Source organism: Folsomia candida, unplaced genomic scaffold (genome assembly GCF_002217175.1).
Source record: "Folsomia candida strain VU population unplaced genomic scaffold, ASM221717v1 Fcan01_Sc008, whole genome shotgun sequence".
Classification (NCBI taxonomy): domain Eukaryota; kingdom Metazoa; phylum Arthropoda; class Collembola; order Entomobryomorpha; family Isotomidae; genus Folsomia; species Folsomia candida.
Genome location: NW_019091200.1, coordinates 1 through 467,113, shown reverse-complemented (window position 1 = coordinate 467,113; position 467,113 = coordinate 1). Strand labels below are relative to the sequence as shown.

Sequence of the window (467,113 nt, the reverse complement as noted above, 5' to 3'; positions counted from 1 at the left end):
GGGTTATTTTTCCATATTTTTATCCTTCTACTAACCTCAACTTTCATCTGAATCAATTCAAATAATATATTTATTTTGATTCATTTTTCACAAATGGCGTTAAGACTTTGCAAAATTAATAAGAACACCAACTTCTTTAATCATGGTCATGCAATTTCTGTAATAAACAAACCTTACTCTTTGAAAAAATCGTCATTCGAGGACGAAGCCGGTGCTGCACTCCACTCGTCGAAGCAGTCCAGTTCGTGGTACAAGTTTTAGCCATGCATGCAGAACATCTTGTGAGTCAGTCGTACCAGAGCTTGCGAAGTGAAAGGACGCCGCTTCACTCCTCTCTCAACTAACTCGTTTGAAAACCTCGTGCTAAAAAATTATGGAGAATTGGCTACAAAAAGTTAGCTAAAGTGAAGTAAAAGTGCAAACTAGGCGAAAAGAAAGAAGAAGAAGAAGAAACCTTTCCCCAATTTATTATTAAGTGAAAGTGAAAATTGGAATTTCTTCTTAACAATCTTCTCTCCCTCCCCTCCTTGATTTCGTACTTATCCGAAAGTGTGAGTTGAGACGACTACGTTGCTTTTTAAAAAAGTTTGAAGAATCGCTAAAAAACTTTTTAAGGAGTTAATAATTGGGATAGGATTGGATTTTTGGGTGAACTCAAGTGGTCGCGTTATCCGTCAATTCACTACTATTCATTCATGTGGGATGGTTACGAGAAGAGTGGAGGAATTGTGCACAAGTAAAAGTTTTTCAAGTTTTTCTCTTGTGTAAAGTTGCTGAGAGTACAGCAAAAGGAAAACCAAGCTGTTCTCCTGGCTTGAATTTTATTCTATTCTATTCACTGTTCCATTATATCCGGGTTGGTTTGGTTGGTAAGTAAAGCGTTATTATTCTCTCCGGTTTTACTCGCATGTAGGTAGAAAAACTTGTAAAATAAAGTTTAAAAAAGAGAATTGACTCGGTTCTTTGAGGGGGAGAAAAAGTAAATTTTTTCTCCACTTAATCTGGTTAAAAGGCTGTTATTATCGAGTTATGTATGCAAATATGACAAAGAGAGGGGACCAATTGGTTCTTATTGTTGGTATGAAATGAAATGAAATTGCAAATTAAAAATTTTGCAAGTTTTATACTTACTTATTTAGTTTTCTTGGAATATAAATTATCAATTACGATTTCTAAGAGTGAATGCACGCAAAATTCACATTTCTTGAAAGACGACACATAATTATAAATTCATAATGTTGACAAATACATGAGCTAAATACCGGCTAAAACTGTAATCTTCTCCTCCTTAAAGAAGGAGCTAAAGGTTAAATCCTACACTAAACAAACAAACAGACAGGACAGGACAGGGCACGTATGTAATTTACGGGGTTGACGCACCTGCAATTTTAAGCTATATTTATTCACCTGAAGTATGATTTTGGGTTGGTTTAGTCTCAATATCCTGTCAAAAATGTGCATATAAAGTTATTTTGTAATCTGGCCGGATAATTTCTATCCTCACTCAAGAAACAGGATGTCATGTCATTTGTACCTTTACTTAAGAAAAAAGAGCTTATCGTATTTGTATAAAATGCGCAAAATGGATAATACTGATTATCGTGTCAAGACGAACCCAAGATAAGACCTGGTAGGGAAGGAAATCTCCTTAAATAAATTTAAATTTGCACTGTCAGTCATCCAAAAAGTCTGTCAAGCCCATTCTTTCATCATTTTTGGGACCGAGAATGAATACATAACTTCTTAAAATATAGTTAAGCCGGTGTCTCTACTCGAGTAATGATGGTAATGAAATGCAAATAAGATGATGAACTGAACACATGATGAACTTGGGTAAAGAATGGAAAATAAATTATGGAATGGAACACGGAAACCGGTTTACTTTACATTTTTCATACGTATTATAACAGTATGAGGCATATTGTTTTGTTGTTTTATGTTCAGTTCAGTTCAGTTCTGCACCTAGGCCCAGTTTTCTGCAATGTTTGTGATCATGCATGAGAACTAAATAACTCTGCAAATTATTCAATTTGAGCAATACCTTGAGAAATTACAAGTCCAGTTTGCAAATAAATTTTCTTTAGTGTTGGACTTTGACTGGACTGGACAAATTAACAACTCGGTTGCAACGCTTTGTTTCACTATGCAAATAAAAATGAGGAACATTTGTTTGATTTATTTCTTGCTTTGACTTGAACGTGGACATGGTAAAGAAGTCAACTTTACACGACTTTGAGTAAGTTGTGGGGTCAAATTATTCCATAAAAAAAGGGTTGAAGGACATTGTTGTACTAAACGTAAAATCAATCTTATTTATTTTTTATTGTATATTGACGAGAAAATTGACACAATTTGATTTTGCTTTTATTACCTGTCCGTCCTATAAAAAAATGCTGAATTATTTACTCGTATAATAATGGGGAAAAAGAGATAATAGGATTCCAACAGATTTTTTTTTCTGATTCTTTAGTTTGGATGTCCTCATCTGTCAAAAAGTCGCAATCTTCTTATCAAAAAAGTAAATATCATTACTCGGCTAATGTATAAAGTAGAAAATCATGTCGTTCATCAATTCGTGTCAATACTGTTAAGAATCATCTGACTTAAAAATCTGTACAAAATTTACGGCTTTAATGTCAATCAAAAATCGCCGTTAATTCGCAATAATAATAAAATTATGACCTACGAGGCTCGAGTCAAAAGCCAGTCTTTTTTTGCTCGTATTCTTCTTAATGAAATTGAGCACCACGATTGAATCCAAGTCGGTCTGGTCCAACTTAATTTCCACTTATCAGGAAACAACTCGTAAAACTCGTCTCAATTATTATACAGTAAAAAAGGTCAACAGTCACCAGTCAGTAACAAAAAAAAGCGCATCTTTATTCGACATACCGATATCTCACTTATGCTACTTAAAAATCCAAGTTCAAGTACCGACAACCGGACCAAATAAACAATCCGGCTCGTCTCGTCTTTTCCATCCATCGTAAAGATTTCTTTAACAGTTTTTAACACTGAATTTCTCCTCAATTTCCATTGTCGGCGAAATAAAAAATCTCTTATCACGTCTCTAAAATGTGTCAAGAGTCAATAAAAACAATGCATGCAAAATAAAATAAAATGAAATAATGGACATTTCATAAACCCGTATTTCACTACGTGTCAAAATTTCACACAATTTCATATACGACACAATGGTGTTCAAGTTTTGAAAAACTTAACACTTTTTCGACTCCTTTGAGCAGAAAAGTAAGTGATATGAAAGGAATAAGTTAGTCGAAAACTAGTCAAACAGCGAATTACTTATTACATACAACTATACCATTTTTCTTGGAGGAGATGCATGAAAAACTGAGAAATGAGTTTCACTCCTCGCGAATATGTACATGTACATAAGTGGAAGATTAAATGAAATTGAATTAAGCAGGGTCATGTCATCGTCGTCGTCTTGTTCTTCTTCATCTTCTCTCTTCTTTGATGCCTGTCTTAACGTCTTTTGAGCAAGCAAAGTATGGTTCATGAGAGGAGGCGAGTTTGGCTTAATCTTCATTTTCCCATGCTGTCCATCATCTTCACGAGGAGAGGAGAAAATGATGCAGAAATAAATTTAAGCAGGATAACATTCTTCTTCTTCTTCTCCCTCGCCATTTATTATTACGTACAATTTGCATTTTGCATGCATCACCGACCTGCAGTTTAAATTGTATGATAAAACATGAGATAATAAAGTGGAAATAAATTTTCCTACAAAAGTATCAGTATTGCATACTTAAATATTCTTTCTGTTAAAGAGCAGATGGTCGAATTTTCTAGCACCACCACTACCACTTTTTTGCAAAGTTTATCAATTATATAACGAGAATTGCACTTGTAGACTACAAGTTGTAGTGATTTGCTTGTCTGTCATAGATCACGAAGAAATGAAATTATTACGTATGGATTGACACGTTAACGGTTTCAGTGACAGTTTGCTAACACCATTGGGCAAGCAGATGAGCAGAAATTAATTTAGTAAAACCTACCACTCATTGTAATACCCAAGTAAAATTCAATTCCATCAAAAAGGCACGCACCCAGCACTCAAGTTTTTTTTATTTCAAATAAATTCATGTCGCTTATCTATCTTCACTTCCATCCACTTCTTCTTTTTTTTCATCCTGATAAGAACCTTGTCACGAGTTTATGTAAAGAATTGAATTTATGCAGGGTCATGAGATTGAGGCTCAGATTTGAGATTGACAATGACAAGAATTTTGTGAATTTGAATTTTGGCCAAACTTGAAACTAAGTGTCATGTCGTCGTCGTTGTCGTATTCTTCTTCCCACAATTTTGTAAAGAATTGGAGATATCTATCTGATCTGTGCGTATGCACAAGTAGCGAGTTGATCTTGATGGATGGATGGATATTGGATTTGATAAAGTGGGCAAGAAATTCTGGACTTAAATTAATTAACTAGCATTCAAGGCAGACCAGAAATGATTATTATCGCGTTATGATTGTCACCAGTGTCCGTGTCATCGTCACTTTGGCAAGTCCTAAGAAAAAGTAGATGGGAGATAAGTGAAAAATGGAGGCAATTAGGGACCCATTTAATTTCAAGTTCGCCAGATAGCTCCATTATGGCGGATACTGAAGTAATTTGTACTAATTTACACAATTTCTTTACCTTCAAAATAAATATATAACTAAATTCACTCGTCATCTATTTAGAAATTGAAAGGATTTTTGACGTTCTTGATGACACAGCAAAAACAGAATTAATTATTGCTTGTAGAGCGTTAAATTCTATATAGAATTTGCAAATATCTATACTTCTTTGACCAATAATATTAGTAATTTAGCTGGATTTTCATCCTGCGTAATATGTACGTAATCTGTAGCGGATTTTAGTGTGTCATAATAAATAAATAGCTGAGCTGGTGGGTTGAATTGAATATGTATGAAAACTGGTCGAGTGTGCTGCACGCATTCACGTTGCGCGTTTGCTGATCTGTTCTTTCTTTCCCTTTGATGATCCCACATTTGCTGAGTGGACTGGACTTTAATGAATGTGTCATCATCAGTCCTTTGATAAGCTGCTGCTTCTTCACGAGTCCTACTTCATGATGGTTGCGATTACATACGTACGTTACGTTATGTGCATATGTATGTATGCATTGGCCGCGGAAGCGTGCGGGGCCAGGGACAATGTCCCCACGGTTATTCGGTGTCCCCATCGTCTGCCCATGTTATATAGACCCCTCCCTCCCCTATCTTATAATGTCAATGTCCCCAGATGTCCCCACGGCTTCCGCGGCCACTGTGTGCAGATATATATGAGCCACTCAGCCAGATTTTGCATAAATATGTATCACAAACCTCAATCATCTATTTCCTCATCATCATCTGCAGTAAAAGAGTCCATAGAGTAACATCTAGACCAAGTGGCCCTTCATTTCATCGTGTCTCATGAAACAGAACTACATAGTAAGTAAATGAACCCACAAACATAACATATGTAAGAACTTGCATAAATACATATGTGTCGACAAGTAAGTAATGGTGTCGTCGTCGTCCTACTACTACCACTTTTACGTAAATGTAATGATTCTGCTGTCCCTGAAAGTTGTCAATTTTACTTTTGCTCACACATTGCAAATGCCCGACTCAAGAAGGGTTAAGCACAACTGAAGTATTTATTAGTCGCAATTCTTCAAACACGTAGGTGTGATGACACTTGGCAAAAATAGCATGCATATTTTCCCATAGTGGGCAGACACGATGAGTGAGACAGTAAAATACGGTATTTGTAGACAATAAAGCAAACAAACTATTACATACGAGTACTTGCGTGGTCATTGGTCTGTTCTTGATGAGACGACCCAGAAGAATGCAGTAATGAGGACGACGTCAAAAAACCAAACTCTCTCGTCGTATACTTACTTAAAATAATAATGATTAACGTATTTAGCACTTTATTTATTTATGTATGTAACGAGTCCCATTTCTGCTCGTGCAATTTACTAAATAATGACACAGTTTAAATATGCATGTAGACTCCTATTTTTATCAAAACCTATTTACTAACTGGTGCCCTTTTCTTTTCTCTCCCTCAATTTCAGAGTAGCCGACAGACGACAAAACGGAATAAACTGATGATGTCAACCTCGTCGTCAACCCAATAATAAAGTTGTCTCGGGGAGAAAAAAGTGCACAAAAGTTCGGCAGGAATATAAGAACAGCAAAAACAATTGAATTGGACGACTAAAAATGGAATATTTATAAAGTCGGGAAAACAATTTGCACACTTTCTCTTCAGGAAATATACAAACAAACAAATATTTTTCTTCTTCGTCAAATTCTCAACTTTCTCTGGAGAAAATTTTTAATATTTCTTCCTTCTCGTCTGGAACAGTTTGTCTCGTCGTGAAAGTTGCACATTCTGATTATTGCGAAGAGAAAGTTATAACTTGACAAAAACCAACAACAACTGGGGACAAGTATTTCTTCTCAGAGAAGTGTGGAGCTACTACTATAGTGAATTTCCTTCCTGAGAAAGTTGGTGAGTTTTCGGATTCACTCCTCCCAAAATTTACAAGAGATTCAGATTTCTCCTCCCTAAAAGCAAGCTAGAAAAGTCTGCTTGGTTGGTGAGTGAGTGAAAGTGAAGTCTCAGCAATTTCGTCTTGCCGGTTGCTGAGCAAAATAAATAAATATCTGTGTAGCTGTACAGATAAGTGTGTGTGGTTTAGGATAGCAGACGAGTTTCGGTGGGTGTAAAGTAAGTATTTGGTGTGGGTGTGGATTGGATTTTGTAACTACACTCTCTCCATATTAGAGCATTAGAGCGAGAATTAAGAACAGACCAGAACGATCCCTGAACCAGGTAATTAATTACTTTCTTCTCTGATTAAATATTGTAATATCATGCCAGATAAGATATCCAATATCCACCACCCACTCTCCAATTTTGAACTAAGGGTTAATTAATTCCCAGATATAATTATAATTATTTATTATATCGCTAATCCCAAGTTAATTGTGACAAAGATTGGGTTACGTGGACATTGGGGAATTTGCAATTTCAATATCCTCCATCCTGCATATTCTTCTCCTCTGCTTGTTTATCTCTTCATTTCATTGTTGATTTTAGTACATTGTTCTTTGAGCTGTTTTGTTTCGCGACGACGATGACGATGACGACAAGTAGTACAAATCCGTGGAGAGTTCTGGCTCAAGTGGACAAACTCTCTCCAAACGTAATGCAAAATACGTGTGCGTCTCTCACGCAGCAGTGTATAAATATCGCCTAAATTTGCATCGTTTTACCAATTCCATGTCCATTTACATTTTACAACGTACCCTCATTCCCCTGAGTGACTGACTGACTGAGTAGGTTGGTTTGGCTTAGCTGTATGTATCTGTAGCTATGAAAGAAAATTAGCAATTTGACTCTGTCGGAATTCGCTCCGGTTTCGGTTTGGCAATTGCCTTGCAATTTCCATTCTATTCCATTTAATGGACGCAGTGCGAGTGGTTGTTCTTTACTTTAGTTTGGCTGTTGGCAGCAGAATCGGTCACAGCGAATAGAGAGGCAACAGTTCATGGCTAAGCGAGAGCAAGTTCAAAAGAAAGTTATCCAGAAGCATATTACGTACTTTACTTTACTTACTCTCTGAAATGCAGGCATGCAATGCCGTCAATACTACCGCACGATACCATGCCAAACATTTATTAGACACATTTATACCCCATTTTAGTTGCGTGTGTGCAATAAAACAAATGGACTAACAACAATTTAGCCAAGTAACTAAAAGTGAGCTAAATTTCATTCAACTTCCTCCACAAGGAAACTCTACACGTATTCAAATGAAATGGAATGTCATGTCGTCTATTGTTCCCTCGTCGTAAGGGTGGTAAATATGTGCAGAAATCTCTTTCTTCTTCCAACTTGGGTTGCTAAAATATTGCAAAATTTAGAATCTCTTCCCGCAGAAATGCATGACGCATAAGAATAATCATTCCTCCACAAAAGCCGCAGGTGTATGTGGTGGTTTTAGTGGGGAAATTTGCAATATGGGCAAAAACCCCTTGTGCAGCTTGAGAAGAAAAGGACACGACACAAATTAAATACCTTTTACACCCGAACCACCTCTTTTCCTACCCGCTGAGTCGAGCATATATTAAACTTAAGTAGATCAGTTTAGCAATCAATGAGGCGGACGAGAGGCATCATCGCATCCAGGCAGAAACGCTCGTCTAGAATTACACGACAACAGAAACATTATCCATTTCACATATTTATTATTCCGGTCCGTCAGTTGTGCTGTACATATTTGGCTGGATTATGTATTCGCGGATGTATCGGTTCATAAATATGACATCACCCGAGCCACATGGTCCAGGCCCAGTTTAAAAGCCACGAGACCTGTAAAATGCGTGTGGCGTGGCGTGTGTTTGACACGATATCCATACAATGTTTTCATTCTTCTTCGCGTAGATATTTCCTCGGTTTACTTTATGTGCGCTGCTGCTTTACTCAAGTTGAATGCATGGATTCAAGAAATTCCCGTGAGAATGGAGTAAAACCGGGTACAAATCCCCGCATAAAATAAAAGTTGTGTGTACATCTATCCGAGAGAATTTAAGACTCGGGACGACGACGCCAAGCCAAGAGCCAAGCGATCCGCATGATGCCAAAGGTTTCAAACCAGCAGCAGGAGCAGTAGTATTAGGCATTGAGAGGTCTGGTCTGTTCTGTTCTGGAGACAGATACAGGGTTGGGTTACGTTGTCGTACAGGCGGGTTGTTTTTAGTTACGATGGGTGGTATGCTATGGTGGTGGGGCTTAAAGGTGAATGTCTCTCGTTTTTGGCAATCCTCCCAAAATCAGGGAAACCAAAGCAGAGGCAAAAGCTTTAAATACAAACAAACAAAAAGTTAAAGTAACAATTCATTCACAATGGGGAGAAAAAAATCATTTACTTTTTTGCCACATGTCCGACTTGGGTTGAGAGTTCATCAATTTTCGTATATTCGTTATTATTTGACATCTTAATAATACGTCTATATCCCGTCATCATATTCTAAATATACATATGTGAATAGGTATTTGTATGTATATTATTTTGCAAAACAATGGAATCAATCGTTCCACTGGTTTAGCATGCTTTTACTTCCGCAGTCTTTCTTGGCTGTGACGCAATAACTATTATTGCCAATTAAATGTTAATGACTTTGCAAAAAATGACGCTGGGTTGTACGTAAAGAAGAGCAATATTTATAAATATGTATGTACATAAGTAGCTAGCTGTTCCCATTTTCTAGTTTGAATTACCCGTTTTTATTACATTTTCCATATCGATAGTCGATACCCGATACAGAAAAACGCTTAAATATTGGTGATTATGGTGTATGTGCAAAGTAAGAAACCGGCCCTGTACGTACGACTCTGCCTTATTTATTAGGCCGGGTCGGTTTCGCTATTTCTCAATTTTACGCCGTTTTTACACCCATACATATCAGAGAAACCCTGACATGCATGCAACAACTCTGGAGAAGTGTGTATTACCGCAGTCTGAATGATGGCATTTTCCTGATAAGACTCTTTAATTCCGTCCGAATCGATGATACCGCTATATTGGTCACCATGTAGCCTCAACAATATGCATGCAACGAGTAATAACAACACAACACACACAAGGCCAAGAAAACTTTGCACGTAAAAAACACTACTTTTCTTAAGAGAGAGAGGAAGTATATAAAATGTCCGTAAAGGGCAGGGAACTGGGGAGAAAATAAGTAAGAGAGAAAGTAGTAAGAGGAAAGAGAAAGCGTTTCACAATCAGGATCTACATCGGAAAAAATTATTTCCTGGCATCGACTCGACTTTAACGTCCAGCTCATTCGCCAACACCATAACGCTCAACCACGCCACAACTTTCCTCCTCTCCCTTTCTGCCACTGTCTTATTCTTACGTAATGGCGGCAATGCAATCAAATGGCGATGCTTTGCACAAGCAGTGCCAAGTCAAAGTGTACGAAAGTCTATGTGTACGGAGGATTGCTGCACTTGTGGAGAAGTTGACTCTTCTTTATTCGTATCAACATCCAGTCTCGTTTCCATCCACCAAGTTGCAACTTGTGTCATGTCACGTTATCTTGATCATGATCACATCATCTCATCACCTCCTTTCTTTCTTCTCTTTGTTTCCCCAGTTTTCCTCGTGGTGCCAAAAATTTGACATGAAAAGAATTTTCTGCCACTATGTACTCTTACAAGTTAGGAATTTATTCTGTGAAATTTCCGAAAATTACAAAAGCCCAAAATTCCAGGCGGTATAGTATTACGTAACTAACATTCTTTCCCATTCTTAACGTTGCATCCTTTTGGCTTGGATTTATACATACAATTTCGGTCGTAACGATATGCATCCTGCTGGCCAGATTTTTACCTTGAATAAACCAGTCGAATTTCCGGGCCTTGGGCAATTTAACCTCTACGTACACCACCCACACCACGGCAAACAGACACTTTTTTGTAACCGGCGAAAGAAGCGAGTTGAATTTTATGATGATACCTCGCTCTTCCAAAGGAATGAGATCGCTGCTCGTCTCCTGGACTCATTTTATTATAAAAGTTGTCGAGCCTTCCAACAGCAGCAGAATACTTAATGGTTCCTCATTCTCCTCGTGCTACTACTGGCACGGTCATAACGAGAAAGTGTTGTTGTTGCTACTGGCATCCTTTTCTCGAAGGAAGATTCTACGAGTAAGTAGTAGTGTGAAGTTTAGTGTGAAATTGTAAAATGCAAATTATGCCCCATTTCTTTCTTATAAACTTCTTAAAACTCTCTATCCATCCAGGAACCTCTTGACTTTTCAGGTCTCCTCCACACCTGAACTCGTCTTGTTAGGTATTCATAAGTACTTCTGGAATATTACCCCCCTGGAATGTGGGTGGAATATGAGTAGCGAGGACCAAAGGTGCCATTCTGTTTATCTATGTATGCCTGCCTACCTTGACTTCTTCTGCACTGTTACACGAGGGGACCTAAACTATTCCAAAAGTTTTATCATTATCGCGCACATTAATCATATCATAATAATATTACCAACAACTTCTTCCGCCCAAACTACTGAAGCCCTTGCCAATAAAAACTTTAAAGCTTTTTCTCCGTAACGATGAGCTACCCACGTAAAAAATAAGTGAAGTGGTGATTTCTCGTAAAATGTGATTGACAAATATGTACATGCATGCATGCATAAGTTCCATCAAAAATCGCCATTTGCACGGCTACCGATAAAGTGGTTATCATATTTATTACCATCCGAAGGACTGATCCTTATAGCAAATCACCGATTTTGAGATTACGTCGATATTACAGCTAACAAGAAGGCATTTCTGTAATACTAACACTTATGGAAAATGGGGTGGAAGGAAATTGTTTGCCTGGGTTTCTTGCTTTCTTTCTTCTCGTCCCTCCTCTGTGTCTGGGTAAGAATGGGTTTCTATTCTGTATGGATTTGTTAAAGAAAAAAAGGAACATGATGTTTCCCAAGTATTTTTTTCGCCTTTTGTGAACCTACACAAGTATAACTTCAACTTGGTCGTGCAATCTTTGTGATAATGTTTTATCTTCATTTTTCCTCTCGGGTATGACTTTTACTCAAGATAAGTTCAAGTTACGTAACACGAACGGAGAGATCAAGCCATGGGAGCAGACACAATTTCATGTATAATGACTAGACTGACGTCTAAATCCTTGTTTAGTGTTGGCAAGAAGTGAAAAGAAGAGGCTTATCGTTTCTGCTCCTCTTTTTCCCCCAAATTTTGCAGGTATTGTGTTCTATTTACATCTTTCTTATGTATTATTGGAGGTTAAGTTGTGAAATCCCGTTTCCGTTCACGTATGTATTACAAAAGAACACTTGTTTTGCAACTTTTCCACTAAAAAGAGATAGAATTTAGCCTAAAAGTTTCCCAATCTCTTCGTGATGTTCATTCATTAAGTTGCAAAAAAAGGTTGCAAATCCAATCTGCATTTTTATTCTGGGTCACAAAATGAGATCTCCTTTAACTGGGGAAAATTTACTTCTTGTTGGAATACTTTGGCCCTGAAATTATTCCTGAATCTGGAATACTTAAAGTTTTTTTGTTACTCATTTCATCTTAAAGTTGATGCACCTTGAAACTAAAATTCTTGCCTTTTATCAGATTTTTTCCCCACTTTTCGTATTGTTAAGAGTTGCATTATTATTTGTCTGTCTGGCTTATGTATTACGCCGGTGGCTAAATGGTTGCCTATCGCATCTCCTCCTCCTCCCTCGCACAAACAATAATGGAGCCTAAGCAGAAGAATTACACACAAAAGCAAAACTTTTCTCAAAGTCTGGTGTTCTTCTCAACTTCTTCTAACTTACTATTCTTCCCGTGAACCCAACCCAACCCAATCGCATCGACTCACTCATTCATGGGTTTGGCATGATGTTTGTATCTCTGCAGAGGCCGGAGTGCAAATAATAAGTTAAGTATTTGTTGGTTGTTGGGCTTTTGGACTGCAAGCAAATAAGTAGACGAAGAAGGAAGAAGAAGAAAGAAGAGAGGGAAAGATTTATGGACGGTTCACTTGTTTCGCTGCAATAGACAGGCAGACAAGGAGGGCAGGGAAATGTCGTAAATTTCCAATTGGAAAGAAGCAAACCTATAAAAACATAAACCGGGCATTTTATTTTACCGAGGACCAGGATGCAACGCGATACCACGATCATTCATCGTATAGATACGTAGATAAATGTATACCGGAAATTGTACGTATGTATGGCAGGTCTTATAACCGGTCAAATCTGCACTAAACCAATTCATGACTGACGAGATCGATGCGAAAATCAAAATAAAAACGTGGATATCGATGGATTTAAAATCAATTCACAAATGCAATCAAATCCGTGTTACATGAGTTCTGGATCATGATTTTATGTGTGTACTTAGCTTGCATGAGGAGGAGGAGGAGTGGATTCTCACCTTGGAGCAACAAATAGCATGGTGAATGTAGCATAATTTAGCGTATTTTCTGCATGCGATAAAATCACGAAGTTTAAATAACATGAATCATCTTCTTCTTCCTCCTTCCTTCGTCTTGGGTGGGTGGGTGGATGTCTGCTGGGTTTTCGCGTTTTACAAGAATTATGTCATGTTTTGTTGAACACAAACACAAAAGTGTTCATATTGGCGACGTCGTATCGGAAAATATGATTCATCTCCTGCCATTCCGTGAAGAAATTATCTACCATCTAATAACCTGTAATAATAAAATAAATAATACTCTTTCTCTGCATTTTACCCCGTCTGGAAGGCAAGGATAAGAAAGAAGTCGTCATCATCTTCATTTCGTTATTATCGCCGTGTCAAGTTCATACTTATCTGGAGGAGTTGGTTTCAGCAGGTGTATCACCAGCACCACGGTCAAATCTTAACTGCAATCCATCCAACCAACGCCACGAATTCGTAACGCTCAAGTGTGTACATCATCGAGTCCAGTGCTATTTATATTAAGCAATATATGTACACATATCCCGGCCAAGGTGGAATAGGCACCAGATACATATACACATTTGTAATAATACAGCTTTCGAGGTAGGTAGGACACGGTACACACCACTCGTTAAATATTTGAAGGAAATAAAACAGTGTAAATATGAACAAGTGATTAGATCCAAACCCCGTCTAAAATTTGGCCCATCCACCCACACACAAAGTCGTATAAAAGACTTTATTCCATATGTATGTACATTATTAAAGTCGTCTCAAATCTCTGATCGTCTCCGTTGTCGCCGTTGTCTTCATCTTTGTCATCCTAGTTAATAATTTTCTAATATTTGACCAGGGTGGGACGCAGACCAACTATTTAACGAGCCTCGTAGTCATAATTGACTTTGTGTAAAAGTTACCGTCATTCATAAGACAGTCGAAGATGATGATGATCATCTTCATTAAAATAATACCTGGAGACGTATATACGAAATTGCAAAATAAAGTGCAATTCCTCTTCGTCATCGCCATCCAGCAGTTGTTCTTCTGTCCCTCTCTTGAAATAATGCTGTCACGATTATGCATCCAATTCCTAATTCGATTATACTTTTTTTACCCTTTAAGATCCTCTGTTCCATGTTTGGTATCAAATTGTAGTCGACATTTGTATCATTATTTCATGCCATAAAATAATGACGGCCAACTTCAAATTCAAATTTGAATTGTTATCATAACAAAACTGATTCGACTTGAAGACAGACAGCGATGTAAAATGCTTACTCATAAATAATCAAGCCAGAAGAAGAGGAATCGTGAATACCTACATTTTTTGTATTCTTCTGTCAATTCTACATGCTCATGTCCGATCCAATCCAATCCAGGTAGACAAAAAGAGGAAGGAAAACTTTTAAAAGTTGTGCAACAAGAAGAAGACGACAGAAAAAGTAATGTAAAAAGCGTGTAAATAAATAAACAATGAACTTGGCAAGGCAAAGGCGCAGATCAAAAAGTCCTATTCTTTCCGACTTGTCTCTTTTAATGAGAAACTTCTTGCTCCTCTGTGTGCAAGTTGGCTTTGTTCGTATGTATGTTTTAGTGCGGTTTTGGCGTGTCTTGAATCCAGAAGATAAAGAAAACCGAGACAAAAACGGGTTGTTCTTCAATGACAAATTATTTATTAAGTATATGTACACACATACAAATATTTATTACATAAAGTCAAATGTGGCTTTGAAGAAATTGGCATCCAACTAAATATTTTGGGAGTTGCCTTTCCTCCCCTGTCTAATTAATTGTTGCTAATAAAGCTCCAATGTCGCCAAACTAACTAGAATTTCATTCATGCCATCCTCCATTCCACCCCAAAGAAAATCCGATCTCTTTTTCTTCATTTAAGGAAATCAGACCCGACACGACACGTAACTCAGGGAGGACCCGTTACATAACTGACCAACTCCTCTTCTCATTTCTGCCTGTCCAGTCAAGTCCGATCCACAAAGTAGGTACATAAGCAAGCAAAAACACAAAATTTGGACAGAAGACGACGACGACAACTAAACTCGCATCATGTTGTTGGCGTAATTGGCTTGTTTTCTGTCACTCTTTCATTTCACATGGTTTCCTCTCCTCAGTTTTATTTCTATCTCGCAGCTTAAACTTGTACAAGAAGAGGCTTTCTTCTTCTTGGCTATTACTTAGCTGGGGGGCAGAGAAGAAGACTTATTTCTCCAGACTTACGAGGACGAGGATGTACTTGTGGGTGGCTAGATTGGATTGAATGTCTCTCATCTCAGTAATACCTGGGTACCTACCAAGAAGTCGGTACTGACTGAGTGAAATATGATGCCTGCTTTCTTTCTCTCTTTGTGCATCATCTTCTACTTATTTATTTATATTTACCTGCCACGAATCCCATCCTTTTAAGGGGGATGAAACAAATAAAACAAAAATAAGAAGACTTTTTTCATACAAAAAGACGAAAAATAGAACCCGTTTTCAAAATAGTTTCCCGAATTTCGCATATTCAATTATGAATATTTATGGTCTTTTACCTGCGGATATGAATTTGTGTACTGTATGAACTCTCATACTAAAATATGTATGTATGCAAAAATCGCGTAGGTGGTGTAGGTACCATGTAAGTAGATGCAGATACATCTTTTCTGCTCGTACCGAGTACCGACCGACCATTTCATCATCTTGGTCTTTTAAATGAAGAAAAATAATAAAGATTTTAATTTAAATGTTACCCTTTGATCTATCCCGGCTCGTTCGCTTTCCTACTTTTTTTTATTACATGGACATGTTTAAATCATTTTTTTGTATATATTCTTGTTCTATTTTCGTTTCGAACTGGACTCGCAGGGAAAAAATGTTCGTTGCATTAATTAAACTTTTTTTTATTTGATCCTTGACATTACGACATTTTTTTTACGTAATGTGAGTGTATGCACATAAAATGTATGTAGTAATATTGGGTACGTACGTATGTATATTCGTAGAAAGTAAAAGTAAGTAAGTAGGTTATTTAACTTATTAGTTTGCCCTGAACTGGACAGGACTGGGTTGGACAACCTTATCACACATTTAGTCTTGATTACTTCCATTTGAACTGGTCATACGACGGCTTAAAATAAAACAGAAAGGTTTTTCCTTCCTCTTCTTTCTCTTCATTAAAAATCTATAAAAGCGAACTTTACTGCCTAATATTTAAATTGGGAAGGTTGTCCGGACCAAGTTTCCAATTATAAAAAGACGTTTCCTTCCCTTCCCTTCCACTCGAGACATGAGTACGTAAATAGTGATCAAAATCAGCCAATTTAATGTGCAATAAATATATTTCCTTGAGGAATCCAGCCGATTTTCACTCTTATCCAGTCCCCCATTAACATTTATGCGCATTCTTCTCGAATGGTAAATATGTAAATATATTTGTAGCGTTGAGTTGCAACCTGCACATTTGAATCTACCTTTTGATGGGGCGGAGGGGGTCGGAATGCTGCTGCTTGGTGCAAGTGCTATTTGATTTGTGGATGAGATAAAGAGAGAAAGAAGAGATGACAATGTGGGAATAAATTGGACCATGAATTTTTAAATTCAATCTCATCCTACAATCTCCACTTTTATGGGTCATTAATCAACTTCACCTATCTCAATATCTCCATCTGAGGACGAGACGAATAGGCTGAGTGACTAACTGATAATGCGTAATGAAAGTTAGGCTAATAATATTCATGCAGTCTAATCTTGACAAAAATCAAATCCCAGATTTAAACATGCGAAGAAATCTTTTAATTTGGGTCAAAGTCAATAAGTCAAAGGTGCCAGATTGGATTTGACTTTTGTGACCGGGCGTAAAGTAGCCTTCGTTTTTTTATCTTAAAAAAAAGATTTTATGGGCACGGGAAACTTTGAAATTCACGACGTATTCACAACGAACGATGACACATTTATCGCAATTTTTATCCTTGTGTCATCCTCTATTTGGAGTGGGTGAATAGTAAGATTTCAAACTTCGATACGGTTCAGGATTGAATTTTTTAAGCTGCCATTTTTGCATTTGAATTTTGAATGTCCATTGTTTAACTTTTTAAGATGGATCTCAGGTCAAAGAGGCACGTCATCGATCGATCACTCGTCTTATCCAGTCTGCTCTCGTATTACACGGCTTCTGCTTCTGATCAATTGGTTCATTGTTCACAATTGTATTGTTGTTGCACCACCACAATCCTTCGTCATTCCATCGTCAACTTGGTACTGTGAGTTAGGAGTTGGCTGGCTGGCTCCAGGTTTTTGAGGAGAAAAATCCATCAAATCATTACTAAAAAATTACTATTATTTGTGGCTGAGTGGATTTGGTTTAAAAATAGCATACCAAAAAAGAGGGAAAAAATATATCTTCATAATTTTATAAATTATAAAAATTTGTAAACTTCGAAATTAGACTTTAAACCGACACATTTTTTTATGACAACTTTTTCTTAAATACATGAATAATCAAATCATTTCGATGGGATGATTTATTTGTAGAAGACTGATTGATTTTGTGACTACAAAAATTCTCTTACTATATCTTTATGCTTTTATAAATTATGAAAATTTGTAAAAATTGAAATTGGACTTTAAACCGTCACATTTTTTTGGGACATCTTTTCCTTCCATGACTGACACCCCTATTTGTCTCGACTTCTCGAATAATAAAGCCAAATAAGTCCAGCCCAACTAAAACTAAATCAACAATCACTCCAATTTAAGAGAACGACGCGTATTAAGATTAGACCCATGCACACATTACACTTATCATCATTATTGTCATTATTGTTATGATACCAACCCGCGTTAGTCATTGCGTGTCATTGTCATCACGCATAAGTAAATTATCCCCCTCATAAATTAAACATGTGGAAAAGAATGGGATGAAATCATCTTGTTTATTTTATTGTCAACTTTACAACTCCTGCAGCAGCTAGTCCAACTTTGCGGTGTAATAAATCAGCAAGCATTTACTTTTCACGGTAGGATTTGGATTATGTGATGATGAAGTCCACGTCTTAAAAGGGTGAATCAACTATTTTAAGATAAGATATCACCATCCTCGTCTCATTGGCTGGCGGATATCGGGTTACGTGTCACACTTAAAATAAACAAAAAAAGACAATGAAAAGCTGTACCTTTTTGTCAACAAAACGTGGCAGCCTTAAATTTCGGTAGTTTTGTTTTTACTTTTTTGTACGTTGAACTCTTGACGGAATATTGTGTTCGGATACCACCTTGACTAATTTGCATATTATTTTTCTCGCGTGTAATTTAATACGATCACACAGTTACAAAAATACTATCCAATCTACCCGTTTATCTGGTCTCTTTCTGCTGCATAATGGGTTTGGCTAGAGATTTCTCTTTCTGGTGGACAAGTTGGTTTACGAGATGACATGACAAAATCAGACTTAAAAATGTCCACCCAACTGCAACTAATGGAAGATCAATGATGCAAAAAGACCAGACCAAATCAAACCAGACCTCAAATAATAAAAATTATGCAAGCACGATCGATTCACTTTTCTGTTTCAGTCAGCGTCATCCGAGATGAAATGATTGATTGGTTTGGCTGCATTTTTATCCCATTACACACTACACGACACCCATTTCAGCCTAATAATTAAGCTTATGCATATGTATCACTGCCAAGTCGCCGTACGAATCTTGCACATACATATTTTATTTCATCAAGTTTGTCCGTATTCATATTTATAATTTGCAAAAAATGCGTTTTTTTTACATATTTCTCTTTCTCTCTCAATCATAATTTTTTAAGCCAATCCTAAGTCTACACCACCCGAGAAACATATCACCATCTCCTCATGAACTATATCTCTCCTCCAATTCTGAACCACCTCCTCCCAAGTTTAGCTCCTCAGAGCAGAGCTTACCCAGTAGATTAATGGACTGTCGACATCCCGATAATACACGTAATTTATCTGCATGTATGTACATATCTATCTTAGCGAAGAGTGAGAGACTTAACCAAGTTAAACCAGTAGAGAAGAAGTAAAAGATTAGATGCCTCGTTGCAGATAGTGTTTAGCAACACACACAATAAATCAACAAGGAGAAGAAGAAGCAGCCAACTATGTAAACCTCATATGTATGTAGGCATAAATATGTATCATTCATAAATAAATTGTGCAGATGCACTCGCTCATAACAGCAGCAGCAGCAAGGACTACTGCATGACATGGACTGCATTTTGAATAGGTACGCAGAGCATATTTGAGAAGAACACGTCATCATCGCCGTATAATCCATTAATCACATATCTCTGCAAATTTATAAAATGTCCTCTCGTCTTTAATAACGTATGCTTCGGTCGGAATGAATGAATGGATAAGTCGCGTCTTATTAAACACAACCATGGAATGGATTGAGAAATCGTGCATACAGATTTCTTGCAATTCAAAATGACGATGTTGACGCGATGTTTATTTTTCTAATTCAATTTGTTTTAAAATTGGACATGAATTTCCGTTTAGCTCTGCCAAGCACTTCAAAATGCAGAGTGCACTTTTCACTTTCATTTTCTCACGGTCTGGTTTAATTCACTATTTTTAAGTGACAACGTGACCAACGAAATTTTTAATTTGTATTGTACAATGATTACCCAACCCTAATTTGTAACAAACTATTTAATAAGTTGAGCACAGAGAAGAAAAAAACAATCTCGGAATCAATTTCATCTCCACGATCCAGATAAATTAATTCTGCACCAAGTGCACAACCAAGTGTGCAAATTACTCCTTCTTCCCCCCTCTTCTCTCTTTATATTCTTGTCTCATTTTAAATTCCATTTCATCCTCCACAGCCTCCATCTTTCTCAAAGTGTTAAATTATTAGAGTACGTTTTTTAATACTGACTGCAGGACAAGAACGCGAGAAATAGAACAGAACAGAAAAGATAATTTGATTCACAACCAAAAACCTCGTCCTCCTCCAGTAGGAAGATAACTGCATGGATTAGATTTGAGATTCAGATCAGGCACATACACACATCTCTCAAAAAGTCTTCTTCTTCCTTTTACTTTTAAATCTCAATTTGGTAAAATATGTAGTAAAATATCTCATCTGCATGGCATCCTTATTAGAGGAAAAGGATTCATCACCATCCATCCCTATCTTTGCCCATTCCGTGTCTTTCGACTGGAAGTATGCTGCATCTGTATCGGAGAAGAATCATCACATTTTTATTATTCAGCTCTCTCTCTTTACGGCTCACTAAGCTCGAAAAAATGCTGCATTTTATTGAATTGAATGAATTCCTTGCCTTCCTTGTGCGTTTCTTTCTATCTGTCATTTCTCCATCTCCTTTGAACTCGCCGTCTTCTCAAGGATGATGACTTTGATGATGATGATGATGATGATTTGGAAAATTTCAGATTTATTATTTATTTAGTAAATACGATCACTCCTAAGCACATAAGATATCTGTTATTCATCAAATATTTATAGATGATACTAAAAAAGGTTACAAAAGGTAGCAAACATTGACAAAAATCTGGCCACAATTAAAAACTTAATTTATTTTTGTATTAATTATCACGAGACATTTGATTACATCGTTTCTGAACTGAACGAAATTATTTGTCTTCCTCATAAAACCCATCAGGACATTATTACCATCTAAAACCAATAATCCACCCCACTAATCCCATCACTGTCATCTTTTCCCATTACATTTTGCATTAAACGTGATCCAACCTCCATCACCCCCATCACTTAATTTACGCTTATTCCGTCCCGTCGAACCCATCAGCTAAATAACTATGTAATAAAGAGCAAAATTGTGCCATGTTAGTTTAGTTTAGCAAAGATGACGAGGTTTATATAGATGAGCTCTCAAGTAATCTGTGTGCATGCATGAAATGTTGTTGGTTGAGCAATAAATCGCATCTCATCTGTATCTCTGTGTCGCTGGCTGTGTACGATAAATAAGTGATGTAGCCACAGATTGGTTCAAGAAGAAGAAGAGTCAGCCATTACATAAATAAACATTGCACATTTAATTATTCACAAACAGATCATCTTGTGTGATTCTTGTGCATATAATCGTAACTCATAATAATAATAATAATAATAACAGAACGTTATATCCTGTACCGTTCAGACTATAGGATTTCACAATTTTCTATTTAAGGATCCACCTCCATCCACAAAATTAATGGATAATAATCTAGTAGCAAGTTACAGATTTATTAAACGACTCACTCTCTGGATATGACAGCACATGACTACACGAAAATGATTTTATGTATGTATGTATGTCACTTGTCTCAAAAACATAATGGGACACACATCACATCAACTTGTTGTCTACACATGAAACGAAAGCAAAATTAATATTTAAATTCATGACAAAACCATGCATCTCTTGATTAATAATATTCCCAAGATCAAATGTGGGTACTAAATATATATATTTACACAATTATTTAGGCTAAGAATACCTTCAAAAATCAGGCACAGCTGCAATACGGGTATCTTTTACAGTGACAACAAAATCACTACCATAAAATGACAGTGTTAAGTTCTGGGTCGGTCCGTAAGTCAATGCAAGTCGCCCCGTAGAGGAGACAAAGAAGGAAGCGGAGCAAACACTGCATGCATGAATGCATGAACTGCTACCCCATACATACATCAACTGATCAACCAACCATCATTACTCATCAATAGTGGTTATCATGATAAGTGATCGTGATAAACACTATTAATTAATTATTTTAGTTTGAGAACTCCACCCACAGCGAGTGGCATATCAATTCGAATGTATTTTTGACGCTGAATCCAACGCCATTAATAGTTTTGACCTCCGAGGCCCCCGTGACCTTCCCGTGACCGTGGCAGCCAAATATGGCTTATTCGTGATGTCGCATATCAATTCGAATGTATTTTTGACGCTGAATCCAACGCCATTAATGGTTTTGACCTCCGAGGCCCCCGTGACCTTCCCGTGACCGTGGCAGCCAAATATGGCTTATCCGTGATGTCGCATATCAATTCGAATGTATTTTTGACGCTGAATCCGAATCCGTCAATAGTTTGACGTTAATTATAGAAGTTGGGGTTTATGGAACTGAACGGGAGCGTGAAGCGCGGGAATATAAATAGTTAGCTATGCAGTTACTCCCACACGACGGGAATTTAAGTAATTAACTATTCAACTACTCCCACAGGGGGAAATCAAATTGTACTGTGACCAGGTTAATTAAAATGCAGTATGACTGGGGCAAACCCTCACTCTGATGTATGTATGTAGTACGACGAAGTCTCCACTGGGAATTATTTAAAGTATAGCATGACGGATTTTTCGCTTTGGGCACACCCCCCACTGGAACTCTAGAACCCGGCCTTGGCCGGGCTATACGCTAGTCTAAAATAAACCAGTCGGATGAAACAAAGCATCCATAGTCGCCATCCACGTTATACACCTTCCTTTTTCCCCTGAAGAAGATGATATTATGTTATTCACTCTTTTCTCGAGCTCCCTTTAAAAGATGAGATTCTTATAATTCCCAGAAATTCGGCATATGGTTGATGCTCTCCTCTCTAGCTGCTGGCGAAGGACTTGAAACTTTTCCAAGTAGTGGTCGTGGTCCTGACTTAACATACCTACATAACCTTCCGTCTTTCGGTCACAGACACACCGGTTCATATAATATCTGCCTCTCTACAAGTCTACATGACGATGCAGTACGGAATAAATACACTTTTATTCTTCTCCTCCATCCATATTAAGAGACAAAGACAATGGAAAATGGAAGGGGCGATGAAACTCAAGGCGTTCCTTTTAAAGGGTCCAATCCAACCAACCACCGAAATAAAGCAGAGTTTTAGAAGAACTTTGTTCCAAAAGCTCAAGGCTAAACATTCACTCTCATCTTTGAAACTGCAGCAGCACGTTAGTTCAGTGCTGCCTTTTTACTTGATATTTCTGCCCGTACGTACACACCTTCCTTATTCCTGCATATCTTCAAGCATGCAACGCATATCTTCGTCTCCTTATGATGTAACAGAAGAGAACGTGACTCGTATTATTCCTCGAGTCGGAGAAGTAGCAGCAGCAGATGCAAGACAGACCATGCCAGGATCATACTCCTTCGAATTTTTTGCTCCTCGGTCTGGATAAGCTTAACATTTTTTCACTTCCTCCATCCCATCGTTCCCTCTCTGCTTGGATTCGAAATTCAAATTAAATCCTTGCAAAAAATTTGGACTCGTTTCTTGGACTTGTTCTCCGTTATCCATAAAATTGAATGAGATCATGCCTCGTAATGAGGAGAGGGAACGTATAATAAAGAAGGAATTAAAATTTAATCAAGAAAATACAGAGTAAAGATTCCTACATTTCTTGATTTATCGATTTGTTTATAAACTGAATTAAAACGCTGCGAATACGTATGTATGAGCTCATAAAAAGGAACGGAATGCAATCTAATAACAATTTGTAGTCGATTTATTAGTCTTCTTCTTCCCTCCGAGTTAAATTTGTTTATATGATAATTTCAGCCCAAAAAAGAAGATTAAAGAGATTGAAAGGATTGCTTGTTATGTGGAAATTGTGTGAATTGCATTTCCATGTCGGTCCTCTGCTTGGCTGGATGCATTATGCATTTTGATTATTTTATGAATTTTTCTCCCATTCACACCATTGATGGGGTTTCGATAGATTTATGGGATTTGTTTTGTGGAGGAGAGAGAGAGATGCATGCATAGTAATAAATAAATGTGGTAATGTGCACTTTCTGTCCTGATCGAATTGAGATTGCATTCAGAGAAAAATAAATAGTAGTAATAATAATAATCATAATCTGAGAGAAGACCGAATCCAATTCGTAACTGTACAAGTTGCCTTCTTTTTAGCAGTAATGTGATTTATATGTATGTATGCATTTGTGTGTGCATGTAAGGCTAGAAAAACTACTTAAATACTAGTCGCATTCATTCGTCATCCATCGTAAATTGGATTTATTTAGTGGAGTCGTATTTAGTTAGATAAGCTGCAAAAATTTGGAGGAAATAATGCAATTATTTATGTATCGCAGACTAAAAAAATGTATATACGTAGGGTGGGATATAGCTCAGCAGATTAGAAATACGTACATTAAGTAGTGCGTGCATATTAGAGCAGGGTGTGGTTGGTTGGTTTGTTTGCTTGCTTAGATTTTTCTTAAATTGTGACTCGATTCAATTTGTTTTTTATTACTACGGCATTTTCCCCAATGAACAAACATTACTCGGGACAAAAAATACTTCTGAACACGTCGCCCATTCCACAAAATCGTACAGATTGAATCGGTCGTCGTAATAATCGTATAACTTGTAACAAGCAATGTGGTCGTAAAGGTTTCAGGTTCTTGATTTTTTAGAGGTTTTGCCTCTTCGTCGTGGTCGTGGTACTTCAATTTTACTTTTACACCTCCGATCGAGAAGTGCAGTCAGTACCTAAAAGTGCAGTTGATGATGTTCGAGGGTGCAAAGTGCATTACGGACGGAGAGAAAATGCCGTTTCCTTTTTATCCTTCTCCTCCTCCTACTTCTTGCCTTGTTGTCGAAAAGTTTGTGTACAGATTTACGGTAAAGTTTATTCAATAATCTGGCCTTCCCTATCACCACCATTTTCCAATTTTGGAAAGAAAACGGAGAAAATTGGATTTACTAAAATCTTATTATCATTTGATTCTTACTTTCCATCCAAAAAATAATCCTTCTTTAGCCGAGTATGAAAAAATCGAGTCAAGTTAAGCAAAAAACAAATAAGATCAGATCAAAAACTGCAGAGATGCAGTAGTAAAAGAGATGCTATATACTGTTATTGTTATCTGGGTAAGGGTGGTGGGAGGGGGACATTAGTCTCTGCTGGCTGGATGATGATGATGAAGATCCGCATATCAAGTTATAAGTTGGCTGGCTTGGTTTGTATGAAACTGAAATCTGTGCAAGTTGATGAAGATCTAAATATCTGAATGAGGCGAGGATTGGTTTTCGATACGAACGAGGAACGAGGGAAGGAAGGAAGGAAGGGACCGGATTTCGTATATTTCATCATGAGTCACACACTCGGAAAGAAGAACTTAGCAATGTGCACCATCGAACCAGAAAAAGGGCCCCCCCCACTCGTTCCCTGGCTGGAAAAAAGGCCAAGAAGAGAGTGTTGTTGCTTTGCTTGTTGTTCGACTGGGGAATGACGAAGGGGAAATTACACCACCATCACAGACCAGCCATTATTCCACTTTACGATATGTATGTGCACTACGAGAACTTCCATTATGTTGAGGCAGTCACATTTATACATTTGTACGTACGTACTAAACTGAAGGGAAGACGAAGAAGGGAATATTGTAGATATTCCCCAATTATTATATTACTCGACTGGATCACGCAGAGAAAATAGAGCGATGATTCCCTATTCACATAGGAGAAAAGCCCATCCATTTCCTCATCAATCCTTCCTTAATTGTAGCGATGCAGCTACAATCCTGCTAATTTTCTCCACTTCCTTGCGACATTTGTGGAACGGAATGAAGATTTATTCCCGTACAAATAGTTAAGGATTTTTTTGAGAGACTTTGCGTCCATTTAGAATTTTTCGACAGGGAACGATATTTACCAAAGTTATGTTAGATCATAAAAAGTTTTGCATCTGCTTCCCATGTCTCGAGAATTTGAATTCGATTTAAAAATTCTCGTGCATATAACTTTTTGAGGCATAATATTTGGATTATATATAATTTTTAGGCCTCTCCTAGGTTATGTTACATCTCCAAGTTAGAAGTTTGCCCAATTTTTGCGTTTATTTTAAGAACATTTAGACCCAAAGGTCAAATGATATTCATAAATATTTGATACAACAAGAACATCGAAGCAATAAAAAACTAAAATTGTATGATTTATAATATAATGCAATCAAGCTAGGTATTCTCGAATTTAGTAATCGATCTAAACTTGCTGAAAATACTCATGTCGACCTGTATTGCAAAAAGTTTCTATGTACGTGTTTACAAGAAGTACATACCTATGTAACTGGTACTACAAAAACGTAGGGAACATTAAGCGTTCACTACCAGCTCGCCTTAATGAAGAGGAGATGGTAGTACAGAAACAAAGAAAATCACGCACGTATGTCGTCCCTGTGCACAAACGCTAATGATAACGAATGGCCGTGGGGGGATGAGATGGAGAAAAAACGGACGAGGTTTAGATAAGATTACGGATTACGTCGTCGTACGTGTAATTAACCATCGCCAACCAACAACCATTGCTGCTGATGCTCCTTTACTGAAAGTCAGAAGCTTGTTAAATTCCCTCCTCCTCCTCCTCCTCCGAAAGGTAATCAAATCACAGTCTCAAGGAAATTTCTTGGTATAAAAGTCAGTCACAAATCTCATTCCTCTCCTCTCTTTTACTACGTACGGACTAATCTCTTCCTCGCAGATGTGCTCCCTGAATGCACAAAATGTTGGAGAAATCAGGAAAAAGATCTCGAATTGCATAATCTTCAAGTATCTATTTATTCATGATGATGATCCATTCTTGTTCGATGTAGTTTTTTTACACGGGGAAAATTGTACATTTTCAAATGACCCAGTAATTACGAAGGACAATAGAGAATACAAAATACGAGATAACTTCTTTTTCTTTTCAAAGAAAATTTCTGAACGAGATGCGATCCCAACTTTTGTACGTATCTGTTCCTAATTTATTTATTTCGTCTCGTCCTTCTCTCTCATTTCATGCATGTGCAAAGTACAAGTGCCTACCGATTCCATGTCATTGTTCTTCCCGTTTCGTGTCGTCGTGTCGCGAATAACAAATTACTTAATTACACTACGTGATGAGCAAAGTTAAAAAGAATTAGGAGAGTAGCATAAAAGTAAAACTTGGCCTAAAATCAATCTTACTTTTAAAGTTTTTCCATTAAATTAAGTAAGATTTCTGTCCCTTTCTCTCTTGTTAATTCCGGTCTGGTGGTTGCGTTGCGGAGCTATCGGCGATGCACTGCTTATCAACGTATTTAGATAGGCACGTTACTTACTTTCTCTCATCTGTCTTGATTGGGTGGTGGTGCTCGTGGTGGTGCATCTGTAATTTACGTAAATTAAACTGGGTCGAGTTTCTGAGGATTTCTTGCCGAGTCTGAATAATCTAAAGGTTTTAAATTATGTACAAACTACTAATTACGAGTTCTTTGTTTGTGGTGATGATTCTTCTTTATCTGGACTGGAGACGACGGGAGGAAAATAATCATGTCGGAATTTCATGTGCTGTGATGTGAATGAGGCCAGATGATCCTAAGCAAACTTAAAGTTTTTTTAGTTTTACTGATTCCACGGCTAGATTATTATTTTACGGAGAGATTGTACACATCGATATGTTTACAAATGTACACAGACTGAGCACGATAAGTAGAATTGAACAGGTGTACACACCACAAATTCCTGGGCTGTTTTTGTGTTTCGAAAATGGGAGAAAATAGGGCATATCATTAGTTTTCTCCTCTGCTATCTCCTCAGTTTTGATGATTCTCTCTCAATAATTATGTTCCACACGCACACGCAAGTACGAAACAACAGCTCCTTGTAAGTAAATAGGATGAGATCGATCACTTCCAGAACAAAATCCAGAAAACAAGAGTATAACAACTGTCGTAATACTTATGTATCGACCCATCCGATAATTTCCACTTGGTAAACTACTACTCACCACTTACATAATATTTTCCCATGTTTAATAAGTACGGAAAAATCTATGGATTGGATTCCACTCGAGAAAACAGGATCAATTTGAAGCACATACTGTATTCTACGCCAAAATATTGACACAGCAATTGCTTTGCTTCTCCACTTTCCCTGGGACTGCTTTCTCTCTGGAAATGGAGAAAATTATTTTCCACGCCATAATTCACATCGCCATCATCGTCACAGTCATCTATCCATTTATTTAAATCTCTCTCTTTCTCAGCTAGTCTGGTGCTGTCATCTCATTTCATTTTACATATCCAATCGCTCTTCATCTTCTTACATGCTGCGTAGCATATGTACTATGTACATATTACATATTACTTTTGCCACTTTGTGCAGGGCCTAAAAGATTTAAGAAGATTTGACATGCTAACGAATCTGATGATCCGAGTTGAAAAATATGGTTTCTCTTCTTCTCTCCAACCAGATTTAAGAAGCGAGTTAACAAGACGTCAATATAAATTGTGTGTGTGCACGAGCAGTGTCGGTCGGTCGGGTCGAGAAGTAAGATAACAAATTTCTTGGGGAGAAGAAGAAGAATTTCTTCAGAAGAACGTTCCTTGTCGGTCTGTCATCTCCTCCGCTCTTCATCTTCATTTCCAATTCGAGGAATAAAATAAATGAGTCGGGTCGATCCCGAGGAGAGAGATTGATCCCTCAGTGACATGGGGGAAATTGGTGTGGCGTTGGTCGTCGTAATTTGGTGGCGTTTGTGTACATACAAGAAAATATGCTCAGCAACTTATTATTGGTTTCTTCGTTTATTTCATAAAATGTGCGTCACGGTTTCCAAAATTATTATTATTATCAGTATCATTATATTTTTCTTTATATTTTACTTTACGCTAGTTCTCACAATTATTACTTTTCTGCTTCATTTCCAAGTCTCTCAACACATCCTGCACCGTGGTTCCTGCCGGTGTTGCTATAATTTCGTACGGTTCCTGCTCAATGCTCGCTTCCGTTTCGCGTTGTTTCTTGATGGCGGCCGGATCGGTTCTTTTGCCGCGATAAAGTTCCAGCTTTTTGCGATCCCCCATCTTCCAAAAGTCCCTGAATTGTTTCCGATACAGGGTGTCGGTTTCTTGGAAGGAGCACGGGTTCACGCAGCGACCCCCTTTGTTCGGCGGTGGTGGCATCCGTTCGGCACGGTGACCCTCTTGCAAAACGTAGTCGTGGCGATAGAGCGACGTCCCCCGTTGGACGGAGATCGTCTCGCACATTTCCTCCTCAAGGAGACGGACCATTTCTTTGCTGCGGAATTTAAAGTCGTGATGATACGTGGATCGGTCATCGAATGGGCCGCAGGGACATTGTTTGGTCTGGGAAAAATGGAAAAAGTGTGAGGAAATATTATGTAAATGAGGTCACTTTAATTGTGGGGTATTACGAATGGTTTGAGCGGATGACCGTATGGCGCTGGGAATCGGGGAAGGCATGTATCCACTTTTGGCGGACATTGAAACGGACCCCAAACTTTTCCGCAGGTATTGCCAGCACTAAACTTGGCGTTTTTGTACTCGGTTTGATTATAGGCTCGGAACGAGATGCGGTTCGTGGTGTCATCTTTTGGACAAGAAAAAATATGTAGGTCGAAATTTGCATGTACTGGTCATTTTTTCCTTTAAAATTGTGAATTACCATTGAAGGGTTGAATGGGTGGCGTGTATCCTTGACAAGGCGCATAGTTCGTAATTTTAGAACAATTCCGTTTCGGAGTAAAGTCAAACTTTTGCGTGGTTTCGTCTCGAAACGGAGCACACGGATCGGTCTGAAGATTATCTTGGTATCGAATCGGGCAAGGTTTGACGTACGGCCAGGGATCGTTATCCTTGAGTTCGACGGGCGTGCGTTGCTCTACTTTCGGATCACAGCAAGTGTACCACATGTTGTTTAGGGTGGGAAATGGGATGGCCCCGGGAGAGGTCATGACCTGCAAATCGGGTAAAATTTAACTAATCATCCGTATCAAGTATTTTCAAACTTACGTCACTCCTTGGAGGATACTTTGGCAGGGGATGTTCCACATAGAAATGTTTGTACGTCGTGCAATCGTCCATCTCCGGACATGGCGGAACCCAGACTGAATCCTGCAACACCCAGTCCGGAATTTGGGGATACTTCACCGTCTTCGGTCCATACTGGTAGCATGTTTCCGACGCTTTGGCAAATAACCCGGTTCCAGAAGTGAGACTATTTCTGGGCAGAATAGGTCGACGATGTGTGTCACATTTGGGTGGAAATTGAGTCAAATGTTCAGTTTCTTCGGAAAGTGGTCTGCAAAAAGGAGTTAAATATGCAAATAATTTAAACAATTTTTAAAAGTTGCACCCACTCTTCCGAAAATTGATCCATCGACCACATCCCATGTTTCGTCACGGCTGCCGTCACCGGACCATTGGGGACACGTTTATTATGCGGAAAATCCAATCTGTACGAAGTTGCTCCTATAAATAACACATGATAATTCACTTCCGGTCAATATGACTCATCACTTAATTTCAGACCTTCCATCGGACAATGGTTCGGAACATAGGGTTCCACCCGCCTCTGAGGTCGCGGTGGGACAGGTTTCTCGTAAAAGAAGCAGCGGTGTGTCGTCATATCGTCCAACGGGGGCAGCTCCTCCTTCGGTTGACAGCAATAGTCAATCTGCGGTGGTTTGATGGAATTTTGGTCACATGGACAGGGCGCTTTGCAGCAGTCATCCTATTCAGACATTATTTTGACCACTGTTTAATTACCAAATTTATCCCTTCTCATACGAACCACATTATTGTGCGAGTACGGGACAGGAAAGTCCCTCTTGTAGTTCGACATCCACCCCTGAGTCGGCTCGATGCAGACGTTGTCATCATCATTTCCATCCGCCTTGCTCGCGTGGTGTTCCTTAAATGGATTTATCTTGCAGTGGGCACGCGGATCTCTTTTTCGAGGGTTGCGTCGACACGGATCCTTCGTCGCGAGGGCGTCCCACCGCTTCCGGAAGAAGGTCGTGTACTTGTCCGTGGTGCATTCTGGCGTGGGGTCGAGTGACTTGTAGGACAACGGCGACTTGTAGCAGGCGCGTTGACGAGAGATCAAATACTGTTCGAAAGGCATGCTGAGAGTGTTTGGGGAACCGTTTTCTGCTCATACTGGACAAAATTTCACAGAAATTTACATACGAAATTTTGATGTTATTAATCTTTTTGCTACCAACGGTAACCCAACTAGTAAATCTCACACCTAAATGTTCCTCCTTGATAAATGGACCCATATTGTCCCGTCACTCAATAAATGTCTATCAAATCCTTGCACTTGTACCACAGTTTTTCTCCATCTTAACTTGTCTGCATAATAATACGTCCTCTGATGGTTCGAACATTTGTTGGTGTCAAACTCATCCTCGCCTCGTTTTAACTCGTACTTGTGCCGACTTGTGTTTTAAATCCGTATCGAATATCACGCTCTCCTCCGTATCGTTCGTGTCTTATTCCTTTTGGTTTAACCATCATGTCGGTTTTGTCACGTTTCACGACAATGTTTCTCAACTTTAAAAGTTTACCTTTCATGGTTTGGTATTCCTCGTTGTATAATCGGCAGCATTTGGCTCGGGTGGGTGTCGCAGTAATAATAAAAGTAAGTGGAAGTCGTGGCGTTGCAGTGATACGGCGTTGGCTTCCTCCTCTCGCGTGGTGGTGGTGTCACTGCCAAATTCTTTCCGATTTTGGTAGTAGAATTTGATAATAACAATGCTTATATAATAAATAATCGTATAAAAATTCAGCCTCGTGTAGATTCCATGTCGTGATATCGATACTGCTGTCGTGTAATGGCTTGCGAATGGCAAAGGAAAATAATGATCATTTTGAGAGAATGGTCATGATAAAGTATTTCCCACTTATGTAAGAAGAATGGAGGATTTTTATATCATCGGCTTGTTCGGAAATTCGTATCGCATATTTATGCAAATGGGAAAATAATGCAAAATACGGTTTTATGGAGGAATTTGACGTTAAAAAGCAAGCTTTTTGTAATAATCTTCGTAATTACGAAAAAGCGTCAATCTGCAAATGTTACCAATCTAAACTACACTTTCCGATTAAGCTGAAGGAATTGATTTACATCTCAATTTCAGTCCAATTTCGACTCGACTTCTTTTAAAAGTCATCATCAGCCGAGGAAATAATAAGTTTTCCTTTATTATCTGCCCTTCATTTCCCATTCTTTCCCGAACATGAAGTGAGAACGATCTTCTTCTTCTTCTCCATCCCGATGAGCTATTTCCAGACTTTATTGTTTTCTCACTCACGAGACAAGACATTAAGTTAACTCACTACTCAAAAAATGAACTTTTTTTTGCTGCATCTCCAGTCTTAAATCCTGCTTAAAAAGAAAGAAACTCACATCCACATCCACGCATGGCATGAAAAGCCAGCTCACTCGCTCGGGAATGAACACACATAGATCTCTCACTCTCTCTTATATTTTTAATGACTTGTATTATTATGGACAAAACTGGAGATATATCGATACAGGCAGACATCAATAATTTTTACAGTCATGCACACACAGTGCGATTTACATATGTAGATACGTATGTGCAGTTAAAGGAAGAAAGAACTTTTTACTCTGCTCAAGGGTCATAAACGCGTTGAGAAATGTCTTCTTCTTTTAAAAATGTCTCTTTTCCCAGTAGATCGGATTCGAGAGTAGGTTCGTACGTAGATATGCATGGGAGGAAGAAATACGTTAAAATTAATGCCATCTCCTCCAAGGGCACGATTCTCCTTATCTTCAGGTATTTTTACGACTGTGAAATGAATGTGTGACTAATTTCCTACATTGTGTACAAAACAGTACTAAAATTTCTTTTGTGAAGTCAGGTACATTTTTGGAAATTGTATGCATGCAATGGTAATAAAATGGGGGAAAGGAATGAATATTTTTGAAACCATCCTCGTAAATATTTTGGTTTTCTACTACTCTGACAAAAAACCTTGTAGTTTCGAATCGTCTATCTCATTACAAAGTTCGAAAGATTTCTTATGCGTATCTCAGCAAATAACTAATTTAAATATAACCAGAATCGCATTACGCGTACGTGTCTGTAACGGTGTAACAAATTAAGAAAAGACGCAAAGACACCGGGAAAAGGGGAGGAGAGGGGAACCGACTAAAATAAATTATTTATACTCTTCACGTTTTAAAAATAACTGTACCCCCCAACCAAAAACTTTCAGAGTTCATTTCCTCTTATTTTTTTTTCGTTTTCATTATCACGGGTGATTTAGCACCTTTATATATTTCCTCTAACGGAGCAATTTAACAGATCGTGAAAAATAAAAAAAGAAGGCTCGCTTTCATTTCTTCTTACATTCCACCCTAAAACTCTTCCTCCTTCCGGAAGTTCCATCTCCTCCGGGATGCAAAACGCACTTTTTCGCTTAACAACTTCCTTAAAACTATGTAAATAATCAGGACATGAATCAATTGCACGCTTCGTTACCTGTGGACTCTAATTTAAACTCGGGGAATGTGACACGGTGATCATGATGACTGATTAAACCCACAGGGAGACAAAGTCTTATACATTCTCCGAAATTAGTTAACTTTACATTGTGTAATTAAAATGAGCCTCATTTCACAGAAATTCGTCTCCCGTCCTCCCCTCAAAATAATATTTATTCTTGAAACACCATATTTTCCAAGTTTTCCTTGTGTTCCCCACCCACGTGACAGTCGTGTCGGTCTTATGTTCCTTCCCTCGACGGAGAATTATGTATTGCCCGTGCAGCAATCCACCGTCTTGTCTCATTTGCTTGCATAACACGAACAAAAAATGTAATACGCACAAATGCACTTACTTTCACGGACCGGAACGGCACACAGCCCCCGAAAAGAAGACGACCAAGACATGCATGACACGCTAAAAGTTTAGATAAACGAATGAGAGCTTTATGAAAATTGCATTGCATTTCTCAATGTCGGGAGAAGAAAACGCTGTTCTTGGTGGATCGTCTTTTCACTTTTCTCATTCGCAACTTGCACTTATTCCTTATTCGACTTTATCAAATCCACGATTTGTGTATGGAACATTGTGTGGCGTGCAATGCGACAGTTTTTTTTGTCCCACTCTTCTTTTTATCTGTAGGTTTCAAGAATCCTTAATTTTTTACAGCCTTCTTTCTGAGAGGAGTTTAGTCATGAATTTTTTGCTGAGTGGATTATTGGATTGGATGAGTTTAGTGGTGGTAATAATTTTAATGGAGTTGTGTTCTTGATTGTATTTCAGATTAGCGGCTGATCTCCGTAAGAAAAAAATGGGATATTGGGAAATCTTACAATAAATAGAGAACTACAAGGTAAAAATTTTGATAAACTTTGACGCCAATAGTTAAGAATTTAGAAAAAAAGATATAATTTTGTAAGTACAGATTTAATTTTTGAAATTTAGAATTTTAAATTTTATGGTGTACAAGAAATATATTTCTGTTCACATTACGTTATTGGAGTCCATGTATTTCGAGTCGTAGAAAAGTGGTCCATTGCCCCACATAAATAAAAGTTGGTCTGTATGACTGGACTTGACTTGATTACATTTTCAATCACTCTTAACTCACTGAACCAAAAATATTTAATGATTCCTCTGCGACTACTAACTCTGTTTTGTTTTGCTTGGTTTAGTTTTACTTGCATCCGTTCGTCTGGTATTTACCCTCTCCTTGCGTCCCCTTTATTGACACAGTAATGGCAAGACAGAATTCCTCTCGAACCATTTAAAGATCCTTTTCTTCAGCTACACATCACATTGGCAAAGTAAAACGAGATCGCTGGTTAGTTAGTGGGAAGGAAAAAATCAAAGAAAAAATCTAGACGACCGGATATTTTCGTGTCGTGTTTTCTATCATGTCAATCAATTAGTTCGTAGTCGAAAGTATTATAAAAGTCGGTGGACAGATCGAAAAAACATTTTTCCAATTTTCTAAATTACCATTCGCAAATCTGTTTTTGGTCTGCATAAAATAATCTATTTTATTTATTTATTACAAAACAGTCATAAATCCATTACCGGCATAATTATTGCACAGATTAAACATTAATCAGAAAAAATATCATAAATTTCCATTGTCAAATCACAACTTCAGTTCATTTTCTCATCATGAAAAGCAAATCATCCCTGTCTTCCTCACCCTGATTAGATTTCCCTCTAATTTTTGCATTTCACTTTCATTCACAAAACTGAATGATGATGTTATCACTTCCAACCCGACGTAAAAGTTATCTCGTTTGTCACTTTAAAAAATAAAATCTGCTCAAGAAAAAAAATTCTGGCTGAATTTTCCACCCTCCTCCTCGTCCTCCGCCTGTTCCGTTCCGTTAACGATTTCACTGATAGGATACACATTACTTGTATTTACGAACCATACTGCATTAAAACCTCGCAAAAAAGGAAGAGTTAAATCAAATAGGAAATGAAAGTGAAGGGTTGAATGATGTTTATTTGTTCTCCAGAGTAATTTCCCATGTTCCTGCCAACAGCACCAAGCAGCAGTGTGTTACATAATATAATACACTAACTAAAACCGTTGTATACAGTGACTGACATTCCCCCAAAAAAAGAAATAATTGCATCCGATCCACTACTAATAGACAGCTCAGCATCAGAAAATGTAAGCAGCAGCCCACCCAAAAACACAATCCACACTCTGTTCCTTCCTTCCTTCCCTCTGTCGGAACATTTTCCCTCATTCTAACCACACGTTGATGATCAACAACAAACAAATCAGTTAATTTCCGAACCCGTACATAAAAGGCTGTCCAATTTTTAGCCAACTTCATTCATCACTCTCTCTCCTCTGGCAGAGAGCTAAGTAAGCAAACAAATAAAAACCAGGGCCAAATGAGGAAGAAAGAAGAAGTTGAGTGAAGCTAACAGCAGAGGACGAGTTGCTGAAATAGAGTAAAAAATGATCCAGAATATCAGTAAATACACTCGTGACACGTGGATTTGGATAAATGATGACATATATTCCGTTATTTACGCTCGCTTAATTTATTACTTCCCGATCATCACTCCTCTCTTCCGGATTTGTTTTAAGAGTTATTTTGTGTAAGGTGTCAGTCATCGTTTAAAATCATCAATTTACTGGATAGCGATATGAATTTATGAAGTGAAAGTCTTCACATTTTTATCATCTAAAAAATTTCCCCCAATTTTAACCCTCCTCTTCTTCTCCGGATGATAGGTGTGGATGGATTGTTGCAGGGTTGGATTGGTTCCTCGTTTCCTCCGTTCGTTGATGTGATGTGGATTCCCGCAGGCCTTTGTTTCCTGTCAGAATCAGGATTAGAAAGTAAATTGGCTATACGGCTGGTGAGGAGGAGGGAGCGAGGCGATGGGAGGGGGTGGTACATACGGATCTCGGAGAGAGAAAGTTGCATTTCTTCCTGCTTGTCCTCCTTCACAAGTTTGGTAGCCAACGCCAAGCCATTCTTGGACTGATTCTGCTTCTACTTTCACCGACCCACCATCAAATTCCTTTCTTTTCTTTCATGCTGTTAAAAACTGAAGGAATTTTATAGTGTGGAAGGAGTGAAACAGTTTTGTGCGAAATGTGGAGAAAGGCAATTTCCGGGGGAGGCGAAGGAAGAAGCAGAAGAGGAATCACATTATTGCCACTCACTCACGTTTACTTTCTCCGAATGAGTGTGGAGAGAAAGAAAGCGAGTAAAAATAAACGGGTCAGGTTTTTCCTATGTGACGTGATGTCCGCCACAGCACAGCACTACACAACAGCAGCCATGTCATTTTCGAATGGCTGTAAAATGCTGATAATTTCCCATTTTATTTGCAACGGGACCTACATAAATTCCCAAATTCTTTTTATGTGCGAGGATCCCCTTTAGTGATTTGTTGCTTTCTTTCTAACCATGCGATTTAATTAGTCCTTCTTGTTACGAAATTAGATGAATCGCATTCCAATCGGGGTGCGTAAACGGTCGTAAATTTTATACGCGTCCATCTCTTAACCGGAAATGATGAAATGAATTTCTGTATTTATTTACAGACGGAGTTGTGCTCCTCTCTAATTTTTTGCACGATTAATTAGTTACAAACTAAATTATAAATAAAGCTGGTGATTATTCTGGCCTCATAAATTTTGCATGTCGTCGTCTCCACGAGTGGTGCCATTCAATTAATTTGCAAACAACAAAGTATGAATAGAGATCGTCACGGAATTGCGAATTTATTGAACTTGAAGGCCGATCCAGTTACTTACTCGTTTGTTTGGCATGCATCTCTCGTCATGTCAGGATTGCATCATCGCAACTTCCACGACCACTCGACAGCACTCTGCGAAGAAGGAGGAGGAGGAGGTGGAGGAGGAGAGCATAATGGTTTAGAGTGTGAGTGTGAATTAGGCCAGGCTAAATTAATTAGAGGCTTTTGCTTCCGTGCTAATTTAACTAACAGCATGCACCCAGCTCTTTAACAACCTTAGTGAACGTGCTCTCCATTTTATTCTAATCGTGTAATCCGTTAAGGTGCGGATTTAACGAATGGCTCGCTTGGTTTCATTCCTCCTCTGAATATTTACTGCGGAATCGGACAAAGTTGCAAAAATTTGCATGGTTTTTTAACACGTTTGGCAATCCATGTATGAAAATTGTATGTCTGTGTTTCAATACAGATGCGTATTTACTGCCAAATCGGACAAATTGCAAAAATTTGCACATTTTTCAATGCGTGTATGAATTTTTTTTATCTCTCTCTTTTAAAACAGATGCATCCATTACAATTTAATTTTTTCGTCTCACAGCATTTTTTTCTCTTTGATTTATTTTCTACACAAAAAACCCAACTTTTTAAACGAACCATCCAATACATCAAAAAGAAGGAAAGGCATGTTTTAATCATGGCAGCATCAGTCCAACTACCAAGTAATTTACAACTCGGAAGAGTGGAACCCGTTCCACATGAGATGCGACTAGTTAGTTACACACCCCGCCCGCTTTCACCCTGCTGATGCTTGTTTGTGGTTCGGTTTTGTGTGGAGAAAGGTGTGAAAAATTTATCTGTTTGGTTCCCTTTCACCCAATTCCCTCGTGTAGTTTCTCGCTTCACTTTCTCCAGGTGTGGTGCTCTGCAACTACCGAGCAGCCAGCCAGTCAACCAACCAATACTTTCCCGACTTTCACCTTGTTTTCCATCCATGCAGTCGCGGAAAAGATGTGGGGACGAGAATCCAATTTCACGTATCGGATCGAATGAATAGGATATAATAATAGTTTCGCTTTCTAAGAACCACCGCGTCTCTCATCATCATCTTGGGAAATGAAATGTCGGTTCCATTCTCCAATTTTAAAATAAGTGTAAAAAATCATCGTGTCCTTATTTTTTTCTTTCCTTCCTGTTTGTCACTTTTCACTGATTCGTGAATACAAATGGAAAGTATGAAAATGTTTGAAATTATAAAATTAAAATAATTACATGCTTGGTTAGTGAAAATAATTTAAAAGCTATCCAGTCAACAAAACCACGAAAACTATTTAGTTTGCAAACTCTGCAAAATTTTTGTGGTGGCATGGCTTTCATCTCGGACATACAGAGCTCATCTATCGTATACATCCCGTATGTTTACTGGGAGGGAAACTTTCTCCATTTGTAAAATAGTGGCGGAGGAAAGTTAGGTTTCCACATGTGTTTCACATTGCGAAGAACTTAAAAATATGTTGGAAAAATGAGTTTAGTAAATTCGCCTAAAATCTTTTGACGTTGGCAGATATATAGAGGAGCATTTTAGATAGTAAAAATCTGTAAACGAATTAAATCATAAATTGTATGTTATCAACGAAAATACTGAATTTCGTAAAAATCTAACGCCCCCGAACTTGCAAATATCTATATTATATTTTACAATTAAGGATTAATAATTATTTCCTATTCGGCATCATTGTTAAGCAAAATATGAAATTAGCGATTTAATTCATTACAAAAATTATAGGGATTTAAGTATTTCGCTAACACATTTTTCTAACCCACGAAATCTGACCTTTGTTAAATTTAGATTTCCAATCCAACCAAAGCCGGTATCAAACCCCAAGTAGTTCAAATCTCATATTTGATCTCATCATCACTCCCGATTTTCGGATTAGTTAATATTACACAGTAAAAAAGATAGCGTATAAAACTGCTACCATTAGAAAGCACACGTTTACAAGTAAAGCGCTTCTTGTTACAATTGGATACTGGGCAAATAAAAATCCGCAAAACCAAGAGGGAAACGAGTATCTACAATTTATTTTAAAATTAAAAATTTATAATTATTTGTAATTCGGCATCCTAGCTAAGCAAGTAAAGTAAGCAAAATTTGAAACTAGTGATTTACTTCGTTAAAAAATTTATAGGGATTTTTCACATTTTTCCAACACATTTTTCACACTGTTATTGAAATTTTTCAATACAATTTTTTTCATTGCACATTTTTCTAACATACTTTCTTGAAGGCTGACGTGTGTTAAATTTCGATTTCCAATCCAACCAAAGGTATCAAACTCCAAGTAGTTAAATCTCATATATTTGGTCCCATCATCACTCCAAACTTTCGTTTTCGTTACTATTTCCTACATTAAAATATGCCCACCATATTTTCCAGTAGCAAAACATCTACATACCACTTTCACTACTTTATTTTACTGACACTTATTCAACCAAGTTGCACTATCATACATACCATATCACATCGTTGTCATTATCATTTCCTCGATCATCACGAAATTGGAAAAGCTCAAAATAAACCATGCCCAACTACATTTTGTTCAATTGCCTTTCCAACTTTATACTTTATTTCTGCCGAAATAAACTACATAATGGTCGGCTGCCTACCACTTGATTCCGGTTCCTTTTACGTCCATGTATGCATGCTCACCTCGCCACCTCCTCCTCGTCTGAATAAATAAGTACAAGTTACGGCATGAAACGATCCATCCATTCAAATTGAACTGAAATATCATATTCTGCCTGCACATACATACATTTATGCACATACTTGGCCACTTTATGTATTTGTGCAGGTCCCGATATAGGATAATAATACTTTATAACTCAATATGTGATGATGCCTCCAATTCCATGTGGCATTTGACATATAGCGAATATTATACACATATTGCCTGCCTTGATGGTTAGTTAGTGTGCAGGGAGAAAGCAGCCACACAAACCAGACCAGCCAGCGAACCACTTACGTCCTGTGCACACAGAGAGGCGAATATCTGTAATAATGGTAATCGCGACTCACTCATTTTACGGGAGAAAACCGCCTCAAAGACGAAAATCCTTTTCTCACGTCAATCTTCTCTCTCTTTACGCCAAACTGAAAAAGGGAGGAACGAGGAATTGTGCATTTCAGCCAAGTTACATGAGAAGAAAGAAATTATATCGAAATGTCACCTGCATAAAAAAAACTTAATTTCATTTCATCCTGGAAACATGTATTGTTGAAATTAAGGTGCATAAAGGCTGTCAGGTACGAAAAAGTAGATTAGTTAGAATTACTTTACTGCATGCCTAACAAATTACGCGTATTAAAGAAATACACCTTTCTCCCCTGTGTTAGCGTATCCTTCCGGTGAAAGTTGCTCATCCACCCACCTGAAAATACATACATGCCCACAGTCAAGTCAACACCCACCACCACCACAAAACCCAAACTTATCGGGAAGAAAGATACCCAGGAAAGAATGAATAGTCGTCGCCACGCTTTCCTTTTTCCTGTCGTCGTCGTCGTACATATGTCGTCCGATGTTCTTGATTAATTCTTTTATTGATTGGATATGAAATTGATCCCTGTTTTCTTTCATCCGCTTCTCCTCTCCTCGTCGAGTTGGAGCTTAAAGATGAAAGTGAAAGGCTTCTAATTCTTCCACACACCATTACGAATTCTGTGTGAGCCAAAACTCGTAAATTTGCTCTATATTATTACATATACCGCGTCTCTCGCTTCCTTTTCCTGCCTCCTCCCCAACTAACTTCCTACCCTCCACGTTCTCTAGATACCTACCATGTGGCCCCTTTCAATTATTAACCCTTTGATAAATTCGGCACGAGTGGGCCGAATACCAAACCAACAGCGAAAGCTACATTTGTAAACAGGTTCTTTCCTCGGAAAAGGAAATTCCCACATGATTTTACCACCTTCTTCTTTGACTCACCACCACCACCACATTCGTACATTTAATCAGTCTTTTTCCCCTCTGATGTGCGGATTGGTAGGGCGGATGTGTCGTCATTCGCGGTGTAGGAAGTAGTCACTGAGGAACCTAATCGTTGAACTCCTCGTGACCTAGTAATGTCTCGTAGAAGAAGAAAAGACCCAATCCTAACACGAAGTGAAAGCGAGACACATTATCGATATAAATTCTTCTTGAGGGAAAACTTTCACCGTAAAATAGTGCCGAAAAATTGGTACAAACACGTGTTTAATCTCTCTCTCTCCAACTTTCTCTCACCGCATCCATTCCATCCATCCATATTTCAATCCCTACATCTGCTTCTCGTCAAAAAATAAAAAGTAAAACCAACTTTTTTTCCTCAACTTCTTCCCCCCACCTTTCAAACACATGAGACAAACGATTGGATGTGTTTAGTGGGAAAAAATGAGCGACAAGTGAATTTGTTGCACAACTCGAGTCAAGAAATTTGTTTATTTTATTTTCACCCAGTAAGCCAAACTAAACCACTTTCACTTCCTCGATCCACATGCATGCACACACTCTGCGGGGATCTTGCTTACATTACAGCGACGCGGAATGTGTTAACGTTAACGGAATTTACTTCAAAACACGAAACACACAAGCTGTCCGGACAGGGATTCAATCACGTACGTAGAAAAAAAACACACGGTAGATGAAGAAAAGTTGCCTTCACGCTCGCTCGCCAAAGTTTTACTTTACATCCGTTTTTCCTATTTATGCATGAATGTCCATCCATCCAGCATATACTTTGTCCTGGGAAATGTTCCACTAATAATATCAAGCGACCAGGCCAGGCCAGACCCGACCATAAGCAGCAGGGAATTGCCACCACCCGCTTTATGACCCATCAACCAACAAACCTTTAACCTGCTGCCTTCATGCTGTTGCTCTCTTTCCGTCCGTGAAATGTGCAACCTTCTGTGTTTCCCTCAATCCAATCCAATCTACACCCCACCAAAACCACAAAGTAAAGAGAGAGAAACAGGAATTATTTAGTCGTGCATGCAGGCATACAAATGATGTCGAAAGGCAGAGAAATAATTTTGCATAGTGATCCCGCCTGCCTGCTTTTTTGGGCCGGGAGACTTTGCTCAGAGAGATCAACAAATGGAGCAATTTATGCCTTGTTGTAAAACGCAGAAATTGGCTTGACTTTGCCTTTTCCGTGGGTTGGTGCTGTGTTGTTAAACAACAGTTGGGTTGGTTTGGGCGTAAAATTCATTTACAAGGAGGTACAGAGAAGGGTCGGACGGGGAGAAAGTCAAGACTGGTCAAGACGCGACGACTGCAGGGAAATAAATGAATTAAACCGCTCCAACTTTTATAGCCCAATAATTGGATGTGTGGTGAATTATTAGGCGAATATTTAATCATCGCACTGCACGGTGGAACATGAAATAAATTTAGAAAATAACAAGGTCGGTTGCATACAGAGTAGTTTCGAGTTATTTTACGCCCCATAATTTATCATCGAGGAGTAAAGTGAAAGTTGGAACAAGTACGAAACACAACCAACAATACATCCATCCATGCAAAACAGATGTGAATTATGACCTGAATTATTAATTCTGCCAGGGAAAAGACCAACTTTGAGGGACGAAAATTGTGTATATTGACTCCAATCAATTCATTATTATTATTACCTTTTTACTTTCACCATAAATTGTTGTGTGGTTGGTTAAGCACTCAAAAATAATGCGGCGCACCGGCAAAAGTTCAGATATGTAAAAGTATAGCAAGCAAAACTCTTGGAAATGTAGCGGCCACGATTTGCATATTATATTTCATTCCATTTCATTACGTCACTTTGCTCCCTTCCCTCCCTCACTTTTTTATATAAATGGTGTAATATTTTGTGGTACTAAAACAACAATAAAATTCAATCCTGTCTACTTGCTGGGTGCATGGAGATGTCAAATTTATGCTGATTTGCGTCGGAATAAAAATGTTTGGGGTGTTTTTTACTCCTTTTCTAGGTAGTAGGGCAGTAGTGCCCGGGTGTGGTGCTTGGTTCGTTCGTGGGTGGGTTGAATAATATTGCCGCAATTTTTCTTCCCTAATGGGAATAAAGAAGCATCTTTTCTAGGTGAGGGTTTCTGCAAATCCAGTTCCACGAGGGGATAAAAAATGTATATTTCTCACGGCACAACTTTCCGCATTTAAAAACCAAAAAGTCAACACGACTCGGATACATACTTCATTCCTAGTACGACTACTTTTCAAAGTTTTTGCAATTTTTGGGACAACCTGCATTTTTCAAAGTCAAAGCAAACCTATAATTGAGGCTACTACACTCTTACTCAACATGTTTTCATCGGTGTATTTCTCATTAAAAATGAAGCACTACAAGATGTAGATTTCCGCTCCAATTTCTACGTCAATCTTAATCTCTGCTGTGTACTTACATAATCTAATACGTAATCCACCTCACTGACCATGATGGCCTTATCTCTTATTACGTATTGCTCTGCCCAACTTTCTCTCTCTCTCTCTCTCTACTTTTTCGTGCTTTCACCTCATCCCAAATTTCCCTCCGTCTTGTTTCTTATTTATCTCTTAATTCCATTTGATGTACAATGAAGGATTTATATTTAATGCGTGTCTCTACTTTATCCTCCGTCCTTCCATTATCATTCCTTGTCTCTTGACAAGGACAGCAGCAGAGTCCGTGTGGTGGTTGGTGGTATAATTCTTACTGGGTCGTCGTGGCCTGGCATGGTTCATAGCGTGTGGAATAGAAGAGCACATTTTAAAACGAAAGACCTTTCTTCACCCTTCCCGTGTCGTCGTCTTAGTAAAACTATGCCTCTAGATTAAACTGGACTGTGTGGAGCAGGGGAAATTTTGTGTGTTCTGCATAAGAATTTGGCACGGAGATAGTTTTGCATGTGTGTCCCACTTGACTCAACCTGGGGCCACCTTTCTCATAAAATGTGAATCTTATTACGTACATATCTCTCTTCCCATTAGGAGACAACTGTGCGGTCGAAAAATAACTAGGACCACCACACGATACGAAGTTAAGAAGAATCCGTGAAATCGTGATCATATTATATTTATGGAGGCTAACAAGCAAGAAACAAATGTGCAAGACAAGGAATGACTTGAGTGGGAGTTATTATTACGACGAACTAACGAGCAAAACATGTTGTCGCCATGATATCGTTTTTTAAAAGGAGGCACCAACAAGAACAACAATTATGATAGTATTATTATGATGACGCCAACCGAAAAAAAGACAATACGACTCATTTATTCGCATGCATGGCTGGATTGGGTGGCAATTTTTGGCTAGGTTTTGACTTGTTGTATATAGAGTCACATTTTCATTTTTTGGTTGGGTGGTTTAATTAAATTTTAATAAAGTTTTTGTCCCATTGAGTGTGATTAAGGTGTGACAGTGTTTCTGAGATTAATATAGAAATTCTTGTCGCATGCGAGTATTTAGATAAAAATGATGTAGTAGACTCTGTTCTGGAAATTAATATGGAGGTTAATCAAGCCAAATTATGTAATATTGATTCAGACAGAGACAGACTTTTCTGATCTGCTGAATGAACGGACTCATTCTTAATTAGGGATAAAGCACCCACACCCAGGCAGCAGACTATAAATTATTTATCGGTCGGTGGATCAGTGTACTATTTATAATTACAAGACCTGCTCAGCAGACAAACAAAAGTACATTATCCTAATTGCATCAAACACATAAAACATTACGTTACATTCATTACAATAATTTTCGTCTCTGAGCGAATCCATCCATAAGTCATGGAATGATTTATGGATTTATATGTATCTCCTCTAAACTAGATTAAATACTTGAATGACCTAACCTTTTCGATATGTTTGTTAACCCTAAATTAAAGGTGCAAGGTATAAATATATGGCTTTAAGGTGAACTAAAAATCATGAAATATTCAGTCCTTCTATATCTGAAGTGCCATTTGGTATAATTAAGAAATAATTAAGTTAATTAAATTAACAATAAATAGAATCAAAATTTTCATTTCAATAAAATTCCGGGATATCTAATAACAAAGAAAGTTAAGGAATTGAAAGTCCTGGAAGTGAAGATACATTATGTTGAAAAGTGTGTCTTATAAATCCGTATCAATTGTTTGTAATATGATTTTGGCAAAATCTGTAACGAATTAAGTCACAAATTTTGTACTTTATTTTGTTAAGCAAAAATGCCAAATTGGTAAAAGTATAAATATTTGATATTTTCTATAAATTAAAGATTCTGGAACTGTTTGTCTCAAAATTGTGTAAACTTTATATGAAAAATTATATTGGCGTTACAAACTTGACAGGAATTTAGAAAACGAATTTCATTTAAAAATTCACTTCAAATTGAAAATGCTACTAGTTGATTATCATTAATTATGAAAATATTAGATTCCATGTCCCATATTTTACATGCAACAGATAACAACGGCTCAACTACCAAACAAAGTATGCATATTTACAAATTAACAATAATTGACTCACAACCTTGAATTAAACGTTTCGCAAAGTATTTACTAGACATAAAATTATTTTTAATTCTATTCCTGTCCAGTCTTGTCGTCGTCAATGTGGACAAGTTACATACATATGGGGTCAATGTCAACTTAAACTCGAGTGATTATTACTTCATTATCTTATTTTTATTTGGCTACGAACCAGGTCAAATGCCAATTAAATTAGTAGTAGTGGAGCCACAGACGCTTACACAACGATTATTTATCTCAATAGTTAAATTAATTTTTAAACTATTAAAAGATTAGATTAGTCGCCTCTATTAAAGAAGTATTTAACCTCCGTTGTTATTTTGTTATGCAGTAAACTGGAACATGATTAATTTGTTACTACTACTTCGTCTGATATATGAATAATCATCCCTCTCATCAGACACCGGTTAAACGAATTTAATGGATAAGTGTGATTTATAGCGAAACGGGAGGCGTCAATCTTTAATTTAATTGCTGAATGTGTCTCGACAGGCGGATAATGGCAAATCTCGACGTCTCTACAGATTAAAAAGGATTTTGAGCTTTAAAATAAACCGTAGTAACGTTAGAAGTAGCTCACCCTGTCATAATTATTTAGACAGAAGTTAGCACTGAAGGTGCAAAATAAGCCGACAAAATAGATCATGACTCTTATACATTCTTGAACCGATGGTGCAATACAAACGGGAAAATATATAAAATGTCGGAATTACTTTCATTTAACTTTAGACCAAATGTGCTGAATAACCGCAAGTATAAAATTTATATATTTTAGCGTCAATGGTACAGAATAATGGAGCAAATAGATTAGAATAGAATTTTCAAATAATTTTGCATTAATGGTGCAGGATAATCGAACAAATAGAACATGATTTTTTTCATTGACATGATTTTTGGGGGGAAATAGATGGCCCACTTGTTACGCATCATTGATTTTTGGGGGGAAACAGATGGCCCAATTGTTACGCATCATTTTTAATAACCAATTGCTCGGTACTAACGGTGCTACTTATTCCAAAATTATAGTCCTATCTCGATCTATTTGCTGAATTAACTTGCACCATTTGCGCTCGGATTGTTCTATATCAATGGTGGGACCAAACAAGTCTATAACGGACAAGGGGATTTTTAATCAGCATCAATTGATGCAAAAAACTCGTCAACGGACGGACGGACGGACGGACGGACAGACAAGAGGAATTCAATAGCTCCCGTGCTATGCAGGGTGAGCTAATAATTAATTAAAGATTGAAAAAGTTAGCGAATCATTATCTGAAATTCAAGATTCCAAATTTTTGCAAAGAAAAACTTTACATACATATGCAAATTTTAATTACAATTTGCAATTTTGATTTAAATTTCGACACGACTGTTTCCCATCCATATTTCATTTTTCAACCAAAATACACAATAAATACAAAGTTTAATGAGCAAATGAAATTACTCAACATCAAGTGAAGCATGAAATGAATGGAATTCAATCCGACGAACCCCTCCCACGCATTTAATGTGCACGCATTTAAGTAAAATATGCACCCCTGTAAAATTACGATGATAAAAAGGTCGGAAAACAGTGCTAAAATAATTGTATTTCTTGTCCTACGCGTTTCCCATGCAAATAATGTCCATTCATCATCAAGTCGTAGCTACATATGTAAATATGAATGTAATGCGATTCTGCAACTGAGGAGCAGAACACGTACCAAATATGACCCCCTTTTAACCTTGATTAACAATTTACTTGTGGGGTACAAGGCATGAATAAAGAATGGCTCAATTAAAACATGGAATCTAGCAGTAAATATTTTGCAAGTTTGGTGAAAATTATTGATTTTTCGCGACAGAACTTCATTCCAAAAGTGGAAATTATTTATTTTAGCTCTATGAAATTAATTTAATTACAATTTAGAAACGGTGTAAGGAAAATAATTATTCAGTTAATTCGGAAGTTTACAAATATTTAAATATTTATGAAACTAGGATTAATTTAATTTCTCAATTTATAAATCCAAGCTAAAATGATAATGGTCTTATCTTATCGCTAAATATAGCTCAGTTATTATTATCGTAAATATGTGATTATTTCTTATCATAACATAATTTAATCACTTATTTGTATAATTTACCACAATTACGTCACACCACACCAACACCAAAAAGGCTCACTTTTCACCTGGTGTCACATTACTAACCTCAAAAAATGCATCTCAAATTTTTATCCAGGACTTATACCATAAGTAAAAGATTACTACATTCATATTTAATCGCACAATTCAATGGCATCATAAAATAAATGATACCATTCTTTTATTACACCCACCCACCCACCTCTAAAAAATGCTCTACATACATACATATTTACACCCATATCTCCAGAATAATACCAAAAAAGACCTTATCTCTCCTCCTTTTTAACACGAGTACCCTCGTGTCAACTGCAATAATAAAGTCTCCCTTATTACGACTTCCTGTCCCATCCCATCACATCATAATCGCCACACGTACATAAGTATTACATTTTAGCGAAAAACGGCATGCTGCCCAACCCTTTAAAAATCTGATTGCAATCCAGCCATTAAAAAAATGAATGTGAAATGCAACTCATGCCCTCAAATGAAATGTATCTCTCTCCGTATTATTTATTTACTGTCATAAAGTAAAGCCAGCCAGCCAGCCAATTCACGATACATGCAGACACGCTTTCATACATACAGCAGCAGAGACATAACAACAACAAGGCAGCTAAAAACATTCATTAAACATGGCACTGACACAACTATAACCAACTTTTTAACCAGAACGAATGCCACACATTTTACAAGTAAAGTTTTAACCAAACATTTTTGCAGTTTGCGATGCAATGCAATCCTCCATCTTCTCGACGGAGAAGTCATTTGACATGACATTTACTCAGTTAGCAGCAGTATTTCGCCTTGCTTTTTAGCTGACAGCATAATAGCCGGCTTTTACTGGCTCGAGGTTCATTTGCATTTTTGAATTTAATAAGTCATACATTTCCACTTCTGCAGCAGTGCAGGCAGTGTACAAATGTACATAAGTGCGTTAATTTACTTGAGTGCAAACTCTGTAAGGACATTGTGTTTTTCGTGTCTGCATTTATTTATTCATCTCTGTTGCACTTGTGTTATTGAAATCTGCATCTGAATCACAGGAGCAGCAGTAGTTGCATGTGTGCAACCAATTCTCGATTTAATTGGCATTGTACAAAAATCAGGACTTTGTTATACATAAAAAAACCTGGCCCAGTAATTGCTCCAGCTCGTCTCTCACCGAAGATTGATTCTGGATTATTTAATTGTGTATTTTTTTGTCCTAAAAAGCATTGGCTGCATGCATAATAAATAAATTTCTTTCTTTCGTCGTGAGGTGAATGAAATTGAATATGATGGCGCACAATGAAATATGACTTCGGCGAAGTGCATTGTTGTTTTTTAATTTCTTAAAACAAAAAAGTTAATTAACAATGAATTGTTAATTTTTCTCTTGTGTCACAAAATATGCAGTGATGAGTGACACGTTGATGTGTTGTTTTGCTAGCTTGGAGCTCCTTCTACTGCTGCTGCCGAGTGAAGCGTGGTGTGGTTTTTTAACATATAATTTTCGCAGTTTTTTAACTACTTAATCATATTTGGTGGTGCCAAGTTGTCGCAAATTAATTTGCATGCGGAGAGAACTTTGTTTAGAAGAAAATTGAATTTGAATATTCTTTAAGAAACGTGCCCAGTTATTTTTTTTCAAATATGGCTTTGACTAAATCCAGCGTCACGAATAATTTGTAAAATCGCATAATTTTTTAATTGTTTAGTACAAAGATGCAAATAACGGGACGCCGTTAAGAAAGTTGGATGGAAACCTAAAAGTGAGCATTTCCATTTTTGGCCTGGTACAAAACGGTACAATGTCAATTAGACAAGTTTAAGTGGTGACGTGATGGAGATAAATTATTCGACAAGATTTACACCACAAGACGAACGAGTGATGAGGTGAAGAAGAATTGAATAATGGAATTGGTTAATAATAAAAGTGTCGAGGTGGACAAATTGATTTAATTGACACGCCGGGCAAAAAAAGGAGTGTGAGGAGTAAGTAAGTACTAATTTATTGAGGAAGCTTTATCAAGATGGGATTATTAGCAACAGATAATTGCTTCTCCTAATATCCACCAGTTCTAGTCGAAACTTGTAACTAAAACTTTTTCGTAATTGGCATCAAAAACTGGCAAAAATTCAGTCAAAATTTTTGTTAAAGAAAAATTCAGTCAAAATTTTTGTTAAAGAAAAATTCTTCAGAAATCCCATTTAATATTTTTGCCACGGTTTTCCAAGTGGTTTGTATAATTTTGATTTGTTACCTGTACCTGTGGCACTGACATTTATTTAAACATTTGGCATCTGCAGCTTAACTTACTTCTTGACATGTGCACTATTTTTTTCGTACATACATTTCTCTTCAATTCACTCGATCTTCTCTAAAAGCTTAAATTTATGTACAAAGATTTAACAACCAGATACGATCGATTCATGGCACAAGTATTTATGCATCTCATACTTTTCATTGTGATGGTTGGTGTGTGTCACAAGTCAAATGCAGAATAATAACGTGCCGTTGTTATTCATTTTTTTTCTACAGAGTGAATCCAATCCATCCATCAATGCAAAAACTGACATCGACATTTCCATGACATGACACTGACTTTTTAAGCAGACAGATTATTTGTTACTTTTTGACTCACTCTCATATTTACACAGCAAAAGCACATTGCTACCACTTGACGGGAACATGAAATAAAACCACTTGTGCATATGTAAAATGCGTTACTTAATAATTTACATATTTTTTTTTTTTGATATGACATCACAGATAAGGAGGCAAAAGAATACTTACAATGAGCTACACAATAACAACAATGCAAATTGTGCGTAAAATGCGTGAGGATCATGACTAAATCTCATTTTGCGTTTGCACGCATGTGAAAAATAACGGAAAATTGCATGCATTGTTGTCAAAAATATGTGGCCGATAAGAGCCAGTGACATCATCATAATCGCTTCAGATCTCAATTTAGATTTATTATCGCAGTCGCAATTTTAGCGTCAAATTACACTCACACTCAACCGTCAAACGTCTCAATTTATTGGATTCTTTTATTTGCAAAGTTGCTCAGTCATTATTGGGATCAGCAAATTTGCATACTTGCAAATGTTTATATTTTTTGTAGACAAGAATGAACAAGAGTAGTCTTGTCTGAAACAAAAGTGCAATTCAATAATTATTTGTTACGCGTTCTTGAGATAAAGTGAAATTTGGGGCAGGAAGACGACAGGGACGCTTAATAAATAATTATTTTGCATAAACTGGATTTGGTCTACTTTCAAGAAAGAAAGAAAGGCTAATCAATAATGGAATTATTGATTAATTAGCTCTAAACGTGGCCAACCTTCAATCAAATCCAATCCAAGCTACATTCATGGTTGACTAATTAATTAAATATGTTAATTACTTAATTATGCAGGAATTTAGTTACACTTTATCTCACTCTATTTTACTTATGGGTTGATTCATTAAAGGCAAAAATCAGACCAAGCTATTCCTACATTCAATGTGTAAAATCTATAAAAAAAATGAAAAATAATGAAAAATAATATATCTAATTAATTCAAACATTTAATTCTTACATAAAATTTTAATTTTTGCGTCGTACAAATCATTCAAAATTGTCATTTTTTATACCTTGCAGAATAAAAAATTGCCTCAAAAACGTCCCACGCGGAAGAATGAGGACGAAAAGTGGGAAATTTAGCAGCCAAGGTGGGCCATATTTCCCGTCAATATGAGGATGCGGCGACCACACCCACCCTTAATCCCTGCGGTGGCGGTGGTGGTTGCCATCATCCCGTGCTGGCTCCTCATCATCGTCACTGCCGCCACCACCACCACGACCGGAAGTGGACATAGCAAGGGACCACTCCGCGATGGTGAGGGCAGCGTAAAGGACGACATCAAAGATTTCAAATTCACACAGCCCTCGTACAATGCCACCGTTCCGGAAAATTCGCTCGGATCCACACTCATCTTACCGTACACGGGGGAACAGATTTTCACGGGTGGAAAGGTTAGTTGGAGATTTTTTTTTAAAATTTATGTAAGAAAAATGTGTCAATTTTTCGAAAAAAAACTTTCAGAATCCTTCATCATCATCTACCGGTCCCCAACTAAAAATGGGCGTGTGGAACCCTACCAAACGACCCGTCCATTACAGCATAACATCCGGCGATACCTATTCCATGTTCCGGTCTGAATCCTTGCAAATTGGAGATTTTAACTTTCTCATTTTACGGGTCCGAAATAATGATCGAATTTTAAATCGGTAATTTTTTAAAACTTTAAAAATTATAGCGCACTCTTCTTAAATTATAACACATTTTTCTCCCACTATGTAAATCCAGTGAATTCAAAGAATGGTACAAACTCGGCGTAAAAGCAGATCTGTTGGATCACCACCACCCCAAACAATATTTCAATAATGCCTCACTCGCCAAAGCTTTCCCACTCGTGGGGTCGTCGTCAGACTTGCTGTTTGAGGAGGAAGGAGAGCATGAGACTGAACCCCCTCCAGACCAAAGTCAACCCCAACCACCCCCAGCCACCAAGATGTTCATCATATCTGAGGAAGTCCTACTACCACCGCCAGACAAAAGCAGCCCTTTCGGAGACGACACTTCGCTCCGAGACCCATTTAGTTTAGTCCAGGATGCAAACAGTGTCGGTGTCAGTGGTGGTAAAAATAAGAAGAATAATAGCAAAGTGTCGAGGAGAACTACTAAACAGAAGAGAGACGATGATGTGAACAGTGACGATATTTTTAGTGGTGGTGGTGGTCGTCGTGGGGGCAGGGGGAGAAAGAGAAACGGAAGTAGCCGGATAGAAAGTGAAACCGACTCTTTCGACACGACCCTTTTTCCCCCCTTGAGACGAACTCTGAGAGACGAAAAACTCAAGAAAACGAGCTTCACTCCGAGTAATGTGACGCGATCCGGTGGGGGCAAGCCTAACCGGGTGCGTGGTGGGAGTGGTGGTGGTGGTGCTGGGAGACGTCGGAATAAAAACCGACCCTCATCATCCCAGGAAATAAATGAGATTAACGTGGATGTCGACATGGTGAAGAGTGTAACTGTTAGAACTACGAGTAACAATGTGCCAAGTTATAATAAACGAGTGACAACGACAATGACCACGACGCCAACGACGACCACAACGACGACCAAACGTCCAAAGATGATGGTGGCGCAGCAACAGGACAAAAATGGCGGAATTATTTTGACCAGTGCGGAAACGACAGTTTTCGTGAGAGTGATTGATGTCGATGACAATCAGGTAGGAGAGAATGGTTCATTATTATGTAATCAGATGAGATCTTCTTTTTTATGATTTATTTTGGTCGTGTTACACTTTCAATGTTATCTTTGATAAATATTTGCAACGTGCGAATATCAAGGTGGCTTATTTTTTTTGCACATTTCTCAATTTTCTATTTTTTCAATGAGTTTTTTTGCAAACCTACCAAAATTGGATTTCTACTGCAAAATCCTGCTACAACTGCCCTCTCCTCTTTAAGAAGTTTTAAGCACTTGAATCCGAAAAAAGTAGAAAAAGTAGCTTAATGCGTTTGGCACATTTCAAAGTGAAATAAGCCAAGCTGAAAATATGTCAATTCTGTTACGAGAATACTAATATTACATAATTTTCGTCTGGCCAACACAAACTTTTGCTTGCACTGCTCTTGAGTTCGGTCCAGTCCAGTTTTTGTGCCAATAAGTAATAACGTAATGGAGCATATTTTTAGGGCAAGAAGAAGAGCTTTACCTTGTTCTCCTTTCGTAAGTATTTATGAGCGGATGTGGACGTCGTGGTCGTGGTTTGTCTGCTGGAGAGAAGAAGAAAGTTCTTCTTCTTTTCTTCTTCCAGGAGAAAGTTGAGTGTCAATATTTACATTTCGTATCCACTCCTCTTCTCCGTAACGGGAGAGGAGGAGACAACAACTTTTCCCTATATTTCACTCTCACCCGACTTTCACCAAGGAGAAGATTATCTTTCTCAGAGAGAGAAAAAACACGGGATGCATGTACATACATATGGCTCATGTTCAGATTTGGTCGCAATTTTACAGAAAATGAGGCTTACAGGTTTTGGACGAGTTGAACGCCAAGTTTATTATTCGTAGAACATTTGGTTATGAAACTAAAATTATAGATATTCCAACTGGAATTTTTTGACACAATCGAATCCACAAAATTCTTTACAAATTGCGTGAATTTTTAAATTATTTAATTTCGTTGATTAAGTTTTGTTAATCAATTCTTTTGTACAGATTTTGTGTCAATTTTACAGAAAGTGTAGCTTAGAAATGTTTGCACGGTTGAACGCCAATTTTATTTTCTTGGAGTAAATGCAATTATAAAAATAAAAGTACAGACAGATGCACGAAAGCCGCTTTATTAGTTGACACAACTCGAGTACATACTACTAACAAATTTCCTGATTTTCTAAATTATTTTATTTCTCGTATTAATTCTTCTTGAAATTAATTTTTTGCCAATATTTATGAACGCCTGTCATCCATTATCTCTTCATGTATGAGGTTAAACGCTTCTATTGTTCGCCACTTTGTTTCTCTGCTGAGTTGACTTTTTCTTTTTGTACTTTCTTTTGTCTACAGTTGTGCAAAAAGTCCATTTTCCACCATCATTTCTTATCTATCTCTCCACCTCCACCACTTTTACTCATACACAAGAATAAACTCGCTGTTTTATTGTTTCCTTCATTTATCCAGTCCAACCCATTCACTTTGCATTGTCATTTTTGCTTCGTCTTCGCCAAAATAATGATAATAATAAATGCATACAAATTTCGCAAATCTTGTTGTGCAAAATGTGTCCCCGTTTATTTATCTCGTTTCGAAATAATGAATGTCAAGAACACAACAAGGTGGAAAATAAATGAGTAATATAAACAAACCTGGCAAAAAGTCCTCCTGCCGTGAGTGACCATGGACAGGAAATAGTTTTCCTTTTCACCAAGTCTACGCAATTTCCTTCACATTGTAAATGTAAATTTATGTTAATAAATTATGTATCTAACAGTCATTTTTTTCTCTTTTTCACAGCCCGTCTTTGAAAGCCAAACGTACGACATCGGGGTCAACGAGGATGCCCCGATTTTATCCAAAGTTGCCAAAATATCCGCCGCAGATGCAGATATTGGGAGAAATTCAGAAATTTATTACAGGTAAAAATAAAATAATAAATCTGTTGTTCAAACATTTCGAGGGAAAGTTAAATATTGGAAAATTATATATTCTCGCGATTTATTTATTTTTATGTAAATTTTGATTTCGGTTTCGAGAATTATGTAAATTTCCGAAACCTTGTGGGTGACCCATTAGTAAAATCTGCGTAAGTCTCTCTCTCTGATTTAATAAGTTGGATGGAATCAACTCACCTTCACTTCCTGCGCTCTTCTCGCATCCACATTTCTCTCTCTGACAATTCCATTATTGCGGAAAGTATGCAAAGTGCAAGGCTAAATCTCTCGAGTACATTTTACCATTTATTCGAATTTCTCTCCGAAAGACTTGACTTTTGGTGGTGGCGACGACTCATCTGCCGCATCTTCCTCCCCCACTCGACGCTGACTCTTTAATCCATTTATTCTTCTTCTCCTTCATATTTCTTAAGGAAGGTTAGCTCTTTAGAGTTGAGTCATAAATCATTTGCATAAGTAAATAACTCACACTACAGGTTCTAGCTGTCGTCACTTTATATTGTATTTCACCTCTCGCACTATCCTCTTCTCACCCTCGACCCTTTTTCGATCCACGTCTTAATTGTTCATCCACCAATCCAAAATCCAACCAACAACAAAGTTCATCATCATTACGACGAAAAGTCTGGTTGATCTACGGTATAAAACGCACGTATAAAATACATAATTAAGTTTTGCAGCTAGTTATCAACAACCCAATCTCTCGCCGTTTAGGTCGTCATCCTTGCTTTATTTTGTTTTGTGCAGAGTTATTATTCAAAATTGAGAAGTTGAGCGAGCGGCCCCATAATTCAAAAGCCTACGTGGACGTGACGATGTTTCACCATTATGCAATTTTACCCCTGATAAATGATGACTTTCTTCGCATACCATTTCATAATTATTACGTAACGCGTGTAATGAAAGGTGGCAGAATTGGGTAAATTATAGGACACCCCTTTAATTTAATTCTGCTAGAGGCACAACCAACGACCACTTATTCTCGGCTGGAAGGCGTCCTCTCATCGCATGAATTAAATTAATGTTCGTCTTCTTCTTCCAAGAATCCATCCAATCTTTCCGCAGCCGTAAAAGCAGGACTTGATTCTTTTTAGTGAACGTCTTCTCTTCATCACGTTCCCACTTCATCCTAAATACGAAACAATCATCAATAAATCTCTGTTGTGAGAGAGAATAATACAGCTCCATCCAAAAAGTTGGAGTTGAGAGTTGAGCACACCACTTTCTCGTTGTGCCAGAGACTTTATGGCTGCAGGTGTGGATTGGATTGTAAATACCATTCAAAGAAACGAGTCTTAAAATCGTTACCCTTTTGGCGTTAGTGGTGGTGGTGAGGGGAATGTTGTTAAGATAAGAGTTCCGGTTTCTCCACTGCTGGATGGATTAGTTTTATGGGGGCAATTGTCTGGCAAATATTTGATTAATATTCATTCATTCATTCATTCATCCACGGCCATGCACCAAGTATAATCCATCTACCTCAAATACACGGGAGAGAGAGAGAGAGCCTACTTGTCACTGGTAGAGTGTGGGTGCCGAAGAAAGTGGAAAAGTTTTGGTCGGAATGAATAATTAAGGGAGAAAAAGAGAAGGTGTTGGGTGGATGATGGTTAGAAAATGGGGGAATCGATCATATAATGAAAATCTAATTTTAATCCTTTGTTCTTTATCGGGGTGATATTATTTACGACTTATGCATTTTTCGTCTTTTTGCTACTGGAAATCTTTGAAAGTTGGTGTGTTAAAGGACACACAACGATCTGAAAATCGGGTGGACTCATAGAATAATATATTTATGATAGCAAATTTAAAACAGTAGAAAAATTCCAGATGCAAATTTATATTCGTAGAATGTTTCTAATTTATGTAAGCAAGTGTTTTTGCAACTCGTCGGCTTCGAAATTATTTAATTAACCACATATTTAGATATCTAAAATAAATGCAGGAAATTTGACCTTCGGTCTGTTTCAAAATTAAAAATTACCAACTTTTCAAATTCGGCATTTTTGCTCAACAAACTATGAAATTTATGATGTATTCCGTTACAAATTTTGTTTACTACTCAAAAGCTTTGCCAATATGATATCGGCTCTAAAAAATTTCATGAGGATTTACAAATCACATTTTTCCAGCATATTTCCCCGCAATGTGACACACTTGTAAAGCTAACTTTCTATTTTACTCACTACTTTATTTACAAATGGAGCCTTTAACAACAAGCAATATGAATAAACTAGACCAATCCTTAGCATAAAAAGGGGTAAATGTCAACCTATAAATGTTCAATTCAATTATTGACGGTTAGTGGCTCTGCTGAATAATGGCTATTGAAAGTGTTACTGCCACACAAAATGACTCGTGTTAGGTTTCATTAGCCATTTTATTTAATTTTATTGACAATTCCACTACAAATTGAACCCAAGATCGAATCATGCACGTACAGAATTTGTTACTGCAAGTGTTTTACAAAGTTCGTGTTCTCGTCGAAATGCAACATAGTAAAATTAATTGAAACTTATTTCTTTGCTCGAACTAGTATATTCTTTTAAATTTGGGTAAAAATCTTGACGAAATTCATGCAAATTTTTGCGAAAAGTTCAAATCAGAAAACTTTATATTTTTTGTCCTTGATTTTCCAGTTTATCCGAGTGGTCCAACTCTTGGAGTATCGATCCCATCACGGGCATCCTGTCTCCTACACGTCCCCTCCTCGGCCGCACCGGAAAGGGCGACCGCGACCGTGAGACAATCCATATCAGGGCGAAAAACAGGTGGAACATGACCCCAACTTCTGGCTCCATCGCCGCCGTGAACATCCACATTCGTCCCGTCAATAGATACGCGCCACAAATCCGTGTTAATCGTCCTCCTCAGGTGAAAAACAATTATTTATGCAGATCCACAATTTCAGGCAAATTCTTCGAGAGAAAAGACTGACAATATTTTTTGCTGCCTCCTCAGGTCGAAGTTCGCCCGTATGGCGTAATTTACGCCGTCGTCTCAATCCGCGACGCCGACGAGGGAGAAAATGGCGTTGTCGATCTCGAAATAAAAGAAGGCGACCCCAACGGAATATTCCGCATTACACCGACATCCTCCCGGAATGAGTTTTACGTCGAAATGTCGCCAATTATTGCAACCAATTTGGGTAAAATTGAACGTCTTCATCAATTCAATTTAACCTTACGAGCAACAGATCGTGGATCACCGGCTAAAAGTTCTGAAAAGGTGAGTAAAAAAAATCTATCCTATTTTTTCTCTTAATTTTTTTCCTTCTCATCTGTCCGGGTGAAAGTAAAATTGGTGGCCCCGTAATAAAAAAAATGTAGCCAACCACTCATTCATCCGTCCATCCACGAACCTGAAATCTACAATTGAACCGTGTTACATCCGGTTTAATGATTATTTCCGGTCCCTAAAGACCTCTCGGTGGATTGGATTGGAAAGGAGAAAAATCATCGATTTTCACCAAAGAGAAAGTAATGTGGGAAAGAAAGTAACAGCTTTTTTTCTCTTGTGCTTTACACACTGAAATCAAATCTTGGTCCAATTTCTGGTCGGTCGCTTGTCGTCACAATCAAAATCTTTGACTTTCCCTTGTCTCTCTCCTCTTTTTTTTAAAGAACGAGAGAAAATCCAAAATTTAAAGGGCTTAACAAACTTTTATACGCTTAAAACTTGAACTTTCATCCCAAAAACTTTACAGAGTCGATGAGACTTAAAAATTAAAACTTTCCCCAACAACTAAAAGTAGAACTCAAAGACGAGAACAATTACGAAAGCCCTTCTTTGTTCATCCTCTACAGTGTCCACCCACCCAAAATAAGGGTCAATCTATCCGATTAGATTCTCTATTCTTAACGGAAGAAATAGCCATTTAATGCTTGGAGAAAGTCGGAAGAGAAAGGTTGACAAGTGACACTTTTTTTGGTGTATGAACCCACCCTTTGAATCTGCCTTCTCCTTTATCCACTTCCGTTCCTCAGAAAAAATGATCTCTTCCCCCACACAATATTTTGTCCACTTGCTTTCTCTTCCTGTCCCATATTTGAAACGTACCTATGTTTGAGTTACAAAGTTCAGATTGGAATTGGTTTGTGCGGGTGGTTTGGTTAGCCGTAAAGTAAGTAGTAAATAAATCCCTGTGTGTGTAGACCGAGGGGAGAAAGCAAGTGAGTAAAGTAAAGCTTTGTTGCTTGCTTGCTTGGTTTGCTTTCGCTCCACGGCGAAACTGTGTGGTTGGGGTTTTGTACGAGCTTAAATCAGAAAAGGAAGTTATTCACTTTGATTTATTTGTGCGAAACCTATTCTTCTTTCTTGTTTCGAAAAGAAGAAGAAATAACCCGCCCGCATACGCCACCACCACCACGACAAAGAAGTGGAGGAGAAAGTAGGGAGAAAAGAAGTGCGATAAGTTCAAAATGTAGCAAACAAAAGTATATACTCCACTTCAACTTCATTCAATTCATTCTTCAAGGTCCACTTTATTTTACTTTCTCCAATGGACCCGACTTTCTCCACCGCTCACACGGGAGAAATATGCTCCACATTATTGTTATAAAACACTTTGTTGTCGGTTGAACTACAAGTCGTTTCGTAATCGGAATGGATGTTGGGTTGGTGTCTCGTCCTGTTACGTAAGAAGAACGGGGAACCTTCTCTTTACTTTCACCCGAAATTCGAAGAGGAAACAATCGCCTTTTTTTAAAGGGTCGATTCCAATTCAAAGAACGGCGTTTTTATTTGAGATTGAAAATTCTTTACCACCTTTTCTGATCTAATGCGTATTGTCATTTTTTGTAGGAACTCCAAGTTCGCGTGGCGGACACGATCTGGTCGGAAAAAGGGGGAGAAAATACGGCCATTTTTGATAAGGATGTGTACGAAGTGGAAATCTCGGAAACAACGAGTCCACCGCATTCCGTTGTTTTCAGGTGGGTCTCATACTCATTGTTGGTCATTTAGATCTGTAATCAATTAGGATGACATATATTTATAACGCCTATTATGCAGACTGAACCGACCAAATTCCGCTGTCGGACTGTCCATCTCGAGTGGAAATGAGGGTGACGATTTCGTCCTTGAAGAGAAAAGCGGGGTCCTTTATACGAATAAGTGGTTGGACGCGGAGACCAAATCGACCTACACGTTGACCATAGATTCACACGACAGGAGGCCTGCATCTCAACAGCAGAGGAGTGGCGACTACTACAGGAGGAGACAATCCGTGGCCAAAATCATTGTCAAAGTTATCGACGGTAAGAATATTTTTCCATATGAAAATCTCCCTTCTGCACAAGGTCAGCCTTATAAATTATGTTAATTAAGTAGTATGACCAAGAACTTACTTTCACGTGTAAAACTTTCTCCACAAAGTTCTCTTTTGATCGCCTGCAGGGAACGACAACTCCCCCGAGTGGGAACCCATGCCAAATAACAGGTCTATTTTTACCGTCATGGAGAATGAGGCTGTCGGGACGAAAGTGACAAGGATTGTGGGTAAGAAACTAATTTCAATTTATTTATAAGTTATAACAGACATTTATTCAGGCAAGAGACACATCCTTTAATTTCATCAATTTATTATGTTGTTGTTGAAGCGTTTAAATGTATTATGTTTAATGTTTAATTGTAGCCAAGGACCGTGACTCGGGAGAAAATGGGTAAGCCCACCACCACCAACTTTTCATTACATTGTACTCCCTCATTTCCGCCTCTTTTCTCAATGAATGCACTGCACTCCTTTCACCGAAATAAATATATTTCTGTGCGTAAGTATGCGTGCATCGTGGTTAAGTGGTTTAAATTATTACAATTTTGAGCGATTTTCCTCTCCTGGACTTTCCCCGGGTTCATTCAACTTGGAGCATAATGAAACTATAAACAATTACGTAACGCACCGAAATCTGGGGAACTTTACCTCACGCCGCGACCATCACTTCACCACCACCACGACGGCCAAAGCTGTATAAAAGCGCAGTTGGGGTTTATTTTATTTTACGGACTCATTAGTGAATAGACGATGATGAACTTTCCCACTTCTTCCATAAGAAGAAGAAGAAGGAGTGCAGTTGAAGGAGAGAAAGGCTGCTCGTCAGAGTCATCACATTTTAAAGTGTCCTTAATTCTCTCACGCTTTCTCTCTGTTTGGTCGGAATAAATGCTCAATTTAAGATTATTGCCCCCTTCAGTGCAATTTACATTAAAGATTCCAAACTGGTACAATAGCTTTCAGAGGGAACAATGTACAGTGTGTGTGCATAGGTTCGTCTCTATCGTGGTGGTTAAAGTGCTTCGGAGAGATTAGGCAATTTAACGATTCAGTGAATGGGCAATTGACCACGACAGAGAAACGAAAGAACTTGATGCACAATGCATACAGGGTAAAAGCAACCATTTTGAAGTAATAATGACGAAATGACGATGAGAACGACGACGCCACGCGGAAAATAATAAGAGCGAAGTCGAGTTTCCGTGCTCTATAAATTATTTGGAGAATGGAATGATTTCTTGATATGGCAAAAATTGTCTCAATTTCCCCCCGCAGACTAACTTTTTGCTCACTTCTTATATAACTTTCTCTCTTTTTCCCTCATTTTCAGCTACGTAACCTACAGCATCGCCAACTTAAAACCGACCCCTTTCACCATTGACCACTTTTCCGGTGATATTCGCACTGGTCGTCTCCTCGACTATGAAATTGACCGGAGAGAGTTCAGTCTAAAGATTCGTGCGTCCGATTGGGGCCAACCGTCCCGTCGTCAGAGTGAGAAAGTAATGACGATAATGTTGAAGGACGTCAACGACAACCGACCACTCTTCACGGTGAAGGAATGCGTCGCCATAATCGACAAGGGGATCAAATTCGAGACTGAAATTGGGAGGGTGGAAGCCATCGATTTCGATCGGGAGGATGTCGTCATGTACAGAATTGTTGGGGGGAATGAGGACGCTTGTTTTGGAATTGATACCACAAGTGGGAAGATTAAGGTGAGATTTTAAACGGTGACCCCACAATTAAAAGGGCGCCATCTTTACACATTTTTTTTCCAGGTGGTCTGTGATCTCCGCGATGTCCGCGTCCCCAAACGTTTCCTTAACGTTACCGCCACCGATGGCGAATACTACTCGGACGTCATGTCGATCAAAGTTGAACTTGGTGGCGAAGGTCGGATGACCCATCTCAAAGTGAATCGAACCACACCTCCGTCCGAAAATGGTTCTTCGTCATCTTCATCATCACCTCGATCCGGGATCAAATTATTCTCCACGGCAAATTCCGTTTTCGAATGTGAGGACACCGGAGTTCGAGAGAGATTCGACCAAATGGCGGCCCTCAGTGAGAAAAATAATCAGTTTGAGGATGGCGAGGAAGGCTTCCCCCCACTCCCGTCGAGATACCGGGACAACGTCCACACCCCGCAGTGGATCGATGTGCCAAAAGAAATCTCGGTAAAAAATATACTATTCTTCTTTTTTCCACAATTTCAAAATTATTGCATATTTTTGGCCAGCCATATTTATTTATTTTGCAAAAAAGGAAGTCGTTAGATTCATTATTGTTTGCCCCACTTTCACGATGGCTATAACTTTTGGGTGATTTGAAAAGTCTGAATTTTCCTCGTAATGGAATACGTAGCTGTTATTTATTTTTGTTATTGTGCGCCACCGGGTGTCCCAAATTTCTCGTCGTAATAATGACCATCGTAATGCGAAGTTTGGAGAGTTTTTACTTCTGCCGTGTGGCCTGGTCTGATCATATAAATCGATCCATTCATTTTATGTGAGGCCAATTCAACTAAATTGATATCCAGGTCCGAACATATTGTTTTGTCCGTCAGAAGTGGAGTTGAGTGGAATTTACGTTCACCTTGGATTTTGTTTGGATTTGGAAGAGAGAAAATGGAACAAATCAAACTTGACTCGTTTTCAGATCAGAGAAAGTGGTTTAGTTTTTGACTCTAGATTTTGCTGATTCATCTCCGTTCTGTAATTCTGGTCTGACTGAATTTCGCTCACAGTTTGACCCACTCGATCTACCACTTCTCATTTTGTCGTCGTCGTCTAGCCGCTTTTCCAGGGAGATGACTACGTAGAAAGGAAGTTGAACTGATGAGGTTTCACCGCCACGCTGAACCAAATCTAGTCCAGATGTGGGAAATGTTCAGCTAAAAGTGAAAGTTGTGGAGAAAGCAGAAATTATTATTATACTTCTCAAAGTGCGGCTTGAATTGTCCAAGTTCTCGAATTAATATTGAATTTCATCTCCTTCTCTGATATGATTTATGGGCAAACTTTGCGAAAATTACAGGCTCAAAATGTGCAATTATTTCGCAATGATTTTTTTCAACAAGTTAATTTCATTTGATTTCATTGGTATTTATTCATGTAGGTTTTCGAAAACACGTCGGTGGGGGTGACCGTGCTAAAATTGCGTGCTCGTGACCTCGACAAGGGTTACAATGGCCTCCTCACGTTCGTCATCTCGTCCGGCGATGAGGCTCACGGTGCTTGGGACATAGTCAACCCGACCGGAAGTCAGGATTCTGACGAGGGAGATCTCGCCCATCTTGTCGTTGCCGCACCGCTGGATCGGGAACAAGTTTCGTCCTACATGCTCAATATTAGTGTCTGGGATCAGGGCAAACCTTCCAAAGTGTCTTCCAAACTACTTTTTGTTAAGGTTTGCAAAAATACTTTTGGAAACCTCTGGAAAATGAAAATTCCATAATTTCGGGAAATTCTTGACACATACTTTCCCCTCTTAGGTCCAAGATTCCAACGACTGCCGACCGACTTTCACCAAGGCGGCGACCAAGTTGAAGATTGGGGAGGGTGGAGCCCTCGTCGGGGAGCAATTAGTCGGTCTCTCCGCGTTCGATGAGGACGAAGAAGGGACGCCCAACTCGTTAATATCGTATCGACTCTTGTCGCCCACGGAGGATTTCGCGATAGACGAAAAATTGGGGACGATACGACTCCTTCGCGAGTTGGATAGAGAAAGACAAGACTTTTACGAGCTTTTGGTGGCCGCGGAGGATCACGGCGTCCCAAAATTGTCCAGCATTGCGGTTGTATCCATACAAGTGGAAGATGTTAATGATTGTGCGCCGCGATTTGAATCTTTTGCGTCCATGTCGTCTCACTCGTCGTCATCAAGGATCGTGTCCGTCCTGGAAGACTGGCCGGTGGGTGGGGTTGTGACGCAGGTAAGTGTTTAAATAACGTATGTAGCAGAATGCAAAATATTCACCAAATAAATGATGCATTGACACAGGTGCTGGCACGAGACGATGATTTGGGGCTGGGGGGTAACGTGAGATACGCCTTGGTCGGTGGGGTCGGTGAGGAGGAGGACTTCGAGCTGGACGAAGTTTCGGGGGTGTTAAGGGTCAAGAGAGAGCTGGACTATGAGACGACCTCCATTTACAACTTGACCATTAGAGCACACGACATGGGGACGCCTTCTCTTTCGTCCGAGACATTTATTGTGGTTGAGGTAAGACCATTTGTTTTGTTTTTCACGTTTCTAGACTTTCTACGATAATTATACATCATAAAATTCAAAAAGCTTTGATCTTTTTACTGAATTTTTCTCACAATCTCCAGATTTTTATCATTTTTAAATCGATATGAAAAAGTTTCCACAATACATTCTCTAATTCTTCCTCAAATCTCATACTCATCAGTCGTCAGAGAAAGTTTAGTCTCTGCAGGTCTATTCACCCTACTTTGAGCTGCATCCTTACGTCACAGGGTTAAAGTTTGCATACTTAAAATCACCAACACACACAATCCATCCATCTCCCACGCTACATTTCCCACGACGAACAAACAATCTAAACCACAACTACAAAGGAAGTTGTCTTCGTTAGTCTCTCTCTCTTGCATCATCCATCCCAACTATCTCACCATCTCTACACCTTCTCCCCATTTCCGGTGCAACAGGATGATGCCAAACTTACACTACAACTCCAAACTTGCGTTTCCCTCTCTCCAACCAAATGCATACATAAATCTTTACAACAAATCTCTGAATAGAAAATCAGCCTACAACTGAAACTGCATAAAACGGGAAATTAAAACAACTTGGTCCCAAATATTTTGTGGAGGGGCTTTCATGTGACCCTTCCCGGCGTCACTCCAAGTAAGCAATTCTGTTTAGGGGTCTCAATCTATGGGGGAAATAGGATCAAAATATGAAGAGATTGGAAGAGTGGAATTGGGGGCTTAAAGTAGCCGAGAAAGTTTACAGTTTTGATTTTGAACTTTGTGGGACAAAGGCGAGACTAAATACCGAGTAAATCCTATTCCTCATGCTTGACGAGTGTAGTACGAGTGAAAGTGAAAGTAGAAGGGGAAGAAACAACAAGTTATGATGAATTGAAATGCAAGGTGCAGCCGGGACTCGCTTTCTTTTCTTTCTTTCCTCCTTCCTCTTTACGTAAAGTTGGGTGGTTTTGGTTAGTAGTTCTTGATTCCACCTGTTTTCCCAAGAGTCAAACTTTTAATTAGCTTAAGTAGCCAAGAAACTTTGAGAGAGGGGAAGGAAGTCAAAGTTTTTCGAGAGCGTGGTTTTCACCGTGGTTTGGTGGATGGATGGAAGTAAAATTTGGTGACTTTTCAAGTTCCGTTAAGTAATTAGGTAATGATGGAATGTACAAGGAAATGTTGGCTAATTAAGAAATAATTAATTAACCCGGATATGCAAAATTCGTAGTGTTTTTCTTTGGTCTGTCTTACACAGAAGAAGTTGAACATTCTCTTACAGGCTTTGTTTGTTAAAAGTTTGATGCATAACAAATTAGGAAAATTGTTGAGAGGTTTTTCATATTTTAAAATTTTTTGTAGTTTTTCAGAGTCGAATTATTAAATATTTTTTGTGTTATGCAAATACTCTGAATGGAAATTAGATACGACATGCATATGGTTGTATGTAGGTTCTTGTCGTTCTCGAGTCTTAATTCTCAATGTTTTTGTTTAGCGTTTTTTACAGGAGTTCATATTAATTTGCAGGGTTTGATTGTTACAAATTAGGGAAATTGTTGACAGACTTTTCAGATAGTTTTTTGTTTAATTTTTAAATTTCAAAGTCGAATTATTATTTTTTGTGTTGTGCAAATATTCCAAAAACATAAAAGATATAACTTTCTTCCGTAGCCGTAGGTTCTTGACGTTCTCGAGTCCGAGTCTTAATTCTCAATGTTTTAGAGTCTTTTACAGAAGTTCATATTAATTTACAGGGTTTGACTGTTACAAATTAGGAAAATTGTTGACAGAGTTTTCATATATATTTTTTTTTAATTTTTAAATTTCAAAGTCGAATGATTATTTATTGTCTTGTGCAAATATTCCGAAAACATAGAAGATATAACTTCTTTCTTCCATAGGTTCTCGACGTTCTCGAGTCCTCCACATCCATATCTTTCTCGGAAGTCGCGAAGGAGACCTCCCTCCCAGAAACTACGCCGGTCGGATCCTTAATCACCCGGGTAGAACTGACTCCTTCCTCCGCCCTGGAACACTCTCTAGTCACCCTCACCCTCGAGGGCCCTTCTCGCTACTTGTTCACGATTGACGAGACCGGCTCTGTCCGAACGGGCCACACCCTCGACTACGAGACACACCCGTCTCACTGGCTCGCCATTCTCGCGAAAAGCGTGTCCAGTGGGAAAACTCTGGCAAAAATGGATCTCTTCGTCAACGTGACGGATACTAATGAATGCGTGCCTTTAACGACTGAACCGGCGTACAGGTAAGGGTTTCAAAGCTCGTAATGAAGGTGTCCCAACGTGTGCTGTCGGATTTTGGCCAAATTAGTGTCCATAAATCACCAATTTAATTAATATGAAATTTGCAAAATACATTATCTGCCAAGTTTGGCGGAGATATTTACATTGGAAGAGGAGAAAACGGGCCCCAAAGTTGAAAAATTTTACACTTTCCAAATTTGTTGTGCGTTTTCTCCTCTTCGGATGCAAATATCTCTGCCAAACGTGACCATTTGGAGATAATGTCTTTTGTAAATGTCATACTAATTAAATTTGCGATCGGTTGAGACTAATTTCATCAAAATCGGAGAGCATACGCTGGGAGACCTCCATAGTTAATACCACTTCCGGGCTAACTTTCTGCCCCCACTTTACACAGAGTATACCTCTCCGAGAACACCCCACCGAGTCACATCTTCCTAAAATTATCCGCCTTCGACTGCGACCCTTCCGGCCGATTGACCTACTCGCTGAAAACATCAACCCCTTATTTCGACATTGACCCGACTTCCGGTGAACTGGAAACGACCGACATGGTTCTTGACCGGGAGAAACAACCCGTCCACATTTTTGACGTTATTGTCACCGATGGTGGCGATCCCCGACTTAATTCAAGCACTCAAATCGTCGTCGTTCTGCGCGACGAGAATGATAATTCGCCCCGATTTTTGCACAAACGTGGCATTCACACCATTCCCGAGTTGACGATTGACCTCCAAGGTGACCAGCCCACGTCGGGTAAGAAAAAAATGCACCCAAGTGACTCCAGTGCCGGGCTGAGCGAGGAGGACGAGGACGAAGACGAAGAAGACGACGAGGACTCGGAAGATGACGACGAAGAGTTGAAATGGTCCGATTGGAATGTGATTGAGGAGCAAGATGGCATGTTTAGTGAGGGGGGCGGTTGGAAAAAAATATTTCAGGTGAGCAAAATTTCCATTTAAATTTGCATTTATCTAGCAAAATTGAAATGCATTTTCAAGATTTGCAATACTTTATAACATTTGTGGTACTAGGACTCCGTTAATAATTTATGATTTTGATAATTTATTTAGATTTTTTCTATCGATATCGCATGTAGTAGATTTTTGCAAATGATGCTTGTTTGCAAAAAAATAAAATTTATTCTAAAAACATTCCTAAAAAAACATCAAAATCCCGCTCTATTTATAAATTATAATGTTAATAATTCCATTTTTCCAATTCCCAGGTCGTCGCCTTCGACAGTGACGAAGGTGTCAACGGTTCCGTCACGTACCGTCTCAAATACCGCGTGAGTACGAGCATAAACCAGGTCGGGGTGGATGGCGCGACCCCGCCGCACCCACAACAAGCGCAACAAGCGGTCCACAAGGAGGACGAGGTGTACTCGATAAATCCCACGACGGGGGAAATCTTCACGTCCGCTCCGCTCATTAAGAGCGACACGATGCTCAAGTTCATCGTGGAAGCGACGGACGGGGGCAACCCGGCACAAAGCACGGAAACCACGCTTATCTTACGAGTCAAGGGGATCAACAGGGTCAAGTCACAACCACCACAAATACTTATACAAGGTAAGCTAATAAATAGCAATTTTTAATAATATGCGTAAATGTGGGAAATTAGTTGGAAATTCGAAGAAAAAGACTTTATTTTCTCGAGCTTTATAGAATTTATGAATAACTTGAAATAGTTTTGAAATTTTGGTTAAATTAAGTTTAGTAAAATTTTGCTAAATATTTTTTTTTTACATTTTTTTTCAAAATGTGAAATGATAACGCCGAAATAAAAATTTTCCAAAATTATTCATTAAAATTATGAAATATAGATTGAACAACTTTGTTTTGAAGCTTTCGGGTGGTATCTAGTTTGCACTAATTTTCTAGAATTTATGAAAAAATTGAATCGTTTTGAAATTTTGGTTAAATTAAGTTTAGTAAATTTTACTAAATACATTTTTTATAAATAAAAATAAATACTAAATATTTTTTGCGCAATGATCAAGTCGAAATAAAATCTTGCAAAATTATTCATTAAAATTAAACAAAAAGATATTTAACAATTTGCATTGCCAAAAAATTTTACCCAAATTAAAAATTTCAGACGAAACGGTCATCCAACTCACCACGAAGGAACGTGCGGGTTACTCGGTCGAAACAATTGATGCCATCGATCCCGAGGGGGAGCAATTATGGTACGAAATCGTATCAGGCGATCCCTCCCAATACTTTATAATGTGGCCGGAATCCCAGAATTTAATCCTGGCCAAGCGAATCCCCAAACCCATGGATTTCAAGCTCAACATCAGCGTCTCGGACGGCGTCAACCCCGTATTTGTCCAGGTATGCAAAAAGTCAATATGTGTATATCATTAATTTCGTCACAAAATCCCGTCGTGTTACACAAGTCGTCGCAAAATCAAACAAATTACTCTCTTTTCATCCTCATCATGATCATTAATTCGCGAATTAATTACTCAACTGCGTAGTATTTAGCACATACAAACGCCCGCCCATCCACCTACCTACGTATTCGTTAACGTGAAATCTTTTCATTACTTAATTAGACTTACCCACGACAAACATGGTGGTCCTTTGAAATTGTAAACTTTGAAGTTTAATTTGCTCACATTTTCCTCCTGCTTCCATGTCATCTCATCTGTCATCATCATCATCATCATCATTTCATCCATGATCGACTTCACGAACTCGCCTACGCAGCTAGAAAATCCGCCACATATAAATAAATACCCAAGGATAGAATTCCATCGCAGTGTTGGTTCCTGTTGCCTCTTCTTCCTCTTTGTTTTTGCACTGTTTTGCACACCCAGTGCCCACGAACCGACCGAGTTCAATGGAACGAAATGAAACCATAATGGTGAAAGTCAAGTGAAGGAGAAAGCGCGGTCGTGTTGTCTGGCTGAGCTGTCTTTCATCTCTTCTTCTATCTCGTCAAGTTTGGTTTTGGGAATCAGATCCGACCCAAAGAATTCAATCCTCTCGACTTTCACTCCACTTTCACACTCATTTCTGTCTTTTCTTCCACGCCACGCCACCTTATCAGGAACATCGTCGTCCTCGTTGTCATCCACAATGCAACGTGTGTACCCGAGACAACGAGACAAATCAAATCATGTCAAAAACTGCATAGTCTCACTTTACCTAGTTTCACGCTGTACTAAACCATACTAACTGCCACTTGACAGGTCAAGGCATCCTGCTGAGTGAGCATTTTCTCTGTCTCCTCTCGGAGTAGAAATACTACTCTTGTTTTATCTATTTTGCATAATTTTCACCCAAAAAGACTGGCTAAATTATTAACCAAAATGTGCTGACTACTCTACTTATAAACTTTGGTGGATTCCCAAAAGATAAATTCTGTAACTACTTAAATGGGTAAAAATTTTATGAAATTTGTATTCCAGCTTTTCGTCAAAGTTGTCGACTCTCCGGGAGAATCTGCCCTCATTTGGTCGCAATCTTCGTACACCGCATCCATCCCAGAACAACAGACTCCCGATACGACCTTATCAGCATCGCCGTCTTCCCTCCTCATCGCCAAGGTGTCCATCAACTCGACCATCTCGCTCACCCCGCCACGCGACAAGCACACCGACTCGGGCACCATCCTCTACGGATTTCACAACGTGCAGGACTCCCGCAGTTTGCAGCTTTTCTCCATCGACACGATCAGTGGGGAGGTCACCGTGCAAAAGGGTGTGGCCGGACTGTTCGACAGAGAGACGATTCCGCAACACATTCTCACCATCAAGGCGAGAAACCCCACAAACACGTACGGATTTGTGAGACTGGTCGTCAACGTGGAGGAGTGGAATGACCACGCCCCCATTTTCTACATGGCGGATGGAAGGTACTCAAGGATGGAGGTGCGAGTCCCGGAAACGGCCGCAGTGGGGACGAGGATTGCTCAGGTAATTAAACAGTTTTCACTAGTTTTAAATCGTTATTTAGTCTTCATATTGCTGGGTTTATGTGCAAACTTCTCTTTAAGTTAACAAGTCAATTTGCATTTATCTAGTCATTTCGGTATATTCGGTTAGAAATATTTGTCCATGCTCAAACTTTGCTCAATTAAACTATATGCCATCCCATTTTCTGGGTTACTCGTCCACTTTGTCACGTGGAGAAAGCGAAATGAAATCAACCCAGTGCCCGATCAAGCTAAAGCTTTCTCCCCTTTCTCATGTGAGCAGATTGACTCAACTTGACATTTATTGCCCTGTTTGACTCACAAATCTCGACCACTCCAACCTCGCGATCTGATCTCACTTTCACTCATTCTCCTTCCCTGCATACATGCATACACAGAGTTCTGCTGTCTGTTATGTACTTTCCCTATCTCGCCACCCACCCCACCCAATTCCGCCTGACCTGGCAGAATCCTGTTGAGTTGACAGAGTGAGCGACACTCATTTCAGCCAGGTCAAATTCAATTCCAGTTTAACGAGATTGTCCAGATTCGTATTACAGGGAAATTCGAGACTCCTTCCTCCTCTTAATGATCGCAAAATGTAAAAATAACTGGACCTCGGTTTGGTTGTCCAAAAATAGACTTCCCAAAAATATTTACTCTTAACCCTCATCAATTCAACACTCCTGCTCATTAGCATAATAATAAGCAACCCTCATTCGTTCGTGGTGAAAGCATATATTTTATTGAAATTTGTACCCAAAACCAAACCACTCGCATCCTTTTTTTTAAAAAAAGAACTCGAAGAGAGAAATCTGTTCCCTAAAATGAATTCAAATTCTATTCATTTCCTTATTTATGTTTCCTTACACGAACGCCGTTCCAATTCCCAAATGAGGATTCGAATAAAATTCAAGAAATTTAAGTACACATGGAATCGCATCTGGCCAAAGCTGCAAGATATGGGGACAGATTTAGATTTATTGCTTTGAATCTCTGCGCAATCCAATCTATCCAATCCAATTCAAGAAAGGAATAAATACTACACGACTGATAAAATAAAGTAAAATGAAGTAGAAACCCATTTCATTTCCTGATTTAAAGAAAACCTACTTTCACTGGAGGGAGGGAAATGCAGTAAAAAAAGACGGGATTTTATTCCGGGGGACCAGCTTATTTTAACCAGGCTTCGAATTTGAATGAGAAGTTCAGTTCACGTATGTGTGCAATATTGGTTTTGGATTTCTGTCCTTGTTTTGATCTTGAGAAAATGGGCTTGAATTGAGTGTGACACGGTTGCCTGGAATAATGTATGTAGGCCAAACCAAACCCAAGTCCCTACGGAAAAGGAAGCCGAGAGAAGTAATGTAAGCTAACGTGCGTGGTTTGGTTGGGTAGTAATGCGAAATCAGCACATGAATAGATCCTCAACTTTGTGTACGACCATGTTTTTGTCCCCAAGTTTGATTTGGTTCAAGTCTTGTGGGAAATTTCGGAGGTGGCAGCATTTCCAATTTTATTTGAATTTCATTATCTATTTTTACCTTGTATTGTGAGATAAATATGTATTTTTAAAAAATCGTGGGTTTATTTATTTACTTCTTTACAATAATATTTACTACATAACAATTTTGTATCCTTATTTTCGCACAGATCGAAGCCTTCGACCTTGACGAAGGTGACTCTGGTCAACTCTCGTACTCGATAACCTTTGGCAACATTGGGAACACTTTCCGCATCGATAAGGACACCGGCTGGCTGACTTTGCAACGTCCCATATCCGGGTCTCGAGCGAATACGGAGTATCTCTTAACCATCCAAGCCCTCGACGGTGGGACGCCCCCGCTTTCTTCGACCACAAGTGTCACAATTATTCCCACTCTGCCAAATGACGACGAAACCCTCGCCCTCGACTGTCGGGGAGATGACGAATCTAATTTTGGCCGCAATTTGGCCCCACTTTCCTCACTTCCTGGAAAATCAGGTGGGAAACAATCAGGCGGACGGGCTCCCAGCAATCAGAGAAAGACCGTGATGAGGGTCCGTGTCAAGGAGAATGCTCCCCCAGGAAGTTATGTGACTACAATTACGGCCTCAAACTCGAACAGTGCCTCCGTCTCGTTTGAATTGGAGGAGAATAAGAGCAACATTTTCTGGATTGATCCATCAACCGGTGTCATCTTGGTTGGAAAGGGGCGTGGATTGCTAGACCGAGAGAGTAAATCGAGTCACGAAATTACCGTCAAAGCTACCAATTTGGTGAGTATTAATCCCTCACTTTTTCCCCTCAGGGGGCAGAAAGGAGGAACACCCACAACTTTCTTGGGACATACAAATTTTTACATTGTGTAATAACAAAGGCTAAAATTAGCGAAAAAGTTAGAGTGATTAATTGCAATCGCGTATGAACAAGTAAATACATACCTGGACTTGGTTATGACTTTATCTACACGTCGCCTTACCTCTACGACCAGGTTTTTGACACCCGACCCGACTTTCCCTCTCCATTCTCTCGAGAAACTAAGTAGAAAGTTGTTTATGACCCGAACAACGACCACATTTAAGTTTTAACTGTGGTTACAAATGGCCAAAGTTTTACCTGACTGGACATTTTGTTTCTCGACTTGTGGATTGGCTTCAAGTCGTGGATAGATTGTAGCATCAAGAAAATTGGGTCGGTGAAAAAGTGATAAAAACTTGAAAATATTAGGTATACGACCCAGACTTTCTACCTGTGTTCCAATAATCTTGCCATGTTTTCCACCCAAGCCATGAAAAAGCTAAACAAACATTCCCCTAAAATGTACAAGTTTTGATATTATTTCGCGAAAAAAAAAGAGTTATTTTTCTGAAATTGAGAACACCAAATGTCCATCCAATTCCGGGCAGACAAACAAATCAAAAGTATTTACTAGACAAACATACAAAGTCATAAATCTGTCTGGGGCCCTCTTCTTATCTGAAGAAGAGGATATACACGGTGCACCATGTACTTTTAGGGGCTCACTCTCACTTACCCAATAAACTATACTGGTTCTCACAAATTTCTATCTCTCTATCAGGCTCCGAAAACCCATAAACTTTCACCCCGTTCGGCCCCGATAACGGAAACACTTCACCCCAACAACTTCTCTCTCTCTCTCGTTTTAAAATTATGGTGTAAAATCCACCCTAAATTTGTTTTCTTGTCAATTTAGCGCGGTGCTACGGCAAGTTGTCGTGTCGTGGTGGATCTTTTAGACGAAAATGATCACGTAAGAAGAAAAACCGAATTGGGAATATATTTATGAGAAAAACCCGGGTGTTTATTATTTGCAATGTTTTATAACAGAGACCTTTATTCACAACGACGCAATATGACGGGCTGATTAGAGAGGACGCCATGCCGGGTACGCTCGTGCGAAAGAAACCTGCACCACTCACTGGAACCACAAGTACGACAGTTTTGGGAAGTGAGAGCAGTGATTTCATCGAAACTGAGAAACGACCCTTGGTCCTCGAATCGTCCGATTTGGACGTTGGCATTAATGCACTCGTCACCTATTCAATCATTGAGGAGGAGGAAATGAGAAAGGTAAAAATATTGTTTTTTTTATGTACGTATTGGTAACTGCACCGCACGTCGCAGGAATCTTGTTCAGTTTTAATATTTTAAATTGTTTAATAAAGTAGTATTGGCGTTATAACATGTCACATATATAAATTTAGAACAAAAACGAAAAAATCTATTTAGGCAAACAGTTTTGATAAGTTATTTTCAATCAAGTTTTGAAAAAAATATATTCAGTTGAATTTTCAATTTTCAAGAATTGTTCAGCCGATTTAAACAAAAATTGTTCAGTCGAATTTTCCACAAATTTTAATTCAATCCCAACTTAACCACCAAATTTATCCACAAACTTGTACAGGTCTTTCACATCGATCCCTCCACCGGTGCTCTCGTCCTCATCACATCGCTCGACTATGAAAAACGTTCCGGATACGTTTTCCACGTAAAAGCGACCGACGGCGGAGGTCTGACTTCTCCCAACGTCGCAACGGTGAACGTCTCCGTGGAAAATGTGAACATGAAACGACCCATCGTGCTGAACTCGCGGGTCGAATTGCTCCTTCCAACCGGTCCGGACGTCTTGGTGGGTCGCGTCGAAGCCCGAGATCCGGACGGCGACGAGTTGGAGTTCAACATTACGCGAGGAAATGACATGGACTGGTTTAAAATTGGGAGAAAATCGGGCGAAATCAGAATTGGCAAGATGGCCCAGTTCCCCGTGACGGGGAGTAAAATTGTTTTGGAGGTAGGGTAAAAAATTTTGTAAAATATATTGCAAAATTTTTTACATTTCTTAAAAAAACTAGATAAATGTTGGCGACGGGAAACACTGGACAAGTTCCACGATGACGATCACACCCAAAAACATCGAGAGGAATCCAACCTTCTACTTTACCAATTCGACCTTTGCCACCACCACGATGGAAAATTCTACCAAAATTATCAACTTAATTAGTCTCGGCGTAGTCGGGGCATTTATGAACGAGCCCTTAAAATTCGAACTGCTCACACCCACCCCATATTTCGGGGTACGACCAACTTCAGGCGTGGTTTATACGACTGGAGAAAAACTGGACAGGGAAGAACAAGCCGAGCATGAATTACTCGTTCAGGTAAACACATTTATATTTTTTTTATCTATTTGCATGTCCACGATTACCTACTTTCATAAAATACAAAAACATTAAACCCCCAATGACAAACACGTCCATCCCACTCGCTTTCTCCACTTACTTTCACCAAGTGTGTAAATTATGCAGATTACATATTCAACTTACTTTCAACAATATGCATCATTAACAAAGTGAAACTAATTAAGGCGAAAATATACAAAAGTTTTACAACCCTTTTTACTCGCTCTATTAAATAAACATGTACTACAAGCATAAAATGTGTGTGTAGCAACTCGCTAAACGAGCTACTACACGTACACAAACTAGCTAACGCATCTCGAGAGAAAGAAGAAGACACGGGAAATATAATGCAGATGAGAATCAGATCACCAAAACTGAACCATCTTCACCACCACCATCCATCCTAAACTTTCTCTCTCCTGGTGAAAGTTGCAACCTTCTGCTTTCCGGATCGATTTCGTGCTTACTTTTTTAAGCTGAGGAGTGGTGGTGGGTGTAATAAAGTTGGAAATGTGGGGTATGTATGGATAGCTACATACAGAGCCGTACCGCGAAATTGTCAGGCCTGGTATGAGCTTAAGTGCCGGGCCCTTTCATAAGTTCAATATTTTCGATACTATGTTATCGCTTTCGCTCCAGAATACTAGGGCATTATGGAACGAAGCAGATAATATTCTACGAGTATTCAGAGCACATTATTTTTCATGGGAAAATGGTGACATTTACTTGCGCTCTTAACTCAGCCATATTTTTGAAAACATCGGCGGGACGGAGAAAAATCAATTACATGAACCTAAGTTGCACAAATATTCGAATATGACATACTTTTCGCTACTTCCCGCTACTTCCCAACGCTTCCCAAACCCTTTGCGATTAAATACTTTTCTATCCATTTTAAAAATTTGAAAAAGTGCCAGACTCATTTGGAATTGGCGAAGATGCAGGTCCCAAAACTCAATTCCTTTTAGTTCTTAGAACACTTATTGTATTATTTCTTGAATTCAGGTACATATTCAAAAACATACAGTATGGTGAAAAGCCAACGGTTTAGCTGAAAATACTTTTAGAATTGTACCAAGCGGTAAGAATAAAAAATAAATAATTGTCAGCATTTGGGCCTGAAGCAGTCAGACTATCAATTCGATGACGCCAGCGGTCTAACTCCGATTTTAACAAAACCACGATAATTATGGAACTTCAGACAAGTACTTAATAGAAAACGTGTTTCAGGATTTTTCATAATGCTCAGTTTAAACGAAATTATAAAGGGATCCGTAAGAGACAATTTCCATTTTGACCGTGACATTTTCTCGCGAGGGAGAAAAATACAGATTCTGGCTTACGAATTCCATCATAAATAATTTCGTTTTAAAATGCGTGGGCATAAACTGGTTTCCTCGGATTTTGACGCGACCACCTTTAAATTACTCACACATTGAAACAACCCGACCCGTAATTTTCGTTTTCCTGAATGTTCGTGTTTTCGGGTGTGACAGAATTTTTCAATACATTTTCAGCTCATTCAGGATTTTTCAAAGTTGTTAAGCTTGAATTTTTAACGCTATTTTAAAAGTGAAAGAACGTAGTTGCTCAAAATTACTTCCATAAATTTACAAAAACTGTCTTTCCAAAAACTTTTAACGTTCAAAATTTGTATACAATTTCGGGATTTTGAAAATATGCTCCAGACCAGAAAATCCGAAAAACTCAAAGTTTTTTAAATGTAGAATTTTTTTGAACTCAATATAATTTTGTGCAAAAATGTTATTTCATTTTTTAAATAGGGTCAAAATTTAAAAAGTTTCATCACTTTGAAAAATCCAAATTTGGCTGAAAATGAAGTCAGCTTATTTCCTTGTGTGGGCAATAGAGGTGAGCTGGATCGTCATTTTTTGAGATCCAATCCGTCCAAATCCATTTCACCCAAAAAATTTCGGATCCAATCCATCCAAATCCATTTGGCCCAAAAAATTTCAGATCCAATCCATCCAAATCCAGTTTGATCGGACCAGGGCATGGATTATCCAAAGAATAATATATATATAAACTCATGGTTAGTGTTCGGGATAAATCTGATTGGACTGTATATGTGTCACAGTGTGTGCCATGCAACAAAAGTATGGGCCATTTAGTGTTAGGATGAGATCGGAGTGTTAAAAAGAACACTTCCTGATATTCTTTATGGTGACGAAATTTATCCAATTCATCCAAATCCATTTGGCCCAAAATTTTTCGGATCCAATCCATCCAAATCCAGTTGGATTGGATCGGGCCATGCATTATCCAAAAAAATGGATATCCAGCTCACCTCTAGTGAGCAATTTAAGATTGGTCCCGTCAAAATCCGAGGAAACCAGTTCATGCCCACGCATTTTAAAACGAAATTATGATAGAATTCGTAAGCCAGAATCTGTATTTTCTCCCTCGCGAGAAAATGTCACGGTCAAAATGGAAATTCTCTCTCACGGATTCCTTTATAATTTCGTTTACTGTATGAAACTTGTCATGTAAACTGTACTGGTAATCATCTTGCTATGTAACTTGAACAGAATGCTAAAATCTGTCGAATTGGTTAGTCATTTCCATGAATCCAAGTTCGTAATATCTGTTGTTTTCGAAAAATTGAAGTTTGATGTAACCGTTTTACTGTTAAATGATGTAAAATTTTCTTGTCGTACTCTATGGGCCGCTTGGCCCGAAAGAGTGGTGAAATAAAGCAATACAATACAAAACTTATAATTTTGTTTAAACTGAGCATTATGAAAAGTCCTGAAACACGTTTTCTATTATTTGTCAAAGGCTCCATACTTGTCGTGGTTTTGTTAAAATCGGAGTGAGACCGCTGGCGCCATCGTATTGTAAGTTAAGGGTCCTAAGTTCATATTTACCTAAGTTTGTCCCTGGGTTAAGTTAAATTTGCCCCTTATCAAGGAACATTTGAGTTGCCAAAAAGCATCTTTGCTTTATTCACGTTGAATTTTTGCAAAGTTCGCATGTTTTCGGTTTCAAGAAATTAGGTAATAATGTAGATAGTAACTCTTTTCATACACAGAATTCCCCACAATCTCACAAAATAAGTATAATGTGTAGCATTGCATATGTCGAAATTGTAACTAAAAATTGGTAGCCATGAAGTGATCCTCTCCGATTTTTACCCTACAAGTCACAAGTTTTAAATTGCTCAAGCTCAGAAATAAGTCGACCCATACTTTTAGGTTTTCTTGAACCTAATTTCTTTTTTAGCTTAATTTCTGAATGAAGTTTCAGCTAAAATCATGATTTAACATTTAATTAAAATTCGAAAGCCAAATATTAGAATTAAAAATTGTAGATACGTTAGCTCTAAATTCATACAAAAGTGGAAGCCAATGAAATTCATACAAAAATAATTGAACATGAACAACAAATAAGATCTAGCAGTTTAGTGTTAGATGTAAGCAAATTTATTTGCGTGGAATATTTTTTTTGTAAAATCTTCAATACTCAAAAAAGTCCATTATATCTAGTGTAAAGGTAGCGACCTGGCCCGGGCCCTTGCAGGCCCCGGGCCTGGTATTTCGTACCACCATATACCACGGTTGGTACGGTACTGGCTACATACTTACAGCTACATAAATGTTCCGCTCCTTCTTCTTCTTCTTCTGCCCATTTCAGGCCAAACTTTCTCCTCCTCTTCTTCTTCTTCCTCATGTCTAATCACTTTTGTTGTATTACTATTACTACTCTAGTTAATTTTGCAACAGCCTGTTCCCTCCTTGGTATCATCAAACCAACAAGTTTGCGTCCTTATTTTCCAGCTAAAGTTGAACACCGTGGCTTGTTTTAGTAATAAATAATTACTTCTTTGTATATACACCATTTAGTTACTCACTCTCAACGAAAAAGTAGTAAAAATTGTACTTTTTTCGGTAACAAAATAAAGTAATAATTTTGTCTTAATTATTATTTCCAGGTCCGTGGCGAAGAAGCGTCCCGAATTTCTCGGTGTTTTGTCAAAGTAAAAATTGGCGACAAGAACGACAACTCCATTCAATTTCTGAACCTGCCATATGTGGCGGTCGTCTCCTTGGAGAGCAAAGGAGGGGACACCGTACTTCAAGTAAGCTTTCCCCTTAATCCTCTCCGGTAATATATAACGGTTTTAGACCAGTCTTTCTTCGTCTCCGCCGCCACCGAAAGAGAAATTGTGGACACTTGCTACACACACACTTTTAGCAGTACCAGCAGTGCGTCTCTCTCTCCCCTCTCAGTTTTGCTGCAAGCACATGTGGAGAAAGTCGTCCCCTATATTCGGGGCGATGATATGGTAGCTGCATTCATAGCCAGGATTGGTTTTGGGTCGTGGATTTCTTCCAAGAAAAAAGCGAATCCTCTGAGCGGATTTAGTTTTGGGTATTTGACAATGTCTTACTCCGTCCCTCGTCCGAGAGGAGTGACCATTTCCTTGATTTATTCTCTGGGGTGGATCCGATTGAATTGGTTGCGTTTAAAAAATGATGGAAAATAAAAAGAGAGGAAGGAACCACTTAAAAGTTTGATTACTTTATTTCTTCCCAAAAAATAATTGTGGTTTCAGTTTTTTTCTTTCCTTTTCCATCCCTCACTCATCAATTAAAAGGATGGATAACATCATTTCCTCCCCCGAAAAAAAAATGCGAGCAACGTATTGTTTAAGACGTTCAAGTGCGGACATTTATCTCCACAGATATTTCTTTCACCAGAGGATAAACTTTGTCCGAATTTTTTCCCTCACTTTCTCTCCACGCCCGCATTTTATTGTCTTTATTGCCTACTTTTCCCAAAGAGCGACGTGTTATTCAAATAAATGGGGGAGTAGCTGTACCGAAATCGTCTAAGTAGCCGTCGTTCTATTTCTTTAAGTAGGGTAGTAAACTAAACGGGATAAAAATCGTTGGCACACGCCACATCACGTATGTATCCAACGGTATGTGGGACTAGGAGAATCTGATCCAGTCGAAATTCTGCTAAGTTGGTGGGTGGGCGGGTGTGTAAGCGATGGTCCATTTTACCCATATTTCATCCAACTCACTCACCTACCTCTCATCGGACACACCATTAAAGATTTTCTTAATATTTTAAAACTTTTTCGGCATGCAAAATCATATCGGGAGGAAGAAAAGCGTCCCTCTTATTGCCTCCTCCTCCTTCTCTTCTTCTCGTTACCAGATCGTGTTTCCGGTCGTTCATAGTGAAAGAATTGGGCACCACCACCACCATCATTTCATACTCATACGTACTTATAATGCTCATCTCCTCGTCAATAAAAAGTTTGTAGGCGCAAACAACCCACTTTTTTCTGGTGGATGGAGGAGAGAAAGGCAGCCAAGTAGTCGATATCTCTCTCCTGCATCCATCCATTTAGTGCAGACCATGCGAAATCCATCAAGTTTCTCTCTCCTCGGATGATACATTGCTCGTGCCCCTCATAATTCAGCTACTCACCCGAATCTACTCCCCACATCCGGTATAGAGAGGAGAGGAACGAGTCCAATTCGGATTTTAGGTCATGATTTCCTCCCTTTGTGGAGGGACGAGATATGAATAAACCATAAGGAGTGAGTGAGTGAGAGAGAGGAAGGAAAGCCACGCAGGGAGAAAAAGAGTGATCGACTACTTTCTCCACTTTCACGAGGAGTTTGCTACTCTTGAAATCTATACGGCTTCAACATAGAATTTGGTCATTTTGATTTTGTTGACTTTGAAATGACGAGGAGTAGAAGAAGAAAAACAACAACTACTTTTTTTCAGGAGATGAGTGATCATATTTCGTAATTGGGAGAGAGAGATAAATCAATTTTGGGTTGGTCAGCTTTTTTACCTAGATGTGAAATTTAAAGAGGAAACAAAAAATCATGCGTAGATCTGGAAACGGTATCTTTTTGTTTGAATTATTTAAAATATTTTATATAAGCTATATTATGTCGTGGAGGTCATACAATAATGTAAAAACCGAAAAAAACCCAAATGAAACAAAAGATGATTTCTTCTTGGTCAAAAAATGTTTTCAAGTTTTTTATGAACTTTTCACATGATTATGTAATCCAGGAATAAATGAAATACGTGACTCAGTCAGTATACGCCTTATTTTTTTCTTAACTGGTAAAAATATGACCGACTTTACTTCTGAGTTCGAATCCATACGCAGTTGGTTGAGGTGATGCCGCTAATAATCCGAGCCGTAGTCAGTCACGAGATCATAAACCGGAAAGGATTAATGACGTGCATTAGTGACATTTCATCTCATTATTCACATCCTTTCTCCACATCTATACATCATTTTTGGCTGAAATGATCCAGCCCTCTCCTCAGTCTCACTAGTTTAAGAAGAAGAGAAGAGAAGAATCCACCCGGGTGGTGGTGTGGTGGCATCATTAAATATTATTCGGTTTTTTTCAGATCCAGTTTTTTTCTATCTATCTCTCCGTGTTCTTATATAACTAAATTGAGACAGATTTATCTAACTTTTTCCTCATTACTTTCCAGGTGAAAGGCTTTGATGCGGATGAAGGTGAAAACGCCGTGATTCGTTACGAACTAGTCCGCTCTCCACACGGAGACATTTACGAATTGGATCGGAACACTGGATTTATTCGATTGCGGAGAAAACCTGATGCTACTGGACAGCATGAACTCATAATCAAGGCGTACGATGGTGGTGAGTAAATAAATTACATAATACATAAGTTTTACCTCCACTAAAATTCATGATAACAACTAAATCAACTTATTGAATTGTTGCGTTATTTTTGTCAAAAGCAATGCAATTTTGTCAAGTCTGGTGTATGTAATTTTACAACACATTTGTGTTTACTTGTTCCTTCCGTGACTTTCTCATCACAGTTTTAGCCTCCGTTGTAGTAAATAGATTGCATGTTCCTTTGTGAGAAAGGGAGGAAAAGCTAGCTAGCTTGCGAGCGAGCATGTAAAACCATTACCATTTGTCTCCTCGTGGTCTTTAGATTGTCAACCAAGTACTGCTCCGTATTTACTACACACAGTCCATACTTCCAGATCGGCCCCTTTATTTTATTACCCGCATGAATTATGTAATGGTGGAACAGGATCGCATCGCACGAAATAACAAGCAACTTCCTCCTCCACTCAACTTACTTATAAACTCGTCATGAACAAATTCCACTAGTTCAATCAATATTAATGCGAGCAAACTTTTTGTGAAAATTATTTATTTATTATGAAAACTTTTCTTTGAAAATTTCTCAAAAAAATAATAATTTCCTAAAAAAAACTGTAATCTATTTATAGGCGTCCCCACCTGCACTTCGGAGACCACGGTGTTAGTAAAAGTCGTAAGTTCTGACCAACCCGTGTTTGAGCAACAATTTTACGAAACATGGATCCCCGAGGATGCCGGTGAGTAATAAAAGTTGACATATTTATGGTTGCATTTGCCTCATTTTCTAATTAATAATATTTTCCCAGCCCTCCAATCCACCGCGATTGCCCTCATGGCACACGCACACAATCCCATCCTCTACTCGATCCATGGTGGCAATGATCACGACGAGTTTGCCATCGACTATCAAACAGGTAACGCTATTTATTCACTATCCTGGTTAAGAATTCATGACTAAAAGACATTTCTTGCCTGGATAATCATCACCATTATTGCCACGTCATTATCATCACTGTAACGTCTGCCACCATTTTATAATAAACCCGGATGGTAAACAAACCCCGCGTTTTATCCTGGCCAAAGAGTAAAAAGAAAGCAAACAAAGTAGGTCTGACGACTTTCTCCCGTGAACTCGGAACGTCGTCGTCTCTGCAAATGTGTGTGTCTCCCTTTGACTCTGATCCAAATGAACAATAGAGGAATTATACCGAACAAGAAGACAAAGAGGACAAAATGATTTACTTCCCATGCGAACGATACGATCCTCCCAAAGATAGCAGACAAATGAAAGTGTGTCTTGTACTTTGTCACCTTTTTCACACTCTTTTTTCTCTACCTACTTAGCCACGCCGTGTGTGTGTGTGTCCGCTTTTAGAAGACCATTTGTCTTGACACGCACAGAGACACACACGGAAAAAAAGAAAGAAAGCGAAACACAACCCCCGACACGAAAGGAGACAATGACTTTCTTTGCTAAAGAGAAAGTCAAACTACATTCGATCATGACATCATAAATACATGAAAGAAATTGTGCCATCTCTTTTGTTTCGGTGCGTATTATTGACTCCATTAATTACTGTCGTCCAAAAAAAAGAGAAATGGATTTTCTTTGTGTTACGAACAAGCTAAATTAATTGACTTTTTTTTAAGTCACCCACCATTGTTTTTATATAAATGTTATTTACACAACGCGTGTGTGGGTGGGTGATACGTTACTTAAATATGCTCCGGATGCGACCTTCTGTCCGTTTTTTTGTAGAAATACATTGTTCCGTAGTCCATTTCCTTTGCGTCGCGTATTTTTCTGGCAGCATTGGGTAATAGGAAACCCCCTGAGATACTGATGGATAGTGCTTTCTCCAAATATACTCTCATTTGAGTCGAAGTGAAACCTAACCTTCTGCGGAGAAAGTCAGTCACTTTCACTCTAACTTTCTTTACGGAGGAGAAGTCCTGCCCATGAATTGCAGTGTCTCGTTGTAAAAAAAATAATAATTTCTTGTCCTATTTATATCCGAACTATAAGAAATTATGTCCATTTATGAATTAAAGGCTCGCCTGTAACCCTTTCATTTTGTGTCTCAATTTTCTCCCTGAGTTAAAAAGAAAGTGAAAGTGTAATGGATTACGGTTCATTCTTTATACGTGTTGGCAGTTGGAGTATGAGACTTCTTTTTTTCTCTTTGAGAAAGTAAGTAGGCTGTCCATACAGCTTTCTCATTCCGAGTAATAACTTCCTTCCGTTGTAACCCCGGAGGAAAAAATTAGGACAGACTTTTACTTACTCACTCACTACTCGACTGACTGGCAGGGAAGGCTGACTACTTTATGAAATTCAATTTACTTTCTCTTCTTTCTCTCTTCAGCCAAGGTTGGAAAGCATTTTTCGTACGGATTCAGTAGCAGAGTTTAAATTGACTAATTATTAATTTTAAACTCGAATCGATAACGGGCACGTGGATGGCTAGACCTGAATTGAAAATGATGATGATTATTTAACCAGATACGGCTTAATTATGCATATGTTGTGGTTCTGGTGGTATCAAAATTACGCGGAAATTTCCTTGTTAAGCTAACTTTATGATAATAAAAATGATGTAAATAACATATTGTAATGTGATCGTCTCCTCTCTTTTCCTCTCTTCTCTCTCTCTCTTTGAATGGCTCGCTGGCTGACCGTCTGTATCGTGTCGTGTCGTAAATCTGTCAATCCATCTCAACTTTTTATTGTTCAGATATTGGACTCAACCGGATCTGTAAGTCGAATTTATCCCTTCAGTGAAAAATTTTAGTAGATTTAGTTCAATCTTGAATTGAAATTTTGTAGTTTTGTTAGAAGATTGTTATTTTATTTTACATTTTTTAAAAATCTATTTTGATTATTATTTTTTTGTTTGTTTTTGTTTCACAATTTCGGATCACTCAAAATTTTGAATTGGCTTTGAGTAGCCTTACTTTGAACCAAGTTTTGCCCATTTTGCTTCACTCTCTGTCGCTTCTTCTCAAGTGGTAAGCACTTAATTTGCTCGCCATATTATGATTCCTCTTGAGTTGAGCCCATCTAATGGACATAATCGCCAGTAGCGTAATTTGCATACATTTGAGCCGTCTACAAACTTCAACACTTTCCTGTTTGTTTGATCATTCTGCAACAAAACAACGCTTAACAAACAAACAAAGTAACAACCTTTTAACCTTTCATCCGACCCATTTTGTAAATAAAGTTTTTGGACGGTCGGTATACTAAATATGTGCTCGTCGTTGCTTTATAAATTGGAGAGGAACTCCTCGTAATCCTCTCCGGAGGACGACTGCATCTATTTATTCACTATATCCGGCTACATAAAATTGCTCTTTTGTTCTCAACTCGTCATCTAATGTTCAACTTAACATTTCAGCCACCTACTAAATTTAATAGCTTCACTTTAAACTGTGCTCTGTACGCGGAACGAGGCAGAATTTTAACCCGTGTTTTAAAACATGCTGCATTGCACCATTTTTCTCACTGGAAAACCCATTATGATCATCTTTGTTTCCTATTTTTTGTGTGGATTTTTTGTGTGAAGAACATTTTGCATATTTCTTTTTTGAATTGTTGAATTGATGCTGGGAGGCATACTTAATTTTGAAATTGCACACTTTATTTTTATGGTTTTTAGAAATCTGATTTTGGTAGATACAAAAAAAAAAATTTTGGATTTGTAGTTTGTTTTCGCCATTATGGAAATTTTTCAATTTGTTGCAATAATACAGTGTTTGTAGATCGGGTAGAAATATGTAGAAAATGAATTGTGATTAATGAAGAATAATGTTTTTTTCTAGGCGTCCTGTTTGTTAATTCGCCCCTGGATTACGAAACTCAACGGACACACCGACTCACCGTCCGTGCCACGGACCTTGTCACCTCGTCCGGATCATCTACCCAAGTTTTGATTCATATCCGAGATTCGAATGATGCTCGTAAGTTTGTCGATAAGACAGAAAAATTGTTTCTCTTTCTTTAAAATACAATAATTCCTGTATTTAAAAAATTGAACTAAATTCATGCCCAGGCCCCATCTTCGACAAATCGATCTACACCATCCGCCTGGTCGAGGGGTACATGCCGCCGCATTCTTTACTCGCCACGCTGCACGCACATGACAACGACACGGGGATAAACTCCCTCCTAACGTACGACCTTGTTCCCGATGATGGTCCCATCCTTCGCATTCCGAACGAGAACTCTTCCCCACAGAAGAAATCATCCTCGTCATCGACACCTACGCGAGGACGTCTCCAGAGGAGAGAGATTGATTCCGAGGACGTCGAGATGGATTTAGAGATGGAGGACGCCACGAGCAATCAGCGATCATCATGGGACGTCACGAAATACTTTATGATTAAGCCCAACGATGGCAAGATTATTCTGAAACAAATGGTGGATTACGAGCGAGCACATGAATACAGGTTTTCCGTCGTGGTGAAAGATTCTGGCATTCCTCCGCTAAGTTCCACGGCGAGAGTGGTGGTGCAAGGTGAGAAAAACATTGTTGTATTTATTTCCACTTCCGGTCAACATTCGTGTCAGCATTTTGATTGCGAAATGTGTCAAATTGCCTCAGAAAAGTCCCATTCATTTCCAACGATTTCTTAAAAAGTCACATGACCCATTTCCTTGAACTTTATCTCGTCGCGTGAGTATTTTCGAGATAACGCAACACCTGGCGCGGTCTTCACATCCGATCCCGTTAGACAAATATTATTTGACGTCGTATGTGTCACTAACTAGTCTCCATGCCAGATTGGATGAAATAGATTGGATTCATCATCTTCACACTTTCCCTCCCGGAAATATATTTTTCGGGGAGAAAGTTGGCGGTTTGTAGATATTTTATTTCGGGTCGTGTAACAGATTACGTCCCAAGGCTTAATCTCTCCCTCTCTTCTCATCGACAACTCTCTCTCTGGGAATTTGTTGTTGTCTCGTTCGTCCTTGTTGTCTTTAACGTATTGATTTCTGGGTGCAGTTGTTACTGGCAGCTTTTGTCGGATATTCTTCTTGCTGTCTTGTTTTTCTTCTATATTTTATGAGATGTGATCTCTCCTCTTCTTCCTTCTCATCAACGCGGTATGACTGACTGCCTGCCTGGTGTAACATTCTTTTGTAGAAAAGTACAACTTTTCCCCCTCCATCGTAAAGTTAAGGACTTCCTTGCTCAGACCAACATCATTTGAAATTTGACACGACACGCACCAAAAGAAATCACCCAATAAATAAGACGAGATACGCAGTGTCGGTATCAGTGATGATGGAATTGTACCCTTATTTCCGGGCAGATTAGAGATTACAGATTGTATTTTGTAGATTAACACGCTTTTTGTCTAGTTGGATTATACATACGACACCTACTTTCACGCCTATTTTCGTATTTATGATGGCATAAATGATAGGATGATACTATTTAATACGTATTTTCTGATAGATACATATTATCGATTCATTAATCACAGGGAAAAAATCTTGTAATATTTATTTATCTGGAGGGGGATAAAGTTTACTTCATTTCGGGAATCTATTTCAGGAAATAATAAACTTTTTATGAAGGAAAGAAGAAACAAATAGAAACCTTGAATTTCTTATTAGTTTCTTGAACTCTACAAGTTTTCGTATTTTTGGGATGTGGCGAATGCTACATTGGTTCTTTGTTGATATTTGTACATCATCATTTATTTTGTTCACTACGCATTTCATTAAAAAGGAAACGTTGCCATTTTACGTACATATATTTGTATCTCGAGATTATTTGCATTATGACGAAAAGCTTGGGTCCTTAGGCAATGTGGGACAAAAGACGAAATGAAATATAGAGTAGCACAGTTTGATCTCCTTTTTTGATTAGTATTTTCGAGACTTTATTTTATTTTATTTATTTACTTTGCCCAGTAAACAGTTCCATTTAGGATGTAATATTTATCCGGAAGATTTCCTCTTTTCTGGAACTTGGAAATTTATTTTTCAACGATGTTTAGAATGACGATGCGTACATAGTTTTATATTTTCTGCGGTTTGTTGACCTATAAATAAAATGCAAGATAATATTTTACCGATACTAACAATAAATTCTTTCATTTTTTTTACAGTTGTCGACATTAACGATAGTGGCGTTGTATTTGAGAAGAACGTTTACTACGCCCGCATCTCGGAATCCGTGCAAAGAGGACATTTTGTCACAAAGATCTCCGCGTATGATCCTGACTCCGTTGATCACATAAAATATTCCATCATTGGTCATTCTCACTATCACATGCCGTTCGACATCAATCCTGACGCGGGTAAGTTGCAAAAACTTATTTTTCTTTCAGCAGCACTCGCAGAAATGTAATTGCACACTTTTTTTTACTTATCATTCCATCAATCATTACGAATCTATTAATACATACTCATCATAACTCATAAAAAGACGTTACTCTCCATCTTTTTTTCTGGTTATTTTCGTCACAAAAGGAAACACAATATGGCGAACAAATCATTTCTTTTTTTGATTAAGAAATAACATCCAGCCAAAAATGTCTCCATTTCAATCCCTCATTTCAGTTTGTCTTTCTCCGTGTACCTTCTCTTATTCATGGCTTTCTACACAAATTCAATATGCATTACAAATTACCTGAAATTCGGTAAAGGTATTCTTCATTTCTAATATTCCCGTCTTCTCAATCTCAATTTCTTATGTACATACATTCATAAATATAGATCAATAAACCGTGGCACAACGAATGTGAGCCAGATTACCAAGTTCCATTTGTAGGAATTCCTTTGGTCCGAGTAGTTTTATTGAATTCAGTCGCAGGTAACATGGACAAATACAGACTTACATTTTTTATATTATTCCCATTTCGTCCCGTAATGCAAAACATGTTTTGTTTGAGTCCTTCTTTTTTCCTTTTGTACATAAATAATATTTTCCTCTCAAAAGAAAACGATACTGCTTACATACACACAAATTTCTGAAAGGCTCGGCCCACGCCGATCCAAATTAAATTACAATGCCCACCATTTTTCTGTCCCCTTTCTTCCATACCATTCAGGGTTAAATTGTGACCAGAGTTTTTCTTGTCCAGTTTATTTCCTTCTTTAACAAGAAACACCTTTCCGGAGAAAGTCTGAACAAATCTGTTTCGTTCCTCATTTGTGGACCGATCTGGAACTACCCAATTGAGCCATGTCATGTAACGACATCATTTCATTTCATTTCATGAAGTGTGCACTCGCCTAGAAAATCTTTCTCTTTTTAACTGAAAGTAAATAAAATAAAGCAAACAAAACGGTATAGCATGGTTTGGCATGTTTGAGTGCACAAAGCTTTTTTTTGTCCTCGCTTTCACCAGTTGAAAAATCAGTTGAAAAGGAGGAAACTCACCGTCCGTCGTTTTTTTTGCGGTGATTGCCTTTTTATTGATTTCTACTTTACTTTTACTCCTACTTTTATCCATACTTAGGTCCATACATACATGGGTTACGTACTTACTTACTCGGTAACAGGGTGTAGTTGATGATGGAGATATTATTGAAGAGAGAGAGAGAAAGAAATCAAGAATCATTACCGACGAGAGCAGGGGAACATGCATGAAAATTTGAGTGGTTTCATGTTCTGTTATTCTCGTGTTTATTTTTGTAATTGGCGAACTTTCATGTTCTTCGTGGATATATTTGTGGTGATGAAAGGGTTTGAGTTATCGTCACTTGGTGGAATTGATATGGCTTCCTCCGACTGATTATGACTGACTGATGGGTGGGTGGTGTTTATTGAATTGAGCGTCGTCTAGACTGCTATGAGGATGATGGAATGGCGACGACGATGGTAGTAAATTGATTACGTTCACATTTCAAGGAGTAAATCCGGACATCATAAAGTTATGATTTATTAGATTTGCAACAAATTTTGGTGGACATTGACTCCATGCCAGATTTTTTTTCTAATTATCATGAGGCAAAATTATGAAACATGATTTTTTGAAAATTTTACACCGAGATACTAATCATTCCATCCATGTTTCCTTATTAATACTCGTTATATGCGGAATATTAATATAGGTTTATTAATTCCCCAACTTTCTCTTAAACGCACCTCGCCCACCAATCTCTCCCTTCCGTTTCGTCAAGTAGATTAGATGGCATTTTGAAACCTTTTAGCATCACGACGACCACCACCAGCACCGCCCTGGGTATGGAATGTCGTGTCATATTTATTGCATGAGTGACGCTTGATAAGTCTCCCACCACCCACCCTGCGATGCGAGGGTGGAGGCAGACAGGGTAAAAAAAGTGACGTTGACGTGTGATGGGTGACTTGACGTTTAGCTCGCATTATTGGATAGCTGCTTTCTCCTCTCGCCTTCTTCGTCTCGCTCTCCTCCATGAAAATATATTTCTTTGAAAGGATACAAAATCCGGTATTATTTATTATTTGATCTGACATTGACTTTTAGGCTCGCACTATGGCTACTTTCCCTCCACGTACCCTACCACCACCACTACCCTTTAGTAACCTTAGACATTGACGAAGACGATGCAGTAGGGAAAATTGTGTAACATTCTTGGTCTTCCCGATACAGAAATAGATTCAATAAAAGGATTGCATTTCAACTTCCAACATCCAAAAGTGCAAGGATAACTGAATTTCGTTAGATAAATTGCTTACCCGAATTCATACGAAGGAGAGAAGAGAACGCACATTTCTCTACTTCTCAAATTAACAGAGTGAAAGTGAAAGTTCCACATGATTTTTTTTCCTCGGTATAAAAATAAACTTTCACTCTCTCCTTTAAGTAAGATTGCACACACCGTCCCATTAAAATATTATGGGCTTCTACCACATATTAAATTTAATACTTTGACTCCCCGTTGAAGGTGAAGTAAGGCTTTTCTTCTTTTTTAAAAAATGAGCCATGTTTTTTTAAAGGGTCGATATTCACATTTTTATTTTCTTATCTACACACACTGTCCCGTCGTGTATCGCCCAAGCCCTCCACGTGCGGGGTACATATATGCAATACGTATTCCCCCAAGGTGGAGGATGGATTGGAGAATATGCGTAAAATTTGCATTTCGCATTATAACCACCAGGACGGAGGAGCCGAGGAAAATTCGATTTTCTTACTCTTACCGGGAATGAATATTAGTAAAGACGACGAGGAAGGATGACGATGACGGGGAGAAAGTGCACGAGATTCATACTCTCTCAACCTCACTTCTCAACACAGGAGAGACGTTTCTATTTTACTTTACCCTGAGCAGTAATATTTTAATATTCATTCCCTCCGCCCGTATGGAACTTTCTGTTCGACACCATGTACGTACAACATTTTGACTTTCACCATCCAACCACTCATCCAATCCACTCAGGCGAAAGTGGAGAAAGAAAAAACGATGGTGGGTTGTCCACGTCCAATTTATCCTTACGTAACAAAAAGAAAATATTCAGTTTAAATAGGTCCAAAAATTTAGTAATTCATATTTTTCCCTCTGGAATTTTCTCACGTAGCCGTTTTTTTATTTTATTCCGGTATAAAATATGGAGTGGGAGGGTGAAAGCAGTACTTTGTTAAGACTTTCTCTGTCCTCCTCTGTTGCAAAAAAGGACATCATTATTATTACAAAGGTGTGATATATGTTGTGACATGAATGGAAAGAAATGCCTCTGGAAAAGGTGGAGTGGGTAATTTATAAAGTGGAGTGGGGAAGACCAGATGGACGGAAATCTGTCTCACAAATTTAATCAACCAACCACCACTGCCATGGCCACCGCCACGACTATCTGCGAATACCGGCTTTTGTCACACACACGAAACCAAGTCCTCCTCCTCGTCCTCGTACTTTCTCTACTCCAAGTGCATTATATTATGTTTCTTCTCGAGAGTCGTCTTCGTTCGTCCTTCCACTTCATTTATTTATTCAAAGGTTTCAAATTAAATTCATTTCTTCAGAGAACGTATGTACATACATATGCTAGATTTGGGGATGTTACGTATCGCAAAAAATTTATGTGCTGGGTAAAAGAAGAAAGATTTATTTTTATCGAGCTTTAAAAAGAGTATGATTACGTATTGATGGAAAATTGTGATGGAATAAGGACCTGTAAAATATTGATACGTTTTTCAAGGAGAAAGTCCACACTTTCTCTTTTATGTGAAGGAAAAAGAGAAAAAAATGTGACTCTCCTATTTTTGCACTTGTCAATCAAAACACATACATAAACATTTTAAACCGTTATTTTTACCTTTTTTATTTATACCGTCATCATTTTCAGGTGTTGTACGCGTCTCTCAGCCAAACTTGTTACTGACAGAGCTTCACTTTGAACTCAACGTGTCCGTGACTGACGGTGTGTTTACCTCCTTCGCCAAATTACACGTAAGTCGTTCCTTTTTTCCATTTTTTTCTAAGTAATGTGTCACCTTCCCTTTGAAAATATTGACGTAAAATACATTTATGTAGCACGTCGCAGTCTGAGGAATTTAAGAGTTTAAAATGCTTTTACCCCCATAATCAGTAAAATTATCATTACATAACAATGCCCGGGTATCGGTGAAAGTGGATGTCACAGGAAAACTAACTCCACTCCAGTCGACTCAATTCCATCTTATTATTCGCCATTTGCTACTAATCTTTGTTGTTGCGTGTCTACGAGAAGCTATAAGTAGAGTCGTGTAAGTAGGCAAATTTAAGTGGAAATAAGATTCTGAGTGACTCAGTCAGTCAGTCAACCATCCATAAATGGAGAAAGCAGCAAAAGCAAACCAGAAAAGCTGTCATTTCCATTCGGATCTTTTCATACAAAAACGTACCCAGCTAGCTCTTAAAAGGATGTCAACCAAGAAATACCCCCCACACCACTCTGAAATCTCTTTTCTTGGTTAAAAGCTTATTTTCTAGGGTGGAAATAACTTTCTCTCCTTGGGTAAAAGGCATTTTCATCCCGATACATCCAATCCACACAGGAATACTGTTCCAAAATCTTCTTTCCTGGATAAATAAATGCTCTCAAAATCTATCCTCTTCTCCTCCTCCTCCTCTTTATAATAAAGTGGAGCAAGTAGAAGAGAAAGCACACCGCACTTGTACTCCCATTTAAGTGAAAGCGCTCACCCAACCATTTTACCAGATATGAAATGAATACTTGCCTTGAATTTGAATCAGCCAGTTCGACGACTCGACCCAACGCATAACAGTGTGTAGACATTTCTTGAATTCAATTCGATTCAAATATCAAATCAATTCAAATGACATCAGAGAAAGCGTAACGAGCTCAGACGAAGTCCCTATCAAAATAAGTCGACCAAAACGACTACACAGAATAAATGTGATCCACTTATTTTCATATTATATTCAAGTAGATTTTCTAGTTCTCTACGCATTTCTTTTTTTTTTGTGTGACTACTTTCACCACGAAATAAATATAAGGAGAAAGTGCGCTTATTTGCTCTTCAAGACTACTTTCTCTAGAGAAGAAATCCATTTTCATCAAAAAACCGATACATCTTAATGAAATTGAAATCATTCTTTTATAAAAATGGGACTTTCTCTTTTCTCTCCGCAGATTGAAATCGAACCCCGAAATCATTTCGCTCCATCCTTCTCCTCACTAATCTATGAGGTCGGATGTCCCGAAAATGCACCGGATGGTCACTTAATCGCCAAGTTGAACGCGGTTGACCCCGATCGCTCCATTTTTGGTCAGGTCAAATACTACATTGCTCAATGCGATGAGCCCGACTTGTTCGAAATTGATGAGGATTCTGGCGAAGTGACGCTTCACGCGGGAAATGGTGACATTTCCCTCGACCGTGAAGTCAAGGGGAGTCACACCCTTGAAATCGTCGCACGTGATGGCGGTGGATGGCTCGGATACACAAAACTTGCAGTGAAAGTCATCGACACGAATGAATGTAAGATTCATATTATTATAATAATATTAATTTATATAACGAAAATGAGGTTATGTCACTTCCGGGCTATGTTATCTATATCCAACTTCCGGCACAACTTTTGCACACCGGGAGGATTGCATAATCCAATTTACTCTGAAAATTTACTCCTCTCTCTCCCACTTCAAAGTGTAAATGATACCCACACAGAAGCACGACTTGCCATGTGACGAACTCTATAATTCTAGCCCCATTTATCGGGTAATTTGGCCTGATTTATGATCCGCTAATGGCCCATTTCATCCCCGCCATGGCTGTAGAGATACCTTTCAAAATCTGTACACACATGTTTGATAATCCAATATAATTCCTATCTGGGCATGTCATCGTCATCAATATATTTTAAGTGGTGCGGTAGGAACACGAGTTGTAGGGGAAAATTAAGTGGTGGCACACGACACCAAAATCGTTATTGTGTGCCAACGAGGACGACAAGCTTGGCGTAAGTTGTAATATGTGCATTTCAGGCTTTTTTGAGATACCCGGGTGCAAAGTAGTTTCCATTTTCACTGCCATCATTATCATTATCAAGGTACCGATTAGCGTCATTAAAGACGTATGCAGTGAGGGTATCACATTACATTCCTGTCGCACTTCATGTGGTAATCTTGATTTATTGCGAAATATGTTAAACCACTGCATGGGCAGATAGCACGAGCGAAATTAATTGCAGTTAAGGCAAATAAAACAAAAAATAGTAAGAAAATAAAAAAAAATGATAAATTCGGGATATTTACCAAATCTGTTGAATTTATTTATTAATTCCCGATTATGATTTTATATTTTTTGGCGTAGACCCACCACAATTTCCCGTTACGGAGTACAGAATAACTCTTCCTGCTGAACGGATACGATCTAAAACGCCAATACTTCAGGTAAATTTTCACCTTCAGTGCAAATTCGTCCTTCAAAATTCAAAATTTCATGTATTTCGTCAGGTCGTGGCGGTCGATGCCGATACCGAATTCGGAATTCGCTACTCCATCGTGGACCTACCCACGACGGCTTTCCGATCAAACTCCAACTCCACAACGACCTCCTCCCCCACGACGAAGAGGGACTCGTCCTACTTTGAAATTAACCCAGATTCTGGCGAAGTCCGGCTTCGAATGAGTGATCAAGACATTTTAAAATTTATGAAGGACAAATCTCGCATCGATTTCCAGTTTTGGGCCGGTGCCACGGACGAGGTACAAATCCAAATTCTCCTCAAAACTACTAAATTTATTGAGTAGCGGCAGCTGCGAACATTTTGTCCGTCCCTCGTCTGTCCGTCGAGCTAAAAAATTGAAGTCATACAGGCAGTCTATGTACTAAAAATATAGAAGCAAGTGTAACGCTACTTCTTTACATGTGTTGCTACAGATTATTTGTTATGAAAGGATGTACGAATAAGAATTTGCAAATTTATTATCATGAGTATATTAGTGTATTTGCACATTTTCAAAAAAACTGCACAGGAGTGCATAATTCAAAAACTGGAACATTCAAATCCTACCAATAAGTTTATTAATAACTCTATTGAATAATTGTGTCATTTCAGTGCTGGTTGGACAAGCGGATGACATATATCGGTCATTCCAACGTAGATCTAAGCCTAATTGATTGTTGTGTATTAGTTTCTATTTTATTTGGGACGGTTATTTAAACGATAATATAGATGGTTACAAAGCTAAGATTAATCTTCGGTCACAGTTTCAGTCATGTTGTATTTTCTTTTTCGACCCAGCCCCAAATGCTGAACGAACTTGAGCGTTCTTACAAGCCTTCTGAAGTACCGAATAAGTAATACCACGTGTTTTGGCAGTTCCTTTTATAGAATCTATTTGGAGTCGGACTTCATTAACTGCTCTAGTTATATCTTCATCTGTATATTCTGTGGAGGGTTGACTCCCTGATCTAAATTTCGAACTGACTCCTGCCTTCTCACAAGCACTCCAAAGTGCACTCATAGGTATATTACATTTTTTGGAAGTTTCCAGTATAGAATCACCTCCTCGGATTAGCTCGACGGCTTCTGCGTCCAGTTCTGCTGGTGTATACTTATCTGAGCCAGGATTATTAGGTTTATATGAGGAGTCTAGACCGATTTTTTTCATATGCGACAAGACAGTCTTCTTGTGTAGTTTGACAATCTTTGCCGAACGACCAGCTGATTTGCCACTTTTCACTAATTCAATGGCTCTGAATTTTTTCCTTCTCAATTTGAGGTCTTCAGGTGATTTCCAGTAGCGATTTTCAGCAGGTTGCGGTTTGAGTTTGGCTGGAAAATAATAGTTTAAATTTGTAAAGCATATTCTTTATTACCATATGTATGTAGATTTAGAGAATTTTTCCGCTCACATTTGTCAACCAAAGCTGCACTTTTATCAATGTAAACGTTTATTTCATTCTGTAGTTGGTCGGTATTGGGAAGTTTGGAGAATAATTTCAGCACTTGATTGATGAGGTCGATCTTTAACGGCACATATCGAGTGGGGTCTGGATGATGTAGCTGCATCTCAAGTGCATACAAATTCCAGTGTTGGATCATCGGACCGTCCCCCCAAGACTTCATATAGGCTACAGTTGGTTGAGGCAGGACATCCGACTGGGAGAGGAGGTGTTCTCTGATAACGTATTCAAAGTTCGCCAGTTTTACCAGACAATATGAAGACTTGAGTGAGGATATAGCGCCCATGAAGATTCTGCAAAAATTCTTCAAGAACTGTGCATGATCCTCGTCACCTGAGCCAATATGGAGTGTCTTTCCATCTGATGGGGTGTAACAGTAGCCCCATTTGTAGACTCTTCTAAAAATAGTCAAGTAAACAATGTGCGAATATTAATAGTATGCAGGCTAACAAACATCAGAAAGTGTAGATTAATAATTTGTACCTTGCTGAGCATCCTATTCTCGGTGCTGAAAGAAATACGCTGTTAAATGTTAAATGGGATAGATTATATGCTGCTTTCAAAGCATCTTGGGTTGTTCTCCCAATCACGACGCATTCGGGAACGAATTCATGGTTTGACAACGGTATCATTAAGATTTGCTCCATATCAACTATATCTGCAAAAAAACATATGCGACTACTTTCTATATTTATTTAGGCAGGAAAGTAGGAAATAATATTTACCTGATGGAGATCCACTCTTGTCCAATACTGTCATTTCTGCATATCCAAGTTGATTTTTGTTCAATTTAAGAGTTGAATATTTAGGGCGTTGTACATCCATAAAGTCTGAAAACATGGATGGGTGTTCATGTATCTCGTGAGGTTTCCCTGGAAAGCAAATTATAAAGATTGATTAGTCGTCGGGAAACCTGATAATTTTATTCGTATATTAAACGAATAAATTATGTTACCTTTATCTAATAAGGCTGCAGCCATATCAAGGCAAGCATTTATCTCTTCTACTAAATGATCCGTCTTTGGAATAGTCGGTAAGAATTGTAAAATAGTGTTGACGAGGTCAATCTTCAATATGACGAATTCAGAAGGATTTGGATGAAAGAGTTGCAGCTCAGATGGAAAAAGATTCCAATGTTCGATCATAGGTCCGTCCCCCCATGACTTCATATAGTCTACAGTTGGTTGAGGCAGGACATCCGACGTCCCCAATAGATGGTACTTGAGTAGTTTTTCGAACCTGGCTAGACATCGAATACAGTCCGACGATTTGATTGAACAAATCGCGTTCATAAATATTCGCGTCCATTTCTTCAGTTGTATTGCAATATATGTAGATTTAGTAAGCATATATAAATGTTGGCTTGCGTTTGGGGCGTATTGATAACCGTATTTAAATGTTCTTCTGTAATTAATTAGAGTGAATAATCCAACAGTTATTCCAATCTGCATACCAAGGCACATAATAATTAGGAAATTTAATATTATGTACCTCGCCGAGCAGCCTTTTCTGCCATTTTTAGTCCTTTCTTTGTAAGAGGTATATCTACTTCGATGTTTCGAAACTTTGAGAAGATCTTTGTTTTTCGTGGTCCCAACGAGGACATTGTCCAACTGCCATTTATAGTCGGTTAGAGGGGTGACGAATATTCTGTGCATACCAGTTGTTCCTATAGAAGATTTGAATTATAAAGAATGCAATATTTCATATACATAAATAATTAATAAATCATAAAATTAGTTACCTTCTCCTTTTTTCAATCTCCTAACCATGATCTTTCCATTCTTATCGTAAAAAAATACAGGTGTGGTGGTTTGGACCGGAGATCAGGAATATCTGATAGTGAAACTATTATTTTTAATTTATCTACATTGTGTATTAAATTTGTTTTATTGAAAAATCACTATTTTGCTTACCTAATAGTGCATAACTTGATGAACTAGGGTGGTAATTTTCGACGAGATCTTCTTTGCCTTTTGGAATATAAATACTACAAGTTTAAATTGCGAAAATATAACCTCAATCACTTTTAATTAGTAAAACTTTCCTTCCGCTTATCGTATATACTATATTCAAACGTTATTATTTGTGTTTCACAAATATGTAAATTTGAAATGATTCAGATGGTAATGGACAAAAAATCTTGACATCGGCCATTCCGAATTAAAATATTTTAGATTTCTTGAATTGCCAGTAATTATTATTGGGCATACTATTTTATTTCAAATGTTTGTAATGGTATTAATTACGAGAAAATTGTTCAAACCTTTATCGGGATTACCATATTCATTTCGATGTTTAGAAAATGATTTCTTCCGATTTGATCCGGCGGTTGAACTTGTCTCCTTCTTCTGCAGCACGCTGTCTACAATTGATCTACATTCTTGACTGCATCTTTTGTATGGATTTAAATATGTTGACTGAACAGCTCCTGTCACTCCCACCGCGGCATGATCATGGATAATATCATCTTTACCTATTAGATTTTATTAATAATATAAAACTAGCCAGGAAAAAAGATATATGAAGATATATGATAAACGTGTAATAAAGGTAATTGAAATTTACTTGGCGTCATGATAGGATTCATTGGAACTCGAGAAGGCCCTTGGTCTCCAACTTTACGTTTGGAAATGACTCTCGTTTTTGGGCGGCTTCGAAGGGTTCCTGTTAATAGAAAACACTAAATTATATCTCTAATGCTTTTGTGGTAAAAGATTGAGATTTATATATTTGATTTGTGTTTAAACGATTATTCTACATAAAAATATAGCCGTATTTGAAAGCGAAGAAGAAGTACTTACTTGCAGTAGACTCTTCAGAGGAGGATGACCTTTCTTCGTCGGATGGACCGAACTCTGATTCTTCGCCAGATGACACGATGACTTTCTTGCGCTTCGGCATGTCTGCTATGCTTACCTTCGTATTACATTGTTAATTGTTGTATATTCGTTTATAACTGAATACGAGTATTTTCGAAAATAACATGCAGGTTTTATAAATCTTTATCTGTATCATAAAAAAAGTGTTGACAGTAAGAAGGCTTACTTCTTGGGCCGTTCTTTTTCCGCAGAATAATAGTTATTTAAACTGGTCTATATTAATTCGCAAGGGAAATAACACGTTTATCACAAATTCTTATTTTAATCATCAACTATTTATTTCTGGAAAATATTTCTGGATTGAGAACCAGTTGATAAACGTTTAGGGAACGTTGTTGCTTCCATGAGTGAGGCGACTGAGAGTGCTTTAGTAGCTGCTCTCCTATGACGATGCCTAGCTCATTCACTCATACAACGCAGTAAAACAAGTATCAACACGTTTTGGGCAAATTTGCGGTCGATTATATGCATGCTTAATTACTTTGAATATTTTTTCGTAAATTTAAGTAAATAGGTGAATTATGAATTTCAAAAAAACTATGATGAATATGTACAAATTTATGGCAGCAGATAGTTTGTTGTTCGATTTATTGAGCAACCCAATTAATAAATGTCTGATTTCTTATCAATGTAATTCTTTTCTAAAGGGTGGTCTCCACTCGTATATCCCTGTCACCGTCGTCCTACTACCAGAAGGGGTTCCCAATCCTGAAATCCAGCCACAAAACGCGACCTTCTTTGTGAAAGAGGATGCCCCCATTGGATCCATCATCACCACTTTTCGAATCTCCAACATCGAGGGGGCCAAGTTTAGAGTGGTTTCCTCCAACGAAGAGTATTTCCAGGTGGATCACAATGGAAATTTGTTGGTCAAAGGGAGACTCGATCAAGATAATGAGGATAAACATACGGTGAGTCGGATCTTGGCAATTTTTACACCAAAATTTATTCACTAATCGTATATACGAATTCCTTATCCAGAATATGTACTTTATACGGCCTTTTTAACACCATTATTTTGCGTGTGTTCCTTAATAATAATAATAATGGAACACTTCTGGCTTTTATTATTGCGTATTAATTATAATTGTAGTTCAGCACACACACACACAGACCCACCAATCCCCGAAAGAGTGTGTTTCTCTCCGATAACAAGTCTCGTTCTTCGTCTGGCAGCGTAAATGAGAGAGAAATTGCGTTAGAGAAAGGGGGAAAGTGTGGACGACAAGGCGCAACCAGTCAGAGAAAGTATTTAATAACTCGGTCATGCAATTATTCGCTAAATTGCTCCCATATTGCCAAGAAGGAAAGCAGCGTTCCACTACACAGCGCGCTGTTTAGTTGAGTGTAATAACTGCGTAAAGTTGGATTCATTGCGTATATGGACACGTGTTGTCCAACTTTCTACAGGGAACTGCTTTCTCCAAAAAGTCTCATGATCCGACGACGCTACATTTTCATGGTCTTTTTCTGGCTAGGCTGTCGAAAATATATGAACTCATTTTTAGAACTATTTTTTTGGTCAGGATTTAAATTCACTCCATGTTAAAAAGTAGGGTGGACAATTTGTCCAAATTAGTAATGTGCAAGTATAAACAAGCAATAAATATTTTTCTTTCACATCAAACAAGCAATTTATACCGTGCCCTTCCAAATGAGCAAACAACTTACTTTTTGGCGTAACATTTCTGCAACAAATTTTACTTTCTCTCTCTTTAAAAACCGCGTCGTCTGTGTATAACGATCCATTTAGAATTAACTTTCTCCATCCCATCAGGTAGAAATTTATGAGCAACAAAGAAAAGCAAAGAGCCCATAAAAATGTATATTTTTTTCCTCTCCGCTAAAATAGCACGGGGAAAAGAAGAAGAAGAGGTTGAGAAGAAAGTAATTCCTTCTCTAGATTTTATTGTGGTTTGGTTTAGTGGTCTGGTCACCATAATAATTTTTCATTCTCGCCCCGTACTCTATTTTATTTCTTCATATATGATGTTTCAGGTCGTTATCTGGGCGGAATCTGGCGATGGGACGAGCGTGGCTACGTCCCAAGTTACCATTCGTGTCTTCCAGGTAAAGCTAAACCTTCCCACCTGACCTGCATTCAGCTAATATTTATTTGGCTTACGTTTACCCCAAATAATCCAACCCGCCCGGAAATTGGTCATGATGGGAAAGGCTTATTTTTTGTATTATTTTTTATTAATAGTCGACCGGACGAAAGAGGCCGCCCGTCTTCCAGTCGCTGGAATATCAGGTGAAAGTGGCGGAAGACTTTCCCGAGGGGTCCCTCATTTTCACGGGTATGCAAATATTTAAGTAAAAACCGAATTTTTCTAGGGTCACATCATTACTAATTAGCCAACCGATTTTGTTTCCAGTCCGTGCCATAGATTCCGACAAGGGCAACAACATCAAGGAAAAGTACAGCCTCGTCCCGTCTAAAAGTGGACAGGAGACGAATCTCTTTTCCGTCAATCAAGAACACGGATGGATAACTTTGGTCAATAAGTTGGATTATGAGGTAAAGTGAGAAAGTGTCAGCTCCTACATAATTAATTATCCAGAAATGTCCCGTGTGTGTCCCATCATTCTTTCTACGAATCAAAAAATACGGCAACACGACAGTTTGATTCGTCTTGTTAGTTTTATCCAAAGTAATTGATTTATCGTTGTTGTGTGATCTACGCACACGAGTCTGAAATCCAAACCGGAGAAGACAAGATCCGACTCCACAATTTCGTCCGATGCATGCTTTCACCATTATGAACGGCACAATCTCAGACTTGGAGAAAGTTTGTAGACACATACACAACCTTGATTACTTACTTTCTCCAGCAGGAAGAGTTAATTAATTGTATTATTTATTTCTCCAGCTAAGGAAGGAGCACGTGCTACATGTCGTGGCAGCCGATGTGGATAAACCTTACCTTCAAACCACGGCCACTGTCACGCTAAGTGTGATCAATGTTCCCGATTGTCCAGTCTCCTTCGATACCACACACTATTTCTCCTCGGGTAAGTTTTTTTCTAAAATAGTGCAAGTAATTTTAGTGAGTCTATTTGTATGATAAGAAATTGCGATAACCTAACTAATTATAAACTGTACAAAAAATTTGGGAAACATCAATCAAATGGTGGCATAATTAAAAAAATATAATCCAACTACACAGTGCGAATGCGTACAAAGAAAAATGTGGCAATTTGTTATTAAATTTTTAAAACTTTTCAAAATTTGGTCACTGACGAATTAAAATAATTGTAAAAATTGTAGGTCAATTATAGTTTTTTTTGTAATTAAGAATAAAATTTTATACCATCACCAGATGGATGGTATTATCATCATCAACGGATAGAATAGCTTAGAAAAGTAAATCAAACTGCTACAGTTTGTCTATTCCGATAAACAAACGAATACGTAACACGGTCGCTTTTAGAAAGTAAATACTACGCATCATAAAATATATCCTAGTTTATTTCCTTGTTATTATTTCATGTGTTTCCACTTTCTCCAACTTTCACTTCCCTCCCTCCTCCTCCTCCTCCGCGGGATGTTGTTATATGCAGGAGGTCCTCCACTACTCCTGCTTCACAACAATAACTTTGCGCACCATCATTATCAGGAGACTCATAAAATCTTGGGCAACTTGAAAGGGTATAAATAGGCCGTGAATAATGTGATTTCTCGGAATGATGTAATATGTAAATTTGTAACATTACATTATATTACAAAACTTTATAATGAATTATACCATCATCCACTACATAACAACAAATAGCATTTTCCTGTCGGGCACACTCAAGAGCTAGATAAATCAAGTGGGAGGGAAACTTGGGCCTTTTTGAGGGAGGGTGCTTTCACTCCCTTTCATGAATCCATGTACATACAATTGCAGCCCATTATTTAGCTCGTGAAAAATGAGAAATTCCTTTTCTGTATCGGTTTATGTGTGGAATTCAATTCTTGCATGTCGTCAGTATCAAGGAAATTATTTATAAGTTATGTCGTTAGATCTTTAGTTTTGATGAAAATTGTGCAATTTCCTATTTTGTACAGATTCAGTGTCGAAAAATGAAAATATTGGTAAAATCATGTTCATTGAAAGAGAATACAAGATACGTTGAAACGAACCAGGCTTTGTTTGAGTCCCCTAATAAAACGCAAAAAGTTACACAGGCAAAACTTATGATGATAATTGTTTTTATAATTGTTGATAAAGTTTTGATAATATTTGTTATGATGATTTTGTTCATATCTTGATTTCAATTCAAAATCTAACCTAATCCCTTGCATAGTGTAGATGAAAGCATTTGAAAAATGAATCAAGTTATAATCCTCATACACCGCTTAAAAAATGGTTATTAATGGGAATATTTTTGTTTAATCTTAGTCCGTGAAGACGTCCCTGAAGGAACGGTGATCGCCACGGTACACGCCATTGATTTGGACAACTCTGCAAGCAATAAGAATGGGCCGGAATCATCCACCCTGTCCTCCTCGTCATCTTCCTCCTCCATAGTTTCCAACTATTTGGCATACTTCATAATTGACGGGAATGACGAAGGACATTTCAAGGTAAACGAAATTATGGTTTAATGAAGGGTGGCGTTTGCCATCGTGACTTCCGTGAAGCTCACTTTCTCAGTGAAAGCTGTTAATAAGTTATGAGTGAAAATATGAATCTGATACCCGGATCAGATCCCAAATCCAATTTACTCTCCTCTAACTTTCACTCTTGATTATTCAAGGTTTTCATACGAAATCTTGGACGGATTTGATTTTCATTAGGCATCCTTTATGAAAACATTATTCCAATTGTTATTTTTATCGCTTATCCAGATAAACGATCGTGGCGAACTTAGCATATGGCGTGGCCTGGATTACGAACAAGTTCAAAAGTACGAGCTACGAATCGTAGCAACTGACGGGTTTTTCACCGACTTTGCAAACGTTACTGTCAACCTGATGGATGTGAACGGTACGCACTCTATTATGCAACTAATCATAATTTTGACAATTAAAATAGGATATAATTTACATATAATTTAATTTCGTATGCACATAATTAACTACAATTCCAGATAACTCTCCCGTCTGCACGTTCCCCGAGTATGACGCCGAACTCTCGGAAAGTGTCGCCATTGGGACGTACGTCGTCACGGTGGAAGCTCATGATCCCGATCTCGGTAAGTTTCTCTTCCGATTTGACTAAGATTATTAATTAATTAATCGATTTTCCAATTAAGTTTAGTACTCGATTGAAATCTGACTAAACCAGTTTGGCAACCATGGCCACGGTTAGGTCGCTATTAGCAACCAACTCAGCAGAATCTAGGCACGCCATAGCACTAAATCTCCTCTCACTCAGCTATCCGGAGAAAGTTATAATTGCAATAATAATGCAAATATTCGTGTACTTTCTCCCCGTAAATATTAACCCCGTAAACATTTCGAGTATGTCACAGAGCATCCTGTTTTGAAAGTGAGGCAGGAGTCGACATCCGCTGCAAACACAGCTCTCTCTCTCTCCATTCCTCCAACTACTTAAGCCATGTTAAGCCCTCATAAGATTTTCATTCCAAAATCCTGGAGAATTTGATTACTTTCCCGTTCCGTTGTGGACACACATAACACGGAAGAGCAGAACACAGCGACAGAAAGAGAAAGTTCTGTTCGTTATTCTGATTCAAATTGGATTGGATTCTGTAGTATTTCTACTTTCTCTGTCTCATTACTTTCTCATGGTTTTGTTCCACTTTACTCGGGATACTTTGTTCTTGTAAAATGAAATGATGAGCCTCGACCGGCCTCCTCCTGTAATTCTACTCTCTCTCCTCCACTCCTCCATTCCTCCAGTTTACTTGCTACTTTAAAACCAGGATAATTAAAGGTCCTCGAAAATGTAATGGGAAACTCGATCCTTTTACATGCACTCTTTTTAATGCAGATTGTCTTGTAAAGTAGGTTTTAAAACGGAGCAGAAAGGACTCTCGTTTATTTTATTTTTCTATCAAAATAAATACGTATACACAAAATATACAAAAAAAATCTCACAAAGTTTCCTAATTATTTTCCCGTCAGTCACTCGCGACACAGAGCAAAACGTTGCACACAGCAAGGTCGGCCGCTTATCAATTAGTGGCAGAAGAGAGTCAAGTGTCTCGAGGATAACAGATGATTTAATAGTCAAGTCACTCGATCCTCTTTAGAAATACGGGCCCTTCTCCGCCTACCGCTTTGTCTCTCAAATTAGAAAATAAACTACTTAATTTTACAAAAGCCTTTGTCATTATTATTTACTGACGGAGAAGGAAAGTGCGCGAGTGAAAGGAGTCAATAATAGATTACTTTGTTCTTGGAGGAACAAAGAATAGAAAATTAAGCTTGATCCATTTTTGATTCATTGTTTCGTTCCATTGAGTAACAAACTCGCCAAGAATTTCGTAATACGTACTCGAAATAAGTGGAATGCAAATAACCAATTTTTTTCCCCAGGTGCTCTCGCCCCACGTTTCTCCCTGGCTGGAGATGGTGCCCAACATTTCGACATCCACCGAGAAACTGGCGCCGTAACGACGCGGATCAGACTGGACCGTGAGACTAAACCATTTTACAATCTTATCGCATACGCAGAAGACAGCGAAAGTGGGGAAGCTTGTCGAGTGGATTTGAAGATAACTGTTGCCGACGAAAATGACTCAGAACCCAGGTCAGTGACATGCTTACTTTCACCTTCATAAATAGAAATGAAAAGGATTATGCAAATTAGTCGGATGAATTGTTACGTAACGTTCGTCCATCAACGTATGCATATAAATATTGTATGCATGCATAATTTTAATCCCCAGATTCTCAGAGGATCTGTACATCGTCACTGTGAAGGAGGATGCTCCAGTCGGGGTAAGATTGCAAAATGTCTGCTTAAAATATGGTAAAGTGGTTTACATATAATAAAATACCCGGGTATTGTACGTGTCCATGCAGGCCTTAATCGGGAAGGTACACGCGGATGATGCAGACGCCGGGATAAATCGACGCGTCCGTTATTCTCTAGTCTCCGTTGTGTCGAGTACCTCTGGGGCCTCGGTGATTGATGACCAATTCTCGTTAGATTCTAATTCAGGGGTGATTTCGCTTCTTAGACCGCTCGACAGGGAACTTGTGCCCGGATATAATCTCACCCTCCAGGTATGCATGTTGTGCTCTTGACTTATTTGTCGTCCTCTTCTCTGCTGTGATCAATCTTTGTCGCTGCTGGGCCACGAAATGTGACGTGATACATTTTCTTAACGACGATTCTGGGGCACTGTTAGAATGATGTCCTTGTTTATGTATTTCTTTATGGAACACTTTACACGGAAAGTGGTGCTATCATCGCATCTAATATTTATGTTTTCCACCAGGCCACCGATGGAGGTATACCGCCGCAATCAAGTGTCGTCGATGTGTCCATTATGGTCGCGGACGTTAATGATAATCCTCCCGAGTTTGCGTTCAACTATTATTCAGCCACGATATCTGAGCTGGCCCCCATTTCCACGGAGGTCGCAAGGATGTAAGTTTAAAATTGGGGAATTTATCCTTTAAAATTTCTTCCGCTGAGATTTTTCAAGTTTAAATCCCCCAAATGACCCCACATCGTGCTAAACTATATAGTTGCATACATTATTCCAGACTCGCCACGTCGAAAGACATCGGAATAAATGCTGACATCACGTACGACATCGTGGGTGGGAATGGCTACTCGCATTTTGGAATTCATCCCAAATCAGGGGTCATATTTGTCTCAGCGGGTCTCGACTATGAGCGAATTCGAGAATATGTGCTCTCCGTAAGAGCGCGAGATGGTGGGTCACCTCCCCTCGCTTCCCAGGCGCTGGTCAATATCTCGCTGATCGACCAAAATGACAATGCCCCGCAATTCAGTGGGGGTGGGGCCGGCTATTCGGTTCAGATTCCTGAGGATGCGCCAATTGCGACGTCTGTGATTCAGGTGCGTACAGATAATTCGGTTGTTTTGCTAGCACGTGTTGAACTAAATGTGTACGTGTACATATAATTTTTTTTACCATGCAGATTCAAGCCGCTGACCTAGACAGCGGGGTAAACTCAAGAATTTCATACCAACTTGGGACCGGGGACAGGATGAAACATTTCAAAATCGACGCGCACAATGGCATCGTTTCAGTAGCGTCGGCACTAGATCGAGAAATGGTAAGAAATTCAAAATCTCATAAAAAGTTTATATTTCTCATAATAATTGAAAACTGGGTGATCGTGGAATTCTTAAATTAATTGAATTCTTGGCGATAAAGTTATCAATCTTCGCGTTGAGGGAAAATTGGAGAAACCTGTTGTTGGTGGTCAGCTTGATGGTCTTGTCATACTTGTCCACCCACCTCTTTTAGCCATCAAACTGTGACGAGATTTAATGAAAAGTCAACTTTCCAATTATGAGAGAGAGGGATTGAGCAGGAGAGGGAGAAAGTAATCCATCTTTTTTAAAGTGACAGCAACGTGGGGTTTGTGCAGGGGCGACATGCGTGGTCACTGGTCACTCAGTCACTTGGATATATATTTCTTGCTCATAGAATCAGAGTAAGGGAAATTGATTGAGCTGTTGAGCTTAGGTTTTTACACCGTCGTTCCCGGTGTGAAAATGTTCATGAAGGAAATCAAACTGAGAATGAGCAATTTTTAACGTGAAACTTGAGAAGTTAAAGAAAAGTTATTGTGAATCGTGATGTAAAATGTTAATTACGGTGAAAGTACAAAAATTTATGACGCAAAAGTTTTAAATGGAATATTGTCCCTTTTCATCCACAGATTTCGCACTATTCTCTCGAAGTGTGGGCCGTTGATGCAGGCACTCCACCCCTTTCATCATCCACCCACGTGGAAATTTACGTGCTCGACTGTAACGACTCGCCCCCATTGATTCGTGTTCCCACGGATGAACTCATCGTACAAGAAGATCGCCCAATTGGCTACACGATTCACAAATTTGTCGTCTCCGACGCTGACGCAGCGCCCAACAGCGAACCATTCTCGTGGGATTTGCGCGACGCGGAGAGACGCTCGTCTTCCACTTCCGGTTCTTCATCCTCGCTTCCCTTCACCGTCTCGGAATCTGGCATGTTAAACGTCGCCGGGAAGCTGAACTCCCAAAGAAAACCTGTTTACCGACTTCTGCTCCGCGTTTTTGACAATGGCGACCCTCCGTTATATTCCGACGCCAATATCACCGTCAAAGTCGTCGACAAGTCTCAGTGGCCCCCAGTCGTGTCCACGCTAACGGTGACTGCCATCACGGCCGACGAAACCTACCCGGCTGGAATTCCTCTGGGAAAAGTGCACGCGTCTGACTTTGATCCATACGATATTCTCCTCTATTCCTTGGTCGACACTCCCTCATCGACACATTTCATGATTGACGCGGCAAATGGGACCCTGAAAAGCTTGACCCCGTTGAAATCTGGAACGTACGAGTTGGGCGTGACGGTGTCGGATGGGAGATGGACAGCGCGAGGAGATGCGTACATTCGGGTGGTGACTTTAGCTAGTTTAATACCCGATATGAAATTAGACGGGGATCATGGAGGCAAGACGGATGGTGAAAATTGGGTAAATAATTGATTTCTTGTTGTTAAACCGGAAGTCGATATAGTTAATTTAATTAATAATTTCTTTCCATTTTAAGAAGTCGACCTCCACCTCGACGACGACATCATTTAAGAAAAAGAGCCGCAAAGACATCAGCGCTTTTGCAGTCGTCCTCACATTAAAAGGGCACAACCCGCAAAGCCTGCTTACCAGGATTTTTGCCTTAATCAACGCCATAAAGGAATCCATGGGCTTGGAGCCGAATGGTGTCTCAATCTACGACGTCGTCATCTTATCCGTACAATCCTCCAAACGGGCAGAAGACTACTCCTCATCACCATCAGCAGCCACTTCCGGCGTCCGGCGGGTCCGACGTGGTGACGACGAAAATGCGAATAATAACACCATGAGTGACGCCATCATTAGTGACACCATCCCATCCGTCGATATACTCCTCTCCGTGCGTAAAAGCACTGATGGATCTTTTGTCAACCCGTCCGAATTAATGAAAAAATTGAAGTTTGCCCTCCCACAAATCGAATCTGTTATGAGTGCAAAAGTCACAAGATTAACGTTCGATGTTTGTAAAGAAAATTCATGCGATCGGGGACAGTAAGTGCATTTTACAATATTTCTGATACACAAAAAATGGCACATTCTCACACCACAAAATATATAAATATTTGCTCAGACGACATAAATATGAATCATAACCTTTTACTTGGAGAAAGTAGAGCAGGAGGACATGTTAAGTAATCAAATCATTTATTCCATTGAGATGAAAGTGGTTTGTTTTGGTTAAATACATATTTCACGGAAATGGAGTGGACGACAAAAGTCGACCCTTTCACATAGTCTTCCTGGTCTCCGGTCATCTATCAGACTTAGCACAGTCGACTCTCTCGCAGTCACCACTTCTTCATTTACACTCCACTCCAATCCAGTAGTCCATACGTACGAAAAAAAACAGAAAAGAAACTACAAAAAGGAATGGTATGTATAAAGACCACAAAAAATTATGTAGTTCAGACAAACGAGGACGAGCAGAGTGAGGTATTATTATCAGCATCGTCGTCACCATCACATGAGGAAAGAAAAAACTTGGCCAAAATTCCTCAGAGAGAGAAAGCAGCAGCATGATGCAGCATTCGGCACGAGAATCATGCCGATCATCATTCCAATTCAAACAGTACATTAAATCATTCCGTCATTCTCTTTTTTTTCTTGGAATTCGATACATACACATAAAAAGTATGACTTTTCCTTCTCTCTCACAAAGACGGAGGATCATCAATTCTTGTCCTTTCCATTTTTTTGCTAGTAAACTACTCCCAATTTTTCATTCAATACTTCTTTCTCTGCCTGGAATTTGTTTCGACTTGCACGAAAACATAAATGTTATTCCAATTCGTGCGAATTTTTCCCCTCGAGATTTTCATATGCATGAAATCAATCAATTTCATATTCCATTCACACAAGTGGGATATGTGTCATGTAGGATTTGTCAATTTTTGCATAACAATATTGAATTTTTTGCAATTTGTTTTGTAAAAAAAACATGACCTCATATTTTTACAGATGCCGCACAGTTGCAACCTTTGAAGGGACACAGTCTCTCATTTCGACCGAAACTTTAAGTCTAATTACACCTAATCACTTGTTGGAGGTCGTCTGCTTCTGTCCGCCGGGTTTTGGAGGTAAATAAATAAGTTTCTGAAACACATAAGTACACTTTTTATATTCAGGAAGAAACTTTGAATAAAATTGGCTCCTCGTGTATGTGCAGGTCCCCGATGTGAGAAAGTAATAAATGCCTGTGCCCATTCGGAATGCATGGCGGGGTACGTTTGCCTCCCCGACTCTTCGCCAAAAGGTTATGCGTGCCTATGTCGCAAGATTTACTGTCCTCCTGGGGGCATGTGTGAGGAAGACGATCACTGCGCCCAACAATCCGTCTCCTTCAGGTAATGTGGTAATAATAATATCACACACACAGACAGACAGACAAAGAAAAGAACGCCGCGAGATCCCGACAGACCAATTAATACGTCTTCCAGACAGACCAGAAGAATTTAAGGAATCATTTCACATTATTCTTGACTCGACTGTGGGGACAAATACTGCAGAACGCTTGCCATTTTATTTTAAATAATTCTAATATGTATGCATGTACTTATTTCAGTGGTCGAAGCTTCTTGGCGTACAACGTGGGTCCCAGTTTGGAGAGAGAGTTGAGTATTTCGATAAAAATCAAAACTCTGTACACGGCCGGAACGATTCTTCACTCGTTCGGACATTTTGATTATGCTCTTCTCGAGGTAAGTTGAGATGTCAAGGTTGAAATGTTATGAGTATCTATTAATTAATTAACGGTTAATGATCACGCATTTTATTATTTTGCTACGTTTTTAAGACCATGGTTTGCGTACTTGTTCTATTACACGTGCTCTCACATTACATGCACAATTAGGTTAAAAGGTTAAAACTATTTCCTCCTGGCTCTATCACATTTCATGATTTATATTCTCAAAACTTCTCTCTCTCTCTAAAGTAAATGTTTGTGTATTATCATATCCTGTCTTTTACGTACGTACCTACCTATGTCATTTGACTAGATAATTTCACATGACATCCCCACAAAATCACACCTCGAGCACTTTCCCCATAATTTGAATCCAGAGGAGTTTGAGTTATTTATGACAATTTATAAGCCACCCACGGTAAGTTATGAAGTAATAAAACTCGTACAAATATAATGTCACATTTTTTAAGCTCATTACAATTTTCTCCGCCTGCCTCGAGCTGTACTTGCTCTAATAAAATATTTCTTCTGTGGAACAAAACGCCCCAAGAAATCGTACCTAGGGAGCAGTCCGATTATATTAAGTGGAGTTTTGCATGTGTAATAAAATTGACCCCATTTAAATACATGCTTTCTATTTATGACATGTCTGTGGTCTGGTCGGGGTGTTGGATTATGAAGAGGCAGTAACGTCGTGTAGGATTATGTTGTGGAGAGAGAAAGCATTATTGCAGTCATAAAGTGGTGGCCCGTTTTGTGGTTTAGAGCCCGTTAATCCCTCTCATGACCTATTATTCATGAGACAATAATAAAATCATCCTTTTCCGGAGGTCGGCCCGGAAATGGTGTGCGATCGCGTACCCTTCCTCAACGGCGACAGGGTTAAAGCAACCCAACAGAGCTGGGATATTATTCATGTACAGTAACTAAAACTATGTATGTAGGCAAATTCAGTCTAGAATTGAGTTGGTGTAGCACTTACCATGATATGGGACAGGATTTGCATAATAATCATAATTTATCGGGATAAGGAAGTGGGGATTTAGCAGAATGACCCAGTCGCACATTTTCATCGTCTAAAACAATGTAAATACACGTGGTCCCATGTAGCACAACCTTTTTGTAATTAATTCAATAATACTGTCGCTCAAAATCTTTAACTTTCACCTTGCTTGCCTGCACATTAGGATAATAAAAATATGCATCGATCATCAACCTACTCAATTTTGCAAGTCTTAACAAATTAAAAAAAAGATTGTTAAATATCACGTCTTATTTTTCTCTAGATTCGCCAAGGCCTTGTCCAATTTTCATGGGATCTCGGCACCGGGAAAGAAGTTCTCACCGTGACATCCATCTCCGTGTCGGTTAGTTATAAAGGATGGCAAAGATTATTTGTATGTATGTATCTCTAACCCGAACAGGACAATCGCTGGCACCGAATAATTCTCCACCTTCGCGACAATCGTGCCGTCCTTTCAGTCGATGAGCGGTCCCGAGCAGGCAGCGCACGATCTCCCGGAGCGGCAAGGTCACTTCATACCGGCGGAATTCTGTACATTGGTGCAAAGATTATAGGGCTTCACGGCTCCACGTTGGAGAGTCTCATCCCAGCGCAAGGTTTCATCGGGTGTATGAAAGACCTGCGGTACGGTTACCTTCACCACCAGACGGGACCAGGGTCCAGCTCAGACCTGCACATTCAGGAAGTGAAACATTACATAACTCCGGGAATCAATCGTATCGACTTGGACGGGATAGATAAGAATTTAGACTTGGAAGATGTTGATGACACCGATCAGGATAACTTTGATCAGGATGTGAACAGCAAGAACAAGAATGATAATGCAGGAGGGATTTCGGGTAGAATGGCTCCGCTACCGTTCCATTCGTCGGACAGTGATCGAATGGGTATGGACATGCACAAGTTCAAAATTAGTTGTGCATCTCACATTATTTGGTTTCATTTTATAATAATTAATGCTCCATTTAGGGTCTCATCTACTCTGGTCTCGCAACGTGTCATTCTCATGTGAAAGAATTCTCCATGTTGTGGAAGCCTGTCGAAGCCAACCCTGTCTGAATGGAGGGTCTTGTTCAGAAGACCGACTTTCCACCCCGACATCCAGCGGAGCAGGCACCGGGTTCAGATGTGATTGTCCTTCAAGATTCCACGGACATAACTGTGAACATGATTTGGATCCTTGTGGATCACAACCGTGCTTAAATGGGGGCACGTGCACTCCAACAGGTAATAATTTGTTAATATGTACGAATTAATACAAAATTCTTGATATCTAAATTATTTATACAGCAACCGAGTCTACTTCTGATCGAGGAAATGGAGCGTCTTTCTCCCCATCGCTCGTGTCCAGCAGTGGTGCTGGTGGTGAATGGTTATCGGAACCACAGTTTTTGTGCCTATGTCCTCCAGGCACGTTTGGATCTCGTTGTGAACGGGGTCGTTGGTGCAAAAATTCGGAAATGGGAGGAACTGATTCCTTATCAACGGCGGACTTGGTGCGGCTTTCCTCCGATTCCGGCGTGGGTGGTGGTGATGACGGAAGAGAAGAAGTTTGCAAACATCACGGTGAATGCGAAGATGGTCCGTCAGGTCCGATTTGTTGGTGTGCAGGTGGATACACGGGGGCCACTTGTCAGCTTGATATTGTAAGACCAAATTCCGTCCCAAATTTTTCGTCCGTCCGAAGTAAATATTCATACTTCTTAATGTTTCCAGAATGAATGTGAACGCGGTGACGCATGCGGACCAGCCTCGACCTGCATAAATTTTGCTGGTGGATTCCGATGCCTCTGTCCCGCAAATGCGACTGGGTTACGATGTAACCGCATCTTAACGGCACCTTCCATTATCGTGTCAGACTATCAAGACCTCATTCTCATCGTTGTCTTTGTCATCGTCACCTCGGTCACTTTTATCGTCGCGTTTATTCTCGTGAGGAGGTGTTGCATTGCGAGAGAAAGAGGGGGTCAGTCAAACGGCATTGCACTCACGGCAACGAGGGGATTAAAAGATAATGGGTAAGTAACTTATCATTTAAGCTTCCTGTTTACGGAACTAACTCCCCGTTTCCTTTTCTCCAGACACACAAAAGATAACCGCGATCGTGACACGAGTAACCGAGAAGCACAACAACTCTTGAGAAATCGTGACTCTAAAATTTCTAATTTGGAAGTCCGTCCCGTTTCTGCAACGTCAGACCTTTTCACGGGCGAATTAGAGCCAGAAAATAACAAACCGGGAACGTTTATCAATAACTTGATGAAAGGGAGTTCTACTTCGGGAGGAGGAATGATGATGACACCCATGAAGGATAAGGGATGCTCCACTTTGACACATTGGGATCCAAATCGGGACGATTATGATAACAAAGTACAAAATTGTAAGAGAAACGGAGCTTTATTTACAAAACATTTTTTAACACTTATCTTATTTAACAATTTTCCTACATTCTCCAGACATGAAGGGTGACCTCAATTGGGCCCCGCGACCCAACGCTACGGGTACCTCGTCCAAACCCGGTTCCCCCGTTTCCGACGGGTACCACTGGGACCATTCCGATCTCACCCAACAACCGCACAACATTTCCCCCACAAACACACTCCCCCCACCCCCCGCAGATATTCCCGATATCCGTATCTCAAATGGTGGTCATCATCGTCACCATCTTCACAAAAATCCTCCCAGTAACAACTTGGATCTCCCGTCTTCCTCTTCCACTCCCGGGGGTCCAGTGACCATTAACTTGGCCGCGTTACCACCCCCGCACGAAACTTCTCTCCCATATTTTGACGACGCCGTGATCGGAACTAGTCTCGATGATGTTACCCCTGAAGAAGAATTGCCTGGAAATCGTTCCCCTCGAAATTGGCAAATCCTTCACCCTGATCAGTATTTACTTCCGCATACACAAAGTGGTGGTGACGATGTTTACGACCCTTCCACCGGGCTTTGTTCTTGCCCACAATTAAGATCCGAGGTGGAACAACACGTCCCTCCACCGGCACCCGTAGCTATTCGAAACCGCTACAAAGACAAAACACCTTCAAAAGGAAATAGCAAAGCTAAACTTTTGAAAGAACAGCAGCAGCAACATGAAGACGATGAAAATTCTTCCTTGTTATTGAACGGGAGTGGAAATAACCCTTCGATAACATCGTCGTCATCTTCGTCGAAATTATCGAGTAAAATTCCACGTAGACAAAATTTAACGGGTCAACAACCTCAACAGAGCCCAAATTCCAATAATTCTTCTTCCAATGCAAAAACTACGGCTACTCATGTAACACAAGTTTGACATGTACAGAAGGAATGTTTAGTTTACGTTATTAAGACATCGGACTGTTAAAATTATTTATAATGTAATCAGTTAAATTTCTCATATTTTGTTAGTCGCGTGACAAGTAAGTTACGATGTCAAAAACCCTGCCATAATTTTTGTGACGATTTTTTTTACCAGAGTTATAAGTAATATAACAATTTTGTGTTCATAATTTCTTGTCGATATGCAATTCCTTCGTGACGAATCCTCAATTTCTTGTCATCGTCACCCCTCTCAAATTGGTGCTATCCTACTAGCTAACTTTATCGTAGCGTGTAAAAATAACCTGCCATTTGAAAACCGGAAATATACCTCTAGCCGAGTAATTAACTTTCAATTTCCGAACTTACGATAGTGGAGAACCCAGATAAAAAAGACTGTTTAAAATATAATGTTAGAAAACCCTTCTACATAGAACATTATTTGTTACAGAAATCTAACCCACATTTCTATAAAAGTGCCTAAAACGGAGAAAAATCATTAAATAAAATGTGTATGCAGGTATTTAAATTGTTTAAAAAAACTTTAAAAATCTCGTAATTATATGTAAATAATCATTCATTCTGTGTGCCCTGAAACAAACAATTATCCCGAATGTACTACATACCTGCGTATGTATAAATAATTAATTAATGTCATAAAACGTACAACTAAAGTAAATTTTGAAAAAAATCTTTTACTTTATTTTGTATTGTCAACTTTAAACAAAATGAGATTAATATTTTCTCTACCTATTTCTACTCAACTTTTTCTCTACTCTGACTATTTATATAAATTGAATTCAAATCAACTTAATGTTGTGTAGCAAGATGATGCAAATATAAAATTACGTAATTACGTAATAATTTATTTACATGTCTAATATAGTTGACTGAGAAGAACTGAATATCTGTCAAAAAAATCTCATTGTATTATTAATTGTAAGAAGTCGTATTGTAAGAGAAGGTTCGAAGTTAAATGAATTCGCATAGCTGCTTTTTGAAACTTATTTACTTATCGGGGAGCAATTTAATTTGTGTATATTAAAAATGTACATAATTTATGTAAATGATCTTTTTATTAATTTACTATTTTACACGCGGATGAAAGTGTTGTCTGTTTTGCTACTCTCTTGTTCTTTGAGTGCAAGCGATATTGTGAAAATAACGAAAAGTGTATAAATTAAAAAGTCGTTTTTTTGCTATATTTGTTATATTTACATTTGTGTGATTTTGATATTACGGAAGTATTTAGGTGTAAAAATAGGCTTGTATAAAAATCGAATTATTTGTTCTTTTATTTTCTGCAAAAAAAACTAGTCGTACAATTTAATAATATTGTCACAGAGAAAGAAAATGAGCTAAAACGAAAGAAATTATTGGTAACGTATTTAAATATGTAATGTATAATCTTAAATCGCATGAATCATCATTATCGTATAATTATAAATCGTGGTATAAATGTTGAATTATTAGTTAAATGACATGAAAAAGTTTACATAATACGTGCAACTCCTCCCGTAAATATATTATGATACAAATATTTATGAATATTATGACAAGTTTTTTTTAGATATTGGTAAATTGATATTCAAAATGGTTGCTGATTTTAAAAAATAAATGAATAAAAAGAACATACGAAATAAAACACTGTTGATTTGATTATTAATTTACTTCAAAATCATAAGCGTGGCATTGAGAGGATGAAATTGAAGCGTGTGTGGTCTAATTTCATTTAAATTTCATCAATCTAACTTTGTACCAACAACAAAAGAACGGTTTATTTCCACTTTATGAATTCTTCCCTTGTCTGAGACATCATAAATCATCTCCCAAATCATGAGACCTTGGGTAATTAACATCAATAAATAAATTCCCCACGTTGCACATAAAGTTGAACTTTGTACCCACACATGATTTTAAAATGCATGTATTTCATATTTTACTTTTAGATGAGACGAGGTTAAAGGAAAAATCAAAATTATTACCAATTGTTGTCTGCTCACAATGTCTAATTTGATGTCATTAGAGCGAAAAAATGCATACATTCATCCGTAGTGGATCCTTGTTTAGTAAATATTTGAGTGAAAACAATGGCACCGAAATTTAAGCCTCATCCTCGTCCGTGTGTAAGTAAGTAACTGCGTATAAGCGTATGCATATGTGCTACTACCCGGTATATAGCATAGGAATCAATGCTGGGACACGTTTCCTCTTCAAAACTAAAACTCGGGTCGGGTTTTCTTTTCTTTCCTCTCCGAACTTCATCTCCTTCTTCCATCCGTGCCTCGATTACTTCCAAAATAAATGTAGCATTAGAAATAAATTCAGTAAAACGATACAATTTATTATCGCGTGGATCTAAATTTCATACATTCTCACTCGTGGTGGGTGTGCGTCCTCTTTAAGCTGTGCAAATTAAGTGGTTGGTGGTGCCAAGAAAGCGAAATCGCATAAAGTAGAGTTTTGCGAATCAGTAAAAGTTCACATAAGAACATAAATACATACGTGCATCAGTAAAGTATTAGCAAATGACATGAATATCGAACTACTTTTTTCTTAAGGATATTTTGCGATGGTGTGATGATCCCGGGTACGTCACGCGTCCATCCCGTACATCCATTCGTACATATGTATATATATTTAGTTGCAGTTTTGCATATGTATGTGAATTTCGCATGGTTTGATTGAACTTTGAGACGAAGAAGGGCGACATGCAGTATTGCAAGTAGTGTGTACATACATAGAATAGTGACAATTTTACTGACATATCATCACAACAACATACTTAATACATTAAGATAACATTGAAAATTATGCACATTTAGTTTTATGCATGAAGACCAATCAAATCCAGGGGTGTAATCGAAATCAATGAAATAGAGAAACATAAAAGTTGACTTTTTGAGACAAGTAGAAGTAGAGCATGTAAAGGGCAAGAACAATGAGCAGGACAAGGAACACTTTGCAACACATTTACATGAGTACGTAACGACGAGCCAGTTAATTTAGTGAGATTTTGCTCAAGTGGTATCAATTGAGATTCATAAATATAACAAATTGTGCTTTTGTTTAAGAGATTTAATAAAGATTCAATTCATGCAGTGTTTCGTGATGTGATGTGATTTCAGTTTTTTTTGGTACTGCATATTTACTCTTGGATTATTTAGTTGATTAGTAAATACGTAAAGGCTTCCCTGATCGGAATACGAAATCTCAAAGTGGAATGCACATGGAATTTAATCCTGTGGAAAGATTTATTCCCAGAACCAGACTAAAAGTGTAACGTGTAGATAACTTCGAATATTTATTGTATAAAAATATCCTGTTAGAAGTTTAGTTTGTAAAATGACTCAAAAAATGGAAGGATTCGACGGAGTTTTAAATCAGGTCGGGACATTTGGGCGATTCCAAGGTTTAGTCCTGTTCTGCATGACGATACAAGTGAGTGAATAATGGTAATAAACTAAACTTATGAGATTAATGAGTATTATCGCTTTAAACATTAGGCTTTCCTCTCATGGCACCACTTGTCGGCCGTATTCCTCGCCGCAGTTCCACCGCATTGGTGCAAAGTAGACGATTTGGATGAATCGGGCTGGACTTTGGAACAAATTCGCAACTTTTCTATACCAAAATCTGCCAGGTACATACATATTTAAAAGATGCAAATATTGCAAAAATTCTATTTGCACATTTTTTCATGCGTCAGAGCTGGATCTCCTTACGCGTGGGAGCCTTGCTCGTACTATGATTTCAACTACACTCAAATTCTGACCGAGTCCGGATCGTCGTTTGAGACTGCTTTCTCCTCAACTTTCACTTCCGGTGATGACGACGGTACGACCCTTCCCGTTAAGGAGTGTGTCACCGAGTGGAACTGGGACAGAAGTGTGTACAACTCGACAGTAGTTTCGCAAGTACATAGATAATTCTACTGCAAAGATTTCCAGTTTTTTCGCATTTTGAATTTTCTAACTTTCTTTCAATTCCTTCAGTTCAATCTCGTCTGCCATCGTCGCCTCCTCGTCGGTACGATTCAAGGCACTTACATGGGTGGCGTGCTTATCGGGTCACTATTCTTTGGCTCACTATCTGACCAGTGAGCCACGCTCAAAGCCAGAAATTAATTTACACTATAATTTCTATGTCCTTTCACCTCCGCAGAATTCTAGGACGACGTCGATCCGCCCTAATTTCTCTGTTTGTCTCGCTCTTTGGCGGATTTGGTTCGGGGCTGGTAACTTCTTATCAATTGTTTCTCCTCTTCCGATTCATCTTAGCAGCCGGGGTGGCCGGAAGTTATCAAAATTGCTACGTTCTAAGTAACTGGATAATTTTATTTGAGGGTAAAAACAGATATATCATTGTTTTTTTGTCTTATCAGTGTTGGAATATGCCAACCCAGCAGCCCGTGCCAGTCTTGGATTGCTCGGCCAATTATCTTTCGCCTTGGGATACATGATGCTAGCTGTTTTGGGGTATTTCTTCAGAAGCTGGGAAGATTTTCAGTTAGTCTCCACCGGGATTGGACTTGCTCTGATTTCATATTACTGGTAATTAAGTTGTAGACCGGAAGTGGTAATCCATAATTTTTAACAATCACATATTTTCCATGAAGGATCCTCCCAGAATCCGCACGTTGGCTGTTGCATCGTGGTGATTATGATGCTGCATACAAAACGCTGTCCTACGTGGCTAAAATTAACCGAAAATTAATCCCCGAGAAGGAAAAACTTATTCAAATCTTTCACCAACATCACAACGGAGAAAATAATCCGTCCGTCTCTACAAACAACGAATCAAAGCTCAACGCTCGCCACGCAAACAAATTGTGTTCCATCCTCCTCGTCAGTGTCGACAATTATTGGAAACTTTTAAAAACACGGGAAATCAGGAAACGTACATTATTAATTTGGTCACTCTTTATAATTGTGGATCTCGTCTATTATGGCGTTGTCTTCGATTCCGCGACGTTAACCAATGATCCGTTTCTTTTAGTTTTTTTGGCGTAAGTGGGGAATATGTATTTCATAAGTTCGGGTATCAATTTTATTTTCTATAAATTTCTCATCTTTTTTTCAGCGGACTGATGGAAGTGCCTGCTTACACATTGGTTATCCCTTGTTTGACCATTTTGGGTAGGAAACCGACGGTCATTGGGACATTTACGCTGACGGCGGTGTGTTCTTTCATCGTAGCGTATACTCCCGCAGGTACAGAAGTCGTTCATTTCCGGTTGATATATTTCCCAAAATTTGCCAAAACAGGAGTAAAACCTGAGCGAATTATTGCAGAATATGAACTTATCAGAGTTGCTGTATCGATGTCGGGGAAGTTGTTTATAACGACATGTTTTGCAGTCCTTTATCTTCTGGGGGCCGAACTTTTTCCGACCTCGACACGAACAACAGGTAACAAAATTGTCAGGTTGGAATGTGCAATGATAACGCTGATTGAAAAAGTTGGCATTCATTTTTATAGGATTAGCTTCTGCCGTAATATTTGGACGGTTGGGATCTATCCTGGCTCCATTTATTGTTGATTTGGTGGTGAGTTTGCAATTCAAATGCATGAAATGTTTCTTCACAAATTAATACAATTTTGTGTGTGTATATTTATAGAAAACTTCATATCGAGACTTGCCCAATATTATATTTGGCTTGGTGTCCGTTGCCGCGGGTCTGCTATCGTTATTACTTCCGGAAACCAAAGATTCAGAAATGTTTGATGAAATTACAGAATTAGAGAAAAATGGGAACAATAATCCTCCTGTCAGTGTTCAAATTAAGCTTAATTCCGGCTTAGACATTGGTTCCGCCGTGGACGAGAAGTCTCGAACTGAAAGTAACGGCGGCTTGTCAGGAACTAGTAATTACGTTATTCATAATTCTCCGTGATTGTCTGTGATATCATTTGTACAAAAAAAGCTTAATGCAACCTAGTGAATAAAAGTGTAAGAAACAATATACACCTTGTAAAATTAACGTAAACTAGCAATGCGATTTTGTGAAGTGTAACCATCCGATTTGGTTGAAATTTTAAAATTATGTGGTCCAAGTCAATACAACCAACGTTTCTTGAGGCAGCTTGTGCGATGGTGGGAATGGTTCAAAATATTTGAAGTCAAAGTTGAATAAAACTACATTTAAAAAACAGCATTCCTCGGTGAGGGTGCGACTAAAAACTTTTAAACAAGAGCATTGAACAAATTTTAAAATTTAATATTGACCAACTACTACCACATCCTGGAAAGAAGAGGAAGAAGCAGAAGAAGAGGACCAAACCAAGAAAACTTCCTCCTCCCACATCCTCCCAACCACTCCCCCATACCACCGAGGGTTTAAATCCCGTTTACGATGACCTTTTCTGTCCGGTTTCGGGCTGCCCAGGACCGTCATCTGCTGGAACAGATGAGTGGATAGAATGTTCTGCATGTCTTTTGTGGTATCACACCTCTTGTCTTTTCTTGCAGGCCATTCCTGAAGGTGACTGGTTCTGCGCAAACTGTCCCCAAATAGATACACAAATAGGCCCCCAAATAAACTCAAACACATCGTCGCCAGCAAATCAATCTTATCTAGGCACACATATTCAACTCACACAGTCAATCACCTTTACAAATCCACGTGCATCACAACCAATTTCTACATTAAGTACACCACTTTCAAATTTTATATCTAGCAAGGAAACATGCACATCCCTTACATTAGAATGGCTAAATAACCACATAGTACCCGGGGGGTAATTGAGAAAGCTATATTACATGACGCTTATAGACGAGACTCCTTAGGCATTTTTAAACCCATTAACGATGCAGAAATGGGTAAATTGATAAAAAATTCATTTTCAAACATTAGGACCAAACGAATTAGGACAGAACTTCATGGCACTTCGAAGTATCATTACGTAGGGATTCAGTTTAAATCAGAACACAGTGCTGACTCGGTTTTTGATTTCCAAACTATCATTTCATCTCTTAGGCAAAATTGTCCTACTCTTAAACAATGTCCAAAGGCCTGTAGGATCCCTGTAGCCCAAGTTCTGAAATCCGCCGTAGATAAATGTATAAGTGAAAACACTCCAGAGGCATGGCATCTTCTTTTGACCTTTCCATATATTACATTGCAATGTGAATCAAAGGCAAATATTAAAAATGGTCAAAGCCTTAATAGCAAAATCCGAAACAACTTATCCATATTTGAATCTTTGGACAAAAATACATATCAGGATTATCTCATTACTCTCTCTTCCAAAAATTCAGCCCATGATAAACCAGGTAACACCATCAAGGACATTGGGCCAAAAGTCATATCTAAAGTATCCGAAGGAAATATTCGTGGTGCAATTCGGCTTTTAACTTCAGATGATATTATCGCCCCAAATTCTTCAGAAACTCTTGAAACACTTGTAGAAAAGCACCCACCACAACCTTTAGATAATTTTACTGTTTTAGATGAGCCTAACATTCCACCTTTTACAACGACAGTAGAACAGGTTATCTCAGCAATATTCTCATTTCCTAGTGGTTCAGCAGGGGGTTTAGATGCATTACGACCACAAATTCTGAAAGATTTAGTTTCACAACATACTGGTGACGTAGGAACTCAATTGTTAGAATCTATGACAAAATTTTGCAATTTTATGTTAGCAGGAAAAGTTCCTTTAGATATTTGTCCTTTCATTTATGGTGCAAGTCTGACGGCCCTTAAAAAGAAATCAGGTGGTATTAGAGCTATTGCAGTAGGTTGCACTTATCGTAGAATAGTTTCAAAAATTTGTGTCAAGGTCATGAATCATGTCTTTCAGGATTATTTTAGTCCAGTCCAAGTAGGTTTCAATGTAAAAAATGGTGCTGAAGCAGGAGCACACGCTGCCCGTAGATTCTTTTCCTTTTTACATAAGTCACCCACAGCCTTTCTTAAAATAGATTTCAAAAATGCTTTTAATATGGTGGATAGAGGGAAATTGGTTTCATCCGTTCACGAACTTGTACCAACCTTGTATCCTTATATTAATCAGTGCTATAGATTCTCATTCAGCCTTGTCTGGGATTCTTCATTAATTGAATCATGTAGAGGTGTTCAACAAGGGGATCCGTTAGGTCCACCACTTTTTTGTTTGATTCTACATCCAGTCGTTTCAAATTTAGGGTCAGAATTTAATATGTGGTACTTGGATGATGGTACATTAGGTGGCGATCCTACTACAGTTTTAGACGATTTCAAACATATTATCTCGTGTGCAAATGAAGTAGGTTTAGAATTAAACTTTGATAAATGTGAGGTTTCAGTTTTAGGTCCTCAAACTAACACGCAACGTATACTAGAATCTTTCCAATCAGTTGCACCAGGTATTTCTTGTATGACCCAGGAAAATGCTGAACTTTTAAGGTGCGTTTATGCTTTCTGATTAATTGTAGCGATCTCTTAGAGAATTGATAACCGACGGGTTTTTTAGTTCCCGTCCTCGTTACATTCGCGTCGCCATAGCGGTCGCTATGCAATTCGCCATGCGGGTTTATGCATTGTTTCCTCCTTCATTTCACGGCACCTTCACGATCACCATGAAAGTTGAACAGAGTTCAACTTTTACACGGATGAAGGAGCAAGGAAATTTTTAGAAACCATTACAATTTTATAAATATTTCCATTTGCGATTTCAAAATTTTACAAAATGACTACAAAAGTGATATCTGCGCCCAAATCTCCACTGGATCTGGAAGAAAAATTAATTCTTCTAGTTCAGCAACGTCCAGCACTGTACGACAAGAAGGATCCTGCATACAAAAATAGAAACACTCGTGCGGTGATGTGGGAGGAAATTGGAAAGCTACTAGGAAAGACAGGTCAGTTTGTTTTACTGCAGAGTCTATATTCTCACTTGTATTAACTCTAAAAAGGCATGAAGGAGCAATGCGTTTCATCCGTGACATTGTTGACCCGGATGAAAGGTAATAGTAGTTTATATTTAATTGAGTAATGAGTTGGTTAAATAATTTTGGTAATGAAACTATCTCTAAACAAACAGTACCGTGTCCAATCTCGTGACTGAAGATGATTCTTCGTTTGTGGATATGCATGGACCGGGGTCGGAGATCCAGATTGAAGTGATTGACGTGGATAAGCTCCCCGAAGATTTTGACCCACTCTCAATTGAAGAGGAGACAGCGACGACTTCTGTACTTGTACCACGGTCACAACCAGCTTTACCATCGAAGGTATTTGAACGAGAAGAATCATTTATATTTAGACAACAATTATAAATAATATCAATTACTCTGATTTAATTCGTAGAAACGAAAATTGGACGCATTTGACAAAGAGATGCTGGATTTGCTCAAATCAAACGATGATGAACACGACAGCTTCGGAAAAATGTTGGCCCCAAAACTGCGGAGAATTGCAGATTTAGACCGGAAAGTATTTCTCAATCTTCAGCGCAAAATCAATGATGCAGTGCTTGATGCAGAAATAGAACTTCTTGCGTAATTATACAGCTTTAAGTCATTAAAATGGTTTTAAATAATTCTGGCTTGTTATTCAAAAGTTGCAGTAAATAAATCCTTTGTTTTTCATGAACGAGATTTTATTTGCAAAAATCATATTAAATTAGGCATTTTAACAGATAAATTATGAAATTCTTGACATTTGCCATGAAACACTACCCTCATTACTGTTAAAATATTCTAAAAATCTGTCCCGTACAAGTACAGCTTCTAGACGCCGGTTATTGCTGCCTTGTTGCCGCAAAGAGATCATTCCCGTGTCCCCAGTGGTAGTCTCCCTCCAATTTCCCGTGGTGTTCCCATCATCTGAATCCGCCGTTATCGTATTCATATCTTGCTTATCAATAAGCAAATTGTGGAGAATTACTGCGGCATGGATTACGAGCCTGGTTAAGTCAAGTGATGCAACTATTGGCGTGTGAAATATCCTCCATCTAGCAGCTAACATCCCGAATGCATTCTCCGACACATTTCTCGCTCGAGAAAGACGGTAATTGTAAATACGACGCTCCAGGGTGAGAAATTTTCCTGGGAATGGCTTCATCATGTAAGGCTTTAAAGCAAAAGCGTCATCAGCTACGATAACATGGGGTTGGAGGTGAGGTCCAACTATTTTTGGCTCTGGTAGCCCCAATTTTCCATTTTCATGCCTCTTTCCTATTTCCGATCGTCCAAATACGCCTCCATCTGACTGCGAACCCGAGGCTCCAATATCCACAGCAGAAAATTTGTATTTATGGTCGACAACAGCCATGAGAACAATGGAGAAGAAGCCTTTATAATTGTGGTAAGTGGACCCCGAAAAATTTGGTGCTTGAATTCTGCAGTGTTTCCCGTCTACAGCACCAACGCAATTTGGAAAATTCCACCGAGTTCGGAAGCCAATCTCATTGGTTATCCATTGATCAGTTGTCGGTGGTGGTAGATGAATGTGGCCGAATATTTTCACTATTGCTTGCAAAACTTCTCGTAGAATCTTCGAAACTGCTGATGGTGATATTCGATAACTGAAGGAGAGAGAGATTTGGGAAGCTCCGGTGGCAAGAAATCTAGTAGATAGAGGTCATTTTCACTCAGCACTTAACTATATTTGATATCAAATTATTACCTTAAAGTTATCCCAAGTTTCTCTTCGACAGAAATAGGTCGGCTATGGGTCATTTTTCCTGTAATTTCCCCAGTAATCAGCATCAAAATCTCATCAAAGTTTTCCATATTCATCCTGTGAAATGTATTAAAAGTTTGATATATTGAGAAACAACTTTGTATATGCATTTTACCGGAAGTAACGGTGATGATAATGAGGGTCTTCACGCAATTCTTTCATTAAAATGATGTCTCCCTGGTCCACTCGATTCCAGAACATAGGCCGGATTGAAGCAGCTCGCACTTTTCGCTTCAATTTTCTTCGAAGTCTCCGGAGAATCAAGATTTTGGTAATCAAACGTCGATCGGGAGCCGGCATAATTGTTTTTGTGAGATTATGAAATGGCTATGATTTTTTACGGGTTTTTACTTTCCCTTCGATGACCGATAGCTAAAACTAGCGTTGAGAGAAACCGATCGTAAAAACTACAGAAAGTGTAAACCCGTTATGAAGGAAGGAACGCTAACGCTATGGCGACGTTATGTAACGAGGACGTTAAGCATAAACCATACAAAATTTTGCAATTTTATGTTAGCAGGAAAAGTTCCTTTAGATATTTGTCCTTTCATTTATGGTGCAAGTCTGACGGCCCTTAAAAAGAAATCAGGTGGTATTAGAGCTATTGCAGTAGGTTGCACTTATCGTAGAATAGTTTCAAAAATTTGTGTCAAGGTCATGAATCATGTCTTTCAGGATTATTTTAGTCCAGTCCAAGTAGGTTTCAATGTAAAAAATGGTGCTGAAGCAGGAGCACACGCTGCCCGTAGATTCTTTTCCTTTTTACATAAGTCACCCACAGCCTTTCTTAAAATAGATTTCAAAAATGCTTTTAATATGGTGGATAGAGGGAAATTGGTTTCATCCGTTCACGAACTTGTACCAACCTTGTATCCTTATATTAATCAGTGCTATAGATTCTCATTCAGCCTTGTCTGGGATTCTTCATTAATTGAATCATGTAGAGGTGTTCAACAAGGGGATCCGTTAGGTCCACCACTTTTTTGTTTGATTCTACATCCAGTCGTTTCAAATTTAGGGTCAGAATTTAATATGTGGTACTTGGATGATGGTACATTAGGTGGCGATCCTACTACAGTTTTAGACGATTTCAAACATATTATCTCGTGTGCAAATGAAGTAGGTTTAGAATTAAACTTTGATAAATGTGAGGTTTCAGTTTTAGGTCCTCAAACTAACACGCAACGTATACTAGAATCTTTCCAATCAGTTGCACCAGGTATTTCTTGTATGACCCAGGAAAATGCTGAACTTTTAGGTGCACCTTTAACATACGAATCCATAGAACACGTTTTCCGCAAGAAGATTAACGCGTTTTCTAATATGGTAGATCGATTGCCCTCTATTCCAAGCCATATTGCGTATTATCTATTGAAGCATTCTTTAGCTATTCCACGTTTAGTTTACCTACTGAGGGCAGCCCCAATTTTTAAATCTCCATATTTACTAGAAGAGTTTGATTCTTTGCTCCATGATGCTTTAGAGCAAATTACAAATTGCCAAATTAATCCTCTATCTCTAGAAGAAATTGCTTTGCCAGTTAAATTAGGTGGTTTAGGAATTAGACAATCGAAAACATTAGCAACTCCATGTTTCCTTTCATCTTCATTTGCCACCACTGACTTGGTTTCTTTAATTTTGCCCTCGTATGTCACTGCTTTGTCCGATTCACTTGTGACCGAGGCAGAGGATTTGTGGAAATCATTTAGTTGTGATGAATTACCTCGCAGTACAATTACTTCTCTTCAATCATCCTGGGAAATTCCAATTTTCAATCACTTTTCTTCACGTATCCTGGAACTATCCACCACCCCAATTAATACCGCTAGGATTTTGGCATCTCGGTCAAAAGAGTCAGGTGCATGGTTGCAAGCTTTACCATCCAGAAATTTAGGCACACTTTTAGACGATAATTCCTTTAGGATTGCAATTGGTTTGAGGTTAGGTTTAAAATTGTGTTTCCCCCATAAATGTGTTTGTGGTACACAAATAGATGAACTAGGATTACATGGCCTTTCATGTAAAAAAAGTGCTGGCAGGCACTCTCGACATACACAATGTAACGACATTATAAAGAGAGCTTTAATTTCTGCAGACATGCCAAGCATTAGGGAACCACTAGGTGGTAGTAGAACAGATGGAAAAAGACCGGATGGTCTTACATTAATACCATATAAACAAGGGCGCTCATTAATATGGGACTTTACATGTACAGACACTTTTGCCCCCTCTTATCTCTCTCACACACTTAGACATGCTGGCACAGCAGCAAAACTAGCCGACAGCAAAAAAGACAAACTTTACTCTGAACTTGAAAAACAATATATTTTTAGCCCGAGTCAGGGCTTATGGAACCATCATGTCCGTCCGTCCGTCCGTCCGTCTGTCCGTCTTACGATAACTCTCGTTAAACTCATCCTATCGACTTGAAATTTGGTACACGTGTAGTATGGGGCAAATGAGGAGTTAAGTTCGAAGATGGGCGAAATCGGTCAAGTGGTTGACCAGTGGGGGTCATATAGGTGGGTGGGGTATTATGCATCAAAATTTCAAAATCGTCATAGAAGGCAGAAATTTGACACTGAGGTTGCTAATGATGTCTAGTGAAAGAGTATGAATTCAAGTTGGAAAAAATTTCATTTTGAAAGACCCGAGGGGGTGATCCATACTGATTTGTCAAAATCGTCATATCGAGTTGAAATTTGGTAGATAGATTGCGTATGGGGTTTAAGGAAGAACATGAAATGAAATTGGTCAAATTTTTTATCTGGAGGGACCCGAGAGGGTGACCCATACAGATTTTTGAAAACCATTTAATTGAGCTGAAATTTGCCATTGCCGTTTCTAATAGCTCCTAATGGAATAATATGAAGTGAAATTAGTGAAATTTTTATGTGGAGCGACCCTAGGGGGTGGCCCCTACCGATTTTTATAAATTGTATTAAAAAGATGAAATTCGGTACGGTGATACTTAATGGTTTCGTATGGAAGTACTGTTGTTAAGTATATCTGTGGTGCCACGTCGACCGCTTTGGATCATCCATAAAAAGGTCTAACACATAGCGCGTCACAAAAAGAAATTCAAACTTTGCCAGAATTTAGAAAATATTAATAGAAAATTATTTTTCCTATAAAATTTTTCGATATCTGACCTCTGTGACCTGTTTTTTAGGGGTGAAACTCATTAATTTGAAATACGTTTGTTTGTCTGCGTGCACAATAAGTGGATAAGGATTTTAATCGAATTTAGCGAGAGATCGGGTTTAATCTGCTGGGAATTGAAAGTTGACATTGTGTAAAATATTTCTGCCATTTTTTTGAAATTTTAACACAACAAACAATGCAGAAAAGTAGGGATTTCGGTGGAACTAGATTTCGGGCTGGCGGAGGAAACAAGGCGATTCGGTTGGGAGCGCGGAGGACTACACTAAATATTATTTTACACCACTTTATTTTTATTTTGACGTACAACTTATACAAATTCGTGTCTGAAATTTAGGAAATTGAATAATTTGTGCGTCAAAATAAAAATAAAGTGGTGTAAAATAATATTTAGTGTAGTCCTAAAAAACAGGTCACAGAGGTCAGATATCGAAAAATTTTATAGGAAAAATAATTTTCTATTAATATTTTCTAAATTCTGATTGATTGATTGATTGATTGATTATGCTTTATTCAAGTGTCTACCAAGTTCACAGTAACAAACCATGCTCTTCCACGAGTGACTGGCAAAGTTTGAATTTCTTTTTGTGACGCGCTATGTGTTAGACCTTTTTATGGATGATCCAAAGCGGTCGACGTGGCACCACAGATATACTTAACAACAGTATATGAAGTTAAAAGCGAACAAAGTGGAACCAGAGTAACCTAGAGGGTGACCCATACCGTTTCGATATTTTAAAAATTCGTAGCTGAAATTCAGGAAATTGGTCATACTTGAATTGGCGAGATGAGAAGAAATAAAATTAAAGTGAAAGTTATTCATTGCGTTTTTTATACAGTTCAAAAAGGCACGCAAAAAGGCAAAAAGGCATGAACAAATAGCAAAAAGACTGACTTTTTGCACACACTGGTCACCCCCACTGGTTTAGAGAACGGACGTAGACGACTAAAAGTTGGCGTGATCCTGCAGGGTAAGATCAGCTTAATAAATGTGAAGTAAATTTTAAAGTTTTTTTTCCAGGAGGACCCAGTGGGGTTTTTGGAATTGGTTAAAGAAGCTGCAATTTTGTAGCGACTATTGCGAATCATTCGCAATCATCAAAAATTTTCTCATAATACCAACTATTAGTAGTTGGTACCGGTCACTTGGCAAACAGTTAGAAGTGGACTCTGTCCCTGTCTCGGGCTATATAAACACTGCACACTGTAGGTTTTGTTCCGGTGGCCGTCGAGACATCAGGAGTATGGGGGACGGAAGGGTTGAAGTTCATCCAAGATGTTGGGAGGAGGATGAAGGATGTCACTGGACCAATGTCAACAACATTTCTCATTCAACGGATCAGTTTGGCAGTTCAACGCGGGAATGCGGCATCAATCATGGGAGCTGTCCCCAGTCAACGAGGATTAGAAGAATTATTTTATATTTTAAATGATAGGTCGTTTTATTTACAAAAATCATGTAAGGGGCCGAATGGTGATCTCGGACGCCTATTCGGATCAAGTAAAGGTTTTCCCAACCCACCAACATCGGGTTTTTCCTCTACTCCCCAAGCCAACTAAGTGTATTTCATAGTTTATCAATGTTTATGTTAATAAAATTATCATTTTTGAAGAAAAAAAAAAAAAAAAAAAATTTCAACCGATTTTGCTCGAACGTATCTTAAATGGTGCGTAATCAGTGCCCGCACAATAAAATCAATAGCTGGCACGATCATTGTATGGCAAAATTGAATTTCCGGCTCATTTTAAAGTTGCGAAGATCCTAAAATTCTTGTAATATTACACTTTCGTCACGAGAAAGATGAAAAGACACTAGATTTCGTAATTGTCTGATTTTTTTGTTTCAACAATTTTTCACTAAATGTAACCGTTCGAGCTGTGGCCGTGGCGGAAGTTTTAGGACCCTGTCTTGAAAGCATACCTTGGCTTCGCCGTAACCATGCGCTTTTCTGTCGTGAGGGTAGCCCTTGGTTACTTTCCTCACCTCAGAAAAAATGTGCGATTCTTACCCAGCGGAGGATCCTTTCAAAGGGAAAAAATCGCCGACTTTTCAACTTCGACCTGAAAATTTTTGACTAATTCACACAAATTGCCGTTGACGTCGAGTTCCCCCACTATTTTGGAATTTTGGAAATGTGATCTTGTCGATCATATACTACTAAATAGTGACATTTGAAATTGTTAAGCAACTTTGTTACAAAATATTGGACACGAAACATATTTTGGTGAGAAATTTATCCCATGGAAAGCTACGTTGAATATTTTTACACGAATCTTTGAAATTGTACTAGAACGTTATTGTTGCATTGGGATGAATATTATTGTACGTTGTATTATGTCAATCTTCCCTGGCTGCCGTTGAACCAAACTCCAGTGAATTTTAGGGTGTGGCGGGGATAGGGACGCCTTGCCTTCTACACCTCAACCTAGAGGGGTCGCCCAAAGAATTATCCGTTGGGAACCATCGGGTCTTTGGGGACGCCCGGTCGCACACATGGAACCTGACATGCATCATTTCTTTCGGTTGCTTAGGGTGCACAATCATCATGATTACTGTATTGGGATTCTGACCTCAAAATGCTTGGAATGTGAAACCTAACATCGTCTGCACTTTTGCTCATTGTAGTGCTCGTACTGTCCCAGGGCCTTTATCTTCACATGTAAACAAACACATCGGGGTGGGGTCCATCCAAAACAATGTGTATATAATTGGTCTCTTGACCGTGGTCAGAAACATTAGTTTAATATTATTGAAAAATTATTTACTACATATTTCTCATGAAGAAATACTGAGAATTAGATTGTTATCGTAATTTGATAACATCGTACCTGCAAAAGACATGGAGTTTTACCGTGTTTTAACGTCGCAGAGTCTTATACGTACAACACATGCAGAAGGCATGTGTTGTACGGGATTGGTAGTTATACGGCGCATGGATGATGTGACGTCAGCAGAGTTCGGCAAAACCTGCTTTCATTATATACCTTTATGGCAACTTTAGAACGAAATCGAATTTCGACATGCGGTTTTCGCCAACCTGTTTCTAATTTTTCAAGCACGGCCGAGTTCGAAGCTGGACATTGTAGATCATATGGTCATGGCGCCACAGTGATGACATAAACGGTCAAACGTGTCTAATTTTTTGTTTCCACAGTTTTAGACGTAGTTTTGGGCGGGGATTTCAAAAATCGCCATCATTTCGACGTGTGACGACCTCAAAGTAATCCTACGTCGAGGCAAACTGAGATTTTTACAAAAATTTAATCTATAGATGAAATATAGCTAAATTAAGTGTCCCCGCGTTGTTACAGGTTTTGTCTACACCATGTCGAAAACTGGCGGGAACACTGGACTATGGTGCTATGCGATTATACATCTAAATTCCACATTTAATTTGAGTTGGAGTTGAATGTGGGAATAATGCAAATATGCGAGTACGTAGACCTGTTGAGAACAAACATGTAAAATATGCGTTATGCATGATTATCCAAAGTGGCTCGATATAAATGAAGGCAAACCTGCTACACTGTCATACCACACATATGGTATTACACCAGCAGCACGGTACGCGATGAAAATAATTAAAAAGTGAATTATGGTTATCTGGGTGGCTTATCAGTCAACTATGATAAGCACCTGCGTCGAAACAATGGATTAATGTTTCATAACTCAACGAATGACGCACAGTTGGAGCACTTTAAAAACAATAGTTTGCACAAGCATTTAATATTGCGTTGAACACCTGCAAATTAGTAATTAAAATTACCTCTGAGGCCCCATTCGAGTCATATAAATAGTAGCTCCGAGGACAATCCTGCATTCATTCAAGTCTTGACTTTACTACAGAAAATGGTTTACCCTGTCACAATGCACACCGTGTTCCAAAATGGAACCACGTCACAATATATTTGGAACGACCGTCCCTTTTTTATCCCAGATCTGAATGCCGTGTTCGTGATGTTTTGTAAGCTGTATAATTTATAACACAATTTCTTTACGAACCAACTGGTCTTATAATAAAAATTAATTAATTAGATGCTTCTGTCAATGCGGCATTATACCAGGGATATGCGGCTTTTGGTATCAACGACCCATTCAACACTCCCCCAGAGTGGAACTCGTTTTTGGATGAGCAAGGTCAGACCCCAGATTTAAATTTCCCATTTGCTTGGAAACGAAGCTACAATTTGCTTGGAACACAATTGTCGGCATTCTACGAAAAAGTAATTCGATCGCACTATTGCCACCAGAAAAATATCACCACCAATTTCATATATTCAAAAAGAGTTTTAGCTCATCTATCCGACTGCTCCACAATAGCAGTATGTAACTCAACCAATTGCTTTTATTACGAAACACAAAGCATAGATTTTACTTTACTAAGGAAATCTGGAATCACAAAGAACATGTCTCAACATGATGCATGGGCCCAAGAAATTCATGGGTATCGTCAGGCCCATTATGGGTCGACCATTTCCACCAGCATCAGCAACATGTATCCTTTTATGCATGTCGACAACTCTACAATCACCTCCCAGATAAACCAATTTTTTACTTTTCCCGGCTCGAATGAAAGTTTCATCAGAGAAAAGGGCTTATTTGCCCCTGAAGGACATCGAGGAAGGACGTATTATAAGCCTCAAAGTCTACATGGACAACGAATTGCTTGAAAAAGTCCAAAAATTGAGACCGGATTTATTTATTTTATTTTCATTAGTAATGAAAAGCAAGTCTATTTTTGAATCAACAGTGGATAAGAGATATACATCTTCACTGTACTACATTCCGTTCGAGTTCTTCCCTAGCCTGACGTTATTCTTCGCAAGATTTTCATCGTTCGAGGACGAAGGTATCTCAACAAGTAGGGGTGCCGATCTGGAGAAACAATGGATGCAACTTGTTACCGACTTGTGGCAAGGAGTCTGTCCCACTGCTGAGTTATATCCGTCATTTCCTTCGTTCTATTTGGTAACTCGTTGTGTAGTTTGTACGATTGAACCAAGTTAATTTTTTTATTTACACTATTGCACAATGGATCATTACCGATAAATGCGGAGAGTAATATTCCAGTGTCTACGTCGAATATACACACGACCACCAGCCAACCAATCGACACCCGCGTTTGTGCTGACAGCGGTAACGCTGAAGAAGCAAGTGGCCCTCAACCTGAATCCACCGATGATGACACCACGGGGATGACACCTGCAGACTCCAGAGATACCCAGAAGAGGTGGTTTTGAGATAGATGGTCAATTACTGAGCAAAACAACCCTAGAATATCCACAACCACCTGCAGCTTTTGGGAAATGTCGTTTGTTTCTATCAGAATTAGTCACTGAAACTAGTGCTCAACAATCTTTCCTTGAATATGAAATGTTGTGCCCATCCAAAAGGCGTTCGAAGCACAAGAACCTTTCTGGATTTTTGACCATCTTTCTAGAAAGTGGCGATATTCCAAAAATTATCGGGACGATTGACCACTCCAACAAAGAACTCGTAGAAGTTGTGGAGACCACTTCTAGCGGAAATCAGGTTACCCGCAAATATTTTGTTGTGGGTGGTGGAGGTACTCAAACGAATCAACAAATTTCCAGAGGAATGTTTGCGGACCAGTATAATTTAGCTATTCCGTCCGCCCAATCGAGAACAATTTTTGTCATTCTAATTTATATTCCTAGTTACATGAAACACATACCAACAGCCAGAAAATTCTGGCTGCCAATCAACAACAATGGAGTTTACGAGCCAAAACCTTTGACAGAAGATCATGAAGGTCTTTCAAAGTATCCCCAGGACTCTTTACTAATTGGTCAGCCATGCAATTTCGACGAATGTGGTATGTTCTTGAAATGGGCAATTGTAGAAAGCCTTGTTGGAGAAGATAACCTTATATACCCTATACCTGATGTCGAAGGAGCAGTTAAGCCATATCAAAGTCTCAGTAGGTGTAGCTCGACGATGCTTTCTATGCAAATGAATGACTTTGTTGTTGCAACGCCAACACCATCAGCCGAGAATAATTGTCCCAGAGATACTCCGGTGTCATTTCAAAGCCCATTCAATTTTCGTGGCCGGGCATTACAATCAACAGCTCAGCAGATTATTATCAACGTGAAATACTTTTTTGACAGGGCGACAGCTAATTCAGAGCTACTCGTGGGATCGCCCTCGAAATTAGCTTCATTAGCCACAAATGTCAAACTCTGGACGGTGTCAAGGGTCGTTGTAGCACACCCCAACAACGTTCAAATACAGACACCTGGAAAGAAACGACCACGAGAAATGAGGACTTTTAAATTGCTGGACCAATTCAAACTAGATATACTAAAAGGCATGATACAGAAACACTTTCAGAATAATCGCGTCGCATTTCTGGAAGAAATTTATAACGAGTTTATGGCGCGGATGAAGGATGACGACGATGTTTTAGAGGTACAAAAAATAGTTTTTTTTAACCAGGAATAAGTTTACATCCAAGTACTATTATTCTAGAGAACATCGTCTGAGCCAATAACGAGATTTAAGTGCTCGTTGTATACGTTTAGAAAGCTGATGCACAAAATTGGGTATAAATTTGGCACAGTTGATCTCCGAGTTGCAATTCTACAAAGAGAAGATATAATTCGATGGCGAGGTCGGTTTCTTAAACGTCTACGAGAAAACGAAAGGGACCCCAACAAAAAAAATTATATACACAGGTGCGTACTAGTTCCGTATATTTATATAAAAATATTGTTTTTGTCGGTTTAGTTCAATATTTCAATATTCAATTTATTAGCATTTGATATGGCCATGAGCCCTCATCAATAGAAATTACAGAGCTAGATATGTAAATGTAAGTAAAGTAAAGTAGTCAGAGGAATAGTGGGAAAACCTGGCTATGGTGTAGAGCCAGGAAAACACTATCACCTCTGGGAATGTGACCCAGAGGTCCATTCGGCTCTGACTACATCACCCAGGCAGGACAAATGAGTGATAGGGATCATAGGCAGATTCCGCGAGGAACTGCTGATATCCAAATGAGGACGGCGTCGTGACGGCGGAAGCAAGGTGAGTGAAGGTTGTTGGGCGGGGCGTCCACGGACCACGAAATACCTTAGCGCCCTCACGGGCACGGGCTACGTGTCCCCTTCACGGTCACACAGTGTGACCAGGGCCGAGCGACACTACCCACTTGCCCCTTCACCCCTCACAGCACAACCGGGCCATGGGACCCCCGTAGGCCCGACTACACTGCCCACCGCCATGCACGACCCCGTCCCCACTCTTCTACCAACCGCCCCCACGGTCACCACCCCGATATACCAAACAATGACCTACCTGGGGGAGTCCTCCATGGCGTAGATCCTCCCGTGCACTTGGTCCGGCGAATCCATCTTCGCCTGATGGCTCGGCTTGTCGTTGCTGGGACGGGTGTGGCAGGGGGTGTCACCAGGCACGCAGTTGGGGGTGTGAGTGGACGAGGCTCACAGGGCGAAAAGCCTGGGACACACTTCACTTGCCCTGGCACACCCTCGACCCAGATGGAAGAGAGAGAATCCAGTTGCAGAGCGAGAGAGAGACACGTCGTGCACGGTTGGAAGCCAAAGAGGATCCTTGTCGGTTTAGTTAATAAATAATAAGCAGACGAAACCTGGGTGGACCCCCACGCCAGAACTGGCAAAGCATGGGTGCCAAGAACATTCAGAAGCTGGCAGGAAAGAAAACTATATACATTTAAGCAAAATAAATTAGGTAGAGGACCTCGGCTAATCGTGCTTAACGCGGGTAAGAAATAAAATACGTTATATCTAATTATTTTTTGTCGACATTTAAAAAATTGCGCGGTGAAGATGGATTTTTTCGTATTTTAATGTTACAAGTTTTTCGTATTTTAATGTTACATAATATTTTCAGAAAACGTAGATGGCCCTACCTATCTCGCCTGGTTTCGCAAATTGTTAACATCATTGGAAGGGAAAGGAAGTTTCCTGATTATTGTGGACAATGCACCGTTAAGAATCATAACTTAAACTCATCTTTATACAAATATACTAGATATAAATATATATATATATATATATCTAAATGTTTATGCGCTTAATATATTAACTACATTGTACTGTTGTGTCGCTGAAATAGATATCACGGATCTGCCGAGGTACCAGTCTCCAGGGACAAGAAGGGGGTCATGTACACCTGGCTAACGAATCATTGGGATCCAAGCCGCGGCCCCATAAAACCAGAGAAGCAATATCTAAAATGGGAACTTTGGGACATTATTAAGTCGATGAAGGTTGGAAACAAATACTACGTTATTGATAAGCTGGCAAAGGAAGCTGGTCACGAAATACTTCGGTAATGTAGCAAACATATGTAATAGATCGTTGGCATTGTAATAACTCAAAGATTTCAATAGATTACCCCCGTATAATTGCGACCTCTCGGCAATAGAATATGTTTGGAAGGATACAAAGGATTATATCCGGAAAAATAATCTTGATCAAAACCTTTCCACAGTGCAAAGGACGGCAGAAGAATTTATGAGAAATTATAATACCAGTTATTGGATTGCACATGTCAACCATGTGAAAAGGTGTTCATACAAAGGCTTATTAAATAGAAATAGGTAACTGTGTTAAACTACTTTCTCTAGGTTAGGGGAAGAATACTGGACAAATGATCGATTTTATGAAGACTTAATTGACTCCCTTCCAACGGAAAGATTAATTGTAAGACACATTGCATTTCACGGACTCAATAACTTTCTTATTATTTGTAACTTAATTTAAGATCAACCCGGGCCAAATCGATGACGAAGACGACGAAGACTTCGAATATGACGAAGTTTTTCCCGATCTTGAAGAGTCAATGACAATTCAAAGTATGGTGCATGATTATGAGAACATGAGACTTTCCACTATGTATGGCTATACGGATGAGGATGAATTGGAAATCGAGACAGCAGTGGAAACACCACTAGAGGACCCATCCAGTCGTCGCCAATTATTTGTCCATTCCACTGACGATGATGAAGTACATAAGTATTTACAACATTATGGAAGCTTTTGATACCAAATAAATGTTATAATTTGTATTTTAGACATCAACTATTCCACATGTGAGAAGCCCACATAACGAACTCAGGATAGAATAGAGTTTATTTCATTTTGATTTTTTTGTAATAATTTATTATAATGTTAGTTAAATACATTTGAAATTAAATAATACATTATACATACTGTGTTTACACTATAAATAATTAGTTTTTGAAAATTCACTTCACACCCCCCTGAAGTGTTAATGTTTTTAAATAAACTGCAGCAAGGCCACGTACCCAAGCAACGCAAAATTCTGAGAATGCGATACAAAACAAAGAAATTTTGAAATCTGAATTATTAAAAAAAATAATGAAACAATTAAGGTTCCCTCATTTCATTTATATCGAGCCACTCTGGAGAATCATGCATCATACATGTTTTAAATTTTTGCTCTCATCAGGTCTACATACTCGCCTATTTGCATCATTCCCAGATTCAACTCCAAATAAAATTAAATTTCGAATTTAGATCCATAATCCAGTGTTCCCGCCATTTTTCGACATGGTGTCGACAAACCTGCGACAGCACGGGAACACTAAATTTAAATGTATTTCATGTATATATTAAATTTTTGTAAAAATCTCAGTTTGCCTCATTTCGACGGAATTACTTTGGCGTCGTAACACGACGAAATGATGGCGATTTTTGAAATCCCCGCCCAAAACTACGTCTAAAACTGTGGAAACAAAAAATTAGACAGGTTTATCTCATCACCGTGGCGCCATGACCATATGATCTACAATGTCCAGCTTCGAACTCGGCCGTGCTTGAAAAATTAGAAACAGGTTGGCGAAAACCGCATGTCGAAATTCGATTTCGTTCTAAAGTTGCCATAAAGGTATATAATGAAAGCAGGTTTTGCCGAACTCTGCTGACGTCACATCATCCATGCGCCGTATAACTACCAATCCCGTACAACACATGCCTTCTGCATGTGTTGTACGTATAAGACTCTGCGACGTTAAAACACGGTAAAACTCCATGTCTTTTGCAGGTACGATGTTATCAAATTACGATAACAATCTAATTCTCAGTATTTCTTCATGAGAAATATGTAGTAAATAATTTTTCAATAATATTAAACTAATGTTTCTGACCACGGTCAAGAGACCAATTATATACACATTGTTTTGGATGGACCCCACCCCGATGTGTTTGTTTACATGTGAAGATAAAGGCCCTGGGACAGTACTGTGGGAAAGAAAGTAGCATGATTTGTGAGTTGGGAAAAGAGTGGCATAGATATGGAGAAGCGTGGATTGTCAAGTGGTTAAGGCGTTCGCTCGGAATGCGAAAGGTTCAGGGTTCGATTCCCTGATCGGCTCTCCTCTATATTTTTGCACACTTTCCTGCGTTCCGACTTACAAATCATGCCTACAGTACGACGAATTACAAACGACGGAACTGCTCGTGGGCCATAAGAATTAGCGTGGGCCATAAGAATTAGCATTGGCCATAAGGATTAGCATGGGCCATAAGAATTAGCATGGGCCATAAGAATTAGCGTGGGCCATAAGAATTAGCGTTGGCTATAAGAATTAGCATTGGCATAAGAATTAGCATTAACCACAAGAGTTAGCATGAGCAACAAGAATTAGCATTGGCCATAAGAATTAGCATTGGCCATAAGAATTAGCGTGGGCCATAAGAATTAGCATTGGCCATAAGGATTAGCATGGGCCATAAGAGTTAGCATGAGCCACAAGAATTAGCATTGGCCATAAGAATTAGCATGGGCCATAAGAATTAGGATTGGCCATAAGAATTAGCATTGGCCATAAGAATTAGCGTGGGCCATAAGAATTAGCATTGGCCATAAGAATTAGCGTGGCCATAAGAATTAGCATGGGCCATAAGAATTAACATGGGCCAGAAGAATTAGCATGGGCCATAAGAATTAGCGTGGGCCATAAGAATTAGCATGGGCCATAAGATTAGCATGGGCCAACGGTAAGACTTATGGCCAATGGTAAGACTTATGGCCAATGGTAAGACTTGTGGCCAATGGTAAGGCATATGGCCAATGGTAAGACTTATGGCCAATGGTAAGGCTTATGGCCAATGGTAAGACTTATGGCCAATGGTAAGACTTATGGCCAATTGTAACACTTATGGAAAATGGCAAGACTTATGGCCAATGTTAAGACTTATGGCCAATGGTAAGACTTATGGCCAATGGTAAGACTTATGGCCAATGGTAAGACTTATGGCCAATGGTAAGACTTGTGGCCAATGGTAAGGCATATGGCCAATGGTAAGACTTATGGCCAATGGTAAGGCTTATGGCCAATGGTAAGACTTATGGCCAATGGTAAGACTTATGGCCAATTGTAACACTTATGGCCAATGGCAAGACTTATGGCCAATGTTAAGACTTATGGCCAATGGTAAGACTTATGGCCAATGGTAAGACTTATGGCCAATGCTAAGACTTATGGCCAATTGTAAGACTTATGGCCAATGGTAAGGCTTATGGCCAATGGTAAGACTTATGGCCAATGGTAAGACTTATAGCCAATGGTAAGACTTATGGCCACTGGTAAGACTTATGGCCAACGGTAAGACTTATGGCCAAAGGTAAGACTTATGGCCAAAGGTAAGACTTATGGCCAATGGTAAGACTTATGGCCAATGGTAAGACTTATGGCCAATGGTAAGACTTATGGCCAATGGTAAGACTTATGGTCAATGGTAAGACTTATGACCAATGGTAAGACTTATGGCCAATGGTAAGACTTATGGCCAATGGTAAGACTTATGGCCAATGGTAAGACTTATGGCCAATGGTAAGACCTATGGCCAATGGTAAGACTTATGGCCAATGGTAAGACTTATGGCCAATGGTAAGACTTATGGCCAATGGTAAGACTTATGGCCAATGGTAAGACTTATGGCAAATGGTAAGACTTATGGCCAATGGTAAGACTTATGGCCAATGGTAAGACTTATGGCCAATGGTAAGACTTATGGCCCTTGGTAATCCTTATGGCCCTTGGAAATCGTTATGGCCATTGGTAATCCTTATGGCGTGTGGTAATCCTTATGGCCCTTGGTAATCCTTATGACCCTTAGTAATCCTTATGGCCCTTGGTAATCCTTATGGCCCCTGGTAATCCTTATTGCCCTTAGTAATTCTTATGGCCCTTGGTAATCATTATGGCCCTTGGTAATCCTTATGGCCCTTGGTAATCCTTATGGCCCTTGGTAATCCTTATGGCCCTTGGTAATCCTTATGGCCCTTGGTAATCCTTCTGGCCCTTGCTAATCCTTATGGCCCTCGGTAATCCTTATGGCCCTTGGTAATCCTTATGGCCGTTGGTAATCCTTATGGCCCTTGGTAATCCTTATGGCCCTTGGTAATCCTTATGGCCCTTGGTAATCCTTATGGCCCTTGGTAATCCTTATGGCCCTTGGAAATCCTTATGGCCGTTGGTAATCCTTATGGCCGTTGGTAATCCTAATGCCTGTTGGTAATCCTTATGGCCGTTGGTAATCCTTATGGCCGTTGGTAATCCTTATGGCCGTTCGTGACCCTTCTTTCTTTGGTAATCCTTATGGCCCTTGGTAATCCTTATGGCCCTTGGTAATCCTTATGGCCCTTGGTAATCCTTATGGCCTTGTATCCTTATGGTTGGTAATCCTTATGGCCTTGGTAATCCTTATGGCCCTTGGTAATCCTTATGGCCGTTGGTATCCTTATGGCCGTTGGTAATCCTTATGGCCGTTGGTATCCTTATGCCGTTGGTAATCCTTATGCCGTTGGTAATCCTTATGGCCGTTGGTAATCCTTATGGCCGTTGGTAATCCTTATGCCGTTGGTAATCCTTATGCCGTTGGTAATCCATTATGGCCGTTGGTAATCCTTATGGCCGTTGGTAATCCTTATGCCGTTGGTAATCCTTATGGCCGTTGGTAATCCTTATGGCCGTTGGTAATCCTTATGCCGTTGGTAATCCTTATGCCGTTGGTAATCCTTATGGCCGTTGGTAATCCTTATGCCGTTGGTAATCCATATGGCCGTTGGTAATCCTTATGGCCGTTGGTAATCCATATGGCCGTTGGTAATCCTTATGCCGTTGGTAATCCTTATGGCCGTTGGTAATCCTTATGCCGTTGGTAATCCTTATGCCGTTGGTAATCCTTATGGCGTTGGTAATCCTATGGCCGTTGGTAATCCTTATGGCCGTTGGTAATCCTTATGCCGTTGGTAATCCTTATGCCGTTGGTAATCCTTATGGCCGTTGGTAATCCTTATGGCCGTTGGTAATCCTTATGCCGTTGGTAATCCTTATGCCGTTGGTAATCCTTATGGCGTTGGTATCTTATGCCGTTGGTAATCCTTTGGCCGTGTATCCTTGCCGTTGGTAATCCTTATGGCCGTTGGTAATCCTTATGGCCGTTGGTAATCCTTATGGCCGTTGGTAATCCTTATGGCCGTTGGTAATCCTTATGGCCGTTGGTAATCCTTATGGCCGTTGGTAATCCTTATGGCCGTTGGTAATCCTTATGCCGTTGGTAATCCTTATGGCCGTTGGTAATCCTTATGGCCGTAGGTAATCCTTATGGCCCTTGGTAATCCTTATGGCCCTTGGTAATCCTTATGGCCGTTGGTAATCCTTATGGCCGTTGGTAATCCTTATGGCCGTTGGTAATCCTTATGGCCGTTGGTAATCCTTATGGCCGTTGGTAATCCTTATGCTATCCTTATGGCCGTTGGTAATCCTTATGGCCGTTGGTAATCCTTATGCCCGTTGGTAATCCTTATGGCCGTTGGTAATCCTTATGGCCGTTGGTAATCCTTATGGCCGTTGGTAATCCTTATGGCCGTTGGTAATCCTTATGGCCGTTGGTAATCCTTATGGCCGTTGGTAATCCTTATGGCCGTTGGTAATCCTTATGGCCGTTGGTAATCCTTATGGCCGTTGGTAATCCTTATGGCCGTTGGTAATCCTTATGGCCGTTGGTAATCCTTATGGCCGTTGGTAATCCTTATGCCGTTGGTAATCCTTATGGCCGTTGGTAATCCTTATGGCCGTTGGTAATCCTTATGGCCGTTGGTAATCCTTATGGCCGTTGGTAATCCTTATGCCGTTGGTAATCCTTCTGGCCGTTGGTAATCCTTATGGCCGTTGGTAATCCTTATGCCGTTGGTAATCCTTATGCCGTTGGTAATCCTTATGGCCGTTGGTAATCCTTATGGCCGTTGGTAATCCTTATGGCCGTTGGTAATCCTTATGGCCGTTGGTAATCCTTATGGCCGTTGGTAATCCTTATGGCCGTTGGTAATCCTTATGCCGTTGGTAATCCTTATGGCCGTTAGTAATCCTTATGGCCGTTCGTGACCCTTCTTCCCTTGGTAATCCTTATGGCCCTTGGTAATCCTTATGGCCCTTGGTAATCCTTATGGCCCTTGGTAATCCTTATGGCCCTTGGTAATCCTTATGGCCCTTGGTAATCCTTATGGCCCTTGGAAGTCCTATTGGCCGTTGGTAATCCTTATGGCCGTTGGTAATCCTAATGCCTGTTGGTAATCCTTATGGCCGTTGGTAATCCTTATGGCCCTTGGAAATCCTTATGGCTTTTGGTAATCCTTATGGCCCTTGGTAATCCTTATGGCCCTTGGAAGTCCTATTGGCCGTTGGTAATCCTTATGGCCGTTGGTAATCCTAATGCCTGTTGGTAATCCTTATGGCCGTTGGTAATCCTTATGGCCCTTGGAAATCCTTATGGCTTTTGGTAATCCTTATGGCCCTTGGTAATCCTTATGGCCCTTGGTAATCCTTATGGCCGTTGGAAATCCTTATGCCGTGGGTAATCCTTCTGCCGTTGGTAATCCTTATGGCCGTTGGTAATTTTTATGGGTGTTGGTAATCCTTATGCCGTAGGTAATCCATATGGCCGTTGGTAATCCTACTGCCTGTTGGTAATCCTTATGGCCGTTGGAAATCCTTATGGCCGTTGGTAATCCTTATGCCGTTGGTAGTCCTTATGCCGTTGGTAATCCTTATGGCCGTTGGTAATTTTTATGGGTGTTGGTAATCCTTATGCCGTAGGTAATCCATATGGCCGTTGGTAATCCTAATGCCTGTTGGTAATCCTTATGGCCGTTGGTAATCCTTATGGCCGTTGGTAATCCTTATGCCGTTGGTAATCCATATGGCCGTTGGTAATCCATATGGCCGTTGGTAATCCTTATGGCCGTTGGTAATCCTTATGGCCGTTGGTAATCCTTCTGCCGTTGGTAATCCTTATGGCGCTTGGTAATCCTTATGGCCCTTGGTAATCCTTATGGCCCATGCTAATTCTTATGGCCAATGCTAATTCTTATGGCCCATGCTAATTCTTATGGCCCTAGCTAATTCTTATGGCCCATGCTAATCATAAGGGGCACCCGGTTACTTCTCAATGTCTTTGTTGTTATTAAGCTACAATTAGTTACCTGAAATATTTTATATTTGCTGTTTTGCCTGATCCTCTCCAAAGTAATTTGTTCTCTTTAATTCTGCGAATTAATATATATGTACATAAATTAGGTGTTACATAATTATACAAAATTATAATGTAGTGGGGCACCCCAATTACCTTGACGGAATGATTGTCGTCATCTCGGTATCTCATTAGTGAGATTTATTTATTCGTGAAATTATCTCCCTTAGTAGTGAAACAGCAAGTGAATACAATTCCGTATCATTACAGATCAACAATTCTGCTTTAGCTGGGGCTACGTAAAACTATGAAGTTGTGTCTCAAATTGTCACTTTATCGCTAGGGTAAGCTAAAAAGTCCGATACCCTACAAAAAAAGCCCGGCCCACCCAAAACCCTATAGGGAAGGGTAGGGTTTTTTTTAGGGTAAACCCGACCCTACGCGCAGCTCTAAGATGAGGTGAGTTGTGAGTTTGGGTGATCTCAACCCACCCCAACCTGTATGCTGGCTCCACACGCTTCAACTCATGAACCGAAATGCAACGCTAATTCGTTAATGAAAAGGTACTGAAATTTCGCAGTTAGCACCAAATCAACGCTATTTCATTGCCTACTTATTGGTACTGAATATTCCGTACGGATTTGGCACCGAATACAATCGGTGCTCATTAATGAATGTTGATACCCAACCAGATCGGTACCTGATCGGTACCATTGATAAATTTCGGCGCCGAATCGTTACATTATGGTGTTCAATTTCGTTAGTTTTTCGGTACTAGGATTTGGCAGCTCGGGTAAGAACTGTGGGAATAAAAATACACGCTCGTTTATTACCAAACGGTTGGTAAACACTTTCCCGTGGCAGTAATAAACTTATTTACCAAAATTGACTATAATATAAAAACTTTATTTATTAAGTAGCTTTAGGCTACTTTATGTGAAGATATTGTCCGTCTGTCTGTCTGTCCGTCTCTCTGTCTGTCCGTCTCTCTGTCTGTCCGCCCGGCCGTCCGTCAAGGATTACGGGAGAACGGATCGAGATAATCGAAATCGGTTTGCGCCATCATACATAGGACCCCAGGGGAAGGATCCTATCAACTTTTGGGGGCAGCCCGACTACCCCCCGGGCGCTAGGGGGTGTGGTCGGGGGAAAATAAGTTTTTTTGTGCAATTTAATCTATAGCTGAAATAGAGTAAAATTAAGTGTTCCTGAGTTGTTCCATACACCCTCGTCGCCAGGGGGTGTGGTCGGGGCAAAATGATTTTTTTACAAAAATTGAATCTAGACGAGAAAATTAAGTGCTCCCGAGTTGTGCCACACCGCCTCGTCGCCAGTGGGTGTGGTCGGGGCAAAATGAGATTTTCACTGAAGTTGAATTTATGGATAAAATTAAGTGAAATTGAGTGTTATCGCGATGTAGTTGGAGTGGTTGGGGTGAAGTAGTCTGAAGATACTTCCGTACGCGCGTTTGCGACGGTTTATTATTGTTTGGTATTAAAGGGAAAACCAAAGCGGTAGCACAAAATTACCAAGTTGTGTTAATTCTTAGGTAATTAAAGTTAGGTAAAAAAAACTATAGTTACAGTTACACCTTAGTATGCATTCCAACAGGTCTCCAAAACTTTGACCGCGCGTACAGCTAAGGGGTGCGTTTTAGAGAAAAAAATAGAGACCGAAAAATCAATTACGGGCCTAATCTAGTACTATTTTTGGCGATTTTTCGATATGACCTCCCAGAAAAAAGTTTTGATGGTGGTAAATGGTTGCGTTTCGCAATTTAATTACGAAGGAGACTACCTACATAGCTGGATTTCTACATTTATGAAAGATCGCCCCCACTTTGCTACTAGGTGGCCCACTGAAACTGCAAGTGAAATGAAACCCTGTGGCTTCAACAGTTTTTATGTTACGAATTTCTAGTTAATTTTAACTGAAAACCAGTTAATTTCTGAGTAGAAAGCAATTTCTAGTTTTCGAAATTTCCTCCCCCGGCATTAATGCAGCGTTAAAGAAACCGCTTGCAGTCTCCGCTGAAGCACGCACTAATTCCTGGGCATAGTGTTCCATTCCGTCGTCAAAAAAATTTCGGATCTCTACACTTCTATGAGACTTAGAACACACGTTTGGCCCTAACTTTGACCATTTTTCATAATCTGGAGATTCAAATCCAGAAAGTAGAATTACCATTTCCAAGTGGAGGTAAAGTTCGGAATTTTGTTTTTTACCCACGCTTGGGTCATTTTTTGCACTATAAGCTGATGCTTAGTTCTACTGCAAGGTCCAGTCGACTTCAATGAATTGGATCTCACTTAGGGGATGTACCATGGACTCGAAAACATATTTTAAGAAATTTGATCCCCCCACCTTCCCCCCATTTTCAACAAAATCTAGAGGAATTACCCTAATTAGCTCCCACCTGCCAAAATCATCACAAAACCTGGATAATGCGGCTTTCTGACCTTTTGTCTATTGTAACGCGACTGGTTATGTTGTAATGTGAGAAGGGATGATGTTTAAAATTGATATATTCCCTCTCATATGTACATAAGTCCTTTACACGACCTAATTCTAACATCCGGGGGAAGTTACCGGGAAGGTACGAAGACTTTTCGGTGAAGAACGGTCAAATGATTAACGGCAACAGAAAGTGGGTCTTCTTAAATAAACAACTATTTATTTAATCCTTGAATTCGAATTATTTTGCTTGCTATAAAATATTAAATAAGAAGAACCCTTTTAAGATGTTGCTCATTGATAGGTATTAGACTGAATGTCTTCTCTGAAGGAGAGAAAAGAAGGAGGAAAAAGAAAAGTGAGATGAAGGCTGCCTCGTTATTCTCCCGAGTGGGAGAAAAATCTGCCGGCTAATGCCAGATGGCAGAAGGGATCGATTTTCTTCGAACGGGTAGGATTGAGACCCGTATCACTGGTGTGATCAATTTAATAATTTTTTTTATTATTATAAAGTTTCAGCACAAGTGGTACGGGTTACACTATATTGAAGGATGTCTCTGACCGATTTTGCGTAGATTAGGCCAACTCGCTTGTTAAAAGATTCTTCCGATGTGACAATCTCCTCATCTGTAAATAGAATCCTCTACACTTTTTAGCCCGAACCATGGCTTATGTACCCGTGTTGTCTGTCTGTCTGTCTGTCCGACGATAACTCTCTTTAAACTTATCCGATCGACTTGAAATTTTCCACACATCTAGACTATGCAAATACACAAATCGAGTTCGAAGATGGGCAACATCTGGCCAGTGGTTGACCGGTGGGGGTCATCGGAGTGGGTGGGGTATTATGCACCAAAATTTCAAAATTATACTAGAAAGCTGAAATTTGGTACAGAGGATGTAAATGGGTCCTAATAGAAGAATATAAACCTACAGTGCAGACTTGATATAGCCCGAGTCAGGTCAAGTTGTGGTTATCACTCAATCCGACTTTTTTGCATGAAATTTAATATGCATTTCAAAAAATTTAAAAATTTAAATTGATTTTTACAATTTAAATTCACATTCATCCATTAATTGGCAGGCTATTTAACAAATTTTAGCTCAATGCGGGGATATCAAAAAACTCGGTATGGGTCACCCAATAGGGTTCTCCAAGATGATTTTTTTCATATTTTAAATCATATTGTTTCATTAGGAGCCATTACCAACTTGTATACCAAATTTGAGCTCGATTGGATGGGTTATAAAAATCGGCATGGGTCACCCCCTAGGGTCCCTCCACATGAAAATTTTCGAAATTTTACTTTATATTCTTTCATTAGCAACGGTTATCAACTTCGGTACCAAATTTCAGCCTTCTACGACAATTTTGAAATTTTGGTGCATAATACCCCACCCACCCAGATGACCCCCACCGGTCAACCACTTGACCGATTTCGCCTATCTTCGAACTTAACTCCTCATTTGACCCATACTACATATGTGCAAAATTTCAAGTCGATCGGATTAGTTTTACGGCAGTTATCGCAAACCAGACAGACGGACAGACATACATACGGACGTGACGGATACATAAGCCCTGACTCGGACTAAAAATTAAATTGGAAAAATTTGTCTCGAGGGACCCTATGGGGTGACCCCCACCGATTTTTGAAAATCGTTATATCGAGCTGAAATTTGATATAGGGACTTCTAATTGCCCCTAAAGGAAGAATATGAAGTGAAATTGGTAAAATTTTCATATTCCGGGACCCGTTGGGGTGACGCATACCGATTTTCAGAACTTGTAGCAAAAAGCTTAAATTCGGAACGGTGATACTTCATGGCTTCTCATGAAATTATATGGAGTCAAATATGTACAAAAAGTAACCAGAAGGGTACCCATACCGATTTTTAAGAATTTATATATTCAGCTAAAATTTACTGAGGAGTCAAAAAATAACTTAGGATTCGAATTTTGGAGGGTTAAACTTCGAAATTTTATAGGAACAGCCTCAACTGTTCGTGGTGTGAAAGAGCAGGTTTGGTCAACTTCATTAATGCCAAACCCCTTAATTAGTATGCCGCTCACCTCCATCATCTCTTACAAACCAGAGACAATGTTGGAAAACAGCTTCGTCACAACCTCATCTGAGATATCTCTATTCAGCGTAGCCAACCGGTTCATAATCGGTCAACACATAGGTATCAATTAGGTATTGCTAGGATATATAAGCGAAAGCGCAGCCACCATAAAAGGAGGACGGTCGAGGAAGTATTTTGTGCTACTGCAGGTTACCTCTCCCAATATTATTGGGAGAGGCAGAGTTCTGCCTGTTTGTACAAGTAATAAATAAAACCTCTCTAAGAAAAGTGCAACCAAGTCTCATCTCGCCTCCCAATTATTACGCACACACCACAACGACGACGACGATCGTCTCATCTTCCTCATCACCACCATCACTGCAGTCAACCCCCCATAAACGGAACTTCACAGTGGTATTTGGTGCAATGTAATACTACCAGCTAACGTTAGCTAATGCAAAAATTAGTGAAAAATAGTAGAACATTCTGACCAACATGGGTTTACTAATCAATCCTGGTTCGGGCTGAGCAAAGCTGTACTGATAGGGTTTTCTGAGCGTACCGCTTAAAGTTGCTAATTAATAAGTCCCATGACTATTTTAACCGTAATTTGTAGCACAATTGGTGTCAAACAATCGTTAACGCAAAATGGCGTGAAATAATTGCGGGAATTGATGTATTCTACACCAAAGATTAGGATTAACTGAAAATTCTAGTCATCCTTGGATAACTTTCCTGAACCTCGAAATCATGTCAAAATTTTGTCTGAAGTTTACCCATTTCGGCTGCACCATTGGTGCAACATCATATCTAATTTCTGTTATTCGTATGATACGTATGGGTGTGAGTTTATAAATTTGTGTCCGCTCCCCCATGATTCACGACCTATCAAACTTACTGACCTGCAAGTTAGTGAACCGATTCGTAAATTAAATAGTAAGGGAGCGTCCATAAATCACGTGATCGATTAGAGGGGGGAAGGGGGTCCGAAATTTGTCACCAATTATCACGGGGGTGGGGGGTAGATGGTCAGATGTCACGTGACACGAGTAAAAAATGTCATGAGAGTTATATATAAACTCTCTTGGCATATCACACGCACGGTATATAAATTTGATTTACAAAATGAATCATTTTGCATATTTAGAAACTTGCTTCGACTTCAAATTTTTGTGTCTGACTGGCGTAGTAAATAGTTATTTGTGTGTAGCTCTAATTTGATTAATGATTTAAAAAAACACTGGAATAATATTGTTATTCCGGACAACATGATTTAATTTGAGCATCATCCCCTGTCACGTGACCGGTGGGGGGAGGGGGTAACGAAATTATCACCACCTGTCACCAAGGGGGGGGAGGGGGTCAAAATTGTCCGAAAATCGATCACGTGATTTATGGACGCTCCCTAAAAAGAGTAACAGTCCCAATCTGATTCCCACCGCATTAATTAAAAGTGCGAACTACTTTATTAGCCCACTATTAGCTAACATAGTAAATCAATCATTTCAAAATTTCCAATTTCCTGAAACTTGGAAAATAGGGTATGTCACACCCTTATTAAAGAAAGTTACATGCAATTCTTTGAACGATATTAGGGCTATTACACAAACGGATGTTTTTTCCAAATTAGCTGAATCATTTATGTTTGATAATTTGTATAGACAGGTAGAGGGTAAAATCAATTTGAATCAGTTTGGTAGTCTTGAAAAGTCATCTAAATCTCATTACTTAGTAAAAATTAATCACTTTATATTAAAATCTGCTGAAGTTCCAGGAGCGACGGTAGTAGTACCAGGTATTGATAGCTTTAAAGCGTTTGATTTAGTCGATCATAAAATATTAGTTGATCTGTTAACTAATTATTTCGGTGTAAACGAAATTGATGTTCTGTGGATAGTTTCTTTTTTGAGAATGAGAAGCCAGATTGTTAAAAATGGAAAGGTTTTATCCGATGAGTTCCTCTCTTGTGAAACAGCAGCAGGCACAAAATTAGCTGCCTTATTAGCTCACCCTGCGTAGCACGGGAGCTATTGAATTCCTCTTGTCCGTCCGTCCGTCCGTCCGTCTGTTAACGACCTTTTTGCATCAATTGATGCTAATTAAAATGTACCAGGTCCATTTTATTATAAATTAATAGCACCATTGGTGTCTAACAATTGGTAACACAAAATGATGCGAAATAATTGGGGGAAGCGATGTAAAACGCACCAATAGTGCAGAATATCCGGAAAAGATAATCCTACAATTTTGACATAAAGTTTTCAAAGTTAAATATGGCACTTGGTCTCTCATGCTGCGCAGGTGGTGTATACTAATTCGGGCTTGTCATAATTTTTCCGTTTATTTTGCACTCTTGGTGCAAGAATATATGATAATTATGATCTCTTTTGTCGGCTTATTCCGCACCTTTGGTGCAAAGTTATGTCCAAATCATTATGAACCTTATTTTGCGCCTTATTCTACACTATTGATGCATAAAATCTCAAAATTCTACACCTACATATTTCGATTATAATGCACCATTGGAACCAAATTATAGAGTTTTATACTTCTTTTGTGCACTTATTAGGCACCATTGGTGCAAAATTATATACATCCTTATTTATATTGCAGGGTGAGCTACTTCTAACGTTACTACGGTTTATTATTTATTTTGTTGATTGATTTTGTATTACAGAAATTACAGGCATTTTTTGTCAACAATCCAAATTTTTACTGTGCTGGATTTGTCGATGATATTGCCTATGCCCAAAAATGCAGGAAGCATTGGATTGTTTAGTTAGTAGCTGTACGGAAATAAAGATTAGCCCCAATCCTCAAAAAAGTGAAATATTGTTGGTCAACTTTGGAGGACGGAGGATTAAATACGAATCCAAATTTGTCATTCATAATGTAATGGTCCCTTTTGTCCAAAAAATTAAAATATTAGGAGTAACAATTACTGGTAGTTTCAAATGGGACGCCCATATTAAAAATATTGTTGGAAAAGCCAACTCAAAATTGTTTCAATTACGTAAACTTTTTACAGCAGGCTTTGCCACTAGCGAGCTGGGAAGAGCTTACTGTGTTTATTTGCGTTCCAATCTGGAATATTGTTCAGTGGTTTGGGGTCCCGGATTAAGTATTAAATTAATTAATAAGTTGGAAAGGGTGCAAAAAAGGGCACTGTCAATTACCGTAAAAGAGTCGATAGGTTCAATTATGAGGAAGTTTTAGGGTTGCATAAAATTCAATCATTGGAAAGTAGGAGGAATATTGCACTTGAAAAATTCGGTTTCATATTACTCATTGGAAGGTATAATCATTTGTTACCATCATTCGGTGACAACCAAAATTTGAGGTCACTGAAGTCACAAAAAGATATTATTGTTCAACCATATGTCAAAAATTTCACTGTACCAAAACTCAACCATTAATGTAATTATTAATAAAATTAATGAGGAGTATAAAAAATCTCAAACAATTTATGGCTATAAATTAGAAACAATTGTAAACCTTAGATCCCAAGCTTGTTGAGTAAATTAGTTAGGTTATGTTAGACTGGATAAGATTAATTAATTATTTAGTTTTAGCCCGAACCAGGGCTTATGTAATTGTCATGTCCGTCTGTCTTTCGATAACTCTCGAACAAGTTGACCGATTGACTTGAAATTTTTACAATATGCATATTAGACAAAGTTAGGAAACGAATTCGATGATGGGCCAAATCGGTCAAGTGGTTGACCGGTTGGGGTCATCGGAGTGGGTGGGGTCTTCTCAAGTAGAAGAATCACATTGTGACAATGTGAAATATCACATGTTGGATCACAGTGAATGACGGCCGCTTTTTGCAAGTTAATATGATGCTACAAACATAACGTTGTTCAAATGTGATTTTGGCATGCATTTCACGTTTGTGTCACGTTTATATTGCTAAATATAACACTTCTTGCACATGCCAATAATGTGAAATACATGTTGCTGGATTTCATTTAATTTATACACAAATATATTAATTTGATCAGTTAAGTGTGAAACAAATTACAGTAGCATATACATACACTAATTATTCATTATTAAGGGGTGAAAGCCCTTTATAAGATTGTTATGTCCGTCCGTCCGTCCGTCCGTCTGTCTGTCCGTAGCTCCGATGACTTTTGAACGAAAAGACATAGACCCTTGAAATTTTGAACGTAAACTCCTAACGTCAATGGACAGGACGAGTTCGAAGATGGACACTGTGACATCGTCACCTGTGACGATGACTTCGTCACGGTGACGAAAAGTGACGAAAAAGTGTCACTTGTCAGTTTTGACATGTGACACATCATTTTTAACTAATTTTCAACGAGGAATTCGAAAATTCAGGTTGGACATCTGTGCTCAAGTTCTCCCAAGGAAATTTGATGAGACCTCAACCATTCAAGTTCAATTAATGCGGAGGATGAAATACAAATCTCCCTATATGTACGAGACCATTCGACCCCACAAGGTATTTGAGGCAGCCCAGTATTTAGTCGCGACGGAGCTGTATAAAGCCGAAAATGTAATTTTGTGCGATGAGTGGTATCAAGCAATGAATGGTAAGTTTGAAATACAACAACTTACATAAATACTATGTACAAAATACTTGATTACCGATTCTTGATTTAAAAATAATTTATTAATTTAATATAATCTTAAACTAAGGAAAGCAATTTTTAAAATTCTTCTTGCAGATGATACAATGGACTTTGTGTGCGGTGACGTTGAGGACCCCATTGAACCCGTTCATATCGACGCGGATGAAGAAAATATTGGTTAGTTTAGAATATGCAATGTAAATATTACTTTTGGGATTAATGAATTTAGCTTAAAAGTATAAAAATTATAATTTCTCTATTAACTAATTTTCAGAATACAGCAATACTAACATCCGCGTGGAGGTGGAATCGCATGAAGATGTGACCGATAAATCCAACATTGGTGCTGACGAAACTCTAATTTTTCAAAAGAATGCCGTCGACATTTTTGGGATTCGAATCGCACCAGCTGAAGGAAATATTCCAATTCCACTACATCGGGACTTAAATGCAGAGCTATTGTCTTTTCCAACAATTTACGCTGGTGTTCCTCGGTCATTCAAAAATGGGGTTCGGGTGACCTACACGGATATAGCCAAGTCTGAAATTCGACGTTATGATAGAAGAGCCTGCCGTCCAACCAAATTACTGTATTCATTCAAGAGGTCCTTTAATGAGAAGGTAGTTAATGCAGTCCAGATCTGCATGAGAAAGAAAATTGGGACACGACACGTTACAGCGGGAGCCTTGAAGACCCCAGGATTCGTTGAAAATCTTTGCAAGAAGGACGACGGTTACGCTGCATTTAAAGACCTCAGGTCATCTCCAGCCTATTGGAAGGAAAAAATCAAAAAGGTGTTGGGAATGATTCGCCAGCTAGGAAGGGCTACATTTTTCATCACCTTCTCTGCAGCAGAAACCAAATGGGCGGAATTGATTGTAAGCTAAAAAATAGTTGCGTCATTTTGTGTAAATGTTTTGTAAAATCCACGTGGAGTAATAATGACGATTTACCTGTAGGTCATGTTAACTAAGCTAATTGATGGTAAAGAAATCACAGAAGACGAAGCAGCTGATTTACCATTCAGTAAAGTTGCAGAGCTGGTCCGATCTGATCCTGTCACCTGTATGATTCATTTTGGCCATAAATACCGTGCTCCCCTCAACACTCTTCTTACACCACGTGGAGGAATCTTTGCGCCGTATTCTATGAAAGACTATTTTAGCCGTTTGGAGTTTCAAATGAGAGGATCACCACATTCTCATGGTCTTTACTGGGTGACGGATGCCCCCGTGTACACAGAAAATGATCCAGAGTCTGAACAAGAATGCATTCGCTTCATTGATCAATTTATAACCTGTGAACGATGTGAAGAGGGAAAGATGGACAAGTTAATTGGTTATCAACTTCACAAGCATTCCCATACATGTGAGAAGAAGTTGAAAAGAGGACAGAAATGTAGATTCGGATTTCCAAAACCACCACTACCAACAACAATGATTCTCCATCCTTTCCCTTCTGATTGGAATCCCCAAGAAATAAAAAATGCAGAAGAGCTTTACGCAAAGATTCAGGAAAAGTTGAACCAACTGGGACGAGTCTACAAGGAAGATATCGACTTCAATAAATTCCTCGTGGAGTTAAATACGGATTATTCTAGCTACAAAATGGCGATCAGAAGTTCTATAAAACGTCCCACCGTATTTTTGAAACGCTCAACCAATTCTTCCTTTATCAACCCTTATAACCGAAAATTGTTGGAGGCATGGGAGGCAAATCTCGACATTCAATTCATTTTAGATATTTACTCTTGTGCAAAATATTGTGTGGGATACATTTTGAAGTCTGATGGCGGCGTCTCAAAATTATTGCAAGCGCTGGACCAGGATGTTCGACGGGGAAATATTGCCATCAAAGATAAACTGAAGAAATTCGCCAGCATCTTAATCAACGGCTCTGAAATTTCTGCTCAAGAGGCCGCCGCATTTCTGCTAGGAATAAGCAACACGAATTGCAGCAGAAGTGATGTTTTCATTAATACCGCGGAGCCTGAAGAGAGGATTACTTTTTTAAAGTCGAAAGAAGAACTCGACGAATTGGGCGATGATAGCGAGGACATTTGTATGAAGGGTCTAAATGACCACTATTCCCAGAGACCAAAAGAACTTGAGAATATCTGCCTTGCAGAGTTCGCTTCCATGTACAACTTTACTGCCTCTCAGAAGAAAAAAGAGAAGGAAAGTCAGGCAGCGGGAGATTTTAATCTTGAAAGTAATCCACGTGGAGTAAACATATTTTTTTTATTTAAGTAAATATTTGTGTCATATAATCATAATATACTTCAGGTGAGATCGATGATGACGTTGAAGATAATCCCAACCCAATCACCGACGACATGATTCGGCACGATAGTAAGTTTACAGTGTCCTCGTTGAATAACTTAATTTTTGTGCCAAATTGATGTTTAATTTCACTTTTAGGCGACACATTTCTCGGAAGTCAAGCAAATACCTCTTTACCTAGTACATCTTTTATTAGCAGCCAAGGTGAGCGTCCTGATTTAGAATACAAAAAAACGACAGGAAAATGTGAATAACATTGAATGTTTTTTTTTGTTTGTTGCAGTTTCAACGCCAAACAAGGGAGGCAAAGCAGCAGAGAAGCATGAATTACTAGATGGCAGCGGCACTGTTCATAAAAGGACAATTAGAAAAATTATAAGATTCCGGCACTACGGAAAGCAAGCAGATCCAACTAACTACTTCCGAGAGCAGTTAATGTTGTTCGTCCCGTGGCGTGATGAGAAAAAGGACTTGATCGACATTGATAAACTTTCAACAGCCTTGACCCACCAAGATCGGTTGAAACTAAACTCCCAACCTTTCTATTTTAACCATGATGTCGATGACGAATTGCTGCAAGGACTTCTGGAGGACGCAGATGAAAGACAACTAGAAGAAGAGGATGATCAGCCAATGGTGGAGAACGATGAAGGAGTTGAAGCGGAGGACTACTTCAATGACTTCAACGTGGACGACTTTGCTCCAACAACGTCAAAAGTGGAGCGCTTCTTGCCCCCTCGCCTTGTGGATGAGAATGAATACCTCAAAATCATTAGATCTTTAAATGAACGCCAACGTCGCTTTGTTCTTAATGTACTACACAACTTAAAGACTGGCAAAGTTCCATTTCACGACTTTCTTAGCGGTGGGGCAGGTGTGGGGAAAAGTCACGTGGTCACGGCTATTGTGCAGAGTTTTATGAGATACTGTTCCAAGTAGTTTTTCCTTAAATTAAACCTTCCATCACTTTTACTTCCACGTGGACTAAATATTTTTAATATTCAACTATTAGATTTCCCAATGTAAATCCAGATCAACTCTGCGTCCTGGTAGCAGCACCAACTGGAAAGGCTGCCTTTAATGTGTTCGGAATGACTCTCCACTGCACTTTTCGACTTCCACCTACACAATCTGCTGGAGGATTGGGTGACCTTCAATCTGGAATTCTAAACACGCTTCGCATCAGACTTGAAGGTGTAAAATTGTTCATCATCGATGAGATTTCCATGGTCAGCGTTAAGCAGCTATATGATATTGACCAAAGGCTGCGTCAAATATACGAAACAGCAGAACCATTTGGTGGAAAGTCATTTGTGGTCGTTGGTCATCTCCGTCAGCTACCACCCATTGGCGGATCGTATGTCTTCAAACCACCAACTCACATCCCCCGCGGAGCTGTTGTTGGGAACCACCTCTGGGAGCTTTTTCAACTCTATGAATTGACGGAAATCATGCGCCAGCGTGGCGAATGGGAGTTCTGTAAAGCCCTTAATAATATGGCTGAAGGGATAATGGATGAAGATGATATCGCACTTATTAAATCTCGTGAAGTCACCCCACAAAATCAGCCACCAGATACTGGAATCCGTCTTTACAAGACCAACGCTGAATGTCAAAAGTACAATTCTGAAGTCCATTCTAAATTGGCATCAGATGGCGCAATGTCAACTGCACACGATAAAATTCAGGGTGAGTGTTATAAAAAATAATGCAATAATGGATAAAATTGAATCTAATCAAGTTGAACCTTCTAGGATCAGCCTCTGAAGCAGACAAGAAAAGACTCTTGGAATACGCCACCACACTGACCGCTCAACAATCTGACGGCCTCCCTTATCAGACGTACTTAAAAGTCGGCGCAGAGTATTTCGTTGGCACCAATGTAGATGTACAAGACGGATTATTCAATGGGTCCACTGGTACTTTGAAACTTATCGAGTATTCAACTAAAGCACAAGGAAAACCGACCAGGGCATGGCTGGACTTCCATAATTCTATGGTTGGAATGCATAAGCGTGCCTCCACAAGGCCATATCAAGTCCGGAAAAATATCGACGAGGAGTTGGTAGCAGTAGATCGCATCACTCGCAACCTCAGCAAGACTGGGCGACATCAAGGACTTCAAATAATTCGAACCCAAATCCCTCTCGTCCCTGCCAATGGAACCACAATTGCAAAAAGCCAAGGCTCGACACACATTTGCTCGGTGGTAGCTGTAAAATGTTATTCTGACGATGATGAGCCTCCAAGGAAAAGGTCTAGAAAAAACTGGTTGTCCCGTGAGGAGCTATACGTTGCTTGTAGTCGCCCCACCTCTCGCGAAGGACTATTCATTTATGGAGAATTTACGCCTCCCTTAACTCCCGGACCGAATGACCCAGTTTCTATTGAAATGGCAAGATTAAGATCAACGGAATTCACATTTTCCATGAAATTCCTTCAAAATCCGAACAAAATTGGATTTTTGGCGAATTTTTTAGTGCAGCTAGTTTGGCATCCGGCACGCCTTCAAAGGGGTGTGACGGGCGTAAATTGGGCCATGGCATCAAACCGCTTCACACTTTTTGCTTTCAGAGGGGGTACTACCATATATCCAAAGGACATCAAGATCTGTCATTATCAGGTTGGCGTACTCTCCTCCTAAGTTTTGCACAGAATGCCATCACTAATTGCATATTTGGAATTTACTTTCATTACTTCCAGTTGAGACGACTGTGTCTTGAGCAGGGTGTGCCTGCGCATCGACAGATGAGCTTTCACCAAGCATAATCAGTATCAAGTTTAAGTTAAACATTTAAAAAACTTCATAGTCATTTATTTTCAAAACATAAATAATTTTTACATACCCAATCGAAACGAGGTGCTAGGAATTGACGTGACGGCAAACGAAGAATTAATCCTCTTTCCTCTCACAGGCGGCTGATCGTTGTCGGATGAATCAGGGCTGGATTCTCATCTCCTTGATATTGTTCGTTTGGCTGACGAGTTTATTTCCAAGTACGAAGTATTTTCAGCTAGCGCCGCTGCTTGTTGAGCGCCATCAAATGTCTCTAAAATATAATTTTAATTAATTAATTAAAAGGATTATTATTTAAAATTCATTTCTGAATTAGAAAAAATCAAACTTACCAAAAGATCCTAAAATTCTGCACTTGCACTTTCCCCAGCTTGGATCAGGTTGTACTTGTGCTCGTCGTAATTTTGTCAAATTTGACGACTGACAGCGTCTGGGCCAGTCACATTGAGAAGCCGAGATAAGCCAGTTCTGCGGAATGACGTCCACCGTTTTGGGTTTATCGTCAGGAAACTCCACTACCAGAGAATTCATTGTGGACAAGACGAAATGTCACAGTTCACTAAATGAACGAGATTAATTATGAAAGAGCCCAGAAGGCGGTAAAATCTTCCGCCACAGTGTGTTGATACAATGTGCAATGCACATCGTATCAACTTTCTACACACGTTATATGTATGTGACCCAAATGGAGGCCAAGTATGTTGCACTAACGTTGAATGAAAATGATAAATTCTCTTTAATGTTAGTTTAACGTGATTTTAACTAAGCAGCTCACATGTGATTATGGTTTACCAAATTCACATGGGTGAAAATGTTCTACGAATTTTCTAAATTAATTTCTGTGTACTTCCATACATATTTTGAATAATTTTAATGCCCAAATGTGCTACACACCTGCTTCTGCATAAAATTGCGGTCAAAGTTAATTAATATTTGCGTAATTAATGAGTTAAGTACGTGACATGATATATTTATTATACAGATATTGATATCATTTCAGTAATAAATCATGTGTACATCTGCATGTAACATGCAGCATGTGCCATGACTGTTCCTTATGTAGTTCATGATCACTCCTGTCATTCGCGAGGACTGTTTTTGTTGTATCTGTAATGAAATAATGGAAGGGTCAATTGTGCAAAAATGTTATTTAGTGGCATTAATCATTGCCATATTTTTAACATGTTCAAATTTGAACTTTTTTGTTCACGCTATTCCTTATATTTCCGAAGATCCGAATGATGTCCATTTTTATTTGTACTTGTCATCCTTTCCGTAAGTGAGCATGAAGCCTTCATGATGAAGGTAGATTTCCAAGCGCTGAGTGATTTAATAATTTTTGCTAAATTCCTATCGACCAGTGATCCCAATTTCAAGCAAGAGCTTGTTCTTCATAATATTGATTCTGTAAGACAAAGCGCTTTCCAAGCTGGACAAAAGACAGTCTTTATTATACACGGATTCCGTTCCAGTTATCTTAGTGAGATGTCACAAATTGTGAAAAACGGTATGAAATTATGAAAATTATATGAGCTAATAAGCAAGTAAAAAATATTCTGAAATTGGTTTCAGCACATTTCACATTTCGTAAAATTTTATAACCAGAGTGTAGCAAAACAATATTAGATTGGTAATGGTGTTTTTCCTATTTTATGTGTTCTCTAATAGTAATTATTAGCTCACCCTGCGTAGCACGGGAGCTATTGAATTCCTCTTGTCCGTCCGTCCGTCCGTCCGTCTGTTAACGACCTTTTTGCATCAATTGATGCTAATTAAAATGTACCAGGTCCATTTTATTATAAATTAATAGCACCATTGGTGTCTAACAATTGGTAACACAAAATGATGCGAAATAATTGGGGGAAGCGATGTAAAACGCACCAATAGTGCAGAATATCCGGAAAAGATAATCCTACAATTTTGACATAAAGTTTTCAAAGTTAAATATGGCACTTGGTCTCTCATGCTGCGCAGGTGGTGTATACTAATTCGGGCTTGTCATAATTTTTCCGTTTATTTTGCACTCTTGGTGCAAGAATATATGATAATTATGATCTCTTTTGTCGGCTTATTCCGCACCTTTGGTGCAAAGTTATGTCCAAATCATTATGAACCTTATTTTGCGCCTTATTCTACACTATTGATGCATAAAATCTCAAAATTCTACACCTACATATTTCGATTATAATGCACCATTGGAACCAAATTATAGAGTTTTATACTTCTTTTGTGCACTTATTAGGCACCATTGGTGCAAAATTATATACATCCCAAGGTCCTGAATTTTACTTAGTTATATAATTGACGCCTTTTCTATGGCACCGCGCCATGAAAACGGTGTAAATTAATCGTGGTCACTGCCGGCGATGACAATCATCATCATTATTTTATAAATTTACATTAAAATGGCCTTAACTTCGTGTAGCAACGAATTTTTTTCCAAAAATAATTCCAAACTCGTCCCAAGCTCTCGGTCACAAAATTTACCATCAAATGAGCTAACCTTATGTAGACACGTAACTAAGTAAAATTCAGGACCTTGATACATCCTTATTTATATTGCAGGGTGAGCTACTTCTAACGTTACTACGGTTTATTTAGATATTTAATAAATAGTCACCTAAGTAGCAATGCAAGGGGGAGAACGATGCAAGTCATGTCGATCGTGGGGGCAGGTATTAATGTTAGTGGCAGTGCTGCACATCTACCCGGGGGTGATTCAGATTTTTGAACCACGACGTCTGGAACATTCAAATTCCCTGCTTTTTCAACACCTATAGAATTGATATTCATATTTAAGTACGAATCCAGCATGGAAAAATTTGAATGGCAAAGCACCTGAAGATCCGGATAATTTGAAAATAATGAAGAAAACAAAGGCGTACATGACCACGTAAAGCATGACGAATATCGAGCGAGGGATTTTTTTAAGGTACAACTCAATGCGACGACGCTCTTCGTCGGAAAGAGGGCCAATTATTTCTCCTGTTAGCTTTATTGACATCGGATCCATCTTAGTTTCTGTAAATAATATTCGAATTTAATATCGAATTCGGCATGAAAATTTCAGTAGTTTCATTTGTGACTTGGACTTTTGTAATGATAAAAGTTGGAAATACAAGTCACACATGAAAATGTTCTCTATCTACAAGTGTCTAAAAGCTGAAAAATAGTACCTATGCCGACAATAAATTTGGTTATAAGGCCCGTTTTAACAAGTCTGACAAATAAATACAAAATTGTCGAACATTTCCAAAACGAATTTAGAGCTTGACAACCATATGTATGTAAATATGCAAGAACCCATATGTTTAGACAATATTATTTGACACTTTATCATTCTATACATGTTACGACAAATGAATTGTTTCCAACACAAATTTTCATTTTTGAAGAAATTAAATTTTAATTATTATGTACTGAAAAAATAGTGCGAGTGGACCGTTGCTAAGTTGGAAGATTGAGATGACCCCCTAGGTCAAATCCGGGTCAAGTGATCCCACACCCTCCAGTGGGGTGTCAATCGATCGGTCTAGATCATACGATCACTTTGGTATATTATAGAATTTTGTGAGATAAGAATTGGCTGAAAAACTTATATTTTGGAGATATTCTTCAAAGTAAACGTTTTAGCTATCCAAATAGTACACTTGAGATTTTTAGCTTAAAAAATCAAGCTAAAAATTAGGATGATTTCCTCCTCAGGAATTAAGTCTTTGTGTCTGCCTGTTCAAAAGTTATTCAAGGTTAAAGTCGTTGGGCCCGACAAGGGGACTTTGGGCCCAAAGATTTAAAAATGAAAATTTTTTTCAAAATAATTCATTTGTCGCAACCGTATGGGGCACCGCCCATAGAAACGATGTCAGTTAATCGTGCCTAAGTAGGTATAGTTCAATTAACCTTATAAAAACTAATTAATTTTGACCTGGATACCATTTAAAAACGGAATTAAAAATGGTTTCTATTGCATTTGGGGGCGGATTTACTGGGGGGGCAGAATACCATTGAGACCGACTTGTGGGGCGGTGATAAAATCAGTTGGGGACTGAATTAATGCAAACCGATTTTGAATATTCTACTGATGCAGTTATGATTTATTAGAGACCTGGAACTGATTCGACAACAAAAATTAGAACATAATACATTTTTAACATGAAATTGCAACTGAACCAAATGAACACACGATATTAATTTTGATAAAAAGATCGGATTTGATTTTGATAGTACTACAAAAATAAACTAAACGAATAAATCGTCATCATTCATGTCATCAATTTGATGACACTGATTTTGGGATGCATTTTATATTTTAAACAAGTTATTAGCTATAATTTTGTCCTTCAGTGTTCTGTGACTTGTTCCGATCGGTGGTGACACTATTGCGAATATATTAGCTAAAGAGAACGTTGTGATAATTTAAAAAAAATATGAACTGTATCATATTTACAACATGATACAGGTCAGAGGTCAACGCCGACCAATTTATTAGCGGCGCCAATGTTGGATAATTTTTCGGGGGCGCGGCGTGACCTCTGATGCACTTCCTCCGAGTTCCTCCCCCCACTACAACTACAACTCTAAACTCTAAAAAAATTAGTTCAGGCTTGAAGAAAAACCAACGACAAATAAGGAGGAAAGAATGGAACTGAGAAAATTTTCTCGGTCATTTTATTTTTATTTTTTCCTACACCTTATTGATGTAGCCCGGTCTCAACGGAATTCTGTAACCATACACCTTATTGGTGGAATCCGTCGCCAACGAGAAAAAGTTGGCCTACACCTTATTGGTGTAGTCCGTCGCTAAGGCGAAAAATTTGGCCTACACCTTATTGGTGTAGTCCGTCGCCAAGAGATCAAAATCGCCCTCCACCTTATTGGTGGAATCCGTTTTTAAAAGGTTAATAAAAATGTACATCGGTAGGATTAGTGAAAATATCTATTTTGCTCATTTTTAATATGCTCGTGAAGACGAATTTCAGTAATATCCAATTCCTGTGACTCCATCTACATATTTCTATAGCTTATCTGTCATCCCACTTCCACTACAATTATATCGTCGTTGACTGGGAAAAATTGGGGAATCCACAACCCCCCGAATTAACATCATCACTTTACTTTCTCGCCGTAAAGAATGTTCCCATCGTTGCTCAACGTGTCGCCGAATTCGTATCTTGGCTAAAAGATAGTGGTTTCCTCGTGTTGGACCAAATTCACATGGTTGGCCATTCCCTTGGGGCTCATGTCTCCGGTCTTGCGGGACGAAACCTTCAAGCTTGGCACAACTCGGAGAAAATCTTTAGAATTACAGGTGCAAACCTTTATTAAAAGGATCTCAATAGGAAAAAATATTGAAAAAAACGTAAATTTTACAGGCCTGGATCCTGCCGGTCCTCTATTTTGGCCACCCGTCCCAGAGAGAAATTTAGTTAAAGAGGACGCCTCCTTTGTTGACGTTATCCATACAAACATGCATCAAAGAGGGGACGACACATACCTCGGAGGAGATGGACATGCAGATTTTTATCGTAACAAATTATAATTTCAAAATTTAGAACAACCGATGATAAGTAAAACGCCAAGTTTTTCCATAGCGAATGGTGGCGTTACTCAGCCGGGTTGTGCCCTCAATGATACCGGACTTCCAAACTTTGATTTCAATGAATATGGCAATACAAGCTTTAAATGTCTTCAATATTGTCCACATTTTTAATCAGCCCCCTGTTATTTATTTGTAGGTGTGTGCAGCCACCGTTTCTCGTATAAACTTTACGTGGCATCCTTCACCAAGAATTTTATCGCCTGTAACTGTTCTCCTTTTGTGGACTTGATTATATTCCACTTTTGCATCTCTACCTGCCCTCAACCGGTACTTATGGGGGTGTACTGTCCCACTTCGTAAGCGCAGTTTATTGCTCAAGTCTCAATTTATTTTACTGTTACTTACATATTTATTTAAGGGCTTCTGGCCAGTATTACCTGGAAACGACGAACCCACCATGACCAGCCAAGACATATGCGCATAAATATAATTTTGACCCTGAATGAAACCATTTTTCTCTTTGCATTCATATCGCCCCGTATCAAAACCTTGCTCGAATTAAAGTTATGCAGTCCCTGAATCGACACTTTTCATCAATTCTTACGTATTATTCATTATTACATATTACTTCAGGTGTGTTGGTAAAAAAACGTCCTAAAATTGGACTAGGTAAATAGGATCATGAGTGCCATGCAAATAATAAGACGACCTCGGTGGTTTCTTTGATTCAATAATTGTGGATATAATAGATACATAAGTGAACTGTGAATTGAAACAATTAAATTATGTGCAGTTTATTAACCACTCATAAATACATGCATACGCCTCAGTCAACAAACTCAAGTGACATCGACCGAATAATGCAATTAATTAATCAGGTGCACGTAACGCAACCTTGTCCATGAAATTGTGCTTAAAAGGAACTCGCAGACTAGATACGTAAGAATTGAAAGCCGAATAATTACGCATGAACAAGTCATCGTCTGTCAAACTAATTTGTCAGTCTTGGTTCGCAATTCATTTCCAAACATATACAACTATGAAATCATATCACAAATTCAAAATGATGACCATAAGTCAGACATCAATTTTACTAGTTTTACTCCCTTTTCTCAAATTCCAAACAACAACCGAGGCATTTTTTATAACACCCTACTCCACGAATCCGGCCGATATTGAGTTTCTGCTGTACACTAAAAACACTGAGTAAGTAAATTATGCATGATATGTTAATTATATGCTTGGATCTCTGAAAAATGACTAATTAAAAATTTAATGAATCGCATTTCTAGTGGAACCCAAAAAATAGAAGAACTCATCTTAGGGAATATTCTCTCCCTTACAGAATCCTCGTACCGTTCTGATCTCCCCGTGGTGGTCATGATTCACGGATTTTATGGCCACAGGAATAAACATTTTCCTAAATTAGTAAAGGATGGTTAGTTGAACAAGCTAACAATTCAAATATACTCATAACCAAAATCTTCGCATTTTTTCCTTAGCATATTTGGACACGACACCATGCGCAAAAAATTATATCGTCGTCGACTGGAGTCGGCTAAGTCGTCCTGGACATACCGATCTTATCGAGCCGCTCGTCTACCCCGTTGTGTATCCGGCCATCGTTGTCCGAAATGTGCCCACTGTGTCCAAAGGAATTTCTGAATTTCTACAATTCTTAGTCGATTCTGGGCAAACGGAATGGAGTCAAGTGCACATCGTTGGGCACAGTTTAGGGGCGCATATTTCTGGTTATGTGGGGGATATTGTGCAAGATAACAACGATGGGGAGAAGGTTGGACGGATAACTGGACTGGATCCGGCAGGACCATTTTTTGATCCAACAAACAGATATCCCGTAATGCAGAGAAATTTAAGAAAGACAGACGCCGCTTGGGTGGATGTGTACCATACTTCGATGGGAATGAAGGGGGATTCCATGGTGGATGGGCATGTAGATTTTTATCGTGAGTCAGCAATACAGTTTGAAAATTCTTTAAAAAATTTAAGTCCAGTTTCAGTCCAAATTGAGAAAGCTGTCTGAGATTTTCAAAAATTATAAATTCCTAAAAAATACAAGCTTACATTAGATACTTTTTTTCTTCCAGCGAATGGTGGGCGTGCCCAACCAGGTTGTCCTCAGGATGAACCTTTAGCACCTGTGAATCCATTCGACCCATTCAGCAAGGGGTCCTGTTCACACGAATTTGTGGTCGACATTTATGCCGCTACGATACGAAAGAATATCGAATCGTGCAAGTGCGATCCAAATAAACTGAGCGGAAATGAGCTGGAGAAATGTGCTCAGCAATGTCCGGAACCTATCCTGGCTGGGGACAAATGTCATAAAACGTAAGAAGACTAACAGGTTTTATCTAGATATAAAGTGACATTAGTTCTGTCCGGGTAATTAAGTATTTTATGCATTTTTAGAGCACAGGGACTTTATTACTTTGTCACGGAGAAGAATCCATAGTCCGAGGCATAAGTAACTTATGCCTCGTGGATCTTACCAAAAGGACTAATTTATCCCATGATCAAACTTAGCATGCAATACGCTTTGGTTTAAAATATTGTTGTTAATTCATTATTTGTACATAACCGACTTGTGACATATTAGATAAATAAAAGTAACGAATGATTTATGTTAGTGCGGACAGTCCAAAAGTCGAGGAATCGTGATATTTATGATAAGCGTTGCTAATCACGATTGCTTGACTTTAAGTAACTAGGTAACGCGTCTCCCTTAAGGGTAACTAGGCACTAAAACAGGGTGAATTAAAGCATTTGCTCTAGGGGTGGGGCCGTCACTAGGTAAACAAAAGAATTTTTAATTATTTTTACTTTCGGTGAAAATTCTGTTCAGCCCGACCCAGGGATTATGTACACGTGTTGTCCGTCCGTCTCAACTCTCGTAAAATTGATCCAATCGACTTGGAATTTTGCATCCGTTGAAAATGTTATATTACTAGTGTTATACTTATTTTATCACTACTTATTTTATCTTAATAATTACAGAAAATGAGAGAAATTACTGGTGGTGGTGATGGGAATGAAAAACCTACAGTTGACAGTGTGGAGTGAACTACAATTCGCAATTGCGAACTGTAGTTTGACAGTTTTGATGTTTAAACGTCAAAAATGTTTCCCATGATCCAGCATGCAAAATTTCAGCTTATTGGACCAATTTAAAAAAACAGTATGGGTCAGCCTACCGGGTCCTCCTGGCAAAAAGAATGCTAAAATTTGTTAAGCTGCTCTACCCCTGCAGGATCTTTTAGTCTTCTACGATTGTTTTCCAAACCGTGGGGGTGATCCTACTGGGTCCTTCAAATAGTGATTCGTTCGTTATGACATTGCACTTTCACTTTAGTACACGTACACAAATATGACCAGTGTCCCGAATACCAACTTTCGCGATAGAAACTTTTATTTAGAAAGCGGCGTAGGTCACCCTCTGGGGTTACTTTTGTTTCACTTTGCTCGATTTTAACTGCATATACTACCATAAGAAGCATCATACATCGTACATAATTTCATCTTTTTAAGACAATTTATAAAATCGGTATGGACCACCCCTAAGGGTCCCTCTACATACAAATTTTACCAATTTCACTTCATATTCTTCCATCGAGGGCTATTAGCACCTTTTTTTATCAAATTTCAGCTTGATTTGAGGAATTTCAAAAATCCGAATGGGTCACCCCCTCGGGTCCCTCCAGAAGAAAATCTTACAAATTTCACTTCATGTTCTTCAAGTAGACAGTACTCATTGAACATACATTCATATAAAAGATGCAGTGTATTAAGAATGCATAAGCCACATGGAACAGCCAGGACCAATAATAGAGGACGGCGTGGTTTTCGACCCCTCCCACCCAGCGCCAGCCAATCCAAAAATTTTTGTAGTTAAATATTGTTAATTATGTAATTTTTTAATTTTCGGAGTCCGACTTACTCAAAAAGGCAGTAAATTGTACAGGTTGGACGCCAAAATCGAAACAAATGTACATTTGTGATTCTTTAAGAAGTTTAAAATACTGAGAGGTTATGGTGAAAAAGTCCAAAAACCTCGCCGTCGTCTGTTATTGGCTGCCAACGTGGCTTATGCAGCCTTATGGAGTTGCGTCTTCTAGGTCTCCTCACAGAACAATATTATTCTATCCTTTAGGAGGCTTATTCACTTTTCTCTGGACAGTACTAGACACCATTAGCCACCTGAATGCCAAATTTTAGTTTTCTAGAACGATTTTGAAATTTTGGTGCATAATACCCCATCCACCTATATGACCCCCACCGGTCAACCACTTGACCGATTTCACTCATCTTCGAACTTAATTCCTCACTTGACCTATACTACACGTGTACTAAATTTCAAGTCGCTAGGATGAGTTTAACGAGAGTTATCGTAAGACGGACATGACGGTTCCATAAGCTCGGGCTAAAAATGAAGATGAAAGTTCATCCATCTATTCAAAATTTACTGCGCATTTTATTGAAACAAATAATATTCCTCTAATATTTAATAGTCTCAATAATATTGATGCATTATCAATGAAACACGGTCATAACTCAAATTCTAGGTCGGGCTCCGCGAAGCGAGGTAGCCCGGCTACCTTACCTTTTCAAATAATTAAAAATTTTAATTGTTATGAGTGACGGCCGAACCCAGAAACACCGGCGTAGCCGTTAGTGATTGAAGAATCCTGGCACTAAAAGTCAAGCAATCGTGGTTGCTAATGGTGAAAGTCAATTTGTCAGAAAAAAATTAGACAGCATGAAAAAACAAAAAAATTTGTATATGTTATTGATTCGGCATAATTTTAATTTTATACCAAATTATTAATTCATGATGTCTACTTTGCCGATGTCCGAAGACGACGATAGTCCCATTTTAATAACTACGAAAAAGTCTTCGTCAAAAAAGGTCGCCATTGATCAAAACGACAATAACGACAACGACGTAGTCAACCTCAATACTGAGTCTTCCGTTAGATTCGTTCCTATCGCTGAGCATCCCTCCCAAAATCCGGTGCAATGCTGCAACATCAAGTTGAACAAAGCGATTCAATACTTAAGCATCATACTTATCGTAAGTCAATTGTCGCCACAAGTCCTGAAAATCTTTTGAAAAATGTAAAATTTAATAAATACGTGTAAATGTTTAGGTCATGCGTTTTGCGATTCTTTCCGTCTACTTGTTCATCGCCCTCAACCCGATTGTTTTTATCGCCAAGTATGAAAAATACAGTGGGAATCCAATCCACAAATGCGCCCATGGTAAGTTACCTAATTACCGACTTCCGGTCCTACTAGTTTAGTAATTTTGTTAAATCTCTACCTAAACATTGTCATCTTTACTGCAGGAATCCAAATAACGTGCACGCTTCTCTCCTTGAGAGAAATCTTGTTCGTTTTGTCCACGTTTTTCCTCCTCTTTCTTGGAGCGTCTTATGTAAGAAATCAAAACATTCAAATTTCTTTTAACTTTTTCATAAAATTTTCGTAAAATCTAAAATTTCAGAGAAAATACGACCCCTTGAAGTGTTGGGTGATCTTCACTTTGCTTCACTGTTTTCTAACAGGGCTCGCCCACATTGCCACCGGTTTCGCGATAGGCACCCCAATCCTCGCCTTCCACACCCCCCTCAGTCTCCCCCTCGTCGCTTTCATCATGTATCTCACCCTCGCCTTGATGCGGGACATCAAGCAGAAGATCGTCCTTCGAAGAGAATTTGGTCCTCAACTTAAAATGAACAAGGACAGCATCGGAACTACGAAGGCGAAGCACTTGTATGGAAACAAAGAGGGGGTTTTACCTCCCGTGACAAAATCATACAATCACAACATCTTTATCGGCTCAGGAAAGGATGCGGAACTAAGTTTTTGCTAATAAGATGGAAATCATGATCAAATTTTTTTGTGAAATCAAAATTTTTTGTGAAATCAAAATTTAATACGTCAATAAATACTACATCACTGGCGAATCGGGAACTTTGTAGAGAATTCGCTCATCTTTTGGATAACTTATTTTTGCATTTTGTCTCAAAATGTACATTATGTAGGCTTGAAGAGTAAAGATTGTGAGGGTCGTGATGATAAAAATGATCCACAACGCGGTCAAGGAAGAACATTCTGCCGCTTGTAAAATTTGAGAAATGTTATCGTCTTCATTATTGTCTGTACCAACGCCATTGTAATTTCGTCGATTTGATGAATCTTTGTTACTGTTTGAAACCAGATAGTTCTTCTCGATTTTGTCCTCATCCAAAAAATCGGCCAAGTTAACTTTGGCATCCTGACTGAGATTTTCGTAGTAAAATGACCCCACACTGTTCTTGGTTTCTTTGGCGTGAGCAAAGTGGAGCGGCATTATGGGAATTACCTCCACTTTTTCGAAAATTAATGGACTCCCATCCCCATAAAAATATGAGCTACTACTGCTTGAAGACGACGTCTCATTCGAGGTACATACTCCTTCGCCGTAAAATTTTAGGATTTTCAACCTCTCGGTGCTTTTGAGGGAGAAGAAGCAATTACAGGACAGGTTGATGAGGTGAGCACCGATTCGAGGGGAGGTGACTTCGTATTCGAAACCATTTTGTTGTGTGTTCGTTGATATAGCTGATGATGGGTTGCAGTGGATTAAAATTGTAAAAGGACTTCCGGTTATGACGTACTGGTTAGAGTGGATTCTGCAATTTGAAACGTAATTTACCAGCTATTTTTTATGAACAAATTAAAAAAAAACTTTTTATAAGTTTGTCAAAAATTTAAAATTTAAAGGGTTACGCATACCTCGTAATAATTGGCGTTTCTGACAAGTCTTGCCTTCGACAGGTAAACTGGCAGTGGTTTTTGATGATGGAGTGGTTTCTGGCCATAAGGGCAGAGGCGCACCGGTCAGCTCCCCCACTCCGGAGGGTCAGCCCGTACTCGGATATTTGGCAAAGCTCGCCCCCCTTGCAGTCCGTGGGGAAGGCGAGACCGGAAAAGTCTTCGTAGAGGAAATGCGCCCCGTGATGGCTCATTCCCTGAAAAAATCCGGTGGGCGTGTGATCCGTTTGAGAATTCAATTTTATCCGACAAACGTGACCCTTGTATTCGAAAGGGAGCGTGTGAGTGTGCACGAGTTGGAGCGATTTGGAACGATTCTTCTTGGCGTAGGGGACCTGTAAATAAGGGGAAACACACGAAAAGTGTGCAGAATGTTTATTAGATTATGTATGTAAACTTTAAGAAAATATAAGTTTTCGCAATTGTGACAAGTCCTGTATGTCACATCGGTAATTTGTCATTAATAAATTAATATAGTTTCTGTAACCCTACCTGAATCCGAACCACCATCATATTCCCCGAAGTATGAGAACAATCCGTAATTGGCAGCGTGTAATATTTCGCGATGCTGTCAATCGCCAGCTCCAATCGCCCATCCCGAAACATTTTCAGGTTTGTGATGTTCTTCAACGCCTTAATAAACTTGTCCTGGGTGATGATCGACTGTGCGAATACCCAAATAAAATCTTTTAAAAAACACTATGTAGATTTTCTCACATGAACAACTTGTATTTTATTAAGTGGTTATGTGGGCGAATGCCTAGATAATCTAGTTATCCAGGATTTTAACTGTATTTATAGAAAAATTTGAGCAATATTAAACTTACCTGAGGGATAAGATGTTGGACGCAGTCGGACGTGGCGTGAATCCATCTGTTCTTTTCGGCGTAGTACATGCTGAGAATTCCAGCTTGAAGGGTTATCCTTGCATTGGAGAGGACAGCGGACCCGACAAAGTCCAATTTTCCGATAGTTGGCGAGGTGGGTGCGGTCGTGTTGGAAGTATTCGTTGCTGCAGGTGGAGCGATAATATTCTTGTAAAACGTATTGTAAAAGTTGTGTTCCATTCGGGTAAAGGGGGTTCGAATTCTGAAATAATTGTCAATATTTCTTTTATTTCAAGAAATTCTTCACTTTTTCACAACAATAACACCATTCAAATCCGCTTTCTCACCCGTAATTAAAGTCTGACATGTTTCTCTGGACCAGAACTACGTCATCGTCTGGCGCCCAACCCCACTCGATCCCACATCTCTTCAGGGCTCTCAAATACCTCTCGAATATGGGCACGTTTGTATAAATAGTGGCAAAATGAGGCTGAATTTTGGTACAGAATTGTGACGACGAGATGAGACGATCGTAATGGGTCGTGTGGTCACCACTGGAAGAAGTGTGACTTTTCTTCCCATTTATACTCCCCACGGCTGGATGGAGCTGTTCAAAATCTACGTGTAAATTGACCACGGCTTGGTTCATGTGGTACGCGACGGGACAAGAATATCTGGAATCGGAGAAGAAAAGGTCGTAATTTTATCGAGGTTACTTATTTTTCGGGCTTACTTGTAAGGATACGTCTCCGAAACGCAAGTGTACCAGTTGTTAAACGTGACCTCGGTCTTGTTCCACTGCGGTGTCTGATACTCCAAGACGAGTGGAATGTAGCCCTCGTAGAAAATTGGTGGGGGGAGATATTCCGCATGGATTCCAGGAACGATGAAACCCTGCTCGTCTGGTTCGAGGGGGAGCAGTGACTCGTCCGAGGTTACGCCCACGATAAAAAGTGGGATGAATAGTAATACGATAATTACGAAAGGAGACTTCATTTCGGGAAAAAATGTTGAGTCTGCTGACAACTGCGACTGATCGTGAGAATGAGATGCAGTTTAACAAGCAGGAAAAGAACAAGTATTTTATTCCTTAGTAAATATGACTCGATGATATAAAAGACATATCGATATCAGTGGAATAACATGACTTTGCTTAGCACGAAGCAATAAAAAATAATATCTTATGGATAAGTAGAACTTTCATGGCTGTACTCTCGTATAATGTCGTGGTTGGTGTCATATTACTATTCATTCCGTAATAAATTTGAGTAATCAATCGAGTCATCGTCAACAAATATACATAAACCATGCATTTTTTTACAAGAAATTGGTTTATGTACATATGTATGTTTGAAGAAGAGATGTGTGTATGTGTTTAATGTAGAACCTGCAAAACCTTGACATTGCCAATGTCTCTTATCAATCAAGTTATATACCAAGTCTATAATTTAACATCTACGTAGTGTATTGATTAATTTGATTTTGATTCGTATAATATGTACATATGTATATTTTAATATTTTACAAATATGTAAAATAAGTAATATGTAAATATGAGTATATTCATATGTAAAATATATGCAATGCATGCAATGAAAGCAGATCCTAATGGAACTATGCTAACCTTCATAAAATTGTGAAAATAAGTATAATCAGACAAAAATCAAACTTCTTGATATTTGAACAAACGTTTTCAATTAAGCATAATGAAACAATGAACAATTAATTCAGACAGGAAATATGATATTAACCGTTTCTAGTAAAAAGCGGTTTGATATTGCAGGTCATTCAATGCACTACAAAATCAAGGTTTTTTGACACTTCAGTTTATCAGTCTATAACAGACCCAAGTGTTACCTAGATACTTAATGTCAAGCAATCGTGGTCAAATAATCATAGAACGCAAGGTTGCTTGACAACTTTAGTAACAATTACATTGTATTATGATAAAGTGTCAAGCAATCTTGCATAGAACCACGATTAACTGACATCGTTTCTATGGGGTGGTGCCCCATACGGTTGCGACAAATGAATTATTTTTTTAGAAAATTTTCATTTTTTAAATCGTTGGGGCAAAAGTCCTTTGGTTTGCCCCAACTGTTTGACCCTGAATAACTTTTGAACTGGCAGACATAGAGACATAATTCTTAAGGATGAAAGCATCCTAATTTTTAGCTTGATTTTTTAAGCTAAAAATCCCGACTGTACTGTTTCGGAAAACTAAAACGTTTATTTCGAAGAATATCACCAAAATATAAGTTTTTTAGGCATTTTACAGCCAATTCTGATCTCACAAAATTCTATAATATACCAAAGTGATCGTATGATCTAGACCGATCGATTGACACCCCACCGGAGGGTGTGAGATCACTTGACCCTGATTTAACCTTATAAAAACTAATTAATTTTGACCTGGATACCATTTAAAAACGGAATTAAAAATGGTTTCTATTGCATTTGGGGGCGGATTTACTGGGGGGCAGAATACCATTGAGACCGACTTGTGGGGCGGTGATAAAATCAGTTGGGGACTGAATTAATGCAAACCGATTTTGAATATTCTACTGATGCAGTTATGATTTATTAGAGACCTGGAACTGATTCGACAACAAAAATTAGAACATAATACATTTTTAACATGAAATTGCAACTGAACCAAATGAACACACGATATTAATTTTGATAAAAAGATCGGATTTGATTTTGATAGTACTACAAAAATAAACTAAACGAATAAATCGTCATCATTCATGTCATCAATTTGATGACACTGATTTTGGGATGCATTTTATATTTTAAACAAGTTATTAGCTATAATTTTGTCCTTCAGTGTTCTGTGACTTGTTCCGATCGGTGGTGACACTATTGCGAATATATTAGCTAAAGAGAACGTTGTGATAATTTAAAAAAAATATGAACTGTATCATTTTTTTTTTTTTTTAAGCGGGTATTATTTACTATTAACATAAACATTGATAAACTATGAAACAGTGAGCGATCATGAACTGTATCATATTTACAACATGATACAGGTCAGAGGTCAACGCCGACCAATTTATTAGCGGCGCCAATGTTGGGTAATTTTTCGGGGGCGCGGCGTGACCTCTGATGCACTTCCTCCGAGTTCCTCACCTCACTACAACTACAACTCTAAACTCTAAAAAAATTAGTTCAGGCTTGAAGAAAAACCAACGACAAATAAGGAGGAAAGAATGGAACTGAGAAAATTTTCTCGGTCATTTTATTTTTATTTTTTCCTACACCTTATTGATGTAGCCCGGTCTCAACGGAATTCTGTAACCATACACCTTATTGGTGGAATCCGTCGCCAACGAGAAAAAGTTGGCCTACACCTTATTGGTGTAGTCCGTCGCTAAGGCGAAAAATTTGGCCTACACCTTATTGGTGTAGTCCGTCGCCAAGAGATCGAAATCGCCCTCCACCTCCCGATACACAATCAAATTCGGTCCGAATGCGTTCCACGGGTGGCTAACGAATTCGGCCCACATGTCGGATCTTGCCGCAAAAAAGCCTTCGCTCCGAATGCGTGATCGGAATTCGGTCCGAATGCGATTTTCAGCATTCTATGCGCTTTCGGAATGCAGCTTTCTATCCGCGTGCTATATTTTCCATTCGCTCCGAAGGATATTTCTCGCAAATAATAATTAAAATACACAAATTTAAGGTTGACAAATCATTTTATTTTATTGAGTGTAGCAACGGAATACATATAAACTTACATTTATAAGGCATCCTAATATATTTACAAATTATATCATTTTGTTTAATATGTAAATATTCTTGTTCGGATACGTTTGAAGCTTCAAAAACTCCTAACTTCGAGCTATCAATTGGATAATCTTTCACGGGTTTGATGTCTCCAAAAAATTGACTAAATTTAATATTACTATCATCCTTCTGAAAACGACGAATTACAACAATTTTCCCTGAACGCAGCATGTAACAGTTATCACCGTTCTTACAAATATTTTTAGGAGACAACACATTATGACAATATCTACTAAAACCTACATTAGTATCGATTTGCAGAGCTTCTGCTTCCATTAGTCGTTTAGAAACTTGCTCTAAATGATAATTATGCGAATGAATTAGACTTTTAATTTTTTGCATGAAATTTTCAAACGGAAATGTGCTAGCATTATCCAGTGCGCCAAAAAGGTCATCTTCATTAATGTGTAGAAGCCCATGCAAATTATACACAGCAAATTCCTGTCCATAAAGTGAGATGCATTTCTCCACAAACTTGTTTAACAACTTCTTAGCCACTAAATTCCAGTCAATATTATCGGCTTTTGGGGATAACAAAATTAACAAGGCAACATGGAAGCGTAAAAAGTTTTTATATTGAACTTTCGGAATTATTCCTTTAAAGACTGCTACTCCTGTGTACAGTAAAAGCGTTCTAAATTCTGTCCCTTTATAGTGATCAATGTGATTGATCCCTCTTGGCTTTCTTTGAAACTCAGAAGGAAAATAAATTAACAAATTATTCAATCTTCGACTAATTAATAATATATTCCTGCTTTGTAGACGGTGGGGTAATTTGCCTTTCACCCACATGCGAGTTAATTTTCTTGTAATCCCTAGACATACAAGATGCAAATAGTCTAAAGGAACTTGTGATACAAGACCAATTTTCAATTCAGATAAAATTGTATTTCCTGTGTGATGAGATTTATCCGTCTGCAACCTGAAACTATCATCCGTTCTGCTTGGGAAATTACCTTTGCAATATCTGACACTATGCATCCACTCACCATCTTCTAGACATTTTTCACACGCGTGATAACTGTTATGACTTTTACAAGCTTTTATGAAACTTCTAGCGGGAGCATCAGCTAAAATACGTGAAACCCTGAAAGAGTAATGCATATCCAGAGAGATGCCATCCCTTTCTAAAGTTTTATACTCATTTACAAAGTCAGTTAAAAAATCTAAATTATTTGGTTTCGACTCTCCATAAAATAAATCTATAACAAAAGGTGTCGAATTAAAGGATTGATCAACACTACCTAGTATGGGCCAAAATTGTTTATTGGTGCTTCTAGTTAGAGGAATTCCATCAATCCCTACAGAAAGGCTAATTAATGGACTATTAACCTCTGATTGCAATGTGCGTAAAATCTTGCTGGAACTATTAAAATTTTCCTTAATCCCGTACTTCATCCTGATGAGCATATTCTTTCTAATTCCAAAATAAAAATATTTACCTCCGCTAATATTACAAGTGCGAATTTTAGCTGGTGTTCGGATGAGAGTTCTCGAGTCTAACGGTAAAGTAGGAAAAGTTTTTTGCCTCTTAAATAATTTCAAGAGCTCACCAAGAGCGTAATGTTTAATGTTATGAGCTAAAGCCCACTTCCTCAATTCTAAATCAATTGAAACAATTTCTGTAAGTTCTGTCGCATCCTCGCTACAATCTGAATCTGAATTTGAATAACGATCTAACGTATCTACTTCTTGTAATTCTAAATTCTCATCACCTGCTTCATTACTAATTGTACCACTTAATCTACTATTACTATTATTTACAACAGCTGGGTGATGTACACTGACACTATTAACAATCGAACCGACTGCTGGGACCCTAACACTATTCAAAAATTCATTCACGGCCCGTCGATGTTGCCATCTTGCTGTTCGTTCGGGAATCTGCCTGTTGAACATTCTTCCTTATTTCGTTGTTTACGTCCGCCGTCTCGATCTTTAGAATTCTTCAGCCACCTCTTGGTAAAATCGTCAATTTCGCTGTTCGTTAACTCACGAGTAGAACGATTGAGCCGAACAGTTTCTGTGAAACGATGAATTACGAACCAAAGTTATTAATTGTATCGAGAATGCTAACTCCTGATTAAAATTTGATTCCATACCATAGAGCACCTGTTGTAACTTCGAGTCTTTCAATCCTCGTTTAGCACATTTGCCTGCTCCAGTAAGGCTGATTATTTTAGCCAATTTGTCCAACAGTAGCTGTTCTAATATTCGGGTTACACTTTCGTTAGGATTTTTACCACCAAGATATCGTAATTTTTCGACCTACCCAGACAAATTTAGTTGATTAACTTTATGAAACTAACAAACATTAAAATTTTTTCTCCTTACTATATTTGAAAACATACCAAAATAGTTTTAGTTTGATTACTTTTCAACCAATCGTTTAACAAATCCAAACCTTCTGGAGTAGACAACGGAATGTCCGGTCGATTTGGATCGTCTTCTAGAGGAGATTCGTCGATTGTTCCAGCCGTTCTCCTTAATATCTCTTCCTGATGACCTCTAATTTTAACCAATTCTTCTGTTACTTTTGTTTGAAAGGCTAGAACCAAATGTATAAAAAATGTGAATCAAAAATTATCGAAAAGGAAAAATTAATCGATGATCAAGAAAACGAATGATTTTACCATTATTCTCGTACTTGAAATTATTAATCAACTCGGTCAGAGAAGCAAAGAGAGGCACCACGTCAACCGTTGCAAAAATTTGAGATTCCGGCTCGTTTTGCGACAAATTTACAATTTGCCCTCCAAGTGATGCTGCTGGGGGTGATGAATCGGGGAAGACAAATTGACAACTGTTGAGTCCACTGAAACAAGGGTTGGTTGACGACGGGGTTGAGGGTCACTGCTTGGATTTTCAATTACAGTTGACACTAAATTAAATTGGAATCGTTAATAATATACCAAGATCGTAAATTTGTGCAAAAAATAACTCATATTAATTTTACCAGAATTAATCAAATTGACAAGACCAGAGACGACAGGATCACCTCCAGAACTGACTTCCTCTTCCGAATTGCCTCCCGAATCCGTACTTGGTGTAACAATTTTCACTGCCGCTGCTACCTTATTCTTTCGCCTGCGTCGTGGCGGTGGTCTGCCTTTAGAAAATCCAGCTATCTCAACTTCGGATGATGATAATTTGTCACTCGTCCGGGCGGCATTCGCTGATTTTGTCGCACTTTCAATTGTACCTGCAAAAGTGTGTACATAATTAATCAAGTAATGATGATGGAAGGAAGTGAAGCCTCCATTTTTTAACTATTTAAAAATGACGAATCAAACAGTAAAATAGAAACTTACTTGAAAATGTAAGAAGAGAGCATTGGTATTTTTCCCAGGTCACATCCGGAAGAATATGATTAATTAATTTTTGATGACTTCCTGGACCTGATGGCCAATAACACTGTGTATTGGCAGCACTTAACCAGTTTGCTGACACAACTGAAACCAACGTTTTATCTTTTTCAATGAATTCAACAACGGCAAAAGGTTTACTCTTTAAATTATTCATTGTCAGAACTGTTTTCTGGGATGTACAAGCGGAGTGAAATGAGCGACTGGTGCTAAGAGCGAGGAAGGCATGGCATGGCAACACTTTTAAACCCCCGCCACTGAGCTGAACTCGCCCCGTATTCGGGCCGAAGTCGGCAGAAGAATTCCGATTGCGAGAGAAAATCCGAATTCTGCTCGATAGCGTAAACTTTTCGGTTAAACGAAATCTTTTTTTAGCTTTGAGACAGAAGGTGGCCCACCCGCTACTTTGAGTTACTACATGGAATCTGAAATTAGAAATCTATCCATAGTCGTAATTGAGGCGACAATTTCGGCCGTCTCTAAACCGAAAAAATCGTATGCGGGGCGCATTCGGACCGTATTTGATTGTGCATCGGGATATTGGTGGAATCCGTTTTTAAAAGGTTAACCTAGGGGGTCGTCTTAATCTTCCAACTTAGCAACGGTCCACTCACCATTTTTTCAGTACATAATAATTAAAATTTAATTTCTTCAAAAATGAAAATTTGTGTTGGAAACAATTCATTTGTCGCAACATGTATAGAATGATAAAGTGTCAAATAATATTGGCATAGAACGTCTGGAAAAAATAATGCCAAACCTTCCCTCAGTTTTCATTGCTTGAGGTTTCGAAGCTCCTTTCGAGTCATCAAAATGACCACGATCAGCTTGCTTATCATTCTTACATCGCTGATTTTCAAGCTTGTCCCCGGAACTCAATACGGCTACAACCTGAAAGACCTAGAATTGAACGGCGGAACAACTGTCCACCCATTCAAACCGCCTCAGCCTCCCGACCCTGACCTCGATGCTTTAGCATCAAGATGTTACGAGTTATCCTACATCCCCATGAATGACAAAACCCCCCTAGTTGGCAGACAGCCGAACGTGTTTCATATCTCCTTGCTCAAGAGTACGACGGAAGAATGCACCAAAATATACCTGGACAGACTTCAATTTGCAGTTTTAGCAGGGAAGATGACACTGGCGGAGGATCGCTTCCCCATCGGCAGCTATGATTATGACAATTATAGAAAAGAGGGTCGTCACGTTGAAAATCTTAATGACACGATTTTAAAAGAAAAAGCTTGCCCTGGGACTACGCTGTCTCCAAAGATAAAGTACCACACCGTCCCTCACACTATTCCTGCAATTTCCGTATTTTATGCCGCCATTCCGGGAAACGTCTACCATTGGGTAATCTCTAACTCGTAATTCATGTCATTTTTCTGTAAAGTCACTGAAATCAACTCTGCTCCACAGGTCGGATCAACCGAGTCCGTCGCGGAGAGGAAGACTGAAAGCATTGTCGTTTTCGACACACATCTTTTATTGGGAGAAACGGATTTTAAAGACCGAGAGCCAGATAAATTTACCCAGCAAGCTATAATCTGTTTCTACTTGGAATATCAACCGAACGATGATTTGATCACTCAATTGCTCCCGGCTGGAGGGGACACACTAAAATTGGATTTTGTGTATGAAAAAATAAAATCGTGGGCGTGGGCTGCTTAATTTCAGTGCATATTTTTTCTAGGGCGGAAATTAAAGTTAGAGTTGACGCCGGGAGGGAGGCAAGATGGACTCCTTTGGCGAAACGGAATTGGATGGAGTGGACGTATGCGGAACGGGACAATTGTAAACGAGTAAAAAACGTGAACGAAAATGCTAATGACGAATACGAACTGCAAGATCGACCCACTTATTTTACGGATATGTGCCGTTGTACGAAGAAGAAATATGCACCTTTAACCGGCTATGAACCCAGCTTAGAATCAGATAAACCTCTGCTGCCAATTCGCGATTTGCGCAATTCCTATTATCCATCGGACCCTATGGATGACTGTTATGAGTTGAAATTGTATGCTTTTGAAAAGCCCGACAAAATATGGGTGCGGTTGTGGCTGAAAGAAAAAAATTGTCGCTACACCAAACAAGTGGGCAATGTTAAGTATAGGCAGAAACCAGTGTTTGGAAATTGTGGGGCCATTACGGCATTGGATTCAGTGGGTCTTCCTTTCGGAATGTGGCTTCCAGATGCACCAAAAGATTGTCCTAATCCGAATGCTTGTATAGATAATAATAAAGCCAGAGTTATACACAACACAACATATGGATCGGAGATATGTGGAAAACCACCAGGCTACGAAAAGATAGATCGGGTATAAGTTTGACACATATTTGTTCGAGTTATGCATATTTGAGAATTTTTGTCTTCGAAAATTAGTGGCAACACGTACGGTTGAAAAACCATGACTTTTGGAAGCTAGGGTTTACTGACCTGAAGAAGGAGTGCTTCACGGACTCAGCCCAAACTACGCCATGCGACGGAATATCGTGGATCTTGAAGTTTCAAGCAAACTACTTGACATCGGAATTTGTCAAAAACTTTCAATTTCAGTAAATTCCTTTAAAACATTGCATTTGTGAGTTGTTTTAAATTTCTCGTAATTTCTCAGTGCCGAGGTGCAGATTGTCAGACACACAGGAAAGGATATCAAGGTTCCTTTGTTTTATGCTGATCCACTTGCCTGGTTTTATCCGGAAGTTGTTGTTATACGATCACCCGTCTATGAAGCGAAGATTAGCAGCAGAGGAATAATTCTGGAAACACCAAAGGAGATACGAAAGCCAGATGTGCATATTCATGCACTGTACAAACATTGGCAAAATACGGACAATTGCAGAGGCCTTTTTAAACCTCAACCAACTACGACAACTACTCCAACTACAACCACGCCAACGACTACAACTACTCCTACAACTACAACTCCAACAACAACTACAACTACTCCTACAACTTCAACCACGCCAACGACTACAACTACACCAACAACTACAACTTCGCCAAAGACGACAACCACGCCAACGATTACAACTACGCCAACGACCACAACTACTCCAACAACTACAACCACGCCAACAACTACAACTACGCCAACGACTACAACCACGCCAACTACTCCAACAACTACACTGAGTACAACAACTCACACAACTACACCAAAACCACCAACCCTGTTAGACTTCACTCTATGTCGCCATTTTCGCCCCGATGTTCCAATTTACAATAGGAAGTTAACATTTGGCAAAGACATCACGCTTCTACCCGCTGATCAAAAGTTCAAAGATTGCTTCACATTGGAGGCCTTTCCGACATCCCTTCCGTACGCGCTGCATGTCCAATTTCGTCAACATGCGAATACAAATCCGGCCTGCGCTGACCTTTCTGCGTCAGAAGTTGCCTTTCAAGCCGTCAATGAGCAAGGATATCCGATCGGTTCGATGGAAAAGTCGTTCCACGTGTTTGATGCGGACAAAAAGTTGGTCAAGGAGTATTGCGAGAATGATGACCTACTTCAACCCCCCGACCTCGATGTGCAAGCATCAAAAAATTATCCATGCCATTACATTCATGGACAAAGTTTCAAATATACGCAGCCTGTAAAACTAGTATTAAATACGTTCTACAAAATGTTGGAATTAGTATTGATTGCTAAATACATAAGCTAATTATATATTTTAGGTAACGTCCCCATCGAAAGTCCCACAGATGTTCGGATTCAAAGTTCGGTCGAAAGTTGATGGTGACATTTGTCTCATTTGGAAATATCTTCCTGCTCGCCCAGACTTTCCAGTTCCACCACCGAAAACGGTGCAAATATAGTGAGGAATTTGTGACTTTATGCAATTTATATTCATTAAGATGCAGTTAAGTAGTTTTTGATTTCCTGTATTAATTCCGATTAGTGCCGAAGTCTTCATCGCGCAGCATAAAGTAGTTTCCGTTCTGGGGTCGCAAGTGTACAATTATTTGGATCCTCCCTCCGACGATATCGAGAATCCTCCGAAGCGCAACTGTCATGACCCGAATCCAAATTCGTGGTTTAATTTGAACATGGACGATCCGAGTATCGAATTGGCAGAGTTTGTCACACATTGTGCAGAATCTGAAGAATGTCCCGTTTTCTTCAAGGATGAAGATAGACAAACTCTTCCACCCGTCGTTCTTGTTACTGGCACCCAGTTCAGACGCAGATCAACAACTTCGAACACTGTATGCGCAAAGATTTGAATAAAACGTTGTGAAATAAGATTGTGATCCAAATTTTAGACGCCGCAACCTGATATCGATGCGTACGAGGGGTGTGCGATATCCAAGGCTTGCATCGCTCCCCCAAAAAATGAAGACGAACCAGAGCCGGATGCGAATCAGTATTTCCTTCCTGAAAATCGTAATTGCGAGATGTTGGTGACGTTTGGAGACGCTCCGGCTGAAGGTGAAAATCTAGCTTTGGAGAAGGAGTTAATCTTGGAAATGTTCAAACCTTCCGTGGATAAATGGTTGGCAGTTGCACTGTCAGATTCGGATAACATGGTACCATTTTAAACAATAATGAATTTTTAGAGTATTATTGGAATTTCACTAATTAATTCTCATTAGGGGCCAGCCTACGTTGTCGAATGCGTAATTGAGAAGGATCGAGTTAACCTTTATCACTCTTTTAATGTTGAGAAACAACGCAGAAACGGAAGAATGGTAGCTTTTTCTTCGTGCATAATTTGATTCCTGTACTTACAAACTTACAATTAGTGTTCTCAAAATTTGGCCGGACCGACCGATAAGCTTTATTTGCACGAACATCGACAAAGCTTATCGGCCCGGTCCTATTTTGAGAACACTACTTCCACATTGTTAATCTATAATTTGTGTATCTTGCAGCGAGGAAATTATTCTCACATCGGGGTGGTTAAATTGTTGCGTTATCAGCGAAGGAATACAGGTCTTTACTGCAGATTTTCCATCAAGCGACACATCTTCGTAAGAGATCCGAATGTCACGAAGAAGGTTCAGAGTTACGACTTGGTCAGAGTACCGTATTTTCCGCTGTATGCGTGGGGCAACACTGTGACAGAGGATGGCATTACAGGTTTATATATTGGATTAATCATTCCTGGATTTGAGAAATACGCAAAAGGTTTTTTATTTTGTTAGGGAATTTGCTGAAACACACGGATTTCCGCGCCTCGTCCAAGAAAATTGCAATTGGAACACGACTCTCGGTAGTAATGCATTTAAATACGTCAGTATATTACATAAGAGCTATCATGTCATCTTAAATATATTGTGTAATTATTCCTTCAGCCTCTCCCCGAACAAAAGGCTCTTCTTCGTCTACATTCGACGATCCTGATATCAGCCGTCCTATCACTTGGCATGTTTTCTGGTCGATATTACAAGGAGACATGCGTCAGTGTTAAAATTTGCATCTTTCCGCTCTGGCAAATTGTGAGTCATTTATAAATTTATAGTTGCACATCAGACATAACAAGTTAACTACGATAACTGCTAATTTCAGGTCCATGCCATATCCATGACTTGTGTGATAGCGCTCCTCGTAGTTGCCCTCGTCGTAGAAATTATCGCCCATCAGGGTTGGACAGCTGTGTCGCCACCGAATTTTCACTCGTACGTGGGTTGTATGGCGTATGGCTTATCCTTTGTCGTGTACGGGATGGGTTTCTTTATCAAACCGTCGCAATACGGAAGCTCCAACATACCTGCGGCAGTGCACGTTATGGGTGGAAACCTGGTTTATTTCTTGTGCTTCATCCTCATAATTTTGGCGGATCGGGTTTCCTTTTCCGGATTGGCGTGTCACATCAAGTGGACCGTGGGAGCATGGGGTTTCATTTACTTCGTATTCCAATGCTTCTTCACGGTAAATACTTTCGGTTTTTCAGAGTAATATTAGATTTAAATTCAGTTTTGCACTTTGATGGGCTTTTTTTAGTATCTGTTTTTGGGGCGTGAGCTGTCTGCTCATTGGGGGGATATCTCAGCTTGACCTCAGGAACTTATTGATGGCGATGGGGGTGGCTCCGTCTTATTATGCCGAGTTCGAAAGTAGGCGTAAATGCACTCGTGCGAAATGATACGCGAAAACTACTTGAATTGGGCTTACAAACTCAAAACGGAGCTTTATTTTACATAGGGCGATTACTCGTAGATTGACTTATATCGACATGAGACCTTAGTTGTTTAAAAATATCGAGAAATATTTTAAAAGCTGGCTGTTAGTTTGAAAGTAAGTTTCCTCCTCCTCGGCTCGATTGGGTCTGAATTTCTTTCTTCTTTTCCCTGACTAAAACTCCTCTTTTCTTGATGCCACATCATCCTTACATTTACATTCACTGGCTAAATAGTGGCCCGAGTTTTACATACGACTTTGTCTTGACTTTTTGTTACGCAAGCATTTTTCATCATACATACATACATATGGGAATTTCATATTCATAAAACTGTTTCATAATGTGTCATTGCCCATGCCCAATATCTCACATCATTAATTTACATACAGTTAAAACCTTAAAATTATCAGCTAAAAATTATATCGTTATTCAAATAAGTAAAATTATTCACGGCGACAACATTCTCCCATCCGTATAATTGTTTACATTTGTACTACTTTGCGTGGTCGCCGTCTTCTCTTCGTCAACATCTAAAATGCACAATTTAGCAACAGGCCTTCGATATAAATTACCATTTGCTAATATAATGTCTACTACCCGGATTACGTCATCTTTTCCTGGATACAACTTGATCACTCTTCCCATTGGCCAGGTATTTCGGGGTAAATTGTCGTTCACTTCAAGAATGACGTCTCCAACTTTGATCGGCTTGGTGGTCTGGCACCACTTATGGCGTCGGAGTAGCGTGGGTCGATACTCTTTTGTCCACTTCTTCCAAAAATTATCTGCCATCACTTGGACACATCTCCATTGCTTTCTCCCAAATAGGTCGTGTCTGTCGAAGGACCCAATAGGCTGCAAGTTGCTGGACCTGCTAATCAAAAAATGGTTAGGCGTTAAGACATCGGGGTCCATGGGGTCGACTGGGACGTGTGTAAGTGGGTGGCTGTTGACGCTGTGCTCTGCTTCGGCTAGGACAGTGTTGAGCACTTCTTCACTCAGGTTCTTCAGGAGAAGCGTGTCTCCCAATGCGATCTTGACTGATCGGACCATTCTCTCCCAACTTCCTCCAAAATGTGAAGCTGACGGGGGGTTGAAGTACCACTCAATTCCTTTGGTGGCACATGATGACTTCAGTTTTTCTTGATTCAGTTCCTGCATGGCGAGTTTCAACTCATTCTTCGCTCCGTGGAAATTCGTTCCGTTGTCGGAATAAATTGCTGCTGGGGATCCTCTTCTTGCACAAAATCTCCTCAATGCCATAATGCATGAATCCGTGGAGAGCGATCCTGCTACCTCCAAATGTACGGCGCGCGTTGCAAGGCAGGTAAATAGGGCGACGTAGCGTTTCTCCGTACTTCTCTTGACTGTGACTTGAATAGGCCCGAAGTAGTCCAGTCCTGTCATGTTGAATGGATACCTGGGATTTTTGACGCGGAACTTCGGAAGTTGTCCCATTTCTGGTGGGACTGGTACTGCTCTTCTATTCTTGCAACTTTGGCATCGGCTCTGCGCAGCTCTGACTGCAGTTCGGATTCCAATAACGTGATACTGTTGTCGAATCTCGTTACAAATTCTTTCTTGACCGTGGTGGCCGCATATTTCATGAAAATACTGCACCAATAGCTTTACGTAGGGATGATGACGACTGAGGACAATCGGTCGTCTCTGGCGGAACGGTAGATTTGCATTTTCCAGTCTTCCTGCTACTCGTAATAATCCGGCATCCAATTTTACGCTCAATCCTGTCAGGATATTCTTGTTTGGCAGACTGGTTCCATTTTTCAGTGCTGCTACTTCGTCGGGAAATGATTCCATTTGCGCCACTCGATTCCAATACACTTGCGCTGCACGTAATTCTGAGGGAAATAGCGCTCCCGTTCGTGAAGGTACTTTGCGAATCTTGGCGATGAATCTCAAGATGTACGCTGTGACTCTGATCAGTCGTGTCCACGATGAGAAGTTTGATGCGTCAAGGCTGCACTTTCTCTTCTCTGCTATTTGTAGAATTTGCTCTTTCTTCAATTCTAATTCTGCTTCTGCTGTCATCTCATTCTTGCTGGTGCGCTTCTGTATAGGCCAAAGATTCTCTTCCAATTTAAGAAATTCTGGACCATTGATCCATCTGCTTTGTGATGTCCAATCGCAATTGCTACTCATCCTCGTCAATTCGTCGGCTGGATTTTCTTTCGTGGGAATCCACCTCCATTGCGATGCGTCGGTGAGTTCGTGGATTTCTCCAATGCGACTTGCAACAAATTGTTGATAGCGTTTTCCGTCCGCTCTGATCCAATCCAGTACAGTTTGACTGTCACTCCAAAATACCGTTTTGTGGATGTCGACTTCATGATGATCTTGAATAAATTTGGCTAGGCGTGCTGCTATTACGGCGGCTTGCAATTCCATACGAGGGATTGTGAGGTGTTTGATTGGGGCGACATTTGCTTTCGCCATGACCAGGGCTGTAGTTACTTGGCTACCGTGTGCGATCCGAAAGTAAGCTACAACTCCAAACGCCTCTTCGCTTCCGTCTCCGAAGATGTGTAGCTGGTTGTCTGTCGACCGAGAGAAAGTAGGGCTGTAACATCTCGGTACCTTGAACTCTGTGATACTTTCCAATAATGTCAGCCACAGTTTCCACGCTTGATGAGTAGACGAGGGAATCTCGTCATCCCATCCTATCTCTGATATCCATGTTCTTTGCAAAATCATCTTAGCTTTGATTGTCAATGTGGATAAGAATCCGAGTGGGTCGAATACCGACATAACGAGTGAAAGTACTTCTCTCTTGGTGGGAATGCGTCTTCCTTTCATGACGTCTTCACTGACTTTGAGGTACTTCAAGCAGAATGTGAAGTTATCCTCCTCCGGCATCCAAAAGAGTCCTAAAGCTCTCTCAATCTGGTCCTCCTTATTGATGTCGAGACTCTGACTTGTCTTTGACTGAAGTTCTGCAGGGATTGCTTTCATAACTTCTGGGCTATTTGATAACCAATAGCAGATATGGAATGACCCTCGGCGGTGGACCTCAAAGATGTCCTTTTGCATTTGAATTGCTTGGGCTTCCGTGTCGTAGCTATCCAATAAATCGTCCATGTAGTGGCGATGAACTATTGCTTTGTAGGCGTCGGGGAATTCTTCTTTGAATTGCTCGGCATTCTTATTTTTGGCTTCTTGGGCGCAGGCTGGTGAGCATGACGCTCCGAAAATCAGGACGCCCATCTCCATCACGTCGGGATCTCTGTCGCGATCCATTCCTCTCCAGAGGAAGCGTTGAGCAGAAGCGTCTTCCTCTCGGATTTTGATTCTGTGGAACATGTCTTTAATGTCCCCTGTGACCCCAATTCTCCTTTGGCGAAACTTGAACAGAGCACCGGGTAAGGATACCAATTTGTCTGGTCCTTGCAGGAGGTGATCATTGAGGCTTTTCCCGTATACTTTGGCGGCGGCGTCGAAAACGAAGCGGTACTTCTTGGGTTTCTTGGCGTTGTAGGCCATGAAATGCGGCAGGTAGAAAGTGCGGCTCGTTTCGATTGCGGCTTTTTCTGGCGGCAGGATTTTGGCGAATCCTTTATCTTGGTATTCCTGAATTCTCTCCACATACTGGCGTGCAAATTCTGGGTCTTGGTCCATTTTCTTCTCCATGGACTTCTGGCGTTGAAACGCGTAATTCTTGTTGCAGGGAAGTTTCACATCTTCATCTCTCCAGAGCAGTCCGCTCTCCCATCCGTGCGAAACTCGTCGTATTGTCTGGTCCATAATGACTTGGGCTTTGATGTCATCTCTTGACCTTGGCTTCTCCAGATTTGGCTTGACACCTACATATTCAGTAGTGAAGAACTGCTTTACTAATTGATGTAGTGGGTCGTCTTGTCGGTCGTTGATGTGAAATGCATGATGCAATTTCTTTGGGGGTGAGGCGGTCGGCCCCACTAATGCCCATCCCATTGCTGTGCGAATTGCTGCTGGCTCTCCAACTCTTCCAATCTTCATTTCTTCAGGTAGATGCAACTCGAAATTGTCCATTCCAACGAGAATAGTTGGGACAACATTTTGATAAGTGAGGATAGGGGTTCCTTCAATGTGCGAGAATCGTTTCAGGGTTTCCTTTGTTAATGACTGGCTTGGCAGATCCAACTTGGGGACTGTTCTCACATTGCGTAACGTGTAAGATTTTCCATCTAATCTTGACACGATTTCGATATCCACTTCATACGAGTTTGGCGTGGTGGTGGTGGATTGAAATCCTTGCACCGTGAGAGGTCGTCTCCTCCCATCCACATTTAATTGCTGTCGAATTGAGTCATCTGCTGACGTGAGCGATGCGTACCCATCCAGCACCATGTACATTGGCAACAATTGTCCATCTCTTCGCTTGGCGTAAATTGGAATCACGTTGTAATTGATGTTGGAGTTACTCCGTCCGCTGACTGCGCTGAGAGCAACTTCCTGTTCAGATGACTGGTTTCTTTGCTGTTCCGTAATGTGGGATGATTCTTCTGAATTTCTGGCGTTTCTGTTGTGGAGTAATTGGCAGTGAGTTTGCTGGCATCCTTCTATCCCGCAGACTCGTTTGCTTCGGCATTCGTGCATACGATGACCCCTGTTGAGACACCCTATGCAACATCTCTTCTCCTTGACCATGGCCCATCGCATGTTTACATCGGCTTCCTTAAATTTGGGACAGTGTCGCTGCCCGTGTGACCCGTTGCAGAAGTGACATTTCCGCTCGGTCCCTCTTTGATTTGATTGTGCCTGTCTGGCTTCATTCTTCTCTGTCGTGACCATGACTCGGTCATTCTTTCGGACTCCTCTCTGGTTGGCTGGCGGCCGTCGGTTGTCGTGATTTGGCTTATCAGTCGACAATTTCTCTGTGGAGGTTCCGGGGAGTGGGCACAGTGCGTAGGCTGCTTCCACCGTTGGCTGTAACCATTTGGCAAGATGTGACAATGAGGGAAATTCCAGTTTCTTCCTCAATTTGAATTCTTCCCATTCCATAGCTTTTTGAGCAGGCAATTTCTTCACAAGTTCGTCCACAAGTGAAGGATTTGATAGTTGCTGTTTTGCACCCAAAGATTTGATGGTGGAGACCAAGTTGTCCACACCGGTTCCGAGCTTCACCCATGATTCGTAGTTGTCAGTCTTGACATTCGGAATTTGTTGTAGCTTTTGCATCATTGTCTTGATAATGATACCTGGGCGCCCGAATCTCTTCCTTAGTTTGTCTATGGCGATTCTGACTCCTCTGGGGTCGACAAGTAGGCACTGAACGAGTTCCAATGCTTCTCCCTTCAGTGAGCGTTGCAGTCGGATCAAGTTTTCTCCCTCCGTGAATTGGCAGTTTGTGGTTGAACTTTCAAAGGCGAGGATGAAAGCTGGCCACTCTTGGCCTCTTGAAAATGGGGGCAAATCTCTTCCTCGTATTTGTCTGGCGAGTATTTTCTGGGACGTGGATTGGGGTTTCATTGTTGTTGATCTGTGGGGTTGATACGGTGGAGTGTCATCATCGGACAATTCTTCTTCCGATTCTGACGTGGAGTTTTCAGAGTAAAAAACTGCATCCACATTTGCTGCCCATTTCTTGGTTGCTTTTTCCTTGTCGATTAAGGCAAGATCCTCAATAGAGCGCTTTCTCTCACTATCTTCTTCCTCTAGGTCGGCCTTCCGCTTTTCATACACTGCCCCTTTGATGATAATTTGTTTCATAGATTCGTGTGCTTCAGTAGCGATGTCGAGATCCAATTTCTTTAATGCGACTTCTTTTTCGGCTGCTCTTATTTTGGAATTGGTGTCGAGTTGCTGTTTTTGTAGCTCAGAAATCTTGACGTCGCGGTCCACGGCGGATGAATCTTGTTGTAGCTCTTGTACTTGCACTTTTAAGCTTTCCATTTCTTTATTCAGACTCGTAACTTGAATTTCTGCTTCAGCATGGTCTTTTCTGGCCTGACGATGCTGGTCTCCGATGTCTTGTAGAGCACGGTCTTTCTTGCATTCAATTTCCATCTTCCGGACGGAACTCTTGATGCTGGATGATGCTGACTTGACGTCGACGACATCATCCTCGTTTGCTGCGGTCGGATTGGACTTTTGCGACTTCTTTCTTGCTTTTGGAGGATCCGCGAAGCTTCCGTAATGGTCTGGCTTCTTCTTGTCGCGAGTGCTCCTCCTTGTTCCATTATTGAGTGATTGTGACATCATTGTACCTCAAAAGTAATCAATAACGTCGATTTCGTCTTTTAGAATGAGATTAATTACGAATGAATTGGCATGGAACAACGTCTTGCCTGGTAGGGTACAATTGCAGATCGACTCTCCGGAGTCTTTCTGCTGTAGAGGTTGCACCGACCCCTGTTATTCGGTCGACACGTTAGCGGTCTGTCGTCAACCTTGTGGCCAATGTCCGGGTGGTTCCGGCCCTCAGATTGTCACTGTCCGTGACTATTTTGGCGATGTCCGGGTGGTTCCGGCCCTTGCAGATTTGTCACTGTCGGTGACAGGAGTGAGGAAATCCCTAGACCCTTGGGATGTTACTTCCTTCCTTCGTTTGACCCTCAACTACGGCGCGTACTGGTGTCGAATATGGATCGGCTCCACTCAGATGGACTCCAACCACTCAGCAATAGGACAACAATTATTAGCGGCGAAATTAATAGGTAAAATTGGAAACCAACTAACTTTAAGGGGTGCACTTCTCTATAGAGGTGGCACGTTCCCCATATATCCAGTCGACACTTTTCCAGGTATGTCGTCAACCTTGTAGTCGTCCTTCTCGTTCTTGAGGTCACCACAGGAGTGTCGTCCTTAGCACTTGATATCCGGTATCACGAGACCAATGTTTTTGGGGCGTGAGCTGTCTGTTCATTGGGGGGATATCTCAGCTTGACCTCAGGAACTTATTGATGGCGATGGGGGTGGCTCCGTCTTATTATGCCGAGTTCGAAAGTAGGCGTAAATGCACTCGTGCGAAATGATACGCGAAAACTACTTGAATTGGGCTTACAAACTCAAAACGGAGCTTTATTTTACATAGGGCGATTACTCGTAGATTGACTTATATCGACATGAGACCTTAGTTGTTTAAAAATATCGAGAAATATTTTAAAAGCTGGCTGTTAGTTTGAAAGTAAGTTTCCTCCTCCTCGGCTCGATTGGGTCTGAATTTCTTTCTTCTTTTCCCTGACTAAAACTCCTCTTTTCTTGATGCCACATCATCCTTACATTTACATTCACTGGCTAAATAGTAGCCCGAGTTTTACATACGACTTTGTCTTGACTTTTTGTTACGCAAGCATTTTTCATCATACATACATACATATGGGAATTTCATATTCATAAAACTGTTTCATAATGTGTCATTGCCCATGCCCAATATCTCACATCATTAATTTACATACAGTTAAAACCTTAAAATTATCAGCTAAAAATTATATCGTTATTCAAATAAGTAAAATTATTCACGGCGACAACAGTATCAGTACTGGTGGATTGACTATATTTTGGGTCTAAAGAAAAAACGAGGCAGGTGGTTCTTCCCGATTCCAGCCATATACGCGTCCGATGATTCTGGGTCACAAACACGTCTGGGTAATAAAGGCGATAAAGGTTTCAAGCCAAACCTCGAGCCTGAAAAAGGTCAAGATCCGGTCGAAGCGCCGGTGAGTCATACATAAATAAACATAAAAGCTGCCTGCTCTTAATTTTTTAATGCAAAATTGTTGTCCTACTGATATTGCAGGGAAGCAAAATTCGATTGGGAGCGTTCGTAGTGATCTGCATCTTAGCAGCTATATACACAACTGGGAGCATTTTCTTGGTTCTAAGGAATAAGAATGGAGACGGAGATTGTTTTACGCTTCATGAAATATTTGAATTTTCAAAAAATTAAAAAGTGTAAATTTTATTATTTTAACTCTAACTATAACTAGTGTACCTACATGTGTAATTGTATGTAGATAAGGCCAAATACTTCTATCCTTATTACTATTAGGTATTACCTCAGAGTCTGACTCTGCTAAATAAAATATACTGTCCAAAGGCTGCACACTGGAGATTCAAGTTTAATTCTCGAAATAGTACCCTCGAGATTTTTATCTTAAAAAATTAAGCTAAAAATTATGACGATTTCATCTTTACGAATGAAGTCTCTATATCTACCCAATACCCTTTCAAAAGTTATTAAAGGTCAAAGTCGTTGGTACTTTGGACCATGGGAGAAGTACCAACGAAATAAAAAATAAATATTTTTTTTACAACTCCACCATTTCTCGCAACCGTTAAAAGACCCAAGCGTTACATAAATTAAATGTCAAGCAATCGTGCTACAAAATCGTATGCAGTTCATGAGTTCTCATTCTTCACCACTTCTGTTACCATGCTAAACCCATTGTTTGATCAATAGCCAAAAATTAATCATGTTCAACCCAAACACAGCACGATTAACCTTTTAAAAACGGATTCCACCAATAAGGTGGAGGGCGATTTCGATCTCTTGGCGACGGACTACACCAATAAGGTGTAGGCCAAATTTTTCGCCTTAGCGACGGACTACACCAATAAGGTGTAGGCCAACTTTTTCTCGTTGGCGACGGATTCCACCAATAAGGTGTATGGTTACAGAATTCCGTTGAGACCGGGCTACATCAATAAGGTGTAGGAAAAAATAAAAATAAAATGACCGAGAAAATTTTCTCAGTTCCATTCTTTCCTCCTTATTTGTCGTTGGTTTTTCTTCAAGCCTGAACTAATTTTTTTAGAGTTTAGAGTTGTAGTTGTAGTGGGGGGAGGAACTCGGAGGAAGTGCATCAGAGGTCACGCCGCGCCCCCGAAAAATTATCCAACATTGGCGCCGCTAATAAATTGGTCGGCGTTGACCTCTGACCTGTATCATGTTGTAAATATGATACAGTTCATATTTTTTTTAAATTATCACAACGTTCTCTTTAGCTAATATATTCGCAATAGTGTCACCACCGATCGGAACAAGTCACAGAACACTGAAGGACAAAATTATAGCTAATAACTTGTTTAAAATATAAAATGCATCCCAAAATCAGTGTCATCAAATTGATGACATGAATGATGACGATTTATTCGTTTAGTTTATTTTTGTAGTACTATCAAAATCAAATCCGATCTTTTTATCAAAATTAATATCGTGTGTTCATTTGGTTCAGTTGCAATTTCATGTTAAAAATGTATTATGTTCTAATTTTTGTTGTCGAATCAGTTCCAGGTCTCTAATAAATCATAACTGCATCAGTAGAATATTCAAAATCGGTTTGCATTAATTCAGTCCCCAACTGATTTTATCACCGCCCCACAAGTCGGTCTCAATGGTATTCTGCCCCCCAGTAAATCCGCCCCCAAATGCAATAGAAACCATTTTTAATTCCGTTTTTAAATGGTATCCAGGTCAAAATTAATTAGTTTTTATAAGGTTAACTGACATCGTTTCTATGGGGTGGTGCCCCATAGAAACGATATAGAATGATAAAGTGTCAAATAATATTGCAAACACAGCTATCATAAAAATGCTTTCAGCGTAAAGTCCTGTTTTTTCCTGTTTATCTCATAATTTTGGAGTAATTAACTGGCGAACAACAAAACGAAATAGTAGATCAACCATAATAATTTATTATAATACCATAATTTTTAAAAACCACCACGACGAAGCAGCAAGATGCCTTTAAACAACCCCCACATTCCGAAGGAAGAATACCACCAAACGTTCCTCCGACTTATTTCAAACGTTCAAACCTGCATAAAATCCGCCGGGGTTGAAGTTGAGGATGAGTTTGTGGTCATGATTGTAAGTGTCATCCTAAGTTATGCAAATATCTGTAACATGTCTCGTCCTCTAATTAAGACATCTCTCAAACTTGCCCTCTATGCTTAAACTTACCATTTTCGACTTTCAGATAAAGCTGGTGAGTCTCGACCCAGGCAACAAATTTCTCATCAAACAGCAAATGGTCGAGTCTGAGCTGGAGCGGATGAAGAAAATTGTGGTCGACCGAATCTTGGCCATGTCATCCATGTCTCGGGACATCATATCGATGCAGTTCCACTTCAAGATGAGCTACTACAATCGAGACGACTCCGTCTACGCCCACCGTGAAGACCAGGAGAACAAGATCTCATCCCTAATGAACGACATGAAGACTGGAATCCCAAACAATCTGCGTCAACACGACATTTGGTATGCAAAACTGATTGGTGCCACCATAATTGAGGCAAATATGGGTTCTGCCATGGAGTCCTCTGTCGTACGAGAGACGGAAGGTGGGTCACGTATTTAAATACTATACCATAAATAAACCGTAGTAACGTTAGAAGTAGCTCACCCTGTAATAATGATTTGGTTATAACTTGCCCCAAAGGTGCAGAAAAATGCAACAAAATAGATACATAATTTTTTGCAATTATGCACGAATGGTGCAGAAAAATCCAACAAAGTGGATCAATAATTTTTATGCAATGTTGCACCAATGCTGGTGCAGAAAAATTAAACAAAATAGATCAATAATTATTATGCATCGAGAAGAGTCCAAAAATTGTGCATCACTGGTGCAGAATTACCTACCAACGATCAACGATAATTTTGAAAAATTTATGTCAAAATTGTATGATCATTTCTCCCGGATATTCTGCATTATTGGTGCGTTTTGCGTCCTTGCCTCCAATTATTTCGCATCATTTTGTGTTCCCGATTGTTAGATATCAATGGTGCTATTAATTTATTAAAAAATTTGATTCGGTTTGTTCAATACCAATGGTACGCCTAACTTATTCGCCTAACTTATTCGCCTAACTTATTTAATAATGGTCAAGGGGATTTTTAAATAGCATCAATTGATGCAAAAATATCGCTAACAGACAGACAGACAGACGGACGGACGGACAAGAGGAATTCAATAGCTCTCATGCTACGCAGGGTGAGCTAATAAATATTATATTAATTGCGTAATTAATGCCCAGCCGCCCTCATGAGCGTCTTCCCCAAGGAGGACATGAACCTCCTGTCCACCATGACGCAAAGGGACAGGGAAGCCCAATTGTATCATTTGATGCACATCGCGATCGGAATTCGCCTTTATTCCAAGGACAAAAATCCAGACGATTATGGCGAATTTATTGAAAACTGTGAGACATTTTTCTACTCAAAAGTTGCACAGGTTTCGCCATAATAACTTAAATTAAAGATGTATTTATTCATCAGTGCCCAGCATCACCCCACTTAAAATTGACGAAACCCTTGCTCTCATGTCGACCATGAGGTCGACCAATATTCAGCGTCTCATCCGGTACACGACCATCGCCCAGCCGTATTTTCTCCGCCATGTCATCTACCGAATGGATCGTCGCGCCGTAAACAGTGAAATGGTCAAGATTCGCCAAGCCCTCGCAATGGTGCACCAAGTCCTCATCTATTTGAAGGAACTGACCGACGACCTTTCCCATGAGAAGGATATCTGCTCCCAACTGGTGACCGGGTACCGAGAAATTATGGATGATTTGCATCGCATAGTGAGCAACGGAGTCCAAAATGGGGACGAAGTTCCAAGGACGGTTCTTCACGTGAGAGAAAGTTCAATTTTTGTTCGTTTTTTAGTATGTAACTAAAAAATTACGTATATAATGCAGGCCAAATTCGTCGACTTAACGGCAGCGTGGCGTGACTTGCAAGAATGTCAAGTCTTTGTTGAGTCAATTTCACTCATTGTGAAATCATTGACGGAATTCAGTTCGGAAAACTTGTCCAAAGTTGACACGGTGGTGGACAAAATTTTAGGAGAAAGTCACATCCCCGTCACGGAAAAGGAATTTTTTAACTTTCCTACAATTAAGCTCCCCGATGATAAGTATGCGCTTGCAAAGAGGTTGGATTTTCGAGAGGATTTGAACCCATTACAAATGACGGTAAATTGTCTAGATTATGATACAATAGAAAAGTATGAGTTAAGGATTACTAATTAGTACATAAATAATTGTATCAGTGCTCTGGATTTTGTGTTCACTCTTTGGTCAAAGGGATCGGGCTTTTGATCCTGTCGAATCCAAACTTGGGAATTTTCAATTGGAAAAATCAGAACTATTTGCTATCCACGAGCAAGGGTGCGATGGACTTTCGACGAGACCCAGACTCGTATGTGAAGAAGGTACATGCCATAGCAAGAAAGTGGCCGGAGCTCATCGTCCTCTTGAATATTGAAAAGGACGCGTTCGATCCAGGCACGGTGTCTGAGTAGGTTCATACAAAGCTTATATACGGTGTATTTTAAAATCAGATTTGATTTATAAAATTCGTTAGTGCGGATCGATCCGGAAAGACGACAAATGTTCTTATTTCTACGGATGCTGGAGCGCAAACAGAAATCCATCCGGTCGAGTCACATATCGTGAAGGTGAGCTATGGAACACTTAATATATAGTTACAGAAAATAATACCAATGATTTCATTAACGAATTAGCACTACACTTCTAACGAGTGGGACCTCAGGATGAGGGGGTTGACTTTGGTAAGCAGTTTATTTAAGTGACAAAAAAATCCCAATGTGGCAGATAATAATTTTCCAATTACACATTTTGTCACTGCAAGTCAAAAATCCACAAATGTCGGACTCATGGGACGCAAACCCACTGGCAGGCGCTCAAGCATAACGCTGAAGTACAAACCTTCGCGACAAAGACCGTTTCGATGCAGACCAATCGGGACGTGTATTCTGAAATTCCTCTGAGCCAATTCTACTTATATGGCCTGAGGGGTCTGCACTGTGGCGTGGAACCTCATGTAGTCGAAATTTCGCAAGACAATCCTACTGATTTGAGGGGAATGGTTGCCACTAGGATTGAGCCAGAGATCAATTTGAAGGACGAACTTCCATTCTTGCCACAAATTTATTATCAGAATTGAAAATATGAATATGTTGAAACAGGATAAATGACTAATGATTAGAAAATTTTCTACTTAAATAAATAATCAGAAGAGGTTGAAAATTTAGAAAATTTGACTAGTTTTCAACTTTATCAAATAGTTTGTCCACTAATTGCTGAGCAAGCTTTTGAGCCTTAACTAATCCATTAATCTTGTTCACCTTCGCCTGGTAGATATTTCCTTTTTGATAAGAGCCTTTCCCATCTAAGATTTTACAGAGTTCTTCCCCGATTTCAATAATTTTCGCTTTGGGAATGACCTTCTCGTCTCCGGTGAGGAGGAAGTATCCAAAGGTGCCTTCAGTCTTTAGGGTGACGAGAATAATTGCCGACTTTTTCTGTATTGTTAAAAAAATAGCGATACAAATTAGTAATAAGCAGAAACCAATAATTTTTGTTGTTGTTGTTCTTACTGCGTCGCCAATTTCTCTGAGCAATGCCATTCCAAAATCAAGATCGACAAAATCCCTGAATGATTTAGAGCAATTAGAGTATTTTACAACTTCTAATGGAAAACACGGGCAATTTACTGATAGCCGTTATAATTATAATACCTGTGATGCATCCACAATTTGTTGCCATTTTCTACCCCACTCGAGTATTTTTCTTTGAACGTTGTTGCAATTAATACTGCTAAATCCTTGGATAAGCATTGACAACTCTGTCAACGTAAAACAAACAAATCAGAACAGGAACTTGAATAACACTTACAATTAGTGAAAGTATTTATCATTTAGTGATAAATGCGCATATTATACCTTTCGAGTATTTTTCAACGTCAAGTTTAATTTTTCTCCAGCACTCGGTAGTTGACCGGGGGATGAACTGTAGAGATTGATAAAAGTTTTACTTTGAACTCTGAATTGAAAACACAATTTTTTAAATGGAAGAACTGATTCTACCTTAAAATATCGGTCAATTTTTGCTCCGTCTGAAACATTGTTGTAAACCTATCGATGACTCGACTTCCAGCGAGAAAATGCAGCAAACATTTCCCTTTCTTTTTTACGACGCACAATAATTTTATGACCTGAGTGAGATAAAGAACAATTATTAAATTACCAACATTTGGTTTTTTGCAGTAATGTAATCAATTAGTAGTGCATACCTGCAACTGCGATAAATTGCTCACATGGGTCCCGCAGCAGACATTGGATTCAATCCCAGCCATTGAAACTATACGGATATTTCCCTTCACATCTTCCGGCAGATTTCGCCCTCGAGCCTATTAATTAATTTGTTAGCAAATTTATATATGAGACATAATTACGGTTTATAAAATTGTGATATACAGTTTGTAATTTTGGATCATCTAAAGAAACAACGTCCACATATACTGGAACATTTTCGCGTATCCTTGCATTTACTTCGTCTTCAATGGCACGGATTTGTTCTGGAGTGATTTCTTTTGTGTCTGGGAAAACATGAGCAAAATTATTATTATTATCTACGTAATACATCCGGTCAGACATTGTTGGGTTCATTTATAGTGAGTACCCATTTCAATATAGCTCTCCTCGCTCCCAAGCCACCATGATGTCGTTGGAAATCCAAATTTTACATCAGCCACGGCCGTAATTAGATGCTGACCTACAGACGACACATTACATGTGACATTTTAGATTCGAAAGACAGAAGCAGTTATCATTTATATATAAGCGTAAATATTACCAGAATGCTGTTGCATATGATCGAATCTACGTCCCCAGTCGATTTTTGTCGTTACCTTGTCACCCTTTGACAATCCCCCGTTTTCCCCTCCTTTTGCCAAAGCGACATAATGTTCTGCAACCGTTCCATTTCGAATTACACGGATGACGGACCCTTCCACAACAATGTTCTCTTGTGACTCAGCCTTCTTCGTTATTACGCCATGGTCGTCCGGCTGCAAGACATAATATATTCTAATAATATCTTGTCCAACATTATTAATTAGTTATTATTTATTACCTACCTGACCACCTCCTTCCGGAAAGAATACGGTGTCGGCAAGAACAACTTTAAACAAACTCTTGTCTTCTTGAAACAACTTGGGATTTAATGACAAAGAGTTTGTCAGTGAATCCAAATCAATCATTTGGTCAATTTGGACGATTTCGGTGTCCAACTGAAAAAATTCCAATTTAAGAATCGCTGTTTGTAATTGAAATGAAATGAAAACTTAAAACAAACAAATAAACTTACCTCTTGTAGGAAGGAATCTCTCTGGCACATAAACATGATTGATGAGCTCCCACTTTCCTAAAGATGGTCAAATAAACAACTTTAATTGAAGTATTAATTTAATTATTTTGCAGCATGTTTCTGTATAAATACGGAATACCGGTCGTGAAAATGAAACCGATTTTGACTGCTCATGGAGTATTTGCGACTGGCGGAATCCCCGAAATCTCAGCTCCTCTGCCTGCGCTCTCCCCGCAATTGCATTGCAATCTCTATATTTACAAACAAAACAAGCGCATAATTTTTGGTGGGATAAGAAGATTGCAAATTCGTCCCCCCAAAAAAAAACGATAACGATAACCACGGGGTTATCACTGCAAATATTTGACAGGAAATAACAACCCCAAGTTGTGGTCGGTTTTTGGAGCTGAAACATCAGCCAGGGTCTACGGGAGAAGTGAACGACGGCCGGTCGAATTTTGGGATAAAGATTAAAATAACGGTGATTGTTTTTTAAATGTATAATTTCGAGTAAAATTATTCAGGTTGATTCATCCATCAGAATTCATTTTTATCTAACGTCTTACATTGATTGCGGTTTGCAAAGTTGTAATTTGAATTTGTGTCATTGTAGGAATATTGTTAGTGAAAAATTACCAGTTGTTGGATAATGGCAAATCTGAAACGTCGCCCCGATAAGGATCTCAATCATGATAATTGGGATGACGAAGATGTTCCCGAAGAAAAGGGTGAATTTCGCCGTGCGAATGAAGAAGATCTGAGAAATAGAAAGATTATTAAGGGACGCCGAAAAATGGTAGGATTTGAGTAATGTTATAGTGTACATATTTGACAAATATTTAAAATCAATTATTAACTTATTACAGGGCAATGCAGAATCCGCTGGATCATCAGGTTCTTCGGGGAATAATAATCCATTTAGTTCATTCGCCTTTGGGATTACTGGCGGTGCTGTTGGTGGTGGGGGTCGAGGGGGAGGAGGAGTGAGTAGTGCGTCAACATCCGCAGCAGCTTCCACGATCACACCCGCCTTCAGTTTCGGTCTACCCGTTAACCCGTTGTCAAACAGTGCAGGTGGTGTCGGCATTGGATTAACAACTGGCACTGGGACGAGCGGAGCGACTGGTTCACTATTTAAGATTGCGGGCATTACACCCTCGTCCGAACCACCAACGAGGGCTTCAGCAGATTCGTCAACTACTGACACAGGTAAGATATCATAATTTGCATATCTGTAAATCAAGTTTGAATTTTCAAATCTGGATTTCTCCAGCCGAGCCGATCCTTATTGGAACGCCAGCCACACCATCCGGCGAAGTTGACGTGGGTCCCGAATTGAGCGAAAGTGATGGGATAGCTGAGGAGAGTTCAAACTCGTCATCCCTACCTTGGAATGTATCTGCGAGACAGAGGGACGATTCTAACGCAGTGGACTCAAACAACATGAACAACTCGGCTGATCAGAATAATCCGAGCTGGCTTGATGCAGATGACTTGGACGATAAGGAAGCCTCAGCTGCATCTTCTGAAGCAATGATGATGCAGATCCCCTCTGTACGAGGGGATGATGCCGTTGCTGCAGCTGCAGAAGGAAAGGTACTACGCATGGAAATTACTTGAGATGAGATTACCATTATGGTTTGAGTATAATTAGAATATGCATAGTTGTACTCATGGACTTTGTTAGAGTAAGATGTTGTTTTCCGCCTTGGTAAAATATTCACTCCAAGTATGTAAGAAGCAACACAGTGTTCTAATTTTTCATACCAATTTAATTCCAAATTTGAGTCCATTTTAAATATATTATTTACCACAAATAATTTAAAATCTCGAAATGGATCACGATATGGACATAAATGAACCTATTCTACTACAACCCTTACCTGTCGAGCCTTTAAAACCAATAGCCGTACCTGAACTCTTATCGAATAGCAACTCGCCCTCGCCCAACAAAAATTCCAAACTGGGACTACTTCTGGAAGTAGGATCAGCAATTAGTGAGCAAGCTTCGACTCCGAAAGTCACAAGTGTCGAATGGGAGAAGAGTAATCAAAAACGCATCCTGACAAACTCTTCCAACTCAAGTTTTGCCAATTATGTGATTCCAAAGTTGAACCCAAAATCTGACCGAAAGACTGAGATTAAGAAAGCAGAAATTTCAACTCCAGTTCCAAGTAAAACAAAACTGATGCAACAAGATGAAGAAAATGTGGCTGTAATAAAGCCAAAGAAACGCAAACACTCGACATATTCACGTATCAAAAAATCCAAAAGTGACGAGGATGAAGACGATGATGATGGGCGCAGGAGCGAAGATGAGGCCAAAAAAGTAAACAATTTAGGATTATTTGCTGACTCTGAAAAGGAAGAAGGGTCCGAAGCTGAGGATGATAAAAGTAAAACCAACCAGAAAATGACACCATCCCGCGATACTAAGGTTGCCAAACGTCGCATTATCGCCAACATGAATTGGACTCCGTTGCACTCGTTTCAATCTGTAGACGATTTCGAGCTGAACATTGATCAGAACCAGATTCGTGTCGTGAGAACAGTTCCACTAGTGAATGGAACCAAGAGGTTTTATTTCTGCAAAGAGTGCAAGAGAGAGTCTGGTCCGTTTCTCTTTGTGCACTTCAATGATGGGGGTGGATGTGAATGTTTTGTGTTGGGGGATCAAGTCCATTCCCACTTCATGCGTCCTGGGATCGACTACGAAAAGATGATTGCGGAAGGAAGAAACGATGTCGAACTTAATGCGATCCTCTTGTCAAATCTGAGGTAATTAAATACTTTAGATTGAAGACTAAATACAGAACAAACTCTTTAGTGATAATTTTCTTTCCCTTCCACAGCACGGGTCGATCTAGCAAATCACAAACGAAAAGCCCAGCCCCACGACCACCCCGAAGTCGAACAACGACTGAATCTCCTTCTAACGCTACGGATTCTCCTATTTCAACGAGACGGTCATCCCGACGACCTAAACATACGACCCCCCAGAGAAAACAACTCCCAAGAAAGTCGTCTTCTAGGAAAATATCTGAAGGCTCGGATGAGAAGGAAAATATAGAAGAAAGTTGTGAAGAAGAAGATAGCGATATTGCAAATAAAACTATAATTGCACGCCTTGCCAAAGATAAACATTCTCGTCAGGGTCATAAACATCAACGAAAGAGGATTCGTATCACACCAAATTCTGAAGATGATAACTAATACTGACAAAATCGGCTTTAAATTAAACTACATTTTAATTAGTTATTAATAATAGAGTAAGAGTTTGTTTCATTTATTGGAGAGAGGTCAGATTAAGAATTTATGAAATTGTGGTTTTTGTATGATTTGTATTTTTGCGTCAAATGTCTCTAATAATATTTTGTTACATTTTCCAGCACATTCTCCCTACTACCTCCAGCGCGCCTGCAGATTCCTCTGAATCCTCCCCAACTAACAGTAATCATCATCACCATCCCACCTTCAACTTTGGGGGGACCTCTTTTACCACCACGACTCCGAGTGGATCTCTTTTCCAACCCTTTCAACACAACAACCCCACTTCGTCCTCCTCAGTTCCAGCAGCAGCAACAACGACACATCTACATCAAACCTCGTCATCCGTCACACCCGAAAGTAGTGGGATTGTGGTCCGTTCTTCTCTAGAGGACGATCTCGCCGACTACGAGAATGACACGACCTCCTCCAGCAACAAATTACCCAGCGAGGGGAATAACGATGTCGAAAATGAAGTTGGAGGGGACGAGTTTGACGGGGAAGATAGAGAAGCAGAGGCTGACCTTTCAGGCGACGCTGCAAATGAGGAGAGAGAAGCAGAAGGGGTCGACTCATAATGCGAAAAAATACTACTAAATATGTAACTGACTTATTATGATTATCCCGTTAAGTAAGGAATGAACATGTACAAACTATTTGAAAAGTAAATGATTATAAATTCTATCATAATTTATAATCATACATAATTTATAATTTATCAATCAAAAACTGAAAAATTAAATCATCATCCATCGCAATGAAATTCACATTGTATGTAAGTTTATAAAATTAGTGATTCTTGAGAATTTTCATTTCTTAGCCTGCGCCTGGCATTTGCTGGTTTGCTATTTTAATTTGTTGGTTTTTGGAAGCAATTATTAATCACGAACTTTCTACTCAAATTTCATTGGTGGATGAATATATACAAGTTCAAATTTATAAATGATGCATAGAAATCAAGAAGGATGCTACAGACTCAAACTTATAAAACAAATCTTTTAATTTGCATAATTAAAATAAAATAATTGCAATAGGTGTAGGAGAACAAATAGATATGCACTATTATTACTTGGGGGGAAGGGATTATGTAGATTGTTTTATGCGAATCCACTGTCAACTGTATGTTATGTATACTCCAACTGTGTCGTTAGCGTGTGTATTTACTTAATTTACTTGATTAATATTTAGTTAGGAGAAACCTAATATGAATTGTGGTAGAAATTTATGACCATAATTACGAGCGTAGTGGATTTTTTGTGTCAATATTATGTAGAAAGGAATAATTTGCTGTGGTGTGGTTGAGTATACTTAAGTAAAAAGCGTACTCTAATATTTAAAAATAAATGTATGTAAAATACAATAAAATAAAATGAAAAGCAAAGGTGCCCTAAAATTAAATAGTTTGCGAGGCGTTGTTTCTTTCATTCATTAAAAAATATCATGTACGGTTGATTTGCTTTATTATGTTGCTCCAATTTCATTACAAAACTAGTCCCATTATTTATTTTCTGTTCCTAACTTTGCAATAACACCATGTTTAAATCGTAACGATTGTAATCCCTTTTCCCCTATGGAACGATTGACACCTCCAAACTTGTCGTAAAATTGAATAGCTTTCTCATTCCAGTCCAACACTTCGAGTGAAAATCCATTATAGCCATCTTTTTCTACAAACTGATAGAAAAATGCATAATGAAAAATTATGATTTTTATATAATTACACATTTTCTACTAAAGTAGAATTTTATTAGGCTCACCCGAGCTATGGCTTGAAACAACATGCCTCCCACTCGTCTTGCCCGATATTTCGGTGTGACATAGATATCCTCTAGATGCACCCGTTTCCCAAGGAATGGATGGAATGATATGAATAGCAGACTGAACCCAATTATTTCCACTTCTCCAGTTTCCTCGTCGTCCAATTCGGCGACAAAGGAATAAAAGACCGGGTGTAGCTTATAAAACCCGTCCCTCTGCAAATCTATATGAAATCAAAATTCAACTTTAGTTTCTAATTTATCACATTTGCTTAGATCATGCTTCTGTTCAAACCTTTCACAGTTAGCTTGGGACCGTCCTCCATTTTTTCAAAATCAGCCAGCTCCTGGATCATCTCTTTAATTCTGGTACAGTCCTTTGGTTCTGCAGGGCGTAGTCGAACACTCTTGTCCTCATTTACCACCTCTAGCAATTTCTTAACGGCGGCGTTGTCCAAGTCGTAGTTAAGCCAGCCTTCCTCCTTGGTCAGATTTATGGCACCGTGTTTGGTAAAGAAATTCAATCCAGATTCGTTAGATTTAATTACTTCGAGGGAAATGCGAAGATACTTCTTTTCCTGTGCTGTCTGAGAGAATAGGAAATCATTGCAATGACCCTGAATTTATATGTATAACCGAAACATTATAATAGCTCACCTTGGCCAAACTGCACAACATTTTAGACCCAATCCCTTGTCGCTGATACTTCTGTGATACGATAAAAGTGTTGAGATGCATGGCCTCTCCTTCCCAGGTCGAGTATTTGACATGATAAAGTGCTACCCCAACGATTTGGGGGGATTTGGCGTCCGGAGATTCTTTGATTTCGGCGACAACGCCGAGAAATACCGGTGGGCCGTACTTATCAGCGAAACCTAGTCGGTCCAAATCTGCATATATAATTTAATTAATTATCCGTCACATGAGAAAATATTTTGTGGAATGCCAAATCAAACCTTTTGGAGTTAAAGTGAGGTTGTCATCACTTTCGCCCTTATGATTTCCCAATTCTCGTATCAACTTGGTGATAGCTGCACAATCTGGACTTTTAATGTCACGGATTTTTAACGTGTCCATTTCGATTTCCCGTTTCGAGTTTGAAAATTCAAGAGATTCTAAAGAGAATGAAATAATTCGCTTGGAGCCAAATTTTCGTTCACCCGAGATGTCCTTCAAGCATATGAAGAACTTCTCACGATAAATAATTTATTTACGAAAAAGTTCATGAGCTTGCTAATTTAAAATATAAACAAGCAAACAAATGAATGAATTGGTTCGGTTAGCTTTTAGCTAGCCATGCAGGCGGCTGATGATGGTGCCGGAAATGAGATCATCGACCAGCGGGCTACAAGTGAAAACAAAATCAGGGTGGTTATTTATTTATCTTCACTAATTTAATTCTGACAGGTTGTATTAATTGTTCATAATTTAGTTTTTAATTTGGTCTTTAAATCGTCGTTAAGTCATGTCTCATCAAACCGGAATTCGAGGTATTTTCCCTATAGATTGTGTAAATTTTAGGTTAATTTGTATTTCATACTTGATCGTTTTAATTTCGTGACATAATAATGAATAATAATGACATAATAATGAATTTGCAGCAAATGAAGCACTCCGCAGTTTTTTCGGGAAATGTCGAGATGGAGGAATTCGCCTGGTTAAAGTTGGGATCATCGATGGTTAGTTAGTAGAATTAGATAGAAATTATAAATTCATTGTTGTTCATTTTGCATTTAAAAAATTTTAAAACGAGTTGTATAATTTTTTCCAGAGGAATTGGCCCTTGAAGAATATTCCGAAGCTAAACATTCAAGTTGGGAGAAAGATTATGAAGCTCTGATCAAACCTGTTTTGAAGGAGGGTCAACCCTGTTACATTTTGTTTAGGTGGTTTTTAATTATTAATAATTTGACTATTTGTAAATGGAACTAATTATTGTTTCTATTTACATATATAGACTAGACAGCAAGGATAATACCGGGTACAATTGGTTACTCTTCACCTGGTCCCCAGAACTTAGTCCTGTTCGTCAAAAAATGCTGTATGCATCGACTAAAGCAACTTTAAAGATGGAATTTGGTGCGGCTCAAATTAAAGAAGAAGTTTTCGTTACATCAATGGTACGCAGTAATAGTATTAAAGCTATATAAATCTTGACATTTTCAAGTCGGAAAATTCTGTTAATGTTTGTGGATATCATCACAGGACGAAGCGGGATGGGAAGGGTACTTGAAGATTAAAAGAAATAAAGATGCCCCTGTCCCATTAACTATGGCAGAAGAGGAATTGGCCGAGCTGAAAAAGACGGAAACTAAAACGGACATTAGCGTCGACAGTCGCCACCAGACCTTGACTGGAGTCATGTTTCCACTTACGGAAAAAGCGTACTCTGCCCTTGGACGGTTTAAGAACAAGGAAGTTAATTATGTACAGCTCAAAATTGGTGAGCATTCTTAGTATGTATGTTTAATATCTGGCTATATTGATTGATGACTTATTTTTTAAATATCACTATCAGAATTGGACCAGGAAGTTATAGAATTAGCAAGCACTGCGGACACGGATGTCAACACATTAAGAAAAAGAGTCCCGGAATCAAGTGCAAGATATCATTTGTTTTGGTTTCCACACACGCACGAGGGCGACTATCTCGAGAGTTCCAGTAAGCGTTTAACCCTCCTGTTGAAATTATCCGCAAAGTGGAATTACTTGATAAATAATTAATTGTTTATAAACTGCAGTATTCATCTACTCGATGCCCGGCTATAACTGTAGCATTAAAGAACGTATGCTCTATTCGAGTTGTAAAGGTCCGTTACTTTCTGCGATGGAGGCACAGCTAAAATTGGCTATGGACAAGAGGGTACCTGAACAAAATTGCTTTGTAAATCGTTAACTGTTTAACTACTTAATATTTTTCTATCCAGCTTGAAATCGATTCCGGAAGTGAACTAACTGAATCCTTCCTTCAAGAAGAACTTCATCCTACTAAAAGTTTGAACAGGCCAAAATTTGCGAAACCAAAAGGACCTCAGAATCGGGGTGGGAAACGTATCACCAAACTTACTGTGGGTGCTGGGGACGGAGAGGATGTGGATGATTGATGTCCAATCCAATTAGTTATAGACGTACTGATATCACAATAATGTAACGTAGTACATAAGTCATACCAAAGAACGGATTGATCATGATCAGACAAACCGACGCAAATAAGGAAGAATGCTGTGTTAAATGCCATTAAAGGGGCTAATTAATTAATTACTATTAAAAAAAAACATGCAAAAAATTTGCTCATCAATGTTAAATTGTTGTTCAATCTGGCAATAATACTTCTTAGGAACCGATTTTAAACTGATTTCAACATTTTTAAGTCCTCCTCTTGGATATAAAATATTTAGAATTAAGATAAGTGTCGAATGATAATTTATTTGTACTTTTGGGTGTATGAATTAAGTTAAATAAATTAGGACTTGAACTATTCCAGTACATCTTGAATTATATTTACTTCATCAACAAAAAATCATTTTATTGCAAACAGAATAAAGTTCACTGACTAGGATCTAACTATTTGCAATACAACACACCATTTACTAACTAACTTTAACTTAATTCATGTAACTTTCACATGACTTTCCTGCATAGATTGCATTCTACTTTCCACTTTCTCAGATGTTGTAGATTGCTGTACATTATTTGGACTTTTCTCTAAAGATTTGTCATCTTTCTCTTTGTCGTCGTCGTCTTCTTCATCATCTTCTACTTCTTTTTTCGCATTCATCGAAGCCACAAACAATTCATGCATTTTTTCTATGCTGGGGACATCATCCGATGCCTCCCTCATTTGGCGTATTCGTTCCTTTTCATTCTCAAGTTTTTTGTTAAGTCTTAAATAATACTCCATATTAGCACTTTCCATGTCCATGCCGAGTAATTTGATACTTGCGAGCGTGAATGTTCCAGCCGTGAGTCCGAGCAAGCTTCCTGGACACAAGAAGAGGTCAGACGTTAATGCGTTTATTTATTTAATCTATTTAATCATATTTAGCTTTCGAGGATTATTTAATTACCGAAAAGAGTCCCAGCTAAAGTGGCTTTAGGACCGTCTCTAAATTTGTACAGAAACCCAGCCATTCCAGCCCCAACGACTTGATCCATTATTCCATGTTTTCCACGATAACTGGAAATTAATGTGGATCCCGTCCTGAAAGAAGAACATAATTATACTTTCCATCAAAATCAACCTTTTCCAATCAAACTGATAGCAACTAACATGTAGACAAAAGTGAAAGCAGACATTCTCCACCCAATTCTCCATGCTCCTGCCCCCATTCCGATGGTGACCTGGTCTTGTAGCGCTTTCTGTCATGGATGAATGAATTAATGACATCAAAATCATGCAAATTAATCCGATTGTCAATTACCTTGGCTTGCAAAGGGGTTTCAAACTGCGTGACCGTGTTCCTTCTAAAAAAGTCCATGTAAGCAATCCTTGACCTCCCAATGCCACCCATGATTCCGCCAACAAATAGAGCAATAAGGGTGGCATCCTTTATCCGATGTATTTCAGGCGTGATATTACCACATTCGCTGAAAAGTATATCAATTGGTAATACTATTTACTACTATAAGTATTGATTAATTTAAATACTTACTCTCTTGTAAAGATAAGTCGTACCCGTTCCCAGCCGGTCATTTCGTCGCGATGTTTTTTAGCACGGAGAAAGAGTAAGTTATCTTTGTCCACCAAGATGATATCAGGGTCCTTCACGGGGTCGAAGACAGTTTTAAACATGTTATTCCCCATAGTTGAAATTGAGTACTGTCCGTAATAAGATCTCAAAAACTGGAGTTTTGTATAAAAAAAAGTTTTAAAGTGCAATCTCGTGACGAGATTCTCGTCGTTTGTTTAAAAGTACGGTGTGTTTCTCTTATCACAATCTTATCATTAATGCATTTAATTTATTACTATTCGAAACTTAGTATCTACTAAACCAATTCACAATTCGAGTTTCAAATTATACAAAAATTATTTAATATTTACATGACGAAATTGAAACATGTGGATTTGCTTTGCCACAGACCCGACCGGTTTCCATTCCCACTGCAACAAGAATCTCAAGTTTCATGACAAGTACGTTCCACTTCCATGCAATTTGACGCCCTCGATCTTATCGATCGTCAGGGGGTCGCCAAAGTCTTTAAAATTCCCATAATAAAGATGCCTTGGTTTAAAATTATGTATGCGTTCGAAGATTTCGGATTAGATATTTAATATATTGAGATAAAAACGCTATTCTATTAAAATATATTATTATCGCACACTTGAAGAATCACAAGCCCGTCACCACACTCTGAAAATACTAATAATAACATATATTTAGCACTACGGACTTTCGTGGCATTATTCCGGGAGTGAAGGTGGGACTGGTGGGAGAAGAAATAGAAACAAGGCCGATTATTGTGGTGTGATCTTATACACAATGGTGAGATCTTATCTTCTTGACGTTGGGGGATGGCTCTTAGTTTTCAGAAAGCCGTAAAATAAACGATGATCCCAACAATGGCCAAGACAAGTAGAACTGAAAAACACAGCAGCGTCACTGAACAGCAGACTCTCGTACACTTCTTTCTCCTCCGGATAAAATCATCATTCTACAAAATATGCGCTTATCATTAAAAATCACCGTCTTTATTATAGTGCTTTAACTCATAGTTATGTAGCTTCACCAGCAGAAGATGCCCCCCAATCGCAGTGATTTTCAAGTTTGGTCCCATCTCATTCCCGAAAGCAATGCAGAAATGGTCATGGGTCACTTTTTCTTTCATCGGCTCTTCAGAATTTGGCCTCAGCACGAGACCTGCACTGTTGGATTTCTGTCCTAACCCTGCACTGCCTATCGATGCTACTGATAAGCGGCCAATCTTGGCTAATTGTGGTTCATCCGTATTTAGCAGCGTTGCTCTCCTCAAATTATCTCCTAGTCGAACAGTGTCAACGTACGATGCCCTTTTCTTTCCTTGACCCCCATCACCAGCCGCGATGGACCTTCTCCCCCCTTGGTAACCCGCTTTCAACCTGGTCGTCTCGTCGATAAGGAGCCGTCTCTCGTTTATCTGTCCCATCGCCGTTATTTTTACCCTGTCCTTCCTAAACCGATACAACTTAAAGTCAGGAGCACGTTGAAACAAGGACAGAATGGAGGACTTGTTTTGGTCAGTGATGAAATATTCTTCAATCCCGTTCGCAGAGTACATGATACATTCCCGATCAACAAAAGCTATCACTTTTACGCAAAAGTCATACAGTTAAATTGCAGCAACTGATGGCCGGCAAAAATCCGTGAAAAGATACTAGATATTTAACGTAAAATAAACTGTCAATATTGCATAGAATTGACAGTCATATTCATGCAATTTAGCCTCAAGAATATTGCGTAGAAATAACCGTCAAATTAATGCAATTTATAGCGTAGAATATTGCGCAAAAGAAACGAATAATTTGATGCAAAACTTGCAGTTAAACTCCATGCAATTACTGCAGTCAAATAACACGAATTATTAATTTTTATCAAAATCATTTATTTCATAACAAAAATTATATTGTTACATTATACAAGGGAATGCAAATGTTTTCATCTATTTTATCCGACGGGAGTAACCAACATTTCTTATCAATATCATTAATACCTATTATGGTTACGCTATTTGATAATTTGCTAACTTTAATTATTCCTAAAATTTTACTTTCACACGGACAAGTGAACAAGTTGTCCGAGTGTTTGAATTTTCTACAATTTATATGTTTTTTATCTTTACTTATACTACTTATAACAACTACTTTCCCATCCTTTAATATAAAACAATGATCCTTTCCGTTCGATTTTATAATACAGTGTCTATTTAAATTCACAGGGGACTGGTACTTATGATTTTCTCTCTCAGCAGTGCGATTCACAGTTTGCTCAAAAGGTATATAGTGAGCTCGTAGCGAGCGCTTTATTACTTGCATATTATTTTCGAAATCGAAAGCACTAAAAGAATCTAACGGGCCATGCTTTAAAGCGTCATCACTAATATGTATAAGAGAATGCATATTATATGATAAGAACTCTTCTTCATATAAATTGGGAACATTTTTAACAAACTTCAATAAAAGCTGTCGTGCATAATCGTTCCAATTATTTGCTTGCGCCTTGGTAGTTATAAGAATCGTGACTGCTACGCAAAGATTTAAAAAATGTGTATACTTTTTCGGCGACAATAATCCTTTTAAAGCGACGGGTCGTGTATAAAGAAGAAAAGTTCTAAACTCTGTCGCTTTCCACATATCTAACTCTTTTACTGACCTCGGCTTACGACAAAATTCTTTAGGGCAACTATGCGAAAATAATACTAATTTACTTGATAAAGTTGAAATATCACGAGAAGATAATTTAAATGGCAATGGACCTTTTACCCAACTTCTTAATAGTTTTATAACCACACCTAAGCAAATGAGGTGCATGTAGTCAAGAGGAACCGAAGAAATCATCAAAATTTTAAGCTCCGTAAACGGGGAAATGCCTACATGGTGGTGTTTATCTTTTTGAACATAAAAATCTTGATCTGTCCTAAGTGGACTATCGAATGTTCTGAAAATTACACGTCCCTTCCAGAAACCTGGATCTATACATTTCTCGCATCCATTGTATGCATTATGACTTTTACATTGCTTTAAAAAACTCCTGGCTGGCGCATCAGCTATTATTTTTGAAACCTTACAAAATATTTTCAAATTATTGTAACTAATCCCAACTCGCAAACTTTTTAACTCTGCTATCAAATCCATCAAGTATTCGTCAATACTTTCTGGTTTTGTCTTGCCATAAAATAAACCCACGACAAATACGCCGTACGTACTTTGCTCACACTTTGCTTGAATTGGCCAAAACTGGTTACTGTTACTCTTAGAAATGGGCAATCCATCAAAACTAAATATAAGGTTTAATTTAATTTCGCTACCAGAAGCAAGAATACAATTGGAATCTATTTGCCGTTTTATATTTTGAATAACATCAAAGTGTGCATATTGACCCTGACCGATAGTTTTCATAGAGTATTTAATTGAGTTTTTAAGCAATTTCCTACTATCCAATGGAAGAAATCTAAATTCTTGATAAAAGTTAAATATGCGTAGAAGATCGTTTAAAGCTACTCCCGTTATGTTATGTCGAAGCGACCAGTCCCTCAAGTCCCGTGTTAAATCTAAAATATTCCTATTATTTTCTACTACACCATTGTCGCTTAGTGAATCGGAAACTAATGGCTCGTCACTATTATAGATAACATTACTGCTTGTATCATTATTGCTAATATTACTACCTGAATCGCTATCCTCAACGACAGAATCACATATATCTAAATTTACAAGATTATTACTAATAGCAGGTATGTTTTTTGTACGAGTGAGATTCTCTCTAACCCGTTTTGCAATTATTCGCCTAATGTTTCTCGGTGATTTTCCATCTCGATCCATGATTATGATGCAATTCCCGAGGGAGCGTCGTCGTTGCACCTACTTTTTGAAGAACGAAACCAATTCATTGCTGCAGTTTGAATTATATCATCGGTGGGAATACGGCCGCTGGGATTTTTGGGATCGGGAACGGACTCAACTGTAAAGACGTTTCGCACGGTTTCTGAAATTTGCAATCCAATTAAACATTAAATAGAGACCAACAATTAGAAAATTTTCTTCATTTTAGAATATATTTTAGCACCTTTTACGACTTCCAGTAGTTTTAGGTTTTTCATCGATGTCTTGTTTCCTTTACCCGTAAAATTAATTCGCCTGCCAAATTCATTCGTAAATAATTTTTTCAAGATTTTTCTAGTGCTCGCCTCGATCTGTGTCGCAGTTGAAAATGCCAAATATTCAACCTAGTATCAAATATAAGAAAAAAACATTAAAGTTTAATTATGCATGTAAAATATCTCGATTAAATCGTACCAGTAATTCGCGATTTGAATCCACCTCGAGCCAAGATTCAAACTCCGCCAGTGCTACCTCGTTGTCGAGGGGTAATTTTGGAATGGCACTGAAATTGGGAGCCTTCCTACCATCCGGCCTTTGTTTCACATTAATCAGTAAAGCCTTAATGTCTTTAATGTCTTCAGCCTGCTTTTCCAACAAAGTTAGCACACTTTGCGTTGTCCCTGCAACGTGATTACAAAGCGTTAACATAATACATCAATTTTAATAAAATTATTTTGCTTGTACTAACTTGAAATCAACAGCCGTAAATCATTTAACTCCTGCGAATTTACAACAACAAAAGAGGTGTCTCCAGTTTCAACTTGATTTCCTACTTGTAGATTGCTTTGCTCTTCAGTTTCGGGAATTATTTCAGGAATGCTCAATGGTTGGTCTAAAAAGCATCACCATAATGATTAGTATAAAATATTTGTGGCAGTATTATAAGCCTACCCAGCTCCAAATTATCCAGAAGTGAGCCAGACGGAGGACTGTTTTTGTTCGCGTCGCTATCCTCCTCATCGGATGAAGACGTTACATCCCCTCGTGTGCTGCTGGGCTGAATATCGGGAATTATCTTCTTGCTCCTTAATCTGCTTTCTGGTTCTGTTTCACTTTCCAAGTTGGAAGTGTCCTCGGCTACTTGAAGTTTTTTTGTCGCAACTTCATAATCATCTAAAATAATGATATTTGTTAGTAAATGTAAAATAATTGGAATGACTTCTCACAATTTGAATTAAATAGCTATTTACCGTAATTCCCAATAATCCTGGCGTAGCTAACTCTTCCCCACTTGACATCAGGAATAGCAGTGCCCTTTTTTATCAAATTTCTAATACTTGGCCCAGAGTTTGGTGGCCAGAGACAAACTTTCTCTGCGGGGATAACCCAGTGACTTGGAACAAGCTCCACAGGCACTGAATTGTATTTATCAGGGGGGAATTCAATTATGTAATATTTTTTTGGCGACATTGAGACAACAGATAAATTAACAGGGAATTAAATTAACAGGGAATTTACGAGACTGCGAGGGTGGGAGAGAAAAGGAAATACCACGCTTCTCTTAGATTCAAACTCTCGCGCGTTGCCTGTCTCTTCGCACCCACCATTCATTGCGTATAAATTGCATGATTTTAACGCCTCATGTAATGTGGGTATTGAAGAGATATTGGTGCGGTATTTTTACGCAATATCTCAGCACGTTTGGGTGCAATAATTTTTCAACCATAGGTTACAGTTTTTTAATGCAAATTTAGCGTGTCTCACAGTGCACACCAAACTTAGCACAAAATTTATGCAATAATCACGCCTTTTTTTGTTTGTTAAAAATTTTCACCATGGATGCGTTACTTTGACGCAAAAGTAATAATTTTTGTTGATCGGGTTCCGACTTGAGGGTAGCAGTGGGACCTTTTTTGGACAACTCGGCCAAAAATATGATCAGAAAACGAACCTGGTTTACAAGTTGGATAATGAGCCGTAATTGTCTGCAATTAAATATCTGTTAGTTAACTATGAAAATAGTTTCTTAATCTTATATCTTCTTGTAAATTGTTCTTGCCCCGTTTAACCCGAGAAATTTAACTTCCCCGACGAAATTGACGAGCAGCGTGCCATTATTTTCCCCGTCGCCCTTGTCTCTGAGAGTATAGCGACGCCCTGGGGTATTTTTGTCAGGAGAGTCAAGAAGTTCAAAGAGCCCAACGCCATTCTCATCAAGGATGTCGAATCGTCTATCTATTTGACACGATTTCATTGACTGTCGTGAAATTTGTGGGTTAATAACTTAACTTAACTCACTCACCATTGAGGGGATGCCTCCTTAGAAATATTCTAGTCAAGGGGTCTAGAATCGTTTGCAATCTATTATAAATGGCTTCGTTGGTGACAAAGTTGATGTCTGAGTTTTCCACTTCAATGGAGACGCTGGACGCTGCAAGAGTTTCCGGAGATACGATTCTAGTCCCACCAGGTACTTTGGAGGGTGTGGTGACTGGGTCGTTCCTCTTCATTTATTTATTCGTAATTATGTTTACTTGTGGGGAGGATGATAAGTTGTGGATTGGCTTGGCTAATTTCACGGGAACGTAAGAGCTGGAGGATGCAAGAAAATTGGCCGGTAATTGGAGATCAGAGCCTGACAACTAATCACTTAACGTCTTTGCTACTTAAAAACTTTGATGTAAAGGATGCTACCGAATGGAGATATGAAGTTGAATATTTATAAAACACGCAATAAAAATACAATGTGGCGAAATAAAACTTGGCGTAATGCAAAATGTTACCAAGATCACGAAACGTGAGTCAATTCGTAAAACGAATACGTGGGTGGAATTCAATACCATTATACCACAATACCACAATACCATTTTGTGCATTTTTCATTCATTTCTTGCATGACACAAAATATGCGACCACGACCAGTATGAATTTTGCAAACTTATTTTCGACTCAGAATTAAATATTTTGTAAACATAATGGTCATAAAAAATTATAAATGAAATGCATTCTAATTTCTAAGAAAGGCTAATTGTTTTATTAAATGATGATCAACGTCCTACCAATATTTACATATGCATACAGCTTTCATCCAGCCATTCAAAGCTTGCATTTCTTTCTCTGACAGTAATTTTGAAAGTTTTGTTGCCACTTCCATTCAACGGAACATAACAAGCAACATTTTTAAACTAACTTATTAATCAAAATGCGTAATAAATTATCAGCTAATTATTTAATACACATGGCAAAATTAGTATTTCTAGCACTATTAATCATCCTCCCCTGTTCGGCATTTCCGAGCAAAGTGTTGGGTTTATTTCAAGCCCACAAGCACCACCACCACAGTCACAGCAATCACCGCACAAAGAGGAATCTGGGTCAATTAATCGCCCTGGTCGTGCAAGACACGCCGTACACATTTTACAAAATGTCGGGTTACGGGAACTGGTGTGGCCTGGGAGGGGACAGGATGGGGGACGGGTCTTACGTGGATGGGTGTGACTTATGCTGCAAAACTCATGACGAGTGCTACTACACAGCGAGACATAAGCATTCTGGTAATTATTTAATTTCAGAAACCTTGATTTAATGATAAAATGTTGAGTTTGTAAATATGTAAATAGGATGCAATCCATTACTCACCATGTATCATTATCGACATGGGGGCGAAGGTCCCACCCTGGAAGGAAATACTTCCGCAAAGAAACGAGAGCTTGAAAAGATGAGAAATTTGCCATCATGTCTTTCGACCGAGAATGAGGGACCATCGTGTAAAGAGGCCATTTGTCAGTGTGAGTATATTGATTAAAGCTACCAGCTTTATCAAGTTAAGGGGTTGTGTTACATTACATTTTGTGGTTACAACAGGTGACGTAAATTTTTCAATTTGCCTAAAAAAGGAACCCTGTGATCCGAAAAAGGTATCGAAAAGGTCGACACTGTGGTGGCTGCCAGGATAAAGAAGCCATTCTTTGACGTCATTTGCAGGTGTTGGATTCATATGATGATCTCACCGTCATATAAATAAATATAGTGTATGATATATGCTTATAACAATCCAGAAGTAGTGTAGTAGAAATGTCAGTTTATTATAGAATGAAATGTGATACGCTGTAATATTGACGCTAATTTGAGTGAAGTGATTAGTGTATTCCGGCAAGAATTTGGCTCACGAAAAGTAATGGTAATTGTTGTACAGTTTGCCAGATCTGTTTCTTTATGTTTGCATCATTGAATCCAGTTTTTCATGCTTGTGTGTACCCTTGAACTTGTATGAATAATTTAGCCGTCTATTTACATTTGCTAACCCAAATTTCGCGAATTTCGCTACAATTTCCTCAATTTTTTTAATGCCGTTGGATGGATTGCGATATAAAATTGCTGCGGTGTCCATAATAATCCACACACACACTATGCATACATATCAGATACGTATTATAAAACTAGCCTCTTCCACAATTTTCTCACGGATAAACTAGCCAGTGCCAGTAATGAATTGCTGTCATTAAAATTCTTTACACTTTGTGAAAAATGAATATCCCACAAATACATATGATATTTATGCAGATATAGCATACTAACTCACACACACCGTAATATAACATCGTCATAAAAATCTACTTATTTATATAACAAAAGATTGTCCATTTCTCTGCATTCTTTGTGGCTGCATTTCACATCTTATTATATATTCTAGAACCAATTTTTTCCGTTTCTTTTGTGATGGGGTAACTTTTCTAATGATAAATTGAGGATGTGTGTACCATCATTTCTTGTCCTTGATTAACCATCATTAAACAAATACTAACTCTTGGCCAGCACTGTTTGTTAACCGTACATAGATACATACCTGCTGCATGCATACTACACATATTTGTTATGCAGTCCCATTTCCGATAAAAAGATAACAGCTAATTATTACATAAAACGACTCTCCATCAAGTGCACAGTATGAGTTCTTCACACAGTTTGGAAACCTGGAGCTGAGACAATGTCACCAGTAGTCTTATTAATATCGGTTCTGTTCATTTTCGTCCCAATTTTGGCCAATCGTCACCTAAGTAAACGTGGGGTTCTGGAGCTGGGCCTGCTAATTGAGACGCACACGCATCACCCCGCCACGAAATTTATTGACTATGGGAACTGGTGCGGCTTGGGGGGTGACCGAGCTTGGGACGGCTCCGTGAAAGATGGCTGCGACTCTTGTTGCAAAAATCATGACGACTGTTATTCCCAGCTACTTTATAGGACGAGGGAATTCCATTTTATTCACTTGAAGGCACCACGCCGTGGGTAAGAATAAGGGTCACATTATCGTTGGTCCAGTTTTGGGGCTAAAATTATATATTTATCTCTATAATTTATGCAAACTTATCAAGTTGAGATATTTAATTAAAGGTGATAATTATTTTGTGATTGTCAGACTGAACTTGCTGTCAAGGGCGTGTCGTCCCCATACTGATGGGTATGCTAAATTTATTTTTATGCAGAATTCGTTACCGTATTTGACAATCGACTTGTTGATCGAATCGCCACAATTGACAATTTTTTGCATTCTTTACATGTATGCACAGCTAACTTTCTCTTCTCTATGAAATTTTTTGACACTCTTTCCATAATTAATTAACAAATGGCATGACATTTTCAAACAACTATCTACACATGGAAGACAACACGAGTACTTTTAACTACTTCAATTCCTTGAAATTTGTCGTGTTTGTTCGTGAATAAGTACATAATTGTGATACTTATGTATTAATTAGGTATTCAATCCTGCCAGCCGTGGCGACCAGGAGTTCGGAATATCATCCCACGCTGTCCTGCTCCCTGGAAAAACGTTTCTGCTCAAGACGGGCATGCATTTGCGACATCTTGTTGGTTTATTGCCTTCAAAAGTTGGATCAATGTTCACCAGCAGAACGGCAAGAGTAGAATTATTCAATTAATGAAGAACGATATGCAATAAATAATTGACTGATAATAAAGAACACTAAATAATTGTCTCATATTTCTCTTGTCTCAATATTTCCACAAAATTCTGTCTCAAGTTCTCACTCACTATGAAATTGCACCAACAGCAGCATAGCACCGTCCACCATCTATCCAACTAATCAAGCAGCAAGACCACACACAACCGGCGAAGCAGATGAAACAGACAGATTTTGTTCGTTAATTTTTAAAATTACAAATTAAAATTTCTCCCGGATTGTGGAGTACTGTTTTTTGAAGTTTCGAATACAGTAAAGCCACTTCCTCCACCCAAAATATTTAATTGAGCAATAGTAGTTATTATCTTGGTGAGTTGAATAGGGAACTGCAACTTTATTTATTTAATTCCTACATTATTCCTGACCTGATTTTAAAAAAAATATTTAATTTAAACGTTTAATTTGATTAATCCAGCTTCATCATGGTTTACCCGTCCCCCTTCTCAATCCTGGAGAATAGCAATACCTCCTCCCTCCAGTATTTGGTAGATAGCAGCGAAGAAGACGAGGACGGATTTTTGGATACGTCTTCACTCAGGGGGATAAGTCTTAGCGGAAGTGAAATTGGCGTTGGAAATAGTGGTCCAATAATTGGTACAAGTGCAACTACTATTACTCCTCCCCTACCAATGCCACAAACTGTCACTTGGAAACAACCCGACCTGGTGGGCCCCGTCTTTATGCGACAACGCCATAGAGCCTCGAGTGTCATGTCGCCATCTTCATCATCCTCGCTATCCCCACCAGCCCCACCACTGTCCGTTCACAATTTCACTTACCCCCTTGGCCCTGGCCCTCCTCAACCCGAGAGGAGTATCCTTGCTACTCTTACCATCGATCAAGACATTACGAAACAATTTTCTTCTTTGTTCACTACTTCCTCATGGGAAACGCTCTTCCCCGTCGACGACGTGAGTAAGCATTATAGGGACTTGGTCCTTGAAAAATTAAGGGGTAAGCTTTCTCGCGGGGAGTACTTGGCAGATCCTAGAGTTCACGATGTCCTCCTTTTGATCCGGTACCAACCAACCAAGCTCATGTGTGAAATTATCGTTGTCATACTTCTCGCCATGATCAATTCTGATATGAAAATGGTACTAGACGCGATAGATAGACTCAAAAAGTGGCTTTGTAATCCCCAAATCTGCCAAAAAGACGGCCAGAATACCTTGTATCTGCATGTCGCATACATCATCCACGCCTTGGAGGTAGAGCTGCTGACGGGAGGTGGAAAGGATCGAGAAGGAAAGAAACCTGCACTGGCCAAGGTGGGTTTCGATGAGAGAAAGAATTGGGGGATGGCATTGAGAAACAAAATGTCCCTTCTCATCTGGAAAGTGGAACACCTCTTGAGGCCGAGGAAGGATTGGGAGGATGAAGTGGCGTATCCACCCGCCGAGGAATTTGGCGATGTCGAATGGCTCCTCGAGCTGACTCAGTTGCTTCGTGAAAAGAGGATTAATGGTCCTTTTCCAAACGTAGTATCGAAAATGGAGAAAGATTATATCAACCAAGCGGTCAGGTTGGAGCCGAGAAACCCTTTCGTAAAGTTGGGATTGTTGCAGATGATTTCGGACAAAAAGAAGGGACAATCAGCATCTCTGAGTCCTGAGTTTGATAAGAGTTGCAGGTATGATGAAAGAATGCTATTGTGATTGATAGAGATAAGTTCAACAGATGAGAATAAGCTATTTAAGCATCGTTTTGTAAATGATTGTTTCTGATTTTGTTTTCTTTAGAAATTTGATCAATCGTTTTTCATGCTCGTGCGTACTTCGAATACAAATTGCAAAATTCTACATTGGAAGGGGAAGAAATCGTGAAACAGCGATGGAGTACGTGCGCTATGCCATTAAGTGCAACCCAAATCATCCTGAGGCTAATTTACTCGCTGCTAAATATCTCACCGGTTGTAGAGATGACGTAAGTTTGGTTGAACTAACTAAATATTTTTAATGGGCTAAAAAGCCAATGTTTCTTCTGACTTTCTTCATAGTCGAAGGCCCGGCTCAATTTTAAGACGCGTGAAACCTACTATCGCACGGCAATGATTTCGGATCCGACTAACTATATCGCTACGATTGAATATTTCTGCAATGCGCTTGGGTCGAGAAAAGCTATCACAGAAACGATGGCACTACAATCTCTTTTTGAAGACCCATCATCGGCAGGTGGAGGAGCAGAAGGAGATGGGGTCGCTCTTACAACTTCCCTTCCTGAATCCACAGCCACACCCACAATCCCCGAAAACCTTACAAGAGGAGGACACGTTTATTCAACCGGCCTGGGTGCATTGATTGCAAGTTATAGGAACCGATGTACAGGGGTGTTGGATGATATCTTATCTGCATCATACTTTCCTGCTTGGCCAGATGAAGCAAAATCAAAAATACAATTTTTGCAAGTGCTCAATTTCTATGCTTCGGAGGAATTTGGAGAAGCCTTGGAAAATTTGCTTCATATTTATAAGAAGAATTTTGTCACTTCCATGATCCATGTAATATTGCATTCTATTGATTCTATTACTTATCTCTAAATATTGTTTAATTATTATGGATAAATCAACTACATTTTGTTCTCTTATAGAGTTTGGACGACTACTGTCACAAATACAAGTGGGATACGAAACTGAACTTTGCAACATTTAAGCGTTGGCTGATCCAAGAATATGACGACATTCTTGAGATGGAGCGTGAAGACAAAATTGAACTTCAACAAAGTCAAGCTGAAGTGAACGCTTCGGAGGAAGATAATGATGCAGACGCCAAGAACGAGCCTGAACTATCTGAAGATTATGAAGATATTAACGACAACTCGGAGAGTGATGATGATATCAAAGAAATGTTGGCTTATCTTCTTCAGATTTTGTGAAATTTCGTTACAATTCTCTGAATTTGTGTTCAAAATACAGTTTGTTAATTTAAATATTTATAAGATTTATTACAAAGTGTTGCATTATCATTTGGTCCAGGGTTTCATTCAATTATTGTAAAAAAAATCCAAGTTAAAAAACTTTCCTTCTGTATGTCATTTAGATTTCCTACATAAAATGACACTTTAATTCTCTTCCGGTTCATACGATTTATTGTAGAACAAATTATTATTATTTATCTATTTCACATGTCGTCGCAATTACAAAATTCTGTAGTATATTAATAATAGTCCGGTATTCCTCAATTGGGCATAAATAGTATTTAAAAATTAGTTAAAATTTGGACACTGAAAAAATATAATAAAATTGGTGAATCTTTTCGTATTTGTTGCTTGTTGCAGATTTCCCTGATTTTCACCAACCAACTTTAAATCTCTGTTGGGTTGGATGTGGAATTTTGCTACCAGCAGCAAGAACACAATATTTAGCAAAACATGTTGACAGTTGTACACAATTTTGCACTATTAATTTTTGCATTAGTTTTACTTTATCGAAATCCAAATTTTAGAGTTTTATGGACAAGTGTCTTATAATTATTATTAGGTTATTATGTGTAGGACTAGGACATGTCAAAATCTTCTAGTAATTAATTACTAATTTTGTGACCAAGTAAGACCGTTCAGGATGTACTTTAGTTTTGGGTGGCCTCGAATTCTCCGAGTTCCGGAGGCAGATCCACCCAGTCCGGTTTCACAAGTGGTCGCTAATCGAGATAAAATCATCTTTGCTGTTCTTACTCACTCATCGCTGTCAATTTGGACGTCTCGGGTAAGTAATGTCACTTGTGAAATGGCGAATAGTCTAGAGTGGGAGATAAAACGATGGATATTTTTTAAATGATCACAGCCATGTCTTCCTGTCGTTTGTCACGAGCGAAGTCCCACCTCTGTAGACAAGTTGGGACCGAACGTCGCCCTTATATGGAAACCAGACTCGACAGCGATTGTCGTCGTGGTATGTACTTATTTACATTGGCTCCAACAAAGACAAACTGACCTTCAATTATTTAATCATTCACTTAACCAGTATTTATCATTCTTTACTAGACGGCCGGAGGGTATCTCTTGTTCTACGGGTTGTCCAGTGGAAATAAAAACCTATACGAACAAATCGACCCAGATAACCATAAGCTTCGACGTGAAAGTGACGAGCTTTTTCTTAAAGAACCCATTCCAGCCATCACGCTCCAACTTGTAATTCATACACAATATAATTAAAATTAAGTAAATGATAGTTAAATAATTTACTCGTCCTATTCATCAGGTTCAAGAAATTGCAGTTCGTGGCAAATTCATAGGATGTGTCGCCTTGTTTCGCGATGAGCTTATGGTGTCCACGGATGAAAACCATATTTTACGATATCGATGGGACGGCACGGTCAATAACGATTTTTGCATCGATTTGAGAAGAATTCCCTTCTCACTGGATCAACAAGCTTCCCGAGCTGTTCCCATTACCGTACAAACTATTCTTAATTTTGCTACTATTTTCTTGTTAGTTATATGTGTAAAATTATGTAATAATTGTCCTCTCCGTAGGAATCAAACGTGTATCCCGTCAATCTGCAATATTCTCCCCTCGTTGGTGGATTTTCTCTTGTCCTGTCCGACGGACGTGCAGCATTTCTCACGGCATCCACCAAAGCTTATGACCCCAACAGCGTGCAAGGTAAGATATTGTTTTTGTAAAACATTGTAATACATTTAAACATGACAATTTACACAATATTTTTACATACAAGGAATTTGGGCTTCCAACATTGACGACGCCACATTTTCCAGTGTTAATCACAAGTACAGATTACTATCGTTTGGGCGAAAAAATGCGGAAACTTCAGTCTTTAGTGTGGACGATCAAACGGGCGGACTTCAGCTTTTATTCCATTTGAAACTGTCGTCTAAAGATTTTCCTGGGTCCCCAGGGCCTGTCAAGTGCATGACGTGGACGCCAGGTAAACTTTAAAAAATTGTATACAGCATAAAAGGACTCAACAATGACAATGTATTATTAACTTAGACGGATGTGCCATTGCGATATCTTGGGAAAAAGGTGGTTTCGCCCTTTGGTCTGTGTTCGGTTCCCTCCTTACATGCTCCTGGTCATGGACCGGAGATTTGTCCCCGTTTGCTCAGAAAATAATCAGATCCCTCGACTGGGCTGCAGAGGGCTACCAGGTTAACGTTTTTCCATAAAACAAATTTATTATTAATTTGACAATTTCAAATAATAATAATTACCCATTCCAGCTCTGGATGGCTGTCGAGGAGAACGCAATGAACACCGTGAATGCCTATATACCCTCAAAAACGGGTGAATTTCCACCCAACAGAAAGACATCGAGATCAAACTCGCTCCCCGATATTTGCTTGAGTGCGGGACTATTTGCAGTCATCCCGTTCGTAAAGAGCTCTCTCACTGTGAATCCGTCAATGAGTCAGATTGAACACTTATACTTGCAAGGGGAGGATCGACTCCTGATTAATTTTAGTGGAGAATCACTTCTCGCAAATAGTGGAGGAGGAAGGTCGAGTGGTGGTGGATTCAGTGGGGGTGGCAACAAATCGAAAGCAAACGAACAAATCGCACCCTTGGGGAATAGCAAGAATTGGGTTGTTGTTCCTATTCCGCATACTTACTCTGCTACGAATTGGCCAATCCGGGTAAATTTCTTTGTTTTTCTTCTAGTTACAAAGTGGTCTTTGTGGCCTTTGATCTGTACCTTTAATCTAATTGTAAATAATAATAAACAATGATTATGAATAGTACACCGCTATGGACCCCGAAGGTCTCAACATTGCCGTCTCTGGCCGCTACGGCCTCGCCATGTACTCCATAATGGAAAGGAAGTGGAAGTTGTTTGGCAATGAGGCGCAAGAGAGAGATTTTGTCGTCGTGGGTGGAATGATGTGGTGGCGAAACTATCTCGTCGTTGCCGTGTATGATATTGCTCAAGATCGAGACGAATTACGATTTTATCCACGAGACTCGAAACTAGACAACAAATTTGCTCATGTGAAACAACTTCCATCTCAAATTTTACTCCTCAGTTTGGATCGGGACAAGTTGCTCGTGTTTGCGGCGGACAGTACTTTGGCAATTTTTCAGTTGAGGAGTGATCTAATTCACGATGTGACTAATCCAAATGCTATTGGTGAGAATGATATATAATAATCAATTATATGTATAATAATTTGTGGACAAATCTCATCTAAAATTAATCCCGTTTTTCAGATCCCTGCGACTGCATGCAAACGATTGACATTTCTGCTCTTTGTGTCCATCCTGCCTGTGTGATATCCATTTACCTCACCACCCTGAAAACTTCCTTCTCCTCTCCCCCGACCACCCAACAACACAGCGTCGTCATCAATGTCTCCGGCCGACTCATGATTCTCCATCACGAATTCCTTGTCCAAGAGAATACACAGGGAAGTGCGCCTCAGTACATAACCCCCACCGTATTGGCATCCTGCGTGGAGATGATTTGGTTGCCAAGAGCGTGCAATAATGGGAGCAGCGAAGCGTCCCAAGTTTGCTCAACACACCACAACCACAACCCATACCTTAGCGAGGCGTTGTGGCTCTACTGCGGACAAGAGATGCGGGTGTGGCTTCCGCTAAAGGAAAAATCACAGAGTTCTGTTCATACGTTTATATCGAGTCGAATCATGTTGGGATTTCCAATTTCAATTTATCCTTTGAGTGAGCCTGATTTATTTGACTCACTTGATTGTTTTTAATGCAAATTTAAATGTTTCTATTTCCCTTTGTACAGCAATATTGTTTGAAAAGGCTATAATCTTGGGGGCGGAAAACGACTGTCTGTCGTACGCGAGTGTGAGCAGTGTTGTTAGTGCTACATCAGACCCGAATGGATCACTCTACACGCTATTTCCATTCTGTATCCTCCAAAGAACGGTAATATATTGATAGTTTATCAATAGAATAAGTTTATATGCATTTTCTGTCCTTCAACAGAGTCAAGTCTACCTCCATCAAATCCTGAGACAATTAATTCGTCGAAACCTTGGATATTATGCCTGGGAGATTGCTCGAAGTTGTTCCAAGTTACCTTATTTCCCTCACTCGTTGGAACTTTTGTTGCACGAAGTGTTGGAGGAAGAAGCTACCAGTAAAGAGGTAAATCCAGTTTGACAATTGCTTACTTGTCTAATTACCTCAAATATATATAAAAAATCTACTATCCTTTTTTGTGCAGCCCATTCCGGACGCTCTTCTTCCTTCCGTGATAGAATTTGTGCGAGAATTCCCAGTCTACCTTCGAACGGTAGGACAGTGTGCGAGAAAGACAGAGTTGGCCTTATGGCCGCATTTATTCTCCGTTGCGGGACGACCTCGCGCCTTATTCGATGAATGCCTTCAACGTGGCCAACTCGATATTGCTGCGACGTATCTGCTCGTCATTCAAAACCTTGAGTCTCCCACTGTTTCACGAAAATTTGCTACGCAATTAATGGATAAAGCGTTAGAAGGGAGGAAATGGGATTTGGTGAAAGATCTAGTCAGATTTTTGAAGGCGATTGGTACGTTAAAATTATCACTGCCTACCTAAGTGTACGGCTAATATCTATTATTGGTTGGCCAGATCCCTGTGATGTTGAACCCATGCGCTCATCCGTTGTTCGGTTCAACATGCAAACGCCCCCGGTGAGCCCATCCGAATACGACATTTCCATGGTCCTGGGAACAATGCAAGTCCCCCGAGTGAGAAGTTTGAGCACATCCGTCGTCCCAAAATTCGCCCAGGACGCAACGCATCGTGAATTAAGCAGAACAAATTCAGAAACACGACCCTCACCTCCCCTTCCATCAAATATTCAGCAAGGACAGTCCTCTAACTCACCCAGCCAAATATCTCCCTCCTCCAAAGCAAGCGTATCAACTCCTCCGACAAGTGGTGGCGGTGGTAGCGGTTTAAGTGGACCCAACAATAATTACGCATCCCCTTCCAGTGTATTTGCTGACACGGCTTCCTTGTCAGGATCGAATTATCAGCAAATGCAACAGGCATACCTCAGCGGTGGTGGTGGTGGGTATTACGACGGTATAGACAAACCTATATCTGGTGGGGTCACATATGTCGACGCAATTATTGAGCGACACGCCAGGAAAATTTTATCCGAAGGAAAATTACGAGATTTAGGAAAGTTGGCTGCCCATCTCGATTTTCATTTAGTCAGTTGGTTGCAAAAGGAGAAGAAAAAGAAGGGGGTAATGGTCACAGATTTTGTTGCCGCGTTAAAGATGATTCATACCGAGTTTGAATGGCCGTACCCCGAATTTTCTAATTTGACGATGCACAGTAGAACACCGTCCACTGGTGAGAAACGTTACACAATTTTTAAGAATTAAACCCTCTTGTTTAGACTGTCGGACTATATTTATAATGCATATGTTCTTGTCTTCTCAGAATCCATAAAATTCCCGTCGCCGGAAACCACCTCACCATTAAAACCATTGACCGTAGATGTGTTTGGAAACCGTCACTCATTTTCAAGACCTGGTGGTGGGGACAGCGGGTACAATTCTGCACCGGGAAATAACGGAGAAAACCATCGTTCAATGGAAGCTAGATTGATGCCGCATTCCGTTATTATCGGTATTAGATTAGTTGCTGTTTGTATTTTTCTGCGTATGTATTCAGATGCTGTGAAATTATTTATAAATCCTTGTCCATGGTATTGCAGCGGACGACACGGTCAGCATACTCAGTGAAGAAAGTATGATGATGGATCAAAGCCCAATTCAACCCTCAGACTTCACGCCGATTATACATTTACCAGAAAATGCTGGAGAAAATAATGTGGCCTCACTAAATTCATCCAAGGCTGGGGTGCAACTTCGTTTCTTACAACAAATAATGTGGGAAGCAGGTAAGGATAGATCCGTAATCCAACCAGAGATCCGTGATTAATGAATTTTTTTGTGGGATTAAGGATTAAGGATTAATGTTATTCCGGGATTAGATTAGTCCAGGATTAATTAAATAATTCAATTTGCTGGGATTAAGGATTAAGGATTAATTCACAATGCTTTTGAATTCGGGATTAAGGATTAAGGATTAATTAATCCTGATTAATTCATGATTAAGGATTAATATAATTTTTATTTTCCTGCACAGAATTATCGACACAGCGATATTAATGTGTCAAATCTCAAATACTTACAAAACGTGCAATATATAGTAGTGTTGCGTTAAGTACGTAATAAAAATCAATGTTGGAATAATATCCCCGCCAATTACGGCAAGTTTTGGTGCACAAGCTATGCCCCTGGCCTTTACAGAGCCACAAGACTTGTCAAGTTCTTCGACATCAAAAAATGTGCCGGTCAAAACGAATGGCAAACCTTTCAGTTCAGTTAGATTCCTGTTCGCCATGATTAACGATTGAATCAGTACTTTTATGGAAGCAACAATATAAAGTTAAAAAATATAATGCATGCTAGATAATTTCAGGAGAGGAAAGTAGAAAGAATGGAAAAATATCACATGGTTGAGAATAACTGTTACCTTGCTCATTCGCAGTATTAATCTCTCGTGAGAATTAATCCTAATCACGATTAAGGATTAATAATTTGGGCATGCTTCGTCGGGATTAAGCATTAAGGATTAATGGAGCAAAAATATTTCGTCGGGATTAAGGATTAAGGATTGATTTCACACATTTTTTTGTTGGGATTAAGCATTAAGGATTATTAATCCTTAATCCCAATCCTTAATCCGTTAATCACGATTAATTAATCACGGATCTCTGAATCCAACGCAAACAATAATTAAACAATCTTTACTTAACTTACTGATTTAAAAAACTTGTAGGAGCACTGGATTGGTCACTCATAATTTCGGTCGCTCTCCGTGACGCTGTTGGCGTTTTTCGGACCGTGAACGCGTCTCGCGATCAACACCCTGATATACTGAGAAACTTGAGAGATGGGCTCATCGGTATCACAGTATGGTCAAATACTCAATGGTAAGTGCATATTTTGTCACGTTTTTGAATGCTATTACCTCATTATTCAATATCTTTATTTATAGTCTCGGATACAAAGTTTTCACCACCATGATCAACACTCAAGTGCACGGATTGCTAGTAAAATATTTATCGTTCGCTCAAACCCAAACTCCAGCCCCAAACAGCCACCTGCTCAACTCATCATCTTCTATTAATAACGATTCTTCCTCCTCATCTCCTCCCTTACAAAATCATCACCATCCTTCCGATCTACAGAGACGAAAAACTGAACCGTTTCTAACCCGAAGTTCTGCAATAACGAATAATAATCCAAACAAATTTGGACCTAATAATAATACGTCTTCGTCCCTACAACCGGCAACAGCATCATCTCGATTCAATAACAGTGGACTTTCGACCGCATTAAATCATCATCACCATCCAGGCCGACTAGTCTCTCCAAAGCCGAGCATCACCAGCATTCCAGATTCAGACGAGACTTCCGAGATCAGTGGGACGGATTCTATAAGTGGGAGGAGGTCTTCCCTTAGTGTGAGAGAAGTCGATGGTGACGGGAATAGGGTGGAATCTTCCCTAAAAACTTCAAAAAGTGAGAATGACATGGTGAACGAGACAGGACAAAGTAACTGTTCCGTCATGTAGTTTCTACTCAATTTTAATAATGAAACTTAACTCGTACTTGTTTATGCACTAGAACTAAATACTAATACGAATAACCAGCATCAAATATTACGTACTATATTATTTCGCTATATTGTTATGTAATTTAAATTAATTGTGCAAAATTCAAATTCTATTTCTACGTTATTAATTTATAAAGTATAAACGACTACCTCATTTTTTATCCAAATTTGAAATTGGGCCGAGTGCAGTCTTGGAATCTTGCACATTTTTATACCCACCCACCAACTCATACATAATAAAATCTATATAATAATGAACGATAATGCAATAATAATGCTACGAATTAACAAAATAGTTGACAACATATAATTACAAATAATGTACAATGCGTAAGTGAATCCATAATATTCCAGTACTAAATGTGTAAACGTGAACATAACCCTTAATAATTATTGCCAAATGTTAAAGAAATCTTTATTGAGAGCGTGTTTTGTGCTATTAATTAGTTTACTAGTTAGAAAATGTGTGGACTTTGTTCAATTGAAATATTTATAGCTTTATTAAAGTAGTTGACATATTGGTATTTTGCCGTGGATTAATTCATGGGCACAACCTGGGTGGAATAGCTGGGGAGAAATTTCATATCCGAAATATCCCCCAGCTATCCCCCCTGTTGCGCCGGTGGATTAGTTTACTTATTACGAGAGTGAAATACAGGTCGTCCAAAGATGTCCAATCCAAAGCAGTCCAGTGCAGTCAAGTGTGATATTATGTAAAGAGGAATTTGTTGGAAATGCAAATATGAAAGTATATGGATAATCATTTAATCATGTAATAAATACAAATAAAAACCGACATCTCGGAAATACAATAACGTAACAATTTTTGATATTTTCTGATTTATTAATACCCATATTTCAATTTTAGTTGGCTTATGCAAATTGCATCATCGAATCATAAAAGTCCTTATGATCATGCAAAAGTGCAAAAATTCCATAAATGTCATAGGGACAGCAAAATTGAGACAAAATGAAGACACTGCCCGCAAAAACAGACTCAGGAGAAAATGCGAATATTTTCAACCACGCGTGAACTGGAAGTTCAGAATTTAATAATTTCAATGAATAATTAACAAAAAATTATAGTTTCATCAGTCTTTAAACTAACGAAAGTACAGTAAACTCTACACTTTTGGTAACAAATTTGATAATATGGCAGACAATCACGGCGCAGCAGAGCCTCACGTAGTTCCACTACTTGAACCATCTTCACCCCCACCGAACGATAAGGTAGCTACAGAAGAATCACCTGTCGAAATTCCTGCGACTGCAAGCAAGACTGCCATGTCGCCCAGTGGAGAAGTCGGGTCAGCGCCACAACCACCGGCAGTTGAAGAGCAGAAGCAATCAGGGTTAACAGCAGCCTCCAAGAAACGAAAAAGACGTATCCGGTACAAGCGGAATAAAAGGTTAGTTAGTTTTGGTGGGATTTCAAAACATGAAACGTAATTACTCGTCAGAGGAGTAATGTCACATTCGTTTAATTTGCATCAATTTGCAGGACTTTGCCACGCACTGGTGATGATGGAACACGATCTACTTCAAAATCTAGAGAATTGACTATCGAATCTACTGGCGCGATGATAACTGATGACAATAAGGATGATGAGAATGACGATGACGAGGAGACGACTTCGTCCGAGGTGGACAATTCTTGTCCGACTGTGACATGGGATTCAAATGCTGAAACAATCGCCGTCATGAATGAAATTGAGGAAAAGATAGAAGAAGAATCTACTCGCTCTACGATAAGTGATCCTGTTATAGTTCAAGTTGATGCAGACATCGTTTCTTCACTTTCTGGACACTATCCGGATTTTTCGAGTGGCACTGGATGGACTTCTTCTCAATGCAGGAATGAAGATGTCGACTTTGCAGGAACAGTCAGTGGTAGTCATTATCAGCCAATTGAGATGGTCGTAGTGGACCAAATTCCTGCTCTGCAACAACCGGAAAAAACTGAGGTGAGTGGTAACCAATTCATGAATGAAGAGGCCAAGTCAGGAGTATATAGTATACAATCTTTTGACGTTAGTTCCCTCGTTTGAATTTTCTTTACCATCTTCAGATTACCCGAATAACCTTGGGAGAAGAAATAACCTTCCCGATTTCCACTTTGGACGACGATTCGCCCAATAACAACTCTGGATCTCCTGAAATCGAGTCTACTCCAACCGAAGAGACAATAACAACCACTTTGACCTCACCGAACAACCTGCCCCTCCAAGTCTCATCGACAATGATGTTACCACTACTCTTGAGGCTACAATTCCACGTAACGCTACCCCGTCTCAGGAGGAATTAGCGTATAATGCAGATGATACCACTTCCACTGTGGAACCACGTACTACTGATGATGGGACAATGTCTACTTCAAAATCTAAAGAATCGGTTACTCAATTTACTCCTGGCTTGGCGACAACTAATGACAATAAGGACAATAATCGCGGCGATGACGAAGGGACGTTTTTCTCTGAGTTGGAAAATTCTTGCCCGACTATACCGTGGGATTCATACCCTGAAACAGTCGCGTCTGTCATGGATGAAATTGACCAGATGTTAGAGGAAGAATCTACCACAAGTGATCCTGGAGTAGTGCAATTAGATGAAGACATCATTTCTTCACTTTCTGGGCGCTATCCGGATTTTTTGAGTGGTACTGGTTGGACTTCTTCTCAATGCAATGACAAAGATGTTGACTTGGCAGGAACAGTCAGTGGTGGTCGTCATCAACCAATTGAAGTGGTCGTGGTGGACCAGATTCCGGCTCTACCACAACAACAAGAAATTGAGGTGAGTCGTATTACAAGTAACTTTGGTTTATATTAGCAATTGTTTCGCTTATTTTTAATTATTACGTAAATATTAATGTTATATATTTTTGGTAGTGTGTAATGCAAGAGCAGGATGATGATGATGATCAAGAAACTAAAACAACTTTCCGGGATCAAAATACGTATCTCCGAAAGGAGGAAGCATTTGGTTCAGTGTCTGCCATTTTTGACACAGCGCCGCAGCAGCAAAGTCAGGATCATTTTGAAATTGTGGAACCTGATCAAGAACAAGGAGAAGAAGAAGCTTTATTGCTTAATCTTAGTCGAGCGATGAAGAAATCATATCCTGAGACTACCAGAGTCACAGAAAAAGACTCGATTTACACCTTGGATGACTGCGAAGATTCTTCCAACCCAAAATCTTCTGGAGCCGAGCCTACCCCAGCCGAAAATAATAACCGCTTGGATATCGCCGAACAACCTTCAAGTCTCATCGACAATGACGATACCACTACTCCTGAGGTCATAATTCCAAGTAGCGTTACCCTGTCTCAAAAGGAGTCTACTGCCAGTGCTACTTCTGCACGAACAATCTCTCTCTGTCATCCGGAACAATTGAAGGAATTGTCTCCTCAGTCTAACATCGTCACTCTGTCAGAGGAGAGGCAAGAAGAACAGTTCCTCGTATCAGAATCCGAGAGCGAATTTGGTGGATGTTGCGCCGCGTTGCGTCGAGGAAGGTCAAGACCTTGGAATAAAAAGGATACGATCAACACGGGTGATGGATCATCATCTTCAACTCGACCTGGCTCCGGTGGGAAACGAACCTCATTCAAAGAACGGTCCGCCTCATTGAAAATGCGACTATCCAAAGTCTTCTTCAAAGGGAACCCTCCTACCAAGGAGTAATCATGGACCACTGCTTCAGCGAAAAATTAGTTCTTTTGCTCGTTTATTAGCAGCTTCTTAGAGGATGTAGAAATAGTTATAAAAAATATATACAAAATTGTAGTGAATCAACACAGCCAGTAGTGAGTCAGATAAACACACAAACCTGTTTCATTTTAGTGCTCGACAAAATTTTATAATACAAAAAATTACAACTGTAAAAATATTCGTAAAATTTCAGACTTTGTCCCCTTTGCATCCTGGTACAAAATCACATCTTCATATCGAGTAGACTCATTTGTACGCATTAATTTTTGGCATGATGCTGTTCCAACGTTACACCTCGAAGCAAGTTCTGTTCGTGTTGCATGATGCGCTTCTTGTAGCACGAAATCGCAATTATACAACAGTTAATTAACATAAGATATCAGAAATTTGGAAAAGTATCGAACCAGCCAAAAACCTTGCTTTGATTGAGTGGGCGAAGAGACGAAGTTGCAGTTGGCATGTAGATTATTACAAACATTACCACAGTAGTGATGGGTTCCCACACGTTTCACTCTCTGATTGACAAGAGTTACATGAATTTATGTCAACTTCTAATTTATTCATACTACAAATACAAAACCCAGCCTTATATTTGTATTTTAATAATTTTATGTTATTTTCACATAAGTAATTGGCCATGTGCCCCTTCCCATGAAGAATGGATATTTTCCCACCCCCAACAATGCTGATATAATTAATTGAATTATTTGTAACAATTGTAAACACGGAACATGTGAGATGTTCCTATACGCATGTTGGCCATACCCCACCCCCTCGTTTTGAAAACCCCCACTGACCTTTTTGAAACTTTTAATGCACAAAATGCAAGGTCATACTGCCCTAGAGAGTCGGGTCCACCCGTGGTTTGTCCCACAGCCCCGACTCTCTTCCCGTTGGAGGGGTGGTCCGGGGGAGCAACGCTGCAAGGGGAGAGCCTTACGGGAAGGTCCCCCCTCCAATGCTCCTCCCACCAAGCAGGCTCACCGGGTGGGGAGCCGGCGGGGCTTGCCAAAAGTGCGGGTGGCGCTTGGCAAGTGAGAGGGGCTCTCTACCTCCAACCCTTGGGTGACGCCGCTCTTTAGCGATACCTCCCCTTGGGGCCGACCGGGTTCCCGAGTTCGAAGTCTTAATGGGGGCCGATTTACGGGTGCGCTCCCACCTCGTAAGGCGAGGGTCAGACGGGCCCCCTAGGGGAACGCGGTTGCAGAGGCGGTGACGTGGGCAGGGCTTTCCAGGTCGGTGGAGGTAGATCCCCGCGGACGCATTCGGGCGTCCGCGGGGGCCGACCCGCGTGGAGCACGAGGGAGCGACGTCCTCGTCGTGTGCTCTGGAAACGCCCTTCTTAGGGCGGCCAACAGCTCCCCCCCTTATAAATGCATGGCATGGCGACAACCTTTGTCGCCATGCAATAATTTCGCAATTTCTCGGCCGATTTGCATGAAATTTAGCAGAATGCTTCTTATTGGTGTTGTTGACATGTCGCAAGGTCCCACCCACCGCCACCCCCTTGTTTTCGACAGATTTCGTCGCCATGCAATAATTTCGCCATTTCTCGGCCGATTTGCATGAAATTTGGCACAATGCTTCTTATTGGTGTTGTTGACATGTCGCAATGTCCCACCCACCGCCCATCCCTTGTTTTCCTTGGCGATTTCGTCGCCATGCAATAATTTCGCCATTTCTCGGCCGATTTGCATGAAATTAAGCACAACGCTTCTAATTGGTGTTGTCGACATGTCGCAAGGTCCCACCCGCCGCCAACCCCTTGTTTTCACCAAATTTCGTCGCCATGCCATAATTTCGCCATTTCTCGGCCGATTTCCATCAAACTTCGACAGAGACTTTTTTTTGGTGTTATCGACATGTCGCATGGTCACACTCATCGCCACCACCCTGTTTTCGCCAAATTACGTCGCCATGCCATAACTTCGCCATTTCTCGTCCGATTTTCATCAAACTTCGACAGACACTTCTTATTGGTGTTGTCGACATGTCGCAAGGTCACACCCGCCGCCACCACCTTGTTTTCGACAAATTTCGTCGCCATGTCATAACTTAAGAAAAAATAATTCGAGGGAACGAAATGTGAGTGTTGACAATTTTTGTGCGGTTTGTTTCTGGGTTACAGTTTGTGCGACGCACACTGGTGGCAAAAGTACCAGGGTTTTTAAAATTAAAGTTTTTTAGTCGTCGGAGCAATTGTCGCAACCTTGTAATTATTACTAAAGTTGTCAAGCAACCTTGGACGCTTCCTAGTACACCAACCACGATTGCTTGACATTTAGTATCTAGGTAACGTTAATCTCCCGGACGGACATGACCACGATTGCTTGACATTAAGTATCTAGGTAACGCTTCTCCCTTAACGGTTGCGACAAATGGTCGAGTTAGAAATAAAATAATTATTTTTAAAAATCCTTGGTTCTTCTCCCATGGGCGTGAGAACCAACTCTATGACCTTTAATAACTTTTGCATAGGCAGACATAGAGATTCAATTCTTGAGGATGAAATCGTCGTAATTTTTTGATTGATTTTTTAAGCTAAAAATCTCGAGGGTACTATGTCTAATAGTAAACTTGAAATTTCCAATGTGCAGCCTTTATTTAGCCCGAGTCAGGCGTTGCGGTTGTCGGTTAAAACGACCATTGACTAGTGGAGTGGCATATTTTTGAAAAATCTGTATGGATTAGTCCCTACGGTTTCACCTGTTGTCAAAATTTCAACTTCCTACGACAAATTTGGGACTTTTCTATGACATTTAATATTTTTTCAGTCAACCCCTAACCACTTAAAAGACCCCCACCGACCTGACCGATCATGCCCGTCTTTGAACTCATCCTTACTTTTGACCCGAAGATGAACTTCGCAAAATTTCAGGTCGCCAGCTTGTGTTTAAAGAGAGTTATCGTGCGCACAGACATCTTGACAAATCTATAAGCCCATCCGAAAAGGCCTAAAAATTAGATTTCCCATTGTATATAACCCATGACATATTTTCAACAAGTCTTATTTTTTTAAATCTACAGTGCAGAGTCCATTTAGCCCTAGTCAGGGATTCTGTCCCTGACTCGGTGAATCCGAGCTCACTCCTATTTTTTTCGAATTCACCGACATGATAATATTACCAACCTCCGTGGTGTGGATGACTCGTGGATGACTAAATGTTTGCTAGATATTTTCTACTATTTGGCATTTTAACTTCATATTCTTTAATGAGAAGTCATAAGTATCACCGTGCCGGATTTAATGTTTTTCAAGCAATTTCTAATCGGTATGGGTCACCCCATAGCGTCCCTCAAGATGAAAAATTTTCCAACTTAAATTCATTTTTTTCTATTAGAAGTCATTAGCTACCTCTATACTAAATTGCAGCTTTCTACGACAATTTTGAATTTCGAAATTTTTACTCACATGACCCCCACCGGTCAACCACTTGACCGATTTCGCCCATCTTCGAACTCGTTTCCTAACTTGTCCAATATGTACACACATGGTAAAAATTTCAAGTCAATCGGTCAGCTCGTTAGAGAGTTATCGAAAAACAGACGGACAGACATGACGTTTCCATAAGCCCTGCCTCGGGCTAATAAAAATGAAAATTTATTTTGTAACTCGGCCATTTGTCGTAACCCTATAGACTGATAAAGTGTCAAATAATCTTGTACACCAACTGTTATAATTTCTTCAACTTCTACCACTCTGACCCAAAATTCCTTGAAAATGCGTTACCACCACCCCGTCTTCCAACCCTTGCACTTTGACTATGGGACGACAACCTGGTCAGTTAATCACATGCCTCTTTTTGGGTCAATTCTCTCCGTCTTGGACCACCGGCGGCTCAACGTGATTCACAACATTACCTTCTTCGCCTTAATGAAAGTTCTGACGAATGGGAGGATCACAGCGAAACAGTCACAAGCCGTATTTAATTTGCTCGATTTAAGTAAGAATAGCAACTTCTGGTCAAACTTAAATATTATTTTTAAGACGCTGATTTATAATTTTGTACCGTGTATTAAGCCCACACTGGTGACCTCAACTATTCCGAGTTGGCATTCTTAGTCGCAATCATCGTTGCGCACAAGGATCACATGGAGAGAGAATTTTTATACATGAACGCCTGGAAAATGCAAGTCACAAATTTAAAATCTATTTGCATTTCTAAATTTATTTTTTCTTAACATTTTAGTTGGGTCACATTCAACGAGACGGGCAAAGATCACATCACGACGCGTGAATTTAGGCGAACCGGACTCTTCTTTGACTTCAACTATCCCACAATGTACGAAATGTTTCGTGACTACAATTGGGATGATGAGAAAGAAATGGAATTTGAACGATTTAGGGTAAAATTTCAGTACAAATACTTCAAAAACATTTTATGAATTTTGCGACTCATGCTAATTACGTCTGTTCATTCAGTTCTATCTCATGTCCTGCATCCACTTTCGTCAAGTTCACCGCTTTCAGGCCAAATACATCCGATACCGACAATTTAAACGGGCTGTGCTCCTCCTTCTGAAAAAAATGTTGAGAAAAGTTCTTCTCGAAAATGTCTATCCATCCCCAATGTCAATTCTAAGGGCGATTAAAACCATTAAAATCCCACCTCTGGAAGGAACCGAGAGAACGAAGCACTGGACGGACTTGTTCGAGTTTAATTTCATACGAAGATTTGTCAAGCTTGGATGGGAAAGATTAAAATATTTGTGGGATTCCAAGACTAAAGACTATCCAAGGCTTAAATGTTTCTGTAAATGTATTTGCTGCGGATTGTGGTAAGGTTTTGCATGTATCAACTGATAACATACTTTGGTAAACACTGACTAGCTTGTTCTCTTTGGGTTGACTCAGTTGCTGCCGTATCGACGACTCCGAGGAGCCAGGCTGTTGCGGAGATTGTGACCATTACTGTGCCAAGAAATGCTGCTTTCTGTGCAAATTCTGCAAGCGGCGAAAGGTTTACAAATTGGCGAAAAAATCAAAGAAAACAAATCAGCGATGGGGTGGCAATTTGAACGAAATCAAGGGAGAAGATGCCATCGGACTTAAGCCCGCACCAAAGAAAGTGGTCGACCAGAAGGAGCTACCACTCCTGGACAAAAGTACGGATAATCTCGCCGAAACGCCAAGCGTCAATCCACAAAACATGAAAGAGATTAGGAACCAGAGACGAATCAAGGTAAAAATGCTGTTGACACGGGAGGATATCGTCCCAGCGGTCGAGTGGAGACCGCTGGGAAAGCCAAGGTGCGGAATTCTGTGAAATTTACTATGATAAGATTTATTTATTGTGTTCCATTCAATTTTCTATGTACGACTAATAAGTATACATATTTAAAAAACAACAACCATGATTTGTAAGATTAGTTATTAGTACTTGTAGAAAAGATTTTTAACAAATCATAAATTCTACATATATGTATTATTTACTTGTACATTAAACTTCCTTCATCTACCAATATTGTACTCAGGGAATTAAATTTAAGAAGAGGAATAGGAAGAGATTTACGTGTTTAATAAGGCACAATTATATTTAAAATAAAGCAAGGAGTGGGAAGGAGACGTACTATTTTGTAGTATGTAACACAAATTAAGGGCCAGGAGTCGATGTTTGACCTGTATTCTCAGACTTGCGACACTCACCTCAAAATTTCCTCCGGTCCTGAAGAACGCAGGTTCGAAACGTCGACTCCTGGCCCTTAATTTGTGTTACATACTACAAAATAGTGAGTCTCCTTCCCAATCCTTACTTTATTATACCCTTACTCGCACAATTTACCATAAGGCACAATTATATAGTCATTAAGATTATAGATATCCAGTCCATGAATAACATGTAAGTCAATAAATATGTAAGAAAAAGCACGTGAACTTTACCCATCGTCATACTTTACAAGATTAATTTCAATTTTGACAAGAAAACTCGACAGGAAGTTACAATGTCAATGTCAATCCTTGGCATAAATTTTTTGAAAACGATTCAGTCCCACAAACTGCAGAATTTCTACATAAAATCTACTTATCTTGTAGCTTATTCCTAGTAACTGATCGTATATGGATTAGCTGACGTATTTTGCATTATTGCACTCAACACTTTTCCATGATCCTTAAAATTATTGCATAGTGTACAAAAAGTGATGTTTTGCTTGTGTATGTATGGCATCTAAACGTAAATATAAATTATTACCAATATTTATATAACTAGGAATAATATATGACGTGATATACTTCTAACATATGTATATTAAAAGTTATAAAAAGAGATGAATACGATGCAATTTTATGGATAAAGTTATTAATAAATTATTTCGTATTATGTACATACATTAAAGCTCTTATTTCCTTTAAATCAGTCCTGATGGATAAACTGGCTTATCTTGAGATTATTTAATAGTGAAATTATTTAAAATTCCAGACGCAAATGTGCAATCAATTTAGTTTTCCGATTCCGCATCGCAATTGGATCCATTCATTGGGATTTTCCCATTTCCTGATTCTGTTGCAGTCTAATAAAACATGACATAACCAAAACTTTAGATTTTTACGGGGCAAAATTCATACAAAATTAGGATAAGTACTCACCCTAAAAAATCCTCTATGACTTCTTCTATGATAAAACATGCGTTCAATCATCGCAATAAAAATCGCGAAAATGATCCCAATCACCAAAACAGACAGGGGTCCAATAAAGTGGACCAGTTTAACTTGTGTCTGATTTCCACCGTCACTGACACCACCGTCCCTGCTGCAGTAGCGTTTCGGCCACCATTTGTCCTCAAGTTGACGTAAAACTCCGCTCTCTCCGAGCGAGAGGATTCCTTGCGACAATTTTTCCCGAAGGGGCGAACCTGTCCGATTCAAGACGATTCAAATTAAAAATCGACAAGATAACCTCCAAGAAAACAAATTAAATAACGTACCTTTCCCCACCGCCATGGCGAACGACCTGTCATCAATCCCTTTAATCACCCCGAGACCGCAATCCTCCACCAACGCCTGATTCAGATTGATCTCCTCCGTCACAAAAGCATATTTTGCCCCACCTCCAAATCCTCCTGATCGCTTCACTTCCTGTATTCCGTCAAACGCTGTTGCCACCAGGGATCTGGCCTCGCTCCCCTTTTGCACCCTCCACCAAATCTTTTGCAGGTCTTCTCTTTTCGCATTTTGCAGAAACTGGTTCGTGGATCCGGACTGGATGACGCCAAACTCGAAGAGTGGATCGGCCAAGAGGTCAGACACACTTTGAGGCGAGGATGAGGGCGAAGAACGAGCATCGAACCAGTGGGAAACGAGGGAGGCATAGATGATGATGACGACAAGGGAGAATAGCCACCAAACCACGGCGATTGTGCGGGACGAAGCGGCCTAAATAGGGTCGCAAATGTTTGTAATCATTCATATTTTACGAATTATGTACTTGAAGTTACTTGAAGTCGGATGTCGCACCCTCTCAGCACGAGGGTGGAGGAGAGAACCCACATTGAATTGATCCAAGAGAGGTCATGACCCAGCGAAGGAGATCCGTCCGAGCCGGGAAGAATTATGTCGTCTTTTTGATATGGCGACATCCACGCGACCAGTCGAAGGCAGATGGACGTGATGAAGAAGGCGAGCACGATGCTTACCCAGACCCAGATACTGAATGGGCTCAGGAGGGTGGAAACGCCGTCCAAAGTGTCCTGCTTCACCTGGAAAAAAGTAATTAAAATAGCAACATATTCATAAAAATCACCTGTCCACTAATGTTTCATTTAATTAAATATTTCTCATGCATGACTTGACTTCATACAGTGAAAAGTTGGAAACCCACACACAAACGGTAAAAAATGATCACGCGGAAATAATATCACTGATATTCAGTGTCAGGGTCGAACATTGATAATGACCCGAATACATAGACCGCAATGATTGCATACCTTACATACATATTTACTGAGCAACTGGACATTTGCCAATTTTTTTTTGCGAAACCAAAAGTAATGGTGATTTTAAAATCAGATACCGAAACCCAACTCATTTTTTAAGTGGTTCTTTTCCACCCACACGACACCCGTATTTCACTCTATTAAGAGTAAACACCTCATTTTTATGATACTTTTGCTGATCTGAGTCATCTTTTCTTTCGTTGTGGCACAAATCGAGGTATTTTTGGAAATGGTTCATCCTACAGGAATAACTTTGTTGAGATGTGCCGATGCTGATGATACCGCTTTTGAAGGTGAGATAACTGCCAGCCACCATCATCGACATGATAAAAGTCGTTGAACGGACAGCACGTCGACACATTTTAGCACTGATCGAGCTACAGTGATCATCTTCAACAGCAACTGCATATTTACTTGCCACCATGTCCAAGTCACCGTGGAAGGTTAATACTTTACAGAAATATCCTAAATATTGCGTGCATGTTATCGCCATAAATTTGCATTCCTACTAATTTCTCCATTTTGTTCAGATTTCAGGAATTCGCGACCCCGACGAAGAAGCCGAAGCTGCCGCTTGGGTCCAACAAGTTGTCGGGGAGCAATTTCCACCCGTCCCGTACGAGGACATTTTACGAAATGGAATCGTCCTCTGCAAACTGATCAACCGACTTCAACCCGGAATCATTAAGAAGGTCAACACTTCCGGGGGCGATTACAAATTTATCGACAATATTCAGCAGTAAGGTCACATTTAGTATTTCATTTCCATGATGCACATTTTGGAAATATTTTCATAAATATTATAGATTTCTGAAAGCTGCTGCCGACTACGGCGTCCCAGTCGGTGACTTATTTGAAGCTCCGGACCTCTACGAACGTAAAAATATTCCAGTCGTGACGAAAGCCATTTTTTCCCTGGGGCGCACGGTACGCATAATTTGTAATATTTTGCAAATTTGAAAGTTAACTTCACCACTGTTTCTCTGCCTCAGACTTACAAACATCCCGAATGGCAAGGGCCCTGGCTTGGGCCTAAACCCGCAGATGAGAATCTGCGCCACTTTTCAGAAGATGTGCTCCGTGCTGGGCAATCAATCATCGGACTGCAAGCCGGTCAGAACAAGGGAGCTTCGCAAGCCGGATCGAATCTTGGTGCACAGAGAAGAATCTTGTTGGGGAAGTGAAACGCTTACTTTAATTTTACTAATGAAAATGTTCCTACTTATAATTTTGCGAAATAGTTTGCAAATTATTTACAACTGTGCCAAAAGTGTGTTATATGTGTCATGTTATCGTAATTAATATGTGTGAAGAAATATGTAAATCTTATTGCTATTATTTTTGAGATGATAAAAATAAAACGAAAATCAAATAACAAACCTTGTATAAAGCTGCTAATGAAGTGTGCATGAAGGGCGTTGTAAAGTCAACTACGGATTGTCGAGCTGAGGTCACGGTGAGGTCGGCTAGTGCGATGTCAGCCTCCTGATAACATAAAATAAAGCGAAATATCAGTAACTTCCGGTTTGCAAACTTACAGTGACTATAGGGCACTCACCCCTCTCACAATCTCGCCCACCATCCCGTCCCACTGGCCATTTAGCGGACCTGGGCGTCCATACCGTCCATCCGACACAAGTTTAAATTTAAAATGAAATCCGACCAATTTTGCTAAGTGGTGAGCCAAATCGACACAGAAGCCTTCGTCTTGTCCCGTCTCGCCACGAGTGAAGCAGGATCCAGAACTCTGAAAATGACATTGCAGACATATTTTAGTGTGAAATTCAGGAAAAATCGTGAAAAATCAAATCTCACATCAGTCGTTGTGATGATGAGCGTCTTGTTAATTGCTGGCTTTTCATTCGTCAAGTGAATCTTGTCCCCCATTCGGAGTCCGTCCATTTCATAGCTGAGCAAAAGTTTTATAATTATTTTATAAACTATTTATTTGTGAAATTTTCATAAAATAAAACTATTGAAACCTAATTCCTTCCGACCAGTTTCCTACGGGGAGGAAGTTTGGCGAAAAATTGATTCCTGCCTCGTCCAAGACAAATCCCAACTTGAGAATGTTGACGTGAACTCGTGACCTCGCCCCGTTCGCGAAGCTGATCGGGCCGCTCATGCCGTCGAAGGAGACCTGATGCAAAATTTAATTGTTCTTATACACGTATTTTGTCCTGTTTAATTAACATATTTCGAAAATCGTACAGTTGACAAGACATCTCTCAGCTCTTCTCCAACGTCCCACTTTCTGTTTTCTGTGCAAGATGTGGAGGACGGCGTGGACAAGTCTGTCCCAGAGTTGTCAAACTCTTCCAGACCTATGAAATCCAAAATGTGTTCATAATTTTGTTTGATTTTTGCAAATGTTGGATAAAATGGAAATAAAAATACTGAAATTTTACCTCGAGCCAAGAGTTCCACCGCGTCCAGCTGAGATAACCAGTAAATATTTAATTTATTAATTACACAATTCGTGGACGTTGTTCAAGGACTAAAATCAGTATGTATTACAATATGTAAGAAAAAAATCTGATCTGTATTACCGATAAGGCAACCTTTGTGGTTTGTGGGAGAGATTTGTTCATCCCCTGTGGAGGAAGAGATGGTCAAAACATCAGTTTCTTAAGCCAGATTAGACCACAAAACCGGAAATAACAAAGATTTTTGGTAAGGGTAGACAAAAAAACATGAGTGAAAGTGTAACATTACATAGATTCAGGGTGTGTGTACTACTTAAGCCGGAAGTCTCAAAAAACATATCGGTCAAAAAAGATATTTATTAACTTCTAAAAATTCTGAAAAGTTTGGACAGTTGATTTCCGACCCTAAATGGTACAAAAGTAGGGGGTCGATTTCTCTGAACTATATTTTTTGTATGTAAGTATCCATACATATAATCGGAGTCACTACATACATATTATGTACTTCTACGAACTGTTTATTATTCCAATCCATTCTTTAAATCCTTAGAAATCTGAACTTTTAACATCATTACGGTAAGTATTTCTTTCTCTTAAGCCGTTGTCTTGCTGCCTTGTCGGCTGTCGTCTTTTGCTTTTACTTTTCAACTTCCTATGCATGCATGAAGAATCAAAATCAGGAGTGACTGAGCCGAGCTCCTGACAACACTGAATAAAAAGTGTCATTCAAAATGTATCCTATTTCCGTCTGCTGACTTTAATACATAAATAAATGCCGTATGAAACCCGTGGGTGGGTGTGGACTGGATTTGAAACTGGTTTGAAACCGGATTAAAGTTCCGAAAGTGAAACCAAGCCATGCATCAGACAAGATTAACCTTCTAAGTAAGTACTTCACCGAATCATTCTCAAATTACCGAAACTGATGGACCAAATCTATCCTGGAAGTCTTGAAATTTTGCATGGTCGATCATATTCAGTCCCAAGATTAGAGCTTCAGAGTACGCCAACCGTGACCAGTTGCCGGCTTTCATGTCCTGTCAGAAATAATTTCCATACATCAATTAAGTATATGTAAATCCTCTAAGAAATGTGTATTTTTATACCCACCAACATGGTAAACAGGTAATTGTAACTCTTCGTCATCATCCCGGTGTCCAACGCGGCCTGGATGACGCGCTCCAATTGCGTCACACCCGTGTCGATGATAATGTTTCGAGCCCCTTTCAACCTTAGCTGGACCAGAGTTGCGCGCAAGTCGGTCGACACTTGATGGACACTCACTGATCCGAGAATTTGCAGAGATTCGGCCAGCACGGAGGGGTCAATTATTCCTAAAATGGCATAAGAAGTGCTTATCTAGATTTGATTATCAATCATGTTCGTGACTTGTCTAACCATGGACTGGATCGTGAATAATGGACACGTCCTTCCAGTGAAGTTCCTTCCCTAAATCCTTCACCAAACTGATGAGATGTGTCTGTGTTGGGAAAAGTGCCAACGTCAATTCCGCCCTGGCGACTAAATTTTCCGCGGAAAATGCCGAAGGGAAGCCTCCCCCTCGTCCGGGTGAGATTGAGAGGGTTCGTGGGGCCGTGGATATGAGGGGAATTCCCAACGCGGTGCTGATCGACTCGAGCTGTTTGTCCAGGCCGGGGTCACTCGGACCGAAAAAGGTCACGATGCCGTATCCAACTTCGAGACATGCTGCACACGGAAAAAATGTTCATATTGTCGATCGTCATTTTAAATTATTTATTACTTAAAAAAATAATCTACCCCTGGTGTAAAGATGAAAATAGTCGTGCCGATTTGCATATTGTATGTCAAACTGGATCTCCGTTTGGTTCAAGAGTTGCCTATTTCGTAGCGTTTCGATTCCCACACGGAAGGATTCATGAACTTCTTGCTCTCTTTCGAGGAAGACGGACCCTAAAAGAAAATCATTTCATGTGTTAAAGCAACAATAGAATCATCCATCAATTACTGGATGTAAAGTGACAACAAAAAATGATGCGTATCCCCAACCGACAAATACAGTGGGGGTTGTGTTGTATCGATCATAGCGTCATTTTTTTGTATTTAAGCCCGAGTCGAGGCTTATGGAATCGTGATGTCTGTCCGTCCAAGACATGGTTGGCTGAACCGATTGAGTTAAAATTGTATACACATGTATGTAATGCGTACAAAGACCTGAAAGCGGACTCTATCCCTGACTCGGGCTAAATGAAGTCAGTACTGTAAAATGTATTTGTATATTGATCAACTCAGATGGACTTTGATGTATCGACATCTTATTTAAATCTTGGTTCTGGAGGAGCTACCGTTTTTTTTACTTGAGATGATGATCTTTTGAAGTTTTATCTGTTGTACACTTATGTAAGCCTCGAAAGAAGATGATGCGGTGAAGTGGATCGAGTGAGACGAGATGATGATGAGAAATATTTAATTAGAGGCACGAAGAAAAGGTTCATCCGACATCATATACTCCCAAAATCGAGGACGGTGAGTGCGATTGATGAAGGAATGAATTAAGGCATCAAACAGTAAAGATGAGACTTTTTTCTCGTAGTTATTTCTACATACAAGACGATTGCATGTGATTATTTATTTCATATAAAAAATTAAGAAGTGAGTAAAGAAAGAGTGGAAAAGATGAGACTGAATTCTAATCAGGTTTTTATGTGTACTACACGAGAGGACCCTGGAGAATAATTGTGGGCAGAGTGGAAAATTGTCATTTTTTCAAAGGACTATGAATATGTATGTATTTATGGGAATGCACTACTAATTTCTGATATGTACAATTTTATATAGGAAACGGGTATTAAATCATTACTTGCCGGAGTATCTACATCTACATATATGACTCCGCATGCATTCGAGCATTACCGCTTAGTAATGTTTTGGTACTAAAAATTTCTCACTCAAAAGCAAACTATTACCAATCCGGTAGAAAATTACTACTAAATCAATGCCAGTGTGGAGTATATATGTGACTCTATAGGATTTTTTACAATGTAACTGTAAATTTCTACCTATGCATGTAGAAAAGTGTAATCTTCGAAGTGCCCTGGACAATAAAATTTTGAATTGAAAATTCCCTTCAGGACTTTTCCATCATATTTTCCATACCTGACTGAGGTCGATTGTAATCTCACCTACAGACACGATATTGATATCACACAAGATGCATTGGCATTCATCTCCCGTTGTCCAGTCCAGTTTAGTTGGAATTAATGGAATTCTTGAAGGGATGAGGTATCCCCAAAAGTACCGCAAGGAAAAAGGGTTCTTGATGATTTCCAATCTCATTGTTGTATCGCAAGATGCTCTCGTGCTCATATCGTATCTGTAGAAAATATAAGTAACCTGGCCTCGTATGTAGGTAAATCGTATGGTAATCTCTTTCTAAAAATCCCATTTATTATATTCCTTCCACCATACAACAATGGATCATGTCTGCCTGTAAAAAGTGGAGGGGTGGACCGTTACTTTATAATAAACTGCTTCAAGTCTACTCAAAGATCAGACCACGAATACATAATTATTTAGTCACACCATCATCAGAAGAACAGGTATCATTCCTACCGGAGAAAGAATTTAAAGGAGGCAGATTGAGACTAAATCGCTCCTTGAAGATCTGCATTTCGTGCTCATCCTTCGTGAGCAAGCGGAACCTTTTCATGTGATGTTTCCTAAGGAAGAAATGTGTGAAAGATTTGAAAAAGTGAGTGTAATAATAATAATAATAAGACACAAGGTCTCATCCCCGTTTACGATCACCACTAACCAACTAACCAAGTGCATGAACATGCATTTCGAGTCGGATGGGAACCACATTGTTGGAAATTCTAACCAAAAACTTCTCCTTTGACCGGGTGTGCATTATTATCGTCGCTTTCTCACTTTTACTTTGTTCCCTTTCACACTATAGACATCATTTTAAATATCTTCCAAAAACGCCTCCATCCATATGCAAGTAGTATTCAGGAGTGATACTTTTCCGAGATTATTATGAGGAGCTTGATGCCTACTTCTGTTCCTCATTTGCCGACGAGGACGACGACGAGTTGTCTTGAAACAATAATAATTATGCAGTTCGTTACTTACTTCTCCAGAGTTGAGAAGTGGGATTTCAGAGATATTAGTCCAACTGACGGAGGATATTATTAACTAAAAATTGAGGCATATGATTATGACGTGATGCCAAATAATCAAGTGCATACAGTTGCGATTAGATTGTTATTTTCGAAATTTTTAATGAGCTTCCATATCCTTTTTTTATAAGGAGGAGTTGACTGGAGGCGAAATATCTTCTCCTTAATACTTCCATCCAGTAGTCTTCTTCTGCCCATGAATGGATATGCATGCGTACTCTTTATTATTTATTTCTGCCTATTTTTGGCAAGGTATGCACACACCGATTAAAATGATAAATCGACCTCATAAAAAGACGAACATTATTGTTTAAAAGTTTTCTGATTCTGGAACAAATTGCAGGATTGACTTTGACTCTGGATTTTTTTCGGGTGGAAAAAGATATCTGTACCTCTCTCAGATTTGCTTCTTCTTTTTTTTACAGATATTTGGATGTTGGGAAATCAAATAGAGTTCCCTTTGTGCTCGTTGTGTGTGTATAAAGTGCCATGTGTGGGAAGGGCAGATTTGTCAGTGTCAATTAGATGGGTCAGAGGAAACTGCGGGGGATGATGGACAAACATTCCTTTGTCTCACTCACTTCACTTTAGCCTTTTAACCGACGACGACGAGATTAAGAACAGAAGCTGCAGATGAAGCACTCTTTCTTTCTTTTTAAGGGGTTGGTTTCGTAGTTTAGTTTCAAAAAGTGCATCGTAAAAATAGGAGCCCTTGTTCCTTGAAAAATTTTTTAAATTTCTTTCAAGCGGAAGTGAAACATAAAATAATATCGTCCAAATTTCCATCTCGGATTGAATCGCTTAATTTAATTTCCCCGATTTCTATCCACATTTACAAATAAATTTCATCATTTCATTTCATTTTACCACGAGTATGAAGTTGATCCCTAAAAATAACACGTCTTTCAACTCGCATGTTGTGAGGGTCTTTTATAAACCTGAAAGTCAAGGATTATATATAACTCACTCTTCAGGTTCAGCCCTGTCGACGAGTTTGGAGTTGTTCTCGAGGAGAAAAAGTTCTTCTGGAGGAAGGATTTTACAGTTTTGTAAAAAATTAAATATTTAAGTCCGTATATGCAATTTCGTTCCACTTGTCCATTTCTATTTCTGTGTATGCATTATATTATTGGAATTGGAAATCTTGTTTCTTGGGAACTTTCGCGATCATCGCATCACTGCATTACTTTCCATTTTTCACTTTACTTCTTGACAAAGAAGGAAGGAAGTGAACATGTACGCATGTAGTTCGATATCTTATGAGAAGCCCATCATGTTGAACGACACCCACCCCACCGGGTCGGTGATGTGCATTTAAGTCAAGTCAAAAAGACCAACGACTGCAACTGTCATCCCATAAATTACGAGAAGCTCGTACTCTCTGCGTAGCGCATCTCTCGGGCCGTCGGATTTTTTATTCGTCTGACTTTGGAGAGAAACTATTATTATGCGTGCACTATGATGCAGATGCACTTTTATATCCGATCCGAATTAGTAAATATGTATGTATGTACCAATACCAGCTCGGGGAAGGAAGGAGCGTGCTAAAGGTCTAGAAAGGTCGGGTTTGTATTTACACAGTATGATTATATACAGCCAAGCAACTTTCCCCATGAAACTAGAACCAATTACAGCATTTTAAGCCTCCACCACTTTTTCAGTTAAGCCGGAAAATTGATGACGGATAAGATGACTGTCTGGAGGGTTTGAAAACCTCACCCAAAAATTGCCCAAACCGAACTAATGAGAGACGGATGCATCCGTTGAATGAAATTAACCTCGGAAATCGGCTCTACGACGAAATGTGGTGAAACAAAATGTAAAATAAGTACCCACTACGTTCAGTAATTAACAATTGGTAGCAGCTTTTACACACTCATGTCTGCCTCTCATTAGGAAAATAAGCTCTTGTGTATGTATGAACTTTCCACACACATAGATTGTCACCGTCGTGCTGATTGTTCTGGTGGCCCTTGAGGCAGATGGATGCAGTTAAAGTGGAAATACGAGGCTGTGCTGGTGCTGAATGAGTGATGATTTCGAGAGAGGATTAATGATTTGGTTGAAGAGGATGCAAGTAAAAATTGGAAGTGGGCGACTTTACTACAATTTCTTGTGCTGATGAAAAACAAAGGGTCCTTTAACAGGAAAAGGCTCAAACAAACCAAAGGAAACCAGGGCAGGCCTGGATGATAAAAAGATCTCATCTCAACTTCCACTGGTGGACGACTACCCTTTAAAAACAACCAAATCCTGTTGATCTTCCTGCCTTTTGGACTTTTGAAGAGTGGACTTTTGAAGTGGATTCGAGTGTGTTGTTGTTAAAACACTTAAAGTTAAATGACTACTACTTGTCGTAACTGCCTTCCTCCAGGCATCACGGGTTTGGTGGTGGGTTGTTGGAGATAATTGATTTTGAAGTTGGATTGGATTGGAATTTTCTGGCTGGATTAATGCTGCCTGTACCCTTAAGGGTTTCTTTACCACCACAAGTATGCATTTATACGTACACCTACTAATTTTGGTGATGAGGTGCTAAATAATAATACAAATGGAGCAATTATGTTCATCTCCCCCCGTCTCGCCCGTGTTTTCACTTTGTTATCACTTCCAAGGTTTTAAATAGCTTTGTTCTCTCTTTTTCAAATATTTCCTTAAAAGGTTTCCTTTTCTAAACTGCATTCATTCTCAGAGACGACATTCTGCTGCTCGTACATATTCATCCATCATCGCTTATCATCATCATTAGCAGCAGCAACTCACCCCTTTCTTTCCTCACCTAAAATATCAGCCTTTCAATAAGTACCAAAGTCCACACAGCTATTTAAAACATAGAAAATCCTCTCTAACTAATTTATGAAAAAGGTAAAGATCCCAAAGCCGCAGCCAGTCACAAAGTTAACGATTATGATACTGCATTTCGACAACTTTTCTCCATTTGTTCGTTAGCAAAGAATCTCACAGGACTTTACATAGTTCAAGTTAACAATGTGTGGGTTTAAATAGTTTGCTTAAAAAATTCTTTTCTAAACCCCCGATAAATTCCTATTTTAATTTAATTTCACGTCGTATTATTCCTTCCATATCCGGAAATAAGAAGGGGAATAAAGAAGAGTGACAAAGTAGGCGACCAAATTCAGATAAACTGCTCTGAAAATGTCAAATCTTCCACATCTCTCACAATGCCAAGTGATGGATGAATGGAGACAAGTCAACCGTATGCCCACCAAACCAACCCACACAAAAAAATGACATTGACATACACTTGACATTGTAGAGGATGAGAGTTTGACTGGTGACAAAAGTTGTCCATATGTCACTCAGTGTTTCGAATTTAGAGAAAGAATGAGGAAGTCGGGCCCATCATCTCAACTTTTTAACCAGTTGCTGCATGTACGTATGAACCTAATTCTACTTGATAAGATGCGAGCAGAGTGAATAATAAAGTGGCAAAAAAGTAGTCTGCCATGTTTTCTTTAGAGTTTTCCGTTTGTTTTTGTTTTCATTAAGTTATCATCAACCATCCAGTCGGTCGATAAGGCTTGCACTTGTCATGCAGGAAAATTCATAATGTCACAATTTTCATTTCACACATCACCACACGACTCGTTTCATATCATGGTTTGGTTTGGAATTTTACCCATTTTTGGGCAGATTAAAAAAGAGGATGACTTTGAAATCTAGAGGATTGTCCAGTTTGGTGATGAAGTTATTTCATTTTAATCCGGTAATGAACCATGTATCCATTCGATTAGGCATTATCCACCTTCAAAATCTCGTTAATGACTAAACCCCATTAGTTTTAGGCTTATCTGAAGAATTGCACTCCAAAAGGAGGAGATAGAAGCTGGATTTTTTGTATGTTATATGCGTCGCGAGAAGGTCTCGCTCTGTCAGTAAAAGTGAAGTATGTTACGAATGTGACGTGACTGAGGTCTTATTCCGTCAGAGTCTTATTCCTTGGAAAGGAATTTGACTAAACAAGTCAAAGATTTGTTTTAATGTTTTCTTTCGCAAAAAGTAAAAACATTCCAAAAATTGAAGGATAAATTAGATGGTGTCTCGTTCGGTGAGAAAGTTTTAATGGGACCGTTGAGAATACGGATTCATAGTTGAGTAAGACATTCATGAACACGCATGAAGTTTTTAGTGAGGTCCAAAATCCGAATAAATAGAGAAGAATTTATTTTTTTTTGTCAAAGATCGACGACAATTTGGAAAAAAATTTGAGATATCTCATATTGTTGGGCTAGTAAATCAGATCCCTATCTGGTCATATTCCGTAATTTACAATTTTATATTATGGGAATTAGTTAGATTCAATAATTTAAGGTGGATCGGTTTTCAAAATGGCAACGCGACTACAATCATGGAAACTGTTCCCAAATTATTTCCTATTTGGAATGATAAGTTAATTTATTAAAAAAAAATCTTGGTTATCTCGGACACTTATCCGAATCAAGTAGACGTTTTCCCAACCACAAACAACGGGGTTTTCCACTACTACTCCCCAAATGTATTTTATGTTTTTGTGTCGAAGACTGAAATCTAGTCACTAATTAAATTAGTTGAAGCACATTATTTGGACTCATGATTATGCAATTGCAGTTTCATACATACATACATTGGAGCAGGGGATGCAAAATTGTCTTCAATTTGTAACTGAACGCGTGAAATCTGCAGTTTTAGTTTGACAAGAAAATTACTTGAATTCTGCATCAAACTAATGTCTTAAATCTATTTGGTACTATCCCTCACTTTCACGTTACTTACATATCCCGAGATAAAAATATTGAAATTTCTTTAAATTAGCAATCTCTAATTCCTTACCAACTCTCACCGCCGCAGGAACTCTGGCCTCCACTTTCGGCATGAATAAACACACCGAAATGACTACTACTTTGTATAAGATCCACATTTTGGTAACAGTTTATCCAAAAAATCTCGCAAGTTTCACTTTAATAAATAGTCAGAGAAGGTTTTACTATTCTTTTCTATAAACTACGATCGCACGGGCGTTTCATGAAATTTAAATGTGCACCCCTGCCCTAAACACAACAATTTACAGAGATTATCTTCTTTTTACGATTCTTCACACCCGTAGCCGAGCTGTCCTCGTGTAACAACAAGTCATAAAAGAAAGCTACCGATATTGTTACATCGGCTGTTAAAAACGGTGGGGATTTTGCTATCCAGATTTTGCACACCCACATCAAACGACGCCTCCTTCCGCCGACGGGCCAAATGGCTCTATTTATTTAGCCAGAGAGTGAAAAGAAAAGAGCAACAAAACCACTTAGCGTTTTTCTTTCTCTGTGTTTGTATACAGTTTTAATCCCAACTTTCTTTCCGCACACACGCCACCAGAACTTGCACTTGTGGCGTAAATTGAAGATAAATAAACCAACTGGAGAAGAATTGAGGAGCAATTTAGTACTAGTGCGCAGATTCTCTATTTTGCTTGGCTCTGGGCTGTTGAACTCTGCTTGCTGGCAAATGGACCGGAAGTCAATCGGCTGCCGCGTTTGATAAGCAGCGAGCTACTGATACGATATGAAGGAGAAGAATACTACGAAGAGGAGAGGAGAGGAGACAGATGGATTTGGCTGGAGAAGAGAATCCAAATCTACTGCTTTTTGAGAGAAGCGTCGAGACAAAGTCTAAAATGGAACTGATCTCGTGATCTCGTTTGGGGCTTTAAGTCAAAGGAGAAGAAGAAGAAGGAAAAAAGTTTCAAAATGGTACTCCTACGACGACTTCATCATGGACCAAATTTGGACCTGGAGGAAGAAGAGGGTTGGCCGGATAAAGGAGACAAGAGCGTCAAATCGTAATGAATTAAAATATTATAATGGGAACTACTGAAGTCTGCACCTTTCAAACCATTTCATAAGAATAATTCAAATATTTTCCATTTTGGCATTTTACTTACCCATGTACAATTTTTGCTCTTGAATAAATACGCGTTTTTTGTATTTTCTTCGATCAATCCTCCATAATCTAAATATTAGTGAGGAAAATCGAATCTAGTCTTAATTTCATACGCATATTTTTCAGTATATGGATCCATCCATTCCTTCAACTGGATTCGAGTCGATAAGATATTTTCGGTATTTTTAAAGATAAACGGGCCGAGTGAAAATAAGTGGGAGTGGAAAAAATGGGAGAATCTTCTCCTCTGTACGAGGCAGATTAAGGAAAGCTTATTCATGTGCTCCCTATGGGGTGTGTGCCGTGTGGGGTTGGGTTTCATATCCTTTCCTCCTAAGTGAGGCAATAATAATGAAGGTCTAAGATTTCTTGTACGTCTAACTTTACGTCTTCTTCGTCGCATGGGGATGAAGACGAAAGACCACATGTGTACTAAATTAGCAAAAAGTAAAGTAACTTTTAAGTTTTAATGATGACTTATTACGAGAAGGGCTGCTACATATTAGACTTTGCAGGAAAATCCATAGGACCAAAAGACATTTCAGTACGTTTGTTCTTCTCATATGTAGTTGTACATCACCCCCGAAGAGCATATGTACATACATGTCGACCTTACCCACTTTTTGTAACTTATTTATTTACTTACATATCTACAAGTCTTACATCTTAAACATCTTTTACACGATATGCACCGATGAACGCGCAACATTTCTCAAATAAATGGGACGAAGGTTTGGTGTGTGTTAAATATTTAAGCCTGAAATTTATGATGGGCACGGATTATTATGAAAGAGTGTGCAATAATAATAAGTCCAAATTCTTCCATGTGGTCCACTTCCACTTAACACCCTGGGAAGTCGCGGAGATAATCGCTTTTCAAACTTTTTTCTGTTTAATTCCTATGTATCCCAGTTGAAGAATTCCTGTTGAAGACACGGATTCTGGAGGTGTCCAGTAAAACACACCGATTTGAGATAAGACCGGATTTCGGATGCCATCCAGCATAAACCAATAAATTACGTAATCTACATTTGTATTTTTTTACGCTTGTGCATCTTGTCGGGATAAATTACTTTCCGTTTACAAACTGTCACAGGTCTGCCCATTGTTGCATAAATATCGAGTTGAGATCGAATCTCTTGTCCCACAACAACAACAAGCAAGTCGAATACAACAAACAGATGGTTTCCTATCCAGGGTTTCCGACATGGCAATAATTGCAATTGTTACTTGATTAGAAATTAGGGGAGCAACCCAATTCTAAAAGTTCTATACATACATAAGTAAGTACACACGCCCTTATTCATTCAGTTAAGTACACACTATTTCATTCTCTCGCCTTAGTGCTGGCTGGATAATAAATCGATGTTTTTTTTCAAAATTAAATGGTAAATGTCAGATCGGACAAAAAATATTGACTATTTATTTATTTCTTCTCGTAGTTCAGGTTGGTCTTGTCGTGTGACGTGTGTTACCATAAATTATTTATACGATTCCCTTGAAGTAAAATTTTGAAACATAGAAATTTTGAAACTTTGTCTTGAAGAATTTGAGATGACAATTTCGTACAGGATAAAAACGCTAAAACTTTCAAAATGTCCGACTTTAAGAAAATGAAGAAAAATTTGATAATAAGTCACTAAAATTCTAAAAATTATTTTCATGGCGTCAAATAGTACCATTTTTCTTTGTACATACTAATTTTCGTAAAACTATTGATTTGCATCCACCCTTTATTTTCATACCCCAAAAATCGAGTCTGAAGTTCAATAAGCATGAATAAATTTGCACATTGGCAACATGTTACATACACCAGGAATTTTCATGCTCAAAGCCATGCATCCCATTTTTTACGATCCATTTGGTCATAATTCTTTCATCGCGTTTAATTATGTTTTCGATAATCCTAATCTGCTCTCCTGTCCTGGCTAATGTTCATTTCTCACTTTGCTTGCTCCAGTAATTAAGCTCAAGTGTAATAAATAAGATGAAATGAGAACACCATATGGCGTGATCTCTGATCTCTCTTTCACTAAACTCCCGTGTTTCACGCGTTCATTTTCATTATTATTATGTTATCAAGCTTCGTCGTTGTTATCGTCAGGCGGGCGGGATGACGTAGCTCATGACCGATGAGTGACGTTATCTCGGATGGAAAGTGAGTTGTGGTCATAATTTAATCATCACAACGTGAAGAGAAAGTAATATTCAAAGAAGACTGGTAAACTACCGAAATTCAATTGTGTGTACCATCCTTGACACAAAATGACAGAAAGAATAACTTCCATTCTTTTGGTTTTCACAAAAAATGAAGAAAAATTGAGAAGTTTTCATAAAAATAACCATTCTTGGACGTCTGATCATTATCATTATATTTTTTTACGTAAAAAGCACAATCATATTCACGTAGAAATTAACACCTTTATATTGTCGTCTTCATTATCCGAGTGAATTGAATTATGAATATTTTTTTGAATGAGATGAATATTTTACTCATTTACAAATTTAAACGCTGGAATATTCTTTTTAAGAAAAATAATATTGTCTATTGGTCCTTAGATGCATAAGACCAAAGTTTTTATTCATGTCCAAATATAAAGAAATAATGACCGTCCGAAGTGTTAGTTTTTTGAAATTAATACAACCTCACTTGACTTATCTTTCTTTGAATTGTCGATCTTAACTGTTGATTCTTTACTTGAATTTAAATAATACGTTGGCATGCATGCACCTTGGCAGAAGGATTGGAAAAGATAAATCTTTATGCCTTGAGAACAGAAGAATCCAAGAGCTTTATGGGACAGCAGCTCCTTGACTTTTGTCAGGAAAAAAGAGAATCCTCTCATTCTTTTCACAGAAGCCGTTTTCTTCAGATAGGACAGGACGGGACACTTTGATGAACAAGTAATGGAGGAATTATAAGTAGAAAGAAATTTAAATAAATAAAATAAATGGACCCCACCATTCACCCGAGCGGAGTAACTGAAACCTTGCCCAACTGTAATTTGGTACGATAATGTCCAACTACTTGTTTTAATTGTTCAAAAAACTGGCCACCACACACACACAACTGGAGAAGCTTTGTATTCATGTAAATTCGTGGAAAATGTGTGGATTTTAATGCATGTAAAGTAACGTCGATTCTTTCATTAACTTACAATTAGTGGAAGTGCGTATGTTTTGTTGCATGAATACTTAAGTAAGTGGACTCTGAGCTGCTTATACATATTCTGGAAGGAAATGGGATATGCATACGAAGAAAGAAAAAGTTGATGCATTAAAAACATAAGTTGAAATAACTAATTAACAGTTTTTAGGTGTGTTCATTTTAATTAATTTGTGAAAATTGGACATGATGATGGAGGAGGAATGAATACATTTTATTCTGGGAGGTTTTTCTCCTCCATCCACCATAATTTAGGATTTCGGAGGATTAAAAAACACTTCTGCATGCCGAGCGAAAAGCGAGTAACGTTCAATCTTCTAATGGGTTTTAGTACTCGGAATAATAAACTTTAGCCCGATATTTTAAAAATACTGTGGAAAACATATCCATTTACTGTAAAAAATAAAGTTCATCCATAATCCTCTAGTTTTTTTGCAAGGTTATTTCACACGTGTGCATGCAATTTGCATAATCCTGTTCGGATATTACAATTGATTCCTGATTTCTTATTTGTATCATTGATACAATGTGTGAAAACAGCGTTTGAAATGCGTATCCGACCTCAAAGACCACCGACCTATTCGGAATTCGTGTTGAGTAATTCGATTGGCATTATTTATTAAACGGTACATTCCCAGCGAAACATCAGCAAAACACTTTTTGTCAACACATCGTCAACTACAGTGAGCCATCAAATCACCCCCTTCAACAGTCAAAGGTCTCACGCTACAGTATTGCATGCACTCCCATTAGACGAGATTAAATGCAAAATTACACCAACGTAGGAGAAGCTGAGACTAAACAAAAAAAGAAGAAAATAACAAAACAAACTTGAAATTGGCATCATCCATTTCTTTCAATCGCTCTTTCTGCAAATGTTGACGGCATCTGGGTATGAATCGGTCGGGTAAGATTTGTGCACGAATGACGCGATCACTGGAACTACAAATCTTTACGGGAAATATGTTAAGGTACAAAAAAAAAACTTTGCAAAAAAATCGACTCGTGCGTGACAGGTATTTTACAAGGACGGATTTACAACTCGATCTGTCACCCGAAGAATCCAATCCTCAATATCCCTCCGATATCCGAATAGATTATTTCACTCTGATACTTTCGTATGCCAATTTTCTCCATCTCATTCGTTTCGAAGTCAACTTCCTCTCAAGAATTTGAAAGGTTTTGAAGAGAAGTCATTCGTATTATACTTGACTGACTGGCATCAACTCAAAAATTTGGCAAATCTCGTAAAAATCTGGGCTCCATTAAAAACTCGGATAATTTAAAAGCTATTAACGAGTTGAAAGGGTTTGGAAGAAATATTGCAATTTTTTAATGGTTTTGTTTTTGAGCATTGAATAAATAAATAAACTTCCGGTTTTTAGGTCACTGAAATAGTTGTCGGTTTCTTTCATGAAATTATCTCCGCATTCGAGAGAAAAATCGCAAATCATGTAAACACGGCTCACAAAACTTTGTCTCTTCCACTGTACTCCTCCCTTATCCGGAAGAAGGCTTATCCATCCTTCCAGTTTACATCTCTCTCGATAAAAAAGTAAGAAATCTGTCACGCCAACCAAAACTGAGAGCAATTTCTTCCCACCAGATAGATGGAAAAACATACCTTGGAGCAGTAATGAGATGCTCCTTACATCACAAGAGTAGTAAACTAAAGTATGCAAGAAGTCAGAGTCAAATCAGCATTTTTAACTGGAACTTTACCAGCAGCAGCATAAAGGATAATCATTTCGTACATAATTCTTAGATACACGCGTTACACCAACTGTTGGATGAATTTGGAATAATATTCATTCTTTCATTAGTCACGTCAAACAAGGCCCCCTTCTTCGTCTGGCTGTCTAGTTATCTCTCTAAAGAGAACTTCTGGACTCACTTTCTTCCCGATTTTTTGCCACTTCATCCTACTCATTCAAGTCTCATTACCTCGTTTGAAGAATCTCTCTCTCTCTCCTTAACTAACCATATAACGGGGACAAACAAGGAAGGATGATCAGCATAACCAACCACCAGTGGCCGCGGAAGCGGTGGGGACATGTGGGGACATTAACAGTGGGATAGGGGAGGGAGGGGTTTATATAACATGGGGAGATGATGGGGACATCGAATAACCGTGGGAACATTGTCACCCTTCCGCGGCCACTGTACACCACCAAGTATTCATTTTCCTGCTGGAAAGCCAAGGTGTGATGATGACTGACTGCTGGACAGGATTCAGGAAGAAGAAGGCTGAGATTTCTAGAGATTCTCCTCTTTTTTATGCAATTTATGATTATATTCATTAATCGAATTTTGTTCGTACCACCGTCTCGGTTCGTTAACTTAACAAACTTGGATTCATCACATGTCACGAATTTTTTAATAATTTGATGGTGAAAAAGTTGATGAAATTCTTCAATTATGTTTAATTAATAGAGGAATTAAGCAAGTAGTAGACAACTTTTTTTTCCTAATCCGAGAATAATTGGTAAGTAAGTATTGTTCGTTTTATAGTGTATTGTTTCACGATCGTATTTCATTTCAACAAAAATCTGGAAAATAATTTCCCTTCCTTTTTTGCCAACATTCTTACACGTGCATCTTAAATTTGAAGGTTTTCTTTTCATGATATCAATTTTTCTTATTCCTTTGCAATTTGAGATGCACCTGTTGCAATGCAGCTATTTTCCGGACATCATTTTCAGAAAGAAAACCACACCTGGGCTGACACTGACGCATGCTGACTGTGTTATTAACGTAGACGCAATCAAGCAGGAGTTTGGGTGCTATGAAGAACCCAACTTAATTTGGACAATGGACAAGGGACAACCAATTTTGGAGAGCAGGAATAATGCAATTTCCAACTTTTTAACGCAATTTATGTCCCGTTTAGACTAAAAGCCATGCAAATCAAGACATTTTCTTGGAGTAAAATGTATAATGTAAAGATTTATTGTAACTTAATTATAAAACGCTACAAGGATAAATTTGATTACTAATTTTCAATCCAGCGAATATTCATCTGGAAAAGAAAATATTGGAAAATAAAATTTTTCAAAATGTCTGTAAAGACGTTGAACAGCGACAAATTATCTAAATGGCGAACTTGAATTTACCTTTTTTTGACGAGTTTTCCATACAAAATATGGATTTGAAAATAAATCAGTCATTTTTTTATAATTATGATTAAGATGTTTCAGTTCATCTCATCCGTTGTGTCTGTTATCCAGCCCAGTTTTACCATTTTTTCTCTTTTCCAGTGCACGAGCAGGATATATTTACACGTAAGTAAGTTTTGTGAATGAGTAATGATATCGTGTCCCAGTGAAAAAATAGGAGCCCAATTTTGTGATGGGTAGTAAAGTTGTATGATTTATGCGGATCGGAATTGGGTTTAATAATGTGTGTAAATGTGTAACAACAACAACTTGAATGGTTTTGATATTTGCCAAGATTGCCGAGAAATAAATTAAATTCTCACGAATTTCCACTCCACTTTGGATGACAGGCGTTTAATGAAGTTTCGTTTTCATTTTATGCACAATCTGGCTGGGAAATTGTGTTATCAGGAAGATCCCAAAATTGGGAAAAGGGTTTAGTGGGCCATGTTTACAGCTTTATTTTCAACATTTTGTGAAATATGATGTTGATACAATCAGATAAAATAAGTGTAAAATAAGAAAAGAAAAATAATTTCTTACCGATTCGAAGCGTTGGTGGAAGTTGTCCTTGAGTCGTAATGATAAGCAAGGCGACTACCAGGAACGGTATCCTTATCAAACTCGACATTTTGAAAGGTACAAATTTGGAGTAAAGTTAAGACTTTTATAATTGCGAGATTTCCGAGTCGATAATTAGAAATCTGAAAAAATAAATATTCTTTAATACGTGTAGATGTGTGAATTGTTGGATTCGTATCTACTTTTTTCAGTTTTCTCCCAGTTTCGATCCATAATCCGTATAAAAAAGTATAGCGATGAAGCATGTATGTGAATTTGGTAGATTTCGTAGATTTGGTGTCAGTCAGTCTTACATTCAAATTTCTGTCATTTTTCACCCAAAGGGATAAAAAACGAAGCATGAATTATAATTATGAGGCAAATAAAGTTGCGCTGAGATGATAATAATAATGCCATGAACTGGCATGAACATGAGCCACACACACCACACGGACGGAGATGAATTAATGTGTGTAAAAATCCTGAAATCCTCCACTCAACACTAACTTAAATGTAATTGAATATTTGTAGGGGAAGAAAAAGTGAAATGAAGTCTAATTATTCTTCTCAGGGCAAAAACCACGTAACAGGTTTACGTACAATAAGTAGGGAAGGAGATGAGCAAATTTAATGCCGTGATGTGATGAAGAGTAGACGTGCGTGAATTATTTTACTTAAAAAAATGTGTAAAAAGTGCAGTGTTAACGTATGAAAAGTTGCAGTGGTTAAAATTCATCACGAAAATTAGCAGTTTCAAAAGATATGCGGGTAGCAGAAAATATTCTTTATAAAGTGGCGTCAGTTGCATATTGTGATCGTTTTGTCCGTCCGTCTGTCTGTGGGAACGATATCTCCAGAACGCCTCAACATAATCAAATGTAGTTCTTGCCATTGTGCTACTAATTTTTAGTTCTCGGTCGAGTGAGATGATGGGTCAATCGTACCACCCCCACAGCCCAAGGTCATAAATTAAATAATTTTCATGTTGTGTCATTTTACATATTACTATTTGACGCCACTTTCTATGTTCGTTTGAGACGGTTTATTATTATCATTATTACGACTTCTGGCGTATGTCAGGCAGTTAATTTATTGTATTAGTTCTAGATATGAGATAAACTACTTATACATAAACTCGCCAGGAAATATGTTAAGTGTATCAGGAAATGAAGCGTGTTTTAAATATGTATACGATAAAACTTTATATCTCAGAATCATGCACATTGCCATTATTATTGCTACACGTCCCTTTGTAGGTAGGTGTCATCTCATTGTTAATTTAGATTTCAAATGGTTCCTAAGTAAGCACGCATTGTTACTTTTCCCTTTTTGTTACAAACACGCCTGGCAGTGCAGTGCTGGACTGGACTGGATGCGCAATAATTCATAAATATTTCTTTATACTTTTATTATTCATGGAGAGAAGAGAGAGATTAACTCGTAAGTATTTTTTTGAAAGAACTGCATCCAGGATTAAGAAGAGACAAGTGGGTTAATATAATAATAATAATAAAAAGATGGGCATAAAAATGGTACAATGTGACCATTAAAAATTCTGATGGTTAAATAAATGGGAATCTTGATCTTGAAGCATGTTTTTTAAAAAACCTACTATCTGTGTAAATAAAATTACAAAAGTTTTTATAATTCTGTCCTATCTGTGAGTGAGTTTCTTCCTCTCCGGATTTAAGTCATGTCATGAATTTAAAATAAAACTTGTAAAAAAAACAAAATAAGAAATGCCTAAATTTTATATGTACGTAGTTCTTTTTTCGATTTAAATATATAGCATTCAACCACGATGACTGTGTGGTTGCTCCTTGTCCGGAATGTTATCAGAGCTCGAATCACATCAAAATTAGAAAGACAAACACTTTAAAAAACAAAGCATGTGCTAGAAATAGAATCGCTTCTCTTTTGACTGGGGCTACTTTTGTCTAAGCTTTTTAGCTCTCTTCTTGCATATTAATCGAACCTCTGCTCTGCAGCCTTGGCCTTTGCGACCTTGACCAAGGAACCAGCGTCCAACGATAAATAATCCATTATTTATTATGCAGAAGAAAGCATCCAACAATGTCATGTCACGTCAGGAGTGTAATGTCAACGTCAAATTTGGATAGTCCGTCAACAGTTTACTTTCAAACCTGAAACCTCCCACAAACAAAAAAGACGCGTGAATTTCCAAGCCCATTTTTGTTAGGGAACGATTAAATTCCGATTTGAGACTTGATTAAAACTACGAAACACAATTCTGTGCATGGACGGAGAATCAATCGATATAATCGACACGGTATCATTGGTTATACACGCTTTGTTAGTGGAGGAAGGAGAGACTGAAATTGATGGCTGACCGATTACACATTTATTTTGGAAATGCAGTATTTTTGTCGAGTCATGGTCTACCTACACGTCCACCTCTTTTCCGTGATACTTGATATAGGTATGTGTAAAATACTAATAATGCCTGGATATCGATGGCGCATTCATGCTCGAGAAAATAATGAGTCGGAAAATGAAGGGTTATATTCTCACTGGGACGAGGATAAGATTTGATGAGTCAAAAGAGCGAGAGAGATGGATGATCAAATCCAGGTGGACTTTTGGATGGACCCTTGTGAGCTATTAATGGGCAGGACAGTGTCCCGTCCCGTCCATCATTGTGTCGGAAAGAAAACCATTAAAAAACTTGGTGGTTGGTTGGTGTGTGGCAAGTATTCGAGGATTCGTTCAAAGAGAGACTCTCTGACTTGGAGATAATAAATGTTGAAAAGGCAACAAAATGGAATGAAAATGAAGGAAGGACAAGGATTTTCAGTATTTAAGAATCTATAAATTCTTCACTTTAAGATTGTTGAGCGAGGACGTGTGTGAGATTCTCACTGAATGAAGGTTTTAAGATCGTCTCATTTTGCCTCATTTATTAAGATTAGCATTTATTTGTATGGATGTTTCTTAATTCATGGAAAATACGTACATTGCAATAAATTAATAAAGATTAACAATTTCTTACACTTTGACAAACTCGGAATTCCAAATTGTTTATGGTCACTCCAATTTAGTTCACTGTTTCACTGGACACTATTTTTTTTTTACTTTTTTTCCCACAATTACGAATTTTCACAGAATCAAACTTAAAACCAGAAATGTTACACTTGTTGCGATTTATCAGTCCATTTATCCGCGGAGGCCAATGTTCCGGAGAGAAGGAGGATGTAAATGTGTTAAATGGAAAATAAATACGAGTCGGTCTGTCTCACTCTTCTTTTTTACGAGTGCTTTCCCCTCCTCGCCAAAAAATTGTCGGTTCGTTCGTTCCACCAAAAAATTGTCGGTTCGTTCGTTCCACCAAAAAATTGTCGGTTCGTTCGTTCCACCAAAAACCGATTTAACCATGAAACACCAACCAACTCACTCACTCAGCCAGACATGGACGCATTTATTAGCACGAGAGTCAAAGTAGCAATCTCTGATGATGAGAGATGAGCAAATATGTGCGCACGGGATGGACAAGAAAGAATGGCGAAGAATGCATGCAAACTGGCCAAGCTTCTTGGCGAGAGTGACTCCTTTCCAGGCCTGGAAAGGATTTTTGTTCTTTCTTTTAACGAGAAACAACACGACAGGAACGACCAGGAAGGAAAAGCTGACTGGTGGATTGGATTGGATCCGTACAGTAATATTTCTCATGTGTTGAATGAGAAGCATGTTCATATGTATTTGTATACGGAGAGTTGTTGTCCAGTGGTACTTTGGTACTTGATACTTTTTCATGAGATGTAATACGTGGGTAATTTTACAATGCCAGGAGCTAGTTCACTATCCAGTCTAGTCTTGAGTAGATATTGTATTGTATTGCAGCAAATATGAGAAAAAGTATTGATGAGATGAGACGAGAAGAAGTACTGAATTTGTGACCATCTTTATAAATAGGATGGAATAGATCATGTAACATGTTCATCAATATTTTAAGAAAAAGGGGAGCGTCAGATTTGTCATTTTTCGAAGAATTCCGATAATTAAAATATGTAAATAAATTGACATCATTGTGGGTACATACCTACATAAGCAGATATAAATTATCCCTCTTTTGTCATTTGTGGTTACGAATACATTCTTATTCTCCAATTGTATACGGCGAATGTTTGCGTAATTGATTGATGAATGATCTAATTGCTTAAAGTGAAATTGAGTGACCCATCTTCAAAAACATATTACATAATTTCTTTTTTATAAGGAAAATCTTACGTAATCGCCTCAAAAAGCCTGCACAGACAGAGTTTATATATGTAGGTGAAACAGTACCGTACCAACCGTGGTATATGGTGGTACGAAATACCAGGCCCGGGGCCTGCAAGGGCCCGGGCCAGGTCGCTACCTTTACACTAGATATAATGGACGTTTTTGAGTATTGAAGATTTTACAAAAAAATATTCCACGCAAATAAATTTGCTTACATCTAACACTAAACTGCTAGATCTTATTTGTTGTTCATGTTCAATTATTTTTGTATGAATTTCATTGGCTTCCACTTTTGTATGAATTTAGAGCTAACGTATCTACAATTTTTAATTCTAATATTTGGCTTTCGAATTTTAATTAAATGTTAAATCATGATTTTAGCTGAAACTTCATTCAGAAATTAAGCTAAAAAAGAAATTAGGTTCAAGAAAACCTAAAAGTATGGGTCGACTTATTTCTGAGCTTGAGCAATTTAAAACTTGTGACTTGTAGGGTAAAAATCGGAGAGGATCACTTCATGGCTACCAATTTTTAGTTACAATTTCGACATATGCAATGCTACACATTATACTTATTTTGTGAGATTGTGGGGAATTCTGTGTATGAAAAGAGTTACTATCTACATTATTACCTAATTTCTTGAAACCGAAAACATGCGAACTTTGCAAAAATTCAACGTGAATAAAGCAAAGATGCTTTTTGGCAACTCAAATGTTCCTTGATAAGGGGCAAATTTAACTTAACCCAGGGACAAACTTAGGTAAATATGAACTTAGGACCCTTAACTTACAATACGATGGCGCCAGCGGTCTCACTCCGATTTTAACAAAACCACGACAAGTATGGAGCCTTTGACAAATAATAGAAAACGTGTTTCAGGACTTTTCATAATGCTCAGTTTAAACAAAATTATAAGTTTTGTATTGTATTGCTTTATTTCACCACTCTTTCGGGCCAAGCGGCCCATAGAGTACGACAAGAAAATTTTACATCATTTAACAGTAAAACGGTTACATCAAACTTCAATTTTTCGAAAACAACAGATATTACGAACTTGGATTCATGGAAATGACTAACCAATTCGACAGGTTTTAGCATTCTGTTCAAGTTACATAGCAAGATGATTACCAGTACAGTTTACATGACAAGTTTCATACAGTAAACGAAATTATAAAGGAATCCGTGAGAGAGAATTTCCATTTTGACCGTGACATTTTCTCGCGAGGGAGAAAATACAGATTCTGGCTTACGAATTCTATCATAATTTCGTTTTAAAATGCGTGGGCATGAACTGGTTTCCTCGGATTTTGACGGGACCAATCTTAAATTGCTCACTAGAGGTGAGCTGGATATCCATTTTTTGGATAATGCATGGCCCGATCCAATCCAACTGGATTTGGATGGATTGGATCCGAAAAATTTTGGGCCAAATGGATTTGGATGAATTGGATAAATTTCGTCACCATAAAGAATATCAGGAAGTGTTCTTTTTAACACTCCGATCTCATCCTAACACTAAATGGCCCATACTTTTGTTGCATGGCACACACTGTGACACATATACAGTCCAATCAGATTTATCCCGAACACTAACCATGAGTTTATATATATATTATTCTTTGGATAATCCATGCCCTGATCCGATCAAACTGGATTTGGATGGATTGGATCTGAAATTTTTTGGGCCAAATGGATTTGGATAGATTGGATCTGAAATTTTTTGGGCCAAATGGATTTGGATGGATTGGATCCGAAATTTTTTGGGTGAAATGGATTTGGACGGATTGGATCTCAAAAAATGGCGATCCAGCTCACCTCTATTGCCCACACAAGGAAATAAGCTGACTTCATTTTCAGCCAAATTTGGATTTTTCAAAGTGATGAAACTTTTTAAATTTTGACCCTATTTAAAAAATGAAATAACATTTTTGCACAGAATTATATTGAGTTCAAAAAAATTCTACATTTAAAAAACTTTGAGTTTTTCGGATTTTCTGGTCTGGAGCATATTTTCAAAATCCCGAAATTGTATACAAATTTTGAACGTTAAAAGTTTTTGGAAAGACAGTTTTTGTAAATTTATGGAAGTAATTTTGAGCAACTACGTTCTTTCACTTTTAAAATAGCGTTAAAAATTCAAGCTTAACAACTTTGAAAAATCCTGAATGAGCTGAAAATGTATTGAAAAATTCTGTCACACCCGAAAACACGAACATTCAGGAAAACGAAAATTACGGGTCGGGTTGTTTCAATGTGTGAGTAATTTAAAGGTGGTCGCGTCAAAATCCGAGGAAACCAGTTTATGCCCACGCATTTTAAAACGAAATTATTTATGATGGAATTCGTAAGCCAGAATCTGTATTTTTCTCCCTCGCGAGAAAATGTCACGGTCAAAATGGAAATTGTCTCTTACGGATCCCTTTATAATTTCGTTTAAACTGAGCATTATGAAAAATCCTGAAACACGTTTTCTATTAAGTACTTGTCTGAAGTTCCATAATTATCGTGGTTTTGTTAAAATCGGAGTTAGACCGCTGGCGTCATCGAATTGATAGTCTGACTGCTTCAGGCCCAAATGCTGACAATTATTTATTTTTTATTCTTACCGCTTGGTACAATTCTAAAAGTATTTTCAGCTAAACCGTTGGCTTTTCACCATACTGTATGTTTTTGAATATGTACCTGAATTCAAGAAATAATACAATAAGTGTTCTAAGAACTAAAAGGAATTGAGTTTTGGGACCTGCATCTTCGCCAATTCCAAATGAGTCTGGCACTTTTTCAAATTTTTAAAATGGATAGAAAAGTATTTAATCGCAAAGGGTTTGGGAAGCGTTGGGAAGTAGCGAAAAGTATGTCATATTCGAATATTTGTGCAACTTAGGTTCATGTAATTGATTTTTCTCCGTCCCGCCGATGTTTTCAAAAATATGGCTGAGTTAAGAGCGCAAGTAAATGTCACCATTTTCCCATGAAAAATAATGTGCTCTGAATACTCGTAGAATATTATCTGCTTCGTTCCATAATGCCCTAGTATTCTGGAGCGAAAGCGATAACATAGTATCGAAAATATTGAACTTATGAAAGGGCCCGGCACTTAAGCTCATACCAGGCCTGACAATTTCGCGGTACGGCTCTGAGGTGAAAGCTAGCAATTTTTAAATAAATATGTTCCCCATAAACTTTCACGCTTAGAAAAATGGTTAAGTTTTGTGCATATGTTAAAACTTTGCCTTTCTTAAAAAACTTGTAATTTAATCCATAAGTATTTTCCTACAAAAAAAGTCGGAAGTGCTTGCCAAAAAAATTCTGCACATTTGTTATTCCTCTATTCATCAGGAATAATCGTTATGAATTTTTCATCCCAACTTTTCCACAGCTCCAGTTTATTACCCAACACTTTTAACACGAACCAACAAGTGCAGTTTTACACATTTATGCGGGCAGACATGTGCATCGGATTATGTAAGGATTCATACAAAGATACGTTACGGAACCAAACTTGAAAGCGATTGGATTTTTGGGTTGAGACGTTAGAAAATAAAGCCGTCTCATCTCATCGCATCGCCCGTATCGTCGTGGGATTGAATAGAAATGGTTGTTTAAAAGTGCAACGCCTTCTCCTCGTCATTAAAATGATGCATGACATTGGGTGAAGATTCCTTGATGAGGTTCCGGATTAGAGCGATGACGCTCCACAAACCAATGTTAGCATTATTATTCGGTCGCAAATTGAAATATGTTACTGGGCATGTTCTTTATTACCCCACTTGGGAGGTTGGCTTGGCTTGTTTACCATGTTACAATTTTTATGTGCAGTAAGCAAAGTAATAACGGAGGAGAGAGAGTTAAATACATGCATAAAATCGAAATGTCTTAAGGTTCAAAATCCCTGCCCTTCATTATCCTGGGTGTAGTAATTTGCATTTAATAAACTTGGCCATAATCTGGATATGTAGATATCTACTTGTACAACATTTAAAGTTTGCTGAGGAGGTGTCCCAACGTATGCTCTCAGGTTCTGGCCAAATTAGTGTGATTCAATCACAAAAATTAGTATCAAATTTGCAAAGGGTACTATCAATCCGAAGTTTTGGCAGAGATATTTGCATCCGAAGAGGAGAAAACACGCCCTTAATTTTACACTTTCAAAATTAACTGCAAAATTCGTTCAGTGAATTTTGAAAGTGTAAAATTTTCCAGGACGCGGTTTCTCCTCCTTTGATTCAAATATCTATGCAAAACCTGAATATTAGGAGATCGTGTATTTCGCAAATTTCATATTAACTAAATTTGTGATCGGTTGACTCTAATTTTGTCAAAATCTGAGAGCATACGCTGGTAGACCTCCATCATGAGTGCACTAACTAGCCATCCCCTGGCGAACAAAATGCGTCCACATTTTCCTAACTAATGTGATTATAAACCTCTCTCGAGTCATCTATTAATACCCAGAATCGCATTAATACGTAACATTAGTGTTTTTACAGCGAGGAGAGCATATGGATCAGTGGAAAAAGTGAGCGGACATTAAATCACTTCCTTCCTCCGTCCTTAAATGGACCTCTTTTCTTTCTCACTTAGCCAAATAACTCTCCAGAGAGGACGTAACAAATTATTATTCCAATTTAGGAAATGGTTACGTAACAGGACACAAATCTTATGCGAGATTTTGGTCGTATTACAACTGGATCTGGAATTATTCTTCTTTATCAGGTCCTTGCACTTGGTATGATATACGCACATCGTAAATATCTACGTCGCACAATCGCAATTGTGCAAAGATTAACTTATGTACAAAAAATCTACATTTTCTGCAAAAGAATTAAATTATTTACATAAGCTGTTTCTTCTATTTTATACAATAAATAAGTAAAAAATGCTCGTCTCATTTGCTCAAAATATTTGCATGAGTTGCATTCCAAAAAATCCGTGTAGCCAAACCACGTGCACGGAATTGAATAAGATGTAGACTGTAATTTCTCTCTTTCTGCTGCTCAACCTGTTGTAAATCTGTCGAGATTCTTTTACGACTTTCTTCTTCTTTTACCATCTTCTTTTCAGTCGCATATTCAATTTGCCACTAACTGACTGCACCACGAAAATTATGCATTCCTCACTCGTGAATGAGTTCATATTCGAGTGAGACTTTCCTCCTCCAGTCCAACAACAACAATTGCACCACATCACGCACTCGGCTGTCAACGAGGATACAAGTTGTGGTCGCAGTTGAAGGTTTAAAATGGAATCTTGTTTAATTTACTGACTATTGAGATGCGAATTCGTCATAAAAATGCCGAGAATTTTACGGGGCAAAGAAGGTTATGAGATGCGTCTGGAATGTGTCATCTGTAAAAAGAAATAATAACACATTTCTCTTTGCACTTTTTTACATAAACTGCACGCGGAATAGAATGAAATTAGGAGGGTAAAACTGTCAAGAATCTACATAGTGGCAAATGTGTAAGTAAGCAAAGTCTGGGAAAATACATAAATTTTTTTTTGTCCATAATAATTTCATGATTGCTCACTTTATTCGTTCGTTAGTCAAGGAAGGATTGCAAACCGAAATGTCGTTAAAAAGTGTATCTTCTTATTCTCACTTGTCCTGAGATGAAATTTTATCGCATTTTTTTTATTTCACCAGCAAACATGAAATTATAAGTAGCCATATAATTAATTTAGATTCCAGTTCCGATGCTCATGTCGTCGTTGAGGATGTCACTTCTTATTACGGAAATGTCATCCATCTCTTCCATGCATCATAAAAACTTTTGGCCAACTTGGTAAACAAATGGCAAACGTGACAAAACAGTGTGCAAAAAGTAAATGTGCAAAATTTTATGGAGCATAAAACACAGCGGGAAACCTTTATGTATGTTGGTTGAAATTTTTAATTAAAAATTGACCAAGTTTTAAAGAACAATTAGTCTCCCCGTCCGGGAAAGGTTGTGAGTTTCTTGGGTGGTTTGGTTTCTGGTTTGGTTTCGTGCAGCATAAATCAATCTGTCACAACATATCTGTAGCGAGTAACGCGTTAAAATAAAAATAGAGAGCCAACCACAAATGCCTCCCGAATTAAACTGAAATGCATTTCATGACGTATTTCGTCTGCATCTGCATAATTTTTGCGTCCCAAACCAAACCACAGAAAAAAGCAAGCTTGTGTTAAATCTAAACTAAAAGAAATACATAAAATCAATGCGATATTGCGATGAATGCATCGGTTCATTCTATTCTGAATTGTTTTATTCAGTTGGTGAGATGAGATTTTACAGGAAAGACGGACATAAAAGAGCACCATTTTTACGTACAGATTGGCAACGCATTAGTGCTATTTCTTTATGTATTTGTCCCGACTTGTATAGTCTACTGCAATGCAATTCATTTACCTAACTGTCTAATTTTTTTGGACGGTAGTCAAAAAGTCAAGAAACTATTCGAAAAAATATGTAGGTAGATAAGTCTGGGTGTTACGTAACGAGAAATTTTACGACGGTGTAAATATAAATAATCCTCAAATTCACGAAGACGACAACGACTCTGAGATAACGATCCCGAGCATCCCTCTTCGAGTTGCATTATTGTCCTTGACCTTCATGTAAATACACAAAAAAGCATGTTCATTTCACTGCATTATGATCTGAAATTCTGGGTGTGATATGTGTGTGGCCTGGCTTAGCCGGACATCCTGAAGGTAAAGTAATTCACGGGAGGATACTTGACTCTGATTCCAATTTTGATGAGACAGGATAATTACGTGGTTGAGGAGTTATGAGGCTTTTTGATCATCAGTTAGTTCACCAACAGAGAGGTGTACCTACATCTCGCGATTATCAGTATTATCATAATTTATCTCAGATTCCAGTTTACATAATAGATATGAAAATGTAAGAAAGGGAGAGTGAGTTTCAAGTAGTTTTGTACCTACATAATGCACCAACCGATGTGCATATGTACATACTACTGAAGACGCTATACATATGGCCACGTCTCCCACCCGTCAAGATTAGCACAGAAACTGGAGAGAAATATTGTGTAAAAGTGCGTAATAAAAGTCAGAAAGTCCAGGAGACATCGTCGTGATTACTTTCCCAATTAAAATTCGAAACATGTAGAAATTATCACATTCTTAAAGTCACCTCGAATTAGGGAGGAGGAAAACATTAAAACTTTTCTCACATCACTTGCAGCTCGGCATTTTATTCCTTCTTGTTACTTACTCACCTACCGACCTACCTGAGAAAATTATGAAACAAATTATCCAATTTGCAGTGATAGGAAGATCATCCCACCACTTTTTTATCTGTGTAATTCCAAAATCTGTGTAGAACGATGAAACTGAGAATTACTTGGATTGGATTGATTAACAAAGTCAAATCACGTCTTCGTGGTGTAATATTGGGCGATATTGGATATCGGATAGCGTAATAAATAGTCAGCATTGCGAGTAATAAACACAAATTTAAGTAAGATTACGTACTAAGATTTGATTAAATTTAGACTGGATTTCTTAATATGGATGCCTTTGTTTTAGGAAAGTTGGTCATACATAAGAAAGCCGATGGAATATGCAGTTTATTACATATGTACAATGTTCATGTTTAGTTTACAATCAGAATATGAGAATGCTTTTTTACATGCATGCTTTGCTAGGTTGAATGTTGACGTGAAAGTAATGTAAATGGATGCCATAACTCATCTTTTTTCGTCTCCGGTCATAAATAAATGCCCAAATAGACTGGGTGGATTTGGGCTTTGGGAGATTGTAAAAAGTTCGTTTATTACGTGTGTGGTATTTTATCGGATAAAATTAATCTCCGATGATATGCAAGATGAGAATATATAAAATTTTGTATTGTATTTGTTAGAATCCGATAAAATTTTAGCCCAGTTTAAAGCTATTTATGCCAAAAGTTTTCAGATCCATATAATCAAAGCCATGTAAACCAGATATTGTAAAAAATAAATTCAGAATTGTTTGTCTAGGTTAGAATTTTAGATTTTGAAAAAATTGTATTTGTCAATTTTTTGTCATCCTTGCCATTTTATTTAGTTTGATCAAAACTAAAATATATTTCCATAAATAACAAGAAACAATTTCAATTCTCGACAAAATGCCAAAAGCCAAGAAAAACCGTCTCGCTCAAACCCACAAATTGGCTTCTTTGTCGGATCACTTATCGAAAGCGACAAATTTCACGTCAGAAGAGGTTTGTCTGCGAAATCACGTCCAATTTATGCAAAATTGTAAATTTCTATACTCCACCCAATTCCAGGTCCGAATGTTGCTCCTCATTCATCAAAAAATGGAGGAAATTGGGCCCTTGGATAGAAACCGTTTTCGTGAAATTCTCAGCATTGTATTCGCCATTACAGACGACGTAATGTTGGACCTCGTGTTCCGCGCTTTTGACCACGATCAGGACGGATTTGTACGCTGTGATAAAATTTGCATAAACAATAATTTTTACCAGTTCATCATTCACTAATTTTCAGATCAACGATATCGAATGGGTTCGTGGCATGTCGACCATGTTGCGCGGAACGTTGGAACAGTTGACTGATTTTACGTACAACGTTTACGACATGAATGGCGACGGTTCACTTGCCCGAGAAGAATTGCACCACTGTTTGAAAGGCTGCATCTTGTCCGGATATGGGATCGATGACGATGAGATTGAAGACTGCGAGAGGGACATTGTGGAAATTGCGATGAAAAAGTAGGCCCAATTTGACCCTTCATAACCGATTTTACAGTAAGTTTCTTACTTCATCGTAAATATGTAGATTGGACACTGATCGCGACGGTCAAATCACGTACGAAGACTTTGTCCGCGCCGTTAAGAAGGATGCCCTCTTACTACAAGCGTGCGGCTGTTGTACGTAAATATTTTTAAAACTACGAATCTTATCAATACTAAGAAGATAACCCCAATTTCCCAATTTCTGAAGGTATCCCAAGTACCCGATGCGCCTCCGCCTTCCAATCCCTCATCACAGAACGGTACCACCTGCATTCCGCTCTCTATCCGAAAATGCCTTCCGCCAGGAAGGACAAACAGAGCCGGGTGTTTCCCGGAGTCAGTGCCAGCAGCCGAGGAAAACTTTCGAAACGGCCGCATTCGAGTCAAATGCTGCATTTGTCCAGCCTGAGTGACCGTGAAGGGTCCATGGCCATCGTTTCTACCACCAATTCGTCCCACGAGGACATTCCGGTCGGTCCTAGGGCGTCGAAAGCCGTCAATTCGTCGGACCAACACCTCCGACGGATGAGTCTTAGCATTGTCAAGTACATGCAGCTGGATTCCACCGGAAGGTCGTCGGGCGAGGCTAGTCAGAAGAAGTTGTCTGGCTCCCAGGGGGTGGTGGTCAACAGTATTGCGGCACATCTTGGACTTATTTCGGTTAAGCGGTGATAATGAAGGCGAAGGTGTAAATTTTGCAAAATTTGAAGAAATAAATGACTCAAATTATGCAGAATTTTTAATGCTTGGTCCTGACTTCTTTCATAAATGAGCATGATCGTATTTACCTCCACCTTTGTTTTGTCACTCTGTTAATCCTCACTCCCTTCTTGACAGGAGCATTACTTAACAGTTTGAACTGATGATGACTGAAAAAATGTAACTGTAAACTAGTCCGCATATTTAGGTCTTCTTAGGAAGTATGTACATATGTACATACGGCTTCCAGAGTTCCACATGCACGCCACGAATCCCAAAGATTAAAAGAGTTTGAAACATAATCCCTCACCCAACCAAATCCTATCCCATCTTCCGACCTTTTTCCAGAAGAAGAAAACGACAGACAACAAGTGCATCTTGCATCCAAGATGCGTAGAGGAAGCCAGAGTGAGAGAAATGAATCGAGGGAATTAACCAGTCCGGACAGGTGTGGGTTGGTTGGTAATAAGCACAAGCGAATGAATAGAATGCAACACAATCGATCAAAATCAGACCAAAAAGAAATTAAGCTACCCCTTCAGGGATGGCATCATCATCACAACGTAATAAATGTCAACATGCACAATGCCACGTAACAGTAAAGATGATGAAGGAGGATACATCTGGAAAAATGTATGTGAAGTTTTTTGTAAACTTACTTGAATCCACCATTTTTTAGCTTCTTGTTACCTTTTACTTGTCTACTTTTTTGATGATGACTAGTCAAGAAAGATGACAACAGCGTCATGTCACGTCATCAGCAGTGTCCAGTGACTGTCTCACCTCGTGCGCCCCACATTTCAAAGATTTAGATAATAATTCGTGTTTTCATTGTGGAGTGAAAAAAGTAGATAATTTGTGCCCATTAAGTGTCATCGGGTTTTCTGGGTGGGTTTTCATGAGTACCGTTCGTTTACACCAAAAACTTCGACCAGGACATTTTATTACACATTAAGTTGACTCCAATTCATAAAACATGCTTAATTTCAACTCATGAAAAGCGATTGTACATACATATTACGTAATCTAAACTTTGTGCAGGTACATATTTAAATTACGTTATGCAAATGTGATGCGGTCACTTTTTTTGCCCCTGACTGACAAAAATCAAGAGTGCATGAGCACACAATTGACAATGGACACGGATCAGAAAAAGAAGAAGAATATGCATGCACATCATTTAGAAATCTACTACTAAATATTTTTATTCGCTCATCTTTCTCCTCAGTCATGACACAATGCACAATGACGTTTGCTTGCCTTTTTTCATGTCTTTTTTCATGTATTATTATTTTTCTCCAAGTACAACAATGCACATGCAGCATTCAGTGGAAAAAGCGAGGTATATGAAAATCATGTTGGTTTTCTTAGCTCTCTTCTTCTCGGATTGGATAAAATGGTGTGATGGATGGAATTGTCCAGTCAAATTGACAAGATTGCTGGACGACAACAATGCAACGCTTTTCTAAGTCAGGAATCCACTCGAGCAACCCAAGCCAACCATAATAACTCATGCTTACGACGAAAATAAATAATGCAACTGACTCCAGGCAAGCAAAATGCCATTTATACTGGACTATAAATAAGTTTATAAAGTGGCCGCGGAAGCGTGGAAACAGAGGGACAATGTCCCCACGGGTATTCGAGGTCCTCATCATCTGCCCATGTTATATAAACCCATCCCTCCCCTATTCTATCATGTTAATGTCCCCCGATGTCCCGACGGCTTCCGCGGCCACTGAGTGAGTTTACATGCATTTTTTGTGGTACAAAAGACAGCTTCGCATATTATTTTGTGACAATGGCGATCCGACTATCCGTAGCTCGATATGAAGAACAATTAAGCAGAATGTCATTCCAAATCGTGGACAGATATATAAACACAGGGTCGAAAGTTGTTGGCTGGATGGGATTATAAATGCTGGAAAGGCCAAGCCCTTAAATTATTGCTACAGCTTTTTCATCCGAAATGAAATACAACATCTCCATAAATTCCTTCCGTCCTTGTATTTATTGTGTCCCATTATACCAAATTGTCCAACCAGCTCACGCTTTTCAACAATAACATGCCAATCACAAATCTGACCGGAGAATCAGCAACGTGCATAATTATTGGATAATTTATTAATGTCATCGTCAAGTCGTGTCGAGTGTCACTTATTTTCATTGATACGTCCCGTGGGAACGATCATCATGATCGGGTCGGCTTGAATTTATCACTATCAATTATTTTCAACTCATCATTGCACCGCAAACGACAAGTAAAAAATTAACGATGCGACTCTTTGCGATAAAAAATTCCAAACCACAGATCACCAAACAGCCCAAAAATCCGAGCAGTAGTCCGTAAAAGACGAATATTACGTCCGGTATCGTAATCACTGGGGCGAGGGTGTCCCCATCCCGATTGCATCGTGGGGTGTAAGTGTCCTCGTATTTAATTACGAAACGTGCCATCAGACCAGAATTGTACATCGTGATCATTCTGTTAAATCAATAACAAGTTAATAAATAGTGATTGTACTTAAAAAATGCACAAAATTCACTGTTTCCGTACTTCACGTTGAACGGTTCCTTAAAGTGTGACCCCTTTTTGACAAAGAGCCCGCTCTTGAAAGTTCCTCCGGTCACGGGAACTGTCGAAATCTTCAGACAAAGTTCGTCATCTCCGGTTTTAAACGTGTTTTTAATCGTTGTGAAAAATGTGTCTTTAAAAGTTATGAAAGAAACGGGTGCTCCGCCGGAGGTTGGATCACCATTTTTGAGGATGGCACCTCCGCCCTCTCCCGCGGAGGCGAGGGTCTTCTTTAATTGTTGTGACTTTATGTGGGCTTGCAATCGGCGAGAGGTAGGGTCAGGGTTAGCAGCAGATCCGTTGTTCGTACCCTGCGGAGTCTGGGGTGACCAAAAGTAAAAATATAACACTGACAAAGTGGGGAGCAAACCATATTCATCAACCCAGATTATTTTTTTACCATGTTAGTTTGAAAGAGCAACAACATTTAGTGTGACACTTACGCAGATGAGAAAAATTCAAAGTTTTTGACGCCTCAGGTTCGCGGAACTGCGCAACTGCCGCCCTAAAGCAAAAATTCCACTGGAAAATCGAGCATTTTCGCGAACTTGCGGCTTCCAAAACTTGCCGAATTTTTCGCATCTCCCGAAGTAAATGGTGTTTCTAAAGAGTTGCTCGTTCAAAATAACATTCTCAAAAAATAATCTGGGTTGAACATGGCTTGCGTCCCCATTCTGAGGAAATTTTACTAAATATCTGTAAATAAGTTGCACCTCAATCATATTCCTCGCCCTCTGATTATTCTCATCGACCACAATGTTAATCTGACTTTTGAGTAAATCCTCAATGTTTTTAATGGGTGGCGTCGTAATGGAAAAGATGGAGACTAACTGTGCTGAGTAGGACACGTATAAAATAAGTCCGAGAACTACCCCGGTCAGAATAGCGATCCGCAAGCAGGACAATTTTGGCGGAGAGTGAAATCCATGTTGGCAAATTGTGTGACAACTCCAAATTGCGACCGCCTCCGTGAGTGTGTGATCTTCTGGGGAAAGGGGACCAATCATTTTCTTCCCAAGTTTACAAATTATTTTGATCGAAGCAATTAAGATGAGGTAAATAACGAGCAAGCAAATCCACAAAGATGTGCTGAACGGTTCGAGGAAAATGTTGCGTCCCGTTTTTGACGAGGGCTGGACGAAGAAAGCGTATAGTCTGGAAATTGATAAGTAGATATCCAGTTCATGACTGATAAGTAAATATGTATTGATAACTACCCTAATCCATGGGTGGGTACAAGATAACCCAAATCTTGCGCCCGATTTGGAAGTATACTTGTCTTGGCGAGGGATAAGTCTGCCACGTCGTCAATTATTTGTCGTGCCATGCCGAACCATGATTTATTCGGGTATTGGGTCGCCCATCCTTTCGCCGTGATAACTTTTACGCTAAGATAACACACCAATTTGTCTTATCAAAATAAAATTTTCTAATTTTTAAGTTAATCAAAAACGTACTTAAATTCTAATGCATGCTGCAACCCGTGAAGAACTTCGACGCCAAATCCTTCCTTAAACCGTAGACGATTTTCCCCCGTTGGTTGGCGAACCGTTTCGAAAACGATTTCTCCTTGCGTCAAATTTCCTTCCTGGAAAATTAATTATTAATTTTACGATAAATAATTCCATAAATTATGCTCCAACTTACCGGTGCTGTCGCACGAACCGTGACCCCACTCAAATTCAAAGGTGTTCCATAATTCTGGTAGATGCACTCAAGCTCGGAACGTAACGATAAGGCACCCTGCTTGCAACTTATCAATGACAATATCTGATTATTCTTATGCGGCATCATCGTCGTCACAAAATTTGAAACAAACGTTAGAGTTAAAAGTGCCACGGTGCGAACACTTCTCATCCTCGCATCCTACTTATTTGGCCAAAGGGGGAAGATGACCGGGAATGAAATAACATTGTCCTTCAGGACAAAGACGCAGAATTGACACGTAAATATTGCGGGCGTATGAACTATTATGTAATTTTCGACATGTTGACTTTTACCAAGTGCATGCAGTACTGCAAGCAAAAGCAAAATGAGTGTAACCAAATTTTTTTGGGGCGTGTGGCATGGCAAGTGACTTTGCAAACAGAGGGGGAGAAAGAAAGAAAGGTGTACTTTCTCCTATACATAAATTGGATTTTCGATATGCCATCCGTTATTTGCGTGACATTAAATCAACATGAATTGGACTCACGAAGTGAATACGAGAGAAAGCAGGCAGTCACGGTTCGTCAAATATTCATCGCAAATATTAGATTTATTACCACGAACGAAATGACAAGCAATTTTGTGGTTTCGAGTATGTATTTACATTCCTGGTTTATAAAAAAGGTTTGGTTGTAAGAGTGGTCTCAATGAGAGGATCGGATATCATGTTCGATAACGATATAACGATCTGTCAATATTTTCGAGCAAATATTTGTATATCTTCAGATATTTTCGAAAATTAGTGTCTGGCTCAATTAAAAATCTAATTTGGTTGGAGTTGAATAACATATTTTTTTAGTTGTGATGTGACATTCAATTTTGTTATTTCATTCCGAAATATTGTTGAACCGAAGTAAAAGTGGTATTAATAGGATTGGATATTTTTAAACTGTGTAAAATTCTGAGCATCAAAAACTTAGAATTTCGAAGCATCCTACAATGAAATGAATGAATCTGCCATAATACAAATATATAAAATCAAAAAAATAATAATTTTGGCGTCAAGTCAAGTTACTTAAACAATTAAACATTTTTATTTTAATAACGATAAAAATACATTTAACAAAAATATTTTTAATTATTTAATGCATACATTTTTATATTTTTATAAAAAGTCGAACTTTTTCAAAATTCTATAAAAATATCACTCTAACAAACAACGAAAAAACAGAAACAATGAATAAGAAATAAATAAAACTATTCATGCATTTATGTATTTAATCAATTTCAACTTTTAAGAAAGTTAAAAAGTACAAAAATAAATACGATAACAATTTAACAGATAGACAAGTTTATCGTCATAAATCTCCCTCTCCTCAAGAAATTTATGACCTTTCAGCAACAATATGAAAGAGAAAGTTTTTTTCTTGCGGCAAATACCTGCAAATAAATATTAAACGAAGATGCGCAAATTTTTTGCCTTGTTAAAAAATAAAATTAAAATTGCATCTAATTTGCATACTACATACACACAATTGAATGAAACGATGATCTGGTCATCTTCCATTAGAAAAACAAGTTCCTTTCTTTGCGGATATTGCACGTTGAAAAAAAAAGTATGACTAACTTTTGATTTGACTGTAAATGTAGTAAACGTAGAGAGTGAAAGGATTATGCATTTTTTACTGTGTAAAAAATTAGCAAAAATAAAAAATAAACTGAAATTGAAATCTCAACAAAAATCGCATGACTAAAATTTTTTACAAGAAATACAATATATTGTTTGGCACTGTTTTACATTAAAAAATACAATAATGTATTAAATCTGGTCATGATTTTGAGCCTGAAAGTGAAAACATACGAGGGAACGAAGAAGAAGACCTGATCTTTTGATGATTCAGCCAAATTAAGTTGTCTGTGTGTATCTGTCATTAATAATTTGTGGTCCATCTCGTCGCCCTCCTTTGAAAGTAAAAGCTTAACCCCGCATTAGTGAAGGATTAGGTACAAGAATCTGTCTAATTTTCAATTTGTAGTCAAAAAGTCGATACCTTTAGAGCCGTCGTAGGAGGAGAGATATCAGGCTTAAGACGATATTAAGGATATCTTTGTTTCTGTTTTGGCAAGTCCGTTTCGTTTTAAGTTTGTCATGATTTTTGTTCATTTCATTTCACGACCAAGAAGATGATGAAAATCATGAAACCGGTTTTTACATCTCGGTAGGCAGTCAGTCACAAGTAAAAAGCGTAATTTAGGTAAAAGTAAGTGAGAAACTTAACTGCATTTGAGAGAGCATTAACACAAATGCTGCGTAAGTGCTGGTGTCCAACAAATGGGAAAATCTGGTGTGAATATATTTACTATGTCATCCTTAATGTCACTCTTTTGTCTGTGTCAGTCAGTCAGGGGATGAATTTAATTAATGGATATTAGAACAAGTAAGAATGTCCGTCTTGGCAGGTAAATAGTACGCCTTGTAAATATATTGGCACCCTGCTAGATGCAAAGTGTCACTTGGAATTGGCTGCGTTTTGTGTGACATCTTTCTTACTTTGTGTTTAGGATAAATTACATTATTTCTTCTTCTTATTATTATTATGATAAGCTCTCATACTCTGTCTGGTTCTCCTGGTATCCTATGTAAATCTGTGTCACCACATGTAAATATGGTGATTCGGGTCGGACATGTGTCCCATTCTGAAATTATGAATAAAATTTGTGGAAATTTGTTTGTGGGTCATTTTTTGTAAGTGATTTTGACCGTGATGGACTTACCTAAATATAAATTAAGTGCTTAAAAAGTCTTTCTGTCTCAACGTCTCTTATTGCTGTTCACTTTTTTGTTAACTTTTTTGGCCGGTGTGGCCTGTTCGACATTTTTCGCAGCGACGGCGTCTTCCTCGGTGACACTGGTGACGATTCTCTTGGCGACAAACTCATCCATGAATCCCTTCGCTGCCCGTTGAACTTTAGGATCCTTGATGAAACCTCGTAAATTATCCCACTCCGTTTCCAACCAGGTCTTCGTGGACGATGACCTCTTGTCCCAACCCCAACCTTCGTCCATTCCTCCGAAAAACTTGCCTACAAAAATTTTTCAAATTGGAAATTTGAAAATTTAATGACTTTATGTCATATGAAAGTGACCTGCGCTGAATGCGAAGATAAACAAGGGGATGATGATAAGCAGAGGAAGAAACAGGATCCAGAGACCAGAGTCCTTCAGCAAGTTCTTAAGTTCTCTTGGGAAGGAAGCAATCGCGCCGAATATATCGCCAATGCTGGGTTTCTTGATGTTGGTCTCGGGTTCGGAAGACCAGCCACCCCCACCACTGCTAGACTGTCCCCAGCCGGATTGCGCAGCTGGTGCGGCTCCCCAACCCCCAGCGTTCTTTCCCTGACCACCTTTTTCTCCTTGGTAGCCCAGAGCAAAGTTCCAGTCCCAGTCGATCCCTTTCTGGCCACCTTTGCCACCCCCGCTGCCCCCCTCTTGACCCCAACCACTGGAAACTTGTGGTTGTGCTTGACCCCATCCTTGCTGTTGTGGGGCGCCTTGTTGGGCTTGACCCCATCCTTGCGCTGCTGGAGCGGCTTGTTGTTGACCCCAACCGGACTGTTGTTGTGGGGCGGCTTGTTGCTGTCCCCAGCCTGGAAATAAATAAAGAATATATAAATATTTTTTTAAATTAAATTTTGTAAAATTCTGTAATTTTCAAAAATTCTCAAAAAAATTTCCATGAAATTCACACCTTGCGCTACTGGTGCTTGTTGTACCGGTGGTGCAGCCTGTGCCCATCCTTGTTGCTGTACTGGTGGTTCCGGAAGTGCGTAACTCGTCCCAACCACTAACACCGCAATGATTATTAAACACTTCATTTTTTAACGAACAAAACCACAAAATAAAATGGCAATTAAAAAAAAACTTTTTCCGTTTTATATGAAGCTGCCACTACCAAACTCAAACTGAGCCAGGGGACAATTGCGTGTCTGGTTTTGTCTCTCAGAAATTTGTATGATGGTCAATGTCACGTCGTTAGAAGATACTCGGTGAAGATGAACATACCAAAAAATGTGAAATCATACATATGTAGATACTCCCCAAAAAAAGCATCCTTGCAGTAAAACAATCCCCTTACAACGTAATGTGTTTACTACTTACAACAAAGATGCGATGAAGCCACGGAAGGAAGTAAAATTGCCATATTTCGCCCACGACGACGACGAAGCCACCACCACCACCACTTTTTAACACTACTGCCCCATCCCCAAGAGGGTTCAAATGTCAGCAGTCGTATCAATGTATCGTTGCACTTTAGAAGAAGAAGACGAATTAGTGAAGATTACAATGCAACCATGATGAGCAAGTGGTCACGCCGGTTTCATCTTCGTGAGTGAGTCTCGTCATCATCATCTTCACTGTCAGGGACACGACATGAAAATCGAATAGATAGTTTTTTTTGCAGTAAAAATTATGTACATACATCCGTTCAAAATTAATAGTTTTTTTGTTTACAAATATATATTGCGATTTTACCTAGTCAATGAAAATCAGGGGTATTCCCAATAAAATAATGCTATGATTCCGGGCATAGGTTATCGCGACCACCACTGAGATAATCTATGCCGACCAAAATGTCGACACTGTGCGCCCCCTTGTCACGATAAGTACCTCGTCGAAGGAGGAGGATCCGATTCGTATAATCGTAATCACTTGTTGAATTTGAATTTAAGGAAAATCTTGTAAAGTTAAATTTGAATTGGGTAATCATGAATGATCAGCATAAGTGAAAGTGATATTCGTGTATAGTCAATTTCAAATTCGTATAAGTATTCGATTTATTTATCTACAATGTTTTTGTTTCATTGCAACCTCTTCTGTTTAATTGCTCATATCATTAATTATTACCAGCAGGGTCATCATCATACATAATTTTTGCTACTTAATTACTCCATGTGGTATACGATGAGCATCTCATTTTCAACGTTGAGATGAAAATGACGCCTCGTCACAACAGAATAAATTCTGCTTCTGCCATGTTTTGGCATCGGAGACCTCATGCAGCTCATAATTTACTTGGGTTACAGGAAATTATCGAGAAAAGCTATGAATTTCTCAAATTTCTTTTTTAATTTGCATGTAATTTGCAAATAATGTTAGAAGAGTGAACCAACCCAGGTGCAGCAGAAGAAGAGGAATGTTTGTCTAGGTAAAAGGGCAATTAATCTGTGACACACGTAGTGAGGAGAAGGAACTCCACCCTGACGTCGTGTCAGGTTATGAGATGACCAAGCCACACCCACAAAGGATAAATATAAGTCTCTTCGCCACCTCGTAATGGTCGAAAATAATTGCAAATTAATTATTATTCGGAATCACAAAATCTTTAAGACAACATCAATTTATAGTTTTATATGCATTAAAATACTAATTGGAGTTAATACTCAGCTAAATATTTTTTAAATGTTAATTAAATTGTTGCTAACTATTAATAATCAATTTAAGATTACGCTGAATTAATTTCGGGTACCATTTTGCGTGAGCCAATTTTAATCGCGTGTCGAAAAATTGGACAGTTATCGACACTCGCTGGGGGCACGCATACGGAAAGAAAATCAGATCACAACCCACAGGCAATAAACAGAAAATTGGAAATCATGATCATTTTACTTTTATCAATAAACTTTAATTAAATACCAATTACCTTATAAAATACTGGTTCATATGCATGCAATACATAACTAGCGAGTTATAGTAAGCGAATTACGAACCAATTCAACTTTTTCTAGCTTGCTATTGCAGGATATTTAACGTGCACAGTGACATAACTAAATGCGAAAAGATTCAATTCAAGATTTACGATCTTGTTTGGCTGGTGCGTAAAGCGTAAGAATTTTTTAAATAAATTTATCTGGCTTAATTAGCCACAAAACTTGGACTACTTATATTTGATAAAAAGCTGTCAGTATTTTGACCTAATATCCGGCTCAAATTTTGATCTCCGTAATATTAATGAATAAGCACCCACTTCCTAAATTATTATTCATTATGTAATTTGTCTAAAAAGTGAAATTAATACTCACGTAAGTAACATAATACAAAAAATTATTTGGAAACTTATTGGCCCACACGAAAGAAAGGCGTCAATTTACATCATCACTTTGCAAAAATATCTACCATCGGAATAATTACTGTAATTGGTTGTCCGCAAATGGTTAAAGGTTATCTGGTAACAATCTTTTGCTAAAATCTGCAGACATTACGACTACAGTTTGACCATCTAAATGATTACTGAACTTATGTATCGACTCTCACTTTCACCTCGCAATAAACGACAATCATGTACCAATGCAATTCTTAAAACATTTTATAACATGCAGAATCATCTTCTTTCTTGTAGATAAACTTGACCGTGGAGATACAACTTGTGATTAAATTATTGTTAACATTGTTGTCAGCGATTCCATACAAGCAAGGAAGGATGCAAACAATTCAGCAATTCCACTATTCGCTGTGCAAGAACAGGACATGCGGCTCAAGTAAAAGGACCCATGTAAATCTAAACTTGTATTTTGAATCTGCAAATTTTCATTCCATTCAAAAAGTCAAGTTTGTCACAAAAATTGTGTGTGCAAGTCAAATAAATTTCATCCAAACACGTATTTTCTCGTCTCGTTCATAACTCTTTGTTGATTCGTATGTTGAATAATATTACAAAGTCGACAGTTTAAAAATAAAGTTAGATTCTAACCACATTTTCTGGTAAAAAAGTGGGTGTATAAAAAACTTTCATTTTATTGCTGTCCTGCCAAATGAGCAATAAAATATGAGAGTAATAAATCCTCTCATATTCCACTTATCATTTGGCAGTCACTTTTAGAAAGAGATGGAATTTTAATTTTTCTAATTGGTTTTATTACCGGATTCACAAATTAAATATTTTTAGGAGAGGAGCTTCACTACTTGTAAACAATTGCTTTGATTCCCTTTGGAGTAGCTGAAATTTTGCATGTATGGGCAAATTTATGCTGTAAAATAGTCTTCAGGGGGGTCTCAAAGATAGTCCTCACTGCTTTTGAAATTAAGTAAGATCCGAAGGAAATGACTGGTTTGGGCTACATCAGCCTGCATGTAATTTGGCAATAAGTTCTAAAATTGTATTTGTACAATGGTTTGTAAATTAGGTATGTATTTTAGTTGCTTTTCTTACAACACTGACTTGACTTGGCCTTTGTTGCAAAGTAGTACGAACATTTCAAAGGTTTAGAAAGATGAAAATTAAGGAACATATTGATGTTGATGGAACTCCTGCTTCAAAATTTTATGTTACAAATAGACATGTGTCAAAGCATACATTGCATGTCGAGTTATGGAAATTATGCAAAAATATTGTGTTGCACATATATACTTTTTTGGGTGAAATTCATTTTTTGGGTTCGTGACAATTTGTCCATTGTGTCATGATGACGATGACGATGAAATGCCGTGATCCGAAACACAAAATGGAAGCCTGCCTCATCCGTAGAATTTCATTTAGCGAAATTTATGAAGAATAACAAACATTAAGGAAAATGTAAAATCACAAATAAAATTGACGAGGTTACAATAGATAAAACTGATATTAATCAGATCACGCTCTTGGAAAATTACCAGAATTTACACTATCAGTCGTCAATTCTTGCTGGTCAGATTCGACAGGATGTTTGCGTCTACCAAATTTTCTCTCTTGCAAATTTTGCTGGTCATTCTGGTATTTTTTCGAATTAATTACATACGTGGTAGAAATCAGGAAATATTTACATATTTACAAATTATCACTATTTCTACAACAGTCCATTTCCATTACGAGGACGAATGGTGTGAAGCTTGGGAAGTTGGACTGCTCGGAGAACGATGGCCTCAAACCAGACTCTGACCTGCTCAACCTGATCGTGAGCAAATGTCAGCCGAAACAAGGCCAACCCGAAAAGATGATTGCGGCTGTAATTTAAATACGTTTGTTAAATTTGGTCACATAAGGAGACGGCTGACTAATAGAAATTCCACTTTGTAGTGTTTGATGAAGTGTTTGATGAAGCAGCAGAAGGCGGTTGATAAGAAAGGAAAGTTGAAGCACGACAAGGCCCTCGGCGTCGTCGAAATCTTTCCTGAAAAGTTCAAGACCAACATCACGGCCAAATTCGAACAGTGCTGCACCGACAACAATGATAAGCTCAAAAAAGAGCCCAACGGCTGCGAATCCTGGCTTCCATTTTCGGAATGCTTCTACGACTTTGCAAAATCGGTGAGAAAATCGGCTCACAAATCCTCGTTCCGGTAAATTACATACTTTCATTGCATGATATTTATTTTTGCAGCTTTGTCCGTCAGAGAAGGAGAGGAAGAGATTGGCCTCGACCACACCGTCCTCCGATACAACCACCCACTAATCAAACTTTTCCAATTTGTAGTTTTTATTGCAGAAATAAACTGTTATAATTTTGGTCTTATAAAATTGCAATTGGTGTTAAATTTGTAATCATTCGCATCCAAGTTCCAAATTGATCAACACAACTTAATAATTCTCCGAGGATCCTGACCCCCTCGCCTTAAACGTCACGAGTGTCCTGTTCTTTTCCGCGGAAGTCATTTCCGTCTGCTCTACATCCAATTCTGCCACGTAACAACATCTCGTGCGCAAAATGGGTGCTATAAATCCTACCACAAAATATGCAAATATTTATATAATTCTATCATGATGCATTATTTAAATATTAAAATAAGCATACTTTTCGAGCAGCGATACCGTTTATAAATCCATAACAAATTCTCTCTCTTTGCCGTAAAAATGAAGAAGATGGCGACTGCTTGGAGCAAATTGATGATATCGAGCAAGACAAAGTCCCAGTTTAGAAAACCACTCAAAACTTCAAAAATCCACGAAATTCCCATGCACAGGAACAATTTGCAGAACAGGATCCAACTGAATACATATCACAGAAATTTGAAACCTGTCGAGACTAATAATTAATTTAGCTAGTAAAACTCACGACTGTTTCTGTCCGCTCGTCGCCTGCGTCTTTTTCTTATACGTCCACAAGGTGAAGACCGTCCAAGAGAACATAATGAGGTTAAAGCCGAGCAGAAATGCCATCGGGATGTACAAATAGTATTTTTGAGAACAAGGGTGCAGTTGACATTTCGTTGTCCCATAGCCGGGCAGGAATCCATTGTGATTCTCGTGATATTCTTCTCTGGAAATTATTGGTAACATTTTTTTATCTTTCCAATTATTGCAATTAGATCATTGTAATACCCGAGAGTAAAGTGTAGAACGACAGAAATTCCCACGATGATACTGGGCACACCCACCGCAAAAACGAGGTAGCGAGCATAACGTTGTACACTTTTGCTATGTTCTTGAGATGGGGACAAAATTCTGGAATTTTGAAGTATTTAATTTTCATTACATTTTAATCGGTTAAAGTTTAATAATGTTTTCTTGAAGAAATATATTGCCTGAACGTCGTCCAAAAGTCGAAATTCATAATGCTCATCCAACAAAGGGCACAGAGGAAAGTAAAATGTCCCAAAATTGCTGAAAAATACATAGAATTAAATTAAACAGTCTACATTTACATACATCTTTGAAATAGTTCGTCAATTACCGACTAAAAGACAAGATCCGGTCCCCAGAACTACCCTCGTGGACGTCAAATGCGTAATGTGCACAGTGGCCAACGTTATGAAAAATACAAGCATCGAAACCACAAATGAGAAGACGGTCCATCCGTGAATGTTGTGTTTAGGCCAAATCACGAGATGCATGAGAATGGTCAGAACCAGAAAGATGATCCCCAGCAGTACGAAGGACGCTTTGATTATCGTGTTGGTCGTCTATTAAAAAATTTCAATTTTTTGTAGATTAATTTCCCTCTTAAAATTATAAACCTATTTAGAAGTTACATTTTCGTCCTCTTCTGTGACCCACGGGAGGAACGCGATCTGATCGATTTCACTCCCATCGTAAACTGCGTCATCCCCGACGATAAATCCGTCCACACAAAACTTGTTGTGAATTGGATATCTGTGAATAACCTCGCCACATTCGCTCCCGTCGCCATTTTCTGGTTCGAGAACGAGGATGATCATGGAACCATTGTCGAGCAGGCGGAATCTGATCATTGCACATTTTTAATTGAGTAAAAATTTCCAGATATGCATTCAGTCTCATATTTTTTATCACGCACGGTGAGGCATGAAACGGTTCCACCTCTTCTCCTCCTTCGCTAAAATTAACGGCTCGATAAGTGATGGGTATCAGGGTTCCGGCCACCTCAGTAAATTTGTAGTGGAGTGGTTTTCGATCTTTTGGAAGTAGTGGTTTAGCCTCCACTCCGGAAGGATCGTCACGAGAGGAATAAACTCGTGGCGTCCATTTCACTGGTCCGGACGGTACACAGGATTGAGTTAGTCCGTCTTCATCCAATTTCATAATTTCGGTCAATGGACAACATTTCGGGATGCAGAGGACTGGACCGGACGGGGAGCAGGACAAGTCGCAATGGGACAGGGTGACCGATTTGGTGTCAAATCTAAGGTACGTAAATTACTTTGTACCTTGAACTTTTGAATCTTGAGCTGGATTTTGAATGTGCTCACCTCGAGAAGCAGTACTGGTCCGTATCATAGTGGGCGTGGTTGATTGAGACCATGCCACCATCCAGGAATTGGACCATGTTCCCATTTTTTATCCTCTTCGTCACCGTGACTGAGGCGACTTTTCCCCCTGGACAAGTTTTCTCTAGACCGGGTTCTAAGTTGGCCAACCTACAAAATGATACGTGAGATAACACATGTCGTTAAATACTTATAAATGCATGCTAAACCTGAAAACGAGAGTGGCATTGTGTCCCTTTAATTTCAACCATGATGGAATTCTAAGCTCGTTTTGAGTAATTTTTGACCCTGGACATTTTCCGATGTTGACCAAAGAGAGATTATTTTCGTGCGAGGAGGATGACGTTGAGTTATCTGACGGTAAGTTTATTGAGTTATCTGAATCTGCTCCAATGACTACATGAAGACTTATCCACGATAAAACTGCTACCGTAATTAGTAGCATTTTAATTGCGTGTCTCAATAAGTCTTATATTGCACAAGGTCTGAATTACAGGACTAAACTGGAATGATGCTAATGTACATGACAAAAAAATTCATAAAGTTTATTAATTTAGCGAGGGTTGTGACTTGTGAAAACGCCACTGCCACCACCACCACAGTAAATAATTTCCTTGTTTGTTTCCGCCTGGTGAGGTTTTGCTAATATTTACAGCTATATTTCCCCAAAGTTCCCAATGTCTAACTGAAATCACTTAACGAAACAGGAACAAGGTCGTATGCAAAATATTCAATATTTTTTGTATCCGTTATCCGTGTCATGGTACAAGTTCGTTACGTGGTCAATAAACTTTATAGTAATAAGTTGTGTACTCGTTAAGCATATGTAAATCAATTTACAGAAATTTGCCTGGCAGAAGCATCAAAATAAATAAAATGCATGCGAACCACAATTTTGAAAATGTATCCAAAAATTACTTCATGGAAGGAGACGAGCTACCAAATTTTTATCAGGAAGGAACATTCCATGAAATGTTCACCAACTAACTAATTTTTCATAACGATCATGAAATTGAAAGTGTCGTTCTCGCTGAAAGAAGTAAAGTTGATCCCATTGCTTCTCACTTTTATTGTTATCTTATCAAACATTCACTTATCCAGATGTGACCACTGTTGTTAATATATTTCACATTGGGTGGTTGAAGACGAATCTAACGGTGATGATGCACCATCCACAACGACGACCACAATTCTTGAAGGGATTCAAACTTTTCAAGTGCAAAGGGCTCACATTTTCGCCAAAAAGAATTTTACACTTTTCAATATAAAATTAAGACACTCATCAGATGACTTCACTTCTCTGTAATAAAGTCTTAACAAAAAAGCTCAAAAGATATGACATTTTTCAAAGTCTTGTATATAAAACAAAAAACTTTTAGAATTTTCATAGTTTTGTCAAGCTTTTTAGCCGGAACAAAGTATTTTACCTTTTTCAATATGACTCTTAATATAATTATTAGATTTATGTGCCCCACTCCCAATCACAACAAAAAACTATTACATAAATATTTATCGAAATTTGGTCCATAAAACGTTTCATAATTTTTCAACAGCTACATTTTGTATAAAATCAACCTCAGAGAAAGATTTAACATATGTTCCCGTTTTAGAGTGGGATCAATTCCTTGATGATAAAATCACATCCAAAATCGTCTCGTATTTCGAAAATATTTGATGATAAGGTCAATTTTATTTCAGAATATGGATTCAACCCTGGGTTACACGTTATCTTCAATTTGACTCATTTTCCACTCAACAAAGACGACAATTCTTGGCAGGATGAGGTCAGACTGAATCCAAATTGTGATACAAAATCAGTTCCGTCCACATTCAACATGTATTTATAATGTAGTAAAACTAATGCTTAAATATTGTGGAGACTGGTTCCAACTTATCAATTGATAAGGTAATTATTAATAATTTACTCGATATTTCTATTTTCCGCTGATGAATCATTACACATTACATTTCTACTAAATACGAAATTCACCCACCTTGCAAAACGATTTATTACTAATTAGCGAATACCTAATTAGTTAACTCTAATTTTGATTACATCCATACACCAGCGTTCCATTCTTGTCTGTGAAGTAATACTCCTGTATGCAGTTCGGTCCTTTGTGCTCATCCACGCACACAAAGACGTCCGAATGTTTGCAGAATCTCCTCGGATTTATGTTCGACTCGTCATAACCGAATTTTTTCATGGAACTTTCCAAATTTTCGGCCGATTCTCTCAAACTTTCCCACGACATGTACATCGCGACCTGAACGAAGCCCATCTCCTCGTTCCAGGGGGCGGCCACCTTGTACTTTTTAGTCGCCGCGTCGAACAGGAGGTAGTAGGTGAACTGGTATCTCCGATGGTGCGAGGGACACGTGCGGGGGAAAAAGTAGGTCGATTTCCCATCAAACTTCGGCGGTGGGACATAAGTTCGGTTAATTTTTCCCCGAAACCTGTCCAACGCGTCCTGATTTACCTTTGGGGGAATTGGAAGGACTTCCGGATTTCCAGTCTTATTGCTGTACAACTTTGTACACTGGTCTTTAAATATGGTCTCTGTTTCGGCTTGACACGAAATTTCTTTCTCTGTGCAGACTGGATCAGGCTGGCAGGGAAATGTAACATTTTGTATTATTTTGTGACGATTTTAGACAAATTTGACGCCAACCTCTGCCGTGGGGTCGATCGGGATACGTGCCGCACACGCCTTAAATTCTGCCTCATACTGGGCAACTCTGGAGGCAAGTTTGACATCATTGGATTTGAATTTGTCCGCATAGTAGAAGAGGTTCCAGTAGCAGAGGGCACCGGCGCCACATTTTCCGTAGGAAACGGCGGATCGGCGAACTAGGAATTTGCATCGGCAGTAATCCTTGTTCAGGGCGTGGGCAGTGTGGCGAAGGAGGATAATGAAGGTCAAAGAGATGGCCAAGTAGCGAAATAGAAGGGTCATTTTGAATATAAAAACGCGTCAGTTCGCATAAAATATTTTGTGTGAAGGTTATCAAAATGTTATGCTTTGGGTTTGACGAAAGCGGAAAAGCGTCGTCCATTTGGTCATGATTACAACGTATAAATCACCATACCAATTATAAAATCAGCCAATATTTGCCTGCATAGATGTCGAAAAAGGGGGACGGAAAGGTTGAAGGTGGCGAAGATGTTGAGAGGAGGATGCAGGATGTCACTGGACCAATGTCGACAGCATTTCTGATTCAAAGGATTAGCTTGGCAGTTCATCGTGAGAATGCGGCATCAATTTTGGGAGTTGTCCCAGTCAGAGAAGGGGCTTGGTGAAATTATATTATATTTTAATGTGATAGGTCAATTTACAAAAGTATTGGACGGGACTGAATGATGATTTTGGATGCCTATCCGAATTAGAGGTTCTCCCAACCCATCAAAATCGGGTTTTTCCTCAGCTCCCACAGAAAAATAAGTGTATTTTATATTTTATCAATGCGTTTGTGTTAATAAACCACATTTACTAGATGTGTAAATCAAAACCAATGTTTATGAAACATTGTTTGTGTTTAAATATTTTTTCACAAATGTATAAAAAATCAACCAAGGATAAGCAGCTAACATGACGACACAGAATATAGATTCCAGCTACTTAAGTAAGGGAATCTCTTCATCCATGACATGACGAAGGTTAAATTCTGGACTTAAGAATTAGTGATGCAGGCTCAAAACACTTTACATAAACCGTGCCCAACATACTCATCCATTACTATTTTCCTATTTTGTAAATAATTCTCGTCCACTGACAATCTTCTCAAATTGCTCAACAAATAAATTGCGAATGGCTACTTGCCAAATATTTCTTGCACTGGTTTATCCCAAACTGCGGAATGCTTAAAGTGACGCAGATGAAAAGGCGGAGAAGTCGTTGCATAATAACCTCGACACAGATTTGGTTTATGTAAAAGCACCCTTGCGAATTGGTCAAACCATTTCCTCCTCTTCGTCGGCTCTTATCATCGCTCTGTTATTTTGTTGTTTTATCAAACTCTGTCCTACCCCTTTGCTCGCTCGAATAAAGGATCAGCTGCCTAATCGAGTGGACCAAATTCCATTAAATTTCTCGCATAATCAAGCAAACCAGGGATGAAGGAAGAAGAACACGAAGCGTTTGGGACTCAGCAGAATCATTATAAACTGGGCCTAGTTATCAACTATTCAAATTTTACAAGTCACTATTAATAAACTAAACTTGTAGTAGTTCACTAATTAATAGTTAATTGTCCATGGTCTCAAATCAAACTGGGTTATCGACTCCGTTCCACAATTTCATTCATGTAAAATCAACGGAAAGACAATACTTATCTGTATACATAAGCGCCACGTGAGAATTGTAAATATTTATTTAGGAAATATTTTTTGGAAAAATAAAATGCAAGAGTTTGAAGTCAAAACTATTTTTTCTATAAATGTGAGAATTGTTCAATTAATAACAGATTTCAAGTTGTTGGAGGATAGTAATTTAAAAAAAACAACTGCAGCGAGTTGTACTGTTTCATTTGCTGGGACTCTGAAATCGAGGATAGAGTTTTACAAGGGAACTGGCCATGGTGTACAGCTGCTCCTCCCATAATGGAGCACAATTACATTACCCGAACAGCCGAATTATTTTATTATTTCACATCACTCATTTTTATTTTGGCGTTCAAATTCTTCAATTTCGTAAGACTTGTACGCCAAAATCAAAATAATAGAAGTAGAAATCATACGAAATTGAATAATTTGAACGCCAAAGTAAAAATAAGTGATGTGAAATAATAAAATAATTCGGCTGTTCGGGTAGTGTAATCGTGCTCCATTATGGGAGGAGCAGCTGTACACCTTGGCCAGCTCCCTTGTAAAACTCTATCCTCGATTTCAGAGTCCCAGCAAATGAAACAGTACATGGGTCCAGAATACAAGATAATTACTCCTAGTAGGCTTTCGCACCTGATTTCTTCAGGTTTAGTCAGTATTGAATTTATTTGACGAAAATACAACTGACAAGCATTGGGTCTGGGTTTTGATCAGAAATACGACTTATTAAACAGAACCAAAAATTCAGTGGAAATAATTTAATTTTTAGCCCGAGTCAGGGCTTATGGAACCGTCATGTCCGTCCGTCTGTCTGTCTGTCTGTTTGTCTGTCCGGCACGATAGAGCCAAAACGGCTGAACCGATTGACTTGAAATTTTTACCATATGCATATTGGACAAAGTTAGGAAACGAGTTCGAAGATGGGCGAAATCGGTCCAGTGGTTGACCGGTGGGGGTCATCGGAGTGGGTGGGGTCTTATGCACCAAAATTTCAAAATTGTTGTAGAGAGCTGAAATTTGGTACAGAGGTTGCTAATGGCTCCTAATAGAAAAAAATAACTTCAGGTTGGAAAAATTTTCATCATGAGTGACCCTATGGGGTGACCCATACTGATTTTTAGAAATTGCTTTAAAAAGATGAAATCCGGCACAATGATACTTAATGACTGCTAATTAAAGAATATGAAGTTAAAAGTGAACAAAGTGCAACCAGACCAAAGTGACCAGAGTGCAATCAGTATGGGGTGACCCATACTGATTTTTAAAAATCGTTATATCGAGCTGAAATTTGATGTGGAGGCTGAATAGCACATACATACAGCTTAGAACTTCAGGTTGTTAAAGAAGCCACTGGTCATGGTGGTCAAGGCACATGATTTGTAACTAATTCAAAAATTTGGTACCAAATAATAGAAACTATCTAACAAACTTTTAACCATCCACAACACGGAAGTTGGTGATATTATGTCGGTCAGTTCGGAAAAGAATTTAGAAGCGGGCTCTGACTTATTGAGTCAGGGACTATGTCCTTGACTCGGGCTATATGGAGTCTGCACTGTAGGTTTTTTATTTTTCATTGGCACATAACCCAGATTGTGTGGAATTATAGACCCTTCGCGACACCTACGCAAGCTAGTAGGCTACTTTTTAAGACTAGTTCGACGGTTGCGTAATGATCGGTTATTAGCTAACGTTTTTTTGAACGGTATCGCCCGATATCCGTATCATCGAGTTTTATAAGCGCTCCAATTTTCCTCATCCTACGATGTCTACACATAATTTTAAAAAATAGGCAAATTTTAAGCTAACAATGCGATGGTGCAAAGTGTAACCGTCCGATTTGGTTGAAATTTCGAAAGTATGTAATCCATGTCAATACAACCAACGTTTCTTGAGGCAGTTTGTGCGATGGTCAGAATTTGCCAAAATATTTTAGGTCAAAGTTGAAGAACGGGCGATTTTTACCATGCGAATGAAGCAAACTCAACTTCCATTCTCTTCCCGTGCTAAAAATCACAAATTTTTCAACTTTAACCTAAAATATTTTGCCAAATTCTGACCATCGCACAAACTGCTTCAAGAAACGTTGGTTGTATTGACATGGACCACATAATTTCAAAATTTCAACCAAATCGGAGGGTTACACTTCACATCATCGCATTGTAAGTCGTATAAATACATGTATTTTATCCCAACAATTTTGCCATTCACCCATCGGATTCGAAAACCCACTAGCATCCAAGCCAAGCACTAGTCGGGAACCTAAAGTCAAACCCATTTTTTGTATAAGAAATATAAATAAACTAAATAATAAGATAGGGAAATATGCAGCATGATAAATTTATATAAAATTTCACGAAAAGAAGTAACGGTTTGTATACGCATAATTTCTCAATCCACACCAAACCAAATAAGTATTATTGAGGGTATTCATTATTTCTTCGTATCCTTAGTATTCTTCGTATCGTAAATAACTTACGACGCTTACGAGATTTTGTAAGCGTCGTAAGATTTTCTCATCGAAAATGGTGTTACTACGCTTACGATTTTTACGAAAGCTGACCCCTTGTTTTATCTTCGTAAACTATTTTACGATACTACGGATACGAAGAAATAACGAATACCCTCATTATCATCATGGTTATTCTTCCTACAAAAATAAAGAACCTACCAATTTATTCAGTTTACAAAAACGCATCTTCTCCTTTCGTAAAGAACTGCATGTACGAATTCTTATGAAACTTGAAGCAATATAATAATGTAAAACAAGAAGTGGGTTAGTTGGGTGGCGAATTGGGTATAAAGTTTCATGGTCACTTTCACTTTTTTTTCTTACTCTCGCCATCCTACATGCCGACAACTTGTTTACCTTTTCCCCACCAAACCCATCCAATCTTACGAAATGGACTAGTAAAAGTTATATAACGCAGAGACGAAAAACGCAAAAAATTATTATTTATATAATACTAAAATTCCACCAGAAATTCCATAATCATCACTTTTTAGCTGGAATTTTTCGCAGCTAGATTTTGCGACATTCGTCTGCAAAAAATATGCACATTTACTTCCGACTTTTGCCAAAAATTCGCTATATGCACAATTTACTACGTATATGTACAAACTACATACAAACAAATCCTAAAAGAAACAAAGTGCATTCAACAAATAGCTACCCAGATAAAGCAAACTTTTCCCCTTTTTCCTAGCTTTCAGCCTAATTCCAAAATCCAGAATTCACAGCCAAAGTGAAAGTGAAAGTGGACTAAAAAAAATAAACCAAACAAACCACGAAGCCAAACTTTTTTCGAATTCACAGCAAATACTGGGCATAAATCAAGCCGAGGGGTTGGACTGACTGGACTGGACTCGACTTTCACCACAGTAAAAGAAAACAGTATAACTGTTGCCTTTTATACACGAATTGGGCAATGTGCAGAGTTGGGCAAGAGGAGAGAATATACAAACAAATAGAGAAAGTCCAGTCCAGTCCAACCAGTAAATCCGACCCAATTTAACTTTCTCCCAAACTAAGTAGTACAGTGCATATTCCTACTTTACTTTACCGGATTATTGGACACTTTGTCCGACCAAAATGGCAAAATAATTCCTAAACCAGGGCACAAAACTAACCAAAATCTCTGCCTGCCTGAGTAAATGTAACCTTTTTGCCGTGCACATTAAGCCGTCACTGTGTCACCTTCTCCTCACCGAATTAGATTAAATACGTATGTACGAAGCCTGCTTTACGTACGTACAGAGACGAGTGAATAAGCCCGTCGGTTGACTTGAGGAGATAAAAACGAATCAAGAATTACGACAGCCTCGTCCAAATGGCAGTTCACTTTGACTTACTTTGCTTTCACTCCAAACGTTGGACGAGTACCTGTCAACTACTGCTTAATAATTCGCTCTCGGCGACCAAGTAACCGACCAGATGGCAGATTAGGCAAAGAAATAAACACTCCCTCGACATATGAACGCATTAATAAAATTATCATAGTTGACTTAACCTCCGCAAAAAAATGCGTGATGCAATCAGCACAATTTGCATACAAAAAACATAAACTATATGGGGTACAAAAAAAGTCTTAAAATATTCCTCTCCTTGTAAGAAACCACATTTCATTTTGCTCAAAATATAAAGTAGACTATTGTCTTTCAAAAAATTCTAATTTCAGAATTTTATACACATGACAAAAAAAATCACCACTAATCTTCCCACCAAACCACTCGTGACATTCCGCAGCACCACTAAATAAATTCATCATGATTTATTCCTCGCTTTGTTTTGCCTTCAAAAGCTGCCAGTAAAAATAAATACTGATGTACTGACTGCTTCTTTATATGCGACACACTCCTCACCCAGGGATCGCTTCATTCATACTCCATATTTCTGAAAAAAAATCTGTCACAATATTTCTTCCGTCCTTTCTTTCTCCTCCTCCTACTCCTCTCTTATTATTCATTGTAACGAAATTTCCTGGAAATTACACACCACCACGCAAAATATGTATTCAAATCATTCATGTGCAGAAAATGCGCAAAAATCATGATTTATACATTCTTGAATAATATTTTATTACATAATATATTATAATATATTCGGGAAAGATTTGATTTTTATCGCAGCTTATGGAGAAAATCCGAGACAAAATCACACATGACTAAAGAGTAGAGAGAGAGAGAAAGTCAAATATGTACGTATTTATCTTACTTATTTTACAAGTTTACAAGTTCATGTACACAGAATAATCCATTATTCAATAAGTAAATTACTTAGAAATAATTTTAAAACTACGCACAAAATTTTCTATACTTTTTACATATTTTTATGTACAAGTTTTTATTACACATAGATATTTCTTCCTATTGTTATTTATCTTTACAATAAAGTAGGACATAGAACGACTTAAAAACTGGGTTAAACTAAGAAATATAGTATTTTCCTGTACGTATGTAAATTATTTATCAAGCTAGCGAACATATTACCCGAGCTCAGTTTCTCTTCCCGAGAAGAAATATATGAAATTTCTCATCAGGGAATTCTACCAGAATAAATGGTACAGATAAGTGTCGTGTAGTGATACATGTAAATCATGACATTCAATATTTTATATCAAAATTATAAAGTACAAGATACATACATTTGTATTCGTACATATGAGATCTCTCACAGACAGAAACACATCCACTTCCTCGAGGCCAATGGTACTTTCACTTTGTTCCTCAAAACCGCAGACACACACATCCCAACAAAATCCCCTCTGCCCCTCTCCTCGTGCCCAGAATGGAACAAAACCTCAAATACAATACAATACACAAGAGATCCATTATACTTTTGTGTTCTTGCAAATATCTGAATCTGAAGATCCATGATGTAATGCGACAAACACAAAATAACCCGACACGAACAAAATGTTTTACTCGGCTAAATTCCCATGTTTTTAGAGGAGGAAGGGTTTCGAGTTATGAAATATGTGGCAAAAATAAAATATGTTATGTGCACATGTATTTCAAGGAATAAATTTAAGCCAGATTTATGTACATTGCACATTTTACTATGGGGGTGGTGCTTATGGAAATAAATAATTAACAGGGCAGGACTGCAGAATGGGGATCACTTTGGGAAATTTGAGAATAAATATAGTTTTAAATTGGGAAAGATCGATGTTTTTAGTTGTGAAAGGTTTGTGTACAGTTCGTACACCGATTTTATTTAATTGAGCTTTATACTAAAGAAATTGTAAATGATCTACACATTCTACATTTTAAAATTCAAAATTTGCAATTTTTGTATTTCGTCATTTTAGTCCATATTTTAAAATTCAAAATATGTAATTTTTGTTTTTCGTCATTTTAGTATAACAAAATATTGAATTTAACGAGTTATAAAATATAGAAATTTCGAATTCATACAGTTTCCCAAATGTTTCCAGAAATATGTTTCTCTCTATCCCTAAAAACAAATTTTGCAAAAGGGGAATCTTATAAGAACACAAAATGCATATCCATAATACCAAAATTGATTTAAAAAAAACTAAACACAATTTCAATTACAAATAAAATGAATATATAACCAACCAAGCAAAAAATGTACTTCAATAATATTCAAACTAAATAAAATCTAAAAATCTTTGTTTATTACATGCAAAATGCGGTGTTAATTACAAACATAATTTATCTGCCGGAACACATTTCATCACCGTGAAACGAAACCCTCTCTCAAAAACCGAGTCACCTTTCTTCCTTCCAGTTCAGCCAATCCGATCTGACTCAATCGTTGCGTATATTTATAGCCTTGCGAATTACACCTCGAGTCAGTTGTAGGTAGTGAAGTGAAAGTGGATCATAACCATTAGCCTGGCAATAAAATAGTCATACATAAACCATTTCCCGTCTCCTCCCATTCGACATAAATCCTTTGGAAATGGCCCAAATTTTAAATCAAGTCGTCCGTATTGGGTGAAACACTTTGAATGGGATCTGTCGAATTGAGTGAAAGTTGGACAAGTTCAGAATCATTTCGTTTCATTCATTCAGCCGGAGAGGAAGTTGAAAGTAGTACGTGAAGAATCATCCGGAAACTCTTCAAGTAAACTGTGTCGCGATAAATAACTTTCAGACTTGAATGAATACTAACGACAAAATCAATAATTTTTACAGGAATTGGTTCACGCCTTAAAAAATAAATAAACATGACCCCCTAAAATAAATCATGTTTGATTAAAGTAAAAATAACAAACGATTACACAAAATTCACCCCGTTTTGCTCTGATCAGAAGAGAAGGTTTTGGTGAAAGTCGTCCAGTCTGAAATTGACAAATATATTTTAGATTAAACAATTTTTATCACATACTTTTTTTCCCAAAATGATGTTCCCTCTCCCAATTTCGGAAACAATTTGTCTCACGACGACTAACTTTCAGGGAAATGATGTACTATAAAATTTGATGAAATTGGTTTACATTTTGCCCATCACACAGAGAGAGAGAGAAAGTCCGGCATTGACTTTCCTCCTACTTTACTTTCCCCCAGAGTGAAAGTTACTATTTATTTAATCTAATGCAGTACACTTAAGTGGATTGCTGCTGTTGTACTAAACTGGACTCTGGTCATCCTCACAATAGTCGTTGACTCCAAGTACTCACTGAACTGCCCTGTTGCTTGCTCACTATTCCCCTACTCTTTTGATCCAACTTGGTATAAATTACCTTTCAAAATGATGCGTATGGGAGAGCAAATTGAATTTTGGTAAATTATTTCTCTCCCAATTTCACTCTGAATTTTGAGCATTCCCCATTTACATTTTTTTCTGGGGAAAATTCGCAAAAAGGGAATTTATTACTTTCACCCGGAGAAAGTTCATTGTGCAGAAAGGAGCTGGATGGATGGACAAGGAAATAATAATCCATAGGAGAAAATATGGATAAAATGACAGCGTCCATTTCCTTAATGTGTAGCATGTGCTCGTCTCATCTCAATATAATCCCATCATCATCTTCCTAATGGGAGTGTGGTTTAGTGTGGCGTAATAATAATGGAGAGTGTCAATGCCAATTTTCATGGGAAATTTTGTACATATAATCCAATCTTGTATTTATCCTGCTACACACATATTTCTTTGCCATCATAAAAGTAATGGATTTGCCCCATGGACATTTCGGTATTATGACAAACTTGGTGAGAAATTGGGGGGTTATTTTTACCCGGGTTTTATTTTATTAGAGAAATTTTAGTAGGGAAAAACTGCCAATTTGAACCCATTGCGTTATGTCATAAGTCAATAATTTAGCTGAGAAAGTGCGTAATAAATTTCGTTTGCTTATTTTTTTTCTTGTACGCACAATGATCCCAGAAACGTAAATGCGTATATCGTTCCCATAATAATAAAAATACCGGGAAGAAAATTGAGTTAAAACTTTTGTGTGCCCAAGTGAATCGGAATTTGCGTAGGAACATAACCCTCCAATTTTTTAAGTCTCTTGTGGGAAGAAAGTTCCGTTGAGAAAGTCGGAAATCTAATAATTTTTAAAATTTGATTTTTAATTTCCAACTTTCTCCTTTCGTCTCGCGAAGCTGGGGAATCCCAGAGGATGAGACACACCCAGTTCGCCTCTCCTGCATATAGAACCTCCACAAATGAGACCTCTCACTCACAACTTTCTTCAACTGAAAGTAAACAGATTTCTAAACCGAGATGTTCAAATTACGTGGGGAAAATTCATTAAACTGCTTCATGAATTTTGAATTTCTTTTATAACCCGGCAAGTTTTCCGGGATTCTTAAGCTGTTTTATTTCTAAAAATGAAATAAGGAGTAGGAAGTTTGGATTTTTTTGACAAGCGTCGTAATTACGTATGTATTGTGCCATAAAAAACATGTGGATATATTTATCAATGTCTTGTATTAAGCATAGAAATACGGTATATAACAAAAATCGTGTAGGATTACTTTTACATAATCACGCACAACCATCACTCCCAAATTTTTTTAGTACTTTTCAATAATTGTTCATTTTACTTGGTTTACTGGCAATTACCTTATCTGCAATGATATTCTTAATTCTGATGTATGCAAATGAAAATTTTATGACGTGAAAATCTAGAAAATGCAACTAATTAATTTTTTGCATTTCTTGCTGCCTATTCCACATATGTATGTGTGCATAATATGTTATTGAGTGGGAAACGGCGTATGCACAAAAAACTTACAAAGGTTGCAAAAAAAACCTACAAAAATTACAATAAAAGAAAATTTCCACATAATCAAAATTATTTACCTGATCCCAAAATATTTCGAAAACACCGTAATCCTATCCTACCACCACCTGTGTCGCATCAACCAGATTACCAATAAAATCCTAATGTCCCGTAATAAACTGCATTACCAGAATTTCACCTACATTCATTCCCACATGTATCCATCCTCCCTCCCATAACGCAAGCAAGCATTACCTCCAACTCCACCAGCAGTGAAACGTTGAAAGCATCATAATTTCCCCAAATTATAACCATTATCCTCAATTAACGTCACTAACCCGAACCAATATCTCCATCAGATCAAATCAGCCGACCTACTTTCACCCAAATCTATCCATACCAACATATAATCCATACCGACCCATCATTCGTCTCCTGTCTTCTCAAATTATAAAGAATTTCAACCCAACCCAAACTTTCCCATGGTTCAAACTTTTCTCCAAATTTAGTCCAACGCTGCTTCATATCCATCTCTTTTTCCTCCTTCTTCGACCAAACAGACAAAATTATTCGTCTCCCTCAGTTTTTCCACGAGTTACACAATTTTCCTAATGAAGGTGCATGTAGCACTTTACGTTCTTCCCACCCTATCTCCTTCTTCTTTTCTGAGACTGTGTACCTTTCTCCTTTTAAAACGACCCGGTAAATAAATTTGAAACGAGGTTCGGTTCGATCCCAGTGAATCCTAAGTGGAACTAAATTAAGCCAACTTTCACTCTCACTTTCTCCAAGCAACTCCTCAGTCTTCTGATCAAGTGAGTGATTCATTGAGCGACGTCCTTCTTCCTTACTTTTATTTTAGTTGGTCTTCGTCTCACCTCACATCACGTCGTAATTTCACCTACTTTCACCTAATGGAAATGCATTAAGCCAAATTTTCATAGCCCGTCCTAATGCCTGCTCAATAATGAGTTAATTTCGTTAAAGTCACATTTACTTAAATGGCTCCAAATCTTCGTTCTGGTAAAGCTTCCTCTTTATCTCGGCGTAATTCGAGTTCCATTTATTTTTGTAAAGAGTCAACTTCAAAGAGAGAATTTCATTTTTTCTTCCTTACTTTCTCCCTATTCAGAAGACTTTAAACCTAATTGAGACAAGGGACAGAATTGCATTCTCTTCTCGAAAAGCAAGACAAATCACATTTGAGACGACTAGTTTCTCGTGATTAATGGAGGACACAAAGTCAGCGAGAGTGATGTCTTTCTTCTTTTTTTACTTACTTTCTCCTTGTTTCACCTACCTATTAGAATTTATTATTGTATCTCAATCTACTAAATCCTAGCGTCGAGTCGAGTGGAATACTTGATAAGAGGAAGAAGAGTAAAGGATAAAGAAAAGCTTTTGATCCATTCTCGTTTATAAATGGGGTGAGGGCAGGATAAGTAGAAAGCCGGGCAAAAAGTGGCATCATCAACAAACCGGAGAAAGTCCGTACCAACAAAATTCTCTCTTCCGGGTTTAGTCAGCACTTTATTTTTAAATAAATTAGTGATTATGAAAATCAATATTTTTTTAGAGTTTCTAGTCCATCAAGATATTCGTGCCAGCAAAGTGCTGATTAGCTTTTATACGTAATGGTACATCCATAATTAAAGATAAATCCAAACTCTCCCTACTTTTTTGTTGAACAAAGTTCATAAAATAATCAGCTCCTCACTGACTCACTGACCTCTTGAAAAGAAAAACATCCGAAGTAAATACATGTACATTTCCTTTCATTCATTTCTTTCTCTTCTTCCTGAATGATGAAAGTTTTTGTTGATGAAAGTCCCTCGTCCATTGAAATCGAACCAAAATAGAAAATACAACTCGTCTCCCATCCATCCAACCGAGGAGATGAACTCATTTGATCCAAAAGTAGTAGCGAAAATATATACAGTCATTCCCACCGGAGAATTTCACTCCTCAGTCGGTCGTACTTTCACAAAATACGGTACACAGGAAAGTATCTATACGCTTTTCAGGGAGTCTCATCCTCTCATGGATCTGGATCTGTTTGATTGAGTGCTATGCAGCAGTGGTGGTGAGAGTACAAAGTGAAAGGCAAGTCAAGAAGTCAATCTACTTTTTCTCTCTTTTGGAACATGACCCCTTTCACCGAATTTCGTCGTCTGTCCCATTTTTGATTTTAGGAAAATAAATAACATGTCCGAATTTCTTTGATATTTTTTACTTACCTACTCCTCGCAAAATGAAAACATTTCACCATACAGGAATATGTGACTGAATTGCGTAATCATTTTTGTAAGCGTGGAGAAAAGGAAGAAAATTCAAATTCGTGTCAGATATCAAAAGAAAGGAGTACAGGAAGGAAGAACTTTGGGTAAATTGTGTGTTTCATTTTACACGTGCGTGTAGAATTGAGCGATTCATACTCAACAGTCTTCAGTGGCCGCGGACAGAGGGACAATGTCCCCACGGTTATCCCCATTATCTGCCCATGTTATATATAAACCCATCCCTCCCCTATCCTACAATGTTATTGTCCCCACCAGATGTCCTCACGGCTTCTGCAGCCTCTGCCAGCCCTGAGTTCATACTTCTTTCCCTGTTTTCTACTATTTTCTATCTCCCCATAGTAGATATGTCATGTCTCATTGTTGGCGGTGGTAGTGGTGGTGGGAGAAGATATGTACCCACCCGTATTCCGTGGTAAAAGTTCCCATCGGATTTGGATTAACAAATCATACCCAGGACTGTGGTGTATTCTATTCTATTCGTCTATCTATGCTCTACTTTATCCATCCCTGCGGCCAAATATCCCCATCATCATGATGATCATCACTTTCTCTCTCTCTCTACCCTGCCCAGGTCGGGATGATTGTATTATTGCGGTTGCACCACACTGACCCACCCAGCAGACTGTCTGATATGCGTATAAGGTTTACTTTCTCCCCGAAATAACTGCACCCTGGAGAATTCCGTAGTCAGAACAGAACCAGAAAGGAACAAAGCTTATGGTGATTCTCACTAGTTTTAAATTTGTACCAGTTTTAGAGCTTTCGCAATTCAAATACTTTCACCACTTTCTCCATTTCTGTGTAGTAGTTCCTCTATTCTTGGATTTTCACCACCATGGGAAAATGTCACACCAGCCAAACTCGCTCCCGAACATTACCCCACTTTCTCTTCATCCGTACATTTTTCTGTGTTAGATTCCTTCCTTTTTATACTTCCACATCCACTACTTGTTGAATCGAACATGGCTCGGACACAGGGCGAAAATAGGGAATCTTTAATGAGAAAAGTTTTCCTGTGGTTGCCTCCTCTGGGAAATTGTACTCCTTTTTTATATATTCTTGGTCTTTTCGAAATCAGAATCGTGACAGAAAACTTTTCGTGACGTGTGGAAGGAAATCTTCTTGCAACGCAGAAAAAAAAGTTTTTCATCTTTAATTATCCTTGATCGTGTCGTCGCATCTTTGGACTTTTTTTTATGATTGAACTAATTTCAAATATTTGTTTCCCAATTTCCGAACTCGTTTAAGCGGAAAGTGATGACGCAGTTTGGTGGTGAGTTAAAAATAAAAGGGTGATGTAGTTTTGGTGATATTTCTTTTCATAAAAAAGTGAAATTAAGTAGTTAAAAATAGTTAAAATCAAATATTTTGTGACCCTGATGAAGATAACTTTTGCGGTAGAAAGGTTTGTTGAATGGAAATAAAACTGTATACTTTTTTTTAATCGAGTCCTCAAAACCGTTTGAAAATCATTTAATTATTTCAAGTATTTGTAGAATTTAAAAAAGAAAAATCTCTTGCGATACATTTCCCCTTGTTTTTGGCGGATGTTGACGCCTAAAATTTAATTTTTTCGAAACCTCTGTTCCCAATAATGAACAAAATTATGTATAAAGTTATGTAACGTCATTTCGTGTTCTGCACACAAAAACAGAGCGCCGTAAATTATATAATAGACCTCACGATGATTACGTAATATCCTTGTTTCTAAAAAGTTACAACAAAGGGCTCGTAAATTTCTGAAGACTCATCGCTCGTACCTCTCCGTGTGCGGTGTGACCTTTGTACGGCCCACGGTCAAAACCGTGCACGTAACAATTTTACACAAACCATCTCTTATTTAGTATCTCTTTAGCAGTTATGACCCAAATATTACGCCAAGGACACAAAGTTGCCTACACGTACGGATTAGCTCTTCAACTGCGGAATAAAAATATTCCAAAACTTTTTTATGCTCTCAGAAGACCAGCAACCACGCCACATTTATGCAACAACCACATTTCATCCTTCATTTTCAAAATGGATTCTCAGACCTCGAATACGTAATCTATATTCCTAACAATAAAATGGATCGAGACCGAGTTGGCGAATCCGACCCAATATTTAATTCAAATTGCACCAACCATACTTTCAAACTTTATTAAATAAAATTCATCTCTTTCTCCTCCGTCGAGACCAGACCAGACGAAACCACAGATTAAAAACTCAAACTACAAATTTAATACGAAAGTCTCGAATAAAATAAAAGTTTCTTCGGCTTGTTATTGTTACGAGAAAGGAGACGTAGAAGGATGGCGTTCCACTACTTACTTTCACCACCACGGCTTTCATATTCTAGTCGAGACCAGTGGCCGCGGAAGCGTGGGGACAGAGGGACAATTATTCGATTTCCGCATCATCTGCCCATGTTATACAAACCCCTCCCTCCCCTATCCCACAACGTTCATGCCCCCAGATGTCCCCACGGCTTCCGCGGCCACTGGTCTGGAACCATAGAATGAGACAAAAGCGAGAGAGAAAAACATTTAAAATTATGCCATGCATAAAAACCTGCCATGAACATTTCATTTCTTGAATGTTCTTGTAATTCAATAAAATTATAATTAATCTGGTTGTAGAATTATACGTCGTATAAAACTGCGTACGTACATTCATCCTTAGCACATATCACTGAACTGCACATTCATTTTACTTCTATTTCTGTACAAACTCTTGGTCAAATTCTTCACATTTTTACAAGAACAACGTGACAAAACAAAGGGTGGAAAACCGGAACGTGACGAAGAACAAAGGGGAAGAAAATTGTTATTAAGGAAAAAGTCGGGTAGGAATAAAAGTTCAAGTCTGGAAAAGCCAAGAGACTTTGTTTCTCCTTTAGAAATTCAAATGAGACCAAATTAAGACGCAGTAGAGGATTATGAGTATTAGTCGTAAAATAACAGTGGAATGAAAATTAATCAAGAATCTGGGATAATAAGAAATCTAGGTCTTTATTCTAGCTAGACACGTGGTTGTGGCTTATTTTTCTACTGTAATCTTGTACAAGAAAAAATGAAAATTAAGACTTTTTCTGTAGCAGGTTTCATATTGGGCCTCCTCAGACACACGAAAAAATCGTCGTTTCTAATTTCGCTAAGTTTTTCGCTTGCTTCCTGATAAGCGAGCTCTGGGATAAGCGAACAGAAACTCAACTCAGAAGTGGGGTTAAGGTCGGTTAGCTGAAGTCGAAACAAAATTTTACAATTTTCATAATTCTTGCCATGTTATCGATAAGCGAAAAACAAAGCAAACTTCGAAGCGACGATTTTTTCGTGTGTCTGAGGAGGCCCATTATAAATTGTAATGTGTATTTAGTAATTTTATGTCTGGTGGATTTTCATGCGATTTATTTAGAAATTTGAGCTCTAGAGGGTTCTGTGGTTTTCCATTTTATTACAGGTGTTATTACAGGTGCTGCAGGAGAAAATGTGACTAAAAAATTGATATGAATTTGTAATATATATGTACTTCTATGTATATTTTTTTTGTATTTTGCAACCACATCCACCTCATTCACCGTGAAATAATCAGTGCAGCATGGAAAATTACAAAAAATTCAAGGACAAATAATAAAGCATCCCGACCGTAGACATGAATTTTCATGCATACTGCGAGGAAATAATGAAGATTGGAAAGATGACCACCAACAAGCGATTCATAACGCTCCGGATCCATCGTGGCAAACAAAATCTAGGAACAAGGAGTGGCTTGTGGTGGTGATGGTAACCGAGTTCGATAAACACGATTTTCATGAAAATCCACAAAAACAAATAATAATTTCTCAAATATTTCGTAGCTTTTTTGTAATTTTTACAGAAATCCAAAATGAGAAAGAACGTCATGGGGTCGACCTGGTTTAGCAAAGTGATGAAAAATATGTCTCAAATTCTGACCAATGTGACCACCACCAACGGTACTGTCAACCCCACGGCGAAATTGATTGGCGTCACCACCACCACGAATAATTGTGCCCTGAAAAGTTTCCAGAATCTGTCTAAAATCAAAATCGGTTCAACCTCGTCCCTTCTCAAGTTTAATCCTGCCATTATTTCCTCCTGCCCCACAAATTCAGATGTCACGTCACAGTGTTGTCGTCACCTGCACAACTCCACAACCACTGCCAAGCGGCTCAATTTGTTGCTTCCTCCCCAAACTAAACCGTTACTCAACGTGGCGACAAGTTTCACCCCATCTCAGCGATCCTATTCCGACTGGAGTGATTTAATTGGGAAGGACAAAGTCGTCTTCCTAACGGACAAGAGTATCGAGGGTCACATAAGAAGCAGTGGACCCCTTTTACTCATGTTCTACGCGCCATGTTGGTCGTCTATACGTGCAATATTTTCGCCACAATTTCACCACATAACATTTTCTCCCAATTTTATCTAGGGTGCGTCCACTGCCGTTCCGCGAAACCCGAATTTGCAAAGGCCGCCTACGTCCTGGCGCAAGAATTCCCGTCCGCTCAACTCGCCGCGATTGATTGCATCATGTATCCATCGGTAAGTTGTTGAGCAGAATAAAATATGCAACCGGAAATAGTATTAATTTATTTTGGACCCCCAACTTGTGCCCCCAGATCTACGAGAAATTTGAAGTGATTGGATACCCCACGCTCAAGTACTTTTGGCAAGGGAGAGATCTCGGCGAATATCGGTACCGACGGAGAGCCATGGATATCGTTCAGTTTATGTTGAGGGAGCCCAAAACTAAGGATGACGTGTGATCAGTCCAACTCTATTACGTACGTCAGCAAGTCCTCAATCCATCGTAATCATAAATGTCGTCAGCGTCACCAAATCGTATTATTCGCGACATGAAAACTAATCGTCAAGTAAGATGTAGAATCGTTCTCAACTGTCAACTATTTCCGTCCGCAATGACACTTCTTCAACCTACTTCTGTATGTAAATTCTAAATTGTCATGTTCATGACGTCAATAAATAATTGTTACACGTGCTAAAAAATCTTCCTAATTTCTGCCTGGAAAAGTCTACTAATTTTGTCTATTTTTCTCAAAGTACTCAAATTTTCTGCACAACTTTTCAGCAAACGTGCCCATTTGCTAATAATATTTGCAATATAATTTCGTAAATAATTCAAAATCACACAAAATCTCCACTTGCATATCTTCGAAACATTTCCCTTACTTTGATCTCCACCGTAATTCATTCATTTCTTTCATTTTTCAAATTACTTAATCGACCTTGTAAAATCGCTTCCACACATTTGTTTCATAACCATTACACCCACAAATTGTAAGATATGGCCAAAATTTATCATTATTCCGACGAGTATGCGACGAACATGTAACAGCTTTGCTTTCTTCAGTGACTAATTTTGCATGCCGAGCAATCTCTCTAAACCAACCACGCTCCGACAATTCCAGCCTCCGGTGGAATGTCTCAATTAAACTTTCTCTCTCCAATTTTCAAAGGAATTCCTCATTTTAAATTAATACGACGACGACGACGGGGCCAAGCAGGCAAACTTTATTCTCGCATCATTTCCAACCTCACAAAATGAAAATCTCTCCCTCTCTCTCTCTCGGATGATGATCATGTAATTAAACTAATTTCATCGCGTACTTAGAAGAAACTCGAGAATAATGTAATGTGAGTGTGTATAACGTACCATTTTGCTAGTTGGTTGCTCGTGCTTCGTCATTCTTGTCGGCGTCGTCGGCGTCCAATTTCGTGGGCGGATGTGATGATTTTCAGAATGTAGACAATTTCACCTCGAAAATTTTCACTCTCCCAGAAAATGAATCATGAAAAAAATACGTTGGCTTATTCAATAAATCGTTTAAATAATTTCGTTCAGAGTTTAGCAAGAAAAATCATATTTACTTAAAAAATTATCCAAAAGCAGATTTTATTTTATGTCTCCTACTAAATCTCGTAGGAAGAAATTCACTTTTACTTATATATCAAGAAGACTTAATGACTAATAAAAAGTTTACGGTTATGTTCGTTAACCGCTAAACTCGTGAGTAGTTAGACTAGTTTATTCTGGTAGTGTTAATTAATTAGTTGAGAGATTTTCTAAAATGTATTGTACTCTTAATTCATCCCTTCCTTTTTTCTTCTAGCATAATTTGTTCAGAGTGAAAAATTAAAACTTTCCCTGCCTAATTTTGTTCCGTTTCCCTCTTCTAATCCTCGGTTCCAACATTGGTTTTAAATACGAGATGAAATGAAACTACGAATTATATTATTCATTATGTGCATAAATTTTCGCCCTAATTTTAACGAGGATTTGATAAATTCTGTATTATTATTAAAATCTGATAAAAATTTTAATTAGAGTTATTAAACTTTCACTTAATAATTGATGAGAATGAGCAGAACACAAAATATTTGGTGCAGCAAGAGTGGAAAGTAGTCAGAAATCGTGTAATAGTTTGATGACATCGATGCAGCAGACTTTCTCCTCTGAATGGCAGCCATTTTGTCGCCTGTGCAAAAAAAAACAAGAACAAAGATATCAAAATCTCGCCTTAATTCGGTGCATGAATCGCATACATACAAATTAATTTTTTTAAAGGACAAGACACTGCATCAAATCAAATCTGTCATGACCTGTGACCTGACCTTGTGAAATGTACACAAGTGTAGAGGCAGGATCCGCGTTGGAAATGTGACACGTATAATTTCCCGAATCTGATACTTGAGCATTATCAATTATCAGTCTTGAATGTGTTTTACTCCCTGTTTCCGTCTGGATTCGTAAATTGCGATCCTTATCATAATTTATCATTCGCTCGTTGTGATACCAGAAGATGTAGTCGGGTGGTTTCGGACTCTGCAAAATAAACGAAGAACATGTTTGCAAATTAAATTGTTAGATTTTTGCAAAATAAAATTTTGAATAAAAATTTTTCTCTTAAAAATATTCTAAAATACATTTTGTGTTATCTAATAAGACGTAATTTAACGCACCTTTTCCACAATGCAGACCAAATTGATGGTGCTCCCCTCTTGAATGTGATACTCTCCATTGCCCAGAATAAACGCTTCAGGTACGGCTACAAAGACGTGAACTGCATACGAAGCTATTCCCTTACCCGTGGAGACCTGGAAAATAATTGTGAAATAGATTTACTTATGGTTATTTAGTTTTTGTTTAAATATTTTAAATTAAATTTAAATTAGAAATTAAGTATTAAATTGTATATTAACAATACATTATTAGAAATTAAATCGCCTTTAAAATCTCGCCATTTTGGATCTATACTTTACTTTGGTATTAATCACTCCGCATTTTTCTATTTCGGCGTGTTTGTTCAGCAAAACATGAAAGTAAAAGGGAGACTTTCTCGCCTCGTAAAATTGTGTCCAAAATGCAAATATTAGGTTTTCTCTGGTGTGTTACATTTGTGCTGGGAAAATATATTTTGTAAGTTCCTATAATTTGGTAACGCTTATAATAAATTGGTGAACCTTTGTAAAGATTTCATATTTTGATCAACAAAAATGCCGAATTTGAAAAATTATTAATGTTAGATTCATCCTCAAAGGCACAGATAATAAGGACTTATTTGTATAATTTATGTAAATATGTACATACATATTTACATTAATGCTGTGTATGGCATAGGTGGAAGGCTAATGTATTATATACTTGTTCCGATATTAGATATCAGTAATTTTTTTATATCGGTATTTTTCAAATTCATAAAATTCGTGATTTAATCCGTCACAGATTTATTTCTTTCTTTCATATTAGATTTAAAAATGTGAAATTTAAAGGATAAAAGGGCAACTTTTTATTTTTGTAAAAATAGTGACGGAGAAAATACAAAGCTACATAGTTTTCATGTCAGATTTCGGGGAAATGTTGAAAAAATGTGATTTGCACATACATAACTCGTCATAAAACCGATATTGGTGAAGTTTTAATGAATTAAATCATTATTCCAAAGAATTATCTATTATTAGTCGTATTGTTTTTTAATAGTTTCAAAGTTTAATTAACATATCTGCTGTGTAAAACATCCATAATTAGTTCTATGATTAAGCATTCATAATTTTTCAAATTCGGTATTTTTGTTTAGCAAAATATGAAAAATTGGTATATAGTTCATTACAAGCTTTATTTGTCTGCTAAAAGATTGCCCAAATTGAAATCAGTGTTAAAAAAATTACAGGCTATTAGAAAGACGGTCTGTCACTATTTTACAAAGGGAGTCTTTATTAACAAAATTATGATAATAATACTAAAAACAAACAAAAATACAACTAAATTATTTTGCCGTAACAAAACGCCCAAAAGCATTTTTACTCAACGGCGTAAATATGTAACCATGATTTAGATAAATGTGCACCACAAAAGCAATGCAAATTACTATGGTCAAATCATATGCTTATATAGACGTTACGCCAAGTTAACCTGATCAGTCGAATTAGCATACTGCGAAATTGATGAACCTTATAAGTTTTGTAACCTTGTAAGTTTGCAAAATTGATCTACTCGGTTGATATTTCGAAAGCTTGCAATCTTGACCAATCTTTCACAAAAGTGCATACCTAAAGTTTCCTATATTCGCCACTCAAAATTTCAGTTTGTTTTTTTTGACTGATTTGTGGGTCCAAATATTTTATATGATCTGTAGATAAGTTTCTTGCTCAATTTTACTCAAACTATCACAAATTTTCTATATGGAGAATTTGTACTAAACATTAACGAATATAAAAGTGCATCCTAAACGAAACTCCTTTTTCACTAACCCAAATCTCATCTAATCCAAGACCAAATCTGTCCAAAAATGTGCTCTAATTTCATTTTTCCTCAGACAACCCAACCCAACGAACCACAAACTCGGACACTTTCCCATGTACACGTTACCCTCCTACCCAACACAGATCTCATTATAGATATCCTGCAAATCCAATTCAGCACACAACAGGCTGAGCTAAACCCAGACAAATATTTTAGTCAAGTCAAGTCAACCTAAGCATGCCTTTCCCTTCCCACCCAGTAACACAACAAATTTTGACTGAGACACAAGCAACAGCAGGCTATTTACAAATGGGGAAATAGAAATCTAAGCTACATCTCTGTCCGACTTGGCTTATTTGGTCGTCCACTTATCCAGAAAAGATAATGACCAGCAATCGTCTAATTTATCCCGCTAGAGAAGAAACCCTCCCAACAAAAAGTGGGACACCGTCTTCCCCAGAAAAGGTACCTACTTTCACCGAATTACTTTCCTATTATCAGATTATCACTTATCTCCTCGACATCTCACGTTCCCCCATTTGTCACTCGATAATGACATGCAATTGATTAATTTATCCATCCAAATGGGGACAATTCTATAAATCGCGCAGCTCAGCTTTATCTGTCAGAATAGATCGACTTGTTGATTTTTTTTGGCAAAATCTATCCACCCAAACATTCCCGTTTTTTTCATATCCTGGCTCCGCGAATCCGTATTTATTTATTCTTTGCTCACTTACGCCAACAATATTGCAGTCCTGCATGCATGTTGTCTTATTACTTGGCCTTCTTCTTCTTTTATGCGTTGGTCACTTTCACTTGACTGCTTTTTCGTTCTTTTCCTGCTTACTTTCTTTTTCTTCTTCTTGGCTTTCACGACATGCAGGCAGCAGGCGGGTAAGAGGCCAGCCTTGGAAAATTTTTCCAATTAGGAGGACACAACTACGTACTGGAACAGACCACGTTAAGTCGTTTGACTTTGGAGTAGTCACGAAACGAAAGGAAGGCACACAAGTAGGAAGAAAAAACGACGATGGTCATGAAAACGAAAACCGAACCAGTTAGTGGACTTATCCTTAGTTGTACTTTATCCTTGTTGTGGGGATTTCAGTGATGCGATCAACCGAGTGAACATAACATTATGTGGGAGAAAGTTGCTCGTCGTATTGCCACTTATTATTCCGGCATTATCCTTGACATGAATCCTTTTTTGATACTTTTTCTCTCTTTCTCAGAGAAAAAAATAGTAATAATTTTTTACCAATCAGTTTTTTTGTATTGAATAAATGTAAGTAATTGGTATTAAACTTTATATGAACAAACTATTCGCTTTCACCACAACAAAGAAAAAATCACTTTCTCCATTGAATAATGTCTCACCAAGCCTGTAATTGGGGTTAACATACAATGCACCAGCAAACTACTTTAACCTCACGAAACTAAAACTACTTCTACTTTCACCTCACCCACCACATGCAAACTTCTGCACAATATTTTATTATACTTAATTTATCCGAGTATATAATTTTATTACGTAAAGTGCACTTTTCCTCCAACGAGATAAATTACTTGGAGAGGAAAAAGAGGATAACTTTACCTTGAATACAAAAGAAACCGTCGCCATTCATCCATCCATCCTTTCTTGAGTCAATACTTTTTCCTTTGTATAAACCCTCAAGGACTGGAGAAAGCCGACCCATTAAAATTTCGTATCCGATAAATTTTGTCACATGGAAAAGTTTCAAACCCACCTCTTTCTTCCCATCCTCCTTCAAAATAGGGCTACTTAACATATCCACCAATCTATACTGATCGAGCCTTCGTGGTGGTGGTGTCGTTTAGTTTGTGTTTGGTGAAAGTCAGGCCAGAGAAAGTGGTACCCTTGAGATTTCGATAAACTTTGTTCGCCTCGCCTGGCTTTCACCATTTCATTTCACGCAAGCAAACTTCATCCTCCTCGTGATGCTGTTCTTGTTCTTGTTCGTCGTCGTCGTCATGGTTGACTTGACTTTAGACTTTGAATGTCTCCAGTGACAACAAGAACGAGAGAATCATCTCCTTATTCTTGCCAAGCGGAACGTTTCATCCTTTCATTTCATCCCGGCTTCGAATATCTTTGGAGTAGCTGCTAGGTTATAATGATGACTAAAGTACAACTTAATTTGTCGTTGAAGACATATCTTATCGACTGCATGCTCAAGTAAACACTATTTAAATACGATCTGTGATGCGACCAAATCCGCGACCAAGAAGAGTAAATAAATGGATCAATCCATTAATTTATTCCAAATTAATTCAATCCAGCCTTCAGTTAACCTACTTTCTCGGGTTACATTTTCACTTTCATGTAGGGTTCAAAATCGATTTTTAATATAGCACAATGTTGTCGAGTAGATGGGGAAAAGGGGAAAATTGAAGGTTTGAAATTTTAGGAAATCTTTAAATTTGTTATCTGAGATCCATCATATTCTTCAGGAAACATGCATTTCACGTGACTAATAATACATTTAACGTGACAACTTTCTCCCCCGAATATGCAACGAATTGTCGGATTACGTATTACAAAGTTTGTGCGCGTGATTCAATTTGATGCAATCTAAAACCCGACTGCAACACAAGTTACGTATGTTTCCATCCATCCATCCACCTCTCGAAACCTGTCTCATTTTCTTCCCATCCCCAACTTTCACTCGTTCTCCTCCTTAACAAACTGCATATTTAAATTTAATCTGTCCACAATCCCCTTCAAACAATAGTCTCGCCTCGACTTCCATCCGTCATACATACATTTTCCTCCTTGCCTTCGCCTCCTATTATATTCTGGTCAAACTTTCCTGGAAATCTTATCACCGCTAAATGACAATTCATCCTCATCATTTCATTTCCACTACTCTTCATTCATTTCATTACAAACTTAAAGTTGGAGAAAGTACGAACCTTTTCCTACCAAAAGTTACTTCTCCTTGCGTTTCCAGCAAAATTACAAATTCTAAACTTATCTCCGTTTCACTAATGTAATTTGAATTTGACTCGAGTACTCTGAAGCTTTCTCTCGAACCACAAGAAGCGACAATCCATTTCATTTATCTGAAGGAGGCAATCCGACTATACGAACGTAGGAGGACACCTCTCCTCCTCCTAACCAAAATGCAATTAAAGAGATTCCGCTTTCTACCTGACTTTCTCCTCCTGACTTTCCCTGCGATGGGATGACAAAGACGTGGGGCGGAAATTAGTAGGAAATTGAGAACCTTTTCGTCCACGCCATAACTGAATCCTTCCTTCCCGTGTGTCTCCATCCGAGGGGAAGGCGAAGCCTACTCGTCCGTCTAATCCTAATTATTCCGACATACATACACACGCCGGGATTACTTTCACGGATATGTTGGTCGTCGAGACAGAGAGAGAGAAAGTAAGGGAAGGGAACCGTCCTAATTACGAAAATCAATTTGTCATTAGTATAATTATGAGTGGAGCAGAGAAATAACAAATACGGGAAAGTTTGACCTTAATTACATTTATTATTCTTGTCCTGCTGTGTGTCTATATGTTGGATTGGTTAGATTTTATGTCTTTTGCGAACTGCGGAGAAAGTTGATTTATTTCGAAAGTAATAAATAAATTCGAATGGTAACAAACGATGGGATGCGAAGAATTTGAAAAGTTTGAGCGAGTTACGAGTTAAAGTTAGATTATAAAAGGAAGAAAAATTTGCATGAAAATGTAGTGAAAAGAGGGTATAAATAAAGGGATGAACTAAATTGGTAAGTGACACTGGAAAAATTTTACTTTTGAGGAAATTAGATATTTCAAAATTTTAGTATTTATTAATAATTTTTACTCATTTCGGTGAAATCTTGTCGAATTATTGAGATTAAAATGCTTTTAAGACTGCAGACACAAATTAGTAAGAAGTGATACTTGAAAAATTTTACTTTTACGCAAATTATTACCAAATTTTAGTATTTAATAATTTTGCGCATTTCGCTAAAATCTTGGCGAATTATTTTGGTCTCATTTCAACGTAAAGAATCACTTCCTTCCTTTACACTCTGACAAATCGAGCCCAATAGAGGACTCATCTTTACGGAGAGGCTAAACTAAAGTTAAGCCACAATATCCCCACGAATGGGAAAAGTTTATGAATTTCAAATTTAGATTTCGTTTCGTTATGTCGTCTGTTATGTGCTCGTTTCTGGTACAATTTGTTTCTTGCTTGGCTTAGATCTTCATTTATTTAACAGCTTCTCCTCCACTCGGAAGAAGAAGAATGAAGGAGGCGAAAAGTTGAAAACTTGGCAAGAAAGATTTCCATGAGCGGAATGACTCTACTTTCACTCTCAAGTGTTCAAAGACTCGTTAGTGTTAATCATTTTGGCAATAAGAATGCTAATGATATCAAACAATTCGGGACGACTTTAGAATTTTAATCATCATCCAGAAATAATTCTATAGTATAGATGCGGGTTTATTTTAACCTACTTATTTTGAAAAGAATTTCAAAATTTGGTTAGAAAATTATGATATGAAAATATTTATAAAAAATGGAACAATTAAACAATAATTTCTTGCAGACAAAATTTATTAAATTAATTGAAATTTGTAAAGTTTTACTTACTTGACATTCGTAAGTCCTGTTTAGGTTAGACATAAAATTAAAATCAAGCAAAATTAGTTATTATTCTGTATTTATTTTTAGAAATATAATTACACATTTTTTCAAGACTCACCCATTATCGCGTTTTTGGACGTATTTTATCTGCAACGTCCAGTCGTCAGATCCCTCAAAGTTAAGAATATGAAATCTTTCGTCGTTCGTGTACACATTTTTACCCACAGATATGATATGCATGTCTCGTCGCCGTATCCAAAATACCTAAGAAATAAGTAATTTATAAAATTTTGGTAGGAAAAATCATACCCAAAACTTAAATACTCGCTAATAATAACATTCTACATACTTACCTCTCTTTCCCCCAAGTTTTTGACGGTGCACTTTAAAAACGCCGAGTCCCCGAGAGGAACGGTGGCATTGGAGAAAGTATTGTTTTCGAATGGATAGTCATCGTCGACCAAGGCCTCTCCTCCCGAAGGTGGCGACGTTGACCACGTCGTCGTCGTCGAAGTCGTTCCCCCTCCAAATCTCACACTGCTGCCACTATTCGCATTACCGATTAGTCCCGGTATGCTAAATCCTGCCGTTAAGCTGGACAAGGACGAAGCATTTTGACGCTGCTGCTGTTGGACCGGAAGTGGACGCGGGGGCAGATAAGAACCTGATGATACTGCGGCGGCAACCTCGGACCGGAAACCTGTACAAAAGAAGGGAAGATAAATTATTAAGGGAATCAGATTTCACAAAATTTGTGATTGCATAACGAAAATCAGACATGTTTTGGTCCAAAAGTTGTCAACTACTCAGAGTTCAGTCGGATATCCGTTTTTTCGGATAATCCGACCCGTTTGGATTGGATCGGATATTTTGTCAATTCAAAAAATGGATCGGATCGGATATTTTTTTAAATCCAAGAAACAGATGGGATCGGATCGGGTTTCTGAAATCGTTGATCCAACTCAACTCTGATCTACATAGATATTTTTGTACTTTGCATCAAATCATATGTACATAACCATCCTAACACTTCCCCAAAATTTTATTATCTTACCTAAAAATAAATATATTTTCTTTCGCCCTAGTTTTTTTCTCTTTCTTTACTTTCACCACCACCACCACCACTTTCACCACCACGACATTAAATTCTCCTCAGAAAACACGCACCAACGCTAAAATGCCAGTTATGTGAGATCGGTTAATATTTGCTCTCACAAAATTGGTCCTTGCGTCAATATTACGTTACGCAACCGTTCCGAGCCTCTCACAATGCGATGGTGTGAAGTGTAACCCTCCGATTTGGCTGAAATTTTAAAATTAGGTGGTCCAAGCCAATACAACTAACGTTTCTTCAGGCAGTTTGTGCGATGGTGAGAGTTACTCAAAATATTTGAGGTTAAAGTTCAAAAAACGGCCGACTTTTTTCAGGCGGAGTGAGAAAACTCCACTTCCATTCTCTTCCCCTCGCTTTGATTTTCACTCCGAAAAATAATTCATTTCAACAATTTTAAATTTAATTTTTTATAGAAAAATATTAATTATTCATTCCACATGTGACTATATGATTATTTTCATAAAAGTCCACAAAACAATACGATAAACTGCACCAGCTGAATTTGATGAATGTGGGATTGCCACAATTCAGGTCGCAACTAATATTTTTTTCTCTAAAACAAACTTCGCTTACATTTTTAAACTCGGGCTTTTCGTCATCACCCCATGATCCGCTTGAGTACCAACAATATCGAATCACAGGAGCATTTAAAATATTAATATATAATTGGATATTAGAATAACCAACGCTTTCGAAATGGAAAGCAAGTTAAGTTTTTCCATGTTTATTTGCCGTTGGCGAATTTATAAATTAACTTTTATGTAAATTTGTACTAGAAATAAGTAAAAATCTCACTTATTTAATTATAAATTAAATTAAGTATGTATAATGCGTATTAATTGCTCTTTAAGCTATAATTAATAATGTTTATTTTTTATTATTTTGCATCAAAGCTTGTGCTTGAGCATGAAGGCGTATGCATGAGCGAGACGCCTGAATAAAATCAAAGCGAGGGGAAGAGAATGGAAGTGGAGTTTTCTCACTCCGCCTGAAAAAAGTCGGCCGTTTTTTGAACTTTGACCTCAAATATTTTGAGTAACTCTCACCATCGCACAAACTGCCTGAAGAAACGTTAGTTGTATTGGCTTGGACCACCTAATTTTAAAATTTCAGCCAAATCGGAGGGTTACACTTCACACCATCGCATTGTCAGACTACTAATCTACTGCAATATTCTTATGATTATGCAAACAGAAACCTATCAAGATTCCTGTGCAGCGGGGAAAACTGCGCTTCGTCGTGGAGGAACTTGTGATCTGTAAAGGATTAAAGTTTACGAGAGAACATTTGGTCCATGTACGTAACGTAATGGCGCCACCAGTTGCCGCGGAAGCTGTGGGGACATGTTGGGACATTAACATTGTAGGGAAGGGGAGGGAGGGGTTTATATAACATGGGCAGATCCAATAACCGTGTCCCCCCGTCCCCACATTTCCGCGGCCTCTGGGCGTCACTCCTGTTCAAGATTTGCTTAAAGTATTCCACTCGATGGATGGATCTTGTCCTTTTGAATACTCGTCTAGACATCGTTTTGAGCAGCTGGAAAAGAAAATACATAACAATACACGGATAACGTAGGGCACACACATATTGCCCACTTTATTTAGCAAACTGAGAATTGATCCCTCGCCAAAAATGAGGAAGTAAGTCGGCAACACAACAGGAACTACTTCGTCTCCTAAAAATAGACACATTTTGACATGGATGGCGTCAAAAGTGAATGAATGTAAAGGAGAAGAAGAAGGAGAAGAAAGTAGTAAAAAGTATTTCACGGATGGTGGAGAAAGTAAATAAATAAAAAGACACGAAATAATAATACAAGGTTCTGGACACCTTCCAAAACTGTATAATTATACGAATACTATAGGAAACCAGACTGGTTTCGTATGGTGTTTTTCGAGTAAAAATTACTCGAACCCACCTTTACTTCACTTCCATTTCACTCCGCCGAGGTAATCCATCCCCGAGACAAGTCCTTTTTCAAGGTAAATGATTATGTACACAGTCGACGGTGGGGCACACCCACTTTCTGCCTGCTTTCCTAGGCTGAGTGATTACTTCCCGCCAAAGGGACGGAGAGGCAGAGAGTCGCATTCATTCATGTAAAAAAGGAAGTGAACGTAACATAGTGAAAGCCATTTCAGCGTGCCAACTTTCTCCTGAACATTTCCTCTTTCCTTGCTCGGCACACTTTCTCCAGTTGAGAAAATTCCCACTATGAGAAAATCACTCCTCTCCATCTGTTTACTTGACTGGATTTCGTCTGATGTGATTTTTATATGCACGTATGTACATAACACACTAGGTCATCCGATTCAATCCACTCAGGATCAGTCAATCTGGTAAACAAGCTGGGCGTAGGGAGTGAATTGGTAGTGTGAGTTATTTACTGAAAGAAAATATTTACATGAGCCCAAGTTTATTTACTTCCGGTGAAAGTACGACGCATTTTTTAGTACAGGGAAGTATGTACTGGTTCACATGTTGGGAGTATGTATTGAATGATTTTTTTTTTCATAATGCATTTACCTAATTTCGACACAATCCAATCCACTTTTGGACTTCCACCACCCGCGGTGCAACTGGGGGCTCACTTATGGATATTAAAATCGTGGGGCAGACTTTACTCACGTGTCATGTTATTGTCATAATATAGGATACAATATGCACTCAAATTACGAATATGAAAGGATATAAAAAGTCGGTGAGTTATTGAGGTTCTGTCTTTAAACGTTTTCTTTTGTATTTGATATTATCAAGTCTGATGAAGCTGGGACTCGTATGTGTTAATGGCTAGCGATTAAAATAAGGTAAGTTATTTGGAATGGAGGTCTCCCAGCGTATACTCTCTGATTTTGATCAAACTTGTCTCAATGGGTAACAAATTTAATTAGTGTGAAATTTGCAAAAGCCACGATCTCCCAATGGGCACGTTTGGCAGAGATATTTGTATCCGAGGAGGAGAAAACTCGCAGTAAATTTGGAAAATGTAACGTTTATCAACTTTGTGGCGTATTTTCTCCTCTTCGGACGCAAATATATTTGCTTTAGCCTGCTCATTGAGTGAGCATTTCCTTTGCAAATTCCATATTAATCCTTTTCGATCGAGTGACATGCACTAGTTTGCTCAAAATCGAAGAGCGTACACTGCACCACCTCCACTGTTAGTTTGACTATAAAATGAGTTAAAAATATGGAGAAAATACACATTGAGACCAATGGCTTTCACTTTACGTAATGCGATTGGGTATTCATAACAAAATCTGTGCATAATATTATCACTTAAACCCAAAATCAATCTTGTTACGTCCTCAAAAAACTGGTAAGTTCCACGATCTAAGAACATTTATATTTCTTACATCATCCATCCATCCATACCCATGAAGAGGACGGAATATTACAGTTTTTCTCGTTTTTCCCCACCCAGTACAATTTATTCTCCTACTCATTCACATTTTCCTACATTTGACTGGATATGGAGCGGAATAAAGATGAGTAAAAGTCGAGTGGGATTGAGATGTTTAAAAACGATCCACTTTTCACACCTGACTAAACTCTCTCTCCTTTTTTGTCGCATAAAATGTAGGCCAATCTTCCATTCATTGTTGAGCTAAGCGGCATGTGTATGTTCTTTTTTACACATATTTACCCACGAATAATGAATATCACATTAATAAAAATTCTTCAACTAGAGGAAGTGTAAATAATGAATTTTTAAACCGTATTTTTGTCAAATTTTGCACTTTCTGGGATCCATGCGAATACCCCAATTACCCCGGAATTCCACTTATTCCTGCTCCATTGACACCAAAATCTTTCACCCCTTGCAAAAAGATGTTGGAATGTCCTTCTTCCGAATGAAGGTGACCTTTCACTAAGGATGAAACTTATGCATAATGCATGCCCTCATCCACCTCATGATGCAGGCAGAGAGTAATAACGGGGAGTGGGACAGATGTGATTATTATGTTATCCCGATCAAACCGGATGTTACACAACCCGTCTCGTTCCTTCACTTATCATGTCAATATTGCCCGTGTATGGGGCGGATGCAGGATTAGAATCTAAATCGAAAATGTCGAGTCAAAAAAATTGGAGGAAATAAAAATTGCAGTTTCACATGTGATGCCAAAAATGAAACGGGTTTTGCATACAAGTTGTGTCTGAAATATTTTTAAGATTAAATTTTTTAAATTTTTTAAAATTCTGAAACTTTTCACCTAGAATTATTCCTCAACGGCGTCATTTTTCTTCGCCTTTTTCTGGTTTAAAACTGGTTTGGCAGAGGAGAGAGACAAGATTAATTCACCATGTTTACCATCTCAGCAACCAACCAAGGAACACTACCAACCACCTTTCACTCACGTCACTTTCTCCATTTTCTATTCCTAGCAAATCCACATTTCGACCACTTTTTGGTCTCATTTCCCGTCCCACTTCCATTTCTGCTGCACTTTCTCCTCAACTTCATCTTTTTTCCATCAAATTACGCTTTCTCTCTTTCTTTTTCCACCTTTCCGGCTGGATGGAAAGGATCGGACTGAATTTTTTGACCGAGAATTCAATCCCATTTCGTACTTACATGACGACGCGACGACGACACTCTGCCTGCCACCACCGTTTGACACGACTTTAACTGAATTCAGTTTATAATGTAATGAAATCATTCTCACTTTTCGCGAGGACAGAAAGACAGGAATAAAATTAGACCATTTTTTTCCTCTAACAAATTCCGAGAACCGTGTCGTACAGGAGAGAAGTAAATAAGTTTTAGTACTTTTGGTACAGACGAAAAAAATCTATTCGCAAAACTCTGAAAGAAAAAAGTTCTTACTTTCACCGAATATTAACAGAAATTTTCCCACAAAGTGCACACCTTGCCGAACATTCCGCTAAAAGGTACATACACAAGATTAAAAATTTAAGAACTCGCCTAGAAAGCGCAAGCTTTTCGGTGGAACGAAAACATGGTGGCGAAGGTTAAAGTGAAATCAATCATGCGTTGGGTACATACACAATTAGAATCCACTCTTCTTTATATTTCTGCCCCTGCATTTCACTCTACTTTCTCCTCGCTGAGATAATAATGGATTGCTCGACACACATTCTTTCTCCACGGATTCCATCTCTTCCTCTAGTACTTTTGTCCAGTCATTAAAGCTTTCCCACAAAAACGGCCTGACCAGACAAGAATTCCTCATCCTTGCCTTGTGTCTGTCCCGTTCTGTTAGTAGTTTGGTCGTGTAGATAGCAATCTTTCGTGTATGTATACCACCCGTTGGACTCGAGACTATCTCCTCGCCTGACTTTTACGCAACGTGAAATTGTCTTTGGTATATAAAAAGTAGGATGAGAGGAAAGGTTGAGCTTGACTTTCTCCTTCGACATGTCAACCACGAAATGAGGATGATAGCTTACTCTATGACACGAGAGAGAGAGAGAGACAACGTTCCTCTCCGACATTTTACAGCCTTTCCTGCTTTCACTCTCTTCTTTCTCAGCAGAAATTTATCGTCTCAGCAGTTATTCCCTCGTGAAATGGGGAACCTACAAAAAATGGACGACTTGACGACGTTGTCATTTCTATGTCGGGATAACAACTGGTTTTATATTCGCTCCAGAAATAAAAATAATGATCCATCCAGCTGCACACAAATATAGAAAGGATAAATCCTACACGTTTTTCGGTGATAAAATTTTGCCGTAATTACAGCAAACGTAAAGTTTTTTTGCTCCTAAGAGGAGGAAAAATTAAAAAATGTCCCCCTCCAATTTTGTCGGAATCTTACAATGTCCACACGCACGAGGGCTATCAGGAGAATAATGGCATGAAAGAAAGCTACGGAAGGGAGGACTTCAAAAGAATTTTTACTACGAGTGGCATATCTCTTTTGGCAATGTTATCTTTTCGACAATGTCACTCATAAATATAAGAGTGAAATACATAGTCAATTTCCTTGAAAAATCAGAATTTTGAAATTTTATAAAATTTTGAAAATGTTCTTCCCCAGAAGAACTGTCTGTATCAATTAGTTAACTTACGATTAGCTCTGATTTCTCCACGGTAAACTTTCCCCACAACATTTATCAAGTTTTTCACACATCCAATAATAAATCCATCTTTGTAAAAAATCAAAACAATATTAGGCAATTTGCAGTCAGTCCGTGGGACCAGCACCATTTCACAATTCATCCCTATCCTCATCCATCCCGCCATCTAATCTCTCTCCAAAGCTGTATTGCACCAAGTCTATGAAGGGAAGAAAGTCATAAAATACTTTCACCAAAGGACATGCAGTTGCATATAAATTTTTCCTCAAAATTTGAATATTTTTTGATTCCTTGAACCCTGTGTGTGGTGGTGCCAGGTGGTTGATTTTTTTGCCTTTGCTTTCTCCCAACGAAGAAGAAGAGCATCTTCACTCACTTTCTCGCACCAAAAGTTTATTACCCTTGCAAATTGAACTTTTCGCCTTATATAACTTGTTCCACCACTCAGGCAGAGATATGCGGTATCTCACTTTCTCCACTCCTCAATATCAGGGTACGTATCACACGACGTTAATAATTCAACAGACAACGAAACTCGTCGCATCACACTTTTCCTTCGTGTAACAAGCTTCATTTCGACGGGTGGTGAAAGTTGGTTTAACAGATTTTTGAAATAGAGCGAAAGTGATGAAAGTCCAGATTTATAAGACGACCAAATAATCAGAAAATACCATGCTGCCCCTCAAAATTGGTGAAAGTCTCCAACCAACAACTTCTCTGTTTTTTAATTTAACATTAATATTTAATACACCCAGGACCATGCATCCGTCTCACTTTGTAAATATTTCTAAAAAATACAACGCCATGATACATTCATTTTGCCAGAGTGGTGAAAGTTGATTTAACAAATTTAAAAAAAATGGGCAAAAGTGATGAAAGTCCAGATTTATAAGGCGACCAATAATCAGAAAATATATTCCGCACTGGCCAAAACCTGATGCAAGTTTCCAGCAAACAACGCGTCCATTTTTTAATTTAACATTAATATTTAATATACCCTCGGACCATACATTCGTCTCACTTTGTAAATATTTCTAAAAATACAACGCCATGATACAACCCACCCACTCGTTTTGCTTTACCAAGCCGCACACGTATCCTGATCCCGACATTCCTCACCAGCCACCCACACACTGCACATGCAACGTCAAGAATAAGATGGACAAAAAGGGGAAAAATACGCATACTTTCTGGAGAGAAAGTATGCGTTTTATTTTTTTCTCTATCTCCCCAAGTAGCCCAGTCCCCTAATCGGACTACATAAACCATTTGCCAAATTTTAAATTGAATTCAGTTCACGTAAATAAATTCATTCATTCATTCATTCTTCACTCACCTTCTCCTTTCTCTCTTTTGCTTTCTCTTTTTTTTCCTGGAAATGATTTACTCCATCGCCTCGACCCGAGGGGGATATGTGTGCATGTCGGTACATTCCTCTGGAGAAATTTATATCGCTTTCTTCCCTTTTTTACTCCACTTTCCCTCCACGGAGCCAAATTTAACATGACTCTTCACCCGGAAAGAAAACACAGTGATTTCTCACCAACTAGTTAAATTGAATGTTTAACTCGCATCGCAGCACACACAAGTCGAGTTTGTTGAAACATGTAAATTCCTCCAGCACGAGGGAAAGCTAGGCATTAAACGGGGAGGAAATAAGTAGAAAAGCTTTCCTTGTTATTATTGTTCTCTTCTGTTAAGGCGTTGGAGCATAAAATGTATTCACTAAATTTTACTTGAGCCTCTCTCCCTCATGCTCGATTGCCCTTTATTTTCTCCCCCAATCAGGAAAATCAAGACGGAACGGAAACAACCAAGGATAAATTATAAATAATGAAACTAATATAATTCGGGGAGGCTGACACGATAATTTTGTCGTTTTATTGTATCTATCTCGGACAAAAGTGATAGTAGCAAATGCGTAAATTGTAGTAAAAGCCTTCGTTTTCTTGGAAATTCGATAATATATTGTGGAGTGGGTGGAAAGTCCACCAGTCCAGCAACCACAAGTTTTACTTTATCTGCCGACTTTCTCCGCAACTTTCTCGATTTGAGATGCACCCCGCTTTCTGTTTGCTCCTGTGTTTCAAGTGCAAGTCTGCACTATGACAGAATAAAATTATATATGGTCGAGTCAAACAAAGTGAAAGTCAAGTGGTTCACTAAAGAAGAGAGCGTTTGAAAGGAAAAAGGGGAGGAATAAATATGTTCCGTTACAGATGTAATTTTCTGAGAAACACTAAAATCTAGCCTTGTCCTAGCTTTTCTCTCCGTTTTTTTTTTGCATTATTTGGCGCAAACGAAAAAGTCAAGCGCGTGTTCTAAGGAAAAAGTCAAGATCGTTATATTAAATCTACGCGGATCGAGTTGGTCATTACAGTTTGGATGAAAACACACCGTTTTTCCACCTTTTCGTAAGTAAATCTTTGCTCAGTCAGCCACTTCAGTTAACCTCTTCATCTAAAGTTATGTACTTTCAGGATTCACGATTTGACTACAGAATCAAAGTCGGGATTGCTTTCAGCGCTACTAACAATGTGATAGTTTGAAGTGTAAGACTAAAATTTTGTTGAAATTTAGGAATTATGTAGAGCAAGTAAATCAAGGTTTCTTGACGCAGTTTATACGAACGATGGTTGGAATTTGTTAAAATATTCGAGGCCAAAGTCGAAAATAGTTGATTTCTGTCTGTTAGGCGAAGGAACCAAAACTCAATTGACACTCTATTATATTTATATACAAAACGTAATGTATTATAAATTCAACAAAATCACAATAAAGTGGAAAAACTTATGTCAAAAAATTCAGCCACGGATTCGCAGCCAGTCGAATATATCAGAATATATTAAATTAGATATCAAAATGACCAATCCTTTTTAGAATCCATTTTATTTTGTTGTTACAGAATTCATACCTTACATGGATTCAATTGTTTATGTAAATTTCTAACAATTAAATAAAAAATAGGCCTGTTGTATCCAATAACGCGTTTAAAATCTGTGAATTCGTATTTTATACCGTTTTAATATTTTGTGATTACTTGACATCAATGATTTTGCGACCACTCCATGTAACACCTTGTACATAACTGCACCTCACGTTTTCACCCCACTGCACAAAATTCTCCCGATAAAAAAAAATCCTTACAAAGAAATTGAACAAAGGTCAGAGAAAGTTACCCTTATTTTTTTGGGTAGGGTGGGTCAAGAGAGGACAGACAGAGTTAATTAATAACAGGCTACGGCTACGGCTGGTCTGGTGCAAGTTTTTGACCCGAGAGTGAAAGTAGGTTACTTTTCTCTCTCTCCTGATTTTGGAGAAGTCGACTAGACGCTACGGAGAAAATAGAAAGTCTAACTTATGATACCGTCCACTCACTCTCCCATTAGTTTCACTTCACTCTGACTTTCTTTCATTCTTTTTCTTGGCTGAGGAAACCAAAACCTGTCACAAACATGGAATCACGACGACTTGCATCGACTTTTACCAGCTAACTTGGCTGGCCGAGAATTCGTCGTGGTGGCAAAGTTGTCTCCTTCCGTTCCTTACAATGCCCGTATTCTGCTCTCCTCTGCTTTCACCAAATAATGAACGACACCGAGGCGTAAAATTTTCTCCTTTCTCTCCATAACCAGACCAGATAGATCCCGTTGAAGATGTCATTTCCTCCTTATTTACTTTCGCTTCCTGGCACAAACTATGGCCAGACCAGCGACTGGAACACGGCTGGTCTGAGTCAAATCATCACACCGAGCAGAACAAGCTCAATTTCCTGTTGGTTTCATTTTACAGATTCGCTGTACAAAGTATTGTGCTCATTTCGCTTATATTTAAGTAATAGGTTTCATGCTGCGACTGCTGCTGCTCTTCTCTCTCTAATCAATTCAGAAATGAATCGGATATTAAATTGTGGGTGATGTTTCAATCACGTTTATGAGGGAAAATTGGGTATGATAGATATTGTTTTTGTGGGAAATGGGTACAACAAATTTGTATTGGGCTTTTAGTTGTACATAACCAAATCATTTTAAAAGTCATACACGGATAATTTGCGCACCCTGGGGTCAATTTCAGCTAAATTTAAATATTGGAATACATAACTGTATAAAAAGGTCAAAGTTTTTCTGGTATTTTTGTGTATCCTGACTCAACGCCACTAATTAGGATTGCCTCGTCAACACTCTCAAATCACGTAATCACCTACATACATAAACATGTAAATACACAATACATGCGCCAGAATGTTCACTTTACATAATTTAACAGGCCATCTGTACACTTTGCTCTTATATAAGGAATTATTCAGCCTGAATATAATGACTGAATTGTGATGGCTAGTTTGAGCTAGATCATAAAATATCAATGTCCACAATCGATTTTGCTAATTTCTGTTTATGCCGTTTTGGGGTCACAAGATCTTGGCATCTTTAATTTGTGTGTAAAGTAATTTATTTTGAATTTTTACAAGAAAGTCAGGTAATGTGTCCAGTCCAGTCCACTAATTTATCGGAGCATATAGTTACATTACGCGATGTCAAAATCATCATAAATTGCAAAAACTATTCGTTAAATTAAATTGCAATAAAGACATAGTGTGCATATGAATACTGAATAGAAGTACTGAATATTGAAAGCAATTTAAAATTTAGACATCCCAAAATATATTTTGTTGAATCAAGATACCTAATCAGAAAAATTAGCAATGTATAAATTACAAAGAAATTGTAGATAACGCCTAGCAATGACCTACAGTGGACCAGAAACAATAAGTCTATAACCGTTCCCTTCCCGTTAGGTCAAAGTTTTTTTGTGGAATTTGAGACTTTTTTAATTCGTTGAAGCCCCGCTCTTGACTTGCTCGGACAGCGAAATGGGCCATATTTTTATGCTTACCTACCCCCCACGGAATGATTATACTAGACCTTAAAATAATTTTGTTTGTAGAGTTTAGTCAATAAAGAAATCCAATTCTTACGCAACGTAAGAACAAAAGAAGGCTCCCTTCCTGATAAAAGTCTTTTACAAGGACACTGATTAAGTAATGACGACCCGATTCCCCAAAACAGCCTCGTAAGCAATATTTATAAAGGTAAAATGCTCTCTACTAAGGAAACCACTTTCTCTCTCCTCCTCCTCTCCACTTTCTCTTCAATGACAAGCCCATCTGTCATCGCGTCCTTCTTAGCTGTACGGTTACCCAACTAATGAGACGTAATAAGTAAGAGGTCTCCTCCCCGTTTTCGTCCTCGTCATCGTCATGATTGTCGTCATCTCCAGGCGAGTCGATAAGTCAGCCGTCCATCTCTCTCGAGGTCTACTCTGTCCTCTATCAAATTATGCCACATTTAGAAAATAAAAGAGCCCCTGCTGTTTTCACACCCCGAGTTTCTTTGATCCATCAGAAAACACGTGTTACGTAAGTAAAATTTGGCCAATTTCTTAATGAAAACATGATTACATAATTTTTCCCAGAAACAAATCCATACTATAAAATTAGCATAATAATGAAACACACCATCGCTCCTGTATTCTTCTCTTCCATGAAATTAAACTTACACAAACCCACGAAACGAGGACGGCGTGTGGGTGAAAGATGAAAGAGAAAGTTGGCTCGTACGCGGCTTTCATCGTGTTGCAAACTCCCCTGCGGATTTTGGGGAGAAAGTATCTCTCCCCTTTCATTTTGTGTGTAATGACATTATTAAATTACATAAATTACACAAGGACAGGGTTCGGAAAAACCCAGGGTTTTAATCAAAAATTATAAAACCCATGGGTTTTAATGGGTTTTACCATGTTAATTGGGTTTTATTTGGGTTTTAATGGGTTTTATTGGGTTTTATTGGGTTTAAATGGGTTTTATTGGGTTTTATTAGTTTTAAGTAATAACTTAACAAAAATAATTCGGAATTTGTATCTATTCGGAAATTATTTTTGTTTTATAACACTTGAAATCTGTGATGCTAAAGGATGGAGTCAATTGTTGATTTGTTCCGAATTTTCATACACTAGAATAGTAATGAAATAGAGTACTTTAGAATGAATTGAGATAACGCCTTCTAACGTATAGGAGATGTATTTAACTTCTAGAATGTAGTTTTAAGGTGAAACTCAATTAAAACCCAATAAAACCCATTAAAACCCAAATAAAACCCACTTAACATGGTAAAACCCAGTGGGTTTTATTCATTTACAACCCATTAAAACCCATTAAAACCCAATAAAACCCAACCCATTAAAACCCAGGTCGGAATACCCTGCACAAGGACTTCTGCTACACATTCATACGTAAGCAAGCAGCCCACACGGTAGGCAACCTGAACTGCAAAGTCCCACAAGGAGCAGCGTATCTTTGTGGGGCTTGTGTAATAAGTCACTCCGAAACCCGATATGACTTTATTGTTGGGTTTGTTCAACTTGGGCAATGTCAGGGCTGGGTCAACTCATTAATTGTGGATGCTAGTTATACCGTTATCCGAAATTGGAAGGTGCACGTGTAACCAAGATTTTGTTCATGATTATCTAAAAGTATGGAAATTATGTGGTTTAAACGTACAAAATGTTAGGGTTAGATTTTTCGGGCAAAATTGAGATTTTTATGATTTTTTTTGGATGTGCCTATTTTGAGAATTAGATAATTTTAAATATTAGATTTTTCATTTCGAAAATTTCAGGCCGTACAAATTTTATGGTTGAACAGAACTTTGTCATATTTGAGTAGTATTCCTACCAGATTTAATTTTCCGGTCAAAATTGAGATTTTTATTTTTATGGACCTTGTTTGAAAATTAAATAATTTACATTTTGCAAATTACAACCATCCAAATTTTATGTTTGAAAAGAACTTTACCATATTCTGAATATGATCCTAACCAAATTTGAGGTCACTCGGGAACCATCTAATTTCCCTAATGAGCCGGACATGTTGTTGACATCCAACACGTTTTGGTCACTAATGATGACAAACCTCCTTCAAAAAGGTTGAGATGACATTTTATCCTTATGACGAAACCACATAAATAATTTATGGTCATCTCATTTTCCACGTCCCCTCATTATTTATCGTTCTCCCCATTGTCTTTCCTGCTCCAATTTCCCACATACATAATTAGGATTTGTTTCCAGTCAAGAATTTGGAAGAATCCCCAATCCGGGCATCAAATTTAACCCGGGTTCAAAATGTATGAATAAATTCATATCTTTCTTGGGAAGAGAAAGTGGCCCAGATTATCGGCAACCTATCCCTAGCTGGGTGCCCTTATTACAACAAATTTTCCATAATATATTACTCCACGCATAGCTAAACATGTGTGGCGGGATAGAATATAAATCGCGGCGAGGGCAATATTTCATAAAAATGGTGCTTTAATACGCGTCACCAATTCGAAGCCGTATCCCAGCTGAAAGAAGAAATTGGGGTATAACTCATCCCTCGTGCGGGTCTTTAGTCAAAAATCGGGGTATCATCCACTTTTACTTACTTACTTTCTCCCCGGAATAACGGCACGGATATAACAAAGTTATAATAATGGCCAATCTATTCATAATCATAAATCAGATCGGGAACTTGTTGGAGGACGTGGATAAGTGAAAGTGAAAGAATATACATAATCGGAAGAAAGCAATAAATAAGATGGATTCGTCCTTGCTTTCTGTATGCACCCTATAAATTTGTTCCTCACGAGTACCTAGGTTAAATCTGAATATGTAAATTGTGAAAAATTAGAAAAAATCGTCCACTCCAATTCCTTCCGGTTAGGAGATCCGATCCAATCCAGGTTAGTGTTGCAAGGGAGAGAAAGTAGAACAAAACGGTAATGATATACCTGCGACGGAAGGGAGGATGTCGTTAGTCGGCAATGAAAATGGCTACACGTGGAGGCATGATTTGAATTATGATGATGATGATGAGAATGATGAGAATGATCAACATGACACACAACAGGAACGTGTTTCATGAAGGAAAGTTGTAGAATTTTAAATTTTTGTCAGAGAAAAATCTTGGACAAATTTCCATTTAAATTTTATCCGATAAAATTTATCTTTGACCAACCTATGAGATAAATGATGTCCTTCTTTTAAAGAAGAAATATTCAAACAATTTAATACATTTTTCCCTCTCAAAATAGCATTTAGTCCCATACAGAACTTTATAATGATCCAATTTCGTATTCAAGATGGTAAACTAAACCAAAATCAAGGCTGCGGAATTGTCTTGTCTTTCAAGCATGTCAGAGAATTGGACCTTTTACGAATTTCAATCTCGTCCCGTCCCATTTTGAAGCTATTTACTTGTATACGAACGAAGCCTTCCCTCCGTTTAGTTCGTGTGGTTTGGAGTGTAATAAATCTTGATGAAAATGACATTTCCCTCGTCTTCTGCTCAAATATAGGATCGAGGCTAACTTTGCTTTCTCCCGAGTTCTTTACTACTTTTTCCATATAAAATAATATCATCATCTTTAAAATACTTAAACCCCAATTTACTCCGTGGTGGAGGGAATAAAGATCTCTCTTCCTGGACTCAATCTCTAAGCTTCTCTGCTGCTGCTGGACTGCTCGTCTCCTACTTTCTACTTATTTTGTTCTGTGATAAATGTTGTGAAAGTAACGAAATGGCTTCACATTCTTCTTCTTTCCTGCTTATTGTGTCAGTCAGTGAGTCAGTTAGAGAGAAATGTGCAACAATTTAATACAACTTTTTCCACCTTTAATATATTTACATGGTAAACTTTTTATCATGACACGAGTAAAATTTAAATAATTTGTTTCCCCCATATTTTTGGAGGACGACAAACTTTCTTCAATTTATTTATTTTCTATTTTTCCCGAAAACGGAGAAAGTATCGCGTAAAAAAGCATGGATTTCTGCCTTTCTTTCTCTCTCTGGGAGAAAGTACTCGTCGTCTGTAGCTACATATCCCGTCGAGTAACAAGTCTTTATCTGGAGGTGATTAGTGGGTTGTCACATTGATTTTATTTTTATTGTCCGCCATTACATCTGTGTGGAGGCCATTTATTGCTTATTTTGCCCTCATCCCATTGTCTGATCCGTACTGGAGGACTGCCTGCCATCCGAGCAGCATGACACTTACTCCACTTGAGAGAGAGAAAGCAATCAAACATGGTTCGGCTGATACTTGTTTGCAAAAAGGACGATTGTTCCGTACTCTTTTATTCGGTGATTAGTTGGGTCAAAAAAAGAGCAGGATAACATTGACCAAGTCAAAATGTTGTCAAGTGTCTCTGCAGGAGGGGAGGGGACGATTCATAAAATATCTCCGAACAATTGTACAACTTTCTCCATGGGGTGAAAGTATGAAATTTGTTATGGAGAAAGTTGTCTCCTGTGACGATTTTGGACCGAGATATCCCTTCCAAACTCTGCCTCATTCTCCGTCAAAATCAATGCCTCGAATTAATTATTTTGTTCCACTTTACCCCATAGAAAGTGTCGTCACAATCGAAACTTTCCTGCTGATAATATACTTTTGTTCTTGTTTTTTCCTTAAAAACTTTCCCTCTTTTGCGCAGTGTAAACAGGATTGGATTGGATTCTGTTTTCCTTCGCTTTTATTCCCCTCAACGGATCCATCCTCTCTTTTTCCCTGCACACAAAGTGATGATTACAATCAACTTCCTTCCTCCCTTTTCTTCTGGGTAAATGAATGACTACACTTTCTTTAATGGGTGGCCTTTTCTTTTCTACGAGGAAAACACACAGTATGACGACGACGAGGACGGCAACGAGTACGAGGACATTTTTGTATTGCAGTACAATAAATGGGGCGAAGGGTCATTTCGGTCCTCCCAGGCTAATCGTGGCCCAATGTAGAAATAATTCCGACTTCCCCGCCATTACGTACGCGTGTATTTATTTTCCTGTCTGGAGGCGGAAAAAGTGGGAGGAATGTGGATAACCTAGATAAGTTTAGCCTAGATTTGTAAGTATTTCATGTATGAGTTTTTCTTATCGTTAGCCTTATTCTCAAAAATTTCTGAAATTTATTTTTGTTGTTTGGAACGGTGTTGATTGAGAACATTTTATTATTTTGCAAGCTTTCGAATATACATATATTTTTTCTTTATCAGACAAATTACCTGAAATTTCACAAAAAATTACAAAGTTTCTGAAATTTAGCCAGTTTCCCTTTTGTTTTCTCCTATCTGTAAACTTTTTCATAATCAATTATTTGATTGGGAACTTTGACCCGAAATAAGTTCAGTTAGCTGGTGCCAATTCTAATTATACTTTTTCCCTGCTTCCTTCTCCGCAAAATTTTAGTTTATAACTAATCCACTCAAAAATATGGCACATGGTTTCCACCAAATCATTCTTCAGAATATCTCATTTCACAAACTTTCTCCCTTCCCTTCTTCCTGTTTTGGGTTGAACCTATTTGTTCTCATCATTCGAGTATTAGTCGCGGAGCAGATCTGGAGTGAAAGTCATTGGCAGAGTCCAAGCAAGCATTAGAATCTCATTCATTCTCGAATTGAGCAGGGTGAAAACTGAGAAGGGAAAGTTGCCCGTACGAAAATAGAAGAATATACTCCTCCTTTTGGATAGGACGGAGTAGCGTCTGACCAGAATTGATCCCCTTTGTTCACAAGTTTGGGAAAGTCCCATCAGCCCTGAGACGACTATACTCTGTGCCATTTGAAGACCCAGCCAGAAAGTCAAAGAAAGGGAACAAACGTGACAAATCCGGACCCAAGGAGAGAAAGGCGAAGAAGAACAATATGATCAGAGTCAAGGAAATCTCTCCTACTTCAATTCCTTCGTCGTCACCACTTTACTTTCTCTTTTCCAGAGGCCAACGTATCAAGGAACGTGTTACTTTCTCCCTGCTCCGCCAATCTACAATCTGGCCTGGGTTGGGTGGTACTGCATAGTGTGGACACTTTGATACGAGGAGGGATTCCAGAAATGTGCAGCGAATGGAGTGAGTGGTGTGTTGCTCGCTGCCAAGTTTAAACTAAATTTTATTCCGTCAAAAAAAGAATGGTCTGGCCAAATCAAAGTGGAGCGAAGTCGACGGGAGTGTGCATCTATCCGATGGGAGAAATGTGGATGCATCAGGGTCAAAAAGAGAAAAAATTACTCAATGTTTAAATAAGTTAACAAATTGTAGCAGATATTATTTGGCAATTTAAAATTTGAAAGCGATTGATTTGTCCAGGACAATCAAAAATATAAATTTTTGAAATACGTGTCAAACTCATAAGCCAAAATTTTATTTTAATATTTTCATCAAATCTAATTACACATAGGTTTAGTGGCTTCAACAATAATTTTATCGCAGTTACCCATGATTTGCCTAAAATCCTGTAAAATACAATGCACATTTGAAATTTTTTCTCAATTTAGCACACCCTTTGATGCCAAAAAGGAGCCCTTTTTCATCCTCTTCCCAACTTGGTGGTGCATGTTGATAACACATTTGATGGGAGAGAAAGAGAGAGACAACGTTGTGTAAGAGGGGACGACTGGAGAAAGCTCAATCCAAACTGTCATGCCTGCCATGCAGGAAGTCAGAGTCGAAGAGACAACAAGCTTGCCGGGCAATTTGCCAGCCAGCCACACATCTAACTTTACTCGCAATAAAATGGAGAGAAAGCAAAGCTGTACTGAAAATAGAATGGATGGAAGCTGCAAAAGCTAAAGCTGAAGCAAGCAGCTTCAGCGAGTGTCCAATCGTCCACGAACAAAATCGTCCAAAACTGGTCTGAAATTCTTTCTCTTTTTCATTTCAGTTTACTATTGAGTTTTTTGTGCCTACTCCTTCACAAGTTGAACCCCATGAAAGAAGCTTTTACTACATACGGGATACGACTAACCAGCCAGCCGAAAATGTGTGCGTTCAAATGCCAAAAAATCCACCAAATTAAAGTCTTGAAATTCCTGTGTCTCTCACCATCACGATAACGACAATGGATGGCGATGATGAGTAAAAGTTTGGAGGGGAAGAGAACAGAACCGCACCCACCACAACAAGAAATTCAATCCAATTCTTCTATCAAAGGGAGAAATGAATTGAAAGTTGCAGCGTTACTGATTTTTGAGTGAGAATTTTTAAATTTCAAAGAACGGGTCTAATTATGCAGTATAAGGAGTAGTACTTTCATGTTCGTTCATAAAATGTCGCATTTGTTGTACAAATATAATTTTACACTTATTAATATTTTTTCGAATTGAATAAATATTTAGACTGGTTGAATTTGACTATATTTTTGCTGACTCTATATTCATTCATTTATAAATTTTGGACAGTTTTGATAGCTCGAATAGAGAGTTAATGTTATGCAAAGCATGAATTTTAAATCTCAATCATCAAATTGAACACGTAGATATTAGAATTATCGATGAATAAACTTTGATATTTACCCACCATTAGAATTATTTTTTTAATATCTTTTGAAAAAATCGAAATCAAAATGTCAAAAGAGTTTGAAATTGGATATGAGAAAGAGTTATATTCATCGGTGAATGTAATGGTGCAAGAATTTTAAAAATCTGTGAAAAATTGGGCTATTCTTTAAAAGTCCTTCTATTGCGATTTAATCCAAAAATTTCATATTTTGTGAAACAAAAATGCCGAATTAGAAAATATTCAAAATGGAAAAATTAGTACTGATATTGAGGTACCATACGAGTCCAGAGGCTTTCTCTCTCCAACTCCATTTCATTTGTACAACCTCAGTTACGTGCATTTAGACCTTTATAATTTAATGTGCCACATTTTGAGACCAGAATGACCGTTGTAGCATCAGTGGTTAATGAGCTAACGTTTTTTTAATGAAACAAAATGCAGTTCAGTTAGAATATTGTTACACAGAGGCAAAAACTTTTTGCATCCCGGGTTTAATTTTGATAAAATTATGGAGTAAATTTGCTATAAGTTTTATCTTACTAAAAAATGAGGCATTGCTCAGAAAATTCACTAGAACATATATAGGACAGTTGCTAATCCTAAATTTCGTGATTTCTAAATTTTGTAACCAAAATTATAAAATACAAAAAACATGCCCATTTACGCAACAAAAAAAACCTGTATTAAAAACCCAAACTGATCCAACAATGCTGGCAAATTTATAAATCCAGCAATTATTTAGTCACATCTAACAATAATTTACAACAAATTTGTATCCGTTAACTTTTGCCTGCGTTTTATTAGTTCCCACAAGCATGCACAAATTCCAAGTACTTTTAATACATTTTTGACTCACTTTAATCCCAAAATTTCAAATACTCCGCAACAACCTCCGCGACCAATTTAAATTTAGCAATTACCCCAAAAATAAATTAGACTTTTTTTACCTGGACATGGTAGAAGGAAGAAGAGGATCAAAATCGAGAGTTGAATCCACAACGAGTCCTTTCTCTTTCTTGTCCGGACGTAAAAAATGTCTCTTTCATTACTCGGCGGATGGTACACGTCCATTTTACAAAGGAAGAATGGGTAGTCGTCGTCCCGGTAACTTTTCCGGTTTGGATGATCACACCTTGACATGTTCAGATTAAAATTCTTCCGGTGAAAGTTCCCCTTTAAATTTAATCCGTTCGTTGCTTGAATCGAAAGTCGTGTCTCAGTTTGTGTCGCAGTGGGGCTGCTTTCCTCTCTCACGTTATTATTGGCAGAGTGCAGTTTGCCGGGTGAATTTTTAGTATGCCGACAGTTTCTTTTCTTATGGGGGACCCGACTACTTGAGGGGGTCGAATTTGTGTAATTTTTACAATACAAATTCCTACCGGTTAAGTCGTCCATTTTATTGCTGCAGTATTATGTATGTAGTCCGATAAAGGAGAAATAGTTAAAAATCGTCTCTAAATGTGTCTACACTTTCACTACTTTTCTATTTTTATGTTTTTCTTCCCCCTCACGCGTAAGATTTAGAATCCTTACGCACCAGAACGACGCAAGATTATTGCGAACATGACGATTAACACAAATTACGTACGTCACGTGCCTTGACCCTGCTTCAATCCTACGCTTTCACAACGTCACATCATAAAGTGAAAGTAAACGCGTCTTTAGACGAAGCACATAACATAATTTTGTTCCAAGTACGATCCAATAATTTCCACGAGTACAGAAGTATTACATAAATCGCGAAAAATTTTGTCCCAGAGCCAAAAATTCTCATCAAGTCGTACACTTTCGCTGATATGTAAGCATATCGTGTTCATCCAACTTTTCTCACTATACCCATACGCACTTGGGTCGAGATATCTCGGATTTTAGTTCCGTATAACGAGACGTGCAAACGGATTAAGAAGATGACACCGAAATAGCGCTGTAGACTAGCCCACTATGGCTTTCTTCACTTTACAACTTTCTCTCTCCCGCAGTTTGAATGTGATGTCTCTTTACAACAAGTCAGACCGGAACGTATCGCAGGAGGAGGAAGAAGGATAAAGATAGAAATGACTTTATTTTATCTTCTTCCACTTTCTCCCCAGTTCGTAAGAAAAGCGAGAGCGAAAGGATTATTCCAATTCCTTCATTTTCTGTGGAATGATCCCATTCGAATTCTTCTCAAATTCCCGATTTACATACAAAATGGTCACTCAGAGTTCAAATGGAGAAAGTCGTCAATGTATTTGAAATCGGGGAGGGAGAAGGCGATGCGATGTGTTCTTTGGTTGAGTGGATTTTCTTTCTTCTTCTTCTTCTTGTTCCGATTTATGTAATGTAATGTGTGGCTGGCCGCCTTATTGTTATTTTTATGGGAAACTTAGACGAAGAAGAGATCTTCGTTGGTTGTGTTCTTTCCACACCAAAAAGTGTAGGAGGAGGAGGAGGAAGGAGAACACTCAATTTTGTATCCTGTCCCACTTCAAGAATTACTCTTTATTTTAAACATAAATGGAAACAGATAGAGAAGAAGAAATATGCTGACTTTCTCCGAAAATGACTTTTCGCTTCATATACACAGGGAATCAGCTTTCTCTCGTACTTCCTGAAAATACAAAACATTTATCTTTATTCCTTAATTCCTCAATTTATTAGGAAAGGGATCCGATATAGATGTGAGCAAGAAAATTTAAGATTGTGTAACTTTCTCCCTTCTTCTCCTCGTTCAGTTCAACTTATGCTTTCACTTCTCTAGTAAAATTGATCTGTTGTTGTTTCGCGGCGTCCTAGCTTGGCAGTAAAGTGGGAGAAAGTACGTTTTTCGTCTACTTATCATTTATTTATACCAACTTTTACTTTCCTTTCTGCACGTCGGCTTTATTTTGTTGTTCAACTTTTCAGCCCTGGTATTTTGGACAGGATGATGTGAAGTCAGTCAACCCAAGGAAAGCAACCCATCTCACAAAACCATCTTTACAAGACCAAACTAAACATTCAAATTCCACACTATTCCACTTTTGCCTCCCATTGCGAAACATTGTGCAGCAGTAAAATGTATGTACGTACGAAGATTTTTCTGTGCCCAGATTTCCGAAAAAGGGAAAGTAGAAATTTAACAGAGAAGCGACTCGATACAGAAATTTCCCTATCTCTCTCTCCTCTGTCCGTCCATCCGTCACGGGGAATGCATCCGTCCATCCATTCACTTGTCTCAATCTTTCACGAAAAAAAGAACAAGTCAACTTTCTCCTCGAGAAAAGTCAAGACAAAGAATACATTTTGATTAAAAAATGCAGCTGCGGAAACAGGAAAAGTATAAAAGTATATAAAATGTGTAAATTCATCTCGTCACACACTGCGTCCATCCATGCCTTACTTTCTATCAAACAACAAGGAACAATAAAGTGAGTGAAAGTGCCACCACCACCACCCCGGCTTTGAGATCATCATCATCATCATCGTCATCATCAACACTATCCGAGAGGATCATCACTCAGATAAAGAATTGGAGACGACGACGAGAAGAATAAAGGGCAAAGAGAACAAAGAATGGGGAAAAAAGTACATAAAGGAAGAGAATAAACCTATTTATTTATGGCGTGAGAGATGGGATGACTTATGAATTTTTGGGTGTATAGCTTATTCATTGTTGGATTATATTTCTTTTCATTTCCTTCTTTTTTTACAGAGCTCACTTCATTTTGCTTACTTTAGTTATTTTCTCGTCCACAGTGCAGATTTTAATATTACTAGAGACGAAGAAAGTGTGGGGAAGGATGAGCAAGGGAGAAATAGCGGAATAGAAATGTGATGCCACTTTTTCCTTTGAGGGACACACACATGCAACATTTATTTCTGACTTTCTCTCCCACTTGACACTTTATCATCGTGCGGATACAGGATTGTGTCAAGCGTTGAGAAGATGATGACTTTCACTCGTTAAGGAAATGACTTTTATCTATTATTTTAATGTTTTTAGGGGATAGGGAGGATCATGGAAAGCGGGAGTTTGACGTGTAGTTTTTTCATTCTTGCTAAATATTATGGATGGTAGTTTCTTTAGGGGGGATTTTTTAAAGTTTTTTTTACACATTTTAGGAATTTTGTGCAGTGAAGTCGCAAAATGTTTAACATTTTGAAAGAAAGTAGAATTAAATATTGAACTTTCTCTGGTCCATTTATTTTTTGATTGTTCCCAATTTACCAAGGTTTCTATCAAGTCATGTCATCTGTCAAAAATTCATCATTTCAAACTTTATAGATAAAAACCACATCTGTAAATATTTCTCTTTTTTCCATCCCACTGCCACAAGCAGACAGACACGAACTGGCAGCAGCCAATTTTGACATATTTTCCTCCTCAGAACAATCAACAAATCAACCAAAGTCACAGACGCATGACCAACCAACCAATGTCAAACCACAAAAGGCATTGCCGGCCTGTGTCCAGCAACATATTTCATAAATATGTGTATGAACGGCTGCTCTGGCCCCGTCTACTACCCGGGTATCACCCTAGCTGGACTTGCCATCTTTCAGCGACATCACCCCGAAAGAAAATGACAGAGAGATGTCCCACTCTCAAAGATCGATCCTACACACGACACCAACCGTATCAAGCAGATGTGGCTTGACTTTTTCTTTCTTCTTCTTTTGGTCCAATTTTTATCCCCATGAAGAAGAAAAAAAATCTTCAAGAATCTCATCTTCAGACGACTTTTATGATCATGTCATCTCCCAAACCCGTCATCCAGTCTGACGACAAGTGGTGGCGCAACCACAGACAAATGAATGACTCGCCGAAAAAGGAAAGTGACGAGGCTGCATGTCTCCTCCTTTCAATGAGCTTTCACCACATTCCTTTCATTCAAGGCACAACAAGTACAAAAATTCTTGAAAATCCTGACTTAAACGAGAAACCACCACCACTTTCTCTTTTGGTCTCGTATGACGCAACTTTTTCCCAATTAATTTAATGCGCAGTAAATAAAGATCAATTTATAAATGTAAAATTGGAACAAATTACTCTCCTCTGGGAACAAGGCTCGATCAAATTTTGAATGAAGTTTCCCAAAAAAAATAATCTCTGGGTGTGTAACCGCCTCAACACATTTTTCTCTGAGCAAAAGTGAAGTAACTTTCTCTCAATAGTTTCTCTTTCTCTCTGGAAAGTATATACGCTGAGTCAGTACTCGAGACAAAATGTGACCCCAGCAGACACAGATTACATCACAAAACTTTCACCAGCCCACCCACCACCCAAACATTACCCTAGGACACGACACGACTCACTAGTCAAACTTTCTCCGCCTTGAGAAGTTGAGCAAGAAGGAATCACAGAATCTTGCAGAAAAAAGAGAGAAACGAAAGAACACACACACGGAATTCCTTCAAGTAACAAATGATGATACATCTGAAGCAAGGATGGAATTCGCACACCAAATTTTGCAAATTCCCATCCCATCAAGAAGAAGAAACAACTTGTACAATCAGGTCGTGCCTGGGCAAACCACACCCATCGAATTACAAACTTAAATAAGTAATGAATTCTTTGAGGCGGACAATTGGATGGGATTAGTTTGCCCGTGAATGCTTCACAAATAGGTGTATTTCTAGTACATTAGTAATAAAATTCAATTCATGATACAGAATATGTATTATTTCAAAATCAAAGCCACATAAACTAACTTTATGTATGTATCTTTTGCTCGAGGCTACTTTCAACCTATCCGTCCAACTGTTTGTTTGTTTATTTGCTACATGGCCTCCTCAAATTTCGTGTTTTGTTTGTTGTTCTACTTTCACCGTGAAATTCAAATATTTAATATTGCCCGATTCTCCATTGTCTCGATGTTCGTTCACGAATCACTAAACAAGCAAAATAATATTCAATATGGTGGAAAATTTTTAAAATCAACAAAATTTAAAAGTATATAATTTCCCATTAATTTCCCGATATTTACTTTCACTCCGCAATTTCATGCCACATCTCACCCACACAATCGAATCAGATTTAATAAAGGATACCATGAAATTGAAAGGGGTAAAAGTAATTAAATTGAGTATAGCCAGCAACAATGTGACTCTTCAACTGTGTGCATATTGGACACATTGAATAGTACAAAACAATGAAACAAATAAAGGATCGACGACGACGGGGCAGCCGCAGCCAGCCAGTGGAAATCTCATCCTTGAAATAGAACCACCTAATTCTACCACCGCATCAGTACAAACATTGAAAATTTTAGTGGTGCGACTTGTAACTTTCACCGACTGACTGACTAGATATTCCAGTTGCCGTGGTGGTTTAGGTTCTGGTTTGGTCGGGTGGTTTAGTTTGGCTGGATTTATTCGAATACCACATAACTCCACGCTGGCTTTCTCCACCACCTCGAAATCAAACCAGTGACGCAATATGGGGAGAAATTCGGTAGAAAGTGGAGTCAAATATAATCTAGAATTCAACCGAATCGAAATGTGTCCAAATTTAACTTATTCCTCGTCCACCTCAGACAGACAGAACAATATGATGAGTTACGTATGCATGTATGGACGAGGTGAGAAACCTGTGAGTGAGGAGTGAAGTTGGGTAATAATGTAGTTATGTACCTATGTAGGTGGAATATGTCAGTAATGAAAGTTTCATTGGTTCTGGCAGGGTGTGGATTTCCCTTTTTGTTCGTTACAAAATCAGCACAAAATGGAGAGAAGTGAGGATAGAAATGAAATAGACGAACTAACAAAACTTGGCTGGAGGCGATTTTATTTGGGTTTCATCATCATCAAGCTAACTGAAGAATAATGCAGAATATGGGATATTTAAGAGGAACAATTTTTAATTTTCGTATAAATTCTATTGTTCTGCTGAGAAAAATTCTTCCTGGAAATCGAGCAACGCCTTAAATCATGTCCTATTATCAACTGCTTTCTTTTCCCGTGGGACAACTTTCACCAGTAAAAAACACAACAATAGCCCAACCGGAAGGAAGTAGCGCATAGGTATACAGTTGGTCACTCTTTGCCTCAACTTTCACCAAATTTAGCCATCCATTCTCCCTCGCCACCTTCCTTTCCCAGCCGGATTTCCTGGAAAAGTCGTCAAAATGTCCCAAATCCTAACCAACCAGCTAAAAGTAAATAAACAGGCCGAGTTTCCCTTTTTTTCAAGGTAAAAGTACACCAACTGACGTGACAACGTCCACCGGACAATAGGTGTAATCGTATAAATACAAAAAATAAATACGAACGGCACAGCAAACAAAAGACGAGGAAATTTAGGAAAAGTGTAGAAAATCAGGCCAAAAGTTAGACCACCGCTTGGTTGCTCTCTCTCTCTCCCAGCGTTCCAAATCCGTTGGGAATTTCACCACGAGGAAAAATGTGGATCCTTAGCAGAGCGGATGCCTATATATTTATTTACGTTGGTTGTTATTCCGTCCTCACCTGAGTCCTGAAACTGGAGAATGAGCGACAAAATAATTCAAAGGTGCGGAATGCCCCGGTTCAACTTGTCTCGAATTTTCGCGATTATTTCCAAAGTGAAAGGGCACACAGACCTCGAGTCACTTCACTTCACCGACTGGATCCATCCATCCACTCGAAAAGAAAGTAAAGTGCGTGAGTGAGTGAGTGAGTGAGTGAACAAGTGGCATGTAAATAGTCGACCAATTGTCAGGCAGGTGAGCAGCTATACAATTGACATACTTTCACCAGACGAAAAAGGTCGTCTTTGTTGCTTTCACTTTGTGACGGAGTAAATAAACAGGCATTTGTCGAACCTTGCTAATTTTTGGAAGGCCATCCCTGATTTTTGCACAGGGCACAAGTGTCTAATTATGTAAATAAAACTTGACCTATTTAATTTATAAAATCACGATTTTTCGAACATTTCGAGAAGCAATGAGTAAGAAATGTTTGACTAAATAAGTGACTCCTTTCACTCCAACCCTTTGAAGACCAATTTTAATTAAAATGGTGATCACTCATCGTTCAACTCTTATATACAGAAATAAATTAAATTGCTAAAAGTGGCAGTAAAGTTAAAGGGTGAATTCATATTACATAATCAACAAATCCCATGCCAAATCTAGATAATCTAATCATTACCTAAAATCTGAATTCTATACCGGCACGTCATCACTTTTCTCTTTTTAAACGTGCTTACATAACCCAATCATTTCGAGTAAAGTAACTTTTCTGGCTAAACACTTGAAGGAAATGCTTATGTAAATCTATCAGATTTTAATGTGTCAAAGGAACATAAGTAAAGATTAGGAGACCTTCATTGCCACCTCGTTCTCATCGCTTTTATAATTCTACTCCACTTAAACTTATTAATTTCTTCCATTCGTTAAAACCTTTCTTGCTGTCCTGTCACTTTCACCCGTTCCCCACGAGCAGCAGAACCCACCATAAATCATAATTTCTCATTTTTTCCTAGACTTATGCATTCATTTTCTTGTTCAATTACACTAATCGAATTACGTAAGCAGGAGAAAGACATGAATTAATTGAGCCGTTTGATTTCTGAATGCAGTTAATTTTCATGAAGAGTAAAATCTATCCTTCTGATGGTACTTTCTTCTCAAGGGGAATTGGTAAGCAAGTGTAATTGAGCGTATAGATTGGATCTGAGTTTAAAGGAAAGAAAGCTCTAAATAAAGCAACCAATACTTCAAAAACAGAAGAATGCTCGAGAAAGTAACAAATACTGTCTGGCAAAAGTGTATAGAGAAAGTTTATAAAAAGTGGAAATTTTGTATCGTGCAATTCTGATTAAAAATTTGTATATCTTATCGGTACCAAATGATTATTGTGTGTCTAAATTGCAATTAAATTGCAAATGATCTTATGCACCCTAATTTAGGAGATTTTCTTCATCCTTTACAAATCAGTAAGCATTCATTTTCACCATTCGGACGTTAATTTTCTCTGTATTCTAACTTTGCCTGTTTTGGTATTCCGTGTCCAACTCTCACTCACTTACTTCCGGACGAGAAAGTAACTTTCTTTTCCCTCTGTGAGCCAAAAAACCAATCCACCACGAGATACGATGCCACCAGCGAAATGCTTACTTTCTCCCATTCCATCCATCCATCTATCTATCCAACACACGTTTCATCTCCGTCTTCAGTTCAGTCCAGTTCATAACATTCTTTGCAGAGTGAAAGTTTTCCACTTTCTTAACATACATACTCTGACCGACAGCGATCTCTCGACGTAACCGCCGCCATGCAGTACTAGAAAAAAAGAGGGGAAAGTAGTTGTTTGGTTGCTAGCTTTGGTGTTGTTAATTTGTCCGAATTGTTGAAGTATTACTTTCCACCCCCAGGGATGAATGGTGGATTGGCTTGGATTAGATTGGATTCTGAATCAAGAAGGAAAAACTGACGGATTTTCTTTTTTTCACCCAATCTTCTAATCGAGACAAGGTTTTGTTGCTGGGTTTCCTCGCAAGTTAGTTTTGCCACCAACCAACACTTTCTCATTCTTTCCCCTTTTTTCGGGTATAACTTGTTCACAATCAACAGTCAACGGAGCAACAATAATCCGTCATTCCTCGAAAAACCCTAGTTTCCTGAAGGATGAGGGAATGTTTTTGGGTGTCAGGCACCGGATTATTGCAAGCATGAAATTTATAATATTGACTTATTTATAGTTGAAGCAAGTATTTATTTATGGAAAATTACGAGGGTAGCACATATCTTAATAAAATGATTTCAGTGTATTGTTTTTCAGAAATATCCGGCGTTTAATTACAAACTTGAGTTAAAATAAATTTTGTTGAGAAAACTGTAAAATTGCTGACAATGCTTAAAAAATGGTCTTATTTTTCCCACATTTTTTAGTTGGAAGCTTTTCTAAAACTAAATTTGCAGCTTTAAATCGTATTAAATTCGACACACTCTGAGACCAATTCGATGCTTGACAGCTAAAAACGTTCCCTCGTGAGTTGGCCTGACTCGTACTAAATTCTTTCCTTCTGTCTCGTTTTTTGATACAGTACAAATAAAGGGAAAGTTTGTTTCTGACTCGAGTCAACTTTTTTTAGACAAAAGATCGCGGCAGTGTTAAGCTAGGACTTAACACAAAACGAAGAGGAGTTAAACTAGTTCGAGTAAGGATTAAGGTGAAACATTTGGATGGGGTTTTGGAAGTTATAAGTAAGTAATGACAAGATTAAGGTATTTCTTTTGCGAACAAATTACTCAATTTTTACCTGTTAAGATTTCTTAATTGCGGAAATTCTTACCTGTTATTTGACCCAGTTTTTTTGCAGCAGAATATTTTTGCACACAGAAAATGTCACAACTTTATAAAGAATAATTTTTTAAATGTTGTTGTAAATGTTTTTTTAAAAATTGTGTTTTAAAAATAAAACATATTTTTGATGAATTGTCCAATTTTAATAGGAAGTGCTACTACTTTAATTGCAATTAAATATAATTACTGTTTAATTTAAACTTGACTAAAACTCGTCACCACTTGTCCATTACTTCACAAAGAGAAAGTTGAGATATTCCAAAGTCCTAAAAATAGTGTGAGCAGCACCATTTGAGAAAGAAAGAGCTCCAATCCAGGCGATGTTATCAACACGAGACTCCAACCCAAACTGGGAGAAAAGTCTTAAAATTCGTTTCCTCTTGTAGCCCACAAACCCATCCCTCCCATTTCACCGTGTGTCATCAACTCTACTTTCTCCTCTGCAGCCCGGTTAAGCGTAGTCGAGTGTGTAAACTAAAATAATAAATTAGTGAATCCTGCCCATGGTTGATTTTTGATTGAAGTTTTACACACATTTCATCCCCACTTGAATAAAATGTGGGACGCATGAAGAATGATGAGATCAAGCAGGCATCAGGGTCGAGTAGCAGCCTGGCTGGACTTCCTGTCCTCTATTTTATGACGCGAAATGTCGCCTATACTTCCGGAAGAGAGGAATACAATTTATTATACGCGATACTACGTCTCCTTTTGACTTTCTCTTACCGACCGACACACTTTAACCGGAAATGCTTAACTGCACCAGTCAGGACAAAAACAGAATCCATCCCATTCCATATACTATTACTCACAGGACTGCATCTGTTTTCTCCACTATATAACCACAAAACCGACAAAAACAGAGTTTAATGCCCATTTTATCCCCCACTTTCTCCGTATCATTACTCATTAATTGTTTCCCATTCCGACGACCAAGAAGGAAGAAAAAGAAACCTTGTCTGGCTGGCTGGCTGGCTGCTTGCTTTCTTCTGCACGTGGAAAGTTTATTGTTTTCGTGGTGGAGAAAAAGCTCAGCCGGAAGAAAAAGAATGGTATAGAAGAAAACGACGACATAAAATTTCCCTCTACTTTCTCCTGATGGGCCATATTAACCACACGTGTGTGAATATTAAACCGCGTGTGCCGGAAAGAGAAAGTTGTGTGTGGGTGGATGGGTAGTTAGTTGGAGGAGGAAAATTGTAGGAGGGGTGGCTGATTGGATGAAATGATTATGGCAGCAATTATGTTCAGATCCTTTGGGTAATTAAAATCAACTGGGTGCATGGGATCGGGAATGATCTACTCGTTTGCTTGAGCAGCTTCCATTCTATTCATCCATCCATTCTCTCCGCCTCGCCCGCTAGAGACCTTTCACTTAACTTTGCTCACTTTAAATGGACGGATGAAGGGATGCGGTCCAAGTTCAAATTAGCTTTTGGCTTGACCTTTTCAATCAGACGGGGATGTGTAGTTTGCTGTAAAAGTAATGTAGTGGCTGAATTAGCATGCAGGTCGGTATTGAGAACGGGCTAAAATTAGACTATAATTCTGTGTGGTAAAAACAATTGCAAAATTTTGGAAAATTTTGTTTTTAATTTCGATCCTTTTCAATCAGACTTTGTTGTAAAAGTAATCTAGTGTGCGAATTAGTATTCAAGTCCGTATTGAGAATACGCTAAAATTAGACTAAAATTCTGTAGTGAAAGTAAAATTCTGAAAATTTTGCAAAATTTCTTTCTAAATTTCTATTTATCTACATTTTTTTCTGTCCCAACAACACTTCATCCTCTTTGGTCCCCCATCATTCATCATCTCCTTCGTTCTCTGTCTCTTTGTACTTTTGCTTTCAAAATGTAATCCAGACATCAGAATATTTTAGCATTCCGTGTGTGACTCTGGTTTCACATCGTTGTTACCTTCTCCACTTCCTTCCTACTTGTTCACTCACACCACACGTCGCACACACTAAGCAAGAAGCAGACAGACTTTTACCAAAGCAAAATACATAAACCAAACCAAACCACAAACAAATATAAATAAATATTTGATCCGTCAAACAGACACGACAAGACTTGACCAGAACGGGAAGAGACCACTTTCTCCTCCATCGTCAGTCAGTCGGTATCTGTATGCTCGACTTTCTCTGCACCAAATCCCACATCTTGTATCGAGATCAACCATTTCGTAGCCTTTTTGCCTTCGCTAATGTTAAGAAGAGAGAGAGAGCGAGATGTTGTTTCACATCTTGCGGTATCCAGTCGAGAATACTAATGGGGCTGCGTGTGCATGGGCTCCACTCCATTCCATAAATATTTGTTTATTCCTTTCGACATGGAGGGGAAGAGGGTGTGTCATATTTTTGCTCAATAAGAACTCAACCAAAACTATCTATGTGTGTATGTAGCAATAAAAAATATTGGTATACAAATTACTCCGTCATGTTGTACAACAAGGAATGCGTGTGTTCATTCTTGTTTTGCTGTACTTTACAAGTTTGTGAAATAGACCAAAAGTTTGTTTAAATTAAGAAATAATGCATATTTGTGATTGATTACCCATAAAATGTTATAGGCAGTTAGCAAATCTACGTTTTTAAGATTTCCCTAATTTTTCCTATCTCTTGTGTTGAGTTAATATTTCTGGAGCCGATCTTGAAATCGCCCTATAGCGTCGTCTGAATGTTTTTCATATTGTGGAAATTTCGACTCCACTGAAGATAGTAAAAATTACGGAAATTTCAAGAGCGTAGATTTACTAACTGCATAATTATACATGTCCCTTACCAACAATAATTAAGGCTGTGAAACACCTAAACAGGATTATTTTTTCACCTGCAGTTTTATTTTTAACCACAATTATTTGTTATCAGGCAAGTTTGTCACTAAACCATCAATGTTAGTAACAATAATGGGATTTATGTGATGCAAAAATGTATGTTACATAAAAGAGAGTAACCTTTATAAACAGCATATTTTGTTGGTTTTGAAAGTTTACAAAAATACGAAAGCCATTATTACACTAAACATTAAACCCTAAATTAAGTAACAATTTACTCTCCGAAAGAGTTACAATTGTTTTAAACTGTTAATTAATAAGTATTAATCAATATAATAATAGTAGGAAATGTAGAATTGAAATATTTGTCGTTTGTGCAATTTTTTGTTGATTTATCGACTTCATACTCGATGAAATCATGAAGGTATGACAAAGAAACATTTTGAGACTGCTTTGGCTGTTTCATGGATCAAACGAAAACAATCCATGCAAATTTGCTGGAAATTTTCTCTCGAAAAACAGTTTGGGCGCGGGCCGTTTTGGCGCTTGATAGCCCAACATCAGCTCAAACAATCGGTCAATGAAAACTTTTCGTTTCTCGAGATTTTCGGGAGGATTTTCAGTCTGCAACTCTTTCTTAAGGGTAGTTTGCTCTGCTTGAATCCAAAGTTTTATTTTGTCAACGTCCACCAATTTCTTTGGCCATTGGAAATGTTCCATCGCGGTCAAAACATCCTAAAAAATATTTTAAAAAAACATTCAATCAAGATTCCAGGCTAACAATGTATTTGCAATCAATTTACCTCTAAAGAAAATACAGTCTCGCCAAAGCCTGCACATTTTTCCCAGACTTCCAGCGTCTCTTCCTTGTCTCCTTTCATGAAGTGAGCAATTCCAAGCAAGAAGAGAAAATCCATCATTTCATAGTCATTCCAACCATCTGAGATGGAAGTATCTTCAAGTGTCGTCTCCATCATGATAGCCACATCGGGATATTCGTTGATTTTACCGAGAAGAGTTTTATAATATTCGATCGTCGCTTTGAAGTTGGTGGGGTCGAGTTGAATCGCTCTTGACAGCCAGATCAGCGAATCGTCTAAGTTTCCGAAAGACATTCGGTACAAGATTCCAAAACTATTAATTTGTGAGGAAATGAACAAGTTTAAATATTTAAAACTTGAAGAACTTATTTCAGAACAGGGCTAACCGATGGGCAGTCTTTGGATTTGACGGATTCAGCGCATTTGCAGATTGCAAAAGATTAAGGGAACGCTCTGCATCGAAGAACAAGTGTGGGACGTAGCGTGCAAAATAATCCGAAATGGTTGAAAGGATGGTGACATTGTCGGGAAAATCCGTAGTTAGTTTCCTAAGAAAATGGAAACATTACAATGTCCAATATTGATAACGTTTAAGGTATACTTACCAACTATGATCAATCAAATATTTCATCGAATCGTCCAAATTATCCAGATGTATGTCTCCACAAGTAAATCGGCCGCTGGAGTCACGCACACTCCCAATAATCGTATCCAACACGGCGAGACGGGCAAATAGATTATCTGGCGAGATGGACACTGCTTTCTGCAGGTTTGTAATTTCTTCCGCATTCGGCCATTTATTTCGAGCACTGGCCTCACGGCGACGAAGCCGCATAATCTCCGCGAGAGCGAGGCACCACTCGGCAGAGCTGTTCTCAAATTGGACCACCTGCAAAGAGTACGATTAATTATATCGGGCACAAGTAAATAAGTTACCCAAAGTAAGAGATAGAAAAAAAAATTTCACCCGTTGCATCCTCCTAATTTTCTCCAGCGGCTTGAATTTAAACAATTTAATGAAAATGCAGCTCAATCCATGTACTGTGAACTGGCAATTGGTTACCAAGTCGTCGAAATGTGTGGTCATCATAGTATAGTCATGGTGGGGTGCCACATTAACGATGTCTTGGTATTCTTCATCCACGTCGGCCAGGACGACGTACAACTGGCGGAAAACGCCAAATAGAAAAGTGTACGCACTTTTGGCCAAAACATCCCGAGCTATGCGGACATCCTCCAAAATTGCGGCAAAGTTTCTAAGTTCTTCCAAAAATAGAGGTGGATTTGGGAGGACCAACAAAATGAAGAGTTGTGACACCTTGTTCGCGACAAGTTCGGCCGGTTTGTAATCATATAGATCATTCAGGTCGGATTGTCCCGCCGTCATTTTGAAAGTCAGAGAGAGTTGGAAGTAGAGTCGGTTCAAATAGGCAGGATTTGTGTAGATGAGATTGATGTCCCAGATGAAATGGCACAATGACTGGAGTAAAGAGACCGGTACGTCCCCACGTGACCTCATGGCCAACGGCTTACCCAATTTTGCATTGGCTTCAAGAATTGATTTTTTCAGAGGGGCGAGAAACTTTCGCACAGCATCTTCAATCACTTCGTGTTCAGAGATATAATCGTCGTGGGGCACGTCAATTGTGTTGTTCCCGTTGGGCGACGAAGGTTTAGAAGTTGATTGGTCAACTTCTTCTAATTCTTCATCCTTCTCGTTTATTCGATCCATTATAACTTTTAAAGTTTCAAATGAAGTTAGTGAAACCACCTGTAACAATTAATGAAAGGGTTAATTTAATTATATTCACCGAGTAGCAGATTTGTCAAATGTCATCAAATTACAATTACTGAATTACATAAATAAATTAAAAATCTGGAATCGTCATTATTTTTTGAAGTTAAGTTACCTTCTAACAAGTCGTAGTACCACCTTGGTTTTTATGATGTGTGACTCAACAATACTACTTATCGCTGTACGCATCAATTAGGAACCTTCGGATAATAGCTTATCATCAAGAAATTAACAGTAAACTTTTAATCAACACAAATTGTCCGATTAAAATGGAGCGAGAGCACGCGACAGTCCACTTGAGCAGACTGAAGCAAGCAGAGAAGCGGAGAAAGTGTGGCTCGTGGGGCTGGGAAAAACGAGAAATTTTACCTCCATGCCTCGACGTTTGAATTGTCACGAGCCCAAATAATTTTTTAGCAAGTCCGGTTTTGCTTTGACTGTATTTTCCAAATATTTAAAGTTTTTGACAAATTTTGAAAATTATTCGAGTGGTAATAATAAATTGTAATACGTCTGTGAAAGGTGGAACTGATCTAATTTGAGGTAAGTGTCATTCGCCAATAGATAAATGAGTTTTACTTTATAGAAATTAATTTTTAATTTCAAATTTTCACAAAGTGTACAATTAGTACAATATTGTTTTGAAAGTATGTTATGAAAGTAAATTAATATGTTCAAGTCGTGATAATTTTGACTATATTTGTACGTTTCAGAAGCAGAATCTTTTGTCAATACGAAAATGTAGAGAGAAAGTAAACCCGAGTCACAAGCTTCAAAAATTTTGGCGAAGCTAAATTGTTGGAAGGTCATCACCATGATTCGTCTAGTCACCTGTCAGCTATGCAATACCAATGTGGCGATGAAGGCTTTCTCGTCATCGTCGTCTTCAGTTTGGACAACACCAGTGCGAGCTTTTTCTCTAGGGAAGGTGGGTAATACCCACTGGGTATCAGATCGATTTATTTCAATCAGAATATTTGTGGCGACAAAGTTAAAACAATGTAATTAATTGGCAGATTCGTTGGAGAAAACCTGCTACTGCTGCGAGAGAAGAAATAGACCAAGATCCAATTATTTCTAACAAAATTGAAAGTCGACCAGTCGATGTAGCATCGCCAGTTTCAGCGCCTATTACCTCCTCGCCACCACCACACGTACTCCCCTCCACGTCCCATATATCCGACGCCCCCCTTAAACTACTAAACTCGGTTCCACCCACATTTTTAAGAAACGCTGTTGCTCAAACACATCAATTAGAGTATACAAAATTGCCCTCGTATTACTTATCGCTGTCGAAATCGCGTCTCACCGGCCTCGTCGTTGTGACGGCAATGGCTGGCTATGCAATGGCCCCTGCGTCCTTTGCTCTTCTCCCATTTGCGAGTTTGACTCTCGGAACGGCACTAACTTCCGCTGCGGCAAATACGATCAATCAGATTATGGAGGTGGAATATGACGCCCAGATGGACAGGACGAAGAATAGAGTGCTCGTTCAGAGGCACTTGAGGTGCATATTTAAACTTTTTTGGTAAATTTAAGTAAAGTGTATTTAAGGTACTTCAATTGTGTTAATGTTTTCTATTTAGTATGACCCACGCCAAAGTTTTCGCCGCCCTTACTGGTCTCGGTGGCGTTGGTATATTAGCAATTGGCGCAAATCCACTCACTGCCCTGCTTGGTGGGTTTAACTTGGCCTTGTACACCTGTGCCTACACCCCATTAAAAAGGAGAACGATTGCAAACACATGGGTTGGATCGGTCGGTATGTGGATTAAACTAATTTGTATTCTTTCATGGAATAAATGACCTTAAACCATAATTATCGAATTTATTTAATTAATTAGTTGGTGGAATTCCCCCCATCATGGGATGGGTTGCTTGCACGGGGGAATTGTCCCATGGAGCGCTCCTCCTCGGCGGAATCTTATATGGTTAGTAAAAGACAAAACTATCAGATTAGTTAATTTGCGCATTATACATCGTATTTAAAGAAAAGATGGTTAAAAGATGTTATTATTAGGAGAAACTAATTCACTCAAGTAATATCACACTTTCTCCAAATACACGATCCCTGGTCCAACAGTATTCATATTTCTTATTGTCTCGAATAATTGGGTGGCCATCGCCATTTGGAAATCCGTCATCAGTTTACAAATACATACTGTGAATTACTGTGAAAAGGATGGTACAAGTTGTACCGTACAACCTCTCCTTTCCAATCTTCTTCTCTTCGTGGGTGGAAAAAAATGAAGGTTTCACTCAACGGAGAAAGTGCACTTTTACCTGATGCGAGGGTGGATAGCTCAATACTTAATTATTTAGAACAGTAGAGTAGAACAATGAATCACTCTGACATAAAGAAAAGCCGGTATGAGATTGTCATTTATCTCCCCACACACATGCCATTAGTGTTTGATTGGAATTTCAATGTGCACCCACTCTTACTTCATTACTCTTAGCAATTATGCTGCAGCTTTTAAACGAACTTATTTTTTTCTATTTCAGCTTGGCAGTTTCCACATTTTAACGCATTATCGTGGAATATAAGGAAAGACTATGATAAAGCGGGATACAAAATGATGGCGATTTCACATCCTGGTAAACATGAACAGCTTCTGATAATCTTTTAGCAAAAATTGTATTTAAATGCAATCAAATTCTGGATTAATTAATTCTATATTATATTACGGTTTAATTGTTCCAGATCTGTTGAAAACCACTTCACTCCGATACAGTCTTGGAATAATTGCAATGTCTAGTCTCGCTCCCGTTTGTAATGTCACCTCGTGGACGTTCGTCTTTGATTCACTCCCACTAAACGGATACTTGGTCTATTTAGCATACAGATTCTATAAAGACGGAGATTCAGCGAGTTCCAGAAAACTATTTAGATTTACGCTAATCCATCTCCCAATCTTAATAGTATTAATGATGATTAGTAAGAAAAATTATGACAAGCCGTGCCCGCCCGTAGTTGGAGAAGGGGGATTAGAAGCGGTGGCAGCAACAGTGTCCTCAATCATCGTATCTGGAATTCAACCTCCACAAAATCCAGTTCTACTAGAAATTTCACAAACTTAAGAACGTAATCAGATATATAGTAATAAGAAGCTTAATAGGTTAGTGAAACTATGTACGAATGCAAAAAATGTCATTGAATAAATCAATCCTGACGAGATTAACATGTCGAAGTTAAAGTAATTTGGAGCTATTTTGCAATAATTTCGCCACGAAACATTATTTATAAGATAACAACTTTATTAATTAATATTGATGGATGGTTTGCAAAGTAGCATGAGCAACAAACAACAACACTAGTTAATTAGCATAATTTACATAACAATTATGTAACTACAACGGGATTAACTATACTTATATATAAATTATTAGTAGATATGTTCTGGTCCATTGTGTAATTGGCTATGTATTTACTGTACTGTATACTGTATTTATTTTGTTACTTTGTGAGAAACGCCTCTTTCGCCAAGTTTAAGCTTTCCAGGCGTAACAATTCCATTTCCTGCTGGATAAAATCCGTAATTATTTTTCTCTTTTGTATTGCTGACATTCCTCGGACAGATTTGACTATAGGTTCGATGTCTAGTGGGTGGCCGACGTTCATGAAAACTTTTTTGCCAAAGCGAGGTATATAAGGGGGATGGTTGGGGAGAACGTCGGGCATTCCTGATAAGAAAAATTATACAAGTTTTTTTGTAATCAACCATCTTTTTAGCGGGATAATGAGGATAATAATTTGAGTAGGAATTCAAGAAAGAAGCATAAGCTAGCTTTTGTTTACACTCTAAACTTCAGAAAAAGTATAGGAAAATTTGGAAATCAAAGTGTATACTTACATGATCATCATAAGTTTACAGATTGTTAGCAAATAATTACTTGGTAATATACAACTTTTTATCGTATTTAATTTTTCATTTTAATTAATTTTGTTCTTGGTAAGAACGTCTTACCCACGCTCCAAAATGGAAGAACGATCGGTGTAACGATCTGATCCAAATCAGCAATCATCCTGCCCACCCCCCACTTTAGTCTGAGCATCTGCTTCCTTTCCATATTTACTCTGCCTTCGGGAAAAAGATGAATCCACTCCCCCTCGGATAGACGCTCGATACAGAAGTCAATAGCTTTTTGATAAACGCCAAGCCCACGCACGACAGGAATACACTTTCCATGAGAAAAAAATTTGGAATAGATTGGACGTGTGTAGCAAATGTCGTGAGCAGCAAGACTCCAACGCATCTTGGGTTGATTAAAGAGCTGTTGGATGGTCATGAAGTTGCCTGTCAAATGCAGAATATTGATACTTGAGTAAAATACATATTATTAGACAGAAGGCAGATTTTTGTGTTTACCGATAAGCCCAGGATCATCTAGACAAGACTCGTGATTAGCAACCGTGATGAGAGGCACGCCAGCAGGCCGGTTGTACACAGCATTGACTAGGGTCTCCTTATTACGTATTTTACAAGAGTTTAGGAATGCTGTTTAGGACATAAAAACAAATTAATTCCATACAACTGCAACACATAATTGCAACATTTGTATACACTTGCTTACACAAGACAAATTTTCCACCGAAAAATCCAACCATAAAAAGACAATATTTTGATCTTATATTCCACCATTTTTGGGGCTTCTTAAAATCTGGGAATGGCCACGAGAAATTTACTGCACCTCGACGGGATGGTAATGATGGATCGGGCGATGGCATGTTGTTGGTGGAGAGGACAGGCATAGTGGTGAAAAGAACAGGCAACAACGTTTATCTTGATTGTTGATAGTGAAACTATCTGCAGTACAACAGCTCCTGGAATTAGACAAACACAAACGCTTAGCCAAGGAAATTACTGTGTATGGGTAGCATTGAAATTGTGATAACTAATAAACACACCTTAAATAAATAGCCTAATGTTTCTGGATTTATGTAATGCTAAACTATTATCTTAAATGTAGGACACAGGACAAAATTAACAAGTGATGTTCTATGGGGGATTATACAACTCGTTTAATTGAGTTGTAACTTCCTGTCCGGAAGAAATCTCAACATTGAATTAATTCCGTCTTGTAAAGAGGTGGAAGACGATGACGCAGCATGTTGCACTGCTGCCTGAGTCAGGTAGGCAATGACGTGGTCGAGCAAGGCTTTATTTTCTGGAAGCGTTTCTTGTTCTCGAAGTTGTTTAAGGGATTCGAAAATATTTGATGAGCCAGAAATGGCTTCTATGACGTAAGTAGCACCGTCACTAATGGTGATGGTGATTGCGACGAGAGCGATCACGGATTGGCGTACGGTTCCGTCAGGGTGGGTAGCGAAAGTTTGTGAGAGATGCCCAACTGCAAAAAGGAAAAACAATTAGTTGAGTTGTCTGGATTTTGGTATAGCTTTTATGCTAAAAACCCTATTAGATAATTATCTCACCCTGTCCTGCAATACTTCCCAAATGTGGACATGTCCCTCCACCAGGTAGCAAAATTCTACCCAACAAGCGAAACATTTGAGCTAGCAGCATATCCCGTGGAGCCCCCCGGATTACTCGTTCTTCCTCCGATACGAAATAAGACGCTTTTGAAAGCATTCGGTTGGCCAAAGATGACCAAATTATAGGGATCAGTGTAGTCGAATATGTGTCTGGAAGTGGTGTCGCACTGGAGGAATTATTTCTAGATTTGAAAAAGTATCGAGTCTTTGAAGCTACGCGACGATCCACAATTTCTCGCCAAGTTAAAGAAGATAAATCTCCAGCGTCAGAGTCAGTCTTTCCGTCTTGCTCTTCACCAGAATTAGGAATATTTGAAACATTTTGGATTCTTTTGCAATCTGAACAAGATCTCAATTTTTTCTTCACATTGAAATATTTTGTGATAAAATCTGGACTAATTGAGATCAAGTCAAGGCGATGTCGCTCCAGTTCAGGGCTATGGCAGGAGAAACATTTTGATTTTGAGAGAAGTTGAACTACTTCTGCGAGACGTTGTAGAGTGACCATTCGATGGCCAGAAGTGTAGTGGTCGTCGTCGAAGGTGGCGGTGGCTATAATTTCAATCACGTTGGTGGGGTGAAGAATAGTCAGCTCGTAGATAGAGAAGAGAATGGGAAGTTCAAGGCTCGGTATGGCAGAAGTGTCGTAGTCGAGAAGGCATCTGGCGAAAATATCATTGTTAGTTATAACTAATTAGGCAATCAGTGAATAATTAAATAAATAATTGGTATGAAATAGGATTTGATAACTTACTTGATCAATACCTCTGCCATTTTAGGATCAATCCTAATTCCAACACTGAGCAGCAAAGGGATTTTCATGATGCAATATTGTTTAACAGCTTCCATATCCACTTCATTCTTCCCACCCCCCTCAAGTAATATTTCTACAAATTCGCTAAAATATTGGGGAAGACGACCTCCTTTTTTGGAACGATAATCCAATATTCTTTCATCCACAGGTGGATCAGTTTCATCAAAATGGTTCAGTTGTGACGCTTCTTTTTTATTGACATCATCCGCCTCTTTCTCGTCCTCGTCTTCGTCATCATCATCATCGCTGTCTAAAACTTGTATCTTTTTCTTCGTTTTATCCAACAGATTTGTACTTTTGTGGATCGATTCCTTGAACCCATTTTCGTAAAAGTTGATCAGTTCTTTAAATATGGCATGTTTCGAGGTGAATTTAAGTTTGGAGTGACCACTGTCAGCGGCCTCGACTTTTCCACTACCAATTTTCATATGTAGATCTCCAATTACTTGAGCCAATCCCATGCCGCAAGCTTTCTTTCCCTCGTCCGTGGAATCTAAACATTTTGCGACACTTTCCAATACTTGAGATGTCGATGACACCAAGATATTTTTCGTTGTCACCGATGCTTCCGAGTTGTCCTCGCCAAGTTGAAGTTTTATCTCACGGGCGAGAGCAATGAGGGCGTATGTTGCAGGGAGCAGAACGGTATCATATGAAACGGCAGAACTGCGACACAGATTTTGCCATGAGGTGACACCATTTGACCAGACGGAGGCCAGTGTGGTGGAAGAGGTGCATTTAATCATGAAGAAAGCCCAGTTTGTCCAAAAGAGAGGAGATTTTGTCCGTGTTTTAGTCGGAATTGAGGATGATAGGATATTGTTCCAGGTGGTGGAGGTGAAGAATGGGTCTGATGGCGAGAATATAGTCGTGGCTGGGCTAAAATTAAAGAGAAACGAAACATTTAAAATTGATCTAATCTTTTTGTCAGTTAATTTATCATTCATTCTTTTAATTACTCACCATGTATCTCTCAACCCGATGAGAAAGGTCGTCTTTGCAAATTTAAACGCGGCTTGATTTCCTAATCCTACTAAAATCCTAGACAATAATCTTCTCGTGATGAAATCATCTTTACAGATTATTCCTAATTCGTCGACAAACTGGGCGAATGGTGTGACGTCGTACTCGTCGTCTTTCTCTTGATTATTCTTTGTTGCTGCTGGTACAGTCGGAGACAGAGTCAAAATCTTTTTACGCCCAACGAATTGTTCCGCATCAGAATGGAATCGTATGAAAGTTCGATCCAGTAAATTTCCCAAAACTTGCGATCTTATAATTCCGTCATAACTCTCTTGTGCCACGCCATAAACGAGAGCTTGGATTGTGATGATGATTTGCGACAAGATAAAAGTTTGAAACTGTTCCGGTGGGATGTGGAAATTATCCGAGATGGAGAATAAAAGACGATACAGGGAGGACGTCTTAATTATTTGGGAGTAAAATTGGTTAATTAACTTGCTAAAGTTATTATAAAACGATCATTCACAATTTCAGCGATAGTGGCTCAAAACGAAGAAGAAGTATTTATAGTATAAAGTATCGATTTGACATTTGCAAGAATTTTGATAATTACATAACACACAATTAAATTTCCAATAATTAACATTTAATTATACTCACCTCTGCAATAACGCCGGGAACTTCGTCCCCTAAGCTTAAACTTCCCAACGCTTCCGCACACGAATCAGCACTTATCCAGGATTCTGCCAACTTTCGACTTAATTCCGACGCCCGGGTCGTCGTTGTTGTACTCGAATTGACGTTGACACCCCTCTTCAACTCAAGAATGACTCCGAGAGTTTCGACAGGAAATTCTTGACTAGTCACAAATTCGACAAGATCGGAAGGAAGGTCCGAGTTGAGAACGAGGGATGGTGTATCACAATAGAATTGCAAAGCGTGGAGGAACTTTTGTCGAAATGCGGAGGCCGAGTTAGACGATGATATCGAAAATGTCGCAGATTTTTTATTTGCACTAAACCAAATTCGAGAACTTTTACTATTTGCTTTATTCTTGCTCGTAGGAGAAGAACAGCAAACTTTTGACTGAGAAGAAGACGCCATGGAGGACAGTAAATTACGACGACGCCAAAAATGATGGCGACGACACAAGTAAGGACATTTTTTTCGAAATTCAGATTTCAGTAAGACAAACGTCTGTGAAGCTGTACCTGGGTTTGAGTGCACTGCCGCCGCCCACCGACTACCTTCCTACCGCCAACCGCCGCCTATCTTCCTACCGCATACCCGCAGATGCCACTTCCAAAAAACCTTGTACATCGACTTCCCTCACCCTTCGCCGTACCATAATACCCCAAAATGTTAATTTTACTCTAAATTACTCAAAAAATCCAGAAAACTAACTAATAAACTAATAAAATAATCCGCGTAGGTTCCTACAGCGGGATTCCAAACTACCGCCTCCATGCTTGCATATATTACTGACCACACCCCCGGTCATCATTTAATGCGGACCCGCACCCGCCAGATCCTACTGGTCGAAATTACCAAGCCGGTAAAAGTCATAACTTGGACTTTTAGCTAATTTTGGGTTTGTCGCCGTTTCCTACAGCGGGATTTCAAACTACCGCCTCCATGCTCACTTATGTTATCGACCGCACCCCCGGTCATCAGTTAATGCGGACCCGCACCCGCCAGATGCCTCTGGTCAAAATTAATAAAATCAGGAAGATCTTATTTTGAAAAATTTAAGTAGTTTGACTTTGCCTCCGTTTCCTAGAGCGGGATTTCAAACTACCGCCTCCATGCTCACATATGTTATCGACCGCACCCCCGGTCATCATTTAATGCGGACCCGCACCCGCCAGATCCCTCTGGTCAAAATTAATAAAATCAGGAAGATCTTATTTTGAAAAATTTAAGTAGTTTGACTTTGCCTCCGTTTCCTAGAGCGGGATTTCAAACTACCGCCTCCATGCTCACATATGTTATCGACCGCACCCCGGTCATCATTTAATGCGGACCCGCACCCGCCAGATCCCTCTGGTCAAAATTAATAAAATCAGGAAGATCTTATTTTGAAAAATTTAAGTAGTTTGACTTTGCCTCCGTTTCCTAGAGCGGGATTTCAAACTACCGCCTCCATGCTCACATATGTTATCGACCGCACCCCGGTCATCATTTAATGCGGACCCGCACCCGCCAGATCCCTCTGGTCAAAATTAATAAAATCAGGAAGATCTTATTTTGAAAAATTTAAGTAGTTTGACTTTGCCTCCGTTTCCTAGAGCGGGATTTCAAACTACCGCCTCCATGCTCACATATGTTATCGACCGCACCCCGGTCATCATTTAATGCGGACCCGCACCCGCCAGATCCTACTGGTCAAAATTACCAAGCCGGTAAAAGTCATAACTTGGACTTTTAGCTAATTTTGGGTTTGTCGCCGTTTCCTGCAGCTGAATTTCATTCGTGATCCATTCGTTGCCTGGACAAAGTTGGCGTTCTTGGTTTGTTGCACAACTCCACGTGCGAAAATTCCAACGTATGGGGCGTATGTGTTTTCAAACACGTTCAGCACAGCAGGATTGTAAAATGGATTCAACTCTGCTTCCTCATTCACGTGTTTTTCTTCAATTCTTCTTATTTTCTGAAAAGTGTGGTAGAATGGCGACTTCTCACGTAATAACCTACTTGCGTTTACTTCTTCCTCGTCTGGTCCTGCATAGTCATCCACTATAACGTCCCCATACACCCATTCTTCAAGACAAATTGACTTGATTCGCGCGAGATTGTGTTGGACATCTTCGGGCGACATCTTCTCCTTCCCAAATAGGGTACATATATCCTTCATGGCGATTTCCACGTCGTTTAACGTTGACGCCTCTTGTAATTTGGCTAACCCTCGCACGCTTGCGTCCACGATCTCATTTCGAAATTTATGTCCAACGGTTTTCTTGCGAACATTGTCAAGAAATGACTTTGTCAAATGAGATGCGCACAATTGTATGCACGCCGTATCTCCAGCAAACGTGTCCTCGTTTTTGAGGACGGCGTAACTTTTCTTCTAATATTCTTCTAGTTTCATTGTGTTATATCCCTCAGACACAGCATGAAGCATGGCGAAATTAAAGTCGGTACATATTACATCAGGGGCACTCTTCGTCTGATATGGGCGTAATTTTTTCACACCTCGCTTGATGCTAGTAAGAGGACCCGCAATATCATTGGATTAACCTCGCATTAAAACACTGTCAACCACAATGAAGCTTCCCTGCTTCGTTTGCGCCACAATAGTGTACAATAACAATGTGTTCTTTTTGTTCCTGTGAGTTTTTTCAGCAGGATCATTGCTAGGATATAGGGCATCTCGTGGGAGGGCTTTAAAATACCTCCTGTCGCATCAATTCCCACGATAACATGAAATTGTATCCGTAAATAATCTTATTGATTGCTGGTCGAAAAGATGCAGCCTAAAAAGTTTTGCATCCAAGTTAAAATCTTGGATGTAACCACAAATTGTGGCGTTGGCGTTGTGGCTTGTCTGGTAGTGATTTTTCAACAACCTCAAGTCGTCGAATACATTAGAAGCCAGTCTGACTTTTCCTTTGGACTCTGATTTCACAGTTCGTAGAGCGTCTGCACTGGGAAGAACGCTTTTATGTAAAAGCTCGAGCCCTTTCACATGGCTCAAGTCTGTGAGAAATATCTTCGCTGATCTTTCTTCCTATCAGTTTCTACGTACTTTAACTCTGTCAAACATTTTGTGAACAAATAAATAAGCGTACAAAAATGCCGGGTTGTTGCTCAGCTCATAATTAGACTTGGCAAAGAAAGGCAACGAACGCCTATGAAGTTGGAACCGGTTATGGGAATATAGACTCGACACCTGCATTCTTCGCACCCCACCAAATTGTTACTTACCAGGGGTATGGTCTGTACAATATATACGAGGGGCCTGTAGATTCATATCCCGCTGGACGAAACGGCGAAAAAATAGAAATACACAAATTTTGCTACTTATGATTTTTGTGATTAGATTCAGATAGATCTGGCGGGTGCGAGTCCGCATTAACTGATGACCGGGGGTGCGGTCGGTAATATATGTGAGCATGGAGGCGGTAGTTTGAAATCCCGCTCTAGGAAACGGAGGCAAAGTCAAACTACTTAAATTTTTCAAAATAAGATCTTCCTGATTTTATTAATTTTGACCAGAGGGATCTGGCGGGTGCGGATCCGCATTAAATTATGACCGGGGGTGCGGTCGATAACATATGTGAGCATGGAGGCGGTAGTTTGAAATCCCCCTGTAGGAAACGGCGACAAAGTCAAAATTAGCAAAAAGTCCAAGTTATCACTTTTACCGGCTTGGTAATTTCGACCAGAGGGATCTGGCGGGTGCGGGTCCGCATTAAAACATATGTGAGCACGGAGGCGGTAGTTTGAAATCCTGCTGTAGGAAACGGCGACAAAGTCAAAAGTAGCAAAAAGTCCAAGTTATCACTTTTACCGGCTTGGTAATTTCGACCAGAGGGATCTGGCGGGTGCGGGTCCGCGTTAAGTGATGGCCGGGGGTGCGATCGATAACATATGTGAGCATGGAGGCGGTAGTTTGAAATCCCGCTGTAGGAAACGGCGACAAAGTCAAAATTAGCAAAAAGTCCAAGTTATCACTTTTATCGGCTTGGTAATTTCGACCAGAGGGATCTGGCGGGTGCGGGTCCGCATTAAAACATATGTGAGCACGGAGGCGGTAGTTTGAAATCCTGCTGTAGGAAACGGCGACAAAGTCAAAAGTAGCAAAAAGTCCAAGTTATCACTTTTACCGGCTTGGTAATTTCGACCAGAGGGATCTGGCGGGTGCGGGTCCGCGTTAAGTGATGGCCGGGGGTGCGATCGATAACATATGTGAGCATGGAGGCGGTAGTTTGAAATCCCGCTGTAGGAAACGGCGACAAAGTCAAAATTAGCAAAAAGTCCAAGTTATCACTTTTATCGGCTTGGTAATTTCGACCAGAGGGATCTGGCGGGTGCGGGTCCGCATTAAAACATATGTGAGCACGGAGGCGGTAGTTTGAAATCCTGCTGTAGGAAACGGCGACAAAGTCAAAAGTAGCAAAAAGTCCAAGTTATCACTTTTACCGGCTTGGTAATTTCGACCAGAGGGATCTGGCGGGTGCGGGTCCGCGTTAAGTGATGGCCGGGGGTGCGATCGATAACATATGTGAGCATGGAGGCGGTAGTTTGAAATCCCGCTGTAGGAAACGGCGACAAAGTCAAAATTAGCAAAAAGTCCAAGTTATCACTTTTATCGGCTTGGTAATTTCGACCAGAGGGATCTGGCGGGTGCGGGTCCGCATTAAAACATATGTGAGCACGGAGGCGGTAGTTTGAAATCCTGCTGTAGGAAACGGCGACAAAGTCAAAAGTAGCAAAAAGTCCAAGTTATCACTTTTACCGGCTTGGTAATTTTGACCAGAGGGATCTGGCGGGTGCGGGTCCGCATTAAATGATGACCGGGGTGCGGTCGATAACATATGTGAGCATGGAGGCGGTAGTTTGAAATCCCGCTCTAGGAAAAGGGGGCAAAATAAAAATACTTAAATTTTTCAAATTAAGATCTTCCTGATTTTATTAATCTTGACCAGATGGATCTGGCAGGTGCGGGTCCGCACTAAATGATGACTGTGGGTGCGGTCGCTAATATATGTAAGCATGGAGGCGATAGATTGAAATCTCGCTGTAGGAACCTATGCGGACTATTTTATTAGTTTGTTATTTGGTTTTCGGGATTTTTTGAGTATTTTAGAGTAAAATTAACATTTTGGGGTATTATGGTACGGCGAAGGGTGAGAGAAGTCGAGGTACAAGGTTTTTTGGAAGTGGCATCTGCGGGTATGCGGTAGGAAGAGAGGCGGCGGTTGGCGGTAGGAAGCTGGACGGTGGGCGGCAGCAGTGCACTCAAACCCAGGTACAGCTTCACAGACGTGTAAGACAAGAACAGAGAATGAAACGTGAGTGTGGATGAGTTTGTGAGTGAGTGGATTGAGATTCCCGGCTGAAGACGGGTAAATTCTGCACAACGCAATGCAAAGAGCTGCTCATTTTCTGCAAATCTGATGCAAATTTTGTTTGAGTTTTCTATTAAAATAATTTAAAATACAATAATTAAACTAATCGAAATCTATATTTTTCAGTTTTCTCCGATATTTTGCATGCATGCTATTTTTTAGAAAATTTATAGTGATACCTAATCTGCAAAATAAACGGTATTATTCCCTACGGAATATTTTTTCTAACCGACGTAAAAATTTAACTTGGTAATTAAGATATGTGAAAGGTCCCATTTATTTTACAAATTGTTACAAAATTCATGGCAAATATACAAACACACCCAATCCTGCTCACCCCCACACAATTACCAATGCCTAATTATATCAACAAACAAAACCCCAAGAATGACCGCTTTATGGAAGACGTTCAACCCTGGGGGAAATTCGACCCCTGGCATCGTTATAGCCAACTTGGAGCAGACGAGGCTAGACATCACGGTGGCGAGAGGTCCGTCACCGTCCTCTTCATTTTCTTTGATGCACGTCGCAGTCTCCAAGTCCTCCTTTGACGCCTCGTAAACGCCGTACACAAAAGTCCCAAAGTACATCTTCTTCGTGGACGCGCTGGGACAACAGGACCTCGTTTTCTGCCCCTCGACAATATACGTCGTCTCCATATTGTCAAACCGTACCCCGGGCTGGTCACGCTCTACGACGATGTCGAACCTCGCATAGTCGGAGAAGGAGAAGTGGAACATGTTGGACCAAATTCGAGTCACGGTCCCCCACGACGGCTCACCGTCAGGCCCCACCTTGATCATCTGCATAATGCAAAATTTTGAAGAATTTATGGGAGAAATTCGCATTTTTTGGGGACAGTTTACCTTTCCAGGGACGCCGTAGTACTGGAACACTTCGTCTTCCAAGTGGTTCACAACATGCATCCGGACAGGGTAGTATTTCCGCCTGGTCCCAGTCACATCCGGTTCGTTGGAGAGTCTCAGTTCATGTTTCGGTGTGAAGTGGTTTGTGACCATGAAGATGCGTTTCCCTTCCTGGTTGAGCACTTCGAATCTGTTGTTGGGCGTAATGTTGCCGATGACATGGGGTCCAGAGTATGGCTTGATGTAGACGGTTGATGACAAGTAAAGGGCCTCCATTCCGAAAGGACAGCCGATGATGAGACGTGGAATTCTACTAAAACGGGAAGACTTTCGACTAAAACTTTTCGGTGGTTTGTGAAGCATTTCAATTTCGAATTCTTCGATTTCATTCATGATGGTGGATTTTATTTGCTATGATTTCATGAAAATAAGTGGTATTCAGGTTATTATGATAAAGTGTCTGGAATCTGACAATAGTTCGCAGTCTGCATTTTATTCGGCTATAAAAATTTCCTGAGCTGGACAATTTCCAAGTGAATACTTTAGCTGAATATTTTCAGTAATATTGTGACTCCTGCAAAAAATTGTAACAGTTTAATTTTACAATACGTTGCATTTTTTCGTGTATGATGTACCATGAGAAATAATCCGCTTAGCACGATCGCCTTCAGAACCGGGTCCAAATCCTTCGGGAATTCTACCGACCATTTACACCTCGTCCCAATATCCATGTTGTCCAAGGTCGACTTTGTAAAGTCTGATAGTTTTACTTTATAGTTCCGTCTCAATTTCCCAATCACGACGACTTTCTCCGTCTCCGTTTCATCCATGTGGTGTTGACACAGATTGAATTCGGCGTCTTTTGTCACACCCCAACAATTTCCGTCCTCGGGGCCTTGGATGCTCAGCGTTCTAAAGCCTTCGGGGTTCAGCAGGGTAAAAATGGGGTCACAATAACGGTTCTCCTGAACTATTTCTCCCAAATGAAGTTTGCCGTGGGATTGGACGAGTTTAGTGGACAAATTCTGGAAATAAAAATTAGTATTTATAATGTACCACATATAGTTAATAAGATAAGTACTTACCGCACCGCCACCAAATACACCTGGATGTCCACGTAGTGTTAAGATAAGTCTGACATCTGGCTCCGAGTAAAAGTTGTACCGTATCGGAAACTTTCCGCTTTGGCAGAACGAGAAATTTTCCACAAATTTTATCACACTGAATAAAGTTGATCCTCGAGTGTCGGTGATTTTGAAATTTTTCCTTCTCCTGAAACAACCTGAATGGACATTTAACTTAATATTATGTAGATATTAATACCTCCATTTATAGGATGCACTTACCCATCCAGAAAGTGGAAGACACCTTCTTAACGAACACGTGCTCCACAAAGAGTAAACTTTTTAAATCAACAGGACATTTTATAGATTTGTGTGAAATGAGGGATTCTAAATCGTTAAATAATTATGATGATGTTATCAATTGATAAATGGATATTTTTGTTATTAATACTCGCCTTCCTCCCGCGTGCTAATGTGGTACGGAAGATACTCCCAAGATAAGGTCGGTTCTCCGATAAATACGGGAGAAATTCTGCGATTCTTACGCCAAGACATGATATTTTGTGTGGTAAAAAATCCTCAACGAAATTGCAATGTAGAGTATTTAGGTGCCACTATATAACTATGCACTTATAGGATTGACTCATTCCCACTCATTGTTACCACTAATTTGCAATAATTATTATAACTACTCAATTTGAAATGAAATTAGTTTATTATGGAAATTTTGCACGCTCTAAATTACATCGTCGTGAACCACAAACCAAACAATACATGGACCAACCAACCCACGCAGAATACATGTAATTTTTTAGTTCACTTTAATAAATATGTACGAGCTACAAACACACACAAAGAGCATTAAACTTTAATATTTTCGTCGTCAGCTACTGACTGCGGCTACTTATCTCTCGAAATATTGGAAATCCTGTAACAAAACATAATAAACATTATTATCGTACTCGTAATTAGATTAGAAATGAACTCAAAAACCCTCACGATTAAGAAGACTGTCGCCAGGAGGAGAGCTTTCGTCGACGTGTCCATATCCGGTGGCACCTTCAGCCCCCAGATGTCCGCCTAATAAGAAAACATTGTTTTTATTTAAAAAACTTAACTTTCGTCCAAAATTAAGTTAAATAAGGCTTAAAAAATAACCTTTGTGAATAATTCCCTTGCGAAACCGCCCCACTGCTTCATTATCCGCCCCACCATCGTTTCATCTTTCGGATCAATTATTTCGAATTCTAAGGAAGAAATGAGTGGTCTCCAGCCAAAGCAACACCTCCCGATATCTGGACCTACATAAATATGTAAACATTAATTAATTGAAGGGGACAATTATTTCCCCAAAATTAATTTAGTAGACAAACCTCTAATTTGCAAAATTTCGTTTCCCGTCGTGGTTCTTACAGAGTAAAGAGGAGACCCATACTTCTGTAATTGTTGTATGCTTCCTAACGGGTTTGTCCCATCAGTTACGGTTATGTGCTGATTAAAATATTTAATATTTAACCATTACAATTCACTCATAAAATTTCATTCAAAATTTTATTCGAAATTTCAAAATTTCAAAACTTACCCCAGGATTTGTGCATATTCCAGGTACCCTAAAAGATTATTCAATTATTTTTAGCCAATTTAAATGGAAGATTAAATTAGCAGTATTTGTACCCATGCATGTTCATGACTTCCAAAAAACTTTTCGACTTCTTTTCATTCTTTGGTCCGAGTGTGACATTTGGTTTGGAATTGTACACGGAAATATTGAACGGTTGGAAACCCCCGTAACACAACCGGGTGAGAAAATCTGTCGTTTCCGCAGCTAAGAAAACCCGTTGTCCATTACTGTTCAGGATTTCGTACTTGTTCAAAGCGTTTACAAAGACTGAAATGGCCATGAAATAGAAAAATTGCAAACACGTTTTACTCATTGGGTTGACCATTGTCAATTGTATATCGATTTCAATAAATCAATCCTCACATTCGGCTGACATGACGGACTGCTTTATGAAAAGGTGAGTTACGCCTCGAAGAGATTCTTCAATTCCCCAATTTGCTGCGGACAGAATGACACAAAATTTCTAAAATTTTGGACAATTTTGCGAATTTTGTAAGCCAAAAAATTTTGCATATGCACCTTCCGGTCTCGCCATCCTCCCTTGGCTCCCTCGTCTCGGAGGTTTATGATGACTTGTTGGTGAGAGGAGTAAGTTATCCTTGTCCTTTTCTGGCTGTTCCATTATGGGTCGGATGGGATCTACATATGCAAATATTTCATGTGAAATTGTGCATGTCCATATGCAAATGAGGATAAGTATATTTTTATGGCGAAATTTGCCAAATTATTTTGCAAAGAAACTTGAGCCATGCTTACCTGCCATGGGATGTATCATGGTCATTTATCTGACCACAGACTGTGGTCAATCAATGACTACTTGAGACACTGTCACTGTTACACAACTTCACTCCCCGACCCGTCGAGTCACACTAGTCCAGTCCACTTCTTCCAACTTTAATATGCAGCTAGACCAAAATAGCAACACTGACACCCACCAGTTCTCGCACTATTAAAGTAATTACTCTTCTCAATCTAACCGCTGCTAAAAATAACTGCGCCGTTCATGCCCAACAAACCAAACCACACACTCTTTTGCTTTCTCTCCTATTTAACATGAACGTCCACTTTCCCTCTTAACGGCCGAATGGAATGGAATGGAATGAAATAAATTGAAGAGAAAAACAAAATGCCACCGAAACTGGATACCGAATAAGAAATGGTCACAGTGAAAATCAATTTCGGCTATTTTTCACCTAGGTTTTATTTCCCTGCCTTCACAATTCCTTTGTCGTGGACAACAAGCAATTTGGAGGTAACAAAAGTACAATCATATCCTCATGTTGCTATTCAAGACGGAGTAAGTAGGAGCGAAACACTTGTAAACTTAGTTATTTGGCAAATACTCAATTTCGCAATAAGTACTTATTTAGCACGGAAAAGTTATACATGTAATTTTGCATAATATAGGGACAAACAAGGCCGAAATGTGCATGCACTTTGCATATGTACATTCCTCCGAGTAATGAAATGTGTGGCGTACTTTCACTCACTCACATAGCTAACCCGGACGCCTAATGAGTAATTGATAACGGAATGCGTTTACGTCACCTGCATGAAATGAAATACTTTTACTACTTCAACCCACTTTCACCTAACTCAACTCAAGTCGCCTGAACTAAAACCAGCAACTTTCTCCAACAACAAATACATACACATGTAGACATACACACAAATTTCCTGCCATGGAGCAGCAGCACTAACTGGAAAAAAGTTAAGAAATGGACATGCATAACTCTGAATAAATACACAACACGGCCCACCGACCGACCCGTATGCTTCGTTATGGATTAAGTTTCCAGTCAAGATTTGAAACGAATTGATTGAGCGGTCGGGTTTCACCTCAAACAACAAGTTGATGGGAGGCAGGTGATAAAATATATAACGTCAGAGGCTGCTTACTTTTTTAGGTGGGTTGTGCACTCGTATGTTGGTTGGGTGGTGACCTAGATGAATGAATGTTGATGTGTTTGTAAGTAACACGCCAGAAAGTCGTCAAAATTTGAGCGTTTTACATAATTTCTTTATGCAGGTGAGTGAGGTAAGACTGTGAATTTGAAGTATTTTAAGTGAGACAAAGGCATTTAGAGGAAATTCTCAGGTGAAAGAAATTACGCGTTGGGGTGAAATTTCTCGGAAACTGGTGGATGTATGGCTTATGTAGGTACATACGTATGTAGCTGCACGAATCGGTTAAATACTTATGTGCCGTGTTTGGTTTAAATGGTTGATACATTATTCATAAGAGAGAAAGGAGCAAAGCCCGTAGTGAACGGGCGATAAGAGGAAGAAGGTGAAAAACATTGGGCGAGTGTTATATAGCGTTTTGCTTTAAATGCCAGTTAATGATAGTCTTGATTGCTTTTGTTCCATCTGCATGGATTTTTTCAATTAATAGAACTTTATTTTTCTAAAAATTCCCATCAACTCTTCTGCACTTGGTTTGGCCCTTTAATATTTTGTAGCTACCGTAGAAGAATTATGCATTAACAGGACTTATATATAAATAAATGTCTTAAGATAAGTGTTTTTAGTATAGACCCAGAAAACCTGAAGCTCCACAATTGCGTAAGAAGAACTTTATGTGAATTGAATGAAAAACTGGTCAGTTCTTCATTTTCCGTTTGTTTTAGTCTTTCCAGGAGAAAGTATGTATTTAGATGATATAATTATGGAGGGAGAGAACCAGTCCCTCCCTCATTTGCATAGTTATTCTACTTACTTATGTATGCACTACACTGAATTTTGTACTGAATGTCAGAGAGAAAGCCAGGTGCACGTCATGAAATACGCATAAGTAGCTAAAAGACTACCGAGAGAAAGTTACCTATGCAGCCGTTTATGGGTACACATAAATAGATAGCAATACATAAGCTCAATAGCTAGCAATGTAATTTACATGCTTATATATAAGTAATTGGTCCGCCACTCCAATCAAGATCAAAGTGTTGCCATATTATTCTTGCCAGGCTAAATTAGCCCACTAATGAAAAGCACACAAAATTAGTGGGCCCGTCATTCTCCGTTCGAAAGTAAATAATGTGGCGTTGCTAATGCGGTCCGGTGGCGGGCATTACGTTAATTAAATCTGGACTTGGGACGGTTCGTGCAGAATTATAAATTCGGCTCAATTTCGTATTAGCTATTCGGACATGACAGTCGGAATAAGGAGAAGATTCAAAAATAATTTATTACTTGGAACTAGATTGACGGGTAGATAGAACGGAAGTCGGTTATTACAAAATGTCGCTCATTATTATTGTTTGACGTAAGTAAATGGACAATACGAAAGTAATGAGTATTTAGAAGAATAAGTAATAACATGTTAATTTCATACATATTTATGAGCATTTGTGTAAATAGGTACAAGTATGTAATTTATCCCCATTTAAGTACTTAATTTGTGAATGCGGAGAGCAAGGCAGCCGTGGTAAATGTATAACTTTGTCCATATTCCGGTCCTGTCTTCTTCTTATATCATTCTATAGTTTGGTATTGGAAATTCTGCCAGAAAAAAATGACAATTAACGTATTTGAATTCGAGAATTAATTCTATTTTTTGGGTCCACCCACCAATAGAAACGTAGCACCGAGTAGTAACGCTTTATGCGTGACTTCCATCTCGAGGGGAAACTTGACTCCCCAAACGTCCGACTTGAGAAGGACATCTTTCTCCTTCCCGTTCCAATATTTTGCTATTTTCCCCACAAACGTTTTCCCGTCGGGGAGAAGGACATTAAACTCTCCGGGTGGGGGTTCCCTACTGAAACTGAAACAGCTCGGAGTGGGCGCCCCGATAACTTGGGAAAATAACCAGAAATTAAACTTGGCACGCAAAAAAAGAAAAGCTTTACTCCAAGATTACTTACCTTGGAGGACATCGTTTCCCTCCGCGTCTCGGACGAAGTAGTGCGGATACGACCACTCGATGGCGTGTTCTATCGTCCCCAGCGTGGTCTTTGCCGACTTCAGGGTAATGTCCTGCCAGAAAGGAGAGAGAAATGAGAGATTAGCAGTTTCATAACTTTCCCTTCACCTGAATTTGCATAATGCAATATGCATCCGTTCTATCAAATATTTACTTATATATGTAACTGGGATCAAAATCTAGTGAAAACAATGCCTCTTTTGAAATAAGGCTGTCACTATTGTGTTTCATAATCTGGCCGAATTTCCTCTCCTTTATCTCTTTTCCTCGTAAAACATTTACGCTGGCATTTGTCTCTTATTTATCTCTGCAGCATCCTAAAACAACAATCTGCGAGATTAAGCATGTCACTCACTCAACTCGCTAACAAAGTAATACGGATCGGATTAGTCTGGACGACGTTTGATGTTGATTTTGATAAATTATTTTGCGACCTTATTTGACACTACGTTTTACTAATTTTGGTAGATAAGTTATAAATATGTCCAACTTACGCCTCCACATCCACAGCTTCTCGGCTCGCCAAACATCTTCATCACCTCCTTCCTGTACATTCCTGAACGAATGAGGATGCTTACCTGTGCCAGATAATAGCATTTCACACTTATTGAAATTAGTAATTAATTAAGTAATAAATAATTATGCCGAGGGAATGAGGATGCTCACATCGAAGGGTTTGGTCCCTCTGCACCACGCTTTCGTGCTCGTGTCCGTCGTCTCATCCGCCATGAAGATCTTCTCCCCCTCGCTGTTCAGAACCTCGTACTGCGTCTCCACCGAGGAGTAGACTGCAGAGACAAAACAATATCATGGAATCGTCGCTTAATTTGGATTATACGAAAGTTTTAATGGAAAATGAGGAAACTTTTGATTTTATTTTGTCAATATTTCGAGTGCTAGATGCTATTCATTATCAAGAAGACATGGGTAGAAAAAGACGAAAAATTGTGGCACAGATTTTATGAAATCGTAACTTCCGGAGTTGAGTCGGTTATCCTACTTTCGGATAAAGTATTCATCCGAAACGAATCCGAATCATGTGGTTTGGTTTGGATATTTTTTCCAACCGAAAAATTCGGATTCGGTTTGGATGGATATTTTTAACTGAAAAATTCCGATTCGGTTTGGACAAAGGGTCCAACCGACTCAACTCTGGTCACTTCATAGCTTATTCTTCCGTCACGTATAAAATCAGATATTTTGTGCGAGAAGACATTTTGTGAATAAACGTGGTTATATGAATGTAGAGAGAAAGTGGTGAAAGCAAACAGGACAAACTTTCAATGGGAAGACCTGACTGTTTTATGAAAAGGTGCTGCGTCTTCACCAGGCCTCCCAGGCCTTCCGGAACTTCTAAATTATTCAAAAACAGCAAATATGTATAGAGTTCACTTAGGGAAGAACGAAACAAATTGGGAAAAAATAACATTTTCTTTTTTCAAAGACCTTGAAAATCGGGAGAGAACGACACTTTTTGCCTGGGCTGATTTGTGATGGCACTCTGCATGTCCCCTGTTGAGCATTAGTTAGTAATGGAGAAAGTACTACATACTTTTTTTTACTGGGTAAAAGTTTCTTCATAAATATGCACGTATTTTTTTGTTACCTTTTAAAGGAAATGGATGGATCGTGCTAGGCTTGTTGTTCGGCATTTCGGGCCACATTTCGAAAATAACTTGATTTTATATTTTCACTTAAATTTAAAATCTCTCTCTCGGTTCTCTGGGATTAGTGGAAATGGAGTCGGATTCTTATTTATGCACTTGTCCTGCCATGCTGTCCCATTGCGTTCTGCTGCTTTCATACGGAAAATAATATGCATGCAGACCAACCAAATTAATGTAGAGCTTATGAGTAGGGGTTTCCACTGCCATAAAATAAATACCAACTTCCCGTCCAGCATACGGTTGTTTACCCCGATTTCTTGAGGAGAAAGCGGTCGGATTTATTTTATCGCCTTAGTTGTCTCACTCAAGAAATGGGATATAATACCTCAACCAGATTTCCCATGGGTTATCGCTTCCTACTTTTCTCTCACCTGCCTAACTGCCTACCTGTCTGCCCGCATTGCCCACCTGGTCACCAATCCCCACCAACTTTCTCCATCTGATCTACATTTGCGTTCGTTCGTGCTTTCTCTTCCTGATTAGAAATGACCTTTGCCATTTGCGAACTGGACATGGCTGAACGACGACGATTGTTGTATTGTTTTGCATTGTGTGACGACTGCGTGAGAAATGAGTCTGTTTTTTTGGCACGAATTTGTTATGGCCTAGGTCCACATAAAGGGAGAGTAATCAGTGATATTTTGCATGCAACAATGCGTTATGAAATTCAATTCGTGTTAGTCAGAGCTATGTCGTGACGGGGACAACGTGGGCTTGTGGCGACACGCTAAATAGTAATAAGAGCGAGGGAAGAAGAGATGCCTTTTATTATATATATACGTTTTATGTTTAGCCCAGCATGATAAATTGGTTTATTAGCGTGATAGGTTTGGTAAAATCAATTATTGAATACTTCCGAGAAAGAATATAATAATATGGACATAAGTACGAGGTAAAATGAGACATGTAAAAAACTACTTTGTAAACTCAGTCTCTATGAACGATTTCACGTTAAAATTGAGTTTTAAACGGGCTCAAACGTTAAGCAAATGGGGACGTGACTGTGACTCTAGCGTCAGAAATTCCGAGATCATCGCTTGTGAAAGGGAGTTTAATGATAAGTATACTGTTATTGAACGAGAAAAGGATGCATTACAATTTTTGGGATATAATGGTTAAAGTGGTTAAGCTCTTTAAATTAAGTTAATTAATTAATAAGAACGCAATTAGTTTTAGCTATAATAAAATCAATTTGTTATCATGTTTTATCCGGTCCTAAAATGTTGCTAGCAATTTCACAAAATTCTGGGTGGAAAGTGCGAATTTTTTTTATTGAATATTCCACAAAAATGAGCATTTTTATTTCATCACTATCATTTCCTTCTATGAATTTGATTATAATAATAATAATAATAGTTTATTCACATCACAATATGTAGTAATACATTTTAAAGAAGATCATTCATACCCTGTAGATCAGGAAATACATGAATGTCTTAATTATAGTCATAAAATCATATCAAAAAATCAATTACATAAAAATTCATAAAACAAGTTTGTAGGAAAATTTAGGTGAAACTATATAGTCAGTAAAACGGGTAACTCAGATACTTTTAAGTAACATATAGTTTTTTAGTTTAGTTTTGAACGTATTATAAGATTGTTCAGCCTTAAGATTTTGCGGTAAGTCATTCCATAAACCAATAGCCCTAAAGTGGAAGGATTTTTTAACAAACTCCGTCTTAGGCTTTACAGTGCTCCTAAAATTATTGCATAATCTAGTGTTATGTTCATGAATACAATTTGCACGTACAAAATAATCGTTAAAAAATGGTACCATATTAAATTTTAGCAATTTGTACATAATACATAGCGTCTTAAAGTCACCCATATCACGAGGAAACAGCCATTTCAGGTCACATTTGATCAAATCTGCAATTGGATCAAATTTTTTAAATTTTAGCACTAGTCTGGCCAAACACCGAATAACATTTTCTATAATACGTAAATTCTTTGCGCATGTGACACTCCAAATACATGACATAGCTTAGGATACACAATACAGTAGCAACACCAATAGTGGTCAAAGAGGAGGTAGTAAAATACTGCTTCACGGCATACAAGCATCTTATTCTATAATAAGCACGTTTGGCAATATAATTTATATGATGCTCAAAATTTAAGTTACTATCTAGTATCATACCAACGCATTTCAGCCTATCAGTGGGGATGATTACTATATTATTGACAGTAATATTAAAATTTTGTGACAGATTAACATTATTTTTGCTACCAATTAATAATAACTTGGTCTTATCCTTATGCATTGACATACCATTATCCTTAGTATCCTTAGATTAGTACAGGGTGTTAATAAAGTCCGATCCCATTTTTCCTGTAAAAAAGTGAAGGCTAGTATAAAAAAAAACTACCCGTGATACTTACAAAAAATGTTCGACATATTTACCTTAGTATTTGGTCTTGTTACCATTTACTTTAACCATGCCCTCAACTCTTTGTTTAAGGCTCTGTGCTAATTTTTCCAATGTGCCTCTGGAAATCGAATTCCATACATCTTGAACTTTTTTTTACTAGCTCTTCCCTCGTCCGGGGTTGTGGCTCTTTGTATACATTTTCCTTAAGTATGGACCACTGGTTCTTCAGGGGATTCAAATCTGGGCCGTTAGCGGCCCACACCCCCTTGCTCCAGACCGTTGAAACTTGCGTCTTGATGAGACTCAAACTCGCTTTTGCTGTATGGGCTATAGCACCATCCTGCATGAAAACTATTTTTCTTTCATTCGGAAATATTTCCTTGTTCCCCATGCTATCGAAATAGATAGGTAATATTTTTTCCATATAATGCTTTGCATTGACTGATTTGCCTTTTGGTATGATATGTAGAGGGGTCACGCAACGTGCACAAAATCCACCCGCTACCATAACTTTAAGCCCGAATTTTGGGATCGCTCTTGATGGTACATCCGATTTGTTTTCTGTCCTGTAACGAACATTTTGTTGGTTCAATTTTGGATATAGTTCAATAATAGATTCGTCAGTCCAAAGGATGTGACTGCGCAATTCTTCACCAAGTCTTTTTTCACTCAAATGGGCACTTTTCTGAAGGAGTTCTTCAAATTTCAGACGGTCATCGATATATTTTTGTGACATGAGAGGTTTTTTTGGTTAGTTTGTAAGCTGTGTGACCCCACTTCGTAGTTTTCACAAATTTTTGCACGGTCACACAGTTAATTTGCTTCTTCTTCTCTTTATAGCGTTTTGAGTCATTTAACTCCCTTGCTCAATTACGTAATGAACTACCGGTTTTCTTGCAAAGTCTGTTTTTAATCATTCTTTTTGTGGTAGGTGACACCTTTCTGGGTCGCCCTGGTCGCTTTTTGTCGTGGACAAAATTTTTATTCTTCCATTTCCAAACAGTTCTGCGGCTGCAGCCCAATTTTTGCACAATTTCTGTAGGTTTAAGCCCCTGCTGATGCAATGTTTGTATCTCAACGCTAAGATGCTCATGACTTACACGTTTAGTTGTTCCTCCCATGGTAAAAATTTGAAATAAATAACTTCACTGGTTCAAAAGTTCCAGCTGAATTTGTAACAACCACGCTCCAAAAAATGCATGGGATCGGACTTTATTAACACCCTTTAAGAATAATGCAAAATTTGGTGCATTGTAAGTTATAATGCGCCAATTTGACATGAAATTATTATAATTTATAACAATTTCATGTCAAATTGCGGCGTCGATTATGGATATTTCTTAAATGCCAAGAAATTAGGTATGTATTAGACTTTGCATCTCTTTGTCATCGCGCACAGTAGAAATTTAATTTGATTTTTTTATTTTATTACACGATTATTTTATCCCTTCAATCTCAATCATTAATTTTATTAATGTCAGTCAGTCAAAAATTACAATTTTTCGTATGACAATAAATGAAAAATTTCAATTCTATCAAGGCAAACATTTACAAGAGTTGCTTGTGCATGTTATTTTACTGCTAAATTCAATCCCATCATTTGTGTCTAAGTTAAATATCTGAGTCATGAATGAATTTAATTGCTCAGTTAATTTCTTACAAAATTTCATCAACTGTTTACCTATAATTTCACATAAACTCTCATCGCATATATCGCGAATAATCTATTTTATCGAGAGAAAAATACGAAAAACAGAAACAGAATGAGTGCGAGTACCAACATGTAAAAAAAGATTGAAGCAACGAGTTGGAAACAACAAGAGACGAAGTCACATTGGCAAAATCCCTTTCTCCTTCGCAAACTCAAAGTTTGCAAATCCTGCAAATTATTAAAAAAGTTTTTGGTGTTATGCAAATCGATTTCCGTAATAAAAAAAACTTTCCCTTTCTTACCATCAAGACGAGCGCCACGACCAACAAGATTTTCGCAACGGCGTCATCTCCGTGAAACAGGACCATCGCGAAGCCGAGCGATTCTCGAATTATTTTTCCCCTCGGAAGCCTCTCCTTTCTCATGAAAATGTTAAACTGTTGACATTCCCGTAAACAGAGGAGATTCGATTTGAAACAGTATTTCGAGTTGACGGAGGCGATTTCGCAATTGTGCGAATTTCTGACCGAGTACTTGTACGAGTTTGGGATCACGGAACATTTTCGAGATATCGTTCCCATCCTTCGTTTTTGGTAGAGTACAGTTATTCCCTATGCACATGGATGAGAAAATTGTTAAATTATGCAAATTAATTACTGCCATTTGTGCGGGTTACACACATTGCAAAATCCCGTCCGTCCAAACTCCACGATGAGTTTTATATTGGAGGAATCAAGACAATTCGGAGTTGTCGGAGTCATGATAAATTCACGACATCGAGGTTGAAAAAAGCAGCCCGTGTCTTTCACAAAAAATTCAGTTTTTTCAGAAATGTGATAAATTGGAGCGGCTCCTGCCAGAGGGTTAAACACTTCGTATTTACAAGTCTCATTGTGATGATAAGGTACTGGAAAAAGGTTGGATAAGCATCATTAACTAATTGTTGATGTTCAATTTAGTTAATCACAATTAATTCTTTTGTTAATTACCATCCTGGTTTCTATAATGTCTTCGTAAGATAAGGCCACTCCATCCAGTCTCGCCAGGAGAGTAGATTTCTGTATTGAATTTTAGGATATGACACTTATCTTAAAATCCAATAATTATGCAAAAATCTGATACCATTATTATTCAGTCGACGCTCAAAAGAACGCAGCTCATTTCTAATTGGTATGACAATCGGTACTTCGCTCAATTCGCCTGCATCGATTCCGCCCTTATTGTTATTATTATCCTCTGAATTTTCTGACAAATAAAATCCACAAATTATTTTATGATTTTTTACCGTTTACCAAGTCACTTTAAAATAATTTTACTTATGTACATACCGTTTTTGTAATACGTCGGATGAATCAAATTCTTATTAAAGAGAGCCTTCATTCTGAATAAAGCGTCGCTCGCTGGTCTGGTGGAAAATGAACTGGCCAAAATTCCCTTACAGTTCGAGCTTAAAATAAGTATGGCTCATATCCGACCGACCTCCTGACTACAAATAAGCGTCATCCATCACACATTCACACTCTTGTCACCCGAATAATTCATGGTGTCAACCAGCGCAAGGGTTGAGTGGGAACTATTAACCTTGAAAATCTCGGCTCGGCGTTCCTCTATAAAGAAAGTAATATCTAGAACGACAAAATTTCAATGAATCCTCCCGGAAAATGGGTGAGATCGAGTACGTAAACTCACTCACTCAGTATCAGTCAAGGTTAGTTGTCCTCTCTCTTTCTCTGTGAATCCATCCGATGCGTATCAATCACTTTTCTGATCGGGTAGCATTAAAATAATGGGACTTTCTCACCATCGATCAAACCGTGACGATGAGAAGAGAAGAAGCCGGATGGATGACACCTTGTTATCCGCGTCACTATATTTTTTAGACTGAAAATGTCAGAAACTGCACACCGTTTTCATTCACACAAAAAAGCGTGAATTTTTATGGATATGCGGGTATCCTCTATTCCACAAGGGTCTCTATTTATTTATCAACGTATTATACCCAACTGGCGCTTAATACCCCCACAATCGAAGCTGACTATCAGCCAGCAGGCATAAAATGGTTCTAATCATGGCATGAGAAATGCGTTTTATTCACACAAAAGCGGTTCATTACTATTGCCAACATATTCCGGCATGCAGTACATATTTGTCCGTAACTGCAAATGAGTTTTAACCCGGAGAGGAATACGTACGGACATGTGGGAGTAGGGATACACACACAAGGCTTCCTTCTCCAGTGCAGTGTGGAGAAGAAGCAAATGAAGTTTTGACATGCCATTTACAGCGAGTGTGTTCTGTTCTGGAGTGAAAGTCAGCCAAGCAGCGGAACCCCTTTCTCTGGGTCTCCATTAGTATAAAATGTCAGGAATTGGAGTTGGAAATGGTGAAAGTCGAGAGACTGAGTCGACGACTTGTAACAAATGAAAGCATACAAAATGCTGCATTACCGGTGCGACTAGTGGCCGCTTATATTTGCTTCCGGGCTGGTTGTTTTTGCTTTCGTCAACTCTTTTCCTCAGTCCCTACTTTTGTGCGGTTTGGTTTTATCATCCTTTCAGAGTGCGGTCGGTGAAGGCAGGAGGTTTCCTCCAAAATAATGAGGTGGATGGGCAAAGTTAAAAAATATTTAGAGGAGCGAAGGAAGGAAAATAAGTACCAAAATTCTAGGTTTAAAATTGTGGAGAAAGCGCATGCACTGCCAATTATTATTTATTGGGTGCTCTGTGCATACGTATTTATGAATAAATTTGAGACGATCGATTTTTTATACGGTTTAAAAGGGTTTGATGATTTTTATTCATTTCGGTATCTTTTTTACGATGGATTTAGTGGAGCTTTTGTTATGTATCACAGCACTCTTCGTTCTATATTTTTAGTTTGTAAATACTATTGGATTCAAATGGAAGAAGGGAGCAGGAGAAAATTTTTCCAAAAAGTCGATTCATCTAATTGAGAGACAAACAGGGAGGTATTATTACCTATTCGTATCGTATACGCGTCCCGGTATGAGCACCACTGGGCTATAAATTGTTGCAAAAATTATTTAACAACATCCCCAAATTTATGACCACTGGGGTTTTAACTCCAAATATACGACCAATCAATGAAATGTAGACGACCATGTTATGTTGTAGCTTGATAAGCATAATAATACTGTAGCTATGACCTTGATATACCGAATATTTATGTAGCACGGAGTCAGCAGGTAGTTATTATTATTTTACAAATTATTGACTACCAACACCATTAGTTTTTTCCCAGTATTGGATAGATTGTCCCGATAAGCACTGGCTTAAAGTAGTGTGAGCATGCACCCATTTTTTTCAAACTATACGTACAATTTATCTGAGCGAATATGTATTCAATCCATAATGAAGAATTATTTTTACAGCCATTAACTATTGTCAACCACGACATCGTTCTCGTCCAAAGTGATAATGCTGCTCGTTTCCGGGACCTGCGTTGTCGTCACGTTGAAGCCGAAATCATCCATTTTGTGCGTCATGTGTAAAGTCTTATTTTTCTTGATCTCCGATAGCAAAATGTACAAAATTATGACGAGCGAGGCGAAGCCAAGGATGAAAAAAGTCCAGCATTTCCGAGACACGCCACTCTGCACGGTTTTATGGTAGAATTGATAATCCTGTATCAGATAGATACAAGATTTAGTGGAAAACATGAAATTCCACTTCTTTCCAAGTACAAATACACGACTCGAGACTCACCAGCATGAAGACGATGGAGAGGAGGAGACACTTGGTTCTGAGGTCCATGTTGGGGTGAAAACTGAGGGAATACGTGTCCTCGGGCAGGGCGCCGTCGGACGCCTTGCCAAACACGATCCACTGTTTGGTTATGCGGCCCATGAGGGAAACCTCGTCGGGGAGGACGACATCGAAATCGGGGCAGTTGGGGAGTCCGGTCGCGTACGAGTTGGGGGGACCCTTGACCTTGAAGCCGATGACTTCATTGGTTCCGCGAAGGCTGTACGTGGGAGAGAAGGAGCAGAGATGGTCGTCTTGAACGATGCGACCTACTTCTTTCCCGCAGTGTTTGACCCAGCCGTGCTAAAAATAGGGTCGTATTGATGTCGTATTAAGGATGGAAGGGTATGGTTTCCGATTTAGGCCAAATTAGTGTCAATCGATCACAGATTTAATTAGTATGCCCTTTGTGAAAGGCACGTTTGGCAGAGATATTTGCATCCGAAGAGGAGAAAACGCACAATGAAGTTGAGAAATTTTGCACTTTCTCCTCTTCCAATTCAACCATATCTGCCAAACATGACCATTGACAGATATTACCCTTTGCAAATTTTATCCTAATTAAATTTGTGATCGATTGACACTAATTTGGTCAAAATCGGAACCCACACGCTGGGTGACCTCCATTGTTAATTCAATAATGAAAACCGTCTTACCCCATGTAACCGATTTAATCCGGGCCCCGTAATTTTCAATACCTCCGAATAGTCGTAGTCGAGGATCATAACATTAAAGGGTTTAGTCCCCTGACCTTCAAATATTGTACTCGCCCAAGCATCCGTCGTGTCCAGGACGAAGTAGATGGGCTCACCTTGAGCATTGAGAACTTCAAATTGACACTTTTGATCCAAATATCCTAACAAAGAGTGGTTTATTTTTTACTTCATCCCTACTTTGTCACGTACTTACTTTTCCCCAAAAAACTAAACTAAGTCTCAAGCAAACTCACGAATGATGGGTTTTATGCACGGTTTGACAAATATTCTGTTAGCATCGCGCAAATCCTTGAGCCGGTCGTAGAACGAGGCTGTTGGAGTGGATAGAAAGGTGGTCATAAAAGGAAAATGAGATCCTAAATCCACCGAGGACATGACAAATACATAAATAAAATACAATGCAACATACACGTCGGAGGTTTATTTTTCCTCCCGTAGTTGTACGCATCCAGGGGAAAGGCTGAGTCGAACGGGGTTGGCAAGAGACCGTAAATAGACTCGCAATCTGGGTGAGAAATTTACATATATGATTTTCTTCTTCGGATTTTGATAAGCATTTTTTTATTTACTGTGGAGCATATTTTAGAGTCGCATATTATTATTTACCTGCAGCAGGCGGTCTCGTCCTTGTCTGCTCCTCCTCTCCAAAGTACAGACTTAAACTTAGGTCGCTCATTATGCCGTTGCGCTAATGAAATTATGCCGTGTTCACGAGTATTTCACTTCACACGCTCAATTTGTAATGAGGAAAATGCTACTTCTCTCTCTTTTTCTTGCACCACTTTTCCCGACTAATTTATACTCTACCGTTTCCTTTATATTGCACGTTCGTTTCCTCCTGATCGATGTGGTGGTTATGTAATAATGTCGCGCACGAAACGGGATTATACCGTATCGTTTAATTACGCGTAATGAAACTTTTAGTGATAATTAATTAAGAGTTTATGAGTATTGGAGGAAAACAAATGTATCTAAAATTTGGCACAATTTTGTTGTCTTCCTTCCTAGTTAATGGTCACATTTGGATATTTTTAAAATTGTGGGAGGAACTGTGAAATCCCAGTTTTCAGAAACAAATCCTCTTAGAGATGATGATGGAGAGTGGTGGTGGTGAAAGTGCTTTGTAGCTTTCTCCCACACACGGCTTGCCTCTGGTGCTCGTCGCGTGTGTGCATCCGTCAAAAGAAGAAGAGACACTGAACGAGTGAGAAGTGCACTGCAGGCAGGAGCAGACAAATGGAGAAATTTTCCCTTTCTCTGGCCTACCCTCGAAAAGAGAGAGATCTCAGAGAGAGAGAAAGTTTCCCATGAAACCAACGTCTGTACATACACTTTCTCCAGCAGGAGTAGGCAGGAGCAGCTCGGTTGGACGGACGGATGCTGAGAGGACCAAGCCAAATATAGTATTTTGAACCGAACTTAAACTTTGTGGGAAACGATTTCCTTTTCCAATTCTATAAAGTACGTACGTCTAACTTGCAGTGGCAGAATTATGAATCATGATCATGAAGTCGGGTAGAAAGTAGGAGGCGGAAAGTAAAAGGGACTTAAAACTTGGGTGGATGTAAGTACTTTGTATTCTCGTCGACGAGTTTTTTTTTCCTCCTCTCTTGCGAAAAGTTGGTGGATTGCAATTTTGTAGACTTGAGACGAAAATTGGATTGCATTATTGTATGTGTTTCGATCCATTAAGGAGACTGGGTTCACTCTGGTATGGACAAGTTTGTATCTGCATAGTAATAATAAGCGAGTGAGTGAGCCACCCGTATTGTACTGCTGTTGACGGGATATTCACATTAAAAAACTGCACGGAACAGACAAGAGCAACCTCACTGGAGAAGGAATACATGCAGAATTCGGCTACATATTGCACGAGGACCCACATTTGTATACTTGCATGCATGGTATCGTAATTTGGGTGAAATATAAGGATGTTTTTTAGTGCAGGGAGACATACGTGGATTGGATTGGATGGGTGCCGACCGACCCGGCCGTCTCGCTCCAAATAATATCGTGCATACTTTCTCCCCATTGCATACATACGGCATGGCATGGCATTGCATTCCCTGAGCTGGACTTTCTCCTCGTCGTGCATGGTTCGCATACTGAACAAGTTTCTTCTCCTTCAAGATTCCATTCCAACTTTCTTCCCACGTAGAGAGAAACGGGCATGAAACTATTATTCACAACGTTCCAAGGAGGAAACCATCAGTGAGAAAAAATCTACTAGCGTGAGATGCGATGCGATATAAGGAAACTGGGGCGAAAGGGTGGGTGGGCCCTTTGTGTTGGTAGCCGTCATCATCATCATACTTTCATGGCCGTCCGTATAGCATCTCTCCTCGTCCTTCTTCGTTTCACTTCAAAGTTGTTTCTGCTGCTGCTGGCCGTCTGTATTTTAAGAGTGGCATTGCATTGCAGTCTATTTATTAAACAGACCTTTTCCCCAGTCACGTCTCTTTTTCTCTCTCTTGCTTTCCCCACTTTGATGGATGACAGGTTTGTTTTATGTGGAGTTTGATCGCCTCTGGCAGCATCCATCAGCATGATCACGATCATGAGAGGGATGAGTCGGTTTAATGAATTTAATAAAAAGTGGGGAAAGTTTTCAGAGTGGATTGTTGGGTCAATATTACGAAAGCCCAATTTATGACCGGCCCGTTTTTTAATTAAGTCGATATTGCCAACAAATTAAAGTCTGGCAGCAGCATGACGCTGGTAGGGATGCTTTCTCTTGCTTTCTCTTTTTGGCCGGCACTTTCATGCCTCCAGTTTCATGATTGTTTTAATGTTCTCTTTTCATTGCAATGAATGAATTGCATTCCAGTTGTTCGTCGTCCACCTTGACGCCGTGGGTCGATACGGCGAACGGACGGACGTACGTACAGCAGGCAGAGAGCACATCTCCAGGACCCGAATCCCTTTAGGGTTACAAACCAGTTTTTTTTAACTGGCACAGAAGAAGAAACCGTCTTTTTTACACGCAGCAGCCAGCATAATGGGATGTTACATAGTACGTACGAGAGTCGACTAAAGTGAAAGCGAATCAGCCATCCAATTCCCTCAATTGAAGGAGAAAATAACCTTTTCTTATATATTTACGTAGCCAATTTAATTCCCAAACTCCCCGGAAAGAAATGTTTTACAAGATTGGAGGAAAAATTGAAGAATAATAAAAGTTGCATATGTATGTATGTACCCCAGTCGTAAAAAAAGGATGAAGGAAATTTATCCATAATAAATGGAAGGAATGGTTGAGTCAATATGTAAGTAATTCTGCAGGCGAATAAGCGCACAAATAATAATATGGCCACCCCAATTCCGTGCAATTTGTAGCCCGGCATTCATTAATATTCCCTTTCGACCCAGAGAAATCAAGAGATAACGATTACAAACGCGGGTCAAGTATCACTCCTCCGTGACGTACGATGGGTCGGATGGTCGGATGGACGGACGGAGCAGCTCAAGGCAGCAGGGAAATAAGTGTATAAATAAACGTGCTGGGCAAGGAACGAAGTAAATATGGAGATTGTAAGTGTAACTGACAGTAATAGATTTAAGCCCATGATTTATCGACTCTTCTGTCTTTCTCTTCGCTTTCTCCGCTTTCCCAGTGCAACCAAACCCTGGCAGTTTAACGTATCAAGCAAGAGTCAGAGGCGGACTAACCTTTCCCCTTCCGCTGCTGGACATATGATACAGAAAACAATACAATTGGCTCGGATATAAAGCGTGACTTGGGACGAAAGTCAAGTAATATGGACAGTGGCCGCGGAGGACAGAGGGACAATGTCCCCATGCCCATGTTATATAAACCCATCCTCCCCCTATCCTTCAATGTTAACCTCCCCAGATGTCCCCACGGCTTCTTCCGCGGCCACTGAATCTGGACGTATCGAATCCTGTGAAATAAGAAAAAACACAACTCTGGACTGGTCGGATAGATATAGATTCGTGGTCTGATCGTGGTCAACCTCTCTTCACGGACAGTTGGCCTCCAATGTGGCCATTTCGTTTCCTGCGGATTTCCCAATACGAAATCGGACCTCATTTTGTTTTAGATTTGGGATTCTTTTTGTAGAGAATAAAATAAGTGAGGGTTGTCTTGCCGTGAAGAAAAATGCATGTCTCGCATGTGGACACCTTTTCGCCTGACTGCATTATACATTCATTTCATTCCCGTTTTTTCTTTCTTGTCAGCTATTGTGTGGCGAGAAAGGAGAGAAACTTTCCTTTTATCTAAAGCAGAGAGATAAGTTTCTTCTCTCCTTTTGTGGAGTGGATAAGAGGGCAGATTCTTCAAAAGAATTAATTCACGGGACGTACTTTAACAGGAATGTAGGCCGGAGCTGGTTGAGCTGGTGTCAGGCAGGGAAAATATTCAGTTGTTTGAGAAATGTAAAGTAGATTTGGCTTTGAAGGATTATTTATCTTTTTCCTTTCTCCGTATAGATATCGAAAGTGTAAGGAGGTATGATTCTTTGCAAATATTTGCGAATCTGCGTGGGTTGAAAAGTCGAACAAGGTGAAATCAGTCAGTCGGATTCGTATGAATTTGAGGGGAAAGTTATGTAAATCAGGAGAAAGTTGAGTAATATCTGGTGTCACTGGTGTGTCTTATTTTTTATGATGAAAAGTCACAAGGTGGAAATATGTATACAGTTTGTAAATGTTTGAGTTCGTAAATTTTCAGATTACTTGAACTGACGTAATCGGATTAAATACTGATTACTTAATTCAGAATAATCACCTCACTAAAACGGAATGACCGAGGGGACTCGTAGTAAAAAATAATTCACTCTTATCTGGATACTTTCATCTAAAATGTAGCGACATTTGGGTTAAAATCGTCTTCCAATTACTAACTGTTCATGTTTTGCAAGTAAAGATAATAAATTTCCCACAAACGACCATTAAAAATCAACTATTTCACTCCACTTTCTCCCTGTTTAGAAGAAAAATAAGGTCTCCAAAACCGCTAAATATTGCATAATCTATCACTCAACCTTTATTAATTCAGTGTTAACCGTCGTCCTTGTCTCTCTTTCTTCTCACGGTGGTGGCACTTGGCCCGGAAATCGTTTAACTTTCTCCTTCTGGAACTCCACCGCACCATCCACCACGACAAGAATGAGAGCAATGAGGATAAATATTAGAAAGGCACAAAAGAGTATTCGAAATATTAAACTTTTATAGTCCCTCCATTCCGTCGTCTTTTCGGTGAGCTGGTAATCCTGCCAAAAGATATCAGCCCCACAAGTAATTAACAAACTGCCAAAAAATTCGCACATTTCTTCTTTGTTTCACTCACCAGCATGAGGACGGCCGCAATGAGCAGTGATTTAAGCTTGCCATCCATATCAGTCGTGTGAAAGCTGAGCGCATAAGTGTCTGTTTGGCTGTACTCTTCCAAAGTGATGGCGTTCGTTTGTCGGGATATTTTCGCCCTGCAAATCGTCCCATCGGGAGAGCTCACGTTGAAGTCGTTCACGGGCAGGAATCCCTTTGCCAAGTTTCTCCACGAGCTTTGTCTCAGGATTTTTTGGAGGGTTTTCCCATCCGGCGACTCAATTAGGTAGGACGGCGGATCTCGGCGGCGACGATGACACGACGCGATTTTATTCGTCTGAGCAACATTTCCCAAAATGGTGGAATCTCTTCGCACCACGGTGTACTGTTTTGGGCAAGGAAAAATTAGGGGGATTTTGAAGCAATAAATTTTCATTCGTTTAAAACGAGTGAAAAATCAGGGGTGTACCGCTATCGGTAACCACGTATGGTAGCCTAAACCCTGAATTTTAAATGCATGACCTAGGGTCAACTCATATATCAAATTGAAGGTATTAATGAGTAGATCATTTCTACATAAAAATTCCATACTTTCACTCAAAAATTTTCAGAAAAAATCGCATTTTTTTGCGCATATTTTGATTTTTCCTGTAAAATTTTGAATGTGAAAGTAGGGATTTTTTATTTAGAAATGATCTACTCATTAATACTTTCAATTTGGTATATGGGTCGACTCTAGCTCATTCGCTTTTAAAAACAGGGATTTAAAGTACCATCCGGTAGGTCGGTGGTTACAGACAGCGCGTTTATTCGTTTTCATAATTACCGCTCCATAACCTCGCACACCGGGGTGACCCTGGATGTCAAAGACTTCTTCGCCCTGTGAGTTTACCACGGCGAATTTCAACTGTTTCTCGCTACCAGATTCACTAACTCGGTGGAAAGAGCAAGAAGGCAAAGAAAGTTTATGGCGTGGTGGTGGCGGTGGGGAAGGTGGCGAAACGTCTGGCGTAATTTCCACAGCATAAAATAAAGTCTCCCCACATGTGTTGACGATTGTGTATTTGTTTTGAAGTTGAGAAGACGAGGACGTCGCCGACGACAGCAGTTCTGTAATTGCGTGTCGAACAATTTATTGGATTAGAGAAAGAAAGGAGGGTAAAAAAAATGGAGAAAGTAAGTAGTCCTCTCTCAGATTAGATTACTTTTTTGATCCGGCTCCCTCTGCACGTGATGTCGGATGAAGACGATGTTGGCAGATCGTAAAGCTTCCAAATCTTCGTCAAGTGTTAATCTGGAAGCTGGAAGTAAAAAAAATGACAACTTGTCCAAAAAAATAGTCTGATTTCTTACTTACTTTTCGATTGGTAACTGTTCACGGAAGCCTGTCTCGAAATTGAACTCGCTTTACTGTTGGGAGTAAAGACGGGTCGATCTGGTCCGTGCTTTCTTATCACGAAAATTGTGTTATCTGTAAAGAAAAAAAAAGAGGATATCGTAGGATTTGATGGAATTCAAAGTTGTTCATGTGTTTACCATCCATGGGGCAGATCGCGGTCCCTTTTGTGATCCCCATAATAATAATAGTAATCTCAGCTGAGGATGAGTCAGTCACTAACTCACGGCACTTTGAACACACGGTTATGATTATGTTCGTGTCTATGAAAATGACGATTTGGACAAGTTTTCCGGTTTAGTAGTTTTCCCAGCTTAAGTAAATAAGTAGTAAAGTAAACAGGAAATTGATGCGGACAGCGTGGTGAACGAGGAGTCTCAATTTGATGGACAAATACATAAAGTAAATAAATTAATTTCACATTTCACCACAATCTCAGACTGGTTTTGTTCTAATCCACTGCATGTATTGACTGACTATTTCAGTCTTATGTATGTAAAGTAGGTGAAAGCAGTGGTACCTCTATTTTTCCTCAGCCAAACCACCCAACAACATAAAATTCTATACGCGCACACGTGAAAGTAATGAAATGAAACTAAGCAAATCTGATCCGTGGGTTTTTCACGTGGAAAATGCCAAGCCAAGCGAGCCTGAAGCGATCGAATTCAGAGTGCTACAAACCAGACGGAACAATTTGACCATAATTTCATTTCTCACCATGCCACCGCCGCCGCCTGACCTGCATCCAGCCATCCACCACCACCACTCGACAGTTTTAGCCCCTTCGGGCACTCGTGAAAATAAAACATGTTGAGAGCAATTATAATCAGACCATGGGAAGCAGTATGTATATACGCCTTCTGAATCCGCCCGTGGTGAAGTGACTACTCGGAAGTGGTCATAATTGACGGATATGGCACACCTAGAACTGCACTGTAACACGGTTAAGAGGTTCTTGTGGTCGTACACTGGAGCATTTTACGCCCAGGGTTGGGTTAGTGATTGCATCTGTCAAAACACAAATGAGTTACAACTAGATGCTCCGATTTCGTGCTAAATTCCGGACAAAAATACCTGTTGACGTGGTCAAAAGGATACATATCATTGGACGACTTTCTTTTCTAGAGAAAGTTGAAAACTCTATGGTCCCAATTTATGATTCACTTTTTATTAGGGTGGATTTTATTAATTGTAATAAGTATACTTCCTAATTAGGGTTAATAACTGTATGAACATGGACTCACTCGTTAAATACACGTGCATATTGAGCAAGTAGCAGCCCGCAGGTCAAGTGACCTTTCTGCTCAGTTCCTTCAATGTTCCGTGTGTGTCCTTGACAGGAATAGATTAACAGTTTAATATGCAAAGCAGCCGACCGATGAGTCCGTTACGTGGATTGTGGTGGTGATAGATTTTAATTACTAACCAGTACAGTAATACAAATGCATGCAACTGCTGCACAATAGGTACAAATATGTGTGTAAAATACCTGTATTTCTGCAGTGCAGATTTTCTTCTGGATAACCAACCGGGTCAAATAATAATCATCCTGAACGGCCTATAGCACACGCCGTGACCGATATTTAAACCAATAAAAATGAAAAGTATGGCTATGTATGTACGTACTTCTTCACATTTCGAATTTACTGTAGGGCCACTTGCACCCTGCGAAATTAAGCAGTTCCACGAAAACCAGGGCTCAATATGGTGCTCGAGTGTATGAAAAACTTTCAGGTTATGTACATACAAAGGCCTATCAAAACTTTGTCTTAGATTTGCTTGCACGGAAGTCTGCGCTTAATCAAAGTCTCGCGTGTTCACAGAGCTATGTGTCTGCATAAGAATGTATGAGAACATTTGTTGGTCGTGCATGTAAAGAGAAACACGTTATGATACATTTTATGCATGTACATAGAACAGGACAGTTTATTTACTTTTGAATGGACAGGTACTTAAATTTACTTTCTTTTTTTATTCATCTACTCGTACAGAAACTCAATAATATTGGAATTTCGTAAATATTTTTATTAATAAAAATCGTAGATCAGTCGAGATAATGAGTGGACCATATGTATTTACTTATTTTACGACAACGGAGACTTGCTCTACAGCGTTATCATTCCGGAGTAAAAATAAATAAATACAAATAAAATGTGGAAACTTCTAGAAACTTGAATCTCACACTTTACTGAGATTTATGCTGTAAAAGGGGCAAAATTAAGTACAAATAATACAAATAAAATGTAGAAACTTCTAGAAACTAACACAAATTTCTAAATATGTACATAAATTTCCATCTCTTTTTGTACTTTCATCGTCGTCCCGTTGATTGTTTTTCTTTACTTCTTTGCGATAAGAAAGAGCAAAAGGATAAACAAGGCGAGGAGGGCGAATGTCATGAAGCACCGGCCGAAACACGATGCATCCCTGCGTCGTTGGTAAAAGTTGAAATCCTTGAAAAGAAAACCAATTAAAACTTGTTCTTCTAAACAAATAAGAGTCGTATGAAAATGTGCAGCTCACAATTAGAAATACAGCTCCGAGCAGGAGAGACATCGTCAATTCGTCCAGTTTCATGGGGACAAAAACGCCACACAAGTTTTCCAAGGCGTACTCCCACTCGGCACTAATTTTCCCAATGGGAGTTGTTCCAATGCCGAGATTAACTTCGAAATCGTCACCCCCGCAATCCGCAAACAGGCAACAGTTGGACCCATCCGGACTAATTAAAAGTTAGTGGGTTTTAATTGGGGTATAAATTCATGGTATGTAAATTGCATACCCCAAAATGTTCAAGATTTCGGTCCCATCCCACGTCCGCAACGAGTAGGATTGGTTACACCAGTTGTTTTCTTTTCTAATTTTGCCCATCAATTCACCTCGCGAATCTTTAATCGTCATACACTAAAATAGTGCAAATTATTGGTTTATAGATAAATATTTATGCAAATTATGTGCGTGTGCATATTCTTTACATTGTTGAGGAATGGGCGACACTGAATTTCCATAATTTTTTCTCCACTCATCGACAAGACGTTGACGTCGTAGGGGAAAATTCCCCTGAGGAATAAAATCCGACTGAGAAAGCTGGACCGTTCGGCAGCAAAGTAGATGCAGTCACCCGTGCTGTTCAAAATTTGAAATCTTCTCGTCGCTTGCATCGCCGTCGGCCCTAAAATTCCGTTCAAATCTGAGCAGGAAAGTTGATCAAATTATTTCGTAATGTACTCACATTGAGGTTTTTTATACTCTCGGATAAATAAGTGTCTCGTATTTTGCAGGGGGAGATATAACGCAGCTTCGTTTTCAGCACCTGAATTTTTTTTAATTTACATAAATTCAGGCATTATTTTCTAGATAAGAATTGCTTACCATCGACATTTACACTGAATCCTGGCGTGGCTAGGGAAATTTTCCGTGGTGTTCCTAAATCCGCGGTGGCTCGAACCATCCCGTCCACGGCGAGGAGACAATTTACTATTTTGGATAAAAAATATTAATTTCAAAGTCAATTTTTTACGCATTTTCAAAATTTCATGTATTTTTTTCCATTTACTTACTTGCACCCCCCGATAAAGGATGTACGACATGATTCCTCGCCCTGCTTTTACTCGGACTTTTATTCCCAACAACGGCACCACTACTGGAACTTTCACCACCCCGACTTTTGCTGGTACTGCTGCTGCCTTCCACGTCTGAAATTTTGACCTCTTCATCATCCCCTTCCTCGTCACCACCTTTATTTCCGCTCCCCATCGTCGTCCCACCAATTTCACAATTCGCTATCAACGGATCCTCCATAATTTTTTACCAGTTGCTCCCAAATCTATAATTTCCGAATAATAATCTCACTCAACCTGATCCCCAGCGTCAGACTGGCTCACGATTGCGAAACTGATTTCTTTCGAGGCATGGAGTGCGAAAAAGTCGCATAAATCCATGAACCTTAAGCATTCCAAGCCGTGCCATATTTATAGTCTGGAGAAGAAAATGATCCGCTTATGCTTGTACACGAAACAGGCATTACTCTCGCACTCCCACTTTCGCTTCGTATTAAACATGCAATTTAACTTTCTCCGAACGAGGGAGTCATGAAATGAAAGCAAATGAGTATAAACAGGCAGCCAGGCATCGGTCACCCTGTGCATGGTTTAGTCTGCACAGTGTAATCATAACTGGTCTGCTGGCTCTCCTTAAGCTTTCGATAACGAGGATTAAGGATTAAAGGATATAGATGTATGTGTGCAAGCAATGTCGTGTGCCTACTTTGCAATGAGGAGAGTGAGAGAGAGAGACAGTCGCCGCGGAAGTGTTGGGACAATGTCCCCACGGTTATTCGATGTCCCCATCATCTCCCCATGTGATATAAAACCCTCCCTCCCCTATCCTACAATGTTAATTTCCCCCTTCCCCCGATGTCCCCACAATTACCGCGGCCACTGAGAGAGAGAGAGAGTGAAAGGATGGTGAATAATGGTTCTGGACGAAGAAATAAAGTGTTTTCGGCAGCAGGAGGCAGTGCAGCGAGTGAAAACATAGCTTTCACTTTACTGTTTTAGATGGATTAAGCACCACGAACGGGAGGAGGAAAGCATGGCGTAATGAGCAAGGCCATAAGCAACCGCAGCAACACTCTCGCGTCTCGTCTTCCTGGTTGGTTGCACCGTCCGACCGCACAACAAGGAGTAATTTTCGTTCCAAGGCCTATTAGAGAAATCAGGTCGACGCCGCAGCAACTCGTATGTATATTAGTAATCTGTCCAGCGTCGGAGAGAATGCATTAGTGATCTCACTCACAAAGTCTAAACGTACGTGGGCCTGATGTTTAACGACTTGCGGAACAAAATGCATGACACGATTTTATTATTTGTCATTGAGGGAGGAGGAGAAGAGGAGGAGGAAAAAGTTTGTTTTGCACTTTCATCCCAGGGAGAAGTGACATGTCCGGATTTGATGATGGACAGCACAACAATGCGGAACAAATTTGGCAGGTTAATGACATCATCAATTCAGATTTTTTACGTAACGTATTGGCATTTGTGGTGAAAACACGTAGGTGTCGGGTTAGGTGATGTAAGCGGAGAAAGCCAATCATCATCAGAAGCGTGGAACAACTTTTTTTAATGGTTCAGGCAAATTTTTTATACAATTACTTTCGCAAAATATGTATTTAGTTCAAGGAATTATTCACAAAGTTTTATAATACAAGGAATTAAGTCTGACCCTAAACTCTGATTACTTTAAAAGGTTATTTACAAGTATAATGTGGGTTACAAAAATATACACAATTTTCATATCCACTTCGTCTCCTACTTTTACTTGGTAATGATTTGTAAGCGTATAACTACCTACAAATGGGACGTTCAGGCCAGGTGGGCAGCTTATCTTAATAATAACGTGAAGAAAGGCATCATCAGGCACTCCGTAGTATCACCAAAATTCTACAAATTTCTATGAATCTCCATACATTCGCGAAAGGTTCGTTTCGGGTAAAAATGTGCGAATATTATGCAAATGTTGCACGCCGACAACAGAGTTTTTCAATAATCGCACTTTTAAAATAAAACTTAAAGATTCCTCCTACCGATTCACAACCTTTTTTTATCAATAACAAATGAGAGTATGGAAAGACGTCATAAACTACACAAAAAATTTTTATTTTGTGATAGAGAAAATTTACATTTAAATACATACAATTTTAAAAAGTTTTCTTTTATATACGAGAGATTTTTCAGAAAAATTGGGCTAGTTTAATTAACACAGTTGATTTATGATCTTATTTGCACTTTTAGTACTTCATCCATCCGGATCTTCTTCATCTCCCGAGTCACCAACTCTTCCTGAGGTCAAAATATTGCTATTTTATTCTCCACAAAAACTTTAAATTATAAAATAATCCAACGTTATTTTACCTCCATGTTTATAGTAATCTAGGCACAGGACCATGCTTAATACGAATATCACAACCACTAAAACGAGACCAAGCCCGAGAAATCCAAAGATCAAGAGTCCCGTCCAACCCGTCAGTTCCCACTGCAAGTAGGAATCCTATCAATATAATTTATCTCAATTTTCAGTGAAAATTTTTCACCTCGGTAAAAAAATTAGCAATAAATACTCACACGCGCCGACGAAGGATCGAACGAGACATAAAACGATGCCATGTAAAACTCCAACAATTAGGAAATTTTTGAATGATAAAAACGTACGTAATATTGAACTGTCATTTATTTGCACCATTTCTCGAAGAAAAAATTGAGAAAAAAACTACACTATTTCTTGAGATTGGTCGGACTCCGGATGTGAAATGAGACCACGAAAGAAAAACTGTCCTCTAGAACCACTGCCATTATTTCACTGTCTTCGACTGACAACGAAACCAAGTCTTCGGAAGGAATGGTGTCACTGCCAGAAAGCGCAGACAACTTGACTACATTTTCCCGACGTGTTTTCACCTCCTTCGTACCTAGAGGAAAAACCAATTGACATTATTACGTCTGTAGTTTCACGCAATATTTTATGATTTATTCACCCCTTGCTAAATCCCCGTTTCCTGGTTGGAGTTCAGTTTTCGCATTCTTATGGCTATCCACGCCATCAAATTAATATTCCAATGATGGCAATGCGCTTTGTTCACATTTTGCACGGGTGCATGAAATTAAACGGATTGGGAGTGTTTTTCAGTGATATGCGTGATACATATTTTTGTATTCGTGAGGTTCGTGATGGTAATAGGGCGACGATATTTTAGGCATTCGCAGCAGGAGATCAATGCTCTTTGTTCGATTTTTGGGGATCGGAAATATATAAATGTGTAGAGGGTGAGGCGAGTAAGATGGAACGATTTCAGGCGTCAATGAGTCTCAGTGTCATGGATGGGCTACAGACTTATGAACCATTAAGTTCTCAAAATTTCAGGCAGAAAAATACATTCGACTCCACAACAAGATCCCCTCATAAATAAAACCCTTTGCGAACTTAAATATATCTGTATGTCTACCATGATTGAATAGGTCAAAGGTCAGGCTATGCATGGAATAACAAAAGAATTCGACATGAATCACAAAATGCTAGCCTACCTACGCTGATACTTTATCTAAAAATTACAAAATCGGACACAAGAAAATTGACCGCTAACCTTGAAACAGGTCAAATGAGAAGAAAAAAGTTGAAAGTGTCCCAAGCAATATTAAATACACAGTATAAAACATAAAATATATCCTGACAAATTCACTTTAACACATTAACCAGAAAAGTGGAAAATGTTTCACCTTACTCGACTCAACCTCTGTAATCGAGAATTGGCGAGTCTGATTTCTTAATGAGTCAATATCGAAGCCGACGACATACTTAAGTAATTCAAAGAGAAGTTAAGAATTTATTTATTTAGGGAGACACGACACGACATGCACACATAATATTTACAATGTTAGGCAATAATTGATTTAACTCCGCATCTAATAAACATGTTGATTTGGTTTGGACGGGGCTGCAGTGTCAATCAGCTCAAATTGACGATCCAACTCATTACTCGTCGTCCCATTACTGCCGTACTTTGACGAGAGATGTGCCAGCTTTGTGCTCACACTGACCGTGAGGACGACCACGATGAGTAAAATGATAAATGCGACAAACGCCAGGCAACCCGACATGAGGAGAAAGTCGGTCCGTGCCTCTTTTGCGCCGCAGTCAAAGTAATCGTAGTCCTGAGATTGTGCAAAATCACGTTAATTTGCATATCTGTATAGCATTTTTATCAATTCTCCACTTACCACGACCAACGCTGTAGCCAGAATGAGGGCCTTGCTGACCATGGAAATATCGATGGGGAACCGGATCTTGTAGACGACGTCGTCAATCGCCATGTTTGGGCGACGGTGATAGCGCTTATCTTCATCCTCCGTCTCCTTGCATATTTTTCCATACGAGTTGGCGTTATCGGCCGTGCAGATGTCGAAAGTCGTCTTTTTGTAGAGAAGACAACAACCTCCGTTCACTTTGAGGACGACTTTTCCAGAACTTCCGCGAACGTTGTAGTTCGGTCCTCGGATTCCGTTTCCTTCTCGAATTCGCAGGATTTTTCCAATCCCGTGATACTCAACGTGCTTCTGTCGCGCGTGCACGACCACCTTTTTTTAAAAAAGATAGTTTTTGAATAGATATTTTTCACAATTTTTGCAAAATGTGAAAAAAATGGTGCCAAGTTGAAATTCTTATTACGGAGTCGGCTCCCTGTTTTGCGACAAGTTTAAGCAGCTCGTTTCCCGATCTCATGTCAAAAATGCTGAGTTTGAATGGTTTTGAGGAGGAGGGCCGCTCATTTGGAGGTGCATCCATTGTTTGGACCACTTTAAAGATGGGCTGACCCGTTCTTGTCGTTACCTCGTAGCAGTTTGGAACATTTAGTTTTCCTAAAAAAAATTCGCAAATTTTGGATGTGATGTGAAAATAATGTGAAAAAGTAGTATGCAAAATTGCGAACCTTTATCCCGATCATCCACGCTTCGACGAATTAATAACTGATCGTACGAGTTGAAAACTTCGAGTTCTGTAAAGATTAATATCATCATTAATTTTGTTTAGGGATAAAATTTTGTGTATTTAGTGTACCAATTACCTTTGATTTTTTCATAATCCGGCGAATTTGAATTTTCCATGCAGAATCGTGCTGCAATTTCTGTTAAAAATATGTAAAATTACGAAGTGCATAAAATTATTTTAACAACCAATTTTTTTACCTTGCGCCGGTGCAGGTGCCGGCGTGCTTGGAAAAATCGAGTTACAATTCATCCCGAGAAAATATAATTTTCAGTATTTTTGGAAATTCCAGCCCGAATTGCTTGTCACTTTCTCTCGTCCTGACCTGCCACGACCGACTAAAAGCAATAATTCACAAAAACTGGAAAGTAGTACATACTTTCCCTCAATTTATTTTAGGTCAGGTCTGCACTGTCCCACTACCAATTTGTCATGCCATATTGTTCACTCTTATTGTGAACAATATGTGAGTGTGTGTGGGTGATGCCGGGATACTAGTTAACAGTGACCTGGATTCAAAATACGGAAGAATTTTCCCACTAACTAACCACGAAGAGGGAGCGAATTAGCGGTTTCCTTCAGATTTACCGAAACAAACTAACTGTTACTTCATTCCTGCACATTACGATCTCTTGGCGATAAGTGTAAATATGCACACGCCTCACTTTTTACACTTTAATGGGCAAAGGAAGTGAAAGTGTTTCAATGTTAAGTAACCTTTTTATGTGCGGTGGGTTGACTGCATGACCTACATTTTGTTTGAAACAAGATTCCACTTATTTTCATGCATATTTACTTCAGCAGCAGCTCAGCTTGGTTTTCGGTAGGCAGTGGATGGGTGAAAGGTGTATGAGTTTGTAAGGAAGGAACGTTACCAATAAATCCGGCCAGCATGTATGGTTTACTTTCACTTTCTTTATGGGACGACGACACCCACATGTGGGTACAAAATACATACGTATGTACCTACATTCATATGATGATGATGAATAGCGTGACCCTAAAATTTTTGACAGTAACGTAGTATGTATAGTTGTAGTGTATGTATGAATTTAGCTGCACCTGCTGTTTGCACTACATTTTAGGTACATACTTGCCAATTCTGGACGAATTGACAAGTAATAACGTAGGTATAAATACCTGTCGACATCAAAATGATTGGCAATATTAGTTGATGAACGAGTTGCCTACTTGCCTACTTATTTATGTCGGCGGATAAACTAGGATAACGTGGGCGCACGCATGATTATATAAGTTTGTTAAGAATAGATAACTATCAAAAGTAGCTAGATTAGAATTAGGTCGGGGGCTGAACCTGAACAAATTTGTAGATAATTTCTTATTTAGTGAACATTTGTTTTTCATACATACACAATTTTCATCCATGGAAAGACAGATGCTCCCCTAACGCTACTAGACAGAACAACAAAGTGGATCATTTTTTTACACGGAAAAGCCCAGTAGAACCCGGAAAGGAAAAGAGAGGGTTTTCGCTGGAGAAACGGGGTTTGAAGTACATTCTCCGGATCGGTTGCATCATCAAAGCACATGTTTGTTCTCTCATTAGCATTCCATACGCATCCCGTCTTCCTCCTCGTCCCACCCGCAGTTTCATCTCGCACCCGCATTTCTCTCTTTTCAATTTCCTTCCTGTTTTCCTCTTCCTGGATGCGTAGAGTAGGAAAATTACGAAAGTTGGGTGGTCAACAGGATTGCATAATCGGATCTGCTTTTATTTAAAACGCTTACAAATTAACTCGGATTTTCATACGACACCCGCATTTCTTTTTAATTTTCTTCCTGTCTTCCTTCCCGTATGAAAATCAATACGAAAATTACGAAAATTTGGTGGTCAAAAGGATTGCATAATCGGATCTGATTGTAATAAAAAAAAGCTCTCCAATTAACCCACAGTTTCATTTTACACCCGCATTTCTCTTTTTCAATTTCCTTCCTGTCTTCCTTCCCGTATGCGTTAAATGCATACGAAAATTACGAAAATGGGTGGTCAAGAGGAAAGCATACTAAATTTCATGGGATCTGCTTTTATTTAAAAAAAGCTCACCAATTAATTAATTAAAGAAAATTTAAACGGAGAACGAGTACTTATTTACAATTTAACTTATTCATGAACAGAACTATTGATGGAATTAAGTAAATAAACAAATATTTAATACTCCTGCTAATCCTGCCCTGCCGCATTATAGACTGTTCCTACTGGGCCGATGGACATGATGATTTTTTGGTCCGAAGCAGTGGTTGATCTTGCCATTTACGTGAGGAGGAAGTCCGACCTTGTGAAGATGATGGTGCTGATGATGATTATGATTATGATGCTTATAGTTCGCCGTACCCGTACTATCCCGATTTAGGGTCATGTCAACCGAAAATATTTCCATTAAAGACGGTTTCGTCACCGTCGCTGAAATATTAACAATTTCCTCCTTGAAATTGGAAAGTAATAATATTGACACGGTTTACTTAAATATTTCATACACAACATTTGTTTACCTGACTCTTCATCATGTGGCTTTTTCCTCTTTGCATACTCGTACTTTCGCTGCCGTCTTTTCTGCCGGAGTTCTGAAAGTATCGATTTACTGAAATTTTATCGTGTTGCTTGCTTGGTCATCATCATCGTGGAAGATAATCAATAATAATAATAATAATAATTGCGATAATAATAATGTGCTCGATACTCACTCACCGATAATGCAATTATAAAACATGAGTGCAAATAGGACGAACTCCACAACTCCGAGAACGGCAAGTATCACGTAATGTTTAGTCTCCTACAAATAAAAAGTGGGTTAAATAGATAAATTATATTTCTTGATAAAAATCTTTCCAAAATTTTTGCACTCACCAGGTTGTAATTTTGCAGCATGTCCTACACCATATCACATTTTAGTAGATGTCTCAATGATAAAATGCGTCCCAAACTTTGCTTCAACTTTCTCCGAGAAAAATATTATGTCGAGAGAAACCTTCAACTTGGGCGAAGAAGTAATTGATGCGACGATGGACTCGACAATTGCCAAAATTTCTCTATCGAGTCATTTACTACGAGAGAGAAGCACAGTTGAATATTTTAGATGTGGTTTATCCCCACCACAAGACTGCCAGTTTGGGAGTGAAAGCTGTAAAAAAAACGCCAACTTTTATTTTGCAGCACAATAATACATGGAGTCGATTCTATGGTGGCGCTACACCTACTGCACGAAGAAACTGCACGAAGTAGTAGTAAGAAGACTGCTGCTGCTGGGAACAAAATCAATTACATGGCACAGCTATGTATTCTAATGTGATGGGTTTATCTATGCTTGCATATAGCAAAGCAGCAACAAGGACGACGACAATTTACAGTGGAAGGTTCCCTGCTTTTTCACGTTTGACAATTGATAGCTGAGCCATGTTCATCCGTCGCTATCGGAAGAACTAAAGTCGTGCGGGAGCTGGGAGTAAGTAGGATATGCGGGTACATACATACGACCATTATTATTGAGCATCACCTCGAAAGTAAGTGACTGAATCTCGCCCCTGCTGAGTGAGGAGCAAGGAAAAACGGTCACGAACACGGATAACGACGACGACGACGGTTAGCTCCACTTTTTACCCGGATTATGCATATTCTTCTTTGGGTGGCACAACAAAAGGAGAGAGAGTTAGACATAAGTAGTGGTCCTTCATATTTATGAAATTATTTCATAAAGGTGGACGAGGCATAAAGTTTGGCGTGGTTAAAAAGATCAAAGGAAAGGAAGCGGAAATTTCTAACAGGAAAAATTTGTAAGTTTTAGTTTTTTGAAAAAAATTGGTTTTGTGAAATTAATGCTACTTGAATACCAAATTCTGCTGACTTCTATTGCTTTCTCCGCAATAACAAAGAGGTTCCCTAACGTATGTAGTGTGGCATGCATAATGCATATGCAAAACACAAAAACTTATACAACAGTACGGCAAAGGTATGAAATCGCGTGTGTGTGATATGAAATTGCGACACAATTCACTCCATGCGATTTTTACGTGGCCACGTGTACGTGCAGCTCGAGTCGGAAGTCATGTATAGGTATATGAGAAAGGAGAAAAAGGAAAGCAGTATTTCTCGCGTTGTGTAATAAATCTCGAGAATGTTCTATGAAAAGTCAGTCACGTATTTAATTCGTAAATTTAAGTAGATTAAAACTTATATCAAAAAGTAAAAATTTGATCTCAAATTTGAATCACAATCAATTCTTAATACTTAATGTCAGCCCATAATTTCGTTTTTGAAGGCATCCAGGACAATCCATTCTTCCGGGTAGAACAGCGTCATTTCATACTCTTTGAACTTCCTGTTCTCCGCGTCGGGATGGATGGTTAGCGTTTGTGGGTGGAAGGCTGGAGCGATAATGACTTTTTTCGCATTCTTGTTCAGATAAGCTGCCCACCAGCTGAACGTGCTGTTTGCACTTATCATATGCTTGCACATCGTCATCAAATAAAAGTCTTCCAAGCTCGTGGTGCACCTGTAGCAGGAGACGAAGTGAAGATGGGCGTTTGCAGGGAGTTGGAATCCTCTGAAAAAAATCAGACTGAACGTAGGACTCGATGACGCTTGGCAAAAATCGTCACATTTTAAATTGTTTCTCGGCTTTGGAAATTTATTTTAAAATTCTGGAGGGCAAATTTTTAGAGTCGTTGTCAATATGCATTCTAGATTTCGACACTTTTTGAAGGAGATCTCAAGCTTAAAAAACTTTCAGAAAAGTTTAAACTCGTCGAAACTGGCCTAAAACTCACTGCCATTTTATTAATCAATTTATTGACTACAAATGTGTCGTCCAGAATTTTAAAATACATTTTCAGAGCCGAAAAATGATTTAAAATGTGTTAATTTTGATTATTTTGGTGATGAGTCATCGACCCATACGTTAGATATTTTGAGGTATACCTTAGGATTAGTTCAACCAAGCTAATAATTTCATTACCTGAGCAGTTCCGCTCTCACGTCATTAATCTGATCCGAGAAGACGAAGAACGACACATCCTTCGACACATTTAACTTTTCAAACATCATTTTCATCCCCCTTTGGTAAAAAGAAATCGGTGTGAGCCAATAATTCTCGCCGTAATTGTTCTCGAGTTTGGCATAGTCGCCGCGTCGAATGTGGATGGCGACGCTGTTCTCTCCAGCGGCAGAGATGAGATCGATCCAGTGTCGGAAGGGTGGACGAGCCAATTCTTCCGGGGTCATTTGCAGTTGGAACATTTCCTTAATTTCCTGAAATTGAAGTTAGGAAATATCTGCAATTTACAAAATTTCACCAGAAATTCATACTGTATCCCGTACTGGAATGTAGTCCTTGAAAAACACTTCTGACTGACAATAGTCCTTGATAATTATCAACTTATCGGATGGCAATGGTTTCTCGGCTTGATAGAGGAGATCACGATCATCAACTCGCAGCACGTGGCGGTTCAGCGGATAGTCGCTCGAGTACCAACCCTCGACCGCTTGGTCGTAAAAGACGCGAAACTTGTGGAGCACGAAGGGTCGTGCGTTGAAATTGTAGAATGGATCGGACTAAAAAATAATTTAAAAAAATTGATCAATAATTTCATTCCCAACGTAAGATTTTGACCAAACTAGTGCCAATCGATCACCAATTTAATTAACATGAAATTTGCAATAGACATGATCGCCCAATGGGCACGTTTGGCCGAGATATTTGCATCCCAAGAGGAATAAATGCACCCTAAAGTGCTTCGAATGCAAATATCTCGACCACACCGTAGCATCGGTTGATCGTGTCTATTGCAAATTTCAATTAAATTGGTGATCGATTGATAATAGCTTAGTCAAAATCGGGGAGAATATAAAACCTCAATTGTCAATCTGCTAAATAATCCCACCTGTGGCTTGAACAGTCTGGCCGACGGGATCTCCAAGTAGATCGGAAGTCCCATCTTCCTCGCGAGTGAGTACATGCACGCATAAATGAACAATTGGTTCCCTAATCCCCCCACTTTCTCCACAATGACGCCCGGAGGAGGCAGCTCTGTCCAGTCCCATCGTCTCCGGTAGTCCAAACAGACGACGACCAGGACAGCCAATCCCAATATGAAAACGAGTCTCCTTTTCGTCAAATGCTTGTAAAATATGTAGTTCACACACTTTGTGATAGACGAAAACTTTGCTCCTCTCAACATGATACGTACTCCGCCAATTTATTTAATTAGATGAGAATACGGTCACATTTTAAGGCGAGATTACTAATTTTTACATAAAAATGTCACTGCCACTCGTACATTGTAATACGCCGTCAATGTGTAAAACACTGGTAAAGTTGGGGAACATATTGCACACTTTTTTGTACCAGGTACATATGTACTCGTTAACTAGGATGAAACGATTGCGTGGTGAAGCAGCAAACTTTTTTCTCGATAAGACGACACACACACACGAGAACTGTATGTACATATGTTTATCTTTTCCGATAAGAACGCATGCTTGAAAAATTGAAATTGTTTGTTGTACATAAAAAAGAAAAGTTGGTTGGACTGCTGGAACAGGTGTATGTATGACACCAGAAAAGAACGCACGTCATGGTACGAATTGTCATATAGCATGATGAGCAAATAGCTGCAAAAGCTTACTTATTAGTCATAAATGTATAACACAATATGTACACGCATACATATGGTTTGAATTGATGTGTGTGCATATGTTTGCAGGCTAAGGAGTAGAATATTTGTAGCCACGTTTCCTGTCGCACGAGGCGACAAAAGAATTATTAACGAACAGGCGAGAGATTTCGTGGACGTGTTAAGTACATAAGTGTTAAAAAAGGATGTTGTATAATCAGCAAATTTAGTTAGTATGTTTTGTGAGATCATGGTTGTGTGTCATTTTTCATGAAGTGAGTCATTGGTAGGCATATGGGTTTACATGCATATTCATAAATATTTGTGGAAGCTGCTTGTTTCTGTAAGTGTGCATATTCTGTCCCCAAAAAAAGTGTAATCTGTCCTCGTGACAATCTCTGTCGGACAAGTTGACATAAATAAGTACAAGTAAATTAGGTGTGTACCTATTTATTTACATTCGGGTGAAAGCAACATGTTTGGGTTTCGTTTATCCGACTAGGAAAAGCAAGGTTAACTAATTTGTTTACTTGTCGCATAATGGGCGTCAAAGCAGTCGTCATCCCAAGGTCGTTAGCAGGCAGGGTTTCAGTATAAATGTCAACATTTGCGGCAATAAGGCATGCGAAATTCTACGTTTGTGCTTATGTAGTACATACGCATCTCAGGTGAAATAAAATATTTAGCAGGGACGTACAATTTATATTTACACGGTTCACTACAAGAGAAAATTGAAGGACAGGGAAAAGGTGTGCTGTCACTATTAATAGAAACCTGTTTTCCCATTGTATTCCAAATATTTTTTGTTATTCACGAGTCTCAAAACTAGCGACAAACGAAAGCATGTTTACAAATGAGACTGGGTACATATGCCCGACACGTATTTTCCTCTCTCTCTCTGTTTCTGCCTTGTTTTTGTACCCGTCTCATCTTTCCTGTATATCCACCGACTTCCCGGATACCCGGGTATCTCTCTTCTACGTGAGACGGAAGATTTTGCAATAGTACAGGGCCCGGGCGTGTGGCAAGTTTGAGTTCTGGGTGTCGCTGGGTGAATCAACGTCTCTTGGGATTTGGGCCGGTAGCACCACCGCTGGGATGCAACCACTACCCGGGTTTTCTACATCTCTCCCCACTACCCGCATCCGCCTCTGCTTCACCGGCCAAATCAGAGCTCTCCGAAGGTTGTCCGCTCCCAGACAAGTCCGGTCAAAGGGGGAAGGGATCTCTTTCCCACTTTCTCATCATCATCACACTCTCCACTCCACCAGAGCTGCAAAAACTCCTCTTTTCCAGGAAGTAACCTCCATGGCAAAAAGTAGGCCAGCTCTCTCGCTCTCCTCGGGATGCACTCCCCTTTGTCATTTGCACAATAGATGTGCAATCCGTGTGTCAGTTTACTGTCTCATTTTAGGGAGTAAAATTTGGTGAAGGGTTGTGCAATGGGAATGAATGGGGAGGGCACTCCGTCACGGAGGAACGACCCCTTTAATCCTTCATCTGTCAGTAAAATGATCATATTTTATTGTATTCGTCTCGCATCGAAAAGATTCACTTAATATGATGAGTAATTATGTATATTGTAAATGTTTTAAATATAAATTTGGTTGCGTTGTGTCATTTACATATTTATATAATTATTATCTTTAGTTATTTAGTTAATTATTAGGCTGACATGTAATATTTACGGGTTCCGGGCGAGTGGTCGGCAACATATTGGTTGACACACTGTTTTTAGAAATTGGTCGTGTAGAAGGCGAATATTCTTAACATGCTATATATTAGGATCAAGATAGGTTGACAAAATAAAAAATAAGATATAAGATCTTATCTGGACAAATTATCAGCCAAGACATATTTATTTGAATATAAGATTTATTGTGTATAAACCATCAACCGCCTCAATCTCAAATTTTGTTACCCTTTGGCTACATTGACCAAATGTGCATCCGCGACATCCCCTTAAAGGTATGAACAACACGAAATAGCATACTTTCATTGGTTTAAACTAGAACAAAAGCCCAATAACAGTTTGATATTTTTGAAACTTCTTGATCCAGGATAGTCGCATTGTCATATCTCACATCAAAAATACATTTTTTGCTTTCGCTTTCCCAAACCAAGTTCGCTTGGATTATGCAAAAATTGTAATAAAAATTTGTTAATATTTATATGCGATTGCAATTAATTTACCAATTTAATATATCTAGATCTGTTATCCTACACCTTCCCTTAAAAGTATTCCTTACGACTTATAATAAATATAAATATGTGTAAATATGTAAATATAAATATGTAAATGTGTAAATATGTGTAAATATGTATGTTGTAAATATGTGTGTTGACCATTATGCTGTCGATTGTCGACCACTCGTCACCAGCCCAATATTTACACGTTATACATACGTATTTATATTAATTTTTCGATGAGAAAAAAAACATACACGTTTTATAATCTCGCTCGATTTGTTATGGAATAAGTAATCTCAAAATCTCAGAGAATAAATTTATAATTAAATATGTAAGATGTAAAGATACGAATATTTCTTACTGTATGTACATATTTACAGACTTATGTTAGAGTATGTATGTATATAGAGAATAGAGTATCAGTTGTGAGTATCTTTAGGTCGGTACCGTCATCCCGTCACGCAAAAATCAGGGACTTTTGACTGAAAATCTTTTACTTTAAAAAATTATTAAACTATTTTTGGTACAGTCAGTTCGAATTTATGTGTGTGGTGTGTAACGCTGGACAGAAAATTGAGGCTCGTTTACGTTGAGAAGGATGGTGATGGACAATTGTGAATTAATTAGAGTTAGATCATTATTTTCACCCTAATCCAGGTCTTCTTCCTCCACCCCCGGTTCTATTGCCTTGATAACCTCCCCCTCCAAAGACGGCGGCCAACACGCCAATCAGAATTACAACAGTAACGATAGTTATTACGATGTAGCACGTCCTAGAAATTTTGGGGCGTTCTCGAATTCTTCGTTTATGTTGAAAGTAAATGTTGTCCTGTTCAGGATACAAATTCATGAAAAATTCCCCCACTGATTTGTGTATTTTATTAGTATTTAAATATTACCAGCATGAACAAACTGGCCAGCAGTAGCGCCTTATTCGTCGCCGTAATGTCCCCAGGAAAAGATGCCGTGACCATTTCCTCGCGTCGATTGGCCTCTTCGTCGTCCTTATGCTCGAAATGCTTTTGCAAGTAGTTCACCGTCCCGACATGTGTCACATCGTCCGCCATCATTATTCGGAAACTCTGCATAAACATTTATTTGTCCTTAAAAGCTCGACTAACAATGAAGGCCTCCCAGCGTGTGCTCCCAAATTTTGATGAAACTAGTGCGTAGTTTCAATGTAAAATCTGCCAATGCTCAGATTTGGCAAAGATATTTGCATCAGAAGAGGAGAAAATGCGCCCGAAATTGATAAATTTTACACTTTCGAAATTCACTGCGAGCTTTCTCCTCTTCGGATGCGACTATCTCTGCCAAACCTGCGCATTGGGAGACAGTTTCTTCTGCAAATGTCATATTAATTAAATTTGTGATCGGTTGAGTGAGACTAATTTGGTCAAAATCAGAGAGCATACGCTGGGAGACCACCATCACAAGTTGGAGACCAATTTCATAATATTCATGTAATGCACAAACCTTGCCCCTATTTTTCACTAGTTTACGACAGCAACCACAGCAGCCAAGAAGGGAGGACGGGGAGAAGAAGGAACTTTGGATTTTTAACAATACTGCACCATTGGGCCGTTCTATGGAGAAGGTGGAAGAGGAGAGGGGACATCGTGGGAGAAGCCGGCGTACAATCCCGATTACTTTATCCTCAATGCTCTGCTTTACGTAGACCAACATCTGCGGAAGAAAACAAGGAAAAAATGTAGGAAAATAGCATGTCGACTCGATTAAGTCGTGATCAATCATTTTTTTCTCAGCCAGTTGAAAAATGGACAGACGTGCTATTTTCTAGCCAGACCAGAAACGAACCCGTTTACCCCCAGGAACAGAAAACTTTCACCTCCGACCTTTTCTCACTTTTTCCTCGATAAGTGAACCACCGACCACGGCTCAAAGAAATTAGGGAGAGATTTCTATCACTCTGAATGAAATGAAATTGTAACTGTCTGGCTGGAAGGATGGCGTGAGAAGAGTTGAATTTAACCCTAATTTCTTTTTGAATAGTAGTGATTAAGGTAACGCGAAAAATTCGTGAGACTATGCACGCCGTACTCACGTGGAGTATGTGCACATATGTATGTCAATTTGCGAAATTTTTGCAAAAAAATGCTACGTGCCAAAGACACACGTAGTACATAGACTTTTTCAATATGCATGATGTACTTACAACACCCTGTCGCAAATTGGCATTAATTTTCAGCATTTCTTTGCCCGCTTTCATGTCGAAGATGGAGATCATGAAGGGGGGTTTTCCTCCCTTCTCTTTGGAATGGTAGAGATCACGGATGGCTGGGTCGACGGACTCGATCGCCTTGAAGGTCAATTTCCCCTTGGCGTTCCGGATATCGTAGTAGCTGGGAGAAAAGGTTTGTTCTTCAGCTGCAGGGGTTAGTTAGGAACGTATAAAATTTTTTAAAACTCCTCAATAATTTCCGGAATTTTATATTAGCTTCTACTTACTCTGCAAATTGGTCTGTTTGATGAAAAACTCTTCACAGCTTTTAAGCGCTTGAATCTCTTCCGTCCATACTGCAGGCAGAAATTGTTTAGTATTTTGCCCCATTAAATAATTACAACTATAATTTTTTTCATTAATTACATTTGGACGGCTTTCTCTCAAGTTTGGCATGGTTGGGGGACGGTTTTGGTTTTGGGGGAGTCGCTGCTGCATGGGAAGTCCCATTTGGGACGGATAACAAATTATCTGCAGGGACCAATCCAAATTGTACACATTGATTTAACCGAATAAATAAAATGTCATGCTTTTTTCAAAAATATCTATTACCATTTCCTGGATAAACGGAGTTTTTCTTCTTACCCGAGAATGAACTCATGTCATCTCTGGCAGGTATTTATTTAGTGAATTTTCTTATTAGTACTTTTAAAATCACGTGACACCAAAATATTATTTGCATGAGATTTACTTTAACTCTGCACAATTTTATATTCCTGAAAGAGCCGTGGTTTTCCTCCTCCTTGCTGATTAGGTCGAGTCCAATCGAGACTAATAGCTTCGACAAACCACTAAACGCCACCTCATTACCTTTTCAGCTCAGAATAATGGGTCCGTTTTGCTGCCCTCGACATTTATCAAGTTGTCCACACTCGACGACGACTCTCTTTTCGTCAAATTGTTTTGCCATGTATGCACCACTCAATTTAATCCCTCACACGATCAGTCCCGTCCAATAATCAGACTGCAACTGGGACTCCCTACCAAATTTCTCCAGCCACATTACGTACGACTTTCACTTGTTTGATATAAAGAAAATTGATTCCGAGGAGGGTGATGCGTTGAAGGAGCAACCGCAACAATAGTCTCCCACCGAGACTGACCCACTACTAGCAATAGCACAATGCACACATCACACGTTGTTGTTGATCGACACACACGGCACATAATAATAATAGCCTGACTTCACGAAAGAAGAAAAGGGGAGAAAGTTTCGACCAACCTTTTTGTTTGAGGAGATTTCTATCTGAAAAAATACATTTTTCTTCCCAACACACAAACACACACTTCGTGGAGAAAGAGATTAGTCAAGAAATGCAATTCAGGGCAGATTACGAATGGCACGAAGGCAGGGAAAAACACTCGTTCGATTCACATTACAGAGACTAGATTTGGTATTTTTTTTTACTTTCTTGGTGGAGGAAGATACAGGTGAAAGTTATTAAATTGTCCGTTCTTTTTTCGTCCCCACGCCACGCTACGAGTCGGTAATGGTCATGGAGAAGAAAAGTAAGTATGGTTCTTCTCCGAGAGTTCAGCAACTACTTAAACAAGAAGAATGGCGAAACGACATTAGTATATTTATCGAGCAGTGACCGATCGTACGTATTTGGTATTTATTTACACAGAGGCGTTTGTAATGGTACTACTGAGCTCGTCATTGTTTAAGGAGAAGAGTGAATAAATATACACTACACACGGTTGACGGACGGTGTGTTTTAGGCTGGCTGAACTTGCTCTCTTTTCTTTTCTTTAGTCATGATGGATTACTTTCACCGGGAACTGGTTGCTTTGCTGCGACTGCATATTCATCGTGGTAGTAGTAAACTGGAGAGATTATGGAGTAGGCCAATATGTACGTGCACTTGCGACTACGGAGTGCTGAGACAAAATTACCATTACACACACACACACCAGAGAAACCATGCCAAATACGTAGGCTGCACCTTAGCTTTTGCGTGAGAAAGTATGGTCGGTCTGGATTCAATTTTTATATTATGGAAATAATGTCCTGGAGGCTTCTATTAAAATGTGTGCGAACCGGAAGCCATTTATTTTAATGTATTTATGACGATGGGGTGAAAGCATGCCACAATTAAAACTTTGATGGGCATGTTTTCGCACCAAAATGTAAACTTCTCTTTTGGGTGGGAATCTCGTCCCGCAATCTGAATATTCTTACTATTACTACGACTTATGTGTGTAGTAATTGGTTGGAGGAGGAGGAGAAAGTTTAAATATGGGCCGTGGAAAAAAGGTAATTTCTTTTTGATTATAGATAAGCACGAGAATATAAGCACGAGAGAAAAGTAGGCGAACTTTCCCCACTGACATAATCGGAATCGGGGATAAATCAAAATTGTAAATGTCAAATCTAATGTTGAAGTCTTGAATATGGTGTAACAATCAACAACTCCGTGGCCCCGTAGATTCTTGATTCGATAGGGAAGTAGTCGGAATTGAGAGCAATCACATACATACCCAGTCAGTACTCACCAATACGTTGATATGCCTAGACGAAAACTGTGTCAAAATCAAAGGTATACATATGAGTTATCGCAATAATAAAAGGTTGTGGGTCAAGTCAATTAGCAAAGTATCGGAGCTAGTATCGAACCATGCCTACATGGAGGACGTGATTCTAGGAAATGTTTACCCTCGTGGTGGGGGTAAAAATCAGTCGAAAAACGGTTACGGGACTGGTAATCGTTCCTTAATTTTGTTCTTCGTCATCACCAAAAAAGTGACGATTATGTCGCGACATGATTTCCACGATACGATTCCGTCATACCTACAAAGTTCGAAATCATGACGACAAGAAGAGTCAGGCAACACATGAAAATGACTCGTCCGATTCTGAACCGAATGTCGGTTGACCTTCGCCTTTAGCTGACTGCTGCTGTGATTTCCTTAATTGTCAGTGGGCAGGTGAGGAGAAGAAAGCCGGCGGCGAGTATACGCTTAACGAAACAAAGAAGCAGTGCCTACACGGGGAAGCTATGGGTATATAGGGCCCACCATAATTCTAGGTGATTACCATCGCCCACATTAATCTTAAAATCTGGAAGGAATGGAAATCCAGAGAAAGGAGTTTCCTCTCAACTCATTACTTAATTTATGTGCTTCGCCAACCAACCAACCAACTCGTGAATGAATATTAATGCGAACAATGCCGCATTGTAGCACGGCTACTATTAATACTCATTTCTTTCTGCTTAGGCACAGACAGCTCTTGAGGTAAATCAACACCTTCGCGAAATAAGGGGAAAAATGAAGGAAAAAATGTATATATTCATGTATTAATGATGGATCGACACTCGTTCGTGGTCTTGTGGTCTTTCCCTCCACCTTATGTAACATACATATTGCTTATATAAGTATAACAATAATGAGTGAAAGTTATGCAACTGCTTTCTCCAAATAAAGATAACGTCAACACCATCGGTCAAAATTCTGATGGAAATTTTGACTTCTTAACTAACTAAGCAAACGTGTTATCAAATTCTGAGTGAGTGCAGTGTAAGTCTGATGAGTTTCCGTATTTGCTGGGCTGCTTTCTCCTACTCCTCCTCCTCCTTTTAGTTAAAGACCGGGGAAACGTGTACCCGACCGAATAACATGTTTACCTTGAAATGAATAATTCTCGTGTGTGTGTGTGTGTGTGTGTGTGAACTTTCTCTCAGAAAAATGCACGACACGTGGAGAAGCGATTTATTAACTGGTCTTATTCCATTCTTGAGTAAAATCCCGATTATTGTTATCCAAAAGTGTTTGGTTACTCGGTCAACTTTTTTACACGATCACTCACTTATTTACTCGACACACAAACTCAAATCTAAGTAATCCGACCTAGTGGACGTTGAGATACAAACTAGTGAAAAATAATCCTTTTGCTTCTTGCGTAATGCAGTGGCAATTTAGTTCGTACCTAGGCAGGGAATTTCAAGAATTTCAAAGGTGCCTTGTCAAATGAATATGCAAAAACTATGCATGACGACGACGACGACCATGCAAGCGACCAAATAGAGGGCAAGCTAAAGCTTATATAAATATGTTTCTTATTTCTCTCTGACAAGTCAAACTTTCTCTTGACATGCAAAGATTTAAAGTGCGGAATTGACCACCTGTGTGTGTCTCGTACGTCAAGCAGTGTCAACATGGCTTTGAAAATTAATGGTAGTTGACTTTGGACCAACCTCCTGCAGCTGGAAATAAAATAAAAGAAGCAAGGGGTTTGGCTGCACTTCAGCGTTAGGTATTGAAACAATAGCTCAATTTCTAAACAGATTTCATAAAATATGACGTATTCAGTTTTTGACTTTTGCAAAATTTAAAATTATTTGTATTTAACAATGAATTTTCTCCTGCTTATGGAATCATAATTCAAAATCGGACCGTAATTGGCCTGACTGTTATTAATTATAACGTCAATTAAATCTAAATTACAGGGAGGCAAGTCCTGACGGAGTTTTAATCTTATAAAGTAATTTGCACAAGTCAATAATTCCTTTAACCAAGAGTCACGTTACTCCCATAAGCAGCATCAAGCTCGTAACACATTCGTGATCGGGATCAAACTGGAGAGGAATTCCTTCGTGTGATGTGATGTCCTTTGGTCGTGGGACACACACGCGAAGGGGTCATTTTGAACACATGCATGCATGGCCAAAATTCTACCAGACCAAGAAGAGGGGGTTTCTCCATGGATTTGCGAATTGTATGTGCTCATTAATATGATAAATTTAGCAGGACATGCGATTTCCTTGTAACAATAAGTTCCCCATGTGGGTCGTATATGTATGCTGGTAAATTCGCAAACTGGTTACGCTGGAATGCATGATAATAAAGTTGGTGGAAATTAGTTAGAAAATGGATAAAAGCTGGCAGATCATGATTAGCACGAAATAACAGCAAAATGTTAAATGCACCTGGGTCGTTATCAAGTTTACAGCCGGGTTCTAAGCTCCTATTTAGTTGCACCACCAACCACCTTCGGAAACGAAGACGTACATAAATATGTGACCCTGGAGCGTTTTAACCATATGCAATAATATAATTCATGACACAAGTGTGAATCGCGTGAGGTTTGGGAAGCAGTAAAATTTTCGAGGCATAGATTCAGCCAGGTATTTATGCAGCATTGGTTGTGGTATTATTGGCATGGTCAGGATTCTGACTAGTTCAAAAAGTTTACGACCATGGCAAACTGTCATCAGCTAAGCAACCCGGGCTCCTTCGGATTTATGACGGGTGACAAAAGGCGAGAAATTATAATGAGTTTCGAAAACCAGGCCAAAGTTTAATTGCCATCGTTTAAATTCCTGGCTTGTAAATTTAAATATATTTATTATGCGAATCGAAATGATTTATCACATGCAGAAATTGGTCAGGTTTATGCAGGATCATTCAAAAGTTGAGCTAAATAAGACATTTCTGAACGATTGACGATAATTACTTTCTTTTTATTGCCACCACTAAAAAAGCATAAACTGCCCAGAAAATCTACGCTATTTGAGAATTATTCTATACGATTGAGCATCAGGCACATAAATACGTTGCATATTTAGGATCACTTAACACTAAATGAGCGTCGTCCCTCTCACTAAACGGGTGCAGTTACAGCTCTAATTATTTCCTGTTCAGCAGGCTGCTTAGATTTCTTCGATGCTACAAATTCGTTGTGTATCGTCCAGTCTAAAACTCGTGAGTTAGTCGTGTTGAAATCTTTCACTGGAAATTAGAGAGAAGAGAAATAAGGTGACAATTTGTGGAAAATGGAATTTTCTTAATTACAGGAAATTGCTCCTCACTATTATTGTTGTACGCCCGTAACAAGTCGAAAGGCACTTTTCCATCCTCCATTTCCCTGTAGTACTCGGATAATCCGGATTTTACGGTGTAAATCGTCCCCGTGAAGGAGGACGTGCTCGTGGTGGAAGAAGGGGACGAATGTCGCGAATATTTCGCACCATTCCGAAAACACGGGAACATTGGGGATTTTTTGTATCGTTTAAACAGCTCGTGTTTCTTTAATGAATTTTCAGAGTGGATGCGAGACTCGACTATTTAGTGGGGAAAAATTAATTTTTATTTAAAATTTGCAATTAAAATTAACTTCAAAATTGTATAATTAATAGTTTAGAAATTTACCTTTATCAGTAAAACACCGGTAACATCCGTACGCCGCGAAGCCACCAAAGATGCCGATGAAGCCGAGCAGAATTATGCAGAGGATGACGTCCACCCCCATTTGTGCACTTTCACTTTGTAAGTCGTGCTTAAATTAAGGGGTCTTTTGCCTCCGACTTTGTTGCGGCGTGTGAAGGCATTTTTCTTCCTCGTGTGTGTGTTCCTTACCTCAGACGAGGAAATATTGCACCTGTGACCCACTTTTCATTTCCTTGCAACACATGTAATTTCAGGTTGAGTAAGGTTTTGTTATTTGTTCCTTTTGTGTTTCACGTGTGTGTTTCAGTGGAGAGAGGTACGTACGTGATTGGTGTGGTGAAAGCAGGTTACCTCATTTATTAGATATGCATCGGGTCAATTGCCTCCTCCTGTGCCGATATGTGTAAGCTAAGCATGCTGATATGCCACCTTTATTTCCCGGAGAGGTGAAAGTGTGACAAAAAACGTAAGAGAGAAGAGTGTAGTCGCCTTAATTCGTAATATGAGGGGTATATTTTTCATGCATATTGGCAAAGTGTGCGAAATTCGGGTCAGACAGCCCCCTAAAAATGTATGCTTTCTTATATTTTCGCATTACGTTATGCAATCCGAAATATGAAAGTGACGTTTGAGTTGTACGCCAAAAATGAAAATTTATTTTTTTTTATTTGAAGGATTATTTTAAAGGTCACTTCGTTCCATAATGATTCTATTATTTGAAATCTTTGATAGACAGTTTGCAAAGTCAGTGTTTGTTTAAGCTCCGTGGAACAGAGGATGATTTTTCATGACGGGGACCAACCCTGCCGGCCCGCATATCCATTCCTCTTATTTCCGGTGGTGTGCACAACTTCCTCCACGTCGGACTGAACGAGGGGTATATTCGTGGGGGAGACTTTGGACGATGACCTGCTGTAGCTTCGACTGGGATGCGGCTGGGATGAATAGTTTGCTGTAATTTTGAACAAGTTAAATAGGTTTTACAGATTTGGATCGCTTTAACGTGACAATTTTTAACGAGGAAATTACTTCTGTCCTCTAAAACGTGACCGGGTGGGTATTGCAGCACTGCGGGATTGATAACGGCGTGCGGGATGTGGTTGGGATGAGCCCCATTCAGAATTTTAAAGGAATACAGCGAGGGTTGGAAAATAGCTTCCGGTGGGGAAATCGCGGTTGGAAGAGGGTCGTAGTAATTCTTCGCGGTCCAGGCTTCACTCTCCTCATCTTTCGCTGAAATTATATAGCAGACAGAAATTAGAAAGTTGTAAACACCAAAAAAATTGTTGATTATCTTAAAATTCACCTCCTTCCTTTTTGGCAACTATGCAGCACAAACAGTAACAGAGCAGGCCGAGGATGAAGAATAAAATCGCCAATCCTATTATGGATCCGATACCCGCTGCTAAATCCTGTAATTGGCAAAATTAAAACTCTGTCAACTATTATTTTACGAGAAAAAATGTGACCCTGAGCAAAAAATGCGGTGCAAGCATATTGAAATCAACTCACCATTCCGCTCCCAGTTTGACGATCCGTCCCCATAAATCTTGGAACAAATTGACCTCACTTTCAAAATTTTTTGTCACTTAATCCAACTTTTTTCCTAATTTTGCACTTCTGGAGAATGAGGGCACACGGCGACATACTTTTTCGCCCAGAACTCCGTATGCGACTCAGCACTGCATGGGACCAAACGAATCTTGGTGAATTTGTGGAAACAAGTTTGTCCCATTCCATCCAGGCATGTAAATTTAATGGGTTAAATATATGTAGTGTGTAGTGCTTTGTTTAGGTGTTGAATAAAACTAAGCTGGCAATTCATAACTTTATATGCATGACAGTTGCCACTGCTGAAAATATAATTCTGTGTACGTGGGAAATACATGTGCGACTGGTTTCGGTATACTTTCACATGCTCACTTTTCGAGATCTTTCTGTGTTTCAACTTTCTTTCTCTCACGCGATTTCAATATTAAGGTGAAGTCTGCATGGCTGGCATGAGGTAAAAGGAAGCCAGGCAAATAAGTGGTTAACCAGGAGGGTCAGAGATTTTCGTCGATATAATTGACTCTGACCCCACGTCAAAGTATGCAACATGATTGTGACACGCAATGAATGGTGAAGGGTACACGGAAGAGAGGAGAACTGATTTAATGCAAAATTTAATTTACAAACAGCTGTACCTCAATGATTGAGGTCTGGTCATGTGGATGACACGGGGCTGCAGAAGATGATTTAACGTCGACTACTTTTAAAGATATGTAACTCTGCAATTATTTGACGCTTTATCATTCTATTTTGTACCAAAACGAGCTAGATCGTTACCATATGTGACTCTAACGTTGTGGTAATAATTTTTGTTGCCAATAATGGATAATAAGTTTGTCATCATGGCGGTAATACTGTGACCACAAAGTAAAAAAAAAATATTACAAGAGTGGTAAAAAGCTTTGCTTGTAACTCAGGATCGGTAAATTTATTGCTGTAGAGCCGAATAGGCACTACCTACTGTTTCTATCTAGTTCGACACTAGGCAAAATATGCACATTTTTATGCAGTTTGTGTAAATAATCGAAACTATTTGAGTACTCTATTGGTAGCATTCTTTGGGGTTGGGTGGTACATGGTACATTGGTGAAGATACACGTGCAAATAATTTAAGATAATAGATAAATAACCCATCGTACGATAATGTTGCAAAATTGGGTAAGAAATTTAATTTTTAAAAATTTAAACATTTAATATCTACATATATATTGTTAACGCACTTGATCCTCACAATACCGATAAATCAGTATGATGTCACATTATGGTTCTCTCGTCCGTTAAAAAAGTCATCGATACATAAATCCCAAGTAAAAAAAAACAATTGTTATTCATATGAAAAACACGTTATTAAAAGCGCCCAGTAATTGATAAAGTACAATTTTGTGTCGCAATTGGCGATAACGTGATCACAGTAAAGTTACCATGTTTCTGTTTCTGTATCAGTTGTCAGTACTAACTGGAATCAGAGTACATTACACGGAAAACCCAATAACATCCACCACTGAGGAACGAGACAATCAATCGTCAATCGTTCCACTACTTGAACTTGATGTACAGTGGCATCAAGATAACCTTACCCCGCCGAATCTCAAGGCCATGCGCGCACAACGACAGGCTCGATCCCGCAAAAATGGCCTAAAAACAGTTTCTCGTTTTTACACTCTAGTGACCTTAATAGTTGACCTTTTGAGGTCAAACTTGGCACACACACTCACAACCATATTCCCCAGGGTGGTTCTTAAGGATTTTGACCTAGGTCACTTCAGTGACCTTCCAGAAATCACCAAACTTGTTGCATGATATTTGGTTTTTGCACTCTAGTGACCGCAAGAGTTGACCTTTTGAGGTCAAACCTGGCACACACACTCACAACCATATTCCCCAGGGTGGATTTCAAGGATTTTGACCTAGGTCACTTCAGTGACCTTCAAGAAATCACCAAACTTGTGGCATAATATTTGGTTTTTACACTAGTGACCGTAATATTTGACCTTTTGAGGTCAAACTTGGTAAACATATTGCCAACCACATTCCCCAGGGTGGTTTTCAAGGATTTTGACCTAGGTCACCTGCGTGACCTTCCAGAAATCACCAAACTTGTTGCATGATATTTGGTTTTTACACTCTAGTGACCGTAATATTTGACTTTTTGAGGTCAAACTTGGCACACACACTCACAACCATATTCCCCAGGGTGGTTCTTAAGGATTTTGACCTAGGTCACTTCAGTGACCTTCCAGAAATCACCAAACTTGTTGCATGATATTTGGTTTTTGCACTCTAGTGACCGCAAGAGTTGACCTTTTGAGGTCAAACCTGGCACACACACTCACAACCATATTCCCCAGGGTGGTTTTCAAGGATTTTGACCTAGGTCACCTACGGGACCTTCCAGAAATCATCAAACTTTTTGCATAATATTTGGTTTTTGCACTCTAGTGACCGCAAGAGTTGACCTTTTGAGGTCAAACCTGGCACACACACTCACAACCATATTCCCCAGGGTGGTTTTCAAGGATTTTGACCTAGGTCACCTACGGGACCTTCCAGAAATCATCAAACTTTTTGCATAATATTTGGTTTTTACAATCTAGTGACCGTACTTTTTGACCTTTTGAGGTCATACTTGGCACACATATTGCCAAGCACATTCCCCAGGGTGGTTTTCAACGATCTTGACCTAGGTCACCTGCATGACCTTCCAGAAATCACCAAACTTTTTGCATAATATTTGGTTGTTACACTCTTGTAACCGTACTTTTTTCTTACCTTGTAAGACTACATTGTAAGTTACAATGCAAGTTGTTTACGTGTACAACTCAGATCTGGTTGGGACCAATTTTATTTTGTTCACCACAAAAAATAAGCATACCCGTATTTTTTCATTTTTCCTAATGCGCTAATTTGAGCGCGAGGCGCGAATTTTAAAACATTTTTCAGCCAAAACCTCGGTTTTTAAAAATTCTGTAAATTTTCGAATTTTAGCTCGAATCAAAAAATTCGAAAACATGTCTCTTCAGAATGACTTACCTGAGTTATGAAAAATCCAATTATCTGGAAATTTGAATTTCAAATTTTTTTCTCGGTTTTTGAAATTCATTAAAATTATAAACTCTTTCAAATTTTTAATTTTTCTGAAAATAATGCATGTGGATTTTTTACAAGTCAGGTAAGTCATTCTGGAAAGACATATTTTCGAATTTTTGGATTCGCGCTGAAATTCGAAAAGTTACGGAATTTTTTACGGATTTTTTCACCCTGGGGAATGTGCTTGGCAATATGTGCGCCAAGTATGACCTCAAAAGGTCAAAAAGTACGGTCACTAGATTGTAAAAACCAAATATTATGCAAAAAGTTTGATGATTTCTGGAAGGTCCCGTAGGTGACCTAGGTCAAAATCCTTGAAAACCACCCTGGGGAATATGGTTGTGAGTGTGTGTGCCAGGTTTGACCTCAAAAGGTCAACTCTTGCGGTCACTAGAGTGCAAAAACCAAATATTATGCAAAAAGTTTGATGATTTCTGGAAGGTCCCGTAGGTGACCTAGGTCAAAATCCTTGAAAACCACCCTGGGGAATATGGTTGTGAGTGTGTGTGCCAGGTTTGACCTCAAAAGGTCAACTCTTGCGGTCACTAGAGTGCAAAAACCAAATATCATGCAACAAGTTTGGTGATTTCTGGAAGGTCACTGAAGTGACCTAGGTCAAAATCCTGAAGAACCACCCTGGGGAATATGGTTGTGAGTGTGTGTGCCAAGTTTGACCTCAAAAAGTCAAATATTACGGTCACTAGAGTGTAAAAACCAAATATCATGCAACAAGTTTGGTGATTTCTGGAAGGTCACGCAGGTGACCTAGGTCAAAATCCTTGAAAACCACCCTGGGGAATGTGGTTGGCAATATGTTTACCAAGTTTGACCTCAAAAGGTCAAATATTACGGTCACTAGTGTAAAAACCAAATATTATGCCACAAGTTTGGTGATTTCTTGAAGGTCACTGAAGTGACCTAGGTCAAAATCCTTGAAATCCACCCTGGGGAATGTGGTTGGCAATATGTTTGCCAAGTTTGACCTCAAAAGGTCAACTATTACGGTCACTAGAGTGTAAAAACCAAATATTATGCCACAAGTTTGGTGATTTCTTGAAGGTCACTGAAGTGACCTAGGTCAAAATCCTTGAGGACCACCCTGGGGAATATGGTTGTGAGTGTGTGTGCCAAGTTTGACCTCAAAAGGTCAACTATTAAGGTCACTAGAGTGTAAAAACGAGTCCCTGTTTTTTAGGCGATTTGTGCGGGATTGAGCCTGTCATTGTGCGCGCACCGCCTTGAGATTCGGCGGCGTAAGGTTATCTTGCTGCCACTGTACCGCAGATATGTAAAAGGAATATATACATAAATATCTTTAAACACTAATAAACACTCATCGTCAGTCGTACAATTTCGCCACTGAAATCAATAATTGCATCTCATCTGGATATTTCAAGTAATTTGGGCTTAGGTTTGTAGAATTTTTCTCAAGATTTTTTTTTGAGAGTTGGCATAATTTGTAGAATTTGTAGAATTTCTGAATTTTTCGGCAAACTTTGTTTAATTATATTAATCGGTAACTTTGCAAAATCCCAATTAAATTATTTAATTAAATGGATAAATAAATAATAGTTTGCCGAAAAATAATTATTTATCCAATTATTATTGGATAAATAATTAATTATTTATCCAATTATTTATTTATCCATTTAATTAAATAATTGGATAAATAATTAATTATTTATCCAATAATAATTGGATAAATAATTATTTTTCGGCAAACTTTGTTTAATTATATTAATCGGTAACTTTGCAAAATCCCAATTAAATTATTTAATTAAATGGATAAATAAATAATTGGATAAATAATTAATTATTTATCCAATAATAATTGGATAAATAATTATTTTTCGGCAAACTTTGTTTAATTATATTAATCGGTAACTTTGCAAAATCCCAATTAAATTATTTTAAATTTGTTGGATAAATAATTTGGTAAAGTTTGCAAACTATATTCAAAATAATTGCGCAATAATTTTCGCAGTAATCCTTACTTTTGTAAACGAGATAATTTTTTTTCGTTATTTAAAATCTTTATTTATTGGTAGCTGTCTATAAACATGGCTAGGGCATGCAATACCGGGGTCGTTTTCCAAAACCGGTATTCGGTATTTTCGGTATTGGGACCTTCGGTAATACCGGTAGTACCGACACCATATGTTAAATATGTATTAAGCTTTGGAAAATGATCATACGAAGCAATACATAGTAAAAACTCTGCAAGGAATTAAATGCTGATGTGTAATAACATATCACTAAAATGAACATACTTCAAATCACTAAGGAAAAAGGTTGGTCATATACCTCTTAACAAATTAAACTGTGAGGTTCAAAGTTCCAGTGTTTGGCACAGACAAACAATTTCAAGTGGGTTCAAACCAAATCAAATTAAATCAGGTACTGGTTCAAATTTTTAACTATGAATTATATGCCCACTATGTTCTATTGGCTCCTAATGTCGCAACTTTTACAAATTCATCAAGTTTTCTACATAAACAAGTAAATACATGAGCGAAAATTTCCAAAAACTCCAAAATTCTAACATTATCTGAAAATACATTTCGTTTGTACATATGTAACATTACTCAAATATGCAAAAGATATTTTCCGTGAATTTGTAAATTTCCACTTGAGGCGTAAAATGGTTGTTAGTTGACTGAGTCGATTTATCGGATTACGGTATCCGTGAAGCATTTCTGGGGTTTGTATCTTCTTAACAATAATGATTCGGCTATTTAAAATTTAGTATTTCTTCGTATGATTTCTGCAGATACGCGGTCTTTTATGAGTCTCGTACACGAACAACGGTTTACCCGGATTGTGAGCTTTTTAGAAATTTGTATACACGACAATCTGCCTGAATAAACGTCTTATTTAATATTATAAGTTATCGAGCCGTCAATTTCTCGAGTATTTTTTGAAAATTTTCGGAAACTTTAAAAATAAATGTTCTAGAATATTCACAAATAAAGTTAAATGTATGTTGGGTGTGAGTGATAAATTTCCCATAATTTTTATCTGCCAAAAATCTGATTTTTTTATTTGAACCAGTTGAATTTGCTTGACTGAAAGACGGTTTCAATATGTCACATTTTTAACTTGAATACCGGTATTGAGCTTGTCAATACCGGTATTCGGTATTCGGTAATACCGGTGAATACCGGTACTCGAATACCGGTATTGCATGCCCTAACATGGACGCCAAGACTTTCACCACCATTCTGGTCGTCACCCTCACCGTCGTAACTTCATCATTCTGCATCCCCCAGTACGGCGAAGTTTGCAACAGTCTCATCCAATGTGAACCTTACACTGACCGGATTGACCAAAGTGTGACCTGCATTTACCGCTTGAACACGACAAACCCGGACGGCGTGTGCGCCACGTTCGCCGTGGGAGGAGGCAGATGTCAGTGTTCGCGAAATTGCGGCCCTTTCAACGATTATCACGACATTGGCGAATTTCTCCCCGAGGAAAGGCGCTGTGTCGCGATGGTGGGCAAGTTCTGCTACTCCGGGTTGCCGGATGACTGCGTGGAGAACGCGTACTGTCCAAACACGAGACCATATTGTGTTTGCAAGTTGGGATTCGAAACTGCTCCGGATGGCAAGCATTGTGTGGCTATTGCGAATAAATAAGTATGACTTTTTTCTCGGTTATTTGTAAAATTAATAAAAATCTGGCGTTTACGGCAGTAATTTGCGAAAAATAAATTTCACAATTTTTTCCAGTATTTCACCTTTTTGGACAATTTCTGATCGACAAATTTTCTCAAAATTGGTTAAAAATCGTCTATTTCGGTTTTTGTCTCGAAAAGTTCCAAAATATTAGTGTGATTTCTTTATGTACACAAAATTGCGCAGATTTTATGCTATTATACGCCAAAAGATCGCTAGAAGATGAATAACTAGTAACTAGTTCATTTCATACGTCTCTACTAATTTCTTAATAAACATTAAATATGATACAATGTCAAAATATTTTAGCTCAACAATCGCAATCAATTTGAACATCAAATTACGTGAATTTTATCGCAAAAAACCTACAGTGCAGACTCCATATAGCCCGAGTCAGGGACATAGTCCCAGACTCAGTGAGTCAGAGTTCTAAATTTTTCTCCGAATTGACCGAACATATTACCAAACTCCGTGTTCTGGATAGTTAAATGTCTTAGATTTTCGATTATTTGGCATCAAATCCTTCAAAATGGGTCACCCTCCAGGGTCACTCTGGTTGCAATTTGCTCACTTTTAACTTTATACCCTTTCATGATAAGACATTACCTGTCACGATGCCGAATTTCCTGTTTTTACATCAATTTCTAAAAATCGGTACGGGTCACCCCATAGAGTCGCTCCAGATAACAATTTTACAAATGTCTTTTCATATTCTTCCATTAGGACCCATAAGTAACCTATCCACCAAATTTCAGCTTTTTATGACAATTTTCAAATTTTGGTGCATAATACCCCACCCACTCCGATGACCCTCACCGGTCAACCACTTGACCGATTTCGCCCATCTTCGAACTCGTTTCCTAACTTTGTCTAATATGCATATGGTGAAAATTTCAAGTCAATCGGTTCAGCCGTTTTGGCTCTATCGTGGCGGACAGACAGACAGACGGACGGACGGACGGACATGACGGTTCCATAAGCTAAAAATCAGTGATCGAAATTACATAAATTTGTATTTTGCTACTACTGGCCAATTTATTATTTTCCAATTTATCATCTCAACCATCCAATTAATTCAATTTCGGCACAAAATTAAATGTATCAAATTTTTCTTCCAGTACGTAAAATTGTTTAGATAAGTTTTATTTGAAGATCCTTCGACAACGTGATTCCCGTCTGAAACGGTTGATTGAATTCAAATTTCTCCAACGACACGTTTCCCAAGAAGGGCGCCTCCCTCTCCAAAAAGTTGGGAGTTGCCTGCTGGTGCTGGTGGTGCGGTTGTTGGACGGTCTCCGTGATCTGTAATAGATACATTAACAAAATTATTATTTTTGTAATCAGGGAGCGTGTTTTTCGAAAATTTTCGAAAAACCTACCTCTTCGAAACCACTCATCTTGAAGGACTGGAGCCGAGACCCGGTCGTAATAACGGCTGGAAGGAGAGTCTGGTCGATTCGCTTTTCATCTCCGTGTAACCCGTACCTATTGTAAGTGCTTTTCGCAGCGCTCTGGTGTAGGGTCAAGTCGTGGATGTCTAAAAATATGAAAAATTGGGTGAGGTGAAAATTCTGAATGAAAAACTACGAATAAACGTTACGAATTATGAAAGAGGAATTGTAAATAAAATACTAATGATAAATTACGAATAAGATTATGGATACAAATAACGACTTACTGTTCATAAGACCAATTCGGCTAAACGCAAGCAGAATTTCTGGACATCGAAACGCTGGTTTTGACACTGCCACCGCCTTCAATTTCCTCCATTCTTGAGCAACTTTGAAGATCTCGTCCAATTTGTACGGCAGGGTGACCTGTCTGTATAAAAAAATGAAAAATAATGACCATCACCTAACAAAAACCAGAAATTATCCTTTTATGCTCACCCTGCAAAATATCTGGGTGCGCCTTTGAAAGAAATTGCGAGATTTTCCACGTTCGGGCACATTTTGGTAAAGTTAGAGAGAGGTTTCCACTCTGGGACGACGGGGGATGAACGTGGAATTCGAACAGTTGAAGATTCAAGATGAACAAATTCTTCACGTTGTAGTTGATGGCACACTCGACCGGATTGAAGAGATGGCCGTTGGCGATGGCGTGCTAGAGAATTAATTAAATTTGTAACGGTTGTGTCGACAGTTTTTATTAGCTTTTCCAACATACTTTGCGAATTTTTCAAGTAAAATTACGCACATAGACTTGGTCTAGATTTCAAATAGTTTTTGCTGAAAAAATTGGAGTGCAAAATTTCAAGGATTGGTATTTTTTTACTAGTTTGGTCAAAAATGTCTTCGTTTTTTACTCTTATATTAAAGAAAGGAACTAAAATTTAAAACTATTTACCACGTTTTAAAAAATTTCAAGGATTTTAGACGAAATATTTTTTTCTAAAAAATTGGATTCCAAAAAATTAAGAATTGAATATCTACTTAAGAAATTATCCGGTCAAAATATGATATTTTCTTAAATAGATGAACCAGGAATTTGAATTTTTATAAAATTTATAATTGGTCAACTCACAAGGTGCTCTTGCTGCTGAAAAGGAGTCCAGTCCGCAACGACGCCAGGACTTGGCTTGATGTCCACGAGGAGCGTGGTCATCCCAGGAAATCGATTAATAAAGCGGTGGATGGCACCGTTCTCGGCCAGAGATGGGCGTGGTTGGTACAAGTAGAGATCAACATTTCGGACCTTTGAGAATAAAAATCAGAATTAATGTATTTAAGCCATCATTTCCGGTCGGGATGATATGCATAATTTGCATACTTGAGGATAAATGGTCAAGTAGGAGATCTTCTGAGACACGGGAAGGGTGGAAATACCTCTCCGCATGGACAGCTTGATAGTCTGGAGGCTAAAAAAATTAAAGATTTTGAGATTAAATTTACAGCATTTTCGAGCAAAAAGGACATTTACATATTCAATATTTGCATACTTTTTCATTTCCACATTGGGAACGAGATCCCACTCTTGAAGAGTTAGCGATTCAATGGTATTAATTCCCCCAATCTCGTTCACCGCATCCTGAAATCCCTCCCAGTCTGCCAAAACTTGTGCAGAAGTGCGCGTTTCCACATTGGGTGCGAGAAAGGCGAGGTCCTTCAGGTTTGGGCACAACGTGATAAGCACCGCGAGATGTCGAGGGTGACAGATATGCAGAATCAACGTGGTTATCTTCAAGGGTCCCATAGCCACCGAGAGTGAAATCGCAGCTCGGATCGGAGTCCAGACCAAGTTTTGACGAAAGGTGGTTACCTATCCAGAAATAAAATCAAGGTAAAAAATATTTTGCAAATTTATTTTATTGCAAATAAATTTGCGCATCAAGCCTCACCATTTGTTCTCGCAGTTGTTGTTGTTGATGATGCGGCCCTCGATTCACAAACGTAAACGTCGCCTTGTACGGCAGGAAGGCGAAATCTGTCAGATTTTCGCAAGTCTGCAGAATAGTTTTCAGGTCATCAAACATCAAATTGTCATCCGGTCGCGCAGAAGTCCTGTGAAATTCGACGCTCTTCACATACTTGCCGTACCGTTCCAGAAACAATTGGAACGTCGGAGTGGCCCGAACATCGGTCTTGCTCCGCATGCAGGTGGTCGAAATGCCCATGGCGGCGTAGTTAGCGGGAAGCAGGTAGCGGGGCGTGGTCGTCCGAGCGAGAAGCTTGTTCAGCCGACCGATCTTCCGTTTGGCGTCGCGTTCTCGCTCGAAGGTGAGGTAGGCTCGTTTGTTGCCACCGTTCCGTCGGGACAGGATCACGCCACCGGCAGCAGCCCAAGTCTTGCAAACGCTTCGAAGACCCCTGACCTCAACATCTGCCAAGTGAGATAGAATACACGAGGCGACGACGTAGTTGTCCGCGAAGGATCTGTGCTCGAAGAGAGGGACGTGGGTGACCTCCGTAGCAGGAGGAGCGTCTCCTTGTCCGTCAAGGAGGCGGTTGTCAGCAGCAGCGTTTTCGTCTCCTTGTCCTTGAACGAGGAGGAGCTCACCAGCAGCAGCGTTATCGTCCCCTTGTCCGCCAAAGAGGAGGTCGCCAGCACCAGCGCCTTGGTCTCCTAGTACTCGTAGTTCTTGAACGAAGAGTTCACCATCACCAGCGGCCAGATTGTCCATTGTAGGCAGGGTTTGCCCCATTTAGTAGAATTTAAACTTTGTTGTTACTTTGTGTGTGGTTCGATTTATAATTTTTTGAGGAGCACTTGATGAGAATTGTTGAACTTTTTCAACTTTTTTTTCCACCTTGTCTCGTCTGCTTTTAAAATTTTGTGTGAACGGATCGTAACGTAGGGAACGCATGAATAATAATTTTAGCGAAATATTTGGTGCCAAAATTCGCAATACGTGTCTATTTTATATGACAAGACTCACTAATTTCGCAAAATGTCACGCAATGATCCCACTTCTCGTACAGGAAGCCACGACTCGGTGAAAGCCAACTCCGATCCAAGAGAAAGCATTTGTACCGACTCGGACGGAAGTGATGAGACCACGAAAAGCAGTGACACTGACGACAGCATCTCCACCTCCGCGTCCACAAGCAGCAGCAACACGCAGAGTGAAAGTTCTCACGATGAAGTGGGCCCGCAACAGCAACCCGCACTTCCAATCCTCCACTCTTTGGGAGTCCTCCAACCTCTATTCGACATGGTCCAGACAAACTGGTCCGACGAGGAATTCGCTCAGCAACAGCAGTTTGACGACTTTCACATGGAGTTCGTCTCCGATGACACGCATTTTCAACCCGATCTGAGCAATGTTGTGGAATATATGCCAACAACGTCCGAGTGCGGCGAAGAAGAAAATGCTGAAGTCAAAGTTATCGCACGGCCAAGCTTTCTGCTACCCCATTGGGATACGACGACTACCAAAACTGAGTCTGATGCTTATCCTAGAAAATCGGACAGGAAAGTGACACAAATATTTGAGAAATCACGAGAACGAGATGAACAGGGTGAACTTGGTCCAAGTCGACTTGACCAAAGTGTGACCAACGTGACACCATTTCTCCGATGCAACACTGGAGGTGAAACTGATACTGCCTCTGATTTCAAAAAGTTGGATAAGCCAATAATTTCTACACGAAAGGAGGAGACAATTACACTACCGGATTGGTATATAAATTAGTAGTTTATGCATGTCACAATTAGCATAATTAAAATGAATGCTTATAAGCTTACTAAATTTTTGTAGGATAAATCCTCTCCCCAATTTAAGAAGCATTGACTCCTGTAAGAAACCTCCCCGTCACGAGGAACAGTTGCGATCCGCTGTTCGACGCGAGTATGAAATCATTCAGCAGAGCAAGCCCGACTTGTGGGAGAGGACGCTGGAATCCGTTGGGGATCAAGATTTCCGAAAAATATTCATGTACATCAGTTCCAAGGTGGATTTGGTCGATACTGAAATTCTGAGTCTCAAATATTCCAACGTGAATGACACCTTGGCCCTGGGATCGGTTAATGGCATCCTGAAACTTGTCCAGTTTGACAGCACATCGACCGACATCACGGCCACCGTGGTGAGAAATGAATCTTTGATTGGACACACGGAGGACGTGACACGTTTGGCATGGACGATGCCTCCGAACAGTAGAGCCTCCCAACTTATGTCGACAGATGCGCATGGTAATATTTCTTACAACGGAGGTCTCGCAGTGTATGCACGATTTTGACCAAACTTGTGTCAATCGATCATGAATTTAATTAATTTGAAAATTCCAAAAGTCAAGATTTGCCATTACTTAGGTTTGGCGGAGATATTTGCATTGAAAGAGGAGAAAACGGGCAATAAATTTGGAGAGTGTGAAATTTCTCAATTTTAGGATGCGTTTTCTCCTCCTTAAGATGCAAATATCTCCGCCAAACCTGCGCATTAGGAGTTCGTGTCTTTTGCAAATTGCATATTAATTAACAAAATTTGCTATCGATTTACAAAATCATGGGTCAAAATCGGAGAGCATACGGTAGGAGACCTCCATTGTTAGCCTGATAAAAATATGTATGTGTATTTACAAGAGTTCTTAAATACCCTACCCATATTCCATGTCAAATTAGGCGTCATCATTGGTTGGCTCATTTCAAACACGTCAGGAAACCAGCAAGTGCACTTTCTCCAGGATGAGTCATCCTCCGTTATTCTGGACTTTGCATGGTCGCCAGATTCGACACGAGTCGCCATTATTTACTCGGACCTTGATCAGGAATTTGGCTCTTTGCTTTGTAAAATTATTCAAATTACGTTTCCAACCTTTCCTGAAATTATTATTGTTTAATCCAAAATTTTGCCTCGATCTGGACAGACGGATTAGTTGTGGGGTCCTGGGAAGGGAATCGCGAGTGGGGAAAATCCCTGAGGTCGGCTCCATCACCACCGCAGGCTGTCGCATGGCTGGACGAAACTCGTTTCCTCGTCGTGCAAGACAATTCCATTTGTGCGAACTCTTACTCGGGCGAGCAACTGGTAATTATTTGCAAAACTAGACTACAAAGAAATGAAATGATTGACATGTTTATTCTGCACTCGTGAACGACACGATATGGTTTTGCATAAAAAATTCACTCTGTTCTGAATTGTTTACCAGCAAGCGAGATACTTTACTGATGATGAGTTGGGGGGAAGATTGGGCAAGTTGGTGTCGCTCCTGGTGAAACCGATCAACACGACGTGGAAGAACACGGGGTCGTTTACGATTGGGCTGATTTGGGAAAATAAAATTTGCCTGTTAAGAACTGTGAATGATTTGCGTAAGAATTTACAAGCAATTTTTTTTCGGAAATTTATTTAGTAATAAGTTAAATATATTTTTGTAGAAGGGTTAATTTTTGACCCACAATTAACCATCTCTTGCTCCGACTGGTCTCCAAATGGGGTCTTCATAGCGGTGGGTGGAACCAAGCGAAATCTTCAAGAAGTCAGTGGTGCGCAAGTCAATATTTTCAATTTTTCTGGAAAGGTAATAATCAAAAAATGCAGTATTTAAGTTCCCACACGAAGAATGTGAACCGATTTTTTTGTCCAATTTTACAGCTTTTGACAACCTTAAAAATTGGTAGTCCCTCAATATCCACGATTTCATGGGATTGGAACAGCATACATTTAGCCATGGGGTCTGAAACTGTGTTGTACGTTGGAACTGTGAAGCCAGTTTATAAGTTTGCATCAAATGGTCACATCCATGCCTATGCATTTTCTGAAGATGACGACAATTTCGTCGCATTTTGGGACAGGACGAATGTATGTACATACTTAAATATTGCATGAAAATTCATATTTTAGGCAGAATTTCACTCTTACTTTTTCATTCTTCAGATGAACGTTCAAAAAGTCGAGGGGAAAGTTGTAGACTTGCAAAATCACGGCGATCGATTCGTTCTCCTCTCCATAAATTCAGAGGGAATTTATGCCGTCGCGGTCATTACGAAGGCCGGATTTTGTGTCGATGGTTTGTTATACAGCGTTTTTCATTATATTAAATATTTCACAAAAAAATACATTCTCCATACAAAAATTTTTCTGATTTACAGCCCTCATCATGCTGGAAGTACAACCCTTCGCGGTGCGTCTTACGGATGTTTGTGTCGTCTGTCTTGGTCCGAAGTCAATTCTCTTGTGGCGATATATTTCCTCCTTGTCTCACGTGGATGTGGGTGACAACGACGAGAAGGAGGCGACGGGCGAAGAGGGCGAACAGAGAAAGAAGGCAAATTCTGTTAAGCAAATTCACATCGATGACCGACCCTCCGCGTCGTGTAGTACGATGGGTATAGAACTCACGAAGGAGGATTTCTCCCAGGTTAGTGAGACTCACTTTTTTAACAGAGGTTCAGATAACGTCCGAAACCGTGATGAATTTTAACACAGGGCACGTTAAACCCAGCAGTTTGCATGGACGCCCAATTCGACCGCTTGTTTGTGGCCAGATTCTCGGGAAAGCTTCAAATCTACAGCCTTCCTCAGGGCGGCCTTTTGCAAGTCATTAGTGTAAGTTACACTTTTTAAAAATCAGTTATTGACATGCGATTGATTATAAACTGAATTTCAGACGGGAACTCACCCATTTCAAATCCTGCTGAACCCAACGGGAATCAAGATCGTCTTACTTGACGTGGTCGGGTGCCTTCGGTTTGGTTATTCGCAGCAGAACAGGACGAGAATGAAAGTGGATGCGGCAATTATTTCGAGCGGAATATTGAGCATGTTGTGGTCAAAAGATATGCCAGATTTTTTGTGTGTCATGAAGAGGACGGAAATGTGAGTTGGTTAAAGCTGGGATTTTTCTAGATGTAAATAAAACAAGCTTCTAATTTTAGGTGTATTATTCGTCACGGTGTCTTTGAAACCTTCCCAAAATTCGACGTACTTTCTGGATGTTTAGCTGGATTCAATGTAAGAATAATAATTCACTCGCATTTTTTTAGCGTTAGAATTAATTTTGCAATAATTATTGCAACATTTCCCTCCCAGAACCTCGCCATCACTTTCGTGAAACTAGATGAAATTCTCCACCAGCCAAAACGTCCCAATTCTTCTCACATTTTCAAAGTAGACATGCAAATTTTAGACGCGATACGCCAAAGTTTCTCGAGCGGGGATGAAATGCAAATCACCGCGTACAAAGAGAACGTGAAGCATCTCGACCACCCCAGAATGTGGAACGTTCTTGGAGAAGAAGAGCTCAAACGGGGAAATTTCGACGACGCCGAATTCGCCTTTGTCCATTCCGCAAACTACTCGGCTCTTCAGTTTCTCAACAAACAGCTCAAATTCATCCCTCCGCAGCTGCAAGAAGCAGAAATCCTCGCGTATCTGGGCGACTATATAAATGCGTCGAAATGTTATGTGACAGCGAAGCGATTGTTAGTTACATATTCAAATTATTTGCCTGATAGCTTAGGCAATACGTGCAAATTAGTTGACATTTTCAACCTTGCAGAGATCTTGCCCTCGAAATGTGGCAACAACTGGACGACCCACGACAAAGATGTCGCATTCTGGCAGAAGTTGATGGTTCCGGAGATGCGTCGCATGACATAAATGCAAACAACTATTCAGTCGAGAAGGCAGAGAAGCATTTTAGCGAAGGTGAAATTCCCACTGCGCTTGAAATGTTTCGAAAGCTCAAAGAATACGATAGGATTTTCGAGTGTCACATGGTCACGGAGAATTTCTTAGAGTTGAAGGAACTGACGAAGCGAGCCTCACACGGAGATCCTGTCATTGGGAAGATCGCGGAGAAATATAGGTTCCTCGGGATGACGAGGGAAGCGGTAAGTTGTAGTTATTTGTGTATTGATAATGGGTCACTAATTTATGTCACGTGTCACTTATGAAAGGTCGACCTGTATTTGAAATGTGGTGACCCTAAGAGCGCCGTGAACGTGGCAATGACCAATTTAGAGTGGAGTTTGGCACTGGAGATTGCAACCGAACATGGTATTCCAATGGTTACAGAGTCCATTTTAGAACTTACCAAGTGAGTTTCGGATTCAGAAAATTTTCATAAATCGATAAATTTGCGCTGTTTTTACATATTTCTGGACAATAATGTTAGGCAACTTCTCTCCTCTGGCAATATCATGCAAGCGGTACAATTTTTAAAGAAATGTGGTAAAAATTTCGCAGCAGGAAAACTACTTTCTACGGTGAGCACAGAATTTCTGCGAGGTCACATTTAGATAGCTTTTTATTAAATCATTTTTAATGATATTTTAGACCGCGCTACGAGCCCTTGAAGATACGAATTCTTCCCAAAGTCTCATGAACATCAAAAAACTCTTCGTCATGGGTGCAATTCTTCTCCGGGAGGACGGAATCACGAGGCAAAACCCGTTCGCAAGGTCGCGAACCAAGCCACGAACAAAATTAACGTTTACCTCGTCGTCCGTGGACGAAGAGGACGAGATCGACTTTAAGTTCAACGAGTTTATCCCCCTCGAGTATCAAGCCAGGAGTGCGGAGGAGTTCAGATGGATGTACAAATCCCCATGGCGCGGGGCGATGGCGACACATTACTTCATCCTCGTGCTGAAAGCAATTCACACCAACCACTTTGAGCGTGCCGCATCCCTTGTGACGTATTTAAGGTAAAAAAATACGTGTGGTCACTAAAATTGTAATTGCGAATTGTCTTTTAATTTTTTTGCCAGAAACTACACCGATATTCTTGGCGTCGAAAGGGTGAATTGTATAATAGCCTGGACGTCAATCAAGGTCAACAATGCGATCGATTATTTCGCAGCATTGTCCCAGTTGGAGAATATTGATGCGAGCTACGGTGACATTGCGACTGAGGTGCTAACCGTTCGGCAGGAGAGAAGTGATGATGACAATGATGAACATCTTAGCCCAACGATGACGTATGGATTTAATATTAGTATTTTTGACAGTATGCGTAAAATAAATAATTGTTTGTACTTTAGGCGACGTGGTTCTGAAGCGTCGGTGATGAGAGGCGATAGTAGCGACAACAATTTGCTGTCCTCCGAAGGAAGTTTTTACACAATGCCACGCTGTACGATAAGTGGAAAGATGTTAAAGTCGGGATCTTTGTTCTTTGAGTGTCCAAACTGTGGAGGACCTGCCATGCTAAAAAAGGCGCAGCGATACAAACATTGTCCCCTCTGCCATGCTAGAACGTTTAATAATTAGGTAATATCATTTAAATATCCTTAATTAATGTATTTATTTACTTCTGTATTCAATTAGTAATGGTGTTTTTAATAAAATGTGAAAATTAAACGTTTCCCCGAGATAACCACCGCTTGGGATTTTCAATAAGAATTTGATCAATTTCCGACTGCGAGAATCCTTTGAGCTTCATTTTGGGAACGATGTTTTTTAAAATGTGGGTGTACCCGTGACCTCCAAAACTCGTCTGCAAAGCAAAATTCTGATGAAAACTAATGTTTTTTTAATTGAATCAAGTAAATTAGAACTTTTACCAATCGATGTTTCGTATGTAAATCATGCGACATTGTGATTTGTCGCAAGTGTCCGTTATCTGCCAAGGTTTTTAGCTTGTCAATCCTCTGTGCGTCGGACAGCATGTCGACACTTTCTTGCAGTTGGTAGTACGAGCATTCCGTTCCGAACAAGTCGAACTGTGTAAAAGTTTTGAATTTTGCAAAGTCCAAGAGTAACTCGTCACTGTATAGCGTTCCTAAATATTTTAGAAAGTTATGTACAAATGCAAATCAGTTTAAGCATTATGCAACGAATTACTGTCCAAGTGCGACATGATAACGTCTTCCGGTTTGCCACCAGCTTCCGTGAAAACTCGCATGATTTTGAATGGCGACTGTGGATCTCGTCCAGGATGAAAGGTAATGGGCAAATTGGTTTCCTGCTGGAGAATGGCGACCGCCTCGATGACACGCTTTTCAAAAGCTGGAATACATTCACAAATCGGAATAATTTGTTAAAATAAATTGGTGAAATTATGGCGAGTAAAATATTTACGATGCATCGGCCACGAAATCCCAATTTCGCCAATAATCCCGGCCTTGACACCGTTTTCCCCCTCTTTCACTTCTTTGCTCATAATGTCGTGAATTTCTTCCACTTTTAAGGATAATGTTTCCGAAGGTTGGGAACATGCTACGTAGAAACCTGCACATAACATGCAAAAATTAGGGCCCGGAGAAAGCGTGACTTTTTTTATGTATATTTGTGTACCAGTGCCGGCAATGATGTTAACCCCACTTTTGGCACTGAGGGTCTTTAACCACGTAATATCTCGAGATATTCCTGCCACCGTGTTTTCAACGATTGTCCCTCCACCAGCCTCCTTGAAGTTGATGAGCTCCTGCACCATCACATTTTTCGTGTCGACGTCATCCAGTTTGCAATTGTAGGATGAGCTGTATCTGTGAAATAAATAATCAAAATGCGACTCCATATAAATTAGGACTGCGATTTACATTACATTTTGACCTCCTTACGGGTATTGTCGTACAAGGCCCAAATTTTTTAGGAGGAACGTGTCCTCCTTTTGCGTCGGGTATGACGGGAATGCAGCAGGAATCGGTTGTAAGACACAGTCAAATTGCATGTGCAAGTGTTCATGGGTCAAAACGATGCCCAACGTGTCGACTGGTATTTTACCCAAGACTAGAATAGCGAAATTTTTATGAAACTCTTTCTATAATCAAAATATCAATAATTTCCAAAAATATTAGTACAACCAAATACCTGTCGTTACTTCCATGTTGACATATGTGCGACACTGGCTCCGTGTGAATTTGAAACTTGGTTATTTGCCAAAATGTTCTGCTGTTCTATGAGCTAAACAAGACGTAGAATGCAGCAAAACGGAGGAATACTTACAAACTGAAGGTACATAAATGTGTATGAGTATTATGTACGTATTTATTAATCATGCTCTCATATCGTCTTGTGTCAACCTGTCAATCATATCATATTTATCACTTACGATTAGATATGCATGACCTCACTCATGCACCTCCTTTAAGTTTTCTTACAGGTTCAGATTACACACAAATACCATTCAATTCTCAAGTTGGTTTATTATTTTCTAGTAAAAAACACAACTACGAATACCAGGCCTGCTACAATTACACTGATAACGAGGATAAGAAGCACACATCTCAGCCCATTTCGCACAAAACCAAGCGGACAACAGAGACAAATGAAGCCGAAGAACCATCGGCAACACCCACATCTTCTCTCCTGACGTAAAATATTGATCCAATTATGTCTCGGTTTCATACTCGTCACGATAATTTCCTTGCTCCCGTCGCTGAATGTTTTGTCCCTCGTTTGGTCCTCTGGTTTGAAGTCGTACGGAATAAATTGCGTCCAGTGGGGAAAATCCGTCGTGGGTTTTAAAAACATGTAGTCCTGCAAGTTTAATTGACATATTTTGGTGTGGTCATTCAGCGTGAAGTTGATTAGGTTTGGGGGCTTACCATTAAAATTATGGCAGATATAATCAACGCTTTATACTTTGGGGACAAGGTCATGGACAGCAAGGTAAGTCCGTAGGGGTCCTCGTAACCGGATATTTGAATATTGTAAAAGGCAGAGACTTCTTGGGCGTCTGCAGAAATAAAGATAAATCAGTCATCACAATAGTTTTAGAGTATCTATGAAATAAAAAAAAGTACTCATTAAAGTTTCAATCATGGCGATAGGTTCGTCTTCATCTTCGGGAAAAGCTACGTCAAATACTCCTAAATAAATAAAGGGCTAGTAATTAAATATGCAAATGTTCAGTCATTAAATTTTTTCCGTACCGTCCACCAACTTTCCAGTCACGATCATGACATTTTTGCCGATTTCATCAAAAATCTTGAGGACGGTCTCATCCCATGAAAACTCTTGTTCAATTCGGCCCAAAAATCGGCCAGTCTCACAAAGCGTTACAGTCACATACTGAAAAATAATCAGATTAATCTCATCATTCCTTATTATCGTGTCGTGTGAATTTGATTGAAATTTCCTCACATTTCCACACCCTTTGAATCCAAATATGCAAAAACCACAGCAATACTGTGCACAACAGAAGCCTGGGGAACATGATCGTGTAATTTGCAAAACCTTGTTACACTTGTGATCGTACATGGTGACGTTGAACATGCGAGCTTGATATAAATAGAAGAAAAAAATTGTTAGGTTGCAAAATTACAATTATTATCATAACAAAGACACGGGAAACATGATTGGGGCATACATATTGTAATTCCTACACGCATTAGGTAATGAAATGATATGCAGGTGGGGAGATAAATGACGGTCTCATTACCGGCGATTTTTTTGGCAGGTTCATTGTTACACTGAACCAGGGTATTCCGACCTGGGTTTTAATGGGTTGGGTTTTATTGGGTTTTAATGGGTTTTAATGGGTTGTAAATGAATAAAACCCAGTGGGTTTTACCATGTTAAGTGGGTTTTATTTGGGTTTTAATGGGTTTTATTGGGTTTTAATTAAAATCACAGATCACAGATTGTTAGCATCACAGATAGTTAGCATCACAGATTTCAAGTGTTATGAAACAAAATAATTTCCGAATAGATACAAATTCCTAATTATTTTTGTTAAGTTATTACTTAAAACTAATAAAACCCTATAAAACCCATTTAAACCCAATAAAACCCATTAAAACCCATTAAAACCCAAATAAAACCCAATTAACATGGTAAAACCCATTAAAACCCATGGGTTTTATAATTTTTGATTAAAACCCTGGGTTTTTCCGAACCCTGCACTGAACTCTAAATAATTAATTATGGAGCCACCCACGAATTAAAAGTGTACTTTCCCCATCGAACTAAACCATCCTTTCCCCACCCATGCAGAGAAAATTAATTGGAAATTTTGAAAGGTATGAATTTGTGAACTTGAGAGATTTTTGTTTTCTCAACAATTTGGTTATCATTGCTATTGTGATTGAATGTGTAGCTTTGGGCTACTTTATGCGACGATTTTGTCTGTCTGCCTGTCTGTAAGGAGGATAACTCTAGATCTAATCAACATTTCTGAAATCTGCTTCCGAATATCGACATCTAATTTGGGGGGGGGGGGGGTCGGACGCGTGGCATTTCCGCCTTTTAACCATACCGTCTCTTGTCCACTTTAACGCTTTGGAGGTCGTGTTCTCCACAGCGATGTACATTTGACACCCGTCCTCGTTAACAATGTCGTACTGGGCGAATGCCAATAAACGGTCGACCGGATCTATCCCTGTAATCAGGAGGGTGCCGACATTTAACAATTGTTTGTCAGTAAAATGATCAATTTATTTACTTGTTACGTATGGCATTTTCCGGTCGTCGCAGTATCAAGAGATTGCTATTTGCTAAATGCAAAGCCTCTAGACCGAGGGGAACTTTCAGCTTGGATTTTGAGACGGCTACCTCTAAAAAAGTATTTCGAATCAAGTATAATTTGGTTGAATTTTACTTGGCGAAAGTTTACATCGCACCAACTTTGTTCATGAATTGAATACTTTGAAAGAGAAACTGGATCATCGTAAATTAATTGTTTCACTAATTCTTCCTGAGTGGTTGTGCTCTCTTTGGGGACTTGCTTTTCCAATGTTTCATAAGGTGCAATCCCTAAAAGATTATGGGGGAAATATGTCACATTCTGTTGGTGAATTCGCATAATAAATAAAGCCAAGTTATCATTTAGTTACGCACAAGGGGTGGGATTTCCTGGATCGTGGAGTGTCGATGGAGCAAGTGAATATGACATTCTGTACTAATCGTCCGAATCTCACATTCTCATTGATTTTCGAAATAGGAATGAACTCCAAGGTCCTAAATACTAATTTAGCTTGGTTTTAGTAACGGTAATTCTGGTAATTCAATGCTAGCGTTCCTAAGACACCAAAAGTCAAGCAATCGTGCTATAAAAGTTTGTGTAATTAGAAGCGTCCAAGGTTGCTTGACAACTTTAGTAATAATTACAAGGTTGCGACAATTGCTCCGACGACTAAAAAACTTTTATTTTGAAAAACCCTGGAACCTTTGGCACCAGTGTGCGTCGCACAAACTGTAACCCATAAACAAACCGCACAAAAATTGTCAACACTCACATTTCGTTCCCTCGAATTATTATTTTTTTAAATTATGACATGGCGACGAAATTTGTCGAAAACCAGGTGGTGGCGGTGGGTAGGACCTTGCGACATGTCGATAACACCAAAAAGAAGCGTTGTGCGAGATTTCATGCAAATCGGACAAGGAATGGCGAAATTATGGCATGGCGACGATATTTGGCGAATACAACAAGGTGGCGATGAATGGGGCCTTGCGACATGTCGACAACACCAAAAAGAAGCGTTGTGCCAAATTTCATGCAAATCGGATGAGAAATGGCGAAATTATGACATGGCGACGATATTTGGCGAATACAACAAGGTGGCGATGAATGGGGCCTTGCGACATGTCGACAACACCAAAAAGAAGCGTTGTGCCAAATTTCATGCAAATCGGACGAGAAATGGCGAAATTATGGCATGGCGACGAAATTTGGCGAAAACAAGAGGGTGGCGGTGGGTGGGACCTTGCGACATGTCAACAACACCAATAAGAAGCATCCTGCTAAATTTCATGCAAATCGGCCGAGAAATGGCGAAATTATGGCATGGCGACGAAATCCGTGGAAAACAAGGGATGGGCGGTGGGTGGGACATTGCGACATGTCAACAACACCAATAAGAAGCATTCTGCTAAATCTCATGCAAATCGGCCGAGAAATTGCGAAATTATTGCATGGCGACAAAGGTTGTCGCCATGCCATGCATTTATAAGGGGGGAGCTGTTGGCCGCCCTAAGAAGGGCGTTTCCAGAGCACACGACGAGGACGTCGCTCCCTCGTGCTCCACGCGGGTCGGCCCCCGCGGACGCCCGAATGCGTCCGCGGGGATCTACCTCCACCGACCGGGAAAGCCCTGCCCACGTCACCGCCTCTGCAACCGCGTTCCCCTAGGGGCCCGTCTGACCCTCGCCTTACGAGGTGGGAGCGCACCCGTAAATCGGCCCCCATTAAGACTTCGAACTCGGGAACCCGGTCGGCCCCAAGGGGAGGTATCGCTAAAGAGCGGCGTCACCCAAGGGTTGGAGGTAGAGAGCCCCTCTCACTTGCCAAGCGCCACCCGCACTTTTGGCAAGCCCCACCGGCTCCCCACCCGGTGAGCCTGCTTGGTGGGAGGAGCATTGGAGGGGGACCTTCCCGTAAGGCTCTCCCCTTGCAGCGTTGTTCCCCCGGACCACCCCTCCGACGGGAAGAGAGTCGGGGCTGTGGGACAAACCACGGGTGGACCCGACTCCCCAGAGAGGCAGGGCGGTCCAGGGGCGCAGCTGCAATGGGGAGCTCACCCAGGGACCGTCCCCCACGAGCGCCTCCCGCAGACTAAAAAAATTGCGGAACGAGACTTGTACTAGGCAACTTTGTCCCCCCAACCACTAAATGTGGCCACTTTTGCAAGAAAATGGTTCAATGACCGGACTTGAAACTGGTCAAATCAGCCTATTTTTTGGTAGTAGGGCAGTATGATCTTGCATTTTGTGCATTAAAAGTTTCAAAAAGGTCAGTGGGGGTTTTCAAAACGAGGGGGTGGGGTATGGCCAACATGCGTATAGGAACATCTCACATGTTCCGTGTTTACAATTGTTACAAATAATTCAATTAATTATATCAGCATTGTTGGGGGTGGGAAAATATCCATTCTTATAGTTTTTTGGTCGCTGATTTCGAATCTGAGGTCAGTTTTTTGATTGCGACATCATGGGAAGGGGCACAGGGCCAATTAATTATGTTAAAATAACACAAAATTATAAAGCTGCAAATATAAGGCTGGGTTTGGTGGTAATTTGATTAGAAGTTGACATAAATTCATGTACTCCTCTTTTTTTGGCTATAAAATCTCGCGGTAAAAAGGTTTCCACCTGGCCCACACAGTTCGCACCCACTTCCATTCAAAACCCTATGTCTAAAGTTTTAAGTTGCCATAAGCTTTGAATGGAATTGGGTGCGAACTGTATGGGGCAGGTGGAAACCTTTTTACCGCGAGATTTTACAGCAAATAAAATAAGAGTAACTTTGTCAATCGGAGAGTGCTTCCCATCACTATTGCCACCTTGTGATAATTTTTGTAATAACATGCCACAACTTCGCTCACCAATTCAAAGTTAGTCACTATTTTAGTCTTTTCTCCTCACTGAAGAAGATAAAACTGCCTCTAGTAAAAAAAAAAAGATATCGAAGGGTTGGTTATCTTTTTACGAGCCTGTCGACAAAAAATTGAAGGAACATAAAACTTGAAAGAAGATTTGCTAGAGAAGAAAGAAAATAATACTCGGTAAGTGGGTCAAAGATCAAGTTGTCTTTGATAATCTAACACTTTTTTTATCATAGTGCTAAAAAATAATTCTTCAGTTTGTAACCAAGCCTGTTTGCTCCTATATCTCTACGTTGCGAAACGCAGCCAGGGATGCAGTGCCGGGACAATAAAATTGGGCCCTTGCAGGGCCAAAATTCATATTTGTGTCTGTAGTCACCTGTCTCTGACTTAATTGACAATGCCTAATAAAATAATACAATTTTGCGGTGTTAAAAAATAATTTTTTAAACACTAACTACTATTTTTCTAAAAACAATTTTTTTCGAATTAAAAAATTTTTTTTTAATTCGAAGTTTATACTTTTTTAAACACTATGAAATTTTATTATCTTATTAAGTATTGTTAATTAAGTCAGAAACAGGTGACTACAGCCAGAAATATGAATTTTGGCCCTGCAAGGGCCCAATTTTATTGTCCCGGCACTGCAACCCTGGCTGCGTTTCGCAACGTAGAGATATAGGAGCAAACAGGCTTGTTTGTAACTGGAGTTAAATATCACCATTTCTTTTCTTTCTTGTTTTAGGAACAAGTACGACGACTGATTACGCCGAAATGTTGCTTGATAAGGATTTGGACACTCTTAAGGACGAATGGTGCTATCCGGATCGTCCATTGATGATCAATAGGAAGTACTCGTACAAATTGCTCAATATGCACAGCCCTGACAATTTTTAAATCATTGTGGTGGATCAGACTTCCGTGGTTATTCAAAGGCAGATTAAGGAGGCAATGGATCTTCATTTGCACAACATTGCCGGTTGTGCACCGGTTGACGTTGCTTGTCTGAAGGATAGACTTCCTGTAACTGTCAAATTTGAGGATGGGTATGGGATTTATGTCATTGCTAACAAGCATACGATTACGAACATAATAAATCTATTTTTGTATATTTCATAGGAAATTTCACCGAGCAGAGGTCAATTTAGTTGAAGAGAAGGGCGTGAATGTGTATATGGTGGATTCAGGAGTGGATATTTTGATCTCGGCTGATTCCATATATCCGTCGTCAACAGAACTTTTGAGACTTCCAAAGCTTTCGTTAATGTGTCGTCTTGCTCAAGTTGTCCCATTTGAGGAACAGGAAAAGTGGAAAAAGTATGACTACAAGTCGCTGTTCCAAGGAAAGAATACATCAGTGTTCTCAATTTCTCTAATTGACCGTGGAGTCTCTGAAGTTTGGCTCACGTGTGACAAGAAGGATGTTGGCTTCGAAATGGTTATGAATTTGGGTTTAGCTGATTTTGTTCCGCTAAGTACTCATGGGACCAATGATGATGAAGGTAAAATATTCCCAATTCATTGACGTACTTTTGATCGACCTCAATTAATATTGCTAATAAATCTGATTGTGCGATATTACTATTGGATTAGATATTAATATATTGTAATTTATTTTTTTTTACATAATTTAGGGCCACAAATGCTTGGAAAGTATCCTCGATATGATTACAGTGATTGGATTGGACAGAAAATCGGAGTCTTTGGGACGAAGGTTTCAAAAGTGGGATCGAATTTCAAAGTGCATCTTCAACTTCATCCGACTATAATGGAGGCTGTTGATGCTGGATTGTTGAAGTATGACTCTACTTCCAAAGACGTAAGTAATATTACTCCTCAGTCACTACGAACTTCGTAGTCTTCACTTCGTAGTACGAAGTCAAGACTACACTTAACTTACACTATACAAACATAAAGTTATTCTATTCGTACCTTCTTATCACTCGATTATTTGTGTTATTAATAATGTGTACTGTTCTTAAAGGCCAAGGACTTTTCAAAGGATATTGGTGATGCTGTTCTTGTTGCGTATGGCGAGGACAAAATGAATTATCGAGCTACCATTTTTCAAAAGTCAAGGGTTGGGTACTTGGTAAAACTGGTAGACTACGGAGACTTTGTCAATGTTCAGGAAAAAGACGTAAGTTTTAATTGTAGAAACTCTAATGAAATAGTTCGTGCCGCATTAAATCGTATCGTCATCATGAATTATGTTTTAGATGCTCAAGATTTCGAAAGAACTCGTTGAGATTCCTGAAGCAGCCACACCCTGCTATTTAATTGAACTATTGGCAGCGGACCCGAGCAAACTTCCTTCAGATGAAACCACCAAGGGCAAATTGATGGAGTTGATTATTGAAAAAAATCTGGAATGTTACATTAGCCATGCAAATTTCATTGATGACGTGGATCCCCGAGAAATTCGAAAGTAAGATAATAAAGTAGAGATTTCTAATTATTTAAACTGAGTTTTAACCTTTACACTTGTCTCTCTCCCTCTATCAGGTGTGTAGTGACCCTCGCCTCAGAAGAAGGGATACCACTTCTTGATGATTTTGGCCTAAGAAAGCCAAACCTCTGCAAGTATTATACAAACGTTGACCACGAATTTCCCATGATCGACCAGGGTCTTGCAAAGGAATTATTTAGTGGCCCCTCAGCATACATGTCAGTTCAATATGAAGGAGTTGTGTCTTTCATAGAAAATTATGACTCGATTTGCATTCAGCTAGAAGGTGACAACCATCGAGCGGATGGACTAAGTGAAGAACTGACACAATTTTTTACTAATTGGAAAAATGCCCCTCAACTGGATCCTTCATCTCTGATCAATGGAACTTACGTCGCGGCCAGGCAAAACATTGAAGATGATTTACGCTACTATAGAGCTAAAATTTTGGAGGCTTGTCCAGACAAAGACGCGTACAAAGTAGTTTTTCTGGATTATGGAAATTATGATGTCGTTACTTCTACAATGATAAAACCCCTCCCGTCTTAATTTTGCAAGGATAAAGCCTTTGCTCTCAAAGTCTCAATCCCAATCAAAGTACTCCCCGGTGTAAGTGAAGACGAGGTGTATCACTATGTTGAAAAGTTTACAGAGGAACAAGAGCTTACGGTGTACCTCAAAACTGTGGATAACTTAATTTATGCTTGGATCATGTGCATGGACAAGATGCTTACAACATCTTTGATCGAGAGTAAGAATCCCCTCGTCATGCTGATCTTTCCAACCCCAATTATTCCATTGAAAAATTAAAGTAAAACTAAAAATGCTTTTGTTTTTAGTACTTATGAATGATAATGTTTTTATTTTCCAAATTTACTAATGGTTTGTTATCCTACTATGTATATTTACTTTACGAGTAGTTTAGCTACTTTTTAGAAGTTGTATACATGTAGACATACCTACATATGTTATAGCGGCTTATCTCATAATTGTTACGAATAAAATTATTAATTAATACAATTATTTCGACGTCGTTAGCGTATAAGGCTGGGTTTTGTATTTGTAGTATGAATAAATTAGAAGTTGACATAAATTCATGTAACTCTTGTCAATCAGAGAGTGAAACGTGTGGGAACCCACGATTGCTTGACCTTAAGTATCTAGGTAACGCTTCTCCCTTATAGACTGATGAAGTGTCAAATAACCTTGATCTTGATCTCACTGCTCGTTATTTGATGAATTGATATTCACTTGTTTGTATTTTCATAGCCATTTATTTCAACAACGGGAAAGTAAATAGTGAAAAATAATTGTGAAGGTTCCACATTAAAGACATCTAAACATTACGCAACTTGAAACAATGGAGATTGACGAAAGACTCAAAAAATATCCCCACTGCCCCTTGTCCATCTCGACCTTCACCACCTTTTCCGATGAGGGCAACATGCACTTCCGTGCCGGACATTTCAGAAAAGCTTTGTACTGTTTCGATAGAGTAAGTAAAATTACAGAAAACCCTCAATTTCTGAAGTTTTTGTTTTAAGTATGCCCGAATTATTTTAGGCATTAGAACTGCAGCCGGACAACAAAGGTGCACGTGTATCACGGAGTCAATGTCATTTAAAACTTGGTGACGCTGTGGCAGCCTTGGCCGACGCAGAGGCGTCGTTCGTCGAGGGGGAAAAGAGCAATATTATGGGTCTCTACCAATATGGCGAAGCCCTCTTTAACCTGGGACAGTTTGAACAGGCTTTGATGGCTTATCATCGAGGTTACCGGAGTCGAAAGGACAAGGAGGAATTTCGCGTAGGAGTTAATAAAGCGAAAGACGCTATTGTTACTGCAATCGGAGGTAATTCAGCATAATTATCTATTAATATTTAGTACATTTGGCCTCAGACTCTTAATTAATCACGCAAAATCTCCTTCAGATCAACAAGCAACACAAATTGAAGATTTGGACACGGTTCTTCCTCAAATAGATGAGATTAATGCGGCCAACCGAGGTACATACATATATACTTTGCATGAGATGACAAACTGACTATAGCTCCAAAATATCATTAAGATTATATGAAATATACAATTTACATTTACATAACACCATTAACATGATAAAAAGGTCCCGAACATTGTTGCGTCCTTTCCTCGCTGAACGAGATGAAGCAGTCACAGCAGAAAAGCCGAAAAGCAAATGCTCTAACGTTTGCCAGGTAACATTAGTGAGATTGGCTAATTAATTTCATGTCTAATGATCATGATTCTTAGGTCACGATGGGTTGACCGAGAAATTCTTGGTGTTCTTCAACAGGACAAAGATTATCTTACAAAGTTTTTGAAGCGGCCAGGTAATAGACCTGAATTCTTTAAAAAAAAACTAAAATTCACGAAGTTTATATTAATTCATTTTAGATATTCATGGCGATGCTCAAAGTAGCTCTGAAGGCTTGCGAGGTAAAGCAAACGAAGCTCTTAATTACTTAGAAATCAGACAAAAATTTTGGCGACAGCAGAATCCAATGTACTAAAATTTTCACTTTCAAAATACACAATAGTCATAATTTGAATTAATTAAAATATTAAATTTCCACATGAAGGTATGCGCGCAAGATTGGACTGACATTCAACAATGATGTAAAAAAAACTGATTGTTTTTATTCCATGCGATAAAGTTTTATCTAAGTAAAGTATCACTTAATAAATATATTTTTTAAATAGATGGTCCGTCAATATGAGTAAGTAAAATTATGTAAATATCTAAATCCTCATTTTGTAATTATTTGTCTCATTTTTCGAATTAAGACAACAAGAGAGAGAGAAAATGGAAGCATCTCGGAAGATTAAAATGGACGCGGCTCAGGGAGCGGTTGTGAAGAACATTTCGCAAATCGAGCACGGTAAGTATGATTTTCGATTTTTATTCGTACATCCAGAGATCGTGGAAGCGTGGGGACGGGGACAGAAGGACAATGTCCCAACGGTTATTCGATATCCTCATCATCTGCCTGTTATATAAATCCTTCCCTCCCATATCCTGCAGTGTTAATGTCCCCACGGCTTCCTCGGCCACTGCGTTTACATATGGGTACATTTGAAACAATGCTGTCTGAAATAAGTTAAGAGTAATAATTTATTTGACCATAGCACTTAAAATTGGAAGGGCTCATGATTGTCAACTCGAATGTGAAAGAGCTTTGCGCCAAATTAAAGAAATCAGTCAACGACTTCTCCCACGAAAACCTGAATTTCTCACGGAAATTCTCCACTTTAAAGGCTTGGCGTTAATGAAGCTGAAAAGTTACGACAATGCTGCAACAGCGTTTCAAGAAGAATTCAAAGTAGCTGCGGACAAGTATGCATACATTTTATTCTTTACAGAACATTTCCAGGCGTTTTTTAAAGCTTTTAAAAATAATTGTTAAGCAAAATGCCTGAAACAAAATCTCGAGCCCTGGACTACTTGGGACGCAGTTATGCACTGAAAGGGTCATTTGCAGAAGGTGCAGAAATTTGGGATTCCCGCCTTGCTATTTCGAAAACCCCGATTGAGAGGTAGTAAGATAAATGTAATTATAATTATAACTTGAGTATATTATATAATAATTCAAATTTTGATTATATTTAAATTTAGAGCTTACTTATTTCACGAGATTGGTCGTTGTTATTACGGTATTATTTGTACTACATTCCTCTAACTTTGTTGGACTAAATGAATTTGAATGTTATGCATAGTTTTATTCTAAAATCAATAAAACATCAACAGAAACGAACAAGTTTGACTTGGCCAAGATATACGGAAATCAATGTTTGGACGAAGCATCCAAAATCAACGACAATATTTGGAAAATGAATGCAGAGATTTTACTGGCACAGTGTGAAGGTTGGAGTTCTTTTTCAAATAGATACATGCAAAATAAATAGTTATATATACCTAATTATAATTTTTGTTCTTTCCAGTTAAAAGTAAAACATTTGATAAAGCTAATCAACATTTTGAAAAAGCAGAGGAATACGCTTTGAACTGCAACAATAAGGCCAATGTTGGAATGCTGAGGGAGGCGGAACAATGCATTAAAATTTATATGGAACGAGCCGATGCTGGAACCACACATTCGCACGAAGACGACGAGAAAGATGCCTCCGATGATGACAAAGACTTGGTCGAGTAACTAACTAACAAGCAATATTAAATGTGAGATTTAAAATTAAATATGCAAGATAAACATTTGTACTGTCGGATAATTTACCCCAAGAATAAAAACAAGATCCAAGATACATATAAAACATAATATTGTGTATGTACAACAACATTGATACTATTTCGACTTTAGTATTCTCCGTATGCATGTAAACATGACTGATTAGTTTTGATTGGATGAACGGTGTTTTTTGTCTGACGGAATAATTAATTAATAATTAATTAATGACCCCAACATTTCAGCACATTAACTTTTAAAACTCTTATAAGAAAACTCAGCACACTTCGAAATAAAATTTGTAAACACATGTTGCATGAGACATTGTACTTGCTATTTGAAACGATTTTTATAATTTGTCTCAAAAATAGCTTAGGCGAAAATACATACTTATATAGTACGATTATTGTGTGTTGAATATTCACCAATTTATTTTCTTACAGATTATGAGGTTACTTTTTTCGATAAATATGTAAGTAAAATTATTTAACAATTAGTCAAAACATTTATCTATATACAAAATAACCGAGTTGCTTACGAATATGCATACTTTATCACAGTCAGTCAACATTTCATATCATTTTATGGGTTAAAAAGTATATCATCAAATACCTACATATGTAATCCATCAAATGTTAAAATTGTGTCATTTAAACATTAACGAAGGCTCAAAGATTCTGAGTAGTCGTGATTCAAAATAAAAATTGTTCAATACAAAATCCTATTTGGTACTAACACAAATTTGTGCACATAATGGAATTTTCAAATTATTTAACTGTTCGTTTCTTAATTGTGTGATACATTTCTTTCAATTCTACTACAGCACTTTTACCAGGAGGAGTTCGCAACCAGCTTTCACGGATTTTTGGATCTTTCGGACCCCATTCCGACGTCGGGCGGAATGATTCCATAAATTTCTAAAAGTACAGATTGTCAAGTGAGATAACCACGATATCATTGTTATAAATCTTCATCAATTATTTAATACCTCATCCAGTGAACCTGCTTTTCTCGTCCAAACGGAATGTAACGCTGCGACCGGTAAGATCAATAAGGCCACTGCAGCAATCATCCATCCGCAAACTGCAAGAAACATAAAATTCTCAAAAAAGTACCGACCACATAAATATGAAAGACACAAAATTATGACTCTTATTTACCAACAGCTTCTGGAGGGAAACTGGCACCGTTGTACTTCAGAGTACTCGAAGCACTCTTGATCGTAGCTTGAATGAAAATGACCGACAAGCTGACCGGGATGAAAATTGACCAGCAGAATTTCCAGTACCAACTGATTTTTATATTCAGCATGAATTCGATATCGCGCACAAGGTTGTTCAACCCGTATATCCAGACAAATCCGATCATTTCAAGAAGAGCGACAATGAAAATTATAAATCCAGCCCCAAATGTGTCCACCAATTCTAACATGAATTGACCTATTTGACAAAGTCAATTTAAGGATTACCTCTAAATTAAGATTCAGACAGAAATAGGTATATACATTCCAACCATATGTACTTACCTCCAGGGGTGACATAGATTAGGCCGGAGAAGAAACCTACTATGCAAACGACTGTTGTTATCCACTTTTTCTCAATACTGCTAAACTGATCATGGATAACAGTTATAATAGCGTTGGTAAGCGAAGTGGCACTTCCAACTCCCTAAATATGCAAACAGATTTTACACCAATTTAGGTACTACTTATGTATTAATACATTTTTCATGAATAAAATGACTAACGAGTGTGAAAAGCATCAAGAAGAACAGTACGGCGAATAGCTGAAGTTTAAGAAAGTAAAATTGATTAGAGAATTGAGTAAAATTAGACGATAATTAGATGCTAGATTTGTACTTGTGGGACAAACTGAAACTTGCTGATTGCTTCTGGATATGATACGAACGCCTGAAAGAAAAAATAGGAGTTTAAAAAATGTTATGCATACATTTGAGTCAAGTTTTGATAAAAATGAAATGCTGTACCAGCCCAGGTCCTGCCGACGCAACGTCTTCAATTTCTTTACCCAATTCGTACGCTAGGTTCCCAAGAACAGAACTGAAATGGCAATTACAGTGTCATAAGCCTTGCTAAGCCGTAATATAATTATCAATAAATTATTACAAAATTGTAACTCCTGCTAAAATGCTCGTCAAAGTGTCCATGATGCTGATTATCATTGCATCTCGGTACACATTGTGCGAAAATTTGTTATACGAACTGAACATGATTATGGGTCCAAATCCGGTGGAGAGACTGAAGAAACACTGAGTCACTGCGGCTGATGATAAAATTCGTCAGTTAATTTAATTTTAAATGCAAATAAAATGATATTTCCAATGAGATCTATGTATAAAAAATACTACCTGCCCAAACCTGCAATAAGAATACAATTAGTATCCTTTAATTGAAAGTTTCATTCGTGATATACTAACCGAAGGGTCCAGTAATTTTTCCCATTGCGGACTAAAAAAGTACGAAATTCCGGTAGTCGCTCCTGGCAATGTCAATCCTCGTATGAGCAGAATAATCAGCACAAAATACTATATGCAATAGGTAATTACAATTAGTATAAGTAATTGCAATTACAGAATTATTTAATTATTCACTTAACTGGAAACAGGCTAGTGAAGTAGGCAACCTAATACAAAACCCAATAATTAAAATTATATTATCGCATAATAATAAAATTTTGCAATTAAAATCCACAAACTTTTCCAGCGCTCTTCACTCCTTTTATTAAAGAAAACAAAATTATGGCCCACGAAGCCAGGAGACACAAACTAAGACGCCACTCGGGTAGACCTATGCCGTCGTCAATACTGTCAATCTCTCGAAGTACGTCAATCCTAAAAGATGGTAAAAATTAAGGGATATTTGTCCGTCTTCCACTTTGTTTCGAGTAATTTACTTACTTAAAATAAAGTTCAGGTAAACTTTTATTGGAACCAATCACGGTATGATTCGGTCCACAGGTCAGGTTGTGGGATATTTCCCATTCTGGATTGCAGACTGACCAAGGGAGCTCCGATTGGAAGGATTGGAAAAAGTAAAAGATTGTAATAGCCATTAAACTGCAATAATAGCTGCAAACGCAAGCTGTGCCAAATGCCGAGGCGTATCCAACCCCTGCAATAAATGAATTATGCAAAACATTAATACATATCCATAAAACTAACACTCATTAAATTGCATCTGTATCATCGCACCTTTGAAAAACGGCGACATTTTCCATACTTTGACCTGTCCCTGTGAAGAAAATTGACCCATTGCCATTTCCAAGAAGTACATCGGCTTGCCGATCAAGAACAGGACGATAAGATATGGAATCAGAAATGCCCCACCCCCGTTCACAAAGGCTGGGGATCATTTTTTAAGCTTGAATTTATAATGCCACGACAGTAAAGTAAAATATAAATCGTACCTATGTATGGAAATCGCCCTGCAAATTAATTAATTAATTAGTTCCAGAAAGATTTCTCAAAAAGAAATTTTATTTACATATGTTTCCTAATCCTACAGACATTGCTATGCATGATAAAAGGAACTCGAGAGGGCTGTCCCACTCCTCCCTTGGATCCGATGGTCCTTGTACCACCTAAAATCATTTATCCCGAAGGTATGCACATTGGGGTCATAAAAAATTGATTACTCATTGCTTTTTCTTTCCTCATTGTGTGAGATTCAGCAGCAACAACTCACCGTTGAGGTCAACTGTCCACGTACATTGAGCTGCGTCGACGTCGTGGTGTTGTTATTTTGGTGAGGACCATCGTACTCAAAGGCTTGATTAACATTTCCATTCCCATTTTCCTGGAAAGAGGTTTTAATAATAAAAATGTTAAAATGTAGTTGTGTGCATGAGCCAGCAATATCATTTGCGCATATTTTTATCCTGCGTAATGATGGACTTGATTTTTTGCTTTCCTCATCCTTAGTCACTTTTACAATATAGAAACATCACGTCAAGTAGTAGTATACCGTGGCTACTTAATTATTGTAGACAATCTGTGCCATGTCGCTCTGATGTACGGGCGAGGAGTTGCATATTCATCATCCGCTTATTTGTGACTTGTGTAAAATGTGTAACGAATCGCAACTTGACATCTTCCACTTGGTTATGCAAGTAATTTAGCCAAAAATCAGCAACCAAAATGGCCACTATTGATGTCAGATGATCAAAATCCGCCAGACCTGGCTGGACCTGTACCGTGCCATTTTAAATAAGTGTCACGACTTTGAAAGTCGATCGGCATCACCACAACCTTACAAAAGACAAGGTCAAATTAAATGGAGTACCGAGTATAATTGCAATATTCTCTAAAATGCATGCAAGCAAACAGACTTTGATTGACACATAGTTTACGCACGAAATGATTCATATCCGTCCAGAGACCAAATAAAGTTGCTGAATACGTAGTTTACTAAATACATCATTATAAATCCATAATGAATTCCAGTAAGCGATGTAAAAACACTTTCCATTCATAAATTAAACTAACAAGAGTAGATTGCCAAACAACAGGCCAGCATAACTTCATAAATACGTATGCAAGTACAATTCACATAACAAACGTATGTGGGACTAGATAGAAAATATTGCAATTACCACACGGAATACAATGATTAGGTACTTCAAAGAAATGAGTTACTCTGAACGGAAACCAGGATCGGACTTTAGTCATTTAACTACTAGAAGAAACCTCTTTTTACGTCACGTCACATTTATCAATGCATGGCTCGATTGATGGACAACGTAAGACATATCAATGTCAAGTCAGCCTATGAATATATCTAATAAATAAGTAGGCATTACTGCCGAGAATGCATAGGACGGCCAACTTATCGGCATTACGAAGTACAAAGGTGACGTTAGAGTTGAAGATTAAATCATTGTCAAACAATTCACAAAGACCAAAAGTGCACAAAAAATTCCTGCTTGAAGCAACGTCATTTTATTGTTAAATTTGTTATCTAATATCTTAAGTGCGATAAAAAATGGAAAGGATCAAATGCTGAAAAATTGCGATTCGATCACACAATAAGCGATGAGATGCAGAAATAATCGAGATCTGCACTACCTGGGATTAGTTCTTCTGGACTTTTTGCTATGCATGAGAAATTCTTAAAAATTGCACAAGATTGAACATTATACAGGGATAAAAACTTGACTCATAAATAGAATCTTGATGTTTATACAGGTTGACTTTTTGATTTCGCATGAGCCAAGGCCATTTTTAGGCACGAGAAACTCATGGCAATTTTATTACATGAAGTTGAGTTTTTAATAAGACAAGCTGGGAAAAATCTATTATTTGAGTTCTTTAGTAATTCTATTGTTTTCCTCAGCCAAGTATTCGAATTTAATTAATGAGTATTTTTAAATATTTTGCGGTGTAACCGTCAGACATGCATTTTTGATATACGGATACTTGTTATATCCATTGAATACAGCTTAATGTTGAACTCTGTGATTTTATGTGTTAAGATCTTAACCTGTCTTTAAGGAACACAGTATAAAGCATACAAATTGCATGTCATCCTGGTATAATATATTACTACAAAGGTGAGACTGCATGATCTGAAATATGTACTTACGAACTATCTTTGTATCATTTGCACTGGACCCATGCAGATTTGTACATATGTATGTATTTAATAATACAAAGCCGACTGATACATACATATTATTACACATCTTTTAGACAATTCGTAAATATGACGTACACACACAGGTATTTATACGCAAGTAGTACCTGACATGTTTACGAGGGTATTCATGAACTACCAGGTAGTAAATTTAATTAGGGATGCATTCTTCGAATAAATTTCGCATGTGCTAAATATTCGATGAATCTTTGGTTCTGAGAAGTGAGCTGACCAATGTTCTATTCGGAATTAAGCATCTTCTAAAAATAGGTATAGATGGTAAGCGTTAACAGCCAAGCATAACAGGTTCATTAGCAGGTAGAATAATAATGATAAAATTGTTCGAGTAAATTCAATGTAAAGACAACACACAATAATTCGAGAAGGAATATAGATTTGCGAAAACCTTCCACAAGACAATTAAGCTTCACTTTCGCTATGGAATGAAGAAATGACAATAATGGGGCTTGATTATTCTTCAACCACAGCATGGCAACTTCCGTTACAACATTTTGTGACAAAATTGGGTTTCAAGTTAAGTCGTGACAAATTGAAAATGCACAAAATATTAAAGTTGAAAACACCCAAGCAGGTCCTACCACTTATTTTAATGGGATTTACCTACGGCTACGAAAATGTATGTACTGCCACCAGATTGGCGTTTCGTTTTCTCTTATTTACTTGCACAAATCAAGTATTTATGAGCTCATGTAGTGCATCCAATTTGAACAAGTGTAGTGCAACTTACAAGGTAATACATACACACATTGTCATTCATTCACAGGTCGATATTTGGCAAACCTACCAAGGGAAGATGGGTGGGCGTTCATTATATCAATTAAATTTTGCATAATCTTTTATTTTGCAGAATTAGACTATGAAAAATGGTGTCAGAAGTGATGAAAAGGGGAGGTCAACGCGATGCTTGTTATTACTTTACAACTAAGCGCAATTTTCCCATGATAAACGAATCGTTATCCATACATATACAGATAATTTTTGGCACAAGCTCAGCTCATTCATGATTTTTGCCAAGTTCACTCCTTGTGAATTACGTAATTAATAGCAATGAAATCACCGAAGATTTAAATTTACCTTAAAAAGATTTGTTTTAAGACGTGTTATCAATTGTGATTGAACAAAATGTGCGAGTAGGGAGCAAATACGTTCTTGAATCATTTTACACCATCCATCCATATAAGGATGTCTTCATGGACTGAATGCGACAATTATTTTTCCTATACATGATGTTTATAACTGAATATATGTAGCTTGAAGGCCGATGACACACTAAAGTATGTAACTGCATCAAACATTGTCTGATGTTCGCTAGCTAGTAATTCGAGTGATGGTGTTCAATACTAAAAGGGTCAATACCACACGAGAAGAATGGACACTTACTGTATCCCTTCTGTGAAGCGAAAGGAAAATTCTCATTTTAATCCCACACTAATAAAACCATTTAATCTGCACTTGTGTCCTATTAGTTTTATTATAAAATCAAATTCGAATGCAACTTTGCATTGCAAACTGCATGCATTTATAATGCAATTATGTTGACGTGCAATTTTTACTTACCACTTCGCTTATGCTGTACTTGTCTCTAGGCATTTTAAAAACTGGTTAGGAACCCGTTTTATTTATTCAATATCTGTGGTTTGCAAATTGTTTTCACTTATTTGCAACAAGTACAACAACACACTGACACAAATCCGAAATTATGAGAATGCGTCTTTGTTCAGGTTTTGTGTGTGCGCTTTAAATGTAATCCATTAATGATGCACGGAAGGTGTATGATTTTGTAGAACGATTTGATATACGAGTTCAATTTAGACAAAACACTGACGATGGTGCACAGACAACTGCAAATGGCAATAAGTTGGCTTTGCGTTTTAGCAAAATTTCCTCCATTCACTATTGAGATAGGGTATTGTTGCACCTTAGTTGACTGTTAAGTACGTACATACATACGCATACACATATTTGCTGTTGTGAGGTGTGCATTTCTGCTTCACTGACTTCCACATCGTCTCATTTCATGGGTTTTTGACGAGGTTGATGTTGCAAATGTGATAGTTCCCTGCAACAATTATAGTATTTGTTGCCTATCCTCAAGAATGGCACCATTGTCGTAGAGAAGGGCTAGGGGAAGGATCGAGTTGGTGAATTAGGACTCAATTTTTGCACGTTTCATTTTGTAGTTGGGCATATATGAGCGATCTTGTACGGATCTTGTACGGATTGCTATTCCATGGTAGTTGGGTGTTGTTTGTAATCACAACTTATAACTTTGAAAGTACATACATTACAGTAGCTGCGGAAGTCGTAGGGATATAGAATAACTGTGGAGACATTTTCCTCTGTACCCATGCTTCCGCGGCCACTGCATGCATACATTAGTAATGGGCAGGGGTGGGCAAGATACTTGGTCAAGATACAAGATAAAAGATACAAGATACAAGATAGTATCTTTATCTTGTATCTTCGTCGCCTGATCGGAGAAGTATCTTGTATCTTGTATCTTTTAGAAAGTTGAAAGTATCTTGTGAAAGTATCTTATCTAGATATGCCTGGCAGAAAAGTATCTTAAGATAGTTGACAAGATACAAGATACTTTTTTTCAAAATTCCGTCAAATTAAGTCAATTTCCTACTACAGTCAGTCAATTTGACCATGAATTTGTCGTAATCAGAGTTTGGTGAATTTTTATTTTATGTTTTGCCAATTAGTAACAAACCTGCACATACATACGCATGTTCACATACTCATGTATACATATATATACACACATATATATGTATATAAGTATGCTTGTTTATTCATTTTAGTATAGATTATATTCGCAGAGATGTATGTATGTGTACAATTATTCCTTTTGAGAAAAGTCTAAACGCCCAGCGCTTCACAAAATTGCCCTATCCGAAATATATAAAAAAAACTTAACCTATTTCGTAGTCCTACAGTAAAAAAATCTCATCCAGCTCTCGTCCGGCTGGAAGAGATCCCAAAATTGCAGCAACATTTCCACGCTGCACTGCCATACTCATCCTCTGTATGAGGAAAGATGTTGACCTCTTCTCCCCAGTGAGGATCGTGATCCTCGATCCGATTTCCTTGATAAGGGACAGACCCTCCTTACCCCACACTCCCATTGTTTCGATGGCTACGGGTACAAAGATGAATCGATCCTGGAGGAATTCGTATTTTTTCCTCTTGGCGTCCTCCGCTCTTTCGGCTGCCGCACCAGGATGAACGCACGTTTGAGGGAGGTAAGATGATGCGAAGGTGTCCGAACATGTAAAGTCCCATACAAGGGGTCTCCCTCGTGCCCACGGTACTAATGTTAGGCCGTCTGGGCGCTTTCCGTCTTGGCGAGAGCACCCTGGTGGCTGTTTGATAGCGGGGGCTCCAGCAGTGCGGAGTGCTCTCCAAATCACGTCATTGGCAGCAGTGTGTCGAGAATGACGACCGGCACTGCTTTTGCATTTCAGGCCATGATAGCCTTTTGATGTCACGCTAGCTCCGCATGGACATTTGTGAGGGTGGCAAACGTCGCAACCAAGACGAAGGCGCATGCTACCCGGAATGCCTCATTTGGGAGTAGCGTCCCCAGTTGTGGCGAAGGGACGGCATTGAGCCACGCCCCCACGTGCGGCTGTCCCATCGCGAGGAGACGGGCCTTATCTTCATGCGTCAGCGCCCCATTTTTGAGGTGACTTACGGCGGCCTCCTGTTGAGGCATCTCCCAAGCCGCTTGAACATCCCTAAGTTCGAGTGGGGGGAGTTCGGCGGGGCCCATCGGGTTCCACATTTCTTCCCCTTCCTGCCTGGCGGTGTCGGTGTCATGCAGGTAAGGTGGCAGAAGGCGCTCAACAAGGGGCAGGGCGCTGTAGGCGGACGCTAAGAAACACGGAATCGCCACGTCTACAGCATGCCTGACCCCTAGGCCACCTTCACTGACCGGAAGGGAAGACTGAAGCCACGAATGCGGGGAAAGGGTACAGTTGAGAATCCCTTCCATTGACTCCTTTAGTTTGGAGTAATATAGGGTGAGGGCGTCAAATCTTCGCCAAGTAGGGGCACAACGAAGAAAATATAAGTTAATGTGTACATATGTACACATACACATGCACAATGTGCATTGCACATTACATGATATGTATATAACTACGCTTAACAAATATAAGTTTATAGGGTTTAGTTTGATTTGAATAAGCAGGGAATATATTACAAACTTCGTAAAAATATTCGCATGTTAGTTACAGGTCTAGTTTTTCGAAACTTAGACATTTTTAAAAGTATAAGCACTGGCAACAAAATTTTTTACTAACCTTTTAGTTTTTTACTAACCAGATTTTTTCGTTTAAATTATTAAACATGACTAATTGGGCATGAATACCAGGCTAAAAAAATAAAGTATCTTATCTAATATAAAAGTATCTTAAGATACATATCTTGTATCTTGTATCTTGACTACTCAATTATTAGGAAAGTATCTTGTATCTTGTATCTTGTGTACTTGAGCAAGATGTATCTTTCATCTTGTATCTTATATCTTATCCTAGAAAGTATCTTATCTTGTATCTTGTATCTTACGACCAAAGTATCTTGCCCACCCCTGGTAATGGGACATAGTTTTACTCATCATGTGTGTTAAAGTCGTACTTCTTTTGATGCTCATGGCAAACAAGGAATGTTCAAAGTATATTTAATTCATGTACATATTAGCATGGTCTGTGTTTAGCCAGACATTAGGACTTATGGAACCATCATTTTTGTCTGTCCCTGAAATGTTGGCGAACGAACTACTGAACCAATTTTGATTAGCGTGATTTCGACAAGGCTTTGAATGACTTTTTTAAAGACAATTTTTACTACTAACTCAGAATTACTTTAACCAAAATTTGATTCCAGCTCTCGTATCCCTACCAGAGCTAATAGTATGGGAAGGATACCAGCGCGGGATAGGACAAGAAAAACTGAGTTGATATTAAACTTGTACACTTTTGAAACTTGGCCATTTTTTAAACTTACTAAGTTTTAAGTTTTAAATTTACCAAGTTTCAAACTTACCAAGTTTTAAATTTACCAACTTTAAACTTTACAAGTTTTATACCTAGTTACATTGGAACCGGTGTTCCATGAGGAACACGACCAGGAACACGTGTTTCAGTGATGTTCCATGAGGAACACGACCAGGAACAGTGTTCCTCATGTGTTCCTCAAGGAACAAGTGGCTTGCACGCCATGTTCCGTCGTTTCCTCGGTGTTCCTCATGTGTTCCTCAAGGAACAAGCTTGGAACACCTTGGAACAGTGTTCCGGGTCGTGTTCCTCGATGTTCCTCATTGTTCCTCGTGTTCCAAGCTTGTTCTCTGAGGAACACGCATGGGAACACCGGAGGAACACATGGAGAACATCGAGGAACAACGACCGGAACACGGTGTTCCAAGTTGTTCAAGCTTGTTCCTTGAGGACACATGAGGAACACCGAGGGAAACACATTGAGGACATCGAGAACACGCCGGAAACAGCGTGTTCCAAGGTTTTCACAAGCTTGTTCCTTGAGAGAACACATGAGGGAACACGAGGAAACACATGAGAAACATCGAGGAACACGACCCGGAACATGTGTTCCAAGGTGTTCCAAGCTTGTTCCTTGAGGAACACATGAGGAACACCGAGGAACACATGAGGAACATCGAGGAACACGACCCGGAACACGTTTCCAAAGGTTTTCCAAAGCTTGTTTCCTTGAGGAGCACATGAGGAAACACGAGGACACCATGAGGAACAATCGAGGAAACGACCCGAGAACACACGTGATTCCAAGGTGTTCCAAAGCATGTTCCTTGAGGAAACACTGAGGAACACCGAGGAACACATGGAAAACATCGAGGAACACGACCCGGAACACGTGTTCCAAGGTTTTCCAAGCTTGTTCCTTGAGGAACACATGAGGAACACCGAGGAACACATGAGGAACATCGAGGAACACGACCCGGAACACGTGTTCCAAGGTGTTCCAAGCTTGTTCCTTGAGGAACACCGAGGAACACATGAGGAACATCGAGGAACACGACCCGGAACACGTGTTCCAAGGTGTTCCAAGCTTGTTCCTTGAGGAACACATGAGGAACACTTAGGAACATCGAGGAACACGACCCGGAACAGTGTTCCAAGGTGTTTCCAAGCTGTTCCTTGAGGACACCGAGGAACACATGAGGAACATCGAGGAACACGACCCGGAACACGTGTTCCAAGGTGTTCCAAGCTTGTTCCTGAGTAAACATGAGGAACACCGAGAACACGAGAACACATGAGGAACATCGAGGAACACGACCCGGAACACGTGTTCCAAGGTGTTCCAAGCTTGTTCCTTGAGGAACACATGAGGAACACTTAGGAACACATGAGGAACATCGAGGGAACACGACCCGGAACACGTGTTCCAAGGTGTTCCAAGCTTGTTCTTGAGGAACACTGAGGAACACGAGGAAACATGAGGAACATCGAGGAACACGACCCGAACACGTGTTCCAAGTGTTCCAAGCTTGTTCCTTGAGGAACCATGAGCAACACCGAGGGAACACATGAGGAACATCGAGGAACACGACCCGGAACACGTGTTCCAAGGTGTTCCAAGCTTGTTCCTTGAGGAACACATGAGGAACACCGAGGAACACATGAGGAACATCGAGGAACAAGACCCGGAACACGTGTTCCAAGTGTTCAAGCTTGTTCCTTGAGGAACACATGAGGAACACCGTAGGACACATGAGGAACACGTAAACACGAGGAACACATGAGACATCGAGGAACACGACCGGAACACGTGTTCCAAGTGTTCCAAGCTGTTCCTGAGGAACCATGAGGACACTTAGGAACACATGAGGAACATCGAGGAACACGACCCGGAACACGTGTTCCAAGGTGTTCCAAGCTTGTTCCTTGAGGAACACATGAGGAACACCGAGGAACACATGAGGAACATCGAGGAACACGACCCGGAACACGTGTTCCAAGGTGTTCCAAGCTTGTTCCTTGAGGAACACATGAGGACACGAGGAACATGAGGAACATCGAGGAACACGACCCGGAACACGTGTTCCAAGGTGTTCCAAGCTTGTTCCTTGAGGAACAATGAGGAACACCGAGGAACACATGAGGAACATCGAGGAACACGACCCGGAACACGTGTTCCAAGGTGTTCCAAGCTTGTTCCTTGAGGAACACATGAGGAACACCGAGGAACACATGAGGAACATCGAGGAACACGACCCGGAACACGTGTTCCAAGGTGTTCCAAGCTTGTTCCTTGAGGAACACATGAGGAACACCGAGGAACACATGAGGAACATCGAGGAACACGACCCGGAACACGTGTTCCAAGGTGTTCCAAGCTTGTTCCTTGAGGAACACATGAGGAACACCGAGGAACACATGAGGAACATCGAGGAACACGACCCGGAACACGTGTTCCAAGGTGTTCCAAGCTTGTTCCTTGAGGAACACATGAGGAACACCGAGGAACACATGAGGAACATCGAGGAACACGACCCGGAACACGTGTTCCAAGGTGTTCCAAGCTTGTTCCTTGAGGAACACATGAGGAACACCGAGGAACACATGAGGAACATCGAGGAACACGACCCGGAACACGTGTTCCAAGGTGTTCCAAGCTTTGTTCCTTGAGGAAACATGAGGAACAAACCGAGGAAACAATGAGGAACATCGAGAAACGACCGGAACACGTGTTCCAAGGTGTTCCAAGCTTGTTCCTTGAGGAACAAGAGGAAACACATGAGGAACATCGAGGAACACGACCCGGAACACGTGTTCCAAGGTGTTCCAAGCTTGTTCCTTGAGGAACACATGAGGAACACCGAGGAACACATGAGGAACATCGAGGAACACGACCCGGAAACACGTGTTCCAAGGTGTTCCAAGCTTGTTCCTGAAGTAACCATGAGGAACATCGAGGAACACGACCCGGAACACGTGTTCCAAGGTGTTCCAAGCTTGTTCCTTGAGGAACACAAGAACACATGAGGAACATCGAGGAACACGACCCGAACACGTGTTCCAAGGTGTTCCAAGCTTGTTCCTTGAGAAACATGAGGAACACCGAGGAACACATGAGGAACATCGAAGAACACGACCCGGACACATGGTCTCAAGGTGTTCCAAGCTTGTTCCTTGAGGAACACAGGACACTGAGGAAAGAACATCGAGGAACACGACCCGGAACACGTGTTCAAGGTGTTCAAGCTTGTTCCTTGAGGAACACATGAGGAACACCGAGGAACACATGAGGAACATCGAGGAACACGACCCGGAACACGTGTTCCAAGGTGTTCCAAGCTTGTTCCTTGAGGAAACACCCGAGGAACACATGAGGAACATCGAGGAACACGACCCGGAACACGTTTCCAAGGTGTTCCAAGCTTGTTCCTTGAGGAACACATGAGGAACACCGAGGAACACATGAGGAACATCGAGGAACACGACCCGGAACACGTGTTCCAAGGTGTTCCAAGCTTGTTCCTTGAGGAACACGAGGAACACATGAGGAACATCGAGGAACACGACCCGGAACACGTGTTCCAAGGTGTTCCAAGCTTGTTCCTTGAGGAACACATGAGGAACACCGAGGAACACATGAGGAACATCGAGGAACACGACCCGGAACACGTGTTCCAAGGTGTTCCAAGCTTGTTCCTTGAGGAACACATGAGGACACCGAGGACACATGAGGAACATCGAGGAACACGACCCGGAACACGTGTTCCAAGGTGTTCCAAGCTTGTTCCTTGAGGAACACATGAGGAACACCGAGGAACACATGAGGAACATCGAGGAACACGACCCGGAAAACGTGTTCCAAGGTGTTCCAAGCTTGTTCCTTGAGGAACACATGAGGAACACCGAGGAACACATGAGGAACATCGAGGAACACGACCCGGAACACGTGTTCCAAGGTGTTCCAAGCTTGTTCCTTGAGGAACACTGAGGAACACATGAGGAACATCGAGGAACACGACCCGGAACACGTGTTCCAAGGTGTTCCAAGCTTGTTCCTTGAGGAACACATGAGGAACACGAGGAACACATGAGGAACATCGAGGAACACGACCCGGAACACGTGTTCCAAGGTGTTCCAAGCTTGTTCCTTGAGGAACACATGAGGAACACCGAGAACACATGAGGAACATCGAGGAACACGACCCGGAACACGTGTTCCAAGGTGTTCCAAGCTTGTTCCTTGAGGAACACATGAGGAACACGAGGAACACATGAGGAACATCGAGGAACACGACCCGGAACACGTGTTCCAAGGTGTTCCAAGCTTGTTCCTTGAGGAACACATGAGGAACACCGAGGAACACATGAGGAACATCGAGGAACACGACCCGGAACACGTGTTCCAAGGTGTTCCAAGCTTGTTCCTTGAGGAACACATGAGGAACACCGAGGAACACATGAGGAACATCGAGGAACACGACCCGGAACACGTGTTCCAAGGTGTTCCAAGCTTGTTCTTGAGGAACATGAGGAACACCGAGGAACACATGAGGAACATCGAGGAACACGACCCGGAACACGTGTTCCAAGGTGTTCCAAGCTTGTTCCTTGAGGAACACATGAGGAACACCGAGGAACACATGAGGAACATCGAGGAACACGACCCGGAACACGTGTTCCAAGGTGTTCCAAGCTTGTTCCTTGAGGAACACATGAGGAACACCGAGGAACACATGAGGAACATCGAGGAACACGACCCGGAACACGTGTTCCAAGGTGTTCCAAGCTTGTCCCTTGAGGAACACATGAGGAACACCGAGGAACACATGAGGAACATCGAGGAACACGACCCGGAACACGTGTTCCAAGGTGTTCCAAGCTTGTCCTTGAGGAACACATGAGGAACACGAGGAACACATGAGGAACATCGAGGAACACGACCCGGAACACGTGTTCCAAGGTGTTCCAAGCTTGTTCCTTGAGGAACACATGAGGAACACCGAGGAACACATGAGGAACATCGAGGAACACGACCCGGAACACGTGTTCCAAGGTGTTCCAAGCTTGTTCCTTGAGGAACCATAGGACACGAGGACACATGAGAACATCGAGGACACGACCCGGAACACGTGTTCCAAGGTGTTCCAAGCTTGTTCCTTGAGGAACACATGAGGAACACCGAGGAACACATGAGGAACATCGAGGAACACGACCGGAACACGTGTTCCAAGGTGTTCCAAGCTTGTTCCTTGAGGAACACATGAGGAACACCGAGGAACACATGAGGAACATCGAGGAACACGACCCGGAACACGTGTTCCAAGGTGTTCCAAGCTTGTTCCTTGAGGAACACATGAGGAACACCGAGGAACACATGAGGAACATCGAGGAACACGACCCGGAACACGTGTTCCAAGGTGTTCCAAGCTTGTTCCTTGAGGAACACATGAGGAACACCGAGGAACACATGAGGAACATCGAGGAACACGACCCGGAACACGTGTTCCAAGGTGTTCCAAGCTTGTTCCTTGAGGAACACATGAGGAACACCGAGGAACACATGAGGAACATCGAGGAACACGACCCGGAACACGTGTTCCAAGGTGTTCCAAGCTTGTTCCTTGAGGAACACATGAGGAACACGAGGAACACATGAGGAACATCGAGAACACGACCCGGAACACGTGTTCCAAGGTTTCCAAGCTTGTTCCTTGAGGAACACATGAGGAACACCGAGGAACACATGAGGAACATCGAGGAACACGACCCGGAACACGTGTTCCAAGGTGTTCCAAGCTTGTTCCTTGAGGAACACATGAGGAACACCGAGGAACACATGAGGAACATCGAGGAACACGACCCGGAACACGTGGTCCAAGGTTTTCCAAGCTTGTTCCTTGAGGAACACATGAGGAACACCGAGGAACACATGAGGAACACCGAGGAACACATGAGGTCATCGAGAACACGACCCGGAACACGTGTTCCAAGGTGTTCCAGGCTTGTTCCTTCAGGAACACATGAGGAACACCGAGGAACACGACCCGGAACACGTGTTCCAAGGTGTTCCAAGCTTGTTCCTTGAGGAACACATGAGAACACATGAGGAACATCGAGGAACACGACCCGGAGCACGTGTTCCAAGGTGTTCCAAGCTTGTTCCTTGAGGAACACATGAGGAACACCGAGGAACACATGAGGAACATCGAGGAACACGACCCGGAACACGTTTTCCAAGGTGTTCCAAGCCTGGTCTT

General features: G+C 39.0%; 58 protein-coding genes and 3 long non-coding RNA genes across 101 annotated transcripts; 26 read left to right on the top strand and 35 right to left on the bottom strand.

Annotated features, from left to right (window-relative positions):
* Positions 1-286: 286 nt before the first annotated feature.
* On the top strand, positions 287-117,013 carry LOC110853122 (fat-like cadherin-related tumor suppressor homolog). 3 transcript variants are annotated; one of them, XM_035854505.1, is made up of 66 exons: positions 287-869; positions 6,104-6,867; positions 34,078-34,147; positions 51,294-51,668; positions 51,739-51,923; positions 52,003-52,930; positions 54,720-54,841; positions 57,517-57,751; positions 57,839-58,105; positions 59,681-59,811; positions 59,891-60,135; positions 60,275-60,376; positions 60,513-60,540; positions 61,480-61,867; positions 61,931-62,329; positions 63,270-63,560; positions 63,646-64,086; positions 64,155-64,376; positions 66,268-66,632; positions 67,028-67,571; positions 67,859-68,204; positions 68,734-68,972; positions 70,055-70,561; positions 72,214-72,819; positions 73,758-73,814; positions 73,892-74,134; positions 74,469-74,855; positions 74,917-75,222; positions 79,196-79,342; positions 81,748-81,919; positions 82,528-82,635; positions 82,705-82,812; positions 84,634-84,654; positions 85,721-85,858; positions 85,951-86,415; positions 88,022-88,213; positions 92,188-92,291; positions 93,478-93,826; positions 94,661-94,740; positions 94,804-95,055; positions 99,789-100,052; positions 101,140-101,211; positions 101,348-101,441; positions 101,520-101,662; positions 102,015-102,156; positions 103,530-103,714; positions 103,979-104,117; positions 104,221-104,325; positions 105,635-105,848; positions 105,988-106,039; positions 106,124-106,327; positions 106,543-106,694; positions 106,814-107,132; positions 107,216-107,353; positions 107,966-108,763; positions 108,843-109,354; positions 110,321-110,439; positions 110,529-110,706; positions 110,925-111,060; positions 112,331-112,411; positions 112,469-112,955; positions 113,038-113,295; positions 113,359-113,714; positions 113,785-114,086; positions 114,150-114,448; positions 114,525-117,013. In XM_035854505.1, exons 4-66 carry the CDS (start codon positions 51,387-51,389, stop codon positions 115,361-115,363), a joined length of 16,590 nt encoding a protein of 5,529 aa, XP_035710398.1. In that variant the 5' UTR covers positions 287-869; positions 6,104-6,867; positions 34,078-34,147; positions 51,294-51,386; the 3' UTR covers positions 115,364-117,013. The 3 variants fall into 3 exon arrangements, with proteins under 3 accessions (XP_035710398.1, XP_021957055.1, XP_035710399.1); XM_022101363.2 differs by having other exon boundaries at positions 108,840-109,354; XM_035854506.1 differs by lacking the exon at positions 84,634-84,654 and having other exon boundaries at positions 108,840-109,354.
* LOC118436379 lies at positions 28,646-30,902 on the bottom strand. The gene is made up of 7 exons (XM_035854362.1): positions 30,570-30,902; positions 30,308-30,509; positions 30,136-30,247; positions 29,789-30,077; positions 29,442-29,733; positions 29,191-29,366; positions 28,646-29,122 (listed from the first exon to the last, which is right to left on the bottom strand). Exons 1-7 carry the CDS (start codon positions 30,900-30,902, stop codon positions 28,646-28,648), a joined length of 1,881 nt encoding a protein of 626 aa, XP_035710255.1.
* On the bottom strand, positions 95,301-97,453 carry LOC118436414. Its single transcript, XM_035854508.1, has 5 exons — positions 97,215-97,453; positions 96,985-97,131; positions 96,743-96,917; positions 96,209-96,657; positions 95,301-96,128 (listed from the first exon to the last, which is right to left on the bottom strand). Exons 1-5 carry the CDS (start codon positions 97,426-97,428, stop codon positions 95,563-95,565), a joined length of 1,551 nt encoding a protein of 516 aa, XP_035710401.1. The 5' UTR covers positions 97,429-97,453; the 3' UTR covers positions 95,301-95,562.
* On the bottom strand, positions 97,581-99,602 carry LOC118436415. Its single transcript, XM_035854509.1, has 8 exons — positions 99,308-99,602; positions 99,064-99,178; positions 98,828-98,926; positions 98,526-98,735; positions 98,176-98,232; positions 98,004-98,095; positions 97,751-97,928; positions 97,581-97,663 (listed from the first exon to the last, which is right to left on the bottom strand). The coding sequence occupies exons 2-6, from the start codon at positions 99,161-99,163 to the stop codon at positions 98,016-98,018; spliced, it is 546 nt and encodes a 181-aa protein (XP_035710402.1). The 5' UTR covers positions 99,164-99,178; positions 99,308-99,602; the 3' UTR covers positions 97,581-97,663; positions 97,751-97,928; positions 98,004-98,015.
* A 590-nt stretch (positions 117,014-117,603) lies between the features above and the next one.
* LOC110853324 (organic cation transporter protein) lies at positions 117,604-121,334 on the top strand. The gene is made up of 11 exons (XM_022101578.2): positions 117,604-118,809; positions 118,875-119,011; positions 119,078-119,285; positions 119,364-119,467; positions 119,533-119,690; positions 119,753-119,921; positions 119,987-120,376; positions 120,451-120,581; positions 120,663-120,779; positions 120,850-120,917; positions 120,990-121,334. Exons 1-11 carry the CDS (start codon positions 118,714-118,716, stop codon positions 121,263-121,265), a joined length of 1,854 nt encoding a protein of 617 aa, XP_021957270.1. The 5' UTR covers positions 117,604-118,713; the 3' UTR covers positions 121,266-121,334.
* Positions 121,335-121,482: 148 nt separating this feature from the next.
* LOC118436413 lies at positions 121,483-124,951 on the top strand. 2 transcript variants are annotated; one of them, XR_004835433.1, is made up of 3 exons: positions 121,483-124,318; positions 124,396-124,585; positions 124,662-124,946. XR_004835433.1 is itself a non-coding variant. In XM_035854507.1 (3 exons), the coding sequence occupies exons 1-3, from the start codon at positions 124,281-124,283 to the stop codon at positions 124,854-124,856; spliced, it is 423 nt and encodes a 140-aa protein (XP_035710400.1). In that variant the 5' UTR covers positions 121,483-124,280; the 3' UTR covers positions 124,857-124,951. The 2 variants fall into 2 exon arrangements, 1 of the variants encoding a protein (XP_035710400.1); XM_035854507.1 differs by having other exon boundaries at positions 124,662-124,951.
* A 46-nt stretch (positions 124,952-124,997) lies between these two features.
* LOC110853121 (protein ALP1-like) lies at positions 124,998-126,338 on the bottom strand. The gene is made up of 3 exons (XM_022101362.1): positions 126,154-126,338; positions 125,982-126,095; positions 124,998-125,922 (listed from the first exon to the last, which is right to left on the bottom strand). The coding sequence occupies exons 1-3, from the start codon at positions 126,336-126,338 to the stop codon at positions 124,998-125,000; spliced, it is 1,224 nt and encodes a 407-aa protein (XP_021957054.1).
* A 6,671-nt stretch (positions 126,339-133,009) lies between these two features.
* Positions 133,010-136,352, top strand: LOC118436476. Its single transcript, XM_035854643.1, has 3 exons — positions 133,010-133,165; positions 133,237-135,633; positions 135,694-136,352. Exons 2-3 carry the CDS (start codon positions 134,575-134,577, stop codon positions 135,949-135,951), a joined length of 1,317 nt encoding a protein of 438 aa, XP_035710536.1. The 5' UTR covers positions 133,010-133,165; positions 133,237-134,574; the 3' UTR covers positions 135,952-136,352.
* Positions 136,353-136,489: 137 nt separating this feature from the next.
* LOC118436477 lies at positions 136,490-139,428 on the top strand. Its single transcript, XM_035854644.1, has 7 exons — positions 136,490-136,968; positions 137,098-137,194; positions 137,323-137,538; positions 137,600-137,776; positions 137,837-137,912; positions 137,974-138,216; positions 138,284-139,428. Exons 3-7 carry the CDS (start codon positions 137,372-137,374, stop codon positions 138,335-138,337), a joined length of 717 nt encoding a protein of 238 aa, XP_035710537.1. The 5' UTR covers positions 136,490-136,968; positions 137,098-137,194; positions 137,323-137,371; the 3' UTR covers positions 138,338-139,428.
* A 14,244-nt stretch (positions 139,429-153,672) lies between these two features.
* Positions 153,673-158,601, top strand: LOC110853120. The gene is made up of 10 exons (XM_035854360.1): positions 153,673-153,790; positions 153,926-154,006; positions 154,104-154,708; positions 154,790-156,041; positions 156,116-156,181; positions 156,251-156,316; positions 156,396-157,047; positions 157,125-157,801; positions 157,867-158,507; positions 158,593-158,601. The coding sequence occupies exons 1-10, from the start codon at positions 153,673-153,675 to the stop codon at positions 158,599-158,601; spliced, it is 4,167 nt and encodes a 1,388-aa protein (XP_035710253.1).
* A 1,270-nt stretch (positions 158,602-159,871) lies between these two features.
* On the top strand, positions 159,872-165,028 carry LOC118436389 (lipase member H-A-like). The gene is made up of 7 exons (XM_035854392.1): positions 159,872-160,184; positions 160,271-160,416; positions 163,930-164,217; positions 164,282-164,434; positions 164,501-164,575; positions 164,645-164,804; positions 164,867-165,028. The coding sequence occupies exons 1-7, from the start codon at positions 159,976-159,978 to the stop codon at positions 164,907-164,909; spliced, it is 1,074 nt and encodes a 357-aa protein (XP_035710285.1). The 5' UTR covers positions 159,872-159,975; the 3' UTR covers positions 164,910-165,028.
* On the bottom strand, positions 160,204-161,868 carry LOC118436390. 3 transcript variants are annotated; one of them, XR_004835415.1, is made up of 4 exons: positions 161,748-161,868; positions 161,530-161,683; positions 160,593-160,658; positions 160,204-160,338 (listed from the first exon to the last, which is right to left on the bottom strand). It is a non-coding gene; the product is annotated as an uncharacterized LOC118436390 (long non-coding RNA). The 3 variants fall into 3 exon arrangements; XR_004835413.1 differs by lacking the exon at positions 160,204-160,338 and having other exon boundaries at positions 160,427-160,677; XR_004835414.1 differs by lacking the exon at positions 160,204-160,338 and having other exon boundaries at positions 160,427-160,658.
* On the top strand, positions 164,954-167,098 carry LOC110853119 (endothelial lipase). Of its 2 annotated transcripts, none has more exons than XM_035854391.1 (5): positions 164,954-165,654; positions 165,741-165,886; positions 165,951-166,415; positions 166,557-166,800; positions 166,882-167,098. In XM_035854391.1, exons 1-5 carry the CDS (start codon positions 165,416-165,418, stop codon positions 166,922-166,924), a joined length of 1,137 nt encoding a protein of 378 aa, XP_035710284.1. In that variant the 5' UTR covers positions 164,954-165,415; the 3' UTR covers positions 166,925-167,098. The 2 variants fall into 2 exon arrangements, with proteins under 2 accessions (XP_035710284.1, XP_021957052.1); XM_022101360.2 differs by having other exon boundaries at positions 164,958-165,654; positions 165,794-165,886.
* Positions 167,099-169,300: 2,202 nt separating this feature from the next.
* Positions 169,301-170,375, top strand: LOC110853689. The gene is made up of 4 exons (XM_035854359.1): positions 169,301-169,540; positions 169,617-169,728; positions 169,815-169,903; positions 169,973-170,375. The coding sequence occupies exons 1-4, from the start codon at positions 169,301-169,303 to the stop codon at positions 170,339-170,341; spliced, it is 810 nt and encodes a 269-aa protein (XP_035710252.1). The 3' UTR covers positions 170,342-170,375.
* On the bottom strand, positions 170,364-173,670 carry LOC110852962. The gene is made up of 6 exons (XM_022101146.2): positions 172,846-173,670; positions 172,460-172,786; positions 172,113-172,374; positions 171,778-171,948; positions 171,247-171,620; positions 170,364-171,143 (listed from the first exon to the last, which is right to left on the bottom strand). Exons 1-6 carry the CDS (start codon positions 173,106-173,108, stop codon positions 170,420-170,422), a joined length of 2,121 nt encoding a protein of 706 aa, XP_021956838.1. The 5' UTR covers positions 173,109-173,670; the 3' UTR covers positions 170,364-170,419.
* A 12,175-nt stretch (positions 173,671-185,845) lies between these two features.
* On the bottom strand, positions 185,846-191,593 carry LOC110853117. Its single transcript, XM_022101356.1, has 2 exons — positions 185,971-191,593; positions 185,846-185,928 (listed from the first exon to the last, which is right to left on the bottom strand). Exons 1-2 carry the CDS (start codon positions 191,591-191,593, stop codon positions 185,846-185,848), a joined length of 5,706 nt encoding a protein of 1,901 aa, XP_021957048.1.
* A 1,695-nt stretch (positions 191,594-193,288) lies between these two features.
* LOC110853116 (cilia- and flagella-associated protein 206) lies at positions 193,289-198,394 on the top strand. 6 transcript variants are annotated; one of them, XM_035854347.1, is made up of 11 exons: positions 193,289-193,726; positions 194,918-195,206; positions 195,316-195,679; positions 196,274-196,332; positions 196,402-196,540; positions 196,617-196,975; positions 197,042-197,317; positions 197,395-197,642; positions 197,709-197,802; positions 197,869-197,916; positions 197,997-198,394. In XM_035854347.1, the coding sequence occupies exons 2-11, from the start codon at positions 195,078-195,080 to the stop codon at positions 198,309-198,311; spliced, it is 2,031 nt and encodes a 676-aa protein (XP_035710240.1). In that variant the 5' UTR covers positions 193,289-193,726; positions 194,918-195,077; the 3' UTR covers positions 198,312-198,394. The 6 variants fall into 6 exon arrangements, with proteins under 6 accessions (XP_035710240.1, XP_035710239.1, XP_035710238.1 ...); XM_035854346.1 differs by having other exon boundaries at positions 193,289-193,783; XM_035854345.1 differs by having other exon boundaries at positions 193,289-193,811; positions 194,835-195,206.
* On the bottom strand, positions 198,277-201,272 carry LOC110852846 (alanyl-tRNA editing protein Aarsd1-B). The gene is made up of 13 exons (XM_022100969.1): positions 201,152-201,272; positions 200,655-200,766; positions 200,516-200,572; positions 200,286-200,438; positions 200,003-200,216; positions 199,829-199,921; positions 199,624-199,745; positions 199,440-199,556; positions 199,234-199,361; positions 199,090-199,156; positions 198,886-198,992; positions 198,745-198,799; positions 198,277-198,669 (listed from the first exon to the last, which is right to left on the bottom strand). The coding sequence occupies exons 3-13, from the start codon at positions 200,549-200,551 to the stop codon at positions 198,409-198,411; spliced, it is 1,353 nt and encodes a 450-aa protein (XP_021956661.1). The 5' UTR covers positions 200,552-200,572; positions 200,655-200,766; positions 201,152-201,272; the 3' UTR covers positions 198,277-198,408.
* Positions 200,763-205,180, top strand: LOC110852847 (nuclear pore complex protein Nup50). 3 transcript variants are annotated; one of them, XM_022100971.2, is made up of 5 exons: positions 200,763-200,996; positions 201,129-201,311; positions 201,382-201,724; positions 201,789-202,111; positions 203,905-205,180. In XM_022100971.2, exons 2-5 carry the CDS (start codon positions 201,165-201,167, stop codon positions 204,358-204,360), a joined length of 1,269 nt encoding a protein of 422 aa, XP_021956663.1. In that variant the 5' UTR covers positions 200,763-200,996; positions 201,129-201,164; the 3' UTR covers positions 204,361-205,180. The 3 variants fall into 3 exon arrangements, 1 of the variants encoding a protein (XP_021956663.1); XR_004835411.1 differs by lacking the exons at positions 200,763-200,996; positions 201,129-201,311; positions 201,382-201,724; positions 201,789-202,111 and adding exons at positions 202,180-203,293; positions 203,368-203,814 and having other exon boundaries at positions 203,905-204,046; XR_002548169.2 differs by lacking the exons at positions 200,763-200,996; positions 201,129-201,311; positions 201,382-201,724; positions 201,789-202,111 and adding exons at positions 202,182-203,293; positions 203,368-203,784 and having other exon boundaries at positions 203,905-204,046.
* A 26-nt stretch (positions 205,181-205,206) lies between these two features.
* On the bottom strand, positions 205,207-206,829 carry LOC110852848. The gene is made up of 5 exons (XM_022100972.2): positions 206,496-206,829; positions 206,197-206,429; positions 205,835-206,126; positions 205,540-205,763; positions 205,207-205,456 (listed from the first exon to the last, which is right to left on the bottom strand). The coding sequence occupies exons 1-5, from the start codon at positions 206,614-206,616 to the stop codon at positions 205,280-205,282; spliced, it is 1,047 nt and encodes a 348-aa protein (XP_021956664.1). The 5' UTR covers positions 206,617-206,829; the 3' UTR covers positions 205,207-205,279.
* Positions 206,830-206,862: 33 nt separating this feature from the next.
* Positions 206,863-209,025, top strand: LOC110853304 (twinfilin). Its single transcript, XM_022101555.2, has 8 exons — positions 206,863-207,029; positions 207,141-207,218; positions 207,311-207,425; positions 207,497-207,659; positions 207,745-207,982; positions 208,058-208,201; positions 208,281-208,402; positions 208,467-209,025. Exons 1-8 carry the CDS (start codon positions 207,005-207,007, stop codon positions 208,641-208,643), a joined length of 1,062 nt encoding a protein of 353 aa, XP_021957247.1. The 5' UTR covers positions 206,863-207,004; the 3' UTR covers positions 208,644-209,025.
* Positions 209,018-210,615, bottom strand: LOC110853305 (RPII140-upstream gene protein). The gene is made up of 5 exons (XM_022101556.2): positions 210,192-210,615; positions 209,961-210,126; positions 209,810-209,898; positions 209,607-209,740; positions 209,018-209,520 (listed from the first exon to the last, which is right to left on the bottom strand). The coding sequence occupies exons 1-5, from the start codon at positions 210,341-210,343 to the stop codon at positions 209,150-209,152; spliced, it is 912 nt and encodes a 303-aa protein (XP_021957248.1). The 5' UTR covers positions 210,344-210,615; the 3' UTR covers positions 209,018-209,149.
* LOC118436376 lies at positions 210,471-215,918 on the bottom strand. Of its 2 annotated transcripts, XM_035854349.1 has the most exons (7): positions 215,305-215,918; positions 215,006-215,227; positions 214,803-214,946; positions 214,529-214,734; positions 214,299-214,458; positions 211,267-214,217; positions 210,471-211,191 (listed from the first exon to the last, which is right to left on the bottom strand). In XM_035854349.1, exons 1-6 carry the CDS (start codon positions 215,522-215,524, stop codon positions 214,057-214,059), a joined length of 1,113 nt encoding a protein of 370 aa, XP_035710242.1. In that variant the 5' UTR covers positions 215,525-215,918; the 3' UTR covers positions 210,471-211,191; positions 211,267-214,056. The 2 variants fall into 2 exon arrangements, with proteins under 2 accessions (XP_035710242.1, XP_035710241.1); XM_035854348.1 differs by lacking the exons at positions 214,299-214,458; positions 214,529-214,734; positions 214,803-214,946; positions 215,006-215,227; positions 215,305-215,918 and having other exon boundaries at positions 211,267-213,659.
* Positions 215,919-218,212: 2,294 nt separating this feature from the next.
* LOC110853446 (phospholipase A2 A2-actitoxin-Ucs2a) lies at positions 218,213-220,058 on the top strand. Its single transcript, XM_022101716.2, has 3 exons — positions 218,213-219,343; positions 219,474-219,515; positions 219,814-220,058. The coding sequence occupies exons 1-3, from the start codon at positions 219,042-219,044 to the stop codon at positions 219,980-219,982; spliced, it is 513 nt and encodes a 170-aa protein (XP_021957408.1). The 5' UTR covers positions 218,213-219,041; the 3' UTR covers positions 219,983-220,058.
* A 104-nt stretch (positions 220,059-220,162) lies between these two features.
* LOC110853493 lies at positions 220,163-223,294 on the top strand. Its single transcript, XM_022101759.2, has 5 exons — positions 220,163-220,347; positions 220,454-221,668; positions 221,778-221,961; positions 222,035-222,535; positions 222,625-223,294. Exons 2-5 carry the CDS (start codon positions 220,461-220,463, stop codon positions 222,907-222,909), a joined length of 2,178 nt encoding a protein of 725 aa, XP_021957451.1. The 5' UTR covers positions 220,163-220,347; positions 220,454-220,460; the 3' UTR covers positions 222,910-223,294.
* Positions 223,295-223,407: 113 nt separating this feature from the next.
* Positions 223,408-231,468, top strand: LOC110853036 (guanine nucleotide exchange factor subunit Rich). 2 transcript variants are annotated; one of them, XR_004835394.1, is made up of 19 exons: positions 223,408-223,738; positions 223,817-223,924; positions 224,017-224,163; positions 224,234-224,428; positions 224,509-224,638; positions 224,712-224,921; positions 224,987-225,144; positions 225,217-225,630; positions 225,734-226,121; positions 226,202-226,672; positions 226,746-226,888; positions 226,949-227,110; positions 227,190-227,514; positions 227,577-228,311; positions 228,402-228,590; positions 228,679-228,864; positions 229,809-229,962; positions 230,028-231,154; positions 231,307-231,468. XR_004835394.1 is itself a non-coding variant. In XM_035854239.1 (19 exons), exons 1-19 carry the CDS (start codon positions 223,595-223,597, stop codon positions 231,363-231,365), a joined length of 4,845 nt encoding a protein of 1,614 aa, XP_035710132.1. In that variant the 5' UTR covers positions 223,408-223,594; the 3' UTR covers positions 231,366-231,468. The 2 variants fall into 2 exon arrangements, 1 of the variants encoding a protein (XP_035710132.1); XM_035854239.1 differs by having other exon boundaries at positions 230,028-230,554.
* A 166-nt stretch (positions 231,469-231,634) lies between these two features.
* Positions 231,635-234,536, top strand: LOC110852987. The gene is made up of 4 exons (XM_022101177.2): positions 231,635-232,057; positions 232,150-232,612; positions 232,717-233,441; positions 233,537-234,536. The coding sequence occupies exons 3-4, from the start codon at positions 233,013-233,015 to the stop codon at positions 234,329-234,331; spliced, it is 1,224 nt and encodes a 407-aa protein (XP_021956869.1). The 5' UTR covers positions 231,635-232,057; positions 232,150-232,612; positions 232,717-233,012; the 3' UTR covers positions 234,332-234,536.
* A 1,328-nt stretch (positions 234,537-235,864) lies between these two features.
* Positions 235,865-240,169, top strand: LOC118436368. Of its 2 annotated transcripts, none has more exons than XM_035854293.1 (6): positions 235,865-236,706; positions 238,007-238,302; positions 238,380-238,488; positions 238,549-238,705; positions 238,782-239,137; positions 239,214-240,169. In XM_035854293.1, the coding sequence occupies exons 2-6, from the start codon at positions 238,080-238,082 to the stop codon at positions 239,623-239,625; spliced, it is 1,257 nt and encodes a 418-aa protein (XP_035710186.1). In that variant the 5' UTR covers positions 235,865-236,706; positions 238,007-238,079; the 3' UTR covers positions 239,626-240,169. The 2 variants fall into 2 exon arrangements, with proteins under 2 accessions (XP_035710186.1, XP_035710187.1); XM_035854294.1 differs by having other exon boundaries at positions 237,997-238,302.
* Positions 240,170-240,507: 338 nt separating this feature from the next.
* Positions 240,508-265,323, bottom strand: LOC110853189 (glutamate receptor ionotropic, kainate 2). 2 transcript variants are annotated; one of them, XM_022101436.2, is made up of 17 exons: positions 264,700-265,323; positions 261,672-261,832; positions 246,496-246,648; positions 246,115-246,423; positions 245,827-246,050; positions 245,634-245,753; positions 244,840-244,884; positions 244,699-244,726; positions 244,502-244,614; positions 244,273-244,430; positions 244,106-244,199; positions 243,849-244,037; positions 243,671-243,775; positions 241,793-242,053; positions 241,283-241,730; positions 240,945-241,210; positions 240,508-240,868 (listed from the first exon to the last, which is right to left on the bottom strand). In XM_022101436.2, exons 2-17 carry the CDS (start codon positions 261,757-261,759, stop codon positions 240,797-240,799), a joined length of 2,673 nt encoding a protein of 890 aa, XP_021957128.1. In that variant the 5' UTR covers positions 261,760-261,832; positions 264,700-265,323; the 3' UTR covers positions 240,508-240,796. The 2 variants fall into 2 exon arrangements, with proteins under 2 accessions (XP_021957128.1, XP_021957129.2); XM_022101437.2 differs by lacking the exons at positions 261,672-261,832; positions 264,700-265,323 and adding an exon at positions 253,707-254,548.
* Positions 242,576-243,669, top strand: LOC110853190 (muscle-specific protein 20). Its single transcript, XM_022101438.2, has 4 exons — positions 242,576-242,733; positions 242,821-243,029; positions 243,097-243,217; positions 243,283-243,669. Exons 1-4 carry the CDS (start codon positions 242,713-242,715, stop codon positions 243,472-243,474), a joined length of 543 nt encoding a protein of 180 aa, XP_021957130.1. The 5' UTR covers positions 242,576-242,712; the 3' UTR covers positions 243,475-243,669.
* Positions 265,324-273,620: 8,297 nt separating the features above from the next.
* LOC110853110 (EF-hand calcium-binding domain-containing protein 1) lies at positions 273,621-275,352 on the top strand. The gene is made up of 5 exons (XM_022101341.2): positions 273,621-274,141; positions 274,208-274,363; positions 274,428-274,651; positions 274,719-274,810; positions 274,884-275,352. The coding sequence occupies exons 1-5, from the start codon at positions 274,046-274,048 to the stop codon at positions 275,345-275,347; spliced, it is 1,032 nt and encodes a 343-aa protein (XP_021957033.1). The 5' UTR covers positions 273,621-274,045; the 3' UTR covers positions 275,348-275,352.
* A 2,023-nt stretch (positions 275,353-277,375) lies between these two features.
* On the bottom strand, positions 277,376-279,740 carry LOC118436377. The gene is made up of 5 exons (XM_035854358.1): positions 279,597-279,740; positions 279,407-279,537; positions 278,663-279,257; positions 277,932-278,269; positions 277,376-277,859 (listed from the first exon to the last, which is right to left on the bottom strand). Exons 1-5 carry the CDS (start codon positions 279,738-279,740, stop codon positions 277,607-277,609), a joined length of 1,461 nt encoding a protein of 486 aa, XP_035710251.1. The 3' UTR covers positions 277,376-277,606.
* A 1,108-nt stretch (positions 279,741-280,848) lies between these two features.
* LOC110852979 lies at positions 280,849-283,713 on the bottom strand. Its single transcript, XM_022101170.2, has 4 exons — positions 283,346-283,713; positions 282,744-283,244; positions 282,372-282,680; positions 280,849-282,293 (listed from the first exon to the last, which is right to left on the bottom strand). The coding sequence occupies exons 1-3, from the start codon at positions 283,470-283,472 to the stop codon at positions 282,409-282,411; spliced, it is 900 nt and encodes a 299-aa protein (XP_021956862.1). The 5' UTR covers positions 283,473-283,713; the 3' UTR covers positions 280,849-282,293; positions 282,372-282,408.
* A 3,502-nt stretch (positions 283,714-287,215) lies between these two features.
* LOC110853225 lies at positions 287,216-288,088 on the top strand. Its single transcript, XM_022101477.2, has 4 exons — positions 287,216-287,344; positions 287,427-287,576; positions 287,648-287,878; positions 287,952-288,088. Exons 1-4 carry the CDS (start codon positions 287,294-287,296, stop codon positions 288,021-288,023), a joined length of 504 nt encoding a protein of 167 aa, XP_021957169.1. The 5' UTR covers positions 287,216-287,293; the 3' UTR covers positions 288,024-288,088.
* Positions 288,027-290,766, bottom strand: LOC110853224. Of its 3 annotated transcripts, none has more exons than XM_022101474.2 (10): positions 290,463-290,766; positions 290,236-290,403; positions 289,824-290,168; positions 289,540-289,750; positions 289,242-289,470; positions 289,093-289,171; positions 288,890-289,012; positions 288,624-288,827; positions 288,363-288,556; positions 288,027-288,291 (listed from the first exon to the last, which is right to left on the bottom strand). In XM_022101474.2, exons 1-10 carry the CDS (start codon positions 290,696-290,698, stop codon positions 288,149-288,151), a joined length of 1,932 nt encoding a protein of 643 aa, XP_021957166.1. In that variant the 5' UTR covers positions 290,699-290,766; the 3' UTR covers positions 288,027-288,148. The 3 variants fall into 3 exon arrangements, with proteins under 3 accessions (XP_021957166.1, XP_021957168.1, XP_021957167.1); XM_022101476.2 differs by having other exon boundaries at positions 288,380-288,556; XM_022101475.2 differs by having other exon boundaries at positions 288,627-288,827.
* An 8,383-nt stretch (positions 290,767-299,149) lies between these two features.
* On the bottom strand, positions 299,150-349,067 carry LOC110853104. Of its 2 annotated transcripts, none has more exons than XM_035854542.1 (9): positions 348,725-349,067; positions 339,435-341,077; positions 319,302-319,648; positions 319,067-319,212; positions 318,955-318,970; positions 312,557-312,691; positions 312,197-312,419; positions 311,250-312,072; positions 299,150-301,386 (listed from the first exon to the last, which is right to left on the bottom strand). In XM_035854542.1, exons 2-8 carry the CDS (start codon positions 339,880-339,882, stop codon positions 311,939-311,941), a joined length of 1,449 nt encoding a protein of 482 aa, XP_035710435.1. In that variant the 5' UTR covers positions 339,883-341,077; positions 348,725-349,067; the 3' UTR covers positions 299,150-301,386; positions 311,250-311,938. The 2 variants fall into 2 exon arrangements, with proteins under 2 accessions (XP_035710435.1, XP_035710436.1); XM_035854543.1 differs by having other exon boundaries at positions 312,209-312,419.
* Positions 349,068-351,554: 2,487 nt separating this feature from the next.
* On the bottom strand, positions 351,555-354,408 carry LOC110852968. Of its 2 annotated transcripts, XM_022101157.2 has the most exons (7): positions 354,242-354,408; positions 353,395-354,102; positions 353,299-353,328; positions 352,937-353,220; positions 352,718-352,879; positions 352,314-352,644; positions 351,555-352,245 (listed from the first exon to the last, which is right to left on the bottom strand). In XM_022101157.2, exons 2-7 carry the CDS (start codon positions 354,061-354,063, stop codon positions 351,973-351,975), a joined length of 1,749 nt encoding a protein of 582 aa, XP_021956849.1. In that variant the 5' UTR covers positions 354,064-354,102; positions 354,242-354,408; the 3' UTR covers positions 351,555-351,972. The 2 variants fall into 2 exon arrangements, with proteins under 2 accessions (XP_021956849.1, XP_021956847.1); XM_022101155.2 differs by having other exon boundaries at positions 353,299-354,102.
* Positions 354,409-354,519: 111 nt separating this feature from the next.
* Positions 354,520-357,323, top strand: LOC110852980 (protoheme IX farnesyltransferase, mitochondrial). Its single transcript, XM_022101171.2, has 7 exons — positions 354,520-354,669; positions 354,840-355,054; positions 355,143-355,633; positions 355,713-355,888; positions 355,971-356,057; positions 356,632-356,724; positions 356,831-357,323. The coding sequence occupies exons 2-7, from the start codon at positions 354,941-354,943 to the stop codon at positions 357,205-357,207; spliced, it is 1,338 nt and encodes a 445-aa protein (XP_021956863.1). The 5' UTR covers positions 354,520-354,669; positions 354,840-354,940; the 3' UTR covers positions 357,208-357,323.
* A 1,486-nt stretch (positions 357,324-358,809) lies between these two features.
* Positions 358,810-367,438, bottom strand: LOC110853063. Its single transcript, XM_022101291.2, has 7 exons — positions 367,368-367,438; positions 362,061-362,605; positions 361,401-361,861; positions 360,378-361,316; positions 359,564-360,285; positions 359,036-359,478; positions 358,810-358,951 (listed from the first exon to the last, which is right to left on the bottom strand). The coding sequence occupies exons 2-6, from the start codon at positions 362,502-362,504 to the stop codon at positions 359,150-359,152; spliced, it is 2,895 nt and encodes a 964-aa protein (XP_021956983.1). The 5' UTR covers positions 362,505-362,605; positions 367,368-367,438; the 3' UTR covers positions 358,810-358,951; positions 359,036-359,149.
* Positions 367,439-367,783: 345 nt separating this feature from the next.
* LOC110853522 (phospholipid scramblase 1) lies at positions 367,784-372,463 on the bottom strand. 2 transcript variants are annotated; one of them, XM_022101799.2, is made up of 12 exons: positions 371,779-372,463; positions 371,542-371,661; positions 371,386-371,460; positions 371,076-371,289; positions 370,984-371,011; positions 370,775-370,892; positions 370,560-370,702; positions 370,401-370,481; positions 369,684-370,329; positions 369,423-369,619; positions 368,973-369,362; positions 368,790-368,911 (listed from the first exon to the last, which is right to left on the bottom strand). In XM_022101799.2, the coding sequence occupies exons 1-9, from the start codon at positions 371,801-371,803 to the stop codon at positions 370,306-370,308; spliced, it is 828 nt and encodes a 275-aa protein (XP_021957491.1). In that variant the 5' UTR covers positions 371,804-372,463; the 3' UTR covers positions 368,790-368,911; positions 368,973-369,362; positions 369,423-369,619; positions 369,684-370,305. The 2 variants fall into 2 exon arrangements, with proteins under 2 accessions (XP_035710538.1, XP_021957491.1); XM_035854645.1 differs by lacking the exons at positions 370,401-370,481; positions 370,560-370,702; positions 370,775-370,892; ... (3 more) ...; positions 371,542-371,661; positions 371,779-372,463 and adding an exon at positions 367,784-368,274 and having other exon boundaries at positions 368,338-368,911; positions 369,684-370,310.
* Positions 372,464-374,184: 1,721 nt separating this feature from the next.
* On the bottom strand, positions 374,185-377,106 carry LOC110853440 (phospholipid scramblase 1). 2 transcript variants are annotated; one of them, XM_022101709.2, is made up of 8 exons: positions 376,554-377,106; positions 376,394-376,459; positions 376,241-376,300; positions 375,614-375,735; positions 375,442-375,525; positions 374,889-375,000; positions 374,593-374,819; positions 374,185-374,523 (listed from the first exon to the last, which is right to left on the bottom strand). In XM_022101709.2, exons 1-8 carry the CDS (start codon positions 376,609-376,611, stop codon positions 374,497-374,499), a joined length of 756 nt encoding a protein of 251 aa, XP_021957401.1. In that variant the 5' UTR covers positions 376,612-377,106; the 3' UTR covers positions 374,185-374,496. The 2 variants fall into 2 exon arrangements, with proteins under 2 accessions (XP_021957401.1, XP_021957400.1); XM_022101708.2 differs by having other exon boundaries at positions 376,226-376,300; positions 376,554-377,105.
* Positions 377,107-380,442: 3,336 nt separating this feature from the next.
* LOC118436494 lies at positions 380,443-382,744 on the bottom strand. Of its 6 annotated transcripts, XM_035854698.1 has the most exons (9): positions 382,442-382,744; positions 382,334-382,370; positions 382,222-382,265; positions 381,969-382,126; positions 381,763-381,885; positions 381,630-381,698; positions 381,321-381,547; positions 380,943-381,251; positions 380,443-380,868 (listed from the first exon to the last, which is right to left on the bottom strand). In XM_035854698.1, exons 4-9 carry the CDS (start codon positions 382,018-382,020, stop codon positions 380,719-380,721), a joined length of 930 nt encoding a protein of 309 aa, XP_035710591.1. In that variant the 5' UTR covers positions 382,021-382,126; positions 382,222-382,265; positions 382,334-382,370; positions 382,442-382,744; the 3' UTR covers positions 380,443-380,718. The 6 variants fall into 6 exon arrangements, with proteins under 6 accessions (XP_035710591.1, XP_035710590.1, XP_035710588.1 ...); XM_035854697.1 differs by having other exon boundaries at positions 382,222-382,247; positions 382,334-382,744; XM_035854695.1 differs by having other exon boundaries at positions 381,969-382,247.
* Positions 382,745-383,407: 663 nt separating this feature from the next.
* On the bottom strand, positions 383,408-387,002 carry LOC110853103. 2 transcript variants are annotated; one of them, XM_035854550.1, is made up of 7 exons: positions 386,451-387,002; positions 385,727-386,336; positions 385,530-385,625; positions 385,354-385,431; positions 385,061-385,260; positions 384,366-384,707; positions 383,408-384,283 (listed from the first exon to the last, which is right to left on the bottom strand). In XM_035854550.1, the coding sequence occupies exons 2-7, from the start codon at positions 385,794-385,796 to the stop codon at positions 384,035-384,037; spliced, it is 1,035 nt and encodes a 344-aa protein (XP_035710443.1). In that variant the 5' UTR covers positions 385,797-386,336; positions 386,451-387,002; the 3' UTR covers positions 383,408-384,034. The 2 variants fall into 2 exon arrangements, with proteins under 2 accessions (XP_035710443.1, XP_021957025.1); XM_022101333.2 differs by having other exon boundaries at positions 385,727-387,002.
* A 3,101-nt stretch (positions 387,003-390,103) lies between these two features.
* LOC110853102 lies at positions 390,104-392,657 on the bottom strand. Its single transcript, XM_022101332.2, has 6 exons — positions 391,946-392,657; positions 391,767-391,880; positions 391,615-391,710; positions 391,236-391,519; positions 390,432-390,794; positions 390,104-390,354 (listed from the first exon to the last, which is right to left on the bottom strand). Exons 1-6 carry the CDS (start codon positions 391,983-391,985, stop codon positions 390,172-390,174), a joined length of 1,080 nt encoding a protein of 359 aa, XP_021957024.1. The 5' UTR covers positions 391,986-392,657; the 3' UTR covers positions 390,104-390,171.
* Positions 392,658-393,767: 1,110 nt separating this feature from the next.
* Positions 393,768-395,915, bottom strand: LOC110853101 (phospholipid scramblase family member 5). Of its 2 annotated transcripts, none has more exons than XM_035854687.1 (7): positions 395,366-395,915; positions 395,178-395,282; positions 395,038-395,118; positions 394,781-394,995; positions 394,588-394,709; positions 394,329-394,527; positions 393,768-394,258 (listed from the first exon to the last, which is right to left on the bottom strand). In XM_035854687.1, the coding sequence occupies exons 1-7, from the start codon at positions 395,604-395,606 to the stop codon at positions 394,145-394,147; spliced, it is 1,077 nt and encodes a 358-aa protein (XP_035710580.1). In that variant the 5' UTR covers positions 395,607-395,915; the 3' UTR covers positions 393,768-394,144. The 2 variants fall into 2 exon arrangements, with proteins under 2 accessions (XP_035710580.1, XP_021957023.1); XM_022101331.2 differs by having other exon boundaries at positions 394,781-394,977; positions 395,366-395,912.
* Positions 395,916-397,005: 1,090 nt separating this feature from the next.
* LOC118436431 lies at positions 397,006-398,834 on the bottom strand. The gene is made up of 3 exons (XR_004835441.1): positions 397,928-398,834; positions 397,718-397,853; positions 397,006-397,645 (listed from the first exon to the last, which is right to left on the bottom strand). It is a non-coding gene; the product is annotated as an uncharacterized LOC118436431 (long non-coding RNA).
* A 321-nt stretch (positions 398,835-399,155) lies between these two features.
* Positions 399,156-401,455, bottom strand: LOC110853100 (phospholipid scramblase 2). Its single transcript, XM_022101329.2, has 6 exons — positions 400,544-401,455; positions 400,423-400,482; positions 400,288-400,353; positions 400,026-400,216; positions 399,578-399,934; positions 399,156-399,511 (listed from the first exon to the last, which is right to left on the bottom strand). Exons 1-6 carry the CDS (start codon positions 400,593-400,595, stop codon positions 399,263-399,265), a joined length of 975 nt encoding a protein of 324 aa, XP_021957021.1. The 5' UTR covers positions 400,596-401,455; the 3' UTR covers positions 399,156-399,262.
* A 212-nt stretch (positions 401,456-401,667) lies between these two features.
* Positions 401,668-403,874, bottom strand: LOC110853445. The gene is made up of 5 exons (XM_022101714.2): positions 403,560-403,874; positions 403,210-403,483; positions 403,051-403,135; positions 402,855-402,926; positions 401,668-402,765 (listed from the first exon to the last, which is right to left on the bottom strand). The coding sequence occupies exons 2-5, from the start codon at positions 403,228-403,230 to the stop codon at positions 402,545-402,547; spliced, it is 399 nt and encodes a 132-aa protein (XP_021957406.1). The 5' UTR covers positions 403,231-403,483; positions 403,560-403,874; the 3' UTR covers positions 401,668-402,544.
* Positions 403,875-404,476: 602 nt separating this feature from the next.
* LOC110853392 (O-antigen biosynthesis glycosyltransferase WbnK) lies at positions 404,477-406,904 on the bottom strand. Its single transcript, XM_022101653.2, has 4 exons — positions 406,239-406,904; positions 405,676-405,909; positions 405,314-405,606; positions 404,477-404,902 (listed from the first exon to the last, which is right to left on the bottom strand). Exons 1-4 carry the CDS (start codon positions 406,533-406,535, stop codon positions 404,593-404,595), a joined length of 1,134 nt encoding a protein of 377 aa, XP_021957345.1. The 5' UTR covers positions 406,536-406,904; the 3' UTR covers positions 404,477-404,592.
* Positions 406,905-408,473: 1,569 nt separating this feature from the next.
* On the bottom strand, positions 408,474-415,276 carry LOC110853099. Its single transcript, XM_022101328.2, has 7 exons — positions 411,955-415,276; positions 411,769-411,873; positions 411,630-411,698; positions 411,337-411,548; positions 410,637-410,846; positions 410,060-410,242; positions 408,474-409,989 (listed from the first exon to the last, which is right to left on the bottom strand). Exons 1-7 carry the CDS (start codon positions 412,001-412,003, stop codon positions 409,804-409,806), a joined length of 1,014 nt encoding a protein of 337 aa, XP_021957020.1. The 5' UTR covers positions 412,004-415,276; the 3' UTR covers positions 408,474-409,803.
* A 1,567-nt stretch (positions 415,277-416,843) lies between these two features.
* On the bottom strand, positions 416,844-417,736 carry LOC110853534. The gene is made up of 3 exons (XM_022101809.2): positions 417,553-417,736; positions 417,213-417,464; positions 416,844-417,132 (listed from the first exon to the last, which is right to left on the bottom strand). The coding sequence occupies exons 1-3, from the start codon at positions 417,650-417,652 to the stop codon at positions 417,005-417,007; spliced, it is 480 nt and encodes a 159-aa protein (XP_021957501.1). The 5' UTR covers positions 417,653-417,736; the 3' UTR covers positions 416,844-417,004.
* Positions 417,737-418,217: 481 nt separating this feature from the next.
* LOC110853506 lies at positions 418,218-419,402 on the bottom strand. The gene is made up of 4 exons (XM_022101783.2): positions 419,083-419,402; positions 418,877-418,982; positions 418,600-418,803; positions 418,218-418,522 (listed from the first exon to the last, which is right to left on the bottom strand). The coding sequence occupies exons 1-4, from the start codon at positions 419,113-419,115 to the stop codon at positions 418,356-418,358; spliced, it is 510 nt and encodes a 169-aa protein (XP_021957475.1). The 5' UTR covers positions 419,116-419,402; the 3' UTR covers positions 418,218-418,355.
* A 3,943-nt stretch (positions 419,403-423,345) lies between these two features.
* On the top strand, positions 423,346-426,186 carry LOC110853399. Of its 11 annotated transcripts, none has more exons than XR_004835480.1 (3): positions 423,346-423,619; positions 424,257-424,309; positions 425,415-426,186. XR_004835480.1 is itself a non-coding variant. In XM_035854638.1 (3 exons), exons 2-3 carry the CDS (start codon positions 424,269-424,271, stop codon positions 425,844-425,846), a joined length of 489 nt encoding a protein of 162 aa, XP_035710531.1. In that variant the 5' UTR covers positions 423,454-423,619; positions 424,257-424,268; the 3' UTR covers positions 425,847-426,186. The 11 variants fall into 11 exon arrangements, 4 of the variants coding, with proteins under 4 accessions (XP_035710531.1, XP_035710532.1, XP_035710534.1 ...); XR_004835479.1 differs by having other exon boundaries at positions 424,257-424,499; XR_004835476.1 differs by having other exon boundaries at positions 424,257-424,605; positions 424,979-426,186.
* Positions 426,187-426,918: 732 nt separating this feature from the next.
* LOC110853098 lies at positions 426,919-430,719 on the bottom strand. The gene is made up of 8 exons (XM_022101327.2): positions 429,223-430,719; positions 428,824-429,143; positions 428,655-428,742; positions 428,409-428,579; positions 427,775-427,988; positions 427,564-427,706; positions 427,265-427,422; positions 426,919-427,187 (listed from the first exon to the last, which is right to left on the bottom strand). Exons 1-6 carry the CDS (start codon positions 430,024-430,026, stop codon positions 427,642-427,644), a joined length of 1,662 nt encoding a protein of 553 aa, XP_021957019.1. The 5' UTR covers positions 430,027-430,719; the 3' UTR covers positions 426,919-427,187; positions 427,265-427,422; positions 427,564-427,641.
* A 1,479-nt stretch (positions 430,720-432,198) lies between these two features.
* Positions 432,199-432,833, top strand: LOC118436501. The gene is made up of 3 exons (XR_004835507.1): positions 432,199-432,351; positions 432,473-432,635; positions 432,702-432,833. It is a non-coding gene; the product is annotated as an uncharacterized LOC118436501 (long non-coding RNA).
* A 1,374-nt stretch (positions 432,834-434,207) lies between these two features.
* LOC110853095 (WD repeat-containing protein 35) lies at positions 434,208-436,629 on the top strand. The gene is made up of 8 exons (XM_035854596.1): positions 434,208-434,277; positions 434,356-434,747; positions 434,825-435,158; positions 435,225-435,364; positions 435,443-435,533; positions 435,604-435,974; positions 436,038-436,247; positions 436,311-436,629. The coding sequence occupies exons 2-8, from the start codon at positions 434,440-434,442 to the stop codon at positions 436,537-436,539; spliced, it is 1,683 nt and encodes a 560-aa protein (XP_035710489.1). The 5' UTR covers positions 434,208-434,277; positions 434,356-434,439; the 3' UTR covers positions 436,540-436,629.
* Positions 436,555-438,231, bottom strand: LOC110853283 (phosphotriesterase-related protein). Its single transcript, XM_022101534.2, has 7 exons — positions 438,082-438,231; positions 437,832-438,000; positions 437,566-437,756; positions 437,350-437,499; positions 437,113-437,277; positions 436,833-437,050; positions 436,555-436,765 (listed from the first exon to the last, which is right to left on the bottom strand). The coding sequence occupies exons 1-7, from the start codon at positions 438,095-438,097 to the stop codon at positions 436,625-436,627; spliced, it is 1,050 nt and encodes a 349-aa protein (XP_021957226.1). The 5' UTR covers positions 438,098-438,231; the 3' UTR covers positions 436,555-436,624.
* A 154-nt stretch (positions 438,232-438,385) lies between these two features.
* LOC118436460 lies at positions 438,386-441,516 on the bottom strand. The gene is made up of 9 exons (XM_035854597.1): positions 441,052-441,516; positions 440,839-440,967; positions 440,657-440,768; positions 440,471-440,593; positions 439,357-439,493; positions 439,146-439,284; positions 439,017-439,082; positions 438,819-438,949; positions 438,386-438,750 (listed from the first exon to the last, which is right to left on the bottom strand). The coding sequence occupies exons 3-9, from the start codon at positions 440,670-440,672 to the stop codon at positions 438,418-438,420; spliced, it is 945 nt and encodes a 314-aa protein (XP_035710490.1). The 5' UTR covers positions 440,673-440,768; positions 440,839-440,967; positions 441,052-441,516; the 3' UTR covers positions 438,386-438,417.
* Positions 441,517-443,562: 2,046 nt separating this feature from the next.
* LOC110853093 (maternal protein tudor-like) lies at positions 443,563-447,006 on the top strand. The gene is made up of 7 exons (XM_035854401.1): positions 443,563-443,717; positions 444,283-444,583; positions 444,657-445,039; positions 445,172-445,356; positions 445,522-445,677; positions 445,757-445,965; positions 446,043-447,006. Exons 2-7 carry the CDS (start codon positions 444,489-444,491, stop codon positions 446,533-446,535), a joined length of 1,521 nt encoding a protein of 506 aa, XP_035710294.1. The 5' UTR covers positions 443,563-443,717; positions 444,283-444,488; the 3' UTR covers positions 446,536-447,006.
* A 151-nt stretch (positions 447,007-447,157) lies between these two features.
* LOC110853092 (tetratricopeptide repeat protein 25) lies at positions 447,158-450,268 on the top strand. The gene is made up of 14 exons (XM_022101323.2): positions 447,158-447,481; positions 447,550-447,838; positions 447,918-447,992; positions 448,109-448,199; positions 448,255-448,334; positions 448,399-448,507; positions 448,584-448,620; positions 448,705-448,721; positions 448,789-448,883; positions 449,131-449,338; positions 449,410-449,538; positions 449,618-449,655; positions 449,750-449,866; positions 449,944-450,268. Exons 1-14 carry the CDS (start codon positions 447,347-447,349, stop codon positions 450,153-450,155), a joined length of 1,632 nt encoding a protein of 543 aa, XP_021957015.1. The 5' UTR covers positions 447,158-447,346; the 3' UTR covers positions 450,156-450,268.
* Positions 450,269-450,585: 317 nt separating this feature from the next.
* On the bottom strand, positions 450,586-457,709 carry LOC110852913 (sodium-dependent nutrient amino acid transporter 1). Its single transcript, XM_022101087.2, has 18 exons — positions 457,411-457,709; positions 453,886-453,996; positions 453,685-453,781; positions 453,608-453,625; positions 453,393-453,542; positions 453,099-453,312; positions 452,897-453,032; positions 452,798-452,824; positions 452,619-452,726; positions 452,550-452,559; positions 452,308-452,464; positions 452,169-452,241; positions 452,041-452,091; positions 451,929-451,967; positions 451,708-451,849; positions 451,343-451,621; positions 451,171-451,265; positions 450,586-451,099 (listed from the first exon to the last, which is right to left on the bottom strand). The coding sequence occupies exons 1-18, from the start codon at positions 457,441-457,443 to the stop codon at positions 450,950-450,952; spliced, it is 1,890 nt and encodes a 629-aa protein (XP_021956779.1). The 5' UTR covers positions 457,444-457,709; the 3' UTR covers positions 450,586-450,949.
* Positions 457,710-467,113: the final 9,404 nt, after the last annotated feature.

What these genes read in the sequence shown, in the direction of transcription:
- LOC118436379 (XM_035854362.1), bottom strand. Translation starts at nt 30,902, where the DNA reads ATGCCTTTCGAACAGTATTTGATCTCTCGTCAACGCGCCTGCTACAAG. An exon ending in ATGGATCAATTTTCGGAAGA is followed by an intron (nt 30,078 to 30,135) that starts GTGGGTGCAACT and finishes TCCTTTTTGCAG; the next exon opens with ACCACTTTCCGAAGAAACTG. An exon ending in ACCCATTCAACCCTTCAATG is followed by an intron (nt 29,367 to 29,441) that starts GTAATTCACAAT and finishes CTTGTCCAAAAG; the next exon opens with ATGACACCACGAACCGCATC.
- LOC110853122 (XM_022101363.2), top strand. Translation starts at nt 51,387, where the DNA reads ATGAGGATGCGGCGACCACACCCACCCTTAATCCCTGCGGTGGCGGTG. An exon ending in TTGATGTCGATGACAATCAG is followed by an intron (nt 52,931 to 54,719) that starts GTAGGAGAGAAT and finishes TCTTTTTCACAG; the next exon opens with CCCGTCTTTGAAAGCCAAAC. An exon ending in CCGAGATTCGAATGATGCTC is followed by an intron (nt 85,859 to 85,950) that starts GTAAGTTTGTCG and finishes ATTCATGCCCAG; the next exon opens with GCCCCATCTTCGACAAATCG.
- LOC118436414 (XM_035854508.1), bottom strand. Translation starts at nt 97,428, where the DNA reads ATGAAGTCATGGGGGGACGGACCTATGATCGAACATTGGAATCTTTTT. An exon ending in TGCAGCCTTATTAGATAAAG is followed by an intron (nt 97,132 to 97,214) that starts GTAACATAATTT and finishes TTTGCTTTCCAG; the next exon opens with GGAAACCTCACGAGATACAT. An exon ending in TGCAGCTTTGGTTGACAAAT is followed by an intron (nt 96,129 to 96,208) that starts GTGAGCGGAAAA and finishes ATTATTTTCCAG; the next exon opens with CCAAACTCAAACCGCAACCT.
- LOC118436415 (XM_035854509.1), bottom strand. Translation starts at nt 99,163, where the DNA reads ATGCCGAAGCGCAAGAAAGTCATCGTGTCATCTGGCGAAGAATCAGAG. An exon ending in CTCTGAAGAGTCTACTGCAA is followed by an intron (nt 98,927 to 99,063) that starts GTAAGTACTTCT and finishes TTCTATTAACAG; the next exon opens with GAACCCTTCGAAGCCGCCCA. An exon ending in GAATCCTATCATGACGCCAA is followed by an intron (nt 98,736 to 98,827) that starts GTAAATTTCAAT and finishes AAAATCTAATAG; the next exon opens with GTAAAGATGATATTATCCAT.
- LOC110853324 (XM_022101578.2), top strand. Translation starts at nt 118,714, where the DNA reads ATGACTCAAAAAATGGAAGGATTCGACGGAGTTTTAAATCAGGTCGGG. An exon ending in TCAAAATTGCTACGTTCTAA is followed by an intron (nt 119,691 to 119,752) that starts GTAACTGGATAA and finishes TTGTCTTATCAG; the next exon opens with TGTTGGAATATGCCAACCCA. An exon ending in CGTAGCGTATACTCCCGCAG is followed by an intron (nt 120,582 to 120,662) that starts GTACAGAAGTCG and finishes GAATTATTGCAG; the next exon opens with AATATGAACTTATCAGAGTT.
- LOC118436413 (XM_035854507.1), top strand. Translation starts at nt 124,281, where the DNA reads ATGCGTTTCATCCGTGACATTGTTGACCCGGATGAAAG. An exon ending in ATTGTTGACCCGGATGAAAG is followed by an intron (nt 124,319 to 124,395) that starts GTAATAGTAGTT and finishes CTAAACAAACAG; the next exon opens with TACCGTGTCCAATCTCGTGA. An exon ending in AACCAGCTTTACCATCGAAG is followed by an intron (nt 124,586 to 124,661) that starts GTATTTGAACGA and finishes TTTAATTCGTAG; the next exon opens with AAACGAAAATTGGACGCATT.
- LOC110853121 (XM_022101362.1), bottom strand. Translation starts at nt 126,338, where the DNA reads ATGCCGGCTCCCGATCGACGTTTGATTACCAAAATCTTGATTCTCCGG. An exon ending in TATCATCACCGTTACTTCCG is followed by an intron (nt 126,096 to 126,153) that starts GTAAAATGCATA and finishes TACATTTCACAG; the next exon opens with GATGAATATGGAAAACTTTG. An exon ending in AAACTTGGGATAACTTTAAG is followed by an intron (nt 125,923 to 125,981) that starts GTAATAATTTGA and finishes TCTATCTACTAG; the next exon opens with ATTTCTTGCCACCGGAGCTT.
- LOC118436476 (XM_035854643.1), top strand. Translation starts at nt 134,575, where the DNA reads ATGTTGTGCCCATCCAAAAGGCGTTCGAAGCACAAGAACCTTTCTGGA. An exon ending in ATGACGACGATGTTTTAGAG is followed by an intron (nt 135,634 to 135,693) that starts GTACAAAAAATA and finishes CTATTATTCTAG; the next exon opens with AGAACATCGTCTGAGCCAAT.
- LOC118436477 (XM_035854644.1), top strand. Translation starts at nt 137,372, where the DNA reads ATGTACACCTGGCTAACGAATCATTGGGATCCAAGCCGCGGCCCCATA. An exon ending in TTCCAACGGAAAGATTAATT is followed by an intron (nt 137,913 to 137,973) that starts GTAAGACACATT and finishes ACTTAATTTAAG; the next exon opens with ATCAACCCGGGCCAAATCGA. An exon ending in ATTCCACTGACGATGATGAA is followed by an intron (nt 138,217 to 138,283) that starts GTACATAAGTAT and finishes TTTGTATTTTAG; the next exon opens with ACATCAACTATTCCACATGT.
- LOC110853120 (XM_035854360.1), top strand. Translation starts at nt 153,673, where the DNA reads ATGTACGAGACCATTCGACCCCACAAGGTATTTGAGGCAGCCCAGTAT. An exon ending in GGGAGATTTTAATCTTGAAA is followed by an intron (nt 156,042 to 156,115) that starts GTAATCCACGTG and finishes AATATACTTCAG; the next exon opens with GTGAGATCGATGATGACGTT. An exon ending in CGACATGATTCGGCACGATA is followed by an intron (nt 156,182 to 156,250) that starts GTAAGTTTACAG and finishes TTTCACTTTTAG; the next exon opens with GCGACACATTTCTCGGAAGT.
- LOC118436389 (XM_035854392.1), top strand. Translation starts at nt 159,976, where the DNA reads ATGATCACTCCTGTCATTCGCGAGGACTGTTTTTGTTGTATCTGTAAT. An exon ending in GTCACAAATTGTGAAAAACG is followed by an intron (nt 160,417 to 163,929) that starts GTATGAAATTAT and finishes ATATTTCTATAG; the next exon opens with CTTATCTGTCATCCCACTTC. An exon ending in CTTTGATTTCAATGAATATG is followed by an intron (nt 164,576 to 164,644) that starts GCAATACAAGCT and finishes ATTTATTTGTAG; the next exon opens with GTGTGTGCAGCCACCGTTTC.
- LOC110853119 (XM_035854391.1), top strand. Translation starts at nt 165,416, where the DNA reads ATGAACAAGTCATCGTCTGTCAAACTAATTTGTCAGTCTTGGTTCGCA. An exon ending in TCCTAAATTAGTAAAGGATG is followed by an intron (nt 165,887 to 165,950) that starts GTTAGTTGAACA and finishes TTTTTTCCTTAG; the next exon opens with CATATTTGGACACGACACCA. An exon ending in TGGGCATGTAGATTTTTATC is followed by an intron (nt 166,416 to 166,556) that starts GTGAGTCAGCAA and finishes TTTTTCTTCCAG; the next exon opens with CGAATGGTGGGCGTGCCCAA.
- LOC110853689 (XM_035854359.1), top strand. Translation starts at nt 169,301, where the DNA reads ATGTCTACTTTGCCGATGTCCGAAGACGACGATAGTCCCATTTTAATA. An exon ending in ACTTAAGCATCATACTTATC is followed by an intron (nt 169,541 to 169,616) that starts GTAAGTCAATTG and finishes GTAAATGTTTAG; the next exon opens with GTCATGCGTTTTGCGATTCT. An exon ending in AATCCACAAATGCGCCCATG is followed by an intron (nt 169,729 to 169,814) that starts GTAAGTTACCTA and finishes TCTTTACTGCAG; the next exon opens with GAATCCAAATAACGTGCACG.
- LOC110852962 (XM_022101146.2), bottom strand. Translation starts at nt 173,108, where the DNA reads ATGAAGTCTCCTTTCGTAATTATCGTATTACTATTCATCCCACTTTTT. An exon ending in ATGTCAGACTTTAATTACGG is followed by an intron (nt 172,375 to 172,459) that starts GTGAGAAAGCGG and finishes CAATTATTTCAG; the next exon opens with AATTCGAACCCCCTTTACCC. An exon ending in GAAACGCCAATTATTACGAG is followed by an intron (nt 171,144 to 171,246) that starts GTATGCGTAACC and finishes TTCAAATTGCAG; the next exon opens with AATCCACTCTAACCAGTACG.
- LOC110853117 (XM_022101356.1), bottom strand. Translation starts at nt 191,593, where the DNA reads ATGTCACAATCACTCAATAATGGAACAAGGAGGAGCACTCGCGACAAG. An exon ending in AGACATTATATTAGCAAATG is followed by an intron (nt 185,929 to 185,970) that starts GTAATTTATATC and finishes TGTGCATTTTAG; the next exon opens with ATGTTGACGAAGAGAAGACG.
- LOC110853116 (XM_035854347.1), top strand. Translation starts at nt 195,078, where the DNA reads ATGCCTTTAAACAACCCCCACATTCCGAAGGAAGAATACCACCAAACG. An exon ending in GATCCAGGCACGGTGTCTGA is followed by an intron (nt 197,643 to 197,708) that starts GTAGGTTCATAC and finishes AAAATTCGTTAG; the next exon opens with TGCGGATCGATCCGGAAAGA. An exon ending in TCGAGTCACATATCGTGAAG is followed by an intron (nt 197,803 to 197,868) that starts GTGAGCTATGGA and finishes TTAACGAATTAG; the next exon opens with CACTACACTTCTAACGAGTG.
- LOC110852846 (XM_022100969.1), bottom strand. Translation starts at nt 200,551, where the DNA reads ATGTTTATGTGCCAGAGAGATTCCTTCCTACAAGAG. An exon ending in TTCCGGAAGGAGGTGGTCAG is followed by an intron (nt 200,217 to 200,285) that starts GTAGGTAATAAA and finishes TATGTCTTGCAG; the next exon opens with CCGGACGACCATGGCGTAAT. An exon ending in TCATATGCAACAGCATTCTG is followed by an intron (nt 199,922 to 200,002) that starts GTAATATTTACG and finishes TGTCGTCTGTAG; the next exon opens with GTCAGCATCTAATTACGGCC.
- LOC110852847 (XM_022100971.2), top strand. Translation starts at nt 201,165, where the DNA reads ATGGCAAATCTGAAACGTCGCCCCGATAAGGATCTCAATCATGATAAT. An exon ending in TTAAGGGACGCCGAAAAATG is followed by an intron (nt 201,312 to 201,381) that starts GTAGGATTTGAG and finishes AACTTATTACAG; the next exon opens with GGCAATGCAGAATCCGCTGG. An exon ending in CTGCAGCTGCAGAAGGAAAG is followed by an intron (nt 202,112 to 203,904) that starts GTACTACGCATG and finishes TACATTTTCCAG; the next exon opens with CACATTCTCCCTACTACCTC.
- LOC110852848 (XM_022100972.2), bottom strand. Translation starts at nt 206,616, where the DNA reads ATGGACACGTTAAAAATCCGTGACATTAAAAGTCCAGATTGTGCAGCT. An exon ending in CCTCACTTTAACTCCAAAAG is followed by an intron (nt 206,430 to 206,495) that starts GTTTGATTTGGC and finishes TTATATATGCAG; the next exon opens with ATTTGGACCGACTAGGTTTC. An exon ending in TGTTTCAAGCCATAGCTCGG is followed by an intron (nt 205,457 to 205,539) that starts GTGAGCCTAATA and finishes TTTTTCTATCAG; the next exon opens with TTTGTAGAAAAAGATGGCTA.
- LOC110853304 (XM_022101555.2), top strand. Translation starts at nt 207,005, where the DNA reads ATGTCTCATCAAACCGGAATTCGAG. An exon ending in TTATGTACAGCTCAAAATTG is followed by an intron (nt 207,983 to 208,057) that starts GTGAGCATTCTT and finishes TATCACTATCAG; the next exon opens with AATTGGACCAGGAAGTTATA. An exon ending in CGACTATCTCGAGAGTTCCA is followed by an intron (nt 208,202 to 208,280) that starts GTAAGCGTTTAA and finishes TATAAACTGCAG; the next exon opens with TATTCATCTACTCGATGCCC.
- LOC110853305 (XM_022101556.2), bottom strand. Translation starts at nt 210,343, where the DNA reads ATGGGGAATAACATGTTTAAAACTGTCTTCGACCCCGTGAAGGACCCT. An exon ending in CGACTTATCTTTACAAGAGA is followed by an intron (nt 210,127 to 210,191) that starts GTAAGTATTTAA and finishes TATACTTTTCAG; the next exon opens with CGAATGTGGTAATATCACGC. An exon ending in TTTAGCTGGGACTCTTTTCG is followed by an intron (nt 209,521 to 209,606) that starts GTAATTAAATAA and finishes TCTTGTGTCCAG; the next exon opens with GAAGCTTGCTCGGACTCACG.
- LOC118436376 (XM_035854348.1), bottom strand. Translation starts at nt 213,631, where the DNA reads ATGAAAACTATCGGTCAGGGTCAATATGCACACTTTGATGTTATTCAA.
- LOC110853446 (XM_022101716.2), top strand. Translation starts at nt 219,042, where the DNA reads ATGTCACCAGTAGTCTTATTAATATCGGTTCTGTTCATTTTCGTCCCA. An exon ending in TTGAAGGCACCACGCCGTGG is followed by an intron (nt 219,344 to 219,473) that starts GTAAGAATAAGG and finishes TGTGATTGTCAG; the next exon opens with ACTGAACTTGCTGTCAAGGG. An exon ending in TGTCGTCCCCATACTGATGG is followed by an intron (nt 219,516 to 219,813) that starts GTATGCTAAATT and finishes TGTATTAATTAG; the next exon opens with GTATTCAATCCTGCCAGCCG.
- LOC110853493 (XM_022101759.2), top strand. Translation starts at nt 220,461, where the DNA reads ATGGTTTACCCGTCCCCCTTCTCAATCCTGGAGAATAGCAATACCTCC. An exon ending in GAGTTTGATAAGAGTTGCAG is followed by an intron (nt 221,669 to 221,777) that starts GTATGATGAAAG and finishes TGTTTTCTTTAG; the next exon opens with AAATTTGATCAATCGTTTTT. An exon ending in TCACCGGTTGTAGAGATGAC is followed by an intron (nt 221,962 to 222,034) that starts GTAAGTTTGGTT and finishes CTTTCTTCATAG; the next exon opens with TCGAAGGCCCGGCTCAATTT.
- LOC110853036 (XM_035854239.1), top strand. Translation starts at nt 223,595, where the DNA reads ATGTACTTTAGTTTTGGGTGGCCTCGAATTCTCCGAGTTCCGGAGGCA. An exon ending in CAGCCATCACGCTCCAACTT is followed by an intron (nt 224,164 to 224,233) that starts GTAATTCATACA and finishes CCTATTCATCAG; the next exon opens with GTTCAAGAAATTGCAGTTCG. An exon ending in AAGAAGCTACCAGTAAAGAG is followed by an intron (nt 227,111 to 227,189) that starts GTAAATCCAGTT and finishes TTTTTTGTGCAG; the next exon opens with CCCATTCCGGACGCTCTTCT.
- LOC110852987 (XM_022101177.2), top strand. Translation starts at nt 233,013, where the DNA reads ATGTCTACTTCAAAATCTAAAGAATCGGTTACTCAATTTACTCCTGGC. An exon ending in CACAACAACAAGAAATTGAG is followed by an intron (nt 233,442 to 233,536) that starts GTGAGTCGTATT and finishes TATTTTTGGTAG; the next exon opens with TGTGTAATGCAAGAGCAGGA.
- LOC118436368 (XM_035854293.1), top strand. Translation starts at nt 238,080, where the DNA reads ATGCGTTACCACCACCCCGTCTTCCAACCCTTGCACTTTGACTATGGG. An exon ending in TGGAATTTGAACGATTTAGG is followed by an intron (nt 238,706 to 238,781) that starts GTAAAATTTCAG and finishes CTGTTCATTCAG; the next exon opens with TTCTATCTCATGTCCTGCAT. An exon ending in TGTATTTGCTGCGGATTGTG is followed by an intron (nt 239,138 to 239,213) that starts GTAAGGTTTTGC and finishes GGGTTGACTCAG; the next exon opens with TTGCTGCCGTATCGACGACT.
- LOC110853190 (XM_022101438.2), top strand. Translation starts at nt 242,713, where the DNA reads ATGTCCAAGTCACCGTGGAAG. An exon ending in TTTATCGACAATATTCAGCA is followed by an intron (nt 243,030 to 243,096) that starts GTAAGGTCACAT and finishes TAAATATTATAG; the next exon opens with ATTTCTGAAAGCTGCTGCCG. An exon ending in TTTTTTCCCTGGGGCGCACG is followed by an intron (nt 243,218 to 243,282) that starts GTACGCATAATT and finishes TCTCTGCCTCAG; the next exon opens with ACTTACAAACATCCCGAATG.
- LOC110853189 (XM_022101436.2), bottom strand. Translation starts at nt 261,759, where the DNA reads ATGTCGAGTTTGATAAGGATACCGTTCCTGGTAGTCGCCTTGCTTATC. An exon ending in GGTGGAACTCTTGGCTCGAG is followed by an intron (nt 244,615 to 244,698) that starts GTAAAATTTCAG and finishes TGGATTTCATAG; the next exon opens with GTCTGGAAGAGTTTGACAAC. An exon ending in CATTAGCAGCTTTATACAAG is followed by an intron (nt 242,054 to 243,670) that starts GTTTGTTATTTG and finishes ACTTTTTTCCAG; the next exon opens with GTGAAGCAGGACACTTTGGA.
- LOC110853110 (XM_022101341.2), top strand. Translation starts at nt 274,046, where the DNA reads ATGCCAAAAGCCAAGAAAAACCGTCTCGCTCAAACCCACAAATTGGCT. An exon ending in CAAATTTCACGTCAGAAGAG is followed by an intron (nt 274,142 to 274,207) that starts GTTTGTCTGCGA and finishes ACCCAATTCCAG; the next exon opens with GTCCGAATGTTGCTCCTCAT. An exon ending in GTGGAAATTGCGATGAAAAA is followed by an intron (nt 274,652 to 274,718) that starts GTAGGCCCAATT and finishes GTAAATATGTAG; the next exon opens with ATTGGACACTGATCGCGACG.
- LOC118436377 (XM_035854358.1), bottom strand. Translation starts at nt 279,740, where the DNA reads ATGCCGCATAAGAATAATCAGATATTGTCATTGATAAGTTGCAAGCAG. An exon ending in CAGCATGCATTAGAATTTAA is followed by an intron (nt 279,258 to 279,406) that starts GTACGTTTTTGA and finishes GACAAATAATTG; the next exon opens with ACGACGTGGCAGACTTATCC. An exon ending in GGGCGAGGAATATGATTGAG is followed by an intron (nt 278,270 to 278,662) that starts GTGCAACTTATT and finishes TGGTCACCCCAG; the next exon opens with ACTCCGCAGGGTACGAACAA.
- LOC110852979 (XM_022101170.2), bottom strand. Translation starts at nt 283,472, where the DNA reads ATGAAGTGTTTAATAATCATTGCGGTGTTAGTGGTTGGGACGAGTTAC. An exon ending in ACAAGCACCAGTAGCGCAAG is followed by an intron (nt 283,245 to 283,345) that starts GTGTGAATTTCA and finishes ATTTATTTCCAG; the next exon opens with GCTGGGGACAGCAACAAGCC. An exon ending in TATCTTCGCATTCAGCGCAG is followed by an intron (nt 282,681 to 282,743) that starts GTCACTTTCATA and finishes AAATTTTTGTAG; the next exon opens with GCAAGTTTTTCGGAGGAATG.
- LOC110853225 (XM_022101477.2), top strand. Translation starts at nt 287,294, where the DNA reads ATGTTTGCGTCTACCAAATTTTCTCTCTTGCAAATTTTGCTGGTCATT. An exon ending in CCGAAAAGATGATTGCGGCT is followed by an intron (nt 287,577 to 287,647) that starts GTAATTTAAATA and finishes TCCACTTTGTAG; the next exon opens with TGTTTGATGAAGTGTTTGAT. An exon ending in TCTACGACTTTGCAAAATCG is followed by an intron (nt 287,879 to 287,951) that starts GTGAGAAAATCG and finishes TTATTTTTGCAG; the next exon opens with CTTTGTCCGTCAGAGAAGGA.
- LOC110853224 (XM_022101474.2), bottom strand. Translation starts at nt 290,698, where the DNA reads ATGCTACTAATTACGGTAGCAGTTTTATCGTGGATAAGTCTTCATGTA. An exon ending in CGGATCTTGTCTTTTAGTCG is followed by an intron (nt 289,172 to 289,241) that starts GTAATTGACGAA and finishes TGTATTTTTCAG; the next exon opens with CAATTTTGGGACATTTTACT. An exon ending in ACGGTATCGCTGCTCGAAAA is followed by an intron (nt 288,292 to 288,362) that starts GTATGCTTATTT and finishes ATTTTGTGGTAG; the next exon opens with GATTTATAGCACCCATTTTG.
- LOC110853104 (XM_035854542.1), bottom strand. Translation starts at nt 339,882, where the DNA reads ATGGACGACTTAACCGGTAGGAATTTGTATTGTAAAAATTACACAAAT. An exon ending in AAAACTTGGGGGAAAGAGAG is followed by an intron (nt 319,213 to 319,301) that starts GTAAGTATGTAG and finishes CTTATTTCTTAG; the next exon opens with GTATTTTGGATACGGCGACG. An exon ending in TGGTCTGCATTGTGGAAAAG is followed by an intron (nt 312,420 to 312,556) that starts GTGCGTTAAATT and finishes TTTATTTTGCAG; the next exon opens with AGTCCGAAACCACCCGACTA.
- LOC110852968 (XM_022101155.2), bottom strand. Translation starts at nt 354,063, where the DNA reads ATGGATCGAATAAACGAGAAGGATGAAGAATTAGAAGAAGTTGACCAA. An exon ending in TATTTGATTGATCATAGTTG is followed by an intron (nt 352,880 to 352,936) that starts GTAAGTATACCT and finishes CCATTTTCTTAG; the next exon opens with GAAACTAACTACGGATTTTC. An exon ending in AGACTGTATTTTCTTTAGAG is followed by an intron (nt 352,246 to 352,313) that starts GTAAATTGATTG and finishes AATATTTTTTAG; the next exon opens with GATGTTTTGACCGCGATGGA.
- LOC110852980 (XM_022101171.2), top strand. Translation starts at nt 354,941, where the DNA reads ATGATTCGTCTAGTCACCTGTCAGCTATGCAATACCAATGTGGCGATG. An exon ending in CCTCGGCGGAATCTTATATG is followed by an intron (nt 356,058 to 356,631) that starts GTTAGTAAAAGA and finishes TTTCTATTTCAG; the next exon opens with CTTGGCAGTTTCCACATTTT. An exon ending in GATGGCGATTTCACATCCTG is followed by an intron (nt 356,725 to 356,830) that starts GTAAACATGAAC and finishes TAATTGTTCCAG; the next exon opens with ATCTGTTGAAAACCACTTCA.
- LOC110853063 (XM_022101291.2), bottom strand. Translation starts at nt 362,504, where the DNA reads ATGGCGTCTTCTTCTCAGTCAAAAGTTTGCTGTTCTTCTCCTACGAGC. An exon ending in ATGGCAGAGGTATTGATCAA is followed by an intron (nt 360,286 to 360,377) that starts GTAAGTTATCAA and finishes TATTTTCGCCAG; the next exon opens with ATGCCTTCTCGACTACGACA. An exon ending in GGGAAGTATTGCAGGACAGG is followed by an intron (nt 359,479 to 359,563) that starts GTGAGATAATTA and finishes TCCTTTTTGCAG; the next exon opens with TTGGGCATCTCTCACAAACT.
- LOC110853522 (XM_035854645.1), bottom strand. Translation starts at nt 368,730, where the DNA reads ATGAATGAAATCGAAGAATTCGAAATTGAAATGCTTCACAAACCACCG. An exon ending in ACTACGGCGTCCCTGGAAAG is followed by an intron (nt 368,275 to 368,337) that starts GTAAACTGTCCC and finishes TGCATTATGCAG; the next exon opens with ATGATCAAGGTGGGGCCTGA.
- LOC110853440 (XM_022101708.2), bottom strand. Translation starts at nt 376,611, where the DNA reads ATGTGGCCCGAAATGCCGAACAACAAGCCTAGCACGATCCATCCATTT. An exon ending in GAAGCTGTGGATGTGGAGGC is followed by an intron (nt 375,001 to 375,441) that starts GTAAGTTGGACA and finishes CCTTTCTGGCAG; the next exon opens with GACATTACCCTGAAGTCGGC. An exon ending in TCGGTGCTACGTTTCTATTG is followed by an intron (nt 374,524 to 374,592) that starts GTGGGTGGACCC and finishes TTTTTCTGGCAG; the next exon opens with AATTTCCAATACCAAACTAT.
- LOC118436494 (XM_035854692.1), bottom strand. Translation starts at nt 382,020, where the DNA reads ATGAAGGCTCTCTTTAATAAGAATTTGATTCATCCGACGTATTACAAA. An exon ending in GCGTCGACTGAATAATAATG is followed by an intron (nt 381,699 to 381,762) that starts GTATCAGATTTT and finishes AATTCAATACAG; the next exon opens with AAATCTACTCTCCTGGCGAG. An exon ending in TCGTGGCGCTCGTCTTGATG is followed by an intron (nt 380,869 to 380,942) that starts GTAAGAAAGGGA and finishes AATAATTTGCAG; the next exon opens with GATTTGCAAACTTTGAGTTT.
- LOC110853103 (XM_022101333.2), bottom strand. Translation starts at nt 385,796, where the DNA reads ATGAGCGACCTAAGTTTAAGTCTGTACTTTGGAGAGGAGGAGCAGACA. An exon ending in GTGCATAAAACCCATCATTC is followed by an intron (nt 385,261 to 385,353) that starts GTGAGTTTGCTT and finishes ACTCTTTGTTAG; the next exon opens with GATATTTGGATCAAAAGTGT. An exon ending in GATTAAATCGGTTACATGGG is followed by an intron (nt 384,708 to 385,060) that starts GTAAGACGGTTT and finishes CCCTATTTTTAG; the next exon opens with CACGGCTGGGTCAAACACTG.
- LOC110853102 (XM_022101332.2), bottom strand. Translation starts at nt 391,985, where the DNA reads ATGGGGATCACAAAAGGGACCGCGATCTGCCCCATGGATG. An exon ending in CGCGATCTGCCCCATGGATG is followed by an intron (nt 391,881 to 391,945) that starts GTAAACACATGA and finishes TTTTCTTTACAG; the next exon opens with ATAACACAATTTTCGTGATA. An exon ending in GAACAGTTACCAATCGAAAA is followed by an intron (nt 391,711 to 391,766) that starts GTAAGTAAGAAA and finishes TTTTACTTCCAG; the next exon opens with CTTCCAGATTAACACTTGAC.
- LOC110853101 (XM_035854687.1), bottom strand. Translation starts at nt 395,606, where the DNA reads ATGGAGGATCCGTTGATAGCGAATTGTGAAATTGGTGGGACGACGATG. An exon ending in GTCGCCCATTCCTCAACAAT is followed by an intron (nt 394,710 to 394,780) that starts GTAAAGAATATG and finishes GCACTATTTTAG; the next exon opens with TGTATGACGATTAAAGATTC. An exon ending in TCGGAGCTGTATTTCTAATT is followed by an intron (nt 394,259 to 394,328) that starts GTGAGCTGCACA and finishes TTTCTTTTCAAG; the next exon opens with GATTTCAACTTTTACCAACG.
- LOC110853100 (XM_022101329.2), bottom strand. Translation starts at nt 400,595, where the DNA reads ATGAATTGTAACTCGATTTTTCCAAGCACGCCGGCACCTGCACCGGCG. An exon ending in GGCACCTGCACCGGCGCAAG is followed by an intron (nt 400,483 to 400,543) that starts GTAAAAAAATTG and finishes TATTTTTAACAG; the next exon opens with AAATTGCAGCACGATTCTGC. An exon ending in CAAAACAGGGAGCCGACTCC is followed by an intron (nt 399,935 to 400,025) that starts GTAATAAGAATT and finishes TTTTAAAAAAAG; the next exon opens with GTGGTCGTGCACGCGCGACA.
- LOC110853445 (XM_022101714.2), bottom strand. Translation starts at nt 403,230, where the DNA reads ATGCTGCAAAATTACAACCTG. An exon ending in TGCTGCAAAATTACAACCTG is followed by an intron (nt 403,136 to 403,209) that starts GTGAGTGCAAAA and finishes TTTTATTTGTAG; the next exon opens with GAGACTAAACATTACGTGAT. An exon ending in GTTTTATAATTGCATTATCG is followed by an intron (nt 402,927 to 403,050) that starts GTGAGTGAGTAT and finishes CGATACTTTCAG; the next exon opens with AACTCCGGCAGAAAAGACGG.
- LOC110853392 (XM_022101653.2), bottom strand. Translation starts at nt 406,535, where the DNA reads ATGTTGAGAGGAGCAAAGTTTTCGTCTATCACAAAGTGTGTGAACTAC. An exon ending in CCAGACTGTTCAAGCCACAG is followed by an intron (nt 405,910 to 406,238) that starts GTGGGATTATTT and finishes ATTATTTTTTAG; the next exon opens with TCCGATCCATTCTACAATTT. An exon ending in TTTTCAAGGACTACATTCCA is followed by an intron (nt 405,607 to 405,675) that starts GTACGGGATACA and finishes CTTCAATTTCAG; the next exon opens with GAAATTAAGGAAATGTTCCA.
- LOC110853099 (XM_022101328.2), bottom strand. Translation starts at nt 412,003, where the DNA reads ATGAGTTCATTCTCGGGTAAGAAGAAAAACTCCGTTTATCCAGGAAAT. An exon ending in CCAATTTGCGACAGGGTGTT is followed by an intron (nt 410,847 to 411,336) that starts GTAAGTACATCA and finishes TTTCTTCCGCAG; the next exon opens with ATGTTGGTCTACGTAAAGCA. An exon ending in TGGCCAGTTTGTTCATGCTG is followed by an intron (nt 409,990 to 410,059) that starts GTAATATTTAAA and finishes TATCCTGAACAG; the next exon opens with GACAACATTTACTTTCAACA.
- LOC110853534 (XM_022101809.2), bottom strand. Translation starts at nt 417,652, where the DNA reads ATGGGGGTGGACGTCATCCTCTGCATAATTCTGCTCGGCTTCATCGGC. An exon ending in CCGGTGTTTTACTGATAAAG is followed by an intron (nt 417,465 to 417,552) that starts GTAAATTTCTAA and finishes CCCACTAAATAG; the next exon opens with TCGAGTCTCGCATCCACTCT. An exon ending in ACGGGCGTACAACAATAATA is followed by an intron (nt 417,133 to 417,212) that starts GTGAGGAGCAAT and finishes TCTAATTTCCAG; the next exon opens with TGAAAGATTTCAACACGACT.
- LOC110853506 (XM_022101783.2), bottom strand. Translation starts at nt 419,115, where the DNA reads ATGGGGACGGATCGTCAAACTGGGAGCGGAATG. An exon ending in GTCAAACTGGGAGCGGAATG is followed by an intron (nt 418,983 to 419,082) that starts GTGAGTTGATTT and finishes TGCCAATTACAG; the next exon opens with GATTTAGCAGCGGGTATCGG. An exon ending in AGTTGCCAAAAAGGAAGGAG is followed by an intron (nt 418,804 to 418,876) that starts GTGAATTTTAAG and finishes ATATAATTTCAG; the next exon opens with CGAAAGATGAGGAGAGTGAA.
- LOC110853399 (XM_035854638.1), top strand. Translation starts at nt 424,269, where the DNA reads ATGGCTAGGGCATGCAATACCGGGGTCGTTTTCCAAAACCGGTATTCG. An exon ending in ACCGGTATTCGGTATTTTCG is followed by an intron (nt 424,326 to 425,414) that starts GTATTGGGACCT and finishes ATGGACGCCAAG; the next exon opens with ACTTTCACCACCATTCTGGT.
- LOC110853098 (XM_022101327.2), bottom strand. Translation starts at nt 430,026, where the DNA reads ATGGGGCAAACCCTGCCTACAATGGACAATCTGGCCGCTGGTGATGGT. An exon ending in AACAACTGCGAGAACAAATG is followed by an intron (nt 429,144 to 429,222) that starts GTGAGGCTTGAT and finishes ATTTCTGGATAG; the next exon opens with GTAACCACCTTTCGTCAAAA. An exon ending in TTCAGCAGCAAGAGCACCTT is followed by an intron (nt 427,989 to 428,408) that starts GTGAGTTGACCA and finishes TTAATTCTCTAG; the next exon opens with CACGCCATCGCCAACGGCCA.
- LOC110853095 (XM_035854596.1), top strand. Translation starts at nt 434,440, where the DNA reads ATGCAAATTTTAGACGCGATACGCCAAAGTTTCTCGAGCGGGGATGAA. An exon ending in TATGTGACAGCGAAGCGATT is followed by an intron (nt 434,748 to 434,824) that starts GTTAGTTACATA and finishes TCAACCTTGCAG; the next exon opens with AGATCTTGCCCTCGAAATGT. An exon ending in CAGGAAAACTACTTTCTACG is followed by an intron (nt 435,534 to 435,603) that starts GTGAGCACAGAA and finishes ATGATATTTTAG; the next exon opens with ACCGCGCTACGAGCCCTTGA.
- LOC110853283 (XM_022101534.2), bottom strand. An exon ending in GGCCTTGTACGACAATACCC is followed by an intron (nt 437,757 to 437,831) that starts GTAAGGAGGTCA and finishes TTTATTTCACAG; the next exon opens with ATACAGCTCATCCTACAATT. An exon ending in TACATACGAAACATCGATTG is followed by an intron (nt 436,766 to 436,832) that starts GTAAAAGTTCTA and finishes TTTGCTTTGCAG; the next exon opens with ACGAGTTTTGGAGGTCACGG.
- LOC118436460 (XM_035854597.1), bottom strand. An exon ending in GTTAAAGTGGACAAGAGACG is followed by an intron (nt 439,494 to 440,470) that starts GTATGGTTAAAA and finishes ATTTATATCAAG; the next exon opens with CTCGCATGTTCAACGTCACC. An exon ending in GACTGGAAAGTTGGTGGACG is followed by an intron (nt 439,083 to 439,145) that starts GTACGGAAAAAA and finishes TTATTTATTTAG; the next exon opens with GAGTATTTGACGTAGCTTTT.
- LOC110853093 (XM_035854401.1), top strand. Translation starts at nt 444,489, where the DNA reads ATGGATCTTCATTTGCACAACATTGCCGGTTGTGCACCGGTTGACGTT. An exon ending in ACTGTCAAATTTGAGGATGG is followed by an intron (nt 444,584 to 444,656) that starts GTATGGGATTTA and finishes TATATTTCATAG; the next exon opens with GAAATTTCACCGAGCAGAGG. An exon ending in TGGGACCAATGATGATGAAG is followed by an intron (nt 445,040 to 445,171) that starts GTAAAATATTCC and finishes TACATAATTTAG; the next exon opens with GGCCACAAATGCTTGGAAAG.
- LOC110853092 (XM_022101323.2), top strand. Translation starts at nt 447,347, where the DNA reads ATGGAGATTGACGAAAGACTCAAAAAATATCCCCACTGCCCCTTGTCC. An exon ending in AATGCTCTAACGTTTGCCAG is followed by an intron (nt 448,200 to 448,254) that starts GTAACATTAGTG and finishes CATGATTCTTAG; the next exon opens with GTCACGATGGGTTGACCGAG. An exon ending in TTCAAAGTAGCTGCGGACAA is followed by an intron (nt 449,339 to 449,409) that starts GTATGCATACAT and finishes ATAATTGTTAAG; the next exon opens with CAAAATGCCTGAAACAAAAT.
- LOC110852913 (XM_022101087.2), bottom strand. Translation starts at nt 457,443, where the DNA reads ATGCCTAGAGACAAGTACAGCATAAGCGAAGTG. An exon ending in AGTACAGCATAAGCGAAGTG is followed by an intron (nt 453,997 to 457,410) that starts GTAAGTAAAAAT and finishes ACCTCTTTCCAG; the next exon opens with GAAAATGGGAATGGAAATGT. An exon ending in GTGGACAGTTGACCTCAACG is followed by an intron (nt 453,782 to 453,885) that starts GTGAGTTGTTGC and finishes AAATGATTTTAG; the next exon opens with GTGGTACAAGGACCATCGGA.